This window comes from Tenrec ecaudatus, chromosome 7 (genome assembly GCF_050624435.1).
Source record: "Tenrec ecaudatus isolate mTenEca1 chromosome 7, mTenEca1.hap1, whole genome shotgun sequence".
Taxonomy (NCBI): Eukaryota; Metazoa; Chordata; class Mammalia; order Afrosoricida; family Tenrecidae; genus Tenrec; species Tenrec ecaudatus.
This window is the reverse complement of record NC_134536.1, coordinates 63289502-63866217: the sequence shown is the minus strand read 5'-3', so window position 1 is coordinate 63866217 and position 576716 is coordinate 63289502. Positions and strand designations below refer to the sequence as shown.

Genomic DNA, 576716 nt, shown 5'->3' with positions numbered 1-576716 from the left:
CTCTTTTTCTGTGTACTGGAAAAGTTTATAGTTCTAGGACCAAAATAAAGTAAAGCTAGAAAGCAATAAAAGTGTGTTCGTCTGGGTACTTTAGAGAAACAAATCCACAGAAACTCATGTAGAAGAGAGAATTTTTTATATAAAGGTTAAGTGAGCATCAAGAAAACATCCCAACCCGGTGCTGCCCAAGCCCACAAGTCCAGCATTAGCCCATTAACCCATATGACCAACACCAATCCACAAAGTCCTCCTCCATCTCACAAAACACACGCAATGATGCTGACTGTAGGAGGAAAGCCGAGTCAGTGAATGTGTAAACAGCTCAGCGCTGGCAGGGGTCTCCACATGGCTGCTCCAGCACCCAGAGCTGCATCGGGGTAGGTCCATGTGGCTTCTCCTCGGGGATGTCTTGCAGGAAGTGAGCCTTGCAAACTAAAGCGGGGAACTGGCTAAGGCAGCCTCACCCTGGTCTGACCATCAGAAAGCAAGAGACCTGAGAACTAGAAAGGGAGGCTCACTGAGCCATTTATCCCTCTGCGTTTCAATTAACCCCACATGTGAGTATTGGCCAGGTTGGCACAATAACTAACTACCTCAAAAAGATACTTAGAAATTTCTGGGAGAGGTCTGAGGGGCCGGCCCCAATCCCAATTACTATGTGGACACCTGTGCCTCCCCCCAGAAGAATTTATTTCAAAGGATGGCACTGAATCTGCAGCTCTGGAAGAGGGACATATCTGATTGGAGCACAAGGGAGCATGTGAAGGGGAGGAGGAGAGAGTGGAGCACATCCTGGCCCACCAGGTCTTGAGGACAATGTTCCTGCTCAGAGCAGCCAGTCCACAGAGAGGACCACATGGCCGGCCTCACTATGAGACATGACATCCTCACTGACCCATAGCCCTACAGGGGACAACATCAGAGACACAGTGTGGGAATTGTGCCCAATCTGATCCCACCACACCGAGGCAAAACACTAAGGGGGTGCAACAGAACTGCAAGGGAATGGAGCAGCGAGGTCCTCAGGGAATGATGAAGATGGATTTGGGGGCCAAGGCATGGAGCCCCGACAGACTGGACTGGAAAACACTCCTGATGGCCAACAAACAGTCCTTGAACTAACTACAAGCTTTTCTTTCTTGATGTGTTGTGTTTTTTTTTTGTGTGATTGTTTTGTTGTATATTGTTGCTTAGTTTTTCTCTGTCTTGTTTTTGTGTATGTTATTATCTCCCCAGGTCTGTCTAAATAGGATAGGCTGGATGAACAATCTGGAGGAGAAGATAATGGTACCGACAGTTCCTGGGGGACATGGGAGAGGGGGAGGTCAGGGGAAAGGTAGTGGTGTTAACAAACCAGGGAAAAGGGAATAGCAAGCGATCCAAATTGGTGGTGAGGAGGGTATAGGAGGCCTGGCAGGGCATGATCAAGGTTAATGTAACCAAGAGAAATTACTGAAACCCAAATGAAGACTGAGCATGATATAGTGGGACAAGAGGAAAGTCAAAGGAAATAGAAGAAAGAGCTACGAGGCAAAGGGCATTCATAGAGGTCTAAATAAAAGCATGTACATATGCAAATACATTTATATATGAATATGGAGAAATAGATCTATGTGCATGTATTTATAGGTTTAGTATTAAGGTAGCAGAAGGACATTGGGCTCCACACAAGTAGTCTTTCAATGCAAGAATACCTTCTTCTATTAAATTGGCATTCTATGATGTTCATAAGCAAACGTGGTGAAGAAAGCTGATGGTACCTGGCTATCAAAAGATATAGCGTCTTGGGTCTTAAAGGTTTGAAGATAAACAAGCGGCCATCTAGCTGAGAAGTAACAAAGCCCACATGGAAGAAGCACACCAGCCTGTGCAATCACGAGGTGTTGAAGGGATCAGTTATCAGGCATCATCAGAACAAAAAATAATATAGTGAATGAGGGGGATAGTGCGGAGTGGAGACCCCAAAGCCCATTTGTAGGCTACTGGACATCCCCTTACAGAAGGGTCTCAGGGAGGAGACGAGCCAGTCAGGGTGAGATGTAGCAACAATGAAACATACAACTTTCCTCTAGTTCCTATATGCTTCCTCCTACCCCACTATCAAAATCCTAATTCTACCTTACAAATATGGCTATACCAGAGGATGTACACTGGTACAGCTAGGAAATGGAAATGCAGGGAATCCAGGGTGGATGGTTCCTTCAGGACCAGTGGTGTGAGTAGTGATACTGGGAGGGTGGAGAGAGGGTGGGTTGGAAAAGGGGAACCAATTACAAGGATCTACATGTGACCTCCTCCCTGTGGGACAGACAACAGAAAAGTGGGTGAAGGGAGATGTCAGACAGAGTAAGATGTGACAAAATAATAATAATTTATAAATTATCAAGGGTTCATGAGGGAGGGGGAAATGGGGAGGGAGAGGATAAATGAGGAACTGATGCCAGGGGCTTAGGTGGAGAGCAAATGTTTTGAGAATGATGAGGGCAATGAGACCACAAATGTGCTTTGCACAATTGATGTATGTATGAATTGTGATAAGAGTTTTATGAGCCCCTAAAAAAGAGATGAAAAAACTATTTTTCTCATATAACATATATACTCGAGTATAAGCCGACCTAAATATCAGCTGAGGCACCTAATTTTACCACAAAAAACTACATTAAAGATGTGCTAAAAAACCAGGCTTATACATGAATATATATGGTATCTAGAATTAAGTGAACATCTAAATAACTCATGGATCAAGAAGAAATTATAACATATTTTTAAATACTACAAGCTTTTCTTTTTTTGTTGTGTTGTGTTTTTTTGTTTTGTTTTGTGTCATTGGCTTTTTGTTGTTGTTTTCTTTTATTTTGTTGCTTGGTTTTGCTCTGTCTTGTTCTTGTGCATGTTATTATCTCTGCAGGTCTGTCTAAATAAGATAGGCTGGATGAACATTCTGTAGGAGAAAACAATGGGACCGGCAGTTCCGGGAGGACATGGGAGAGGGGGAGGTGGGGGGAAAGGTAGTGGTGTTAACAAATCAAGGGACAAGGAAACAAAAAGTGATCCAAATCAGTGGTGAGGAGGGTGTGGGAGTCCTGTTAGGGTGTGATCAAGCATAATGTAATTGAGAGGAATTGCTGTAACTCAAATGAAGACTGAACATGATAATGGGACAGGAGAAAGTCAAAGGAAATAGAGGAAAGAACTAGGAGGCAAAGGGCATTTATAGAGGTCTAAATAAAGACATGTACATATGAAAATGTATTTATATATGGGGTTGGGGACATAGATTTATGTGCATATATTTGTAGGTTTAGTATTAAGGTTGAGTTGGGCCTCCACTCAAGTACTCCTTCAATGCAAGAATATTTTGTTCTATTAAACTGGCATTCCGTGATGCTCACCTTCCTGACACAACTGCTGAAGACACAGCTGGTGCATAAGCAAATGTGAAGAAAGCTGATGGTGCCAAGCTATCAAAAGATATAGCATCTAGGTCTTAAAGGCTTGAAGGTAAACAAGTGGCCATCTAGCTGAGAAGCAACAAAGCCAATATGGAAGAAGCACACCAGCCAGTGTCATTACAAGGTGCAGAAGGGATCAGTTATCAGGCATCAAAGAACAAAAAATCATATCATTGTGAATGAGGGGTAGTGCAGAGTGGAGACCCAAAGCCCATCTGTAGGCAATTTGGATATCCTCTTATGGAAGGGTCGCAGGGAGGAGATGAGCCAGTCAGAGTGCAGTGTAGCAATGATGAAACATATAACTTTCCTCTAGTTCCTAAATGCTTCCTCCCCATCCACTATCATGGTCCCAATTCTACCTTACAATCTGGGAGGACCGGAGGATGTACACTGGTACAGATAGGAACTGGAAATCCAGAATGGATGATCCCTTCAGGACCAGTGGTAAGAGTGGCAATACTGGGAGGGTTGAATAGAGAGGGAGAACTGATTACAAGGATCTACATATAACCTCCTCCCTGTGGGATGGACAACAGAAAAGTGGGTGAAAGGAGACATACGACAGAGTAAGATATGACAAAATAATAATTTATAAATTATATAGGGTTCTTAAGGAAGGGAGGGCGGGGAGGGAGGGGAAAATGAGCTGATGCCAGGGGCTTAGGTGGAGAGCAAATGTTTTGAGAATGATGAGGGTAACAAATGTATAAATGTGCTTGGCACAATTGACGTATGTATGGATCGTGATAAGAGTTGTATGAGCCCCCAATGAAATGATTTAAAAAATCAAAAACAGAAAAACAAAAAATATTTTTAGGTAAGGGTTGCTGAAATTATCATATGTCAAACATATAGGATTTAGTGAAAGCCATGCTTCCAAAAATAGTAATAATAAAAGCTCACCACTACATTGAGTCAATTCTGACTCATAGCAACCTTATATAGCAAATGAGAAGAAAGGCTGAAATCAATTATGTATCTCACTCAATAAATTAGGAGGAAATACGGGTGCATAAGCAAATGTGGTGAAGAAAGCTGATGGTGCCCGGCTTTCAAATGATATAAAGTCTGGGGTCTTAAAAATTTAAAGGTAAACAAGCGGCCATCTAGCTGAGAAGCAACAAAGCCCACTTGGAAGAAGCACAGCAACAGCCTGTGCGATTACAAGGTGTCGCAGGGATCAGATATCAGAACAAAAAATCATATTATTGTGAATGAGGGAGAGTGTGGAGTGGAAACCCAAAGCCCATCTATAGGCAATTGGACATCCCCTCATGGAAGGGTCGCGGGGAGAAGACGAGCCAGTAAGGTGTAGTGTAGCAATGATGAAACATACAACTTTCCTCTAGTTCCTAAATGCTTCCTCCTACCCCACTATCATGATCCCAATTCTACCTTACAAATATAGCTAGGCCAGAGGATGTACACTGGTTCAGATAGGAACTGGAAACACAGGGAATCCAGGGCGGGTGATCCCCTCAGGACCAGCTCCAGTGGTATGAGTGGTGATACTGGGAGGGTGAGGAACATGGGTTGGAAAGGATCTACATGTAACCTCCTCCCTGTGGGGCGGACAACAGAAAAGTGGGTGAAGGGAGACGTTGGACTGTGTAAGATTTGACAAAATAATATTAATTTATAAATTATCAAGGGTTCATTATCAATGGGGAGAGAGGAGAAATGAGGAGCTCATACCAAGGGCTCAAGTAGAAAGCAAATGTTTTGTGAATGATGAGGGCAACAAATGTACAAATGTGCTTGACACAATGGATGGATGGATTATGATAAGAGTGGTATAAGCCCCTAATAAAATGATTTTTTTAAATTAGGGAGAAATTAACCTAAGAGAATAGAAGGAGGAAAATAGTCTTAAAGATAAGAGCAGAAAATACAGTTAAAACAAATGTAAAGAGAGAGAACGTACAGGTTTAAAAGTTGGTTCTATGTCAAGTGGACACTCTGAAGGAGCTTCAGAACATTTGTGCGCATATTCCACTAACTTTTAATCTCATTTTTCATGAACGTCTTGAAGCCCCTTCTAGTAACAAACATCTGGGGGAAAAAATCAAGAAAAAAAAGGTGAAAATACAAATACCAATAGCAGGAATGAAAGAGAGCACCTCATTACTGATTTTACATATATTTAAATGCTAATAAGAGGACATTATGAGTAAGTCTCTGCCAATAAACTAGAACATAGAGATAAAATAGACTGTTGGGAAAAAAATATTCTGAAACTGACATGTGACAAAGCAGAAAATCTAAATAGTCACGTATCTACTGAGTCCATAATTCAAAACTTTCTCTTAAAAAAAACAGCCTGTTTTCATTCATGGGTTACTTTAAGAGTTAGGCCAAAATACAGGTGGGAGGGGCTCAGCGGGCCTTTGGGAGCATTGGCTTTTCATCTGCCAGGACGCAGGCTCCGAAGCTGCAAGCTTCAGCCCCAGCCTCACTACTATTAAATCCATCCTACCCGTGAGAGGCTGTGGGCTCACACGTGGGAGTGATCGCAGTTCACGTGTGCTTGGAGATGGTGGCCTGATTGTCTCTGAGCGCTTTTGTTTCCGGCCTCTCCCCCAACAGATCGGAAGCTTGTCCAAGTATGAGGAGACTAAGACCACTCTCTCAGGGCTGCTTGGGGACTTGAATGAGAAATGACATGAAAGGATTTGGTCAAATGTAACATCCTGCTCAAACGAAAAAGGTATTGTTATTCATTTTATCTTTAAAGTGTTGGGGGGGGGGCGCAGAGGAGTGCTCTGGCTGCCACACCATGCTGTCAGAAAGATTTAGCTTCTTGTAATAAAATGCCCTCCCTTTGATAGAAGGTTTTTGTGAAAATAAAAGTTGAGTCATCTCTGAATATCTTACTACCTCTCATTAACCTTCTCCCTCTCTTCAATTTAAACTCTAATGAGCCTTTAAAGGTCCTGGGAAGTTTTGTAAATTAAAACATTTAAGGATGCTTTCTCTAGTGCTTCCTAAACTTTAACAAAGCCTCTTTGTTTAGCACCTCAGCCAAGTCTATACTCATTCACACCTGCATATTCTCCTGATAGGACCTCACCTACCCTGAAGACTTTAAGCACCCTCTACACACCAAGGACTCCCAAACAAATACTTCTGGGTCCAGACTTCTCTGAGGACCAGAGCCAGTCATCCAACTGCCTTCACACTCATGTCTCACAGACATCTCAAAGTCAAGCTGTGCCAGAGATCTAACATCAAAATCAGTACTCTCCACTCCAACCTTGCCTATTTCCCCACATCCCCTAACTTGGTTCTTGGCTTCAGCACCCATCAACTCCCTAAGTCAGAAACCTTCACACCTTCCTTCCCTCATCTCCCACATCTCCCACTGTCCATCAGTCACCATTCCCAGCCAAACGTATGTCCCAGATAGGTCTCAAATCTGCCATCTTCTCTCCAGCCCCACTGCCACCATTCTGGGTCAGCCTGCTGGAAGCTCTCTGCTGGGCTCTGGCAAGAGCTTCCTAACTTGCTTGATCTCTTCTTCCTCTCAGCCCATCTTTTGTGAAAAAGCAGGTGAATTTTTTAGAACCCAAGTCTAATTCCTGCCTTGAACATTTTAATGATTTCTCTCTGCTATTAACTTGTCTGGGTCCCAGTCACCAGCTTTCTTCTCCTCCCCTCTCTCTCCCTCTTTAAAATTTCTTCTTCTTTCAGCTATCCCTACGGCCGGCCCTCTGCTTATTATGGTCAGAACGTTCTTGCCCTGCTCCCCACACCCTTTGCCAACTTAACCTTCTGCTAACCCTCCAGAGTTCAACCCAATGATTGCTTTCTCCAGAACGCCTCTTCCTGCCACCCGCCACCTCCCCCGCACCACAGGCTTCTCCTCGTCACCGCGTCCCAATGTACAATTACACATTTGTTTTGATACCATACGAATTGATGCATGTCTCCCCCACCCGCTCCATGTCTCACTCACTGTTAACTGTCTAGCAGAAGTCCCCACAAATGCATCCGTTGTAGGCAAACAGAACCCCCTGTGCTCCCCCCCAGACTGGGCCAGCCCCTCCATTCTGCTCTCGTTCCTCGCTGGTCTCCAGCATCTCCTGAACATAAACAGGCACCTGGCCTTTCGGACTTCTCCAAAGACCCTCTCTTGCACTGCCTTTATTTCTAAACTCGCACCGAGGTTGCCAACCCAGGCTGTGCCCTCTCCACTTCGTGCAGTTGGCCTGGTGTGTGAACAGCGACCACTCATTTCCTTGTCCATCACAAGGGTCATTCCTTCTCCCTGACTTAGGGGGCTGCTCTAGAGCAGTTCTTGGGGATAATTTTCACTCGCTTCTTGAGAATCCACACCCACACCCGCCACCACTGCACACTAACAGAAACACACGGAAACATATCCTTGGTTCCTTGGGGGCAATCGTTTTCCATTGTTGTCCAGTTGACTCTGACCCACGGTGACCCCAAGTGTGTCAGAGTAGAACTGTGAGCCACTGAGCTTTCAATGGCTAATTAAAAAAATAATCATCTTATTGGGGGCTCAGACAACTCTTATCACAATCCATACATCCATCGTGTCAAGCATATTTGTACATTTGTTGCCCTCCTCCTCAGAGCATTTGCTTTCTACTTAAGCCCTTGGTATCAGCTCCTCATTTTCCCCCTGCCTTCCAGCCCCCCCCCCATGAACCCTTGATAATTTATAAAGTATTATTATTTTGTCATGTCTTACACTGTCTGACGTCTCCCTTCACCCATGTTTCTGTTGTCTGCCCTCAGGGAGGGGGTTGTACGTATATCCTTATGATCAGTTCCCCCTTTCTACACCACCTTCCCTCCACCCTCCCGGTATTGCCACTCTCACCACTGGTCCTGAAGGGTTCATCTGTCCTGGATTCCCTGTGTTTCCAGTTGCTATCTGTACCAGTGCACATCCTCTGGTCTAGCCAGATTTATAAGGTAGAATTGGGATCATGATAGTGGGGGTGGGGTGTGGGTGAAGCATTAAAGATCCAGAGGAAAGTTGTATGTTTCATCAGTGCTACACTGCACCCTAACTGGCTCATCTCCTCCCTAAGATCCTTCTGTAAGGGGATGTCCAGTTGCCTACAGATGGGTCTCCACTCTGCACTCCCCCTCATTCGCGATGATATGATTTTTTGCTGTTTGATGACTGATATCTGATCCCTTCAACACCTCATGATCGCACAGGCTGGTATGCTTCTCCCATGTGGGCTTTTTGCTTCTCAGCTAGATGGCTGCTTGTTTACCTTCAAGTCTTTAAGACCCCAGATGCTATATCTTTTGATAGCCAGGCACCACCAGCTTTCTTCAACACATTTTCTTATGTACCCGCTTTGTCTCCAGCAATTGTGTATGGAAGGTGAGAGTCAAGGAATGCAATGGCCAATCCCCCCCACTCCCCAGACATTTCCAGGCCTTTCTTCGGAGGTCTCTGGAGTGAATTCCAAATGCCTACCTCTCAGTTCGCAGCCCCAAGGGAAAACTGGTTGCCCCACCCAGGTCCTCCGGGGTGGGCGTGGTGAGGAATGCTCTAACTTGCTTGCCTGTTGTGGTTTGGCGGAATTTCATGCCGGGCCTGTCTCTTCAGCTCCTCACAGGAGCACAGGCTGTTCTTTCCACTCCAGAAGGCCGTCTGCCCAGTGTCCTTGCCCCCGTCCCCCCCATTCCTATCCACTGGTCGAGTCTCAGCTTACTTTCACTGCCTCACAGAGTTCCTTCCTTCAGTTTAGATTCCTTCATTCGTGGGGCTTCCTCCCATGGGAGTCCAGGGAGGGTCTCGGGATGCTTGATGAAGTAGAGCGGGTCAATGGAAAAGTGACAGGCCCTGCGTGAGATGGATTGACTGACATTGCAGCTGCAGCAGCGGGCTCTAGCCTAGCAATCCAGGTGCGGATGGGCAGGGCCAGGCGTGCTTCCGGTCTGTTGTACGTTGGTCACTAAGAATCGGACCAACTCACTGGTCCCCAGCACTAACAGTCTCTCAAGGCATTCCATGTTTTCCCTTGAAGACATCCATCCCAGCTTGTATTTACATACTTATTTGTGTGTTTATTTGCTTCATGATTAAATTCCTACTAAATCACAAACTCCATAGGGCAGTATTGGCATCTAGTTTTGTTGTTGTTATTGTTGTTGATTTTTCACCAACCTGGGCTGGCCCAGCCTAATGCCTGTTTATGGAGAAAGAGTTTTATAGAAATACATTAAAAGCAAGACACAATGAATGAACTAATGAATGTGCTTGTTCTCAAAACAGTGTTTGATCCTTGGAAATCTGCCGAGGCAAGAAAACAATCCTAAGCCCGAGCAAAACCTAAGTAAGTGTACTTTGAAGAACTTAAATTGTGTCTTGAACTTGCCAATACTCCATTCTCTGCCTGTCTGGATCTGTTTTTCATATCTGGGGTTCACAGTGACCTTGCCAGTTTCTCCTCTCCAGGGGCATGCTCTTCTGCCATGTCCTAACAGGCAGCCTGGGGCATACGGGGCTGCCATTGAAGAAACACATTCGGGGCGGGGGTAGCTTCTGGAGGGCAGGGGTATTCACCCTTCACCCACTGCACTCCCAGCCCCTGGAAGCAAGCTAGGTTCTCAGGGGGCAAGCACTGAGTGAGTGAGTACACCTCAGTCCTGGTACCTGTGGTCTTCCAGTCCTGCTCGAATAGACCCGTCTTCTTTTGTATCCCTGTTTTCTTTTGTCTGAACATATTCTTACTGGAGCAAAGCAACTCCAAACCATTTATGCAGTAAAGCTTGCCATCGAGTGTCAGTGCCCACCCATACCTCTGCTCTTACTCCTCTTTGTCCACTCCAGGCTGTGGTGTGCTTTCCTTTCCAAGGCTGCCACTGTGACCTCTGTTGGTAGACTGCAAACACTGGGAGCCTAGAGCAGGACTTCGACCCGTAGCTTCCTATCAGGCTGAGTTCACGTCTAACCGCTTGGCCCGAGAGCCCCTCTGCCTTGTCCCGTGCCCTCTACTCATTTCCTTAAAGCACTTGTGCACACATCCTCATGGAGAGGTCCGCTTTGGTGGAAGCTGGTTTCAGGTAATTGGTGTCAGGAGTGGGATTTCCCCCACTGAAGCCCAGAGTAAATAAAAACCATCAAAGGGACTCTGGGTGGACCTGGGTCCACATGAATCTCATGTTAAGTTCACTCCACCCTATCACAGATTCTTCATAGTGGTGCCTGGCTACAATTTATGGAGAAATACGATGTGACTTACAGTCACACCCACCCTGCCACAGCTACCCTGGAAGTGGAACTGATATTCAACATAATCCTCTTCAACCCCTCACCCTTGGCTGATTGGTACTTCTGTTGGGGGGAGGAGGCACCCAGCCCTTTATTCTTGAGGGGGTCTGAGTCCTTGGCCACCTCATCCAGGGTTGCCTGCCTGATCGTAGTCACCATCGGCTGTGGGAGTAACCTAGGGATACACTGAGTTCCACACATACTCTTGCCTGGCAACATTGCCGCAGGTACAGTCCCTCCTCCTACTCGTCGGTGTTAATTATCTCCAGTAGTCACCCTAGTTTGGTAACTCCTTCTTTGTCTGTTGGTCTCCCGCATTAGGAGCCTCCAATGACCAAGTGGTAGCCATAGCATTAGGTTACGAGATTCTTCTCTCGGATCCCTGGTAGAAATTCTCCTGTCTGGACATTTGGTTCTCCAAGCTCACAGAACAAAAGGGTGTGGCAGCAGGAGAGACTGATTCCCCATGAAGCTCACTGGGAATGGCAGGGAGCAGGGTCGCCCTACCTAGGTCAACTGTTCGAATCTATTTCCTGCTCTTCCCTTGCCTGCATTTCAGACTCTTTTCTCGGGGTGGTGAATATGGTTCACATGCTGACCTGCCAATTGAAAAGTTGAAGGTTTGAGTCTGCCCAGAGGTGCCTCAGAAGAAAGGTCTGATGACCCATTTCTGGAAAACATTCAGGCCCTAAAACCCAGTGGAACGCAGTTCTACCCTGATTCACATCTGTCGCCAATGAGTCGGAATCGACTCCGGGCACCTGTGCTTTGTCCCCTTTTCAGGACAGCTTGTAGCCTGGGTTCTGGCAGGATCAGTCTAATGCCACCCTCTGTGAGACTTGGCTGAGGTCTTGACCTGGCTTGGCTTTCTCCCCTTCCCTGTTCTGCTTCGCCCACTCCCTTGGTGGTCACCTCTGGTGCACTTCCTTAGTGAATTACTAAGCTGAATCTTCACCTCAACGTCTACTTTCTGGGACTCCAACTCAAGCCAGCTCTGAATGTCATCATGAGTGAGGTGGGTGGGCAAAGCCATCTGATAAAAAAATGTATCAGTAACCCAACATTGACCATTTGAACACCCAGGTCATGACTTACAGTCACCATGCTGGTAGACATCAGCATGATCAGCCTAAACAAAAGCTCAGCACCTGCTAAGCAACCACTCCCCACTCCAGCCCAGCCCGGCCCCTGGGAGCCCTGGAAAACGCTTGTCCCCATGCGTTTGCCTCTTCTGCATCACGCAGCATTTATCCTTCTGCAGCTGGCTCATTGCCCTGTTGTGTTCAGGTGCCACAGAGTGGGTTCCAACCCATAGCAACCTTGTGCACAACAGAATGACACATGGCTCGGCCCTGCACCTGCATCCGCACAATTGTCCCTGTGCTCAAGCCCATTCTTGCAGCCACAGTGTCCATTAATTTTATTACTAAATATTATCTTATTTCCCTAGATAGTATCTTATGGTTCATTATGATCCTATTTCCCTTGATAAGTCATACCACCACGTACAATAGAACGGCTAACACTTCGTGAGTTCTCCGCCAACCACTGCTCCATAGGTTGCATGGTTATCTTCTTTCATCCTTACATGTGAAAGGTGCATTATTATTTATTGGTCCCACTTTGCAGATGAGAAAACTAAAGTGATTCCGGAAGTTGTTCGTCTATATCCCTAGGCAGCCTTGATTCAACGTGAGTCTTCTGGATCAACTTCCCAAGCTGTAAGTAGAAAGCAAACGGTTGCTAACGAATCCGTTCTTGTGGTGACGCTACTGGGTGAGAACAGAGCTGAGTCCCGCAGGGTTGAAAATGGCTCTATAGATTTTTCAGAAGGAGCTCACTGGATCTCCCAAGGCACCTCTGAATGGACTTGAACCATCAACCTATCCATGAGTAGCCAAGCACTTAACCCTCCGTGCCACCAGAGAGCCATATGGATGCTTTATCTCTCCCAGCTACTGAGGAAGGGGGTCTGAAGGATGCAGATAGGCATTCTCTGTCCTGATTTTCAAATCTGCATTCACAGAACCCACGGTTTATTTTAGCTGGGGAGAAATTTTGCTGGGCTTCTAGAAAAGTCATGGACTATCCCACTAGTGGGAATTGACAGTAACTACTAATAGCTTTCTTGGCAATTTCATGGGGAAATTTTGACTAGACTTGGTTCTGGAGAGGGCAGTGTTGGAATGACAACAAACCCACATGGGGACAGAGATGGGGCCTGTTTTGAGAAGGGAGCTGTGGCGATGTGAACACCTCCCCCTGTGGGTTGGGTGTTCCAAAATCTTCTTCCCAGAAACTCAAAACTCACTGCCAGGAGTCGAGCCCCACCCATAACCACTACCCCAGCAGGACTCCTTAGCCTTTCTGAAACCAGACCAAAAGACCAAACTCACTCTGACTCACAGCTACCAGCCAGGACGGTGTAGAACTGCCCTGTAGGTTTCTCAGACCATGGCTTTTTAAGGGAGTAGAAAGCCCTGTCTTTCTCCCTCGGGGAAGCTGGTGGTTTCAAACTGCTGGCCTTGCAGTGAGCAGACCAATGAGGAACACAACACCCCACGAGGAAGACGTCGTTAACACACCCTTCACTTAGAGCTGTTTTGTAAGAAAAAGGCTAGCTCTTGGCTCTTGAGAGGTAGTTTGTCAGGAATCTTGGCCACTATTAGAAATGGACTTGGCAATGTGTGGGATTTCTGCTCTCTTTCCTCCACCCCTTACAGACAGGACCCAAAGCGCCAGGTGTCGTTGAGTCCCTTCTCACTGGAATCCCATGTGTGTCAGAGTGAGATGACTCTTCATGGTTTTCAGCAGTGGGTGGTCAGTTCTTCTGAGGCCCCTGTGAATGAACTTGAACTTCCAGCCTTTCTGCTGGCAACCGAGCACATTCACCACTCAGCCAAGGTGCATGTGGTGTTCATGTCCTCATTCAACTGGAAGCTCTTGGAGGGCGAGGTCTATGTTCTGTCCACTGGCAGAGGTAGCTCCTGTCACATAAGGGGGTCTCTGTTAATGATGATTGGGGTAACAAATGGACTGATAAGTAATGGGAAGTTTCAGCATAGCTGGTGGCTAAGAGTCAGAGTTTGAAATCACATGCCTAAATTCAGATGCTAGCCAGTGGTGTGACCACAGGCAGGTCACGTCACTTCTCAGTAGCTCAAGGTTCACATCTGTACAATGGACATGCTATCAATATATGGGTTCACACGTGGAAAGAACTCAAACAGTGCCACAGGCGCCCAGTGTTTCCCAGTGGGCACATGCAGCAAACAGCAAGATGGGTTCGTATCTGACCTCCTCGGGTTTCCCAATTGCCCCAAGGCATGCTTCCACGCTCCATCTTTCTTTACCGGTCCCATCTCTCTTTTTGATCTCAACCGCTCCTCTCAGGGCATTCCTCTGTCTCATGGACTCTCTTGGCCTCTGGTCTCAGCCTGGCTCCTTTGCTCTGCCTCACAGTCTGTGTGCCGAAGGCTCTGGGGTTTCTGACTTCAGCCGCTGCCACTTCAGAGATCTCAAAATCCTGATGGCCCTCAGCTTGTTTGCCCTCTGCCTCTGAGATGGCTCTTCTACACGTGGCCGTGGTTAGATGGAGGTGTGGTTTTAGTCGTTCAGCCTACCACGGCCACAAGGAAACAAAGGTTGGTGAGTGAAGTCACACATGGAGATTAGGGATACAGCTCACCTCAATCCCCTAACAAAGAATTCCCTCCAAATGGGATGATCACCACAGGTTTGGGACCAGAATTTCTAATACATCCCAGAAGGGGTTCTAGTTCGAAGGGCCAGCTTCACTGACCACGTCTCAGTGGGTTTCTGAGTGTGACATCAGCGTGTATGGTATCAGAGCTGGAAGATGCGCTCTCTGCATTTGTTGCCCTCTCTTTCTATAGTCGCGACCACCTGCCGACAGAAAGGTTTGTGCTTCAAGTGCACCCAGGGCCGGTGAGCTGCTTGGTGAAGATTACAACCAAGAAAAGCCTGTGCAGCAATTCTGTTTTGTAAAAACATGGGGTCACCATGAGGCAGAAGCAATTTGAGAGCTCTGGGTTTGGCTGGATTTTTTGTTCTTCATGTGGTACCGGAAAAAGCAAGTTCTTTTGTGTCTGAGCTATCTTGAAAGCCCTTCATTCTCATTTCTCACTAAAGTGCCTTTGTGTCTGGAGATTGGCTGGGTGGATCTTATTGTCAGTACTAACAAGTGCTGAAATCTTAAAAATTCTCTCCTGTGAGGAGCGAGACTATATATATATATATATATATATATATATTTCTTTTCTTTCCTTTTCTGAAGCAAAGCTGACAAAGTATCACCACCTGCCAAACCTCTCTCTAAAGATTGAGACCAATCTCAAACTTTCTAAACTCCCTCTGTGGACCCAGCCAGAATGACAAAACCCAGAGTTATTTTCGAGAAAGAACAGGAATGGCAGGAATGGGATGTTGCTTAAAAGGTCCCGTTCCTTGCTGGAGCAAGGAGGGAAAGAGGGAGGACAGGGCACACAGGCTCTCTGAAAAGAATCTGCGGGCCACTAAATGCAAGTGCTGCCCATCTGCAAATGGCTACCGTCGTGGGTCACTCCGCTCAGAACGATGGCTCGCCATAGGCCTGGAAAGTTGTTCACGTCTACATTCATTCACGAAAGATGTGCCAGACCCTGTGGAGACAGAAGTGACCAGAATTAAGTGCCCCTGCCTTTCTACAAGTATTAATGTCTACTCAACACCCACTGAAAATACAGGGGCCTCACTCCCTGCCACAGGGTCGATGCCGACTCATCCCTACCTTAGAGGAAAAGAACTGCCCCTGTGAGGTCCCAAGACTGTAACTCTTTATAGGAGCAGAAAGCCTGCCTTTCTCCCCGTCTTTTCGACTCGTAACCATGACCCTAGAAGGGCTCCTCTTGTCGACCTAGGAAAGCTAAAGTGAAGACAGGGCAGTTCCGCAGGTCCTTAAAGGTTTCCAGGAAGTCAGCAAGAGCCTCTTGACGTCTTTGCCCATATTCTCCATGCATCGGGAACTCTTGTTACTATGTACGTCTCGGTCCGGACACGGGGAGGTCCAAAGCTCCAGTCAGTCTATGTTGTGCTCTGCACTGCGACCCCCAGAGGAGGCGTGGGAAGTATGGAGAGGGCGGGGGAGATGAGCAGAAGTCTGCTCGGCCTCAACCTTGTTTCAAGAGGTCTTGGAAGCCCCAGTGAAGATGGTGATTGGAAAGCCGGGGGGACCTTTTAGTAGAGGAGGCTCTCTAGAGGAGGTGAATTGGGTCCCAGAGGTTTTCTCTGCCGGGTCTGCCAGGCCCCACCTTTCTATGACAAGAGAGGGACAGAAACGGTGTAGAGCATGCGTCCAGGTGCTAAAATCCCTTCTCAACCGTGCAATTTTCTTAGCTATGTGACCTTGGGCAAGGTGATTTTTTCCTGAAGCAAAGGTGACAATTTATCACCACCTGCCAAAGTGTCTTCACTCACCACATTCGTTTCCTGACCTGGGGGCCAATAACAGCACCCACTTCAGAGGCACATGCACCCAATTCAATACCATTGAGTCAATTCCAACTCAGTACAGCAAGGGCCACTTAACACGTAGCTTTTTGCCTTGCATGTTATGTTGGGATTTAGAACCTTCCAGGCTTCTTGACAGGTTGCAAGAGTGGATGGGAGAACTCATTTAAAGTGTTTTGTGAAAATGTGGCTACTCAGGAAAACCACAAAGCCCACCTGGAAGAAGCACACCAGCCCGTGTGACCACGAGGTGTCAGTTGACAGGATCAAGTATCAGGCATCAGAAGACCCAAAACAATCATACCGATGCGAACGAATGGGGTCAGAATGGAGACCCAAAGTCCATCTGTAGACAATTGGACATCCCCTCACAGAAGGGTCACAAGGAAGGGATAAGTCAGTCAGGGTAGCTTAGCACCGACAAAACACACAACATGCCTCTAGTTCTTTAATGCTTCCTGCACCCCACACCCCCCTGTCATCACCCGAGTTCTGCCTTACAAACACGGCTAGACTAGAGCATGTACCCTGGTACAGATAAGAGTTCTAGACACACAGAACCCAGGACAGATAACCACCCACCCCAGGAGTACCCATGAGGGTAGAGGGAAGGTGGGGGGATGGGGGAACCGATTGCCAGGATTGACGTATTAACACACACCCGGGGGTGGGGGTGGGGAGGACAAGCAACAGAAATGTGGGTGAAGGGAGACAGTGGACGGTGTAAGATTTGAAAATAGTAATTCTTAATTTAGCAAGGGTTCACGAGGGCTGGGGGAGGGGAGGGAAGGAAAAAAGAGGAGCTGATACCAAGGGCTCAAGTAGAAAGACAATGTTTGGAAAATGATGTTGACAACCAGCTGGTGGTCAGCACTGCCCCTGCCCAGGCCCGAGGCTAGAGGGCTGGCCTCGGAGTGGGGAAACTGGGAGTAGAGAGGGGCGAGCTGCAGCTTCCTCCGCATGCCACTCCCAGGCAAGTTTTCTTTTCCTTCCACACACCCAGAGTTGGGTGGGAGGTGGCCAGGTGTGTAGGTGGTGACAGGCCACACGTGCAGGAAGCTGTGGGTGCCTCGCTTGGGGCTTTGGGACACCTGCCACCTCTGGGGCCTGCTGCCTCCTATTCAGGCTCCAGTCTCCCCTGGAGAATCATCTAGATCAACTCCCGAGGGAGCATTTCAAAACCGGTTCTTCCAGCTATTAACTTGGCAACCACGCCTGCCACACACCCAGGTGGTGTCAATTAGGGTGGGCAGGAGATCAGGACTCTAGGAATCTGCACCAGCCTCCGCCCCTGCAGGTCACTCAGAGGCTGGCACCTGGATGAGCTGCTGTGGGCATCAGCTCAGAAATGGCACCAAGTAGGCAGCGCCTCTGAGCCTGCATCCACAGTCTGCATCGGAGGGGCCTTCTCTCAGGTGGCTCAGGGAGTGTCACCTTAGGGCACATTGGGAATCCAGCAAGGTGACCACTGTGGCACCATACACACTGCCATTGATTCAATTCTGACCCATAGCGACCCTATAGGACAGGTAGAACTGCACCTGTGGGTTCTGAAGATTGTTACTCTTTATGGAAAGCCTCCTCTTTCTCCCTTGGAGCAGCTTGTGGTTTAGATCTGTTGACCATGTGGTTAGCAGCCCACGATGGAACCTCTGTCACCAGGGCTCCTCCTCGGCTGGGGATATGTCTTAACAAGTAAGGGTCATAATGTGAATAGATGGATGCGCACCCATGTCCATCACAGCACTGTTCACAGTAGCAAGACCATGGGAACAACCTCAGTGCCCGTCAGCAGAAGAATGGGTCAAGAGCTCTGGGCATTCACACAAGGGAACACTAGGCATCACTAAAAAAATCAATGACATGTGGTGAAGAAAGCTGATGGTGCCCGGCTATCAAAAGATATAGCATCTGGGTCTTAAAGGCTTGAAGGAAAACAAGTGGCCATCTAGCTCAGAAACAACAAAACCCACATGGAAGAAGTACACCAGCCAGTGCGATCAGGAGGTGTCGAAGGGATCTGGTATCAGGCATCAGCAGAACAAAAAAATCTTACCATAGTGAATGAGTGGGGGAGTGTGGAGTGGAGACCCAAAACCCATTTGTAGGCTACTGGACATCCCCTTACAGAAGGGTCTTGGAGAGGAGATGAGTCAGTCAGGGTGTGCAAAGTAGCAACGATGAAAAATACAACTTTCCTCTAGTTACTAAATGCTTCCTCCCCCCGCCACACACACACTATCATGATACCAATCCTACCTTACAAATATGTCTAGACCAGAGGGTGTTCACTGGTACAGATAGGAACTGGAAACACAGGGAATCCAGGGTGGATGATCCCTGCAGGACCAGTGGTGTGAGTGGCGATACTGGGAGTGCAGAGATCGGGTGGGGTGGAAAGGGGGAACCGATTACAAGGATCTACATGTGACGTCCTCCCTGGGGGATGGACAACAGAAAAGTGGGTGAAGGGAGATGTCAGACAGAGCAAGATATGACAAAATAATAATTTATAAATTATCAAGGGCTCACGAGGGAGGGGGAACTGGGGAGGGAGGGAGAAAATGAGGACCTGATGCCAGGGGCTTGGGTGGAGAGCAAATGTTTTGAGAATGATGAGGGTAATGAATGTACAAGTGTGCTTTACACAATTGATGTATGTATGGATTGTGATAAGAGTTTTAAGAGCCCCTAATAAAATGATTTTTAAAAAAGATTAAAAAAAACAATGACAGTTCCATGAAACACCTCATGACATACATGGACCTGGAGAATATTATACTGTGTGAGATTATGAGCCATTCAGACAGATATTATGAGACCACTGTCTTAAATGGGGACACAAGACTTTCCCCTCAAGGGGGACAGACTTTGGAGATGGGGGAGGGGAGCAAGGGCAGGACCATAAAGCAGAGGGTGGGACTGCTGATGGGTGTTCATTTGAGTGACAATGAAGAAGAAGAAAAATCAAGTATCCGGTGAGGGTTAAACTATGGGGCAGGGGATTGTTTAGTTGTTTAGACTGTTAAATAGAAAGTTGCTCTGAAATGTAGATCCTCAACTAATTTACAATTGGAAATGTTGTTAAATAAATATCAAGGACTCAGATGAAGGGCCATTTATCAAGCACTTGTTTTAGAGAGGCTGTTGCAATCCTCTGCGAAGATGAGGTGGGTACAATCGAATCCCCATTTTGCAGACGAGGAAACAGATTCAGTTGGTAAGATGTTTGTGTAAGACCCCCTGACTTTGAACCATAATTCCTACATAAAACTGCTTCCCCTTTCTGCCCGCATGGGTGTCACTTGCATTGGCTCTCAGGGTTATCTGCAGGACAAAGAGGAGGCTGGCTGCTCCCATGCATAGTTACAGCCTCAGATACTCTCCATGGGGTTGCGATGAGTTGGCTGGCAAGTCTGCTGCATGTGGGAGAGCGAGGCTGTCACTTTGAGGACTAAGGTGTGCCTGACCCAAGGCATGGTGTGAAACTTGGTCATTGACTAGAGAAGACTAGAGAAAAATCGATGCATTTGAATAAGGCTGCTGGCCAAGACTAGTGAAAGTTCCAGGGACTGCCAGGAGAATAAAGACATCTGTCTTAGAGGTACAGCCAGAGAAACAACACTTGGATTGTAAGGCATCGTCTCACGGACTTTGGACATGAGAGCGCAGTGCTCAGAGAGAGACTCCATGCTTGCTCAAGTAGAGGGGCAGTGATGATGGGGGAGACCCTGGGTGCGATGGGTTGGCACAGTGCCGCCGCAATGGGCTCCCACCTAAAAGTGGGGGGGTGGCAGGTTTGGGTTTTGTCTGTCAGGCACAGGGCTGCTATGTGTTGGAACTGACTTGACAAGACTTAACGCCCACAACATGAGTTGAATCAGCTCGATCACAGTGGGGGTTCACGCTTCTATGCTATGGCAAACGAAAAAATACTCATCCTGGCAGGAATGTACATGGTATAAAAGTCCAAACCTCAAAACTTTCAAGGATCACATTGCTCCCTCACTGTAAAACTTCCTGTAACTTCTCTACTTACAAGATCAATTTTGAATACCTTAACCTGCAATAAGCCATCATCCCAGGATTGGCATTGCATTGATTCCAATTCATAGGGACCCTACAAGACAGAGTAGAACTGTCCCATCTGGGAGCACACTGCCACAACTACCCCCCCTCCCCCGCCCCGTGGGATGACTAGTGGATTTGAATGACTGTCGGCCTTTTGATTGGCAGCCGAGTGCTTTAACTCCTGTGCCACCAGGAGCCTTTAACCTATCGTATAAAGCCCTAAAAGAGAATACAGCAAAATGCCAAAATCTTGGTTGTCTTTCAAAGCTTGAGTCTGGAAAGGGGCAATGACTCCACTGAGGCCCTAAGGAAGGCGCCCGGGTTCAGAGAGAGTCCAGGCCTCCTCACCCTGACCAGTGGCCCCCAGCCAGGCCATGGAGACAGTGGAAGCTCCTATGGCTCAGTGGCTAATGTTTATCATCACAAACAGTAGCAAATGTGAGAGAGTTCCAAAGAATGCAGTGAGCAGATGCCCCTGATGTCAAAGAGTGAACACTCCGGAGTCTGTAGACTATAAGCCTGTAAGTGTGAAGGGCAGCCCTGGAGAAGGGTGGCAGTCGTTGTTAGCTGCATGGAGGTGCTTTCTGCACAGTGGAAGGAAACACTGTCTGGTCCTGGCCAGCCGCAAGTTTGGCTGGGCTGTTGGGACCCACGGGGTTCTTTATCCGGCAGTTTCCTGGACAGTGTTCCACTAAGTCAACCAGAGGAACACTGACTGGTGGTGACACAGAAGAGGGAAGTCTCAGTGGTGGGGAATGGTGTGCTGTCCTGAGCTGTTGGTTTGGACATTTTTAATCAGCAACTTGAAGGGCAGATCCTGTGCATTGGAAGGAATTCTTTACAGTCTGGGTGTCAAAAAGAAAGTTCAGAGAGACAAGTAATGGGCATTCTAGTAGGATAAAAGTTGATTGTATTAAACAGAACGTTAGGCACTTTGGACTAGCCAATCAGTGAAAGAGTAGAAAGGACTCAAAGATTTTAGCTGACTAAAAGCTCAGTACGAGTTGATAGGGATCACATCTTGAAGATTGCCTAGAGCTCCCTCTGCCTTGCAAGGGCCCCCACAGGTGATGCAGTCATCCTCAATCTTTCATCAGCTTCTGGAATGGTCCATGTTCTTATCTCTGCACTTGCTGTTCTGATTTCCATCTTGTCTACCTCACTTGATGGATTCCCTTGAGATCCAATAAACAGCATCATCTGGATGGGGGCTTTCAGGATCCCAACTACCTCCACTACAGAGAGAGAGAGAGAGAGAAATAATAATAATAAGAAGGAGGAGGAGAAGAAGAGGAAGAAGAAAACAGAAGAGGAGAGAATGAACCAGTCCCTCCTCCGTGCTCTCTAGAGTGTTGCACACATTTTGTCCAGGTTACCAAACCCTGTCTGTCGCTTTCACAGGACTATACACTCCTGGAGGACAGAAACTGTTTTACTCGCAGACAGGTGTTCTCCAACTCTTTGTGGAATGACACTGGCTCTGTCATTGGCTGTGCCTGCACAGAAATAACGAGTGGCAGGGATTTTCCTGGTTTTGCTCATGCAGGGAAGGTCAGCTCTCTCGGAGACCTTGGTTACTGGGTTCAAGTCTGGGTTGCTCGTGTCAGCAGAGGGTGGAGGGAGCCCACCAAAGAGTGACCTGGGTGGTACAGGTGCTCTATCCTGTGAGGAGATGAGAAAAAAGATGGACATGTTCTACCAGGAAAAGAGACCAGTTTAGGGGGAGGGCATGAGAACTGTCTTGAAATATATGAGAGAATGTCTCCGGGTTCTGAGGTCATGAAGAAGTCCTAGAAACACAGGTCCCAATTTTCATGAAGTGGGAGGAAGTAGAAACTGGTTACTAAGAGCTCGGATCCCCAATCAGGACTCAGATTCACAGATCCGAATTCAGTCTCTTTCACTTTGAAGTAGAGTGGCCTTGAGCAAGTTGCTTAACCCTCTGGTCTAGTTCCTTATCTGCAAACCGAGAGTCACAATAGTGCCCACCTCACACCTCACACTGCCATCAAGTTGAATCAGAATGGATGGACTCCATACCAGAGGGATTTGGGTCTCTGCATTGAGTGTCACCTCTGGCAGTAGCTAGGTCTCCTCCCCCCCTCCACCATGACCCCTATTCGTGCCATGGCTCCAGTTTTTTGCTGGTACCTGCTCTTGGGGACTCCTCCTCTTCCTTTAGTCTCTCCAGCCTCAGCTCAGGTGGTTTTCTGCTGGGGCTCACCTCTGGGTTGCCTCACTGTCCCCTCATTGACTCCCAATCATTTTTTTAATCATCTGAGTGACCAATTTCCTGCATTCAGTTCATCCTATTTTATATCTTCTTCAGAAGTGTGTTCCAGTTTCCCTCCAGAAACAGAACTCAGTATGTACTGAGCACTAACATGCCTCAGTCTGTCCCATAGAGCCTTCATTGTGGCATCCTTTACCAAACCAACCCACCACTCGCCTGTCATTTGATGCAGTGCCGTGGCTTACATGTTGCTTTGTTGCTAGAAACCATGCTACTAGTATTTTGAATACCATCAAGGCCACCCCTGGTGAACAGGTTTCAGGGGAGCTTCCAGACAGACTAAGAAGAGGTGGTCCAATTCTGAAAAATTTAGCCACTCAAAATCTTATGAATAGCTGCCAGACGTTGTCTGGTGTAGTGCCCGAACATGAGCCTCTGGGGTCGGAAGGCACTCACAATACAGCCGCGGAAGAGCTGCCGCCTCAAAGCAGTGTTGATGTTAATGGCATGGATGGAGCCGAGGTTGGGGTACTTTCATCTGCTGATGGAGAATGACAAGTTAAAAAGAAACAATTGCAAGCATTCATTAATGATGGGATCATGAAATGGAAAAATATGGATCTAAGAAAATTAGAAGTCATTAAAAATGAAGTAGAACACACAAAAGATAGGTATTGTAGGTGTGAGTGAGCTGAAACGGTCTGGTATTTAGCCATTTTGAATTAGACCATCATGTGATTTACTATGTTGGCAATGACAAATTGCAAAAGAATGGTGTTACATTAATAATCAAAAATAACATTCCAAGATATGTCCTGAAGTGTAATACTATCTCTGACAGGATAATATCCAAATGCTTACAAAGAAGACCAGCTTATACTATTATTTAAGATTGTACATCAACCACTAAAGCCAGTGATGAAGAAATCAAAGAATTCTGCCAACTTTTCAGTAGGAACTCGATCAAACATACAGTCAAGATGATTTTGTAATTGCTAGTGATTCAAATGCAAAACTTGGAAACAAAAGGGTAGCAGCAGTGATGGGAAAATACGGCCTTGGTGATGGAGACAAAGCTGAAGGTCTCATGATAGGATTTTTCTAGACCAACTACTTCTTCATTACAAATATCTTCTTAAAAAACAATATAAATGATGACTATGCACATGGACTTTACCAGATGGGATTCAGGAATCAAACCAACGACATCCTTGGGCAGTGAAGACGGAAAAACTCCTACCACCAGTCAAAATAACACCTGCTGTTGACGGTGAGACAAAGCAGTCAATTGCTCACCTTCAAGTCCAGGCTGAAGTTGAAGAAAATTAAAATGAGTCCATAAGAGAATACCTCTTGGGGATATTGTACCTGAATTAGAGATCGTCTCAAGTAGAGATTTGATACATTGAGCGGTAATGACTGGTAACCAGATGAATTGTGGGATGACATCAAAAGCATCATACGCGACGAAAACAAAAGGTCACTGGAAAGACAGGAAAGGAAGAAACGAGCAAGCTGCCTGTCAGAAGAGACTCTGACACTTGCTCTTGAACATCGAAAAGATAAAGCAAACGGAGGAAATGACGGAGCAACAAAACTGAACAGAACATTTCAAAGGGCAGCTTGAGAAGATATGAAATGTACAAGGCCTTGGAGTTAGCAAGCCAAAACAGGAAGCTCACGCTCAACATTTCTACAGCTAAAAGAACTGAAAGATGTCAAGCCTTGAGTTTCATGATTGAAGAATTCTATTGGCAAAGTATTGAACAATGCAGGAAGCATCAAACGAAGTTGGGAAGAATACACAGAGTCACTGTACCAAAAAGAACTGGCCAGCATCTAGCTATTTCAAGAGGCATCATATGACCAAGAACTGATGGTATTGAAGGAAGACATCTAAGCTGTAGTGAAGGCACTGGCAAAAAAATCCCACGAGGCTCCAGGAATTGACCGAATACCATTGGAAAAGTGTTGATGAGTCCTGGAAGAGTTTGTCTATGCCAAGAAATGTAGGAGGTAGCTACCGGGCCAATTGGCTGGAAGAAATGCAATGTATGTTTATTTAATAGAAAGATGATCCAGCAGAATGCAGAAATTGTTGAACAGGATCATTAATATCACATCCAAGCACAAATTTGCTGAAGATAACTTAAAAATAGTTGAAGCCTTTACGGATGAAGCTCCAAGGCCGCCTGAGGCATCGGTCTGGGTTACTACACCAACATCAAGGCAACACACGCTCTCACACAACTGGACCGATAAGACAGTCAGGGGTAAAGAGGAAACCTTTCAATTAGGTGGATGGACACAGTGGCGGCAACGATGGGCTCAAGCAGAGGCAGGCTCGTGAGGAGGGTGCAGGACCACGCAGGGCTTGGTTCTGTTGTGCACAGGGTCACGATGAGTTGAAACTACCCAACAGCACTTACCAACACAACAACACCGGCACTGATCCATGTAATACTGACTTAGCATCTGAGTTTCAGAAAGGCCAACTGATTCTCTAAGGCTGCCAACTAGTAAGTGATGGACGATCAGGATTTAAATCTAAGTTTGTTTCACCCCCCAATCTATTCTTTTTCCATTGGGTCTTCTGCCTTCTGGAACTACTTCTTGGCCAACTGTGTTGGCAAATGCTTGGGGAGGGTGGCAAGTCGGAGAGGGAGCACCCTCTGGCGAGGAGGAGGGTAACCTCCTCCGTTCCCTGCAGCAGCTGCCTCCTCCTTGCTAAGGAGCCCTGGACACACCTTGGTTTTTAACTTCCATTTTCAGTATTTCCAGAAAATCTCCATAGAGAGAAATCTTACTAAGTCCACACAGGACTGTCATTCAGACTACTGGAAACAGATTTAAATTGCTAGAATTAATGGGAATCTGGGTGAGATGTGAAGATTTTCTGAGAAGCAAGAAACCAAGCTGAAAGTAAATGCTTGCTATAATTATACAATATTAAGGTTTAATCCACTTAATATGAATAAAATAGCCTTTTCCTTCTCTCTCTCTCTCTCTTTTGCCTGCCTTTCTCACTTAAAACCTTCAACTAGGGGCTCTCAGAGGATGCGTTCTCATCACAAGCTGGACTGGATGACTTGTTTGCAGGGCAAAAATGTACATCTCTTCCCAATTTAGGAAGCCTGGGAGGTAGGGGAGACAAGGATGGGGAACTCAATTCATGATTAATTTTTCAAACCTTATTTTTAATTTTCCTTAAAATGTACCTGAAACCACATATGCGAACTCGAATCTCGGTCTTGGTTTGAGATAGCATCTGATTTATGAAAGGTTTACTTATCAAAGAGTGAAGGTGTGCCACAGGGGGACCAGCCCTCCAGGCAATTTGCCAAAAAAAAAAAATCAGCTTGGTAACCGCTGCCTTTAATAACGTGCCAAGATCCAGCCTGCACGCGCTACTCAGATGGACTCCATGATGGGCTTGAATGTCGGGAAGAGAATCATTCGATGGGAGGGGCAGCTATGGGGACTCTCAGTTTCCCCAACTAGCTTCTAGCCGACTCGTCGGACCCTGTATTACACACCAGACCACAAACCGGCATTTTGGTGAACACATATTGTAGTTCAAGGTCAAGGTGACTTGCTAGAGGTTCGATGAGCACATATACTTCAGGAGAGTTCTTCTGGAATTACTTGCAGCCTCTAAAATATGCAGGATCTAGAGGAGCCCCTGGCTGGTACAAACGATCAAGCACTTGGTCGCTGCGTCTGCGTCTGCGTCTCCTCAGAGGGAAGAGACGGGCTAACTACTGGCTACTGGGAGCCCAAACCGCCAGACTCAATGGCGTTGCATCAAGCTCCACTCAGAGGGACCCCATAGCGCTGGGTAACACTACTGTTGAGTTTTCCCAAAGCGTTCCATCTTTATGGCAGAAGAAGGCCTCACCTTTCCCCCTGCCTGCGGCTGGTGGTTTCAAAAAGCTGACTTTGTGGTCTGCAGCCCAGCTCGTCACTTCCTGTGTCCCCAGGGTTCCTTTCTCTTGGGTCAAGGGGAAGGCATGATACAATCAGAGGAAGGCCAGCCCCAAATGATGGCGACAGGGGAAGAGACGGGGAGGAGGGCAAGAGTTAAAGGGGACAGAAGTAAAAACTGCCATCCACACAGCTCTACAGTAACGGTAATCTACAAGTAGCTGTGCAAACAGACACACGTGCTGAATGGGTGTAGGAAGGAGGGGGGTATGCCAGAAGATATATCTAGGTTTGACAGAAAATTGACTTGTCCATGTGTATTTTCCTTGGCAATACATCCATGAATCTGGTAGAGCATACAGCGAGCAGTTATGAAAACTTGTTAGACAAGAGCAAACACTTGGAGGGATCCAGTCATGGGGTTAGAACAAGGCTGGGCAACATTTGAGATGGATGAACCAATTCTGTCCCTCACAGCAATTGCAAAGTTATTCCCAAACCAAACTCCCTGTCCTCGAGTCAGTGCTGACTCATAGCAGCCCCGTGCGTTTCTGTTTAAGGGAGTAAAGCGCTCGGTCTTTCTCCTAAGAAGCTGTTGGCTAATTTGAACTGCCGACCATTTAGCTTGCAGCCCAATGTGGAACCATTATATTTGCCAGGGCTCCTAAAACTTTATTTGGAGTCATAAATGTACTTTTAAAAACAAATGAAACCACCATTATCTGAATAATATCCTTTAAATGAAACTATCTTCAGCTTTATTTTCATTTTCAACTTTACTTCAGAGCCACGTGTACATACTCAGAGAGCTGCATGTGGCTTGTGAGCCATGATTTGCCGACCCCTGGCCTAGGGGGTCAGGATCATGGCCCCAGAGCACACCAAGGTCAATTGGCATAACATAATCCACAAAGACAGCTTTGATGAGTAGTGACTAGGGTCTTACAAGTGGCCATCTAAGGTAGAACTAGTCTCCCTGTCTGAGGGAAAGAAGAGTAAAGAAATTTGAAGACTCATGGAAACAATTAGTCCAATGGATCCTATGGATATCAGTCTCCTTGGCTCCGAGACCAGAAGAACTAGATGGTGCCCAGCCACCACTGCAGGCTGCTCTGAAAGAGATTGCATTAGAATGTCCTGGAGAGAGGAGGGGGAAATGTATAACAAAACCCCAAATTATTAAAAAAAAACAAAAAACAAAGACCAGCCTTACCGGTCAGATAGAGTCTGGTAGAACTCCTGAGACCATGGCCCTAAGTCATTCTTCGGATCTGGAAATGAACTTAACCCTCGTGGTTCAGTTTCCAGCCCAACAATGGATAAGTCTACATACTTTGGACCTACTGTCAGGAGAGACCGGTCCCTGGAGAAGGATATCATGCTTGGTAAAGTAGAGGGCAGTGTAAGAGAGGAAGGCCCTCAATGAGATGGAGTGACCCTTGTTCAACCACTGGGCTCAAGCATAGGAGGGATGGGTGGGGGGGTGCAGGACCATGCAGTGTTTGTGCATGGGGTCGCTATGAGTCGGGACCGACTTGGTGGCACTTAACAACAGCAACATAAAGGGAATAGCACTCTTAAGATGTGCACCTTAGAACAATTAACCTCGTGAGATCAAAAGGGCATCCTTGAGCTCAGCACCAAGGGCAGAAGGGGTCAGAAAAGGGGGAGGACCGGCTACCGGAAACACAGGGAGGAAATGAGAAAAGTGATGCGTCATTGTGGGAATTGCAATGAAGGAAAAACTCTTACAAGTGTGTGGATTGTTGAATAGGAAGCATCTTCTAAGTGTTCATCTAATTCACAAAAAAGTTTGGAAAAATAAAAACTTAGGAAATGCCTTCTTTTGTCTTGGGGAGATCGTGTTTTATATGATTAAAGTTTCATAGGGCATAATGTTTTATCTTTCTCTCCATCACTCCTTGATATAAGCCAAAAGGCAGCCAAGAACGATGCATGGGTTAAGCTTACCAGTTCCCCCTTCAGAGCCTGGCAGGGGAGGCTGCGTAGGGCCCCTGGACCTGGGAAGAGGGCTAAGGGGAAGGGACAGCAGCACCAGCAGAGGAGGAAGAATCCCTGAATATTTCCACTGGAGCGTGGGGTCCTTACTGACACCCTCTCTCCCAAGACCCCCACTTTCTCCCCGCATAGGCTGTTTGCTGATAGCAAGTCTTCTGTGCAGGAGAAGACTCTTGTCAAAGGAGCCAAGATAAAGAGCACCTTATCTCCCTGTGTGCTTGGCCAAGGACAAGACAAGACGTACAGAATCAATCCCTGGAAGCTTTTGAAGATCCTATCCCACATTTGGTCTCATGAAAGCAGGACTCTGAGTTCAGTATTTGTAACCGCAACCAAGGAAGGGTTGATGGATTTAGATCCACCCTGTAGACGAGTGTCTTTGACCATTTCTAATAAGTCACCGATATTGGCAGGTTGTGGGCCAATTTTTATGAACAGCCAATATTTAATATACTACCTCAGATGATTAAGTGAAATAATTCCTTGGAACAGAGATAACCCTAAACATTGTCTAGACTAATTATCTCAAAACAGACAGGTAGATTCATAATGCCACTTGGCTGTTTATATCTACCAATACTGAGATTTGAAAATGTAGACTCTGCAGGTCCAGAAAGTCGCTGGTTAAGCTCTACACAGAGGGGGGGTTGTATTAGATTTACAAAGTTGTGTGTGTCTGGGTCAGCCTTCATCACACTCAAAGGGAGCCCACGGTCCTATAGGGGAGGACACCGCTGCCCTGGGTTTTGGGTGCCATTTTTTGAGGCGTCTGCTTCTATCATCTCCAATTCATTGTGCTGTCTGATCTCTGCTGTTTGGTTTTCACTGTAGAAGTCCTTTGTAGATAGGCCATCCCAAACACCAAGCACCAACCAAACCACTTGCCAATGAGTCACTTCCAATGCCCAGCCAGCAGCGCTGGGGCAGAGTGGCCCTGCGTGCCACAGAGTTTGCAAGGCTGCCGCTTCTCAGAAGGCACTCACCATAACCTTTCATCCAAGATGCCCCTTGGTGGGTTTAGATGGTTTCAGTAGCCGGATACTACATGGTCTGCCTTAAGTTGACCCCTAAGACCCGGGAAAGCTGATAGAATGCCTTATCAAACTGTTCTGGGGGTCGAAAAAAAATGGCACCATTGTTTGCCCTCTCGTCACCACCCATTGCTCCAAACTTAAAAACATTCAGATTTAAACCTGGGGATAATATAATCAGTTTCAGCATTTTCGAAATAAAGACTACGCGGAGTCCCACCACCACCACCCCTCTCCACTCACAAATCACATTTAAAGTCAGATTTGCACACATCTTAGGAGAGTCTGTTCCACATCCCAATGGGATTACTAAATTACACTTCCTTGGATGCGGCCTTTCCTCCCCACACCCTGGCAATTACCTGCCAATTAATACAATCAAGCAACCACCTTCAGAACAACTTTTAATTTTGACTGTCAGGAGCACATGTTCCTCACTGTCCTCCACCCACTGGTTTCCTTGTGACTCAAGACTTAGGCTCTGCCTTCCCCACCCCCGCACCTCCTAGTTAAGGCTAGGGGCAGTGAAGAGGGAGTCCTGGCCCAGCAATGGTTAAAGGCTTGACTATTGACCAGAAGATTGACCCTTGAAGTCACTCAGCTGCTCGGGGCAGTAAGGCTTGGTGATCTGTGTCCAGAAAGGTGACAGCCTCCAAAGCCCTTTGGGCCAGTTCTGCTCTGTCACCCAGGTCCCTATGAAGTGAGATCGAGTCAGAGCTGAGAATTGAAGTGAGCATCTGAGAGAAGAGGGCCACCTGTCTACTTCCTTCCTGTGGCAGTTACATAATGCCATGTCAACTTGAACTTATATGAAACTGTAGGGGTGGTATTCAACCTGTCAATCAGGCTACATTTTGATGGTGCCTCCTTGTGGGTGTGGTGTTCTCATAAGGAGGGTCCTGGGAACGTCCCCCACCCCCTCTCTGCCTCCACCTTCCTGCTGGCTGATTCTTCCAGAGCCACGGCCATTGTGTCCACGTGACTTTGCACCCACTGGTCTGTGATCTTCCTGCATTCTGCTTCATTGCATGTGGCTGCGTGAGTCTGAAGGGGGTCTGATGGACTAGGATTGGACTTATGGAAGATAGTTGGACTGGGCTGGGATGTTTCTTTGATAAACAATTACTTCTTGATATAAAGCTCTAGTCAGTCTGGCCTAAAACACTTCCCCAAGCTGGCACGCTAGTCACACGTAAGCCAGGAGGTCCCCAAGGGTTGGATGAAAAGATCGGAAAGCTGCTGCTGCTGCTGCTGTGTGTGTGTGTGTGTGTGTGTGTGTGTCCGGACCTGCAGTTCAGAGTGACTATTCGCTTCTGAACCTCTCTGGCGTTTCCAGAAACAAAGCCCTGTTCAGGGAGCTCCAAGTGTTTTGCCGCCCACACGAGCATTCCCACGTCTCCTCCTACCCCCCTGTGAGGAAGGTTAGCGAAGGTGAGTCAGCTGCACCTGCCTGTGGCTGTTCCCCAGGAGGAACTCGCACCTGCGCTCCGTCCGTTTTTGTCCCGGTGACCGGTTCGCCTGTGGTGGCTGGAGGCGAAGTGGTGAACTTCTGCCCCGGTGCAAGGAGCCTGGACTTCCCCTTTTCACTCTGCCATTGGCTGTGCGACTTGGGACAGCTCACTGAGTCCCCTCCTCGTGTCCCGGGGAAGCAGTGCTGCCTTCCTGACAGGGATGTGGGCATGATTCAAGTAGGCAGCCTGCGCACAGGGGCTTCACCTGTAACCTGGGAGAGTGATTCTAGTTGCCGGGCAGTCAGGTCCACCCCTGGTGGCCCCACGTGTTTCAGGGTCGAGCCGCGCGCCATCGGCTTTCCATGTTGTGACCTCCGCAAACAGCTCATGAAGGCTTTCTTCCAAGGCCGCTCGGTAGCTGGTCACTAGTCCCCCACCCCCACCCCCGACCCCCTTTCAGCCACTAGTGCACAGCTGAACTATTTCCCCGACTCAGGGACGCCTGCCTCAGGAATACCTACCAGTAATACCAGGGGGCTGCAAAACGCTTGTGGAAAAATGGAATAGAAAGATCGTGGACTATTTCCATACATTTTTTGAAGTCCCCTCATATAACTCTACTAATGGAGGGTCTACTCAGGGTTGGGCTGCAAAGAGGGAAATGCCGGCATTCTTTCTAAGGTGCTTGCTTTTGATCAGGCGTCCTCAAACTACGGCCCGCGGGCCACACGCGGCCCACCGAGGACATTTATCCGGCCCGCCGGATTTTTGCCCCATTTATTTTTTACTTCAAAATAAGATGTGTGCAGTGTGCATAGGAATTTGTTCATAGTTTTTTTAAAAACAATAGTCCGGCCCTGCAATGGGTCTGAGGGACAGTGAACTGGCCCCCTGTGTAAAAAGTTTGAGGACCCCCTGCTTTAGAGGTCAAAGCGTTTGAAGTGTGATGTCACCAAGACACACGTCAGAAGTACACCAGGGATCTACAGCCGATCCTGTAGCTCAAGACCTGTGGGACCAACCAGACCACGGGTTAGGAAGAGTTCTGGAACCACATATGTTGGGGAAGCTCCGCAGTCTGAATATTCTTTTTGAGACTCACATTGGTCATGGGCATCTTCAAGCCTATGATTTAAAAAGAATGCTTAACTCTGGTTAGCCTGATGTTTGCACACCTACTTATCCGCGAAAACACTACTGCCCTTGCAAAGCACACTGCTAATGTCCCTGATTTGATGGACCACACTTCGAGATGCACACCCAACTGCCCTCCTAGTGTACGCTCTATTACGGAGTGGATGAGACTGATGACTGCAATGATTTTAAACTAGATTTTAATTAGAATTGAAAATCCAAAATGAAAGTATTCAATGACTTTACATCTAGTCATCAGGAATGACTATTTATGATTGAGTCATTTTTGATTCATAGCTTTCTTGCAAAACATTGGCTCTGCCTCTTAGAGACTCAAATATACCAGCATCTGAGTCACCGGCTGAATGATAACCAAGAATCATTTTTGGCATTTGTAAACCTTTGTCACTTGATCTTGCTGCTACTCAGGCATGTCCAGACACACAGCAAAAGAGAAGTTTGTTCCTCATAGATGACGCGACGTCAAAAAGTATCACTCCCAAGTCATAGACACTTATTAAGCAAAATTATCAAAACGTGAAGCTGCTCTTCCTTGACATAGCCTCCATCTGGCTGATCTCCTTCCGAAAGGGGTCTTTCCATCCCCCCAACCCTTCTTTGGTTTTCACCACTTCCAACGCAACCCATATTTCTTTTAAATGTCCTTTGTATTTTGTAAACAAATAGAATTCTGAAGGGGGCAAGATTGGGGAGGTCGGCGTTAAGTTTCCTAACAAAATGCAGGTGGGACAACCTTGGTGACCCCCCAAGAAGCTAGCATGGGGATCTTGGAAAAACATCCTTCAGGGACCTTCCTGGCCTTTCCCTCTCCGCTGCAGTTTTCAGCGTTCTTAAGACTTCTTCTTTATGCAATCTGCCATGATCACCTTGTGTTCTTCAAGAAACCTATCGCAACTATCCTTTGAGAATCTCCCCAAACAGTCGCCGTCACCTTCTGAGCTGACCTCTCTGCCTGGCATTGAACCGGCGCAGCGGATCCCCTTCGATTTGACCAACCCTTTCGAAGGCACCTAATGAGACCCGGCTGAGCATTCCCTCAGAGCCCTTGTCTGCAAACATGCACGGATCCAGGGTTTATTTAGAATAAACACAGGCATGGATCAATTGGAACCGTAGTAGCAGTACGTTTTTTTATCGTCTCCTGTATTCACATACATGTTTTTATTTTCCCCAGTCATGTGTACTCGGAAGCAGAATGGAGATGGTTGTCTTTGTCGTCAACGTTTACAAACATTGTTTCATTCTCAGGGGGACCAGGGCCTCCAAGAGCTGCACATCCAACAGCGTGTGCAAGAATGTCGATTGTTTATACGTGGTAGCATTTTTCTACTTAATCTTCATCACAACTTTTAAAAGCTGATATTATTGACTTCATTTTACAGAGGAGTAGGCTAAGGGGCAAAATGTTATGTTAATTAGCTTATAGACAGAACCAACACCAAAGTCAAAAACCAGGTCTTTTGATGGCATAACCTGTGTTCTTTCTAATCCTTAGACCACTTCACGTCTCTTTTTTAAAGTGTCTGCGCTTCCCACAGTGAAAAGACCTCACAGTCCATAAAATTATTTTCTAACTTTTTAAAGTTTGTACTTCTCTGACTAAAGGACAAAAATCATCCAATCCTTTCAATCAATGCATGAATGGGATGGAGGATACAGGAACAGATGATGAAAACTTCTTAGACACAAGCACACACTTTGAAAGAATGAGTCACTGGGCGAGGGGGCTCAGAGCCACGGTCCTTGCAAACCAGGCCACACTGAGGTCAGCCTGCATAACCTGGTCCACAGAGACAAGGGGCTGCGTCCTACTCTGTGGAGTAGTGTCTGAGGTCTTTAGTGACCGTCCAAGTTGCAACTATTGGTCTCTCCTTGTCTGGAGGCAAGAAGAGCGATGAAAATGGAAACCACCTGGACACAATTCACCCAATGGCCTATTGTAGCACGTGAACATCAGTCTCCAGAACCCTGCGATCAGAAAAACGTGCTGGTGTTCAGCTACTACGACCAACCGCCTTGAAAGGGTTGCTATTAGAAAATTTTAGAAAGAGTGGGAGAAAGATGTGGAACAAAACTCACAATCACAAAAGAGACCAGGCTCATTGGTCTGAATCTGGTGGAACCCCTGAGACTGTGGTTCTTAGTCACCCTTCAGGTCTGGAACTGAACTCACTCCCCAAGTGCGGTTTCCACACCTTAGGTCTACACAGCATTTATTCAATGATACAGGAAGCAAGTGAGATAAGCGACATTACAGTGTGGGGGATTGCAGTCAGTGATCTGAAACAAAATATGTATGAATTGTTGCAGGGAAAACTGATCTGTTCTGTAGACCTTCACCCAATTCACAATAAAAAGTTGTTTGTTTTTAAAGAAAAGTCAATAAGCACATGATAGGATGCTTAATATCATTAATTATCAAGGACATGCACATTGACATCTAAATGAGATATCCTAGTACAGGTGTCCTCAAGCTATGGCCCACAGGCCACATGCGGCCCGCTGAGGACATTTATCCAGCCCACCAGGTGTTTTTGCCCCGTTTTGTTTTTTACTTCAAAATAAGATATGTGCAGTGTGCATAGGAATTTGTTCATTAGTTTTTTTTAAACTATAGTCTGGCCCTCCAACAGGTCTGAGTGACAGTGAACTGGCCCCTGTTTAAAAAGTCTGAGGACCCCTGCCCTAGTAGAATGGCTCAAATGAAAAAGACTGGCCACACCAAGTGCTGGTGAGGACGTGGGGCTGAAATAAAAAGGACTGACCAGACCAGGTTGTTGATAAAACATCAAATGGTGCAACTACTCCGAAAATCTGCTTGGCAATTTCTTAAAAAGTTAAATTTATTTGTCTACTAAATGACCCAGAAAACCTACTCCTAGGTATTTACCCAAGATAAGTGAAAACACATGTCCACACAAAGGCTTCCTTGCAAAACCTTATACACAAATGTTCATAACATCCTTAGGTAAAATAGTTTCTAATGGAAAACAATGGCAATGATCATCAGTAGGCAACTGAATAAACACTTTGTTGATATATTGGATATAATGGAATGCTACTCAGTAATAAAAAGGAACAACGATCACATACAACAACACGAATGAATCTTACAATCATTGTGTTGAGTGAAAGAAATCAAGTGTTTCTCCTGCCATAAATTCTATGGACCATGGTATAGGATTTATTCTTTTAATGCATATTAATCTATGGTAATGAAGGTAGATCAGTGGCTGCCTAAAGATAGGGAGGAGAAACAGATGACAAGGGACACAGGAATAATTCGAGAGGTTACAGACACGGGCATTATCTTGACTGTGGTAATGATGTACTCATCAAATTGTGCATTGTTCATTTTTACAGCTCACTGTGTGTCTATTATACCTGTCCTGGGTCCATTTGTTCAGTTTCCTAAGGGGCAAGATCATCAAACAGTAAAACAGCTTGGGGTTTTTTGAGAACATAGGGAGAAGGGATCATTAAGAGTCAGGAAGAACATCTAGCTAAGGCTCATTTTCTCTTGATGGATAGTTCTTGACTCTGTGGTGCGGCTTGGAGCACAGTGAAAAGATGCCTGGATTGCATGAAGATCAGGGTGGATGGCCTGTGGAGGTTGAATGGCCCAGATGGTGTGATGAAGGGCAAGGCACCACCCAGAGGGCACTGTGTTGGCAGCCACACGCCCTCGCCTTGGCCCACTTCTGCCTGGCGTTTTCATCAGTGACTTAGAAGAGAGCATAAATTATATGCTTGTTAAATATCCACCCGGAAATATTGGCTGAACCCCACAATATAGTAGGCACGATGTGGCCACTTGGAACGTCAACAATAAAGAGCAAAGCGGGCACTTTCGCACTCACCAACACCCCCTGCAGAATCTCAAGTTGGCATGTGTGGAGGAGCCTGGGCTTCCAGAGGAGCAGGAGAAATACGTGGAGTGGGTGGTGGGTGACAAAGGTCAGGGAGCTGGGAGGACCAGATGCATTTGACCTTGAATGATTTGGGCTTTTACTCTGCGCAAAGGGCAACACTGGAGGATCTAGAGCAGGGGAATGCCAGGTCAGAGGTGTGATTGACAGGTTGCTCTGAGTCCTGGAGGGGAGGCCAGGGAAGCAGAGGAAACTAGTGGCCCGGGAGAGAGAGAGAACTATACCCCTCAGCCACCGGTTCATCCCCTTCCCTGGTGACCTGGGACCCTATATTGGCTCCAGAGTGGGCGGAGGCAGCTGGTCTCCCACCCCTTGTCCATTGTTCATTTTTACAGCTCACGTTATTCATGTGTGGTTGGGTATTCTGTCTGCTCTTATCTCTGAACTTATTACCCTCATAAACAGTAGGGCTTTTAGTGTCGACAGATCCGACTAGAAACCACGACTCCATTACTTATTAGCTACGACCTCAGGAAATAGCAAATAAACTTCCTGTGTCTCACTTTCCGTTTCTCTAAAATGGGGCTACAAGTGTCTATCTCAGCAGTAGAGATGTGAGGATTACATGGGAGATCCGTGTAAATATGTACGTAAAGTTCTCAGTAAACTTTAGGTGTCTTGTCAGTTTTTGTACCAGGGAATCAAAATTGATTGGGGGGGACACTGAGGCAAATGTCAGAAAATTAGAAATGCAAATGGAAATGTAAAAATTCAAACAATCTCCAGGGTGAGCTATCTCTAGGCAAGAAGATAAAGACAATGACACTACGCGATTGAGTCCCACAGCCTTCGAGGGGCAGAAGTCTTCGATGGTAGCCACACGTGCGTGGAAGAGAAGGGGAGTGGTAGACTGACCCACCCCAGGAGACTCTAGCCTCAAGGTTCGTAACTGGGGGCAGTATTACCATCCAGAGCTCTAGTAGAGCAGTGGGTAACCCATTGAGTTGCTGACCACAGAGTCTTCGGTTCAAACCCACCAGCTCTCTATGGGTGAAAGATAAGTCTATCTAGTCCTATAAAGATCTAAGCTTTGAAACCCAAAGAGGCTGTTCTAACCTATATAGAGTCACCATGAGTCAGAATTGACCCTATGGCAGTAAGTTGAGTTTTGAGGGATTATTTGATAATATCTGTAGCTGCCCTCTCATTGCAACAAAGAATTATGCAGTTTACCTACTTTAAATATCATTAGTACCAAGGGTGATAAACCCTGGGTTAATAAAAAAGCTAAAACAAACAAAACCCACTGCTATCAAGTCAAGTCTGATTCACAGTGACCCCATAGGACAGAGTAGAACGGCACCGTAGGGTTTCTGAGGCTGTAAGTTTTATAAGAGCAGACAACTTCATTTTTCTCCTGCTGTGTGTCTGGTGGGTTTGAACTGCTGACTTTGTGGTTAGCAGCCCGATACTTAACCTAATGTGCTACCAGAGCTCCTTGGGTTAGTAAGAAAGCTAAATTCAAGTCCCATTTATAGCTGGGTCTCTTTGGGGAAGTTGCTTAACTTCTCTGTGCTTGTTTCTACATCTCTACGATGAGACTGATAGTAACAGTGAGTATCCCATAAGGTTGTGGTCAGGGGTATATAGGGCCATAGTATGTAATGTATTTAGATCAATGAGTGGGACATGGTATTGAACTCTCTCTAGAACTGCCACCTGGACTTATAGCTTTGGGGATCAGGGGCTACATCGAATGGGCTTAAGAGCTGAAATCAGAACTCATATTCTTGTCCCACCTCCAGATGAGTCCTCCCTCCTCTGGCCTCCACCTCTTCTCGTTGATTGGCCCAGATCCAGACTCTTTACCATCCTGGGTTCTTTCTCGAAGGATTCTAATGTGTCAACGAACCTTAAAATAAGCCTTCCGTGATTGTATCCAATGCCCATTGGGTCCCAAAGTGTGTGTGGGGTGTGTGTGCTCAGTTGTGACTGCTGTTTGGGATGGGTGTTTTTTGTCATAGTAACTGTGCTCTGCCTTTGGCGCCTGAGACATCCATCAGTTGGACCCTTTGGACCTTTCTTCTATAGAGTAAGGGGCCTGAAGGACGGAGCACTCTGGGTGGGCATGACAAAGAACAAAGTTGCCTTACCACAAAGCTCTCCAAGGACAACTGCTGTGTCGAGATTCCCAACTACCCTGAAAATTCCGTGGAACATCTGCTTTCCTTGATGTTCAGTGGGTGTTGTGCAGCTGGAGAGAACCTCAAAGGAAAGTCATGTCTCTGAGGAGGAGACCTGGACATGCGTGTGCCGAATGGCTGGGACTCATCTGCCCGCTCCTCTTTGGTTGGGGAATTGGGCTGATCCTCTGTTTTGGCCGTTTCTTAAACTCCTCAGAGAACAACCTCTTCTGGAAACAAGATCTGGAAACAAAGACTCTCCTTTGTCCCACGCTTCACTCCATAGCACCCGTACAGTGGGTGTTTGAGAGCGACCACAGGGGCCCTGTAAATACTACTTCAAGGTCCAAGAACAACTTCACGTCCAAACTTTTCACAGTCCCTGGGGAACCCATTTGAGCATTCCTCCATAAGACCTCTGAGAGATTCTGTTAAACCTTGATGGCTTTAATTGGGTTCAATTAACCGCACACTGGGCTAACTTCTGCCCTCAGCTCAGAGTTGGCAGCTACTGCTGACTCCAGGTACAGTGGTGGGCAGGTAGCAGTGGAAACTAACTTGGCATATTAAAGGGAAAAAATGTTAACCATGGCCTCCAACAATAAGGGAAAACAACTGGGCTACGGGATGCTGATCAAAAGCACACGTTCAAGGCAGAAATTGCATAAGAGCTCAAAAAAATAAAAAGAAAGAAAGATAGACAGAAGTGGTGCCTGGGCAACTTAGAATGTGGCTGAAGCTTGCTTCTGTGTTTGTTTGACATTGACGGTTGCTCTTCTCTTCCAGAACATTCTCTTCCAGAGCCCTGTGAGTGTAAGTTTGAATCAATTCCTTTGACGTCCTACATAACCTTGTTTTTACCCAGTTTTCTTTGGGAGCCTCCAGTCTAAGTGTAATTTTTCCATGAGGGAAAAAACTGTCCTACCTCAAGCACTTTGGACATGTCAGGAAAAGATAACATGCCTGGTGAAGCAGAAGAGCAGCCCAACGAGGAAGACCCTTGAGGAGACAGACTGACCCAGTGTCGGCCACCGTGGCCGCAAGCATAATGATGATTGTGGGTGCCCACGACCAGGTGGCGTTGTGTTCTGTTCCACACAGGGTCCCACGAGGCGAATCGACGCAACGGCGCCTACAAGCAATCCCCAGCACGGGGCCCCCAGGTGTACAAACAAACGGACTGCTAACCAAAAGGTGGAAGGTGAGCTCCTGTCCGGAAGCACCACAAGTGCAGGTCTTGGCGAGTCACTTCCAAAGCGTCAGCCACTGGGGGCCCTGGGGGCCCCTCTCTGCTCCCGTTTCTGGGAATCAGAGCTGGCTCGGCAGAGACTGGCATTGCTACCTAAGTTGGGACTGTGGGAGCCCTAGAACCTGCTGGTCCCATTTTCCTTCTGTCTCCAATTTTGGACTCCTCCGCTCCTGGTCATCATGGATGTCTGACGGTGACAAAGTCAAGCAGTGGCCCCTGAGACAGCCTCGAATACCGGGCCAAGTGAGCACAGGGCTTCTGGCCCAGCAAGAAGAGTTGGGCCCAGAGAGACTTTCCAAACCATGTTCTCCCAAACTCAGGATTCTCATGGGGCTAGGAAGAGGGGAGCAGAGAAGCTGAGCAAACTCTAACCCCTCTCCCTGTTCAACCAGCACACAGCACCTCCCTCCTTGCCTCCCGCTTTGGTCTGTTACAGCCTGGCATCGATACAGCAAAAGGCGCTGGTCATAAATGCACAACTCCATGTGCCTTTACCAGGTAACCCCACTGCACAACCAAGACCGAGCCAGAGGCAGAGTATTTCCAGTCCCCCCCACCCCACCCCACTCTGCCTCCTTTCTTAGCACACTGCCTCTGCAAGGGCAGGTGCTCGCCGGACTTCCACCAGGATTTCTCTGATATATTTAATGCACCGGGGCTCCCCTGAGGACTTTTGTGCTTCTTATTTGAAATAATTATAGATTCATAGGAAGGCACAAAGATAGCACCGCGATGTACAGAGGCCCATGCATCCCCCGCCCCCTCCCCATGAACCATATACGAGGGGGCTTTGGAAACATCTGTAAGTGGGAGCACACGCAAACCTGTGCACAGTGATCACTGCAGGCCGGCTTACAGCAGCCACAGGTGAAAACACGCGGAAGAGCCCCCGCAGAGAGCGGACGAGCAAATTGTGCGACATTCATACTGGGTGCCTTGTCACCACAAAGAGAAATCAAGTCCGGGGCCATGCTGGTTTCGGATAAAGCTTGAAAGCACTACGCTCCGTGAAATAAGTGAGTCCCCAAAGACAAATATTATCTGATGCCACTTTTATGTATTTTCAGCTGATGAGTGAGGCTCGGGAGGGAGAGGGCGTTTCTGCACGGGATGCTGGGAGCATTCGGAAAAGGATGCTGGCAATGGCTGAGCAGGATGCATGCAGTCGCTGCCGCTGAATTGTATGTGAGAGGCGTTGCCTTGGAGAATGCATTTTATATGAATTTTACCACATTACCCCCTTCCTTCAAAAAAAGTAGTTGAAAAACCAGTGATGCCGAATAAGCTGCATGTTGTATGCTTCGACTTATCTGGCACTCTGGGAAAAGCAATCATTAGAAGACAGTAAGCAGACCCGTGGTTGGCAGTGGGCTCAGGAAACGGGGGAGAGGTTAGGTGGAGGACAGGTCATTCTTTAAAAACAAACCAACAAAACACCCTAGCTCATATGTCACCAAACACTTGAAGTCAGTTTCAAGTTTGTTTTTGCAGTTTTTTATATCTACTCCGATCAGTGTGTAGATCCGATGGGTGTGGAAGCTGGAGGATTCTTAAGTTGGTGATCCTGTCTCTCGCTCTTAAAAAATATTTTTTTAATTTAAAATTTGGTTACCTTTAATTTCTCCCCCTTTCCTCACGGTGCATGATATAGACAAAGAAGCACGTACTACACACAGTTGTACAGCCATCACATCAGAACAGGGAGAGCGCCCAGTAAACCTCCCCTCCCCCGCATGTGGCTCTTTCTTCTCCCTTTTCCCACCCTCCTTCCTTCGTTCCCTCCTGGCCCTTCTTCCAAAGTCTTCCTTTTGTGTGAAACCTTTATTCCCCCTTTTCTTCTTTATATTAATAGTGTCATGAAATTTTTACCTTGGATGAGACTAACTTTGCTGAGCATGTCCACGTCGTGGGTGTTTGACATTGTGTTCAGGAACGGGATATTCTTGGGCAGTGATACTACTCTGTATGACATTATAATGGTGGATGTATGACACTGTGCATTGGTTCAAGCCATAGATCCCTTGCAAAGAGTAAGTTGTAATACAAACTATCTTGACTGATTAGGCATTCACATCAGCTCATTGAAACGAATGTACCATTCCTGATGCAAGATGTGAATCGTGGGAGAAACAGCATATGAGGAGGAGATGAGAGCACTCTACCTTCTGCACAGATTTTCTGTAACCCTAAATCTGCCCTAAAAAGTAAACTCTATTCATAACCAAACACCTCGAGGCAATGAGTCATTACGTCAGGGACCTCAGGGGCTCAGTTTCAGGGGACACCAAGGTCAACTGTCAAAGGCAAAGGTCTACGTCGACTTTGGTGAGTAGCGAGTGGGGTCTTAGAAGCTCACGGGAGACCATCGAAGGCGCAACCACCGGGCTCTTCCTGTCTGGAGGAAAGACCAAACCTCCTGTCACCGAGTCAATTCCAACTCCTCGCGGCCCTTTGCAGGCTCTGTGTGGCTGGGAATCTCAAAGGGAGCGCACAGCCTCAGCCTTGTCCATGAGAGGCTGCTGCGCTTGCCATTAGGGGAGCAACTTGTAACCCACTACGACTGAAGAGTGATGAAAACTGAAGGCAAACTCAAAACTCACCACCATTGAGTCCACTCTGACTCAGTGTTACCCTAGAGCAGGGGGGTCAAGCTGGAGGCAATTTTTTGTGAAAATGTATCAACGCGCTGACTCAATTCCGGCGGCATTTGGAAGCGATCTGTCTGCCACTCTCAGTGTCACCAACAGCGAAAAGATCCCAACAGCGAAAAGGTTAAGAAGAGCGCTCTGGGTTGTGCTGTTAGGAATCATACCGAGCGGCAGCGCTAGTTCACATTCTTAGAGGGAAGCCATTACGACTGTGTATCACATTTGTCAGCTGTCTAACATTTTGTGTATTTTATTACTTTGTTATATTTTCCAGTCACAACATAGAAGTAAGTGAAAACTAGTAGGAGGAAAGTGCTGGCAAGTTTTGGGTAAAAAAGAATATTTTTAGTTTTATAAGAACATAAAATAAAATAAATGTTTAAATAAAAGCAATTATATAGTGTTTTAATTATCCTATCCATATTCCTGAATCCTCACTTCAAAATATAAATTTAACAAAAATTTTAAACATGATGTGACCCACGTGAATCTTGCCTGTTGCATCCAATGGCCCGTGTTTTAATTGAGTTTGACACCCCTGCCCTGCAGGACAGGGAAGAGATCTTAACTAACAGGGGTGGAAAGCCTCATCTTGCTTCTGAGAAGTGGCTGGTAGCATCGAACTGCTGACCTTGCAGTTAGCAGTGCAAATTGCAACGCACTATGCCACCAGGGCTCCTTGGAAATCAAAGCTACACTGAAACAATTAGTCCAATGGGCTAATGGAACACGTGAACATCAGTCTTCCGGACCTTCAGGCCAGAAGAACTGGGTGATGCCTGGCTATCACTCCCAGCTGTTTTTCACAGGCTCACATTAGAGTGGGCTCTCTGCCGACAGAGTGGCTTACTCATTGGGCTGCTGTCCACAGCGTCAGTAGTTTGAACCCACCAGCTGCTCCACGGGAGGACCATGGGGGTTTCTGTTCTCATAGTTACAGCCTTGGGAGACCACAGGGGCAGTTCTGCTCGGTCCTATCCACTCTCTGGGAGTGTGGGCTTTGGGTTGGATACAGTGGGGGTGGGGGTAGACTAAACTCAAACTCATAAAAGAGCCCAGGTTGACTGATCCAATAGAGGCTGGTAGAACTATGGCCTCTAGTCAGCCTGCAGGTCTGGAAGGGAACTCACCGCAGTGGCTCAATTTTCTGCCAAACAGTAGACAGGTTAAACAGGGAAGCCGTAGCACTAGAGAGGTGGGAACACTTTAGCAGGACTCAGCCACTAGGGATCAAAAGTACCTGGGGCCAAGGTCAGGAAAGGAGCTGTGGAAAAAGGAAGCCCAGGGAGGAAGCGGCGTAATCAATGGGACTGCAGGTGTGTGACTGGTTGAATGTGTGCCTCACAGGGCCAACAAGTAAAGTCGATGAAAGCCCATGGGGTAGTAGAACACAGCAAGCTTAGAGATCAGGGGCCAACTTCATGGAATTGTTGCCCAAGTCTGTCCCTTACCAGCGTGCCACCTGAGGGGTGCCCCCGTAACTGTCCCGAGCAGATGACGAGGTTACTATTGGTCTCCTATTGTTGGTTGGATTAAAGTCCAAGTGAGAGGAGGGGTGGGCGGCGTGTCTCTAAGCCTTCGCCAGGGCTCTCAGGGGAGGGGGGGGCTGCAGGAGGGTGCTGGCAATGCAACTTTTCATTCATCAAAAGTTTCCATTTGAACTTCCTTCTGTTCCCAGTCACTCCGTCCCAGCTCCCCCACCATTCCTTTGCCTCCCACACAGTGTAGCAGCTCCCTCCAGCTGTTTGGCCAGGTGAGGCACAGAGGAGTTGTAACTTGGGCTGCAGGGACAGGAAGGATGAGCAAGAGGGCCCACGAGGCTGTGGTTCCCCCTCGACTGCCTGGGCCAGGCCTGGCTTGGATCCCTCGTCTGTGGGCTGGCCACTGTGCAGTCAGCCCTGCTCTCTTTCGTGTGTGTGTGTGTGTGTGTTTGTGTGTGTGTGTGTGTTTCTGCTCATTCAAGAATTCCTACCGAAGAAGGCTAACAAAAGGTAGCCCTCAAGGAGTGTCCTTACTAAAGCCAAAGGAATCTGACCTCCTCTCATTATTGGCAAGGGAGGGCGGGCCACTCTGGACTCTCCCTCAGCCTGGCCTGAGTCACCCCAGGAAAGAAAAACCAAGCCCACATGACCCATCTCAGCAGCCTTCACCTGGTCAGGCAGGTGCCGGGGGCAGGCCAATCCACCAGGGGTTAGCAATGGACCTGTCTGTAAGCCTGCTCTTATCCACTCTGTCCCTGTCAGGCTGTATTGGCCACACCTTCAGCCCAGGAAGTGGGGGGTGGGGGCGAAGGTGTGGCCTTCAGGAAAGTTGTCCCGACCAGCCTTCCCCGCATCTTCACCACAGAACTGGCTCCCTTTGTCCTCTTCTTCCTCCCATCTGTCTGGCCTCACCTCCTGTCCCAGGTGCATGATGCTACCAAATAGGAGCCCATCGCACCTGTCCACACGGGAGGGGCTCCCCTTTCTGCGCCCCTGCAGGTGCTCTGGGAGGCCGTGCCTGTGTGCCCCCTCCTTCTGTCTTCCTGCTGCATTTCTGTTTGAGCACTGCGGGGGCCGGGGGGCTCATCCTGTGGAGGTTGCCAGCCCAGTGAGAGACAGAGAAGATGGGCCTGTTCTTCTGGGTGCCCACCATCTTCCAGGCTTCAAAGACGTGGCACCCAGCCCTGCTAACTCCAGAGTCCAGAGCATGCTCTAACCGACCCCCAGCACCCACCCTGGAGCCGGAGCCTCTGCGCTATTCTAGGGACATCCCCATCCGCTTCCTTCCTCAGGGAACTGTGGACCTTCCCGGACATCTGAGGCAGGGGCAGAAAGGCAAACACTCTCAAGGGGGAGAAGGAGGATACCGCGAATAAGAGCTGGGCTTGGGGGAGAGGTCTGGGCAACCTGCTGTCACTTAATCTTCCCAATGACCCTGTGGAGGTCAGTATCACTCCTAGGATGTCCTTTAAGTAACTTGCCCAAGCTGGTGAGTGGTGGTAAAGTGGCCATGACCCCCTTTCTCTTTCACCTCCCCATCTTTTCCCATGCTCAACTCATTGTCACGGAGTCGACGGCGACTCTAAGAGATCCCGTAGGACAGGGCAGGGCTGCCGTGAGTTTCAGAGACTACAATTGTTTATGGGAGCGCAAAGTCCATTTGTTCCCGGCCTGGCCCAGACAGACTCTTCCACCTTCCTTCTTTTCTATTCTAAGCAGGGTTTAGTCCTAGCTAATTGCCGGCTAAGCTGATGGAGAGTGACAGACAGCTGTTATACCTGGGGCAGGGAAGCAGGCATTTAATGGGTGGCAAAATCAAAGTCAACATTATGTAGACCAGTGGTTCTCAAAGTGATGATGCAGGTCCTGCAGTTTGCAGACGTGGTTTGTCGCCATTAGCTCATTGCTTGATAGCACTGCTTCTCAAGCTTCAGCGAGGCTCCGGAATCCGGCAGGGCTCGTTAAACAGTTTCCCGGGCTGCACGCCAGAGCTTCTGACTTAGTTGGTCTGCGGTGGAGCCTGAGAAGGAATGTTGATGATGCTGGTCTGGGGGTCGCACTTTGAGAACCTCAGCATTGTCCCAAACCCCATAGCTCAGAAGACGCGGCATCAATGTTTCATTATTTTATTTTTAAAATGAATTTTTTATTGTGAATTAGGTGGGAATTTGCATTTCAGACCACGAACCCTATTATTTTATTTTTATTTAAATCCATTTTATTGGCATTTCATTCACATGTTATAGAATTCAATAATTCAATCACATCAAGAAGGGTTGTACAATTATCACCACCGTTTTAGAACATTTTCTTCTTCCTTGTACTCATTGTTGTGCATGTAATTATTCTTTTTAATTTTGGCAAAACTATACTCAAAAAAATTCTCCAATTCAATAACTTTTACATGTATAATTCAGTACCACGGATTATCCTCTTTGTGTTGTACAGCCATTATTGATAGCCTTTTCCAAATTGGTTGCCACTGTTAATGTAAACTCAATACCCCTATGTAACAACCCTACCTACTTCACCTATAGAACCATTAATCAAGTTTGGTTTCTTTTCTTCTTATTTTGGTAGTTTTCTTGATATAGTATTCACATATCATACACTTCCATATATATATATATAAACTAGACACTCCTGTCTAGGGGTGGAATCAAACATGTCCATCAAGTTGCAGCCCGAACACCTTCTTTGATGTTATAAGCCTTTTGTATAAGAGCAAGATGAACAGGGACAATCTAAATTCACATATCAAAGAAACGGAAGAATTCTACCAAACTCTTCAGTCTAAAATTGATCAACATGTAGTCTGCATTGATCATTACTGGTGATTAGAATGCCAAAGTTGAGAACAAAGAGGAAAGAGTGGGAAATCGGTCTTGATGACAGAAGTGAAGCTGAAGATCACATGATAAAAATTTTGGAAGACCACCGACTTCTTCATTTCAAACACCATTTTCCAACAACATTAGTGATGGATATACACATGGACTACCCAGGACTCAAAGTGACACATCTGCAGGAAGAGACGGCGGAGAAGTTCAAAGCCAGAAGCCAAAATGAGGCCGGGGCTGAAGGTGGGACAAACCCTCAACAATTGAAGCAAATGAAAACAAGGCCATGAGAGCCAAAATATAACCTGGAGTATATCCAACCTGAATTTTGAGAACATCTCAAGAATATATTTGACTCTCTGCATACTCATCTCAGAAGCCCTGACAAGGTGTGGATCACATCAAGATCACCATACATCAAGAAAGCAAAAAGACAGGAGAAAGAGCAAAAAAAATCAAAGTTGATATTAGAGGAGAATCTGAAATGCATCTTCATCATAGAACTGCTCAAAGAAATGGAAAAAAAAAAAGATGACATAAAAGAGAGGAACCAAAATTTTCAAAGGACTTCAGAAGACAAAGTAGCATAATGAAATGTGCAAAGATCTAGCAGGGGGTCTCAACCTTCCTCATGCCGTGACCCTGGAATACAGTTTCTCATGTTGTGGTGACCCCCCAACCATAAAGTTATTTTCAGCTACTTCGTAACTGTAATTTTACTACTGTTATGAATCGGGCCACCCCTGTGAAAGGGTTGTTTGACCCGCCAAAGGGGTCACGACCCACGGTTGAGAACCCCTGCTCTAGAGTTAGAAAATTAAAAAGGAAGACCATGCTCAGCATAATTCAAACCTTGGGTTGCTGTATTGAAAGTTTCTACAGGTAAGATGGGAGAAAAAAGGGGCTTTCTACTCCCATAAAGAGTCACATTCTAAGAACACAGGGGCAGGTCTACCCTGTCCTGTCAGATCTCTGTGGGTCAGAATTGACTTGATGGCAGTGAGCGAGTTACGGGCAAAATGTTGAATGGTACAGGGAGCATCAAAAGAAAATGGAAGAAATACACAAAGTCGCGGCACCAAAAAGAGCCGGTCGACATTCAACCATTTTCAAGAGGTAGCGTGTGAGCAAGAACTGGCAGTAATGAAGAAGTACAAACGGCGCTGAAGGCATTGGTCGAAAACAAGGCTCCAGGAATTGATGGAATATCAATCGAACTGATTCAACAAGTTGGTGAAGTGCTTGAAGCACTCTCTCATCTATGCAAAGAAATCTGGAAGCTGACTGCCAGGCCAACTAAGGGAAGAAATCCATATTTGTGCCCAGTCCATGGAAAAATGATCCCACCAAATGCAGAAATTACTGAGCAACACCATGGATGTCACATGCCAGTAACATTTTGTTGAAGCTCATTCAGCAATGTTTGCAGAGGTGGATCAGCAGGGAGCTGCCAAAAATTCAAGCTGGATTCAGAAGAGGATGTGGCATGAGGGATGTCATTGTTGACATCAAGTAGACCTTGGCTGAAAGCAGAGAATACCAGAAAGATGTTCCTTGTGTTTTATTGTCTTTGCAAAGGCGTTCGACTGTGTAGCTCACAGTAAGCAATGTAGAACCTATCTGTGGATCAAGGGGACGGTGTTTGAGCAGCACAAGAGAAGACGATGGGGTTCGAAATCAGGAAAGGCGTGTATCCATTCACTGTACTTATTCAATGTGTGTGCTGAACAAGTAATCAGAGACACAGGATTATATGAGAAGAGCACAGCATCTGGATGGGAGGAAGGGTTCTTGACAACCTGCAGTTTGCATGTGACAGAACCTTACGTGCTGGAAGCGAGGAGGACTTGAAGCACTTGCTGATGAAGATCAAGAACTGCAGCCTTCAGTGTGGATTGCAAGTCAATGCAAAGACGATCCAAATCCTCACAACTGGACCAATGGACGACCTCGCGATAAACAGAAAAGATTGAGGTCTCAGGGATTCGTCTTTTTAAAAAAGTTTTATTAGGGGCTCATACAACTCTTATCACAATCCATACATACATCAATTGTGTAAAGCACTCTTGTACATTCATTGCCCTCATCATTTTCAAGGCATTTGCTCTCCACTTAAACCCTTGGCATCAGTTCCTCTTTTTTCCCCTCCCTCCCCGCTCCCTTCTCCCTCATGAGCCCTTGATCATTTATAAACTGGATCCCCAATCAACCCTCATGGAAGCAGTCAAGAAACTCAATGGGTAAATCTGGTGCTCAAGACCCCCTTAAAGTGCTGAAGAGCAAGGATGGTGCGTTGGGGACTACGGTGGGCCTGACCTAAGCCACGGTATTTTCATGGCCTCGTGGCATGCACAGTAAATAAGGAAGACCAAAGAAGACGGAACCCCTCTGAATGGGGGTGCTGGTAAAGAGGACTGACAGCACTGTGGAGGGCGGTGAAGAAGAGGGAGACCCCTGACAAGATGGATTGGCACACCGGGCTGAAACAACGATTGCGATGCTGCTACAAGACCTGGCAATGCTTCGCGCTGCCGCACGTAGGGTCGCGATGAGTTAGAACTGGCTTGATGGCACCTCACAACTAGACCAGCGGCAACGTCATGAGGAGTGGAGGAAAGACTGAACTTGTTAAGGGTTTCATCTCGCTTGGATCCACAATCCACGCTCATGAAAGTAGCAGTCAAGAGAGCAAACGATGCATCCCATCAGGGAAATCTGCATAAGACCCCTTTACACTGTTGGGAAGCACGGGTGTTCCTTTGAGGACTAGGGTGCACCTGAGCCAAGCCATGGCATTTTCAACGGGCTCATCTGCATGTGAAAGTGGGGCGTGGAATACAGAAGAGCGGAGAAGACTAGGTGCATGTGAAGTGCGGTGCTGGAGAAGAATACTGAAAGCGCCCTGCTCCCTAAAAGAACAACCAGTCTGTCTTGGAAGAAGTACGTCCAGAGTGCTCTTTAGAGGCAAGATGATGAGACTTTGTCTCATGTACTTTGGACAGTTGTCAGGCGAGAATAGTCCCGAGAGAAAGAAGGACATCAGACTTGGTAAAGTGGAGGGAAAGCGAGAGAGGAAGGCCCTTGAGGATGGACTGACACAGTGGCGGAAACAATGGGCTTGATCATAGGAACAATTGAGGATGGTGCAGGACCGGGCAGGGGCTCCTGCTGTTGCACATGGGGTCTCTGTGGGTTGGAACCGACTCGTCGGTACCTAACAGCAACAACAACCAAGAGCCTGACAACCCTGTACAAGCAGAAGCGTCCTGACGTTATTGCTATCCCATGAGCCTGGCTGCATGGGCAGCCTCTGCTAATAACATTGAGCTATGGAAGACAATCACAAATGCCAATTGCTATCAAGTCCATTAGGAGTCCTGTTGGCAATGTGGGCTCAGCACTGAGGTGCTAACAGCAAGGCCGGTGGTTCAAACCCACCAGCTTCTCCAAGGAAGAAAAATGAGGCTGTCTGCTCTCATAAAGATGTAGTCTCAGAAACCTGAAGGAGCAGTTCTATGGCGTCCTATACATTCTGACTCAGAGTAGGACCTGCTCTATAGGGTTTCCAATGGTGACTTTTCAGAATTAAATTACCAGGTATTTTGTTCCAAGATCCCTCTGGATGGGCTCAAACTCGCAACCTTTAGGTTAGCTGCCAAGTGCAGTACATATTTGTACTACTCAGGAATTCCCAGGAACAGATGCGCCATAATTCAAGTGTATTCTTCTTTTGTCTCCCTTATTCAGCATCCAATTTTCACATGCATATGAGACAATTGAAAATGACATGGCTCAGGTCAGGTGCACCTTAGTCTTCAAAGTAACATCCTTGCTTTGTGACACCTCAGCAAGGTCTTGTGCAGCAGAGTTACCCAATGCAATGCATCATTGAATCTTGACTGCTGCTTCCACGAGCATCCATACTGCAGGCAGCAGTCCTTGATCTAGAGCAGTGGTTCTCAACCTGGGGGTTGAATGACCCTTTCCCAGGGGTCACTGATTCATAACAGTAGCAAAATTACAGTGATGAAGTGGCAACGAAAATAATTTTATGGTTGGGGGGTCCACTGCAACATGAGGAACTGTACTAAAGGGTTTGGGCATTAGAAAGTCGAGAACCACTGATGTAGATCAACAAGTGCTTCAACTCACCCTCACTTTTTTTTTTCCTCATCCACCCTGGATTCCCTGTGCCTCTAGCCCTCCTATGTACCAGTGTACAACCTCTGCCCTATCCAGCCCTGCAAGGTAGAATTCGGATCATGGTAGTTGGGGGGAGGAAGCATCCAGGATCTGGGGGAAAGCTGTATTCTTCATCGGTACTACCTCGCACCCTGACTGACCCATCTCCTCTCCTAAACCCCTCTATGAGGGGATCTCCAGTGGCCGACACTTGGGCCTTGGGTCTCCACTCTGCACTTCCCCCTTCATTCAATATGGTATATATATATATATATATACATATACATATATATATACACATACATATATTCTTTTTTTTTTTGCATGATGCCTTATAACTGGTCCCTTTGGCACCTCGTGATCGCACTGGCTGGTGTGCTTCTTCCATGTGGGCTTTTTTGCTTCTGAGCTAGATGGCTGCTTGTTCACCTTCAAGCCTTTAGGACCCCAGACACTATCTCTTTTGATAGCCAGGCACCATCAGCTTTCTTCGCCACATTTGCTTATGCACCCATTTGTCTTCAGCGATCCTATCATGGAGGTGTGCAGCCAATGATATGATGATTTTTTTGTTCTTTGATGCCTGATAACTGATCCCTTTGGGACCTCATGCTCACTTTCAGCAAGCCAGGCCGTGTCATCTGTGTATCGCAAGTGGTTCCTGCAATCCGGATGCAGCATTGTCTTCCATAAATCCAGCTTCTCTGATCATTTGCTCAAGAAACAGATGCATCCCCGGTGAGTCTAACACTATATCCAGTGTTAACAACTTAGTGTCCCCCAAGCCATACACATACTTAAGGAATGATTCTGTTCAGTTAAATGTCCTATCTAGTTTATATTTAGTTTGGACATAATCAAGAAATAGGCATAGTGAAAATAATTTAAATTAAAAATAAAAGATCTGAGGTGGCTTTTTTTTGGCGGGGGGGGGGAGGGGTTAAGTGAGAGTCATATTTCCCAAGCAGTGATGCTGTGTCTGTGCTGCCTGAGTTTTGATCCTTCATATTATCATCTTTAAGGATGGTCAGTAGCTCAAAAGCACCAGTTGTACCAAGGCAGAGAGATGAGGTTCTCTGTTCCTGTAAAGACTCATAGTCTCTCATATCGGAAAAGGACAGTTCTCCTCCGGCCTGTAGGGTTGGAACCAATTCAATGGCAGTGAGAGTGAGCAAGTGTGTGAGAGTACAAGTGAGTGAATGAGTGAATGAATGTGAGGCTTAAGTGTTACATTCAAATCCTTGTTTCTGGGCTGGGAGGGCACCTTCTCATGATCCAAGCAGAGAGCTCAGGAGGGTGTCTTCATGGGTGCTGGATGGCTTGCGGCAGAAGGGAAAACAGCTTGCAAGCAGTCTCCAGACCTTCTGCCCAGAACTGACTTCGAAGTCTCTCAATGAACGCCATCTCCTCCTTGACTAAATATCACCCTTTAGAGATGTCATTACTATCACGCACCACGGATACAATCAATATCCAAGTCTCCTTGTAAGGGCCTTTTGTGTAATTCAGTGTGCCAGCCCGGCAGTTGAACCCTGCAAAGAGGGGGCCATATCTTCGCCAGGTGAAATGGCTTTTCTGCAATCCTGAGTGACAGCATGCTGTTGCTAGGTGCTGATTTTTCTGCCTTTTGAATATAAAATAACTAATGGGGCATATTTCATAACACATCTGCAAGTTCGTAGTTATTCCTATACTCCTGTGCCCTTTAAAATAGTATTATCTGCCAACACTTGGACTATGCCGCTATGCAGATGAGACATCATAAAGGGAGGAGGGAGATGTTCTTTGGTCTTGAAAGAGCATATTTGTAAGGTTAATGAGAGTTCTATAGTACATCAGGGAACGGGGGCTAGACTGCAGGACCTTTTGGCTGTCGTGTTTGGCAACAATCAAGATTCTCTGGTGTTTTTCCCTGTGTGAGATCAAAACTTCTCATCTCTGCGGAGGTTTAATTAGAACGGGGGGAGAGGAGCCCCCACAAAGTGAAAACACAGAACGCAACAGCAGGAACAAGGCAGACTTTGATAGAATGTTTTTGATTGGCAGTGCCAAGAACAGTGTTTTTAAAACATAAGGTTTTGCCTTTAAAAAACGAGTTATAGTTAATGTTTCAAGGAGTTGCCCATGTAAACTGGGAAAGTTGGCACTTTTATTTTTTGGCTAAAAGGGAAAATATCAAGAACAGTCGGTCTAATGAAAGCAAAAACTGAAGAACCCAAACTGGCAACAGTTTGTGGACACACACACACATTCACATGTGCAGACACACAGCTTTCATGGAATGATAAGCTACCCCATGAACAAACAGGAAATGTTCTGGACCCAGCCCGGTCAAATAGCGTGCTGTTACGATATAGCAAATGCTCTGATTACAGAGAACCTTCTCGATCTTAGGGCCCGTGTCTATTTAGTGTTAAGATAATAGAAGCATAATTAAATCTGTCCTTGCCAAGGAATCAGGTATCAGCAAAGTATACTCAACCCTAAAATAATCCTGTTGATTAAGTTATCAGCGGTGACTCAAAAGGCACTTTAGGAGCTTGTAACACTTGGGACCATGATTACAAGCATGAAATTATAACTATCTTGGTAGTCATGCACCAGTGCAGAATAACAGAGTTCCAGCTGATAAGGTTTAGGATTAAACAAATATAGATGTTCTCAAACAGTTTCAAGAGGCCACCCTTTGGTGGATCCATTCAGCACATCTAGAGGCGAGTCGAGCCCCTGGCTGGTTCACTCCTTGCTGGATATACTCACACAGTCTGAACATCTGGTACCTATTGGATCGATGCTTGTTGAATAAATATTATGAATGAACAAACAAGTTAGGGAATAACAGAATGTTAACTTGGATTTCTTTCCCCTGTGGTCTGGAAATGTCGGTTGATGCTCCATGCTGAGATAAGTAATTATATGGATTGAGTTGTGTTGTTCCAAAAGATGGATTTGAAGTTCTAGTCCCTGTAGCCTGTGCACTGAATAAGGTCTTGTTCGGAAATAGGGTCTTTGTAGATTCTATCGGTTAACTTAGGGTGGGTTCTGATTCCATATGGGTAACTAAGAAAACCACACTCACTGCCATTGAGTCACTTCTGACTCATGATGTCCCTGTAGGGCAGGGTAAAACGTCTCCTGTGGGTTTCCAAGACTTAACTCTTTACCAGCGTACATAGCCTCATCTTTCTCTCACAGAGCAGCTGGTGGTTTTGGACTACTGACCTTGTGGTTAGCAGCCCAATTCGTAATCACTATGCCACCAGGACTCACTATGCTTCCATAGACCTGATGTCCTTAAAAAAGAGAAGAGACACAGAGATGTAGAGGAAGGATGGTCAGGTGAAGATGCATCTATAATCCAAGGAATGCCAGGGGCTACCCGATTCTAGAAGAGTCCAAAAAGGACTCCGGAGGGAGCATGGCTCAGTCAACACATTGCTTTGGACTTCTATGCTCCCAAACGGTGGGACAATACATCACCATTCTTATAAGCCACCGCTTGGTGGCATTTTGTCCTGAGAGTCCTAAGAAAGTAATGCCATAATAAATCTTCTGAAGAGAGATGTCGCGCAGAATTTAGGAGTTGCCCCAAAACCATACTTACGAAGAGAAAGATAATTGGAAGGACTTATTTGAAAGAAAGGCATTGAAGTACTGAGCACTGATTTCCTTTCCCTGCATTTGGGGAGGGGAGAGGCTGTATCTTCCGACCTTGAGTGAAGTAAGGAGGCTTTCAGAGGAACCTAGCCGCTCCAAGGGTAGGAAAATCTTTGAGGAGCGGAGATCTGAGTCTTCCTCTCTGGAAGACGCTCACTGAGCTGCAGGGTCTTGTAGACCTGACCTGGCTGCCACCATCTTGGGAATCAGAGTGCTCTTGGGCAAGGCGTGTTCTTCCAGAGCTAGCTGGGGGACTATGCACAAGGTTTTCTCGTGGGCCATGTGGACTGTAGGCGGGCTGGCTATGCTTCAGCCCTCTAGAGAGACACGAGCCAACAGCCTGACTCTCGTGGCCAGGATTGGACATTAGATGGCCCTGTGGGGTCTCCCGTTGACACTAGAGCAGAAGGGGAGCCATCAGAGTCCGCCAGAGAGGGCATGATTCCAAGACCCAGCATCAAAGGGCATAGGACCTGGGTGGGATGCAAGGTACCCGCTGACAAGAGAAAGAACCGGTGAACATCAGTGGCAGACAACAGAAGCCACGGTTAAGATCATTGTGTGTCTTGACCTCTTCTCCCCCTTCTGTGCCCTTCCCCGGGGAGCCAAAAGGAGCGAGGAAAAGGCAAGAGAGGAGGGAGGAATCAAAGACAGACTGCAGTCTTTTTGAGCTTAGGTCATGCCCGAGCTGGCCAGGTTGGCCTCCTGCCACTCCTGACTCCTCCCAGGTACATTGTGGGTGGATCATTCGCCACCACCTTCTCAAACACTGTTTAACTGTCGAGTGTTCCTTTGGTCCCAAATAAGAAACGTCCTCCAGGGGTAAGTTAGCCAAGTGTCCAAGTGCGACCTCACCCTATGCTTGCTGCAGGCATCCGGGTGTCTCCTCATTGGCCTGCTCAGATCATTGCCTGCACCCTAGGACCCCGTGTGCAGACACTTCTCCCCTGGGACTGTGTGTCCTGAGGGGCAAGCTGGGACTCCTGGGCAGGAATGCCGTCTTAGCCATAAGGCTGCCCTCGGAATGGGCGCAGAGCTGACTCTGAGTACACAGCAGCTTCCGGAACGAGCTTTACCCCACTGGGTGTCCCTGAGAGAGGTGGAGTCTCGTGTCCCAGGGGGAGGAGCAGAGGCGCGGTGAGGCAGGGTGGTTCAGCCAGGTCAGGGGTGACGCAGGCTGGGTGGCAGTAGAGCTGGGTGATGGGCCTCACCAAACAACTGGAAAGTCAATGTCTCTGTCAACATGAACCTCCTCAGAGCGCACACATCCTCAAATACTCATGATGCGCGCACGCGCGCGCGCGCACACACACACACACACACACACACACACACACACTCCTCTTATTTTATGGCATTTTATAGGTTAGCACGGCGTGGTTTTGTGGCTATCAGCTCAGGTTTCCTTCACAGCAACCCTCCGGAAGGCAGAGCCGCTAGGACCACCCTCATTTCACGGGTGCACAAAGGTCACATCAAGTGCCCGAGATGCACACCCAAAAGGAGAGAGTCCAGGGGACCCGAGAGCCTGTGCTCCCAGACCCACGAACGCCCCGCAGGCCTGCTCCGCCCCGGCCAAACCCAGGCCTCTGGAGTCCCTGCAGGACCCAGGCAGGTGTCTTCTGGGCTGTGGGTTTGTCTTGGTGTCTAGTGTTTGATGTCTAGTGCTGCTCTAACAGAAATACCACAAGTGGGTGGGCTTCACAAACAGACATTTGTTTTCTAACAGTTTGTTGTGGTTGGTAGGTGCCACCACGTCAATTCTGACTCTCTGCACAACAGAATGGGCCACAGAGGGGCCTGTGGCATCCTCACCACTGTAACGTTTGAAGCCACGCTGGCAGCCCCTGGGTCAATCCATCGCCTGGAGGAATTCCCTCTTTTCCGCTGCCCCTTCACTTTACCATGCACCCTGGCCTTCTCCAGGGACTGGTCTCTCCTGATGGGCCCCCAGAGAAGGATCTCTCTCTCTCTCTCTCTCTCTCTCTCTCTCTCTCTCTCTCTCTCTCTCTCTCTCTCTCTCTCTCTCTGTCAACTTTAGTGGAAGGTCTGGTCTCTTTTCGGCTTCTCTTCCTGAGCTCCTGAGAGACCTTCATGAGGCGTGGCACCTGTCTGGCCTCGTGATGTTTCCTCACTTCTGGGCCTACTCTGCTTTTTCACATCCCCAAAGTAGCTCGCTTCAAATGCACGCTCACGGCCCTCCTGGGCATAACAAAGAGAGCCCTGTTCCCAGGTGCAGGGTTTGGGGTGAATCACACAGACTTTTGGGAAAACCCAGTTCCCACCAGCACAGAGTCAGTGTCAGGAAAATGGTCTTCCCATTCCCAAGCATCTTTTAGGGATATCCTTCAACTCTTTCCTTTCAAGGCTCACCCCAATGAGACAGGGTACTTATTCCCAGGAAAAGTGACGCAGTCCCTCCTCCTGGGTGCCCCATTTGTATCCCAGGAACCTGTTGGCAGGAGGTAGTTCCAAATCGGGCCTCCACAGCCTGTGCTCTGCCTGGGCAGGACAGATTGCCGGGACACGGAAGCAGCGCTGGAGCCAACACACATGCCGTATGGGAGAGGCGACCTTGCCAGCGCTGTCATTTTCCACCCCAAAATGCCAGGCAAGACGTGAGGCCGACAGCATTCTTCCCCGGGAGTCTTGGATGCTCATGCTTTTGTTTCTATTGGCAACGTTCGCTCTATTTCCTTTCTTTGGAGGAGTGTCTCGGTGCGAAGCGAAAAGAGCGCTCAGAATCTGGCACCTTCAGGATTCTAATTTACAAAGTTGGGACTAGAAGATAGAATGGCTTTCGAGGTTTGGTTCAGATTGTTTATAAAGATGCCAAAAGATGTTTTTATTAAAAATTATTTTAATGTTCAGCTGGCTTCGGCTATCAGGGTCGATACAAGTTCAACGCTGAAAGTAATAAATGACACACTGTGATACCTTGCCCTGGGGTTTTCATCGAGGGAGTTTAGAGGGATGGCTGGGACGACCTTTCTGTAAATGACAAAGCTTATTTAGGGAGACTAAATCTAGCCAAATAAATAGGCAAATCGTTGTCCGGAAACCTCAAGTCATCAAAATTCATTTCAAAAACAAAAGGATACACGAAAGGCAAAACTTCAACTCCAGTTCAGATGGTTTCCAAGGAAAATTCCTGTAACCTTGAAGGGTAATAAAGGCTCAAGGATATTTTTGGAATTTCTGAATGGGAGGACTGTTCCCCAAGAGCATTTTTAGCATCCCAAATGAAAAAAGAGAACAAGGCTAAATTGTTTGGTAATGAGCAAAGAACCCTTTGGTTTCCGAGACAGAGAGACCGACTGTCCGAGTCAAAACTACTGTCAACGGCTGAAGGGTTACAGGAAATGGCAACAATGGTAACTTTCTGCCAAACGGGTTTCGCCCAGCGCCACGTGCAAAGTATATCCTGCAATCACCTCCTTGGCTTTTTCTTTTCTTTGTTCTTTTCCTTGGCTTTTACAAGTCTTTTTAATACCATCTTAGGCCCTGAGCCTGAAGCTGTGCTGAGTAGGGCCTGCCAGGCACACAGGGCCAAGCCCCTTCCTTGGCCATGGTAAGCCAAGAGCTGTAGTGAGCAGCCTCCTCTCAGCCCACATCCTTGTCAGTCTTGAGGCGCGTGACCCCGGTGCCATTATCATTTACTCTCACAAGCACTTCAACCCGATATTGGCCATTTCGACTGGACCCCTTCGGGCTCCATGGTGGAGTGAGATTGCTGCCCATCTGCCAGAGACTTGCGCTCTGCAGTGGTGCTGGAAGCCATGTCTAGCTGCCCAAGGTGACCAGGTTTCAGACTAAGACAGAGTAAAAAGAAAGACCTGGTGAAAACTGCCCAGGGAGAGCCTACGGCTTGCAGTGCAATATTGTCTGAGCTGGAGCTGGAAACGGGCGCCCTGGTTTGGAAGGCGCTGTACAGTAGCATCAATAATGCATTCCAATAGCCAGCGAGTATGAAGACAGGGCATGGCATGAGTCAGGGGTGTTTCGATGGCAACGGAAACCACAAAGGGGGATACCCAGGAGAGGGAGATACATCCGTGCCTCCCAGGGGAAAGTATACTCCACTGGTGGAGACCGGCATCAGATGATATACCGAAGGAGGTGTGAATAGGTATCACCCTAAAGTGAATGCAAACATCTGAGCATTTTGAAAGTGCTAAGAAGCTTACTACCTGGAAGGACTGGGACGATCTCATCCAAGCGGCAGCAGTGCCAAGGAAGCCTGCAGGGTGGATTGGGTTGGGCAGAGAGAGAGCAGGGGAGGAACAGAGGCTTTGGAGCCTGGCTATACCTGGCAGCTCCAAGGAATGTCATAGGAGGTTTGAATACCATGATAAGGACGATAAGGCCCTGGAGTTGACACTGGACATCAAGTGGGGATGGGGGAGGGCAAAGTTGGGGGAGGAGAGGAATTATGAGGTTCTCTAGGGCCTTTGGGTAGACTTAGAGCTCCCACTAAGTTCCTGGGAACCTGTGTCTCTGTTCATGTGAATCATGTGTGGATGAGCAAAAATACATGTCCAGAGCTTTCTACTTCGTCAAAAGCTTGCCACCTCGGAGCCACTCTGGCCAAGTATCTGGAGTCAAGCCAGAGAACCTTCCCAACCTTCCCCCCATCTCCCCTTCTCCCCATACTACACACAAAACATTCCTCTGGAGCACTCTTCCCCTGGATGCAGTCAGCCATCAACATAGACACAGATGTGGGTGGTGGTGGTGGTGTGTGTGTGTGTGGGGGGCACATGGCTCTAGACCCCAGGGGCCCACTTACAGCAACTATGGGACACCCCTCCCTAGTCCCCTGCTGATTCAAGACTCCAAAGAATCAAAGGGGGTTATCTACACTACATTTTAATGTCACAGGAGTGAGACAAGGGACAGTGGGGAGACTTCTGCAGCAAGGCTCCTGCTGACAGCATCATCTCAACTGTTGAGAACAAAGCAGCCGGCAGAGGCTCTGTCCATGATTTCCCGGGCTCCTCCGGTAACTGCCAATCACTCTGGTCTTTCTGCTCTGCTCATCTTTTCTTCACCACTACCTTCACTTAGTCAAGAATAGAACGCTATTGGTCTTTTTTTTAAATGATTGAACGAGGGGGAGGGTGGCCTCCTCTCTCATCACCGATCCTTCTCAGGCTGTCCCCGACTGGGTCAGCTGGTCCTCCCACCCCCAGAAGTCCCGTGCTCTCCTGACTAGCAGTAGCAATCGTGGTGTTTTCCTGGAGAAAGCCCATGATCCACTGAAGATTCATCTACGTTTTACTACAAGTACTAACCTGGCAGCAGTAGTGTTGAGCCGCTAAGAGCCTTCTTTCTCTGGGTAGAAATTCCCAGTCTATGAGCTCCTGCTAAGAATGAGGGGGCTTCGGAAAGTTTGTGGGAAAATAGAAAGAAAAGGTAATGGAGTTCCCCCACCAAATGTCTTGAAACCCCTTCAGATTACCCCCAACCCCACCACACACCCCCTCCCCTCAGGTGCTGAGGGAAATCATCCAGCTGCCACAGAATCTCCATGTGGATAAGGGGAACATTCCTTGGATCCCAATCCAAGCCCCTGCTAAGACTGGAGAGAGAAAAACTCAAAAAACCAAACTGCCATCAAGTTGATGCTGACTCATCATGACCCTGCCTTGCAGGTCACTGTGCCATAGACTAGAAGTGCCCCTTCGAATTTCTAATACTGTCACTCCTTTCTCCCAGGGCGAAGCTAGGTGGGTTCCCAACTGAGGGCCTTGCAGTTTGCAGTGAGTAACCACTGTGCCCAGGGATCCTGGGGTGAGAAGGGCCTCGCCTAACATGGCTTAGACAGATGGATGCTGGAAGCGCAGAAGAGCACTCAGAAATGAGTATTTCTTGGATGTAAGACATGCAAATGAACCAATAAGCATTTATGACAAGTTGCCAAGCAGTTGGTCACCGTTCCAAGCAGGATGCACCTCTGTCTGCACCTCTCGGAGGGCACTGCCCTGCTCTGCCCTGCACAGAGTGCTTGCCTTTCCTAGTCCTCACCCGTTGTAGGACCTTGCGCACGCTAGGTGCCCAGGCCACCCGGGGACAGTGCGTGTGTGTGCCCACACCCAGTACTGACTCTGGTCCTGCACAGAGCAGAGGTCAGGAACTGTGCGCTGAAGTAAAGTTGCTCCTTCACATGTTTCCTGAACTCCGAGTATGTGGCAGACACGCATCAGGCCCTGAAGAAGGACTTAAAGCCAATAGAGTCAATGTAGCCACCGTGGACATGGCGTGTAAGAGCCACTTAGGAGTAATAACCTGAGACTGAACCAAGGAAGAAGTCAACCAATGATACAGGCACGGGGTGGTTCTGGCAAAGCCTGCCCTTGTCTGGCGGACAGAACGGCAAAGGCAGGGATTTATTCTCTCCACTTCCTTCCACTCTGGCATGGCCAAAGGTAAGGAAGAAGCTGAGCTGCATCCTAGGCCGAAAAAGACCGGGACACCAGCCTGGCCATCAGCTCTTTCCTCTCTCCCACCCCGTCTCTGTGGCTCTGGCAGCCATGTTCACCCCGATGGATTTCCTCAGGAACACATCAAGCTCAGGATACCCCAATGCCTGGGGACAGGAGACAAGAGAAGATGGATTTGCAGAAAAAGTTTAGAGGTAGAACTGTTAGTTTAACTTGCCCAAAGTTAAAAACAAAACCCAAACACATTCTTTATCTACCCATCTCTCATCCATCCATCCATTCTTCCTTCCTTCCTTCCTTCCTTCCATTCATCTGCCCATCCATCTATCATTATCCTTTCTGCTTGGCTTTTAGAAATGAAAATAGAGAAAGCAAAGGACAAGCAGATTTATGTGGTAGAAGAGGCAGGTGAATAGGGGCATCCTATATTAATACAAACTGTAAACCCAGGTCCAATAAAAGGATTAATTACAAAAAATAAAACCCCAAACACCTGTAAACCCAGGGCTCTCTTTCATCACCTTCTCCTTTTCACACTTCTTATAAACGTCCCTGGGTCTATGAGAAAAAGAAACAGCACACACATTAGCAAAGCCGTGTCCTCCCGTCCAGTTTGAGCTGTTGGGCAACTCCACGCCACTCATCACCTGCCTCCTGCTCCCCTCCAAACAGTTTCTAATTTTGGAGCCAAGGGGAGCATGGCACTTGGCGCTGGGCATGTTTCCATTTAGCATGAAAGGCGTGTTCTCCACACAGCGCTGGAAGGCAGGCAGGAAAACATGTCTGAGGACGAGATGTGTGGGACTTTGGCTCGGCCGTCCTCTGGAAGTGCCTGTCCTCCTACCAGGGGGCAGGAGGCATGGAGAACAAGTGTGTGTTCTGGCTTCCTTCAATCAAAATTATTTAATTTTAAAAGAGTTTCAATTCATAAAGTAGCCCCGGCTAATTTTCCAAGGAAAGGGGTGTGTGTTTTGCTTCTCTTCAGTCTTCAAAGAAGACTTGAGCCCTGAAAAGAATTTATACTGCAATTCCTGGAAAGGCCTAATGGGTTAATGACCCCAGGGCACTGGGAAAGGGCTGTAGAATGGCCAGGGGGGAGGAGATCAAGTTTAATAGGAGTGTAAGCTTTTTATGATTTAGAAATGAGAGGCCAGTTTCACCCCCAGAAGGAGCCCTGGTAGTGTAGTGGTTATTCCTTGGGCTGCGATCCTCAAGGTCGGCAGTTCAAAACCAGGAGCCTCTCTGAGGGAGAAAGACAGGGCTTTCTACTCTTGTAAAAGAATTGCGGTCTCAGAAAGTCACAGAGGCAGTTCTCCCTGCCGTAGAGGGTCACTCGGCGTTAGTATTGACTGCTTTGATGGTGGAGAGTTTTGTTTTGTTTTTTCCTCCATGGTATTCAGAAAGAAACGCACTGGGAGAAAACCAGTCCGTTTTCCTACAACCTACAGTTGTGCCGATGTGTAGTTTGAGGAGGTTGCATTTGTGCAGCTGCTGTCTCATCCCTCCCTGGCTGTCCTCTTGGCTCAAATGGAAAGTCGAGTTTTATTGCCACATATACAGTCAAACCAAATCTTATTAAAGGAACGGTCAGAAAGCATTCTCAATGTGGTCATGCACATGCACACACAACTCCTACACGCCTACCTGTTCAGTCTCCCAGTGCCTGCCTCTTCCTGCATCCATGTCTGCCCATCACCTATCCTCCCGGGGTTGGGGGGTCCCGTCTCCCAAGGTCTGACCTGCTTTGGTTCCATTCCTGCAAGACTACCCTGCAAGGGAACAGCTTTCTTCCCTTCACTGCGTGCCCGTGGGTCACGGTCAGTTCCCCAGCCCCGCCCTTCCTCCTCCTTACTCAAAGGAAGCAACAAACAGGAGTGACTGCTAATCCCCTTGGGGAAACTGATGATGGGTATCCAAAGTATCAAGTACGAGGAAGCTGCCAAGTTCAAGGCCTCTCCCAGGCTCTGCAAGGCCCCTCAGTCTCGACAAGTGTCTTTCAGTTGGTGTTGGATGTTTGCAAACCTATAGAGATGGGTTGGGTTAAAAAGCTGATTTTCCCTCCAGTTTTATGTGTCATCCAACAGATAGACATTTGGTTAGAACCTGAGGTTTTCAATTAAACCTTAATGTTCTACCCAATTAGCTCCAAACCTCCCCTCCCCCAAACCAACAAACCCCTTCAAATTTACTTCCATCCAGTTGATTCTGACTCAATGTGACCCTATAGGACGGGTAGACCTGCCCCTGTGCGCTCTCCAAACCGTGAACTCTTTAGGGAGTAGAAAGCCTCGTCTTTCTCCCTGGGAGCAGCTGGTGGTTTCAAACTTGCTGTTAGCCCCCAATGCATGACCCCGATGGCCCAAGGGCTCCAATTAGCGCAAGCAAAACAAAACAACTCACTCATTTCCTTCCAATCGATTCTGACTCACAGCTACCCGATAGGGCAGGGCAGCTACCCTGTCGGTTTCCGAGACTGGACCGCTGTAGGAGCAGAACGCCTCATCTTTCTCCTTCCAGTTAGCTAGCATGGATGAATTAGTCAGGGGCTAACTGTCCATCAAGGAAGGATCCCTGGTGGCGAAACACTTGACTGCTAAATGAAAGGTTGGCAGTTCAAACCCACAAACTCTCTGGGCAGGCAGCTCTACGCCGTCATCCGGGGTTGCTGTGAGGCAGACATGGACGTGGCGGCACCTACTGAGAACAACCTCCCTGGAAGACATGTGTGACCTTCAGTCTGAAAGAGGAGCCCTGGGACTCCGAGGTTCCACCCCACTCTCAGCCTTGGGACCGCTGTGGGGCACGTCTACATTGTCCAGCGGCGCTATCATGAGTTGGAATCGACTCAAGGGCGATGGGTTGATCTAAACATGGAAAAGTGATGTAAGTTAATGGAGAAGTTGGCTGCCCCTACTGTCTATTGGAGCCTCATCAGAAGACTCGTGAACTTGGTGAGTCAGCCTCAGAAATACACGGAGACGACGGTGGTAAGATCGCTTCATGCCCATACTTTCTATGTGGCCTCGCCAGGGCCAGTTTGAGATCCTTGGAAGAGGTTAACGCACAGTGTGCACGTTCAGTTTATTTTATTTAAAAAAAACATTTTATTAGGGGCTCCTACAACTCTTATCACAATCCATACATATATATACATCAATTGTATAAAGCACATCCGTACATTCTTTACCCTAATCATTTTCCTTTTTTTTCCTTTTCTGTTTTTACATTTTATTAGGGGCTCATACAACTCTTATCACAATCCACACATCTACATACATCAATTGTATAAAGCACATCCATACATTCTTTGCCCTAATCACTCTCAAAGCATTTGCTCTCCACTTAAGCCCTCCGGATCAGGTCCTCTTTTTTTATCCCCCTCCCTTCCCTCTCCCCCCTCCCTCAATGCAGGTACACAGCTGGGGGCAGTAACTTGGACAGACTAAGTGGCTCTCTCAGATTCAGGGCTTGTTAGAATGGAAGGGCTCTGATGTGGCGCACAAGGTTGTACCCTCCTGCTGTAAATCATCAGAATGCATCTCTTTTAAGTGGCTGATGTGTACCGGGAAGTGTAGCCTTCCAGATTCACACGCCCGCGTGAGATTTGAAGGGGAGACAGAAAGAGCCTTTCTTTCCCAATCTCAAAATGCCCCCGGCATCACCTAGTCACAGTTTTGAGGCACTGCAGAGCTACTGGGGGACATGAGGTCACAATTTCAGCAGAGTCACGGATGGGGCAATATGACTGTGCGTCAGCGTCATTGGAATTGAGGCATCTGCCTCGTGGGATGACTCCGTTTCATTGGATTGGCCACCTTGAAAACACAGTATTTCTGGAACCTCTAACCTTTCCGTTAATAGCCGGGAACTTAATCACGGCGCAACCAGGGCACTTTCGGAGATACACAGCAGAGCACTGCTGGGACTGTCTGCTAGGAACCGAGCCCTGTGCGTCCCCTACACTACTAACCCTCTTCTGGAAGTGAACACAAATAAAGCCGAAAGTCATCACTGGTCATGAAATGTAAGCCTGTGCCCACAATTCCAATGCTTTCTGTTTCACACATCCCATCGGTTTGAAGGCTAGTTCAAATTTCTTTGCCCAGACTGTAAGTCAGTTTCTAAATATCAACAATTTCTTCCCTTGATGGCACCGGATCAAAGCCTAGGTCTAGACGTACAACTCTGTGTTTTGTTTGTTTGTTTGAGTCCCTAGAACGTGGCATTGCCTGGCCCTGCCCTCGCCTCAAAACTCCTGTTATTTTTTAAGCTTCTTATTGTAGCCAAGTGTCCATCTATCTGATTGAGGATCTTCTTATTTTTCACCAACTCTCTAGTTTGCCATGCACAGCGTCCTTTTCAAGAAACCGGTCTCTCCTGAAAACTTGCCCAAAGTATGTAAGGCGAAGTCTCGCCATCCCTGCTTCTAGGGAGCATCATTCTGGTTGTTTTCTTCCCTCCTTCCTTCCTTCCTTCCTTCCTTCCTTCCTTCCTTCCTTCCTTCCTTCCTTCCCTCCCTCCCTCCCTCCCTCCCTCCCTCCCTCCCTCCCTCCCTCCCTTCTTTCTTTCTTTCTTTCTTTCTTTCTTTCTTTCTTTCTTTCTTTCTTTCTTTCTTTCTTTCTTTCTTTCATCCTTCCTTCCTCTCTGCCTTTTCCACAACCTCACGTTAGGTTGATTATTTACAAGCTAAATTGCGCAGAGGCTTCACACAGCAGCGAGCAGGAATCCAGCCTGCCTGGATGCCCCCTCCTTTTCTTGTGCGTGAGGAAGTGTTCAGTGCCGCCTCTGCCCTGGCCCCCCTTCAGTCCTTGGGACACAGGTGTAAGCTGGGATCTGGTTCCGAGAGCTCCAGGGTCCCCCAGGGCTCCTGAACAGCTTCTTCACAGGTGTGTGGGTGGGTGGGGGTGGGGGTGAGTGTGAAGGCATCAGTTTATCTAGGTGAAGGTGAGAAACGGGGCCCTGGAATTCAGTCCGTAGAAGGTAGAACAAGCCCCATAGGTAGGCCTGGTAAAGCTCGTCCTTGTCACACTTGTAGAAACCCCAAAACCGATGTGGCTGAGCAGGCCCACAAGCCACCAATGGGTTTGCAGGGTTCAGTTCTCAGGGTGGCGGTCAGTTGTAGAACCTCCAACCGAAGTTGTGCAAAATAGTTCCGGGCTAGAACGTACCAGGTTCGGGTCTGGGTGTGTGTGCTCAGGATCCCATTGACGAAGTCCACTTGGAGAAGTAGAACGTGTGGCCGTGGAGTGAAGGAAGAGACTGGGAAGCTCTTGTCTCAGTCTCTGCTACATGACAGCCAGGTGCCCCTTCCTACTGGGATCCCGTGATGGAGTGGCAGGGGAAGGCTGGGCAGACCCAGGGCCTGGGAAGGGTATTCAAGCCCCAGGATAGGGGCAGAGTGGTCCTTCAGAGACTTTAAGCCCATCCAAGCAGCCCCTGTGCAACTCCAGTCCTGGTCCCTCCTCTCCATTTCTGGGAGGAAGCTCTGCCCCTGGTGAGTTGAGAGCCCAAACCTGAGGGAGAGTAGCCAGGGAACGTGGCTGAGCCAAAGGGCTTGGGGGCCAGGAAACCAGAGGAGGAAGACGGAGAAGCAGGTGGCCAGCATTGGCAATGGTTTCACCAGCAGAGAAAGCTGCTCCTAGGTCCGAACTTGGTAGACACTGAGGCAGGGGCAGACGGGGCTGGTACATGATCTTCCCCGTGGAAAGCACACCTCCGGAGTCTGACCTCCGACCTCCTTACGAGTGGAGTGCCCAGAGCCAACTTGGTGACGGGAAATGGGAGGCAGGGGAAGGGACGGAAGGGACTGAAATGGATCTGTCACAGGAGCACCTGGGCTTTTGTCACATCGGGATTTGTTTGTTCTGCTGGCAGCCCATGGTACTTTTGGTACCCTTCCCCCAAGCCATAATTCAATTCCTCCTCTGTGGTCTTGCTTCTCTTCTTCCTTGTCCAGCACTTTGCTATTTAAACATCCACGCAGCAGCCTACACACTTGACTCTCTGGTGGCATGTCTCACCAATGAAGCATCTAGAAGTCAACACTCCCGTTCTAAAGTCATGCTTGGGCCCCCGCCGGATGCTACCTAGTCCCAAGGTTTCACATGCATAGGAGGCAGTGGAAACCATCATGGTTTGGGTCTTGGTGTACTTTAGTCCTCAGTGGCATGTGTGCTCTTAGCACGTTCTGGAAGGTTATGAACAAGCCTTGCTCCAATCCTGGTGCTGTATTCTTCTTCCACTACTGCAGCTTCGTGGATCACTTGCCCAGCCTAGGACTGAATGAGAACGGTAAAAGACTACAACGCTCACACACACCTTTCTTGATTTTCAACATCACCGTATCCAAATAATGTTCTTTGGCCTGCTTTCTGATGGCTACGGGTTGCAAACCACTTTACTATTTAAACATTCACACCGGAGCCTACCTGCACACATGACTTTTCTGATGGAATGTCTCACAAAGGTAACATCTATAAATCAACACTGCCTGGGCTTAGCTTGGATGCTACCTAGTCCCAAGGTTAATCTTTATCTTTTTATCTCATTTATCTTTTAATTTCCAACCAAATGCATTAGGTCCTCAGGCTTAGGTTCCTGATTCCTGTGGGCAAGCTCCTCCGAGGAGCCTGTGGCGAACGGAGGACACAGCCATTCCTGGCTCAGGTGGTTGGCTCTTCTCCCCTCAGGTGTTCTGGAATGACTCACTCCACTTCCTTCCCCTCCCTGGTCCCCATCCTGCAAATGAGCTTGTGGAATTACCATTTTAATGAGTGAAAATACAAGGGGAATAAAGGGGGAAAAGAGCTTCCTCACAAAGGGAGGAGACAATCTTCTCAGCAAATCCTCCACAGAAATACCTCAGCCTTGATCCTGAAGGACAGGGGACTGGGGACCTTTCCAGCCACTCTTTCCGCAACGCTCCACCATCTTGCCCCACAGCCCTGAGCTTCCGTCTTCTCAGCATGCTTCTGCATATGTCACTCTGCCGAATACACTCGGCCTCCAGGAAATTGAGCCCCCTTTTCAGTTCTTGTGTGTAAGAGGAAAGATAAGGACAGTGAGAATTTACTGAAAAAGAATTCCAAAGAGCACATTCCTGGGTCTGCCACTCACTCACTCACGTCCACACACACTCCCACTCAGTCACTTACTCACTCCCACACACTCACTCTCAAACACACACACTTTCACTCACTCCCACACACTCACACTCATACATTCACACACACAGACTCACTCGCACGCACACCCCCCACACCCACTTTCACTCATACATTCACTCACTCCCACGCACGTACTCACACTCACTCACTCCCATTTTCACTCACACACACTCACACTCATGCATTTACTCACTCACACATTGACACAATACTCACACACCCATACACACTCACACACACTCACACACACTCACTCATTCTCCCACTTACACACTCACACACTCTCACTCTCACACACTCCCACTCACTCACTCACTCACACATTCACACTCACTCCCACACATACACTCACACTCATGCATTTACTCACTCAGACACACTCACATACTGACACACTCACACGCACACCCACACACACTCACACTTTTTCACTCCCTCACACCCTGACACACATATGCACACTCACTCACTCTGACATTAAGAAGGTCACGTCCCCTAGTTCTGGTTTCACTTCCTCCTCTCTCACTGAGGGTTGGGGTCAGAGCTCTCCAAGGCCCCGCCCAGTGCTCTGCCTTCATTCCCAATGCCAAGGCCTTTGTGGATCGGGACCAGCCCAGGAAGAGCAGCTGAGGGAGCGCCCAGCTGTGGGGACCGGGATGCTGACAGTGCTGCGTTTGGGGTGGGAGTGGCAGTGAGAGGGGAGAGAGGATTGCAGAAGTTGGCGGGGCAGCCAGTAAGCATTTTGAAACAGGCCGGATGAGACAATAAAAAGGAACGAGTCTTATCATTTCACAGCTTACCGCAGGCTTTCGTGGATGCGCCCCTTTAAAGAGGCGCCGCGCTGTGAGCACAATCCGTCCATCCTAGAGAGTAAAGGCCTGGCCCCGAAGTTCAGTCAGCTGCCTGGAATCACACGCTGAAGACATGGTAAAGCCGAGGCTGAGTCCACCTTCGAATGACTTATCCTAAGACTCGCCTGCATCAGTTACTGCTCGTTGCCGGGGAAATCTTTCTGAGCTGCGTGCTACAGAGCAGAGCTAGCTCAGGGTTTTCTGGATGGCATTACGCATGCCAAAAGTTGTGGGTTCGTACCCACATGGAAGCATCTGAGGAGACAACCCGATGATCTGCTTCCTATAGCTCGAAGCCTTGGAAATCCCCAGGGCAGTTCTCCCCGTGGCACACATGGCGTGGCTGGAAGTGACTTGATGGAACTAAGAACCATCTTAACAGAAGCAGATCACAGCACCTTTTCTTCTAGGGCAGGGGGTCTCAACCTTCCTCAGGCCAAGACCCTTTACTACAGTTCCTTATGTGTGGTGACCCCCCAACCATAACATTCTTTTCGTTGCTACTTCACTACTGACGTTTTGCTACTGTTATGAACGGGCAACCCCTGTGAAAGAGTCGTTCAACCCCCAAAGGGGTCTCAACCCACAGGTTGAGAACCACTGCTCTAGGGTGTCAGCAGATGGGCCTGAACTCTCGGCCTCTGGGCCAGCAGTTGAGGGCAAAGCATTTCTGCCGCCTCATTGGCTAGTGGTGTGTCTTGTTGATTCCACCTCATAGCAACTGTGTAGCACAGATTCTAGGGTCTCGTCTTTATGGATGCAGATCACCAGGTCAGCCTCGCTTGGAGAAGCTGGCGGATTCAAACTGCTGACCTCTGGATTCGTAGCCAAGTGCTTTGGTAGCCACTGCACCAGCCAGACTCCTTCCTGTCGGGCTATCAAACTCCCGACTCCGGTCACTGAGGCAGCAGCACTGTGGTGGGTGCCCAGCAGCCTATCTGTTTTCTAGACTACCTTCCGGCCACAGGGTGCTTTGTGGAAACGTTCCTTCTTCGGGATAACGTATTACTCTCATGTACTCTCTCTCTTCTGCTCTGTAAGGGTCCCGGTGGTGATGGCGGCGGCGTGGTTACGGGTTGGCCTGCAGTCCACCAGGCAGCAGCTTGAACCCCCAGGTTCTCTCCCTGCAGGAGAAGACGGGGCTTTCTACTCCCGTCAGCAGTCACAGCTTAAACCCGCTTCAGAGGGCCGGGGCGCCCTGCCCCAGAGGGTGACGATGAGTTGGCATCAACTCGAGGGCAGTGGGTTCGGTTTGGTTTTGAGTTATGCTCTTCGCTTCGGCTTGTCAAGCCCTCTCACCTGAATTTCACTCTCATCAGAGCACTCACGCCACTTGGGGCGGGGGAGGAGGAGGTGTCCAACTCGGTGGGTTTGTGGGCTCTTCCTGCTTCCCCTGGCCCGGTGAAAGACCCTACCCCGGCAGCCCAGGCTCTCCGTTTCTTCTCTCACACCCATTAGGAGAACTAAGAGCAGGCAGACACCAGAGCCTAGAGAAGGGAAAAAACACTTTAAACCTGACCTTCAGCGAAGCTCTTCAAGGGCTTGCCCCTGGATCAGCCAGCGCAGCGGGAGCTTCAAGGCCATTCTGCAGACTTTCCTGAGCCCTGTGGTGAAACCCTGGTGGCATGATGCTTATGAGTTGGACAGCAAAGCACAAGGTCAACAGTTCAAAACCACCATCCACAACTCAGGAGAAAGATGAGGCTTTCCACTCCCATAGAGAATTAGATTCTTGGAGGCACCTAGGGGAAGTTCTCCCCTGTCCCATGTTGGTTCAGTTTGATCTGGTTGTGGTGAAGACAGACAGATGAGGACCCCGTCCTGGCCTTCCAGGCAGGAGCAACTAGCACACAGGCCAAACCCTAGAAGCCGAGTGGCCCCTCTGTCACTGAGACAGCAGAAATTCACCTACGACTGAGTCAACGTCTTACCCTCAAATTCTGGTCTTGGTCAGTTACGTGTTGTCAGCTGCCATCGCTTCAGCCTCGAACCATGGTAGCTGCACGCACAACACAGGAATGCTGCCTGGGCCACGTCTTCCATGGACCCAGCTGCTGCAACCATTGGGCTTTTCGTGGTCTGGGTTCTCAGAACCAGATCATCAGGCTTTGATTCCTAGTCCTGCTTAATCTGGAAGCTCCGCTGAAATCTAGTTTTCATCTGAGCTATAGACAAGCCTCCACTGACAGATAGATGGCTGGGCATAGAATCAGAATCAAACCTAGCTCTCAAACCCAGGTGTGGCAGATGAGAATTCTACACTGAATCTCCAAGATCCTCCACGCTCATTCACTATGAGAATGGAAAGCCATTGGGAACCTGTGCGCATAGGTGGGGGAAAGCCAAGGCTCGAGGGGAGAAGGATTTCCCATCCTCTCATCAAAAAGTATGCCCCCAAGTAATACATTCAGGTAGGAATGTGTCTGCAAGTGCACACACACACATGCACATGTGCATACCCACCCATGCCTGCAGGAGACAGTGCCTGCCTTTTAGATCGTCGGCTTTGACCTGAAAACATCAGAATGAAGATGACTCTAGGGAGGAGAAACATGACCAGTTCACCCACTGTTGACAGATGTCACCAGAAACAGTAACACGGCATCGTACTCTCATGGGATTCACATACTGTTCTCAAGAATTGTCTATCACAAGTCCATGCCTGGTTCCACTTTCTCTATGAGCTCTGTTCACAGAGCCACGGGCAGCGCGGCCTCCAGAGGCTCTGGGAGGTGTGGCAACTGGCGACCAAGCTGAAGCTCCAGCTTCCCCTTTTCAGCTGGCACTGAGCAGAGGCCCTTTTCCCGGGAGCACACCTCTAGTTTCCAGGCGGCTTGGTGCGGTGGAGGCAATGCTGGCTCAGGGTCAGAGACCCACCCCACACACGGCTGTCCCCACCATCCCCGACACGACCATCCCCATCACCTGGGACACCGACAGCAGTCATCACCTGGGCTCCTCTGGCCAGAAAATGTGGCTGAAGACACCACCCTTCCCAAACCCAAAACAAAGTACCACATGAAAACGTTCAGTACCCTGTGAATCACTACGTTGGTGAGAGGCGTGCTGGAAGCCTATCGAGGAGTCTGGAGGAAGGCGCAGGGTTGCACGAAGGGGGGATGCTCTCAGAAGCCATGGCGGGAAGTGAGACCGGTCGCCAGGAGTCCAGAGCTGGGGTCTGGAAGGCTGGGACCACAGCCCCTTCTCTGTGGCTCCTCTCTACTTCTCCACCTGGTTTCATTCTTCCTCTCTTTGCCCATACCGCTCTGACTCTCAGGCGCACGTGTGAACACCATGGCTCACTCCTATGGTTACATGTTCTTTTACGCTTAAAATTTTATACCAAACTAAGCCAGTTGCTGTCGACATGATTCCGACAGATGGCAACCTCGTGTGTGTATCAGACTAGAACTGTGTCCCATTGGGCTCTCAATGGCTGGTTGGGGTGGGGGAGGTGTAGATGGCAAGATTTTTCATCCATGGACCTCTGGGTGGACCCAACCTCCACCTTTTGGGTTAGCAGCTGAGCATGTGAATCGTTTTCCTCACCCAGGGACTCCCCAGACCTTTGTATGGGTTCGTGATCCAGAGTGGCTAGGTCTGGGCTGGGGGTGCTCATTGCCCAGTGAGCCCTATCAATGAGTAGGTGTGATATAGGGCAAATGTGACCATCCTTTATCCATCCCTATTGATGTGAGCTGACCAGGTACCCAGCGAGGTGCCTTCTACGCACAGTATGTCAGCAGCTAGTGGTACGATGGAAGACCAGGGTGTGATTGTGGGGATTTCCTTTCATAATATCTCTGTCTTTGCAGTTTTTGGTGAGTTCTGCCATGAACGTGGGGGTGACCCAGTTCCAAACAAAGCTGAAGGTGGGGGAACCCGGCAGCTCATAGTGCGTGCAACTAGACCAGCTGGGTCCTTAGTAGAAACATTTCTGGGAGCGAGGTGGGGGGCCCCTGAAGATACCTTGCAGCTCCTCTGAGAGGGTGACCAGGCTGCTTGGCTGGAGCAGATGGTCCAGGTTGCATTTCTCACAATCTGTTATGAATACAAGGGGGGTAATGGGATAGAATCCCATTTCAAGCTTGCTTAAACAGAAAGGAGATGATCTTCATGTTTGTTTAAATCCATTTAATGCCATCTTGAATCCTCTGACTTTTCAGTCTGTTATTTAGCTCTGCACCGAGTGCCAGGGTCTGGGGCTGCTTGCCCAGGTCCTTCTGCCTGTCCTCACTGTGGTCCTTTGGGCCACTTCTCTGTTTCCCAATCCAGAGACAGAAGTGCTGCGTTCTGAATTGATCTTCCAGGAAAGGCCAGGGAGGAAGGGCTAAGGGCTGTTGATTCATCTCCTCCTCCTCCGACTTCTCCTCCTGCTCCATTTTTGTTTCACTGCCTGTGATCTTCAATTACCCATTCTCCTCTGGCCTCATCACCATGAGAGGGTGAACAGGTGCTCAGAGAAACTTTGTTCTTTGGGAGACAATCTCATTATTTGGAGCAGATCTGGGTCTCTGTGTGTAGCTGGCAGTGCCTCCGAGGGCAGACATTGGCAGGGCTCCCGAGAGCAGTGCTAGCCCATCGGATGTCACCAGGGGCTGGGCCAGGCCTGCATCTTCCCCTTCCCCCAGCCCCCATCCTTCACAACAGGCTACTTTTCAAGCCGAAGCACAAATAATTGGATGCTGTGGATAGACTGCAGTGGTGTCAATGTGGCAACGCCTTGCCAAAACATAAAAAGAAATACTCCAACCTCCAGCCTCTCCTCTGCCCTCATCTGTGGTTAAGTACAAGGTGAATCAGCATTCCTGGTGTGCTGGAAGGTACTGGAAGTGGGAGGGGAAATTGGAAGTGTGAAGGGAGGCTGGAAGAAGACTCGGGCCTCTTCCTTTGGGAGCCCCGGGCAAAGGCAGTGTACGTCCCTGTCAGATGGCACCCTTAAGGAGCAGTCACAGTGGTACCCAGCTCCACTCCGTTCCCGGCCAGCTATGATCTAACGGCAACTAGCATCAGTTCCAGGCACTGTTCGAACCCTTTTATTGTGGTGGATTCATTGATTGGCACAGGGCCGCCGGGCAGGACATGCAGCACGTTCATTTGCGCCTGCTGCTTGTTGCTCAAGGCTGCTGAATGGACTCCAACTTATGGTGACCCACGTGGGTCAGTGGCACACTGGGCTCCCTCGGGATTTCAAAGCTGGGACCTGAGAGAGAGATCACCAGGCTTGCCTCCCAGGGTGCCTCTGTGGGGGCGGGGTATTGAATCAGAGGACTGAACTACCCACCTTTGGGCTAGAAGAGTTGAGAGCGTAAGCATTTCCTCCATCCTGGAAATGAGCTCCCTTGTACAGCTGACCAAGTGAGGCAGGGCCTGGCTAAGTAACATGTCCAAGTTCACACTGCAGCTGAGTAGAAGCGCCAGGCTTTGAACTAAACAGTCCCAAGTTCACAGAGCTACTAGTCTCACTTCCTCCCGCTCGTCCCATATCAGCCTCTCGTGAAGCAAATGCACAATGAAGGCAGGATGAAGTTGTAATAACCTTACAACTTCTTCTACTAACCAAGGATCACAGGTGCACTACGATGATTGTTTGCATTATGCGATGGTGCAATTCAGAAAAAGTGTTTTAAGAATTCACTGGAAAAGTGAAATTCTAATGGTTCTGGTGGTGTAGTGGGTTCTATGTTGGGCGGCTGACTGCACAGTCAGGGGTTTGAGGCCACTGACCGCTCCCTGGGAGCAAAGTGAGGCTTTCTATTTCTATAAAACGTTACAATTGGGAACCCACAGGGGCAGTTCTGCTCTCTCCTGTCAGGTGGCTATGAGTTGTCACTGACTTGAGGACAGTGAGTTTGGGGTTTGTTTTGTTTTGTTAAGTGCTAAAATTTGCACGACCTATTAGTAGCTTGGCCGAGTCGGGCTGCAATTCTGCTCGATTCCCACAAGAATAAACCCACGAGGGAAGATCGTGCTATCCTCACCACCATTTGTGTCATGGGGCCATGACCTTGACGGCCTGTGGAGGGAGGTGGGTCATTCCTTAGGCCACGCGCTCTGACGGGGGTGCTGGGAAACGAACCAAGGTGCACTATCGCACAGCACCTCACCCTGGCGTGTACTGTGACTTGAGCCTCTGCGAGCATATGGTGACTGCTGGGAGTGCAGACGGACAGTTGGACACGGGTTGGCTAAAGGGGAAAGGAAAAACACCAACAAACAGCCACTCTGATCCCTCCCCAGTCTGCTCTCTCCTCTTCTCTCATCTTGTTGTCTGGCTAGCCCTGTCCACTCCCAAATCTGACAGAAGCTTACAGAGAGCGGCTAGCACAAACTTCGTCTTCGTCTTCAGCCCAGGAGACGTGGTGGCACTGTGGGTTGAGGTATAAGCCACTAGCTGCCAGGCCAGTGGTACAAATCCCGACTGTTCCGTGGGAGAAAATTGAGGCTTTTTGCCCCTTCGAAGATTTAAGTCTCAGAAACCCGAGAGAAGGCCTCTGTGAGTCAGACGTGGCTTGATCACGGTGGGTTGGGCTTGGGCTATGGGGTCACAATGAGTTGGAATCGGAGCGGATTTCTTTGGGTTTTCTTTAGCCCATCCTCAAATACTTTTCTGTAGCCAAATGTAGCATTTTGGTTCTCGGTGATGGCATTTTGACCTGCTTTGTCCTGTCCCCGTGTTTGGTGGCTCTTATTAAGTTCCACTTCGTTGTTTTACACAGAAGGATGGGGGGGGGGGCTGGAAGTACTCATGTACCTGGCTGCTAACCAAAAAGTCGGAGGCACGAATCTACCTGGCAGCACCTTGGAAGAAAGACCTGATCATCTACTTCCCCAAACACACACACACACAGACTAGCCATCGAAACCCCTGTCGGGCACAGTCCCACTGGGAACACGTGGCTTTCTGGGAAGGCAATGAAACCACAACTTCTCCATTGACATGTTCGGTCTCTCCCCTGAGCTGTGAGAAGCTAAGGATCCAGCACTGAGCCGGGCCTTCCTCCTTGCCCCCCTCCCTCACTTTGTCAGGACTCGTGCTGAGCATCTGCTCTGTCAGCACGCACTTGGATTGTTGTGTACACACCACCCGGCTGCCTTCGAGCAAGGGAAGACTCCCTTCCTGGAAGAATTTCCTGGGGCCCCCAATTCTCTCTTTGCATCTCAAACTCATTGCCACCAAGACAATTCCAACTCACAGTGCCCTCTAGGACAGGGTAAAACTGCCCTTGTGGGGCTTTACCCTGTAACTCTTTATGGGAGTAGACAGCCTTGCTGGAATTGCCCTTAGGAGCCCAGCATGTAAACATTACACCAGTCTAAATGAGTCCATTTGGGGGCTAGAGACACTCCTAGAATGGAGGCCAGTTGTGTCTCTCCCAGAGTCAGACACTGGGAGGGTGGGAGGGTCCTGGACGTCTGGATCACAGGTAAACTACCGTCGGTGGATGCCCACTCACAGGGACCCTATAGAGCCGAGTAGAACAGCCCTGGGGGATTCTGAGACTGCAACTCTTGACGGGATTCGAAAGTCTTGTCTTTCTCCCGTGGAATTGCCGGTAGTTTTTGAATTGTTGACAGCCCAAGGTATAATCTACCATGCCAACAGGGCTCCTTCTGGGTAAATCGAGGCCCCTCCAAATACTGGTTGTTTCACAACACGTTTTCCCAGAATACCAGTCCAGAAGGTGATGTTTCATCCCAATACATCTCTCTAGAAAGTCCCATGGTAAAGAAAACCGGTCTCCTACCTGATATCCACACCCACCCTCCCCTTCTCTACTAGTGACAGAGCCCAGCGTTCTTCTAGATGCGTGTAACCAGGGCCAAGACTGCATTTCCCTGTCTCCTCTGGGAGAAACCAACATGGGAGCAGTAGTTGTTGGGTGGAATGTCCGCCCTTCCATCCTTCTCTTTGCCATGCCCCTATGGCGGCTGCAGCTGCAGTAGTCACATTGGGGCCAGGAAGAAAGGACTAAAAAAAAAAAAAAACTCACAGAGACAGCCCTGAAATTCTTGAGTGCCTGAGCAATGTGGGATTTCTTGTGAATGAGGAAAATAAACGTTTAGGTGTTCCAGCATGGCAGCCAGTTCTCTGAAGGAGCCAAGTGATGCGGCAGTCCATCGGTCGGTCATCTGCTAGTAGAAAGATTGGAGGGGGAAAGACGTGGCAGTCTGTTTCCTCAAAGAGTTACACCCTTGGAAGCCCGATGGGACAGTTCTACTCTGTCCTACCAGGTCACTATGAATCGGAATTTGATTAGATGGCAGTGAATTGGGTTTTGTTTGTTGGATTGTTTGTCAGTTCTCTGTTGCTGGAAATTGAAGATGATTCCCAACTGATACACCCAGCAGAGAATACTGACTAGTCAAAGGCCCTTGTTAAAGGGATCTGAGCTCTTAGGAGGCCAGAATTTCAGAAATTCTTCCTTCACGGACCAACCATGCAGCCAATCTTCTCCAAGTGAGATCCTTTTTTAGTCTCCTAAATTTAACTTCTTAACTGAGAGTGAAACACAAAAGCCACCAGGCTCCCTTTCTAGAAGCCAGTTTAGGAAAGCAAGTCATCATTTCCCTTTGACATGTGGTCACCTGCAAAAGCACCGCTGGTACCCCACCCAGCAACTACATGTCAAAGTCCTCCAACACCGGGCAACTGACTGCTACTTGCTTTTTAAAGCCCAAGTAAAACCAAGCATGCAAATATTCCCAATTTAGCTTCTTAAGCATTATGTTGGATTCTCCTACCTTGGCCTCCAGCTGCTAGCAATTCAAAGTTCTCTCTTATTCAGCGATGTAAAGGGTTTTGTTGTTGTTGTTGTTGTTGTTGTTGTTTTAGGCTGTTTATTCCCCTATGGTGAAGCCACATGGGAATTTTATAGAGACAACCACTGTTTTGTCTGGTCAAATGTCTTCAGGTGCTGGCACTGTTGTGACAGAAATACCAAACATGGCCTGCTTCAAAGCACAGAAATTTATTCTCAGAGTTTTGAGGCTAACAGTCTAGAAGCAGGGGTCCTCAAACTATGGCCAATGGGCCACATGAGGCCTGCTGAGGATATTTATCCAGGCCGCCGGGTGTTTTTGCCCCGTTTTGTTTTTTACTTCAAAATAAGATTGTGCCGTGTGCATAGGAATTTGTTCATAGTTTTTTTTTTTTAAACTATAGTCCGGCCCTCCAACGGGTCTGAGGGACAGTGAACTGGCCCCCTGTTTAAAAAGTTTGAGGACCCTGGTCTAGAGTCTAGACCAAAGACTTGGCCCTGTCCATTCCTTTCATGAATGTAGTCCTGGGCTTGTAGATGATCCTCACATTGTGCTTGTCTTCCCTGTATTGAGTAAATGAATCATTTAAAAAAATCATTTTATTGGGGGCCCGTACAATTCTTATCACAATCCATACATCCATCCATTGTGTCAAGAACATATGTACATTTGTTGTCATCATCATTCTCAAAACATTTGCATTCTACTTGAGCCCTTAATATCGGCTGCTCATTTTCCTCCCCCCTCGCTGCTCCCCCTACCTCATGAACCCTTCGTAATTCATAAATTATTATTATTTTGTCATATGCTACGTCTCCCCCCGCCCTCTTCTCTGCTGTCCATCCCACAGGGAGGAGGCTATACGTAGATTCTTATAATAAGTTCCCCTTTTCTACCCCACATTCCCTCCACCCTCCAGGCTCCACCACTGTCACCACTGGTCCTGAAGGACTCATCTGGCCTGGATTCCCTGTGTTTCCAGTTGCTATCTGTACCAATGTTCATCCTCTGGTCTAGCCAGATTTGTAAGGTAGAATTGGGATCATGATAGTGGGGGGAGGAAGCATTTAAGAACTAGAGGAAAGTTACATGTTTTATCGTTGCTGCCCTGCACCCTGACTGGCTCATCTCCTCCCAACCCTTCAGTAAGGGGATGTCCAGTTGTCTACCAATGGGCTGTGAGTCTCCACTCTGCACTCACCCACATTTATGATTTTTTTTGTTCTTTGATGCTCGATACCTGATCCCTTCAACAGCTCGTGGTCACATAGGCTGGTGTGCTTCTTCCATGTGGACTTTGTTACTTCTGAACTACATGGCCACTTGTTTATCTTCAAGCCTTTAAGACCCCCGATGCTATATCTTTTGATAGCTGGGCACCATCAGCTTTCTTCACCACATTTGCTTATGCACATGTTTGTCTTCAGTGATCATATCAGGAACTGAAGCTGCAGTTAGAGGAGAGAGGAATGTCTGTTCAGAGCAAATGGGAGCAAATGAAGGGGGAGGAAGAGAGTGGAGCACATCCTGACCCACCAGGCCTGGAGGACGATACCCCTTTTCTGAACAGCCAATAGACAGAGTGGACAATATGGCTGATCCCACTATCAGACATGCCGTCCCTTGATGGTCCAGAGCCCTAAGGGGGACCACACTGGAAATTCAGTGTCGGGACTGGACCAGATTGGCCCTGTGACACCAAGGAAAACCACTAAAGGCAGAGTAACTGTGGGAGCAGAGAAGGGAGCCCCTGAGGGAGTACAAAGGACAGACTCTGGGGCCAGAGCGTGGTACCCCATCGGACCTGAATGAAGGACATGCCTAGAGATCAAAAATCAGACCTTGATCTATTTACAGGTTTTTCTTTCTTTAAAAATTTTTTCTTTTAATTAATTTATTCTTCTATGGGTAATCTGTTTCCTTTTTTGTTGTCATTGCTGTGTTCTCACGCATCGTCTATCTTTCTATGGCTTGATTTTTGGTGTATATTATTATCTCTAGATAAGATAGACTGGATGAATAGTCTGGAGGAGAAAACAACAGGGCCAATGGTTCCAGGAGGGCCACGGGAGAGGGGGAGCCGGGGGACAGGAGGTGGTGCTGACAAACCCAGGGACAGGGGAGCAATAAGTGATCCAAAATCAGTGGCAAGGAGAGTGTGAGAGGCCTGGTAGGGATTCAGCAAGGGCAACATAACCAAGAGAAATTACTGAAACCCAGATGAAGGCTGAACATGATAGAGGGACAAGAGGAAAGTAAAAGGAAATAGAGGAAAGAACTAGGTGACAAAGGGTATTTATAGAGGTCTACAGACTGGAATGTACATATGTAAATATAGTTACATAAGAGTGTAGGGAACAGATCTATGTGCATATATTTATAGATTTAGTATTAAGGCAACAGATGGACATTTGACCTCCACTCAAGCACTTACTCAATGCAAGAACACATTGTTCTATTAAATTGGCATTCCAGGATGCACACCTTCCCAACAGGATTGCTCAAGAAAAATGTGTGCATAAGCAAATGTGGTGAAGAAAGCTGATGGTGCCCAGCTATCAAAAGATATAGCATCCGGGGTCTTAAAGGCTTGAAGATAAACAAGCGACCATCTAGCTGAGAAGCATCAAAGCCCACATGGAAGAAGCACACCAGCCTGTGTGACCACGAGGTGTAGGGAGGACCAGTTATCAGACATCAAAGAACTAAAAATCATATCAGTGGGTACCCACTTTCCTAATAAATGAATCATTTTTAAGAAGGATCAACAGAGCAGAGATCTCTATAAGGCAGAAGTTAAAGATGTGCCAAATGTTTAACTTTTCCAAATCTTTGTATGGCTCTATTGTGTCTAACATCAATCACTCCTCCTCCCGTCAGGACTCCCACGTGAGTCAGGTGTCAGCCTGGAGGTTTCTCCTGATTGATGGGGTTACAAGGGCTGGCAAACCCAAATATGCCAGGTATAAACCAGGCTCCTGGCTTGCAAGGCTGCAGAAGCTGATTAATCAGAATAGATGGTTGGCTGTGGGTCAAGTTCCAAGCCCTGTAGACCAGAGGAAGATGAGCTAGATTCAGGATCCAGAGAAAGCAAGAGAATTTTACCAAAGCATTTATGCATGCTGTATGCGGACCATACCCTTACGGAAAGTACCATTACTTGAGCAAGGCAATCAGAGTCTGATGAACCAGATGGATCTGGAGCAAGAGAGAGAACATTGCCAGGGTAGTCACACATATTGGCTGTGGACCATACCCTTAAGGAAACGCCTTTTACGCGAGCAAGGTGGTGCAAGCCTAGGAAGGGTGGAGACTGATATAGTAAGGGAGTAACTTAAGGTACATCCCATCCTAATTCGGTCCATTAACATAATAGACAACTCATTCGTAAATGGGACCATAATGCATAGAGGCTAGGATTCACCATCTATTACACATTGGAGGGTAACTATATGAGATTACAAACTGGAAGACAATTGCATCGTTCATAACTGCCAAATGCCATCAGTACATAACTGCCAGAGCATTGAAGATCATGGCTTAGCCAAAGTGATCCCTAACCTTGGTTCTATACACCTTGTTAATTCGTATAATAAAGAAGACCTTTTCCCAAACAGAATTGTGACTACAGGTACAAGGGTTAAGATTGCGTAACATTTTTTTCCAGAGGTGGATATAATTTCATCCATAAGACCTAGGTCAATTATCTAAAAAGTTGCTTGGGGATTGGTGTAGGGTGACAAGATCCTGCAAAGAGAAGAGAGAAAGGTGCTTGCGAAGCTCGAAACGGTTCATCTTTTGGGAAGAAGCTCTTCCCTTCCGCAGCCAGCCGCTCTGCTCGGGCACAGGTTGCGCTGTACTGGCGTGCTGTGGCAGTGGGCCCCTGTGCGGGTAGGGGTAACAAACCCGTCTCCTTTCTCCTTGGCTCTGGGCTCAGTGAGAAGCTGGGTTAGCGGGCTGCAGAGCCCTGGGGCAGATGAGCTCCATCCTCAGATGCCAGGCATCCCCGTTTGTGAGCCCTTCACCTGCTGTGGATGCTGCCAGGGTTCTCAGGTCACTCTTTCAACTCCCTTTGCCTCCAGCTCTGTGGCCTGGCTCCTTTCCAGGTGTTTGTTGAATCAGATTGATCTGCACTGGAAGGGCTTCAGGAATTGCCTCCTCTCATCTTCTAATTAGGTATATGGATCAACTGATGTAGATAGGTGACCTATCTCAGTCAGTGACCCAGTGTTGAGTCCTGACTGTAGGTCAGAAGGTTGGGCAGGGCCAAAGATAACTAAGGCTTACGTAGTGCTTACAATGTCTGTTTTTCCCTCCTGCAGAGGTGGTGGTTGTTAGTGCCCATGAGTCAGCCATGACGCATGTCCCTGTGTGCACCAGCACAAAAGACTGCCCAGTTCAGCGTCATCCTCACGGTCATCTGTGTGTTCTAATCCACTGTTGCCTTCTAGCCAACCTGGGAGGCCTCTCTGCCAGCATTATGTGGGAGGGCATTTTGCTCGGCTGCATAAGGTTTTTCATTGGCTGATTTCAGAAGTAGATTGCCAGGATCTGATTCTTAGTCTGCTTTAGCCCGGAAGCTTGGCTGAAACCTGTGCCACTCTGGGTGGCCCTGCTGGTATTTGAAATGCCGGGGGCACAGCTTCCAGCCTCACAGCCACAAACAAGCCATCGCGATGCAACAAGCGATAGATGGGTGGTGAGCTGTAGAGGTGTCGCTGCTCTTGTTAATTGTCATTGAGTAGATTGTGACTCTTGGTGACCCTGTAAAGAGCCAACACATGCTCATTTTAGAAAATTTAGGGGGGGGGGGAGAGACAATAATAAGGAAACATCATTTAGAATCCCGTTACCCAGTGATAAACATAAATCACCTTTGAATGTGGCTCCTTCTTGCTCTCTCTTCCCCTCTCCAGGTCTAACCTTTAAAAAAATCATTTAATCGGGGCTTGTATAGTTCTTATCCCAATCCATGCATACATACATTCTGTCAAACACATTTGTACATTTGCTCCAATCATCATTTTCCAAATATTTTCTTTCTACTAAAGCCCTTGGTATTGGCTCCTCGTTTCCCCCCTCCCCCCCCTCTCTCACAAAAATCCTTAATAATCTATAAATTATTATTTTTTCATGTCTTACACTGACCAATGACTCCCTTCACCCACCTCTCTGTTGTCTATCCCCCTGGGAGAGGGTTATATGTAGATCATTGTGATTGGTTCCCCTTCTCTCCTCCTACCTCCCTCTTACCCTCCAGGTATCGCTACTCTCATTATTGGTCCAGTTCTAACCTTATATAAAAATACTAAAACCCATTGCCATTGCGTCATTTTCAAGTCATAGTTACCCTGCACAACAGAGTAGAACTTCCTCCCAGGAGGGTTTTAGTGGCTTTCAACTGCCAACCTTGAGGTTAGCAGCCTGCTGCTTAATCTATTGCTTCACCAGGTCTCATTGCCATCAAGTTGACTCTGACTCATAGTAGCCCGATAGGCCAGGGTAGAACTGCCCCTATGGGTTTCTGAGACTGTAACTCTTTGCAGGAATAGAAAGCCTCCCCTTTCTGCAGAGGAGCAGCTGGTGGTTTGGAACTGCTGACCTTGCAGTTAGCAGCCCAACATGTAACCCACTAGACTCTATGGAGAAATGTGGGAATGTCAGATGGTTTTGCTGTCTGCCCATCCCTTCCCTCCAAGGCAATGATTTGCGTAGATAGAGGGGTCAGGGTCTGTGTGTACATTGCAGACCTGCGGGGAGGGCAGCGTGGAGTGTGGCCTTCTTCCTTCTCTAGGGGTAGTTCTGACCCAGTGGAGAAAGGAAGACACTATTCCCACCAAACCAAACTCACTGCATCGAGTCAATTCTGACCGATAGCAACCCCACAGAACGGAGTAAAATGAACTGCCTTTCTGGTTTCTGAGAGTGATGGCATCGTGGTTATGAGTTGGGCTACTAGCTTCAAGGTCAGAAGTTTGAGACAACCTGACACTCCAAGGGAGAGAGATGAGGCTTTCTACTCCCATAAAGAAATGCAGCCATTTTTTTTCTGACACTATTAGGGTATTTTAGAGTTAGTAGATAGGAGTGCCACTTGTATATTACTATACAGATGACATGTATTTTTGTCTACCCTTTATTATGTTAGTGGTTTGATGCTATGTATGTATCATAACCAACCAATTGCCTATGAGAAACATGTAAGATAATGTATTTATAGCCATTGTTGAACATTTATAATGCATTTTCTATCTTGTTTTATATAACATTCAAGGAAAATATTTTCTTGATTGAGAAAAGGATACAAAATGTGAAGTCCATAATTTTGATAACTGGAAATTGTGAATTGTTTTGCAGTACTCTATTACAGTGGGTGTCTGGTCTTTCTTGGGCTATTAGTTAGCTAATAAGTGAACACATTAGACACTTTTGGATTTTAGTTGAGAATTTCCATAGCTTGCATTTTAATCTTTGGTTCTTTACTGGTTTTTTTTACTCATAACATTATTTTAATAAATGTTCTAAGCCCAACCTGCTTATAAAAAGAAAAGTGTTACTGTCTCAGAAACTCACAGGGGCAGTTCTACCCTGTCCTGTCGTGTCGCTGTGAGTTGTCATCGACTCAATGGTAGTGAATTTTGATCCCAATGAGAGCAGAAAAGCTCCTCTTTCTCCCTCAGTGTAGCGAGTAGATTTGAACTGCTGACCCTGTGGTTAACAGCCCAACACATAACCCAATATGCCATCAAGGCTCCTTAGAAGCTGCACAATCTCGTAGAATTCAGTTTAGTTGTCACATAATAAGAACTCCTCAAGCTCAAAACCAAATTCACTGCCCTTGGCTGGGTTCCAGCCCAGCGGATAGCCCGGCGTAGAGCTGCCCTGTGGGTTTCCGAGGGTGTATCTCCTTACAGGAATGTAAAACTCATACGACTCCCAAGGATCCACTGGTGGTTTCAGACTGCTGATCTTATGGTAATCTTATGGTAGTGCAAATGCCGGGCTGCTTGTTAAAAGGCTGGAGGTTCAAGTCCACTCAGGTCCCTGAGAAGGAAAACCGGGTGAGCTACTTTTGAAAACTCAGCTGCTGAAAGCCCTCGGAAGTCAGGCCTAGTGTGACATCCATCAGGTGGGTCTCCATGAGTTGAACTCCACTCAGCAGCAACTGGCTGTCGCGGTGGCGCACACCAGCACGAGGACCGTGGGAACGGCAGCTCCCTGTGGCAAGTTAGCGTGTACTACACGCAGTGACCCTGTAGCACAGGGCAGAATCGCCTCTGTGGGTTTCCAAGACTGTACCTCTTCCTTCTCCTCCACTTCTCTCTGGAAGTGGCTGGCAGTTTCACACTGCTGACCTTGCAGTTCGCAGCCCAACACATAACCCACTGCACTAGCAGGGCTCCTTACTCTAGGGCAGTGTGTCTCAACCTTCCTAATGCCTCGACCCTTTAATACAATTCCTCATGTGGTGGTGACCCCCCAACCGTCCAATTATTTTTGATGCTACTCCATCACTGTAATTTTGCTACTGTTATGAATTGGGTGACGCCTGTGGAAGGGTGTTTAACCCCCCCAAGGGGTCGTGACCCACAGGTTGAGAACCGTGGGTCTAGGAAATGCATTTTTGGATTGAATAATGGATTGAAGCTGCTCTTTTCTTTCTCTCTCCCCGCCCTGTCTGGGAACGGGGTCCCTCTGGTGAGCGTAGCCAGGGGCTGCTCCCCTCTTGGCTGAGAGTCCAGGGTTTGAGCTCCACACTCTTCTTCCACGGAGGCCATTTTGATAGCCCGCTCCGTACTTCCAAATGTGAAGTCTGCACTCGCACGGGCATGGTGACTGAATACGAAATGGGAGAGAGCACGTGGGGAAGCCTACTGAGCATCCATTCAGGCGCGGGTTTGATGAACCCTCTCAGGTTTCTCAGCGTTAATTCTTCAAATTAATCGGGGATCACAGCCGGGGAAGTTGGGCTCTTCGGAGGCAGACCTCAGCGGCCAGCTAGTGCCATCTCCTCTCTGCTGACTCCCCAGGCAACCCCTGCTGCCTTTCTGTTTATCTTGCAATTAGCACTGGAAGGCGACCCATGGGGAAATTTTGCTTGCGGGCCCAGCATTTATCTCTCAGAACTTCTCTCCGCAGAGTTCCCAATTCTGAAAAGCATGTTTGAGAATAGCCGTTCTCAGTGTTCTTGGTCACGATGCCTGGTCATTTCCATCCCCACAGACACCATGTTTCCAATACTCCTTCTCCCAGTCCTTTGACTTCCTCCTCTACAGGCAGCTTGTTCTTAACCAAAGACTGGCCGCTCACTTCCATGGCCACGACCTTGACCTTGTCATTACCAACAATTGGGGTTCTTCCAGAAACTCAGTGAATGTCTCACTCTCCTATCATAATTCCCTCCATCCAGCTCAGCCTTCTACTACCTCAACCCCAACTGTTCTTCAGCTGCGTTGGGATCCACCATCCGCTGATCCCACAGGCAAACGTTTTGTTCGCCCACTGCTGCCACAACCAGCAGCGAGCTGACTCAATCCTCCTCCTTTTTCAGATCATCTCCCGCATTCTCATCCTCCGTTGCAGTGAGCTTGGCTTTGTTTTCATCCACACGCAGTTAATTCTCTTTAACCCCTTTCTCCCTTCATTTTACAGCCCTGGCAAAAACACCAAACGGGAGCTTCTAATAAATTTTGACCTCTCTGTGCTCCCTAGAGATTTTACTAGCTGACTCCGGAGAGAAAGATGACCAGATTTTTCTTCTGAGTACTTCTGAGTGAGCTAGAACATCCACCCTTTGATTAGCAGCCACATGCAAATGAATCACCTGATCACCCAGGAGCCCCTGGACCCCTACCCCCCAACTGCTATCCAGTCGGTTCTAACTCATAATAACCCTATATCAGGTTTCTGAGACTTTCAATGTTTACGAGAGGTGTCGGCCTCATTTTTTCTCCCTCAAAATGATTGGCAGGCTTGAACCACTGACCTTGTAGTTAGCAGCCCAACATTTAAACCACAACTCAGGTGAAATCCTACATCTGTATGTCTGCACAGCCAAGTGTCCCTCCCTGGTCTTAGTTTAAATTGATCACCGTCCACTGCAAATGGTCCTGGGGGGTTGTCTGACCCTCTTAAATCATTTTCCTCGACCACTAAGTTTCCCTCGCATCAATAAAGTCATTTCAGTTTCTTCTTCCTCCTCCTCCTCAAACCCTCGACACTTCCTCCCCACCCTCTTTCTCAGCTGATGTTCTTGCTTCTCAAGTGAGAGGTCATACAATAGGCAGCTGACAATGTCGACCTCTTTCTTTCAAAAAAAATCATTTTATTGGGTGCTCGTACAAGTCTCATTACAATCCATCCATCCATTGTGAATATCGACCTCTTTCTATCACCACATCATTCTACCCACTTTCATCAGTGCCTGTCCACTAGGCCTTCCTTTCTGGTACAGAAGATGGATTTCCTAGGCCTATCAGCACAATCCAGAATCCTGACTGTCAGGGAAATTGTTAGACATGCAAATCCTCAGGCTCTACTCCGGATACCGAATCCGAAACGTTGGGGCCGGGTCCAGCTCTCCGTGTCTTCACCAGCTCTCCAAGAGATCCATCTTTCCGCACAGTGGAGCCGAAGGAGCACCTCCCCAGCTCCTACTCAAGAACATCCACCCGCAATGTCCAGTCTCTCCAGCATCTTCACACTTTCTCCTCTCTACCGAGCCCTTTTCCCCAGCCTACAATCACAGGCCAACAAAACCAAAACCTGTCTTCATCCCAAATCTTACTTTAGCTACCTTCTGATTTCTTTTTTTCCTTTTCAGCATGATTCCGAGTTGCTCAATCTCCTCTTTTTATTTCCTTTCCTTTTTTCTGGCTCCTTTCCCCCCATAAATAAAGTTTCATTGGAAAACCACCTCACATGCATATTTACATATTGTCTGTAGGCAGTGGTGGAACAGTGGTAGAATTCTCACCTACCATGTCAGAGACCGGAGTTCAAATCCCTACCAATGTACTTGAAGCGTGGCTGCCACCTGTCTGTCGGTGGAGGACTCCATGTTGCTAGGATGCCGCCCGCTTTCTCTTGCTTCCACTACCCCCCAAAATACCCTTGCAAAGGTCAGCATGGCTACAACTGCCTACATGGCCACCAAATGGTCCCCACTATGGCTGCTGCCCCTCTGGCTGTCCTACCACCAAGGCCCTGGCCAGGAGAACAACGAGCAGCCTTGGGTTCGAAGTGTAGAATCCAAGGGTAGAAAAGTAATCACCGTGCCTTCAGAAGAGAGAATGGAGGCGTGGAGAGCTGTGTAGTCTTTTTTTTTTTTTTAAGGGGAGCCGGGGGTGGGGTGGGGTGGGGGATGAACTAGACTGGGCAGCTGATTGAGGTGCTGCTGCACCTGGTGCTCCCCGCTCTCTGATACTGACTCTGGGAAAGGTTATTAGAACCAGCAAATGCACAGGCTTGGTTGATGAAAAGCCTGTTTATTCTCAGTACACTGGACACTTTGTTCAGGAATAGTTCATGCATTCAAAAATATTGACCTTGTCATGGTGCCAAGGTCATCGCCTGCTGGGGTTATCAGTTGAGGATGTGCCAGCTTTGCCCAGGGTATTTTAATAGGTGTATCGCTTCCCTGCCAAAGTGTTCCAAAGAACACTGAATATTTAATTGTATTCACTGCTCTCCCTGCATGGCTTCTTAATGGTTCATTTATGTTGGAGGACCTTTAAGAGAAACACGTGAATAAATAGTTTAGGATATAATGAACCACTTTAGAAAGGAATTAAAAGTGGGACCGATTCACTTTGGAATTCTCCATACCTGTTTGATATGAACAAAAAAGTTTCCTGGCAAAGCACTGGGTACCTTAAAAAATATTTTTATGTTTATTCTCTCCTTCAAGGCTCAAATTGGCTCTGTCAAGTTGGATGATATGCATGATCGCCTGTGTTAGGTAAGAACATTGAGATTCAGGGATATTGAATGGTTTGTGTTAAGGTCAAAGAACTAAACGTGGTAGACTCAACACTAGGACCCCAGCCATACCACGTCCACCTCATTGTGGTGAGGCAGGTCGGTACTGGAAGGGGAAGGATCTAGCTGGATCTACCTGGAGAATCTTAAAGTCTAGAAGTGAATGTGAGTGGAGAGAAACTGTGTTGAGCTATAGTTCTCTGTGCCAGGCAACCCAAAGGCATACATACAGTTTTTCATGCCCCAAACTATGTGGAGACCTTACCTGCTGAGAGGATGACAAACCTCCACTCAAGAGTAGCAGGCCCGGAAGGTAGTAGCCCACACAACAGCCACAGAGAACCTGGGGACATCTTCATGATGGGCCTCCAGGGACCAGAGTTGTAGTGCCAGTCCCACAGTGGGTAGTGGTGTGACCTGGAGCAAGTCTTGGGTAAGAGAGACTTGACCACATCTGTTCACCCTCCTAGGGTTGCCCACCTGTGGTAGTTACATAATTTCATGTTAACTTGAAGTTATGAAAGTGTAGGGGTGGAGTCTAGCCTGCCAATCAGGTCACAGCCTAATGGTACCTCCTGGTGGGCGTGGCCTTCTCATAAGACAGATCCTGGGAACTTCCCCTCTTTCTCTGCCTTCCCATTTCTGTTGATGATACACATGGAGCCCTGTGGAGCCCTGTGATGTGGCCATTACCAGTGGATCCACACAACTGTGCACCTACCAGCCTGTGCTGTTCCTGCATTCTGAATCATTGCATGTGGCTGCATGAGTCTGAAGATGGCCTCATGGGCTAGTATGAGACTCAAGGACTTGAGATGGACTTGGCTAGGGTGTTTTATTGATGCATGATTACTTCTTGATATAAGGTTCTTTCTTATACATATGAGTGTCTCTGGATTTGTTTCTCTAGTCAACCTAGCCTAACACATCACCCTTCTGGGATCTATAGCCAGATCTTATAGAGATGTGTCAACAGCTGGAATAAAGTACAAAGCAGGCTCACCAAGTATGTGAATGCCACAAAATTAGAAATTATTGCTAATGATGACAACTAACAGAATGGGTTTTCTAGAAGATCCAGTGTGGTAGTTACATAATCAGTTGTCAATTTGAGATTGTAAAGGGGTGGAGTTTTGCCTGTCAATCAGGTTACAGCTTGATGACCTCATTTGGAGGAGCTAGGAGGAAAATAACTTACTGGGGGTGGGACACACACTTATTCCCTGGGAGACATTCCTGTGGAGAAGACACAGGAAGACACTAGAGCCCTGGAGCTGAAGGAGCCATGTGGAGACTCTGCCAGTGCTGAGATACCTCCACTGCCACTGCCACAGGACCTGCAAGACTTTCTACCCACCGGCCTGTGATCGTCCTGCATTTGGCATGATTGCATGTGTTTCGTGAGTCTGAGAGGACTTTATAGATTGGTATCAGACATATGGCCTAATGTCAGACTTAAGGACTTGATCTGGACTGGGCTGGGATGTTTTCTCAATATTCAATTGTGGAACAGTTAATATACGAGAAGTCCTACAACTCACGTGGGCTGCCAGGTCCAAGACCGGGGAGCAGACAACAGAGTCCTCCCTCCGACAAGGCAGGCAGAGTGCCTGCAAGCAGCAAATAACCTGGTGGGTCAGTAGCTCGGGAGCTTACTGAAGCAGGCTCAGATGGGATATCAAACTCAAGCAATGCAAGGCAACAGTATCCGCCAACCTCAAGCTCAAGCAATGTACCCACCAACAGCATGGAAAAGCAGGTCTCAAAAGAGCCTCAAGCTCTAGTGACAGAGTCTGTGGGTTGGCCTGGCCCACATATAGTGTAGCACACAAGTAGAGGCAGAGAACTAGCTAAAGCTGCAGCACACTGGCCTGATCACCAGAGAGCAAGAAAGATGGGGGCAGGCCTTGCAGAGCCATTTATCTCTTTGCCCTCCAATCAAACTGCTACCTGATTAATTCCACATGTTCCTATTGCCCAGGTTGTCACAATAAACCTGTTATATGGCAGATCAATTGCATTTGGCTATGAGTAACAGAGACTTGGGAAAGGGGACATACATCAATTATTATTGGTGTCATGGTGGTTGTTAACTGCCATAGAGTGAGTCCCAGACTCATTCTATGTAAATGTCATCTTGTCCGATGCCACCCATGATCAGGTGCAGATCAGATTGTGGTGATCCACAGGGTTCTCACGGCATGCTAGTTAGCTAGTTAACTAGTTTCCCCTGTCAAGAAATTTCCCCCAAACCTCTCCCAACAACGTCTACATATATCTCACTGCCTCAATTTAGCCTCATGTTCTTCAGGCCGGGAAGGCTGAATAAGCAAATATTGAGCCAGGCTCATTGCTGCCTCTGACAAGATGAGAGTTTTATTCATAAGGGAGAAGCAGACCCTCTATATGAGGGAGCTTTGAAAATTTTCTGAAAAATTCTATTACTTCTTAATTCCATTTTTTCCAGAAACTTTTTGAAGCCCCTTATACAGGTAAAGTGAATTTTCTATAAGAAACATTCAATTGGCTTAACATTGTGTAGACTATCATATCGTTTTGTTTTTCACTAAGAAGCCACTTCGCACTGTAAAATCTGAGACCATTTGCAAGGCTGACCAACATTGTTACAAATGACACCCATGCATTAGCTCGTAATCTTCCACCCAAACAAACTTGTTCCAATGGGCCAACTCCTCTGTAGCTACCAGTTCTCCAGACTCAAGGCCAGGGTGTACTTTTTTAACCCTTCATCTCCCAATCCATAACATCTCTCAAACCTATCTGTTCCTTTCCACCCTGACCATAGACTCAACCAAACATACACCAAGTCAGACACTCTTCCAAGAACTGAGTCAGCAAGGGTCTTGAAAGCCTTGGGTTTTATTACTTCAATGCTGGTCTACGCATCTCCACCAATCTGAGAATCACTGTCACTCCTTACTCATGAGCTGCAATCAAACCCTGTCTGTTAGAGGCCTCAGTAGTCTGCACCCCTTGTGTGTGTGCAGTGTTAGCTCTTCCTGACCCCTGCCCAACCACTCCCTGGCCCAGGGACCTTGGTAAAAACCCAACTCCATGGGGTGGAGGGGCAAGGGTGGTAGGGTGGGGAGGAGCACTTGAGTGGGTTCCTTGAAACTAGAAAGAGTAAGACAATGTGAAAGCGCTCCCTATCTTTAAGAAGGTACTTGAGGACCTCTGGATCAACTCAGAAAGGCTTCAATGACTCTTAAGAGGATTAGGCTAAAGGACGTCAGTGAGGCTTTTGTGCTTTTGTTCCATAGGATGGAACTGCTTGTCAAGTGTACATCCAAATGACACTTGGGAGAGCACAAGAGCTTTGCTGAGTCTCATGCCATTTAACATTTATCTCTACTTAGAGCTTCACAGTCTTTCAGGTATTTCAAGATATTTTATTGAATCATTTCAATTCTTGGAGTGCTTGAGGAAAAACCCAACCATATTGTGAGATTTCTCTCACAGAAGCATCACAGCGACTTCAACAACCACTCAAAGGGATGGCGTACCAGACCTATCACCCTCGTTCATACCGCGCTCTTGTCTTGAGAGATGCTGCCAGCAAAGAGGAAGCTGAGGAATTAGCCTCACGGTGGTGAAGTGATTCCCCCGCCCCCTCCGCCCCCACACAGCAATCATGGGTGGAGTCAGGCATCTAAACTGGATCATCTGGTTCTTGCCTTGAGGGACAGTGAGGAGAAGGGCAAATGGGGACAGTGAGGGCATGAAAGCCGGCTCCTGCACCTACTGTCCCAGGTCACCTCATGCTGAGACTTCAGGGTAGCCGGTAGAAGAGAACATAAGCCGAGGGGGATGGGGGGGAAGGACACCGCAAAGCACATGGCAGGGAGCGGGTGTAGGTCCCAGCACTGGAAGCAGAATCACGGATGTAGCTTCAGAGAACTAGAGCATAAAGACTGTGATCTTCCAAGAACCTTTAAGGAATACAGTTTTAGAGACTGGATTTGGCTAGTGAAGTACACATTTGCTATATCAGTTGTCCACCATCCACTGAGCGCCACAGCCCAATTTCCTGCTTCTAATTCCAGTCTCAGCCCATGGCTTGTGGAAGGAGTTGAATCTCTTGGCTCAAGAGCCAGGGGCCTGATCTGGGTCTATGCTAATTAACGATCAGATGTCCTGAGGCTAAGTGATTGACAATGACCCAAATTGAACTAATGAGAGTTTCCCAGGTGTGCTGGGACTCAGACAGGTATTTCTCTGTTGGATGGGGACCTAAAAGTTCTAGGAGGTGCTGACAGCAAGCTGGTAAAGGACCCTATTTGAGAATGACTCCAACAAGAGAAAGTGGAGCAGAGAGAGGAAATTAAACTGGATTCTGATAAACTTCATTTGAAATGTCCTATACAGGGATTATCCTCTTGAATTTTTCAGTTACGCTAGACAATGAATTCTTTTCCTGTTTAAGTCCATTGGGTTCCTGTCTTCCCCTTTCAATTGCAGTCAAATGAATTCTATTTCATAAAGTGAGCTTTTAGCTTCATGCCAACAATCTGCAGAGTTGGTGTTTGTCATATAGGCTTCTCTTAATGGACCTTCTTTTTGTAGATTTGTGTTAGGTAGTCTTGTGAAGGAGTCTGTATCAGACCACGATGGAGAGCAGCTGACATCATCTAAGCCTCCTGTCAAGAACATCCACAATGTTGGATTAAAACAACAACAACAGTTGTTTGAATGATGAAATGTAAAAGGAGTCAGAATTGGAGGGATAAGATCTCTGAGATAATGAAATATGGTTCCAATCAAAATCCCAGGTGTTTCCCACCCCCCAGCCCCCGCGATTTTTCACTTTATTTCATTAGTTGTTTTTGTGTGTGTGTGATTTTTTAAAAAATGTTTTATTAGGGGCTCATAGAACTCTTATCACAATCCATACATACATCAATTGTGTAAAAGCACATCTGTACATTCATTGCCCTCATCATTTTCAAAGCATTTGCTCTCCACTTAAGCTCCTTGCATCAGGTCCTCTTTTTTGCCCCTCCCTCCCCACTCCCCCCTTCCTCATGAGCCCTTGATAATTTATAAATTATTATTTTGTCATATCTTGCCCTGTCCGACGTCTCCCTTCACCCCCTTTTCTGTTGTCCATCCCCCAGGGAGGAGGTCACATGTAGATCCTTGTAATCGGTTCCCTCTTTGCAACCCACTCTCCCTCTACCCTCCCAGTATCGCCACTCACATCCCTGGTCCTAAAGGTATCATCCACCCTGGATTCCCTGTGCCTCCAGCTCCTATCTGCACCAGTGCACACCCTCTGCTCTATCCAGACTTTCAAGGGAGAATTCAGATCATGATAGTTAGGGGATGGGGGAGGAAACATTTAGGAACTAGAGGAAAGCTGTATTCTTCATGGGTGCTACATCACACTCTGACAGACTCATTTCCTCCCCTAGACCCCTCTGAAAGGGGATCTCCAGTGGCCGACAAATGGGCTTTGGGTCTCCAGTCTGCACTTCCCCCTTCATTTACTATGGTAAGATTTTTTTTGTTCTGATGATGCCTTATACCTGATCCCTTCAACACCTCGTGATCTCACAGAAAAGCCCAGGGTTTTGAGAAAAAGTGACAAGCTGGTTTTAAAATGAACACAGGAAGTCAAGAATAGAAAAGACGATATTGAAAGAGAAAAAGTATTCTCTCACCACCACTGCTGTCACTCAGCCTACAGGTCCTTGTCCTGCCGTAATTGCCAATTGAAATAAAGCAGACATTGGGTGGTGAGAATTAGAAAAGGGGTTTATTGCCTGTGTAGACAAGAAGGAACTCAGGTCTCTTAGGACCCAACTACTACAGGCTCCCCAAATTGTGGGTACCTTGGTCTTTTATCCCCTAAGACTCCCTTGGATTCTGACTTACTACCTAGCTTCTGTCTGTAAATGGCTGTCCAGCTGGTGAGTCACGTTTTCCTAGATGTTCTTTGGATCAGTTGTAAAGTAGGTCCAGTACAACCAGTGAGTCAGATAATGTGCTCCTCTGGGGGGATTCTTGGGTCTGGGGTTAGTTGGAGGCCACTGATACATGGATCGTACATGCTCTCAACCTGGTCCAAACTGGAAGGGGCCTGTCTGTGGTCATCCTTTGCCACAGGGCCTTGAGCTAGAATGCTGATGACCAGCGTGGGAAAGATGGATGATTTGAGTAAGTGGCAGGATGGATAGCAGAGTAACGTGCCAAGCAGTGAAAAAAAAAAGGATATTGACCCAAAGGTTTTAATAAGCTATAGGAATTAAACCTAAATGATTTAATGTGCCTCACCTGTAGACAAACAGGCCAATGGAGAACAATATTTCAGGCCCATGGTGTACAGTTAATTTTGTGGGTCCATGCAAGGCAGTGTGGGAAAGGATGATCTTTTCGATCAATAATGTGCTGGTAGGACTATATATTTTGAACAAAATTAAACTTGATCCTTGCCTTGTATTATGTATCAAAACACAAATGTCAGATAGATCATAGGCCTAAATGCAAAAGATAAACAGTAAAACTTCTAGAATGTTGTACTGAAGAATATCTTTATGACATTGGGGTAAGCATTGATTTCTTAAACAGTCTAAAAAACACAAGTAATTGTCTTATAAAGAAATACTGAAAATTAGACTTCATTAAAAACAAAGGTTCTGATGAGAAGACATGAACCAATGAGTGGGAAGGCAAGTCACAGTTGGGTGAAATATGTGAAAGAGTTTCAAAAGTTCATGGAAATATTGCATTATCTTTTACTTAATTGTCCACAACATTTTTGAAGCCCTTTCATATTTATTAGATACAATTCTGACAGTGGACTAGTGTCAGTACTATATAACACGCCCCTGCACGTCCATAAGAGGACTACAGAGGCCTGGTTCTCTGAAAGGGGACCAATGAGTTAACAGGCCCTTCACGAAAGGGAACAGCCAAATGGCAGGCAAACACACAAAAAGAAAGAATTGCTCAGTCCACATCATTTGTGTCAGGAAACAGAGATGAAGACTGTCATAAAGTGACACTTCACATATACTAGAATGACTAAATTTTTAAAATATGACATTTCATATGAAATATGAAAACTTTCCGTTATAGGCCCCTTGAAAGCACGATTCAATTGTCATTTGCCTTAGTATCTTCTGCAGTGCTGGGGACACAATCAAGGCTTGGTATGCAATAAGGAATTGGAACACTACCCTGTTGGCATGAATGTGAAATGCAGTGCCACTTTGGAAAACAGTTGGTCAATCCTCAAGAAGGCCAACATAAAGTTGCCATTTGACCCAACTATTCCACCGCAATGTACCCAAGAGAAAGGAAAACATATGTAAAAACTTGTATCCAAATGTTCATAGCAACATTATGCATACTAGTCCCAAAGCAGAAACAACTGAAATACCCATGAAACGTGGTGTATCCTTGTTGTTGATGCTCCGTGTCATTAAGTCAATTCTAGCTGATAGCAGCCCGAAAGAACCAAGGGGGACCGCCCTTGAGGGCTTCCAAGCTGTAATCTTGGGAACAAGTCACCAGGACTGTCCTTCCAGGGAGCCACTAGGTTCAATCTGTCCATCTTTCGGTTAGCGTCTGAGCACTGAACCATTGTGTCATCGAGGGCCCCTTGGTATATTCATACAATGGAATATTCTTTGGCCACAAAACAGAATAGAGTCTTGATCTATAACATGGGTGACCCTTGAAAGCATGCAAAGTGATAGATGCCGCTCATAAAAGATCACACATGGAGACCATTGAAATGAAATGTCCAGAGTAGGCAGAGCTGAAGAGACAGAAACGACATCAGTGTATGTGTCGACTACAAGGCCAGCAGTCTGAATCCACAGCCGCTCCCAGGAAGGAAAGCGAAGTTTTCTGTTCACATAAAGATGTACAGTGTCATAAACCCAAAGGGCAGTTCTACTCTGTCCTACAGTCTCTGTGGGTTGGAATCGACTTGATGGCAGTGTGTTTGGTTTTCTGGGATGGGGTGGGAAGGTGGTACAGTGGCTAAACACTTGACGAGTAACCCAAAGATTCAAGCCCATGGGCAACAGGAGGAAGAAGTCAGATTCCAGTCTCGGAAACCCTCTAGTACAGTCGAGAGTTGAAACAGACGCACCAGCAAGAGCAGTGAGAGGGCGTGAGCGGTTTGAGCGTTGATTGCAAAAGGGTCTGGAGTTGTTTTTTTCTAAAGTAATAAAACAGTCTGGAGTTGTTTTTTTTCTAAAGTAATAAAACAATTCCAAACTGACTTTGATGATGTCTGCACTCCTTTGTGAATATTAAAAAAATGAAGCATGTGCTTTCTTATTGGCAAGTCCTTTAAAAATATATTGGAACCTAGGTGAAAGCTTACAGAGAAAATTAGTGCTCCGGTCAACAATCTATTCACATTTTGTTTGGTAACATTAGTTACCGCCCTCTCAATGTATAGATTATGCGCTTTCAGTGGATGAATGAATAAAGAGCTGCTTTCAAAACACAATGGAAAAGCAATGACAGTAGAAATACAATCGCAACCTCCATCTAAAATTAGACACGTGGATAATACAGTGGATATGAAAAATAAAACAAAAAGACAATAACCAGCTCAAAAAATACATAAAAAGTATATTTATGAGGGCGCGCACTCGTTCTTCACGGCTGCCAAAGAAAACACCGTTTCCCCCTGGGTTCCACACATCTGATTTGTGGATCACTCCTGCTTGCTCTTCAATATTACAGAAATTTGCCCTCACTTCGAATCAACCCCCATTTTAGCAAATCATTCCTTGACATCACCTTCACTTGCTGCCAACGAAGCTTGTAGATTGTTGACAAGGCTTTTAGGCTTTTCCCTCCCTTTTCCTTTTTGAGCTTTTATTGTATCAGCTCTCTCCTCATTTCCACTCGGTTTCCCAGGTCCCGTTCATTGGGTTCCTTGCCTTTCGCTACCTTTCATCTTTACTTTGGAGCAGATGCTGCCCTTTGGGGATCTTAGGTCGGATGGTTCAAAGGAGCCTGCTACTCCTCCGGATGTTATTGCTTATTTGATAGGCCAGCCTATTATTTGGCTGCACGGTGGTCTTTGGGAGCGGCTTCAGTTCCGAGTTGGAAGTTGACTTAGGGCCATAGTCTGTCCGGGGAGTTCCTCCAATCTCCGTCACACCAGTCAGTCGGGTTTTTGTTTTATGGACTTGAATTTTGTTCTACAATCTTTGACTCTCTCTCACCCAGACCTCATATTTATTCCTGGTTAGAGTGGTTGCTAGCAGCTGGGTCTTCTCTTTTTCACAGAGAAACAGACCCTTTCGGTCTAATTGCTGCAGAATTCCAAGAGGGAGACGGCCTTCTTTCTCTGTCCCTGTCCGTCTGAGCCCGGGGGTTTGTTACTGTAGTTGGGTAGTCCCATCGACCTCACAGGCTTAGTCTCCTTAAGGACAAGTGGTATAACCACATCCTTGGTGAAAATTCTAGGACATGTGTCCTTAGTTTACACAACAGACTTTTCCAAATGTTTAAGTTTTGTTTTCATTGTGCACAGTTCATTTTAATGCCTTTGCATTGTCATACGCATCTAGATGGATATATAGAATGTGAGAAAGGCGATGTCTACATGATTGCTGAAAAATATAATTTATTCTTTAAATGTATTGGAACTAATGGAAAAAGGATATTGGAGTTTATGTAAAACAATACTAACTCCTATAATAAATAAACCCCTAATTTGATCAAGTGTAATGTAGCCAAGAGAAAGTACTGAGAGTCATATGAAGGTCAAACATGGTAGTGGGACAGGAGAAAAGTAAAAAGAAATAGAGGAAAGAAATAGGAGGCAAAAGACATTTCAGAGGCATAAATGTAGGCATGCACATACGTAAATATAATAAAATATAATGATAGAGATATCGGTCTATGTACATATATTTAAGTGTTAAGTATTAAAGTAGCAGACAGGCATTGGGTCTCTACTCAAATACTCCCTCAACACAAGAACAGTTTGTTCCAATAACCTGGCATTTTGTGATGCTCTCCTTCCTGACGGGATTGCTGATGTCAAAATGTGTGCATAAGCAAATGTGGTGAAGAAAGCTGATGGTGCCCGGCTATCACAAGATATAGTGTCTGGGGTCTTAAAGGTTTGAAGATAAACAAGCAGTCATCTAGCAGAGAAGCAACAAAGCCCACATAGAAGAAGCATACTAGCCTGTGTGATCAAGAGGTGTTGACGGGACCAGGTACCAGGCATCAGAAGACCCCAAACAAACAAATATACCAATGCAAGTGATGGGAGTTGGAGTGGAGACCAAAAGCCCATCTGTAGATTATCGGACATTCTCTCACAGAAGGGTCACAAGGGAAGAACAAGACAGCCAGGGTGCAGCACAGCACCCACAGAACACACAACATTCCTCTAGCTCTTTAATGCTTCCTCCTCCCACTATCATGATCTCAGTTCTACCTTACAAATCCGGCTAGACAGGAGCATGTACACTGGTACAGATAAGAAATCTTGACACATGGAATCCAGGACAGACAACCCTCTTAGGAACAGTAATGGGAGTAGCGATAGCATGAGGGTTGAGGAAAGGTGGGGGGAGAAGGGGGAGAAACGGGGAACCAATTATAATGATCTAAGTATAACCAACACCTCCCCTCCCCAGGGAAATGAACAACAGAAATGTGGGCAAAGGGAGACAGCAGATGGTGTAAGATATGAAAATAAAAATAATTTATAATTTATCAGGGGTCTACAAAGGTGGGAGGGTGGGGGATGGAGGGGAAAATAGGAAGCAGAAAGGAAATGTTTTGAAAATGAGGATGTCAACATATGTACAAATGTGCTTGACACAATGGATGCATGGATTGTTATAAGAGCCCCCGATAAAATGATTTGTTAATACAAATAAATAAATAGACCCCCAATGTTCAGTGGTTTAACTCAATAAAAGGTTATTCATGTCCTTGTTAAATTGGCTACTTCCAGCCATGTGTTCTTCCATGGGGTCATCCAGGGACCAAGCCTTTATTTACCCAATGGTTTCTAGAACTTTGCTGCCCAATATATTGATCACTAGACACAGTGCTATTGCATGCTGGGAATGTGGAATGTGCTGTAAATGCAAAATAAGTATGGAATTTCAAAGTTAAAATATGAAGAAAAGACATATGTAAAGAATAGCTTACATAAATTATTATAGAAATAGTATTATAAAGATAATATAAAGAATAACCTATTCGCATCTTTATATTACTTGTTTAAGTAGAGTTTTAAATATTGGATTAAATAAAATATTAAAATTGTATTTACCTATTGTATTCAACTTTTTAAAAGGTGTCTCTTAGAAGATTGAAAATGACACGTCTCTCGTTTATAGCTCACAGTTGGGCCAACCTGCTCTAACTTTTCAGCTGGTCTCTATTCAGCTGGAGGAGGAGAAAGTGGAGGATCATGTGGAAGAATTCTTTTTCACCAGAATCACTTTGCCTCCTATTGTCTTGGCCAGAGTTCAGTTACACGGCCACAGCTAGCTGCAAGGAAAGCTGGCCAAGGTGATCCAACTGGATACCCAAGAGGAAGGGAAAAGGGATTTGGTTACTGTCTTAATTATCTAGTGCTACTGTAACAGAAATTCCATGAGCTTTAACAAACAGAGTTTATTTTCTCACAGTTAAGGAGGCTAGAAGCTGAATCCAGGGTGCTGTTCTCAAGGAAGACTGGCTCTCAGTTGGCTCTAGTTGGCTCTAGAGGAAGGTCCACATCTCCTCACCTCTGTTCCCTGGTCCCTTGGAGATATCCATGTGGCTTGACAGCTCTCTTCCCCCTCTCCCCTCTCCACTTGCTTAATCTGATCCTTTTATATCTTTAAAAAGAATTATTCTGTTTGGAAACTGAGTGTGGTAGTAATCGTACACTCTATTTGATGTAATTGAAATAGGGAATGATATAATAATATACAATGTTTCCCCCCAAATAACTGGAAAAAGCACCCCGGGGCATTTTTCCCACTAGACAAGCATCAAGCATCTCACTCTGAATTAATGTACCCAGTGGAGTCTCCTGGGAAGGTTCTCTGTGGTTACAGTGAATTTTTTCGTAAATGCAATTTCACTCGAACCTCGTTTTTGTAATGGCTGATTTAAGAGAACAGTGTGTGGCTGTGAAATTTGGTTTCTTGTGCTGTGGAAAAACGCCGCAGAAACTGTTGTGATGTTGAACACAGCTTACCAGGACAGCACTATGTGAAAAACTCAAGTGTCTGAGTGGTTTTCTCATTTTAAAAAAGGCGAAATGTCAATTGATGACAAACCTTGTTCTGGACGTCCATCAACTTCCTGAACAAATGAAAATGTGGACAAAATTCATGTGCTGTGCTCAAAGACTGCCAGCAGATTACTGAAGACAAGGGGAAGCGGTTAACAGGTGACTTCCGGGAATGGCTTCCTTTCCAAGTTTAAAGGTATCTGAAGGTGATAGTCGCAGGGACTCCTCTGGTCTCTCTCAGTTCAGTAAGTCTCGCCACTTTTTAGGAATTTGAATTTTGTTCTACACATTTCTCCCTACTTATTTGGGACTTTCTATTGTTTCTTTAGTCAGAATGGTCCACCGTGGTAGCTGGGCACCATCTAGGTTTTCTGGTCTCAGGCCAGATGAGGAGGTGGTTCATGTGAGGTAATATTTTGGGATGAGTTTCTTCTTCGCGAGATATCCTTTTACATACTTTGGATATGCTGTCAGGAGAGACTAGTCCCTAGAGAAGGACATCATGTTTGGTAAAGTGGAGAGGCAGCAAAAAAGAAGGCCCTCACGGAGATGGATTGACCTCATGGCTGCAACAATGGGCTCACACACAGGAACGCTGGTGAGGATGGTGCGGAGCGGGCAGTGTTCCCTTCCATTGTGCATAAGTCGCTGTGCATTGGAGCAGACTCGATGGCACTTAACAACAACTTCTTCCGAGAGTCTCTGATTTCCCTCCTTCTCCCTCCAGATAAGGGGAGACCAATAATTGTATTTTTGATGGCTGTTCATGAGCTTTATGATCGGAAACTCTAGTTACCAAATTAGGAGGTAGAGTAGTGGTTCTCATGCTTCCGAATGCTGCGACCCTTTCATACAGTACCTCATGTTGTGGGACCCGCATGTGGGCGTATCTGCATGTGGGCGGACCCGCCTGGAGATGGATAAAGGAGCGGTGTCTCAGTTCCTAAGACCATCAGAAATGTGGTCTTAGGCGACCCCTGGGACAGGGTTGTTCAGCCCCCAAAAGGGCCACGACCCACAGGTTGAGAATAGCTGGTGTAGAGCATTATCTTTAGCAACTATAGATGCCAATTGATCGAGTTTCCCCAAGAGACTACGGTCCTAAGCCCAGTAAATTAATCCTCCACGGTTTTAGCCATGTCTCTGAGTCTCTGTCATTGTGCCCACTCTGCTTTGTCATCAATATGAGAAGAAGCTCAAAAAGCAACCTTCCTGCAATGGAGTCAATTCTGACTCCTTGTGACTTTATTGGTTGAACTACGCTTGTGGGATTCACAGTTCATTACCAATATGAATAGCGCTCCTGGGATAGCTTGCAAGATATTGACTAAGGACTCAGCCTACACTAGTCCTGCCTCACTGACATAACAAATATAACCCATCTCCAAATGGGTCATAACCACAGACAGAAAGACTAGGATTTACAATACATATTTTTGAAGGACACAGTTCAATCCATAGCAGTTACTACCCAGTTAGCCACAGATCCCTAATGCACAGCTTATGCCAAAATAAATTGCATGAGGATGAAAAGACTGATCTGTTAAAAATAAATAAATAAGTAAATAAATAATGTACCAGAAGAATACATGGGGGGGGGGGGCGACATCTGAATGAAGAAGATCTAAGTAAGTTCAGAATTTAGAAGTCATAATTGAAAGCTATATATATATATATATATATAATCAAATTCAACTATTTAAAGAATATTGCTAGGGGTAAAAAGTAAAAGTATCATCAAAGAAATGTCTCAAACAAGTCAAATTAAACTGGGAAAAAAATCAGGTTATTGATATCTGAACCAAAGTGGGAATTTCCTGGAGAAGTTCTTAGGAATCTATTTTAAAAGAGCAGAAGTCCAATAAAGGAATGAGCAAATGATGTGAACATACAGTTCAAAGAAAAATATTAAAATGGTTCTTGAACGAATGAAGAGCTGATAGATTGTGTGCCTTCACTCATAACAGGAGAGAGGCAGAGCTACATTTGTAGCCTGTCAGACTGGCAAGCCTGAAGGGTTGGATGGCCCTTCATGCCCGCTGAGGGTATGCATGCAGCGTTGGCAGGGGTCTCAATTGAGCAAAGCAATTGTTGTGATAATTGGCACGAAAACTTAAAAGACTTTTACACTTGAACCCACTAGTCCACTTTTGGAAATGATCCCACTGATTTATCTGCAATGACACTATACAATAGTCATTGCAAACAATTGAGGGATATATATTCAAACATGAGGGGCCTTCAAAACTGTGGAAATTTTGCATTATTTTTTAATTCCACTCTATAATTTTTTGAAGCCCCCTCATCTATAGGTGTTAGTCATCATGGTGCTGATTCCAACACTTGGGGACCCATAGGGATTTCAAGACTGACCTTTCACACGAAGATTGCCTGGTCTGTCTTCTGCAGGGTCTCTGGGTGGATTCAACTACCAACCTTTCTGTTAGTGGAGCGCTTAGCCATTAGCAACATCCGGGATCTGTGAGTCTGTATACAAATCCCGAGAGAATAACTAAGGGTCCAGAAACACTCTGAAGAGAGAGAGCCAAGACACAGAGCAGTATATCTCCCAGAGCAATATTTGAAGGGGATGGTAATTTAGACGGTAATCATGCAAGTGGAGGAAAGAGGGAGAAAGAGGGAGCAATTTTCCATGTCACATAACCATCTTCTGAATTTCATGTGATTTGAATTTTCTGCAGTGTGCATGTATTGCCCATTTAATGAATTAACTAATATTTTTTAAATGTTGGAAATAAATGTTCTCTTGCGTTACTTGGGTCATCTGAGAAGCAAATTTTATGATGAAATTAGACATGCAAGTGATTTATTGGGGAAAACGTCTGGGGGGCTAGTGGAGTGGGGCCAGAGGAGTCCTGGAAAAGTCTCAGGAGTGGCCCGAAGTTGCCCTCTGAAAAAGAGAGAGGGAAGGAGGAAGGCTGGGTGGGAAAAGGAAAGCTGACAATTGGAATCCTTGAGCCAGACTCACCCATAGAGGAGCTCCTTGTCTGCAGGAGTGAACCTGCTCCAGAATCCCTGCCATCCTTAGCCAGTGGCGTCAGGCAAACTCCCAGGCAGCTGAGCTCAAAACAGGTGAGAGACTCAGAAAGGAAGCTACCGTGACACCTGGTCAGTTGCACTCCTTGGCCACAGCACCCCCTAAAGGTTCACTACCCTTCCGTGAGTTTAAGGAACCCTAGTGGCACTGTTGAGCTACTAATCACAAGGTTGGCAGTTCACACCCAACCCATTAGCCACTCCTCAAGAGAAAGGTCTGCTCTCTGAACGTTTTATAGTCTCAAAAATGGAAAGATTTACAGTCTCAAAAAGATTTACAGTCTCAAAAACTGAATAACAGTCTCAAAAAGATTTACAGTCTCAAAAACCCTTTATGGGGTCACCGTGAGTCAGACTTGACTTGATAGCAGTGGGTTTGATTTGGGGTTACTGAAGTTTGCAAACGCTTCTTCTATAGGATTATTTAGCTTGATTTTATAGTTGTGGGCCTTGGCATTTTCTGTTTTGAAAAACTTATTCATACTTTCATTCATTCAACCAGCCAACCAACTTATTAAATAGTTAATATATAGGGTCACTGTGTGTCAGAATTGACTCACTGGCAGTGGGTTGGGTCTGGCTTGGTATTTGCCATGCACTGGGGACCAAAAAAGTGAGCAGAACAGACCTGGTGCCCAGACTCATGGCACTGATGGTCATGGAACACTACTGTGTGGCATAAAGGAGACCTCAAATCCCAAATCGAATTTTGAGAACATTTATTGAAACTTTTTTATATAAAGTTTTTTATTGGGGGCTCTTATAGCTCTTATAACAATCCATACATCAATTATATCAAGCATATTTGTATATATGTTGCCATCGCCTTTTCAAAACATTTTCTGTCTACTTGAGTCCTCTGTATCTGCACCTCTTTTTTCCCTCCCTCCTCTACCCTCCCATTGTCGTGAACCCTTGATTAATTATAAAGTATTATTTTGACATCTTACACTGTCCGCTGTCTCCCTGCACCCACATTTCTATTTATTGAATTTATTGAATCTGAAAGAAGACAAAGACACAACATCTGCATGATCAAGGCCATCAGCAGGAGAGTATAATGAGGTCCAAGAGAGTATAATGAGAGTCAGTGGCTTAAGTCGGACATGCAAGGACAAAGGAAACAATCACAAAAGCATGGCTGGCAATCGGTTCAATACGTCACAGTTGCAAGTGGGACTACAGAAGAAGGAATGGGACCATGTTTGGTTCGTGCACATTTTGCTAGACACACGAGCTTGTTAGATTGGTCCAGGGCCCTCCAAGCAACGTAGTCAGGATGTAACTCATAACCGTGGGACCCTAGAGCCCCATTGGTCCATCGAAGAAACACCTAGGCAATTCCCTAAAGGCCACACCACCCCTCTCTGGACTGCCCAGGAGAGTGGTAGTAACGCACTTTCTAATGCGCTCTGCCTGAGGGCAAGGCTGTTCACACCACAGAAAGAATTCAGTGGAGGCTCCATCCACATGGAGACTTGGGGCTTTCACTGCAGCCAGGGCCTTCTGCAAACCTGGTGCTCAGAATGTAACCTCCAATACGGCCTCCAGATACGAATCAAAGGACCAGACCGAATATAATGGCGAACTCCGCTAAGGGCGATAGAGGAGACATGCAGAAAGTCTCAGGATTATTTTCCGGAAAGTTATCTCGGTTGCATTGGTGACAGCACTGCTTGAGAGTGTCTGCTTCACTGTGAACATGGCCATTGTCATTCTTCTAAACTTTGTTCGTTTCTTTGGAAAGCTTCTGTATTTCTATATTTGTATACACATTTGGATTTCTAGTGAGGCTGACCATTCTCAGTCCTTCTCGTGATGAGCCAGTTCATTTCTAGCGTATTGGTTGATGATTTTTCCCAGCTGTCCTACAGTGGATTCTGACTCAGTGTGACCCCATGTGTGTCAGAATAGCATCTGCACCACAGAGTTCTCAAGGACTTGATTTGTGGGGGGAAGTAGATCACCTTTCTTCTTAGGCACTTTGAGGTGAAATCAAACAGCCAACCGTTCAGTGAGCAGCCCAGCACACAAACCATTTACACCTCCCAGCACTCTAGTTTCAAATGACTAGACCAGGAGACTTCCAAAAGCTCATGGAAAACGTGTATTAGCTTTTATTAGCCCTTTATATCTAAAGCAGGAGCCCTGAAGGCATAGTAGTTAGTTACACGTTGGGCTGCTAACCTCAGGGTTGGCAGTTCGAAACCACCAGCTGCTCTAAAGGGGGAAAGCTGAGGCTTTCTATTTCTATAAAGAGTTACAGCCTCAGAACCCCATAGGGGCAGTTGTACCTTGTCCTATAAGGTGGCTATATGGTCCCCGCAAGCCAGAATTGACTAGATGGCAATGAGTTTGGTTTTGTTTATAAATGCTTGGTTTTCTTCTCCTCAAATTTAATAAGTGGTAGAACTGAGCCTGAGATTTGTGCCTATTTTTGTAGGCTTAGGTGGTTTGGCATCAACAATTATTACTAATATTCAATCCTTGAAGTAGTCAAGGATTTCAGCTTGCTTGGATCCACCGTCAGTGCTCATAGGAACAGCAGTCAAAATCAAATGACATTGCATCAGACAGATCAGCAGCACAAGACCTCGTTACAGTGTTGAAAGGCAAAGATGTCACTTGGAGGAGGACTAAGGTGAACATGATACCAGCCATGGTATTACAATCGCCTCACATGCTTGTGAACATTGGACGCTGAATAAGGACAACTGAAGAAGAACTGATTTATTTGACATGCTGGTGACGAATATTGAAAGTATCATGAACTGGCAGGAAAGCAGACACATCTGTCTTGGAAGAAGTACAGCCAGAATGTCCCCTGCAATTGCGGATGGTGAGACTTCATCTCACATACTTTGGGTATGTTGTCAGGAAAGACCAGTCCCTGGAGGAGGACATCGTGCTTGGTAAAGCAGAGAGGCAGTGAAACAAATTTTCACTGAGATGGATGGACACAGTGGCTGCAACAATGGGCTCAGACATGCATTGTGAGGAGGGCACAGGACCAGGTAGGGCTTCATTCTGTTATATGTAGCATCACTATGAGTTGGGATGGACTACAATACAATATTCAACAACGTTCGAGCTTTACTGACTGGGAGATACTATCCTGGGGATTACAGAGATACATGGAGACAGGGACCACACTCAGGGAATAAGAAAATCTTCCAATAAAGACAGGCACCTGCCCAGCAGCTGAACCATGAGGCTGTGCTTACTCAGCATGGGACAGGGGCTCAAAGAGCCAGTGGGAGCATGGCTGTTTGCTTAGCACCGAGGGATCAGGCTCGATGAGGGAGGTGATACTTGAGACAGACATTGGGGAGTAAGTTTAATTTCCACCCGAGGAAGAGGCATATCTCAGCGGACAAAGATAGTAACAGGGTGGAAACAACACCCTGTATTTCAAGAACTGCGTCTGGAACCGCTGGCTGCTGAGTGGATTCTGACTCTGTAAGACATTCAGGTTTCCAAGACGGAATCTCTACAGTAGCAGACTGTCGCATCTTTCTCCCACCGTGCCGAACAGCTGAGAGGGCCAAACCATCAGCCTTTCAGGTAGCAGCTCAGTGCTTAACCATTGTGCTACCTGGCCCGTGGACCAAGGTTATTTGTTTATTCATTCTGCAGATTTTGAGAACTTGGTGGTGGTTTTAAGCAATTTATTTTTCAAATGAGAAAAGAGCATTTAAATTCACAAAACGTGTCAAAGGAAAGGGTCTAAGAAGAGGAAAAACGAGATGTTCTCGGACCTTCCAGATCCACTCCCCCTGTTTGTATGCGTTGCCATCCACACCCTGGTCAATGATAAAGTGTGGAATCATATCTAACTATGGTGTGGGAAACCTGGTGACAGAGTGGGTTGTGTGTTGGCTCCTTACAGCAAGGTCAGTGGTTCCACTCTACCAGCCACTCTACAGGAGAAAGACTTTTTGCTCCTGCGAAGATTTACAGCCTCGAATATCCAAAGGGATAGTTCTACTCTGTCCTATAGGGTCACGAAGGGCCAGCACTGAATGATGGCAGTGAGGTGGTGTTTTTTTAATGATTCAATCTCTGAGTTGAAATTAAGCCATTGATTTTGGTTTATGATCTAATTCAGATAGAAAAAAACCTGAAATCTTTTGCTTCTTAATAGCCATTTCATCCATAGCATCTTTATAATATTGGTTTTAATAAATGATTTCCTGTGTCATAAATTAATAAGGCCATTGAGCCAAGGGGTCTTTCTGAGCAAGTCCATCTCACAAGTGATCAGGTCTCCCCACCTCAAGAATAACTTGGATCTTGAGTGAAAAAGCATCAGTTTCCCCAAGGGTTCCCCAAGAGTATTTGCCCAGAGGCTTCGCTCCTGGCTAACTTGTATCCCATTAAGGTGAAGTGAAATCTCTTAGCATGGTTCTTCCATTCTTGTGTCAGGGAGCTCTGGTGGTGGAGTGGACTATGCATTGAACTGCCATGAGTGGAGCACCTTCAGATCCCTCTATGTCTAAGTGGTGAAGCCAGAAATCAGAAGAACCAGAGGCTGCAGCACAGACACCATGGAAAAGCTCAAAGGAGCCGTGCTAAAACCAGGAATGGAGACAAGAGGACCACAAGACAGTAAGATGGTATGAAGGGCAGGCTTCCTGGCGCACAGAGGAAGGGGCCAACCAATGATATGGCTGAAAAGGCTGAAAGGACCAGAGAGAGCTGCTTGGCTGACGGCTGAAGAGAAGTACTGCTGTAGACCAATGCTCTAGCCTTAATGTTTTCTGATCTTGCTTGTAGTTAATTACTTGTTAACTTCCTAATAAATCCCCTTAATCCGGACAGTTGTCTATAAATTGTGTGGCCAATGCAATGGATTGTTGAGCTAAGGAGAGCAGACGGCTGATGTCAACGCAGGGGGAGAGAAGATAGAGGCTGGAGGCATGTCTGACTTCTGCTTTGTGGCTGTTGTGGAGATGGATTCTCTTTCTCCCTACTGAAGCCAGAGGAGTTGAACAGACCATGTTGGTGCCCATCAAAGGCTTCTAGCCAAAGGCATGTCCTCTACTGCCCAGCAAGTGGGACGATACCCTCTGAAGTCTTCCTAGCGGGACCAGACCGGCATGGGTTGCCTCAGAAACACACCCAGGGAGTCCGGGTGAATGCAGTAGAGGATGGACCATCTAAGACAGCATCACAGACTTCCAGAGAAGTCTTCCTGTGCAGTTTGAGGTTCTACCTGTCACAGCTGAAGCTGCTCTGTCAAAAGAATTCCACTTGAACCAGATTCTGCCAAGTCTCCAGCACACCCCACCATGTCCACCTCCGCCTCCACCTCCACCTCCACCTCCCTTCCACCACCTCCATTGAACCCCCTACCACCCACAGCTCCTCTATCAGCCCACCTATTTAGGTTCTTATCTTTTGCAAGAATATAAATATAGTCCCCTTTAAGGAGTCCCTGGGGGCACATATGGTTAAAGCACTTGGCTGCTAACTGAGAAAGGTTGACACTTAGAATGCACCCAGAGGTGCCTTGACAGCAAGACCTGGTGATCTACCTTTGAAAGGTCATGGCCTTGAAGACCCTGTGGAGTCCTCCTACTCTGCAACACCTACCAGGACTGCCCTGGGTCCGAGTCCAGTCGCTGATGAGAACAGGCAAAGCACCAATTGCCGGGGCGCAGGAATGCTTGCGGGAAGACCCAAGGCACCCGTATCTGCTCTGCTCCACCATCTATGGACGCTCCACTCAGTCCTTCTCTCAACCACACCCACCCTCACCACCCGGGGGAGCAAGACGGAGACTAGGCATCTACTTGGGGTTTTAATCTAGAGAGGAGAAGGTAGGAAAAGCTTCCCTCCATTGCTGATTCAGACAAGGGAACTCTTTTGTACCTGCGTGCCCTTTTCAGGAGATGGGGATTCCAGTGCAAAACACAAATCCCACTGGGCTCAACCTCCTTTGTGGAGGTGGTTTTTACAAATGTGAATGACCCCCTCCATTTGGAGACAGGGACAAACAGCACTCTCAGTCATTTCCACATTTGCTAATGATTTACCTTCCCTTTGGCTTCATCAACAGTGGGCCAGTCGTTCAAGAGGTGTCGAAGGTATCAGGCATCATCAGAACAAAAAAATCATATCATTGTGAATGAGAGAGGGAGTGAGGAATGGAGACCCAAAGCCTATTTGTAGGCCACTGGACATCCCCTTAAAAAAGGGTCTTGGGGAGGATACAAGCCAATCAGGGTGTGATGTAGCAACAATGAAACATACAACTTTCCTCTAGTTCCTAAATGCTCCCCCTGCCCCACCACACTATCATGATCCCAATTCTACCTTAAAAATCTATCTAGACCAGAGGATGTACACTGGTACAGATAGGAACTGGAAGCACAGGGAATCCAGGGCGGATGATCCCTTCAGGACCAGTGGTGTGAGTGGCGATACTGGAAGGGTAGAGAGAGGGTAGGTTGGAAAGGGGGAACCAATTACAAGTATCTACATATAACCTCCTCCCAGGAAAGAGGGTGAAGGGAAATGTTGGACAGTGTAAGATCTGACTAAATAATTTGTAAATTATCAAGGGTTCATAAGGGAATGGGGAGAGGAGAAGGAGGGGGAAAATGAGAAGCTGATGCCAGGAGCCTGGGTGGAGAGCAAATGTTTTGAGAATGATGAGGGCAATGAATGTACAAATGTGCTTTACACAATTGATGTATGTATGGATTGTGGTAAGAGTTGTATGAGCCCCTAATGAAATGATTAAAATATATTCTCAGCAAACCTATGAAACTCAAAACTAAAAACAAACAAAAACAGTGGGTCAGGCTGGGCCAGGCATTAGCATCACCCAAATAGAAACCCACTGTGCATGCATTCCTGAAAGGGCCCAGGGCTGGGTGTGTGGAAGGTGAGAAGATGGCACGACCCTTCTCTTGCTTTCTCAGTCTCCCAGGATTGGAATCCCCAATCTAGACTTCTCTATACCGAAAGGACACACACACACACACCACACACACGCACACCCCCCATCTCCGCATATTGCCGCTCTGTGCGTGGTTGAATAGAATCTGTGAGCGAGGATTGGCACATGTTTGGGGGATACCATGTCCTCGCACACCACTTGTAGGCATCAGTTCCAAATTCTGTCGGTATGGGTTGGCCAAGAGGGAAAGCAAGACGAAACCCGGAGGATCAAGAATGGCGTCAGCATGCCTGCTTTAAAAGACAAAAAAACAAAACAAAAAACCCCAAGGCAATTCAAGAAGGTTTTCTTTTCTGTTGATCTGGGAAGACACTCCTTCCCATTCACAAAGCGAGTTTGCGGGAAGGCTCCGCTGAAATGCCAAAGCCACCACGTGGAGGGGAGGCACCCCTTTTCTCTGACTTGGGTGGCTCTAGGTGAACTTTCTGCTGTCGTGGACTCCATTCCTGTGTCTGGCCTGTCTGTGGGGCGGGGGGAGGTGAGTGGAGGAGACGTTAATCATAAGAAGCCCGGCGGGGCGGAGCCCAGGCAGTGAGCAGGAGAAACCCGCCTAGAAGAAGCCTACCCTTCTGGGATCTGTAGCTCAGGATGGACGAAGGGAGACTGCCACCTATGGGCCAGGTTCCTGGGATTCGGCCAAGCTCTGTCCTCCCCGAGCCTCGTGGGCACGGTTCAGGCACACCTGTGGCCGGCCCACGCGAATGGCCCACGCATAAAGAAGACCTCGCCGGTTCCTGCAAGCGTGTGATCGTGCGAGTTACAACCTCACGGGCACTCTGGCCCCACCACCCAAATGAAACAACGTGAGCAGGCCTTAGAGGGCCCCCCACCTCCCCCGGCTGCTTGCAATGAAGTCGCCTGCTGGGCCGTCCCAGCAGGATCGCAGCGGGGGAGATAGATGGGCAGAATATGAACCACATAACGGAGCATGCCTCTGGGGAAGGTGGGCCAGGGAGACGAGTCAGCGAGAAGGGACCTCGGGGAGAGTGGGGCAATAGGCGAGGAACAGCCAAGTAATTCAATCAACCTAGCCCCCAAAGGAAAAAGGGCAACCCACAGGCCTGAGCTGAGGGGGAGGCCCTTCGTGTTCGTGGTTTCAGGACTATCATAGAGTCGTCCTTCCATATCAGACATCTCTGTGACACAGCTAGTCCTGTATCCCCACTGGCTCATTACACTAATCAGACCTGCGCCATATTGGATTCTGAGTGATTACACTGCGGCAGGGGCTCCAATTCCTGCTGTGGAGAAGAGAGTAGTGTGTTTCCTTGTGTACACAAGTGTGTACATGACTGTGTGTGTGGATGTAGTTAATGGAGTGTCTCATGTAGTATTGTGGATCTATCGCCCCAAGAAGGAGCCCTGGTAGAACCATGATGATGCTGCTAACTGGAAGGTGGATGGTTCCATCCCACCAGCCTCCCTGCAGGAGCAAAGACCGGGGATCTGCTCGCATCCAGGTGAGCTGCCTAGGAAACCCTATGGCTATCCTATTCTGTCCTCGAGGGCTGTTATGAGTCTGAATTGGCTTCAATAGAAGGAATGACTTCACTCCACGCCATAAGGAGTCGAAAGTTCCTCTGCCCAGCATTTCATACCTGGGAGGGAAGCCATCCTTGTTCAGGGACACAGTTCCCCTTGAACATGCACATGTAGAGCCCTCGCCATGGACCAGAGAGGCAGAGCTGTGTGGATTAGCAGGTGAAATTTGGGTGACAGCCCTGTACCTTTGGTGAGGGCTGAGGAAACACAAAGGATGAGGCCACTGGAAGCAGGAAGGGACTTTCCCAGTGTAGACCAGGCTGGGTGAGGGGCAACAACTTGGGTCCTTGCAGAAGAAGACGGGCATTGGGCCGGAACCACTCTGCTATACCCTGTGAGTCAGAGTGGGCTCAATGGCAGTGAGTCTGGGTCTTGAGTTTTGACTTGAGGACCATTCTCATCAGTTCCGTGGTGGAGAGGCACTGCTGAGAAACACTCACTGGATATCCTTTAGGGCTCTTTATGCACGAGCACAGAGTCCACGAGGTCAGGATCCTTCTACTGGCTCTGCCATTCTCTGCCAACTGTATTGTCATTTTTTGTGAAGAGTTCAAGTTCAAGGACCTCCCTAGAAGTTGTGGTACTCATGAAGAAGCCCCCCTCCCCTCCCTCCTTCCCTCCCCTTCTCTCTTGGATGATAGGCAGGAAGAGCCCGGATTCTTTAATGTATTGGATAATAATACACCCTTCTTCTTCTTCAGATGTTTCAAATTTTATACCGTATGTAAATATTTAGTTTCTTTTTAGCCTGTGCATTTTAACTTTTTCCATGGAGATATTATAAGTCTCAATCTAGTTAATTTATTTTTACATCTATGTATTGTTGCATTAGATGAATAAAATCCATTTTTATTTACCGATTTTCCTCCTGAAGATGAAGGTGTTGGCTTCCACTTTTTATCTGTTACACAGAAGACTGAAAAGAACATTTGCATTTCCAACTTCAGGCCCAACTAGAGGTGAAACTGCTGGTGACAGGTTATGTGTTAACTTAATCACTTGTGGCTAAGTTGCCGTCCACACTAGTTATAAAAATTTACTCTCCAACAAGGAAGAGTTGGAAATTGATATTGCCAGATTCTTAAAACATAACAATGTAATCTACTAAGTGTGAGATAGTATTCCTTTTCGTTTCCTTGTCTACTAGTGAGGTCAAACATATTTTCACTTGTTTATTGACTGCTCGATGTCCTTTCCTGCTAATTGTTCATATCCGTTGCCTTTTTGGTCATTTTCATTGTTTCTCTTTTTTCCTAGCTTACTTGTAGGAACTTATTTTATATTTGGAGAATAAACCCTTGGTTGGAGATGTGGGTTGTAAATATTTTCCGCAAGTCTGTGGTTTTTGTTTTTACTTGGTTATTGGTGTCCTTTGTCATTAAGAAGTTTGTTTTTTATTATGCAATTAAATTTATTACTTTTCCATGATGACTTTTGCTTTTGTGTCTTAAGAAATCCTGCCCTTCTTAGCTGTCATGAAGATATTCTCCTATAGTTCTTTTCAAAACACAGCTTTCCTTGAACACATCTGAAATTTATTTCTGTTCATACTGTGAAGTATAAATCTAAGTTTTCTCTTAGAAAACATGATTAGCCAATAGGTCCAATGCCATTTATTGAATCCTTTCTTTGTTGATTTATAAGGTTACCTTTGTCGTATTCCAAGTTTCCACTTATATTTGGGAGTCCTTGAGTAGCACAGATAGTTCAATGCTTGAATACTAACCAAAAGGTTCCTTGTTCAAATCCAGCCAGCGGTACTTCGGTGACAACATTGAAAACCAGGTGGAGCAGTTCTGTGTACATTGGGTTGCCCTGAGTCAGACTGCCTACATGGTAACTAATGCTAACAACAACAAATTTAAATTTGGATGTTTCTACATCTTTCACAATATTTGGCCCATTGATCTATTTCCCCAAATACTAATCTCACAGTATTTTAATTATTATAACTTTGCAATAACTTTATTATCTGTTGGAGTGGATCTTTTTTCTTTATTCTGTTTCAGAATCATTTCTTTATTCTTGACTCTTTTCTCTATGGATTTCAGATCTACCTATCAAGGTTGGCAAAAAGACATTGAATGGAATAATGATTAGAATTCCTGGCAGAAGTCTTTAATCAAAATTATGAACATTATAGTGCAATTGTAGGAAAAATTGCTTCTTTGGGCTATTTTCTCCCCATATGCAAGGGAATATGGTTTAAATCTCCATTTATTTAGGTTGTCTGTCATGTTTTTCAATAACATTTAAAATTTTTCTCCATAATGTTTTCCACATCTATAGCTAGCTTTATTTCTTGGTACCAAATTGCCTATCTTCCTATTTCATTCTCACCTTTGAATGATAGTTTAACAATTACTTTTCCTCAGTATCCTAAATAGAAACTCTCTTAAAAGTAAGTCTGTTAAGCTCTGAAAGAGCAACCACTAACATGTCACCGTCAGCATAATTCTTAATGCTGCGACATTAAAAAGCAGTTCCTTTAAAGTCCGAATAGGATAAGGAAAAATGTCCAGGTGCAACTTCATCTCATGTACCGGCAACATGATTTTTTTAAGAGACATGACATACAGATGGATTCATTTCTATTAAATCTGAGTTCCTGTCTTCTAACAGGTGAGTTTAGTTCACATATTGTTGTCATTATATTGTGGTGGGTTTATTCTTTATTCTTATTTTGTGTTTTCTGTTTTCATGCTTTTTAATATTTTTCTTTTATCCTCCCATAGGACTGATCATATTTTTAACTTAAAGTGCATATTTCTTCCCTCTGCCCTCATTTACTTTGATATTTAACAAGCATTCTGTTCAACATCATCATAGGTTAACCAATACCTCTGTATTCATTTCCAATAAAATAAAGACCTAGGATGCTTTATCTCTAATTATTCTTCCTTTCTTCTCAGAAACTATTCTTTCTTGTACTTTAATTCCGTCTTTTATCCATAATAGCCTCCGTACTAGTGCTTATGTTACTGTTGTTTCATATCATCAAGGCTTGTTTAGATTGATCATTTTGTTTATCATTTTCCATCTCTTCACTATTTACATGTTTGTCAGTTTTTAACTGCCCCTTGCTTCTTTGTTTAACAGCTTTCCTTGGATATAATTATATATATTACACAGTTCATAATTCAGTTAAATGTATTACTCAGTTGTTTTTATTGACCAGAGTTGGTTATTACAGAGTTGTGTAACCATTATTCTATGTTTTTATGAGTTCCCCCAAAAAAGAAACATACTTATTACCAGTCACGCCCTAATTTTCCCCAACAATCCCCGCCCTAGGGAATCTGTTGTTTGACTGTAGATTTGCCTTTCTATACATTCCACATAAGCAGAATAAAGCAACATGTGGGGCTTCGTGATAGCCGTCTTTCACTTTTCACAATGCTTTTACTATTTACCCACGTTGTGGCATGCATGAGTACTTCATGCCTTCTCACTGCCAAATCATACCCTATGGCATGCAAATGCTACATTTTGAGAACCTTTTATTGTGTTTTAGGGGAGAGCTTACATGGTAAATTTATTTTCCAATTAATAACTCAGAGAAGCTCAGTCTTACAGGCCTATAAAATAAGCATAACACCCAGGAAGAACGTGCTTAAACATTCAACTTAGAACGATCAACCACACAAGACCAACGGAACCATCTTTGTGCCCCAAGGCAAAGATGACAAACTGGAAGAGGACAGAGAAACGTGACGGACCCGGAGAGGAACTTTGTCAGCATGTTCCTCGGGTCCTCTGGTCCATCCCGTTTCTCTCTGAAGCACATTCTTCCTGGGTGTTCTGCTCACTTTACAGGCCGGTAAGACTGAACTTCCACTCCTGTAAACAGTTACAGTCTCGAACTCACAGGGAGGGCATTGGGAGTCAGCATCCATGGATGGCAGTGAGGTGAGTCTACCAATTGACTTGAAAGTGGCCTCCAGGAGTGACTTCCATTTCAAGTTAGAAGGTGGTCTTAGGGCAATAGTCTTGAGGGGTCCCCTAGTCTCTGTCAGACCTCTAAATCTCTCACTGTTTGAGTGTGTGTGTGTGTGTGTGTGTGTATGTGTGTGAATATTTAAAATGTCCCTTGGCTTGCATCCTGGTGGGAACAGTCGGTATAGGGCCATTAGTCCTTTGGATTCCTGGCTTCCTTGACCCCTGGGGTTCCTTCGATTTTTCTTGAGGTGGGCCAGAACCATTAGTTTCTCTTAGAGGATACACCACATTTTTTATGACATTTTGCTGTTTTCACTTTGTCTATTATGAATAATGTTTTTATGGTCATGTATATACAAGTTTTGTGTGGGCACATATATGTATATTTTTTCTTTTGGTGTCATTGATGGCTCAATGTACTAGTGTGTCTGTACCTCAAAGGTACCCATTGCTGCATCATGTTACAGTCCCACCAGCGATGTAGGAGTCTCTAATTCCATACAACTTGCCTACACTTGTTTTACTTATCTTTTTGATTGTAGACATCCCAGTGAATGTGAATTAGTGGTGTTTATTGCGGTTTGAGTTGTATGGGGTTACTGTGAACCCAGCTTTATTTGATGGTGGTGAGTTTGGTTATTGGCTAATAAGGTTGAGCATCTTTTCAGGTGCTTAATGACCCTGGAAAGACATTCTACCTTTGGGATTGTCTATTCAAACCTTTGCCCTTTTTTTGAACTGGGTTATTTGTCTGTTTAGTTTTTGAAATATATTCTAGGTACCAGTCGCTTATCCCAGGTCTGGTTTTCAAATATGTTCTCCTGATCTGTGGACTGTGTGGTCACTTTCTCGAGGGTGGCCTTTGAAACACAAACATGTGTAATTTTGATGAAGTCCAATTTACCTGTTTTTAGGTTTTTTTTCTTTTGTTGCTTTTGCTTTTTGGTGTCATAATTCAGAAGATTTTGCCCCAAATAAGAACCTAAATATTTATTCCTATATTTCGTCTAAGAGTCTTAGAGTTTCAATTCTCATATTTAGGTCTATGATCCATTTGGGGCTATTGTATTTTGTGTGTTGCATTCTATTTTAGTCTTTAAAATTGTTGTTTTAGGAAAAACTCCTTCCTGCCTCCCCACCACGAATGGGTTTTAATTACATGAAAACATACACATAAATATTAAAAAGTACACATAATTACATAAAATCTAGCTCTCATTTTTTCTAGAGAAAAAAATATTCTAAAAATAACTTCCAGAATATTAAAGTGTTTTAGTTTTAATTATTATTATGAAAGTCTTGGTCATCTTACTTATGTAAATGAGAAAAGCATTATTAGACAGCTGTTACCACTTATAAATGCCAGGGCTCATTATTCAATACATTGATTCCTCCATGAGTGACTGTGTCCCTCTGTCACCCACTCATCAAGCAGCAATTTATATTTGCCTGATTATCATCGTAGATGACACGTTGCTGCACATACTAAGATACAACCACTCTCAGACTAATTTTGTGCACATGTATGAGTTAGAACTCACTGCTGTGAAGTTGATTCTGACACCTAGTGACCCCATAGGGCAGGGTCGAACTGCTACCTAGTGTTTCCAGTGCTGGAAATCTTTAAGAGAGCAGACAGCCTCATCTTTCTCCTGGAGTGACTGGTCTAAATCCTTACCTTGCAGTTAGCAAACTTTGAGTTGGTCGGAATGCCTGGGAAAACTAGTGTTTCTAGTGCAAAGTCACCACGTCTGTGTGAATCAGATCTGACATATTATCCCTGGTAGTGAGTGTCCTTCCAACGGCCTCTTCAAAGGGGACTGGGGCCTTGGTGGCATCTTTTGCAAGCTAAGAATGGTTGCCACTTGCTCTTTTGGCAGGCTTCCACTTCTACAGACATTTATGACTCCCTTCTCCTGATCCTGTTACTCAAGATCCTAACAGGAAAGCTTTGCAGCTCTTTGCACCAGCACAATACAGAAATCCTTGCTTTCGATTGTGCACATTCTGGAAACCTGGAGCATCTTCAACACTGAAAGGAAGCAGACCATGGCCTGAACCTTGATAAACAGCATCCTCAAGCTCCTGAAGCACTCCCACCCAGACATGTCCCAAATCTGCATGGTAACAAAATGGTCACCTACCCCCAGCTCTTTATTTCAAAACTCCACAACTGATGGATAAGAGAGCTGGACATCAAACTTCCTGGCGACATCCATTCAGAATAGAGTGCTTCCCAACTCCATCTCCAAGGATTTCTCTTCCATGCGTAACGGCCAGACCTGGGACTTCAGAGCCCTTAAAAATGTGAAGTCTTTTGTATTCCAGAATGTGAAATGATCGCCCCAAGTCAAAAACCTTCACCGAGGTTAAACATTGCTTTAGCAACTCCACAAAATTCTCCTGGGGCTGGGTGAGAAGTTTGTCATCACAATGCCAGACTGGAGGGCAGGACATTTGTCAGGTCACGCAGAAGAGCCTCCTGGACCAGCAGCCAGTCCATTGTTGCAGGTGCACTGGGCAAAGGGTGGGCACAAAGTGGGCATGAGAGACCAGACTGGGCATTCCTGCTCCAGCTCCAGCTGCTCCCATCAAGCTCGGAGAAAACAGTGTCCTTTGGAGGATGTATATATTTTTGGATATGATGTGTGTGAGAAGTGAAACGTTGTAGCTTTGCAAGGGGCTATCCCATTGTCTTCCCTCCCCGCACCCCCATTTGTCTTAATACTATTTGTTGAAGACATTTCTTTTTCCATTGAATTATCTTGGCACCCTTGTCAAAAACCAATTGACTATAAAAGTAAGCATTCATTTCTGGACTATCAATCTATTGCATTGACCTGTATGTTTTTCCTTAAAGCAATATGACATTGTCTTCATAATTGTAACTTAAAATTTTTGAAATCAGGTATTGTGAATCCTCTAACTTTGTCCTCATTTCTCAAGATTGTTTGTGTTATTCTGGGTCCTTGTTTCTGTATATTTTTAAATGTATATTTAAATAGCCAGCTGGAATTTTAATAAGAATTGCATTGAATCTATGTAAGTTTGGCATTCTCTTTCATTTAATTTATTCTTAAATACTTTTTAAGCTTTCTATTGTGAGTAGGGTGGTTTAAGAAGCAGATCAGTTTCCAATTAAACAAAGCATATGCATTTTGTTTCATGTCATTGATTACAATCCGTAAAATGTAACATCACATAGTTCACTTCCTCCCTGCATGTCTGTTTTCTTTTTTTTAATCGTTTTGTTAGAGGGGCTCATACAGCTCTTATCACAATCCATACATACATCAGTTGTGTAAAGCACATTTGTACATTCATTGCTCTCATCATTCTCAAAACATTTGCTCTCCACCTAAGCTCCTGGCATCAGCTCCTCATTTTCCCCTCCCTCCCCGCTCCCCTTCCCGCATAACCCTTGATAATTTACAAATTATTATTTTGTCAGATCTTGCACTGTCCGACGTCTCCCTTCACCCTCTTTTCTGTTGTCTGTCCTCCAGGCAGGAGGTCACATGTAGATCCTTGTAATTGGTTCCCCCTTTCCAACCCACCCTCCCTCTACCCTCCCAGTATCGCCATTCACACCACTGGTCCTGAAGGGATCATCTGCTCTGGATTCCCTGTGTTTCCAGTTCCTATCTGTACCAGTGTACATCCTCTGGTCTAGTCAGACTTACAAGGTAGGATTCGGATCATGACAGTGGGGGGCGGGAGGGAGGAAGCATTTCGGAACTAGAGGAAAGTTTTATTTTTCGTTGTTGCTACATCGCACCCTGACTGGCTTTTCTCCTCCCAGAGGCCCTTCTGTAAGGGGATGTCCAGTGGCCTACAAATGAGTTTTGGGTCTCCATTCTGCACTCCCCCCTTTATTCACTTTTGATAAGATTTTTTGTTCTGATGATGCCTGATACCTGATCCCTTCGACATCCTGTGATCACACAGGCTGGTGTGCTTCTTCCATGTGGGCTTGTTGTTTCTCAACAAAAGAAAACAAAACAACAATAACATTGTCATTGGCTTTTTGTTGCCCTCAAACCTTTAAGACCCTAGACGCTATATCTTTTGATAAACGGGCACCATCAGCTTCATTTCTATTTTCATTCCTTCTCTTTCTCCTAACCCATCTGAACTTTGTCCTTGGGTAACTGCTGCCCTTTTGATCTCAAATTATTGATTATTAATTATGCTAAGGTATGCATACCTTATTACTGTTATATTCCCCTTATAAATGTCTCTGTTGTTCGGAAAGCCGAACTGTGGAGGTGAACTCATTTCCAGACCTGAAGGGCGACTAAGGGCCATCGTCTAAGGAGATTCACCAGCCTCTGTCTGACTAGCAAGCCTGGTCTCTTTTATGATTTGGAGTTCTGCTCCACATTTCTCCTACTCTGTCTCTAATGTGATCTCTTTCAGAGCAGGTGGTACTGGTAGTTGGGCACTATCTAGTTCTTCTGGCTTCACTGCACTACTTTTGTTGAGATTCCCTCAGTTTTTATCATTCTTCTTTCCTCCAGACAGGGAGAGACTGATAGCTGCACCTTCGTGGATGATCACTAATGTCTACGACTTCACCAAAGTAGGTTGTAGAGCATTGTCTTTGTGAACTCGGTCCCGCCAGCTGACCTTGGTGTCCTTTAAGATGACTGTCCTGCCCATAGTCTTACAGGGGACAACACTGGAGACAGTTTGGGAATTGTGCCTAATCTGATCCCACCACACAGAGGCAAAACACTAAGGGGGAACAACAGAACAGCAAGGGGAACAGAGCAACAAAGTCCCCAGGGAATACCAAAAATAGACTTTGGGGCCAGGGCTTGGTGCTCCATCAGACTCCACCAGAAAATACTCCTAAAGGCCAACAAACAGTCCTTGAACTAACTGCAAGCTTTTCTTTCTTATTGTTCCTGTGGTGTGGGGTTTTTTTATCATTGGCTTTTTGTTGTTGTTGTTTTCCTTTGTTGCTTGGTTTTGCTCTGTCTTGTTTTTGTGCATGTTATTATCTCTACAGGTCTGTCTAAATAAGATAGGTTGGATGAACAAGGAGAAAACAATGGGCCCAACAGTTCCGGGGGGACATGGGAGATGGGGAGGTCGGCGGGGAAAGGGAGTGGTGTTAACAAACCCAGGGAAAAGGGAACAACAAGTGATCCAAATTGGTGGTGAGGATGGTGTAGGATGCCTAGTAGGGCATGATCAAGAGCAATGGAACCGAGAGGAATTACTGTAACCCAAATGAAGGCTGAACATGATAGTGGGACAAGAGGAAAGCCAAAGGAAATAGAGGAAAGAGCTAGGAGGCAAAGGGAATTTACAGAGGTCTAAATAAAGGCATGTACATATGTAAATATATTTATATATGAGGATAGGGAAATAGATCTATGTGCATATATTTATAGGTTTAGTATTAAGGGAGCAGCTGAACATTGGGCCTCCACTCAAGTACTCCCTCAATGCAAGAATGCTTTGTTCTATTAAACTGACATTCCATGGTGCTCTCCTTCCCGACAAGATCACTGAAGACAAAGCAGGTGCATAAGCAAATGTGATGAAGAAAGCTGATGGAGCCCGGCTATCAAAAGATATAGTGTCTAGGGTCTTAAAGACTTAAAGGTAATCAAGCAGCCATCTAGCTCAGAAGCAACAAAGCCCACATGGAAGAGCACACCAGCCTGTGTGATCAAAAGGTGTCGAAGGGATCAAGTATCAGGCATCAAAGAACAAAAAATCATATCATTGTGAATGAGGAGGAGTGGGGAGGGGGGACCCAAAGCCCATCTGTAGGCCACGGGACATTCCCTTATGGAAAGGTCTCAGGGAGGAGATGAGCCAGTCAGGGTGCGATGTAGTAAGAATGAAAAATAAAACTTTCCTCTAGTTTCTAAATACTTCCCCCCCACTATTATAATCCCAATTCTACCATACAAATCTGGCTAGACCAGAAGATGTACACTGGTACAGATAGGAACTGGAAACACAGGGAATCCAGCGCGGATGATCCCTGCAGGACCAGTGGTGTGAGGGGTGATACTGGAAGGGTAGAGGGAGGGCGGGTTGGAAAGGGGGAACCAATTATAAGGATCTACATATAACCTCCTCCCTGGGGATGGACAACAGAAAAGAGGGTGAAGGGAGATGTCTGACAGTGTAAGATAAGACAAAATAATAATTTATAAATTATCAAGTTCATGAGAGAAGGGGGAGTGGGGAGGAAGGAGGGAAAAATGAGGAGCTGATGTGGAGCTTAAGTGCAGAGCGAGTGTTTTGAGAATGATGAGGGTAACAAATGTACAAATGTGCTTTATACTATTGATGTGAAGTGTTATATGAGCCCTCAATAAAATGATTTTTTAAAAGATTATTGTCCTGCTTCCTCAGCCCAGTAACCCATTCCCTCCAGTTATTTGGTTATGCCAAGGATATTTTCATCACTTGTCTCCTGTTATGCTCTACCACATTCATAGGTATATTTGCAGCAAAGGTAAATATCCATGTGCAAATTTCATCTATTAAAACCATATGTACTTGTGGGTATACTGTTCCTCTCCATCTCACCCCATTCAGCCCGTTAGTCTATCCATGCACCTACTCATAGATCATTACTGTAGGATTGTGTGTATAGCAATATCTAACTCTGTTGCCTTTAATTCTTACTCCCCTCCCAATGTCTCCTCTACCTCCATCTTATTTATTTATTTATTATTTGCCAATCTCCTTCCTATTGTATGTTGTTTTCCCCTTCACCCAAGGTAATGTGTGCCTATCCTGTAGCCAGTAACTTGTCCTCTCTCCTTGGTAACCATCAAATAATCCTTGGTAACCATCAAATAATGTTGGTTTGTGTATAAAACCTTGGTAACCATCAAATAATGTTGCTTTGTGTATAAAAACCTTTTCATGACTTTTGATCATTGTGATCTCATACAGTATTTGTCCTTTTGTGATTACTAATTTCATTTGGTTAACGGTCTTCCAGGTTCATCAATGTTATGTTGCTTTTCAGATTCAACACTGTTCTTTAACATTGCCTGGTATCTATTGTGTGTCAGGACCAGTTCGCTTACCCATTTTTTTCATTGATGACATTAAACTGCTTCTATCTTTTTGCTGTTGTGAATAATGTTCTGATGAACTTGGGTGTGGATATGTCTGTTTGTGTCCCAATTCTTATTTCTCTAGCATCTATGCCAAGTAGAAGGATTACTGGGTTAGATGGTATTTCTATCTTCAACTTGGTGAGGAAGCTCCATACTCTTGTCCACAGTGGTTGTACCATTCCATAATCCCACACTCTAGGGTTCCAGTCTCTCCACACCTTTGTCAGCATGTGTTATTTACTGCTTATTCCAAACTTTGTGATTACTGCTGGGGGAGAGGATATCTCAGGGTTATTTTTATTCGCATCTCTTGAATGGCTAATGATTATCCTGAGAAGTTCTTCATGTTTATTGTCACTTGAACGTCTTCTTTGGTGAAGTATCTGTTTATGCCCTGCGCCCATTTAAAAATTGTACATTTGTCCTTTTCTTGCTGAGTTGTTGAGGTTTTCAATACATGTTAAAGATTTATGCTTTGCAAATGTGGTGAAGAAAGCTGATGGTGCCCGGCTATCAAAAGATATAGCATCTTGGGTCTTAAAGACTTGAAGATAAACAAGTGGCCATCTAACTGAGAAACAACCAAGCCCACATGGAAGAAGCACACCAGCCTGTGTGATCACAAGGCATCGAAGATATCGACTTTCAAGCATCAAAGACCAAAAAAATCCTAGCATTGTGAATGAGGGGGATTGCAGAGTGGAGACCCAAAGCCCATCTGTAGGTAACGGGACACCCGTTACAGAAGGGTCGCCCGGATGAAACAAGCCAGTCAGGGTGCAGTGTAGCAATGATGAAACATACAATTTTCCTCTAGTTCCTAAATGCTTCCTCTCCCCCCACCAACTATCATGATCCCAATTCTATCTTACAAATCCGCCTGGACCGGAGGATGTACACTGGTACAGATAGGAACTGGAAACACAGGGAATCCAGTAAAGATGAACCTCTCAGGACCAGTGGTGAGAGTGGCAATACCGGGAGGGTAGAGGGAAGGTGAAAAAGGAGGAACCGATGACAAGGATCTACATATTACCTTCTTGCTGGGGGGTGGACAGCAGAGAGGTAGGCGAAGGGAGACATCAGACAGTATAAGATATGACAAAATAATAATAATTTATAAATTATCAAGGGTTCATGGGGGATGAGGGATTGGGGAGTGAGGGAATGAGAAGCGAATACCAGGGGCTCAAGTAGAAAGCAAATGTTTTGAGAATGATGAGGGAAACAAATGTACAGGAGTGCTTAACACAATGGATGTTGGTGTGGAATGTGATAAGAGTTGTACGAGCCATCAATAAAATGATTTAATTTTTTTAAAAAGGAAACAAACAAAAAAAGATTAATGCTTTGTTTGATATGTCATGACCATTTCCCTCCAGTCTTTGGCTTGCTTTTTACTCTCAGTAAACTATTTTGATGCACAGAAGTGCCTAATTTTGTAGATGGTCTCAGGCATCTAATTGTCTTCTGCTGTTTGTGTGTTTTCAGTTGCTATGATAGTGTGTTCATGCCATGTATCAGGGCTCTGAAGTCTATCCCTTTTTCTCTTTGATGATCTTTATAGTTCTAGGTTTCACATTTAGGTCTTTGATCAATCTTGAGTTCTTTTTTGTACATGCTCTGCATTATATTATTTTTGGATGCTATTGTAAATGAAATTGATCTTTAAATTTATTTCAGAATTTTTATAATTTGTCTATTGCTTCTTGTGGGTCCTTTTTATAAAAAAACTTTGGCCAGTATATTTTAAATTTGTTCTTTCATTACAAACCCATGATGGGAAAATTCATGTCTGAAATGTCCTTCTTTCTCCCTCGGTCCTGGGTGTTACTTTAGCCAGGTATAGAACTAGGTGGGCAGTAATTTTGCCCTAGCATTCTACATATATTTTTCTTTTATAGTTTGACATCAATTTGTGCTGCTTAGATGCCAACTCTCAGTCCAATTGATGTTACTTTCTAAATAATGTGACCTTTTCTCTGGTTGTTTTTTACACTTTCTAAAATTTGGTTTTGAGCTTCCATTTAGTTTTGAGGTTTCATCGTAATGTGTCTAACCCAACCCAAACCTACGGCCAGTGAGTGGATTCTGACTCACAGCAACTCGAGGATTTCTGAGGCTGTAACTCTGTGTGGGAGCACGTAGCCTTATCTGTCCCTGAGGAGTGGCGGTGGGTGTGAGCCACCAACCCTGTAGGTACAGTCCCACACTGACCCACCCGTGCCATCAGTGATGTCATTATGTATCTGAGTAGAGTTTATTTTGTTTGTTTGTTTTATTCAATGTTTGTTATACTTATTCAATTTAGGGATTTGTGTCTTTTGTTAATTCTAAAATAGTTTCACTCATTAGCTATTTGAAAATTATGTTCTAATTTCTTGTTCTAGAATGCCTGCAGATATTACAATTCCTCATTTTATTCTCCATGTCTTTATTGCTTGTCACTGAAAACAAAACAAAAACTCGCGACCTCTGAAAAGCATTTGGTTTATTCTACAATTATTTGTTGCTCTTCTTAAAAATGGAATGCAACGGAAAGAAGTTCAGTCTTCTCAAAAAGAATGTCAAATCTTCTAAGTAAAATCTGGAGTTTGATTCAGTGGATTCCCATAAAAAAAGGTACTATCCTCTCTCCAATTGTCACCTTCTAAATTAGAGATGGTGTTAAGGATGCTATACTATATTTTAAGTAAATATTTGTTATAGGAATGGGTTTATGTTAAGGAATTAACCCAAAAATAGGGAGAACACATATTTCACTATTATAATTTACTGTCTCATTTGTATCTGTTAAATCTGACAGGTAGGTTGGTAGGATGCCAACAAGAGAGCATGTGTTCTGGGGTCAACTGGAAATGGAGTTCAAATGCCAGCTATCCAATTCACCAGTTGTAGGACTCGGGCCATGCCACATGTGGTTAAGTGTTGGGTGATATTTACTGAAAGTGTGGCACTTCTAGTCCATTAGCGATCTCCCCTCAAAGAAAGGCCAGGTGGTCTGCTCCCAGGAGGGCAGAACCATGGAAGCACTCTCGGGCCAGTCCAGTTCTCATCTGGGATTACGAGGAGTAGGAATCTATGCAGTAGCGTCTGCTTTAGCCTTTTGGTTTGGATCCTGAATCTTCACTCTTATCAACTCTAAAATAAATCCATCCGCATTATCATGAGGAAGCAATGAGACAGTGTATATAAAGTGCTTTGTGGAAAACCTGGCCAAAATCAGGTGCTTTGTGAATGATTATCATTATTCCTTAATGTAAAATCGTATACAGTACTGGGTGCTACTTGAAACCATCTCATTCACCATATCTTATTAGAATCCCTTTACCATGATTTTGGTCTCTCTAGAATAGCCAAATTAATAGTCTAAGTAAAGAATGGAACTATTTCTTGTCAAAATCTCCACGATGATCGATAGTTCATACACTCTGCTCCTGTACAAGCATTGAAGGCCCCAAATAACACCCTCTGCCCCTTTCTTGCAGTAGATGGCGTCTAAGAGGCACACCCTTTAACAAAGGCCTTTACGACTCTTAAAAGATAAACACTTAGAAAATGGATTCAGTTAAAACAGAATGTTAGAAACACACTTTTCCTATACATGTTCAAGCTAATATATTTGATTCTTCTAAGCTGAATGGACATTCGATAGATGAGCCCATTGCAAGGATATAATCTACTGCTGTAGGAAGTTTGGTGGGGGCCTTCAGGGTCTCCAGATGGTGAGCTGCCTTGTGCTCAAGGGGGATGGGAAGGATTGGCTCCTTCAGGCGGTCCTCACGCATTTGTTCTCTGGTGATCCTTTCCATCACCATCTACGTGTAAGAAGCCCTGCTGGTGTGATGGGTACTCACTGGACTGATAACCCAAAGACTGGCAGTTTCCAACTGCCAGTCGCTCGTTGGGAGAAAGATGGGAGAGGACTTTTGACTCCTGTAAAGAGTGACAGTCAAAAAAAAAAATTTAAAAAAAAAAAAGAGTGACAGTCTCAGAAACCCACAGGGAAAGCTCTACTCTCTTCTAAACCATGAATCAGAATAGTTGTTGTTGTTGATTCATATACATATGAAAGCAAGACAAATGAATAAAGAATATATTTGAATTATGATGTTGGAGAAGAATATTGAAAGTACGATGATCTCCCAGAACAAATGCATCCACTGTGGAGGAAGTATAGTCAAAATGCTCCTTAAAAGTGAGATGGTGAGACTTGGTCTCATGTACTTTGGACATGTTAATAGGAGAGACCAAAACAAAACAAATAAAACCTCACTGCCATCATGTTAATTCTGACTCACAGTGTCCCCTAGGACAGAGCAGACCTGCCCCTCTTGGTTTCTGAGGTTGTACATCTTTATGGGAGTGGAAACCCTCATATTTCTCTTTGGGAGTGACTGATGGTTTCAAACAGCTGACCTTGCAGTTAGCACCCTAAAACACATTATGCCACCAGGGATTCTTCAGGAGAGACCAGTCCCTGGAATACGAGACCATGCTTGGTAAAATAGTGGATCCGCACAGGATAAACCATCCGGAGGAAAAAACAATGAGGCCAATGGTTCCAGGGGGCACAGAAGAAGGGAAGGGGGAGGGGAGGAAGGAAGGGGACTATCAACAAACCCAGGGACAAGGGAACAAGTGATCTGATATCAATGGCAAGGAGCGGGTAAAATGTCTCATGGGACTTGACTAAGGGCAATGTAGCTGAGAGGAATTACTGAAACCCGAATTAAGGCTGAACATGATAGTGGGACAAGAGGAAAGGAAATAGAGGAAAGAACTAGGAGGCAAAGGGCATTTATAGAGGTCAAAATACAGACATGTACATATGTAAATTTGTTTATATATAATGATAAGGAAAATAGATCTATGTACATAGGTAGCAGATTGACATGGGGCCTCAACTCAAGTACTCCCTCAACACAAGAACACTTTGTTCTAATAATCCAGCATTCTGTGATGCTCACATTCCCAACACAATTGCTGAAGACAAATGGGTGCATAAGCAAATGTGGTGAAGAAAGCTGATGGTGCCCAGCTATCAAAAGATATAGCATCTGAGGTCTTAAAGCAGGGGTCTCAAACATTTATCCAGCCCACTGGGTGTTTTTGCCCCATTTTGTTTTTTATTTGAAAATAAGATATGGGCAGGGTGCATAGGAATTTGTTCATAGTTTTGTTTTTAAAAAAACAAAACTATAGTCTGACCCTCCAACGGGTCTGAGGGACAGTGAACTGGCCTCCTGTTTAAAAAGTTTGAGGACCCCTGTCTTAAAGGCTTGAAGATAAATAAGTGGCCATCTAGCTGAGAAACAACAAAGCCCACATGGAAGAATCACACCAACCTGTGTAATCAGGAGGTACCAATGGGATCAGGTAGCAGGCATTAAAGACCCAGAACAAAAAAAATCATATCAATGTGAATGAGGAAGATTGTGGAGTGGAGACCCAAAGTTCATCTGCATACAATTAGACATCCCCTTACAGAAAGATCACAAGAAAGAGATGAGCCAATCAGGGTGCAGTATTGCACCGACAAAACATACAACTTTCTTTTAGTTCTTTAATGCTTCCTCTCCCCCACCCCCCCGCCCCACTATCATGACCCCAATTCTACCTTACAAATCCAGCTAGACCAGAGCATGTACACTGGTACAGATAAGAGCTTGAAACACAAGGGAATCCAGATAAACCCCTCAAGACCAATAATGAGAGTAGTGATACCAAGAGGGAAAGGGAAAGGTAGGGGGAGAAATGGGAAACCGATTACAATGATGTATAATCCCCCCCCCACACACACACAGAGGGATGAGCAACAATAACATGGATGAAGGGAGACAGTGGTAGTGTAAGATATGAAAATAGTAATACTTTATAATTTATTAGGGGTCTATAAGGGTGAAAGGGTGGGAGAGGGAGGGAAAAAAGAGGAGGTGATATCAAGGGCTCAAACAAAAAGAAAATATTTTGGAAATGATTAAGGCAACATATGTACAAATGTGCTTGATACAGTTGATGTGTGGATTGTTATAAGAGCTGTAAGAGCCCCCAATAAAATGATTTATTTATAATAAAAAAAGAAAAGAGATTACCAGCGATGGAGCTGGAACTGCACCATGGGCAGCTCAACCCCACCAGGAAAGTCATTTTATCTCTCGCACATGTCTGTGTGCAGTCAGCTGAAGTCAGCTGATGTGCAGAGGCCATGATGCCACCCTCCAGCTCAGCATGTCACGCTGTTAGGTATGCTGTCAATTCAGAAAGTTTAACTCTGCTTGAGTTTAAGTTGTATACTCACTTAACCTTATTCTTCCCTTCCCAACTCCACTGACACTTAGGCCATTTTCCCACTGTTCCTGCCTCTCTCTCTATGTTTGCCAAGTGCTTTGGAGACACAGGAGGAAAAGAAAGAAGGAAGCAGGAGGAAGAGGAGAAAAATCTCTCCATTGGCCACACTTGCATCCGAGGACAGCATCCTAGAAGCAGGTTGATAAACGTGAAACAAGATAGTATTTGGTCCTGAGCTGTTCACATCTGGTGGAGCTCAGGGAGAACCATTCTATACTCTTATTCACACATACTTGGTTTCTAGTCTCTATGGTGGGATTAAGTCACCAAGCCCTGGCTCAGGGGCCTGCGCAGCCCAATTTCTTGACTCTGCCACCGTTTGCTGTGTCTTTCCCAAGGCCTTCTTGAGAAAGGAGGAGCCTAGGACTCCTATTTGGGGCAAGATAGAGTTCTCCCTCCTCAAGTGACATAAGGTACTAAACCTATTGCCATCAAGGCAATCCTGGCCTATAGCAAATCTTTCTAGAAGCAGATGTAGCTTCATCTTTCTATCTGGGAGCAGCTGATGGGCTTGAACCGTCGACCTTGCAGTTTGCAGTCCACACTTACCCAACAATGCCACCAGAGCTCCTGACAGAAGGTACAAGCAGACATGAAATTAACTTGAGCATACAGGCTGACCGTTCATGTCGTTAGTTGTTAGCTGCTGTCAAGTCCATTCCAGCTCATAATGTAAAGCACAGGCCAGTCCTGCACCATCCTCACAATTGTTGTTGTGCTTGAGCGCATCCATGCAGCCACTGTGTCGAAGCATCTCACTGAGCGTCTTCCTCTTGACCAAGTTAGCCCATTGTTCAGCAGAAAACATCTGGGACCATTCTATCGCCAGAGAGTCCTTCTCCACCACGACAAAGCTCCTACACACTCTTGTCTTCCAACAAGGGCAATTCTGCAAGCGTTCCAATGTGGAATCATTAGGAATCCACCCACAATTCTTGATTTGGCTCCTTGTCACTTATTTCTGGGTTTTTAATCTTTAAAAACCTTCTAAGGGCACCCATTTTGCTTCAGTCAATCATGTAAAAAAAAAAAAAAGACTGCATTGACAGAGTTAAATCCCCAAGATCCTCAGTTTTTTAGGGGTGGACTAAATGGCTGGTATTATCACTTACCAAAGTGCCTTGCCTTTGGTAGAGTTTATGTTGAGAAATAAAGCTTACATCTACATCTTATCTTTTAATTCCAATTTTGCACAAGCCTTTTGAAGGCCTCTTGTATGAATGAGGTGGAGGTACTTTTGACTCTCAGAGGTGGGAGCACTAGGCCCTCACACCTTCCCAAGGTGATTCATGGCCTGACTTGTGAGACACACACTTTAAAAACAAAAGAAAAAGAAAAAGGTGTGTTGTTTTATTATGGTAAAATATATACATGTACTACAAGATGGCATTTTAACCCACTTAAAGTGCACGTTTCAACGACATTAATTATATCTATTATGTTGTCCATCCATTACTACTCTCTGATCTCAAACGTTTTTAATGAACCCAAACAGAAACGCTGTACCCTTTAAGCAATAATTCCCCATTGGCTCTATCACCAGCCCTGGTCACCGCTGATAAGCCTGTGTCTGTACGCATTTGCCTATGCCAGATATTTCAGAGAAGTGGCCTCACACAGTATTTGGTCTTTCGTGACTGGCAATTTCACTGAGCCCAGTGGGTTCCAGGTTCATCCCTGCCAGACCATGTATCAGAACCTAATTTCTTTTACAGCTGAATAATAGTCTACTGGGTGAATGCCAAGGTTTGTTCATCCAACATCTGTTGATGGGCGCTTTGGTGATTCCTGTCTTTTGTGCACGGGACTGTCAGGAGCGTCGATGGTTGATGGTGAAGCACCTGCTTGGGGTGATGCTTTAAAGACCCCAATAGACCCAGGAGTAGATCTATGCTGAGCCATAGGATTAATTTACTGTTTAACTTTTCAAGAAATAGACATTTATATTGAAAGCCAGATTAACTCAGTTCCCCACTTTGGCCACCTCTGCTCACTGGACGATAGACCCAAGAAAGTATTTTATATCAATCACCTATCACATAGGACCTCAGTAGAATCTGAGATTTTTTCCCTTAAAATTAATTTTTGTGACAGCTGCATAACACCAAAGAGTATGAAAGAGCTTAACATCTACTTATTGAAACTCTTCAAATTCTACATGTAAATAATGACATTCTATTGGATAAGATGGCACTCAAAAAGATGAATGTAAACTAAAATTAAAGTTATGATGTTAAAAGCAATTTCCTCTTACATTTCCTGTCTACCCACTCTGCTCCACTATTATTATCTTTTTTATGGGAAGGGATATCCTTCCAGAGATATTTCTCACCTACAAGCATGGATGGTCATTTTTTTTATATCAATCACTCACCCCACACACACCGCAGCGTCTTACACATTCTATCCTGTCCCTTAAGGAGCTCTCGCGAGGCAGTGGTAAAGCTCTCGGCTGCTAACGCAAGGTTGGCTGTTCCCAGTTCCCAGTAGCTCCCTGGGAGAGTGCCGTGGCAGTCTGCTTCCACAAAGATTTCAGCCCTGGATGCCCCCTTGTGTTCTGTTCCTTTCATTCATCTCTTAAATATGTTCTTGCAAATGGATGTGTGTCAGTTCAGTGCTGTCTCGTTCTTTTGACGGGCAGGATACAGGAGGCTTCGAAAAGTTTGTGGGGCAAAAGAATCCATTTTCTTTTAATGCCAAGTTTCTGCACACTTTTGGCAGTCCCTCCATCCTTGGTCCCCGTGTCAAGGTAGCAGAGGCTCCATAGCAGCTCTCATCGAAGAACTTCCAGGTAGTTTACAATGACAAACAACGCTTATCTAAGAGCATGTCTGTAGGAGAAGTCTCTATAACTCGTTGGAAGTAGTAGGCTCATTTTCAAATTGATGCCTTCGCTGGAATCTATAAAAGTATAAAGGATAATGTAACTAACGCTTTACCCAGCATTATTACATCTCGACAAGGAAAATCGCATTCCATTTAGGAAGCACTGAACTGTAAAATAACTAGCTCATGAGTAATGTATTAATGATTTGGAAGAAGGAGGTCATTTGATTTTGCTCTAAGATCTGAAAGTCTGCATTTAAATGTTGCTAAGATTGTAAGCACATTCTACCTAGTGGCCTCAGGAGTGTCACAACAAAAAATAACCCCCAAACAAGAACACGCAAACCCACTCCCAGAGTTGATTCTGCCCCTAGAGAGGGTCCTTGGCCATGAATCTTGACAGGGGTGATAGTCTCTCTCATGTTTCCCCGGTGAAGTGTGGACCTCAGTGTGGTTAGCAGCCCAATGCTTACTCGTCAGCACCAGGGATCCTGAGTGGACCCCGTGTTTCCCAGTATCATTCTTTAGTGTCATCTAGTAGTCAAAGGTAGGCACAGCAGGGTGATGTGGGCGGGCCAGAGACTGGGACTAGCGTAAAAGGTGGCTTCGTGCACTGCAAAGCATCTACCTAGCTATGCAAGTGAGTGACTTTTCGGGCATGAGTTATATTCCTTATAACATGGAAGGCGCTTTCTATTTTATTCTTATCTCTTCAGCTGGTTGTGGCTTGCTCTCTTTGTAGAAGGTCCTTTGGCGGCTGGGGGGTGGGGTGGGGGTAGGTGGTTAACAATGATTTTCTGAATAGGAAGTCAAGGCTTCTCTCTGGGCCCCACTCCTGTGTGCACTGTGCTCACTTGCTTGGCAGGCTGCACACAGGGTCAAGGTTTCCGACTTTGCCCTGGCGCCAGGATGACAACGTGCTGGAATGGAACACGAGCTGTTAGTTGTATAGATGGCTCTCCCGTGCCTTCAAGCTGTTGTTGGGGTCTTTCGTGACCCCCACGTCCATCTGAAAGCATTTTGTTCTTGGTGCTGTGATTCACACCAAGTCATACCGAAGCAAAGCTACCCAACTCACTGCCACGCTGTCAATCCTGACTGACCAGGGCCCTACAGACCAGGGGAGAACGGCCTCCCTGGGTTTCTCAGACTGCAGGTCTTTGGAGGAGCAGAAAGCCTCCTCATTCTCTCATGGAAGGGCTGGCGATTTCGAACTGCTGACCTTGAGGCTAGCAGCCTGAGGCTAAGGTCACCACTAGGTCACCGGGGCTCCGTGTGCCATGGAACAGGCTCCCCCTCACGGTGACCTTAGGCACGCAGGGGGAACGTTGCCGGGTCCTGGCTATCCTCACAGTCGGTGCTGTGCGTCCGCCCCATGCTTTCCGATTGGCTGATTGGCTCCGTTAAAATGAGAGACTGCTAAGACTCCCCGTCGGGGTGCGGGAGCCTCGCTTTCACTTTCCTCTGTCAGGTTTCCTCTGCCAGAAATGTCCTGTTGAAGACGACTACAGCCTAGCAGGCTACTTCACTCCGAAGTCACGTCTGAAAACAGAAACCCCAACACAGAGTTCCTTGTGAAGCACAATGGCGTTTTCAATTCAGCTGGATGTTTAGGCAGCATGTTCAGTGCCTCCGGGATCTATAGCTAAGGGGTCCTTATGCGTGCGCGGGGAGAGGCTGCGCAGTTTTCCGAGATGTCCTGTCAGTCTAGCATCTTCTCCCCCACCCCCACCCCCTTGCAGCTAAAATAATTCCTTCCACTCACCACTGGGTTTTCTTTTAGAAATAAGCTACTTACAGTGGAATTGGAAGGAACAACAATAGCAATCAGGGCGCATCTCCTCCCAGCCTGCCCAGGCCCGGGTAAGATTAGCAGAGCCTAATTCACTGGCCCTCTAGTACGGACCCTCTGTCCCCCTGAGTGACAGGAAGCGCACGGGACCCCAGCCACAGCGAGCGCCGCCAGCCATTGGCCCTTCGTATCCGGGGGACGGGGCCAGCGGAGCGATTTAAATCCCACCGGGACGATGGCAGCCAGGGGGCTGACAGGGCCGGCCCCGCCCCGGGAGAGGGGACAGGAGCGGAGGAGCTTGTCAGACTGCGTTATTTACGGTGACCTGCCACCTGGGGCTGCGCCAAGCGCCGGGGCTGCTGCGCCCAGCCCTCCGGAAGAAACTCATGGGACGCTGCTCCCTTCTGTGGGCAGCGTTTCATGCTTATGTGACTTTGGGGGGAAATACAGCACACGACCCTGGCCTGGTCTGCGGATGGCAGGGGGTCACAGGAAGCCGCCGCTGGAAGTCGCGGTCCCAGGGCGCTGGCAACTTGCAAAATAAAACTTGCCCGCATGGACGCCGTGGGGCAGCCGGGCCACCGTTCAGGCGCCGGAAACCATGCGAAAGACACTTTGAAGGCTGCAAGAGGGCTTGACCCAGCGTTGGCACTGGATCCGGCACCGGATCGGCGTGGGGAGAGGTGATAACGGCCCACAGGTGAGAGGGGAACTGGGCCAGTGTGACGGGGCCTGGGCGGAGACAGGGCTGGAGAAGGAAGGTGAGACCCTCCCACCACCCCAGGGCGTCTTCTGACCAGTCACTGGACAGTGTACCTACACACACACACACACACACACTCACACACACACACACACACGCACACAGAGCACACCCTTTCGAAAGAGTTGGTTTTGGCCCTGCTCACAATCAACTTTTTCCAAAGCACCTCCTGTAGACAACGCTGGCTTAGGGACAAGAAAGGATGCTGCATTGCCCTTAGGATCTCTCAGTTGGAAGCCAAGCAAGGTTACATAACATAGCCTAACAGCACAGCACAATGTAACTTAACATTAAATAACATAACAGGGGCTCAGTAAAAATTAGGAGAGGACAATCTGATTAGTTACTGGTGGGGTCAGTTAATCAAGGGGAGATGCCTCTTTCCAGCCCACACCGCCCCAGGGCCAGGAAACTTGCTCCCTGTGACTGGTCTGCTTCCAGATGCACTGGCTCCCTGGTGTCAGGGTAGGGCTTCCCTTCAAAAGGGTGGTGCTTCTTGGTTGTGATGCAAATGAACCAAACCAACTCCCAAGACTCAACCCTTTAGTCTCAACCTTCCTGATGCTGAGACCCTTTAATACAGCTCCTCATGTTGTGGTAACCCCCAACCATAAAATTATTTTTGTTGCTACTTCATAACTGTAATGTTGTTACTGTTATGTAGGTTGTATTTTCATTTTTACAAATTGAACATAATTAATGCATAGTGATTAATCACAAAACAATATGTAATTATATATTGTGAAATATTTATTTCTAATGACAAATATATGAAATTTTGTCTTGAAGCATGGTGTAGCATGGGTCACAGTCTTCACTCCAGGTACTCAGATGTGGGTGTTATCTGCATGTGGGTGGACCCGCCTGGAGGCAGATAGAGGAGTGGTGTCTTAGTCCCTAAAACCATGGTACATATGTGTTTTCCAATGGTCTTCAGGGATCCCTGTGAAAGAGTTGAACCCCCAAAGGGGTCGCGACCCACAGGTTGAGAACCACTGCTTTAGGACTAACTAGAACTGTTTCTAAGGCTGTAAATCTTTATGGAACCACAAAGTTTCATCTTTCTCCAGAGAAGATGGTGGCTGGTGGTTTCAAACTACTGACCTTGTAGTTTGTAGCCCAATAGGCTCCTTGATGCAGATTAGGAATCTATTTTTGCCTGTCAGTCTTAACAAGAAGACATCCTAGACTTTCTGGAGCTAGGGAGGGTAGAACCTCTGAAACTTTTGCCCTGAGATAATCATTAAACGTTAAATAAAAAATATCCCTGAAGTGCAAAAGCAAACGTGGTGAAGAAAGCTGACGGTGCCCAGCTATCAAAAGATATAACATCTGGGGTTTTAAAGGCTTGAAGTTAAACAAGCAGCCTTCTAGCTGAGAAGCAAAAAAGCCCACATGGAAGAAGCACACCAGCATGTGTGATCATGAGTTGTTGAGGGTATCAGGTAACTGGCATCAGAAGACATCCCCCCGAAAAACATTGTTGAGAATGAGGTGGGTTGGAGCAGAGACCCCCAAACCCATCTGTAGACAACAGGACATTCCCTCACAGAAGGGTCACAAGGAAGGGATGAGTCAGCCAGGGTGCAGTATAGCACCAATGAAACACAATATTCCTCTGGTTCTTGGAGGCTTCCTCACCCCCACTATCATGACCCTAGTCCTGCCTTTCAGTTCTGGCTAGACCGGAGCATGTACACTGGTACAGACAAGAGCCCATGACACAGGAAATCCAGGTCAGATAAGCCCCCCAGGAACAGATATGGGAGTAGCGATACCAGGAGGGCAGGGGAAAGGTGGGGATATAAGGGGAGGAAGGGGGAACTATTGAAATGATCGATGCATAACAACCTCGACTCCCCAGGGGAACGAGCAACAGAAACGTGGATGAAGGGAGACAGCGATTAGAGTAAGACATGAAAATAATAATTTATAATTTATCAAGGGGTCACAAGGGTGAGGAGGGAGGGAAGGAGAAAAGAGGAGCTGATACCAAGGGTTCAAATAGAAAGTAAATGTTTAGAAAATGATGATGGCAACATATGTACAAATATGCTTGATACAATTGATGTATGGGATGTGATAAGAGCTGTAATAGCCCCCAATAAAATGATCTTTAAATATATATATATAAAATCTCACTGGAGTCTTTTTGAAACAACAACAAAAAAGGTACTATGACTAGTATAAAATATAAATCTGCCTGAGCAAACGCTCCTTTAAGAGCCATTTATATGGGACTAAATTGACAGCAGTCACTAGAATGATTAGACAGGCACCTTATGAGGCCATGAGTTTATGTTAATGAGAGACAATTCGGAAAAGGTAAGACTGGTTCCGCAGCCCAAAGAATGTATCCATGTCACTAAATTGTACATATGTTGGTGTTGTCCTTTGGTGCCATCAAGTAGGCACCGACCCATAACAATCCTGTGCCCAGCAGAACAAAACGCTGCTCCGTCTTGCACCAGCCTCAGAATTGTTCCTATGCTGGAAACCCCTGCTGCAGCTCCTGCGTCAATCCATCTCAGAGAGGGTCTTGCCCTTTCCTTTCCTTTCCCATTGAGAAACTGTCAAATGTCCATATAGAAATTGTTAAATTGGTGTGTATTTTCCTGTGTACATTCTCAACTGCAAAAAAAATTAAAGAAAAGTTAAAGAAGATAAGAAACCATTCTGGGCACAAGAAAGGAAGCTTTTCCCCTAGAGGGTGTTCTGAGTATTTGGATGTCTGTGGCAGACAGGCTCTTTGATAATTGGAGTGTGCTGGGCACCTAGTGACATTATTCCTCATTCGGCCCCCAGTATTATTCTGACAACTCTGCCTTAAAAGATGAACTATCATGCATTGAGTAACTTTTGCTGTCTCAAAGGGAGGGGGAAAGGAGGATGATATGAATTTAGTGTACTTCTTCTATTTGGTTGTAGTTTTCCTGTAATATTATTCCTTTAAGGAATAGAAATTTACATCAACTAGTACACCCTGCATAATTTCCCATTACCATTGAGTTGATGCCCACTCATAGGATCCTCCAGGACAGGGTAGAACTGCCCCTCTGGGTTTCAGAGACTTATTCTTTAGTGGAGTTGAAAGCCCACCTTTCTCCCTTACAATCTAAGGGATCTTAATTGACTTTTAAATCTCAGTAGAATTTTTGTATCAACATGGTTGGGTCAGGATTTTCAGTGGTTTGGAGGTTAAGACCTGGTAATCTCACATGATGTTATCTCACATGACATGATGTAATCAACTCCATAATTGGATCTGTCGTGAGCAGCCAATCAGTTGTAAAACGATTAGGATGGAATGCAACCACTTTACTCAGGTCACAGCCCTGCTGTAATGGAAAAGAAGTTTCCTCAGGGGTGTGGCCTGCTTCCTATATAAATGGATGCTGTGGGACACTTGCTTACTTTTTTTCTGGGTCTGATTTCTGCCTCATAAGGATATTTGTCCTCATGGGACAACAGTGGCTACAAAAACTGTTTCTCTAATTTCAAATTGGAGTGCAATTCCATATGCATACACATATAAAATAGTACTAAAGTATCTTATTCAAAGCCCCTACCCATTAGCATATCTAATCTGTACTTACTAATATTTTGTCTGCCCAAACCTCAGAAACAGGACTGTATAATAAGACTTAAGCTTTGAACAGTTATTTAAACCTAAACATGACACTAACACCAATGTAGTACCTTATAAGATTTATTTTTTAAATGGTTCATATTTGTATATAAAATATATAAAGTATACACATTATAAATATATATTTATAATATATATTTTATAAAATATATATATTTAAAATATACATTTGATTTTGCTCCTATAGGAAATCCAGCTGAAAACAGACGGATTAGCATCCATTTGCCATTTTGGTTCCTCAATGTTGTTGGGTTGTTTTTACCAAACCATTTTATTGGGAGCTAATCCAGACAGCACACCATTGCATACTTCAATCACATCAAGCATCAAGCAGTACATTTAGAACATTCTTCCTTCATCATCAGCTTTAGAACATTCTTCCTTCTTGAACTCCTTGATATCAGCTCCCCCTTACCCTGCCCCCACCTCTCCCACTGTGTCCCCAGGACCCTTCTTCCAGTTGTTGTCTCTCAAGATACATCTATCCTGGGCTTCATGTGCCAAAACCAGGAAAAACACGTAACAAAGATTCAAGAAGGCTACCCATAATGATGAAATACAATAGAGATAAACCCCAATATGAAAAGCCAAACCAAGAAAACCCACAGAAAATATTGAAAACCAGATTAGACCCAGCCATCAGAAGGGAAGTCAAGTGACAAGGTTGTTATTGCTACTGTAATTTTAGTGAATATAGGGAAACAGAAGTCTTCAAGTATGCCTTTAGCTTACACATTCTGTATGAATTCCGTCAGTCACCAAATTGAAATGAAACAGCAGCGCCAATGCAGATAACAAAGTGACCGGGGTAGGTAGGAACAAGGGTAAACCACAGCATTATAAATCAAGCCCCCAAGACCAAGGTGGTCAAAATCTGGTGCTGGAAGCAGACATCTGCACCCTGAGAAAGGGCTTGTGTGTGATGAAAGTGAAGTACAGATGAAGTGGTACAGAGTGTGGAGGACGTCACGATGCCTTCCAGTGGGGGAAGCCCTGAGTTGGTACCTGAGCGATGAGGAAAAGTTCAATGGAAGAGAACAGGAAAGGAGGCCAAAGAGCATCACCAGCCCATAGGAAACTTGGCACAGGACTGGACGGTGTTTCCTTTTGTTGTACAAAAGGGTGTTATGAGTTGGAACTGACTCGACAGCACCTAACTACAACAACATAAAACAAATGTAGAAAGATGGCTCATAAATACTGCATACAAGAGACAATGCAACAATACATATGGAAATTCTACTATGTGTGGAAGAAGAAATGTATATCAAGGAAGCAGCCCAGCCAAGTTCGACTCAAATCTGTAGGTCAGATGCTGGTTGGAGGCCCCTCGTGCAGCTGTGGTGGATGAAGCAGGAAGCCCAAACAGGAAACCGGGAGACCGTAGGCCTGTGGGCGCAGCCGCATGGATTCAAGATTGGCAAGAGCATGGTACAGTGCCAACAGCTCCCAGGGTCAGCAGGCTATGTGGGATGCTGGCCCCAGAAACAATACACAGTGAAAGAGAAAGACCAATTCTCCACTGGGTCGCTAATAAATAGGCTCTATTACAAGGAGATTTCATTAGGCTATGACCTGATTGACAGATTGGACTTAATCCATATCTGCTTACAGATATATCAAGTTGACATAAAATCCTAACCATCACATCAAAAAGAGTTTTAAAAGATTCATTAAACTCTCACTCATAAAAAACAAAACAAAACAAAAAAAACCTCTCACTCATAATCAAATAGTCAATAGCACTTTCTCCTTGTATGTTAGTCTAGGTTGACTAGAGAAACAAATCCAGGGACATTCATATATATACGAGAACTTTATATCAAGAAGTAATTATGCATCAATAAAACAGCCCAGCCCAGTCCAGATCAAGTCCATAAGTTCGATATTAGTCCATGAATTCCTCTTCAGATTTATGCAGCACATGCAATGATGCCAAATGCAGGAAGATCACAGGCCGGTGGGTGCAAAGTCCTGTAGATGCGATAGCATTGGATAAATGTCCAGGGCTCCAGCTGCCATCAGCATGGCTCCCTGTGACTTGTCAACAGGAATGTGAAACAGAGTGTGTGAGCCACGTCCACACAGAGGCATTGGATGTGACCTGACTGACAGACTAGATTCCACCCCATCACTCAAGTTGACATGAGATTACGTAACCACCACACCTTGTGTGTGCTTGTCTGTGCTGTTCTTTCTAAAACTCAGAAGTGATTAGGTTTAGGATCCATGACTTAAATTGATTATTGACTCTGCATCACATTATATTATGGAATGTGATCACATTATATTAGGCATATATATAGTTATAATATATTAGATATAGTTATTTTTGTTTATTTATATATTATAAGCATATGGTATGTGTTATGTGTTATATATTATATTATGTTACATAGTTACATATTACAGAGTATATAGTATATATTATACTGCTGGCCTTCTTTTGTGGATATAACTTAATATATGTTGTATAGCATATTATATATAACATATATAATATTATATATATAATGTATTTTATCATATATATTTTGTATGTATGTTATGTATATAATAATACAACTACATATAATATAGTACATTATATAGTCATATATTATATAATATAGTTCTATTGCATATTATATAAAATACATTAATTACACACCTTTTAAATATTTATCATTAATTAATTAGATATTACTCATCCACACACCTATACATAATTTTAAATATGTACACTTAATTGATAATATTCATTGTGTTATATATTCATTAATGTATAAGGCATTGATATAATATGTTATATAACTTTTATAACATACATCATTAATATAACTTTAATATATCATATATAATAGCTATATATTATATAATTTTATATAGTATAATGTTATATACCTTATATATTGTTATATCATATGACATGCAGTCATATATAATGTAAATACAATATGTTATAGATGACTTATATATAATATATGATATCTATTAAGTTATATCAACAAAGGAAGGCCACAAGTACACACATATATATTTATATGTTGTTGTTATTGTTAAGTGCCATCAAGTCAGTTCTGACCAATAGCGACCCTATGTGCAACAGAATGAAACACTGCGCGGTCCTGGGCCATCCTCACAATTGATGCTGTGCCTAAGCCCATTGTTGCAGCCACTGTGTCAGTCCATTTCCTCGAGGGCCTTCTCTTTGTCTCTGCCCTGCTACTTCACCAAGCATGATGGCCTTCTCCAGGGCTGGTCTCTCATGACAACATGTTCAAAGTATGTAAGGTGAAGTCTTGCCATCCTTGCCTCTAAGGATCACTCTGGCCTTACTTCTTCTAACACAGATCAGTTGGTCCTTTTGGCAGTCCATGGTACTTTCAATATTCTTTCCAGCACCACAATTCAAATGCATTGATTTTTCTATAGTCTCCCTTTTCAGTGTCCAATTTTCACATGCATACCAGGTGGTGTGGATAACTGGGAGCCATATTTGAATTTGTTTGCCACAAGGGGAAATTGATGAAATGATATGCTTTTTCACTGACAGAAGGGGAATTCAGGGAGCCGAAACACAATACCTGGCCCTTCATTTATTGAAAAAGGAGATGGGGTTACCCCTCAGGAGAAAAGACTAAGATGGAGGGTATGCAGAAAAAGATGAAGCGTTTTGGAAATGGCGAGGAGGGCCATAGGTTAATAAGATGTTCCTGTATAGTACTGAGGACCCACACAGATTAGGAACTATGGACTGTGGAACCAATTGTCAGTTCAGTAATTTGCTCCAGTAACAGACAGTGTGGTTTGGGGGCCAGAAAGTAAAGGGATGTTGTGATTGGTCTAGGTTTGGGTGTGTTAAAAATTCATGGTTGACTCTCAGTGATATTGATAAGAAAAATAATTCTACTGCTACACTTGCATTTTACCGGCCATTAAAGATATTCTGATGTTCTGAGGTAGGCCTGACTCCCTGGGGACCAGTGATCCACCACGATGCACAGTCAGGTTCTGATGGGGTCTCCAGGTGTTCTTAGTAGACACATTGCAGAATGCTAGCTCTTTCTATATAGCCAAGGCTCCCTTTGAGGGTTCATGATCACACGTCCTCCAAGAAAGTCTTGGTGCTTTCAATGGCTCTTCACAATGTCTTTCTCTCACGCTGGGACCTTCTTCACCTATGTCCTCCTCACCCTCATCCCTCATTCAGACAGTGGTGATCAAGCTCCTTTTCAGGAACAACTTAGAGGGAGTTATCGACATTGCCGTAAACGGACTTTGAGCTCACATCTGGTCCAGAAGGTTAAAATGCTACAGTAAGTAGAAGTGTTGTGATTCTAGCTGGCTATAAAAATAAATGCTTATTGTGTTAGGCCGGGTTGACTAGAGAAACAAATCCAGGGACACTGATATATGCCTAAGAGAAAGCTTTATATCAAGAAGTAATTGTATTTCAAGAAAACATTTCAACCCAGTTCAACTCAAATACACAAATCTGAGACTAGTCCAAAAGTCCAATTCTAGTCCATAAATCTCTTTTCAGACTCACACAGTCACATGCAATGATGCTGAATGCAGGGTGATCACAGGCTGGTGGGTGCAGACTCTTATAGATCCAATGGCAGTGGATGCATCTCCAGGGCTCTGGCTCCTATCAGCTTGTTCAAAGTAGTTCGTCAACAGGAAGGTGAAAACAGACAGACAGAGAGAGAGAGAGAGAGAGAGAGAGAGAGAGAGAGAGAGAGAGAGAGAGAGAGCCTGCCTCCTCCAAGGAGAAGGAAAGGAAGTTCCCAGAATCCTGATGAGAAGGCCATGCCCACAAGGAAGCATCATCAGGCTATGATCTGATTGACAGGCTAGACTCTAGTTATTTATCAAATTGACATGAATTTACGTAACTGCCAGAGTTTTCATTTCTTTTCCTTTCCTTTCCTATTGTTCCCACTCAGTCTTATTATTGTGCTATAGGATAGGCAAGGCCAACACAATAGAAAAGGCCAGTGACCACAGGAGGTTGGTCTGCCCGGCCTCCCTCGGTCAAGCCGGGATGGTCCTTGAGACCATCTTGTGTGGAAAAGCTGCAGGAAGTGGACATAAGGGCCCTGGCTTCATGTACCCCTGATGATTAAGAAATAGTTTATTAAGCTTAGTCAGTGCAAAGGTTTTCTTGCTTCAGAAGAATTTCCTACATAAATAGACCTACATGGTGTCTCATTCATCCAGTGCCAAACCAATTGTCTGATAAGTAGTGTTGAACTGATAGTAGTTGATCTAAGGATCAGGCATTCATCATTACAAATCATCCCTGAATTATGTGAAGTGAAAATGATAAGAAAAACGCAAATATTAATATTTTGAAACTTCTTACAATATAGATTCTTCTACGGTTTCTGTAGACTCTGCTTTTTAAAATCAGGAAATAAGGGCCAGAGTTTATTTTTTGAGGTTTTTAAATATATATACAAATGCAGAAAAGAAAAATAGAAATTACCCATATTACCACCTTGCAGCAACAAGTATGAAAAACATTTTGGCATATTTCTTTCCAGCCTTTTCACTCTGTCCCCCGTCTTCAAAACCTACACAAGTGCAACGTTGTGTGGGCAAATATGTGTGTTGGGGACGTGTGTGTATTGGGAACTCACATACGTGTGTTGTTTGTTTGTTTGGTTGGCTTTTGCTTGTTTGTCCCCAGATTGTCTCAGTGGGAGGGCTCTAGAAGGTGCTGTGTTACAAACCACTGCATCACAAACTGCTGTAGCCGTCATGGAATAATGAAGCCATAGTTTCACATCTGTCAATTTACAGAGGATCGTATGCCAATTGCACATTTTTGAAGCATAAAAACTGTAAGCAATGCACACACAGAGTAAACAATTCTAATATCGCTGGTCTCCTGGCTCTCGGTTTTCCTCACCAGAAGTACCCGCCCCTACCAGTGCAGGATTCCAGATCATTCTTTGCGTGTACAAACATGTACTTTCTGTTTTTCCGCACAGATGGTAACATCCTGTGTATCCTGTCTTTCACTTCAACACGGAGTTCTGTAACTTTCTGGAAGTGCTTGTGAAGGTAAGCTCTCTGAAGTGCATATGAGCCATGGTAGCCCCTTCTGCCATGGTCGCAAACAATGAACTTGGGTGGTCAGAGATTGCTGCCCACTGGCTGGACAGAGCCTTGCAAATCATAAATTCCAATGCCAGCCCAGGAATTCTGCTTGCTCCTTCTGGTTGAATTTACATATTTGAAGCCCACAAAAAAAAAAAAAAACCCTTTCATTTAATTTTGGTAGCTAGACCAAAATCCTGCAGAACACAACAAAACCAAACAAAGGGAGGTTTGGGGCTCAGCTTAAAATACAGCTGGGCAAGCCCACACTCAGTTGCTGGAGAAACAGCCAGCTGGGAGGGCTTGATTTAGCTTGGCACCTTAAATGTGGTCAACTCCAATGTCCGCAAGCACCACGCAGAGGACACTGCCCTTTCTCCAAGAGGTGGTAGACCAGAAGGAACAGCAATGCTTGTCCAATATGCCTACTCTCTGAAAACAACCCAGTGGATCTGGTGTGATTTAATAGGCTGGGGAAGGCTTGATTGACAGCAGATCAATAGATGAATGGTATGATTTGTCAGTAGGTAACTACAGAGCCCAAGGACAAGGATGATGCCAAACTCCAAAAATAAGCTGATTAAAGTGGTATCAATCATTTTCTATTTTGATTTAAAGATCAAACCCACAGGAGCTGCGGTCCTGCATGCTGAGACCGTGGGCTCTAGTGGGCCCAGCTTTCCTAGAAACTCACCTCCCAAGCGTTGCTCTATCATTTGGGGAGAGCTCTAAGAGACAGTGTCTCAGGTTGACTTGTGGCCCCTCAAAAGATATGCCGAAGTCTCCACCCCTGTCACTGCCATCAAGCCAATTCTGACTCATGGCAACCCTACAGGGTAGAGCACACCTGTCCCTTTGAATTTACAAAATTGTAAATTGTGAGAACAGAAAGCCTCACCCTTCTCCTGCATAACAGCTCAGGAGGGGGGGGTTTGAACTGCTCACCTTGTGGTTAGCAGTCCACCTCATAATGCACTACCTCACTCAGATTCCCTTCCTCAGCTCTCTCACAGCAAGGTCTTTGAAGCTCTTCTCTGTTAAATTAGCACCGGGTCATATGGAATGGGGGTGGGGGGAAACCAATCTGATTGGTGCTTCTATAAAGAAGGAGAAGAGACATGGAGGGACAGAAGGCAGAAGATCAGCCATATGGTAACATTGCAAGCTCAGGAGTGTCAAGCCTGGGCTACCAGAAGATGGGAACAACACGGAAGGTTCTGGTCCCAGAATCTTCAGCTGGAAAAGCCCAGCTGACACACTGATGTGGACTGCTAGCTTCCAGGCCTGTGTGACAATAAATTTCTGTTCCTAGATGTCACTCTAAGGCACGCTGGTGACAGCGTGGGTTACTTAATGTGTTGCAAACCACAAAGCAGCAATTCAAACACACCAGCTGATCTTCTGGTGGAAGAAGGGGCATTCTGCTTCCACAAAGACTTGCAGCCTCTGAAACTCAAAGGGGCAGTTCTATTCTGCCCATTAGGTTCACTCAGAGTTGGAATTGACTCAGTGGCAGGGGCTTTGGGGGTTTTATAAACCACATGCTTTTAGGGACTTTGTAATGGCAGACCCAGGGACCCAGGCAGTGATTGGTTGACACTAACATAAAAGGGACATGTGACCTAGCACTCCTTTCTTTGAGCCAAAAGTCCCAGAGGATAATTGTGCTGTCTCTCCTGCATCAGGGTGAACCTAGCAACCCTCAGAAGCAGAGAGGCCTCCCAGGCCCAGGGCCCTGCTCTGTTTCAGGCTCACCACTTCCTAGCCCTTCCTGTCTCCAGCACTGCAGAGTGTGAAGGACAAGAAGCAAACCCACTCCAAACCTACTGCCATCGAATTGATTTGGACTCGTAGTGACCCCACAGGCCAGACGAGGACTGCCCCCTTTGGATTTTGGAAGAGCGTGAACTTGGAAGGGAGAGGAGAGACTCACCTTTCTCCTATAGAGCCACTGGTGAGTGTGGGCTGCTAACCACAAGTATGAAGGCATCTCTCGTTCACACACAACAAGGTTTCCAGCCAGGCACTTGCATGTTCAGCCTCTCAGCTGGAAATGAAAGGCTTTTTCTCTCCTTAAAAGGAATTCCGTCCCCTCCTGCCCCCCGACCCACCCCAACCCCCCCCCAAAAAAAAAGAATTTTACATCCTCAGAGGAAGGAGTAAAGTTTTCCACTTTCAGGGCAAGGGCCCTGGGTTAGCAAGTATTCCTGCCCTGTGCCAGGTCTGTGTGTCTCATGTTGTGACCCGTAGGGGACCATGAGGACAGGGAGCCAGAGGTTAAACTGTGCCTGCTTCTCCTAATGAGAAAGGCCCAGCAAGATGGAAGCCTGTTCTCAAAAAGCCAGTGCGAGGAGGAACTTGCCCCTCTTTTTAGCTGCCTTTTGTATCTGCTTCCCTGCTTAGAGACACATCCACCTCCTCCTGCGTCCTTAAGCCAGTCCCTGCCTTGCCCTGTCCTGAGACTCTATGGTGGATGGTTATCATACAAAGGGCAGTATATTAAGTATATTCAATGTTTTCTTTGTACACAACTTCCTAGCCGTCTTTCTCATCCTTTACCCTTTCCTCCCCTCTAAGCCAGACCAAAACTAGCCAGACGCTGTGGTCCTGACTCATGATGCTTGCTTGTGTTTTAGAACTGTGCTCCATAGGGCTTCCATGGCCACAGCCTTTTAGAAGTCTTCAAAAAATGAAACGGAAAGCATAAAGCATAAAGATCTAGGTATCAGTGAGCTGGAATGGACTGGTATTGATCATTTTGAATCAGACAATCCTATGCTTTACTGTGCTGGGAACCACAGATTCAGGAGGAATGACACTGCATTCGTCATTGAAAAGGACACGCCAGGCTCTAGCTTGATGTACAGTACTGTCTGTGATAGGATAATATGCATCTGCATACAAGGAAATCCAGTCAACACAATTATTATTCAAATGTATGTGCCAACTACTAAAGTTAGTGAGGAAGAAATTGAAGAATTCTATCAACGTCTTCAGCCTGACATGTATCAAACAGGCACTGAAGATGCATTGGTAGCTATTGGTGAGTGGACGGCCAAAGTTGGAAACAAAGAGGCAGGAGCAATAGTTGGAAACTGGCCTTGGTGATAGAAACAACACTAGAGATTGCAGGATACAATTTTGCAAGACCAATGACTTCTTCATCAACAATACCTCCCCCCCACCACCAACATAAACGATGATAATACATGAGCGTCTTCAGATGGAATACACAAAAATCAAATTGACTATACCTGTGGGAAGAGAAGATGGAAAATGCTTCATATCGACAGCTAAAATGAAGCCAAGGTCCAGCTGGGGAACACACCATCAATTGTTCATGTGTAAGCCCAAGTTGACGTTGGAGAAAATTAAAACAAGTCCACCAGAGTCAATATACCGTCTTGAGTATATTCCACTTGAATTTTTAAAACATCTGAAGAATCGGTTTGACGCCCTGCACGCTAATCACAGACCTGACGAGCTGTGGATACCATCAAGAAGATCCTACACATGAAAAGCAAAAGATCTTGATAAAGACAGAACGAAAGAACAAACCAAAGTGGATGTCAGAAAGATACTCTGAAACTTGCTCTTGAAATGCTAAAAGAAATGGATGAAATAATTAAGTTAAAATGATGAAAAGACATTTTCAAAGGACAGCTTGAGAAGGCACAGTAAAGTTTTAAATATGAGGAGATCTGAAGTTAGACGATCAAAAAGGAAGGATACATTCAGCATACATCAAGCTGAACTATCTGAAGAAAAAAGCCCAGCCTCAAGTTGCAGTATTGAGAGATTCTGTGGGCAAAATGCAGGAAGCATCAAGGTAAGATGGAAAGAATACAGTCACTGTACGAAAAAGAGTCAATGGTGAACCATTTCCTGATGTGGCGGATGAGAAAGAACCAATGGTGCCGAAGGAAGACGCCCAAGCTGCAACTGAAGGCATTAACAAAACACAAAGCTCCAGTAATTAGCAGAAGCCCAGCTGGAATGTTTCGACATGCTGATGAAGCAACAGATGCAGTCACTTGTCTTTACCAAGACCTTTCGAGCAGAGCTGCCTGGTCTTCAAGAGATCCATGTTTGTGCCCCTTCCAAGGACAGGGGATCCAACAAAAGGCAGAGATGAGTTAACAATGTCACCAATAACATAAGCAACACATTTTTACTGAAGGTCAGTCAGTTTCAGATGCAGCAGTATATTGATGAGGGAAGAGAACTGAAACATGTATGGGTGAAAATGCAGTTTTCAGTATGGATTATACCTAAACATAAAGAAAGCAAAAATTCTTGCAGTTGGATCAATAAACAACATTAAGACCAACAGAGAAAAGATGGAAATTGTGAAAGATTTCATGTTACTTGTCTTCACAATCAATGCTCATGGAAGCAGCAGTCAAGAAATCAAATGATGTACTGCCCTGGGCTGATCTGTACCAAAACTGAAAAACAAGCTCATTGCCATCGAGCCAATTCCAAGTCACAGAACCCTACAGGACAGGGAAGAACTGCTCCTGGGTGCTTCCGAGACTGTCAGTCCAACACCTAGCCACCAAGACCCCTTTGAAATGTTACAGAGCGCACAAGTCACTTGGAGGACTCCGGTGTCCCGCACCCAAGGAATATGATATTTTCAATCTCTTCTCATCCATTTGCAAGGTGAGTGATGAATAGGAAAACTAGAAAAGAATTAAGAAATCATCGGAATGTGCAAAAATGCTATTAAAATGTCAGCATTCTTCCTGGAGGCGGATCTTTGAATTCTGGTGTTGACAAAGAATAATAGAAGTTCCATGGGCTGTCAACACAATCTGTCTCAAAAGAAGTACAGCCAGATGCTCCTTTGAAGCAAGGACAGTGAGACTTTTTCTCATATACTTTGGACATTTGCAGTAGTTACATAATCTGTTGTCAATCTGAGACTTAAGAGTGAAGAGGTGGAACTTAGCCTGTCATTCAGGGCGCAGCTTGATGACCTCATTTGGAGGCACTAAGGGGATAAATAGCTCCCTGGAGGCAGGTCACTCTACTGCCTGTGAGGCATTCCTGACAATGAGCCTAATAGAGTTACACTGATGCAGCCAGAGCTCTGGTGCCGGGGAGCCCCTGGAGACCTGTGCCAGCACTGAGATGCTTATACTGCCACTGGATCCACAAGACGTCCTGCACTCGATGTCCTTGCATGTGTTGTGTGAGTCTAAAGAGGACTTTATAGATTGGTATCGGACATATGGGCTAATATCGGACTTATGGACTTGATCCAGACTGGGCAGGGATGTTTTCTCAATTTCAATTGTTCCTATATCTAAAGCTCTTTCTTATACACCTATGCGTCTCCCTGGATTTGTTTCCTTAGAGGACTCAGACTAACAGAACTTGCTAAAAGGAGGGATTAAAACTCTGCCATTGAGGCAGGCGTAGAAAGCCTCATCTTTCTCCCATGGAATACCTAGTGGGTTTGAATTGCTGAATTTGGGGTTAACAGCTCGATGCGTACTGCACTTCTCCATCAGGGCTCTCTGGGGGGGATTAGTCCCTGGAAAAAGTCATGCTTGTTGAAGTAGAAGAGGACAACCCTCCACGAGACGGATAGACCTGGTGACTGCCACAAAGGACTCAAACGTAACGGTGACCGTGAGGCTGGCACAAGGCGCATGGTGCTCTCTCCAGCTACATACGGGCTCGCTATGAGTTGAAACCAATATTGGGGCACCTAAAACACCACCAACAGGCTTGCTGATTGACGAAGGACCTCTAAGATACATTGGAAGCATCTTGTTTCCTTAACTTGAGGTGCTAAGGAAGTCAAAGAAGCAATTTCATTGAAGTACTATTCCTGAGAAGGGACTTTGTAGTGTCAGGAAAGCTCCCAGTCCGAGGGAAGTTTCAGGGAAATAAAAGGAAGCGTGTTGGGTAACAATACTATTAAAATGTCAGCGCTCTTCTTGGAGGTGGACCCAGGCGATGCCACATGACAGCAATGAGGTTAAAATGCCACCGTGCTTGGCTGAGAGGAAGGAGCCTCCCATACATGTGATTTGACTTCTGGTTACTTGTCTCCATGATTCAAGCTAATTATGGACCTTGTAGGATCTAGACAAGGCCGGAAGAGTCAAGAATAGACTGCTTTGTTAACAGTTTGCAGCAGTGTAAGCTGGGATTTACATTTTTTTTATGTAAATAAAAAAATATTTTTCGTTCCTTGAAAAATAGCGTTGTCACAAACCCCCTCGAGTTGTAATCTGGAGGTGCGTGGTGTCTAAAATTAAATGAAAATATCTTTGCTGGCCTTCACATACTACTCTCCAGTTAGGACTCCATTGTGGCCTCTCCCCTCCCTCCCTCCCCTGCCAAACATCTCTCTGCAGGAAGTGAGGAGGGACCTCACTGGTTCTGCCTCCTTGTTTTCCACATGGAAGCGACCCCCTCTTGGCACACTGCTTCTTCAGATGAGCCCTATCTCAGTCCCCCAAACAGACAGACCTTCTGCTTGTCTGCATTCCTGTGATGCTTGTTCCTCTTCAGGGGACCCCTCGGCCCTTGTCTGGGAGCAGATGGGTGCATTTATCTTCCTGGTTGCCTCTAGCACAGCTCTACTGCATTAGAGGTTGAGAGAAGCACCTTGGACATAGTTGGTATTTGGCGATATATGTTGATGGTGGTGAGGCTGAGAAAAGGACATGACAGTTCCACCTACAGCAGTTCCGGGAAGGTGTCTGTGCAAATCCTTTAAGCCCTCAGGCACCAAATTCTACATCCGACCAAATAAAATAAGCTCGCTTTTTAATTTGATGACGCTTCAAGAAAAAAGAACACCACTTTTATTATTTTGGCAAACTGAAGTATAATGTTAGGGCAATCATTGCTTATTTTCCCTAGTTTTAACCTGCGTGATGTTAGAAAGCATCTAGCTGACACCCATTCTGAACTCTGAGAGAGATCAAATAGAATCAGGAAAGGCTAGTAGAACAATTTAATCTGGATAGAGGAATCACAAAAGCATGAGACTCAACTCTGAGTTGAACAGATCGCTGGGCACATTTAAAAGTTGTTTTCCTATAAATAAAAAAAAAGCCAGCCTCCCAAGTTACCCCATAATGCATTAGAAAATGACACCAAACACTTCTAGTTCTTTTTGCCAAATAAAGATGAGTACTCAGGCTATTCAATTAAGACCATCTAAGGAGGCCCTGGGTTGCTAACCACAAGGTCAGCAGTTCAAAACCACTAGCCACTTCTCAAGAAAAATATGAAAATTTCTGCCCCCATAAAGATTTATAGTCTCAGAAACCCACGAGGGCAGTCCTACTCTGTCCTCTGAGGTTGTTACAAGTCAGAATTGACTTGGTGGCAGAGAATAGAGTTTTACCTTACTCTCAGAAGGAATTGAGTGGGCTTTCTACAGATGCACACTGTCTATCAAACGCAATGCAAATAAAGATATAGGGCAAAGGGAAAGTAAGGGCAGGGTAGTAAGATAAAGACAAGGAAGGGCAAGGTTAACCTGCAGAAATGTAGGCCAGAAATTCTTTAGCTTCTGAACGGGGCTCTGAGTTTCTGGGGGACCAAAGCAAGTAAGAGGGTATGATTAGCTACACATTTCAAAGGCTGTTCCACCTAGTTCCTTAGAGTACACATTGCTGGAGAATAGAATTCTGAGGCACTAATTAACCCCAAATAAATCGAACCACTGAGAAGTTACATCCACTCTTCAGCAGCAACTAAAGGGCTGGGAGTGGGAGTCCGCCCAGAGTTACCTAGGAGGAAAAGCCAATAAAGATATGTGTCAGTCTGGGTTGACAAGAGAAATAAAATTCATAGACACTCATATGTGTATAAGAAAGAGCTTTATCTATCAGAGCAAGTAAATATTGAGATAACATCCCAGACCAGTCCAGATCAAGTTCTTAAATCTGACATTAGCCCATATGTCCGATACCAATCTATAAAATCCTCTTCAGACTCATGAAACACATGCACTGATGCAGAGTTCAGGAAGATCACAGACCAGAGGGTGGGAAGTCTTGTGGATCCAGTGGCGGTATAAGCATTTGAGTGTTGGCGGGGTCTCCACGTGATTCCTCCAGCTCAGGGCTCTAGGGTAGCTCCATGTGTCTTATCAGCTACAATGTCACCCAGGGAGTGATCTGAAAGAGTGTCTCTCACCTCCAAGGAGGAATACAGGAGTTCCCAGAATCCTCAGGAGAAGGCCATGTCCACACTGAGGCCTCATTGACTATCACCTGATTGACAGACTAGACTCCACCCCTTCACTCTGAATCCTCTCTAAGTGACAATTGATGATGGAACGACCACAAGCTACTTCTGAAAAGGCAGTCCCTGAGAACCTGAGGGAACACGGTTCTGCTCTGACACACACGAAGTCCCCTGAGTTGAATTCAACTTCCCCGCAACTGATTCTTTTAAGCTAGTGTCTGCCGTGGTAGGTGCTGTGTGTTTGAAACTGTGGGACGGCGTGGCCCAGCTGTCTGTCAGCCCGATGGCCGTGGCACGAGCCATCCCAAGGAGGCTAGGCCTATGAGAAAGAGCCAAAGAAAAGGGACTCATTGTCTGTGACGTGCAAGATTTCAGTAGTGAGTTGGGTTAAACTTGCCACCACAAAGACCCTAGAAGAACCCCAAAAGGCCAAGTGTGTCTTTACTGTCTTCTTGACAATTGACCCTTTCCCTCTCTCTCTTCTTCTACATCCACGTTATTGTCTATGACCAAAGCCCCCACTCTGCTTCTCCCAGCACCCTCATCAGCTGCTCCTCATTCTGTAGTCGCCGCTCACCTCTTCACACACACACACACACACACACACACACACACACACGCAGGTGCACACAGAGAAAGAGAGAGATTATAGAGGCCTTTATTAGACAAAAACATCAAATATGAAGCTATGATTTCTCAGCACTTTCTTCACTTAGGCCTATACACCCTTGAAGACGGTGTTTCCTTCTCCCTCACCTATCCGCCAGTGATGCCTGACTCTTTCATTTACCCCAGTGAGCCCTGGTGGAGCGGTTTTTCCTTTATTTCTTGGATTATGTTCCTTTGTTTCAATGTTTGAGAAGAGAGGTCCCCACTGTCCCATTGTCTTGGTGTTGAGTTCCACATTTCTTTAAAGAACAGGCTAAAGAACTTTGGTTTTATTTGCAAACTCACACTCCTGCATAGAAACAAGTCATGTGCGAATGCATCTTAGCTCCACATGAAATGGTCTCACTTAGAAAGAAATCTTAGGCTGGGCTAGAGCAGGCTTTCCTTCTCTTCAACATCATCCATCTTTCTTTTTCTTGCTCTTGGACGTCACGGGGTACTCCGTTTCTGGAAATGGACCAGTTTTTAAGAAATAATTATCCTCAGCTGTCCAACAGGGTCTGGAAAATCAGTGTTTTCTGAAATACATAAAGACGAATGTTTCATGAGCAATTGATTATGATTTTGTTTAATTTTAGTATCTTTTAAAATGTTTTTTCTAATCAAAACAAGTCCATGTGTGGGGCAGGGAGGGGGGACAAGAAAAATAAAATAATAAGATGATTTCATACATAACGAATGCCCCCATTGAAAAAAGAGGCTGGATTGTAGAACTGAATTTTGATTACATTTTACTTGGATTTTTTTCAGCTGTGTAAGCCTTCACACAAGAGTGCCTCTGGCTGGGCCCCTAGAGGAGGTTGTGAAATTCCTGTTTCCTGGGAATCTGGTAGTTTTAGAAGCAGAGTGGAGTTTCCTCAAGGGTAACTTTGGACAACCGGAAAGCAGGAACCACACAAGTCTCTGCCAGGTACGAATGCTGGGGTGGGAGTTCCTGGGATCAATGGACACCCACTTCTTTGTCTTTTTTCGATGCTTAAGTCACTCAGTTGGAAATTCCCAAGTCTTAACATATTGTGGACGGATCTCAAATTTACTCGTGTTTTGTGCGCCATTTGTTAACGATGGATCACGAGATAACTCGTGATTTCTACACGTTGTCTTCAGATGCCATCTGCTTGGATATATTTTAACTACTTCGTCTATTTAGGTGTTTGCATCAGTAGTGACTGTATCACACTCGATTGTCTTTATGTTCTTTTTGTTTATTTAGCATATTAGTGCATTTTGGTTAATCAAATAGTTCCTATTTGTTTGCATTGTTTTGCAAGGAGTTGTGCACTTACCATGATCAAACTCAGTGAAATGTGAAACATCACCCACATTGCTCAAGTGGTCTCCCGTTACACAAAAACACATGAAGAAATTCTTAGCCCTAATTCTTCTAATTTTTCAAAGTAATATTAATTATGTTGATTATTTTTACAAGAAGTTTATAATTTCATGAAGATTATATTCATAAAAGTAATAATGTTCCACATACATGGCAAAATATTGTCTCATAATGTGAGATGTTTTATATTCAAAAACTGAAAGTTATAAATAAATATGATAAAAAGTTGATGAGATATAAACTTATTTATGGTTTAATGCACACACACAAAAAAAACCTAACAGCCGAAAAAATACCCGGCCACTTGGATAAGTTGTTAAAAAATATATACGGTCTTTAATGTGTTAAGATTAAAGAGTGAACCACTGAGCTTAGGTTGCACCTGTCCCTAGGCAGCTCTGGGGGTGACAAGAAGCATCTTCCAGAAGGAACTTCCAGAATCTGTCCGCTTTCTCAGTGGCAGGATGGACTGTCTCCCACACGTGAAGGACAGGCCAGCCTACAAGACAGCAGGGTGCTATCGGGGAGGGGTTGACAAATGCTGAGTCCACTTCTGGGAGGGAAGGCACGTGTCTGCCAAAAGGAACTTCCCTATCACAGGCTACCGCCCATCCACTTTCTTTCCACTGACACTGTCAGGCCGAGAGCCCAGCAGGGTGGTGACCATGCTTCCTGGTCCGCTATATCCTCCTTACAGTGTTGGCCAGGGGGGGCATACCCCAACGTAACAGCAAACAAACAAACAAAGCCCCCAACTCAACTGGCTTGAACAATAAGGAAATGTCCTGCTTCGTATCACAAGTAATCCTGAAATGGGACTGATACTGAGCTGTTTGGTTCAGAGGCTCAGTAAGGTTCTCATGGATTTAAGTTCGTCTTCCTTTTCTCTGCCGTTTTCAGTGGGTCAGTCACAGGGAGGGCGCCAACAGCTCCCGGCTTCAGATTTTCACAGACCACGCACCAGAGGCTGAGTAAAAAGGACCTTTCTATCTCTGTGTGGCCTTTTCTGAGGTCAGAAGCCTCTCCTAGAAGTCCCTCAGGAGACGCCTAAGGAGATGTCTTGTTGCTCAGAATTGGGTTGCATCCCTCTTACTGAAGTAGTAGCCAGTAATTGTCATGATTTGCTTAATGAAGGTGGCTGAAGATGGGCCTGGCCTTCCCAGAAACTCATGGTCACCCAGAATAAAGTAGACGCCTGAGCACAGCGGCTTTTGCCGGTGAGTGCTGGGCATGTCGTATTTGTGGCTTCCTATGTTTGAGGAATTTCTCCTAGTATGAGGCCTGTTGCCCTTGATGTACGAACTCACTTTCCTGGTGAGTAGTTTGGTGGTAGGTATATGACCTGGGCTCCACCAATCAGAAGCATGTGCATAACACTTGAATTCAGAAAAGACAACAGGAGGAAGCAAGTGCCAGGCAGAATCCATTTTCTGGGAAGGGAGAGGGTGCTACAGAAAGACTCTGGTTCTCAAAGAGACCAGGGTAGAAGGAATAAGTGTAATATTGAGGTGGGGGAAAGGAAGTGGTGTTAACAAACCCAGGGACAAGGGAACAAGTGATCCAAAATTGGTGGTGAGGAGGGTGTAAGAAGGCCTGGTAGGGCTTGATCAAGGACAAGGTAACTGAGAGGAATTACTGAAACCCCAATGAAGGCTGAACATGATAGTGGGACAAGAGGAAAGTAAAAGGAAATAGAGGAAAGAACTAGGAGGCAAAAGGCATTTATAGAGGTCTAAATACAGGCATGTAGATATGTAAATATATTTATATATGATGATGGGGAAATAGATCTATGTGCATATATTTATAGGTTTAGTACTAAGGTAGCAGATGGACATTGGGCCTCCACTCAAGTACTCCCTCAATGCAAGAACACTTTGTTCTATTAAACTGGCATTCCATGATGCTCACCGTCCTGACACGATTTCTGAAGACAAAGTGGGTGCATAAGCAAATGTGGTCAAGAAAGCTGATGGTGTCCAGCTATCAAAAGATATAGCATCTGGGGGTCTCAAAGACTTGAAGATAAACAAGTGGCCATCTAGCTCAGAAGCAACAAAGCCCACATTGAAAAAGCACACCAGCTTGTGTGATCATGAGGTGTCGATGGAATCAGGTATCAGGCATCAAAGAAAAAAATATCATATCATTGTGAATGAGGGGGAGTTCAGAGTGGGGACCCAAAACCCATCTGTAGGCCAACTGAGCATCCCTTACAGAAGGGTCATGGGGAGAAGATGAGCCAGTCAGGGTACAGTATAGCAATGATGAAACATACAACTTTCCTCTAGTTCTGTAATGCTTCCCCTCTCCCCTGTCCCCACTATCATGATCTCAATTCTACCTTACAAATCTGGCTAGACCAGAGGATGTTTACTGGTACAGATAGGAACTGTAAATACAGGGAATCTAGGACATATGAACCCCTCAGGACCAGTGGTAAGAGTGGTGATGCCAGGAGGGTGGAAGGAAGGTGGGGTAGAAAGGGAAAACCAATTACAAGGATCTACATATAACCCCCTCCCTGGGGGATAGATAACAGAAATGTGGGTGAAGGGAGATGTTGGACAGTGTAAGACATGACAAAATAATAATAATTTATAAATTTTCAAGCGTTTGTAGGGGAATGGGGTGGGGAGGGAGGGGAAAAATGAGGAGCTGATACCAAGGGCTCAGGTAGAAAGCAAATGTTTTGAGAATGATGATTGCAACAATGTACAAATGTGCTTGACACAATGGGTGGATGTATGCATTGTGATGAGTTGTATGAGCCCCCAATAAAATGATTTTAAAAAATAGATAAATGAGTGAAATATCCCATTTAGAGCTACAGTGGCCTTTGGGTCTCCGCTGGAGCACGTGGGCTGTGTGAGCTAGGTGTTGTTCCAGGTCGGAGAGCCTTTGAGCCGGATTTCTCAGGCCTCCCGGAGATGCTGTGTGTTTCCTAAGTCTCTGAATCAATTCCTTTCTTGCTTGATCTCACTGTGCTTCATGGTCAGAAACTCTGCAAGGGAGAGGCACCGAATGCCGTTGAGTAAGTAAAGCTGTGCCTACTGCAGCAGGGGCTCAGAAAGAAGGTGCGTGGCATTGTGAAATACAGAATACCAGGCTGCTCTCATCTAAAGATGGAAGGTTTGAGTTCACCTCAGAAGAAAGGGCTAGCGGTCTCCTCACCCCCAAATTCAGCCATCAATGCCCCGTGGAGCCATCAATACCCTCAGACACACATGTGTTGGCATCAACTGTATGGCACCTGGGCTTTTGTTTGTTGCAGTGTTCCGTGTCGTGGACCTCCACATACCACGTTCAGATCGTGCAACATGACAGATAAGCCACAGTTTGCCACACTGTGCAGCTTGACTTCCTTTCCTGACACTACTGTCTGTTGATGGCACCAGAACGGTTACTCTTCCCCGGAAATCTGCCCTTTCCACCTCTCTCCTTACCAGTTTCTCCTGTTCAGATCCATAGGCTGAGATCCCCACCCTTTGTCCTTGGCCTGCCCCAACCTCCCAACCTCCTGTCCCGGCCCAAGGGACTCATGTAACATGAGCCTGTAGGTAAGAAATCACAGACCAGGCTAAACAAGCCATACCGTGCAGAAATAAAAAAAAAAAAGATTTTTAAAAATTCTGCATGTGCTTGATTTTGTATCCTCTTACAAATATCTAAAAAGTACTGCACTTCCCCTGTCATTTATATAACCTTTGTACAAGCAAAACAAAACAAATCCAAAAACATTATGGCAAGCAAGCCACCGATTCAAAGGAAATATTAGTAAAACATCTATCTCATGAAAGACTTATATCTAAGATATTAAAAAGAAAAAACTCTTAAAGTGCAACAATATGAAACAACCTCAAAATGGGGGAAAGATCTGAACAGACCAAGATATAAAACCACAAACCAAATTCACTGCCATTGAGCCTCTTCTGACTCAGAGTGACCCTGAAAGTCAGAGTAGAACCACCCTTGCGGGTTTTCAAGACTATAAATCTTTATGGAAACAGAAAGCCTCCACTTTCTCCCATGGAGTGGCTCATGAATTTGAACCACCAACCTTGTGGTTATCAGTCCAACATGGCACCCCACCATGCCACCAGAGTTCCTTCCAAGAAGATAGACACTTCAGAAAGCACATAGGATTGTGGAAAGATGCTCAATATCGAATGTCATAAAAAAATCCACTCCAGTTTGATTGATTCTGACTCATCGCAACCTCATATGTTCCACCGTACAGTGATTCATAGTGGTTTCCTGGACAGTTACTTTAATAGAAGCTTATTTCTAGTCCTTTCTTTCATGGTGCCTCTGGGTGGCAACCATTAGGTTGTTTGTCAAGTGAACCCACTTGGTTAAATAACAGTAAAGTGCCACTTGTGTTCCCTTTAAAATGGCTAAAATCCAAACTACTGACACCACCAAATGCTGAGTGGGACGGGGAGCCACATGAGCTCTCTTTCATTGCTGATGGAAATCCAAACGGTGCAGCCACTTGGAAGACAGCCCGGCAGTTTTCGATAGAGTTAAATATATGCTTAGCACAAGATCCAGCAATCTCACACTAGGTACTTACCCAAATGAACTGAAAAGTCACGTCTGCACAAAAACATGCACATGAATGTTTGCAACAGCTCTGTTGATAACTGACAAAATCAGAAGCAGCCACGGTGTCTTTCAGGAGGTGATTGTGGCACATCCACACGGTGGAATATTACTTAAGCGTTAGAAGTAAATGAGCTACAAAACATGACAGACCTCAATGTCAGCTTGAGTGAAAGAAACCAGTCTGAAGTCATAGATTCAATGTTAGGCTGGAGGTTTCAAAGTCATAGATTCGATGTTAGGCTGGAGGTTTTCCTTGACTAACATATTTTCAGGAACTGATGAACCCAAGATGGGCAGGACAGTCTTGTGGTTGCAGAGGTAACGGAATCTACGGTCGGCAGATCAGGCTGGTGGTTGGACAGATGAATGAATGCAAAATTGGCAAGTCAGGAGAAGCAAGCAATATGGCAGCCCACTAACTGAAGTCCAGAGAGTCATAGGTCAACAAGGCAGATGCAGGATCCAGATCTAGCAAAAAGCAAGTTAAGGCTTTCCACAGCATCCACTTCTATTGGAAGCAGGCCACAGCCCAGAGGCAAACACCTTTTCAAATGATTGGATCAGTGCTGTGATCTGAGTAAGAGTGTTGTAGCCCACCCTAATCTTACAACTGATTGTCTGCTCATAGTAGATTCCACCATGGATGAGATCATGCGCTTCCAACTACTGTATTTTTATCCGAATGATGCCTGTTATAATTTTTTTGGCAAGTTGCACAACACCCTCACGTGTCAGTCTCCTATGTGTGCTGTGCCTTCTGGACATGAGCACACACTTTAATGTGGGTTTGGCATCTGCAACACTGTGGGCATGTCATATGGCATTCTTGAAAGAACAAGACTAGAGAGACGGTAACACCAGTCAGTGGGGGCTGGGAGGCAGGCAGAGGGAAAACAGGTGAGGGGGGCGTTCTAAAAGCAGTGAGCCTACTGTTCTGCATGGTACTGTCATGGGGATTACAAACTATTACGTATTCTCAAAACCCATAGGACTGCAGGACACAAAAAGCTAACCTCAATGTAAACTGTGGACGCTCGTGACTCTTAATGTATCAATATTGGTTCTTCAATTTTAACAAATCACCGTACTAATGCAAGATGTTACCAATAGGAGGATCTATGTGCAGGGTGTAGAGAAAGTATGTGGGAACTTGGTATTTTCTGAAATCTCCCAAATGCTCTAAAAATAAAATGCATTTTAAAGATTATGGCAGCATTAATGATACACTAAATTGCAAGAATTAAAACCTCAATCCCAATTCCACCCATTCCCTACCTCAGCAGAATTACTTGTGCCTCTTTATATTGTGTTATCTGCATATCTCAATGCCTCTACTGTGCTTTAATATTCATTTTTATATATTTTACCTAATTCTCCCTCTACCTGGAGTCCTGCTGGTATAGGAGGTGATGATTTGGGTGACTGCAATGTCACTAGTTCAATTCTACCAGTTGCTCCAAGGGAGAACGAGGAGACTTTCTGCTCCCATAGAGAGTGACCAACTTGTAACCCCCAGTGCCAATTCTGCTCTGTCCTACAGGGTCACCATGAGTCACAATGGGCTCGATGGCAGTGGGTTGGGTTGGGTTTGAGTTTATCACCCCCCTCCCCTTCCCACATTCCCCCCCCCCTACACCCACATCCACTCAAGACCAGCTTTTGAACATTGTGACATTTTTATTCTGTGTTACGCAGACACAAACCACGATCCTTCCTTCAGGCTGTTTGCTCAGAAATGCCATGACGGAGTCATACAGATACTCCAAACGGCTTTGCCAGAGCCCTGCTGCACTCTTGAGCAAGAGGCGGATCCCTCACAGCGAGGTGGGCAGTTTTAACCTTCCAGGCGCCCCGAGGGAGAGAGCCGAAGCTGTCTGCTCCCGTCAAGGTTGACATCCTCAGAAATCCTGTAGGATCACAATTGTTAGACGGCACTCGATGGCAATGGGTCTGTTGTCGTTTCGTTGTTGTTGCTTTAATGGATTTCCTAGGATGACCATTTAATATTACCATCGATGTTGTGTGTGTGAGCAAGTACATAACATCACCAGCACGGGGATGTTTTAAATGCTTTCTTTAGTAAAGCAACACGGAACTGAACTACTGCCTTATTTTCAGTGTTTTCATAATTATGGGGTTTTCCTACAATTATGAGAGTGAAAAAAACCATAATTCAGCATTGCCTTACCCCCACTCCAAGACATGGAGTCCGAGGCAGGACCTGGATAATAAATGGAATAAATATGTGCACATTCTCACGAATGTTTCAGGAACTGCCACGTGATTTTCTTCAGAAACCGGTTTTAGGCAGAATTAATCCTTTTAGAGGGTTATTACATTGGATTGTCCTAGTTATGTCAAAGATGGCCTGGGGGAGGGGACTTCTTCATCTGTCTGGGCACGGCTGAACATTTCATTTTAAACTTTATGCTTAGTACATAATGAAAAACGTGCGCTGCGTTTGCGGCAGTAAATGTAAACCGTGCTTTTGACATTAGAAAAATCAGGAACCGATCACCGTTACAGAAGCTCACCAGTTCTTGGAGGGCTCTCTTCCCCCAAAGAAAATGGCGATTCTTCGGGAGAATTGCTCCTTCCTTTTTTCCCTTCCCTTCTTTGCTACCAATATAAACAGTCACTTAAAAAACAAAACAAAATTAGCCAGTGAAAGAGATTTACATTTTGGCAAATGTGGCTTAATTTTAAATGCTAGTCTAGAATTTCTCACAGAAAGACAGGGTCCTGGAAAACAAAATGTTCTTTTTCAAACTGCATTTTGAAAAGGGAAATTAATTGTAACTTTTGCTTTCCCCGGCCCTGCCATCCTGGGGGAGGACAAGCAAAAAATAACAAAAATAGTTTTGGGCTCTAAGCACCCACCAGTGCTGCACCCCCAGACTTCCAAGCTCTTTTATCCCGTGACCGGAAACCCTTCCGACTGGGATGTGCATTCCAGTGGCCATTTAAATGACTCCCAGTTGGTACCGGGAGGGACCTGGTGGCATGGAGATAAGCATTGAGCTACTAATGTCGAGGTCAGCAATTAGAAACCATCAGTCGCCGCACGGAAAAAAGATGAGGCTTTCTATTCCGGTAAAGTTTCCATTTGGGAAACCAAAGGAGCCAGTTCTCTTCTGCCCTATAGGGGGGCTAGGAGTAGATGGCTCAAAACCAGACAAACTCACCGCCTTCAAGGTGATGTCAACTCATAGTCTCCCTTCAGGAAAAGGGAGAACTGCCCATGTGAGTTCCCAAGACTGGAAGCGTTTAGGGCAATAGAAAGTCCAGTCTGCTGCCCTTGCCATTAGTTAGCAGGCCCAACATGTAATCACTCCGCTACCAAGACTCCGCCCTAAACACATGGCACACTCACGGCCATTGAGTCAACGCTGCCGCATAGCGACCCCCTCCCGCCGCACACCCCCTGTGGGTTGCTCAGGCTTTAAATAACTCTGGTTCTACTGCCCTTGTGGGTTTCTGGGCCTGGGACTCTGGACAGGAGTGGACAGTCTCATCTTTCTCCCACAGAGTAGCTCATGTTTTTGAACTGTTGACTTTGCAGTTAGCAGTCCAATGCGTAACCCACGATGCTACCAGGGCTCCTTCTGCTTGGGCACAATGTGCCCATATGGTTGTCCAAGAGCTACCCCTTCTCCTGCCATTCCCCCAGGCCTATGCCACGCCTCAGCTGTTTAGTGAAGCTGTCAGGCTCAGGAAGAACAGGTTTGGTTTCCTGAGTGCAAGTGGACCTCTGTCGGGGTATGGGTCCCCAACACTCAAACAGGTCCTGGGGAGTGACTACTTTGTAATTGTGGAAAATAATAAAGACAGATGGATTGACAGTGGGGCACAGGGTCGTCTCCTTGTCCCTATGTCAGCACCAAGAGAGGGAATGCATTTCCCAATGGGAGTATGTAATGGGTTACAGATCTCTCAAAAGGGATACTGCGAACATATTACATCATGGATGGGTAATATCAAAAGAGGGTAACAGAATGAACAGGAAATGAAGTGGCTCATCATTGTGAGTTGCCTCAAAAAGACTCCCCCCAACACTGAGGTGTCTTCTTTGGAAGAGGCCCCTTCGGTGGCTGGCTCCCCACTGCCTGCACACTCCTCCCCAGGGCCTCGCTTTCATTTTCTTTTGGGAACCTCATTAGAGCCTCAGGTAAATGGGGCTCACATCCAGTCACCGAAGGCTCTCAGCACACAATGGAAGAAATGAGTCCCAAGCTACCAAAATGGACGGTTTGTGTAACTGAGGAAACCAGTCAGGATGAATGGTGAGAAAGGAAAGTCAGTCATCTGGGATTCTCTTTTGGTTGGGCTGGGAGGACAGCGAGAACACAGGTTCAAACTTAGAATCCTTTAAACTTTGAATCCCTCCTGGCATCTGTCTCCGTCTGAGGGCTTACGTTAACTGGTTTTGTTTCCTTTCTATGCGAGTAGGGGCAAGTCCCGACTCTGGGTTTAACACGCGGTTCTCGGGGGCAAGGAGTGTGTCTCTGTGCTCAGCCTCCTGTTGTCAGTGCTTGGTGAGTACAGCACACGCCTGTGACGTCCCCATGGCCTTTCCTCACTACTACTCATGACCTCAGGCTGGAGAACCGCAGTGTGCTCTCTCTGGAGGCCAGCTGGTGCAAGCGGCAGACACATCGCTTCTGAGCAGCATAAGCCACTTGGCCCAAAGCCTGGCAAAGCTACTATGTTGGGTGCTAGGCTTCAGGGGGAGGGGGCAGCACGTGACATGATGAGTGGAGGGGTGGCTGGAGTTTTGGCCACTGTCCTTTCATCCAAGGGCAGGGGGAGATAGGGCCAGTTGAGGACCAGTGGGCCTACAGCCAATGGGAGAGAGCAGCAGGAATCTGCGGGGTAGGGGACAGGGGTCTCTCCACTCCTGAGAGAAAATGAACTGCTTTGGACACTGCCCTCTAAATCAAGATTTTTCTCTTCTTTATTTGTGGCTGAGTGCTCACAATCCCAAAGGTTTGGAAACTGGAAAACTTCTCTCTTTCTGTTCCTGAATAAGAACCCTGATTGACACACAATCCATAGTGTTAGAACTCGGGGACAAAGCCAACACCTCCAATTCCGACCAGAGAAGGTCAACCGTTAGGGGTCTTTAGCAAAATCATTTCATCCCGATGACGTTGGGGGATGCACATCCTGCTTATCTCTGCACTTTATCCCTTCTGTTTGGGCCGCACTTTGTCATCTCGGAACCTCGCAGAGGTAGCGTGGGAAGCAGAACCAGCGAAAGCATTTATTTTAAATGCGTTTTATTTGTGAAGTCATCGCAAATTTACATGTAGTTGTCCCAAGAGTTCTTCTATGGCCTTTACCCAGTTTCCCCCAAGGGTAACTTCTGGAAGAACTGCGGGCAGTGCAACTTCATCAGCAGGCTGCTGGCCCCGTCAGGTCATCCATCCCCTAGTCAGATGTTTGCGTGCATTCGTGTGTGTGATTCATTCTGTGACCATGAAGCATTTGGAAGACTGACAAAGAAACGTGTTTTGCAAGTGCTCATCGTGAGTTTGGTTTGGGGGTGTTTTTTTGTTGGTGGCTATTATTTTTACATCCTTGATAGATAATATTGATAGAATACTTTTTCCTAAAAAGCCTAACCAATCCCATGACTTTTTTTCCTCTCGGTGAATGTGTGTGCTTCACGTCTATAGCTCGTAGAAGCCCAGAGACAATTCTGCTGGATTTGGAAAAAGCCAGGATTCCTTTTGTCCAACAATTTAAACCTGAAGCTGGAATCTGTATATGTTTGATTGGTGTAGATCCCCACAATTAAAATAAACCTTTTCTCTCTCTCTCTCTTTAAAAATAATCTTTCTTTTAAAAGAATCCAGTTCTAAGGAAAATATATGCTTGGGGTAGTAACACAACAAGTACATAAACAAACCAAAAACAAACTCACTGCCATCAGGTCAATGCCAACTCATAGATACATACGTGGTTTTAAACATGCACGACTGGATTTGAGCATCCAGTGAGTGGCAAAGCAAGTTTCCCAGGCTATGTAGGGAGTTACCTGTAAAGACAGCTCACTGTGTTATCACCCAAGAGAATGGGGACGCATACCTCTACTGGCCCCTCAAGACCCGGAGGCACAGCCTTCTCCCTCCTCCTCATGTGGGACCAGGGGTGCTCCCGGAGTGACTCACATGGGCATGAGAAAGAAGCAGTGTGAGACGTCTTGAGGCACAAACTAAGGACACCTTGGTTTCTTACTTCCTCTCTTCGTTGTCAGCTCCTCCTCTGGCCTCCTGACATCTTTGGCTTCCCAGTGTCCTGAGTTTCTCTGCACAGCAGTGCTCAGCCAGCCACACCTTGGACCTCTCTGCCTGGCTCTCACACTGTGCTACTGTGTGAAAGCCTTTCACACAGTAAAAGATCTTTCAGCCCACGTCTCCCTCTCTGACTGTACCCTCCTCTCCTGGAATGGAAGAGCACAACTGTAGCTTTGGGGTCATTTAGTTCAGCTTTTCGCCTTATAGGTGGGAACACTGTGAGGTAGGAAGTGACGTGCACACAGCTGAGGGGTACCACACCAGCATTGGAACTGAGGTCTCCTGACCTCCAGTCTAGGTCTCTTCCCGCCACAGAACAAACACTTCTCATTCCCTTTCCTCAAAGCACCTCCTCTGCTTTTTTGTCCTCATGTGACCTGTAGCCACCAGCGCCTTCCTAACCTTGCAGACCATCATTCCATTGCCTTTCAACTTCCCCATCCTGCCTAGTCCTGTCGTCTGTCCCTTCAGACTTTATCCTAGACCACCCCTGATCCTGGGCGCGTGCACACACACACACACACACACACAGCCCATTTTTCTCTGCTTCCTGGTCCGAGTATTGCTGCAGAAAACTGCAAAACTGTTGCTGGACCCACCGGGAACTTGACCAGTAGGAAACAGGAGAGAGGAGTGACTAAGCAGGTAGGTCCTAGATTCCTTCAACTTCCAGAGGAATACCCAAGATGCCTTTCTCTTTGCAGTCCTTACCGATGATGAGTGCAGACACATTCCAGTCATCTCTGCCAGAAACTGGCATTGGTCATGTGGCACGGAACTGGCCCCAAAAGAGGCCAGGATACGGTGGGGGGTTCTGAGGAATCTATTCCCTCTCAGCATAATGACCGCTTATGGTGCAGTTGATCCCCACCCATGATGTCGTGGTGTGTCAGAGGACTGTATGCCCTAGGCCTTTCATACTTCGGACCTTTGGAAGAAGATCACCACCTTCCAGTTAGTGGATGTGTTAGTCCGGGTTGACTAGAGAAGCTAATCCAAAGACACTCCTATGTGTGTAAGAGAGAGCTTTATATAAAAGACCAATTGTATGTTGAGAAAACATCTCAGCCTAGTCCAGACCAAGTCCATAAGTCCAAAATTAACCCATATGTCTGCTACTAGACCATACATTCCTCTTTAGACTCATGCGGCACATGCAGTGATGCTGAGTGCAGGAAGATCACAGGCCAGTGGGTGAAAACTCTTGTGGATCGAATGGAGGTAGAAGCTTATCCAGGGATCTGGCTGCCATCAGCATGTGGCTTGTCAGCAGGAATGTATAGCAGAGAAAGAAAATGAGCCCCCCCTCCAGGGAAGAAGAGAGAAAGTCCCCAGAATCCTCATGAAAAAGCCATGTCCACAAGGAAGAATCAAGCTGTGCCCGGATTGACAGGCTAGAGTCCACCCCATTCCCTCTTAATATCCTCAAGTTGACAAGCTGTAACTACAGCACTGGGTCAGCTCTTAACCATTTGTGTCACTGAGGGACCCCTCTTCCAAGTATAAAGGTGTAAGTGTACATCCAGAGAACCTGCCCTTTGCCTTTCTTCCCTGCTTTTAGCACCAGAGGATGTGGCATTTCCCCCAGTACTGACAACAGTCCTTCCACTGAAAAACCTCCATGTTTGTAAGGCATGGTGCAAACCTGAATGGAGAGTGATGATGGTCTGGCTTATGCTTAATCATGGAAAGAGTTGCTCAACGGTGTAATACTAAACCCAAACCTAACCAAACCCACAACTCTCTGGTTGATTCTGACTCTTAGTGACCCTACAGTCCACAGTAGAACTGCCCCACAAGCTCCTAAAGTATAAGCCCGTGGAAGCAGACTGACACCCCTAGCTTCCAGGGAGCTACTGGTGGCTTGAACAGCCTCCTTTGGGTGAGTAAAGGCATGCTTTAATCAATGTGTCCCCAGAGTTCACTGAACGGTCTCCCAGGAGGGAAAAAGTATCAAACGAGGAATGTACAAATGGGGTTCTTTTTGTCTGGTAACTGGGTTGGCCCACCAAAAGCCAAAAGTAAGTAAGTAACTAAATAAAAGCAGCCAAAGATGACCTATATTTATCCTCACTCTCCATTCTGCTTCTAGTTCCTGTCCTGTATGGGGATCAGGTTGTCTACCTCTGAATTGCAGGGACACACAAAGAAATCTTCAGAGAGTTGTGGAAAATGGGACAAGATAATGGGCTTTCATATATATATATATCAAGTTTTAAATTATTGATAGTTCGTCTGGATTACCAAAATCACTCTGCAGCCTGCCTGCGGCTGGTAGGCCGCAACCGTGGTCCCCACCCGCAGCCTCTTCCTGCGCCCCCTCAAGCCAACTATGCAGCCTCAAGAAGGCACTGCGGGCCCGTTGTCCAGCACTGTCCCACGAAGGCTCTGGAAGCACCCTGGGCCCCAGGAGCACTGGCCCCATGGTCATCAGGGGCTTGCCACCACCGGTGTTCTCTGCCTGCTGTCCCACCCACCACACCCCTTCTGCCATCGTCTGGAAGAAGGAAACCAAAGGATTTAAAAGTGGGGTTTTGGGGAAGGTTTCAACCTCTTCCCTACTCCCCTCTTCCCCACACCCTTACTTCCTGGCCCAGAGACGCTGCTCATACCAGAAAGACTATTGAAAGATGATTTACTTTATTTTTCTCTGACCTTTCCATCCTTGGGAAAATGGGGGGGACGACAAAAAAATCCAACCATAAAAGACCCCAAAAAACCAAAACAAAAACAGAATAAAATCAGAACCAACCCCAATCCCCTGCCCCCCCAAAAGATAATGGGCTTTCCCCACTTATATGTGAATGTAAGTGGTGATGGTGACGTAAAACACATCCAACCAGTCAGTAATAGTCAACAGTGTAACGTTTGTTGATGGCCTCATCCTTAGCGCCTTTTCTCTCATTATTCTCGACAACCATCTGACCCGATCAGATATGATCATTTCCTTCCATTCTTTAGATGAGGTACGTGAGATATTAAGAGACATGTATAGGATATAGACACAGTTAACTGGTCCAGTAATTAACTTGGGTCTTACTCTCAGCACTAAGTTTACCAGAGGCGCCAAGATCACATCGGTGGCTGGATAAGCCTACAGGTTGATTAGACACCGATAGGACCCCCAAGACGATGGCCCTTACCTACCTTTCAGGTCTCAACCATTTAAGAGCAAATAAAGCGGAATTCACCCCAGGGCAAAATTCAGAAAGGTAGGAAAGAAGGAGGGATGAAATCAGAGAGGATATAGGAATGGAAGAATTTAATCAAAATATTTATGAATTGCTGAATGTAAAATTATGATATCTGTAAGCCGTCCCCAAATCACCAATATCAAGTAAAAATGAAAAACGAGTGAAAAGCAAAAACTCAATAAAAAGTAAAAATGAAAAACTAGTAAAACAACAACAAAAATTAAGTAAAAGTAGACGCCTCTCTAATGTCTGCTCCACTCGCAGCGCGGGCTCTGGCACTCCGGCCACCTGCCGCTAGCTCGCCCCGCCTCTACACGGTACCCAGGCTCCTCCCACTCGCCCCCCCCCCCCGAGACCTATCTTCTACGCATGCGTTACGGGGACCTGCGCACACCCAGTGGCCTCGCGGCGCCCGGGGACCGCCCGGCCCCGCCTGCGCCGCCGCCGCCGCCGCCGCTTCGGGAAGGCAGAAAGGATGAGCTGAGCGTCGGCCGCTGATACCGCCGCCCGCGCCGGTCACAGGTGCTTTGGGTCGGGCCGGAAGCCCGTTCCCGCGCTCTCTCCAAACTCCCTTCCCGCCCGCTCCTGGGCGGGCTGCGGCCTGGCTCTGCAGGTGGCGGCCGGGGAGGCTGCGGGAGGTAGTTTGTGTACAGTTGCCATGGAGACGCGGCTGGGCCGAGCCCAGCCGGCTGGAGGGCGGGCGGGGTGATGCTGCTGCTGCGCGATGCCCAGCGGGGATATAAGGAGTAGCCAGCCTTGCCGGGCGGGAGTGGGAGAGCCGCTGGCCGGCCGGGCGGGGCAGCGGGCACCGCAGGCTCCCGCAGGACCCCGTCTGCTGCCGTGAGCCTCTCTGCCCCCAGGGAGGAAAGAGGCGATGCTCCGGGGTGCCCTGTGCATGCTCTCCGGGGTTGCACTCAGCCCTTTGGAAGCTGCACGCTTCGGAATACCCAAACCAAACCAAGCCCGCCGCCACCGAGTAATTCCGACTCATGGACCCAGTTTCGGGCATACTAGAACTGCTCGGTAGGGTTTGAGCCGGTAAATCTTTACGTGAGCAGGCTGGTCTTTCTCCAGAGTGGCTGGTGGTTTGGGACCTTCGACCTTGCTTTTGGCAGTCCACTGCTTAAGCCGCAGCACCACAGTGGAACCGTAAGGAGCCCTGTGGCACTGTGGCCTTCGCACTGAGGCACTTCACTGGAAGGTCAGCCTTTGAAAGCCACCAGCCTCTGGAAAGGAGAAAGAGGAAGCAAGCTGTCTGCTCCTATAACATTTTACAGCCTCAGAACCTCAAGGGGGCAGTTACACCCTGACCTATACGGCCAGAATTAGAATCGATTCAGTGGCAGTAGTTATGTGGAACAATCTATGTAAAATGCATGGTAGCTATTCATAAGACCTTTTATCGTCAGTTCCCAGGAGTGCAGTGGCAGGTCTCCCTAAATCCCCCGGATTTAGATTTTGTCATGATAGAAAAGCAAGGGGCACTGTTGATTTGTAGTCTAATGTGTGGGTCTGAACAAATCTGATTGTGGATTTCAAATAATTGATGGCCAATGAAACACGTAATATACAGTTTCAGAAAGGAAAACAATCCCAGCCTGTTTACATTTTAAAACTTCTAAAGTGTATCATGCTTGGTAAAGTGAAAGGTCAGCAAAAAACAACCACAACAAAAACCAGGGGGAAGACCCTGGAGGAGATGGATTAGCATAGTGGCGGCAACAATGAGCTGAAAACAGCGATTGTGAGGATGGCGCAGGCCTGGGCAGAGCCTCCCTTCCCTTGTACCCAGTGTTGCTGTGAGTTGGACTCCACTGGCCAGCACTGAACAACGACAAAAATGAATGAAAACATTCGACAAGGGCAGGTTTTCATTCATGAGAGACTTTTTCCTTCTGTTTCTTAGCACTTAGTAACTTAGCCCTTAGACAAAGTGTTCACCTTGTTAAAGGTCTGGGCACCATGCTAAAGCACTTGACATAGATTCGTTCCTTTAATTCTCGAAACAGTCCTGTTGAGGCGAGTACTAGCACTTATTTTGCAGATCAGCAAACAGGCTTCGAAATGATTTTGAAGCCTAAATAGGTGTTGGCAGAGTGGAGTTGAATCCTTGCTCCAGCCTCTAAGCACTTACGCAGTGCTTCTGTGGCTGCTCAGGTTGACACAAAACCAAACTCACTACATCGAGTCAATTTTGAATCATAGCGAACCTATGGGACAGTATAGAACTGCCCTGTGTTTTTCCAAGACTCTTAATGGGAGTAGAAAGCCCCATCTTTCTCCCGAGGCGTGGCTGGAGGGTAACCACTGCACCACCAAACATCCAAAAATCATGCGAGGGGACCTGGGTATTTGATTTGCAGGAAACAGGGTGGAGACAGCCAGCCTTGGCCCTACTGCAAATACCTGATCGTGCATTGTTGCATTTAGCAAAAGGTCACTGGTTCAGTCCACTATTGAAACTTGTATTTGAACTTTCCACTCAAACCAAGAAAATATTTTGTTAGCAAAAAGAATCAAAGGTCTCCTATTTCTGATTTCCTACTGCCGGTGGCTTTCGTTCTCTGAAGGTCCTGTGCCCAAACTAGGGACATGTAGTCTAAGACAGAGGGCAACCCTTCATACCCTCAAAGCCAGCTCTCTTCCTGTTGTCTACATCCTTAGAAAGGATCCTTCCACCCCCCTCCAACCCCCCTCCAACCCAGATTTGCATGCTCCACGGAGCCTGCCTTCTTCTTGTCTTCTCGGGTACCTCATCCTCTTGGTGTTTCTGTTCTTGGCTTGTCCGAATCTCTCTTCTTCCTTCTATTTCAATCTCGCTCCTGTGTCTCAGGTTTTCAATAGCACGCTCACTAGCACGACGTTTATTGGTCGTACTCTCTGCTAGGCCACTTGAAACAAAGGCAAGACAAGTTATGTGTGAACACGTGGCCTCAAGAGTCAGATGCCATTTCAATGAACTCCAAGCATCCATTGACAGTCAACACTAACAAATACCTCAGAATAAAGAACCCCTGTGAGCTTCATCTAGAAATGTATCGATTTAGGTCCATGGGGACATGGAGTCCCCATGATTATGCAAGTTCTGGCCTTTAGTGGTGGCTCATGGGCATGTGGGTGGTGGTGAAGTTGAACCCCAGAGTCAAGAGGCCCTACATCACTGAGACCACTCACCTGGTGAGGGGAGAGGGTTGGGGCCCAGGAAATCTTCCATGAGAAAGTACGGGAATGCCCCACTTCTAATTTCTCCTCCATTCCATCCAACCTCTGGTCTCCTCCAATCTGTTATTTCCAGAGATCCTTCTTTTGACTTCGCTGGAATTTCCTCCTTGGTTCCTGTCCCTGTGCCAGCCATTCTCACGTGCCCAAATTCTGCCCATTTTTCAGAACTTGGTTTAAGTTCCACCTCTCCAGGAAGTCTACCTTGAACAGTCTGAATAGCGTCTCTCTGACCTTACTCCTGTCACAACTCTCCCCCCCCTCCTGCTGCTTTAAGAATGCCCACCGTACAAAATTGCCCTGGGAATTAATTTAGATAATGTACCTGAGGGCACATCAGCACTGGGTCCTATACACATCTGACATTAGTGTGGACAGTGAAGACAGTATTTTTCCCCCCTCCGTTTCCTCAGAGATCTGAACATTGGAGGCAGTTGAGACTACTAGTTGAATCAATCCGCTTCAATTGTCAGGAAACCTGTGATCCTGGGTCTCACAATGAAAGTGAGATTTGAGGCTGAGAAGAGGGAGAGAGAACGAGAAGAGGGAGAGAGAACGTTTGTGTTGCAATCTGGGGTATAATTTCAGAGAAAACTGCTTGTAGACCCATTGTGTACATTGTTTCCACCAGTAGTTCCAGATAACCTGGATCCTTGTGTGCCCAAATCACTCCCAGCGTTCTTGGAATTTAGCCTGACCAAATGTTCTTGCCCAAAGGGCAAACCAGAATCTAGCCACGGAGACCCTTCTGTGAGGAATATGGAGTCCCTGGAGGGAGCAAATGGATCCCGAATGGACAAGTTGACCATTCAGGCCCACCCAGAGGCACCTTGCCACAGAAACATGTGCAGCTCCTTCCAAAAGGTCCCCGCCTTGAAAGGCCTACTTTGTAACACATGGGGCTGCCAAGAGTCAGAATTGGCATGAGGGCAGCTGGCTTGGCTTTTGGTTTTCATTTCCTCAAAGCACTTTCTCCAGCCTTTGCCTCTTTGCCAGAAGCAACTTTGGACAAAAAGACAAGAACCATGTTGGTCAGAAGGGTAACAAGCTTGATCTGGGCACGGATGGTTTATTGCAAGAAAAGTGCTCTCGCTACAGTTTATACTCCAGTGGATACTGTAGAGACCAACCAACTTACCTTACTGCCATCCAGTCAGTTCTGACTCATAGCAACCTTGTGAGTTTCCAAGGCTCTAACTATTTATGGGAGTAGACAGCCCCATCTTTCTCCAGAGGAGCAGCTGGTGGTTTTGAACTGCTGACCTTGCTTAACAAATTCAAAATCCCTAAGCCCAAAATTCTAAGGGTCCTTTTTCATGGTTTTATCCCAACACCTGGCCGGCCGTTCCCTATGAAAATAATCCCATATTGTGTGTCGTTTTCATCTTACTCTTTTTCTCAGAAGAGCCTTGGGGTGGGGCCTGGGTAAACGGAGCAGATGTTCTTGGTGCCTTGTTGTTGTGGAACAACTTAATGGATAGGCTCACAATATGGTAAATCTGTGTTTGTTTGAGGGCTCACCTGTTGTTACCCTCCGTGTGTGGGAATGAAGCTGTGTTCGTTTCCTTGGGCATATGTCACTGCCTGGCCCTCCCTGCCTCTGAAGTTGTAGAATCGGGCAGCTGAAATGCGTGAAGACTTTTTAGACTTCATCTTCCTTGAGCATAGGTCCCCAAATGTATCTGGCCTGCTGCTATCTCTGCAGAGAAAAGATTATTCACCGCCTCCCCTGTCAATGAGAGACTGTTCACGAGCGCCCATGATCCAGCATAACGTGCGGCTCTCTGCTTTTGGAGCGCCCTGGAAGGTTCCAGCGCCCCTCACTGGACAGAGCCACCCACTTAGGGAAACACTGCACTAGAGTTGTAACATTCTTAGGGGTTAGAGGGTTTTTGTATTTTTTTGTTTTGAAATGATGATCTAATACTATGTACTGATTGGAATTAAATTAAAAAAAATTTTTTTTAAAGAAAGAGAAAGAAAGAAAGTTACCCAGGCCTCCCTGGGGCACACCAGCACTTGAGAAGCATCTGCCAGAAGGCAAGGCTCTTATGCTGGACGTTGAAGCCCTAGGGGTGTAATGGTTATGTGTTTGGGCTGCGATCCACAAGGTCAACAGTTTGAAACCACCAGGTGCTCCCTGGGAGAAAGATGAAGCTTTCTACTCCAGTAAAGCGTTTCTGTCTCAGAAACGCACAGGGATAGCTCTACCTTGCTGGGTGGGGTCACAGGAGTTGGCAGTGAGTTTGGGTTTTCTGCTTTACGCAGGGCTACCTTTTTAACTGAGGAGCAGGCCTGGGGGAGACCCACGCACGCATGTGGTCCGATATGCGTTCATCTTGGACACTGTCTGAGGTGGTAGGTGATTTGAATCCGCTCGTTTAAGTGCCCGATGAAGAAATGTGGGACCAGCAAATGTTTTCTGACGGCTGCTCTGAAAGCAAGTCCGGTTTGGAAAGAAGCCGCAGGCCTGTGCCTTCGCCTTTTGTGTGGAAAGCTGGGGCGAAACAAGGGCACAACTACCCTGTAGATGGGAGGATTGGAGAGGATGCTCTCTCTTGCTCTGCTGTGCTCCCCGAGTTCTCCGTCAGGTCAGCTCTCTGCCCGGGCCTCTCCACTGCCCACCTTGCCCCCTCAGTCACATAGTTGCCCACTGGCATGGCGGTGCCGATCCTGGCCTTCTCACTGGTGTATTTTTTTAACTAGAAGTTGTTGGCGATTTTCCCCCAAGTGTCATATCGCGGGGTGATTTAAGCTCATCTGGTTGGGTTTGAGCACTCTTGTTTAACTATGGGATAAAAATGAGTTTTGGTGGTTTCTACCATGTCTTTGCAGTGAGTGGTGCCGACCTGAAGAACGTTTTACTTTTAAAAGGAAAGATGCTGTCTCCCAGCGACAAAAAGTTAGACAAGCTGGATCCGTTTTATCGACCCTCGATGTCCAAGCAGAAGACCAGTGCAGAAATCATCAGCGAAGCTCGGAATGCCCTGAGGACAGTGAGAACTCAAAGGCCCTTTACACCCCGGGATGACCAGCGGAAGCTCTTTGGACCTGCATCTTCAAGAACACCAGAAAACAGACCTCCCTCCTCCTTCAGGTAGATGGCAGCTCGCTCATGTGCACTGTCAGACATTTAGGGCATTGTATGACGCCCCCTTCGCCTTTCCTTGTGAATAGTGTCTTTGAAGCTTGACTTAGGCTAATTGTACCCCAGAGTTCCTGGGTGGTGCAAATAGCTAATGCTCTCAGCTGCCAAGGTAGGAGGTTCTAGTTCATCTAGAGATAGCTCGGAAGAAAGGTTTGGGGCCATCTCTTTCCGAAAAATTAGCCAAACCTCCGCCCACGCCCCTCCCCCACCAATAGAGCCCAGTTCTACTCTGCCACGCCCATGGTTGCCATGAGTTGGCATTGACTAGATGGAGGCTGGCTAACGATGCCCCTTGTAGCTACTCAAGGCTACTACAGGCAATCCTAGGCCTAGGGTCCAGGAAGTTGCTTTGGATTGGAATGATAATAGAGGTGGCCACCGTATCATTGAGATCCATGGGCAGAGTGTGGAGCATGGTGGCCCTGCCCCGGGTCCACATGGTCAGTTGAGCTGTTCACCCAAGCCCACAGTGAGGACCACATCAAGATGATGCCACCTGCCACCTGCTCACCAGCCAGGTACCTGTGATGCCCACCCAGCCACTGTGCCTCAGCCCTGCTGACACCTCAGTAGACCCTCACTCCCCCTCAGCAGAACCTATCCACAGGTGCTTGCTATGCAAAAAATTTATCCCACTGGGGAGGGGGAAATAATAGTGTTTGCCATATCAACTTTTAAAACACTTAAAAAAATCACGACCGCCATTTATTTTTCAGTACTTTTTCTTTTCTCGAGCCCTCGTGGCCCTGTGCGTTAAGCATTAACTGCTCACTGCAAGATTGGCTGTTCAAACCTGCTAGCTACTCTGAGCGCAGGGCGATGAGGCTGTCTGCTCCCTTAAAGATTCCCAGCCTCGGAAACCCTGTGCACGGCCAGCTGTGTGCCGGAGTCCACTCAGTGGCAGTGGACTGGACCTGGTTGGTTTGAAAATGCAGTGAACAGATTTATTAGTAACTATTAGCCATACCATACCATTTAAACATTGGCTTCTTCCTCAAGGCCTATTTATTGAAAGCTTTTGTTTCCTTTTTGCTAGAGTAAGCTCACATAGGCTAGAAAGACAAGAAAACGGGTATTCACAAACCAATGCTTCTTGGCTTTGTCTTCTGCCAGCCTCCACGCGTCCAATTTCGAACCATCTGATTCCAGACCCATCTCTGGTGCCCGTCTGAGTCCACTAGAGCTTGTGAGTACTTTCCACGGCCAGGGCGGGCTGGGGAATGAAACTGGCCTAAAAGACGTGGAACCTGGACTGAACTATCCTAAGAAATTGGCCACATAAACTTGACCATGCTCATCATTTAAAAGGAAAGGAGAGTCAGGGGGTTATTTTAGAGAGGGGGTTAGGGGCCCATCTTTTTCCTACCAAGGGCCATTTGGCTATTTATAACATGATCCAGGAGCCATACAAATTTTTCAATTTAAAATTTAGCCTGCGATGTTTGGCCAGACATTTAGTTCCCTCACCCCTGGTGCGATGGTTGGAACTGCTTCTTTTTGGTGAAGTGTGTGATGTTGGCTGATATCCATGAAAAGGAGCCCTGGTGGCATAGTGGTTACACATTGGGCTGCTAACTGCAAGGTCAGCAGTCCAAAACCACCAGCTCTTCCTTGGGGGAAAGGTGGGGCTTTCTACTCTATTAAAGAGCTTCAGTCTTGGAAACTCACAGAGGCAGTGCTGTCCTGCCCTGGAGGGTCTGTGAGTTGGCATTCACTTGATGGTGGGAAGTTTGGTCTGTCTGTTCCTTTTATATGGCTGGACAATCCCCACCCCTGTTTTAGAGGTTAGTAGTTAATGTGACACTTGTAGAATTTACCTATGTTTGATCCTTAAAAAGGAAGACTGGTAAGCAGAATGTGTTGACCGAGGTCAAGGAGTCCGGGGAGAAACAGAACACGCACAGCTCCTCTCTGGCGCCCCTCTCTGTCCTTGGAGTGGCTCTTTCCCCTGTCCCAACTCCTCCTGCTTGATTTACTCTGGTTCACTGGACCACATCCTCCAGTTTCCTGTGTGTGTTTAAAGTAATTCAAAATAAAATTTTAAATATCTTGATAGCATAAAATAGTAATCTGGTTTGCCTTTTCTTGTTATTGAAAATCTGCACAGCAAAACACGAACGAATTCAACCATGTCTGCACACGCAATTCCGTGGCAGCGATTCCATTCTCCATGTTGTGCAGCTCTTCTCGCCTTCCGTTTCCCAAGGATCCTTCCTGCCCCCCCCCCCACCCCCCGCGGTGCCTCTGTCACCTTACAGAGGTCGTTCTTGCAAAGAGGACCTGCTCGGGGCAAACCTTGGTTATTACTTAAGCCAGCCATCGTTTAGTCTCAAGGCTTCCAGGGATATTTTGGTTTAAAAATTATCTCAGACCTCCCAACAGCTTTTTGAGAAAGGTGCATTATCCGAAGTCAGTATTTGAGACCTTGGTTCCTGGTAACCTGTCAGGATTTGTAGCATTTCCCCTTTGAAATCTCATGACCAGCAGGCTTTGTGTGGCTCCATTGTCGTGTGTGGTGCTGGGCTCTTTCTGTGTAGAATCACTCACCCTTCAACTATTTCCCTTCTTTATTCATTCTGTTTGCTCTTTCTGAACTTTTTTATTCAGATGTAGCTTCTCCTGGACCAGAATTTCCATTTCTTAATTTGTTTCCGTTTTTTTTTTTTAAGAAGAAACTTTCTCTTAGTCCCTTTATTGACACCCCCCCCCATTTCTACTATCGCATTTACAAATTTTCCAATGCCTTTTTTTCCCTTTACGTGATCTTTGTTTATAAGATGTCCTATTCTTGCTTCATGGCTGCAGCATCTTACTTGCGCATACTAATAAGAGTATAGGAGCCTTGGACTGCTAACCACAAGGTTGGCAGTTCAAATCCCATCACCCATTCTGGAGGGAGAAAGATGAAACGTTTAGCTCCCATAGTTTGACAGCCTCGGAAACTCAAATGGGGCCATTCTGCTCTGGCCTATAGGGCTGCTAACAGCTGGAATCAACTCAGTGGCAGTGGGTTTAATGAGAGTTTTTAATTTCTTTCAGTTAACTTTTCTTTGCCTGTATAGACTTCATTGCATGTTTATGTTTGTTTTGGTCTCTGTGTCACATATTAGAAGCTCTCCTTTGTGCCTAATGCTCATTCTGCTGCTGGTACGTAAGCCCGGGCTGTATATTGATGGGCCAGTCAGTCCATAGGTGATACCTAGCCACACTTAATGTTTTGGAGATCTATTTAGGCTGAGTTGCTGGTGAACTCCTTGATGATAGTACCTTTAGCATGTTCCTCATTTTGATGTTGAAGTGGAATCTTCCCTCTGTTTACTAAGCTTATTTAAGTTATTAAGTTATTTAAGTTATTTAAGCTGCAAGTGTCTTACTACCGTAAGCTTTGGGTTGGCAAAATGCAACAGTGTGATCATCCGAATAGGTACAGTTTACGAATGCGTTCAAACTAAACTAAACTAACCTTGTTTATCCTTAGAAGTTTGAAAGACAACCACCCGGCTAACCAAACAACAGAATGTCCAAACTATATAACATCCCATGCAAGGAAGATTTTGCTGAAAATCATCCAACAGTGGTTGCAGTAGTACATTGACAGGGAGCCATCAGACAAGATATATCATTGCTGGTGTCGCATGGATCTTGGCTGACAGCAGGGACAACCAGAAATACTTGTGTTGTATTGACTACAAAACATTGTTTACTTGTGTTTTACTGACTCTGCAAAGGCATCATTTGAACAGAATAGGGAGATACTTTGGGTTTAAAGTAGAAAAAGGTACGCATCGAGGTTGTATCCTTTCACTATACTTATTAAATCTGTGTGCTGAACACGTAATCAGAGAAGCTGGACTATGTGAAGGACACAGCATCAGGATTAGAGAAAGGCTTATTAACAACTTTCAATATGCAGATGACACGGCTCTGCTTGCTGACACTGAGGGGACTTGGAGCCCTTGCTGATGAGGATCACAGTTTGCAGCCCTCAGTGTGGATTGCAACTCAATGCAAAGAAGATCAGAAACCTTCAAAACGGGACCAATAGGTAACATCATGAGAAGCAGAGAAAAGATTGAAGTTGTCGAAAATTTCATATTGATCGGGTCCACAACCAATGCTCCTGGAAGCAGCAGTCAAGAATGTCAAAACAACATACCGCATTGGGTAAAATGGCTGCACGAGACCTCTTTGACATCTTGAAGAACAAAGATGTCACTTGGAGGACCAAGGTGTGTCTGACTCAAGCCGTGGGTATTTTCAGCCGCCCCATCTCATGCATGTGAGAGGTGGACACTGAATGAGGGAGCGTGGAGACAAACGGGTGAACTGAGATTACAGAGCTGGGGAAGAAAGGTGATTATGTATACCATGGACTTCCCCAAGAACAAACACATCCGCCTCGGCAGGACTAACAGCCGGCTGCTTCTTAAACGCCAGGCTGGGAGAGTTTGTCTCATGCATTCTGGTCATCGTATCAGAAGAAACAGCCCCGGGGAAAGGACATCATGCTTTGGTGGCCTAGAGGGTCAGTGGAAAGGAGGAAGACTCTCCAACAGTGGACTGAGCAGGACCACGCAGGATATCAGGGTTGGGTTTTGTTGTGCACAGGGTTACTATGAGTCGGAACCAACTTGGCAGCACTTCCAACAACCACAAACAGACCCTCAAAAAACGCACAGCTCACTACCAGCCCCCCGAAGTCTTCCTTACCGCTCCCTCAGTCACGGTTCCCCGGGGCCACCGATGTCTCACTTGTCAGTGCAGATGACTTCGGGCTGTTGTTATTTATATGAAACAAAATGTAATGTAATTTTAAGAGAAAGGGCCTTAGAAACCCGTCCCTGCCTCCCGGACAGGCATGTGGCCAGAATACGGAAACGCCGAGTGGGAATGCCAAAGCAGTTCTTGTTTCCTTGCTTGTATCACCCTCTCCAACATGATAACGGCGTGACATCAACGAGTCACAGTCTGAGAGTGGCAGCGTTGCCCAGAGCACCTGCAGGGAAAACCAAGGCATTAGAATTGTACGTAGAGTTGCCACATCATCGCTGTATGTTTAAGAGAACTTTTAATGCCTGCTTTTTTGCTCCCAAGAGGCCTTCGGTTATGAGGCATGTGCATGGGCTTCTGCTGCTGCTATACAGATGAATTCTTGAACACATTTCCCTCAGAGGTGGGAGATCATCAGCTTCCTTTTCCTGTCTTCTCATCAGATGGGAGACAGCCCTGGCCTCTGTCTGGGAATCCCGAGAAGAGCTATCAGGAGGCGGTCACGGTCCATTGGGCTGGCCTAAGCGTCATGGCCAGCCAGAGCCTTCTAACATTTCTAGGAATTGCCTCTTCCTTGGTTGGGATGTTCTCTGGTTGGGATTACTTCTCAGAAAGTAATCTTCCTGTCTTCTGTAGGTTCTTGTCAACTACTTTCCAAGTATCCTTGCTTACACGCATGCGTTATGCTGGGTTGTCTAGAGAAATGAACCAATGACATGCATGTATGTATAAGAAAGAGCTTCATATCAAGAAGTCATCTCATATTAAGAAGGCATCCCAGCCCAGTCCAATTTATGCCCCCATGGGTGTGATGCTGATTGTAACCCTCTTCGGACTCACATCGATGATCCAGAAAGGAGAGGCGGGATGCAGGTCACAGGTCGTGCCGGGTGCAGAGTTGTGTGGCTCAGAGCCCAGTGGAAACATGACAGGACACTGCCAGCTCTTAAGTTTGGGTGACCCACGTGGGGTGGCTCCTGGAGGCAGGCAGAGATTTCCCAGCAAGCAGGAAGGTGAAGGAGCAGAGGGAGAAAGAGGAGGGGTCCCCATGGCCTCTCTTATAGAAAGACCACATCTCTCAGGAGGCATCTTCAGACTGTGACCTGATTGACAGCCCTCCCCTTACCCAGGCGGGTCGAGTTGACAGCATCCCTAACCCTCACACTTTGGTTAGAGCATCATAAGCCCCTGGTGCCAGAAATTGCCCTTTCAGAGACAACGGATGGCACTGAAATTGGAGGCAGGAGGGGCAGGACCCCCAAGATACCTCTGAGGTTTGGTCCAAGGTAGAGGCTGTCACCACCTAGGGGCAAGACCTGAGGGAGTGCATGGGGGCACCGGACTTGGTGCAGGGACTTTTAATATTCTCTTGGCAAATCAGATCTCAGCCAGTACTTTTTCCCCTTTTTGTTTCTAATGGGGCGCAGGATAGCTTTTTTGCAATCAGGAAATCAGGTGTTGCGATATACTAACGCCAAGCTGACATCTTGCTGGTGCTTTGTGAGTTTTGTACCTGAATTATATTTTAAATGTTTTATCCCTTTAAAAAGTACTCTGTGAAATCCAGAGTATATAAAGTAGTATTGACAGCCTACGTGGTGCTTGGTGCCCAGTGGATGATGTCTAAGCGGAATTGGATACAAATATTTGCAAAGCATGTTGAATGTGCTGTTCGAGGCGACCTTTGTGTGCCGTGTCTTCCAAGCAGAGTGACGGCGTCTTTGCTCATATGATCCCAAAGTCCACCTCGCCCCATCAAGTCGAGTCCCGCTCTAGCAGCCCGCAGAGGATTTCCAGGGCTCTACATCCCGATAGGAGCAGCCAGCCTCATCTTCCCCCCTCGGGCTGGCGGTGGTTTTGAACTGCAGGCGTTGCCTGCCGTTAGCAGGCCAGCGGCTTACCAGAGAGCACCACCAAGCTCAAACTCGCTGCCATCCGGTCAGTTCTGACTCTCGGCGATGCTGCAGGACAAAGGAGAACTGCCCTTGGGGGTTTCTGAGACGGTACACCCTTGCAGCCATAGAAAGCCTCGTCTCTCCTACGAAGCGGCTGGTGATTTCACCCTGCCGACCTTGTGGCTCGCAGCCTAACACGCTACCCACTGTGCCACTCAGGCTCCCCTGGACAGGGTCCCTAGGGCTCCTAATAGAATCGACAGAAACAGTGACCAGGTGGGGCTGACCTGCACATGAGGTGAGGTGGTCCCGGCCAGAAGGAAGCCAGGGGTGGGTGCCGGGTGAGGCCTTGGGGGAGACCAGTGGGAGGGCCAGTTCCAGGACAGTGAGGCTTCCTCCCCACGCAGAAACTCCTACTAACCGTGTGATAAATCTCTTTCCAGAAACCCAAAGCTCCGGCATCCCCCACCACAGAGGATACATGCCTTCCCTTCCCGAAACCCCCAGTGGATCCCGCGAAGATGCGAAGAATTAGCAGTGCCCGGGCGCGCTTGTTCAGAGCTGCCTCGCAGGGGGCGCTGCTGCCTGACCGGAGCCCTCCTCTCGCTGACAGTAAGGCGCCCCCCACCCCCCACCAACTCCCAACGCCCTTGCCAAGCTGGAGTGGCCAGCTTCCTCACCAGGCACACACAAGCTGGGTTTGCACAGGTTCCCCTGATGGCGGGCGGGCGGGCGCCCAGCCTCCTGGTGGTGTTGGCCTTCGCGGAGGGAGGCTGCAGGGAGCTTTCTGTATAGCCCTGCTGCTGATGCCTTGGCCTGTCTTTTGTTCTGGGTGTTTGTGAAGAACGCGTCAACATCCCAGTTGGGGCTGCTGTTGTTTTTAAATGACTTGGTAGGATAAGGGTATTTGGATAAGGATTTTTCGTACTGGAGGGGTCTGCTTCGACAGGAAGTAAATGCTTTTCAAGTGAAAATCCAAAAAGCTGCTCATTTCAGCAGGCAGACTTAAACTGGACGTGATGCACCCCGAGGGTGTGGGCAGCGCCCCCCCCCCGGCCCTGTGGGAATGTGTGAAGCTGGGTAGCATGTACCTTGTTGGACCTGTCACACAATTGCTGGCTAGAGTCTGAGCCTGGGGACAGAGGCCAAAGACTTCGCAGGCCACCCTCCTCTGGGGCACCCTGGCACAGTGTGTCCAACTGTAGGGAAAGAGCCCACGTGTGGGATGACCATCAACTTAATGGATCACACCAGCATTGTTTAAGCAACCAAAGAGCACAGCTGATAAAGGAAACAGCTCAGGTTACATGTTGCTTTGAGAGACTGTTGCAGGTGTCGATGTGTGTGGCCAAGGCCAGGTTGAACACGGGCTTCATACAAAGTTGGAAAACCACTCTAGCAGTGGCCCTGCCCCAACCAGTAATCGTCGGTGAAGAGGGTCAGCTCTCATTCACAGAGAGGTGGTTGTCTACAGACAGACCCCAAAGAGTACAAGCTGCCAGATGAGGATCCTGCTTGCTTGACATGCAACTTCCCCCTCTTAGTTTATGGAGTACAAAATCTCATGGAAGCATCGAGATTCATGATTTTTTGTCATGCAGCTGAGAAGCATTGGCCCCTTTCAGCTTGGGATATGATCTGTGGTTCACCGGGTCTCCCTCTCCCAGCCTGCTCATCTGCCTGTCAGACTGGTTGGGGCTTTGGAGTTACTGATGGAGATGAAGAGGTGGGACCCTAGGCTAGGGTCTGGAGAAGCTACTCAGTGGCCCTTGTGTGTGTACATAAAGAGATTATTTCAAGAAATGGCTCACACAGTTGTGGAAGTGGGTTTTCCAGTCTGATTCAAATCCATGGGTCAGATGCAAGCTGCAAGCTTCTCCTGACTTTTGTAGCCCCAGAGTTGGTTAGCAGAATGTAAGAAGAGGAAGCAGGAGGGCCCCAGGCTGGTGGAATCAAGAGCTGAATGAATCCCATGTGGCCGAATGAATCCAAGGTTGGCAGTCCACTCGATGACTCCTGGGATCGGCAGGCAATGTAACAGGAAGTGAACAAACCAGATGCAGGACCCAGACTCCGCAGGAGAAGTGAGCTGACGTCATCACAGTGCCAAAGTACATTAAGAGGAGGCCACACCCAAAAGGCAATCTTCCTCAATTGTGCCAAGCCAATGACCAGAGGAAGGAGGCTGTAGGCCACTCTATGCTTTTCGCAAGTGCTTACCTGCTTCACCGAAAATCCCATCATTGAATTGACCCCACTGAGCTAGAGTGCCTCATAAGGGAATCCTGACCCAGGTGAGTGAACACCGTCACACCTGGAAAACGGAGAAGGCCGAGAAGCAGCAGTACGTGGTGTATGCTGGGCCCTGTGGAATGGTCATGGATTTTCTAACCAGGCAGCTCGTATTTCCTGCACGTCTCCTTGTGGGTCTTTGGTAGCCCAGTCAGTCAGACATTTATTTGAGGCCCTGCTCAAGTGTTGCTGTTCTAGGCCACCATATCTGTGGACAAACAAGTCCAAGTCCTGCCATCAGAATCGGTACAGAGAGCGAATCAAGAGTTCTGGTGGCTGTTAGGAAGCAGACCGGTGAGGGGTGGGGTCTAGAGCTCCCGCTCAAGTGGCTCTGGAAGGTGTCATCTGGGAGGTGATGTTGAAGTTGAAGTGTGAAACGTGAGAAGGGAGCGGGCCTTCTCTCCGCATGGGGATCTTGGCACCTGGCTGTTTGCCAGGAGTTGTCGTTTGTGTGGAGGTGGCTAGAGGCAGCGGTTTCCACCCCCTACCCCTGCCATCCTCATCCCCTGGACTCCCCACCCACCATGACTGCACCCCCTCCCCTCTTAAGCCTCCTGGCCCTCAAGTGGCCACAGCACCTCATTGGCCGTCTTGTGACCCTCTTTCCCGGGGCTCTCGGAGGCGTGTCTCACTCCACTTTGCCATTCTGCCCATGTCTGAGCTTCATGGCTGCACTCGGAGATCATGGTGTTAAAAGGCCATGCTTCTCTGAACCGCACGCCGCCCAGGGTGAGGCCTGTTTCAGCGCTCCAGCCCTGGACGCCCTACCCCGGGCTCCGGAGCACCCCGTGTCACAGAAGAGCCGCCCCGTGGTGGAGGAAAGGAGCCTTCTTTGCGCAGCATCCGGGATGTCATACAGCGCCTGCCACCCTGGGGCCCGGCGAAGCTGTCTCAACGTCCAGGGTTAGGAAAATAAAAGAGGAAGAAAAGAAGTGTTCATATTGGTCATCTTCAAGGCCAGAGGCATAATCACTTTGTGGTCAAATAGATTCTGGCCTAAGGTGCCAGTGTTCCTGAGCACACAGGCATGCGCGCGCGCGCACACACACACACACACACACACACACACACACACCCAGAGAAGTCTCCACTTCTCTCCAGTCCTCACCATCACTCCCTGGCCTCCTCAGAACCGGGGGGTTCTGCATTCTCCTTTCCCATCCCTGCCACCAAGAAACCAAACCAGTGCCTCTCGAGTCCTTGGCGATTCATGGGACCCCGTGGATGTCAGCAGGGACTGCTCCATCAGGTTGACAGGGCTGTTCACCAGACCTTTCTTAAGAGGCACCTCTGAGTGGCCTTGAACCTCCAACCTTTGGCTTAGCAGCTGATTGTGCTGTTGCCCCCACCACCTGAACTCACTGTTGCCAGGCCTTTGTACCTCTTCTCCGGTGTCCAGTCCTCAAGCTCTCCTGCCCTGCTTCCTGAGGTCGACCCCAGTGGGTGCGTTGGCCCTCGGGGCATCCGGCAGAGCCGTGGACATCCTTGCTGCGTGTGTCCTCAGGGACGAGGGCTCGGGAGGCAAAGCAGGCCCAAGTTCTAGTGTATCAACCCCTGCCGAAAGCCCTGCAGAGTGCCCCCATGCCCAGAGGAGTGCTTGCCAACCTACATTCCGGGGAATACTTTTTGGCAAATAGCTTCGGTGCAAAAATAACTGTGGGAAGCTTTCGTTGGCTGCTTCCTTTCCTTCCTGAAGACTCAGTGCACATATCCGAGGGTGCCCAGGTCACGCCTCCAAGACTTGCTTAAGTCAAGTTCAACTAGCATTCCCCCAGCCTGACTGACCGTCGAATCTGTCTTGCTGGAAACGCTGGCCTTGAGCAGAGGGCAGAGGGCAGCAGGCTCTCTCTGTGAAGGGACACGTGGTAAAAAGACTTCACTGTCCACCAACCCTCTGTTCCACCTGCTCAACTCTGCCATTCAACCCCAAACCTGAATTTCCTATAATGTTTCCATGTCACAAAAGAACGTTCCTCACCTCTGTTTGCTAACCATGTAGGAAATAGGAAAGCCGTTCTTAGCTGGTGGGCTGTATAAACACAGGGGACACCCCGGGGTTGGTCTTAGGAGCTGAAGTCCCAGCTCCTTAGCATGAGAGGCAGCCCATCTGGCCCACCCCCCACCCCCAACATCCTGAGTCCTTATCTCTCTTCCCCTTCCCCCTGCAGTTCCCCATACTCGCCCTGCCTCCAGGTTCATGCAGGACCCCAAGACATTGTTTGCTGGGCTCATTAAAGCACAAAAACAAGAAGGCGTCTCACAGCCTATAAACTGATTTCAACTTAAAACACCCCAAAGGACCGAGTAGACATGCCCCCATGGGCTTCCAGGCTGTACGTCTTTCCCGGAGCAGACAGCCTCAGCTTTCTCTCTGGTGGAATGACAGTGGTTCCAATGTGTACCCCACTACTAGCAGCCCCCTTTGTACAATGTAACTGTGGGGCTTAATTTTTTATCAAAAATCAAGGATTTCAAGAACATGAAACCAAATGCAGCCTCTTCTTCTTTTTTGATGTTTAACAGATTTAATAATTATTCTGGAGATCAAAGATTTTCAAAATTTTCATTTTATTGATTTTTTACAATCTGTACATCCATCCATCGTGTCAAGCACATTTGTACATATGTTGCCATCATCATTTTCAAAACATTTTCTTCTACTTGAGCCCTTGGTATCAGCTCATTCCCCCTTGAATGAACCCTTGATAATTTATAATTTTTCATGTCTAACACTGACCGATGTATCCCTTCACCCACTTTTCTGTTGTCCGTCCCCCTGGGAGGGGGTTATATGTAGATCATTGTGATAGGTTCTGTGGACTCTTCTAAGTGTCAGGATGTGTCTAACCGCACAGGTCACAGCCCACGAAGCCCACCTTGCACCTTATTTACATGTTGACCTGCCCTCCCTGCCGCCCCCCTGCCCTTCTTCACATTCCCGCATTTTAAAAATGTTCTTCTTCACAGAGCTCACTGTGTTGAGCATATAACCTCCTACTGTGTGCTGCCTGTCTCCCTAGTAAGATGCAGACCCGAGGAGACTAGGAATCTGGTCACTGCTTCATCCCACGGGCTTTGGACAGCGCTTTCCATCTGAGGAGACAGAGTATACCAGGGGGCTGCAAAAAGTCTGTGGAGAAATGTAATGGGGAAAAAGAAAAATTCCCACAAATTCTTTGCAGGTCCCTGGCATGCTGCTTCCAAATTCCGGAGGAATACTTATCATTGTCCGGCACAGAGGTACTTAATTGTGTCTCGAACAGAGCCCACTTGCACTCAGATACTTACGGCTCAGAGCTGGTAGAGAGAAAGTGCTACCCCTTCTCACCTGCCGAGTTGACGATGACCTCACATCTGAAAGAGTGGCCTGGCCTTGTATATGTTCAGGGAGGTTTGGGGCATACCGCTCCAGACCTGATACTTATACATAAGACACCAGTTCAAAATCATCTCACTTCTTAGGTTGGAAAAATGTACATGCTCTTAGGAAAGACTCCTCACACAAGGAAACCCTGACACACCTTTCTTGGTGATTGCAGTGAAGAAGACATTGGGACTCCAAGAAACAGCCACGATGGGGGACTCCCTGGTGAAAATAAACGGGGTGCACGTACCAGAATCAATTGCCGCTGGCCACTTACCGAGTCGCCCGCTTCAGTTAACTGATGACGGCCGCTTCAGCGAGCTCCACGGCCAGGGAATGGTCAAAGGGACAGCATCCGTGCCATCTCATCTCAGAAGCGGAGGGTCAGTATTTCTTTATCGTTACGATTTAGTATTCTGGTCAGGATAACCGGCTCCTTGATAGGTTTCTTCTCTATCTTAACGCAAATGACTGGTTTGCTTCCCCGCTTGTGTAGAAGTGAATGTTGATTTAATGAACGCAGGGCTGGGAGAGGCGTTTTCCTAGGGCTGAATGGAGTTGATTTCACATCATCCCCTATTTAATCCTCAAGAACACATCCATTCATCCCTGCCGAGTCAGTGCTCCAATCGTCCGCCCTGTCACAAGCTGGTCTTGGCTCTTGGATGATGGGTAACGGTTCTCTCCATGTGGTGGTTGGGAATTTTGCCTGAACTAGACTCTCTTGCCGCACCCACTTTGTGCCCGTTTACTTACTCCATTCTCCAGTGCATAGAAACGTGGGGTAAGATATTTATTTTACCAACGTCTGGGTGAAGACACAAGAGCCCTCGGGATTTCATTTGTCTGTATACCCTTCTGCTATTTCCTCATCAATGGAGGATTGAGAACAGCTGTATTGAATACATGTTCTGGATAGCGCTTCTCTGAGAAGCCATTTTCCTCTCCCATTAAGGATTTCTGAAGACTGTACCCCGAGGGGCCACGTGCATTCTCACCCAGTGTTTGACTATGGCTTGGGTGGTTGGAGCCTGGGCTTGGGGCTAGAGTGAGGAGAATGGGACTGTAGCACTTCTTCCTATTCCAGTCGGTGCCAGTAACGATGCTGAGAAAGGAAGAAGGTCTCCACCTGGATAGGGTCACTTGGGGGGGTAGGATTTATTTTTCCTCTAGAACTTTCCACTGGGTCACTGTGGACAACTGCCCTGCTTGGATTTGCTTAATGAGATGAAACTCCCGGGACCGTTTTAGGACCCAGTATTTGTCGCACTCACTTGAGATTCTGGGTCTGACTCCAGCTGTACACACGTGGCAGGCTTGAAACGTTTCCCCAAAGTGGCCGATGGGCAGCTTGTTGGTTTAGGCTGAACTGGCCCTGCCCACTGACATGCCTAAAGAGGGCCGCACACGGGTCCGTCCTCCTCGTAATGTCGCTTTGCATTCAGTTCATTTCTTCTTTTTTTCAATTAGAGGGGGAATGAAATGTCTCCTTAAGTGGAAGAGAATGACTACAAATGGGGCCTTTGGGAGTTGAGCACAAAACATCAAACTGGACAGGACAGGCAAATCTTTTCCAGTTGCTGCATAAGAATAGGCTGCCGGCCTCGGAGCTTCCTCGTAGACGGTGAGAGCTGAAGTGAAAAGCAAACGTCTGTCCTGCTTCACCCAGCCTCACGGCGATCAAAGCTGACCAGGACAAGGCAGATGAGCCGTTTGATTTGATTTGATGAACTTTGGGATGTCGCAAGATAATTTGGCAGCAAGCCAGGGTTCATCAAGTCCCCCTGCAGCCTGGGGGCACAGAGGCATTTTCGGTGACCTATCTTATCCCACTAACAGCAATGGACAGAGCATTAGGACCGGAAACGCTGCTTCCTGGCTGTCCAAAATTATGAGGCGTTGGCAGCAGCCCTAATTGCTTTTTGTTTGTTTGTTTGTTTTATTTGGTCAGGATGGCTCTCTACATTGCATTAAGATTGTTGTCTGAGCTGGGTTTGACATTCACCGACAAGTTTAGTTTAACTTTCAGTAGCATTTCTGCTTTATAACTGTTGACCCTCCTTTAGTCACCGGTTGGAATGATGTTGAAGTTGATGGGTGGTGGGGGTAGGGTCGGGGGGGGGGCGCTTCTTCAAGGATGCTTTGACAGTTCGGTGGAAAGCCTCCATGATTTTTTCATGTTATTTTTTCCAACAAACTTTTGAAGCCCCTCACACAGCAGAATGAAGACAAAGTAGGAAATGTCAACTCTTAGTAGTGCTTTCTTTAATTACGCTTTAGGAGCCGGCCTGGGCCACTTGACAGTTTCTTGTAAACCCCGAAGTGAATCATTCCTAGAAGTGAGCTTTGCTGTGCGATGGAGTATTCCCAGTGTCCGTGCTAAAGCCCTCCCCTCAATTAACATCCCTCCCCCACCCTTCTTTTGACCCTAAATGGAAAAGGCAGGCTCTCTTCAGTCAGCTGGGCTGGCAAGGGAAGGCCGGTAGGGGTGGGGGTGGAGGTGGGGGAGGGGTGGAGCGGAGTGTTTGGTCCAATATGAAGAGGCAGGGAATGATGGGAGGTGTGAGGAAGAGATGTCGGTCATGTGAGGGGGGACAGAGGAGAAGAGGACACGCTCCTGGCACAGGCTCCTTACATGTGTGTGGAGTGTAGAAACAGTCACCTCTTACCGGGGGTGTGTGTGTGTGTGTGTGTGTGTGTGTGTGTGTATGTGTAGAGGCGAGGAGAAAAGAATATGTGAGTGCCACTTCATTTGTCCACCCTTAGTTCAGAGTATGGCGTGGACTGGGCCTTATCTTATGCTGGCCATCATTGCAAAGGATTTATGAAGCAAAGGATCCTTGCAAACAAGGTCTTGGGGGCCTAGTTAACATTCCCAAAGAGACACCCCTGCCCCCCCTCTCCGCTCCCCAGGCATCAGTGGAGCTGTCCTCTTCCAGCGTGTGCCGGTCGCGGCGATCTCCGTTGGAGGGTTCACTTGAGGCTTGGTTGGTCTGCTCCTCGGCACACTCCATGATCGAGTCTTTCTTGTGACCACTGGATGGGACATCCTAAGGTCACCATTTAAAATGCATGCGTTTGTCTTCATCCATCCACTCAGTGGTTCAATCCAACGAGCCCTGGTAGATAGGTGTTTTCAAACCTCTGGTGCGTTTGGTGCAAACAGTGTTTTGGTTCCTGGGACTGGAGCGTGGCTGGCCCTCAGGAGGGACGGCAGCCTGGAAGAGCCAAGTCCCAGAGCAGTGCCTCGTTTCCGAGAGCCAAGAACTCCCCCTGGGGCTGGATCCACGGGCTTTGGTTTGATTCTCTCTCAGCTGCTTGATCTGGCTTCATGGCCTTCGACAGATCGCTTAGCTCTTTCATGGGCTTAGTTTCCCAGTCTGGAGAATGGGCATGACTGTTCCCCTCGGCCTCCATCCCCTTCTCCCAAGACCGTAGTCATCGTAGGCCCTGTACTGGCCAGTAAGCCTGAAAGCACGTTTGTAAATTCCTAAGGGCTGTGTGAAGTTAGTATTGTTGGAATAAGAAAAGAGGACTTCCGGTTAAAGATGGCAATGCCAAGATCTTCTGCAGGAACCCAATGAAAGCAACAAAGAACGAAAACTAGAGAAATAAGTCCCATCATTGAAGCAGAAAATTGGATACCATCCCAGACCACAGCACATGAAACAAATCTGTCATATGGGCTTGATTTTTTAAAATCTGTTTATCATACATTCCTTCCGAGAACAAGTCTTCTCTCATTGAGTCAGTCCTCCCCAGCCCAAGCTTGGGGAAGGCTGACCCTGCCCACAGCTGGCTAGTTAGACCTCGACAACCTACCCATCACATTTGCTGTTCCAGAGAGGGGCTCGTGAGCTGAGCCAGTCCATTCGGTTCCTCCCTAGGACCAGTCAGAGCCTGTTGGAAAATGTCTTTCTCCAAGTTCCTAAGCTGCGAAGAGAGGAGGTGGCCTTAGAGCTGGTAGCGGCCACTCGCTGCTATGTAGTTAGAGACTCTTTGAGAGGAAGTGAGGTAGAAACCGACCGAGCCCAAGAATGCAGCTAATGACCGAGTCCAGCGGTACATTAAGCTCCTGTGCTCACCTGTGCTGCCTGAAGCCACTCCTTCCACATTAGAGACGGCTCTGTAGAGGGAGCCAGTGTGTTCCCCTTTCATTTCAATTTCCTTCTTCCCTTTCTGCCTTTCCTTACTTTTTTTGTTTGTTTGTTTGTTTTCCTTTTTTGGTCAGGAGCAGCTTGTGCTACTTTCATAGGTTTCTATCACTTGGAAGCCTTGGAAACCAAAGAGTTCAGCAGATGAGACCTGGGTGGAGACCAGGGGTCATTAGGGTGGGCACATGCCTCCTCTGGCCTTCAGCAGGAAGCACGCTTCATTAAAGGTGGGCCTCTCACATTAGAAAGGTGCATGCCCCCAAACAAACACCAAAAAACCAAACCCACTGAAGTAGACTTCAATTCATAGCAACCCTATAGGACAGAGTAGAATGGTCCTTTTGAGTTTCTGAGACATTAGATCTTTATGGGAGTAGACAGCCTCATTTTTCTCCTGCTAAGGGATTGGTGGCTTTGAACCATTGACCTTGTGCAATATATAGTCTAATACACCATCAGAGATTCTAAGGTGTACACCAAACTCACTACTAAAACAAACCAAACTCATGATTCTATCCGGACAGAATAAAACTGCCCCTGTAGGTTCTTGAGACTGTAACTCTTGACAGGAGGAAATCATAGGGGGCGGAAATGAATGCAAATAATGCTATAAGAATGACTACAGAGATTCTCAAAAGACATGAACCTTGTATTTCTGAAGGAGAGAACCCTCTAATTTCACCACACCCTGTTTTAGGATTAGTGTATGGCAGAGTAAGTGCCAAGCATTCTTCTAGGTGATTTGCATATGTTAATTCACTTGTTTTACCACAATCCACTGCAAATAAAAGTGAACAGAATAAATGGAGCAAGAAAAAATAATTAAGATATAATAATAAAAGACCACCTTTTGAAATAAATACAGCCTGAAGCGCAAAGGGATACATTGTATCCCAACAACATTAGGGCATTTCCAACAGTGCTCAGCACTAGACGACAACCCACTGTACACACTCAGTTCCTAAATGGTGGTCAGATGGATACATGGAAGAAAGCACCCTCTGATCATCCAGGAGAACAAGCAAGTCACATGACAGGAGGGGAAGAAGGGCCGGTCTCTGGCTCTATGCGAGCACTGCTCTCAGTGCCTTTGAAGGTCTAAGAAGAAATGACCCAAGAATTTTATTGCCAGCCAAATTGTCCTTCAGTTAAAAGGTAACAGAAGGGCATTTTTGAATATGAATCAACTGGAGGAGTTTACTACCCATGCATTTTCAAGAAGACTCCAAAATAGCAAATTCCAGGCAATGAGACCAAAATCAAAAGTCAGACATGAAAAAGCTGTTGTAAAAGGCTTGGTGTGGTGAGTATTAACTTTGCTCATAGTTTAAATTAAGGCTTAACTCAGAAAATGGGGAGATAGAACAAAAACCTTGATGATTTCAATAGTCATAAAAAGAACCAAACCAATACTGGGGAGAAATAATGAGGACTGATTACTTATGTAATAGGGAACAGAGCTTGTCAGTAACTACAGTCTGAACTTGAAATACATAGTTACAAAAAGTAACATCCTAATGCTTTTCATTATTTCTTCCCAACTTTAGAGAGATCTTTTAGAAACTAATATCTCTTATGAAGACTCATTCACCCGAAGTTCTACAATTCCTTCCAGTTTCACCTCTGCTTCAGTTTCATTTCTGCTTCTTGATTATATTTGAGGACTTTTAATATTTAATATTTAACATTAAAATAATATGTCTGATATCATTCCATTTATATGTATCCATTTGCCTGTCCTCTCTCCTATTCATTCTTTCTTCTACCTTTTTAACTGCTATTTATGCAAAAATTTGTCTGGAAAAATTATCACCATATATTAATTATGTTTGTTTATGGGTATGGGGGGAATCCTGGTAATTTCTATAAATCTTCTTTGTACTTTTCTTGTACTGCCTCCCTTAAAAATTAATAAACGAATCCCTTTTTTAAAAGTATTGAAGTCATTGTTCTTTTAAGAAATGAAGGGTATTATGAATGAAAAATTATTTTCACTTGGAAAAGAGACATTGTTCAGAATGGGTTGACAGAGGCCCCCGACTTTGGTGAAGCTGTTCTAGTGGGGTTGGGCAAATACAGAACTGGTCCTTGTCCACAAGGGATGCACAAACACATCAGGCCTTTCTGCAATGGTTACCTTGTGGTTAGCAGTCCGAAACCACCAGCTGCTCTGTGGGAGAAAGATGCAGCTTTCTACTCTCCTAAGGAGCCACCGTCTTGGAAACCCACAGGGGCGGTTCTCCTCTGCCCTGTAGGGTTGCTTTGAGTCAGAAGGGACATGATAGGAGTGAGTTTGGTTTTTTGGAGTTTGGGAGCATGTTAGAAATGCAGGCTGTGAGGCCCTAGCCCAGACCCACTAACTTTGCATCTGTATATTAACAAGTCTCCTGGTGATTCCGTGGCACACAAAAGTCTGAGAAACACTGTTCAAAGATTTGAGCTATGTGATAGGTAGGTTTATTATGCCAACGTGGCCAATGGGAATATGTGGGGTTAGTCAGGTGGCAGTTTGATTGGAGGGCAAAGAGATAAATGGCTTGGCAAGGCCCGCCCCTTTCTCTCTCTCGCTTTCTGGTGATTGCACCAGCATGTGACTGTTTAGCTAGTTCTCTGCCTCAACTTGTGAGCTCCACTACCTGTGGGACTGCCAACCCATGAATCATGTCCCTAGAGCTTGAGTTTCCTTCTAGACCTGCTTCCCCACACTACTGGTGTGTACATTGCTTGAGCTGGAGGCTGGTAGATCCTATCGTCTTGCATTGCATGAGTTCAATATGCCATCCAGGCCTGCTTCCCTAAGCTCCTGAGCTGCTGACTGTTGGTGACTCCGCCCTTCTGTTTGTTGCCTGCATTGCCTTAGGGAAGACTCAGCTGTCTGCTTCCTTGACCTTGGATCCAGCAGCTCTCAGGAGTTGAAGGACTTCCAGAATATTAACTGTTCCACAGAAGTGAGTTGAACTGAGCCCTCTTTACTGCTGTGTGGACTAATTAGTTGTTATATTCCTTTGTGCTGTATATATCTGTATCATCTATAATCATAAGTGTCCTGGTTTTGTTTCTCTAGAGAGCCCTGTCTAACACAGGCTAACACTGGATATATAGAATGAGAACAGAAGAAATTTGCCTGAAGGTCAGAAGTCAGAACACCCACTTCTGACCTGAGGGCCAGGGAAGGGTTCCTCGAGGGTATGGGTTGTGAGCACTTCTTGAAGGCTAGGTCTCAGAGGGACTGGGCATGCTGTTCTTAGCTGATGGCAGGTGGCCCTGGGTAGCTGGAGCTGAGGGCCCCAGGGCTATAGTGCTGAGCAGTGCAGCCAGAAGAGGAAGTCAGGGGCACATGCTGGATGGCTTTTAGTGGCACTTTCGGGAAGGTGGGTTTACTCTTGTTCAAATGGGGTGGGAACGCTGAGAGAGACTTTAGCAGCACAGTGATAAATTCCTGCAGCCATGTGGAAGACCACGAGACCAGTCAGGGGGTTGTGTACTTATAGAGGGAGATGGTCCTGTGGGAGCCGAGGCATGGGACGAGGACGTGAGGGGTGGGAACCTGAGAATGGAATCGGACACGAAATTCCACTTGGTAGCTGCTACAGGCACATGCTGAAGAAAAGGGCTTCCGTGGCACCTGTATCCTGTGCTGAAGTACTCATAGCTGCCAGAGGGAGACATTACAAGGACTTGTCACGTGGGATGTGTTGAAACGGTGGCACTGTAGTTGCTAAGAGAAGTATGACACTGGGGAGCTTCTACTCTGAGTTAAGGGAAACACAGCGACAAAGCAGTATCTAATCAAGTTTATGCAAATAGACTTGAGTAATAACCAGTAATAGCTGGAAGAGCTCAAAAAAATTTCAAGCCACAAGCTGCAATATTGAAAGATTTTATGGGCAAAATATTGGATGATGCAAGAAGCAGCAAAAGAAGTTGGAAAGAGTACACCGAGTCACTGAACCAAAGAACTAGCCGACATCCCACCACTTCAGGAGGGGCGTATGAGCAAGAACCAATGGTACTGAGGGAAGAAGTCCAAGCTGCACGGAAAGCATTAGCCAAAAACATGGCTCCAGGAATTGGTAGATGACCCATTGAAATGTTTCAACAAAATGGTGAAGTGCTGGTAGCTCTCACTCGTCTTATGCCAGGAAATCTGGAAGACAACCTGCCCTACTGACTGGAAGAGATCCATATTTGTCCCCATTCCAAAGAAACAGGAGACCCAACAGGATGCTCAAATTGTAGAACAGTAGCATTGATAGCACATGGAAGTAAAATGTTTCTGAAGCTCAACCATCAAGCGTTGTAGCAGTACATTGACAGGGAACTGCCAGAGGGTCAGGCCTGATTTGGAGGACGATGTGGAACAAGAAAACCATTGCGATACCAGTGGATCTTGGCTGAAAGAAGAGAGAGAATGTTGCATATATGTTGTACCACTTAATCCTCTTGAGTTTAAGAGCACTTACCCAGGGGCCAGACAACAAGTAAATAATTGCAGCCAGGTCAAGCCCATGGCCAGCATGTCAATTCCAACTCCTAACAGTGCTGTGGAAGAGGGTAGAATTGCTTCTGAGACTGAATGTTTACAGAAGCAGACAGCCACGCTTTCTCTGAGAGAGTAGTTCATGGGTTTGAACCTCTGACCTGTGGTTACTGGCCCAATGCATAGGCCCCTGAGCCACCAGGACTCTTCCAAGGATAGCACCATGGAATTGAAATCGCGAGAGTGATGATTTTACCTGCGAGTATCTCATGAAGCCTGGTCCTGAGTCTCTGGTATTTGCACGTCTCTTCTGGTTACTTCTGACAACTTGGTAAAACCCAGGATTGCTTTGCCCCTCAAACTGGTCTCCTCCCTACGCACCCCATTTCTGTGGGTGAACAGCCTTCTCTCCAGTTGCTCCAGGTCTACACTCTGTTCTTTCCTCTGCCTCAAGCCTGCCTTCACATCCGATTACATTGCATTTATCTGAATTTGTTTCTTCTTCCCCAGTCCCTGTCACTCCTAAATGATTAGCACTTGTTACCTGTCTCCGAATCCCTTCTTTGTTTTTGTTACTGCACAGCCCCAAATCTCATCATATCCTAGAATAAGAACCTATGACCGTTTCTTCTGATCCACCAAGTTAGGTCCATCGGTCCAATTCAAGGTCTTAGGCAGTTGTTCCCAGAATCAGCCTTCTCTTCCTGTCCTGCCAGCCCAGGTAGTCCCTGGCCCTGAGTATCAGGCTCCTCAGGCCCCTAGTTTACCTACCACCACGCTGCTTCCCGGCTGAGAGCAGCTTTGCTATTTGCTGGTCCAACTCGTTCCTCTTTCAAGGTCCATGTGGGCGGTCCCTTCCTCACACGCACTGATCCCTTTCTTCTCAGCATCCCTGGAGTCAGTCTTGTATCCTGCTGAATTTTGCATCCCTCTTAATGTTACATAACATTAAAATTTTTCATTTAACAAGACTCCTGTTTCCTCAAAGTAGGTTTTCAACTTCTTGAGGACCACGTGGTATGTGCATTCTTTATCCCGGAAGCACCCAGCATTGGACCGCTGAGACACGTGCTTAACCGACAATCACCGACTCAGAGAACTAAACTAAGAAAGGTGTTATTGACCTGGTGGCCTCACACTCTTCAGTTGTCACTGGCCTAAGCAAGGGATCACCCCCTTTTTAAGATGAGAACCCAAGTCCAAGAGGTGGAGCTTCTCAAAGTCACATAGCTGGGAAGGGTTGAGCGCAGGACTGGGGACAGGTAGTTGGGGTTCGGAGCTCGCACGCACTCACCCACTGCACTGCGTGCTGCGCCCAGCACTTCGGAGCTTTTGTATGTGAAGCCTCCCAAAGGTCTATGGGAAAAATGGAATGAAAAGATAGTGGCACTTTCCCACAAACTCTTGGGAACCACTCCTGTGATGAGAAGGATCTTTTCCACCCGCCTTCTATAAGTGGGGTGTGCAGATGTGGTCTTTAGAGAGGAGCCTTTTGGCTGGCCATGGCCATGACCTCAGGTAGGGTAGATCAGCAGCTTCAGATAGAAGGCTGTCCATTGAAACGCCCTTGTTCGGGTTCCGTAATGGTTCAGGACAAGTGTGTGTCTGGAAAGGAAGGTCTCTCTTGCTCCATTGTCCCCAGACTTTCCTCAGAAATGCAGGAACGTCTGTGTCCTCACACCAGAAACGGGACTCTTGTGATTCCACCTTCTCGGATAGTTCACTTCCTTTTCTTTTTCCTTTGAGACGTCTTCCATTTGAAACTCAACTCCGAGATCCTGGCAAAAGGGTCTGGTGCCCATATTCTTCTTCGAATGACTAGGGAGGGCATGCCCCCTCAGCTCATGTCCTCACGACCTGCAAACCTGGAGCATCCATTTCCGAGTCCTGAGTTGTAGACATTTGAGAAGCGTGACCTCCTACCTTCATAAGGAAAGAAAATGGTAGCCTGAGAGTCACAGAAAGGGCACGTTTATGTGGGGAGGTGGTATTTGGGGGAGTTAATCCTTCAGTGGTAAAGGTCTGAGGCCAAGGAAGCAGGAGCCACAGATGAGTCCCAATGTCCCCGGGTAGCCTTGGCCACCCACCCCAGCCTTCTCCGGTTTCCAGAGCTGTTACTATATTTAACAGCACAAAGGGCTCTTTCCCCTACAAATTGCCTTCTTAATTCCCTCCATGTTTTTACTTTGGACATAAATATGAAAACACACTCTTCAGTGTCAGCTTCCTCTAAAGAAGAGTTGGGTCCTTCGCAGATGGCCTGCTACTAAGCCAGACCCTGAACTCACTGCCATCACGTTGATGCCGATTCATACTGACTGACGCTATAGGCACAGGGTAGAACTGCCCCCGTGAGTTTCTAAGACTGCAAGGCTTTGTCCTATGGGCCTTGGCCGTTTGGTGGCGATGCGTTGGGCTGTGACGGGGACTTTGTATGCCTGTAAAACCCACAGGGGTTTCTTGGAAACCCACAGGGGTCATTCTGAGTCAGCTATAACTCAATGACATTGAGCTGGGTCTTGAACTTCTATGAAGCTGGCTGGTGATTTGAACTGTTGACCTTGCAGATCACAGCCCAACTTATAACGGCTATGCCAACCAGGGCTCCTTTGACAGTAAATCCAACTCAGAAGTAATCAGAGCATGACATCCGACTATTGACCAACTGAAACTTATTTGGAACACAAAGTATATGCCATCTAGGGACCACCTGCTATGACCTCGATTTTGTTCATCTTTGAAAAGTTTCCAAGGATACAACATCTTCAAAGAAACAAAAACAAACAAAAACCTTACTGTGGGAAATTGGTTCCAACTCATGGCGACTTTGTGGGACAGAGTAGAAGGCCTCTGTGAGTTCCTGAGACTGGAAGTCTTTAAGAGATTAGAAATCCTCATCTTTCTCTAGTGGAGCGGCTGGTGGTTTTGAACGACTGACCTCACTCTGCCACCAGGGTTCCCAGCGAAGAGTCATTCTACTTATTTTCTTTAGTGAACACCATATGTGTTCACTGCCCTGTGTTGAAGTGGTGAACAGCAAAGTGGACTGGAAATTGCCTGGAGACCTGGCTTCACAGATCTGACCCTGATGTGTGACCTTGGGCACATCTGGCCAGTTTGGGACGCCTGCGGCCTTGTCTGCTGGGAGGAAGTCCAGCTTCTCCCAGCTCCCACGCGGGGCTTCTGTTCTTGCAGTACAGCGCTGTTCTTATTGTAACAGTGACCTCTTGTGGCGTAGAGCCTTAATCCTTTATTTTAATTTTCAATGCAAACTTTGGACCTTTGCTTCTGTTGGTGTTGGATCTAGTAGCCATTGTTCATATGGTTAAGGCAAATCTGACTTGCTTTGATCAAAAAGGAATGCGGAGTGCGGAATCCTACTTGATAAACAATGCTTGATGAATTCTCCAGAAACTGTGTGCAGCCGACTGGCTACATGCACCAAGGCAGCTGCGCTTTGGTGCTTGTGCTGAGTCCCATGTCTGCCCTCTTCCTCCCAGGGACCAAGGGAGGAGGCGCGCCCGGGCCTCCTCCTGCCCCAGCCGCTCGGACCTGAGCCAGCCGGAAACCACAGCAGGTGAGGCTCCCCTTCTGAGAGGTTCCCAAGTCCCCTTCCCTGACAGCATCTGCGGCCGGAGGCAAAACAGTCGCCAGTGCCAACTCCAGGACGCCGTCCACCTTGATGACCGAACCTAAGCCCACAGCCGTCAGGGCTGCTTGGTGTTGTTAAGATGGGAGAGGCGGTCTTCACAGTCCTTAGGGTCGCAGTCTCCCCATTAGCAGACACCCACCTTGGTTGGCATCCCACTGCCTAACCCCAGCACCCCTGGGGCTCCCGGGTCACACATTCACATTCATTCTCCCACTGCCGAGCTCCAGCTCTCCCATGTCCACAGGTGGCAGTCTTTGTGACCACACCGAAACCTTGCTAAAAGCATTTGGGTATTTGTCCAGCTCAGCGTCCTGAAGACAGCCCGTTTGGACTTTAAGCTGTTAAACTGAGAAAAGATGGACCTGTGAACCCCAGTCTAAAATGGATACCACCTATATTCGTGCGGTAGACTGTACCCACCCACCAACTCCCTGCCATCACTGCGACTGACTCACAGCAGCTCTGCAGGACAGGGCAGGACTGCAGTTTTCCAAGGCTCACCATCTGCACAGGGCAGGCAGCTCCTTCTTTTCCCTGGAGAACAGCTGGTGGGTTTGAACTACTGACCTTGAGGTAAGCAGCCCACCAGGGCTCCTCACAGTGGCAGAGAGCAGCTAGAAAATGAACTCGGGTTTCTTTATGATCGGCGTGAAGCAAGTACAGACAAGACAGCAAGTGGGAAAAGGAAGTGGCAAGCACAGGGTATACTGTTGTTCATGGATACACACCTGTGCCCTTAACTGTCAAGTACGGCAGCAGTAAGCGCCCAGGTAGAATGCTGGCCCCTGGAGAGAGAGGGACAAGGAGAGTGGTTCATAGGGAAGCGTACTCGGTCTGCCATGTCTTATTCTTGAAAACAAAGATGGGGCAGGAAAGCTGGCAAAACATGAAGAATTACTCCAAGTATTTTTTCCTTCGTGCCTTTTTGTAAGCTTGAACTATTTCTGAAATACGAGGGAGAGGCTTGGGGTGGAGAGGTCGCATGAAGCCAGACTAATAGTAAGTAACACAGCATATATACTTCACTATCTTCCGAATGGATCTCTTCTCAAAAAGAGTGTTTGGTAGGGTTGCTGGGAATTCCTGCAGCTCACGGGGAAAATCTCTGGGTCAGCATTGTTGCTGAGGGCTGTACATCTGCATGCTAAAAACGGCAGCCAATCAGCACGGTGGTGCGTGTTTGGGCTCAGAATTCAAAGTTGTGGTTAACAATGATAACCACCGAAACAGCCCAATCTGTCCAACAAAACATGCTGAACTTGTTGCTCGATGTACCCAATTTCCTGTTGAACCATTTCTTTATTTATCCTTAGCTATGGTGCACCTCAATGCAATTGCTTTCTAACGTATCAGGTCGTTTGCCCAGGACGAAGGCAAGCTTTATCCATCTCCGTTTGTGGAGATTAAAGGGACCATCTCCTGCGTCTGTGTTTCGGTTTCTAGCAGAGCATCATTAAGGCTGCCCTTTTGAACTCGGGGCTAGTGTCCAAAATAGCATTTCTGTTGAGAGCAGAGGTGCAGGAGGGTGGAGGTGTGAGCAGGCAGGGCCAGACACAACTGTGTACCAGGGGGTGTCGGGGAGAGAATGAGAAGCAGACCTTTGCATCCCAGTGTGGGGCTAGACTTTCTTCTGAGAAGATAGGAGCCTGGGGAGGATTTGCAAGGGCCCGTGGGGGTTTTCCTTGCTAAGGGTTAAACAAACTCTTCTGCAATCCTGACTCGCCCGACTCATTCAGTTCTTCATCATGTGCTGACGGTTCTGAAACACCAGTTGGCAGCCATGGTTGCTCAGAGAGCCATCATCTGAAAGCATGTATTGCAGCGAAGATGTTGCTTTCAGCTGATGGGGCTTGGCATCTGTATTTCTAGTATGTTTGAAGAGCATCATCATCAATATTGGATGATTGGGTTCGTTAAATGACCATTCTGGATTATCGTTTTTGTTCTGTTTTCTTCACCACCACACCCCTGCCTTTCACTTGCATCAACATATGTTCAGTTTATTCCCATACTTTAGACTCTGAATGTGTTCGTTACCTGGAAACAGGAGCAACTGACTCTTTAGACTGCTTCAGTACTCCGGTCTGCGGTCGGATTTACCGAAGTTAAAGCAGACCTGGAAAAAGTCGTGATCCAAACATTGGAGGTGGTTCGAGTGTAGCCTTTCACTCACAAATCCCTTTAGTCCCAGAGGCTTTCCAAGCCCATCGGTAGCGACTGCTGGCCTGGAGTCTTGACAGTGCCCCACAGGCTTTTTCCTGCTGCCCCAGAAGGCCCTGTAGTGAGTAGTGTATGTACCATATGAAGGAGCCCTGGTGGCAGAGTGGTTATGGGTTGGGCCACGAACTGCATGTTTGGCAGTTCGAAACCACCAGTAGCTCTGAGAGAAAGACTGACCTCTCTACTCTGGTAAAGAATTACAGTCTTAGACACTCACTGGGACAGTCCTACCCTGTCCTATAGGGTTGGTCGAAGTCGGCATCAACTTGATGGCAGTGAGTGGGGTTTATTTTATTTTGGTACTGTTTGAACCTTTCGAAAACCCAGAGAATTCTGAATCCCATGACCCATCTGGCCCCAATATTTTGAATGAGGGATTGTGCACTTGTCCTGGTGTTGACCTAAGGGTCAGATCGATGATCTGAATGCTCAAAAATTAAGACTCTTGCCAGCACAGAGCTGCCTCGTGGCGGCTGTGCTGGGAACACCATTCTGTCTGTGCGGCCTGGGGTGCCTGGTATTCATGGCCCTGTGTTGGTGGCAGGCAGGAAGGGTTGACAAAAGACAAGTCAAGACTGGCTGCAACTGAGTGACACACGGTTTGCGTTAGGGAAGGCTCCACAGTAACCTGTTGAACCCCTCTGCTGCTGCTTCTGGAGAGGCCATCAGAGGGCAGTGGGTGGGAACACTTCACAGTGAGTGCTGTGGAAGGGCCCGGGGGGGGGGGGGGGCTTTCCTAGCTGAAGGGTAAACAAACTCTTCTGCAATCCTGACCAGGGGTCAGCAAACTTTTGAGGCAGAAGACCCAATCTTGTCCCTCACAACAATGTAAAAGTTATGTGAGTGCCACACATAGAGTTTTACAAACAAATGGAATCACCATTATCTGAATAAGACCCTTTAGACATTTTCAGTTTTACTTCCGAGCCACGTGGATGCCCTGAAAGAGCCACATATGGCTTGAGAGCCGCCGTTTGCTGACCCCTGGTCTGGCCCATGATCAATCTGTAGTACCTGCTATTCTGGGTTACACGCACATTTCTCGCCTAGCTACACAGATCGTGGACAGGAGCCTTTCTTGGATTTTCAGTTACAGAGAATGTCATTTTAGCAGTGACAAAGGATATGAGTACGGATAAGGCTTACGCATATACAGTTGTTATGTTTTGTGTATTTCCCCCTCTGCAGGGGTGATATGAGTACACTAGAGGCTGTCATGTTTTGTGTATTTCCCCCCTCTGCAGGGGTGATATGAGTACACTAGAGGCTGTTAAGTTTGTGTATTTTTCCCCTCTCCGGGGGCGATACAAGTACACTAGAGGTTGGGGAAGATACATAAAAGCTTGCCCCCCTTTTTTTTTTTAGTTAGAATGAATCAATGGTAGAGCTGGGATTCTACCAGAGACTTGTCACCCCGAGCCTGCACTTTCCCAGACACCTCACTGGGGTGACTTGGCTCCGGGTTCAGAGCCCTGGTAAAGGAGCCCTCCGGTGCAGTGGTTCCAGCCCTCGGCTGCTAACCGGAAGGCCAGTGGTTCGAACTCACCAGCTAGCTGCTCAGCAGGAGGAAGCTGGGGCCCTCTGCTCCTCAAGATTAACTGCCTCGGAGACCTGCAGGTCACTGTGAGTCGGAATGGCCCCAGCGCAGTGGTTTGAGTTAAGAGCCCTGACACCGGGAGCAGTGGTTAAGGACGCCGCTACTTGACTGCTTGACTAACTACCCAGGATGTGGGCTGCTGAAACCCACCGCGGGCTCTGTGGCAGAAAGGCCTGCTATAGAGGGGAGACCTGTGGCTCGGTCCCTCTGAGTCAGAACCGACTGACCACCTGCAACAGCGGCAATCACCAGGGGCGGGTCCCCCCCTCGGAAAGGTAAGCACAGCTTACTTACGAACCCAAAGTGAGCATCCTGGCGTACTGAGAAACCACGTGAAACGAGTCTCACTCCTGTCGGGATGGTTGATGTGAAAAGCGGCTTTCATTCTGTAAGAAGGTGCCGTGAGCTTGGGAGAGAGATAGCTGCCAGCCCGACCCAGTAGCAGAATCTTCGATGCAGGGAAGACATGTGAAATGGCTCCTTACAGACTATTGAGCAAGTGCCAGTGAGCCCGTGCTTGCCCTGCTTCTGGGTAATCTGCTGCCGACAGCAGTAAGACGGAGCCCACAGTGACATTCCCATTCTCCGTCCAGGCCTCCCTTTCAGACAGCGTTTGATGTCACATGAATGTGAGGTACCCTTGGTCTGCACACCTCCCTGGTCATGTGTATGTTCGGAGCTCCCCAGGATAAAGTGTAAGGGGGAAAAAACCAGAAGCATCCGCCTCCCCCATCACAATTTCCCGTGGTGCGCCGACCCTCACACTTGATGAAGTGTACAGACTCTGTGAAAGTTGCGATGTGTTTGCACAGCTCACCTGAGGTTCATTTGGCATTCTTGGATGAGGAGACCTGCGGCTCTCCCTTGGGGGAGGTGGGGTGGGGGCTTCCCAGCATCTGTTGATTTTAGAGATGAATAGTAACGATGTGTAGCGACTGCTGTTTCTCATGGCTATCCCTCTGCTCTCAGTGTCTTTGGCAGCCTCAAACGCCGACCTGCGAGAAAAGGACACGGAAAAGGAAGTGGACGAAGTCTTTTGGAATACAAGGATCATGCCAATTTTGCATACATTGGAAGAGGGTAAAACAAATACTCGTTTTTGTCTTAATGGAAAGCATCTGTAGTGATTCCCATGCTCACCGCTGCCTGCTGTTGTTAGTACACTGTGACTCCCATCACCCCTGTGGACATGCTCGACAACAGATGGAATGTCCCTCCCGGTCTTTCACTCACTGATGTGTCCACGAGGAGTCCTGGGGGCTGCAAGTGCCTGAGCAGTCGGCCACCAACCGACATTTACCCAGAGGCAGGCACCTCGGAAGAAAGGCCTGGCGGTCTACTTCTGCAAGATGCACATGATGGAAAACCCAGGGTGCGCAGTTCTACCCTGGCACACAGGGGTCTCCGTCCGGGAGTTGGGAGCCACTCGAGGGCAATGGCTTTTTTTTTTTTTTTTGCCAATAGGTGTGTTTTATGAAATATTGCATGTAGTCTGGGTTCTAGTGAGTGAAATTATATTTTTAAAGTTTTACCAAGACAGTCTTAATTTTTAAAAACCCCTTTGTAAATGATGAACAGTCACCTCTCCTACCTGAGAAAGTCTAGTGGACTCTTGTTCATGTAAGAAAGTGAAAGTTAAAACAATTTCAGGCCTCTGACAGTGTGGCTGTGCCTGGGCCTCTTAGCCTGGCCCCTGTGACTGATGTGTCTGTGGATCCCTGCATCCAAATGTCTGTGCGTCCCTGGCTGCCTGAGGGGGAGCACATCTGTCAGGGATGGGTCCCCAAGGGCAGGACCTGGCCTGGTGTGTAGCCCAGTATGCTCTGCAGCCTGGAGTGGCCAAGCTGGCCAGGCCTACCTCCAAAGAGAGTGGACTGAGAGCCCACCTCCACCATCCTGCATCTTCTTGAATCGTCTGTTGCTGAAACGGAAGCAGGTTCCTTGAAGCCACCTGGGCCACACAGCACACAGTAGGCCCGCCGTGGGGACTACTGCTTGGAAATTCCCCAGAGGAGTGAACCATGGTAACCACAGGTTGCCCCAGCAACCCAACAGGGAAGTTGTGCCAAAGACCAACTTCTTCAAAGGGTCAAATGGCCTGACCCCTTGGTGGTTCCCTGTGTTTGCCCTGCTGTGTTCAGGACTTAGTGGCAGGGCCCTGGACAGGGTTTCTGGTCATCAGCCTATGCCTGTGGGTGAAATCACCTCTGTGGATTAGGGATGAGGGGTGGGCAAGCCTCCACCATCCCTAAGTGCTCTACAGCTCGCAGGTCCTAGGAGTGGGGATGGGTGACTTCCCCGTTGCCCCCCGCCCCAGTCACTGGTTCTGGCTCTTGTATTAATGGGCCAGGTAACTCTGGGCTGTTTGGGAAAACTAGGGAGAACCGGCAGTGTAGGTAAGAGAGCATTCAACGGGGAGAGTGTGTCAGAAACCCAAAGACTGCTCTTGGAGGAAGGAAAACTTTAAGCATGGAGTTTGGTTGAAAAGAGGGTCCTGGGGGTTCTGTCACCGTGGATCCTGCTAGCACGACACTTGAGCAGCAGTTGGGGTTTGTTATAAGATTACACTAGGCATGGGAGCGTGGCAGCTTTCCCCACAGACTCGCTGCGGGACGGCACATGGCTGCCGTAGGAGCTGCCGCCTGGGCCCCTCCGTGAGATGCTTTTTCCCTTTTATCTTGGCATGGGTTCAGACTTACGGAAACGTGGCAAGAATGACATGTAACACGGTGGCCCTGGGGGCCGGAACTTGGCGGGACCGCCTTGTTCTCCCAGGGCTCACCTGTCGTCCGGCTTTGACAGGGTGCGGTCTCCCCCCTCCGCTGCCCCGCTCCCTTTATGGAACATGTCTGTCTGAACTACAGACAGACAGACTTCCGCCTCTCATAAAGCACTCTATGTGCTCTTCACCCAGATCCCCCAAATAGGAGTGTTTTCCTCTCTGCTTTTCTCCAGCCCCCTTGGCGTCACGCATGCACACGGACACACACACACACACACACACACACACACACACACAGCTTGTGTTGGCCTGTTTTGTTTTGCTTGAGAACAAGTTGCAGACATGATGCCCCATACTCCTAAGGACTGTGCCCTGAATTAAAATAATAATAATACTCAAGATCTTCTCTTGCCTATCTGGCCATTTTAACTGATACGCTACTACCATACAAACTGGGAGAAAGATGCGACTTCCGGCTGTGTACAGAGTGACAGTCTTGTAAGAGCACAGTGCAGTTCTACTCTGTCCTAAAGGGTCGCTATGAGTCGGCATTGGCTCGCTGGCAGTGAGTTTGGTTTCTGGGGACTATACAACCCGTCTTTCAGTTTGGCTGATTGTCCTAATAACTTCCTCCAGGGAACAGAATGGCTCCCAGGTTGCCACTCTTCGTCCTCTCTCGTGATTGGACACAGTTGTGAGGAACGCCAGCCAATTGTTTTGTTCAGTGTCCGACAGTTTGGGATCGTCTGCTCTTTCCCCGCGATCAGCTCCAAGTTAGGCGCCTGTGTCCTTCGCCGTGCACCCGGCACCACTGCTGTTACCTCTGACCACTTGGCAAAGGGTTCTCCGTCAGCCTCTTGAAAATCTCTATAATGCTTAGATTTGAGCTCTCTGTGAATGGTGTGTGCCATTTAGAACAATCCACTTGGTAGAAATAATTCACTTGATCAATCGTTTAAATCTTATGCCACCCTTGAATCATTTCCCCTTTAAGCCAAAACAGCTACCGTTGAGTTTGTGGACGTGTTAGACTGATACCTTGAGGACCATCCACTGCCCGTGAGTGGCCCACTGCCCGAACTTAAGTTTGCGAAGAAGCTGCCAGTCACAGAAGAATAAAACAACAACACTTAAGGATTTCTTACAATAGCATTCAGGTTCCCCCCCTTTTTTGAAAGCCAGTCTCAGTCATTTCCCATCAATTCATTTATTTCAGGGCATAACTGAAAGGCGCTGAAGGTTACTTAGCTATTGAGGTTCAAAATTTTTTCTTAGATGTTATTGTTGAAAAGAGCTAAAAATGGCCTGAGTCACTTCCTTCGGCAGGAGCACACTTCCTCCACGCGGGTTTTTGAGAGCACATTATGGTATTTATTTAAGATTGGTTTCCTACTTTTACATTTTGTGACAGGATCTGTCAGAGGCCGTCCCCCACCCCCCCACAGCCGAATCACTTACATCTCAGATTCTTCCCTTCTTGCTCCCTGAGAGATGGTATTCCTGGTGTGCCTGCTAGTGTGGGTGCCGCTCCCAAGACGACTGTCATCAGAAGCCCGATTAGCAGGCGAGCGTGCTCTAGGCCTGGACAGCCCCAAGCCTCTCTTTCCAGCAGCCATCCCCAGTAAGGGTGGATCTGGGGACATTGGAGATTTCTGCACTGCCTGGGCGCTCTTGACTCGGATGCTGGACAAATGAAAAGGAAAAAATTCACCAACAGATAGGTGGGAAAAGGAATCTGCATTGCCTTCGGTGGCGGTGGTCACTGTTAGATGCTGTCGAGTGGATTCCGACTCACGGCGATCCTGTGCTTAACAGAAGGAAGCATTTCCCCGCCCTGGGCCATCCTCAGACTCCTTCTTCCGTTTGAGCCTCTTGTTGCGGCGACTGTGTCAGTCCATCTTGTTGAGGGCCTTCCTCTGTCGTGACATGATGTCAGGTGTCCTTATTGTATCACGTCCATTGACACAAGAACAGGGCAGACACACTTCCCATTGAGTTAGAGTGGCATCTCTTTGAGGGCCTCAGACATACAATGCAACATGAATGTGAGCATGAATACATGGTACATGAACACAGAGATCCATGAGTGTGAACAATGACGATACAAAGGAGCATTCGTTCGGTGCCCTGTGAGAGGCGCTGCCTGTGGAGCAGTGTGTCTTTTCCCGGGGAGCTGCAACATGAACAGGGCCCCGAGGGCCCGGCTCAGTAGAGCATCAGTACGGAGACTATTAAGGGCCAGCGGGACCATGTTGCAAGGGGCTGGAGGTGGAGCTCCTGGACAGGGGGGAGGCCATTTGGAGTGAGGGCATGAGCTGAGAGAGATGGCACTTCCATTCTTCAGTGCACTCCTGGGAAGACTGCTATTGTGAGCTGACTTCCCACTAAACACGCCAGCATGGCAGGAGGCGGACCCGAGAAGGGAAAATCAGCCTTAGATAGCTGGAAGTGGATAGAAAAAATCTAGTGATACGAAAATGAAGTGAAAGAGGGGAACAAACCACAGCTGAGGAACGGGACCATGATGGAGTGAGTGCTGACGGGGCTTGTGCTCGCGCTGTGCCTGTTTCCCCTCCGTGTGGCCCTGAAGACTAAGTGTCACTCTCTGCCTTTGCTCCCGGCAGCAGAGACCGTGGAGGCAGCCTGTGCCGCGTGCACACAGCTTCACCTCGCCTTGGAGGAAGGGCACATGCTTGGGAGTCGATTTAAGAGAAGAAGCGTTCTCCTCAGGACCCTCTACCAACTAGTTGATGTCGGTTCAGACTTGCTCAGCCTTAAACTCGCAAAACTCATTCTAGCAGTAAGTGGTGTTTTTGCTTTCCTCCAGTTTAGTAGAGTCTAGCCCATAAAAGCTTTGTCTAGTGTTTTATTTGTAAATTTTATGCAGAAGTTTAAAAAGTTGGTGCATTTGTTTGGACTCTTAGGAAAACAAAGAAAGGAGGCAATAATCTAGCATTCCCAAATTTGACCGGAAACTAAGGCCGAGTCCCCAGAGAACACCAAATGAATTCTTGCATTTGGACTGCGACTGGGGTTCCCCTCCCCCACTCCATCCGAACAATAGGCCAGGACATTCAAAGCTGCTGCTGGAGTGAGCAGACTGGAGATCAGTATTGGGTAATTTGCTAGCTGTGGCTTCTGCTGGGGGCTTGATTCTGTCACAAGATGTAATGAAGAGTGACAGATCATTTTGATATACCAGCCGGCCAGCCAGCCGGCTGGCCAGGTGCTTTGTTCAGGGATGAGGGTGAAACAGAGGCCGCAGCCCATGGTCCTGGGAAGGCTCACACCTCAGTGGATGCAGAAGGCTCCCCGAGGTGGCATAAGGAAAAGCCAGACACACAGACAAGTCTGTCGAAACTTGGTCTCCCACAAAATGATGTCACCGTTTGTGGGGAACCCTTTGCTGTCCTGGCCACAAGCAGCTGGGAGCCAGAAGATTAGACCCTTCTTAAAGAGCACCGCTTCACCAGACGGAGGAAGCTGTCTACCTGGTTTCCCCAAAGTAACTGCTTTCGTGTCCACGGCTGTAGTCCATGTCATTCGGCATCTCCCAGAGCCCCACGAAGGTGAGGTTGGCACACGTGAGTCTCTTGTACGGAATGTGCTGCTGTTTTCGCGAGTCTGCCTGCTTATGTACCTACTGCCCTGAACCTAAATGCAGCCTTGCGCTCTCTCTCTCTCTTTTTTTTAAAGTTTATTAGATGCCGCAGAAAGGAATATTTTAATTTTTTTGAAGCAGTGATTTCGGTGGGGTTTCATTTCCTCCGCTGCTGATGGTATTTGACCCGTTAGCTTTCATTAAATACAGAAGCATAGACCACGGGGAAGCTTTCAGGTGAAGGACAGAGAACGAGGAGGAACCGGAAGTGTACTTCGCCCTGTAGGGCGCCATCTTGGCCGGAAGCGCTTGGCCTGAGCTGGAGTCCCCCCACTCCCACCCTGACCCCACGCCCACCCCCACCACCTGTGGTGCAATTGCCCTGGGGAAAATTCAGGCTGTGGGCTGCCCAGAGCTTAATTTTCCCTTTTCATCTGAGCCTGAAGAAGTTTTTCTCTCAACATACCAAGTCTCAATTTTTTTTAAAAAATCTTTCTGTGCGAGAAGAATGCCATGAACTTGTTAATGTTTCGTGAAGGAAATCTTCATCTTGGTTATTAGGGTGTCATTCAAATTAATTATATCTATGGCACAACTGACTGTCTTAGGGCAAAAGGCTAAGCGATCTATCTCGCAGGCGGTGAACACATTGTGAACTGAAAGCGTGCGGCGAGATGAAGCCCTCTGCCTGGCGCCGAAGGCCCTGCTGAGTGCAGACAGGGCGGTCCTCCTCTCAGATACACTCTAAGGCCGCTGGGTCAGAGGGGCCAGCAGGGGCTTCAAGCCCAACTTCCCACCTACTGGCCAAGCCCAGATACAGTGGTCTTTAGCATAGGCTTACAGGTGGGGGCTCCAGGTAAATTTCAAAATGACCATGTTAGAAAGAAGGAAAAACACAACAACTGCTGAAGAAGAAAAATTTGCAAAAACTGAAGTTGTAAGTTCTTTCCGCCAGTATGTCCTCTTCCAGTTTAATATGAAATCTCAGACATGCTCGATGGTCCCTGGTTTCAGCGTTTCTGTGAGCGTGATGTTAGTTCTGGATGACGCCTTCTTTGATTTGATGAGGATTTTCCAGGCAGCAATTTCAACTTTAATCTTTTTATTGATACATTTTATAAAAACATGTCATGTTAGTCTACATTAAATTCTCTCCTCCCCCCTCCCAAGAACACAAGCATATATATAGTATGAATGCAGTTATATTTAGGAGCGGGGTAAACACCCCTTGCACAAAAGGGGGCCAGAAATCAGAAAAGAAATATAGATCTGTCAACAGTGATTAAACATGGTGTTAGCAGCATGGGTGATTTGAAACCTCCTCTTCTGTAAGTTTCCAGAATGCTGTAAGTAGACTCACACCATCGAGTGTGCTAACTCCCAGAGACCCCCAGTGGGTTTCCAAGACCATAACTTTATGGGATTAGAAAGCCCAGTCTTTCTCCCTCAGAGCTGTTGGTGGTTTTGAACTGCCAACCCTGCGTATCACAGCCCTGTGCATAAGCACTGTATCACTAGGGCTCTGTAGCTTAAGGAGATTAAGTAGACTAGACTATTGTTTGTAGTATATGAAGAAACTACCTTATGGCAAGAGGCTTGAGGCAGGACACATGCCTTGCGAGGTGAATGAAATGGGCAGAGCCTCTACCCATTGACTGGCTGCAGCAGGAGCCATGTGCTATAAACACATGGAGTCACAATGGCAGAGAGACTAGTGGGTGCCGAACCGAAACTCCCCGCGGTCATCGAGTCGGTTCGTACCTGTAGTGACTGTCATTAGGATTCCCGCAGTTGGCAATTAAATCTTTACAGGAGCACACAGTTTCAGCTTTTTTCCTTGGAGTGGTTGGTGGGTTTGAACTGCAGACCTTGAGGTTAGCAGTTCAACACCTACCCAATAGCGCTCCACCCCCTTTCTTCCTCACGTTCTCTTTGGAAGATGCTCATCAGACAGTGTGTGAAGCAAGACATCGTGGTGGTTATTCTTAAACTGTGAGTAACTGTCCAGGGAACTTACGGTCTCTGACTGTTCTTTTTTGAGTGACATCCTGTAAATTGGCAAATTCTCAACCTGAACTTTTGAAAGTTGACTTCTTTAGAACTTCTACTTAACATTCTAAAAATAAACTTGCTGCATTCTTAAAATAACTGTCAGTGTTTTAATATACATGGCATGCCTTGATTTCCCTCTGCAATGGAAATGTGTTTTTTGTTTCTCTGCAGCTTAAAGTGAGTAAGAGGAACCTTCTTAATGTCTGCAAACTTCTATTTACAATCAGCCAGAGGGAGGAGAATGATTCTCTGATTCACAATGACAGCATTCTGGGTGAGTGCCAAGTGGCTCAGGAGGCCCTGGGGGTAAATATGTAGATGGAGGAGAGGATTCATTACAGCCTCACTCCCTGGCAAATAGGTCCCTATGAGGGAGGTGTGAATGGCTTGTACCCAATTACTAACCTAAAGTGGTTACTCATTGGGCTAACCATAAGGTCAACAGTTCAAAACCACCACCCACTCTGCTGGAGAAAGACCATGTTTTCTAGTCCCATAAAAAGTCACACTCTCGGAAATGCACCCTGTCTTATAGGGTCGCTGTGTTGGGAATTGACTTGGTGGCAGTGAGATTAGCTTACAGGTTGGTGGTTCACACCACCTCAGAGCCCCCTGGGAGAAAGGCCTGGCAGCCCAGAGGAACCCATGGAGCAGTTCAACTCTGGGACACCTGGAGTCACCATGAGGCAGAATTGACCCAAGAGCAACACATTTGTACGTTGCTTTTGCCTAGATGTGTACTCTGTTTCATTGAGTATGCCAGGGCATTCGACTGTGCGGCAGGGCCAGGATACACCGTGGGAGACCTTGAGAAGAATGCGAATTCCAGAACACTTCCCCGTGCTCACGCAGAACTGGTACCTGGGTCAAGAAGCAGCTGTACAAACAGAACAAGGGAATGTTGCGTGGTTCCGAATCAGGAAAGGTGTGCAACAGGGTTGGAGCCTCTCACCACACTTGTTCCATCTGCGTGCTGTGCAAATCATCGGGGAAGCTGATTAGATGAAGAAGAATGTGGCATCAGGATTGGAGGAAGGCTTACTAATACCCTTCGATATACAGATGACACAACCTTGCTTGTTGAAAGTGAGGAGGACTCATTGAATCATTTGCTGAGGAAGATTAAGAATGGCAGCCACAGTATGACTCAGTGAAGTAACCTTTACTTTAGGTTCGTAAAGATGACCAAAATCCTCACCACTGAACCAATAGGTACCATTCATGATGAATGGAGAACAGGTTGAAGTGGTCAAGGATTTTGTCTTGCTTGGATCCACTATCCATGCCCATGGGAGCAGCAGTCGAGAGCTCAAACGCTGTGCTGTCTGGGTCCGTCTGCCGCACAAGGCCCCTTTAGAGGTTGAAGAGCAGGAGTGTTGCTGTCATGACGAAGGTGCACCTGATCCAACCAATGCACTTCTCCGTCGCATCATGTCCATGTGAAAGTTGGACACTGAGTAAGGAAGATGGAAGAAGTGATGTGTTTGAATTGCGTTGCTGGAGAAGAATATTGGAAGCACCATGGACTGCCAAAAGAAGAGACAAATCTATCTTGGAAGAAGTATGGCCGGAGCGGCCCTTCGAGGCAAGGGTAGCAAGATGTCATCTTATATGCCTTAGATGTATTGTCAGGAGAGACCAGTCCCTGGAGAAGGACATCATGCTTGGTGAAGTCGTGGGGGGGGGGGTAGCACAGAAAGAGGAAGGCCCTCAAGGAGATGATGGACACAGTGGCTGCATCCCTGGACTCGGGCATAGGAACAATAATAGGGATAGTCTTGTGCATAGGGTTGCTATGGGTCGGAACCCACTCAAAGGCACCTAACAGCAGCAACAAGCTGGTAATGCCTGATTCTGAACAATGCCATATAATTAAGATGCTTAATCATTAGCTAAATCGAGTAGTTCTGTGAGTTGATATTACTGATACTCGGGAAGGCATTGATATGGGAGAAGCCACCTTGAACCTGATGTTTAGCACTACAGAACAGTCCATGGTGCCATAGTGGGTTATATGTTGGGCTGCCAACTGCAAGATCAACAGTTCAGACCCACCAGCCACTCTGAAGGAGATTGATGTGGCCTTCCGCTCCCCTCAAGACTTCCTCAGAAACCGAGGGCAGTTCTGCTCTGTGCTACAGGGCTGCTGTGAGTCAGAATGGACTCACTGGCTGTGAACTTGGTTTGAGGAGTCTCTTGTTCACTTTCGTGGGCAGAGGTAAATCTAGTCGCACACACACACTGTCTGATTCGAATGAGCTAATTGGCTGAAAGGAGCCCTGGTGGCGTAATGGTTACATGTTGGACTGCTAACCTCAAGGTGAGCACCAGCTGCTCCACAGGAGAAGAATAAAGCTTTCTACTCCTCTACAGTGTTACAGACGGAAAACCCACAGAAGCAGTTCTTCCCTGAGTTGACTCAATAGCAGTGAGCCTTGAATGGACTGAAAACAAAGATTCTGACAAGGATCAGAAATCAAGAACCAAACTCGCCGTCATCAAGTCCGTGGCAACTCATGGCGGCATTTCGGACGGAGTAGAACCGCCTGTCGGTTTCCGAGACTGTAAATTCCGAGTAGAATGCGCCATCGTTCTCCCCTGAGACACCTGGTAGTTTTGAACTGCTGACCATGAAGTTCACAGCTCAGAGAGTACACATTATGCCACCAGGGCTCCTGACAATGATCAGACTGGGGTGGTTGTGAGAGGTGCGTGGCCAACCTCATAGCTACCAGGCTTTAGAAGCCTAGTAGTTGTTCATTATTCGGATAGCTGCTCTTGCCTTGGGAGAGTGGGGTGTGGGTTACATTTGAATTACCCTTTAGAAGGCTCTGAAACTTCACCCTGGGAAAAGAAGCAGATGGCTGCTGTACCCAGGATATAGAGAACCGGTAGTCAGACTTGGTTTGGATCTTGTGCTTGGAGGGTGCTGAGTGAATGGGTGACCAGAAACTGCCATAGACTTACTCTTTTAATGCCCTCCTTGCTTTATTAAGATATGCCTTAATCCTGGGGGACAGATAACAGAAAAGTGGGTGAAGGGAGACATCAGACAGTATAAGACATGAAAAAAATAACAATAACTTATAAGTTATCAAGGGTTCGTGAGAGAGGGAGGGTGAGGGAGGGAAAGGAAAAAATGAGGAGCTGATACCAAGGGCTCAAGTAGAAAGAAAATGTTTTGAGAATGCTGGTGGCAACAAATGTACAAATGTGCTTGACTCGATGGATGGATGGGTGGATTGTGATAAGAGTTGTACGAGCCCCCAATAAAACGATTTTTAAAAAAAGATATGCATTAATCTGCTAGGCCTGATTCTGCCACTCTCAGTGAATTTAATGGAAAGTTTTGCATTATGGCCAATCCCCATTGCTTGTGTAAATAGTGTCTAGTCACTTAAGAATTTAATCTGTACACATCAGTAATTCATGTATTTTGGTCTGTAGTCAGTATCACCACCTTGTAAAACCACCTTTTCTCATCTGTGTTTTAAATTCTATACCATTGGCTAAATTAAAGACATTATCAATAGAGCTACCTTATGCCTCGGGGAGATGATTGATAATGTTCTCTAACATAAAGTGGCAATGTTGTCTCTAAGGTGAATGAGGGACAGATGTAAATCATAAATAAATGAATGACTCTTGGGCTCATACTTAATTGTAGCCCCAATCTAAGAAGTCAGTTCTTATGACATGGCCCTGCTTGATGCTCGCCCTCATGAAGAGATCACTGAAGCTGTGGGTGCTGTAGCAAAGTGTGGTGAAGGAAGTAGATGGTGCCTGGCTTTCAGAAAGAATTGCAGTAGCTGGTGTCTTAAAGGCTTATCTTCAAAGAAGCAGCCATTTAAGTGAGGGGTCAACTAAATCCACACGGAAGAAGCACACTAGCTTGCATGATTCAAGGATCGTAAATAATATAATCGAAGTTAGAAGGAGGGAATGGTAGCAGAGCTTCCTTTGTGAGCACCTGGTTTTCAGAAAGCTGTGGCTGACAGTGGAAGCCCCAAATCCACTTATATGGGTTAAGTCTCCAGTGACCCTCTGACCACAGTCAAGGGATGGGAATAACCTTGCTCTCAGGTGGAGAGTATTGTAGAAATGATTCTAGAAGATAGAGTAGGGTTGAAATGTAATGTTGTATTCAATCCCTCTTTTGACCCATTTAAAAGTTACCAGTGTTAAAACAAAATTACCCCTTCAGAGAGGACTGTGGGGCCAGCCCCAATCCCAGCTATGTCCACCCCATCCCCAGAAGAAGGCACTACAGAGGACAGCACTGAAGATACGGCCCGGGGAGAGTGGCAGGTCTGTCCAGACCACACGGGAGCAAACTAAGAGGGAAAGGGAGAGAGAGACGCATCCTGGCCCACCAAGCCTCGAGGACAACATTCTGCTCAGAGCAGCCAATGCAGGGAGGACCATAGGGCCATCTCCACCGTGAGGCGTGGCGTGTCCTTACTGACCCACAGAGCTACGGGGACAGTACCAGAGACACAGGGCAGGAATTGTACCCTGTCTGACCGCCCCCAACCCCTGCCCACACACACACATCAGGGTGAAACAAGGGGAGCAAAGCAACAAAGTCCCTGAGAAATCCCGAAAATAGTCTTTTGACTCGGGAGAGGATTGGGGGGTGGGGGGCTAGGGCTTGGCACCTTCTCAGACCTGATTAGAAAACATTCATAAGGGTCAGCAGACAGACTTAGAACTATTTATAGGCTTTTAAAAAAAATTCCCCAGGCAGGATTGTTTATAATCCTAAGGAGAAAATAACTGGGCAGAAGGTTCCTGGGGGACATGGGGAAGGAAGAGGTAGGGGGAAAGAGAGTGGGGAGCCAACAAACAAAGGGACAAAAGAACAATAAGAGATCTAAAATTGATGGTGATCCTGAGGGGAGTGGGGGCGCAGGGTTGATCAAGTGCAATGTAGCCAAGAGAAATTACTGAGAGCCGAATGAAAGTCGAACATAGTAGTGGGACAGGAGGAAAGTAAGGGAAATAGAGGAAAGAACTAGGAGGCAAAAGACTGTTTTAAAAAAATTTTTATGAATTGTTTTATTGGGGCTCATACAACTCATCACAATCCATGCATATATCAATTGAGTAAAGCACCCTTATACATTCGTTGTCCTCATCATTCTCAAAATTTGCCTTCCACTTGGGTTCCTGGAATCAGCTCATTTTCCTTTTTCCCCTCCCCCTCCCTTCCCGCTCCACCCTCCCTCATGAACCCTTAATAATTTATAAATTATTATTTTGTCTTATTTTATATGGCCCAGCGTCTCCCTTACCCACTTTCCTGTTGGGCAAAAGACTTTTATAGAGGTATAAATATGGGCATGTATACATGTAACTATATTAATATAGAACGACAGCAATATAGGTTTATGTACATATATTTATATGTTAGATATTAAGGTAGTAGACAGACATTGGGCCTCTTACTCCAGTTCTCCCTCAATGTAAAGACATTTTGTTCTAACAACCTGGCATTCTGTGATGCTCACCTTCCCAACATGATAGATGAATACAAAATGGGTGGATAAGCAAATGTGGTAAAGAAAGCTGATGGTGCCCAGCTATTACAGGCTATATCATCTGGGATCTTAAAGGCTTGAAGTTAAACAAACGTCCATCTAGTAGGGAAGCAACAAAGCTCACATAGAAGAAGCACACCAGCCTGTGTGATCATGAGGTGCCAACAGGGTCAGGTATCAGGCACCAGAAGACCCAAAACAAACAATCATATCCATGCAAAGAAGGGGTGTCGGAGTGGAGACCCAAAGCCCATCTGAAGGCAAGTGGACATCCCCTCACAGAAGGGTCACAAGGAAGGGATGAGTCAGCCAGGGTGCAGTATAGCACCATCAAAACACAAACAGTTCCTCTACTTCTTTAGTGCTTCCTCAGCCCCACTATCATGACCCCAGTTCTACCTTACAGATCCAGCTATGCTGGAGCATGTACACTGTAACTGGTACAGATAAGAGTTCTCTACACATGGAATCCGGCCCAGATAAACCCCTTAGGAACAGTAATGGGAGTAAGAAGACCATCAGAGTCGGGGGAAGGTGGGGAGAGAAGAGGGAGAAAGTGGGAACCAATCACAATGATCGACCTATAACACTCACCCCCGACCTCCCATCCCCCACAGGGGGATGAGCAACCGAAGCGTGAGTGAAGGGAGACAGCAGATGGTGTAAGATATTAAAATAATTTATAGTTTTTCAAGGGTTCATGAGGGTGGGAAGCGGGGAAAGGGAAAAAGAGGAGCTGATACCAAGGGCTCATATAGAAAGAAAATGGTTGGAAAATGATGGTAACTTATGTACAAATGTGCTTGACACCGTGGATGGATGGATTGCTGTAAGAGCTATAAGAACCCCCAGTAAAATGATTCATAATTTTTTAATTAGCCCTTTTTATGGTGATTGAAAGAAACTCTGGTGGCGCAGTAGGTTAAGCAATGGGCAGCTAACCCCCAGGTTAGTGGTTCAAACCCACAGAAGCTGTCGGCTCCTGTAAAGACCTCAGAAACCCCAAGAACAGTTGTGCTCTCTTCTGTAGGGTTGCCTGGGGCCAGAACCCACCCAGTGGCAGTGGAGTTGTATGATGATTAGGCCTGGCTTTTAAAGGTTCTGTTTTAATTAATCTTCCATCCATACAGCCAAAAAGATTGTCTTAAAAACGTTGGTTAAGGTTCTCCTCTGCTTTGATCATTGGTTTGCAACTGAAACGGGACCATTTGTAAATATTAGTGAGCGACAAGGAATCGCAGTCAATCAAAGGAACACTGCCTCACTCACATATTAATAATCCCGTCGATGTGCTGTTCCACTGTGGCAGAGATTTGCCTGAGCTGAGAGCACGGCTGTGGGTAAGCCTTAACGAGGAAGTGATGCCGGCTCCCGCTCGTGGGCGCTCACTTAGGAGGCCTTGATTCTTTCTCTGTGGCTGCACTGTGACACTCTTCATCCTTTGACAGCGTCCCTGCTGGAGGTCCTCAGCAGCGAAGACCTGCACGCGAACACCGAAGCTTTCTTGTACTGCGCGGGGGCTATAAAATTCCTCTCTGGAAACCCGGGGCTGCTTAACGAAATGGTCAGCAACGGCGTTGTGGAAAAATTGATGAATCTGATCAAGCAAATAAACGAGAAGACCAAGAAAGGCGGGGTGGTTTTGCCTGCTGCAGGCCACTTGTTAGTCCAGGTAAACATTTTTCTTTGAAAGACTTACATATGTCTAATTTGTTTTCATGTTGCGTGATACCGGCAGGTCTACAAAGCCCTGGTGATGCAGGGGTTAAGTGCTGGCCTGTATGGCTAAAGGGCCGGCCGTTGGATCCACCAGCTGCTCTGTGGGGGAAACGTGACTGACTGCCTCCACTCGGATTACAGCCTGAAACCCTATGGGGCGATTGTGCTCCGCCCACTAGGTTTGCTCTGATCCACTCAATAGCCATGGGCCTGGTTTTGTTTTGATGGCACGATGCTTAGGCCATAGCTGCTGACCCAGAGCTGGTGCTTTTGACTCTGTGGTGATCTCATAAAGACAGAGTCCCCCTGGCCCTGGCCCGGCGATGCCAATAGCCTTTGCCATCCCGTAGAGCGCATTGCGGCAGATGGAGGTACATTACATTTTAAAGTTGGTTTATTTGACCCATTTTGAAGTTGTTCTAGTTTTTCGTATCTTCTACTTTCTTTTTGATGGAGGTTTTTTCCCTCTATTTTCTTTTGTTTTTGTTAGTTGTTTTGTTTACCTGTGTATGACATCCAGGGTGGACAGGTAAATCTATGGAGACAGAAATTGCATTAGTTGTTTCTTGGGGATGTGGAGGGCGTTGGGGGGAAAGTGGGGAGCTGATAACAACGAGTACAAGAAAAAAGAACATGTTCTGAAATTGATGAGGTAATGATTGTACGACTCTTCTTGACATGATTGAACTACTGAATTGAACGCCATGCGGATGGTGTGTCAACAAGACCATTCAAACAGGGAAAAGACCGCAGCTTGAAACGTCTGGCGTGCAAAGATTTCAGTCTGTGTCCACTGGAGGGACCTCACAGCAGCCGCACCCATAGCAACTTCCAAGCCTGGCGCCGGAGCGGCCGGACCCCAGGTGGGGGTACTGGGCTTCCGCGGTCCCCAGGGCAGCCTGTGGTGGCGCCCGGTGGCCATGTCCACTGCATTTCATGGAACTTCCTGCTGACCTCCGTGCCCACCGCTCTGCAGAGCAAGCAGGCCTGGGCGAGTGAGAAAGTAGCTCCTCCCCGCAGAGGGGTTCCATTGACAGGCGGTCCCAGGGCAGGTTAGAGTGGTGAAGACCGGGCCTTGCTGGCAGGGGGTCCAGATGATTGCCAGCTACTGTCATGACTCTCGTGTCCATAATAGAGAAGCCCAGGACTGTGAGTGGCCAGATGTTGAGGTCGCGTGTAGAGAACACGTCTCCCTGGGGCCACCAGGACCGAACGTACCACTGAATCTGACCAGAGCAAGAGGAACCCGTGATGTTGCATAAGAGTCCTGGTACTTCTTTTGTGGCAGATGAAATTTCGTGGTCAAGTTATTTTCATTGGCGCTGCTCCGGCCCTCATGTTCTTTTTTAGATGAGATTTTTGCTTTTTAATAGCATTTGTATATCAGATAATAATATCTTTGATGTAATAATTCATGAGGTTTCAAATGTGCTTGTCAATTACGGAGGATGGATTGGGCACTCAGAGTGCTCTCAGCCTTGGGGAAAGTGTGTTAAAAATTAGATTTCGTCCCTGCCTTCAAGATGTTTAAAATGTTTATGATGGTTATTAATTTCGGACTTTGTGGTCTGTCTCCATTCTGAAGGCGATCACGTCAACCTCTGAGAGTTGTGAATGATGGAAAATTCTACTGGCTTTGCCGTCTTCTGGCTGGGGGAATGGGAGAAGCATTCTCTTCCTGCTGCCACTGTTCAAATTATTCCCTTAATGAAAACAGTCTTCTATTATATGATTATTATATTTCCTTGCTAAAATAGAGGGGCGGGTGTGTGTGGGTGGGTGTAAAAACACACCTGAAAAAATATCACCCTTAGCTAACACGCCGTTCTTTCTTGCCTCTGTTAATATATATGCAGACCTGATAACCTCGTGGGTTACATGTTGGGCTGCTGACCATAAGGTCAGCAGTTCAAAAGCACCAGCCACTTTCTACTCCCATAAAGAGGTGACGTCTCAGGAACTCTCAGGGCAGTTCTGCCCTGCCCCCGGGGGCAGTATGATCAGCATTGACTACATGGCAGCGTGGTTTGGTTGGTTCTTGAGATATTTACCTGTGTGTGATTTTATATAACCTTCCTCTTTATTGTGGGACAGCTGATTTTAAATAGTCATCTTTGTTTGTTTTCCATCCCCCCTTCCCTACTTGTTTCTCCTTCCAGTCAACCACCATGTTCACAGCCCCGTTACCAAGCTTGTGTTATCATACCACATCAGCTGAATACATGTGTGCATGTACATTTACATATGTGTGCCCATCCAAGAGGAGGCTTCAGATTTGTAGAGAAACTCCAATAAGTACCTTTTAATTCTATTCTCCATGAACGTCCTGCAGCCCCCTCACACATGGTGGCTGCCAAGCCGGTCCAGACCAGGACGCCCCGTGCGTGCAGAGCAGAGTGGGACTGCTACACAGGGTTTTCAAGGTTCAGAAGCAGATCGCCCAGCCGACGGGCAGGGACACTCACCGCTCTGCTACCAAGGGCCTTCCTCTGCCCCTCGACTTTGCCAAGCATGATACCCTTCTCCAGGGCTGCTCTCTCCTCATCACGTGTCCCAAGTACGTGAGACGACGTCTCGCCATTCTTGCCGCTCAGGAGCACTCTGGCTATGCTGATTCCCAGACAGATCTGCCTGTTCTTTTGGCAGTCTGTGGGACTTCCAATATTCTTCACCACACCACAGTTCAATGGCACTGTTTTTCTTAGCTTTTCCTTATTCAATAGCCAGTGTTCACAGGCATATGAGGCGATTGAAAATGTCCAAGCTTGGGTCCGGTGCACCTTAGTCCTCAAAGTAACATCTTTGTTTTTCAACACTGCGTCTGTTTATATATAGCTACATACATGTCTCCTGTCCTAAGGGGTCAATGCAAGTTGGCATCGACATGATGGCAGTGAGTTTGGTTTGGTTTGGTTTTATATAAATAAAAATCCATTGAGATAAAGGAATGTTAAATACTACTGTGACCAGAGAAAACCCCATTGGAGCAAAGGGACTTCTGGGGTCCCCGTGGGACAGTGCATTCCTCTCCGCCATGTCCTTGTACTCCTCAGTGGATCAGCATCTTCTAGTCAAACTCTTCCCAGGTGAGACCCTCCTGTCCTTGCCTCGCAGCCATGCCTGTCTCTTGGGTAGTGTAGAACTTTCACCCCAGCACAGGGTAAAACTGCCCTGTGTGTTCCTGAGACAGTAACTCTTTACTACAGGAATAGAAAGCCTCATCTTTCTCCCAAAGAGCAGCTTGTGGTTTTGAACTGCTGACCTTGCCGTTATCAGCCCAATGCATAACTTGTGAGCACTGAGGAGGCTCAGTGAGCACTGAGGCTCGCTAGGCGTATCCAGTAGTCTTTAACTAAATAAGATAGTTTCTCTCACTGTCTCCAAAGCCTACCGATGGATCTACCCAGAGCCCTCTAGGTCAGCAGCAGGCCCTGTCTTGCAGGAGAAGCGGACCATTAATACCATGTCGGTGTGTGGGTTTGCATGGAGTGGGGCCTGGGCGTGAGCGGCAAGGAAGCTTTGTGTTTCAGGCTGTGCCACTTGCAGAATCTTCTGACTTGGATAAGTCTCATTTTTAACTAAAACCAAGAAAAGCTCGTCTCTGGTGCACAAATGATCACATGTAAGTCACACGGCTTCACAACAAGAGCAGATGAAAGTCTGCTCCCCTGTGAACGTGTCACTCTGCCTGGCCCTTCACCAGCTGCCCAAGGACAGACAGACCTGGTCACCAGGTCACTACAGAACTGGCCGCCCTGGTCACCCACTTTCCGAACCTGGGAACTGTAGCTGATGGAGTTTTTTGTTTTTAAACAACATTGTTCTATTAGGGGGTACAATGTGGCTGTGATAATACTACAATAATGTCGATTCATTCTGAAAGACCTACAAACCAGAGAACATCACCAGGGGCGGGAGGGGGCGTGAATGTGGGCAATGCTGGCCTACTGACCTTGTCTCCTCAGTGCCTTTCAAAGCCCCCAGAGAAACTTGGTGGCTTTGGCACCATTTCTGGGGCCTCGTGTCCTGCAAGCGTGTATACAGTAGCGCCTGGCATGCTGCGGCCACCCTGCCTTCCTAAGATGGCTCTGAGGGAGGCCATGGAACAAGCAGAAACTGGACCCTAAAGGCTGTCCAGGATTTGAGACACTCCAAGGGAGGGAAAGGCAATTGAGTGCCCAGGTTGGGAATGAACTAGGTGTGTTGGGAGGCGGCGGAGGTCCTGCACAGAGCAGAGGGCGGATCTCGGGGAGCCAGAGCCAAGGGAGGTGAGGGGTGAAGGCTGTGTGGGGCCAGATGGCCATGCCTCCTGCTTGCCAGGCTGCAGAGGGCGGCGTGGGAGCAACAGGGAACAGTTGGAGGCTGGCAAAAGGGGAGGATGAGATGAGGTCGGTGTGGCAGCAAGATGAAAGTGCAGGAGATGGTAGGCGCACAAAGGTGCCCAGGACTGCTAAGGAGCGGCGGGAGGGTGTGTCCCGGCACAGGGCAGATCGGGAGATGGCGGCGAGGCATTGCTACCGGGAGCTTGCCGGCAGATGAGGGACGGGGGTGGAAGGAAAGGCCCGGTGAAGACCGGCTCGTGTGCCTTGGAGGGAAACTAAGGCGCGGAGAATATGCGCGTTCTCCGCCTTGTTTCATGTGGCTTTGCACGTGTGTGTGCACGTACGGAGCCCTGGTGGGGCTGCCAGGTAAGCAGCGGACCGCTGACCGCTGACCGCAGCGCCCACGACTGAAACCCACCAGCTGTGATGCAGGAGAAAGAGCAAACTGGTTGCCCCGTAACACTGGTTTACAGAACTGGAAACCCTCTATAGCGTCGCCATGGGCCGGGATCAACTGTGGCAGTGGGTTTGGGGTTGCACGTACACACATATAGATATAGATAATGAACACACATGACTACACGTGTGTGTCCCAAGCTCACTGCCATTGAGTTGATTCTGATTCACAGCGACCCTGCTTCACAGGGTAGACTTGCCCCTGTGGGTTTCTGCAGCTGTGACTATAGGAGTCGAAAGCCTCATCGTTCTACCTGGAGAGGGCTGGTGCTTTCTAACTGCTCACTGTGCCCTTAGCAACCTGCCGCTGGACATACAGACAGACATATAGAGTAAATGTATTTTCTGTGTGCATATGTGTATATACACGCTCATGCATTTCCTCTGGTGATAAAAACGTGTGTGTGTGTGTGTGTGTGTTGACGATAGGACTGAAATGGAAGGCTAGTGATAGAACACATGTTTGAGCAGTGCTGGCCACTGATCCAGTTCGTAAAGCAACAACAAGCAAGAAAACCACCAGTAGAGCCTTCTTTTGGTGACCGCCCGTATCCAGACACAGGCAGTTCCTAGATTACAAAGGGGCCCTGCGCCTAAGTGTGTCTTTCTGAAAGTGTAGGTGGGTCGGAGAGCGAGGGAATACTGTTCTTCGTGAGTCTCGGGGTAATGCAAGAACAGGCCTCAAAAGGTTCCGCTGTGTGTGCGGCGAGTCAGGTGGCTGTGGTGAGAAACCTCTCTTGAGTAGGGCTTGGTTAAGCCTCTCAACCAAACCAAACTCGCTGCCACCGGCCAATGCTGACCCAGCATGTAGAGGACATTGAAAGGCAAGCGGGGGCGCTGTGTAAGTCGGATGCTGGTGGGCCAGGACTGCCTGCATGCTATTCTGCGGCTGTCTTCTGCAGAGCCATGGTCCTTCCACATGTCCAGGGCTGGGTCCCGTTCTGCCTATCAGACACATAAAGATGTTTTGAGAAGGTGCGGGGGATGATTGTTGGTGCTCCGAGGTATTCAGGGGTCACCACCGTGTGCCAAGTAGAAATATTAATGCCTCAGTCCGGAAGAATCATGATTTTTTTTCCCCCCTGGTAAAATCAGGAGGGTAAAGAATGTTACACCGTGCATCTTCACTGAATTCCAGAAAGCTAGAATTTAGGAAAGGTTCCTTGGGAAAAGGGAACTATCGACCAGCCAAAAGGTAAGACCCTCACCCCACCCCGAATGTCAATAGTAAATTGCATTAGTCAATAAGGTGATGCACATGGGAATGTGGATTTATCATTGTCGATCCAGAATGGGTCATCAGAAGTGATAGCGTTCATCTCTGACCTCTAACACAAGGGAAATTCCTGGTGGCACCTCCATCAGACACCGTTGGGGTTTCCAGGGCGCTCCCTTCCTGGGGACTGGAGAAGAGTCTTCTATGTATAATGGACCCACTACCATGCAAAATCCACCCCCCACGGTGGTTGTTAGCTGCTGCTGAATGAGCGGCGGCAACCCATAGACAACAGAACAAGGCACTGCCGCGTCCCAGCCCGTCCTCAGCGATCGCTGGTAGGCTTGTCTCCACGATCGCATCCCAGGTGTATTTTGAATGGCTTCCAAACTCGGAAGCTCATCTTCCTCTCTGACAGTGTTCGGTTGGGGACCTTAGGCTTTTCATTGGCTCATTTGGGGGAGGAGATCGCAGACCGGTCTTCCAAGTCTGCCTTATTCTGGAAGCTTTGCTGAACACTGTCCATCATGGGTGACCTTGCTGGTATTTGAAATACGAGTGGTGTAACTTCCAGTCTCATAACAACATGCAAGACGCCACAGTGTGACAACTGGCAGGCAGGTGGTGGAAAATTCCTCCAGTGTCTTGTTATTCTCTCGTGTCTTCGGAACATCATGTACAAAGCTGCTGTACTGTAATCGGAGAGAATCTCAAAGCGCTCACATGAATGCTTAGGTCATTCATAGATTTTTACTGTTAGTAACACCCAGACTGACTTGAATTATTAACATTTCTGTATTTTTACTCCTTTTTTGTAGACTAACCTATTTTTTAATCGTGTGTTCAATTCTCAAAGAAAAGTATTCTTTCTCGCTAGGCTTTGCATCTGAAGTCTGAGTTACACGTGTTCCCGAGCAAACCAGGCACCATTCTTTGCTGCTGGCCCTCCGCTTGCACGCATTTACTTCCTGGCCTCGAAGAAGCTCCTTCAAGCCCGCTCTGCTGCCTTCTTATTGCGCAGTCCATCACCTGTGTTATCCCTTCCCTTTTCTAGATTGAGTCGGTTCCCTGGCCCCATCAACCCCTCATGCTCTCCCTCACTTTGGCTGTGCAATTTGGGGCGAAGCGAAGTGAGTTCAACAATGAGAGATGAGTCTGACATTCTGATCCGGAATGATTCTGAAAATGGTCATATTATTAATAGAAATGAGAGAGCTCTCCAGGGGAACTAGATTTGGTAAGAGGTGGGAAGAGAAGCTATGTGATTAGTCTCAACCTAAAACCGCCAGGTACCGGCTGAAAAGCCAAGTGGAGCTGTTGAATAGGCGCTTGGAGGTGAAAACTGCGGGAAAGGAAAGCTGAAGAGGTAACTTGAGGCTTGGCTTCCACGGGGAGACTTGTTGGTGTAGTAGTCATGAGTTGGGTTGTGACCCTCAAGGTCAGCAGTTCAAAACAACCAGCTGCTCCATGGGAGAAAGATGGGGATTTCTATTCTCATCAAGAATTCGTTTTGGAAACTCATGGGGGCAAGTCTACTCTGTCCTGTAGAGCCACTATGGTCCTTGGTGGTGAGTTTGGGTTATTTTTGTTTTTGTTTTTTGCAAGGCTCACCTCTTCCATGAATCTAGGAACAAGAGAGGGAGTGCTAATGTGTTCTTTAACGTGCCTCTGTAGTCCTGGGCCAGCAAGCCCCGTCAATCACTCTCAATCACATACATAGCAAGATGGACAGTATCTTAATTTAGATGTCCTTGAGCTCATTGGAGGAGTAACCCAATACCAGCATGTCTGCTCTTACATGGAGGCGGCTTTCAGTATTGTTTTCACCTAACAGCCGAGGTGATCTTTGAAGTCGTGAAAGGTAATGGAATTGCCTTAGGAGCAGATTCTCTAAAGTCTCCTTCTTGGTGAGATTAAAAAAACAAACAAACACCAGACCCATTTCTGCCGAAACAGAGAAACCGAGTAGAACTGCTCATTGGGTTTCTGAGGCTGTGGTCTTTGCAGAAAGGAGCCCTGGCGGCGCCGTGGCTGCAGCTTTGGGCTGCTCACCAGGAGGCCAGCGGGTCAGACATGCTCGGTAGGATGATTGACAGCCTGGCAAACCCTGGAGAGCAGTCCTCTGCCGATCTGCTGGGGGGCCGTGGCCGTGCGCTAGAGTTGACTTGATGGCCGTGGCTTTTTGCTAGGGGAGGATCTTTAGGGAAGCAGACGGCTGTTTCAGGGGGCAGCTGGTGTGTTCAACCACCGTGCCCCCAGGGCACCTTATTTGTGGGACAAGGGGAATTTAAAAAAAAAGGTGGGCAGCACATTAAAGGACAATGTACAAGGAAATAGAGACTTACAAACCAGGATTGGTCAGCATTGGCCAATCCCCGGGAAGAGCCAGGCAGTCACTTTGTACAGAGCAATGCGAATGTGAGTAGGCAGATGCAGGCGTGGGGGTCAGGTTGCAAGAGGGTCGTCCTGTCACACATTTTGATGTGATCTGGTATGATTTCTTTATCGATTTTTGAATGAAAAGCTGTCTTGATGGAGGTACTACTTGGGTAGTTCTGGGCATCCTCCGTGGCTGATCTGGGTTCTCTCCTCTATTGTGTTTTCCACGCCTCTCCTACATCACAGAACCCACAATCTGAGTGTCTTTAAGAAGCTGTGGGCCATCGACATTGCACCCAGTGTTGGGACAGGGGTGAAAGGAGTGCAGGCTTTGGAACCCACTGCAGCCAGCCCCACCCCTGCTATCGAGTAGGTTCTGACTCTTGTTGTTAGGTGCCGTCAGGTCTGCCCCGGCCCATAGTGACCACACAACGCCCCATTCTGCACCACCCTCAAGTCAAAGGAAGGCACAGAGCTGAAAAGAAGACTTCAGAGAGCCGCTAGAGGAGACAAAGGAAAATATTAAAATGGAATGTGCAGAGAGTAGCGTTAGAAACCAAAAGGGAAGCGCACGAGCCGCATATCTCAACTCTGGAAGAACTCGAGTTGCAATGGCGACAGAGTCCACGGGCGGAATACTGACCGATGCAGGAAGCACCAACAGAAGGTGGCAAGAACGCACAGAATCGCTGTACCAAAAAGAACTAGCCGACATCCAACCATTTCACGGGGTGGCATTCTGACTCCCGGTGACCCTCGGCAGGTCTGCGAAGCTGGAAGTCTTTGCAGAGACAGGCCGGCTCGTCTTTCTCCTGAAGAGTGGCCTTGCGGTTAGCCATCCCACGCTTATTCCACAGGGCTGCTTCTCAGCCGGACGCCGGCAGCCGTCTCTCTCTGCACAGCTCACTGACCGCCACCTGTAGAGGGATGGATGACCGCGCCTAACTTAAAGGATAGTTGGGGAGGATAAAGGAGTCTCTAGGGTGTGCAAGGAAGATGGGCTTTCTACTCCTGCAGGGTGAGTCTCGGAAACCCACAGGGGCAGTTCTGCCCTGTCCTATAGGTTGCTGAGTCAGAATCCACTCCATAGCAGTGAGGCTGTGTGTGTGTGTGCACGTGCGCACGTGTGAGTTATGGGCTAGGAGACTGACCCCCCCCCCAGAGACACTTTGGGCAAAAGGACTGGCATTCTATTTCTGAGAGGTCACAGTCTTGACGGCCCTGTGAAGGGTCCCTCCGCTCTGAGGCCTCTGTGAGTTGGGAGTCTACATGCTAGCAACTGCTTTGCTTTCCTAGAAAAACTAAATGAGCTGCTCTATCAAAGCTCTTTAGCACAGACACCAGAAATTCATGGAATGAACTAGGATCAAGAGCTACCCAAACCGAAAGCTTCAAAGCACTTCGTGCTGCTGACGACGAGAAATTAACAGCAGGGAATCAATGTGGCCGAGATGGACTTCAGGTCTTTGCTCCCCTGGCTTTGACCTGTTATGTGGAGAAAAGCACTGGAGGGAAAGTCAAATTGAAACCGAGCAGTTCACGTCACAGCAGAGGACCCCGTTCTCGGAGCCGTTTCTCTTATTCTTCCCTTCAAATGGGCTTGGAGTCGGGCTGCTCACTGCAAGGTCAGCTGTTCAAAAGCACCAGGCGCTCGATGGAAAACTCTGAAGCTTTCTGTGCCCATGAAGAGTGACCGTGTCAGAAACCCACAGGGGCAGTTCTGTCCTGTCCTCTCTTGCCCCTGTGAGTCAGCACCGACTCGATGGCTATGAGTTTTGTTTTGCTTTTCTGTTGAGAGAGGCCTTCAGCTCAGTTGAGACGGTCCGTGTCGTGCTGGGTTCTGGGTCCCACACGTTCCAGTTAGGAGGCGAGGAGAGGAGAGGAGAGTGGCCAGGCGTGACAAGCTCCTGGTGTCCCCTCACAGGATAGGAACAGTCAAGAGTGAGGAGAAAGTCGGCCCATCGAAACCACCAGCGAGCTCCACAGGGGAAGGAGGAAGCGCTCTGCTCCTGTGAAGAGGGCATTTGTAGTTTCTCACTGGCCCCAAACTTCTGAGCAGGCTTGTTGTTTCTCTCTTCACGATCTGCATCTTCTATAAGCTCGCAGGCCTACCCAGGCCAAGCGCACAGGAGTCCAAGATGGAAGGAAGTTCCCTGGGGAAGGAGAGACAGAGAGATCTCAGGAAAATCTTAGCCTGTTTGTTTGTTTTCCGTGGGTGCAAGCTTTTACTAATTTGGGGCCCAGATTAATTAATTCAGGTATCTCTAGGTAGGGTCTTCAAAAACATCCCGTCCACACAGTCCCAGGCATCTCCTTGCCCCTTGCTCGGCCTGTGCACTCCCTGTCTGTTATAGCCTGCTGGGCGAGGGCCTGCAGTCCCGTCTTTAGAGGGTCATTCTATGTAACAGAGCAGGTGAACTCGGGATGGCGTTCTCAGCGTGCTTCAGGAGAATGGTTTTGTCTTTGTGGCAGCTGAATGAACAAATGTAGCTTCTCTATATGGGGGTAGGGTGGGGGGGTAATCGGTGCTGGTGCTCTACTTCATACGTGCTCACCCGTGACCCTGTGATCAGGAACGAGGAGAGACTGAGAGCTAGTCCTCTCCACAATGTGTGGCTCTTAGTCTCCTTGGGGGGCCGCCAGAAAAGTCAGGGAAATGGTCCCATGAGAACCGTGACTGCCAAGGGTATCTGTTGGTTGGGCCGTTTCACCTGGAGGCAGAGAGGCGGCCCCGACGGTGATGTTAGGCTTCCAACGGGACAGTCTTGATAGATTTCCCCCAGAGGACACAGAATGATCCTCAGGGCGTTTCAGGAAGCCGCTTGGAGAAAGTGGAAAGTGGCACTGAGGAGCTGCTTCCCACCACAGAGATGTACCTGCTCATTCCTTGACGGGTGCAGAGCGTGTCCGGGGAGAATTCCGTTGGGAAATTTACCTCCTCCACCCTGCAGACCTGGTCTAGCCTCTTCTTAGTGCATTTGATCCCCAAACCCATAGAGCATTGCACAGGAACACGGTGTGCGTCCCTGTGGTTGTGAGGTGCCATCGAGTCGGCACTGACCCACAGTGACCCCGTGCACAAGGGAACGAAACGCTGCCCGTCTGTACTGTCCTCACGGTTGTTCCTGTGCCTGAGCCTTTGTTGCTGCCACTGTGTCAATCCATCTCCTTGAGGGCTTTCCTCTTTCTGTGCTACCCCCCCCCCAACGACTTCACCAAGCATGATGTCCTTCTCCAGGGACTGGTCGCTCCTGACAACATGTCCAAAGTAGATAAGACAGAGTCTCACCTTACTTGCCTCTAAGAAGCACTGTGGCTGTGCATCTTCCAAGACAGATCTGTTTGTCTTGTTAGCAGTCCGCGGTTCTTTCAATATTATTCACCGGCACCGCAGTCCAAACGTATCAATCCTTCTTCGGTCTTCCTTAGTCAGTGTCCAGCTTTTACATGCATGTGGAGGCAATGGAAATCCTGTGGTCCGGTCAAGCCCACCTTAGTCCGCCAAGTTACATCCTTGCTTTTCAGTACTCTGAATCTGCTCTTGTATAGCAGATTCACCCTCGTGACCATATAGGACAGAATAGAACTGCTCCTGTGGATTTCAGAGACTTCAGTTCTTTAACAGAACTAGAAAGCCTCATCTTTCTCCTGTGGAATGACTGGTGGTTTCGAACTGCTTGGCCTTGAGGTTAGCAGGCCAACCCATAACCCATGACACCACCAGGAATCCTCGGTAGGAATCAAAGAGGGCAGAGTTCTTCAGGGAAGGGCTAGGGAGAGGGAAACACCACCCTCCGAAGGGGAGAGACTGAGCTTGGAAGGGATACTGAGGGACAGTATCAAGCTCCACGTCTTGATCTTTCTGTTGAAGAAAGCTGCCTTTGATTTTGTAGCAGCACGTTTTGACTTGCCCTCCTGTGACATCCCCAGGTGGCACAGATGGCTAGGCTCCACGAGCTGCTCCTGGGCCTGGAGATCAGTTTCCCAAAGCCCTCTGGAGCAGCTGTAAGTCTGCACACATGGGGCGACCTGGGCTGCAGTCGGCTGCATAGCAACTAAGAAGAGCAGTCTTGTGTGTGTGTGACGTTCACGACGTCCGCGGTACTGGTGTGGTGATGGCTGAATCTGGAAGGAGCAGTAGACTGGGGACCCTGGTCACTGATGTGGATGCAGTGCACCGCAGACTCCTACTACGCAAATATCCAGTAGAGGCTCAAAGGGGGGCAGGGAGGTGTTGCACCGGACAGACCTGTGCCGCGGAAGCAGTACAATGGATGCTCCGTGAGACGGGCAAAAGTGCCAAGAAAACTGTCAGGGAATAGCCTTCCCTGTTTTCCTGTGCCTATATCTTAATCCACTCCAAGAAAATGCTTAGAAATACATACTGTCAGCCATTTCACCGGTATCTGGACATTTTGCTTTTTTTTTCCCCCTCCCTAAGCTGCCACCGCCAGAACTGTAGTAATCATCTATGAGACAACATGAAACTTTTTGGGTTACCACATCAGCTCTGGTTGGTATATATGTGATCTCAATAGGGCACAAATAAATAAAAAGAAAAGAGTGTGCTTTTATTAATAGAGGGCGATGGTTTTGCTGAGGTTGGAAATTGGTGTGGCTTTGGTTTCAAATCATCCGACGCTGTTTGTGGTCTCTGGTGACTGTGTTTGTTCTTTTGCATCATCTGAGGGAAGTGAACCGTTGTGCAGTTGGCAGTCAAGTGCAGCTAAAGCTCAAGGGATTGGGTTATGGATATTCCAGATGATTGAGAAATGGGGCGGATGCACTTTGAGACAGGCGGACAGAGGGGGGAGGCAGCAGGCGAGGAAGCTGCTGCTCCTGGGAGCTGGCAGCCTCCCTGAGCCTCCGTGTCTTCCTGAAAAAACGGGGCTCATGACACGTTTCTTGTCTGCCTCTCAGGACCACTTAAGGGAGCAGAAGTGACAGGGTCCTTTGTGTGATAGCATTTGAGGTGTAAAGACGAAGCCATCTCGGCATTTCTGTTGAGAAGAGGTAATAGCTCTCAAAGTATTCATGGCACCGCAATAGGGGCTTCTTTGAAAGCAAGTTGTTTGGAAGTAGGGAACTTTTCTCCAAGGAGCAGTCACATGTTTGATGGGGCGGCTCCCGAGCTGGCTGCAAAGCCTGCTTGGCTTCTGATGCAGCCAAATAGTAGTCCTTCAGTGGACTGGGAGCCTGGGGTCCCTCTGAACCCCCTAGGGCAGAATCTGGCCAGGGTCTGGGGACCGGGGACCCTGATGGAGGCAGCTTGTAAAGCAGCAGAGGAGCCCCCTGCAAAGACTTACAAGGTGGAGCCTCTGGCTGACCAGCCATACCCCCCTCTCCCTTGCGAGCTTCCCCAACTGCAGTGAAGGGAAATGCTGGAAACGGGGGACACGGCTGCAAGGCCTGTGATCGGAAGTCAGGAGGGTCCCCTTGCTTTAAGGCGTTCAACGATTCTTGTGTTTGCTAAGGATTTCCAATGCCTTGGTGAGAGCATCACTTGGAAGAGGTACATTAAGTCCATATAGTCCATTTGAAAAAGAAAAACAGATGCCCACTCCTTTCCATTTGAACTGTGCTCTTTCAAAATGCTGCCAGGGCCCTTCATGTGGTGTCCAGGCATTTGAAGTATGGCTGTGGTGACGGACTTTTAAGTCCCATGGACTGCCAGAGGCACAAAGACATCGATCTTGGAGAGAGTACAGCCAGAATGTGCCTGGAAGCGAAGACGGTGAGACTGTCTCACAGACTCTGGGCACTGCTATCAGGAAGACCAGTTCCTGGCAAAGGGCGTCATGCTCGGCAAATAGGGGGTTGGCGAAAAAGATGAAGGCCCTCAGTGAGATGGATTGACACGGTGACGGCCATCATGGGCTCAAATCAGCACAGCGACTGAGGGGTTGACGCGGGAGCAGGCAGCGTCTCCTTCTCTTAGAAGTAGAGTCATTATGCGTTGCCACCAACTAACTGCACCCAACCACAATCCCCCCACAGTCTGATTCTCCCTTTAAACCCGCTCTTCCAAGGCCGAGTGCACAAGAGAATTCTCAGGTCTACCCAAACCAAACCAAACTCACTGTCATTGAGTCGATTCGGACTAAAAAGGACCCAGTAGGACAGGGTAGAACTGCCCCCGTGGGTTTCTGAGGCTGCAGTTCTTTACGGGAGTGGATAGACCTGTCTTTCTCTGCAGGAGCAGCTGGTGGTTTCGAACTGATAGTCTTCTGGTTAGCAGCCCAATACGGAACCCAGTACATCACCAGGGCGTCCTAATATGAATTAAGACAGTGCTGCCACACACACCACGTATTTTACGTGGAGATTCTGATGGAGGGTGGGGCCCCGTGGTGGTTTTCATCCAGGATTTGGGGGATTAAAGAGAGAAGTTGCCTCAGAAAAAGCAACTGCTATGAAGGTATAGAGTGCAGACCCCCCAATTTTCATCAGAAACCAGAGAGAATCACAATGGACTGCTCTTCCTTGATGTGTGCCAAGACCTAAGATCCCCTTCTTTGCGAACCATCCAACAACTCCTAGAAAACAAGCACACCTGAGTATGTCTTGAACACCTCTGTGAGTGATCGATTCCATTTCATTCCCCTATTATGCTAAACAACCTCATATGAGATGGAATTGGTGGAAGATATGCGGAATAAGATGAAGCAAGGAGTAGATGCCAAACCCAAACTCTGTGCAGTCGAGTCTGTTCTGACCCAAAGCCAGCCTTCAGAGCAGCTGGGGGGCTCAAACTGCTGACCTAGCAGTTCACAGCCCAACTCCTCACCTGCTTCTTCACGGGCACCGAGCCCTTTCCTGCTCAGAGCAACCCCTGAGACCTGAGTAGAGTTGCCCTCTGGGTTGCTGAGACTTTAAATCTTCACAGGAGTAGACAGCCTCATCTATCTCCACTACACCACCAATACTAGCCGAAAAGCCTGTTTAACTTCTGATGCAGCTAAGTCGAGGCTCTGCGGTGGGCTGCGATCTTGTATAATTCAGGGCACGGAATTGTATCTTAGGAAGAGCAGAGAAACAGCCACTAGGGCTTGGAATGACAGCAGAAAGATCAGATTCTGGGATGCCTTTGAGGTTGGGGGTTGAATATGGTGTAGTGGTATGTGTGTGGCGGGGGGGTGTTTATACCAGCTTACAACTACACCAATCCAGATGCTTTGAGACACCGTGTTTCACCCAGCTACCTGCACTCCACACCACACTTTATGAAGGGAAAGAGATTAAAGGCACATAAATAGTGGTTTACATTTTTATTTACCAGTTATCAACCTTGTGTATTGAAGTTGACAAACTTTGAGCTGTCTTAACTTTTGGTAAATCAGCAAAAGAGTTGGGGTGGGGTGGAAGGGGACAAAAACCCAACTCACTGCCATCAAGTTAATTCCAATGCTGGAGCACTGAGGACCTGGAATTCTTGATGGGAGGAGAAAGCCTCATGGATCTCCCACAGAGCGGCTGGTGGTTTTGAACTGCTGACCTTGAGGGGAGCAGCTCAACATGTAACTCCACTCCACCACCAGGGCGCCTTCCTAAGAGGCGTGAGGGAGGGACCATACTGAAGGGGAAGCCAGAAAATTCAAGAAAAGTGCAGTTGCCTGTGCTGGCGATGCCAGAGGTTAGGCGTGGGGAGCAGGAAGTGCCCCGATCAGGGGTGTGCAATCTCCGAAGCACTGGGGGCCAGGGAAGAGGAACTGTTTCGTGTGCATAGCTATCTGAGTGGGTGTCCCTTGGTTTCCCATGGCTTGAGCGAGTGAGCCAGCGGGGATCCACGCAGGCCTGTGTGCTCTGGGTCTCCTCAGAAGAAAGCCTGCGTGTGGTCGTCGCCGGACTTGATGTAAATCTGTATCCCCTCCATGCCTCGGATGTCACTGCAGACAGCACGGGGAGAGCCAGGCGCAGTGATGAGGATTTTCCATTTCTCTCTCTCTCTCTCTCTCTCTCTCTCTCTCTCTCTCTCTCTCTCTCTCTCTCTCTCTCTCTCTCTTCCGTTTGGCATCTACACTATAGGCCCACGGTTAAGTGGGATGTGTGAGTCATTTGTTTCCCCTCCAGTGTTTGGTTTTCTGAAACTTTCAGGGAAGAATTTCCTGAATTGTATAACTGAATTGACTGTGAAAGGCTTATACACTTTTATCGGAGGTGTTCTTCGTTCTTCCTTGGCTCTCAAGCTCCTCGGGAATGGCTTTGACTTAGACGATCCCCTGCTGCTGTCATTACAAAGGAAAGCTGACCAGAGACACATGCCATCTTCAAAGATTGGGTTTTAGAAGGTTGTTCGCCGTGATTACAAGGACGCTTTATCGTCACAGGAGCCCACCGGCCCACCCTGGAGTCCGTTTGGGCTCACGGGAGACCCCGTGTGTGACAGAGCTGGGCTTCCCCACGGGGGTTAACCTTTATGGGGCTTCCATCTGTGTGCCAGCAGGTCTTCAGGTCTTTCCTTCTTTGGAGTGGCTGGGAGGTTCGAACCACTGACCCTTTGCTTATCAGCTGAGTTCCTAATGACTGTGCCATGGCTAGGCTTCAAATCACCAGCCTTTAAGTTGGTAGTTTGCCTTACCAAGGTAGCTCCATAATACTTTACAGAGCACACTCACACACACAGAAATTGTTGCATGTTTCGTATCTGGTGGACACAGCCGTCCTGCCTGTGAGCAGGGATTGTAGCCCTCTCTCCTCCGACTGGACAATAGAGAAGCTGAGTATTGAGTGGCCTTTCCAAGTCACCGAGGTTAGAAGAGACCCGACTCTCTGGCCAGTGTTCACATGCTGGGTGTGAAGCCCCACCCAGTAGCTTACGTGCTGTGGAGATGTAAGGTCTATCCTTCTCATGGAGCCCCCCAGCTCCAAGACAGTGACATCCCCCCAGCTCCAGGTACCTGGCTACCACCACGGTACCAATGAGAAAGATGGACTCTGGGAGGTCAGCTCAGTAACAAACTAGTAGTAATAAGTGGGCCTGGATGTGACCAGGCTACCCCGCCCGGAGCTTCCTTGCCTAACCTTTACTGTGTGGTACCCCAGAAGGAAAGATGGCGCCATGGGAAGACGTATTAGGTGGCAGCAGCAGGAGCTGTGGGCTTACTGATGGGCTCTCTCCCCACATTTTACATAAAGGCAACTCTACTGAAACATGTCTACACACTAAGCCTCATGTGTGAGGTCCTCAGTACTTGCCTGCTTCCTGGGAGAGAACGAGGCGAGTGGCGTGAAATATTGCTTGGCCACAGCGCTATTTGGCGCTGCTTGTAAAAACACAGAATGAGAAGCCTGTGGCAGGATGGGCGTAAAGTTTAGGCTGTTAGCAAACTCTGATGGCGAGTTGTTCTCCCTTGGGCTTGTGATTTGGGTTTCCTAACGTGACTGTTTCCTTCTGTACCTTCGAACCGAGTTAGGCTGTCTCGGTAGGTTAAGTTTTCATTTCATGCTGCTTGGGCCCAACCCCGGGCTCTCTGTTGGGAGATGCACAGCAGGAGCACTTCGTTAGCCATGCACTGAAATGCTGATTACCTCAGTTGGCGCTCTGGGGGTGTAGTGGTTGTGCCCTGGGCAGGTAACTGCGGGGTCAACAGTTCAAAACCACCAGCTGCTCCTCAGGGCTTTCTACTCCAGTAACGTGTTAGGCCCAGAAACCCAGGAGGGCAGTTCTCCTTTGTCATATCGGGTCACCGTGAGTCAGAATTGACTGGTGGCAGTGTGCGGGAGTGCGTGCGTGAACCTACCCCACTGCCGTGAAGTCAGGTCTGACCCAGAGTGATGTTGTAGACCTGGTTAAAACTGGCCCCTGGGGGTTCTGAGACTGCACACCTTTACGGGACAGCCTCATCTTTCTCTCTTGGAGCAGCTGGTGGGTTTGAACCCCTGATCTTTCTCTGAGCAGCGCCGTGCTTAGCCCACTGTGCCACCAGGACCTCTCTCAGTGTCACTCAGTGTCCCTGTGAAAAAGATAACAGATGGTGTAACGTGCTTGTCCTAGGTGACTGCTACCTTGAGAAACGTGGCGGAGTCTCCAGTGGCAAGAAGTAAGTTCCTGGGCATCGGAGCCCTGGCCGAGCTGTGCACTGTGCTGGAGCGGTACATGGGAGACAAGGATGTCTGCACCAACATCGCCAGAATATTCAGGTAGGTCGGCTAGGGACACATAGAAGGAAACGGTTTCACAGAGGTGTTTCCACTTGGATTTGGGGCTATCTAATGTTCATGCATGTGACATGTTGTTGGTTTTTTATTTCATCTATCCCCTGCAAAAAGAAAAGGAAAAAAAATAAAAGATCAATTTCATGGCCCTACGTTTAAAAGAAAGTATTTAAACAAAGGATTCCATTTCCTAAAATTGTTTCTAAAATCAGTTATTGTAAGTCATTTTTGTCCTTACTGAGTTATCCTTGTGTTCTTGCACACGCGCGCGCACACACACACACACACCACAATGCACTTCTTAGCTGTTGGAGATTTAAAAAATAATAATGAAAAGTGCAGCAAGTATCTGGATACACTAAAGCGGACCACTAAGCCGTCTCACCTGATTGGCGTGTAACAGGCCGTTTTCCTTGGGCCCTGACTGGAGCTGGGCTCACGGTCACACACACAGAGCTGGCACCCAGAAGGATCATCATTTGGATCCAGGTTGCCTCGGAGCCATTTGTTGTTACATGTCAGAGATACCTTCTAAAGGCACGCACCTGTGCTCCCTCCCTCGCTTCCCGCTGCCAGGGCTGTTCCTTACTGGCCCTTCTCAAGAAGACCTGGGCCTTTCTTGAGCAATTAGGGTTTAGTTGTTGCTCGACACACAGAAGGCCCAGGCCCGACCTGTGAGCACCACCCTTCCAGGCCTCCTTCTGCACTCTGTTCCGAGTGCCAACGACGCCCGTTTTGAAGCAGGATAAAGTCACCACGTGTGTATCCCGGTGTGCGGTGGCATGTCAGGGTCCAATTCAGTGTTTCCCCACGTGGAGAGTCAGTATTCCCAGGATCATCTATGGAATGGGTCCTCCCTGTTTCGCTGTTTTAAGAAGAACGGCTCCGACAGTGTCATGCCGTTTTATTATTACAGATTGATATCAAGTCTGGCTATCGTGCATGATTATGTCCTTTACCTTTTCCCCCTGTGAAACGAGCTCGATATGCGTGTTCCTTCTCTTTCCTATGGATGGCCATCTTAGATAGGGTCCGTGATAGAACCTTTAGGACTTACAAGGGATTGACCCTGAACATGTAGATGAATTAGAATAAGGGTTGGGAGAATAGACTTCTTTATGATATGAGCATTTATAAGGAGGTCTTGTGTGTCCTCCAGTAAAATTTCTCAGTTCTACCCATAAAGATCTTGCATTTCATTTGCTGCATTTATTCCTAGGCTCTTCATGCTGTGATTATGGATGTGATGCTTAAAAAATTTCTTTGGAGTCCAAATGACTCACATTGGTGTTGGCTAATTGACCTGGGATCCTACAGTCTTGATAAGCATTAGTCTGAAGGAGTTGTCTATAGAGTCTCTTGGATTTTCTATGAAAATTGTCTACAAATAAGAATACTTCTGTTTCATAGTGATGATTTTTTAAAATCATTTTATTAGGGGCTCATACAACTCTTATCACAGTCCATACATACATCAGTTTTGTCAAGCACATTTGTATATTCATTGCCCTCATCATTCTCAAAACATTTGCTCTCCACCTAAGCCCCTGGCATCAGCTCCTCATTTTTCCCCTCCCTCCCTGCTTCCCCCTCCCTCATGAATCCTTGATAATTTATAAATTATTATTTTGTCATATTTTGTACTTTCTGATGTCTCCCTTCACCCACTTTTCTATTGTCCATCCCCCAGGGAGGAGGTTATATGTAGATCCTTGTAATTGGTTCCCCCTTTCCAACCTACCCTCCTTCTACCTTCCCAGTATTGCCAGGCACACCACTGGTCCTGTTTCCAGTTCCTGTCTGGACCAGTGTACATCCTCTGGTCTAGTCAGATTTGTAAGGTAGAATTGGGATCATGATAGTGGAGGTGGGGTGGGTGGGAGGAAGCATTTAATTACTAAAGGAAAGTTATATGTTTCATTGTTGCTACATCGCACCATGACTGGCTCTTCTCCCTGAAGCCCTTCTATAAGGGGATGTCCAGTGGCCTACAAATGGGCTTTGCATCTCCACTCCGCACTCCACCCCGCCCACCCTCATTCACAATGATATGATTTTTTCTTCTTATGGTGCCTGATACCTGATCCCTTCGACACCTCATGATCACACAAGCTGGTGTGCTTCTTCCATGTGGACTTTGTTGCTTCTGAGCTAGATGGCCGCTTGTTTACCCTCAAGCCTTTAAGGCCCCAGACGCTATATCTTTTGATAGCCAGGCTCCATCAGCTTTCTTCATCACATTTGCTTATTCACCCGCTTTGTCTTCAGTAGTTGTGTCAAGAAGGTGAGCATCATGGAATGACAGTTTAATAGAACAAAATATTCTTGCTTTGAGGGAGTATTGAGTGGAGGCCCAATGTCCATCTGCTACCTTAATATTAAACCTATAAATATGTGCACATAGATCAATTTCCCATCCTCATATATAAATATATTTACATATGTACATACCTTTATTTAGAACTCTATAAATGCCCTTTGTCTCCTAGTTCTTTTCTCTATTTCCTTTGACTTTCCTCTTGTCCCACCATCATACTCAGTCTTCATTTGGGTTTCAGTAATTCTTATTGGTTACAATACCCTTGATCATGCCCTACCAGGCCTCCTATACTCTCCCCCCCCCCCCATTTGGATCACTAGTTGTTCCCTTGTCCCTTAGTTTGTTAACACCACTACCTTTCCCCCCACCTCTCCCTCTCCCATGTCCCCCCAGAACTGTTGGTCCCATTGTTTTCTCCTCCAGATTGTTCATCCAACTTATCTTATTTGTACAGACCTGCGGACATCATAACATGCACAAACACAAGACAAAGCAAAACCAAGCAACAATATAAAACAAAACAACAACAACAAACCAATAACAAAAACAAAACCCAACAAGAAAGAAAAGCTTGTAGTTAGTTAAATGACTGTTTGTTGGCCTTTAGGAGTGTTTTCTAGCCCAGTCTGTTGGGGCACCAAGCCTTGGCCCCAAAGTCCACTTCAGCATTCCCTGGGGACCTCGCCACTCTATTCCCTTGCTGTTCTGTTGCACCCTCTTAGTGTTTTGCCTCGGTGTGGTGGGATCAGATTGGGTGCAAGTCCCACACTGTCTCCAGTGTTGTCCTCTGTAGGGCTATTGGTCCGTGAGGGACTTCATTAATTTTAACTATTCCTTCAGCCTCCACCTTTATCTTACTGTATTGCTTAGGCTATTCAGCACAAAGCTGTGAGCATGTTGGGCCAACTGCCTCTCTCTTGACTTCAAAAAGACATATTTGTATGGAGTTCAAAAAATAGCATTAATATTTGTCATAGCTCTTTGTTAAATCAAAGAAGAACCTTTCTCATGAATTGATGTCAAATTTTCTCTAAGTGCCCTGAACTAATTCTGATTTTTCAGTTTTCCTTTTTTAATTTGTTGGGGCTTTTTCTGCTATGATCATGGGTCAGATTGACTAGTGACTTTCTTAGATTGCTCTTGCCTGTATTAAGTATCAATTTTATATTCACCGCAATAAGTTAGTTGGGAAACATTTCTTGTTAAATTTTCAAAAATATATATATATAGCCTTGTTTTATTGACTGTGAATTTAATTGCATGCTGCCCAGAGAATGTGATCCGTGAATACCCTTTCTCTGGAATTAGTCGAGATTTGTCTATGGCCTCTGTATGATCAGTTTTTAAAAATACGAATGATGTTCTACATATTCAGCTGCTGATTATTGAGAGAGGTTTATAGAACTCTTCCAGTTTGATGTGGATTTGTGGATATGGCCTTGAGGGTGAGGGGGAGGCGGTTGGCTTGGGATTATATGGTTTGGTTTTACTTTATATATTTTGAAGCTATTTTGAAAACTTTGCTTTACAGTTTATCTAGCTTGATAGAGTAATACAATTTACCAGCATTTTGTTTGGTTAGTATTTGCTGATATAATGGTTTCATATTTGTTCACCAAGACCCCCAGGGGGTTCCCGGCAATCCAACCAGATTTTACTAAGTCCCTTCACTTCCGTTTCTGAATCTTGTGGCTAGCATAAATTCATACCCTAACTATGTGGTTAAACCCGAGGTTTCCATTTTCGAAAAGACTTTTAAAAAAATAAAGAGAAAAGAAGATTCTTCCTCTCCGTCGGCCCCTGCAGATTCTAGAACAGCAGCAGGCTTCTTTGCCGCGTCTGGACTGGTGCCCCGGGCCTTACTTTCTACAGCCCTGTCATCAACTGTGAACCCTGTGAAGGGCTGTTTTTAAAGTGACCCTGTGGGAATTGGAATTTGACTGAAAAATAAAGCTTATTTTTATTTCCCCACTTGGCATTTCTACAGCAAACTTACTTCCTACCATGACTGCTGTGCGGCCCTGGCCAACTATTCCAGATGTTATGCCTTGTTTTTGAATCTGATAAACAAGTACCCAGAGAAGCAGGTCAGTTTGTTATGCATGTAATTCTTCACCACGTCTGTCTGTGCCTTGGTGTCTGTGCATGTTAAATAATATTGGATCTGGAATGTAGAGTGTCACATAGAAGCTTCCATTAAATGTGCTGTTTAGAAACTGAACCTAATAGCCCCAGGAGTTGGTGAGCCATTAATAGGAGTTGGTTGGGGCTGGGGGAGGGAGTAGTTTGAGACAAAAACCAAAAACCAAACTCACTGCCATCGAGGTGAAGGTATCATGGTGACCCTATAGGACAAGGTAGAACTTCCCCTGTGGGTTTCCAAGAATATAACTCTTTATTGGAGTACCTTTATCCCTCAGAGTGGCTGATGGTTTTGAACGACTGATCTTGCAGTTAACAGCCCAACTCGTAACCACTGAGCCACCAGGGCTCCTAGTATGTGATCGGCATTGCCTAAATCCTATGCTGTAGGGGGAGTTGGGGAGTCTTGCCTTAGCGAGAAGGATGGCTGCCTCTGCCCCTAGTTAACAAGGCAAGATTTCTAGGCTCCATTCCCAGCCTAGAAATGAGTCTGATGAGGGAAATGGGGTCTAGCCATCTGCATTTACACAAGGACCACAGGCACTTCTCATGGAAACTGAAGGTTGAGGTTCCCCTAGGCAACACATTCAGCAGCTAACCGAAAGAATAGCAGTTCATGTCCACCGGGAAGCAGCTCCAAAGAAAGGGCTGGCCATCTACTTGTGTAAAGAGGCACTGCCTCTACATACCTCTTTAAACGATCTCATCCTGCCTGCTGGGGAGTGTTGCAGGGCCTGGCTGTGGCCAGTAGCTTCCACAGTCCCACGAGGATGAAATCCTGCACTGAACCAGGAGTCACCGGGACTGACAGCTATTGGGAAAAGCAGTATTTCCTCCCCATCTGCTGTTGTTTCCCAGTAAAGAATGTTTCCACAAACGAAAAGCACACACACACACACACACACACACACATACACACACACACACACAAAGAGAGAGAGAGAGAGAGAGAGAGAGAGAGAGAGAGAGAGAGAGAGAGAGATGAAAATACCAGACACAAAAGCTTCTTTCTCTCGTTGTGTTTATATTGTACATCGTCATTTCTGATTTCAGCAAATAAGGATGAGTCTTTTGAATCGTACTTAATACCTATCTCTGTGGAGTCAACAGATAATGAAGGTAGTAACCCACTGCCGTGGAGTCAGTTTCAACCCATAGCAGCCCTGTAGAGCAGAGGACAGCTGCCCCTGTTGGGTTTCTGAGACTAACTCTTTATGGGAGTGGGAAGCCTCATCCTTTCCCCATGGAAATTGGTGAGTTTGAACTACCGGCCTTGGAGTGAGCAGCACAATGCAGAATTCACCATGCCACCAGGATAAAGGGAGACTTTTCCTTTATTTCGATGCAGAGGGCCACTGGGAATTAGAATTGATTCCCAGACAGTGGGAGGGTGGGATCTACATATAAATTATTTCCAAGGAATAATTTTGGTTAGAAGGCAATATTCTGAAAGCTGATAATGGTCAGTATGGAAGGGGAGAGATTTTGAATTCTTTCCAGAATTTATATCTGTGGCTCTCACAGGTGGCTTATCATAGAATTTCCTGATGAAGCAAATAAAGCACTCCCCTGCCTTGGTGTCGATTCTGGCTCCTGGAGGACAGAGTGGAACTGCCCTTGTCAGGTTGTAAGTTTTCACAGGAGCAGGAAGCCTCCTCTTCCAAGAATGGTTGGTGGGTTCAAACTACTGACCTTGCAGTTAGCAACACAGTATGGCCCCCACTATGCCAACATGGCTCCCAGCTCAGTCCCTGGGACACTTTTAAACATGTAGATTCCCTGTCCCATAGGGAGCTTCTGATTGGGGTCTTAGTTGGCTCCAAAAATCTATTTTTCAGAGACTTGTGACTGAAAGGAACAGACAGGCATGGGACTCCATGATATAAATGCTTACTTAAGGTGGTTCCTTAGAACATTCTTTTCCCAATATTGGCAGCAGAGGGTCTTCCTTCCAAACCTCCAGAGATGCCCATGATTAATCTCATCAGCCACACAGGGTCAGTCTTTCTCCACAGCCATGTAGCTGCAGGCGACGCTTCCTGTAGACTAGGAACCGAGTCTTCAAGCAGGCCAGGGGTGTGGGGGGGGGGGGGGAGGCGAGTGGTGATGGCACGTGACGTTTCCTGCTGAGGGGTGCTTACTTAGCTGAAGAAAAGGGGGGGACACATTAGCATCTAGACAAGCTGCTTTGCCAGACTTGGATCCGAGAAAGCAGCCCGAGAGCCAAACCCAGTTTGATAGCACAGCCATTGCACTGAGACATTGCCTCTGACCCTGTCAGAGTGGGCCACCCCAGGGCCTCTTCCTTCAGGCTCCCCAGTACTCCATCAGTTATCAAGACAAGCCATCTGATCTTGACTGATTGGTGAATGAAATCAAACCCAAACCCACTGCAACCGTGCCCTGGATTCCTGACTCCTAGCAGCCCTGTAGGATAGCGCAGAACTGCTCCCACTGAGTGTCACGTGTCCAGCAGCAGACCCTGGTCTTTGTCATGGAACCTCTCCCTGCCCCCACCCCCGGTTTCTTCTTAAAGCAACCACCAAATGTTCCTGAAGATGTCTGGTGGTGAGCGAGCCCAGTATACACACACCTCGGCCTTGTGAGTTTGCCGCAGTGGGTCGATGTTCGGAGGATTTGAGGTCAGCAGGAGGCCCTGGGTGGTGTAAAACTTAACACGCCCTGCTGCTCACGGATAGGTTGGCAGTTCGCGCCCATCCACATGCATCTTGGAAGAAAGGCCACGGGATCAGTCACTGGAAGCCCTGTGAAACACAGCCCTCCTCCAACACCCACAGGTGACCTGGAGTTGGAATGGCCTCGCTGGTCAACTCTTCTTAAGCTCAGCCATGTCCTTTCAATAGCCACCTCCCCTAGTTCACTTCAAGTCCAGTATGGTTTGATTTATGAAACGTTTCTCTGCTCATGCCCCCTGCCCCACCCCTCAGTGAAGCGAGAGAGAGAAGAGAGAGAGGTGGTGGTGGTGGAGGTGGTGTGTGTGATGGTTGTGGCCCGCCTGGGGATTTCTGGTTCATTAACAGCCACCATGACCATGCAGAGGAAACTACCAGCGTGCGCGCGAGCGCGCGCGCACACACACACACACACACACACACACGTGGGCCTGCGCTGGGAGCACAAGGGAAACTTCTCTGGCTGGTGTCTGGATTGCTACTCTGCCCTAAGATTCCTGGTATCGGGAATAACTCCAGTTCCCCAACACAAAAAGCTGATATAAAAACTCATCTCAGCATGTCAGTCTCTTTGAAAGCAACATTTTTCGCATTAGGCAAAACCAAAAAAGAAACACTGCCCAAAATTCACGTAAATGACAGATCTCATTTAAGAACAAGGCACAGACTGCATGCTTGGGGATGGAAACTGCAGTCGGTACAAACCGAATGCGGTACCAGATGGGCTTAATAATGGTGCGGTGCGCGGACCGGATTGCTATCGCCTAGGCAAAAAAGAGCCCGCTGGCCCGCTGGCCCGAGGAGGTGCCTCTGACGTCAGTGCTGCTACATTTAGCATCTCAGCAAAATACGTTTGGGTTTGTTTCTCTGGAAGAAGATGAAGGGATCCACCCCTCCACCCCCCACCCCGTCCCCGTTTATTCTGTAAATATCTCCTGGGCAAGAGCTCTGGTAAAATGCCTCAAACAAGACTTTTGCAAGACGGGCAATATTTTTGCCAAGATCACGGTTCGAAAAACATGACCTTTGTCTCCCTTCCCATCCATCCTCTGTGTTCCACCCTCTCCACTTGTAGACGTGATTAATTCTTCGTTTTGCACAACAGAACTTCCAGATGTTAAACCAGCCTCAGTGCCTCGCAAGCCCAGTCTGGGGAGGGCCAGGCACACCCTAGCTTGTCCCAGGCTCCAAGGCACGCCCTGTCCATTCAGTGGAGCCTCCTGTGGGGTAAGCGGGGTGTCTTCAGCCAAGTACACACCGAGGGCACTGAGAGTCTGGAAGGCACACGGGCCGCCGTGCAGTGGGAAACGGGAGCTGGGGAGGCTGCACCTTGCAGCCGGGTGGGGGAAGCCTCCTCCTAAGGAGTCGCTGCTGCTCGGGATCAACAGCTCCAGCAGTGGCCCAGCCCAGCCAGGGAGCCATCCGGAGAGAACTTGACCTCTCGTTCCCCTCCACCCTCTTGGGTCCGCTGAGGATTGGTTAGGAGGCGCCTCCTCCCCTTCCTCTGGCGCCTCCACGGGGGCGTTTGGGCCCCCAGCTGCCCTGGGCCTCCTCTCTGGCAGGAGCGCGCCCTGTGGCTCCCTTCCAGCCCCTTGCAGGCACGTTCCCAGGGGATGCTGTGAGCATTTGGCCGCGCCAGCTTCTCTTTCCAGCCATGGTCTTGGCCTGCACCCCGACTGGGCGGGCGGTACAGTAAACCCGTGGCCTGTGCATTCTTTCCAGCCCCCGCTGCTTTGCCCTTGTGCCTCTTCCCTGGCGCAGTTCTGATCCCCAAAGCCGGGTGGATGTCTGCTGGCTTACAAAAGAGCAGAGCGCGCTGGAGTTCTAGCATTGCCCTGGGCCTTTTAGCAATGGTCACACTGGAGGCAGCTTAAACCACAGCCCCAAACTCACTGCCACGGAGTCGTTTTAGACTCTTGTGGGCTCTATAGGGACTGGGTCGAACTGCCCCTGCGAGTTTCCTATAGGGACTGGGTCCTATGCCCCATGAGTCTCCAAGACTGTAAGAGCTCCCTCTTTCTCCCTGGGAAAGGATGGTGGTTTCGAACTGCTGACCTTATGGTTAGCAGGCCATTGTGTGACCACTATGCCACAAATGTAACGCTCAGTGCTGGCTTGCTGGAAGCATGGATAGATGGATGGAGATGTCAATATAATCCCTTCTGGTTTTGCCCTCATTTTGCAATCTGCTTCTTGGTTTCAAGTCTGCCAGCATCTCAGATCCTTACATCTTAGGCAAACTGCTGATCCACACTAAGTCCCCAGATATGAGTCAGTGTGTGTCCCAGGCTGGTGAAAAAGGTCTCTCTCTCCAAGCCACCTGTCAGTGGACTTCATGCTTAGGTTGGTTTGGACATGAGAGGTGGGTAGACTTTGCAAACTGCGTACCCTGACTCAGCTCTCAGGTCCAGATGGCACCAGATGCGTCTAACCCCATTTAAAGAGGGTCTCGATTCATGTTCTGTGTGTGACAGAAGGTGCAGGGTGCACTGACGACCCCTTTGGTTTTAACCGGTTCTTGGAAATGTTTCTAGAAGGTTTTGCTTTCCTCTGTAGACATGGTCCTCTCCTCAGTCAGAGGGTGACTGGGGGACATGGTTTATTCTTTCTCTGGCAGCTGGGTCCCCTCCCAGCCCCCTAGTCACCCTTTTGCACATTGGTTATTTTAAGGTACAGTGGGAAGGGCGTGAGGGCTGAAGGAATGCGCTCACGGTGGCTGCTGTGGATGGGGGTGGTATGAGGTAATCCGGAAGTAGTCACACGGGGCCAGGTGGTCCATCAGAGGCTGCTTTACCCTGCCTTCATAGGTAGCAGTGGTGATCTTTCGATGTTTTGGAGCAAGGGAATGATGCACGAATTATGTCCCAGGAAGGGCTGTGACTGTTGTGCGGAGTGTGGGCCTCTGTGCTTGTCCAGACTCCCCTGCCAACTGCAAGCCAGATGTGCAAGTACAGAAGAAGGGCCCAGCCATCTCCCTCTGGAAAATGCACCATTAGAAACACTGCAGTCACGAGATCAAAAGCCGCACTGCATTGGGCAGACCTGCTGCACAGTGTCTCGTGAGTGCTGCAGAGCAAGGCTGTTACTGTGAGGACGAAGGTGCGCCTGGCCCGAGCCGTGGGGCGCTTCCTTGCATCATCTGCATGTGCGAGTTGAACGCTGACTAAGGAAGACTAAGAAGAGCGGGTGCATTTGACCTGTGGTGCCGGAGAAGACTATCGAATGGACTGCTAAAAGGATAAGCCAAGCTGTCTTGGAAGAAGGATGGCCAGACTGCTCATGAGAGGCAAGGATGGCAAGACTTTGACTCATGTACTTTGGAGCCATTATCAGGAGAGGCCAGTGCTTGGAGCAGGACATCGGGCTGGGTAAAGTCGAGGGGCAGCGAAGAAGAGACAGGCCTTCAAGGAGGGGACGGACGTGGTGGCTGCACAATGGATGGTGCAGGGCCGGGCAGGGGCACCAAGTTGACTGTGGCAGCTGGATTTTTTGGAGAACAATCTACAGAGAGCTTAACTAGGGTAGGCATGGGAAGTGGACAGACAGATAGAGGTGGGTGGGAGATGGTACTCAGGCTCAGGCTGGGGGATGGGCAAGGTAAGGGGTGATGAGGATGTGAGCTTAGAACTGGGAACTGGGACTGAGGTTTGGAAGTCGGGTGATTTTCAAACTCTGGCTCTTCCTTTCCCTTGTGTTCGGCTCAAGGGCTCGTCTCCCACGGCTGTGTCCCTCTCTCTGAACAACAGCTCTGGCCCTGGCTCTGGGCTACTGTCCCACGTGGAATGGAGAGTAATATTCAGCAGCTGCTGCCCTTCTGGTTGTTGGAAGTGGACACAGACGCCGCCCATTCCTTCAGCACTGCCCAGCTCTTTGTTTTGTTTCAGTAAAAGCAGTTTGTCTGTTGGCTGTGGTGCCCGTTCCGGCTGAGCAGCATCCTTGTCCATTAGGAACAGGGCATATGCTAAGCCAGAGATAATATCCCCCCACGCTCTGACTGGAGGACATCGTTGAGGTCAGGCGTCTTGCGTTCAGTGCCCCCTGTTTGTCTCGTCTCTGGTTGGCCCTCGCTGTTGCCAGGCTGATTCTGTTTTAAGCAGAAGTTGAAAGTCAGTATGAACTGGTTATACCAGACTGCCTTCTTACAAAACAAAAAGATGATCTCTCCTGATTCATCTTCCTGTGGCCGTTTCCAAACCACACCGCTGCAGTGTGTGAATGTGCAGCTTTGTGTGCAATAGGACCGTGCAAACGTGTGTGTGCTGTTCTGGAGAAGGTTCCCGCATGTGGTCTGAAGAACACAGGAGAGCGCTTGCCCTTCAGGGGAGAAGTGGGCTTCAGGGAAATCCTTTGTGGACAGGTCAATGATGCTTGCAACTCTGTCTAACTTTACAGATCTTTATAGGATGCTTAATTAAGTGGGATTCTGTAGACTCTTGATAGACTGAGCTGGGAAACAAGACATAACCCGCTCCGACCTGCTGTTTCCTGCTGTCCTCTGCTCAGCAGGGGAGAGCATAGAGTACTCATTGGGAACAGAGACCCCTGTGGTGAACTAAGGAGGCCTTCCAAAGCTTCCATGCTCAGCCTCCTCTTTCAAGACTGGAGATGAGTCCAGACCAGCCCTGGCATAGGAGGCAGGAACCTTGAACCCTGCTAGTCTCCCGTGGCATTCCTTCCATTCCGGCCTGGCCTGTGCTCCCCAGATCAGCAGAGAATATACTCAAACCTGGTGGGGAGGGAATGAGAAGGAGGCGGCGCCTCAGCCAGCCCCCAGAAGGGGAACTGACACAGCGAGCGGTGGCTAGACGTTTGAGGCTGCCAGCTGCCGGGCCCATTTGTTGATGGCTCAGGCCATCCTTCAGTTGGCATCCCTGCTGCCAGGAACCACCCCCTTCTTTTTCTGTCTGAAAGCAGGGGAAGCTATGGCAGTGACTTTAACTCTTCCTGCCCCGAGCCTGGGACGCCTTCCCCACTTCTGTGTCACATCAGTCAGTCTCGCAGCCCACACCGGCAGACGTGGAAGGGGCCTGAGAGAACTTTTAGGAGAAGAAAAGCCGAACCTGGACTTCTGGATTCAACTGCCTGGTTGTTTGCTTTCTATAAGGAGCCCTGCTCTTTTGCCGGCAGCCGGCTTACTGGTCTGGATAAACCAACCAACCAGCCAACCAACCAACCAAACAAACAAACTCACTGCCGTGGAGTGGATGCCAGCTCCTCACACCCCTACACGACAGGGCAGACCTGGCCCTGTGAGTCTCTGAGACCAACTCTTCATGGGAGTTGAAAGACCTGTCTTCTCCTGAGTAGCAACTGGTGGGTTTCAACTGCTAACCTTGAGAATAGACTCTCAATTCATAACCATTACGCTACCTGCATGCTCACCGGCATGTCAGCGATGTTATGCAGCACTAGTGCAGGGCCAGGGAAGCTTTTGGGGTTAAAGACCCGTGCGGGAGGCCCTGGTTCCATTCCCAGGCAATGCATCCTGTGCACAGCTGCCCTCCCCAACCTGCTAGCGGGGGTCTGTGTGTTGGTACGGTGCTGGAGTCATGTCCATCGTAGCGCTTCCAGACTAAGGCGGACTAGGAAGCAAGCTGTCCAGTGAACACACTGTGGCTGACAGCCGCGCATGGGGTTGCCAGCCCAGTCACAGACAAGAACCCCCACCCAGCCCTGGGAACCACGCCTGGGCCATGATAAGTGCCACGGGTTAGTGGCTGTGGCTACTACTATGATGGCTATTCATGACTGAAACTGTCAGGTGCGGAGCTCCATGTAGCTGCTCTTTCACGAGAAACCATGCACTACAGCTTATGTGACAAACTCACCCACCTCCACTTGGAAACAACCAAAACGCATTTTCCACAGAGGACCGTGTTGGTCTGCTTACGGTGGGGTTGGTGCGGACGGTGACCGCTGTAGGTCAGAGAAGGACTGCGGTGACCTTTCAGAGGCGCTCCTCAGGCCCGTCTGCCAAGGGGCCTCTGGGTGGGTGTGTGCCCCAATCCCTTCAGCTAGTAGGCAAGTACTGGGTTGTTTACACCACCCCAGGGACTCCTTGGAGGCCCTAATTTCTTGGACATATTCTGTCATGGTTAGAAAGCACTCTGCTTTGTGGTTGTATCTAGCTGGGGGTGTCGGAAAACCCCAAACCAAACTCACGGCCATCAAGTCGATTCCAGCGCCGCCCTACAAGACAAGGCAGAACCGTCCCATCGAGTGTCTGAGCCAGCAAATCTTGCTCCCGGGGAGCAGCTGCCAAGTTTGAACTGCCGACCTTTTGGTTAGCAGCCTAGCTCGTACTGCATGATGTCACCAGGGTCCTACTGGCCAGGGTGTGGGGGGCGCTATGAACCTGAGCGCTTCCCTTCTCTAACTCCGAGGGGGAGGGGGGACTTTGCCACCCGGATTACTTGAAGTCGCCATTGGTTTCATGTGGAGTGCAGTCCAAGTATTCTAGCAAAATTGCGTGTGCCCGTTTTACATGGAAGGCTGCGGCTTCTTGAGACGAAAGACAAACACTTGGACCCCAGACCCCAGAAAGGGGATTGTCCCAGGACCCTTCGCCTTCTCCCTGCCAGCGCACCTCCATCTTCCCGATTCCATCATTACATGTGGGGTTACATCCTCGTCTCCTAGTCTCCTACGGTCTCAAGGTTGAACTCAGCTCTGGTCCTGGGAACTTTCCTGAGCCCCCTGTCATCCCCACAGCGTCTGTCCTCTTGCTGGAGTTTGTCCCTCACAGCGTCATCCCACCCACAAACACATTATTGATAAGGCGCAAACGAGGGGTCATGAGGAGAGGGGATTTCTGTTTCACTGGTTTGCTCTCATTGAGCACCAGGCAGCGTGTCCCCGTCATGTAGATGGAGAAGCTGAGGCACAGAGAGGTGCAGGGAAGCCACGTGTCTGCACCCAGATAGGCCGGCTCCCGTGTGGCAACCCTCACCGTCTTTGGTGAGGAGCTTCTTCGCTGGCATGCAGGGCTTTGCTTCTCGAGGAGATGACAGACTCTCATGAGCAGGAGCCATGTCTCATTGGATATGTGGGTGTCCAGCGTCGGACTCTGGCCTTTCTGAGTGTTGACAAATGACCCCGAGTGTACAAGGAGGAGCCTCGCCTCTTCCCCTCATTACTAGGACCCTCTCTCTTTCCCCTCAAGAGCAGACAGGAACCAGTTGGTCCTGGCACCATTTTGTGGGTGTGGAGTTGATTCCAACACATAGCTGTGCTGTATGACTAAGTAGAACTGCCCCGTAGGATTTCCTAAGCGGCCGTCTCTAGGGGGTGCCGTGTCATTTAAAATCAAGGAAACCGGGCGCCAGGGCTCTATCCTTCACCGTCCTTATGCAGTCTGTACACCGAGCAAGTCGTCTGGGAAGTGGACCTTTATGAAGAGGGTACCGTCCAGATGGTCGGAAGCCCCAGGAGCAACCTGCGGCGATATGCGGACCACACACCTCTCTTGATGAACAACAAGAGGACTTGAAGCACTGGCTGAGGTAGATCAAAGATGACAGCTTGCCGTATGGATTCTACCCAAAGTGAAGAACACCCGCCTCCTTGCAGCGGGACCATAAATGGGGCTGCTGCTGCTGGTGGAAACATGGGGGGAATCGAAGTGTCAAGGGTTGTGTTTCACGTGGATCCATGACCAATGCTTAACGAAGCAATGGTGTAGGAATCAAATGACATACTTTACTGGGCAAATCTGCTGCGAAAGATGTTTTTGAAGTGTTAAGGAACAAAGATGTCCTGTGGAGGATGAAGGTATGGCTCCTGACCCAAGCCATGGAGATTTTGGGAATGTTGAAAGCGCCATGGAGAGCTAAAAACGCACCTGCCTTGGAAGGTATGGGCATAGTGCTCATTGGAGGCAAGGATGGCAAGACGTCATCTCAGTTACTTTGGCCATGTGGCCAGGAGAGACCAGTCCCGGGAGAAGGACATCCTGCGTGGTAAAGGGGAGGGGCAGCTCAAGAACAAGAGGAAGGCCCTCAGGGAGATGGATTGTCGCAGTGGCTGCAGCAGTGGGCGCAGGCACAGGAACAACGGAGAGGATGGCCTTGTGTTTTGTTTTGTTGTGCATGGGGCCACAATGTGCCGGAACCAACTCGCCGCCCCAACAATAACATGTGCGTGGGAAAGCTAGATGGCGCGTGAGGATGCACGAAGATCAACCAGTGCATTTGGGGTGCTGTGTTGCCAGAGAATCCTGAATGTGCCACGGACTGCCAGGAGCGCAAGCAAATCTGTCTTAGAAGACATGCAGCCAGATTGTTCCTTGAAAGGGAGGGTGGCGAAACGGCATGCCTCGTGCTGTGGGCATGTGACCAGGCAGGGCCAGTCTCTGGATGCTTGGTAAGCTGGAAGGTCACAGGGAAAGAGGGAGACCCACAATGAGGTGGACTGACACAGTGGCCGAGCCAATGGGCCGCCTGGGAGCAACAGTTGTGAAGGTGGCACAGGACTGGGCAGCATCTGCTCTGTTGTACTCCCGGGGCTGAGTCAGAATGGGCAGCAGCGGTGCGCTGTAGGGAAGCCCATCTCCAGGCCTTTGCTCCTGGAAAGCCACTGGTGAGCTGCCTTTCAGTGAGCAGGCGAGCTTGCATCCACTGCACCGCCTGGAAACCCCTGGTGACAGGGTAGCACTGTACCATGGGATTTCCACGGCTGAATTAACAGCACCAACAAAATTAACAGTTGTTCTGATGTGAGGTGCCGTCCAGTCGGTTCTGACCCCTAGCGACCTTCACAACAGGTCAAAGCACTGCCTGGTCCTGCATCATCCTCACAATTGTCCCTATGCTCGAGCCCATTGCTGCAGCCCTCTGCTTTGCCGCCCCTCTTTACCAAGCACGATGTCCTTCTCCAGGGACTGGTCTCTCCGGACCACATGTCCAAAGTACATGAGACTAAGTCTCACCACTCTTGCCTCTAAGGAGCTTTCTGGCCATATTTCTTCCAAGACAGATTGATGTGACCTTTTAGAAGTCCAGGGCACTTTCAGTATTCTTCTCCAGCACCACAATTCAAATGCATCGGTTTTTATCGACATATGATTCACTTATCATATTGACAAGAGTTGTGCCATCATCACTACCATTGATTTTAGAACATTTTCATCCTTCTTGCCCTCGTAGTTATTAGCACCCCATTTCCCCCAAGAACCTATCACGCTAGTTACTATGTAGATTCACTTATCCTGAATTTCATTTAAAGAAAAATCGATGAAGAACACAGCTTTCCCCCAGATCCTGGATGCTTCCTCCCCCCAACTACCATGATCCGAATTCTACCTTGCAGGGCTGGATAGGACAGAGGCTGTACACTGGTACATATGAGGGTTGGAGATACAGGGAATCCAGGGTGGATGATACCTCCAGGACCAAGGGCGTGAGGGACGATGCTGGGAGAGTGGAGGGTGAGTGGGTTGGAAAGGGGGAACTGATTACAAGGAGCCACATGTGACCTCTTCCCTGGGAGAGGGACAGCAGAGAAGGGGGGAAGGGAGACCCCGAATAGGGCAAGATATGACAAAATAACGAGGTATAAATTACCAAGGGCATATGAGGGAGGGGGGAAAAGGGAGGGAGGGGGGGAAAAAAAGGAGGACCTGATGCAAGGGGCTTAGGTGAAGAGCAAATGCCTTGAGAGTGATTGGGACAGGGAGTGTATGGGTGTGCTTTGTACAATTGATGTATGTATATGTATGGATTGTGGTAAGAGTTGTTGGAGTCCCTAATAAAATGTAAAAGAAGAAAAAAAAAAAAAAGAAAAACATATACCTAAAGGCAAAACAAACAACAACCCCCCTCCCCACAAAACCCCAAACCTAATAGCAATAACAAAATGAAACCCAGAAAAACCTCAGTTGCAAGAAGATCATTTTAAAAAGAGGAAGCCTATCAAGGAGAAGATTGACACAGTGGCTACAAGAATGGGCCCAAACAGCAATACTGTAGCACAGCACCAGGCAGTGTTGTGTTGTATTGTGTTGAACACAGGGTCCCCGCTGCGAGTCGGTGCTTAGGGGCTGTTCTCACACCTAAGAACAACAGCCTGTACCAGCCGGGGCGTCCAGGATCCGTGAGAGCCAGTGCGCCCAGTCCAATCTGCCTGCATACTGTTTCCGACTCTATGCTGCCGCCTTGTTTCAGCGCATCCGTAGTTTGGGTTGCCCGCTCCTGGGCTAAGGAGTGAGACTGGGCCTTGCTGGAGCATCCTCGGAGCCTCCTTGAACCCCAGCCCACACGCCCTTCTTTCATCATGATGGGAGCGTAGAGTGCATGAGCTCCCGAAACGTTTTTCTCTTCCTCGGGGCCACCGTCTCCCTGCCTTTACTGCGGATGGCCCCGACTCAGAACGGTCATCCGGCTGTCCGGGGACAGACAGAAGGAAACAGGCAGCTTTTCGGAACCTCAGTTTCCTGCCTCTAAATGAGCCCAATGCCTGGCACTACCAATATCGACCCAGAGGATGGCTCTTGAATGATGACTGTCTGCCATACCGGTGGAGACGTGTCCATTGGACACCCAGGCCGGTTGCCATGCCGTCGGGAGCACGCCCGTGAAGCCGCCGTCTCCTGCCGGGCCACCTTCCTTTCGCCGCGCTGCCGTCACTCCTTTGTCTGTCGTCAAACTGAGAAGAGAATTTCTGCATCCCACTTGATTTGAAAATATCCTCAGTGTAGGGTTTTTCAAAAGTTTTGTTATTTTTTTTAAATTATGAAACGTAGTCTCTACAGATGTGCTAGTGCTGTGGGTTAGGTGTTGGGCTGCTAACCTCAAGGTCAGTGGTTCAAACCTACCAGCCCTTCCGAGGGAGAAAGATGAGACTATCTGCTCCCCTAAAGATTCACAGTCTCAGGAACCCTATAGAGGGTCAGCATGTGTCTGCATTGATTCGCAGAGAGTGTGGTTTGGGGTTTACAGAGAGGTCTATAAAGCATAAATGTGCCAGTTTAACACGTGGTAGCTGTCACCCTGGTCAAGAAAGGTAGGTCGGCATTAGTGGTCTGAGTATGCCAAAAAAAGGTTTGCAGCCTGGTAACTGTGCCCCATAGTGCCCATTTGGCAATGTCTAAAGGGTTCTTTGAGACGGCAAGACTGATGGCAGTGAGCTGGTGTGGTCATAGAGGGTCTCAGGGAGCCTAAAGAAGAACTGATGCATTTGAATTATTGACAGTGCCACGGGCCACCAAAGAACAAGCAAATCTGTCTTGGGAGAAGTACAGCCAGAATGCTCCTTAGAGGCAAAGAGAGCGATTCTTCATCTCACACACTTTGGACATGTTGTCCGGGCAGACCAGTGCCTGTTGAAGGGCTTTGTGCTTAGTAAGCTGGAGGGACAGTGAGAAAGAGGAAGGTCTTCAAAGAGATGGATGGACATGGTGGCTGCACCAGGAGCTCAGGCCGCAGAAGAACTGTAGGGATGGCGCCCGACCGGGCGCTTCTTCCTTCTGTTGAAATAGGGTGGGGATGAGTCAAGGTCAACTCCAGGACACCTAACAACAACACAACCACAAAAATCAGTTCCTTTCCAAATGCAGACCACATTTATGGAACAAGAAGGGGGGGGGGGCGACAGGGGGACAGGGATACAGGGCCGCCAAAATGGTGTCACGTGAATAGACCTTGCTAATGGCCCCCATCAGACTGTAGTCTTTCATTGCTCCAAGACTTTTAATGTCCCCGGGCCTCGTCTTGGGAGTCAGAGGGTGGATGAGTGACAGGAGGCTTGAAGCGGCCTTCCATTGTCCTGTTCACGAACTGAACCGCGTGGCAACCTCCTGGTCGCTCCTTCCAGCAGCTGCGTCTCGCCCCCGCTGCACTGACTGACGACTCTGCCTTCTTTACTGTGTTGCAGGATTTAGTCCTCCGTGTTGTCTTTGTCCTGGGCAACCTGACCGCGAAAAACAACCAGGCCCGCGAACAGTTCTTCAAGGAGCAGGGCAGCCTGCGCACTCTGCTGGCGCTGTTCCAGACCATCTACGAGCAGGATCTGGACGCAGGCGCGCAGGCCGGGCCGCGGGGGCAGCCGTCGGGCCTGGAGGACGTGCTCATCAAGCTGACCCGCGTGCTCGCCAACATCGCCATTCACCCGCGCATCGGGCCTGTGCTGGCGGCCACGCCGCGGGTGGTGGGCCTGCTGCTCAGCACGCTGGGTAAGAGCCGAGGCGCAGAGGCTGGGGCAGCAGATGTTCTTCAAAACAAGACACACCCAAGCCGCCCTCCATTCACTGCCCTCCTGTCGCTGCTGACCATTACCCTACAGGACAAGGGAGAACTGCTCGTGTGGGTTTCCCAGACTAACGCCAGGGGAATGGAAAGCCTCATGTTCCCTGCACAGAGCAGTTGGTGGTTTCAAACTGCTGACCTTTGTGAGGCTAGTCGTCCATGGGTAACCCCCAAAGTCACTTTAACGATCTTAACATACCCACCCAGTAGCCCCTGTGGGAGCACGGCCTGGCGGACGCCCGCGGGAAGATGTACAGCTTAGGAAATCCTCTGGGGCCTCCAGCCCTCTCAGAGGGCTGGGGAGTAGACCCCACCGTGCCCTGCAGCAGGCAGGTGGCTCTGCTGTGTGAAGGGGTCTGTCTCCCTCCGCAGTTCCAAACTGCTTCAAAAGCAACACACACATGCACACACGCACGCACGTATGAGATCATGACTAAAGCCACGGAATTATACACTTGGAAGAGAGAATTTCATGGAATGTGAATTATATGATTTTTTTTTTAAGGAATGCGGATCAAGTTACCAACAATTGGTTTGACTAAGAGTAGTGAAATCCCAGTTTCCCCCTGGGTGAGTCCACACAATTCAAGTGTATTTGTTTTCCAGGTCTTTATGTTAACTGCACTTACAGCCCCCAGACACCCAAGTCCCCCCACCTTCACCCCACTGTACCCCGCTGCGTCCTGGCCACACCAGCCTGCCCCCGGTGTGAGGAAAATAACTGTAGCCTCCGCTTACCAGCTTCCATGAAGGACTTTGCTCTGGTAGAAACTTGAATGCTGGAAGGAATGAGGTTTGGGGAAGTCTGTGGCCTTCTACAGCTTAATTTTTAAGGGCCATTATAAAGAATGTACTGAATAGTCCACATACAGTACAGGGGAACCCTAGCAATACAGCCGTTGAACACTGACCTAAATCCAAAGGTCAGAGGTTTGAAGCCTCTCAGAAGCTCTTCACGAGGAAAGCCTCTGGCAGTAAGCTTCCTGAGGATGCCCAGCTCCACCACCGCCTGAGGCAGTAACTCCTGCCCTGTGGGGTTCCTGGGGCTCAAAATGGACTCACTGGTATCCAACAACACCCCATATAATCATGCCTGTGCTATATGCTAAGGAGCCCTACAAGGTTGGCGGTTCAAACCCACCCACCACCCAGGAGAAAGAGGAGGCTCCCACAAAGATTTACAGTTTCAGAAATCCATAGAGGCATTTCCACTCCCAGAATTGGCTTGGTGGCAATGAGTTTGGTTTTGGATTTGCACCATTTGCTGCACCTTAAAAGAAGAGTGTGGTAGCGTGTACTCCAAAGGTCGGTGGTTCTAACCCACCGGCCATCCCTTGAGAGAAAGATCAGTCTGATTTCCTAAAGATTAAACCAAAAAACCTCCCTGCCATTTAGATCCCAACTCAAATGGACCGTACAGGGCAGGGCAGCGTAGACCTGCCCCTCTAGGGCCTGAGACTGGAACTCTCTATGCCCGTGGAAAGCCTCCGTTTCCTATTTTGGAGCGGCTGGCAGGTTTGAACTGGCGAGCTGGTGCTCACAGCCCCCTCTGCCACCAGGGATACCACCTGATAATCCTCTCAAGGGAGAAGTTACATTTGGTTTAGTTGACAGACGCTTAATCTCAAGGGAAAAGTCTGACCATTACTGCCTTGGAAACCGCGGAGGCTCTCCTCTGTCCTGTGGAGTCACGGCGAGTCAGCTCCCCTCAGTGGCAGGGGGTGATCTGTGCTCACGAGGTGTGTCAGGTGACGAAGAGCAATGATCGCGCATATGAAATTGACAGAAACAAGTAACCCCTCAGGGCTGAGGGCACAGAGCCCCCAGGGAGCACAGTGTAAGGTAAGGATGCATTGATTGTGAGGCTTCATTGTTCAAAAGGCCCTCTCATATCCCTTACCTCGGGATGACTGTGTGAGGGTGAGCTACCAGTTTTCACCCGTGACACACAAGGAAACAAGCCTGGTGAGGTCAGTGGCTTTTCCAGGTCCGGTTCCAAGCGCCTGTTTCTCTGTTCAACGTGCTGCCGATCTCAAGAGCATCACGCCCACTGCCACGGTACATCCCGACTCCCAGCGACCGGACAGGACCGGGCAGAGCAGCCCCCGTGGGTTTCCAAGGTTGTGCCTCTTTCTGGGAGTAGAAAGCCTCAATTTTCTCCCTCGGAGAAGCTAGTGGTGGGTTTGAACTGCCCACCTTTTGGTTAGCAGCAAGTACTTGACCCGCTGTGCCGCCAGCATTCCCCTGTCTCAAGAAAGGTTACTAAATTCTGACTAGTTCATCTCCCACGATGTGTCACTTTCCTGCAGTAACTCCAAACACTACCTGTTTGGCCTGACTCTCTTCCACGTTGCTGAACGATGGCCGGGCATGTCAATCAATGCCTCCTGTCACAGTCACAGGCTGGGAAACCCACGGGGCAGCTCTGCCCTGTCCTACCGAAGGGCCCCGATGAGGAAGAACCGACTTGCTGAGTGATGAGAGGCAACAGCCAGAGAGAGAGATTCCCGGGAATGCGCGATGTGCCTTGAGGCACGTTCAGAGTCTGCATTGAGGGGGCCGACACAGAAAGGCCAGTGGTGGTCTTTTGTGGGGGACCCGGAGCTGAACAGTGAGTCACTGGACTGACCACTGCCCTGCAGACAGCCCGCATCTTGGAAGGGAGAGGAGATGGGCTGGACCTGCATCTTCCCAATGAGCAGAGCTTCCAGAGCCCCTGAGCTCGGGGAATGGTTTAGGGACTCGGCTCCTAACTCACCAGTTGACAGCTCAGGCCCACCCAGGGGTGCCTCGGGAGAAAGGCCTGGCAGTTGATTTCCCAAAAGCCAGCCATTGAAGCCCTATGGAGCACAACTCTAGTGGGACACTCCGGGGTCACCATGAGTCAGAATCCACTCGATGGCACTGCTGACCACAGCTGCCAGAAGTGGGCGTTGACCTTTTAAAATTTTCCGCTGCGAACCCTGCACACTGGGTCTGAGGTCAGACTTCGCAGCTTGTCGGTTGCAACATTTCCCTGTCTGGGGATGCTCCTTGGTCCCCACCCCGCTGGGAGGCTCGCCTGTCCGGGTGTTGCTCTCAGCCCAGGATGGAGAGCCAGCTGCCTCCGACTTACTGTGGGGCTGAGACAAATACCCTTTCTGGGACCTTGCCCAGAAAATGGACTCTGTGGGATGAGGTGAGTCTTTGCCCTGGCATTTCAGTCTCTCCCAGCCCCCTCGACCCCTGGTCTCCAAGTGGTTCTTGTCCCCCTTAAACACTGAGACCCAGAGCTCAGTAGGCTGAGAGACAGGCAGGGGAGAGAACCTGGCAAGGACTGTGACCCCGAGGGGCGGGGTCTTGGATGGGGACATATTGTGAATGGCCACATTCAGGAGAAGAGCTATGCCGGATTCATTGGTTAATATTCGTAGGCTGTGTGGGGAAGACCCTGGCTTATAGGAATTTCACGAGCTCAGAAATTACTTCTGTGCCTATAAACTAAAAGCTGGATCAGTAACTTACATTTGATTCCCAATAAGGTGATAGCTTTGGATGGGAGAAAGAGGAGCAGATTAGGTCTGATATCAAAGCATTACCCCAGGGGGGTGAGCTCGCTTTCCCTGGCCTGAGTCCTTAGGAGGCGATGGGGCCTGTCCCCCTCATGCGCATACCACCATGTCCCTTGAGAAGGCTGGTGCCAGCCTCTGTCTTTGGGGGACTCCCCTACGAGGTCTCGCCAGTGTATTCTCTTCAGATGACTGGCTCTGACAAACAGTCTCTTGGCAGACAGACAATTTCTACAAGTGCCAATCCTCCCAGTGCGCCCCTTCCCCCCGGGACTTGCTACCTTAAAGGGAAAGCTCCCCATTCTGAGCTGTGTTACATCTAGCCAGTCTCCAGGGCTGCGGAGGCTCTCCCTGTGGCTCCCATGGGTCCTTGGCGACACCTTGCAGGGCGGGCCTCAGCAGGGCGCTGTGGAAGAGCAGGGCAGGAGAGTTGAGCCTGGATTCAGATGCTCGCTCCGTGAGGTCAGGCAGAGTACTCTGAGCCTCCGTGTTCTCACCTGTGAAACAGGGTATCGGGGGCGTTCCGTGAGGCTCCCTGTGCTGAGGACAGACTTCAGAAGGCAGAGGTGGAAGGAGAGAAGCCAGTGAGGAGGTGAAGGGGACCAGGCTGGGAGAGGAGGCAGTGGTGAGACGTGGGCAGAGTCTGCGTGTGTGGAGGGCAGAGTTGTGAGGAGTGAAGGACGGGTCTGTAACCTCAGGAAGGGTTGTCCTTCCGGGAGCTGGCTGGGGTGGGGACCAGATTCAAGGGCAGGGGTGCTGGGAGAGCCTCAGGTCTGCACATGCCAGCCGGGTTCGAGAGCTGCCTTCCACCCACTGGACTGCTAGCCGCCTGCTTCTGCATAGACAAGGCCTGGAGGGCCCAGCTTTTCCTAACTCCCAGCTGGAGGGACTGAGCGGAGGGGGGCTCTTTCTGCCAGCGCTGTCCTGGGGGGTGATGCGTCTCCCTGCGTCAGACTGCCGGGAAACGAGGCTCTTGCACAGCCTGGCCCAGGAGAACCCTGGCCCTGCAGGGCGCAGTGGTGCCGTCCCTGACACCCTGGCCCGCACTCTGTTTCAGAATACAAGTCCATCGATGCTTGTGAGGAGCTGGTGATCAACGCGGTAGTAACACTCAACAACTTATCGTACTACCAGGTGAAGAACTCCGTCATTCACGACAGACAGCTGTACATTGCTGAGTGTAAGTAGGCGCCCAGGCCGGCTTGGGCACGCGGTTACTTGTCTTGATCGGATTCGCTGACCTCAGAGCTGGATGCGTCCCTGTTTTCTGACGTGGGGGTAGCAGTGTTGTAAGCCTTATGTGAAGTCTAAGACCCAAACCTTAATTCTCCTTCTGGGGAAAAGGAGGTTCTTGCGTCTTCCTGCGGAAATCCCTTGCAGGGTGCTGTTGTTACCATCACCCTTACGTTAAAGTCACCCATGCGGAGCCATGTGTTGATTGCTGGCAGTAGCCTTAACACTCGGGCTTAACTTCCCGGGTTTTGTTTTGTTGGCAACCCAACACAGTGCTCTTAAAGCTCCTGGTGACAACCAACATGGATGGGATCCTGGAGGCTGTGCGTGTGTTTGGGAATCTCTCTCAGTCCCGCGAGATCTGCGACTTCATCGTGCAGAAAAACGGTGAGCTAAGGACCCTTGCCCTCGAAGCTGCTGGGCACTCCGGGCGGGTGTGAGCCAAGTGGCTCTGAGCTCTGGCCCAGGGCCGGGGTGTGTGGTGCTCAGGATGCCAGGGTGGCTCCAGGTGGTGGTGTGCAGAGGCCTTTTCTGGGTGCCGAGATGGAGTGTGGGGGTGAGTGCATATTTAAAGGATAGGAGCCATAGGGACCCGTCCTTACCGCCCATGGCTGCGAGCTGACGGGACATGCGTGCAATGAAAGGCAGAACAGAGCAGCACCTTTGGGGGCCCAGGGCCTTGCGGGGGGGGGCGAGTACTGGAGGTGGGGGGACCCAGCGCTGGGTCAAGTCCACTCACCAGGTTCTCAGCTCTGCCCTTCACGACTTTGTTGTCAGACAAGACTGCAGCCTGGCCCAGAGCTCACAGGTCTGTGTTTGCTCTCCGCCCTCGCAGTGCACAAGTTCATGATCGCCCTGCTGGACGCGAAGCATCAGGACATTTGCTTCTCAGCCTGTGGGGTCCTCCTAAATCTCACTGTGGACAGGGACACGCGGGGCATCCTGAGAGACGGAGGCGGCGTTAAGAAGTAAGTGTCAAGGCGCGGGGCCCTAACTCCTCAGACTCGCAGGATCGCTTTCTAGGGAGCTTGCGTCCTGCTCCCATCCTTCGGGGGGTGGGGGGGACCCTCAGGAAAATTCAGTGTCTACTCAGAGAACCCAACGGCCAGCGAGTCGACACTGACTCATAGTGAAGCTATGGTGAAGCGTTGGACTGCTAACTGCAAGGCTGCTGGTTCAAACCCACCGGTTGCTCCTCAGGAGGCAGTGGAAGCTGTGTAAAGCAGCGGTTCTCAACCTTCCTCATGCTGCGACCCTTTCATACAGTTCCTCATGTGGCGGTGACCCCCCAACCATAAAATGATTTTCATAGCTGTAATTTTGCTACTATTATGAGTCTTAATATAAATATCTGATATGCAGGATATATTTTCATTGTTATAAATTGAACCTCATTAAAGCATTGTGATTAATAACAAAAACAGTATGTAATTATATATTGCGAAATATTTGTTTCTAATAACAAATCAATGAAATTCTGTCTTGAAGCATGGTGTAGCACGGGTAACAGTCTTCACACCAGTCTTCACACTGTGGGCGTATCTGCATGTGGGCGGACCTGCCTGGAGACGAATAGAGGAGCGGTGTCTCGGTTCTTAAGATCATGGGAAATATGTGTTTTCCGATGGTCTTAGGCGACCCCTGTGAAAGGATTGTTTAAGGGTCACGGCGCACCGGTTGAGAACCCCTGGCATGAAGCTTTGCAGCTTTGGAAGCCCTGCACAGGGCGCCTGTGAGTTAGAATCGACTCGGTGGCAGTGAACTTGCTTCGGAAGTAGATTATTGCTACCTCTTAGCTACTTAAATTCTTAGATACTACCCTGAATGACCACTTAATTTCATATATGCTGAGGCGCCCTGGGGGCACTGCGACTCGGACATTGGCCGCTGAGCACAGGGTTCCGCGGTAGGCTGCCCGCTCCCCTCCAGAGTCGCGTCTCAGGCTCCTTCCATAGGGTCACCCAGTCGGCTTCCACTCGAGGGCCCTGGGCTCGGGTGGGCACGTTCAGTCTCACTGGCGGCTCATCCGTCAAAGGAGTGGCAGAGGCTGACCGATGATTCTCATTGGACTTTCCTTGACCCAGGTTAGTGGACTGCTTGAAAGACTTTGGCCCGACCGACTGGCAGCTGGCTTGCTTGGTTTGCAAGACGTTGTGGAACTTCAGCGACAATATCACCAATGCTGCCGCCTGCTTTGGCGACGAGGACACCAACACACTCCTGGCCCTGCTCTCATCATTCCTAGGTGAGCCTCCCGAGCGTGCCCCCGTGTGCTTGCTCAGCGGGCGGTAAGAGGGCCAAAGGGAAGCCTATGCCCTGCAAGGGTAAAGAGGTGCCCTCGTGGCACAGTGGTTAAGTGCTCAGCGGGTAACCAGAGGCTGGTGCTTTGAATGCACCAGGTGTCCCCAAGGGAGAGATGAGGCGCGTGCTCCGGGAGACACGGTAGCCGCGGTTCTGCTCCATCTGCAGGGCTGCTATGAGGCGGAACGGACTCAACCAAAAGGGGGTTTGGGCTAAAGATTGGTGTGCATTTGCTCCACGAGGCATAAAGGCATATTAAAGGTTGTTGCCATCTGGAAGGCCCTGGAAAAGGCACCTCCACTGCCATTTACACTGTGGTCACAAGCGCTTTCACTCCTTGGATACCGTCATGGCTTCTTTCATGGCTTGCTTTAAAAATAAAATTATTTTGTGTGTTTGTGTGTGTGTTCAGTAGAAAAACAAGATTTCAACTTACACGTTGTGCTGTACATGTCTCTACTAAAAGTAGAGACTGTTGTGAATGAGAAAATATGTCCAAAAGCACCTCTGAACTAAACAATAAGTCTAAACGCCTGCTCACAGCTTAGCCGACGCACGTCATCTTCTCCCGGGCCGCAGGACAGCCCACATCTCTGGAAAGGCTGGACCTCGCTGATACAGAACCAGGAGAAAATGGGGTCTGACAGGAAAACGATTTTTTTTTCCCATTTGTAAAATTCTTTTTTTCCATCCTGAGGTAGTTCCAAACACAGGGATTTTGGTCGGCAAAGGAGCTGAGTCTTTTCCATATTCCTGTTCCCAGAGTGAGGGAAGCGCTGTGCTGTCCCATGGCCCGGCCACTGTGCCCAGTCAGCGAGCCCGAGGGAAAGCCTGGGTTTTGGCCTGGCTCTCACTGGCAGTGGGGCTGGCACCAGATTCTTCATCAGAGCCCGTCTCCCGTCCTGAGGCAGGAGCTGACCGTCCCCAGCATTATGAAGATCGAACAGCACCATGGGGAGATCAGAGGCCAGGATCGGACAGTTCTGAGGTTAAGGCCCGGCCGTGCCACTTACAAGGTGTTTCTTCGCTTTGGTTTCATTGGTCAAAGGCTCTAGAGTAAACCATTTTCCCATTCCACCACTTTTACACATGCGACTCAGTGACATTGATTACACTCATTATGCTGCGTAGCTCTTAGCCCGCACCTCCAAATTACCCACCACCATTAACAAGACTCAGTGCCCCGTAAGCAGTGACTCCCCTCTTCCGCTTGCCCTCACACCCCTGGGGCTTCTATACATTTGCCTTTTTCGTGCTGGTGGCACCAGACCCATATGTCCTTCTGGGACAGACATTTCACCCAGCATAGCGTTTTCAGTGTTCATCCATACCGAGCCATTACGTTGATTCCAACTCCTAGACACCTGTGATGGTTACTTATTGTGCCAAGGAGTTCAATAGGAACATGTGGGTGGAGTTTAATCAGGTTGCAGCTTGATTGGAGGGGGACTGAGATAAGTAAAGACAGCCTGCATCCCATCTCGTCTCTTCCTCCCTGGTGATTGGACCAGCGTGCTGCTGCTTGAGCTAGTGTGCTGCACTACCTGTGGGCCAAGCCACGTGGATCCTGTCACTAGAGCTTGAGGCTCCTCTGAGACCTGCTTCGCCACGCTGCTGGTGCGCACATCACTGGAGCTTGAGGCTGGTGGAGCTGGGGGCAGTGCATCACTTGAGTTCAAGATCCCATGGGGCCTGCTTTGACAAGCTCCATGCTACTGACTGTTACTAACCCACCTGCTGTCTGCTGCCAGTGGACGACTCTGCCTGCCTTGCCATTCCTGTCTGCTTCCTTGACTTGGATAGGCAACCCACCTGAGTTGAAGGACTTTCGGTATATTAACTTTTCCATGAAAGTGAGTTGAACTGAGCCCTCTGTACTGCTGTGCTATTCCTTCTTGCTGTATAAGCCTATCCTCTTATATGTATAAAATCATAAGTGCCTTGGCTTTGTTTCTCTAGAGAACCCTGCCTAACACATAGCCCTATAGGACAGGGTGAAATTGCCCCTGTGGGTTTCTGAGCCCTGTAACTCTTTATGAGAGTAGGCGCCTCATCATTTAAAAGCCCCACTTTTCTCCCACGTGGTGGTTGGTAGTTTCGAACTGAGGACTTTGCAGTTAGTAGCCCAGTGTGTAAACACTACACCACCAGGGCTCCCTAACAACCCTGTAATGGGGCGTTAATTATACCCCGCTTAGAGAAGAGAACGTATTCTTTCAGAGTTACACCCAGTCAATTCTAGAACAGTTTCTTCTTCCTTGAACTCATTGTTTTTCATGTATTTTTTTAAATTATGGCAAAAGTATACACAACAAAACATTCTCCGATTCCACAACTTCTCCATGTGTAATTCCATGCCCTTAGTTATACTCTGTGTGGTACAATCATTATTGATAGCCTTCTCCGTATTATTCTACCACCATTAACATAAACTCAATGCCCCTCTCTTTCACCCATGGCAACTGTTGGTCAAATTTGGTTTCTTTCTTTTTTTAAAGTATTTAGTATTCACATATCATACACGTCCATAGTTAAATCTCTTGGAAAGAGAATTGGAATACATCATCACAATTAATTCTTTGCTCCTCCCCCACTCCTGCATTCCTTGCTCTCCAAATCCCCTCACCCACCTGCTCTCCCATCTCACCCCACCGCCACCTCTCCGATCAGTCACTGTATCAGTTATTCTCTCTATGCATCCACTCCTGTGCTGCACAAACTGGGAAACCCAACAGAAAGAAAAAGCAAAAACAAATGGCAAGAAGAAAATTCTAATAATATAGACTGTAACTCTATGGGAGTTAAATGCCTTGTGTTTCTCTCATGGATCAGCTGATGGCTTTGAACTGTTGCACTTGTAGATAGCAACCCAACACATTACCATTAAGCCACCTGGACTCCTCTCAGATGCACAAGGCCCTGACATCTCCTTAGGAATTCAGAGTCTGGGAAGAGGCTGAGAATCTGTGTTTGTTGCAAGTCCCTCAGGTGAGTGGGCTCTACTAGGGCCGAGGACACCTGTCCTGGTTAATGGAGGAACGTGAAGAAGGAATTCAGGAACCAGCAGTCACTCAGGAGTTGTAAGGTCATTTTAGATGGAACTGAATCCTGGTGGCCCCCTCTCTTCATCAGGAGACTGGGCTGTGCCCCTGCCCTCTCTCCCTCTCTCTCACTCTCAGTGGGCTCTGACTGGTCGTGCCTGCTGGCCTCTGCCTCCATGGGCATCGTCTCTGTTGGCGGGTGGACTGTCCTTATGGCTGGAATTCCGGGAGCTGTGACTGGGTCAGTGAGTCAGTCCTCCGTGGTGTGGGCTTGTTTTCTAGCCTCTCCAGCAGGCTCTCTCTGAGGCTACCCACAGCCCTCAGACTGGGGCAGCCAGCCCTGCCTGACCATAGTACATGGAGCAGGAAGTGAAAAGCGGCCTGGCCTGTCAGCAGGGGAGCGCATTCCTGAAAGCATCACAGAGTGGACTGGTTGCTTACTGACCACTGCACTCCCCAGAGCCTGCTTCATTTGACTTCGCCTGTGTCCCAAGACAAGGCTTTCTACTCCCTTGCGCAGCAAGAGTGCCAGAGGCCCCGGGGAGTAGTTCTGCCCCATCAGAGGGGCGGTGCAAGTCAGAAGTGGCTCGATGTCCGGGAAACCGTTGGGTCCGAAGTACTGGTCCCAGTGCCACCTGTCCTGGGAAGCCCTTCTCAGACAGCCGAGCCACAGGGACACCAACACTGAGGAGCGCTCTGACCATGATAAAAGGGAGGGTAAGTCAAAATGTATTGCTATGTGGGGTCCAGCTCGTACATGCACTGGCTTATTCCAAACACAGTGGGCTTACACATGTTTCTGCGACAAGCAGTTGGCCGCAGACAAGTTCTCCCAGGAATATACTTGTCTTGGTCTTGTTAGGACCACACATGCACACACACGTGCGCACATACACACACACACCTTGAAGATGAGCTGTCAGCTAGCTCTGAGGACAGATCTTTCCATCAATCTTTATAACAAGATCATAGTTAATGAAGATCATTGTCAGGAATGTAAGATCATTGTAAGGAATTGAAGATCAAAGTAAGGAAGATCATTGTCAGGAATAATCATGTAAGGTAAACCCAGGACAAGTTTGGGTTTACCATGAGGATGCAGACAGCAAAGTTCAGTTAAGACAGTGGCTTCCCATCTGCGGGGTCAGTTAGATTCAAGGCAGAGAGTTCCCGGGCCTGTGCCTGTGTTTGGATCCCAGAGGGATAAACGTGGTGGAGGTCCATGGAGAACACAAGGTGCTCATGGATGCTTCTTGTGAAGAAGTGTTCAGAAAGTTGAAAATGACATGGGTGAGAAAGGACGGGAATTTTGCAGAGGATTCCCCACCCCACCCCCATCACGGCAGTGCACCTAACCATTCTTGGAAGGTAGCATCGGCTGTCCTAGGAGAACGCATGGGGAGACCTGGCCCGACGCACCGGCAGACAGGGCTGCTCTTGTCTCGCCGCCGCTGGAGCTCTCCCCAAATTAAGTGCATGTCAAAGAGTCAGTCCTTGAAGCCACTGGGCCTGCTGTCTGGACAGGGTGCACTGGGGAGAGTGTGCTCCCCATGGGGGCTCACCCAAAAGGACTGCTAGAAAGTTAGTAGCGACCCTCAGACACAAAACTCACCACGCCACGGGAAGCTGCTTTTCGTGACCCGCCTTTCTCTGGGTCTCCCCACTTCTGAAGGCTCTCGGACCTTCCCCGGAGGAGGTCTGCCCTTGATCCATCTGAAAACCGCCGCGCTCTGAGGGGCAGCAGGAAACGCGTCCCCACACACTTGTCACAAAGCCTCAGTGATTTGGGAAGACCACCACCTGCGCTTTTTATTAAAATGTTGGTATTAGCCCAGACCTCAATTTTCCCCCACTTGGCACAGAAAGCATCCTTGAGTCTTTAAGGTGCTCTTAGGAGACCAAGACCAGCTGGTGAGAGAACTTTCCTGGAGTCATCGCCGATCAGAGACATGGCCAAATAGGTTTTGTTCAGAACTAACCAGCAATATGCACTGACTTATTCGCCTATGTAGCAAAACATAGACAGTCCAACAGTGTTCGTATGTACAGCTCAGTGACATTAGTTATGTTTGTCTTGTTCAGCCATCACCCCTACCTGTTCCCAAATTATCCCATCACCCTGAAGGGACGTTCAGTGTCCCTTAAACGTTGAATTTTCACTTCCCCAGCTAACTGAGATACAGCAGCTAATCGGCAGCCTGCGTCATTGCTCCTGTGTTGTTGTTGTCGTTGTTGTGAAAGCCTTATTTGTGAGCTGCTGTAGGGAACTTGGTGTGGACAACATAGGTCCTTGATAGAGGTTTCAGGATTGACTAGTGCTGCATGCTTAGCAGGTGGGTACAAGGTCAGTGGTGTAAAGGTACCAGCCGATCTCCAGGAGAAAAGTGAGGCTGTACACATGTACAACTCAGAAACCAGAGTGCACATCATCTCGAAGGCAGTGGGTGCAGTTTTTATGTGCTTTTAAAAAGCATGTCATTTTATCATCATATCTCTCTGAGGTCATGAGCCAGGTGGCAGGTGAGGAAAGCAGGTCCAGCAAGACTCGGGGCAGACTCGCGTGAGGCTGGGACTTTTCTCTAGCAAGTAAACAGGCCTTGTGTTTTCCTCCGGATCTCACTGTGAGGAGTCCTGGTAGTTCCAACTCAAGGTCCGCAGTTCAAAACTACCGGCCACTTTCCGGGAGAAACACGAAGCTTTCTACTCCCATAGAGCGTTACCGTCTCGGACACCCGTGGAGCAGTGCTGCCCTGTGCTAGAGGGTTGGTATGCGTTGGGATGGCCTTGATGGTGATGGCAGTGAGTTTGGTTTGGTTACTGTCGCATTGCACACTGTTACTCTACCCCCTGGAAGGGGCCCAAGGTGGGGATGTCAAAAACACAGTTCAGATCTGGAAGCCCAGGCAGCAATGCAGGGCGCCCGCCCCCCGTGCTTCTCTCATGGTCGGGAGCCCTCTTGAGCCAGGTAGTCGGAGCCTCTCCTGGCTTTCCCCTCCCAGGAGTGGGCGCTCAGACCCCTTCCTCTGACAGGGTCGTGACTGCAGCTGAACACTGGGGTGAGCGCCAGGGCATGTAGAAGTGTGTTCTCGTATTCCAGCCCCTTCACAAAGAGCTCGCAGCAAACACTACACTGAAAACCCCCCAACAGGTGACTCTGAAAACAAGGTGAGCCGCCAGATCACAAAAGTTCACCCTGAAGTGGGAGCACCGACCACTTGTAGAAACGATAGTGAAGCAGTTGGTACAGTGACAATAGCGACTCAACGTTCTCTTGTTGAGTAAACCGATCAACCCAAACACTGCCATGGAGTGGCAGCAAAAGAGCAAGCAATGGCGGGGTCCTGGCTCTCGTTCTGGAAGGCCGCTTCAAAGGCGTCCTGGCATCCTGCCATCACCTTTCAGTTTATGGCTGCATTCTTGACTCCAGTACCAGGGCTGCTGTGTGTGTCCGGCAGCTGGTGATCAGCGTGGGCAGTTTCTTATTATGAGCGCAAGGTGCGTGCTGCTATTTCATGGTTGTGGAAAGAGACATGGAACTCAGGACCTAGTCCACTGCACATTCAGGTGGAAGATGAAGAAAATTAAGCAAGTTAAAACAGGTCCGCAAGATTCAAAGTAAGACCTTGAGTGTATTCCAGCTGAATTTGAAGAACATCTCAAGAACATTCCACCCGCCCCTGGACTTCTAAAGACAGAAGACATGGCGAGCTGTGGGTGACACCAAGACGTCACACCCAAAGCCAGGAAAGAGAGGAAAGACCCAAGTGATGTCAGCAGCGACTCTGAAACGTGACTCTCAAGTCCCGGAGCAGCGAAGGCAAATGGGAGAAACTATGAAGTTAACTATGAACTATGAACAGAAACCGTCAGAGGGCATCTCAAGAAGACAAGCTGGAGTATGAAAGTGAAACGTGCACAGGCCTAGAGTTAGAAAACCAAAAAGGAAGACCATGCTCAGCGCTATCTTAAACAGAAGAAAAAATTAGAAACTGGAGTTCCAATACTGAATGATTCAATGGATAAAATATTGAAAGATGCAGGAAATAGCCAAACGAGATGGAAAGCTGTAAGGACCAGCCTTACAGTTGAGAGGGTCCTACGGAGAGATTTTGCAATTGAAAGAAAATAAAGAGACAGAGTTTCGGGTGCTCACTCATCCACGAAGCCTGGAGCAGCGGGAAAGGGAGCGGCGCATGCGCGCACAAGAGCAAATGTGCCTAAGGATGAGCTTGTGAGTCTCAGGACACGCACATTCCATCAATCGCATACTTAACAAGGTGGGCAGGATCTTAACCCTGGAGGTTCCTGAGCTTTGGGGGAGAAACCTAATATTAGTACTGGGGTCAGGCAGTGGGGAGCCGACTACCTCTAGAGTGGAAGAACTATATAGAAACATAACTGCTCCTGTAGATAAGGGCCTCCGGCCATCTGGGGATTAGCCATGTGCTTGTGAGAACCATATCAGAGCAGCACTATTACGGGGAAGACTGGGGAAGGATCTTCAGTCAGGAGAATGTGACTGGGAGTCATCTCCACCAACTCACAAACGTGAAGGCCTCCGCCACCAGAGTCTCGGCCCTCCAGACCCTTCCTTCTGCCTGTGGAGACTTTGTCCACCTCCATCCTCTCCCCAGCCCTCAGCTTCCCACAGAAAGACTACACAGAGGCACTGTACCGAAAATAACTAATCGGTCGACATCCCACCATCTCAGGAGGTGGCGTATGAGCAAGAACACATGGTGCTGAAGGAAGAAGTCCAAGCTGCACGGAAAGCGTTAGCCCAAACCAGGCTCCAGGAATTGATAGACTACCAATTAAAGTGATTCAACAACCTGATGAAATGCTGCAAACGTTCACTTGTCTGTGCCAATAAATTTGGAAGGACGGCTGTCTGGCCCGCTGATCGGAATAGATACATATTTGTACCCATTCCAAACAAAGGTGACTCAACAGAGGCTCAAATTATAGAGCAACGTGTGTGTTCATCCGGGTAGACAAGAGAAACAAGTCCATAGAAACCCCTGTGTATAAGAGAGAGTTTTATATAAAGGATAATTGTACATTAAGAAAGCATCCCAACCCAGTCCAGTCCAAGCCCATAAGTCTGATATTAGCCCTTATGTCCCATAGCAATCTATAAAGTCTTCTTCAGACTCACGAAACACATGCAATGATGCCGAATGCAGGGTGATCACAGGCCAGTGGGTAGAAAACCTTTGGTGTTGTAAGTATCTCAGCGCTGGCAGGGGTCTCCATGTGGTTTCTCTGGTGTGGCTTCTCCTCAGGGATGTCTCACTGGAGGTGTGTAAAGAGAGAAGTGTCTCCCGCCTGCAAGGAGGAAATACAGGAGTTCCCAGAACTCCTCAGGGGGAAGGCCATGCCTGGCGATGACTGATTGACAGACTAGACGCCACCCATTCCCTCTTAATCCTCTGAAGTCCCACATTGACACCAGATTATGTAACTACCACAAAATGATTACTGTCACATACAAGTAAAATTTTGCTGAAGATCATCCACAATGGTGACAGCAGTCTCCTGAGAGGCCAGAAGAGGGGCAGTGAAGAGGAGGAAGGCCCGCAGTGAGCTGGATGGAGAGAGACGGTGGCTGCCCCCGCGGGCTCAGGCAGAAGCCCCATAGTGAGGATGGCACAGGACTGGGCAGTGTTTGGTTCTCACAGTCAACTGAACAGCACCTAACCACAAGAACAACCCCTGTTAATTCGTTGTTAGGACCGCGGTGTCACTCCATAGCAACGCTGTGTGCAGCAGAACGAAACCTTTCTGGTCCTTCCCCATCCTCACCATTGGTACTGTGTTTGAGTGAGTTCTTGCAGCCACTGGACCAGTCCATCTCCTTGAGGCGTTGCCTCTTTATCCTAAGCATGATGTCCTTTTCCAGGGACTGAGCGCTCCTGATAACATGACTAAAGTAAGTGAGACAAAGTCTCGCCATCCTTACTTCCAAGAAGCATTCTGGCTGTACCTCTTCCAAGACATATTTCTTTGTTCTCATGGCCGTCGGTGGTACTTCCAGTATTCTTCCCAACCCTATAATCCAAATGCAGTCAGTCTTTGCTATCCAGCTTCCTTCCCACCCCACCCCCCGCTTTTTTGTTTTTAATAATAAAATCAGAAACAACTTTAATATTGGTCCAAAAGGAGATAAAAAATTTTTTGTTTTGTTTTAAAATCATTTTATTAGGGGCTCATACAATTCTTATCACAATCCATACATACATCCATTGTTTCAAGCACATTTGTACATTTGTAGCCATCATCATTCTCAAAACATTTGCTTTCTACTTGAGCCCTTGGGATCAGCTCCTCATTTTTCCCCTCCCTCCCCATTCCCTCTCCCTCATGAACCCTTCATCATTCACAAACTATTATTATTTTGTCATAGCTTTCACATGCAGACGGGATGATCCTAGATCCCACCGCCAGGCAAACCTTGTTCCTCAAAGTGATGCCTTTGCGCTTTTAACACTTCAAAGGGCCCTTGGGTTGCAAATTAGCCTGATTCAATACATCCTCATGGGCAACAGAGTGGAGGTGGGCATGGTACCCAGCCCTAGAAGCAGCTCCTGCTGACCTTAGGGGGCGCTGAGGCCAGGGGAACTGGTGCTGGGACGGAGTCCTGCTGACAGTCGAGGAGGTAGGGCGAGGTGCCTGATCCGGATGCATGCTCTGCTGGAGAGCGCGCACCGCACTTGGTCCTGCTCCACAGAGGTGGACCTCGGACCTCAGGCAAACAGGACTGCCTAGGAGGGGTGGTGTCACTGGCTGCCAAGAGGTAAGGGTCAGGCTGGCCAAACCTCTGGTCCCTGGAGGGTGTGGGAAATAAGGGGGAGAGAGCATTTTTTGGTCGCTGGGCTGAGGGTGTGCTGCCGGTATGGTCCTGGGTGAGCAGAGCTGTTGCCCCGTTGGAAAGCTGCTTGCGAAGCCCCCAGAGGGTACACTGTGAAGCCAGCTGACCATTCACGGTTTGCCTGTCTCCTTGGTGTTTTCATTCTGTGACTTCAAGCTGGCATTCAGTCCCGTTCTTTATCTTATCCTTTGAAACGCATGGCTCCAGGTGATCATCCATCTCTGTTTCATTTGGTTTCTGGTGCCTCGGTTGTAAAGGGTCTGGGTACCTGCTCTGCCTCGTCTGCCATCTTGCCAAGTCTCTGCCCTTCTGAAAGCAGTGTTTCCTTCTCTGGAACCCTTCTCTGAAAAATCCATGTTCTTTATGAGAGATTCTTGAATTTCGGAATTACCATGAAGGGTACAGGGGCAGGACCAGGCTGTGGAGGTGGGGTAAGGTTTCCCATTGAGTCTCTCGGAGGGTAGCCTTTGTACTATTGAGGAATGAGCAGGTATTTTGTCATGATGGAATAATACGCCCTGGTGAAACTGGTTTGTGAATCACCCTTTGTGATTCCCAAAAAAAAAAAAAAAAACAGCCAGCAGAAGCGTCTGAGCTGAACTCTGCCTGGGCTTTAACTGGCACCGCAGGTCCCATTGGAAGCCATGGTTTGCGCAGCTCTTTGAAGGACCTTGACAAGCATGTGACGGAGTTAACTTGTGTCCAGCCATCACTGATCGCGGAGACAGACTGCCAGCGCGTCTGTTTGGAGTCATCCAGTGTGGGTATGGACCGGAGCCCTGGGCAGTGCTTTATGACCTGCCCTCCGTTTCTTGCTAAGGGGCCCTGGTGGTGTGGTGGTTCAGACTCATCAGCCGCTCCCGGGGAAGGATGTGGCTGTCTGTCTGCATAAAGCTCATGGCCTTGGAGCGCTGTGGGGGCAGTGACCCGTCTGACAGGCCCAATCAGCCACTTCCCTCTGCAGCACAACGGGATTTTTCAAAGAAGTGTTTGCTGTAAACTTAGTTAAAATTTCAGACTGCGTTTTTCTTACCTATAGCTAGTTGACCATTCTTGCGTCCTCATCAAAGGTAACAGAATTAATATGGAGGAGTCCTAGTGGCATAGTGGGTTGTGTTGGGTGGCTAACCACAAGGTCAGTGGTTTGAAACCACCCGATGCTCGGCGGGAGAAAGGTGAGGCTTGGAAACCCACAGGGGCAGTTCTACTCTGTCCTGTGGGGTGGCTGTGCGTCGGAATCGACTCGAGGGCAGCGAGCTTACTCTGTAGACACCAGCAGTCACCTCTCCCTTCCCTCCACGCGGCGTCTCGTGAGTGGGAGTCGAGGCTGGCTTACAGGGTAGCCGGGGTGAGGCTTGCTGAAGTGTGCGTGTCAGCCTGGGAGCTCTCTTAGAGCTAGAGTGTGCCCCCACGACATGGTTACCCCAGGCTCTTCTAGGTGCCCCGATCTTATTCTGAGTCATAACCTAGTGCCAGAGGGGCTGAACTGCACATCCAGGGCGCCGAACTAGTCTGCGAAGAACATGTGGTCTAAGCTGAATGACCGAGCATTTTCTCATAGACTTGGCACTGTCGGCTAAGCACTGGGCAGTGTGGTTCAAGTGCACCAGCCACGTGCGGGCAAAGGATGGGCTGCCTCCTGCCAAAGAGGCTTCCAACGCCCTGGAATCCCTTTACAGCAGTGGTTCTCAACCTGTGGGTCGTGACCCCTTTTAGGGGGTAGAATGCCCCTTTCACAGGGGTTGTCCGATTCAGAACAGTAGCAAAATGACAGTGGTGAAGTAGCAACGAAAATAATTTTATGGTTGGGGGTCACCACCACATGAGGTACTGTATGAAAGGGTCGTGGATGAGGAAGGCTGAGAACTTAGTATGGGTGCCCAAAAAAACCCCATAGCGCATGGCGGTGCGGTGGGCTAAAGGTTGAACTGCAACCACCAGGTTGGCCTTCAAACCTCCGGGCGCCCCTAGAGCACGGCGAGGCAGTCTGCTCCCCCAAAGGCTTAGTCCTGGCTGTCTGTGGAGCACATCTCTTCTGCCCTAGAAGTCGCCGTGAGTCCGGACGGACGGCAGGGGTCCCGATTCTGATGGGGGAGTCTGCAGATTATGGGAGCAGTACCATCTGTGGTTGTGTGCTGACCATAGAAATCTGCCTCGGGCCACACGGTACACGAGCCAGCCTTCCGAACCGCAGGCCTGCACCTCCCTGCAGCCTGTCACAGACAAGTGAAAACTTGGCGAAGCCTGGCACAGCCACCTTGGTGGGTGTCTGCCGTCCCGCTGGGGTCGGCTACATATGTGGTGTTCACAGAACCCCGTTCACGGGATTGGGTTAAGAAGAAATGTAAGCTGTTTGTACAAGGGTTTGCCGTGTTAAGCCGTCCTGCATCCCCACAGACTCACTGGGGATTCTCCCGCTACTTGGCATTTCAAGGCCCTCTGGTTTTCTCTGTTACTGAAGAGGGCTTGGCTTGGGGGTGGGGGCGGGGGGAGTTTTAAAGAAGCCTGTGTGCTCCAGGCTATGAAGCCAGCAAAGACACAATTTTTAAAAAAGAGTTTAATCTGAGCTATTTTCTCTGACTCTTTTCATAGTGAATGAACCCTTTGAAATGGTTAACTTTTCTAAAAATGCCGGCAAGGGGTAACCTATTAGTTAATGATTTGCTTGTTCTAAAAAAAATTCTGACTTCAGGATGAGAGTCTGCATCTAGTGACTCAGGATTTAGTTGAAATAAAAAGCTCAGTGCGTTCTCACTCCCTGCCTTCCGGTCAGCCTTGACCCACAGTGACCCTGCAGGACAAGGCAGCCCCAGTCCTGTGGGTGTGGGAGTAGACAGCTCATCTAGCTCCCTCAGCCCAACGCATAACCTCCTCTGCCACCAGGGCTTCTCAATCCAGTCAAGATAAGATAAGAGAACGTATTGTCCCCCTTTAAAAAAAGACAAAAGCTATTTGGGGATGTTGGTCAAGAAGAGGGTAAAGAACTCCCTTCATCAAAATCAACCAAGAAACCATCCCATTTAACCCCGAGACCCTAACTCGAATCGCAGCTTTTGACAGTGGCCCGGGAGTGAGCTTTGCGCCATCAACAGCGGACGTCTGTGAACTAGGATGGCATTGCTAACTACCGGCCGGGCTTCGTATTTTTCTGTTGCAGATGAAGAACTAGCACTGGACGGGAGTTCCGACCAAGACCTAAGAAATTATCACAAGCTCCACTGGGAAGCGGAATTCAAGCCTGTGGCCCAGCAGCTGCTGAGCCGAATCCGGAGCCATCATTCCTTCCTGGAGCCCCTGCCGATCCCTTCTTTCTGACACGAGCTGGTTGACAGCAGAGGCAGGAGGTCCGGGCGCCTCCATTCTGAAAAAGTGGTCCCCAGCGCGAACAGCTTAGTTCAGTTGTAACAAACATTGAAACGCTTCCCAGGAACTCATTTTAGTGAGTAGCTGAGGACTTTACAAGCAACACGCATTTTTCCTTCAGTAGCTATTATAAAACCCCAAACCCTGAATATAGAACATGTTATTCTTTCTACTATAAGCAATGTACGTTGAAAATATATACATAGGTTTTTTAAGCAAGTGCCTTTACCTTCTAGTCTCCTAAAAATTGAGTGTTAGTCCTAAAATCCCGATCTCATAATTCTGGGGTGTGAGTGGGGTGTGCCGTGCAGACCCTAGACTTGGTCTTTAAGAGCTGTGGACAGAAGTACCCTGCAATACCACCTAAGCATCTGAATGAGCCCTCACTGCAGCTCGTGATACGTTTCCTGATCCAGTGCCGGGACTTTTCCCTGGTTCTCATATTGAGTCAGCCGAGGAAGTTCGAGAAGGCTCCTCGGAGGCACCTACTCTTGGTTAAGTAACCCGTGAGGGCATTGATGAGAGTTGTTTCCCTCTTCCCATTTGAAATAGACGGCCTGGAGCACAGTGCCTGCTCATCGCACCTCGGGTTGGGTCTAGGGCGGTGAGGAGTGTGGGGACAGGGCTGTGGGAATAGTCTGAAGTGTGATTCTGCCCTGCTGGCTGAGGATCTTGGGCATGTAATTTAATCTCTTGAGCTTCCACTGCTAAATGAAGCTAGTTCATACTTTCTTCCAGGGTAGTCTAGAACAAGCCACTGAACGAGCAAATTGCCCAGCACAATGTCTGATGTGTAGTAGGTGCTCAACGTGGAACTGCATGGTGCTGGCAATTAGTGTGCATACCGTTCTTCGCAGGACCGGCGTGACCTTTACATAAATGATTAACAAACCCAAGGAAGTAGAGATTACGGAGCTAAGTGAGACTGGTGTTCCCACCGTGGTGATGCCACCCCCAGGGGCGGGTGGCACTTGAACGGTGTAGAAGCAGGTATCTATACTTTATCTTGGATTATGGGATATAGTACAAATGGTCTTAGTTCCTGGGGGAGCACTGAGTAATTTTGTTTTTCTCAAAGTGGGCAATTAGGCCAAGTAAATTTGGGGAGCTATGTACCAGACAATTGATGAAGAACTGGAACGAAGAGCAAATTCACCACTCTCTTTAGAGAACAGCTATTACCAACAGCTTTTCTCTCTTCCTACCCAATACCAGTGCTCAGGGTATGAGGGCAGACAGCCCTGTGAGACTGGCTGTTGGAACCTATACAAATAAAACAAGATTTCCAGGGGGAAAAAAAAACAACACAAAAAACCAGACTTGCCAACGGCTCTTCCGGTCTGGAGCTCCTCCCTGAAGAGGGCTCCGCAAGATCCTGCGGTTACCTAGCTGTAGTCTGTCTGCTTAGGCCTATGTTAGAGCTGTAGCCTACTGCATGACACCACATGATGTCGAAAGGGTTTGGCTCACCAAAATATATAAGTCTCCAAGTCTTTATTTTACTCATACCAGGCTCTACCTACTCCTTGCAGTACTTACAATCAGAATTTAAAACCGGTAGGATAACATGACACTTGCTCTTCTCCATACTATACCCGTCCTGTGGTGAAACGAGTTCTTTTATGTGACCTTTTGCTTTGGTTCTTCAGAGAACAGCTGGAGAGGTTTTACCACAAAGCCCTGAGGAGTTACCCTAGCCCTAGTTTTCTAACCCAGAGAACTCTATAAATACAACACAATAATGATCCAGATCCCAACTCTATTTTTTAGGGAAATAATCACTCACTCTATGGAGAAAGAAGAACCCCAGATTTAAGCAAGGCCTTCTCAAGAAGCACAACGTAGGAGTCCTCACACTCCCTGACCCCAAAGCTATTACATAGCCCCAGTAGTTAACACATCCAAGTGCTGGTGCCCTGACAGATACGTAGAGCAATGGCACAGGACAGGAAGTCCAAAATAAAGCATCCACCTTCAGGCAGCTGATCTTTGACAAAGAACATTAAATGGGAAAGAGATGGTCTCTTCAACAAAATGGTGCTACTAAATTTGGATCTCTAGGTACAGGAGGAGACAGAACCCATACCTCATCCTGTGTCCCAAACTAACTCAAGATGGATCAAGGACCTGAATGTAAATCCCAGCACTGTGAGGACCGCCAATGAGAACATAGGGACAAACTTAAGGGCCCTAAGGCAGGGCACAGACACACACACTGCCAACACAAAAAAGGAAACAGACAAAATAGTTGACTGGAACCTACTGAAAATAAGACTTATGTGCATTCAGAGACTTCATCAGAAAAGAGCCCATGGCCCAGAAAAAAACCTTCAGAAGGACACAACAGACACGGGATTATTCTCTAACGTTGACAGAAAACGGCAATACCTCAATAAGAAAAAAAATCCAAACAAAAGTGGGCAAAGGACGTGAACAGTCCACCAACAATAACATCCAAATGGCTAACATATGAAAAAATGCTCAAGATTATTAGACACCTGGGAGATGCAAATCAAAATGATATCATCTTATACTGACAATGACAGGCCCCCCTCCCCCCAGCCGAATGCTGGAGAGGGTGCAGAGATTGGGACTCTCATACAGTGCTGGTGGGGCTGTAACGATGTACATTGTTGACACCAATTTGGTACTGCTTCAAACGACTGAGAACAGAAATCCCATTCAAGCCAGCAATGCCCCTGTTGGGTAGATACCCAAAGCAGCAAGAGCTGTGACAGAGAGCTGTGTTCATCCCAGAACTATTCACAATAACAATGCAAACAGTCCAATGCCCATCAGTAGGAGAAAGGAGAAAGAAACGTTGGTGCATACTTACACAGTGAAGTATTATGGGGAAAACCATGAAGCACCCCATGACCTGGATGAGCCTGGAGAACATTGTGCTGAGTGAAGTTAGTCAGTCACAGACAAGTATTGTCTGGGACCACTGCTGCAAGGTGAAAACCAAGACAGGCTTGCATACCAGAGGGAGCAGCCCTTAGAGGTCCCCAAGGGAGGCAGGGCATTGGTGGGAGGTGAAACACGGGGCTAGAACAGGTGTCGGCAAGCTTTTGAGACAGAAGAGCCAATCCTGTCCCTCACAACAATTCATAAATTGCCTGAAGGCCAGAAATGTATATATTTACAAATGAAATCATTATCTGCATAATATTCTTTAAAATTTCAGTTTACTTCAGTCACATGTACGTACCGAAAGAGCGGAATATGGCTGGAGAGCCACATTTGCCGGCCCCTGGACTAGAAGGGGTTGGCTTGGGTCAAAGGAGGTATGGAGATCTATCAGGGAGGAGAGACTTTGGGGGAGAGTGTGGGGGGATGAGATTGATGAATAGTTTTAACTGTGGAATGTAGAGTTGCTGGTCTGAAATATAAACTCTCCCACTTAATTCATAGTAAAATTTTTATTTACTTAAAGGAGAGTTTGGTACTTTGGTTCAAGTTGATGGGCATTTCCTGGGAAAGCTTTAACAAGTGTGGTTCAATATTTTTCACTTGGTCTTGCCCTGTGATTGATCTGTACTTTGCATTGACTGGTCAACAGGCTATGGAAATACAGCCTACTATGCAAATAGTATCTGGCTTACTGAGAGGGGACTGGTCAATACCTAGTCCCGCTGGGAGTGCCAAGTTTTGAAAGTGACAAGGAGTGTGTGTATCTAAGCAATGTAGCCTCACAATAGCTTGTGAAATAGAAAGCAGCAGATGGAAGAGAAAAGTGGAGGAGGCAATGAATCTCCTAACAGCTGCAAAACAGGTCAAGATGGTGACAGATCTGACAGTGACAAAGGGAGGGGGGGTGGAGGGCAAGAGGAACCTGACTTGAGAGGAGGTCTGCAGAGTCTAGAGGCCCTCAGAGCACTGTCCAGGGCTAAAGAGAGCCTTTGTCTATAAGTTTTCAAATCCTGAAACATTGCCCATTGTCCCAGATCCTGACTGGTACCCTGTTCCCAGTAATTGTAATCTGAGCTGTGTGTGACCAAGAGAACATGGAACCCAGAAGAGAAGCAGAGAGCACCATGGGAGGGATGACTGGTGTCAGAATAGGGAAAACTGTATGTCTGCCTCCACTTCAGAGATCTGGATTTGCAGCACCCCCCCGTTGCCGATGCTACTCCCACCTGGAACACTTGCCTTTCAGTCATGTCCAAAACACACACACACACACACACACACACACACACAACGATGCTACTCCCACCTGGAAAACACACACACACACACACACAACGATGCTACTCCCACCTGGAAAACACACACACACACACACACACACACACACACACACCCCGATGCTACTCCCACCTGGAACACTTTCCTTTCAGTCATGTCCAAAACACACCTGGAAAACACACACACACACACACACACACACACACACCCCGATGCTACTCCCACCTGGAACACTTTCCTTTCAGTCATGTCCAAAACACACCTGGAAAACACACACACACACACACACACCCCGATGCTACTCCCACCTGGAACACTTTCCTTTCAGTCATGTCCAAAACACACACACACACACACACACACACACACACACTTTCAGAGCACCCTTACTCCCACCTGGAACACTTTCCTTTCACAGTCATGTGCAAACTCAACAGCTTGGAACCATCTGCCTTCTTTTTCTCTCTCTCTCTCACACACATGCGCACACACACGGCGGGGCTAAACTTTCAGAGCACCTTGATGATGGAAAGAAAGCATGTCTCACCAAGTTTTCTCTCCCATCTATCAGCTGTCTGGAAACTAATTTGGGGTGGCTAAACTAGAAGAATGAAAACTCCCCTGGCTTTTTAAATTAAAAATAAATAATCCTAGAAAAACGCTTGAAATTCAATCTCACAGTTAAAATTTGGTCTAATCTGAAAGTTCCCTAGCTTTCACCAAAAACCCTTTTTTGTTTCTTAAAACTCAGGTCCTAGAAACCTCACCCAGAAATCCTTTCATGGTCATTTCAGGAGAAAATGTTTCCTTTCGTGAGGGTTGTGACGTCGGTAAGAAATAGGCCATTTTACCTTTCCCGATTATTTTAAAGGACTGATTTCAAAGACTGCAGTAACAGCAGAAACCCCGTGTGTGTGTGTGTGTGTGTGTGTCTTTGTGAACATGTTTTGAGTAGCAGGAAGCACCTGTTAACTGGGAGGTGTTGCAAAATACACGTTGTACGACAGGCCTGCTTTTTATTACTTTAGATAGAAGAACACTTTCCAACCCATTCAGTCAATTCCCAACATGTTTTCTAAGTGCATATAAGCTCGTGGACTAATTCTAGTTGATCTTGTTTTGTGATTGCCACATTGCTACTAGAAACTTTACATAAAATTCAGGGGAGGCATAAAAACAGAAGGACGAGTAAACATTTAAATAGATACTGTATGGCCTTCGTGGTTGGGTTCACTTTATTACTATGATGAAATAACCCATCAATAAACGTAAGTAGGGAAAGGCATGATGCCAAGTTAGTGGACCAGGACCACTGTAAGTTAATAGAAGTCATTAGAAAGGACTTGAGAAGAGAGCTATTTTGGTTATTCTAATATGAGTACATATTGATTTAAATTTTAAAATAACCTAATCTTAAGGCTTTATCCGTTTGGTGGCAGAATTCTTACCTTCCCAAAGAAGATCCCAATTGACTCCTACTCGGTGCACCTGAAGTGCACTGTCGGCCAGTGGAGGCTCCGGTGTTGCTTTGAAGCTAACAGCTTTCAGTGGAGCTTCCAGACGAAGATGAGTTAGTGAGCGGACTAAAAACTACTTCCAAAAATTAGAGAACCCAATGGTTAACAACAGGCTGGCTCACAGCGATCACAAGCATGGTCCTCTTGTGAAATCTGGGGTTGTCCTGACTCAGGGCTGACCTGATGGCCATTAACATCAAAGGGGAGAGCCTTGTCTTCTCATTAGTCTAGATCCTTGAGGGCAGGTATCATCCCTATTCCAAAATTGTGTCTCCCCAAACCCCAATATCACCAAGCTTTCCACACAATAAATCTCTAGGTACTGGAGTGAACTCACTAAATATTTTGATGAGTAACAGTTATTGCAACAGCTTGGATTAAATTCAGAGCTATTTCTAGTTCCTTCACAAGAGTTTTGTTTTATAGTCTCTCTCCCTAATGAGTTTTTGCTTCTAACAATTCCATCTGAAATCTAATAATGATCTCAATTCAAAATGGACTAGAGGCACACCATACAAGTCACTTCCAACATAAAAATGGTCTTAGATGAGATTCTGAAGGTCCATTCCTCTGTAGCCTCCAAAAGGACTTGAGTTTAGCATTTAGTTTGTCTCTCATCTGATAACCTAGCATCATTGAAGTGTGAGTCTATGTGGTTTTTAAAAGTAAATTGACCTGGGGCTCAGGACTGTAATCCTGGGAGGCATCAAAGTCAATTGCTGTAACATAGTTTTATATCCTACTAGGGTGAGCTGGGCCTGGGGTCTTAAAACCATGCAAGCAGCCATTTAAGGTGCAATGAACGGTCTCCCCAAAGAGTGAAGCAAATCAAACACGCGAGGAAATCGCCTGCGGAAGGACTGGGCCACATGCACTCTGGCTTCCATGAACTCAGACCAGGTGAACTAGATGGTGTCCAGCTAGTCTTGTGCAGAGTGGGAGAAAAACGTGAAAAATGACAAGGCTGCATGGTCTAGCAGTATCCCTCAAGCCTAGTCCCCAGTCAACCTTCAGCTAAAGAACAGAGAGCTTGCGCGCTCCCTAGAGCAAGCCGCATGAAGTCAAAGGGCAGCACTGGCCCCAGGACAAGCTCGAAGGCAGAAAGGAACAGAAAAGAGGGACTAAGGGGAGACACGGGAGAAAGCCAGAAGAGTGCTTGTTACATTGTGGGGCTTGCAATCAACGTCACTGACCAAAATATGTATGAATTGTTGACTGGAAAACCAATTTGCAGTGTGCACCGTCACCCAAAACACAATAAAATGTTCCCACAAAAAGTAAATAGAGACTCAGAATTGTTACTGATGGTTAAGTCTTGGCTCTTTAATGGATTGAGACAGTAAATGAAAAATGGAGAAAAAGTATTCTTTATTGAAAAATACCAATAATACTGACAGACTTCAAAAGCAATTCACGCTTCCAGAATACAAAGTACTTAATACATTTTTTCAAACCTGCTTGCATTTCAAACAAATTAGCATTTTTGTCAATTCAGTTAGATCACCTGACTAAAAATCATTTCCAGCTTTATTATCCAAGGAGCTGCACGACCTTTACAGTGGGGCCCAGGGAGGTGCAGGGCAGAGGGCTGGGCACACTGGGGCTGCGCAGCAGTCTACAGACACATCCCCGCCCCTCTGGTGCTGGCAACCAAGGCTGCACGTGTGGCTGCCCTGCAGGCTCAGAGGATCTCGGGAAACAGTATATCAAAGATAGCTAGCTTTCTTGTAATTTACACTTTCATTTCAGGCTGTTTTTTAAAGAACATATGAACATCACTGCAATTTCATATCATCCAGTAACTCTGAACTTTATACAACTCCAGTGAGAGAAATGAACTGTTACCATCAAAATGGCCTTTGCTGAGCTGTAGTATTTCTATGGTTTAGATGCAAACAACAACACATATGCAAGTTTAATTTGAAACCACACAATTTCTGTACGTAGGCTCAGACAGTAGCAGCGTTCACTTTTATTACTAATAGCTTAATCGGAAACAGCCGCTCTCTTCATTCCACCAGCAGGAACAGCAGCACCAAGATCTTCTAAAAGTCATTGTGTCTAAAGCTTAAGTCATTCAAGTCCCCATCTTTGCATGCTCCAATTCTTGTTATCTTACTTAACATAAAAGCAACAGGATTTGGAGAGTTACTATTTGCTGTATGGAGACAATATACAGCATCTTGTATGTCAAAAAGCAAAATACTGTGTGAATGGCAGAACTCTTCACAGCTCCAACCCTGCCGCTGCCAAGCACTCGCTGCTCGAGCCAGCAGCGGCATTTCCACAGTAGAGTAGCAGAAACTAAAAGAACCATGACACAATGGATTCTGAATTCTTTTATCTCCCATTGGTCCTGGGGCCTAGTACCTTCCCCTGAAGACGTCATCTGCTGATCACCCATCACCTTTCACGGAGAAAGTTGTCAGGTCATATAGCGAGTAATGGCTCTCAGAGCATAAAGGAGCTCCGCTTGCATCCTAGCTTCTATAAGAAGCAGATTAACATGAACCTGAATGGAAGACATAAGGTGATATGAAGCAGAATTAGAAGCATCACAGTCATGGATCTTCAGCACATCTGATAAACACCAAAGATAAGTAAATTTTCCAGTGTGTCCCAGTATAACTCAGATCCATGTTTCTCAAAGTGGGTAACGCTGCCCCCCGGGGCAGGGGGTGCAAAAGCAGACACTGAACACTTCATTCTGGGCTATGGGTGACAGTGCAAAAGGTTTCCATTGCTGGGGGTGGGGACCGTGAGTTAATTTTTTCCTGAAAGGGGTTGGTCGGGCCGACAAGTTTTGGAACCAATGACTTTGATAAAACTCCTGGTGTTTGTGAACTATCAGCACCTCAGTAAAAGAAAAGCTACCTGATGTCAATTCGGATCGCCACTTTGACATCTCATTGAGAGCAGATCACATTTCACCTTCAAGGTTAAAATTACAGAAAAGGTACACTGCTCTGATAAAATACCAAATGGTCTCATCCAATCACCCTTTAGTCATTTCTTTACAGATGCATCTAAGAGACCAGACTTTTCTACCTAACCACAATTAAAGAGGTCTCAAGCAAAATATTTTTCTTAAGTGGTGTCAGCAATGCCAACCTTTCTTGATGGGCCGGCAGTCCACTCATCTTTCCACCTTTGTTCTTTGTCTCCAGCATCATCAGGAGGCTCCCTCCCAGGTGGCCCTAGATCAGCCTTCTTTGGGTTATTAAGGGTGATGGAAAGGATTTGACAGCCATTCAATTGGGCAAAGGTGAAGAAAAGTACCCCTAGGTTAGAGACTAAGTAAGCCACAGTAGGTAACGTACCTTCTCAGAGTGCTTGAACTGCCTCCAAAAGCTATCATACATTCGTTTGGTGACCTTTTCGGGAGTGCAAACAACAGTTTTGATATAAACTTTAAAGCTGCGGTCCAATAGCTGGTTAATTTCACCATAGTCATAGTCATCATACCTGTTTCCAAATAAAATGAGGATTATACTTTTAGTGCTTTCTTCTTGTTGCAGCTAGTATATCAACACTGATAGTAAGTGCTGCTTCTTTTACCCTGTGTAGGCTGCCCACCCCTGCCCCAAATGATGCCAAAAAGCTTGACCATGTATAACTAGGAGTGAAGAGTGAGTCTAAAGCAGCGGTTCTCCCCCTGTGGGTCGCCACCCCTTTGGAGATCCAACGACCCTTTCACAGCGGTCGCCCGATTCATAACAGTAGCAAAATGACAGTGATGAAGTAGCACATTATGGTTGGGGGCGGGGGTCACCGCAACATGAGGAGCTGTAGGAAAGGGTCACAGCATGGGGAAGGCAGAGAACCACTGCTGTAAAGGGTTAAAAAGCAGAGAACTCAGGTAGTTCAGGAACAGAAAATTTTCCACTGCAAATCATTTGGAAATTTAATAACATGGAATTATAGCATTGGGTCTCAGCAATAGTGCATATTTATAGTTATGAACAAATGCTTAAAACAGAGTTTACAAATATTGCTGAAATGAAGCAATTGATATTTAGCAATGCTATTACATAGGACATATAAATATAGATAAAACTGGAATTGTTTTATTTGTGAATCCATGAGTCTTGGGGGTCAGATAAGGGAAGAAAACGAGGTGGCCTTGGAGAGAATGGACTACAGTCTCTCAGGGTTGACACCTGAGAGAGGCTGTTCTGATCGATGTCTCAGCTGCCCTGCGCCTCTGGATATGGACCCTACACCTGGGCACTGGGGTCTCCTATCTGGACAACGCAGAGCACTCCCTGCTAAAGCTTGTCCTGCAACCATTTGGGAGGCAAAGTCAGTATGTAGCCAGGCCAAGCAGTCTTCAAATCCTATAAAATGGGTATTTAGGAGAAAGCCGGACCTTACTGCCAATATCACCAGAAAGTGCTGTGGCATGGAGTTTGAGGCACACATGAGAGAGTGATTACTGAATTCCTGTCTTTCCTACACCGTCTGGTGGGGCAGAATGTCTAGAACATGGGAGTTCTGATGAAGCACCAAAGGGGAGGTACTCTCCAGGGGTTGGAGAAAAGCCAGAAGGGCAATCAGAGTACTGAGTTCCCATCAGGCAGAAATAAGGCTGTCGGAGGATTTATCAAGATCTATACAAATGACATACACAGATAACAGGTACCAAAGATGTTTGGTGACAGGACGTTGCCTCTTTTCATCTGTACTCTAGGACCTCTTGCCTACTCTTCTTATTCCCCTTCCTACATTGCAACGGCCGGAACTCTTGTCAACAGCCCCCCCCCCCCCCCCCCCGCCGCCTGTCTAGCTGGGACAGAGGAAACAAACCACTGCGGTCTGTCGGTCCAATGGAGTATGAGAGCATACAAATAAACCACTGAGGGGGAGGGTGGTGAATGTGTGTGTGTATGTATGTATGTATGTATGTATGTATACAAGGTGGCTTCAAAAAGTTTGTGGGAAAATTCCACTTTTCTACAAGCATTTTGAAGTCCCCTCGTGTGTGTGTCCAAACACTTGAATAACTTGGACCAAAAGGATCTAGCTATCTTCATGATCATAAGAAAACAGACTAACCTTATTCCAAACATGCAGTGAATATAGTTCCAAATAGCCCGTCTAAGCATTGAGGTATCAACATCTTTGTGCATTGCCATTGTATTATAGGTCAGATTGTAAGCAATATGAAACTTCTCATCAATCAGCTGCCCCACATCTGGATAAAGGCGATTTACCAAAGAGTAGCCATGGTCTTCCCAGCAATAGTCCTGGATCGAAGGACGAGAAGACATAGGAATGCTTCAAAGGTGGTGACATCACTGGGGGGTTGGAACCACCGCCTTTCAGAACACCTTATCCCCCAGGTTCCTTGGCACTCCAGGCCCAAGTTTGCCAAGGCTACAGCGAAGCACACAAAAGGGTACAGTTTGCAACTCAGTCTGACAGAGACTGGTGGGATCCCCCGAAACAGCCTTCAGCCTGGCACTGACCTCGCACTCCTGGCTCAACTTTCAGTTGAACGACAGGCTATAAGGTGAGCAGTAATACCAAGGAGGCACATATTCATTGGAAACATCAGCCATATGAGATGAAAATGGGCGCATGTGCCCGAGGTGAGAGTTCAGAAGGCAGGAAGGGATAGGAAGAAAGACAAAGGGAAGCAGTTCAGACAGGGAGGAATGGAGAGCACCATGAACAAACTCCTTGCCATCAAGCCGATCCCTACTCATAGAGACCCTATGGGACAGAGTCACACTGCCCCTGGGATCTTCAAGGCGGTGAAACTTCATGGAAGCAGACGGCCACAACTTGCCCCTGCAGAGTAACTGATGGGTTCAAACCACTGACCTTCTGGTTAGCAGTCAAGCCCTTCCTGACTACACAACCAGAGCTCCATCAAGAACCTATCAATGCTATTGAGTCTGCTGTAAACTGCTCTGCCATCCTGTAAGTCAGAAGTGGGAATACTTTGCTCAAATCACAAGCACTCAACTCTATTTATGATTCTTTTTTTTCTTCTCTCTCAACTGGAGCTCAATTACCTACAGTTCTCTCTGCCCTTGATTCTTTGACAAAAACAAACAAGCAAAACATCTCCAGTCCTAACCTCCTCCTATAAAATTTCTAATTTAGATGAGTCAATGAAAAAGAAGAAGGCCTTTCATCTAGCTCAGAAGCAACCAAGCCCACATGGAAGAAGCACACCAGCCTGTGTGACCACGAGGTGTCGAAGGGTCAGGTATCAGGCATCATCAGAACCAAAAATCATTTCATTGTGAATGAGGGGGAGACCCAAAGCCCATCTGTAGACAACGGACACCCCCTTAAGGAAGGATCATCGAGAGGAGACAAGCCAGTTAGGGTGCAGGGTAGCAACAATGAAACATGCAACTTTCCTCTAGTTCCTAAATGCTTCCTCCTCGCCACTATCATGATCCCAATTCTACCTTGCAAATCTGGCTAAACCAGAGCATGTACATTGGTACAGATAGGAACCAGAAACACAGGGAATCCAGGACAGATGATCCCTTCAGGACCAGTGGTGAGAGTGGCGATACCGGGAGGGTGGAGGGAAGGTGTGGTAGAAAGGGGGAAACAATTACAAGGATCTACATATAACCTCCTTCCTGGGGGATGGACAACAGAAAAGTGGGTGAAGGGAGATGTCGGAGAGTGTAAGATATGACAAAAAGTAATAATAATTTATAAATTATCAAGGGTTCATGAGGGAGGGAGACAGAAGGGAGGGGGGAAATGAGCTGATATCAAGGGCTCAAGTAGAAAGCAAATATTTTGAGAATGATGAGGGCAACGAATGCACAAAATTGTGCTTTATACAATGGATGGATGTATGGATTGTGAAAAGAGTTGTACAAGCCCCCAATAAAATGATTTTTTTTAATAAAGAGGAAGGCCTTCAACAAGATGGGCTGACAACGTGGCTGCAACAATGGGCTCACTTTTCATTCTGCTATGCATAGGAGACTGTGGGTCGTAACCGATTCGACAGCACCTAACAACAACAATCTCATATATTTCCCATTACAATTTAACTGTGGAGTACAATATTCCCTTTGTATGTGCACACAACAAATTGGTACCTGGACTCGAAATGTTGGCACATGCATCCCATGTCTGGAGAAATCCTTATAGCCATAACTAGTATCCTCAAAGTGACGAGAGACATCTCTTGCTGGTGTAACTTCTTCATCATCTGAAGAAAAGAGAAAAAAAAGCCTTTGAAAGCTTTTTTTTTTAAAGAACCATAATGCTAGTCAATTTTACCAGTAATAAGTCAAAGCATGATAACCAAAATGAAATTTCAAAACTATTAAGTAGTTTAACAATAACAGAGATGTCCCAAAAGTAACTTCTCGGTAATAATTTTAAAACAAAATGTGGTTCAGTTCTTCAGGGCTCTCATTCTCCTCACTTATAGGCCTTCTGTGTTCCCACCCAATCTACCAGAAGACTGTGAGGCAATGGTTAAGGGCTCAGCGGGAGAAAAGGCCTGGAGGTCTGCTCCCATCAAGAGTACAGTTTAGGAACCCGGCCCCCCACGAGGGAGCGGCTATGAGTAAGCAATTGAACGGATGGCACTGAAACCAACAGACTGCACTTCAAAGAACGTGCTTCAAGCATGAACGTCCTTGTAGATCATCTTTAAGGTGAGAATATCAGCTTTTGTAATCAGCTAATGTTTGATTTCACAAATAGCTCAATAGTCTTAGAAATAGAGGACCTATGAGTCCCCCACTTTGCAGAGCTTCTAGGACTGCTGCTAAGCTTTTGTGGATGATCATCACATTTCAGAAATGATGAAATTACAGTTTCAAGAAAGTACAGTATGACTTGACAATTCCATGTTTGGGGGCATGGATTCAACACAGGCAGTGCTCCATTTATACGCATCTGGCGTTTCTTTTTGCTATTAAGTACTAAAAGAAACTTAGTGCTAGAAAACCCAGAAATAAATTCTTCCACCTCCAGATAACTGGTCTTTGACAAAGGGCCAAAAAACATTAAAGGGGAAGAAGATCTCTTCAACAAATGGTGCTGACAAAATTGGATCTCCCACTGCAGAAGAATCAAACAGGACCTGTAGCTCACCCCACGTACAAAAATGAACTCAGGATGGATCAAAAAGCTAAATCTCAGCTATCAAGATCATCAATGGGAAAATGGGGACAAACTTAAAAAGCTCCATTCCTGGGCACAGACTAACGATCAAAGGAAGCAGACAAAATAGATGACTAGAACCTACTAAAAGTAAGACTTATGTACCTTCAAAACATTTTATCAAAAGAGAACCCACAATTGTTACAGATGCAATTAGGTTAAGATGTTGTACATTATCATCCACCTTACAATCCATTTAAATTTGTTCTAGCTTTTAATAATTTCTGCTTTCTTTTTGACTGAGGTTTTTATCGGCTTTGTTATTGCCAAGTTTTGGGTTTTTTAAAAACGTTTTCCAGTATATGGGATCCAGGATAGGTAAATCTATAGAGACAGTAACATGGTTCCTTAGCGCCCTGGCAGCGTGGTGGTTACAAACTGGGCTGTGATCCACACGGTCAAAACCACCAGCAGCTCCTCAGGAGAAAGACTGGGTTTTCTACTCTCGTACATAGTTACAGTCTAGAAAATCCAAAGGCGGTCACAATGCATCAGCATTGACTCGATGGCAATGAGTTTGCGTTTTGCTTTGGGGCGTGGCAAGGGAGGTTGGGGGAAATGGGAAGCTAATAATGAGTACAAGAATGAAGAAAATGCTCTTTAAAAAATAAATGCGTAAAAGAGAACCCACAGACTAAGAAAAAAATCTTTCGGAACAAACAGACAAGGGACTAATCTATAAAATCTATAGAACAATTTTAATACCTTAACAAGAATAAAACAACTATCCAATTAAAAGTGAGCAAAGGACATAAATGGTTAGTTCACCAAAATGACATCAAAATAGCTAACAAACATGAAAAAATGTTTATAATCATTAACGATCTGGGAAATGCAAAACAACGATGAGATAATCACCTTACATCAACAATGATAGCCCAATTAAAAAAAACAAAACAGAAAACAACAGCAAGGAGGCAGAGAGACTGAAACACTGTTGGTAGCCCTATAAACATGTGCAACCATTGTGGAAAGCAAGCGTGCACCACCTCAAACAACTTGGGATAGAAATTCCGTACAATGTAGCATACCTCTGCTGGCCATGCCTCCTGAAGAGGTAAGAGCTGTAGCATGAACAGATACATGCATTTCTGCCTCATCTCAGCACTTCTCACAGCGGCAAGAAATTGGAAACAGTCCAAATGCCCATCAGTAGAAGAATGAATCAAGAAATTTCGATACATACACACTATAGAAATCTTTAAATTGCTAAAAGAGAAAACACCTCATAGTATGGATGGACTTGAAGAACATTATGCTGAATGAAGGTGATCCATCACAAAGGGACAAACACTGTGTTTAAGGTAGAAATCGAGACAAAGTCTTGTGTACCGAAGGGCAGAGACTTTGGAGATTCCCAAGGAAGGACAGACAGCAAGGGTGGGAGATGAAGCAATGGATTAGGAGATTGGCAGATCTTGATTGGGTGAAAGGGAGGATTGGGGTCCTGAAGAGGGAAAAGAGAAACTGGGGTGGAGGGGAGGAGTAAGATAGAACATGGTGGGGTACTAATGATGAGTGGTTTGAACTGCTGAATGCAGAGCTAAGGGTCTGAAAAGTAACCCACCCCCTAACCTAATTCATAATAAAAAAAATCCACCCCCCCAAAAAAGACTGGGGTGTGTGTGTTGGAGCGGGAGGGTGGGGGTGAAGATGGGGGGGGGGGAAACCAGTGCTTTTAAAATTTATATAATCCAATTCTATTGTTAAAATAGATTTTGAGATATTAACTGTCTCCCTTAAATTACCTATCTTACATGCTAAATCTTGTTTCCTTTACACAAAGACTAAAGATAAAGAAGTTAGGTTGTTGTTGATTTTTAATTCTGTCTCTCTCCTTTGTAGGGACCCACAACAGTTTAAAGCTGGACGGAATCAGCACTCCTTGGAAGTCAACTTCCTCATTTTAAAGAAGGGGGAAGTGGGGGTGGGCTGGGGATCTGTGACTTCCTCAAGCTCACAAAGTTTATTGGCAGTGATTTTCGTCCCACAATTCCCACGTCCCAGTGAGGAGAGCTGTAGTGAAGCATGGACAATCATTTTCTAAAGACTGGCAGTGGCAAAATATGACCATTAGTACACTTTAAGGTTTCCACTACTTTACATTTCAAAAAAAGTAACACATTTATTTTAGTATTCTTAAAAAGTGATTATTAAGATCATCTATGGTATTTAACATTCCTCAAGATGTGAAAACACTGAAAATGTATTTCTAAACACTTTGCTTAGAAAATGTATGAAACTTTAAAATCAAAAGAAAATAAAATCCTAAAGAAGCATGACTTTCTATATAATAGTTGAAATGTGTTCTATTTTTGGATCATGTTCAAAAGAAGTCCAAAGAAAAACCAGGTCATAATGGAAATGATTCACTTTACTGACCCTCCACTGTTCTTGGTTTTTAATGGAATTAGGTTGAGACAGGCTAAAAAGAAAAGAGTACTGAGAGGTACAGAGCCACTGGTTTGCATGTAAGGGGAAAGCGGAGAGCAGCAGAGAGAGACTTCCGAAACACAGAGCTGAGTGGGCCCGGGGTTTGCAACTATCCTTTCAGGCAACTGAATTAACGACTGTTTTTGAAAATTGTTTGTAAATAGGAATACCCATCAAACAGGTTCCCTAAAAAGAAAGGCATATTTAGATTAATGTTTTAAAACTTACTGTTTAAATCTTCTAAAGGAAAAAGAGAGGCTCCTTTTGGGAATCACTAGGAATTCTACTGACTCGTAATTGTTGCTCTTACCTGAAGAGAAGACAAACATGCTTTCTCTTTTTTCTATTTCAAAGCGTGACGCCATCTCTTCCTGACTTGCTTCTTCCTCATCTCGACATTCCTGTAACTGCTTCATTTTTTCCATGAGGGCTTCAACCTCAAAGAAGGACTCACTGACCTGAGGAGAACACATATGTTAGACTCAGGGTGAAGTTTGTGCATTTTCTTTTTCTGGAAAAGTATAAAAGGGGAGAGAAACAATAGAGGCAAAATCATTTTAACTTTGGATCCGCTGGACAGCACTCTCATGAAAATGAGCAATTTCCTTATCCGGGCCGAGTAAATATTCTACAAGATGAATTAAGATGCCAGCCTGGTTTTTTTTCAATGGTTGTTTCATGCAAAAGGGAAGCATAATGTGGCCCTAGCCTCCTCCCATCTCACTGCAGTAGCCATTCAGTACTAACTGGCCCTGATGGGGCACCTCCCAAATCACCTTTGAGTTTAGCCTCCTGGAGGGGCTGCTCGTTGTAGCGCAGCACCTACACCAGACTCTTCATTTAGAGGCAGCCAGTAAATACTTGCCGAGTGAACAGGTATAAAGGCCTAATATTGCTATGACTTTAACTGGGTGGATTTTATGAGAAGCTAGATGAAGAAACAAGGTAACAGCAATTACTGTGACTGTTCTTATGATGATCCCATAACATATAATGGGTACTTACCGACACATTTCCGGCTGAGTTGACCTGCATTTCCTCCACATTATGATTGCCATTTGCAATGTCACAGATGCAGTAGTTACTAACAGAAGGAGGTCTGAATGTGTGGCCACCATCACAATGTATTTCTGGACTGATGCCACACCCAAAGGTAAATGAGGCAAGAGAGTGATAGTGTGTGAGCAAAACCACTGCATGGACCAGTTCTGCAAGCGACCAACTATGTTCTTCTGCTTTTAAAAGTCCCTTTGGGAGTGAAAACAAACACATCTGTTTACACTGAGTTGCAGTGTTGGTTATAGTTATAAAATACAGTTCATCACAGTATTTAATCTGCTGTAAACAGGATTAGTCATACAAAGCCTACTTAAAATTATTAATTTAGAACATGCAAAACCAACTAAATGCTAATTTTTATAAATACATCTTCATGAATAGAGCTCAACACCGATATCAACAAATTCATTGTTATTTTGACTTTTGAAATACCAATTTAAGATGCAATAAATGCATTTCACATAAAAGCAGTTTTAAGCAAACACTTTTACTTAGAAGCATCTGTATTTCAAATGCTGCATTGTGTTTCTATACTTATTCCAAAATCTCAAGTAAAATGTAACACATGTATGTTTAAATTAAAATGAAATCTTTCTGCTGAGGGTACTGTTGGCTGTTGGTTTTGCAATGAGGAACGCTCGTTTTTATTGTCAGGCTCCCTTGACTCAAGGGGACCTTACCTAAAGCAGAGCTCAGTGCTGCCTGGTCCCGTGCCAACCCCGTCATCAAACCGCCGTGATCCAGATTCTTTGCTTGCTTGTTTGACAGTTATTATCATGTATCCATTTTCTGCCATCTACGTTTCCTTTTTCATTACTTTATCATTTTTAGGTGAAAGTTTACACAGTGAATTAGGTTCCCTTACTCACTGCCATCAAGTTGATTCCAACTCACAGCGACCCTACAGAACAGAGTAGAATTTCTCCCCAGCAATTTGAAGACGAAATCTCTACAGGAGAACACAGCCTCATCTTTCTCTCTCGGAGGCTGCTGGCCTGTGGTTAGCAGCCCAACAGACAACCAACTACACCACCTGGATAGTTTTATTTCTTCTGTTTCTAATGTGGATACCCTCTATTTTTTGCTTTATCGTTGTAGTAGTTACAGCTTCTATTTCTAAACCGAATAAAAACTCAAAACCAAAATCACTGCCACTGAGTAAATTCTGACTCATAGCAACCGTCTAGGATCCATTAGAACTACCTGTGACAGTTACACAATTTCATGTCAACTTGATGTATAAGAATGAAGGGGTGGAGTCTACCCTGTCAATCAGGTCACAGCCTGATTGATGCATCCTTGTGGGTGTGGCCTTCTCATGAAGATTCTGGGAGTTTTCCTCTCTTCTTCCCTGGAGGTGGGACACATCTCTCTGCTTCAACTTCCTGTTGACAAGCCATGAGGAATCACACTCAGGGAGCTGAAGGAGCATCACACCAGGGTGGAGATGCTTCCACTGCCACTGGCTCCACAAGACTTTTCACCCACTGGCCTGTGCTTTAAGCATCATTGCATGTGCTGTGTGAGTCTGAAGATGAATTCATGGGCTAATATTGAACTTAGGGGCTAATATCAAACTTATGGACTTGATCTGGAATGGGCTGGGATGTTTTACTGATGCATTATTACTTCTTGATATAAAGTTCTCTCTTACATATATGTGAGTGTCTCTGGATTTGTTTCTCTAGTTAACCTGGACTAACATACTACCCCTGTGTGTTCCTGAGACCTTAAATTTTAATGGGAGTAGAAAGCCTCATCTTTCTCTCTATGAACAGCTGGTGGCTTCAAACTGTTGACCTTGCAGTTTGTAGTGCCATTCGTAACCCACAATGACACCAGGTGGTAATAAAAGGCATCCTTGTCTCATTCCATTCTCATGGGTAGGTCTCTCAACCTTTCTGCTGAGGATATTGTTGGCTGTTGGGTTAGGTTCTAACCAACTTAGTGATCCTAGGCACGCTAGAAGCAAGCACTGCCAAATACTGTGCTAGCTTCATACTTGCTGTTAGACTGGAGCCCACTGCTGCAGTCCCTGGGCCAGTCAACCTCAGAAGGTCCTCCTCTTTTTCACTGACCTTCTATTCAGTACGTCCTTTACCAGGGACTGGTATCTCTTGATAACATGTCAAAATACGTGAGATGACGTCTCGCCAAACTCGCTTCTAAGGGGCATTCTGGCTGTACTTCTTCCAGAACAGATTTCTTTGTCCTTCTGGCAGTCCATGGCACTTTCAATATTCTTTGCCAGCACCATGATTCATATGTAGAAATGCTTTGAACTTCTGAAGATTATGCTGATAATAATGAAAATTTTCTCTTCTATTCCTATTTTGATGCGTTTCTATCAAGAAAGCGTGTTATACTTTATCAAATGCCATTTCTAGGTCAGTTGTGATGATTATGTGATTCTTTTGTTTTATTTATGGAGTGAGTTACATTGATTGAATTTCTAATGTTGAATTATCCCTGGTATGGATCCCACTTGATCATACTATATATTTTTAAATATGCTGCCTGTATCTTGTAAGGTTGATCTGTTTTAAAAATGTATTCCTTACTTTCTGTTTCTCTGAGAATGCCTTCATCTTGTCACAGTATTTGAAAGACAACGTTGCTGGATCTATGGCTCTCGGTTAGCAATTCTTTCTCGCTGTCTTTGCCAAGAAATCAGCATGTAAGGCATGCCTTGGTAGGCGATGAGTCTTCTATTTTAAACACGTTGCTCTCGCAATTCTTTCGTTTGGGAAAGTATGATTAGAATATGTTTTGGTAACTTCTGTTTGAGGTCTACCTTGTATTGGGACCAATAAACTTCTTTGATGAAAAGCATGTTATCTTGTATATCATCAGGGAAGTTTTTTTTTCAATAAGTTAAAAAATTCTGTGTGCTTTCTCTCTGGATTCTGTGATTCTACTCACTTGCAAATTCTTTCTCTTGACAGTGTCCCACGGAATTCTTAGGCTTTCTTCATTTTTTGTTTACTCTTTTATGCTGGTTACCCACTCAAATTAGTATCAAGAATTTGTCCTCCATTTGGCCAATTCTTTCTATTGAAGCAATTGTACTTCTAAGACTTTTCACTGAATTATCGATTTCTGATATATATTTTTGATCTCCTGGATTTCTAATTATTGTTTTGTGTTGTTTATAATTGTTTGTTCTGTCATTTTGTTCTTGTAATGCTTTCTAAATTCTTCCAGGGTTTTGTTGGAGTTGCTTTTTTTTTTTAAATCTCTTTGAAGATCCTATATTAAGCCCTTTGAATTCCCATCAAGCAGTTCTATAATCATCTCTTCTTCATTGAGGGTTTCTGCCCCTTTATTTTGTTCTTCTTAGAGCCATCTTATTCTGTTTCTTCATATGATTTGTTATTGCTTGCTGTCTCTGAGGTGAGTAGAGACGGGAGAGTAGGTTCTTTCCCTGATAGTTCTTTGGGTGAAAGGGGTTGGGTGGTCAGTCTCTCAACAGCCCTTGTGGGATCATGTAGTCCTTTGGGTTAGCTGTCAGTGCGTCCTCTGGAGGTCAAGGCAAGACAGCTCCACAGCCATTGTGAGGTAATGCTTCCCAAACTGATGAGCTAAGCCCTTCGTATAAATGCAGACAGGCATCTCAGTAGTTGGTGAGAGATCATGGGGTTTGGTGCCTCTGCAGTTGGCTTTTCAGAGTTGTCTGGACATAGACTGTACCAAGTTGCACCCAGGCAGCTGTCGGAGGAAGGCATTATGAATCCTGGTTTGTCATTAAGGAGAAGTGCAGAAAGCACCCTATTTAACTTTAGATTTATCTTCACTGCATCTCTCGTCTCCTAGTGTGGATTCCATGAAGTTGCCATCCTGTGTTCCTCACCAGGGAACGTTGATTTGGTCTCAAGATGGCCATAGGCTCTGCCAGGCCAGCTGTCAGGGCGCCTCCTATCCGTTTGTCTTCTTGTTCATTGTTTTCACCCAGTTTTTCCTTCTGTCCATTCAGCGTTGATCTAATTCTTCATCCCTCTGTTGGCTACTCAGAGTTCCAAACTTGTCATCTGTATTTGTTTCACTTGGTTTCTTGTCTCTTTGCTGTAGATGTTTGGGCATGGGAGAGCTGGCTAACTGCCATCTTGTTCCACCCTCTAGATTAATCCATAAAGCTTTTATTGGCTGCTTTCAGAAGTAGATTGTCAGGCCTTTCTTTCTAGCTGGAAATTCTGCTGAAACCTGTTCTGTATCATAGCAACACACAAGCCTCTGCTCACAGATGGGTGGTGAAGGTACAAAGAGATGCACATGAGTGGCAGGAAACAGAACCTGGGGCTACTGAATGCAAGCTGAAAATTCTACCACAGGACCACCAGTAGCCCCATACTTGGAACACCTTAATACTCTAAATATTTCTTTCACTGCCATAGAGCGAATTCTGAGTTCTAACAACTCCACGGACAGAGTAGAAATGCTCTGTGGGCTTCTGAAACCATACGGTTTTGTGGCAGCAGAGTGCGCCATCTTTCTCCCACGAACAGGAGGCTTTGTGGGTAGCACCTCAACATGTAACCCACTACACCCACCAGGACACCACAAAATATTCCTAAATCATAAATTGCATTTTGAAAATTAAGTCGAGTCACACATAGAATTAAGTTTTGTGCTTTATCATCTATTTTGTAACACCAGGAACGTTTTTTAACTTGATGATACACTAGATCCTGCACTCACTGCCCACGGCCATCAAGCTGGTTCCGGCTCATCGCCACCCAACCCGAGAGGGTGGTTTCCAAGGCCGTGAGCACTTACAGGGACCTAGAGGCTCACTTTTTATGAAGGAGTGGCTGGCGGGTGTGAGTGCAGACTTGGCTGTTGGCAATCTAACACGTAGCCAGCAGTGCCTTCGGAGCTTCTTAGATGCCGCATCGCTCACACTCCAAGTATGTGACACAGACGTTTCCAAATTTATTTGGGGGCCCTACTGCCCCCTTTTCAAAGAAAAAAATTTACTCGGCAATGACAACTTTTTGTACTAGCTATCTGCTTTGCAGCTTCCCTGGGTCATCCCAGTACCCACTAGGAGGTTCCGCCTACTTTGGGAAACACTGATCTAAAAATATCTAGACCTTAATGTAAACTAGAAAGAAAAGTCCTCCAAATACGTTGTACCTTCAAAATTTTCTGCTATATGGTGGACATTTAACAGAGAATGTCATTTACTTTTATACTACTATCCTTAATAGTAAAGTCAGAAGAAACTAGTTTAAAATACCATTAAAAAATAAAGACACCTGTGATATATTATGACTTACCTCAATGTGTTCTTTGGTAATAAGCCAAGGTCTATGGGCTAGCACTTTGTTGAGTTCTCCTAGATTTTGTAGTTTTTGAGGAGCATTCTCTAAGCCATTGAGCCATTTGGCGTCCCCACCAACATGAAGGAAATCATTTACATGAAGGTTCACTAAGTAGGAGCACTGGTGTCTTGCTGCAGCCTTAAGAGGAAACAAAAAGATTATTCTGATTATAAAAATTAAAACCTCCCGACTGCAAGGATCCACATGTGACCTCCTCCCTGGGAAATGGACGGCAGAGAAGGTGGGGAAGGGAGACCCTGGATAGGGCAAGATATGACAAAATAACAATCTATAAATTATCAAGGGCTCATGAGGGAGGGGAAAAAAAAAGAGGACCTGATGCAAAGGGCTTAAGTGGAGAGCAAATGCTTTGAAAATGATTAGGGCAAAGAATGTACGGATGTGCTTTATACAATTGATGTATGTATACGTATGGATTGTAATAAGAATTGTATGAGCCCCTAATAAAATGTAAAAAAAGAAGAAAAAGAAATATGAGTCAGTACAAAACAATTAAAACCTCAAACTACAGCAAATCTTTATTCTCTAGAATGTGCAAAACAGCTAAGTTTTTGATTGGTATGTTTTACATTTTCCTGTAAATTACAGAAATGGTGTTCTCTTATAAATACTTAAAATATTGAAATATACCATAGAACAAAATCTAAAATGCACTGTTTCAACTGATAGAGACCCTGCATAGGATTTCCAAGGTTTATAACTCTTTACAGAAGCAGACTGCCCAGTCTCTTCTACATGGAGCAGCTGATGGGTTTGAACCACCAGTCTTAGGTTAGCAGTCCAGTGCTAACCAACAGCTCCATCAGGACTCCATAGAAAGCACCTCAGAAATACTCCAAGAACAAACAAAAATAAGGAACTTTAGAAATTCTGTGAGTTGACTTTCAGGACCTTAAAAGTGGAATTCAGATGGCAAGCACAAAATAATGGTCTATCTAGATAAGATAGGCGGGATAAACTATCTGGAGGAGAAAACAATGGGACTGACAGTTCTGGGGAAACATGGGAGGAGAGGCAGGGGGAAGGAAGTAGGTGCTAACAAACCCAGGGACAAGGGAACAACAAGTGATCCAGAATCAATGGCGAGGAGGGAGTAGAAGGTCTGGTAAGGCTTCATCAAGGGAATGTAACCGAGAGGAATTACTGAAACCCAAATGAAGGCTGAACATGATAGTGGGACAAGAGGAAAGTAAAAGGAAATAAAGGAAAGAACTAGGAGGCAAAGGGCATTTATAGAGGTCTAAATATAGGTATGTACATATGTAAATACATTTATATGTGATGATGAGGAAATAGCTCTATGTGCATATATTTATAGGTCTAGTATTAAGGAGCAGATGGACATTGGACCTCCACTCAAGTACACCCTCAATGCAAAAACACGTTGCTCTATTAAACTGGCATTCTATGATGCTCACCTTTGTGACACAATCGCCGAAGACAAAGTGGGTGCATAAGCATATGTGGTGAAGAGAGCTGATGGTGGCCAGCTATCAAAAGATATAGCATCTGGGGTCTTAAAGGCTTAATGATAAATAAGCGGCCATCTTGCTGAGAACAACAAAGCCCACATGGAAGAAGCACACCAGCCAGTGTGATCATAAGGTGTCAATGGGATCAGGTATCAGGCATCAAAGAACAAAAAATCAAATCATTGTGAATGAGGGGGAGTGCAGATTGGGGAACTGAAGGCCATCTGTAGGCAACTGGACATCCCCTTAAGAAGGGTTGCGGAGAGGAGAGGAGCCAGTCAGGGTGCAGTGTAGCAACGATGAAACATACAACTTTCCTTTAGTTCTCTAATGCTTCCTCCCCACCACTATCATGATCCCAATTCTACCTTACAAATCTGGCTAGGCCAGAGGATGTACACTGGAACAGGTAAGAGTTGGAAGCACAGGGAATCTAGGACAGATAACCTCCTCAAGACCAATCATGAGAGTAGAGATACCAGGAGGGTAAGGAGAAGATGGGGGGGAAGGGAGAACTGATCACAATGATCTACATCTAAACCACTCCCTAGGGGACCAACAACAGAAAAGTGGGTGAAGGGAGACATCGGACAGTGTAAGACATGAAAAATAATAATTTATAAATTATCAAGGTTTCATGAGGAATGAGGTTGGGGGGAGGGGGAAAATGAAGAGCTGATACAAAGGGCTCAAGTAGAAAGAAATTATTTTGAGAATGATGATGGCAACAAATGCACAAATGTGCCTGACACAATGGATGTACGTATGGATTGTGACAAGAGTTGTACGAGTCCCCCCAAAAATGATTTAAAAACAAAACTAATGGATTATTACAAAGTTTGTGTGTAAAGTTCATTATCTTTTCATTCCATTTTTTTTCATGAACTTTTTAAAGTACCTTGTGTTTACAAATTGGATAAAATTAGCAATATTTATAGCAACATAAAACATTTAGAGTAATGAAATGGGTTTAATGCAGTACTCTTTATGTTTGGTTCTAGGTAGCTATAAATACATGTTTTCTGTATTTTCATTGTTCCAGTTGAGTGCACACTTATTTACAAAGGAAAAAAACCAGTATCTCTGGCTCAAAGCAGTAAGATTCTCTTAGGGTAGACGGAAAGAATTTTTACAAACCATTATTCCAATGTAGTGCCGGTAATGAAGAGGCAATGGCCCATCCATTTGCAGTAGATAGTGTTGAGTTTTTAAGAAACTTTCCAAATATTGTGGATGAAAAACCATCACTAAAGTAATGTTATCCAAACGACCCAAAGCAGCAAAAGAATCTGCAAATAAAGCATGCATTTGTGCGTCTTCACTCCCCACTTGGAGAATCTGCGTGAGTAAGAGAAAAATTGTAAATAGGTGTTTAAGAAAGAAAATAGGCAAGTATTGTATTCTAAATTTTACCATGAAGCATGTTAAATTTGGCCTAAGAGAAAGGAGTTACAAACCCACAAACTTAAATTCAACTGGTAACAGGGCCAAAGAAGAGCAGCTACGTATTCTGTAGCAGTGGATTAGTAACAAATTCATTTTCCATAAAATTTTTGAAGTCCTCTCCCTATACTAAATCAGAATTTACAAGTTTAACATGATTTCCTGGTATTTCTACTGGAGACCTTGTGGGAATATTGATTCTGGTTGAGGATATGTGGCCTGGAAATGCAAATCCTCAGGAGAGGTCATGAAACAATTTAAAGCACCGTAAGTAACTGTGTTTAGAGGCATTCCAAAATAACATCTTAATGTGAGCAGATGATAATATCATTAGTTAAAAACGAGCTTTGGTTTTCCTTGATTTAAATATGGGTGTTAAAAAACATCACAAAATATTAGAAATCAATATGACTAAAAGCAGTATTCTAATCCCACAGATTTACTGCCAAAGCATGATTAACTGTGATCAACTGTGCAAAACATGTTGTTGACCACCAGCTGTTAAGAAGCCAAGATGTGGGTCATGAAAGCATTTCCTTAAAAACATATAGTTCACTCTGTACTTTCTCAAATAACATACCTCCTTTTCTGGGATGAATCTGCTTGGTCCGTGTCCTAGTGGTCGAGGAATTCTAATTCCAAGTTCCTAGAAAAGAATATTACACCATCTCAGATCTCCAGCAGTAAACAACATGAACTGAGGCGACAGGAATGGGAGGGGAACATCCAGCTGAACAGAGAAAGGCTTGTTTGGGTGGTTTGTTTTCGCGGCTATATTATACATACCAACTCTTTTGTTTGCATCACATAGCTAACAACTGCTTATACTATGTCTGACTAAAAACAATAAAACCTATTTCACTAAAACTGGCATTTTGCATAAAGTACTTGGCAGAAAGTCTAGAACAGAAAGTTCAGCACACAGTGGCCAACCCTGTGGACTGTCAGTGATACAAAATAAGACCAAAGTATTTATACATCCAAAGCCAACCAACCAAAATATTAACCACTGTACATCTTGTCAGAAACTTTCACTCAATATGTCTTAAGTTGAAGACATCTTAGTGTATTTTCATATACCCTGTGTAGTAACACCTCACAGTCATACCAGAAATATTTTAGAAAACAAAAGTTCTTTAAATCCATTAAAGAGAAAGTACTGCAAGATGTGTTATGAAGTCAAGTAAAGCCATTTTTAGATACAGTAATTTTGTTTTCAAGTGTGCCTCAAATTTTTTATCTGTAGGATATCATCAACCTTCTTTCTGTTATTGAAGAGCTCGTATCACTGAGAAGTTAATGGTTTCTTGCCTTTTGTCATGCATTGCTCTCTAGAATCCTGGACCTTGTGTGACAATGTAGCATGGGGAACTATACCCAACAATCTACTGTTAGTGGTTGCCCCTTCTAATAATGTTTCTAGAAACAAAAGAGAAAATATGTAAGTAGTACAAGGCTTTCCCAACGGTGCCAAAAGGGATACATATGTACGTATGTCTACATGTGAGCCCTTCACAACAGACTCGTCTTTTTTCAGGTAAAGGTCCAACAAATCTGGATATCTAGTTTCTCATAAGTAGCACAGTAGACTAGATAATGTGGTATTCCTAGATTCTGACTGGAACTCTGACAGCAGTCAGTGAGATCTGAGATTCATTTAGTTAACTGCCTTTCAGTTTTCTGCTTAATCCTTAAACAAAATAAACATGCAAAAAAAAAAAAAAAAAAAACAACAACCCCAGTCTGGGGATGACAGCAGCAGAAGCAACACTTAACAAAGTATTACAGTCAGAGAACTTTTTAACTTCTCTCAGCTGTAAGCAAGCAGCAAGATGAAGTTCAGCGTGCATATCTGATTTTCTACAATCTTTATGAAAAACAAGTCAGGGTGCTAGATGGACCCTTACTTCAATCTAGGAGGTGGGGGACTCTCGTCCTCATTTTACACAGATAATGGCTGAAAGCCCTGGGGCGCCTCAAACCCACAGTTTAGTTCATAATCAGTACTAATAAAAGGTGGAGCTGGGAGCTGAATCCAAGAATTCTGATTCTAGACAGAGCTGTGTCTCCATTACTCTTGAGATTCTCTGTAAGAGTTCTTGGTATCTAAGAATATAGATCTCGTTACATATCACTGTATTGTATCATAATATATTTGACTGTTGACAAGTTCTGGTTCAATTTTTTTTAAAACTTACTTTCGGAAACATTCTTGTCTTAGTCACGTGTCAAATTTCCTGCTGGTGAAGATAAAAAAGGCAATGTGGATCTTTAACAGGGTGATCCTAAACCACATTGAATGCATTTAATAACTTCCTACCTATTTTACCTCAATTATTCCTTCATCGACAGTTGTAAGAAACCGAATTACAGACTCTGAACAAAATCTGACCAACCCAGATTCTAGGAAATAAGATGCCAATAGCAAATTGCTTTGTTGAAAGTACGTGCAGAGACTAACCACAGGACAAACTTCACAGACTCCCAGGAAGGCGTGGCAGGAAAGCATGGGCACTAACAGTTCTCTCCCCTCAGCAATCCTATCAGCAGCTTCGTGAGATGCAGCAGCAGCCGCCACCATCATCACAACACTGCTCTACAGCTCCAGTGTTTCCGCCTTACTGTGCAATACTGATACAATAATTTTCAGAGTATGAACATTCTTAAATGAATGTTGATAGTACCACAGAAAAGTAAGTGTATCATATTGCGGTATGAATCACTCTGTACTGAAAGTACTGTTCTAATCATCAAATGTTTTACATTTGGTAAAGATACTATTAAACTATATTAATAACCTTAATGTGAGAGAGTGAATGATCCATTTTAAGTGCGAAATAAAAGCATTTGTTGGCTTATGTTACTTATTTGCAAGACGGATTGAAAAGTAAAAATAACCCAGTGATTTGAACGCTTGGTACATTAGAGAAATAAAAAAAACTTGCCTGGATGTTTAAAAACTATACTGATAACCACAACTCTAACATAAATTTTATTTAAGAAAAAGTTATGAGCAGTTAAGAGCTTTTTGAAACACTACTAGGGAATTTAGAACTACTGAAAGCCCAGGTACCTATTTTTCCATTATCTCAGTATTCTATGGAATATCTTCTAGAAAAAAATTAAAACAAACTTCAAAATACTCCTTTTATAAGACTGATTTAGGCCATATTATGTGGGTTCTATGTTTTGTTTAGGAATTCTATTCATAAAAAGTGTTTCATTTTTAAAAAGAGCAATATGGAAGCGTGCTATTTGGAAAAATTACTAATTCTGATGTAAATACTTCTCCTATAAAACATTCCTGTTATCTTTCCACGTGTTTGATGTAATAAAAATGAAAACTACACAAAGCTCCTTCCTGGTTTCCTGAACACAATCTCAAAGGTCCTAGGATTGATGTGCAAAGGAAACGGCATCAAGGGTATATTGAGAAAGTCTAGGTTTGGGTGAACTGTTTAGGATTCTGCACACAAGCAGCTTCAGATGTAACAGACCTATTCAGGCACAATGATTGGGACTCACCTCAAAACAGAAAAATCTGTTAAGGCCTGCCAACAGCAACTGCACATACTAATTCAACACTTGCACCCCGTTTTCTTTCGTGGGGAGTTTGAAAAGGGCCTTTTTAGGTTGTTCGCGTATCTGTAGATGAGCAGCACTTACTGTCCCTATGGGTTAGGGTCACTATGAGTCGGAATCAACTCGATGGCAGTGAATTTTATAAATGGATGCTAAAATCTACAAAAAGGTGTTATTCGACAGTCTTTACGAAAAAGCTTCTTCATTTATGTGTATATGAATCTACACAGCAGCATCATAAAGTAGACTCTATATATAAAGTAGAAGACCGCCATTTTAGCAGGCAAAGCTACAGAGACTAACTCAAATTTAGCCTTCTTGGGCTAAGGCAGTACTTACAGCGTTATGCATTAAACTTAATACACAGTTTATTAGTATTTCTCTATTTTCTCCTCTTCAACATTTGAATCAAAACCTTTTAAAGGTACCAATTTTAGCTAAGGTTATATTAAACAAACGGAAATGAAAGGAAACGTTGCTGTCGAGCAGGCAGCGACGTACCATGCCCTATGCCATAGGCAGGGCTTTAAGGTCTTCAAAGCTGTCAGCATTATCTAAAGCCGCGGGCAGAGCGGTACCCCAGAGTGGCTGGGTGGGTTCGAACCGACAAACCATTGGCAGCGGTGGAGCGCTTTACCACTGCGTCACCAGAGCTCATCTACGGTTATATTAGTCACTCCAAAACGGTGCCCTACAGCAACCACTTAGGAAAAATACCAAACGTTGGTGAAATGGCTTTTTCTATAGAGCAGATCAGACCCAGATGGGCTGGTTTCATAAACAAGATAAAAACCGGGCATAACGTCACAGAGCTGCAGAACACATTTATTCTGGGCAACAGCATCCTTCAACTGACTCAAATGGGTGCCCCCACCTTTTTCTAATCCTCCAGTGGGAGGCCAAGGGGCAGGGGGTGGCTGAGTAATCTGTTTGGACAAGACGCCGAGGGGAAAATATCCACAGGCTGTTCACCTTCAGGCTGGAGCTTTGTTCAATTTCGGACTTGCGGGGACTTGTCGGAAAGACAACGTTATTGACGTTCCGGAGGCTCCATTTACACGGCGCAGGAGCGAGCATTTCCCAGCGCGGCCGAGCCGTCTCCCACCCGCCCCGGGCCCGCACTGGCTGGCCGGCAGGGCGCCCTCCGCCCCGCACGGTCCCCGACGCCGTCAGCCGGGGGTTCGGAGGCGGCGGCGCGACCTCCGTGCGAAGCGCCCGGCCCGAGCCACCCCCTCGCCACGGGTACCTCGTCCTGGCCGGGGCTCCCGCCGCACTGCTTGCAGCCCAGCAACTCCGAGACGCCCAGCGAAGCCGCGTACGCCGCGTTCGCAGTCGTGGCCAGGCGCATGTCGGACGGGACCGCTGCGGACGCCGACGGGGAGCGAGCTCTGGCGGGCGGCGGCGCTCGGGTCTGCAGCCTCCCTCGGTCAGCCCGGCAGGCTGGGGGCGGGGCGGCGCGAACAAACAAGTCGCGCGGCCCCGCCCCCGAGCCCGTCACTCCGCCGCCCCGCAAGCCAATGAAAGCCCACCGCGCCGCGGAGCCCCGCCCCGACTGCCGTGACCCCGAGAAAACAAGCTCCAGGGCCCCAGCTCCCCAGCAGATGAGCTAATGCTCGGGAAAAGTGCGTTGTGCCTGCAAGGTGCCAAACGCGAGCTCTCTCGGGCTTCCAGAGAGGCGACTCGGCCTCCCCACCCCCACTCCTAGCGCAGGACCGGGGCCCACCTCCCCTGGCCATTTACCCAGATCAAACGGCAATCCAGCTGGAGACTAAAGCCCGCCCCCACGAAGCAGTTTCTCGGTCTACTTCACAGGGGAGTGAAAAGTCCCCTCTTCCTCTCCAATAACGACCACACAACTGCCCAATGGCCCCACAGAGCGTAGAAACAAGTACAGGACCATGGCCTGAATTCGTGTAAGATTTATTTTTGGTAAGCCTTGATCTCCCATCTGCGAATTGTTTCTCCCTTTCCACGTATATTCAAAGGTTTTAAATATCCTATGTCCCATAAACACCCTGGGTTATAAAGGAGACTTTCTCGCTCTGATGTCTGATGAGGAAATTGAGAAAATATAGGTTGTGAAGAAACGCAAATAGCTGACACTGTTGGGCCCGTAGCTCTCAAGCCCAGTGTTAATTCCTTTTAACATGGCCCCATTAGCTCCGTTTTAAATCTTTTCTTTAAACAGTACATTACTTCTTGCTTTTTGCTCTTGTGCATTCAAACGCTTACAAGCTCAAGTTAAAAAAAAGAATATTCTGATGGAAGGAAATAAGTGGATTTTAAATCAACAATTACTGACACAGAAATAAGACTGTGACAGAAATAAGACTCAAACGATGGAAACAATGTGTCAGAGAAGACTGTAACTCTTAGTACTTAAATAATATTTTAAAACAAGCAGTTAATAGTGATGTTTTATTTACCTCCTCAGATAAGTAAGGTATGTGCTACATGTTTTCATAAGCTGCTTTTGCAGTGGCGAACGCACCTGAAATATTTTTTACGGGTCAGAGAAGCAATTTTGGTCAGTGTTAACACAAAAGGCTATAGAGCAAGGTTTCCAAGCTGTCTTCCACTGAGCACAGACACACACAAACCCCACCAAAACACAAACACTCATCCCGTGCTCCCTAAGCCATAAACAAACCAGCAAAATCAAACCCAGTAAGTCTCCCAATTTGAAGTGAGATGACATCCTCTAAGATAAACTAGCTGAAAATGAATAACTTGGAAGCATAACTGCATGTGCCTGTATAAGGCCTGTGACCCACAAAGGCAGATAATGAGGAAAGTACATGGAAACAATGCCTGATTGTACCAGCACAGTTGATCTGTGATTTTACTTTCTGGAAGGAATAAAATAGGTTGGTTGTCCATGAGAGCATAACCTGGTTCGTGACATTACAATTATGTCACTTACTTACAAAATAGAGAATGTTCCATTTTCTGATGAGAGGCCAAAGAAAAGCATGTGCCTAGGTTACCTGAAAGTGGCTTAAGCCAGTGAAAGTTAAAATGTCAGTATTTAAGAATGTCTGGGGCTTCATTGGGCCTCCACTCAAGTACTCCCTCAATGCAAGAATATTTTGTTCTATTAAACTGGCATTCCTTGATGCTCACCTTCCCGGCACAATCGCTTCGGACACAATTGTGTCACAATCCCACCACAAATCGAAGACAAAGTGGGTGCATAAGCAAATGTGGTGAAGAAAGCTGATGGTGCCCAGCTATCAAAAGATATAGCATCTGGGGTCTTAAAGACTTGAGGATAAACAAGCAGCCATCTAGTTCAGAAGCAATAAAGCCCACATGGGAGAAGCATACCAGCCTGTGTGATCACGAGGTGCTGAAGGGATCAGTTATCGGGCATCATCAGAACAAAAACTCATTGTGAATGAGGGGGAGTGCAGAGTGGAGACCCAAAGCCCATCTGTAGGCAACTGGACATCCAGGGTCGCGGGGAGGAGCCAGTCAGGGTGTGTGTAACAAGGATGAAGCATACAACTTTCCTCTAGCTCCTAAATGCTTCCTCCCACCACTATCATGATCCCAATTCTACTTACAAATCTGGCTAGACCAGAGGATGGACACTGGTACAGATAGGAACTGGAAACACAGAGAATCCAGGGTAGATGATCCCTTCAGGACCAGTGGTGAGAGTGGTGATACCGGGAGGGTAGAAGGAGGGTGGGGCGGAAAGGGTGAACCGATTACAAGGATCTACATATAACTTCCTCCCTGGGGGACAGACAACAGAAAAGTGGGTGAGAGGAGACATCGGACAGTATAAGATATGACAAAATAATTTATAAATTAACAAGGGTTCATGAGGGAAGGGGAGCGGGGAGGGAAGGGGAAAATGAGGAGGTGATGCCAGGGGCTTAAGTGGGGAGCAAATGTTTTGAGACTGATGAAAGTAGTGAATGTACAAATGTGCTTTACACCATTGATGTATGTATAGATTGTGATAAGAGTTATATGAGTCCCCCAATAAATTTTTTTTTTAAAGAAAACCACAACACTCTAATTAAAACACAAACAAACAAACAAGAACGTCTGGTGCTTGCTGGCTATCCCCTGAGCAGCAAAAGGAAACACTGCCTGGGCCTGTGCTAGTCCTATATGCTGCTGAGAGCGGGTGGCTGTACTCCACAGGGCTGTCCTTTGGCTGATTTATGAAGCAGATTTTCTTCCTGGTTTGTTTTAGTAGAAGCTCCCCCCAAAACCTGTTAAGCATCATAGCAACCCAGAAACCGCTGCTGACAGATGGGTGGCGGCTGTGCATAAGGTTCACGGGCTGGGAAACAAACTGAGGTTTCCCACATGGAAGGTGCACCTTCTACCACTGAACCACCCATGGATCCTCTCTAATGCTTAGGCCTACTAACTGTGTAGTGAAGCAACACATACTGAAATTATATAGAAAGCTCCAATTAGGATTCCCCCTCCCCCAGAAAATTTCCCCACTTCTTATTGTTATGCTACCAATAAATGAACCATGAAAAGAATATGGCTTTAATCTGTAATCAAATCAAGTGGCTCACTGGGAACCTTCATGTCATCCAAAGTCCGATTCCTTTAGGGTCTCTATGAAGAGAGACCTAAGTTCTTCAAGGAGTACTGATTTCTGTTCTCTCCCATGGAGCAGTACTGGGAATTAGTCACTCTATTTTCTAACATGACAAGGTTGCCTCCTATAAACCTATAGTAACCAAGAATTTAAACAGCCATATCAACTGACCAGCATATATCATTGTGCAGATTTCACTTCTCGAAATGTTTTGCTTCAAATCCTTCAATTTTAAAAAAAGGGCATTTTCCAAGGATTTCGCTGTTGAAAGAGGCCCAATGTCCTGAAGGGGCTTCCCCTAATGAATGCCCAGTGCTGAGCATGTGATAGACACACAATAAACATCTGCTGAATTGATGAAGATCCTATAAAACAAGTGTCTGTGAAGAACTGTGCTTCTGATAATGACTGTGGCTACCATTGTAGGCCAGAAGCTACTGTACAAACCCTCAAACATGTCATTTCGCTGTTAGTCTTTCTAGAAGGACTCTTGCTATTTAATCTAAGAAGTTACAGTTTTTCTGAAAGAGAGCCTTTCCCTACAAATGTAGTGCCTGTCAAGTCAAGGCGGTTGTCTTTGCATCCCTCTGTGCTCTTACTTTTCTCTAATCAAGCTCATATAACTATGCAAATGCATAGTAGATACCCAGTGACGTGATCGAAGCGAAGAACTATAAAGCATTAGGGGTGACTGGACTTGAGGTGTGGGGGAGGGAAGTTTTAGGGTGGGCATCCTGAAGAAAGTGATCTCTGAGATAGAGCTTAGATGATTAACAGAAGGGACTTGGCAAGAAAATGGGCTGTGGGGCAGGGGCAGTTGGAAGGTCATATGTGGAGTTTTAAGCAAAGGTCCAGAAGTATGAAAGCCTGTGGTCCAATAGAAGAGCTGGGAAAAGGGGGAGAGCAAGGAGACGAATGGAAGGCATTTAAGTGAAGATAAACAGCAAGTCTTCTTAAGGGACCTGAATTTCATTCTTAGGGTACTGTGGAGCTGCTGAACATTGTAAACAGTGAGTGACATCACATTTGCTTTTCAGCTAAGGCTTGGAAAAACATATCGGAGTCAAGGAAATGAGTTGGGAAGGCTATTGAGACAATCTTGGCAAGGCAAGAAATGGGACTGAAGAACAATGGGCATGAAGAAAAGTATAAGGATAAAGGAATTATTTTGTCTCATGAACATGAAAATATGCTTTCTGTGGGAAGCATGCTCTTGCTTTTGGAATTTAGGAGATCTCAAATTATGTGCTGTCTCGACAAAGCAGTTTCTTGTAATCCATTAAACCAAACCAGTTGCCACTGACTTAACTTTGATTCATGGTAATCCTATTTGTGTCAAAACAGAACTGTTCTGAAAACAGAACTGCTCTGTAAGATGTCCAACGGCTGAGTTTTCAGAAGTAGACTGCCAGACTTTTCTTCCAAGGGACTCTGAACAGCTTCAAACTGCCCACTTTTAGTTGGCAGCTATGTGTGTTAACTATCCAGCAATTCTACTTATTAGGACTTAAAAAAAGTCAATTCATGAAAAATAATATAATTTAGACAAAAGACTATTATTAATTAGGCTAAAAAAGCATACTTTTACTGACCACATACCAAACCTTGAATCTTCTCATTCACCAAATGAATAACAGTAAAGCACTTACAGATCTTTTCCTTATATAAAAAGAAATGGCTTTAATACTGAGTGATTACAAGATCCCACAATGATTTTGGCCATCAAGACAAAGGACTCTTTTTTAAGAGCTGGAGCAGGGTCAGAATTCTATAGTTAATTATTTTTGAACACGCCCCTAATGCCCTTTAAAATGTTTCATTTAGAATGAATGCTGCTTTATAGATTGTTTTTGTTAACTAATTTTGTCAAGATTTTTCTCGCCCAGTTCATATCTTCCTGTTTTTATATGTGTAGCTTGTCTACTAAGCACTTCCGCCTCCCCCACCCCCCCCACTTCAACATCATGTTTTGGGTACATTTAGATCCTTTTAGCACTGAACTTTAATTTTATATTGTTCCCTAATTTGTGCCCTACTTTTTTTCACTTCTTCAAGTTTTAGAATTATTATAAAGGAGCAAGATGCTGACAACTTTTGGCTTTCTCTCTCTTCTAGGAGTTCTTCTTTCAGAAATGCATGCGTTGTTTTAAATCTCTGCACAGGATTCAGAAATGAGGATACCACCTATATTTATAAGTAAGGCTATATTCCAGAAGTGCTGATGGCTTGACATTAGAAAATCACTTTTCAACAAAGAATCACCGTGTTCAATGGTGGTCAGGTTTTTCATGCTAATGATACTAAGACTATTCACTTATCAGCGCCTATGTACCAGACATTATGCACTTGACATACAGAAAACGGGAAACTCACTGCCATCAAGTCAATTCTGACTCAGAGCAGATGTGTAGAAAAGGGCAGAACTCCCCCTGTGGGTTTCCAAGACTGAAACTCTTTAAAGGAGTATAAAATCTCATCTTTCTTCCAAGGAGTGTCTGGTAGTTTTGAACTGCCGACCTTGTGGTCTGCAGCTCAACGTATACCCCATGACTCCATCAGGGCCCCTGCTTTACAGAGAGAAGGCAGTTTGTCATTTACAACTTTATAAAATAGAAATAATTTTATTTATCTTCTATCTTACTCATAGAAGGGAGATAATTATAATTATTCCTATTTTTTAAATTTGCAAAACAAACTCATTTTTTTAAATGGGTGACTTGTCTAAGGTTATACATATTTCTCTTGAGTTGATTTCAACTTGTGGTGCCAAGCAAGGAAAATGGAGTCTGAGATCGGAACCCAGATCTGTCTGAATCCAAACCCCAGCCACTCTGCTGGCTTGCTTCTTTGAATGAAGATGCACTTTTTGATTTAAGGTAACATTATGTTTTCGGCCACATTCTTGATTCTGGGGGCAAGGGAAAAGAACGTTTTGTCTCCTTTCCTTATGCTCAGGTGACATGTGTGAAAAGGGAAAGAGGGGACAGGCGATCCTTGTCTTTGAGCTTCTCCATGTCTCTCTCCCCTTCACACCCCTCAGCCTGTTTTTGTAGGACTTCAGTGACCCTTCCTGGTACCCCCTGACTCCTTCACAACCTAACTTACCTGAGTCTACTCTGCCTCCTTTTAAAAGAATAAGTCGTAGAGCAAGCTTCTCAAAGGAATTCACACTATTGTATGAGTGACTGGCACCTCATATTAATGTAATCAAAGTTACAATGTTTTTTTGCTCACTGCTGTATTTCCAATATCCTACTGACAAGCATGCAGTAGACCCTCAATAAATGCTGAATGAATGAACAGAGATGGGTTTCATTAGAAAAAGAAACACGACTCAAATGAATACCTAAGAAAGAACAGCAAGTTCAGTATTTAATTTTCCTAAAGATTTAGACAGTTTAGATGAACTTCTGTGGAGGCTTAGGAGCCATCAGCTTGTCCTTGGATTCAGCACCACTAAGCAAACTCTCTTGTTCTCAGTCTACTCCCTCTTTCTCCATAGGAACTCCCCTGTGCTCCTCCCAAATTTCATGATTTTTCTGGAGCTGTTCTCCTGCACCACCAAGAATGCAGCTACATAGGCTCTGGATCCCTTGTTAAGAAGGCAGGTATGTACAAGTCAGACACTGCCCATGTGTGTATAGCTATTAACAAGATGCGTGGAACATTTTGTAACCACTTTAGCTTTTAACACCCTCTGCCTTATCTAAGGTGGAACAAAGTATCTATTGTGATCATCAAAGGTAAATAGAGGAATTCGTTTAGAAACATTACAACTTTTAGAGGCAAATTACTGTTCAATGTCATTGCTGAGTTACTAAAGAGAAGGCATAAATCTAATTTGTAGTAGTAGGAAGGGTGGATGGAATAGGTAATTGCATCTGGTGGGGAGCTGAGTGTAGGAACTTTATCCCCTATGTTCTTAGGCGCAACGGAAGGTTTTTAAAAAAAGAAACAAGCACAGATTCAACCTAAGAAAAAGTTTTAAAAATGATAACTGAAGAGACTAGGTGCATGGCATATTTGAATAAAATATTTTTCTCCAACTATGTGTGTGTGTGTGTGTGTGTATATGTTAGGTGCTGCTAAGTTGGCTGACTCATAGAGGCTCTTTGGACAGCAGAAATCACCCAGCCCTGCATCATCCCAGCATCCTTCCAATTGTCCTTTGAGCCCATTCTTGCAGCCACTATGTCAATCTGTGTGTGTGTGTGCACGCGCGCATGCACACACACACACACACACACACACACACACTATGTTATAAAAGCTTTAAAACATGTTTTGAGGAGTACAGTTTTATTGGTACTTAAAAACTTATGTGAAAATATTTTTAAGAGTCTCAAGATGCTTCTGTCTGTAAACATAAGGCAAGAGTTGATTTCAATATGCCACCCCTAGTTTTAAATCCAAGGAATATGAGGGAAAGTCAAAAATATTACAAAAATAAATAATAGAATTTTTATTAAACAAAAATATCAAAGTGTTAAGTTCCTCCCTCCAAGTCTCTACACAGTGAAGATGGTATTTCCAGCTCTTAAACCCTTCGCCAGGCCACAGCATAATGAATGGTGAAAAAAATGAAGTTGTCAAGGGTTTCATTTGACTTGGACTTCCACTCAATGCTCAAGGAAGCAGCAGTCAAGAAATCAAATGCATATGACACCGGGCAAAGCTGCTGCAAAAGACCTCTTGAAGGTGTTTAGAGAGCAAAGATGTCATCTTCAGGACCAAGGTGCCCCTTACCATGGTAATTTCGATCAACTCAGATGCATGAGAAAGTTGCACAAAGAATATGGAAGACTGGAGAGGAACTGATGCATTTAAATTATGGTGTTGGGAACAAAAATTAAAAGTACTGTTGACTGCCAGAAGAACAAACCCATCTTTCTTCAAAGTATGGCCAATATGCTCCTTAGAAGCAAAGGACTGTAAGACTTCATCTGATGTACTTTGAGACCAGGCTCTGAAGATAGACATCATGCTTGGTAAAGCAGAGGTCAGAATAGTGGAGGCGACCATCAATGAGATGGGTGGACACAGCGACTGCAGCAATGGCTAAAACTTCATCATGAGACTGGCACGGGACTGCGCAGTGTTCCATGCTAAAAGGAAAACTCTGCGTGGAAACTGACTCGATGCACCTAAAGCAACAACCACCCTTCCACCAAGAACTCTGAGTCCTTCTATTTACACCATGTCATGGCTGCAATTCTGGCATCCCCGAGGGCTCAATAAGGTTTCTTTAAAATGCCCTTTGAGTTTGGAGAGCAAAACGAAGTCTGAAGGAGCAGATCTGGTGTGTAAGGTAGACGGGGCAAGGTTTCTAAGCAAAGTCCTGGTGGGGCAGGCCTTGTTCCCTTCAGAGAATGAGCAGGTGCTTTGTCTTGATGAGAAGAAATGCCTCAATGCAACTTTCCTGGCCTTTCTCCTGAAGGTCGTTTTAAATTCCCTTCTTTAACATATATACATTTTTCTTAAAACCTCTTCTAATAAACTCCTATGATCATCCGGTGTCCTTTAAGAAAATCTATCATGGTTACCCCTTGAGAATTCTCAAAAAAACAATTGCCCTGAACTTCTGAGTTGAATTCTTAGCCTTGAATTGATCTGTTTAATTGGATTATTTTAAAGGCACTCTAACAAAACGAAGACAAATGTATTCAGAGAAATTGTTTGCAGCCATCCGCTAATCACAGAGACATGTTTAAGCACATTTATTTCGCAAGAACTTGTGCGTATATGAACTGGAACCCTAGTAGCGATGCCTTTTGATTTATCCTTATGTATTAGTCATGTAGGATAGACATCTTTTTAAAACAGAATGAAATTTATTCTGAGTCCAGAGACCTGATGGAACTGAACTTTCACCTATTTCCTTTATAAAATGGAATTGACCTCTGGTTAAAAATATTAAATACCAAAAATGCTACATACATATTAATGAATCACTAGCTTAATCATACCTGTATTTTATTTTTATTGATACCTGTATTTTAAATGTAAGTTTTGACATCAAAATCCTAATGACATAGTCTATACCCTGAACTATTGAAATTATGGTCCCTTTTGTTTGTAACAACTATCCTGCCTTCCATGTGCACAGCTCCCACCAGGACCTCTGACAAATGGTGACCAGAATTCAGTGCTGGATGCTTCACTGACAAAGCTCAACACCCATCTGCCCAACTGGGTCCTTTGTAGTAATCTTTAGTTGTGGTCTTTTAAACCTTTAAATCACTTTCTTTCCTTCCCCCAGCCCCTCCTTTTCAGACCTCTTTTTCCCCAACAGTACATGAAGTTGGTAGATCCTTCACTAGCACAAAGTACAAGGCTACACTAGAGATGAGATGGTCATGCATTTGGGGAGTTAATGAGATTCACTGAACTTTCCAAAATCCTCACTGCCCTTCCGTGGACCACGCCCCCTGCTGCAGAAAGGGTGCGGACACATTGGGCAGCTGTGGCTCAACAAAGAGGATGTGTAAGTTGGCCCATCACTGCTAGCTTTCTATTCAGATAAAATATAATCTGGCAATGATATACTGGCTCAGTAAAAATTAGGCATATTACATGTGTTGAAAGTGAAAGGATTAACTTGAAATCATTTTAAAAAGCAACCCCCTCCCCTAATGTTTGTGTTCATCATTTTGGCAAATAGTTGACAAAGACAAATAGAATTATACTTACACAATGCAGGCTGAAGAAGGTAATGTTGAGCTGCTAACCACAAAGTCTACACTTCACACCTACCAAGACACTCCACAGGAGAAGACTGAGGCTGTTTCTGTAAAGAACTACAGCCTCAAAAATCCTATATAGGGTTGCTATGAGTTGGAATTGACTCAATGGCAGTGGGTTTGATTTGGTTGGTCTGGTGGCCCAGTGGTTAAGCGCTTGGCTTCTAACTGTAAAGTTTGAATCCACCAGTCACTCTGCACGAGAAAAATATGGAGGTCTGCTTCCATAAAGGCTTAGGAATGCTATGGGGCAGTTCTACTCTGTTCTATAGGATCACTATGAGTCAGATCAATTATATTCATTTGGTTTCTTTTTTCTTTTAAAAATTCTATTTGACATTGATGGGAATGTCACTTTGAACTGGGTTCCTGCAGCACTTGGTTGGAACCAGTCCTGCACCTGGGAGCATAATGTACATAATGTAGTCACAGACTAGCATCGATCCACCAAACCTACCGAGTTTTAAAGTACAGATCATGAGCCACATTCAAATACGTCTTCATTTTTTTTAATCAGCAGCAGCTTTTATCAAATAATTTTGCCAGCATTCTGATATATGTAATATTTAAAGCTGGAATTTTATTTTTTAAATGGTTTCTGTATTCAGTAAGTTCAAACAAATAAGCTAAGTTATTATCAAGTCAACTTGTGACAAGAATGAGGCGATTTTATGTTTGAAACCAGTTAGAAATGAAGGGATTTTGGATGATAGTTGCAGTGCTATTTTGTGCTTTCTTGTACTCACTGTATCTGTAGTCTCATGGAGAGTAAATCTGAATGGGCATGGTTTCACCATCTCAGGATAATCTGTAGTTAAACTGATCCAGAAGCTTAAACAAAAAGTCAGAAAGAATTGTTTCAAATAACTGTATGTATTCTGTAAGGGCAAAAGTAAGTTAAAAAGCACCAAAATTACTAAATCGTAAAGTATTGTCCTGCAGGAATGTGTAGTGTAATCACGTGTTATAACAGTGGAACTGCCCCCTTTGTATCTATGGATGTGGACAGCCTCATCTTTCTCACCATGGAGTGACTGTTGTGTTCAAACTGCTGACCTTATTTGATGGTTAGCACTTCGGTACTTAGCCCACTAGGACACCAGGGCTCCTGTGTACACCAAAAATCCCAAACCAACCTGGGCCATCTAATGGATGCCAACTCATGGCAACCCTAACAGACGGGGTCTCTAGTGAGTTTCTGAGATGAACTCTACAGGAATAGAAAGCCCAGGACTTCTTTTGTGGAGCAGCTGATGGTTTTGAAATGCTGATCTTGTAGTTAGCAGCCCAAAGTGTAACCACTATTGTGTACCACCAGGGCTTCTTAAGAAGAATAGGTTCTTCTTAGAATCACAATGGCTCTTCAAAGTCTTTGTAATTAGAAACCAAACTGACCTTCCAATAGTACTTTCATTCAGTCTGCCCTGGATCTGGTATAAAATGAAAAGGGTATCAATCTCCCAGTCCGTCTCTGAAAAATTTGAAAAAAGTAAATCTTCTTTGTCAGTGACATATGCCAGTATCATTAATTAAGCCTTTTGGATAATCTATTTTCACATTGTAAAGTACTTTGGATCTGTTTTTATGAATAAGCATTTTATTGATATCAGAAAAAAAATATTCAGTGTTTTTAACAGCCAAGTTTTTAAATCATGTATTTGTTCTCTACATTTAGAACTTGCTTTGGATTAAACTCTTAATTATTTAACCAGGTTTAAAAATTGAACCACAACCCTTTTGATTTGTGCTTTGCAAATGTGCAATTAAAATCTTAGACCTTAAATTTCCACATGGGAGAATTTTTTAAATCTAAATTTTAAAAGATACCAGAAAGAGAAGAAGAAGAAAAAGGAGGATCAGGAGAAGAGCAAAGCAGAGACAAAAGGAAGGAACAGGCTGAAGTTCAAATAGGTCACACTCAACTTTCAATTTTCCCTGAAAACAACAACAAAAAACAAATTTAGCAACAGCTTCCAGCCAATCACAAAGCAGACAAACAGGTAAGTACTCAACCACTCCAGATACCATTGAGGGCCAACCTTCAACTTTTTTAATATAATGTCAGACATATTTTAATATAATGTCATTTTTTAAAAATGTTATATCAGAGAAAAACATAACAAGTTATTAAACAGGAAATAGTCGTGGGTTAAAAGTAACTTATAAAGATAAAAATCTCTTCACTAAACTTTAACAAAACATATCAAATTTTAATAATGTCGTGATAACTTTGCTTTCATCTTTATTATGCCTGATATTAGATGCATTAACATTACTTTTAAAATATCAGATATTAAAAAAAAAAGAAACAATTCCCTGAGAAGTTTTCTTTGTGGGAAGAAGATTAGGTAAAAACATCTGGAAGAATCTTCTTACATTTCCTCTTACTCAATTTCTGAAATGCATAGGGGAGAAATTCCCCGGAATGGAATGTTATAATCTAAATCCAAAAAGACAATATATGAGTGAAGCTAAACCACATACAGTAACACTTTTCAAGGCAGGTGAACAAACGTAACAAATTACACGATGCTCCTCTATGCAACTTTTGCTCTTCATTTCTACTGTTCAGTATATATCATTCTTTGAGAGAAGCTTTTTTGAAGATTAAGAAGGGATTTTCAAAGAATTACTGATATCCTCCCTGGAATGTTTATTGCAAACCTCACCGTTGGCGCAAGCTGACAAAGAACGTTAGCCTGCAATAAAGATAGAAAAACACTGTGAATCAACAGTTAACAGTTTCCGTCATTCTGCTTGGGCTTGTCAAATTTATAAAGTATTATAAAACAAGTTTCCACTATTTTCTATGAAAAAAAAATCTTCAAGAACTACTTCGTTTTATCTTTACTGCTTAAACCATTTGCTGGTTTTACTTCCCTTAAAAGTAAAAAATAAATTCTTTATAGCAGCTTGACTTGCTGGTATCATAAATAATGAAATCTGTCACTTTAAAATAGAGGTGGTTTGTTAATACTATGTTGGGGTGGTGTCAGAATACGTAAGCGTGTTTCAATCAGTATTTCTTTTATTCTACACATCTCTAGCAGGGTAAGGGAAAATTAAATGTCTAGAGACTAGCTTTAGGTTTTTATTTTTAATCAGTGATATCCTTTTTCCATCCTTCTCCTCAATCCTCAGTTGTTACATAAAAGTTAAGTTGTGTTGTATTAAGAAAAAAGTAGTTTCAATACATTTATTTCAAACAGAGGGATTTTATACTAAGCACATATTTTCCTTGAGCTCTTAAACCTATTTCCACTTCTTAGTTCCTGGCATGTGAAACAGAATTTACTCTCAATATAGACCCAAAGGGACTCTTGAGTTTGTACCTTAAAAGTGTGAATATAAAACAGGCAAGCCCACAGTAAATCAAACAGTATCTCCTACAGTGTGATATTTTGGAAGATGAAGAACAATATTAGGTTGGTGAACTGCAAATGATGTACCTCATGTAGTTTAGGAGCCCTGGTGGCATCGTGGTTATGGGATGGGCTGCTAACTACAGGGTCAGCAGTTCAAAACCTCCAGCTGTTCCACAAAAGAAGTCCTGGGCTGACTCGATGGCATTGAGTTGGGTTTCATGCAGTATGACAAAAATTTGTGCAGAAGATAAAATCGCAGAAGCCTTTTGAAGGAAATGGTGAAATAGAATATATTCTTAGTGAAACTGGGGAAGCTGGGAATGTTTTCAGGTGTCAGGGAGCAATCTGTGAAGTCTCACAGGGTACACTGGAGAGTCCATCTACATGTCCTGGGGAGGGAAGGTGGTCTGATGACTTGGGTGGTCACAGAGGTTTGGGTAAGCAAGCAGTCCTAAGAAGAGATCGCAGGACCCTAGTACTGGGAAGACAAGGGAGGAGTGGTGACAAGTGTTTCTGGGCCCTGGCCTCTTTTCTATTGGGCACACAATCATTGTAATGAAGACAGTGATAACACTCTAAAATATTACTGGAAAACATGATATTATGGTAGAAAGAGCATGTCTTGGGTGTTAGATCAACTTGAGCTCCAACTTTCATTCTGGCACCTTGCAGGCTCTGTGACCTTATTTTTCATTTCTAAAATAAATATTAGTTATCTATCTGTAGATTACTGTGAAGGCTAACCGAGTTAAAATAATATATGTAAAATGGTGGCTTTAAAAACTCACTGCCATAGAGCCAATGATGACTCATAGTGACTCTCGTGGACAGGACAGAACTGTCCCCTGTGGGTTTCTAAGACTGCAATTCTTTATGGAATAGAAAGTCCTATCTCTCCCTTGGAGCAGCTGGTGGTTTCAAACTGCTCACCTTGCAGTTAACAGCCCACTATGCCACCAGGGCTCCTAAAATTGTGCCTGGTTCATACTAATTATAATTATGTTATTTATTGTAATTATCATATTTGAAACCACAAAGTATAACATTTATTTCTATAATCAAATCTTAAGACTACAAATCCTACTTATTGATTTTACAGGCCTTTATCAATTAGCATTCATTTACCTAATACAGTAAGTCATATTTTCAGCTTAGTGTGAAGTGCTGCCCCTCCAGACCTTTGTACCTGTTTACTTTCATTAGCCTAAGGCATTCCTGAGTTCAAGTACTCCTTGAGGAACAAACACACAGAGTTGGGCAAATCACTACAGCAAGTGATGAGAAGAAAGAGGCAGGACCAAGGAAGAAGATAGGGACACTATTCCCCCCAAAGACTAAGAAGAAACACCATCTGGCACATAACACCAAGCACACACACTGCCATCAGGTAGATTCTGACTCAACTCCCCTGTAAGTAGGAGAACTGCCCCAAAGGCTTTCCAAGGCTGTTAACTTTATGGAAGCAGACTGTCTGCCTTGTCTTTCTCCCGGGGACAGCTGGGGGTTCTAACTGCCAACCTTTAGGTTAGCAACCAAGCACGTTGCCACCTGAGCTCCTCATCTAGCTCAGAAACCAAAACCCCAAACCAAACCCACGGCTACGGAGTCCATTCCAACTCAGAGCAATGCTACCAGAGTTTCCAGGGTAGTAAGTCTTTAAAGGGGCAGACAGCTTTAGCCAGCTCCTGAGGAGAAGGCTGGTGGATTCGAATCGCTGACCTGGCAGCTAGTAAGTAGCCCAGCGTCCAACCCACATTACCACTTGGGCTCCTTTAATTGCTTGATTAAGATTGGTTGAAAGAATATTGAACTAAACACTCACTGCCACTGAGCTAATTCTGACTCACACAACCCTATAGGGCAGGTATAGAGCTGTTCATTGGGGTTTCTAAAGCAGGATATCTTTACAGGAGCAGAAAAAGTGGCAGCTGTCTCCCAAGGAGGGCTGGTGGGTCTGAACTGCCGGTCGTCTGGTTTAGAAGCCTAATACCTAACCCCTATTCTACCTTGAATATTGAATACATAAAACCAACATATCCATATCAGGATATAACAGATGGGTACTTAAAATACATCTTAATTATATTATAGGCATTTCATTAAAGAGAAAAAAGTTCAAACCTATCAAAAATAAACAAATGTATAAACAAAAATTACGCTTAGCTTAAAGAAAATAGAACATTTTTATGTAAAATGGTAAAATGAAAACAAAAATGAAGATTTAAGTCACTACCCTATCACTACTAAAATTGCCTCATTAGATTTAAAACAATCAAATATATTAGAGCTTTTTCTTATTAGTGAAATAGTTTTGCCTATTCAAATAATGATTTAGAATTAAATCCAGTGATTATGTACACATTGAGTAAGTGCAAATGAATACATAGGCATACCCACAGGCACAAATGTGCGTGTCTTGATGTGTTCAAACACATTTAAAAACCATTTTGGCTAAAGTATCTGTTGTCTATTCATTTGATAATACATCATTATGACTGAATAATTTTTCACATGCGCGCACGCACACACACACACACACACACACACACACAATGTCACTAAGCTTATATACCAAAGCAGATTTCCATGCATTTCAGTGTATCACAGGAACCCTTGTCCTGCATCTCTAAAAGGCTACTCTTAAACAGTACAATATGGAAGGCAGCTTGCTTCTCTGGTGTCCCAAGGTGACGATTTAGAAGAGAGAAGGCAGGACCATTAAGCTGATAGTGCAGTGGGTGGGTGATCATTAATCTTTTCAGTGGTTTAAAGCAAATGAGTAGCAAGTGAAGGTGATTGTGAAGAACAAAGATGAACTGAATTGATCGTTTTATGATTTGGTATAAGACGTGGAATCAATACTACCAAGAGCAAAAAGATGGAAAACTGGAAACAGACACGGGGGGGGGGGGGGGGGGGGGGAATAAAATAGAAAGGAGAAAAGCAGTATTAAAAAGAAATGTTGAGAATTTTCAAGAACTGATTAAATTTTCTTTTTTCCCCAGGAAGCACAATGAATCCCATGGAGAGTAAATGAAAGAAGAGACATATCTGGATAAGCAATAAAACTAAAAAAAAAATCCAAGGAAAAAGAAAGACTTAAAAAAAAAAGAAAGACTTAAAAAGCTGTCATAAAAAAGTTTAGGTTATCTACTAAAGAGAAATGAAACCAACAGCTTAGTTGTTAGCAATGGAAGCCAGAAGACAGTGGTATGTCTTCAAAGTGCTGAGAGAAAACTGTCATTTCTTGAATTGTATACATTTTTAAAAACTATCATATTAAAAACTAAAAGTCTACCACCACGAAGTAACTGCAATTCAGGAAAATGTAAAGTAATTCCAGAAACATACCTCCCCCCTCAAAAAAAGTAGTCAAGAAAAAAAAAAGATTCTTGAGATTTTCATTTAATTAGTAAAATTCTCACCTAACCCTAAGGATTCTGGAATAGTTTTGTGTGAGCATCTGGCTAGGATTCTGACTCTCTCTGTATGAATACATACTTTCATTTCTCTTAAGTAAAGATGTAGGAGTGGAATGGCTGATCATATAAGACAGGGAGGTTCAAGTCACGGCAGACTTGTTTTCCCCAAGTGACTTTACTATTTTACATCCTCAAAGTAATGTAAGAGAGTCCTGAGTGGCCCAAATCCTCATCAACATTTGGAATAGTCAATCTTTTTTCTAAGAGATAACTCTCCCCACCCAATTCCCAGAGGATATCTGGCAAGGTCTGGATACATTTATTTTTGGTTGACACAATTGTTGGTGGCGGCAGGGATGCTGCTAAACATACCACAAAGCACGGGACAGTCCGCCACAATGAAGCATTAAAAAACCAAACTAAAAATAAATAAATAATAGAATAAAAAAAACAAACTCACTGACATCAAGGCTATTCCAACTCATAGTGACCCTGTAGAGCAGGTATCACTTCCCCATTTGGGTTTCCAAAATTATAAATCTTTACAGGAGTAGAAAGCCTCATCCTTCTCCCACAGAGTTGCTGGTGGTTTTGAACTGCTAACCTTATGGTTAGTAGTCCAACCCATAACCCACTATGCTAACACACTCTCTCAATAAAGTATGAATTGGATCAAAAAGTCAGGTGGTTAAGAACCCTTGGAGTAGTTGTAATTTTAATTTGCATTTCCTTTATGACTAGGAATAAATTACTGAAAATCTTTTATTGTGTTTTTTAGTCATTCATATGTCTACCTTTTAAAAAAGTCATTTATTGGGGGCTCTTACAGTTCTTATAACATTCCAGACATCAATTGTATCAACATATTTGTACATATGTTGCCATTATTATTTCTAAAACATTTTCTACTTGAGCCCTTGGTATAAGCTCCTCTTTATGCCTACACCCACCCCCGCCTTTCCCATCCTCTTGAATCCTTGATCAATTATATACTGTTATTATTTCGTACCTTATACTGTCCATTGTCCCCTTTCACCCACATTTTTTATTCATCTCCTTCGCAGAGGGGGCTATATATCCAATCTTGTGATGGGTTCCCCCTTTGTCACCCTTGTTTATCTTTTTAAGTGTCTTTTCAAATTCTCCTCCCCCCTTTTTTCAATTGGGTTGGTTGTCTTCTTACTAAGGAATTGTGTTCTTTAGTCTGGAAACTGTCTGATTTAAGTGCTGCTAATATTTTCTTCCAGTCTGTGGTTTGCCTTTGCATTTTCTTGATAGTATCTCTTAAAGAATATTACATTTTAATTCTGATGAGATATAATTTATCCATCTTTTTGTTTCATGCTTTTCTTATCTTCTAAGAAACCACTGTCCACCTCAAGGTAATTAAGATTTTTCTCCTGTGTTTTCTTCTACAAGTTTTATAGCTCAAGTTTTTCATTTACTAGATCATACACATTTAATTACAACTGAAAATTGAACTGTTAAATTGTTTATCTCTAGGGAATGGGACGTGGGTAAGTGACAATCACTTTTTATATATCTATAACATTTGGTTATCTCTCTGCCATCATTAAAAAAAAACCACCCCACCCCAGCACAGACAATTTTGGGGGTTATGAGAGCTCTGCCAGGGTTAATTTTGTTCAAGGAGCCAATCTAACCTTAAAGTCTTTGGGTAATGGCATGTGTATTGCACAGACTGATTACTCCCCAGTGATGTTCTACTATAAGAAGGAAACTTAAAAGTTTTTATGAAAAAATTCCAGACTCTATATAGCAAGAAGTAAAACGGTCTTTCTTTAAGGCACTAGAATAGGCAAATGCTGTGGTAAGACTGAGTGATTAAACCATTCTACTTCTAGTGTCCTTGGGTCATTAAAAAAAGAAAACAAATCTCTTAAAAGCAATATTAGTTGATGCCACATGGAAAACTGGGCAGCACATAGCAGAGAAGCAAAGAGAATCTACTAATGAAAAAAAAAAATCCCACAATTTAGGGCCTCACACAGAACCAAGACTGAGCATTGCAAGCTTGATGTTGGGTTAAGATATCCTTTTTAAAAGTCTCCTAAGCCATAGTTAATTGCATTACAAAATAATAACAATCCCCCAAACTTTCCAATTAATCTGCTGCTAAAGAAATGAGAAGACCGCACTGAAATTGCACAATGGATATGCTAGGATAGAGAAGGAATCTTAGAATTGAGTCTGAAGGTCATCATTAAAATGTCTAGTGCAAGTCTAGGGTCTAAATTGTTCACAACAGCCTAAACAACCTTTGTTTTTGTGTTTACTCTGAAACAGAGATCTCAAGGAACCTGATGGTGATTTCATGATACTTTTTTACCCACTTTGCTTAAGAAAATTATTTACTTTAGAAGATTTACAATAATGTAATCAGTGAATGGAAAACTAAAAGTGGCAAGAATGTTCCTAAATTCTACTGGGAATTTCAAAGACCCACCATTCTAAGAATTACAGAACTCTGTGTCCCAGAAAGACATTTCCTTATCCACTGATGCTATTAAGAACAATAGAAATCGTAAAACACAGTACTTTTACAAAAAAAAAAAAAAAGGTAGTCTCTAGATGAAATGCACTTGATTTATGGCAATTTCAGAACAATTCTTATGAGTAGCAGAGATGGTTTTGTTTCATTAAATTTTTTTCTGGAGTGTGAATTATTGCTTAAGACACTGTGAATGCTGAATTTAAAATGTTGCTACTTTCCTACCAAACAAAAAAAGAACCAAAAAACCCCCACGCCTCCTGCTTTGAGTCAATTCTGACTCATAGCACAGTGACCCTACGCGGCAGTGTAGAACTGTCTTGTTGGGTTTGCAACACTGTCATCCTTATGAAAGCAGACTGGCACACTGTTCTGTTGATTGGCTGCTGGTTTGAACCTTTCGATAGCAGCTGAACAAACACCCTGCCACCAGCGTGGCTTCTCTTCCTACTGCCTCCCCCTAATTTCACTCCCAGTCTCCAGTGACAAGCTGGTTTATCTTTTCTGCTTTCCTTAGTGGGGAAGGAGATACTCAAGTTATTTTCCTATATAAATGTGTGTTTCTTTAGAGCTTCAGCAAGATTCCTATGTATAAGCAAAGACGATCAGATATCATAAACTCAGCCATTAAGGGCTTCAAAATGTTTATACCTCCTTCCATCCCCATCAGTACAAGTGATAGGTAAAAGTGAACAAACTAATCTTTTAACTCGTTGTGGCTAATTGAAAGGCTGGAGGTTCCAGTCTACCTGAAGGTGCCTCAGAAGAAAAGCCTGGTAATCTGCTTCCACCCCCACCCCACCAAAAAAAAAAAACACCCCAAAAACCTCTGCTACTGAAAACTCCATGGAATGCAGTTCTATGCTGACACAAAGAGGTTGTTGCCACAAACTCCAAGGCAGTTAACAGCAGCAATCGCTTTTCCAGACACTGTCTGCTTCCTCTGGGCTCTCTGCTCTGTGGTTCTGCATTCCCATGAACGAGAGCCCCAGCTCTGGAACCCTGGGAGGCTGAGCTGTAGTGCCCCTGCTTGAAGCCCTCCATCTGAGAATTTGGTTTAAGACAGGTCTGGAAATTAAAAAGAAGAAAGCTTTCTAAAGAAGCAAGAACACCACAAACGGTGTGGGATGGTGACTGTTCACATAAACGATAACGATGCTGTGTTGTACACCTCTCTGTGAAGGTGCGGACTGCTAACAGGGAGTTCCTGGGCGGCAGAGGGCAATGTGGCTGGAGGACCCTGAGAGAGCTCTCCAGTATACCAATAGCCAAGACAAGGAACTTGCTTTTCCCGTTCAAATCTTCCTTTCTCAGCTGCCTGAAGTTATTCCATCTGTAGGCTTAAGGACAAGCTGAGACTATAGGTGAATCAGAGAAGTAGAAAAATAACCAAGGAATGGGTTAGGGAATATTAGGTCACAAGGAAGGGAATAAAAGGCTCAAATTCTTTAAACCTTGAAATGGTTCTACTTAGGAACTGCAGGATGTGAAAAAACACAGACTGTCCATTGTTAGACTGTTTATGCAGTCCACAAATGAATTTCACGTAAAGCGACTTATGTACCTTCTCACAACAGCCTTGTAGGATAGAGGGCATTATTCCTATATTACCCAAGAAGAGACCTGTCATGCAGCTAGCTGGAAAACACCCGAGCTCCGAGTCAAATGCAGGCAGGCAGCTAACTTCAGGTCCAGTGTTCTTTCTTTCCACTAGGCAACAGTTTAAAATGACACTTCCAAGTCAGAACAGGAAAGACACAGAAACAATTGGAGGGCAAACTAGTCAACTTGCGAGTGGCTCTGCCTTGGATTACATTCCAGACTTCAAATTCACTGCCATCGAGTCACTGCTGACACTCACAGTGAGCCAACTGGACAGAGTAGACTATAAATCTTTACAGGAGTAGAAAGCCTTGTCGTTCCCCCTTGGCGCTGCTGGTGTTTTTGAACTGCTGGCCTGTGGTTAATGTGTAAACCACTATGCATGGGGGTTCCTTGGATTACATGTCCAGATTCAAATACCTGGGAAGAGGGAAGGAGGAAAGCCTGGAAGGCTGGGGAGCACAAGGGTTCAGAGGGAGGGAGCTGGATGGACCCAAGAGGCAGTGAGGAGGATGCCTTGGCTATGTGGTGTGTGTGTGTGTGTGTGTGTGTGTGTGTGTGGTGTGTGTGTGTGTGTGTGTGTGTGTGTGTGTGTGTGTGTGTGTGTGTGAAGCAGCGAGGTAAGAAAAGCTAGGGCTCATTGCAGCAAGGGTTGAAAGACAGAGAAAGAGAAGATTAAAGGATCATGAAGCAATAAAGAAGAGCTGATAGGTTTGAACAGAGACATGCAGTCATGGAAACAATGACTTTCATGGGTGCAGGATGAGCTGGGGTGGAGGAAATCTGTGCACATCTGAGGAAGTGGCAGTGAGACCAACCACTCCCTTTCCTCTCTGGCCTCCAGACCCCATGCAACTCCACAGTTCCCACAGCCTGGCTCACTCCTGGACATGGGGACATGCTCTTTGTTCTGATACTCTCAGTCCCCTCTTCTCCAGGCCTACCCCTCACTTTCAGTTGGAAGCTAATATCATTGCCTTGGTTGGAAGCTAATACTATTGCCCCCTCACTGGGGTGCACGGTCCTTCTTTGAGTCCTGCCTACCACCACACATGCTTTTCTGCACTTTCATTCCATTGTGCTGCCCTGCCTTCAAGGGTAGGTAGGACCTGACCCGTCTTTCCAGCACTGAATCCCCTGGCACATGACAAGAGAATCAGAGAAAGTAAGAAAGGAAAGTGATTTAAGGGTTAACTTTCCCGAAGATTATATATGAACAGGTAAGAAGATAGGCACACATACATTCCTGGTATATGGTAAATCGGAAGTTGGTCCTGACGCTCATCAAAAGTGGATTTTGAGCCTTATTTCTACCCAAGTCCCTTAATGACCAGCGTGGTTGGAGCAGGGTTCAGGCAAAGACAGAAAGAAGACATACCTTTTATAAGCACTGCATGAGGACAGTAGGCTGTAATGTTTTTTAAAAAATTACACTTTGGCCTTAAAGAGAAAAGAGAACTCAACAACTTTCATTTAGCTAGCTATAGAGAGCATAATGCTTTGGAAGAATCTCACAAAGTATTTCAGAAAATACAAAGATGTAAGAAACATAATTCCAACAATAAAAAATAAATAAATTCCAGTTCAGTAAGAATCACATAAAGTGGAATTATGTTAGAGGTACAAACAGTGCTATGAATTCTCAGGAGGAGGAGAAGCCAAGGACCATAAAAAGACGTTAACCAAGGAAATGAGGTAACTGAGCTGAGGTTTTAGAAGACTGGGAACCTGTAGGGTAGGTAGCCTGCGTTGTGGGTCAAAGCTTTAGGACAGTACAATCAATGGTCCAGGTAAGAAGCAATTAGGGTACAAACCAGATGCCAGTGGAAATGGAATGGGGTGACACAGTTGGGAAATTTTAGAAGACAGACTCTTATACTTTTGATTACCAACTAGAAGAAACTGTAAGCTTCTTTCTACTTTATGCCCAAATAAAAAGGAAATGCTACTAAGTAGGACATGAAGCTGCTGCCAGTTGTTTTTATTCTGTAGTGTTCCTCTGCAATTATCTTCAACACTGAAAACCAGCATGTGAAAGGGGAAGAAGCTGAACTTGAAATAAACAGCTCTGGGTTCAAGTTCCAGCATGTTATCTCATCTCCTCATGCCTTCGCTTTTCCCTTTGTGAGATGGGAGTGATGAGGCTTACCAAATGTGACCATATTAAAAACTGTTAGAGACAAATGAGCTACTGTATTGTCAGTGCCAATATTTTGCTATTTTCCTATTGTCAGGTTGCCATTGAAACAGAAGTTTTCACAACGAATAAGAGCGAGCACTTAACACTGCCTCTCACAATTGATTTTAGCTGTGTTTCTGGGTAGAAACAAGACAACAATCAGATGAAGTATACTCATAAATACTTGTAAAGAAGAGGCAGCAAAGTTTAATGGCTGAAAGCATTAGCTTTAGAGGCTGACAACACCGGGTTCCCTAGATTAATTAATCTCTTAGTCTCCATGTTCTCACCTGCACTATGGGAATGCCAATACCTTCGAGGACCACAGGCTTACCTGTGAACATTCCTAGTGACTGGCTAGGAGTAAAAGGTCAGAAAGCAACAGCCAGGGGAAAAATAGTAACAGTTCCCTACAAAGTGACATAGCATCAGATATGGAGTCAGTCGTCCTAACTTAGTGAGACTGTTAGCTAACCAACTCGCAAAGTGTTTGTGAAGTATGGCAGTTGCAATCCTCCTCTGGGTAATCTTCCTTTTGGTACTTTGGGCTTGAACAATATGAATGTAAGATAAAAATGAATGGTGATGGATGAACATTTTTGAATTTTGTATTTTTAATGTCATTACTTTTTAATTATGTATTTTAACAGTTTAATTGACATATAATGCACACTTCATACAATTCAATAGTTCAATCACATCAAGAAGAGCTGTATAATCATCCCCACAATCAGTTTTAGAACATTTTCATTCTTGTACCCATCGTCCTGAGCTCCCCAGTTCCCCTTACTCTCCTCTGCCTTATGTGCAAGGACCCACGAATCCAGTTGCTGTCTCTGTAGATTTACCTATCCTGGAGTTCATCCATAGCAAAGCATGAAAAACAAACAAAACTAGCAACAATAACAAAGTAAAATAGATTAAAACCTCAACTGAAAAGAAAGCAGAAAATACGTAATTATTTCTAATGACAATATTTAATTTAATGTGAAACACAATATAGCCTTTATATAAGCAACATTAATGAATTTCCATATTATAATAGAATCTATCTATCGAAAACAATAAAATGTTTAATATTTTCCTCTAATTTAGCACATACTTGATTACCATTTATTTACTTATTTTAACTTGGCTACCATTTTTGGGGGAGGAGTTCTGTTACCATTTTGTACTGATACTTTTCCAAGGAAATTCATTGGTCAATGTAATGCAAGTAGCTAGCTGTACACAGTAACTGTACTTCTTTTCCCATGTTCAGTAAAACTCCACACCTCTAGTTGTACATATTACATTACAGTCAGAATAAAAACTATCACCCAGATTCTCTTTCAGCTAAGTGTGATCAAGATACCAAAGGAAAGGCACTCTTCCCCCCAGTCCATCTTGCTTTCATCTGGATGGAGAGCCAGAGCTGGCACAGCCAGCCATCCTGGGTTTCTGTGATGAAGTTGTTGAAATGACACAGAAGGATTCTGGGTCCCTATTGATTCTGAAATGTCTATTTCTGAACTTCCATTGTGAAGAATTCAAACAGCTTTCCTGTCACTGGGAGCTTAATTTTGTTCTAAGTAACACCCACAAAATGAAAGCTAAATTTTAAATTCATTTATTTTCTTAATGAATCTTCCTGATCTTTGTATGTCTCCTCTCTTCTTATACCCAACTCAAGATTCCTGGATGCCTGGAGAGATACCTGTCCCTTTGACTAGATGTTACAAGAGAAAAGAGGGGCAAGTAGGTTCCTTCTGCGATTCCATCATTGATATAACTAGTTTATTTTATTCTTCATCCCAGAATTTCAGCTCCAAAGAAGACTTACCCTCAAAGATGGCATTCATTAGTTCAGCACTCATTCAACAAAATTTTATTGAGTATCTATTGGAAGCTAGACTATGTTGGCTGGTGGCTTCAGAGAGCTAAGTCTAACTTTTTTTTTTTTTTTTTAAAGGAGATTGGCTTTTGTTCTGCTATTTGTGCACCACTCTTCTTTGGTTCCACATTTTCTTCCAGAATCACAGTGAAAGATAAGGAAATGTAAACAGTGGGAGGAAAGCCTGAGAAGTGGGAGGTAGGAAGAACCTCCATGGCATGGAGGGGCACTCTCCCAGCCCAGGGTAAACATATACCGTCAGTATAGTAAAAGAGGACAGGGCGGGTAGGCAAAGGAACCAATATTCATTGTATTTTACTGGCTTATATACAGCCTCCCAACCTCTTTCACATATTGATTAATAAAGATAGCTTATTCTAAGTTAAACTGCCGGAGCTTCTGGAGCACAGCACTGGCCCTCTGAATTGTTTTCTCTGCCCTTAGCATTGACGTGACCAAAGGCTTTGGCAGGCCTTTAAAAGCTCCTCAGGAGACTGCTTTTATTCTATCCCCAGTCAGAACTCATTGGGACCTTCTCTTACCAAGGTCCCCAGAGGGAAAAGATGATTCAGCAGAATGGGAAGGGAGAAGGTGCTGATGATATCTCCAGCTAAAATGTAAGATTACTTTTCACACAGGAACCTTGTTAACTAGAACCTGATCATCACTCATACTACTAATTCTAATTCCTTTGCAGTTCAAGTTGGCTTTTGTGGGTTGGTATTAGGATTTGCCAGAGACAAAAAATAAGCTTGACGTTCCAAATAATGGTTAAGAATTTTAACTTGGACGGTAGCCCCGTTTTGGGATGTGACAAGCCTGTACCTCGTCCTTTGACTAAAAGACAAGATGAGGGTGGTGTTGGTGCTGGGGGTGGGGCTCCGGAAGAATGGAGAAACAAGTCAACAGCTGATGCTGGGGTTCGTCTTTGGTTTTTACCTCAGGTTTGAAGGGGAAGGTATTTATGAAACATAAGTTGTGACATTTAGTTCTTAATCCTCTTCAATATGACTTTATGAAAAAAGTTTTGTAGACTGTGGTTTTAACACTTCACAAGTAGTTTCTTTTCCTGTTAACTTTCAGACAACTCTGCTTCCGCTTGGGCTAAATACCTGGAGGAAGTGCTACCACAATTTTAGCTTTTTTGTTTCCAGTTGAGCTATTATTCTCAGTTTCTTCTCATTAGTAAAGCATCATATGTTCACTCACAGTTCTCTTTCTAACCTAATAAAAATGCTCTTAAAATAATTATAGCAAGATAATAAAACAACTAGAAATGTGAGACAGAGAAAAAGAGGAACAACGCCCCATCGCTGGCAGCCAAAAGTACAGATGTTTTCAAACTTTCTTTGGCTTTAATTCAGCACCTGAGCCATGAAACTCATCAAAGTCTCTTGTCTTTTTCTACAGGGCCCCTGCCCACAATATGCAAATATAATACTAATATTTTTATTATTCTTGGAATGTGCAAATACCTGGAATTAGAAAATCACAAAGAATACATTCAGTGGTATATCTAAAGTTTAAGGAACTTATGCAAAACTTAAAGCTTTGAGTTGCTATCTTGAACAATTCCAGGGGCCAAATATTGAACCATGCAGGAGGCATCAAAAGAAGATGGAAGGAATTAACAGAATCACTGTATCAAAAAAAATCCCAAACCAAATAAAAAAATCTAGGCAAAATTCAACCATTTTAGGAGGTAGTATATAATCAAGAACCAATGATATGGAAGGAAGAAGCCCAAGCTATACTGAAGAGAGTCAAAAACAAGCCTCCAGGAATTGAGCAGAATACCACCTGAAATGTTTCAACACACTGATGCAGCTCTAAAAGCACTCGCTCGTCTGTGCCAAGAACTTGGGAAGGCAGATACTTGCAAGACTGACTGGAAGATATTCTTATTATGCCCCGTCCAAAGAAAGGTGAACCAACAGAATGAGGAAATCGAGAAACACCATCACTATCACATGCAAGTAAAATATTGATGAAGAATGTTTTTAAATGGCTACAGCAGTTCATGGAAGTGCAGAAATTCAAGCTGGATTCATGAGAGGACTTGAAATGAGAATTATCATTGCTGACGTCATCTGGATCTTGGGTGAAAGCAGAGAATACCAGAAAGATGTTTATTTTTTATTGAGTATGAAAAGGCCTTTTACTGTGTGGATCATAGCAAACTATGGATAACTTTGAGAAGAACAAGAATTCCAGAAAACTTAATTGTACTCATGCAGAAACTGTACACAGACCAAGAGGACAAGGGATACTGCATAGTTTAAAATCAGGATAGATGCGCATCAGGGGTGTAGCCTTTGACTATACTTACTCAAGCTGCGTGCTGGGAAAACAATCTGAGAAACTTGACTATATGAATATGAAAGAGGCATCAGGATTAGTAGACTGCTCACTAACAACCTATGATATGTGGATGACAAACCTCCCTTGCTGGAAGTGAAGAGAACTTGAAGCATTCACGGATGAAGGTAAAGATAGAGCCTTCAGTGTGGACTACAACTCAATGAAAAGAACACCCAAATCCTCACAACGGGACCAAGAGACAACATTAAGATAAGCAATGAAAAGATTGAAGTTGTCAAGGATTTCATTTCACTTGGATCCACAATCAATGCTCATGGAAACAGCAATCGAGAAATTGAAGCGTTGCACGGGGCACTCTGCTGCACACGCCCTCTTTACAGTGTTTGGAGAGCGAGGCTGTCACTCTGAGGACCAAAGTGCACGAGGGTAATTTCAACCTCTTCATGTGCATGTGAAAGCTAGGCAACGAACACGAAAGACTTCAACATGCACCTGAATTATGGTGTTGAAGAATACTGAAAGTACCATGGTCTGCCAGGAGAACAAAAACAAATCTGTCTGGCAGGAAGTACAGCCAGAACACTCCTTAGAGACTAGGGTGGTGAGATTCTATCTCACATACTTTGGATATGTTATCAGGAGAGACCAGTCTTTAGTAATGCTTGGTGAGATAGACATCATGGACGGCATGCTTGGTGAGATAGAGAAAAAGAGGTCGCCCCTCAATGAGATGGACTGACATAATGGCTGCAATATTTGGGCTCAGACATAACAATTGTGAGGATGACACAGGGCTGGGCAGTGCTTGTTCTGTTGTACACAGGGCCACTAGGAATGGGAGCTAACTCAACAGCACCTAACAACAGCAGGAGTCGTGTTTTGATGTGTCACAATGTAGAGCCATTAAAATAATATTATGAACCACTGTATGTGGTACCTTTGATGTCTGTAACCGAGGGACTGCCTCTATATTCACAGCATAGAAAGATGGCAATGTTTGGGGATGCCAACCCCGAGGTTAGCAGGTCAAAACCATCAGACATTCTGTGGGAGATGAATGAGGCTTTCTACTGCCATAAGGAATTACCGTCTCAGAAAGCTACAGGGCAGTTCTACCCTGTCCTACACAGTCACTACGAGTTAGAATCAACTGGATAGCAGACTTGAAGGTTTGTCAAGAAGTAAAGATAACCCTTTCCTCCCCTGTGGGCCCTAAGTCAAGGAAAAGAAAACAACAATGACAATGATAAACAAATTACCTCATTTATGAATGATGTCATTTAAGACTGTGATGCAGCACTGTTGCACTACAATTAGCTATAAAAATGCATTCTTTTAATACAATCAAAATTTTAGATCAGACTTATTCCAGCAGGGGCCTAAAAGTCTTGTTTGTTTTTCTCTGACTCCTTTAATTAAATTTAAGGACACAGAATGCGTTATTTTTACCTTGTATGGTAAATATCATTGGTTTCTAGAAATCACAAACCTCTACTAATTGGCGTCTTTGAACAGCAATATTTATGGCACCTTTAATTCATGAGAATGACTTTGAAGTACTACAAAATGGTAAAATACTCTCTGGTTAAATAATGCAATTATACTCAGCATCAAGTCCATAGTCTTGAACAATGATAGAATTATGTCAACTACAATAATTATAAGGCAAATTGGGACAAGGTAGAAGAAACGTTGAGAGTGCCCAGATGCCAATACTGTCATTCTGAGGATGAAGAAACTGATGACCAGAGGTGAACTGTATTGCTTAATGTTGAGGTACTTCTTGTAGTACAATTTTTAGCAATCTGGACATCTTTGTGCAAAATCAGACCTATCTATGGTATGTGCTAAAGAGTAAATGGCTGCTTACTTAGATTAAAAAAATAACTAATAATTTAAAAAATCTATCATCCACTGGGATCTTACAAGTTGTGAATGACCATCTGAGATGCAACTTGGATTCCATCGAGATTTCCCATCCAGAACAAAGACCAGTGAAGACAGGTAAAGACTGAAGGAAACAATCAGTCCAAAGGACTAATGGGCCATGTAAAACATAGCCTCCTTTAGCCTGAAACTAGGTGCCAAACTACTATCATTGACCCCTCTATCAGGATCACAAAAGAAAGTCCTAGACAGAGTGGGAGAAAAATGTAAAAATTTAGAAATCACCCAAAAAAGAAAAAAAAATCCAAATGTACCGGTCTGAGAGACACTGATGGAATGCCTGCACCTATGACCCTTAGGCATCCTTCAAACCTGGACTGGAACCCATTCCCAGGGGTCACCTTGTAGCCAAACGATAGAGAGATTTATAAAGGGATGAATAATGCTCACGAGGAATGGACTCTTCTGATTAATCAACCCACGAGTCCCAAAAGACAGCATTTGCCCAACAATAATCTTCAGAAGTCAAGGAAAGGCAGGAAGAAAGATGGCCCAGGGAACCCAGGGAGGAAATGTCAAGAGTGCTATTAAAACTAAGGGGCTGCAACTAATGTCAAAAAACTGTGTATAAATTGTTGAATGGAAAGCTAATTTGTTCTATAAACTTGCACGTAGGCCATAATAAAATGCACACACACAAACACACACACGTGTAGCATCTGTCACCTAAATTCATCCTTCCAGATGTAAGTGGTAAAATGATGATACCTAGTAGTTAGTTGACTCTTTGGATAAGGCTCAATAAAGCTGATATTTTTATAGGCAGAGTATTTTCATTGTCTTGTTAAACTGCTTAAATTACATAATTGATTCAACCTTTGTGTAGGCATACAAGGTGACAATCGTGTAGAGAACAATTATCCTTGAAAATCCCTTGAGAATGTATCATACTGGAAACTGACAATCTATTTCCAATATGTCCGAAGCAGAATTCTGTTTTCCAACCTTACAGGCAAAGCCTGCTTATTTGGTTCAGCACTAGTTGGAGTTTATGGTGTGATGTATTTAAAAATAGCCTGACTTTAACCCCCGACTTACCTTCAGCATGGTGAGACGCTTGCTCCATGTGAGGCAAGCACCAGAGAAGATAGCAGCCTTCTGTCTTCAGTTCACACTCACTCAAGGGCATCTGTTCACTGAGTGGGGTGGGTTGTTGGGAAGAATTGCTTATTATATTTAGATGTATATTGCTAAGTGCAAGTTCAAAACTACCAGCTGCTCCCTGAGGAAAAAAAAGGAGGGCTTTCTACTCCTGGAAAGAGTTAGTCTCTGAAACTTATAGGGGCAGTTCTAGTCTGTATTATAGGGTTGCTATGAGTTAGCATTGACTCAATGACAGTTTAAAATTTATAAATATATATAATATCCTTTATTAATTTTTTATAAGTGAGAGTTCGATTTTGTATGTGTTAAATGTATGGATTAATAAATCCATTGTGAGAATCTGCTTCTAAGAATAGGGATTGGTGGCATATTAGGGCAGGACAAGAGAGAACAGGCTCCCTGCCTGGCAGCAAGAAGAGATTCCATGGGAAATTAGGGCAGATCGTGGCCAAACATATACTTTGCCTACTTCACAATTTGTCCAGGGCAAGACCTTAAAGTCATAACGGCTTATTAACACCCTAATACCCCAAATTCTCGACTGTGACAGAAAACTGAGAATTGTCATTTCCCTTCACTTTGACAAACCCTAGCTTACAGGGTTGAAAGCATCACCTTTATCTTTCACTATTTTTAGTTCAAGATGAGGTCGTCCAATTCAAAGCCACTTGAAGGCAAGCACATGAACTCTGTAGATAACAGAGCTGTCTTGTGACTTTTCCCACTGAGAACTGGCAGCAAGTGCTGGCTACCTTTTTCTGGAGAGACGCTGCTGAAGCATCACAAGGGGAGCGGTGGTGTCTGATCACTGAGGAAAGACCCCAAGTCATCACATTAAATGAAGATGGCTTATATGGAATATACATGAATCCACTGAAATAGCCCAATAGGTATTCAAAAGGAAAGTGTGTCCTAAAGGTATACACTGAAGGTATAAGGGTATACACTAAGTGTCCATTCTAGGTTCCTGTAGCTACAAATTCACTTTTCAAGAACCTTGCTGATTTCCTTTTCCCCCCCTCCAACTTAGGAGTCTTGCTCCTGCAGAAAACAGGTTAGGCAAGTGAATGCTCATGGGTTCAAATTCAAAAAGTACACAGGAAGGGGAGAGGGGTGGGTGATTTCATGGTCACAGCATGCACAGCTGCTCCACACAGGTCCCATCCACCCAACAAAGGCTGAGGGAAAAAGTGGATGGCTGTGCCCACTGCAGCTGGCTGGAAACACACGGTCTATTGACACCTCATGTTATCTTTTGCAAAAAAACACTCTGTCTTAGGACTAGAGGTTATTATTTAAATTTCCAAGCTTCAGTTATAGCACTAATGAACATTCTTTAAGTTAACGAAACAAAAATCCTTTTTCCTTTCACAAAAGCAATGATTTCATTATACAGATCTCCTCTCATGTATATGAGATTCCTTTTTATTATATTCAAATACATCCCCTCCCCAATTAAGTAGGAATGAAATTGCTGTACTGGGCAGACAGTTGTTTTTTTTTTGGTGGGGGGTGGTAGAATCTGAGGAAGGATGAAAGGGCTACAGTCAATGTTTAGGCTTTTGATGTCTGTGTCAAGTTAGTTGTTAAACGTGGGAATATGGTTATGAATTTATCATTTTAGTGAGGCCACTCTGGTTCTTTGTGCAAACACTTTTCCAAGGTCTCTTGGGGCAAGTCCAGCAAATTACATCAGGTGTTTTGTTACAGCGATTACATTAAAACAGGAGTCCTTGGTATCACTTCCTTGATTTTATTTTAACTTCCTAAAAACAAATGAATTGTTAACTATCTATGTGACACTAGTATAATTTTAAAAAATATAAATGTCCTCAGTTTGAAGAGTATGCATTCTTTGAAATTGAAACATAAAATAGCAGGTGATTTTTTACTATTTCTTTTCTCTAAAATCAACTCCACCCTACCCACCTGTACAAATACATATGCCATTAGCAAGGAACCATTGATCAAAGGAGGGGTTTTGAGAGCAATTAAATTTTGAGTGGTAGAAATTTTCAGAATATAAAGAATCAAAGTTCAACCAAAAGAAGCCCCATGTCATGGAAAAACAATCGAGTCTACAGTCTATATGTGAATAATATATAATAATATATGTGAATAATATTCCTGTGGTCAGTTCAGAATTGATTATTTAACTGAGAGTCCTGAGGTTTCCTTGTAAACTATGTCCTAATAACTTAAATATTTTTAATTTATTAACTAAATATTCCAACAGTAACAACAACAACAACAACAACCCATTGCCACCCAGTTGATGCTCACATAGTGACCCTCTAGAACAGGGCAAAGCTGCCCCCTTGAGTTCCCCAAACTCTGTTTATGGGAGTAGAAATTCCCATCTCTCTCCCACCGAGCAGCAGGTGGTTGCAAACTGCTGACCTTGCAGATTGCAGCCCAATGTGTGTACCATGACGCCAACACCAATAATAAAGACAGTAAACCTGGGATACAGATGAACCAAATTAAAAGAAACCAGCGATAATTTTATAAGTATCCAATGCCCTCAAGTTCGAGAGCCTAGGCAAATCATTTAGAATACTGATGATGAGTATTTTTGAAGGTTTAGATAAATGCATAACTATTTCTAGCTTTGTACTTAAAGACACTGAAAAATTAGAAGATTTCTGGCATAGAAGACATTTTTATTACACACACATACATACCACACAGGAAATCTACATATATTTAAAAGTACTTGAAGTTAACATACATGTTATCCTTACACACAAAACCAAAAGAAAAAAGAAAAAAAGATACAGACACTAAAGTAAGAGCCATTTGAAAAGCATTTTTTAAAAATAATAATTCAGATCAGTTGTTATAAAAAAGAAATATAATAAACCTTCTGCTTTGAAAAGATAAGAGTGGACATATTTTTCCTAATTCCTCCTGCTAAGTTAATTTTTTTAAAATCCCAGATATGATATTAGGGGGCTTCAAAAAGGTAGAGGAAACGTTCTATTATCTTTCCATTATTTTCCCTCTTAAGCCATTCTAAGCCCCCTTATAACAAACGAAAGAAGACTCTGAAAGGGACTGAATGGGGTCTTTGGGACTAAAGCAACAACGTGGTGGCATGTTTCTTGAGTTTCTTTCTGCATTACATATCCCAGACACAACAATGGCAAGCACAGTCATACTACTAAATCCCTAGACTGGCAAAGCTATCGTATTTAACATAGTACATTGTTGGGAAAAGACACACAGCCCAGTAGAACAAACTAGGGAGCCCAAGTATACACAAAAGTAGTTGAATGACCTTTGGCAAATGGACAAAGACAAGGCAATGGTGCTGAAACAATTGGACATCTAAAAGACAAAATAAAAAATTTTTTAAAGGGGTGGGGCAACAAAAACAATCTAGGCTTTCCTTCCCCCACTCCCTTTATCTCTGTTGTTCCTATTCTGCTCAATTTGTATTCCTCTCCTACGACTTACTCTCCTTGATATGAACTCTGCCCTATAAGCGAGTCAGTCATAGAACGATCAATTTTGAGAGTTGGTAGGAAGAATACGGGTTCAGCCCCTACTTCATAGTAGGCCTCCTGCATTCACTTTTGGGATGAACAAAACCCCTCCCATATGTAGCCACGGTCTGCAAATTGGCCTGCCATGCTTTCCACTGAATCTCTTCTCAGGTCATCATATACTGACCCACTGGCTCCCTTCTTTTGCCTCCTGCCTAGACATTAACACAACATAGGTCTCATATTACCTGACTTTTCCCACAAATGACAATGCTGACCAATTTATTTTCCCAATACAGTCTCCTCACTTGATATCTGGGATATTATCCTCTTTCAAGCTTTATTCTTCACCTCTGACCCCTTCCTATCAATCTCCTGTATGGAATCTTCTTCCTCTGATGTCTTCTTATAAATTGGTATTCTCCAAAGCTCCATCCACCCTCAGCCTTCACTTATTGTATATTTTCTTTCTCACTGATCTCATGCTTTCATAACTTCAACAATGAATGCTGACCAAGCCTGTAATTATATTTCAGTCTTCCCTCTTGAATCTGAGGCCCATTTGTCCAGCTACCTATTATATTTCACCATGATGTTCCACAGCCGTCTCAAATTCAACACATTTAAAAGGTGACCTCATCACCTTTCCCAACCATTCCATCACATTCTCATTCTACCTCTTACAGCCTATGAATACCTCACCAGGCACCCAGTTGTCCAATGCAGAGATCTGTGACTTTGTCTGGGCTCCTCTCTCTTACCAGTATATGACCCAGTTTCACACCTTAAAAAGCTGTCGGATCTATCCCCTGATCCCCATGCTTCTCTAGGATCACAGCAACAGACTGCTTTCTGGTCGTGCAGCCCATGCTGCCTTCCAGCCTATTTTCCACACTGGCATGATCTTCCTATACAGATCTGAGGATATTATAATACTTGGTAGGTTTCTCTCCTAGCTCTCAAAATAAAATCCAGAGTCTTCAAAGGCATGCAATTCCATTCTGGCTCTCACTTCTGCCTACCCCTCCTCTCTAGCTATTTGGTCAAGAAAACATTATCACCCATTTATTCACCTGGCAACCCTTAGTCAAGGCTTCAGAAACCAGCTGAGGTATTCTTTTGTGCAGCCGTCCCTGATCATCGCCTTTGTGTTCTCCTACTCCCACCCATCCAAAGCGCCCTGAATAAGCTTCCTCTGGAGCACCTAGCCTATGTGCTATAATTGTCGACTTTTCTATCCCTGCTGCCTGACTGTAAGAATCTTGAGAGGGAGGCCTGGGTTTCCTCATAAAGCCTTACAGGGAGTAGGCACTCTGCAAACATTTCTTAAATAAACAAATGAAGGTGAGGTGTTGAAGGGAAAGAACTCTGAACACAAGTAAGAATTTTATTTTGAATCTGGATGGACCAAAACAAGTATATGTCCTATTCTTTGCTCTAAAAGAAAACTGATACTTCAACCAATGATGGTTCATATAGTATGGAACTATGTCAAGTTTTAAAATGCCACATTTATAAGCTTTTAAAAAGTTAATGTGATACGTTGTTCTCACAATTCACCAAACCAGTGATATGAATGTTCTTCACAGATGCACTCCGCCCCTGTCCTGCAATTCTTGTCTTCCAGGACCACCAAGGCCTACATGAACACTTGGCGCCCACAACTGGTCTTGCATGTCAGTGGCAGAGACATAACGCCCCTTCCTGAAATGTTCCCCTGCTTACTTTCCCAATTTCACTGAGCTCTGCAGCACTACTGCTCTAGTAAGCTGAGTCCAGTAAAGCAGTCGCGCTACTTCTAAAAGACTACTGTGAAAATGCAGACACTACCCAGAAAATAAGGGTGTGCTCTAAAAAGGCAGCCGCCTTCTTCTCAAGCCTCTCCCTTTCACAAAAACAAGTTTATAAGATCAGATAGGCAGGGCCTCTCAAAATTTTCCACAGAGGCATCTCTAACCTCTGAGGTGAGAGAACTCCTTCCACAGGGAATAAAGTGATGAGTAGCCCGAGAGAAATCTGCCACAAGTAGGGCACTTCAATTCTTTTTAACAGTTAAATTATTGGTGTCCCCCTTCCTCTAAAACTCTTCCCCTGAGGATTTTAAATCCTAGGAAGATATGTCACATTTATGGTATCACTTCCTGTTTCCCGTGGCATATATCCACATCTCTCAGGCTGCTATCATACCTCTGGTTCTGATATTCAGAGCTATAAAAAGTAAGGGAGCAAGAACTTAGACTATTTTAACTGTTTTCATCTTTATTTTCTCCACTAAACACCATGTTCCTTGAAGAAAGGAGTTGAGACTCGGCACATCTATCCCTTTCGCTTAATTTCTTGCACAGAGCTGGTTTTCAAGAAACATCTGTAGAATGAATGAGTGAACAAATGAACCAGGGATATCCATATAACCCCTCCAGCATAATCCCCTTATGTGATACAATTCTGGATTTCATATGCCTGTGACTAGAATCCTACTTTGGAGGGCCTTATCTGCTAACAAATAGAACTAGGAATGAGATTAAGATCTGACATTAGTAGAGTGTGTGAATTAGCCCACATTCTAGTTTAATGGTTTATCTTGGTTACTGTAGCTTGAAATGGATGTAAGGAATGAGATGCTATAGTTGAGAGGAGAAAAGCTACTTCTGGAGTGGCCTGGGGGGAAAAAAAAACTTGGCTGATTAATATCAGTAGGAGGCCAATGCCTACTGGAAGCATCTTGCCAGAGGTCTCAGTCATAAGTGCATAAATAAGATACAGTCCAGGGCTGGAGAACAGAGTATTATTATGTTTGGGTGAGGGTTATACGTTGATTGATTGCACCATTGATATTCAATTTAACTCCCACCAAGCAACCACACCCTGCATAAGTTTGGTAAGAAAGTTGGGGGAGATACTGGTAGGATTCACCTGTGAGTAACTGTGAACAGGATTCTCTGCAATGTCATCCTGCTGTGTACAAAATGAGCCCTCTGAAAATCCGAGGGTGAGATTATTACCAGCAAGAGCCAGGAGTGAAGCAAGTCCTCTGACCCCAGCATCTGGCTGACTCCTACTCCATCTTCATATTTGGGGCTGAATAGCATTCACCACCACGTGAGACATTTTCTCAAACTTTCCCGACACTTCAGCGATTTGCAGAAACCAGAAATGTGAGGGAATATACTCAAGGGAAGAGTAAGTAGGAAATGGAGCAGATTAGTAGGGGCTTCTTTAATCTCAACTCCCTGGGACTACTTTAGTATTAAAACTCACAAAAGAAATCGTTACCACAAATGTCTTGGCACATCAAAGCAAAAAAGTTAGTTAACAAAGAGCAGAGTGGACATTTATTTATACTAGTGTGCTATGCATTCATAGTTACTGATATATAACACTAGCTCAAGAACATAGACCCTAAAAGGAAGTTAACTTACTTACATAAAACTTTTAATCCTCAGTAAGAAAACATGGGGATGAAATGTCAAAACAACAAACAAATGGAGGAAGCAAATCAAACTGCAGATCTGATGTTGGTTTGAAACATAGGAAACAGATTTAAAAATTTAAACGAAGCTTCACAGACAAAATGAATTAGAAAGCATGACAAACAAAGATAAGAACAAAAGGAAGGCAATAAATAAAAACAAATAAATTTTCAAACTCTGTATATCTGAAATCAAATTATTGGCCAATTCAGTAAAGTGGCCAAACCAATTATTTGGAATCTGATTTAACCACTTTTTAATTTTTCAACAGGCCTTGTTATAACCTTGGTTCAGCCAAATGATGAAGAGTTCAAATCTAAACAAGTCCAAACAAAGCAAAGACAAGACTGGCAGGAAATGGCTCAAGGACTGACCCAGGGTGCCGCTAGCCAGGGATGGTGTCTGTGGCAAGAGCACTGTTAAGTAACAGTGAACAGGTCTGGGGAGCCTGGGAAAAAGCACAAAGATCAAATCTTTTTTTAAAAGCATTTTAATTTATATAAGTATAGAGTTGCTATTTTCTAAGATTAGAGACAGTATGGAACATCTTTAAATATTTAAAATAGATATGAAATGTTAGTGGGAATGGTGGGAATAGTGGGAATGAAATAGTGACAAAAATCAACTTTCCAGAAGAGCTAGGTAGACATCAAAGCAGTCTCCAGCTTTCAAAGAACCTTTTTATACTTCCCAGCGTCCAAACCCTAATCCCAATTTTTCACAACCTTGAACCAAAGTCTCTCTGTCTACAAGCAAATGTAAATGAAGGAAAGAGCAACTTAGATAGTCATTGTGAGTCTGAGTCTTTCCTGCAAGCAGCGGATTAAGTGTTGGGTTGCTAACCCAAAGGTCAGTGGTTTGAACCAATCTGCCACTCTGCAAGAGAAAGGTGAGGCAGGGCAGTCTGAATCTGCAAACATTTACCACCTCAGAAACCCTCTGGAGCAGTTCCATTCTGTCCTGTAAGATCACAGACAATAGGAAAGGATTAGATGGCAGTGCGGTGGTGCCAAAAGAGCCTCACCACTAACCTCGCTTCCTTTTCCAGGCCCAGCTTGGAATAGGAAGGCAGGAAGGAAAATAAACAATTCTACTGCTTAGGTAGAGTGAAGAGGTATTCAAAATACAAAGTTCCAAAGAAACACTTATTGATGGTAGCATGGCTTTTCAAGAAAGAGTGGGTTAAATAAGCTTTTGTGAGGTCGTTGCTGAAGCTAATCACAAAGTATCAACTTTGCTTATATGCAGAAATATAACCTGAGTCCCAACCAACTGGTTTCTGGAACAAATACGAAACCTTTTAAGAAAACACAGAGACCCATTTCAGAGATCAATTTCACAATGGTGAAGAAAAAATTATTTTGGATCAATAACTTCCAAGTTGATTTCATAAAACAGCAGCATTTCAGGAGGATTAAAGGGAATAAAACTTCTTTATTAGAACAACTTTAAAATTTAAATTTACTGAACATTTGAGCTCATTGTCAGACTTCAAATTTGGTGACACTACAGGTTAGGCTTGGCAATTCAACCCACCAGCTATACCACTGAAGAAAATTGAGGCAGTCTGCCCGTATAAAGATTTATAGTTTCAGACACTCTGTATAGACACTCTGTTTTGAGATGGAATCCATTCTATGACAGCAATTCTTTTGTTTTCTGGTTAACTGTTATTTTAATGATAATGCTACCAAATCTATTGATTATATTAAGCATTACAGAATAAGATAAAGAGAGTTGCTCGTAGCTGGAATTAGACTGCAATTCATGCCGACTACATAGTTAAAGTAATGAAATGTTACATGGTCTTATGCCATCCCCCAAATGAGGCAATTTGCTTCCACGGGGTCTTCATTGGATGATTTTCTTAAGTACATAACCAAGTCTTTCCTAGTCCATCTTAGATTGAAAGGCAAATATTCCACCAATGAATCTCCAAACCCAAACCTAACCCAGTGAATCAATTCCAACTCACAGCTACTATATATTCCACTGCTTCATGTAAATGAGAAGCATTATATGAATTAAGGCTCCTGGTGGTACTGCTGGGTGAGTGCTGGACGAACTACAAGGTTGGTGGTTCAAACCCAACAGTCGCACCTGTGAAAAAGATGAGGCAACCTCTCTTGCAATAGATATACAACCTCAGAAACCCTACACAGGGTCACTATGAGTTGGAATCAACTCAATGGCAGTGGATAGATGAGTCAGAAGTGACTTGATGGCAGTGGGCTCTTTTTTGGGGGTGTGTGTGTCCTAGGTGGCATTGTAAGTATTTGGCTAATTGAAGGAAGGTCAGCAGTTCAAACCCACTAGACACTCTGCTGGTGAAAGATGAGGCTGTTTCTGCTCTAGTAAAGATTTATAACTTCAGAAACCATATACAGTGTCACTATGAGAAATGACTTCATGGCGGTGGGTTTTTGGTGGATTTTGTTAGCAATCTCGTTGAAAGAGAAAAGGTAACCATTTAAAGACTGTCAAGTTTTGTTTCCCTTATCTTCTAGATGTGACTATTAGATCAAAGATAGGATTCTACAATATGAAAAATAGAATTACAAAGAGTTTGAGAATCACAAGTAGCGATTTTCTTTAAAAATTTTTAACTTTAAAAATCACTAATGTGACAACAATGGTTTTTAGGAAATAACAAAAATGGTCATAAAGCATGGGGATGAGAGAAGGGGAGAATGAGCCATGCAGACTAAGCAGCATGAGAAAGGCTCTGTGATAGGAAGTGACTGGATGGATTAGAGAACATAACAAAGCCAGCAGGTAAGGTGGAACACAAGTAGAAATGTGGACATCACACTGGCAAAATAGGCAGGGCCCAGGCAATTACAGAGCAAAAGCCTCAGGAGCCACATTAAGAATGTTGGCTTCAATCTTAAATGCAGGGAAAAACCAGAAGATGCTTTTACTGTTTTTATTTGAAACTTGAATATTTAAGGGGAAGTAAATTCACAATTGTTGGGTTTAATGAAGCAAGCAGTACAAGGATAAATATTTTCCATTTGAAAATATTTTCCAGGACCTATCTGTAGAAGCCCTGGTGATGAAATGGTTATGTGTCAGAGTGTTAACAGCAAGGTCAACAGTTTGAAATCACCAGCCACTCCGCAGGAGAAAGACGGAGGTGTCTACTATTTTTTTTCCCCTTTGGTGTCTACTCTTACAAAGAGTTACAGTCTCAGAAACTCACAGGGAGCAGGTCTACCTTGTCCTATAGCGTTGCTATGAGTTGGCATCAACTTGATAGTGTGAGTTTGTTGTTATTTGTTTGGATTATATCTGCATCAATAAATCTGACTCAGGAATAAAACCGACAGATTTCAATAACCTCCATGTAGAAAAATTTAAAAGAAGTCACATTATAAAAAACCTTCTGGGTCTCATGTGCCAACTAAAGGAAAGGATTCTATAGGGAGTGCTGAAAAAATGGCTTATGGCTGGTTGAAAGATGTAGGCCAATCAGCTGGTATCTTATTAGAGGCCCAAACAGGAGCCAGAAGCAGGGAGATCTGACATTAGTCACAGCAGCCCAGGAATGATGTTGATACAGTGAGGCAAAAATGGTAACATTAAATATACCACTGAGTACAAACTAGAAAAACAGAAGCTATTCAGCTGTGAGAGGTGTCAGGGTAGAAGGAAAGCAATTAAAAGCACACTTCTATGATGCTGTTGCTATTGTTAGGTGCCACTGAGTCGGTTCCAACCCATAGCGACCTTATGCACAACAGAATGAAGCACAGCCTGGTCTTGTGCCACCCAGTTAACTCTTCCTATGCCCGAGCCCATTGTTGTATCCGTGGTGTCAATCCATCTCCTTGAGAGTCTTCCTCTCTTTCTCTGCCCCTCTATTTTAATACACATGATGTCCTTCTCCAGGGATTGGTCTTTCCCGATAGCACATCTAAAGCATATAAGACGAAGTCTTGTCATCCTTGCCTCTAAGGAAACTTTGGCCATTCGTTTTGCAAGATGGATTTGTTTGTCCTTTTGGCAGTCCACGGTACTTTCAATATTCTTCTCTAGCACCACAATTTATTAATATTATACCAATATAGTAAGTTTCATCCATAATTTTAGAAGCAATAGTATACATTATAGTATATTTATAATGATCTATAAGTACCATATAAAGATGTTGTAGAAATATTTATATACGGTATATACTCATGTATAAGCCGAGTTTTTCAGCACAAAAAATGTGCTGAAAAACTGGGGTTCGGCTTATACACGGGTCAGTGGTACCCCAGCGAGGTGTAACATCTCACTGGGCCCGCCCCCCCCAACCCCCAGGTAATGGGACAACCGCCCGTTATCTAGCGGGTAATTGCTGTTTCTCCGCTGTTCATTCAAAGCCCCGCTGACACTGCAGGGCATTGAATGTTTGTTTACTCACATCTAACCAATCAGAGCTGTCTTATGACATGGACGGCTCCAATTCACAGAAGCACCCATAATGATTCACTTACGCCTGCAGCTGAACTGGTAAGGATGTGTCTGTGGCTGTGCTCCGTCTTTCCCCTCTGGTCTCTGTATTAATTCACATCCTGCATCCCCCGCCCACACAGATTCCCCCTCCTCCTCCTGGCTAGCACGTGTGGGGGGGGGGGCGGTTAGGGGACATTACCATGAAAGTTCTTTTTCAAAGTCTTGTTTTTTTATCCTATTAGAAATGGATACTCTTGAACAAAAAACAAAAACGCAGTCATCTGAGGCTGGTTTAAAAATGAAGGTTGTGTCAAGAGCAGAAGAGAGCAATAACAGTATTGCAAGTAGGGAATTCTGTGATGACGAAAAGCACGTGAGGGAGTGGCAGAAAATGAAGGTTGACTTGGAACAGATTCCAAAAGCTAAAAAAGTTCGTCCTGGTTTAACATCCTTTTATGGGGCTCTAGAGAGTGAATTGCATAAATGGGTTATGGGGTTTCGTCAAAATGGTTACTGCATAACACGCATGGGAATCCGCATACGTGCTCTACAAATGACTAAGGATGACAAATATAAAGCACCAGACATTGAAAAATTTGCTGCATCAGCAGGATGGTGTACCCGCTTCATGAATAGGTTTGGCCTACTATGTTTGAGACAAAGAATAAAGATTTCCCAGAAATTGCCACAAGACCTTGAAGAAAAAATTATGTCATTCCAGTCATTTATTATAAAACAAAGAAGGATTTATAATTATGACCTGGCAGACATTGGGAATATGGATGAAACTGCCATGACTTTTGATCTTCTAAACAACAGAACTGTAGCAAGTCTAGGAGAAAAAACCATTTTTCTCAAAACCACAGGAAATGAAAAAAACTTTACAGTTGTTCTATCATGTTTGGCTAATGGAACTAAGCTGCATCCTGTCATTATTTTTGAAAGAAAGACCTTGCCTAAAAAGATCAATTTCCCACCAAGAATTACTGTGCGTGCACATGTTAAAGGCTGGATGGATGAAGACAGAACAAAAAAAACGGCTGGAAGAAATGTGGAACCGACAACCAGGAGCAGCCTTAAAGAAAAAGCCATCTTTACTTGTTTGGGATATGTTCAGAGCAGACCTATCAGATGATAAAAAAAAAAAAGTTTTGGCAAAATCTAGTAAAGTTACTTTAGCTGTTATTCCAGGTGGGCTTACATCTGTACTACAGCCTCTGGGTGTATCTTTGAATAAGCCTTTTAAAGACCGTGTGTGAAGGATGTGGCATGAATGGATGTCACCTAACAAAAGGAGGAAATCTCATGAAGCCTGACATAGAGTTAAGAGCAAAGTGGGTTCGAGATGCATGGAAAGACATTCCAGAAGACATGGTGCGACGTGCCTTCCAGAAATGTAGTATTAGTAATGCCATGGATGGCAGTGAAGACTGTGCTTTCTATGAAAATGACAGCAGTGATGGTGATGACAGCGATCTCAGTGAGGACAGCATCTATGATGACCTCACACCAGCTGAAGCTCTGCATTGTCATACGGATAATGATGAGGAATCCAGTTTTGAAGGATTTTAACTCTTTACATTTTAGCTTGGCTGCTGATTGAACTCGAAATAGTACTCTTAGGTTATCATTGTTCAACCTATTTTCCACTTACTGTGCTGGTTTATTAATGTTAAATGACTTGATGTCCTTTTATTTATGTTTTTTATTTAAAATAAATATTTAAATACATTGCCCCACTGATGTCTCAATTTTTAGTAATTTTATTTTCATTTGTTTTGATTATTGAAACTCACCAATAACGTCTGCATTTTCCACCCTAGGCTTATACTCGAGTCAATCAGTTTTTCTGATTCCCCAGGTAATAATTAGCTACCTGGGCTTATACTCGGGTCGGCTTATATTCAAGTATATACGGTAGTTACTTTTTTTTCCTTCCATTTTTAAAATTTCCCAAAGTTACTTTTGTTGAGATTATTTTTTCCCACTCAATGTAAAATGAAGAGTCACCATTTTTGTTGGTATCAAGTTTGATCAATGACTGATTCTAGCATTGTGAGTTTTCGATATCAAGTTTGATCAATGATCAGTTCTAACATTGTAAATTTTCTTTTCTGCCCATTATTTTTACTAAGTCTAATTTTCCCCAACTATGATCAAAAGTTGATTTCCTTTGATCAATATTTTAAATTTAATTTGCACCGTTTTAATAGTTTTGTTTTGTTTTCCTGTGATGATCGTTCCCTGTCCAAATGTTTTTATAGCAATTTTGCCATTTGTATTATTAGCAGCAAGATGTTTCTTTATCAGTATCAAAATTCCCTAAACATAGGTCTAGATTATTAATAATTTAATTTTCTGTAGATTATTTATACCAATGATGAGCAACAAATTCACTTAAATAAAGAATAAAGCCTGGGAATTATGCCTGGAAAATACAATTTAAATCCATGCATTTTAAGAATTGAAAAACAATAACTTGACTTACAAAACCTGATGCGAGGAAGAGACGAACAATAAGTGCATTGCATGGATTTTTTTCAATTTAAAAGATAAGAGTTATCTAGTCTAAGATGGAAACATGTAGTTTTTTTTAATCATCTTTTTGTGGGCTCCTACACCGCTTATCACAATCCATATATACATAAACTGTGTCAAGCACATTTGTACATTTGTTGCCATCATCATTCTCAAAACATTTGCTTTCTACCTGAGCCCTTGGTATCAGCCCCTCCTTTTCCCTCTCCCTCTCCTCTGTCCCTCCCTCAGGAACCCTTGATAATTTTTTTTCATGTCTTACACTGACTGATGTCTCCCTTCACTCACTTTTTTGTGTAATTTTTATATTCCTTTAAAACTATATGTACTGACTATTTTAGAGCTGGATTGAGGGGAAATGTTATTTTTCTTCTAAGTAGAATTACATAGGAAAGACGTATGCAGATTTGCTTCTGTCTGTTACCGTCAGGTAGTTCTCATGTGGGAGGAGCAGCACTGCTCCGTAGAGTTGTCCAGGCTGTTATCACTCAGAAACAAATCGCTGGGGCTGTTCCGAGGGGCCACGCTTGCAGCCAGTCCAGGGACCTTTAACTAACATGCCTACCAGCAACACATGAAAAAAAGCACAATTTATAAAATCCTGATTTACATGAAAGTATGATTACAAAAGCAACACTCTGCCAATGTAACCTGTTATTTTCTAGTTAATTCCAGCTCAGAGAGCCCTTACGTGGGTCGAGTGACACTGCTCAATTGGGTTTACATTGACTAATTTTCAGTAGATCACCAGCCCTTTATTTAGAATCTATAACCCCTTCTGGGTGGTTCTGAACTTTCAACCTTTCAGCCAACAGCTAGAGAATTGTTTGCATTAACTGTTATCTAGATTTGTGAATTTGGAGCTTTTTTGGTATTTGTTAACAAAAGAATGCACCTGTGTTTTGCTTCTGCTTATTGATTTGTATGAGTTTTTCATACATTCAAATGATCTTTTAGTATACATATGCTATATTTATGTTTTGAGGTTATTCTTTAATTTTATGATATTTTTATGCACAGTTCTTAATTTTTATGCAACTCAAACTGTATTTTCTGGTAAAAGCATCTTCCTTGATCTTTGATCTTTATAAAGCTTTCCTTATCTCAAGAATGGAGTCCCTGCATGGTACAAATAGGTATGCCCTTGACTTCTGATTATGGTTCGAATCTACCCACGGGTACCCAAAAGATTATAGGCTCAGAAGTCTTATGGAGCACAGTTCTAGTCTGTAAAATGTGGGGTTCATGATGCATTGGAAAGGATTGCTATTACTTTCCCTATGAGCGGAATAGTTCTTACAGTTATCTGTCTCATCATTTGTGGCTGAAGACAGCTGCCATGGAGTGAGCAGTGCTCTGGAGAGGTGCAAGTGGTTAAGGAATTAAAGCCTCACTTCCTGACAACAGTCCTGTTGAATTGGGAAGCAGGTTTCCAGCTCAGCCAAGGCTTCAGATAACTAAACTGCAGCTCCAACATATATTGACTGTGACCTCATAAGAGACCTTGGGTGAGAACTACCCAGCTTCACCACTCCTAAATTACTGACCCTCAGAAATTGTGAGAGATAATACTGTTAGTTGTCTTCGCTGATACCTTTTGAGGTAGTTTGTTATGCAATTTGTAATAAATGACAAATACTATGTCTGGTATAGCAGCCATTTGATGACCTTGAGGATAAAAACCTCATCTACAGATGGTAAACCCATAACCAAACTAGGGCTATCCTCAGGATGGTAGGGATTAATTGTTGTCTCTTTGAACTATATTTATATACATATTTATTACATATTACAGGTATATTATATACATATTACAGGTATATTCACCCCAAATCCCAATTAATTCAGCTACATCTCCAAGCACACAGAATTCAGGAGTGGATTCTCAGCACCTAGATCTTATGATCCATAGGAAAATAGGCTTCTCTTAATGACATTTAGATTTATCATATGGATTCTAGGAACACTTTTTAGCTAAAGAGCAAGGAGTATCTTTAAGGGGGGAAAAAAACCAACAGTATCAACTCAGAAAAACCTCCTCTCCTACCCCGACTGGCAACCCTGTAATTCTTCACTGCAAAGCTCTGGCTACATGCCCAAACATGCCAAAATTGTAGCATGGGGCCGAGGGAAGGTTTCAGCTGGCCCAGGACAAGTCATATAGATCCAGTGACCTCTCCAAGGGTGCAAACTACTCAGAGAAAGAGGCACTACAGCTCGAGAACAGGAAGAAAAATGACAGGAAATCCTGATCCACACTTGTCCAAAATCATCAAACAATCTAGACAGCTAGCATTCACTCACATGATAGCTTTTTACGTTGTCAGCAATTCTTGGCAAATGCAAAAATAGAAAAGAACTTCAGCAAAACTCTGAGCTCTAAAAGGCTGAATGTTCTCACGTTCTCTTGCCTTTACAAAAACAAAAAACAAAAGTAGGGAGGCTTAAGAAAGCAAATTGAGCCAGAGCATAAATCTTCTGCTCTAAGAGATAACAGCTCAAGCTACCAGGCACAACTATATCTGAGGAAATACCAAATGAATGCAAGGTTTTTCCAAACTTATAAAACTTCATATATATCACTCTTTCTATAACCAAGATGTAGATGATAACTTCTTAACATCTAATCAGCCTAAAGAAACCATTTCTTAAAATTTGGTTTTAAGAAAATCTCGTTTTCAGATTTTTATTTGAGACAAATACACTTTCTTATCTCTTTGCAGCTGGCCAGAGTACACTCCTGGATTCTAACAGTGCTTAGTTATGGTCAAGTCGACACAAATGGTGTTTCATAGAAACATGATGGCTGCTATTCCAAAAACCAGTAGAGTTACTGTCAGTGTTTACCAATTGTAGGTTTCAAAACTAACAGGACATAGATTGCTAAACCTGGTACATCTCCTTGGACCACAACATGGTCCCCCACAAAAGTCAGCTTATAAAAGCAAAATCTGGAATGCTAGCTAGCATTCCACAGACCTACATAGCACTTTTATTATAGTATTTAGAAAATCTGTCCCATTTATGCTGAATTTTGCTTCTGATCTGTGGAATTGAAGAATAAATTTGGTTCCAATTTTCCTCCCCTCATATGATCCCTGTTGATTTGCCAAATAACCACCAACAACACATTGTTCATGAAAGTTACTTACGATAGTATTCCTGAGACTTTTCTTCAATTTGAGCCTTTCTCCCATTCACAGGAAGAGAAGCCTAACCCATAACAATGAAAGTGAACTCCACCAGAGGCAAGACAATGTGAATAAGCTCAGGGACTTCCCCTTGTCTATATTGTTACTCCTTGACCTACTTTGATTGTCTACAAGTCACTTCTTTAGTGCTTAACTTGAAAGCACCACATCTAGGCCTTGTGGGCATGATGCATTAGTAAACGATAAAACAAAGCAGAACAAATCCCACATCAACCTTCCTCATCCCTTCTTCTTCAGGAAAAGACACACCACTAAATAAAATACTAAGGAGGGATAACTTGTTGGAGGGGTGTGGGTGAGAGTAGGGGGTGGGTGGGAATAGATTCTTCTAAAAGATCCTTAAGAAAGGTAATTTTAAGAAATGTTGTAAGAATGTCTTTAAACTCCTGCATCAGTTGTGCACTACTGATCCACAAGTGCTATTAAAAATTTTTTTTTGTCTAAAGAGCTTGTTTATAAAATTTTAACACTTTCTAATTGAAGTGGGATAAGAGATCTAACCTGTCAAGTTGTTTTTCCTTTAAGAGAAGATGAATTCTGACTATTTTGTTGTTGTTTAGTACTGTCCAGTGGATGTGTTATGTGAAAATAAACAGCAATGACAGGGAACTAATCTCTTTTAAAGGGAAAATCCCTCAAAGGCAAGGACAATTTACCTTTTTAGGTCAGACAAAGTAGGCCATCAATGGATATAATTAGTATAGCATCTGTAGGATGCTCAGTTCTACTTCAACCACACAGAAAAAAATTAATCTCATTTAAGTTAGGACTAAGTGAGATCAGTATGAATTGTATCATGGATTCACTTAGGAAGCTTCAGAAAATTTGTTTCGTTATTGGAAGGGAACATGTTTTCCCCCCTGCTAAGATAAATCCTAATTCAATCAGGAATAATCACATGATCCTTTTTTTTTTCCACTTTGTGATACAATTTACGCCAGGAACTTGGCAATGTCCCAAAGGAGAAAATATACAATGCTTTTACCTAATTTCACCACTTCAGATCAAATATATTTAAATAGTTAACTCAACAATTAAAATTGCATTCTACTTTAAAAATATAACTTTACACATATTATGCACAACTTAGATGTATTCCTCATTTTTAAAACATGTACAGTTTAAAATTAAAGCAACACTTTTTTCCTAATTTTTACTTCCCCTTCTGGGGGAGGCAACTATTCAGTTATTTTATTTATTAAAGCTAAATGATATAGATACATGTGAATCACATCTAATTCCACAGACCAACCTTAAATAATCGAGAAGCATGTTAACTGTGAAAAACAGGTTTGACCAAAACAGTATTTTTCTCAAGCAGTCTTGAGTATGGGAAGTTTGCATTTATGTATAACACGTTAAAATGTACTCTTTTTATTTGAACACTTTCAACCATAAATTTGAAATGTATTGTTTATCTTAAAAAGTAAATAAGGTATGTCAGAATTAATGTCACTTAAATACTTAGGTTTGTGCAGTAAAACTTTATCTTTACCCTTTTAAATGTATCTATAACGTCTATTAACTGAGTCTTTACGGTATGCTAGAATAGAGTCCTGGTCTCCTTGTTGAAATATTGGCCTGGTCTCCTTGTTGAAATATTGGACTGCTAACTACGAGGTTGATGGTTCAAACCCACCAGCTGCTCTATCTGTAAAGAATTATATTCTTGGAAACCCTAAATAGGGTAGCTACGATTTTGAGTGGATTTGATGGCAGTGTATTTGTGTTTGATTTTGCTAAATATGCAGGAAATATCTGCTGGCCAGGGTGAGACAGTAAGAGAAAAAAACTACCAGGGTAACTGTGATTGTGAAAGACAAACAAGTGGCAGGGAGAGAAGCAGGCAGGAGAGAGGAAGTCTGCCTCTGGGGGCGAGGGGTGGGGGAGCCAAGAGAATGCAGGAAGTAACAGACCCAAGACTTGTACTGAATGATCCCTGTGCCTGCCTTAATGATCCAGTTCACTCACTCATTCACTGCCATTGAGTCCATTTCGATGCACAGAGACCCTTGGGAGGCGGGGGGAACTGCTCCTGTTTCTAAGACTGTAACTCTTTATGGTCACAGAGGAGATGAGAGCAGTAAAAAGAAGTTTGAAGCTGTTGGCAGCTCTACAGTCCTCTCTTTGACGCTTCCACACCCCCCACTATCATGACCCCAGTCCTGCCTTTCAGTCCTGGCTAAACTTGAGCATGTACAGATAAGAGTTCACAACACACGGAATCCAGGACAGATAAACCCCTCAGGAACAGAAATGAGAGTAGCAATACCAGGGGGGTAGGTGGAAGCTGGAGGTAGAAGGAGAGGAAGGGGAAAGCAATTTCAATGATTGATCCATAATGAACAACAGCAACAAGGGATCACGAGGGTGGGGGGGGGGAAGGAGCTGATTCCAAGGGCTCAAATACAAAGTAAATGTTTAGAAAATGATGATGGCAACATATGTATAAATATGCTTGATACAATTGATGAATGGAATGTTATATAAAACCCCATGGAAGAGGGGGGAGGAGGAGTGGAGGGGAAGAGAAAGAGGGTGGGGGAGAAAGAGTGGCTGGAGGAGGCGGAGGAGGTTGTTTAGAGAACCAAAGTTGAGGACTTGTTGGCGTCCTTACCAGGAACTCACTAGAAAGAACGAGTTTTGCCTGACCCCCGTTTGCTGGGGCTTTCTCTGAGATTCATATTGTGACAATGATGTTTTTCCTTTGCATTTTCCTGATAGCCCTTGGCAGATCCTCTTCTTTTGACCCTTGGGATGCTATTTCCTGAGTCCTATGTTACTACCTTCTAATCCTAGATTGTTTTTCCACGGAATCTAAATTCATCAGCAGGGGAGCTATATCCATCTCCATAGAAGTTAACAGCATTTTTGTTTCTTTTGGGGGGGGGGTGGTAGGGGTGAGGAGGAGCTTCCACAAGCCATCTGGTATCTGAAAATAGTTACACTTTAAGGGCAAAAAGCCCTGCAAACCTAAAAATAAATAAATAGACTTTCATTAACAAGGGGCTTCAAAAAGTTTGTGGGAAAATTCCATTATCTTTTCATTGCATTCTTCTCTCTCTTTTTTAATCATTTAAGGAAGCAAAAGATTTATTAAAAGCAAATTTCTCATACATGGGTGCATAAGCAAATGTGGCGAAGAAAGCTGATGGTGCCCGGCTATCGAAAGAGATAGTGTCTGGGGTCTTAAAGGCTTGAAGGTGAACAAGCGGCCATCTAGCTCAGAAGCAAAAAAGCCCACATGGAAGAAGCACACCAGCCGGTGCGATCACGAAGTGCCAAAGGGACCAAAAAAAAAAAAAGACTATATATGTGTATGTGTGTGTGTGTGTCTATATATCTATATCTATCTATCTATATATATATATAGATATATACACACCATAGTGAATGAAGGGGGAAAGGGGGAAGTACAGAGTGGAGACCTGAGGCCCAAGTGTCGACCACTGGAGATCCCCTCACAGAGGGGTTCAAGAGAGGAGACGGGTCAGTCAGGGTGCGGTGTAGTACCGATGAAGAACACAGCTTTCCCCCAGATCCTGGATGCTTCCTCCCCCCAACTACCATCATCCGAATTCTACCTTGCAGGACTGGATAGGGCAGAGATTGTACACTGGTGCATATGGGAGCTGGAGGCACAGGGAATCCAGGGTGGATGATACCTTCAGGACCAGGGGTGTGAGGGGCGAGGCTGGGAGAGTGGAGGGTGAGTGGGTTGGAAAGGGGGAACTGATTACAAGGATCCACATGTGACCTCCTCCCTGGGAAATGGACGGCAGAGAAGAGGGGGAAGGGAGACTCCGGATAGGGCAAGATATGACAAAATAACAATCTGTGGGTTATCAAGGGCTCATGAGGCGGGGAGCGGGGAGGGAGGGGAAGGGAAAAAAAAGAGGACCTGATGCAGAGGGCTTAAGTGGAGAGCAAATGCTTTGAAAGTGATTAGAGCAAAGAATGTACGGATGTGCTTTATACAATTGATGTATGTATATGCATGGATTGTGATAAGAGTTGTATGAGCCCCTAATAAAATGTTTTTTAAAAATTTCTTATACATTTTATATTATATTTTAGATAAGAAAGAGAAAGAACAAATCTAGTATAAACATCAAATAACCAGGATAGGATAAAAAAATGTCCCCAAAATAGGATAATTTTGTTTGTTCTCTACTTTCCAAATGAATAAAACCAAGGCATTGAAAAATTAAGTAAGTCTTAATATTAGGTAGCCAGCACAGGGAGAGAGGGGGTTGTCCCTCCCATGCCTGTACAGGACCCCTTAAGGAGTTTGGGAAGAAAAATAAGGCAAGCATTAGCCACCTATGAAGACTTTAACTGGGCATGCTCCATTTCAGGCCCCCTGAGCCAGGTGGGCATTATACCTGGGTGACCCAAACTAGGCCCAGGTGGGCTTGATTCAACCAATGGGGTCAACCGATACTTTCAATGACACCTATCCAGCCAAAGTTTAAAATACCCTGGCGGTGGGAAGGTGGTCTCTCGGACCCAGTTCCCCGTCAGTGGCAGGTCGGTGAGGATTCTCAACTCTTTTTTTACCCTGCTCCTGTGCCCGCTGGGCCGTGCTGCAGTCTCGCTTGCCAGAGTTCACAACGTGTAGGTGCGCAGTCCCACGAGGTTGCGTGTATTCATTTGTGGGCCTCTGTGCAGCTTCTCCGCGGTTTGGCATAAACTTCCCTGGAATAGCATGTACTCTTTTGAGACTGTAAAACGTGAAACTTTTTAAGTGGAGAGCAAATGTTTTGAGAATGACGAGGGCAACGAATGTACAAATGTGCTTTACACAAGTGATGTATGTATGGATTGTGGTAAGAGTTGTATGAGCTCCCAATAAAAAGATTAAAAACAACAAAAAAAACCCAACTTGGATTGCGAACCAAGATCCGGCGTGAATTCTTTCTCATGCTAAGCCAAGAATGGGCATTACCCATTCGAGAAACCTATCATTAAGACTCAAATGTACAAAATCAGCAATAATTTCTCTATTCATTCCATTTTTCTATGAATGTTATGAAGCTCCCTTGTATTTCATCTCAAAATTTAGCCCTTTGCTTTACTCATATTAATGCTGAACCTAAGCAGAAGAAACAAAATCCAACCATGTCTAAGACTTTAGATTAAAATAATTAATTAGATCGGCCATGTAAGGTGAAACCATCTTAGGATAGTCTTCCGAGTCCTGTGGCCACGGGCGCTTGAGCAATCCTGACTCAGGGGCACATAGGGAGAGCCGAACACCCCTGCAGCATCCAAGGCTGCTAATCTGTACATAAGCAAAGTGCTACATCTGTCACAGGCCTTTGGTTAGCAGTCAAGTGCTTAACTGCTGTGTCATCAAGGTTCCTCTTAAAGTCTTAGTGAATGTGTATTTAACCTTGTCACTAAACTGCTGGTATATTCCAACTTCTAAGATTTCCTCCTCTTTTTTCCCTAGAGGTTATAATTCATGTTGATTTTCAAACAGCTACATCATTATCTTCTCGATTTATGTGCCAAGATAATCTATAAAGGTTTATGGATGACTCCAGAGTTAGCTCAGAATCAACAAACCTAAGGGTGACCTAGGTTACACACATCAGGCTCCATTGGGAAATAGTACACCTGACCCCCAAAGCATCGTGGACATGGCTACTTTGACAATGCTCTGCCCAATGATGAACTAACCGACACCAAAATAGAAAATGATTTAAGGACAATATGTACTTGAGAACAACAGTCAAAACCTGCAAGCCTCATATCATTATCAGTCATCAAAGCAAAAAATGAGTCATAGCATTGTTTGGTACCAACTTTGACAGTATTATCTATAAGCCAGGCCAAGCTCTGAATGCAGAACAGAACACCCAGTATATTTCTAATACCTCAGCATTCTGTAAACATTGAATCACACACACAGAGCAAACAAGTCCCAGTATGAGTTGTGAGCAGCAGCAGAAGATGAAGCCTTCCTACTGTTTGAATGGAAAACAAAGCGGCCGTAAGAACGAGGAGGGCACAACAGCCACACTGACATGTATACGAAGATGTTTTTAATAAAGCATACTAGCAGACAAATCAACCTGGAGGAAATCATCCACAACTGGGTGAGCATAGGCATTTCCCAAAGCATGTGATTCTGCAGTGTGGTTACAAATGGATACCCAGTATGGCCTTTAACCAGGAAATCGTCCCTGAACTTTGCTTGCATGAAGAAAACCAAGATCTACCCAGAGATCTATCTGAGCAATGGTAAAGCAAAAAATAAAGAAGGACAGAAACGAAGAGGAAACAATTTACCAGTCCAACAATCTTGGTTAAAAACACATTACCACTACTAGTTGGTTCTGACGCATGGTGACCACATGTGTGTCAGAGGAGAACTGTGCTCTATTAGGTCTTCAGTGACTGGTTTTCAGAATTAGAGCACCAGGCCTTTCTTCAGAATACCAAACCACCCCTGAGTGTGACTCACACCTCCAGTCTTTCAGTGAGCATCATCATATTCTGGAATCCTATGGAACTACTAAAAAATCACGTCCATGTTGTTGTTTAATCCAGAGAATGGGATACAACATAGAATTCGCAATGTGATTCCATTTTATTTTAAAATATAGTAAGTAAACCAAAATGTTAATACTGATAAAGCCAACTGGTAGAAGTATATGAGATTCAAATTTTCTTTGTTTTTGTTGTGAGGTGCTGTTGAGTGGGTTCTGACTCATGGTGACCCTAGGTACAACTGAATCTGCCACTGCCCAGTCCTGGACCATCCTCACAATTATCCTTATGTTTGAGCTAAAATTTTCTAAATTTCTATATAATTTTTAGTATGCTCCAACTTTTCTAAAATGAATGTGCAATTCTTTGAGCAATCAGAATATATTTTAATTTAAAAATTAATTATTTATTTGTGGCCAACTGATATTCTATTTTCTATTTCTTTTTTTCTATTTTCAATTTCATACTCAATTATATATACTCGGTGAATACCATGTCTTCAAATACAAAAACAATACTGTGTTAGTTCGGGTTGACTACAGAAACAAACTCATAGACACTCACATGTGTATAAGAAAGAGCTTGATATACAAGAACAATTGTATATTGAGAAAATATCCCAACCCAGTTCAGATCAAGTCCCTAAGTCAGATATTAGCCCATATGTCCAATAGCAGTCTATAAATTCCTCTTCAGACTCACACAACACATGCAATGATGCCGAATGCAGGAAGATCACAGAGCAGTAGGTGGAAAGTCTTGTGGATCCAGTGGCGGTGGAAGCATCTCAGCACTGGTGTGGGTTTCCATGTGGCTCCTCCAGCTCTACAGCTTTGGCTCCATCAGCATAGCTCCATGTGGTTTGTCAACAGGAATATGAAGCAGAAAGTCTGTCCTGCCTCCAGGGAGGAAGACAGGAGTTCCCAGAATCCTCAGGTGAAGGCCATACCCACACAAAGGCTTCAAGGGTTATGACCTACCTGAATGATAGGCTAGACTCCACCCCTTCACTCAACCTGACTGGAGATTATGTAACTGCCACAAATACACACATTTTCTTAGTACATAAATATATACCAAACGTTTTTCCTTTAATTTTAAGAAAAACTAATTACTAGATCCCGAATTAGACTTGAATTAATTAATCTTGGACCCAATCTAGGCCTACTCTGCCTTCTTTCTACCAAACTAAGATTCTGGAGGAAGGAAGAGAAGTAAAGTTTTTTCTTATTATGGATACCGAATGAGAGTGCAGAATCCCTGGGCAATAGTTCTAAACTAAAAACAGGTAAAACCCAAGCCACATAGTAATTCTTATCATGATGAGACTATCCATCCTGATTGTGATATGCAGAATTTATTCTACCATTCCTTTAACCATGCTTTCATAATTCAGTAGACATACAGCCTCTGCTATAGTCCTTTATAAACTATAGCTACTCACGTATTAATTTGTTGAGGCTGCCTCCCTAAGTGGGCATAGGCCCCATCATTAGACTGAGACTGTTCACATCCTCTGTGTCTCCAGGGATGAGCAAGTCTAGTACCTAGTGGATGGGAAACACTAGGCAAGTATTGACTTCAAGGAGGTGGGGGGGGGGGCATCTCTATGGCACAGGTGCCAAGACCCTGCCTCATCAACCACCTGGCCTCTCTAATGCTGAAACTCACTCACTCATTGCCATTGAGCAGATGCCAACTCATAGTGACCCTATGGGACAGGGGGTCCCGTGAGTTTCTGAGAATGTTTAGGGGAGTGGAAAGTCCCATCTTTCTCCCAAGGAATGGCTGGCTGGTGGTATCAAACTGCTGACCTTGTAGACAGGAGCACAATGCATAACCAGGTCTCCTAAAGCTGAAACAGTCCTCCTTAAAAGGCTATTTTTAAAACCTCAAAATGACTTTAAGAATTTAAGCTACAGTTTTTAAATACTTATTATTTACATAATTTCCTATGACAACAATGCTCAGTAACAGACCCAGAGCTTCTCTTTTAATAAAAGAGAAACAATCTCTTTCTTATTACTCTAAATAAGCATTACAGTAATTAAAGCCTACCAAAATGCTAGGGGTATCAAATTAGAAAGAATGTTATCTATTTTGAATCTGGACAGTAGTTAGAATGCCATATATATTCTTGCAGAATTAAATTAAGTGCATGGAAAACTGAACTCTAAATACAGTGACTTGGTCATATTTTATGTTATAAAATATAAAGAATTCTTAGAAAATGCTATCATTGACTTCTCTTTCCAAGTAGCTGTGTGTTGTGTTTTTTTCATGGCAGGTTCACACTTCCTCTAAGAAAGTGAGCTATCTGAATTAGGTGCCTGATGGCATAAAGCCATCTGATATTTACCATCATCTCTAGGTTGTCAGGCCAATCTCCTGATCCACCAAGCTGAAACAAAACAAAAACAACTGGACATTTATTTTTGGTCTCTCTGTCCTTTAATGCAAATATAATATCTCAGGAACATTTTTATTTCTCATTTTCATATCTACTACATTAAAAAAAACAGCTATTCTCTTTGGATATAGAGGTATAGTGGGTTTAAGCACAGGGCTGCTAACTACGAAGCTGCCAGTTCAAATCTACTAGCCACATGCAGGAGAAAGAGGAGCCTGTCTGCTCCCATAAAGACAGGCTGCCTTGAAAGCTGTCAGGAGGTGTTCGACTGTCCTATGGGGTCGTGAGGAGTTGGAATTTACTCAACGGCAGTGGGTTATAAGCATATTTGAGAATCTTACTAGGGTTATATTTATCCTTATAGTTTATTAAAAACAATTCTGTTTTTCCTCTAATGCTATTATTGTCTTTCAGATTTCTAAAAAGGAGGAGTATTTTGTTTCCCCTTCACTGTTTCCATTTAGACACTCCATTTTCAGAGATGTTTCTTTCTACTCTTCAATTTGAAAAGAAACAAGAATCCAGTGTGCTTTAAATAGTAGCAATATAAGCAAATTTGGTTTAAAAAGCATGAGGCTGCACTCCTCACCAATTCCCTTGGAAGGAAGCAGCATTGTTCTTTCTGAAGTCATTTCACAGGTGAGATGAGACGACTGACTAGAGGGTTTAAAAAACAACACTGCTACCCCTACCCCTCCACCCCCAACACCCAAGATTACTGGACCTCACAGGGACAAGACTCCAGGCCAAACAACATATGTGTACTCAGGTGCAGAAGAGGCTCTGCACCACGTATCTTTTCATTTATTTGTGGACAAAGCGACAGTAACAGTCTTGGGATCTTACAATATTGACATTTGTCAGTGAGAAAATAATATAAAATATTAAAAAGTTATTTTCTTTAAAATATAGTAACCGTTTCAATTACAAAACAAAATATTACCTGCAATTGCTATCAAAAGCCAACATATTGAAGGGTTTCTTTTGTTTGTTTTTAACTAAGAATGTTTTTAACTAGAATTTCTTTCAATCAAGTGTGTGGTAAGAGTCTCAGCTAGCTTTCTAAATGATGAGATCATTCCTTAAATCCTGAAAGAAGCAGGCTGAGGGTTGATTAAAGAAGTATTGCTACATATACCTATGAGATAAAATAAGGAATATTTAAGAAACCTTGATGAGTTGCTGTTGGGTAAGCAATGAGCTGCTAGCTACAAGATTGGTGGTTCAAATCCACCAATTGCTCTACATGAGAAAGCTGAGGTTCTCTGCTTCCATAAAGATGCACTACCTCAGAAACCCTATATAGGCTATGTGTCAAAATTGACTCAATGGCAATAGACTTAAAAAAAACAACAACCAATACGTGTATTAACTATGTTAAATCACAATCTCACATTGTGTCTTAACAACACATCCACAATAATAGCACAGAGATAAATTAAACATGAGTCAGCCCAGGAGGCACAGGTTTGTGGGATGGGGACGCAGGAGGTGGGGAGGGCTGTTCTTTTTTGTTTTGTTTTGCTTGTTCATTTTCTGCCTCCTAATTCTCCTTCTCTCTTACAGTGAGGGTAGGTAAGAAGGCAAGCAAATTCCACTGGGATAGCAGTTAACCAAAAGGTTGGCCACTTAAATCCACCCAGTGGGGACACCCCCTTACAGAAGTGTCTTGGGGAGGAGACGAGCCAGTCAGGGTGCAGGGTAGCAACAATAAAACATACAACTTTTCACTAGTTCTTTAATGCTTCCTCCCCCCACTATCATGGTCCCAATTCTACCTTACAAATCTGGCTAGACCAGAGGATGTACACTGATACAGATGGGAAATGGGAACACAGGGAATCCAGGATAGATGATCCCTTCAGGACCAGTGGTGAGAGTGGCAATACCAGGAGGGCAGAGGGAAGGCAGGGGTAGAAAGGGGGAACCCATTACAAGGATTTACATATAATCTCCTCCCTGGGGGACGGAGAATAGAAGAGTGGGTGTAAGACAGTGTAAGACATGACAAAATAATAATAATTTATAAATTACCAAGGGTTCATGAGGGACGGAGGGCAGGGAAAAAATAAGGAGCTGATACCAAGGGCTCAAGTAGAAAACACATGTTTTGAGAATGATGATGGTAACAAATGTACAAATGTGCTTGACACAATGGATGGATGTATGGATTGTGATAAGAGGTGTACGAGCCCCCGATAAAATGATTTAAAATAAATAAATCCACTCAATGGTTCTTAGGGGTTAAAAACAACAACAAAATTTAGTAAACTGTGCCCATAAAGATTACTAGAAAATCTAGAAAATCCTATGCAGAAGTTCTATTCTGTCTCATGGGGTCTCCACCTAGCCACTGCCATGGGATTAATTCTGACTCATAGCAATCCCCAGATAGGGCTTTGAAGGATGTGGATAACCAAGAGAACTGAGAGCACTATTGCTCTCCTGTGGAGCTGATGGTGGTTTTGAATTGGCAACCTTGTGGTTAGTGGTCCAACATTAACCACAGTGCCAGGGTTTTCCTGAGGGCTCTATGAATCAAAAATCACCACAAACACATCTAATAACAAAAATTATTTCTAGGAAGATATAGAATGAATTGAGATGGTGAATCTCAGAAAGTCTAAGAACAACCAAACTGTGAGAATCAATGAAAAAGGACCTCAAATCTTTGAAGATAAGATTTGAAATAGCAAGCAACTCTGTATTAGTTAACGTAAGTCCAATGAACAAGTATTAAAATCACCAAAGGGCAAGGGGGCTACAAGAGGTATAATATAACCACAAAAGTGAAAACTCCTAAACCACTTGACTATTCCAATACATGTAAACAAATGAACACTGCTTAGAGAGCTAAAGGGGATAATAATGGCTGCCCCAGTCGTGACCAGCAGGAGTAAACACATTCAACGTGCACATGTAGATACGGAGCACAGCTGATTTGGCTGGGGCTGGTCCCAATGCAGACTTGCAGCAGAGCAACTGTAAGTCACATTCCAATAGCAAAGAGATGCCAGCATATAAAAGAAACTCATCACCCCCAGGACTTGTTTATGTGCAATATTCACAAGTCAGCTATGTTTCTTTAAACAGATGTGTGTGTGTTCTTTATTCTTTGTAATCCACATTCTATTATCATTTACGTTGGTTCATTTCTGATGAAATCAAAACAAAAGAAAAACATGTTGGGCTATCATGTTGTCCTCCAGACCTTGCTGTTCAACAAAATGGCATGAACCCCAAGACCTCCCTCTCTCACTCCCATTTCCCACGCATAATCTCCAGTCTATCTAGGCAGCATCAAGGAAGGGATTATGTTGCCTTTACTGTGCCCTCCCTCAAACTGTACCAACTTCACTGGTTCTCACAGCATGTCTAGCATTGGAAAAGCATCACTAACATACCTATCAGCGATTGAGTGCTACAGTCTCCTGTGGATAGTTTGGAGGCAAAAGACAGAATTATTATAGGGGGAAAGATACTCCTCTGAAGCTGTAACCAAATTCAAAGAAAATAAAAAGAATGTAAATACCTCAAAGAAATCCATCCATTTAATTGGCATTCCGTTGGCGGCATTCTATCTCATTGTCTCCCTTCTCCAAGTTTTTCTCTTCCATCTCTACTCCCTTTTTCTGAATCTTCAAACTGAATCATTTCCCCCACAGAACCCTTAGCTGCTCTTGAATTCACCAGAGCAATTTACTTCTGCTGCTTTCTCCTTTCAGATGAGCCGGGAGTGCTACTTCACATCCCCAGTCCACTCATTACAAGGTCTTTTTGAACAACACAAATAGCTACAAAATAGATATGCCACATACTCTCTGACACATTCTCCAAATGTCACTGTCCGTTTTTTCCTACCGTGTTCTGTGCTTCAAAATTCTCTCTCTGGATTGTACCATTGAGCTTCCCTTGCTGTCTGGTTTAGGTTCTCCCAGTGGGAGGCACCGACGGGCAAGAAGGCAGTCAGGGTATTTATTCCATTTCTCTCACCGACAGGCTGAGGACCAGCAGTGGGGAATCCAGTCATGCATGTCTCATTGCATATATGCCTGTGGCCCTGTGAGGTTATAGAGTTCAGAAATCCCAGATCGGGGAACAGGACCTAATGACCATAATGGGAATCCCACATGCAATGTGTGCATCTCATACCTGGGTCTGTGCTGCCAGACACATAATAGTATTACACATGTACAACCTACAGAACTTGTGTCTCTCATGGCCTTGATAGTCACAAATAAATGTCTATGCTACTGGCTTTTGTATTATACTGAATTTCCTATCATCATTGTAATGTGAACTTTCTCTAGTCACAATGAAAAGATTTTCATAATAAGAGAGTACGCCTCAACTCATAAGCAACAGCATACAATCTCACGTACTGTGTATCTTAAGTGCTGTAATGTCATGTTTAATTTTCCTTTGAAAATATGAGTAAATAAAAATACACTTGTATCATAGAAACTTTTATTAAATGAAAATATTAAAAAGCAATGCTATTGTTTCTTGTTGTGTCTTCATCTAGGTCTGTATACTTCTGAACGTGGTGTTTCCACCCTCTAACCTGTCCCAAATAATTCTGTGTTCTTCAATATATACATCAAAATGACAGTTTTAGCATCCTCAAAGGTCTCAAATCACGTTCCTTTAAAAGATTCTCTGAGTTTTGGGAACAGGAAGTCTGAAGGGGCATGATCAAGGCTGTGGAGTAGACGGGATAAAGTTTTCTAAAAAAAGCTCCTAAGATAGCCCTTTCTACCTCCAAAGAATGAGCAGATGCATTGGCATTATATGGGGGGGGGGGATTCTTTGCCCTCTTTCTTCTATAACATAGTTTTCAATTTTCTTCAAATTTCTTCCTAATAAGCCCCCATGAGTGCCCTGTGTCCATCAAAAAGCTCTATCAAGATCACACGTGTGAAGGTCCAAGAAACAGTTGCTATAACTGTCTCTGCCTGCACTTAACTGAACTGGGCCAGCAGACACCTTTGGAAGCCACTGTTTCCATTGAGCCCTTTCATGAAGCACATCCTCATAGGACTAAGACTGAGAGAACTGTTGCCAGTCATCCGCTGACCAGAGAGACATACTTAAGCATGTTTTGTTTGGAATAAGCCTGTACCATGTATGAACTGGAACACTAGAAGTAATCTGTTTTTTGTTTTGTTTTATACTTGCCCTTTAATTACTGTGAAGTACACCATGGCTCCCCAATACAGCAAACTAGTTAGTGATCACTGCTGGGAGAGGCAAAGAAGTAAGTCTTGGAAGTGAAACAGAAGGTGATTAAATAACACAAAGGTAAAAAAAATGTGAATGCTGGCTATGGATTACTGTTTAGGCATGTTTATACAACATCCAAATCACATAATGTCCTACATCACAGAATGTATCATGGATAATGTCCAAATCACATAATGTCCTACTCCACAGAACATATTACGGGCGTTAAACGACGCATGACTGTATTTTTCTAACAAATGTCAGTTACTGTTAGGCAGATAGCCCTCTCCCGCAGCTGTTAATCTCATTGGGCTACAGAAAAGACTCCCACCCTTGTCTCTGGAGACTCAGGGGTGGCAATGACTTCCAGCTGTTACCAGTCCAAAATGCTTCATCATCCTTTGTTGGTTTTCCTTAACCCTGTCTATATCTTTGTACATAGGTCTTTCATTAAACTCTCTTCAGTCACCCTTGTGAGCATGCCATCAATTTCTTGCCAGGATCTTTACTGATTCAGCAGGGAGGAAAAGAGACTAATTAAGATTTTAATTGACATCCTTGGAGAAATTACAAAGAATAAAATACTTATAATACAAGAATGGGTTGCTCTGAGAAAGGAACAATCAAGGAATATGAAAGAGTTCTTGGAAATTAAAAGCAGGAGTTCTTGGCAAACATTAACAGAAGCAATGAATAAGGAGAAGAACTGGGCTGAAGTGATGATTTGGAATCCAAAAAGATGTAAGCTCTTATCTGGAAGATAGATTCAGGGAACTTTTAAACGATAAAGTGAAAAGATAAAAAAGAAAAGACACACCAGTAAAGGGTAAGATGAAGCTCTAACACCTAACTAATCACAGGTCAAAAGGAAACTACCGATAACGGAGGTGAGACAACAAACAAAGAAATCCTAATTTGGATGTAAATCTTTATACTAAAAGGGTCCAAGCACAAATGATTAATAACAAAGCAATAGGAAGGAGAGGCACACATTCTGACATAGCTAGGGTAATGACGTTTCAAAACTTGATCACAAACATTAAGCATTTAACCAAAAAGTTGGCAGCTGAAACCTACCTCTAAGTGCCTCAGAACCATGGCCATCTGCTTCTGACAGGTCAGAGCCTGGGTTGTAATCAGTACAATTCTATAGAGAACAGTGCACACAAGGTCAAAATGAATCAGAATCAGCTCGATGGCAACTGGTCAAGATACACAAAACCATCTTTCTTTCTTTTTTTTTTAAACCATCTTAAAAGATCCCAACATAGCATTTTTCTTAGGTAACATATAATAAATTGCTTACAGGTAAACTGTTTGCCAAAAGTGAGAGCTAGTCCTTGTGGCAAATATTAACAATATGTGGACCTAAGTGAAGGGTATATAGTATTTATTGAATAATTCTTTTCACTATTCAATAGATTTTAAAAGATTTGGGGGAAGGGGCAAAATAAACAAAAACAGGTTTCAATAAAACTAAATTTATGCACCCTAAACACAATAGTGAAACACATAAATGAAAAAGTAGTAAAAACTGTACCTTTCCCATGAATCCAAGCATTAATTATATCCACTCTTTGCTGATAAACTTCAGTTGACTTCAACTGATTTTGATGTTTCCATTGCTGGGCTCCTCCCATCCATTCCCCACACAGAAGTCAATGGAACAATAAGAGGTGGCTTCAAAAAGTTTAAGGAAAAAAATCCATTTCCCACAAACTCTTTGAAGCTCTCTCAAATATTCAGTAAAAGAGGGCATTTTGTGATTTGATATTGTGCAAACCATCCTAGTAAAACCTTATGGAAGTGTGTGCTCACCTCCCTGATACGATTGCTGAAGACCAGTGGCTGCATAAGCAAATGTGGTGAAGCAAGCTGATGGTGCCGGCTATCAAAAGATATAGCATCTGGGGTCTTAAAGGCTTGAAAGTAAACAAGCGGCCATCTAGCTCAGAAGCAACAAAGCCCACATGGAAGAAGCACACCAGCTTATGAGATCACAAGGTGTCAAAGGGATCGGGTATCGGGCATCATCGGAACAAAAAAATCTTATCATTGTGAATAAGGGAGAGTGCTAGGTAGAGACCCAAAGCCCATCTGTAGGCAATAGGACATCCCCTTACAGACGGGTGACGGGGAGGAGACGAGCCAATCAGGGTGCAGGGTAGCAATGATGAAACATACAACTTTCCTCTGGTTCCTAAATGCTTCCTCCCGCTGACTATCATGATCCTAATTATACCTTACAAATCTGGCTAGACCAGAGGATGTACACTGGTAGAGATAGGAACTGGAAACACAGAGAATTCAGAACAGATGATCCCTTCAGGACCAGTGGTGAGATTAGCGATAGCGGGAGGGTGGAAGGAGGGTGGAGTGGAAAGGGGGAACCAATTACAAGGATCTACATATAACCCCCTCACTGGAGGATGGACAACAGAAAAGTGGGTGAAGGCAGATGTTGGACAGTGCAAGATATGACAAAATAATTTATAAATTATCAAGGGTTCAGGAGGGAGGGGGGAACGGGGATGGAGGGGGCAAAATGAGGAGCTGATGCCAGAGGCTTAAGTGGAGAGCAAATGTTTTGAGAATGATGAGGGCAATGATTGTACAAATGTGCTTTACACAACTGATGTATGTATGGATTGTGGTAAGAGTTGTATGAGCCCCTCCCTAATTAAATGATTAAAAAAAACCCCAAGCTTATGGAAGCCTACTTCTGGGAGTTGCCATCGCTGGTGTTGCTCCCACTGCTGCCAGAGGGGCAAGCGAAGGCCAGAGGAACAGGCATGGGTGGCAGTGGTAGCTGAGAGAGCAGGGCAGAAGCTCAGCTGGAGGAAACAAGTGGGAAAGGAGCAGGATGTGCCAGTTCCACCTGCTGTTCTGCGTGCTGTTCCACCTACCTGAGCAGCTAGAGCAACCCAGGCCTGCAGCTGCCCATCTCCATTGTCTGCTCAACAAAGTCTGAGAGCCCACACGCAGGGCCATACTTTTTGCAACACCTGTCTGTATCCCACCCCTGGGTCCAGTGCTATAGAAATCTGTATTTGCTGCCTTTAAAACATTTAGGGTATAATACCAAATGAAAGGAGAGTTATCCTCTTTGAAAAACAAACAAACAAACAAACACAACTTTATGGGACCTTGGATAAATATGTGGTCACATATTACCCCCAAGTATTAATACCGTATGTTGAATATTGTATACCTTCCTATGCATAAAAGAAATACTTCCATATATACTAAAATGTATTTATCATAATACCCTAACAGAAATATTCATTTTGATGTGCATAACAAAATAGTGCTTTTATTATTATGAACCATTGTGCTTCCCTCAAGTTTTTAATATAATAAGCTTTAGGGAAGTTAGGACCATGGACTTATATATGGTTAGACACTGCTGGAACTGACTTTAAGTAGCACATGACTAAAACTTAATGTTCCATTTGACTATTTTGCATAGTAAAATACATTCAAATGATATAGGTGCATAAAGGCTTACTGCTCTGACCTGCATTCAATAGGGCCCCTATCCTCTAGAGGACCTGCTCTGAGCCTCCTTTAACTGTTCCCCCATCCAATAAGGAGGCCACCAGGCCCAGGTCACAGGGCCTAGCACATGTGTTCAGCCAGACCATGCTCCAGGTACTTGAAATACATAGTGTCTCTGCTCAATTGGGCAGAGCTTGATCCCTGAGTCTGCAAATGGGTTGTCTTCCCTACAGCTAAGCTCAGGAACCATGGATAAAACTCTCGGTCCAAAATGTGGACAAGGGGCAACTGTCTATTAGGATTCCACAACAGAGATCTGATGGGGAACGGAGTGTGGAGTTGGGTGGAAGGAGAGCATGAGCAGGCCACATGCTGGGCAGGACCCATCATTTCACAGTGAGTATATACAAAGGTATACAGTAAAAAGTCTTGTCCTACCTCTGTCTCCAGCCAAAATGTTTCCTTTCTCAGAGGCATTATTCTTATTGTCAACTCCAAATCCCTTAAGATGGCAAGGATGATCCTCAAACTCTACTGTGCATGAAAGTCACCTGGGGAGTAAGTGCTGCTTCAGCAGACCTGGGCTGTGGCCTAAGCTTCTGCACTTCTACCACCATCTGATGTGTTACCAATGCTGTTCGTCTGAGGCCACACCTGTTTCTCAAGAAGCCCTGATGCCTGGTGCTGACAGATTCCTTTTGAAATGATGACCCCATAAATTAAGGAGGGAAATGTTCCTGCTGGCCTATCCAACTCCTTTAAAAAAAAGCTATAACTGGCCCAGGCTGACTGGGGGCAGAAACTGCCAAGGGATAATAATTAACATTTATTCAGGATATCTGTTTGTGTGTGCTGGTAACAGTCTAGAGCCGCAGCTCTCAACCTCTGGGTTACAACCCCTTGGGGGAATCAAGAGACCCTTTCACAGGGCTTGACCGATTCACAACAGTTGCAAAATTAGTTATGAAGTAGCAACGAAAATAATTTTATGGCCGGGGGGTGGGTGGGTCACCACAACATGAGGAACTGTATGAAAGAGTCGCGGCATTAGGAAGGTTGAGAACCACTGGTCTAGAGAGTCCCACAATAAAAAGTCTCTATTTTCATTGAGTTTACAATGTAGTAGGCAAACAAAATTAACAAAGAAATAAATTAAAATATCAATAGTATTTGAGGCTAAGACGAAAACAAATCAGGAAAAGAAGTGATAGAGTAAGAAAGGTGCTGATTTAGACCAGTGGTTCTCCACCTTCCTAATTCAGTGACCCTTTAATACAGTTCCCTATGTGTGGTGACCCCCCCATCATAAAATTATTTTCATTGCTATTTCATAACTGTAATTTTGCTACTGTTATGAATTGGGTGGTCCCTGCGAAAGGGTCATTCGACTCCCAAAGGGGTCGTGACCCACAGGTTGAGAACCGCTGATTTAGACAGTTGAGGGTACGGGCACAAAAGAAAAGAGTACCTACCCTTGTTCTGTTCTTTTCCTCTATTAAGTACTAAGGCAGGCACAATCCCAAGGCCTTTAAAGAGCTCAAGGGGTTGCTTTTTCCATTCTGCAGATGACAGACTTGCCCATGGCTAGACATCTAGGAGAGGATCCCTGGTAGAGCAGTGGTTACACGTTACAAGGTTATTTCGAAATCACCAGCTGCTCTGCTGGAGAAAGAGAGGGCTTTCTACTCCTGTAAAGAGATACGGTCTCAGAACCCACAAGGGCAGTTCTACCCTGTCCTATAGGGTCACGATGAGTCAGCATCAACTCGATGGCAGTGTGTTTGGTTTTGGACACATCCTGGCAAAACCATAATATGACCCCTGACAGTCTGGCTAATACCTCTATCTGTCCTATTCAGTTTTTGCTGAGAAACACTCCCCAAATCTTATTGGTTTACAAGTATGTATGTCTTGCTCAAGTTACAAGGGACCTTGAGCTCTGATGTGCTCCGCTGGATTCCTCAAATGCAGACAATCTCGAAACTGCCTGGTGTGCACCTGCCAGGTTATGGCGAACATCACAAGAAACTCAAGTGCACGTGTTGTCAGACACACTGGAAGAGAAAGGCAGCCTCCCAACAAGCAGGAGTTCAGGCTCAATCAATGACATTTTCCTATCACTGGTTGAAAACTCTCAAATTCTACCCATGGAAATGTCTCTCTAAAGTTTAAGGAACAAAAGGTTAAACATGGAGTAGGTCACTCTAGTTTCTGCAGTGGCTCTTAATCTTTGGGGGGTCACAATCTCCTTGGGATTCTGGTAAAATCTGGACTCTCTCCCAGGGAACATACTCACATACGCACACAGTTTTGAGTGCAATTTAAAGGCACACAGATGCCTGAAGCCACAGCCTCAATTTGTGAGTCCTTAAAATGCACCACTTTTCAAACTCAATCTCTGCTTTGAGAAGCTTCTTCTACTCCTTGGTGAACAAGAGTGATTTTCTTTTACTAGTGATTTCATGTCATTAAAAACAAAACAAAACATGCAACTCTGATTATTAACACCACAAAAAGGGTTTTTTAAAAATTTATTTTGGTTTTGTGTGGGGGTTGGGAGCAGTTATCTAAAGCAGTTCGGTATGAAGAAAAGGATAGCCCACACATACTAGAGCAACAACAACAAAAAGGCCTCACCAACCTTGGCCATGGTCTTAGGAGGAGCTAGAAAAGTACACCATGCTTGGTAAAGTAGAGGGGCAGCAAAGAGAGGAAGGCCCTCCACCAGAAGCACCAACACAGTGGCTGCAACCAAGAGCTCAAGCCCAATCATTGTGAGGATGGCACTGGACTAGGCAGTGTTTCTTGTCCAGAGTCACGATGAGTCCGAGCCGATTTGAAAGCACCTAACTACAACAACAATGCCTAGCTGGTAAGAATGACCTACTTTGGTGTCCCTCCAAGACATATTTTACTTATCTAGTACTTGCGTGTAAACTAGCCATACATATTTTTAGCCTATCAGGCTGATTTCCCCCTCTGCACTCTTGGGTTCACAAGTAAGCCGCTGATTGGTCTTTGAGAATACAATTTTAAATTAGCCTAAATTGTATGTGATTTTTTTTTAGAGGAAGGAATATTTGGTTGGGAATAAAATCACAAAATTCACCCCCAAACTACAAAGAAATGATTTGGATTTAGGATTCAGTGTCATTGTGTATTGTTGACTTTCGTGTACTTTTTAAAAGCAGAAGATGAGGAACCACTATACTTTTGTGGAGAGTAGACTACTACTAAAATGCAAAACGGCACCCTGGATAAGAGCAGGCTCTTAGAGCCCTATGAAATATAGCCCTAAGTACATGTTGCATACACCACTCCTGACCAATGGATTCCTAAATCGCAGTGACCTTCTGACCCACAGGGTTCCAAGGCTGTAAGTATTTACATAAAGACTGCCTCGCCTTTGGAGCACCTGGAGGGTTTGAACCACCATCCGGCTGGTTCCTGGTTGAGTTCTTAATCACCATACCACCTGGGAGTCCATGTTTTATGAAAAGCTTTAGATAATCATCGCTCCCCCCAAAGCAAAACAAACAACAAAAAAACCCACACACAACCAAGTTAGAATCTGGTAGAGCTCTCATTAATATATGTGTATGTACGTATGTATGGTACACGCACCGCACACACACATCCAAATTACTACATGTTCAATACAAGAGATTAAAAAAATAGGGCTATGCTAAAAACTAGTGCAAAGCCATTACCATTGAGCCTATTCCAATCTATATAAAATTTCCAAGTCCAATTTTTATGGGAGTAGACAGCCCACATGTTTCTCCCTCACAGCAATTGGTGGGTATCAAAACTGTAGAGCCACCACGTCTCCAAATTGGGCTATAAGAACACATACTTAATAAAGGTCAGCTATGTTGTGTTTATTTGTGGCCTAATCAATAATAGCTTAAATGAGAGATTAGACAATAATATACAGGCATTTTATCTAGTCATTCTTTCAATAAAATATGGCAATTGTTATGAACAGACCTAGGGCCAACGATATGCACCTGTATCTCATGTGTATTAAAGTAAAACCAGTAATACAGCATTCTTTGGTTTTGAAAGTAGTATAGTGTTATAATTAATATAACAAAGCCTGGAGGCCAACTGCCTGGGCTTACATTTACCCACTAAATAGATGAATAGGAGCAAGTTAAATGACTGAAAGGTGCCTCCACTCCATTTGCTAAAGGGTGAATGCATGTACAGAGCTCAGAACTTAGAACAAAACCAACATTTAAGTACTATAATTTAACTCAGTTCTATAAGGATGTGGTAGTTACATAATCTGTTGTCAATCTGAGGCTGAAGAGTGAAGGGGTGGAGTTTAGCCTGCCAACCAAGTCCCAGCTTGATGACTTCATGTGGAGGAGCTAAGGAGATAAATAGCTCCTTGGAGGCAGGACACACACTCCTTGTGAGACCTTCCTGACAATAAGCCACATGGAGCTTTGCTGATGCAGCCAGAACCTTAGGAGCTGCAGGAGCCACGTGGAGACCCCTGCCAAGGCTAAGGTGCTTTTACCACCACTGGATTCACAAAACTTTCCACCCACTAGCCTGTGATCTTCCTGCATTCGACATTATTACATAACTGAGAGGGTCTAAAGAGGAATTTATGAACTAGTATTGAACATACGTGCTAATATTGGCATACTGGACTTAGGGACTTAATCTGGATGGGTTGGGATGTTTTCTTAATGTACAATTACTCTTTATATAAAAGTGTTTCCTATACACATGAGTGTCTCTGGATTTTTTTCTCTAGTCAACCCAGACGAACACAGAGGGTCATGATTTTTTATCCTTTTTGTATCCATGAGGGGCTTCAAAAGTTTAAGGAGAAACTGAACTAGAAGATAATAGAATTTTCCCAAGAACTTTTTGAAGCCCCCTCATAGAACAGTACTTAGAATATAGTAGGGGTGCAATAGAGTATTTGTGAAATAAATGACTGGTAGGTATTGTAATTAATATTGCCATGTCTAGGTGGATGGAAAAACTCAACCAGTTAAGCTCAGCTATTTAAAGTTGTAAACTTCCTCTTTCTCCTTCAAACTGCCTCCTTCTAGCAAAATAGAAACATACTGTTCTTAAATGGCATGCCCCAATTTTCCTAAGGCCCAGAAAATATGTTCAATAAACCAGAGCTCAGTTGCACAAGAGTGCCATCTAGTGCTCATAAAAGCTACGACAAGCTGAGGAGTCATTTTTCATTCAGTGTGATGAACACACAAGCATGCTGTTAGAAAAAAAAAAAAACCATTCACAACGAAAGGCTTTTTAAGGGGGTTTCTAAAAGAACCCAAGGAATGGTAGAAATCCAATTTAGGAAATCATGCACCACACCCAAATAAATAATAAAAATCGGATATACCTGATTAGGGGAAACAAATTCAGAGGGTATATTGAAGTTCTTACTATGAAAGCCACTCCTCTTTAAATAGATAGTTGTGGACTGAGCTTATTTTCTTTTTAATAGTATGCTTTTTTGGGGTGGTCATCTTACAGAAAATAAATGCACACATTATAGAAAAAATTTAAAAATACAAAGAAGCATAAGTCCCGACCCCAGCAACAACCATTGTTAGGGTTTGATCTTTTATATACAGTTGACCCTTGATCAATATGGTATGAACTGCGTAAGCCCACTTACAAGTGGCTTTCTTTTCCTGTTGCTACTGCCGTGAGCTCATGTGTTGTATCTGCTTAAAACTCCCTGTGATGCTAATCCCTAGCCCCTGTGTTGTCAAGTGTACCTGAACAATGTGTTCAGTTCTGACCAAATATTGTGGTCAAGATACTACAAATGAATTGATAATATGGAATGATCTCTCTTTACTACAATAAAGAACATCCTCTACCATTCAAGAGTCCGCCTCAGTGTAACGTACTGTGGCCATCAAATTGATCCTGACGTGGAGGGACCCCATATAGTACAGAGGAGACCTGCTCCAGCACCGAGTAACCACCACCACCATTTTATCAGAAGCCCTTTGCCAGAGTTTTTAATCTACTGTGCTGTTGGGCAGGTTTGAACTGCCAACCTTTAAATTAGCAGTCAAACACAGACCGCTTGCGCCACCTAGGGACCTTTTAAAAAATAGCTGGCAGCCAGGTATTTTTGTCTGGTTCTGCAATAGCAAAAGAACCCAAAAGGATTACGACTTATAATTTTTTTTTAAAAAAGAGTAAATTATTTCATCTGTTCCCTTTCAGGTAGCAATAAATGGAGAGTAAAGTATACCAACTTGAGTTTGGGAGATATGAATAGGAAATTCAGTTTGCAGAAAGTTTAATTTCATCCATTATTCATTTTAGAATACTCATAAAATTTTTAGGATTTGTTTATCATTTCCTTTCCCCCCCCCAAATCATCCACAGCTGGGATTTGATTCACAGCTCATTAAATGATCATCATACGACAAAAGAAAAACTGTCTGAAAGTTCTTACCTTTCATACAAATGTTGCTTTACTTTTAGAGCAAAGAGCAGGCACAGGAAAAATGGAGGCTAGAAGGGCAGCAATGGGCACAGGGAAAGGACAGGGGAGGATGGAAGCACACGGGTCTCCCCCCTGAGGTTTTGTGGGCCCAAGCTAGAGAGAGGGCAGACCCTGGGGAAGGCTATCTACTGGGCAGGCTCATCTGGAGATTGGTCCAGGCTCATGCTCACACTCACTAGAGTGTGCCACTCCGCTGGACATTGCTTAGGTTCCAAGGCTTATACCCTAATTCACAGCTCTCTTTCTAGTGAGCAGAGAAGCCCACTCCTCCCACCCTGTGCCTCTAGGAGATATGATGTCATATCAGACTGCTTCTAAAGTGGTTCCCAAGGATCCGAGCCTCCTAGGATTCCCTCATTTGCATAATCTACTCCCCCTTTGTAGGCTGGACCTAAGGAGGAGGTCCTTAGGTCCTTGCTGCTAAAGAATAATATAAAGTAAATGGGATGTGATGTTCATTCGGACATTAGTGAATATTAATAAAATCATGGGCTTCTGTCTTTTAATTTTCTATTAAAAATATTTTACTGTGTTTTTCTCTGAGACTTTTTTTTAAATAAATCATTTTATTGGGGCTCATACAACTCTTATCACAATCCATACATACATCAATTGAGTAAAGCACCCTTATACATTTGTTGCCCTCATCATTCTCAAAATTCGCCTTCCACTTGGGTTCCTGGAATCAGCTCGTTTTCCTTTTTCCCCTCCCTCTCCCTCCCCATACTGTGTTTTCAGTCGAGGCTTACACAGACATTCAGGTTCCCATTCAACAATTTCTATACAAATTTTCAGTGACATTGGTTCTACTCTTCACCATGCATGCACATCCTTGTTCTTTCTCTTCTGGTTGTCTCCTTTCTATTAATCTAGTTCTCTTGTTCCCTTATGTTCTCATCTTTTTTTAATGTCACTGTTGGCCATTGACACACTTTCTTCTGCCTCTCTCCATGTGCTCCCTCTGATGAAGGAAGTGGTGAGGTCCATGTGGCAAGACACTGTGGGTACCCTCCAATCAACTGTCAGTAAAGAACTGAGGCCCTCCATCCAACATCCTCAAAGAATGGGATCTTTCCAGGAGCCATGAGAGTAAGCTTGGAAGTGGATCATTCCCAGTTCAGCTTTCAGATGCGATGGTAGCCCTGGCCCACATAATTGCAACCTCATGGGGGACCCTAAAGCAGATGGTCAAGCTAAGCTATACCTGGATTTCTGAGCCACAGAAATTGAGATAATGTGTTTTGTTAAAAAGCAATAGATAATTATGTAATCACACAAAGCAAAGTTTCTCAAGCCATTAACATAAAGGGCTATACCTGGATGCCTTTGTTCTAACTAGGGTGGCTTTCCCAGCCATTATCTAAACTGAGACCCCACTTTTCCCCTTGACACAAGTATGCACTTCTTTTGCAGATTTACAGACTAAGTCCTCTCCTGTTCAGCTGTCGGGTCCCCTCTCCCACTCAAGGGCTTGTGCACCCACCCGACCATCTGAAATAAATAAGAGGACATCTGAGCAATTTCCTAGCTTAGTGCTTCAGTTTGGATTCTATGTGCATGTGTGCTTTCCACCCATCCTGACTATGGATTATTTTATCGCTTAATGTAGTATTTATTTACTATTTTACGATCTACTTGTTTATTATTTACTACTCTTATTTATCATATATTGCAGTTCTTATTTGCTGTTTACCAAATGGTCTTAAAATACTTCAGAATTATACCTAATATTGCTGAGCTGCTGTGGGGTGCATAAAAGCTGAACATCAGTTCTAGTTTGTGCAGAGGGGCTAATTCATCCATCAAGGTTCAAGATTCTGGGTTCTACTTCCTTCCTGTCAATGAATTTCTAAATATAGTGTGTGTGACCGTTAATGCCAAGTAGAAAGAAAGACTAATCAATGTAATTTTCACAAATTTTTTAGCCATCTCAATCTTCAAACTACAAAGATATTACTCCAGGAAAATGCTTTATTGATCACGGCCCAGCAGTATAGTGAGGAAAAAGTTTGGCAAATGGCATAGTTACATGTTCACGCATGTACTGACAGATGGAGCAAGGAGGGGGAAAGGGGGCCATGGAAACCAAACCGAGTCCCAAAATGAAGTCTGTAGAAAGCACAATAGAGTATTAGTAACTTCCAGCCAGTCCTCGGAGGTCCTGCTTGGGCCAGTAGGGGTCAAAGCAGTGAACGGTTGCATAAACCACCAGATGTGAACCAAGGATAAAAGTTCATTATTAAATTAAAATGCATCTGCTCCAATAAGTAGTCTGCATTTTCCCAATCCATCCTGATCTTTTCTTGCTCTGAAATACTAGAATACTCTACACACAATAGCATTTTTCTCACATTGATTCTAAGTCAGTTTCCAATATGCACTCACTCACTGCCATCGAGTTAATTCTGCCTCACACCGACCCTATAAGGTCAGGTAGAACTTAGAACTGTCCCTGTAGGTTTCTGAGACAGTAACTCTTTAGAGTAGAAAGCATCCTCTTTTTCAGTTGGAGTGGTGGGTGGTTTTGAACTGCTGACCTTGAGATTAGCAGCCCAACATGTAACCACTACGCCACCACAAGTATACGTATGCATTGCAAAGAAAAAAGAAGGAAACTAGCAAACAACTTAAAGGAGCTTAGGTGGCAGCTGTGCTTCCTGACTCCACTAGCCACTATAGCTAGCCTTCCTGGGTCTGTTTCCTCTGGGCTTCACACGGATTCATTCCACTTCCACCACCCTGCTGAGGATGTGCACTGCCATCCATGATCTGCAGTTTAACCAGATCCCCAGCTGATTTTCTCAAGTCTTCCAGGTTTCTTCAGTATGTGTTTCTAACCTGCCTTGTAGGAGGCTACATGATGCTCACTCTTACCGCCAGTCACATTACTGTCAATATCGCATTGTCCCTGAGTTGATTCTGAGTTATAGCAACCCAATAGGTCAGAACAAAAGCCATCAAAGTTGTGTCGATTGGAATTGTTAGAAGTCACAGAGTCAATTGTGGGCGAACCTGGGTGCAGAGTAAAACTGCCACGAGGCTTTCAGGGCTATGGCCTTCTGAGGTAGAGGTGGGTCTAACTGCACTGCCAATCTTCTGGTTAGTGACTGAGTGCTCAAGCTTTTGCACGACCCAGGGACCCTAGATTGGACACCTTTTCAGCTGATTGCCATAAAGGGAATAATCAAATGTACTTCTGCTACTCTCATCACCTGACGTAAAGGCAAAGTGGGGTTAAATGTTTATTTACAAAATCAATTTCACACATAAGTTAAATGAAAAAAGAGTCCCTAATAAAATGTAAAAGAAGAAAAGAGAAAAAAATGATTAGGGCAAAGACTGTAGAGATGTGCTTTATACAATTGATGTATGTATATGTATGAACTGTGAAAAGAATTGTATCAGCCCCAATAAATTGTTAAAAAAAAAAAAGTTAAATGAAAAAAGAAAAAGCAGCAGCAGAACAAAGGCCTTGCCTGGCATGCACACATGGCCCACTCCTCAGCCTAGGTCCAATCATGCAAAGTTTGTTTATGCAATATGTAAGAAAGAGGAATTAGACATTTAACAGAGGAATTGTAGCGTTTAGCCTGTCCTTCTTCTTCAGCAAGGTCAGTTGTCAGAGTTATTTCTGCTCCATCATGTGGAGCACACAGCATAGATTTTCAGATATATGCCAGAGCCATCTATTCAAACCCTGAACCTAACAAACGGAATGCAAAAGCTTGTTAGGGTGGTACTTACTATTCTCAGTTTGAAAATACCTTGTGCCTAATTGGCATGCAATAAAAAATATCAAGGAAGTATTTTAAAATTCAATGTACAAAATATTATGCAAGAAAGTTGAAAAACACCTCAACCCAAGTTAAACTGGGTTATTTCTTCCAATCATTATATAACTTACGTGAGTTGGAAATTCAAGAACTCAAATGGTGTGATCTGTTGAGAGAGATGTGGAATTATGGAAAAAGCACAAGAAGGGCTTTCCTATGCTACTTATAATCCCTTATGGTTCTAATGACCACTTTCCATAAAAACTGAGTCAAAGCATTCAAAGCCTTTAAAGCACGCCTGGGAGACACACTGATGGAAGACTGCCTTCTAGATGAGCTCCACGCAATTATGCAACTGGGGCTTAAGACAATGGAGCCCCTTTTCATTTTTCAGCTGTAAACAACTTGCTGTGTGTCATGTAATGCAATGCCATATTTTGGGAAAGCTCAAACATTCATAATCCAAAGGAAAAATACTCAACACTCCTACACTAATTTTTTTTTAAGCCCACAATGGTGCAGTCTTTCTGAGACTAAGTCAGAAGCACCAGTACTTTTCCACTAGAGTTACTTGCAGGGCGGGGAAGGGGATGTTCAGCACTGCAAACGGTAGGGTCTAAAATAAGATCATTGCAAGGAGTTACTACAACACTCGAACTGCCAGCACTGTCATGGCAACAATGAACTAGCTAGGAGAACGCTCTTTTAACATTCAGAGCTAATCTCGAGTCTATTACTCAGGGAAATATACCAAATTTTCTTTTAGGCGCTGCACTAAAAAAAAAATCATCTCATTTGAAAATTTAATGTACACATTAAGTTTTTTATACATAGGATTTCCAGGATCATAGTCCAGAATCTCATTGCAATCCACTGAAATTTATGACAGACAGTGTAATGAAAATTACATGCCACAGTAAACCACCAGGATTCAGTCGAGTTCAAATGCAATCGCCAGATGGGTCAAGGTTTAAATAACAATTTGATAAGCAATTTAATTACACCAGAGTACACGCTTTCCCTTAAAAGCACCAAAGTTCTAAGTTTCATCTTGAAGGAAAAGTAATTTTAAAAAGGAAGTAATATATTTTCACTGTTGGGAACTTTAATATATTAAATCCTTATTCAAATAATCAAAACCAAACTCACTGTCACCGAGTCAATTCAGATACACAGCCACCTGATAGGACAGGGTAGAACTGTCCCTGTGGATTTCCAAGGCTCAAACCTCTCCAGGAGCAGAAAGCCTCATCTTTCTCCCGTGGAGGTGGATTCCAACTGCTGACCTCGTGGTTAGCAGCCCAACTCAGAGCCCACTAAACTAGCAGGGGCCTTTGCTTATTTAGACAGACAGTATAACGTATAGACTCTGGAGTCTAACTGCCGGGGTTTGAAACTTGGCTCCTCCCCTTGTCTGTGCCTTGATTTTTCCTGATGTATAAAATGGAAGTACTAATAACAACTGGCCTTGAAAGTGTTGCTACAAAGACTGAATGAATTCATATATACAGAGGACTAAGAAAGACACTTGACATCAAAATGTCTATTCCTCATACTGTATTCCAAAGTTCACATGCTACAAAATTAAAAGGGGTATCAGACTCACGAGAAAGACTTAAGACACCTTGGTTCCAACATCACGACGGTTTCTATGCTCCAGAGGAGAAGCTGCTGCCTCCAACGCCCACTTCAAGCCACCAGGTGTAACAAGGCGGCACATATGGGAGGCTGGGAGGTGCCCCACACACTGATCACATCCTCTCAAGCAAGTTCAAGAACTCAAAACACCTCTTTTAAGCCCAGTTATCTCTTCTAAGGTACCTTTTTGGCAATGTAAGCTTGGTTAAGTTACTCTGTTTTCAAGCACATCACACTGTCTGGGTTGGGTCCGTTCTCTGGCAAGAGTCAAAGGAGGGCTTGGGGGGACTTTCTACTTAGTATGTCAGGCCCCTATTGAGGGAAACAGAGTCGGAGCTGATGAGTTTCCTCAGTAGACCTTCAAGGCCAGCATTCTCAGTAGTAAAGGACTTGCCTAGGTTGGTGGGCATAAACAGACCAGACACAGGGGAGTCATTTCACCTGGTCACACACAAACCCTGACATAGAAGTTAGCACTTACTTTGCATAGTATGTATTTCTGAAGTATATTTGTAAGTCAAATGCCCTTCTGTGGAGTAACAGACTAACCTGATATAAGGTGATCCAGTTTCCATAGAGCTAAAACAGGATCATTTGATCCTTTTATGAGGGTTCCTGGAGGCGCAATTTCCTCTAGACCCAGAGATCCTGGAAAATAGGTGGAAACTTTCCCAATTGCCTGGAGACTTGAATGACCCATAGGGGTCTATTCTATCGGGGAACTCACATACACATCTCTTCTTCCCCCATACCTGTGTAAGGAGACAGTCCTCTGAGCCAGGTTACCACATTTAACCTTCACAACTCTGTGATCAAACTGAGGCTTAGGGTTTTGTAATTTGCTCAAAGATCATGGTGTCTGGCAGAGCAAGACTTAAACTCTGGTCTGAATGACTTTAAAGCCCATGCTCTTGGCCAGTATCCTTTTATACTGTCCAGGCACTGATAAATGAGCCTTGGGCACAGGCTCTTTGGGTACTTGACTGTCTAAATTACTCACAATGATGGGATGCAACACACTCAGATGGTGCCATACTGGCATAGCACAATGGTGCTGGACTCCAAGGAGAGGGGATGGGTGTTACGGATCTGCCAACACCATGGTGCAAACCTCTGGGCAAACCCAACATTCACCCTTGGCTGGTTAGAAGCATCACTATGACAAAACTAGACACCAACATTTATCAGCTGACATTTGAAAATGGAATTTAATGTATAAAAGAAACAAAGGAGTGTTAATAAATGTTGATATAAAACATAGGGTGCATGAAAGTCAATTACATGAAAACTCAGGACTACCTATGTCTAAGGCAGTGGTTCTCAACCTGTGGGTCACGACCCCTTTGGGAGTTGAATGACCCTTTCACAAGGGTAGCCTGATTCATAACAGTAGCAAAATTACAGTTATGAAGTAGCAATGAAAATAATTTTATAGTTGGGGGTCACCACAACATGAGGAACTGTATTAAAGGGTATGGTATTAGGAAGATTGAGAACCCCTGGTCTAAGGCAATGCCAGTCTAGTGTTTGGCTTAACTGGGCAACCTAGATCAAAATGATTATTGTCAACATTTATTGAGCACTTAATATGTACCAGCTCATGCTGATACTCATTGATCATTTACTATGTGGTTGACCCATTCATTTAATCCTCAAAATTACCTTATACAGTTGGCATTAGTATATTCTCACTTTACTTATTTGTAAATTAAGACTCAGAGTTTATTTATAATTAAGCAGTACATCTAAGTTTACAAAATGCTTTAGCAATATCATCTCCTTTAATTTTTACACTCCAATCACAAGTTTGATTATAAAATAATGTCATTTCCCACCTGAAGAAACTGAGCCTAACCTGTTAATTAGCATATAGCTGGTAAATAAAATCCAATATAATCTTTAAATCACTCTGAAGTACAATTTCTTTCTTTTTTTTAACGTTTTATTAGAGACTCATACAACTCTTATCACAATCGATACATACATCAATTTTGTAAAGCATATCTGTACATTCATTGCCCTCATCATTTTCAAAGCATTTGCTCTCCACTTAAGCCCTTGGCATCAGGTCCTCTTTTTTTCCCCTCCCTCCCCACTTTCCTCTCCCTCATGAGCCCTTGACAATTTATAAATTATTATTTTGTCATATCTTGCCCTGTCCGACATCTCCCTTCACCCCCTTTTCTGTTGTCCGCCCCCAAGGGAGGAGGTCGCATCTAGATCCTTGTCATCGGTTGCCTCTTTCCAACCCACTCTCCCTCTACCCTCCCAATATCGCCACTCACACCCCTGGTCCTGAAGGTATCATCCGCCCCTGAAGGTATCATCCGCCCTGGATTCCCTGTGCCTCCAGTTCCTATCTGTACCAGAGTACATCCTCTGGTCTAGCCAGACTTGCAAGGTAGAATTCGGATCATGATAGTGGCGGGGTGGGGGTGGGGGTGGGGGGAAGCATTTAGGAACTAGAGGAAAGCTGTATTCGTCATCGGTGCTACATCGCACCCTGACTGATTGATCTCCTCCCCTGGACCCTTCTGCAAGGGGATCTCCAGTGGCTGACAAATGGACTTTGGGTCTCCACTCTGCACTTCCCCCTTCATTCACTATGGTAAGATTTTTTGTTCAGATGATGCCTTATACCTGATCCCTTTGACACCTTGTGATCACACAGGCTAGTATGCTTTTTCCATGTGGGCTTTGTTGTGAAGTACAATTTCTAATCAAAGTGGAGTTCTAAATATTTAGAAGAGATGGCCAGAAAGTTAAATAGAACAGAGAAAAGAGAATACAGGAAGCTGCTGCTTCTAAGCAGAATGTCTATGACAAATAAGTAAAACTTACAGCCCTTCCTTTGCTATGTCAAATGACAAATCAGCGTAGTGCCTGGCATATAGCAGAGCAGGTACACAATGCTCACCAAGTAACAAAATGAAAAGCATTCACGAGGCTCAGTGGTAAACCTATACTGTCACAATACAGTTTCAATTATTTGTCATACTCAGAACCTTTGTCAGCAACAAATTAAAAAGTGCATTTAATAATTTAAGTCAATACATACATTGGTATGTATGTGTTGATGCACGCATACATCCTTATATGTGTACATACATACATCAGTACATACATCAATTTGTTAGATGAAAAGGCAGACACACACATCTTAATTTGATGAGGTGTAATCGCCATCACCAACTTTGAAATCTTTTACTCTTTGAGAAAACCTGTTTCCTTGTCATTTAAATCATGTTTTACTTTTAAAAAACTTCCTTTAAATATGTCCTTCAGTACCATTGAACATATCACTCCACCTCTATTTTGCAAGGCTTGTTCTGTCTCACATGATCGGAAGGATTTCTCGCTGTGTTTAGGCTATGAATAGCATTTGAAAAATTACTCAGTTGTAATTATAGACAGCTAACACCTGCCAACTTGCTAGAAAATGAAATCATGTAAAATTTAAAGACTAGTGTGCAATACTTGTCAAACAATACAGTATCAAAACAGAAATGCTCACTTTTAATAAAATTCTAATTAGACTTGACTGAATATTACATATAAATTGACAAGTTATCCTAGCCATATGTTTTTTAAAAAGCATTACAAATTATAGCTATAAATTATACAAGCTTGCCAATTTAAACTTTGTTTTATATTAAAACACTAAATGAATATATATGAAGTGAATATATGCCCATTAAGTGAATATGCATACTCATACATATATTTCACATATACAATCACATAATACATCTATGAGAAGGATAATTTGGGCAATAAAACTCATATATCTAAATTTTATTCCTTTTAGTATACTTTCAAGGCTTAAATGTCAATGTTATTTTAAACAAATGTTTTGTATGCTAAAAAGTAAAGAGAACTTGAAGCACTTACTGATCAAGATCAAAGACTACAGCCTTCAGTGAAAATGACACTTGAGTGTACACAGTAACGCTCAACTAGACTAATAAACAGCATAATGCTAAGTGGAGAAAATACGGAAATTGTCAAGGATTTTATTTTATGTTAATTGTATCCACCACCAATGCAGCAGTCAAGAAATCAGCAATTAGACAAATCTACTACAAAAGAGCCCTTTAAACTGGTAAAGAGCAAAGATGTCACTGCACTAAGGTGTCCTGACACAAGACGTGATCTAATTTCAACTGCCTCATATTCACAGGAAAGCTGGAAGATGGAAAAGAGTTGATGGCATTTGAATTATGGTCGTGGGGAAGAATACTGAATTTACCATGGCCCGCCAGGAAAAAGAACAGATCTGTCTAAGGAAGAAGTACAGCCAGAGCGCTCCTTGGAAGCAAGTATGGCAAGAACTCATCTCAAATATCTAGACAAGAGAGCAGAAGGGACCAGTCTCTGAAGAAGGGCACCATGCTGGTTAAGTGTCAGGGAAAAGGAAGATCCTCAGGGAGATGGACTGACACTGTGGCTGCAACAACGGGCTCAAACACAGAAGTTTTGTGGAGACAGTATAGGATTGGGCACGGTTTTGTTCTGCTGCACATGGGGTTGCTATGAGTTGGAAATGACTTGAGAGCAATAGCACCTAATGAAATGAAGACCTCTTTCCCTTTTAAATTAAAAATATAGTAAGATGTAAATACAACATAGAACTAAAAGTATCTCAATGTTCTAAAGTAATGTCACTACAATCTATCTAATGAGATTTTTCTACAAGTATTTAACACCAGCATCAGTGACTGAAGGGTTGTAAATCATATAATATGAAGCTGAAGGAGGGAATAGTATCAGAGCCTAAATTGTGAGAATCTGGTTTGCAGAGGCTAAGGCTGACAGTGGGAGCCCAAGATACATTTGTGGGATCTACACAGTGATGTCCCTCTACCAATAGAGGGATGAGAAGAAACTGGTAACCAAACAGAATGCATTGGAGAGATGACTACAGAAGATTAAAATAATAAACCTGACCTGAACAGTTAAAACCTAGTCAGTTGATCTTTCTGGTGCACATTAGGCTAGATCTGGTTTTCAAGTTTCTGTATTTTGTTTGTTTATATTGGGGTTTCTCTCAGATGTGTCCTTCCCCCCCCACCCACCCCCAGGTGTGTTTTGTAATTGAATTTTTGTTACACGTTTTTCTGTTTTTCAGAATATGAAACCCAGGACTGATGAACCTAAAGAGACCGCAAGTAGAATAAGAGTTGGGGGGGGGGGGTGTACACTGGTGGGGGGGTGTAAAAGGGAGTTGATGTCAAGGAGTTCAAGAAGGGAAGAGGGGAGCGGGGAGGGAAGGGGGGAAAAAAGAGGACCTGATGCAAAGGGCTTAAGTGTAGAGCAAATGCTTTGAAAATGATTAGGGCAAAGGATGTACAGATGTGCTTTATACAATTGATATATGTATATGTATGGATTGTGATAAGAGTTGTATGAGCCCCTAATAAAATGTTTTAAAAAAACCTTTCACCTGAAATACAATAAAATGTTCCAAAAAAAGGAGTTCAAGAAGTAAAATAATGTTTTGAAACTGTGGTACCAATTGTACAATAGTGATTGATGTGATTGCACTGTGGCATTACATGATATCTGCATTAACTACCAATATAGTGGGGTTTTTTTGAGGGGGGGGAGGCATTAAAGCATGAGTGAGAAGACAATTACTGTTGTCAAATTTGACATTTTTTAATCATCTGAAATAAAAATAATTAATTATTTAAGAAACAGGCCAAAAATGTTAACACGTAATAGTAATACACAAACATTTAACAATAAAAGTGCCAGGTGGAAAACTCAAATAAACAGTCCTACTAGTTACCTTACAAAAACTCTCCAACTTATTTCCAGTCACAAACATTTCTTTTTAAATAAGTATTTCTTTAAAGACTTTTTTTCTCTATACACTTTTGACTGAAACCCCTTCTCAATACTTTGTTTACTTGGTGTAGTAACTAGCAGGAAAAAAGCAAAGCATGGAATAATGTTCCTGTGTTCTAATTATCCACTGGATGTTTTCCTACTTATCTTTCATTCTGCCGGTTGCCCTAGAAATACCATCACCAAATATTCTGAAGAACCCTGTCAATAAATGCTTCTTCATATACTGCGTCAACATATATAAGAAACCTATATAATTTCACCAAGGTCAATACAGATCTTACTCAATATAATTAGCATGTGCTAGAAACGTTGGATCAAAGTATATCCATTGATATTGAAAAAATGTATATATTTTTGCATAGTGTGAGAGATTTTACAAAGAAGGGATTAAAACTGATGCCCAGTTTAGCTTGGAGCTGATGTATTTCTGCAGCACTCTGGTCCTGGTAAGCCTTTTAGAAACAGCCTCCCTCTGCAGCCTCCCCCTCTTTCCCCAGATTCTGTGTCCTGTCTTTGCACAAATTCTAAGATGTTTCCAAGTCTAGGATCCCTCTGAGTTTGTGCCTATACTTTCTAAAACTAAGCTCTGCCATTTCTAATTTGGCAGGGGATCTATAATGTCTAATAAAATGAAACTACACTCACTGCTATCAAGTCAATTTTGACTCATAGCGGCCCTTTAGAGCAGAGTAGAAACTGCCCCTGTGTTTCCAAGATTGTTGCACATCTTTCTCCCGAGGAGCAGCTGGTAGGTTCAAATGGCTGACCCTGTGGTTAGCAGCACAACACGGAACCCACTACACATCAAGAGTCCTTCGAGTGAAAGTAAAGTATCATAATTTGCCAGCACATAAATATTAGGCTTTGTAAACATGAAAAATTTCTTTGTGACTAAGCCATAACACTCAACAGTTCTCCCTTTTTATCAAAGTTTCAAGTTGAGAAAAATCCTTCAGCATATCCAAGATTCACAGTTCCTTTCTGTTAGGTCAAAAGTTCACCAAACCCTTAAGTTGGCTGCTGGGTTATTCACTTATTATCTCCTCAAATAGCTAAAAGTATCCTGCAAATTTCTAATGATTGTCCCAAAATAATATAAGTCTAGAATAAAGAGAACCAGCATTATTATCCTCTAATTCTATTACTCCATAAATGATCTGTAGAGTTCTTTAAGGACACCCAATATTAAAGATGAGAAAAATGTTCTAATTGCTCTGAGCTATTATTGGAGAGGGGTGCCATCATATCATTAACAGCCTTGAGCCTTAAGTTTGAATTTAACAGACAAGTGGTTAACATCTCACCAATGTACAAAATATTGTTTCCATTTACAAACAAAACTGTACTTATGCCAGAAAATATATATTTTTAAACTGATTATTCTCAACATTAAAGAATATGAATAATGAATCTGTGAAACCCCATAAAATGGATGAACCTGAAGGGCACTGTGTTGTGGGAAATTGTTTTAAAAGAACAAATATTGTATGAGATTGTTCTTGTACAAAGCCAAGGAAAGATTATTACTCAAAGACAGGCATCCTCAAACTATGGTCTCGCCGGTCACCTGCAGCCCGCCTAGGGCACTTTATCCAGCCCGCTGGGTGTTTTTGCCCCATTTGTTTTTTTACTTCAAAATTAAGATATGTGCCACTGGTGCATATGAGGGCTGGAGGCACAGGGAATCCAGGGTGGACGATACCTTCAGGACCAAGGGGTGTGAGGGGCGATGCTGGGAGAGTGGAGGGTGAGTGGGTTGGAAAGGGGGAACTGATTAAAAGGATCCACATGTGACCTCCTCCCAGGGAGATGGACGGCAGAGAAGGGGGGGAAGGGAGACTCCAGATAGGGCAAGATATGACAAAATAACAATCTGTGGATTATCAAGGGCTCATGAGGGAGGGGGAAGAGGGTAGGGAGGGGGGAAAAAAAGAGGACCTGATGCGGAGGGCTTAAGTGAAGAGCAAATGCTTTGAGAGTGATTAGGGCAAAGAATGTACGGATGTGCTTTATACAATTGATGTATGTATATGTGTGGATTGTGATTAGAGTTGTATGAGCCCCTAATAAAATGTTTTAAAAAATTAAGATATGTTCAATGTGCATAGGAATTTGTTCTTAGTGTTTTTTAAAACTATAGTCCAGCCCTCCAACAGGTCTGAGGGACAGTGAACTGGCCCCGTTTAAAAAGTTTGAGGACCCCTGCTCTAAGAGAAACATTCTTTGAGCATTACCAGGGGTGGAAAAGGAGAGGAGGATAAATTGCTAATAAGGTAGATGCTAACTAACTAAGGGTTAACTTGGGTAAAGGGAAAGGCAATATATTGGGGGGAGTACGGTGTACCAAAAAAACCCCAGAATTGCACTGGGCTGGGCAGAGCTTTCAAAGTATGTACTTTTCCCACTCCGTAAGCATTGAGCAACTTGTTCTGAGTTGGTGCACCCAGTGGCATCACCTGGGAAAGTTCTCCATGGTCACAGTGAATTTTTTTGTAAAAGCAGTTTTACTCGAACTTCATTATTTTGTGATGGCTGATTTAAGACAACAGTGTGCGGCTGTGAAATTTGGTTTCCTGCTTGGGAAAAGTGCTGCAGAAATTGTTGTGATCTTGAATACAGCTTACAAGGACAGCACTACAGAAAAAACTCAAGTGCATAAGTGGTTTTCTTGTTTTAAGAAAAGTGAAATGTCGATTGAAGACAAACCTCATTCTGGACATACGTCAACTTCCCAAATGGACAAAAATGTCAACTTGTAGTGCATTTGGAGTTCATTCGATCAGGTCAGACTGTTAATCAAGCTTTCTGTATACAGGTTCTGAAAAGATTGCATAACATTATGCGACATAAAAGGCCTGATTTGTGGCAGACAGGGGACTGGTTTTGCCACCACGACAATGCACTGGCTTGCACAGTCATCTCAGTGTGCCAGTTTTTGGCAAAAACAACATGCCTTTCTTGCCCCATGCATCTTACTCACCTAAACTCGCTCCCTGTGATTTCTTTTTGTTTCCATGAATAAAGAAGGACATGAAAGGACAGCGATTTGATGATGTAGAAGAAGTGAAGGAAAATATGAGGGAGGTGCTATCAGACATCCAAACAGATGGGAATAAAAAATGTTTCCAAGATTGGACTAGCAGATTCGACAAATGTCTTAAGTGTAATAGAGAATACTTTGATGGTAATAAGGTTGTTTGTAAAAAAAAAAAGTAAATACATAGCTTTGGGGGTTTTATTTTGTTGTTGTTGTTTTAGTATTTATTTATAATAGGGAGTTTGGCAGAAAATGATGGAGGCAGGGGAAGACACCCGGAAACATGCAAGAGTTAAAGGCAACAGAGGCCAATACTGTTCGATAAACAATCCTGCACTAATGGTGACCTACAAGTAGATACATGGTAACACTCAGGCTGAATCAGTGTAGGAGGGGAGTGGTGTGGATCTACAAATATGGTAGAGGATAACATGCATATTTACCTCTGTTGCAAATAAATCCAAGTATGTAGTGGAACATACAGGGAGCAAAGTTATGAAAACTTCTTAGACATAGCCAAGCACCTTGAGAGAACAAGTTGATGGGCCTGAGTGCTAAGGACCATGGTCTCAGGAGACACCAAGGTCAATTGACCTCACAGAGTTCACAATCTTGCACATCCTACTTTGGGGAGTAGCCAATGAGCTCTTAAAAGCTTGTGAGTATCAATATAAGGCAAAACTTCTTAAACCATGGGTCTAAACCCCATATGGTGTCATGTAACTGAATGTGGGGATCATGAAAAATTTGGCAACTGTATAAGGTTTCTGAATACACAATGATTGAAATTTAATTCAGAATAAATACCTAATGAATCTAACATATTTATTGCAGTGCTTGCCCTGTTTCAAATTTCTCAGGTGCACAGGGCCTGCAAGTGGAAAAAGTTTGAGAAGCTCTGATTTAAGGTGTAGCTACTGGTCTTCACCTGTCCAGAGGAAACAAGAGTGCTGAACATCAAAAGACACATAAAAACAAGTAATCAAATGTGCTAATGAGCCATGTAAAGATCTCCACAAACCTCAGACCTGAAGATATCTCGATGATACCTGGCTACCACAACTACCTGCTTTGATGGATCACATTAGAAGGTCCTGGATAGAGTGTTTACTGGTCAGGGACTTGGGAGAGCAGGGGTGAGTTCCTAAGGCTATACTCCTGAGTCACTCTTCAAGTCTGGATATAACTCACCTGTGTTAGAACAATCAGCCATCTAAAACCAAAATGGCAGCATTCATCCAAGGACAAACCATAGAAGGATTATGAAAGGAGGAAGACTGGAAACAGGAAACACAGGGGGGAATGATATAAGCAATGATACACTAACGGGACTGCACTGAATAATACACAACAAAATAGGAATGAATTGTTGAATGTAAAACAGGTGGTCAGCTCTGTAAACCTGTGCTGTATACATCATAAAAAGTTTTGGTTTTGGTTTTGATCAATCATGCTGGGAGGTTTTTGGAGGTTTTTTTTTTTATCATGCTAGGCTATTTTAAGTATCTGAAATCTGAAAACTTAAAAAGGTAAGAGTGTCCTTGTTGGTTAGGGCTTTCTGAAGAGTCCCAACAAATGCTGAGGACAGGACGCTTTTATATCTTATAGAGGATGGAGGAGAGAGTATAGATATGATTCACCCTGTAAACCAGAGAGTAGAAAAAAGATTGGTGCTTTACTTTGTCTTCAAGCCATTTAAAAAAAAGAAAGAGGAGAAAGTTAAAATATTTATCTGGCAAAGATGAGAGCAATTAGTAGTCTCCCGTGAGTCTGAAAGCGAAGAAATAAAGTGGTCAATGGGGAATGATAAAAAATAGTGAGTGAAGTGGGAACGGTGGGAGGCTTTGGAAGGAAGGGGATTAAGTGAGTTCTTAAGTATAACATAAAAGAGACCAGAAATAGTCGATCTGGAAAAGAGAAGCATAGTGTAAATATTGGAAAAAGAGTCTCATATTTTCTGTGATACCTAAGTGTCAACAGCGAATGTTTGAGATGCACTAACTTTCAGTTTAGACTAGAAATGGCAGTGAGAAAGTAATCATTTAAAACAACGACCAAATCTGCATCTATAATGTCCCTAATCTGCTGTTATATTTTATAGCCCCATTATAAATTAATTTAGTATACTTCTAATCTAATTTAGAGAATTCAAATTACAACTAGACTAAAGAGATACCATTATTGAGTTAGATACAGCAGTTTTCATGACAGCCTCTGACTAGACCTGGCAGCCTTCCTTCCCTTCCCGTCTTCCTAAGCAACAGAAATTCTTCCTTGTGAGCACTCTTTGGGGCTAAACGGCTAGTTGTCCAAACCCCAAACAGAAAAGTTCACTTTCCTAGCAAGGATTGGCTTAGAAAAGAACATATGACCTAACAGAAAGGTTTCTGGGAAAAGCTTTTCTCCCGGTTGAAACGTACGGGAAGAAACACTTCTCTTAGCTGCGGAGGGCCATGACTACATGTGGTGGCTGGAACTGCAGTAGCAGCCTGGCAGCCATGAGTGGAGCCACTGTGTTGAAGAGAGCAGAGCAAAAGCTGATGGGCAGCTAATGGGTAATGCTGCCGTGTCAACTAAGCCACCCAGCCCACCCCACCTCCAGATTGACTGCAAGGATGGAAAAGCCCACAAAACAGTATCCAATTGGATACCAACTTGATACTCTGAACTGTAACTCTAGCAATGGAGACTGTATCATACCCCACAGCTAACTTTGTAGTTCTTCCTGGGAGAGAAGAATTTACTTCACAGAATGAAAGTCTCCTTCGCTTCTCTTAACAACACAGATAAATACTTTGTTACTTAGTCTAAACTTTCCATCTGAAACCAAATGACTTTTATAGTCAATGTTTATTGCTGGCCAACTCCTAAGAAAAATTTTTTTCATAGTACAGAAATAAAAATGACCAAATCATCATTCTTAAAAAAGAATCTGGCTCATTACTAATAATCCTTTCACACACGTATGTATACACCCATGTGTATATATATTTATTCACATTTTACCCCTACTTCCATCAAGGTCATAGGTTATCAGAGACTATATTCGTAAACTGTATTAAAATACTTTTTTTTTTAGGGAATCAGACATATAAAAGGGTTTGTGGAGAATTTTTATAATTTTTAAAAATCACGAAAAAACCTCCAGTGAAGGTTTTCATTGGCTATTATTCAGGAGATGGTGAGGCCTTGCTTTCCATTCATCTTCACCTGGAAGCTCCACTGAAAGCTGTTCAGCATCACAGCAACATGCACATTTCCATGACAGCCCGCTGGTGGCCGTGCATGGGCCTAGACAATAACTTCCTCTCTCTGCATGGAAGGCAAGCATTCTGTCACAAGACCACCAACGCTTCGTACTAACAAGTAACAGAAAGCAGCACGGCATGCTACTATTTAGTGAATACTTGGTTTCAGAGGACAGGCGATAAGTGAGGCTGGAGAGCTGCTAAGTGGAAGACAGTTCATGATGAACGTTTTATGCTGTTCTTAAGAAGTTTGGACTTTAGCCTATGGAAGGGTTTCTAAAGCAAGAGGGAACCTGGACACACTTTCCAGTTTGAACAGTGTAGATGATGGACATGAAAGTGGGGGTGAGTTAAGTCTGGATAAGTAAGTGATGACAATGGCAGAAGTAGAACAGCAACAGAGGACAGAAAGCCACACCATTTCTAATTAAATGTCCCCAAAGCACCTTAACATGTCTAAAAGAAAACTCAACACTTTTTCCCCCTTAAATCAACCACCTGCCACTCTTCCATCTCAGATTACTGCACTATTTGTTAAGAAGTTCAAGCTCATTTGGTACTTTCCTCATCCCCAAAATGCAATTAAATACTATATGCTATGATTTCAATCTCCAAGGTCTCTCCCAAACCATTCACTCTTTCCCACTTCTGCTACCACATCTTAGGCCACCGTAACTTTCTCTTCAACTATCAGAATAGCCTCCTGATAGATGTTGCATACCCACTGTTGACCCCGACAACCCATTCTCCATGCTGCTTTTCTGAAATGGCCCTTCTCACCTAGCACATCATCTAACAATGGCCGTCCTGCCCCCAAACCCACAGAGACCTGCAACCACCAAGAAAGAAAAGCCAGGGGCAAAATGTGTCCTGTGGACTAGGGGTCCTTACACTGAAAACTACCTAGACCCACAGCAGACTGGATGGCAAGGACCATTCCCAAAGCTGAAAGTCTCCTCCTCCTACTGGTGCCATGATTCAGATTTCTAGCCTCTGAAACTCTGAGATTTAAAGTAAAAAATAAAAGCAACAAAGCACACACAACACAGAAAGTCCATCCCATTATTCCCAGGTCCTACATCAAGCCTAGTAACAGGAAGAATGACAAGCAATTTTTACAGGCTGGGCAATGCACTATACCAGACTTGCCAGATTCTTCCATTTCAGTCTGACAGCAACATTGTAGGACAGCATGGAACTACTAACATCATTTTCATTCTGAGGAAACTGAGTTAAAGAGGGAGAATGTAGCTTGTCTATGGCTGGAGAGCTAACAAAATAATGGAGCAAATATTGAAATCAAGATCTGATTTACAATGCTCATTGTCTCTTCACCATGTAGCCTTCAAACACCACTTTTCATTCCTAGAACTCATTTGTGCTCTTACCATAAGACCTTCACAAACCTCACTTTGGCCAAGATGTATTCACTCATTAGGTCTCGGCTTAAATATCATTTCCTCGGGGAATCCTCTCCTCATTATCTAAGTGCATTGTTTACTACTTCATGGTAGGTCCCCCTTGAGTAGAGTGCCAAGACTGCTCACCACTGGTGCATAGCTCAGGATCTGTGGTGGCACACTGGTTAAGAGTCAGGAGACTGCCTGAAAGGGCAGCAGCTTGAACCCTCTAGGCATTTCTTAGGAGAAAGGTGTGGCCAAAGGTGTGCTTTGATCAAGAGTACAGCCTGGGAACCCGCGGGGCAGTTTTACTTTGACCTTATACATAACTAGCTAGGAGCCGAAATAGACTCCATGGTAGTCTATGCATTGGACCCCCAGTTCTTAAAATGATATTCAATAAATATTTGCTAAAGCAATGATATCGGGGTACAAACACGCTCCTCTGGAACGTCTTCTATTCAGACTTATAAGAAACAAAAAGAAGCTATAGTAGATATATTCATCTACTAAATATTTACTTAATTGCTTCCAGGTACCAGTCAATACTCTTGAGAATTCACAGGCCTGGTAGGGATGACAAAGGCACACAAGCCAGTGACTATAGCACAATAAGGAAAATGTCTCGTGCTCATGGCAAAAACAAAGGGCAATCAATAGAGAATAAGGTGCAAGAAAAGGAGAGTATAAATCTATGGGAAACCTTCATGGAAGAAATTCTTGACTTTTTCTGAAGGATGGCTGAGTCTTGAAATTTCATTTATGAAACGGAAGAAGAGCATCCAATACATTCCATTCACATCCCATTTAATTCTCAAAACAACGCTGGGTTGTAATTCCATTCTATAGATGTGGCACTCCGAGCTAAAAGAGGTTAAGACTAGTATACTAAGGTTGATGTGCGCCATAGAGTCCCTCCCAACTCAGTGACCCTATAGGACAACTGCCCCATAGGGTTTCCAAGGCTGTAATCTTTATGAAAACAGACGGCCACATCTTTCTCCAGCAGAGTGGCTGCTGGGTTTGAACCACCACCCTCTTGGTGAGCAGCCAAATGTTTAATCACTGTGTCACCAGGGCTTCGTAGTACGTTAATAGAGGAGTAGAATTGGAGCCTCGATCTGCCTCCCGAATCCATTAAAAAGGAAACAAAATCCTGTAGCTGTTGAGTCTGTTCTGAGCCCAGGTGAGCCCAAGCAGAACCCAAACAGGGATTCCAATGGCCGCTTGGTCAGAAATGGACTGCTATGCCTCTTCTACCTTCAATATCAGTTCACAAAAGTGCCTACTTGGTTTCCCAGTCTAACAACATAAATATGAAGCAAAGCAAAAGACTTAGGAAAAGACCAAAACATGCTGACAGTAAGAGAAGGTACAGAAACATGATAAAAAGTGGACACAAGAGAAGGGGGGAAGGGAGACTCCGGATAGGGCAAGATATGACAAAATAACAATGTATAAATTACCAAGGGCACATGAGGGAGGGGAGAGCGGGGAGGGAGGGGTAAAAAAAAGAGGACCTGATGCAAAGGGCTTAAGTGGAGAGCAAATGCTTTGAGAATGATTGGGGCAGGGAATGTGCAGATGTGCTTTATACAATTGATGTATGTATATGTATGGATCGTGATAAGAGTTGTATGAGCTCCTAATAAAATGTTTTTAAAAAGTGGACGCAAAATTAATTTTTTAAAGCTTCACAATGGGATCTCTTAACGGTAGGGTTATGCAGTCCTATACAATCCACCCTGTTCCATACAGCAGTGCCTGATGTGCATCCTGATGGGTCCATTGTGGGGGGGAAAAAAGGCTATCCAAGAGACAGAGCAATAAATAACTTTTGATGCTTAGAAGGGCAGACTTTAGGTTTCTAGAAAATTCATTTCTCTTTGGTAACACTAGACAAATGAATTATAATGATTGTTTCCAATGTAGTTTTGGAAAGTATTAAGGCAAGATCTTGAGAGTCTTAATTTTTTTTAAAGTTAGAGCATTTTCTGTTGCTCTAAATTTAAGGGAGTATAGAAAAACCATTCATCTTAATTGACATATGCACCCAACTAAATTTTAAAAAGCAAAACCAAACTAAACCATTAAAGTTCGCATACTGGCTTTGTAAACTATAGACTGACAAGCAAAAAGAATATTACTGAAAATTCTTAATACCTAAAAAGCAAACTTTCTGTGAAGCAAAAAAAACTAAAAATAAACTGACTTGTTTATAGCTTTAGTCTGCTGCACTCACACTTGAAATATGAAGTGAAAACAAGCAAACAAACAAAACATGGAGGCATACCAAGAAAGTTGGTTGACTAATTGACCGTAAAGCTGTTGCCACCAAAATACCCTATCGGAAATCAATTTGAAGAAATCAACTCCTTTATAACACGAGCTCTATTTGTGCAATTCTTTCAAAGAAGAGAGATAGCAAGCTTACATTTAGAGAACACGCCCAGTTTGGGTTGTTGTTTAGTTTTTAAGAACAAGAGAAAATTGTTCCAGCGATTATCTCGAACAAGCAGAGTAGGAGACACTGAATATCCTTTATCACTTCCAAAGTTTTACATGTGGCCCCTTCCACACGGAACACTAGCAGCGTGAAAAGCATGCTGACTGGCTACCCTTCAGCACAGCAGGCAAAGCGAGATTAAGGAAAAGCCAGTCTTTGCATGCCATGAACTCTCTCACATATAGCTTTCCAGAAAGAAAGCAAGCCGCTTCTGCCTAAACATGCTTCCCTTTTGACTTTCGTCCATGTTTCCAGGGGTGATTTCCCCAAATTCCCTTTTATAAAACCCGCGGTCGCTCCACAGGTGAGCTTATCGCGCTCTCCTTACCTGGGCGCTCTTCAGAACGAGCTCGCTTTTCTCCCTGACGTCCGGAAAGGGACACCTCTGCGACAGCATGAGCAGGTGAGCCAGCAGCCGATTCACGGCGTCCAGGGCGGCCGGAGACGGCGTCTGTCTCGCTGCACGGAGGTGCTCCACCTTCCTCACCACGATCTGCCTAATGTTTTCCAGGGCCGTCTCCCGGGTACTCGGGTCTCGACTGCACAGTCCGTCCCACCTCACTTCGTTCTCCTCTTCAGCCATGGCCACCGGGGAGCTGTCTTTTTTTTTTTTTGGGGGGGGGCGGTCCTCACTTAATTACCTTTCACCATGGCTCCCAAGCACTGTGTGGGTTTTGTTTTTGCTTTGCAACGAGAAGTTGTTCGCTTCAAGTCCGCGAAACGGGAGCCGTCAGGAAAACGCACGTTCGGGTGGCAAGTGCAACCAGCTCGTCTGTTACATCGATGCCTTCCGCCGATCCACGGCGGAGAGAGCGCCCACCTTCTCCCTCTGCACGAAGGGGGCGAGCCTTCTGGTCCGAGGTTGAAGGGAGAGCGGAAAAAAACACAAGCTGCAAAGTTGCAACCTCCGGGCGCTGGCCCTGCGGGAGGCGCGGAATCTCGGAGGAGCGGTCTCTGCCGTCTCGCCGGGTCAGCCGAGATCCTCCGGTCCCGGAGCTGTCAAATCCGTGCTCTGCCCCAAGCGGCTGCTAACAGCGGGCCGCGCTCAGTCATTCGGGGTTTGTCTGGGCAGCCACCGCGTCCCCGGGAGCACTCCGACCCCGCCGCTCCTCCGGCGCCCCGCCCCGCCCTCCGCAGCTCCGCCCCGCGCCCCGGCGGCCAGCTGAGCGCCGGCAGGGACCGCTCGCCGCCCAACCCCGGCGCCCACTGCACACCGCCGTCGGAGGACCGAGCGCTCTCCGGCGCGGGAGCCTCCAGCGGCCGCAGGCTGGCTGGCAGCGGTTGAGGGCAGAAGAGCGCGCCTTCGGGTCCCTCGGGAGACGCCGATTCCAGTCCCTCGGAAGACGCCTCCTCTTCTTCAGCCCCGGCGCCCTCGCCCGCCGCTGGCCACGCCAGGCCCGCACGGTGCAGCCCCGCACAGGCCCGGGCCGCGGGAGCAGGCGGCGCGGCTGGGCCCCAGGCGCAGAGCCCGCCCCTTCACCCAGCCCCATCGGTGGGGCTCGGCCCAGAGGGCGGGAGCAGGGAGGGGAGACAGGGTCCTCACCCCCAACCCCTCCCCTTTCTCCGCCCGGCGCGAACCTGGAGCCGCCCCTGCCCCTGCGCCCTCTTCCCCGCCCCGGCAGGCGCGACCCGCTGAGGCAAAGCCATTGGGAAAGGCCCCGCCCTCCGGCAGGCAACCTCCAGACCCCGACTCCGCGCGCGGCTGCCAACCGCTGCCGGCTCCTACGCATGCGTGACCCTAAAGAGGGCGCATGCGCTTTAGGAGGCACGTAATCTGCGCCGGGGGCGTTTTCCGTTCCTAAACGTTTGATGTGCCCTGAGTGGAAAAGAGGGGAAAAAGTAAGAAGTAAAAGTACGCTGAAACTTTATCAAAGACAAGAAGAGGGGGAAAGAGAACACGGAGAATCCCTGGAAGAAAGAGGCTAAATTTAAGATTAGTCTAATAACGGCCTCTTTATTACGCCAAACCCCAGACTTAAGGCGACAGGAAGTCCTCGCGCTGACTTCTGGGAAGTGTAGTTTTATGCGGCGGTCGTTATTTTTACGACGGAAACTACAACCCCCAGAGGCCACCGCAACGTATTCTGTGGCGGCCTTGGAGCCAACAGTTAAGAAGCGCGGGTTGCCTGAGATCTGCGGCTCGGTGAGCAATGGTGGCTTGGCTGCTTCCTTCCCCGACTATCTTTGACGATGTATATATGATTTTTTTCTTCTTCCTCCTTCTCTTCTGATGTTTTGGAGACGAAGCTATCTAGGGCTGTTGCTCGCAGTCCAGGGATTTTCCCCAATAACCTGAGTGGGAAACCCGCGTGCTTGGCGAGGCAAAGATTTGGAGGTCGCAATCCCTCGGATTTCGGGAAACGGTGGTGCAAAATCTAAAGTGAGAGCGAGTGTCCGCACTGCTGCCTCTGCACGAGCCTTCTCTAGTTGAGCACGTGCAGCCTGGATTAGGGATCCCTTCGCAATTGAGCCTTTTATTCTGCTTAGTGTATATGCTTTTCTTCATCAATCGTATGAACCCCCAGAAGGGGTTAGACCAACTTGTCAAATCCTTTGGGATGAAACTTGAAAAAATAAATGACAAAATCCTAGACCTCAGCTCTTGAAGGCTTTAAGGATACTATATGAAAAGGTCTATTGATACCTCCAGAATTGGGTATCGTTAAATTTTCGATCACTTGTTTACAAATTATTGTTTGATTTTTCTTAAAGTCACACACCCTTTGAGAAAGTTGCGCTTCGAAAAGCCATCAATGGACTGATAGATTCGAATTAGTGCTTAACGTTACAGCACAGGTGAGTTCTATAAAGAGGCCTCATACCTGGTAAGCACATGGTGAGGAGGCCTGGTGACATAGTGAGTGGGTGACTAGCCGGGCTGCTCATCTTGAGGTCTGCAATTCCAACCCCCAGCCACTCCCCTAGAGAGAGATGTGACTTTCTACTCCAGTATTTTTCCACAGGGCAGTTTTGTTCTGTCCTCTAGTGTCTCTCTGACTTGCAACCAACTGGATGGCACTGAGGCTTTTTTTGTCTTTGTTGTTTTGTTGTTCATTTGAGAGCTAGTGTAAGATACGTTCGGAAGTTAAACAAGACCAAAACACTACATTATATCGTTTTTTGGGGGGATGTCTAAGAAGAGGGCTACCTAGTCACGCTTGCAAAACCAGTGGAATTCCCCCACCCACACTAGGGAAGGAAGGTAGAACCCAAAGGAAGAGCCTATGCTGAGAACCAGAAATGAGAAGAGGTATGGTACTTTAAGAAAACGGCAGTATGAAAAATCATTGATATTTTAGGAGGGTTGGTATTTTGTATAGTGATAATATTTCAACAACAGGTAGGTACTATGACCTCTAGGTAGTTTCTTTAAGTGACTGATGAATTGGTCTAATTTGGCAAGCTTCACAGAATTATCAGGTTACTGGTTTGTATCAGAATAAAGATGGCTATAACTATTCTTATACGTACAATTTTCAAAATAAAACATTCTTTTTTTTTTTGTGGGCTTACCATTTTTCACCTAGCCCCCAAAGGATAGGGTAGTTTCTGGAGGCTAGCTTCCTATTCACTCCATAGATGAGTATGATCTCATCTGTTCCCATGTGTATCATTCAACTCCCAAACCAAGCCACTGCCATTGAATTGATTCTGAAAATAGAACTGTTCCATCGGGTTTCCAAGACTCGAAATCTTGATGGGAGCAGACTGTCTCAACTTTCTCATGTGGAACAGCTGGTAGATTTGAACCACTGACCTGGAGGTTGTCAGTCCAACATTTAACACACCACTATATTCTGATTTAATTTACATTTATTTTTTTATTTTAACATTTTATTAGGGACTCATACAACTCTTATCACAATCCATACATACATCAATTGTGTAAAGCACATCTGTACATTCTTTGCCCTAATTTACATCTATTTGTAGTTGACTCCTAAATATATAGCTCCATCCAGCATTAGCACTCAGCTTTCATTTAAAAGTCCAGGACCCTAAGTACAGAGTAGAACTACGCATGGAATTTGCAAGACTGTAAGTTTTTATTGCAGCAAACTGTCACATCTCCCACAGAGAAGCTGGTGGGTTCAAACAACCTGCCTTTTAGCAACTGGGTGTTACTATGCCACCAGGGGTCTTCCCTCAAACCCAACAGACCTAAAACCAGATAAACAGTGTGCCCTGTGACTCAAATTCATTTGGAATGTTCTCTATCTTGGTAAAGGATAGTACTGTCATCCGCTTGTGACCATTTGAATCCAGCATTATCCTTCATTCCTTCCTGTTCATTCCTCTGTAGCCATATTCTACCAAGCTGTGTCCATTTTATTTCCAAAATATTCCCCAAATCCACATATTTCTCTCCAGCTACATTCAAACACTGCCATTGAGTGAGTTCTGGCTCGTATCCACCCATATTGGGTTTCCAAAGCTGCACATCTCTACAGGACCAGATAGCCTCATCTTTCTCCCACTGAGCATTTGGTGAGTATCAACTGCCAACCTTTTAGGTAGGAATCCAACACATATGTGACAGTGCCACTAGTTCTCCATCTGTATGTCAGCACCCTCCATAGCACCATCCAAATACTCATTGACTGTTATATACCAACCTTGGGAAAATAGCACTAAGTACAAGAGGCTTCCCTTTTGTTAGGGAGCTCGCATTCTGCTAAAGCGAGAAAGAGAAAGTATATACATGTGTAAACGTCTAGTGAATCAAATGAAGACAGGTGCTTTGAAGGAGAGAACTGAGAAGGAGAACAGGGAATGTTGGGTTGTGGGATCAGTGTTTATGTTTAAGTAACGTATTCAGAAAAGACCTAATCAAGAAAAAATGGCTAGTCAGTACTGCAAACTATTATCAACATGTCAAGAAAGCTCAAGTTTAATAACAGTCCAACAACATTTTTTTTCCTTGGTGTCTTAGTTTTTAGGCTGCTTCCTGGGGTTATTTGGGACACTGATTCAGAAAATTGCATTGGATATACCACATTAGCTCTAGTTTCTTAGATATGGTTGAACTTATAAAATTTTAGTGTCTTCTTTGAAAGATCTCTTCTGCAGGACTGATATGCCATAACATCCTTTCCTATTTGAATGGGAAATTTATTTACTTAAATTGCCCACTTTTTTTGTGTGTCTAGTGACCTTTGTTTCACAATTATCCCTTCCCTCCTTTCTGATGACATACACTGTTGTGCACTAGGATCTTGTGCCTGTTCTTTCTTTCCCTAAACTACCACAGCTCTCAGAGGATGGTCTTGCATATCTGAGACCGCACAACATAAAGTAGTGACAGCAATTTCCAAACAAGTTTACATAGTGAATGTCTTGACCTGAATGAATCCAGTGATCTGATCACAAGACTTAAATCTTTCCAAGCAGTCTTCAGAATTGCTTGCCTCCAGATGAAAAGAAAAGAATATACTTCAATCTGGAACAAAAATTACATTTTATTAAAGGAGAGAAAAGGATTTACTGCCCTTCTTTACTGTAGGCAAGAACTTAGTTTTCAGCAGTGACATCAGAAACCTGAAGAAAATTAGTCTTTCACAATATAATCCAAGTGACTGGCATCTTTTCATTGACAGTTTCAAACATAGTTTGGAATGTGCTCTTTTAGATAATAGCAAAAAATAATGGTTCTATTCCAATCAGCCCCTCACCTGGATGAAAGAAGAGTACAAGACCGTCTCTTTAGTCTTGGAAATGATAAATTACGGAGAACATCCTTGAGTTGTTTGTATAGATTTGAAGATTGATAATGTTCTTCTTGGTCACTAAAGTGGCTACATAAAATGCCCTTGCTTTTGATGCCTTTTGGATAATAGAACCAAACATAAACATTGGGTGAGAAAAGATTGGCCTCTGGTGGAGTGTACGGCGGTTGGAAGACAAAATATAATCAACGAACCTTTGGCAGTATGAAATGGAATCACACTGCTACCACTGCATTTTAGCTGGGCCCGATGAAATAATTTGTAAAGGCTTTGTGTAAAGACCATCCGTGCATTGAATACACAGCCCATAAGTTACCTGGACTTACCATGGAAAACTGAAGGCAGGAGTTTTGATTAGTTCTCAGAGCATACAACTTATAAATGACCCACATTTCAAAACATCAGTGACTGATGGCGAATTATGTGCCTGCTCTTCATTTGTTCTTGTTTTGAAAATTTGTTGTGGCAACAAGAAGGCAGACAGTAGAGGTTATGCTCTTGCTTCTCAACAGGCTTGGCTGCAATGTGAATGTACATTATCTGCACAGCCACTTAGATCGCTTTCTAGAGAAACTTGGAGATTTAGCGTAATTGTTAAATAAGATGCAAAAGTTCACCAGGACAAAAACTGGAGGCCAGCTACCAAGGAAGATGAGCTGCATGTGAAGGCAGACTGTCATGGAATCTTATGCCAGATTGTCCTGACAGGTCCCACATTCGGAACTCTTATAAAAGTAGCTTCCTGTGACTGGAAAGTTTGATCAGAAATCTGTGGATTGGGTTTGAAAATAGTAAAACTTTTCACTTTTAATGTCTCTTTATGTTTAAAAGCTAGCAATTTAAATACTACATTAATTATCCTGATTTTTTTATGGGTAAGCAGAATAAAGAGTGGTAGAGTGCATATGTTCTGTATCTCAAAAACTAGGTCGAATAGGAGAAAACGTGCTATTTTTTGGAATCACCAGCTCAGATACACCCAGAAACAAGTCTAACATTTGAAATGTGTGTTGACTGTGATACCATTGTTTATGTTAGATGAACCATGACTGAAAGAAGAGAATACCAGAAATAAATTGACCAGTTTTATTGACTAAGGGAAGACATTTAGTTTTATCACAACAAATTATGGATAACATTGCGAAGAATAGGAATTCCAGAATACTGAATTGTGCCCATAAGAACCTGTGCATGGACCAAGAGGCAGGCATTGGAACAGAACAAGGGGTACTGCATGGTTTAAAATCAGGAAAAGTGTGTGGCCGGGTTGCTCACTATACTTACTAAATCTATATGCTGAGGGCATTGTCCAAGAAGCTGGAAGAACAGTACATCATCAGAATCAGACATTAACAGCTTAGAATATGCAGAAGAAGGGCTTTGCCTGCTGAAAATGATGAAGAAAGATTTATGATGAAAATTAGAGGCTCTTCAATATGGCTTATACCTTAAAAACCATCACACCTGAACCAATAAGCAACATCATGATAAACAGAAATGAGTGAAGTTGTAAAGGATTTCATTTTACTTTGATCCACAGTCAAGACCCATGGACAGAGTTGTCAAGACATCAGATGGCATATTATGTTGGAATTGAATCGATGGCAGCCAGCAGGTGTGGTTTTAATAAATCTGCTGTAAGAGACCCCATTAGATTGCTAAAAAAGCAAAGATGTCTCTTTGAGGACTAAAGTTGCCTGACCTAAACCCAAACTCACTGCCACTGAGTTGATGCTGACTCACAGCAACCCTATAGGACAGAGTAAAACTGCCCCGGAAAGTTTCTGAGACTAACTCTTTACAGAAGTACAATGTCTCATCTTTCTCCTGAAGAAGGGCTGGTGGTTTCAAACTGCCAACCTTGCAGTTTACAGTCCAACGTGTAACTACTACACCACCAGGGCTCCTTGTCTGACCTAAGCCATGATATTTTCAGTTGCCTCATGTGAAGGCTGGTCAATGAATGAGGAACACCAAAGAATTGATACTTTTGAATCGTGAAGTTGTCAAAAAATACTAGCTATAAGAGTAAATAAAAAAGTATTGCTACTTGAGATTTCAGTTCATATATGCACAGGTTTATTGCAAACAAAACCTGTTTAAACATGTCTGAAATCAGTGGCCAGTTACAGAATTCTTCAATAATGCACTAATTTAGTCTCACTGGGATGCCTTCCTGAAAAAGGTCCCATTAAAACAGTGGCTTCCAAGGGAATTTGCTGCAAGCCATAAACCTGACTCACAGTGACTCTCCGACAGAGGAGAACGGCCCCTGTTGGTTTCTGAGACTATAAACCTTTGCAGGAGTTGAAAGCCTAATCTTTCTCCCACCGGGTGGCTGGTCTTCTCAAACTGTTGACCAGGCCTTTTAAAGGATCTGCTAGGCCAGTTAAATTCAAGGCACAGTAGTCAGCTGTTTCTCGGGATTCTAAAGGGGTAATCTTCATAGATTTCTCAAAGGACACAGGATGGTTAAAGAACTTTTGAAGAAGCTTTAAGAATGTTGAAAATTGCATTGGTGAGGAAAGACCAGGGGGCTGGGAAATTTTTTTGTATTTGTTTATTCACAACAATGTGCTTGCTCAATTTTCAAGGGTAGCAGGGGCTGTCCTATGAAAATGTTGATGGAAAACCTTACCCTGCACACCCTATATCCCTGATCTTGCTGCTTCAGACTTCTTTTTGTTAGCAAGGCAACAAACCTTTAAAAATAACACTATTTGAGTCCACCAGGGATGCCAAGACTGCCAACTTGAAGTTTCAGGATGACTAGGGGAGGGTTAGAGAGATAGAAACATCATCTGCAGAAGTACATAGACCCAGATGGAGGATATGTTGGAAACTATCCAGAAAGGCTTGGATACTTTTATTGGGGGTGCGTACAACTCATCACAATCTATATATACATCCATTGTGACAATCACATTTGTACATTATCAAAACGTTTGTACATTATCAAAACATTTGCTTTCTACTTCTCATTTTCCCCCTTCCCTCCTACACCCTCCCTCCCTCACGAACCCTTGATAATTTATAAAGTATTAATATTTTTGTCATGTCTTACACTGTCCGACGTCTCCCTTCACCTACTTTTCTGTTGTCCATAGCCCAGGGAGGGAGTTATAAGTAGACCCCTATAATCGGTTCCCCCTTTCTACCCCACCTTCCTGATATCGCCACTCTCACCACTAGTCCTGAGGTGTTCATCTGTCCTGGATTCCTTGTGTTTCCAGTTCCTAACTGTACCAGTGTACATCCTTGGGTCTAGCCGGATTTGTAAGGTAGAATTGGGATCATAATAGTGGGGGGAAGGAAACATGAAAGAACTAGAAGAAAATTGTATGTTTCATCATTGCTACACTACACTCTGGCTCGTCTCCTCCCCACAACCCTTCTATAAGGTGATGTCCAGTTGTCTACAGATGAACTTTGGGTCCCCACTCCGCACTCCCCATCATTCACAATTATATGATTTTTTGTTCTTTGATGTCTAATACCTGATCCCAACAACACCTCATGATCACACAGGCTGGTGTGCTTCTTCCATGTGGGCTTTGTTGTTTCTCAGCTAGATGGCTGCTTGTTTATCTTCAAGCCTTTAAGACCCCAGACGCTATATCTTTTGTTAGTCAGGCACCATCAGCTTTCTTCACCACATTTGCTTATGCACCCACTTTGGCTTCAACGATCATGTCGGGAAGGTGAGCATCATGGAATGCCAGTTTAATAGAACAAAGTATTCTTGCATTGAGGAAGTACTTGAGTGGAGGCCCAATGTCCATGTGCTACCTTAGTACTAAACCTGTAAATATATGCACATATATCTATTTCCCCATCATCATATATAAATATATTTACATATATACATGCCTGTATTTAGACCTCTATAAATGCCCTTTGCTTCCTAGTTCTTTCCTCTATTTCCTTTTACTTTCCTCTTGTCCCACTATCATGCTCAGCCTTCATTGTCAGCAGTTCCTCTTGGTTACATTGCCTTTGACCAAGCCCTACCAGGCCTTTTACACCCTCCTCGCACTGATTTTGGATCACTTGTTCCCTTGTGCCTTAACATCACTTAACATCATTTAACATCACTTCCTTTCCCCACTTCTGCCTCTCCCATGCCCCTCCAAAACCTTTGGTCTCATTGTTTTCTCCTCCAGATTGTTTATCCTGCCTATCTTATCTAGATAGACCTTCAGTGATAATAATATGCACAAAAACAAGACAGAGCAAAACAAAGCAACAAAAGAAAACATAACAAAAAACCAATGACAAAAGCCTGTAAATAGTTCAAGGTCTGTTGACCGTTAGGACCCTTAAGAGTGTTTTCCAGTGGAGTCTGATGGGGTGCCACGCCCTGGCCTGAAAGTCTGTTTCTGATATTCTCTCAGGACTTCCTTGCTCTGCTCCCCTTACTGTTCGTCCTTAGTGTTTTACCTCGGTGTGGTGGGGTCAGATCAGACACAATTCCCACACTGTGGCTCCAGTGTTGTCCCCTGTAGGGCTATGGGTCAGTGAGGGGGGTCTGCTTGGATGACTTTGTAGCAATGCATGTTGACCTAACTTTATATACCATGGACTACCAAAGGCCAAACATCTGTCTTGGAAGAAGTACAGTCAGAATGTTGTTCCTCAGAATTGCGGTTGACAGAATTTCACCTCATATTAGACGTTATCAGGAGGGTCTGTTCCCTGGAGAAGGACATGTTTGGAAAAGTAAAAGGACAGTGAAAAAAGGAAAGACTCTCAAAGAGATAGGTTGACACAGTAGCTGCAACAAAGGATGCAAGCCACAATTATGAGGCTAGCCCAGGACCAGGCAATGTTTTGATCTGTTGTCCATAAGGTCTCTGAGTCAGAAATGACTTGATGGCATCTAACTACCAACAAGCCTTGAAGTCTCTGGATGGTCTAGTTAACTGGCCAACTACCAACAAAGGCTGGCTGTTTGAACACACCTAGAGATACCTTGGGAGACAGGCCTGGTAATCTGCTTCTGAAAGATCACAGCCTTGATAACACCAATGGACCAACTCTGTTCTGCACATATGTAGTCACCATGAGTCAGAATCCACTGAACATCACCCAACAGTTGCCTCGGGTCAAGTTTTATTTAACTATCCCAACATTGTTCAACGTTGTTTTTACTGTACCAAGAGATATAAAGGACGGAGTTATATAGTCATAGGTCTTAACTAGGGGTGCAGTATCCTTACAGTGAGGCCAATGAGGAGATATAGGAATAACAAGACTCTCCAAGACGAATGTGAATAATGGAGGCAAGATTAGAATGTATGGACCTTAATTATTGGAAAATCTTGCCTTTCTGCATGTAGAGTGCCCTTTCAGTGTCATCCCTATAGTATCCAACTTATTTACTAAGGAAGGCAGTAGATTTATTATAAGTAGTTCATTAGTGACATTTTAAATTGCCATTAAAAAGGAATATAGAGATGGAAAACTAGTATTTTCATTCATTTGTTCAACATTTTCTGGAACCCTATCAACAGGCTCAGTGCTTGACACTGCTGACACAGCAGTCTACAGAGTAGACATGGTTTCTGCCTTTTGAAAGGTGGTATCTATGTGAAATACAAACTAGTTGAAAAAAGGTGGTTGTACAGTGAAGGGGAATAGAGATGGGGAAGTTGCTGAAGGTCTCTGTGAGAGATAAGGAAGGGCAAAACTAAGCTGGTGGAATCAACAAGATTTAGTGACTGTCTGGCTTTGAGAGATTAAAGAAAGATACCTGGGGTTGCTTCTATTCCAGATGGTAGAGAATAATGCTTTGGGATGGAAAGAGATAAATGTCCAAGTTTAGACATGTTGATACTGTTGTTTGAGGGGTTTATAGGTCATTCAGGTGAATAATAACTGGCATTTCATCTGAACAGCTTCTATACTTGAAACCCTAACTGTTGTGTGGGATAACTGCTAGGGGTTCTGATAGTGAGAAGAGAATGGACACTGGAAAAATCTTGGGCTGGAATCCCAGTTCCATCTCCTTAGCTGGGTGGATTTAGCCAAGTTCAATAAGCTTTGATTATGGGAAATGAGAGCGTCTGAGTTTTTTCATCTACCACAGGATGAGTATAGCTACTTACCAGAACTGTAAGGGAGCTTTAGTAGTGTAGATATAAGTCCTTAGAGGCCTTGGGGGAACAGTGGGTTTAGTGGGCTGCTAGCCACAAGATTAGCAGTTCCAACTCCCCCACCACTCTATGGGAGAAAGATGAGACTGTCAGCTCTCACAAAGTTTTACAGCCTGGAAACCCTACGCAGCAGTTCTGCTCTGTCCTATAGGCTCACTCTATCACTGAGTCAGCATGCATTAAATGGCAGTCGGTTTGCTTTTGGTATTTATGTGAGGGTCTTGATGACTAGGGCACCCCTAACACAAGCTGTGGTATTTTCAATCACCTCGTGCATGTGAAAGCTGGACGACAAAAAATGGAGAATGAAGAATTGATACGTTTGAATTATATTGCAAGCCAGGGGTGGGGAATGTCAGAACAAGGTATCATATAAGGCCCCCGAAATTATCACTACCAGCTACCATCACACACATCACCAAAGAGAAGCAGTTCTAGCCATCACATTTTTTAAAAAATCACTGTCATTGAGTCAGTGTTGACTCACAGCAACCCCCTGAGGATTTCTGAGACTTTGAGAGGAGAAAACCCGATCTTTCTCCAGAGGTGCGGATCACAACCCAACCTGTTACCACTACACCTCCTTAGGGGTGAGCTACCGTATATACTCAAGTATAAGTTGACCCGAATATCAGTGGAGGCACCTAATTTTGCCACAAAAACTGCATTTAAAAATGTGCTGAAAAACCTCGGCTTATACACAAGTACATACAGTAATTAAGTATTTGATAAATATGGCCCCTGAATGACATTATAATTATCCAAATGACCCTTGGCAGACACAAAGCTTCCCACCCCTGTAAGTGCAGGATAATGAAAGTAAGTGCCATGGACTGCCAGAAGACCAAGCAAATCTGTCTTAGAGGAAGCACAGCCAAAATTCCCCTAAGTACAGATGGCACGTTTCATCTCACTTTGGATCCATTAGCAGGAGGGATCGAACCTTGAAGGACATGCTTTGTAAAGTAGAGGGTCAGCAAAAAAGACATGAAGAATTAACGCAGTGACTACAACAGAGGTAGACTCTCAGATGGCATGTGTTGGACACCCAAGAAGCAGTATCTTCAAAATGATCATCTTTATGTAAAATAGATTGCTCTTCATTTTGACTGAGATAAGTAAAGTGCTTGTTAGTAATACTTGTTAATAAAATGCTGTTAGATGCTGTCAAGTTGGTCCTGGTTCAGGTTGGTTCTCATCTGTATACTGTACAATAAGACAGAACATTGCCTGGCCTAGTCCTTAGCCCCCCTTAGATTGCTGTCTGTCACCGTGTCAATCAGCTCAGTAAGGGACTTCCTCTTTCTTGCAGCCCTTCGATTTTTCCAAGCATGATGGTAACTGAAAAGTGCTAGTTTTGTAATTTTGTTATTTTGGGCATTTCTCTAAGTCTTTATAATAAAATCTTTGAGTTCTATTTTATATTTCTCAAACATACAGCTTTGATTAATATGACTTTGTATTTTAAAATTTCTTAGCTGGGGCACATTTTCATATAAATGTAGCCATTATGAATTTTTTTATATAAAACAGCAAGATTATAAATAGTTTTGAGCAAAAACTCAGGCTTGTTATGGCCATAATAAAAAATACCGTATTTAATTAATAACACACTACATGACAAACATTTCAAAGGATATAAGAATTTTAAAGAATGAATCCTTTAGAAAAGTACAATTACCTATCACATAAGATAGTATTTAATGTGATACATTTTCATACTGTATAATTCAGAGTCAGGACTGGAAGCCATGTCGATCTGCCTTCAAACAAAGCTCTTGTTCTTGAACTCTGTACCCCAAAAGTGTGGGTATGCAGTAAGCTGTAGTGCTGTAGGTTTTTGCAATTGCAGACTTTTTTTTAAGCACAAAGTATAGGTTTTAGAGATTGAATATTCATTCTGCTCTCAGAGTAGTAAGGGTTTCTACTTTATTGAGGTACCATCTCATCAATTCCAGTTGCTTAGCCCCACACTTTATACGATATTTAAAATGCTAGAAGCAGAACTCAAGCTGAATCTTTATGTTTTGCACGTTTACTGTCTTCCGTGTCTCACCGTGTCTGAAAACCTCTGGTACGTCACGGAACACCAACTCAAATGCTAACAGGGCTGAATAACTTACTATCTCCCCAGATCCACCAAAGCCTTACATTTTGAATGTTGTCCACCATGACAGATGCTAGCTGTGTCCAGAACTCTCTCTGTTTTGGCAAGTCTTTGACCACTCTGAACCTCAGTCTTTATCTGTAACAGGGAGGGACTTGACCTGAGTTTGAATAAAGTTTCACTGGCCCTGAAATTCTTCTTTTGAACAATTGTATTAAAGGATGAAAAAGGACCTTTTAGAGAAAAAAACACCACCATATACGGAATCTTTATAATAAATGCATAAATGTTACATATATATGGCTCCAGAAAGTACATAGTAAAATGGAATTAAAAGAAAGTCCTTCTTAAATGTTGCTCTTTGAAATTATTCCTCAGGAAGGAGGCTTAAAGACAGCTAAGAGATGGAGCTGTGTCTGAAATATACTAGAGACTGAAGGAACAGTTCATTTCAGTGCTGTTTTACCCTTATCTCCTGTTAACATGTGCAATTGGCTGAGGGCTGTAAGTGCGCATTGCTGGTCTGTCTAGTCAGGGATACTTCCTCCAAGAAGGACTGGTTTTCTCCAATTCAATTGCCTTACGGTTTGTCCACATTGCCTTTTCTTTGCTACTTTCGGCCTGTTCACACTGGTTTGCGCAGTCTACCGGTGGTTTCTGTTCAGTTGCTTGACCCTTTTATACTGAAGCCACCTGACCGTGACCTATGTCCTTATATGATGACCGAGTTCTTTTTAAGGTTTTTAAAGGAAAGTATCCTAATTGTCTGAAATTTAGTAACATGAGTAGTTTTGTCTCCAAATACTTAATGTTTTTTATCTTAGCTAATTGAAAACTGGCTTGTCAATTTTCCTGTGTATGTGATACTCAAATGAGGTATGAAGGCTTTTCAGTTTTGAAACCCTAAATTTTCACTTTTACGGTTTTCTTAACAGGATTGATTTGCACTGTATAGTGTCCAGGTTTTAAAAGCCTACTCTCTGAAATAGAGCAATCTTCTCTCTCTCTTTCTCTCTCTTTCATGCTATTTTGTCTCCCTCTTTCAGGGATAAATTAAGTTTATTCTTCAAAATTGTATCCAGTTTTGCTGTCCTTGGCATCTCCAAATTTACTGTAGTGTGCTTCATATGTCTGAATATCTACTTTTTCTAGCATATTTTAATGGATCAAAAATTTTTAAACGAGTTGCCACATCTGTATTTATTATGTCTTTATTAAAAGGCTTGTGTCCTTGCACATGCACACACACAGAATTCTGACATGAACTTTATAAATCAATCTCATTGCTGGCTTCATCATGTATTTTGGTTTTGTTTACTCTCATTTTGCTTATCCACTTATTTTACATGGGAAAAATTATATATGTAGAAGGGAGGGGAGATAAAAAAATCAAAGCCAAACCCACTGGCATCAAGTCAATTTGACCCATAGACCTGCTCCCTAGGGTTTCCGAGACTATACATTTTTATTACTGTAACAGACTGTCTCTTCTTCCCCCTGGAGAAGCTGGTAGGTTTAAACCACCCACATTGTGGTCAGTAGCCCATGGCTCCCTTATCTAGAGGTGAGATAGGAAAGATGAAAATTTTGTGTCATTTTAGAAAGTTGCTAAATATATCAAACAAAAATAAAATATAATAAATACTCATAGCAACCATATATAAAGCAATGAGACATTATCCCAGCCTGCACTTGTTCATAATTATTGTTGCTTGAGCCCACTTTGTTCAGTCACTGTGTCTGTCCGTCTCATTGAGGAGTTTCCTCTCTGTTTCTGACCCTCTACTAAGCATGCTTCTAAGGAGGTTTACCGATGTACTTCTTCCAAGAAGTTTAGTTCATTCTTTTGGCAACCCATGTTACTTTGAACATTGTCAACATCGTAATGGAAACACATCATTTCTTCTCCAGTCTTTGTTATTGGTTAGCTTCCACGTGCATGTGGAAGATGCCATGGCTTGGGTCAGGTGCACCTTAACCCTCAAAGTTGACCTACTTTTCAGTACTTTAAACCTCTTTTGTCTAGTAAATTTGCCCACTAAAATATTTCAATTGATTTATTGACCATTCCTTCCATGATCATTGATTGTGGATCCAAGAAAAATGAAATCCTAAATAACTTCAGTCTCTTCTCCATTTATCGTGATGCTGCTTATTATACTAGTTGTGAGGATTTTGTTTTTATGTTGGGTGTGACCATACTGAAGGCTGTAGTCTGTGATATTCATGGGCTAGTGTTCCAAGTCTCCTTCACTGTCAGTAAGGAAACCTGTCCCATCTGCATATTGCAGTTGTTAATAGGTCTCCCTTCAATCTTGATGTGAAGCTATTGTTTTTCAACAGCTCCTCCACCTAGGTCTTCTGAAATCCGTTTTCCCATCTCTAACCCTTCCCTGAAGAATTCTGCGCTTTTCTATTTACAATTTTTAAAAACAGCAGTGTGGGCATCCTCAAGGGGCTCAAACCATGTTTCTTTTAAATGTTCTTTGAATTTAAGGAACAAAGAGCAGTCTGAAGCAGCAAGAACAGGGCTCTAGGGAGGCTGGGGTAAGGTTTCGAATGAAATTCTCCTAGGACAGCCTTTGCTGCCTTCAAAGAATGAGAAGGGCGTTATTGTGATGGGAGAAACATTCCCCCAAACAGCTCACCTGACCTTTTTCTCACCCGTACAGTTTTTGGTTTTCATAATCAGCCCCCATGATTGTCCAACATCTTATGACTTCTTGGGGAGTCCTCCACAAAAACACAGTTGCTGTCTCATCTACAGCTGATCTCTCTGCCTTGAGTATCACCAGACCCTCTTAGAAGCTGCTGTTGGGATTGTTCCTTGCTTTGTGGATCAAACTGGTAAGTCCAAGACCAGTTTGTAATGTGTTCCATAAAATTGCTTTCATTGGCTTTGATTCTGTACAAACAACTGGTAAAAGATCAAGTACCATATATACTCATGTAGAAGCCCAGTTTTTCAGCACTTTTTAAATGCCGTTTTTGTGGTAAAATTAGATGCCTCGGCTGATATTAGGGTCGGCTTATAGTGAGTTTGTACGGTAACTCAAAGGGATTGAGCTAAAAGCTGACTGTGGCCAACAGGTTCACTGTAATTGAGATGGCTAAATCATTTGAGACCTCCAACTTTAGTAGCTATGGCATCACTGGTAATTTTTTGGTCGTCCTTCACCAGTTTCTGGACTTAAGTCACAGTTTGTTCATTCATTGAGGTTGACTTTCCTCTCTTGGCTCACCTTTGAGCTCTTCCTGATTTTCCTTAAAGCCCTTTATCCAGTTAAAATTATTTGATGTGGGGTGGAATTCTTGTAAATTTGTTTGAAAGCTCCAGTGATTTGGAATAATATCCACAGGAGTTTTGTTAAAACTCTGACACTCGCCTTAAGCTCACAAACATTTTTTTTCCCACAGCACAAAAAGTGCCCTTTTTGTGAAGGCTTCCTAATGAGACTGAGACAAGTATATCACAGAGAGAAGATGTCTGCAGCCATCCATTGATAGGAGAAACATGTTGAAACATTAAAATAATAATAAACCGGCGCGTGTGTGAGCTAGAGTAGCAATTCAAATAAAACATTTGATCAACTTAATTAAGGTTCCACCACGGTCAGAAAAATAGAGTTTTGCCCCTTTGCCCTCTGAGCGATTCAGCAACATATGCTATTTCTCATATTAAGACCTTAACAGCTGTGCCAACAGTCTAGTTGGAAAAAATGTAAGGGCTTAACGGTGTCTCTTTGCAGATCAGCCTGTCAACAACTCCGTCCACCAATAGATTACTTCACCCCTTCAGAACAGTTGCTCACTTCAAACCTGTGAGTCAAAAGTTAGTGTGGCTACGCGTGCTGATTGGAATAAGGATTGACGTTAGGAATTTGGAGCCCTGGGTCTCAAGGAGAGCAGTGTTCAGACAGATGTAGGTGTTTGTGTTGATTTTTCACAGACAACTCAGACGCTATATTGTCGGTGAACAGAACTCTCTCTGGCCTGAATGGGAGAGATAATTTTCTTTTGCCTAATACTGAGATGACTTTTCAGAAGGATTTATCGTAGAGCTCTGCGTGGCTTTCAGTTCATTTCAACTTAGCCAGCATTAAGTTTGGATTAGGTGCTGAGGTTACAAAAATGAACATAAATTCTGACCTCAAGGCTTACAAATTAATGGAGAAGATGTGAATATATTATTTTAATCTAATAGAGTGAACATATTGGTATGCAGAAAGCAAAGTTAATTAGCTTAGTGTCTGGGAGCCAGGTAAGGGAAAGCTTTATGGACAGATTAGCTGTTACACTGTGTCTTGGGTAATAGGAAAGCCTATTCTAGGCAGAACAATATGGACACGAGAAACCTGTCAAATGTCACTTAATCGAGGCCAGTAGATAAAAAACTTAAGAGAAGGAAGGCTTTCACTGAGATGGATTGGCACGATGGCTGCAACAATCGGATCAAGCATAAAAATTGTGAGGATGGCACAGGAGCAGGCTGTGTTTCCTTCTGTTCTACATAGGGTTGCTATGTCTGAACCAACTCAACACACCTAACTACAACAAGATAAAGAACTAGGTAGATCAAGAGGAGGTCTTAGAAAATCTTATATGACCTGCACAGATGCCTGATCTTTATTTGAAGGTAGCAAAGAGTCACTGGAGAATTTTAAGCATTGAAGTATCATGGCTGGATTTTAATTTTGGTTGTCTAACATTAGAGGCAATTGGAGGATTAAAAGCAGGGAATGAATAGCCCAGGCAATAAATGATGAAGACCTAGCACCACTAAGGCAGTGGTAAGGATGGGAGAGTATAGGTAATTTAAGAGGTAGGTTTTGGTGTTGAAATCCTTAGGATTTGAGGGCTGATGGAGGGGAGTAGAGTGATCAAACCATTGATGGAGGGTAAGAATGTTAGCAGGAAGATAGAAGATGATACATTAGGTTTTGAATATGAGTTTGAAATGACTTTAGGACATTCATGTGGATTTAATATCAGTTTTAAAACTCAGAGAAAAAGGAGGTGACCCTAGAGAAGGCATTAGGTATAAAAGTGGAGTTTATGCAGCATTAGTGTAACGTTACTGTAAGTAGATTAGTCATTCCATTTTGTGAATAATCATATACCATTTATGAATTACCTACTTGAAGACTTTAGGCTCTTATATGATACAATATCAAAACAATTAGGAATATAATTTAATTTTTGATAGTTCAAAAATGATTTGGTTTCTTTGTATCTTATATAGCTATGATTCTACTGGGGAAAAATGTTGTGTACAGGTTCATACAAATTTTGGAGATCAATAATATCTAACATTTATTGAGTATTTACTATAAACCAAGCTCTATTCTAAGTACTTTATGTTGATTCGGAACATATAATATTTTGAAATGAATAGTTATACTAATCCCAAGTTATAGATGGAACAAAAATATGGAAAGTTTAAGAAACTCACTTTAGAACTATGCTATAAACTCAGTCACCAAGTCAGTTCTGACTCATCATGATCCTGTAGGACAGAGGAGAACAGCCCCTGTGGGTCTCCAAGACTATAAGTCTTTACAGGAGTAGAAAGCCCTGCCTTTTCTCCCGAGGAGCTGCTGGTGGCTTCAAACTGCTGCCATCGCAGTTAGCAGTCCAACTCATAATCACAATGCCACTGGGCTCTTCCACTATGCTTTTAAAAATGAACACTCTTAACAACTGTAGGACAGGGTAGAACTGCCTCTGTGAGTTTTCAAGACTAATTTTTTCACAGGAGTAGAAAGCCAGTCTATCTCTTGGGGAGATAGGGAGTGAGCAGCCTAGTGCATAACCACTATGCCACCACTGTTACACTGCCTGTCAATAGCATAGATTACAAGTACACTTGCTCATTAGAGAGAATGGAAACATGAAAATACATGATAGAAACTCAGGTCCATACAGAGAGAACATTTTCAGAAATATAAAGTAAAAACTACAGGGATTTAGTTTTAGTCTGTTTAGAATATTTATTTTGTAAATTCTAAGAGGAATTGTTGGATACCATCAAGTCAATTGCAACTCAGAACAACTTCATGTAACAAGTAGAGCTGTCCCCATAGAGTTTCCTTGACTGTCATCTTTACAGAAACAGAGGGATTATACCTGTTTATTAGGAAGAAAATGAGCCCTGGTGGCACAGTGGGTTAAGTATTAGGTTGTTAACCACAAGGTCTGCAGTTCAAATCCACCAGCCGCTCCACAGGAGAAAGATGAGACTGGAGGTTCTAGCTCCATGTTTGTAGACTTGGAAACCCTAAGGAGCAGTAAATTCTAATCTGTCTTCTAGGGCCTGAGTCAGAATCAGCTCAATGGCTGTGGGATTATGGATAATGGAAACCTGGCAATTCAAATGAACTTAAGGAAATATCAGAAATTCAGGGGGGTGAATTATCTTGAGGAGAGGGAAGGGTAAAATTTATGGCATAGATTAACATAAAACTCAGTTGCAAGGAAACTGAAACTTGCAAAAAAGAATGACAAAGTATTTATTACCACTGTAGGTCAGACATTCTGTCGCTTAAAGTTAAAAGAAATCAAGTAACTTAAATTTTAATATTGTCAGAAACAGGAAAAAACCCAGGTCTTTTAACTATTGCTAGACCCCTTTCCACTATATAATGGTCCCAATACAAAGAAATAGAGGAAATGCCTACAAATCTGCCCATTATCACAGAAGTCCAGAAAGTAACAGGAGTGCAGAGGGGTGTAATGGTACGTCGTGCACAGGTATGGGAAAGGCTCTCAAATAGAAGAGAGGAGCTTTTTCCTGCACTGCCTTCCAATTGATAATGCTGTTAGGTGCCATCCAATGGATATAGGGGGCTGGGAAGTCACCCCACAAAGTGCAAAGTCTATCAATGGTTTTCTTTCTGTTCTCAAGAAACTATTAATGGTGACCGTCTTCAAAGGGGAAATGATGGAGGTTATTGAGAATCAGCAGCCAAGAAGTGAACCAAGTGTTTACTAATTTTGTGTGTCTCTGTGTGCTGTGTAAGTTTTCCTACCAGTTGTCCTGTTACTTTTACTTTTTTTCTATGTTAAATAAGAATTTGCATTAATGAGATTATAGGCATGTCAACGTTTAAATTAAATATATACTATACAACCTGTGCTAATGGATTTCATCTTGAGAGTAACTGGCCAGGCTTACATTCAGAGTATTTTTCATAGATCCACACAGAAACAATATTTTTATAATATGGTTAGGATAATAGTGGTCCTATATAACCATTATTTCCTTGTTTCTATGAGAAGGAATTATTTAACAATATAGGTAGAGATAGGGGATAGTCCCTTTCTGCAGTCTTAGGAAATCCCTCTACTCATATACATATGTGCCCTGCTTCTAGGGAAGGATACAGCTTTCCTGAGTAAAAGAGGTGCTCTGGTGGGAAGAGACTTGGATGGGAATCAGATTAGAATTCTTGTATCACTTGCTCTTCGTAGGGCTGTGCATTGAGGACTTTGATTTACTAAGAGCAGGGAGATGTAAGAGTGGTTGTTTGTATAACTGGCTTATTTCTAAAGTACACATTTGAATTAGGAAACACCCTCTAGTGCTCAGTTGGTATTTCTTTGCACCAGAAAACAAGTTTAATCTTTCAGCAACTTGTTTGGATTATGTATTTAGCTATACAAAGAAATTTCCCGTCTTATGAGATCCTTGCATAATTCTGGTTTATAATTGTGCAGTATCTCTCTGTACTATCCGTGGAAAAGATGGGACATGCATGTGTGAAATAGGAATCTACTATGTTTCTGGAAAATTAGAAAAGTACTAAAATAATTTTTATTCATACGTTATTGGTGGTGATGAGGAGGAAGTAATTTTTTTCTCTCAAGAATAGGGTACTCCGGATTTCATGGGAACATTAAGCTAGTGCGTCTGTGGATGTGAGTGAGAGAAGGGGTGCCAAGTGTGAGACGGGGACTGCTTCTGGAAGTTAACGTCCTTGGTAGGACTAAAGCTTGCTTTTTTCCCTGTTGTGTCTGGGCAAGCACCAAGGCCCAGGATGGATTTTGCCATCTATTTATCAAATTCCCAAAGAGCACTTACATGGACTTAGATGGACTACCACTTACAAGAAGTAGTCTGACCTCATTCAGTTGCCCTGTTTTGGTTTTTAATAGGTGGCACATTTTAATATCTGTTGCTGTTATTTTTATTTGCCCTTAAATTGACTCTGTAACAGGTACTCATGTCACATCAAAATGTTGTTTGACTGTGACCATCTTCGTGATGTGTTTAAAGGAACTGTACAAAATAGTTCTGTGATGTGGGCACAGGAAATGAGTTTTATAATTTCTCTGTTTTATAGTTTTCACTTTTTAAAACAAGTCAACACCTATAGGAAATTGTATGTGGAGCACATTTCAAATAGAAATGCCAAAAACTACTTAAAACCCAAGTCAACACAATGCCATTGTGTCAATTCTAAGTCATAGCAACACTACAGGATAGAGTAGAACTGCCCCTGTGGAGTTCTGAGGCTGTCAATCTGTATGGGAACAGAAAGCCTCATCTTTCACCTGAGAAGCAGTTGGTAGGTTCAAACTGCTGACCTTGTAGTTAGCAGTCCAACTCATAACCTACTTCGCTATTATGGCTCCTGAAATAAAAACAAGCCTCCTCAAAAGTTTCTGATTCAGGATAGCTTAGTGTACTCGCCATTAACCTACTTTCAATGATGCTAAGACATTGTTTCAGATTAATAATGTTTCTAAAGTAGAGATCTGTTTTATAACAGTTATTGGTCTAGATTGAAGTCAGTTACTTTGAGGGAAGATTTGCCTTTGCCTCTGCATTTGCATTACTACTAGCCTGAGACCATTTAAATCAACTATCTGCTTGCAGGTTATGTGTTTGTGCGACACCCCTGGTAGTATGGGTTCAAACTGCAAAAGTGTGAATATGATTTTTTAGATAAAAGTTCCTCTGTTTGTTGCCCCTATATAGACGTGTAAGCTTCTTTTCTATTACTTTCTGCATGGTGAATTTATTTACCGTTCACTCTACACTGCATTTCTAGCAATGAATCTGAATCAGCTGCGAGTTGTTGGGGGTCTTTGTCAGTGAGTTTGGGGGTCTTTTGCAGGGGGCAGGGGGGACATGTTCCCAACTTTATATGGAGGAGCTCCTATTTTGGACTTTTTTGTTTGTGGTACATAGGAGATGAATGTATCTTATAACAATAACGACAAACTAGATGAAAGATCCCTTGGACACCTGTTTAGGCCCTTACCATCCTTCTTCAGAGCTAATTTATTCTTACAGCAGAAACATTTCCTATGAGCTCAGTGTTTTTGTTACAAATTTCTTTCCTTATTCCTAATTAGTGAACTTCCAACTCCTTTGAGTTTGGTTTGTTGAATCAAATTCTACATTCCTGGCTCGTGCCCCAGCATTTCTGTTTCAGTGGATGTAAGTGAGGTATTCAAAAAATCATACTCAAAGCCCCACATTCATGGGACTGCATTCTCTTTATCTGAGTGAATATTGCTGGCTTCAGCAGCCATCAGAATATATTGATGACATCCAAATTCTTACCTTTACTTTAAGCCATTCTTCTCACCTGTACAGAAAGAGCTTGGAAGGTGCCAGACAATGGCCAATATGAAGGTAGAGATAATTCATATAAAGGTAAAAACACTGTGATCAAACAAAAGCAAAACCAGTCCCTTGGAGTCAAGTCTGTCCTGACTCCTAGCAATCCTACAGGACAGAATAGAACTGCCCCAGAGCATTTCCAAGGCTGTGATCTTTGTGTTCTCTTTTGCTTATGAACATAAAAAATCTTATCCATTCTATGAATAATTGACAATTTACTGACTTTTGCATAATTAAAAAAAATACATTGTTCATTTGCCTCTGTGATGTATCCAAAATTTATATTATGTATATGATGAAGATTTAATTGGATTTTTTCCAGTTTTTTTCTAACATCAGTTGTTGAGTACTTCTTGTTTTGATACCTTTTTTAATTCTTTCACTTACAAGTTTTTATTGGCAAGTTGGCTTTCATCTCGTGTTCTTAACATTTTACAAATGGCATATGTAAATACAGGTTCTAGTATCTTGTAGGGCATCTATAAGCAATTTCTTTAATCATAAATTACCCTACTCCATTGTAATAGTACTGTTAAACCACTAAACACTAAAATTGGATAGGGAAAATCTAAACTTGGAAGAATTAGTAGTAGAAGAAACAGATTTCCCCCATTCCAAGAACCTACTGTAAGTATCCCTGACTGTCTCTTGATGCCATTTTCCTAATAGTCTTTCCAATGTGATTATCCAAAGATAATGCTATAGAAAACCCCAATCAGGAATAGACATTGGAGGTTAAAAAGGATGATTTTGGAACAAGTACTTCACTCAATAACAAGTGAACAGGAAGAAAACCATGCTAAAGAATTTGTGTGTAGCACACCCTTTTTCGAGGATAGTTTCTTTATTCAGTGGCTCCTCAGCTGCAGCCACTTTGATTTATGGACCACCAAGACAAAGGATAGTTTCCTTGGTGGCTCACAAACTCTCAGGAATGGCTCCAGCCATCAACTAAATTTCCCAGGACTTTCCTGGGCTATATCAGCAGAGAACTCAAATTATAGCTTTTTGTCCCTACTTGCAGATGCTGGGGAAAATTCTCCATAAGAAATCTTGAAGTCAGAAAGAACAGGATCTAGGTTCTTTAAGGCTTGTCTTAACACAAGTCTTAACACAGGTAATTGAGGCGCCAGCTAAGTCCATGTGGAAGAAGCACACCTGTCTGTGTGATCCAAGGATTGTAAACAAGAAAATACAAATCTCAAGGAGGGAGTGGTATTAGAGTTTAAATTGTGAACACCCAGTCTTGAGAAGGCTCAGGATGACAGGGGAAGTCCAGTCCATTTACATGCTCCCCGCAAGGATTAAGATTATGGTGAACCCCCTCTGAATATAGTCCAGGGATGTGAGTAGCCTTCCAGTCAGACAGAGAGCACTGTAAAGTCCACGATGGCAGATGGAGTTAGGCTAAAATGTAAGGCCTTCTCATTTCATCTCCTTCTTCCCCACAACAGTTTAATTGGCATATAATTCACATGTCATTAAATTCAGTAGTTCACTACCGTCAAGAAGAGGTGTACAAGCATCCCCACAATCAGCTTTAGAACATTTCCTCATTCTTGTACTTACTGTTTTTAGCTCCCCATTTCCTCCCAACCTCCCCTGCCATAGCCCCAAGGAGCCACTGCTGCCTTTATAGATGTAACTACCCTGGGTTTCATAAACAGTCAAACATTTAAAAAGGAGCAAAAAACTAACAAGAATAACAAAGTCAAACACACGAGAACTTCAATTGAGAAGCATAAAATATTAAAAAGTAGAACAAATTTAAATGGATCATAAAGGAGGTCAAATGGTACTATCCAATGTGTTCTGCATGTTAGCAGGGCTGTTCACATCGCTGGCCCATGATCAAAAGAGATTCTCCAGGGTATCCACATCTATTTCCCCTTCACTTTTTTTCCCTTTTGCAGTTAATTCTCTTATTTATTTATTTACTTATTTATTTATTATTAATTGGGAATTAATACTTATAATTCACTCATGTCAAGTAGCATTGTACAATTGCTACCACAGTCAGTTCCAAGCATTCTTTTTCTTGTACTCCTTGACATCATCTCTCTTTTATTCTGCCCCCCCGACCACTGTAACAGCCCCTCCCCCCCGCCCCATTCTACTTGCTGCCCCTACAGGTTCATCAATCCTGAGTTTCATATACTCTAAAACAGAAAAACGTATCACTTCAAGAGGGGCACCTCTGATGACATAAGACCTCTGAGATACACCCTAATATCAACGAACAAAAGCAGCAATACAGAAAATATTGAAAACCACATCAGTTTTAGCATGCATCAAAGTGAGGATCAATTGATAAAGTTTTAACTGTTAAGTCAGATTTATGTCTTTGATCTTCAACACTCATCCCTCCAATGCCCTCCCTTCCATCAATTGTGGATAAAGGGAGTTTGCCAGAGGCTTGTTTCCTATGAAGTTCCCACAAATGAATCGTAGGCTCCCACTGCCATTTATCGCCTTCTGCAAAACAGGATTTTTACAGTTAGGCTCTGATACTAATTCCTCCTTTGATTTCATATTATATGTTTTATATGACTGATGATGGTGTGCTTCTGTGTGGACCTAGTTGACGCCTGCTTGTCTGGAGATAAGTCCTGAAGACTCCAGACGCTATTTTATCTGATAGCTGGACACCAGCTAATTTCGTTGCCACATTTTGCTGTAGCACCTGTATCTTCTGTGTTCCCTTCCTGAGGGTGAGTATTGCGCAGGGCCATGATGTAAGAACTAATTGTTCTTAAAGTTTGAGCTAGGATTTACTGTAAGCCCCACTTGTGGTTTGGTTTTGTTATGTTTTCCTTTTAATTTATTATTGCTTGGGAGTTAATCTGGACTTCTTGGCATCATCTACTTTTCCCCCACCCCTCCCAAGCCAACATCTTTATGATACTCTTTGTCCCTACAGGGTCATAATTCTGGGTTTCATTCCCTTCTCTTTTTCTTTTCTGTCTTTTTGTTTTTTTAACTGAAACAGCTTAAAATAGGTCATTTGGACATTTGGCCATCTAGCTTAAGAAACAACAAAGCCCACAAGGAAAAAGCAAACCAGCATACCCTGACGCGAACACTGAAGACAGAGCGGGTGCATGGGCAAGTGCGATGAAGAAAGCTGATGGTGCCCAGTTGTCAAAATACATAGAATCTGGGGTCCCATAGGCTGGAAGATAAACAAGGGGCCATCTAACTGAGAAACAACAAAGCCCACTTGGAAAATGCACACCAGCCTGTGAGATAACACGGCATCAAAGGGATCGGGCATCAAAGACAAAAAAATCATAGCACTGTGAATGAGGGGGAGTGCAGAGTGGGGACCCAGGGCCCAACTGGGAGAAATTGGACATCCCCTTGCAGAAGGGCTGCGGGGAGGAGACGAGCCAGTCAGAGTGCAGTGTAGCAACGATGAAACATACAATTTCCCTCTAGTTCTTGAATGCTCCCCCCCCCCACTATCATGATCCCAATTTTACCTTACATAACCGGCTGGACTGGAAGATTTACACTGGCACGGATAGGAACTGGAAATGGGGGGAATCCAGGACAGATGAGCCCCTGAGGAACAGTGGTGAGAGTGGCGATATCAGGAAGGTGGAGGGAGGGTGAGGGAGAAAGGGGAAACAGATGACAAGGTCTACGTGTAACCTCCTTCCTGGAGGATGGACAGCAGAGAACTGGGTGAGGAAGACATCGGATGGTGTAAGATATGATAAAATAATAATTTTTATAAATTATCAAGGGTTCAGGGGGAGGGGGGAGTGGGAAAGGAGGGGGAAAATGAGCTGATACCAAGGGTTCAAGTAGAAAGCAGGTGTTTTGAGAACGATGATAGCAACATATGTACGACTGTGCTGGACACAAATGATGTATGTACGGATTGTAAAAAGTTGTATGAGCCCCTAATAAAATGATAAAAATAGGACATTTGTTCTCCTTTAGGCCCATTTTAAAGTTGTTTGTTTTTAATATTTCTACTTTCTTTTCTATTGAGGTTTTTCGATGTTTTTCCTAGTCATTGCTGGTTGTCTGTTTGTATCTGTTTGTGTTTTGTGTGATTTGCTGCATATGAGATCAAGGATAGGTAGATATATTGATCTAACTGAATCAGTAATTAATGACCTAGGGACATAGCAGGGAAGGGTAGGGGGAATAAGGAGCTAGCAGCAATAAGTATGAAAAGAAAATGTTCTGTAGTTGGTTGTGGTAGTGATTGCACAGCTCCTCTTAAGATGACAATGACTAAATTGTATGATATGTGAAGATTATACCAATAAAACTACTTAAAAAGAAACTCTATACCTAGGCATCTGGCCAGCCATACTGAAAGGCATGAACGTTTGCAGAAGTGTACTTGCAGAAAATCATGTCATATGTGCCTACCAATATGTCCCTTCCAGCTCTCCTCTCGTTGAGCAATACTAGTAAGCCTATAAAAGATCAAAACTCTGTGGTCTCCAGCAAAGTGAGACCAAGGGCGATTTCCCCCTCTGTTGGCATATACCGTCTTAGACAAAGCAGGACAACTCGTTGGTCCCTCAGTCTTTTTGTGTACAAATACTGTTGAAACATGGCTCAGTTTTAACTTGCAGCCCTCTTCCTTCCCAGGACCCACGTATAAGTCGATGGGATTGGGTTGGAGAGGAATTAGGGTGACCACCACCATACGCTCCGAAGAATCACTCCTCTTTTCCTCTGCCAAGTAAAGGCTTTGATTCCACATCAGGCTTTTTGTACTTGTTTCTTCTTTCTTCAGAATAAGTTTTAATTAAAATTCCAGTGTCCTTATGCACCAGTTTACAACACATCGCCTAAGTATCAAGGCAAAACGAGGACCCCTGCCACGAGAATCCTAAGCTCTGTCACAGCCCATATTGTCTTTTCTTTCCTTTATTGTCTTCCAGCTTCTCTACATTATTTCTCTCCTACCTGTAAGTTGTTACCCTGCTCTGTTCATACTTTAGTATGCCTTACATATTTAATTTAAAGAAATTTTTAACTTCAGTTATTTTATACCAAAATGCTCTGCCATTGACTTGATTCTAATTCATAGCATCCTTATAGAGGGTTTCCAGAAGCAACTGGTGGTGGATTTGAACCACTAACCTTATAATTAGCCCATCAGTCAACCTACAGCACCACCAGGACCCCACAAAGGTTCCTTGCTTATTTCATATACATTTTAAACCTTGAATTGGAACCAGTTGTTGAATTGATAAAAGGTTAATTTGTAAAATATTGTTACATTTGGGACAGAGGAAGTAAGCCCATCCAAGGATTAGTATAACTAAAACAAACCAAAAAAAACCCCTTACTCCACTCAATTTGGATTGTCTAGAACTGCCCCCTTGAGTTTCTAAGGCTTTATCTTTAGTAGACTCAGCCAGCCAAGTCTTTTCTCATGGAGTTGCTAATGGATTCAAATTAACAGCCTTCTGGTTAGCAGCCAAGTACTTTACCTACTGCATTCAAATTACAAGGCCTCCTACTCTCTGCTGATGCCAAATTTCAAGGCTTTCAACCACCACCTACCTCGCTCAGTCTTCCAAACTTCTATTCCCCTTTGTTGTGAATTAGCTGTAACCAATTCTGCTTTCTTGTCTTCTGCTGAGGGAAGAACAGCTTACATTGATGCACTCTCCCCTGGGAGACAGCGTGTGAGCAGCAACAACCCCAGGGACAGTAAATGATAGCTGGGACTAAAGACAATAGAAAAGAAAGTGGTTGCTTTCTAAACACAAAGCAAGACTTCTTAGGCCACATAATCCTGTAAAGTCTCTAAGCCTGGTCAGACCACTCAGAATGCCCTGGAAGATAGCCAGTCAAAACAATGGCTAACGTAGAAACTCCTGGGAAAGGGACGTGTCCCGGGGCCCTTCAGGTAATGAAGTCTAGGAACTCTCTTCCTTAGCATTACAAATCGGAAAGTAGTGAAATCACAGACTGCTTCCAGTTCTCACAAGCTAACACAGCTAACTACATAACGGAATCTGGGGTGTGCGCTTCAAACGAGTTTCCTATTTAAAATTATGCTCCCTGTGAAACGCTGAAGGACTTAGACAAATCCGTACTGGCGAGTTGTGTGTGTGTGACCATATTACCCTGCTTCTTCTTATATAAAGATTTAAAATCACAAAAGAAAAAAAATGATTTAGAAGTTATATAAAAATGAAACTACTGGCCTGGAAAGTTTTTAAAAATGTAAATAAAATATCTTTGGCCCATTTTAAAGCTATGTCAGTGTTTTTGTTTAGTTTTTAAGTAAAGGAGAAAGACACATGATTAAGCCCTTGGTGAGTTCCCTCTGACCATGGACCAGGGGTGTGAGCAGCCTTGCTAACATGCAGAATGCACTGGAAAGTTGATTATTACAGATATAGTTAGGTTAAAATCTAGCACCTTATCATTTGATCTCCCTGTAATTTTTAATATTTTCTGCTTTCTTTTCAATTGAGGTTTTTATTTTACTCTTATTCTTGTTTTGTTATGAAATGTTTTTCTATACATGGTAGGTAAATCTATAGAGACAGTAATTGAATTAATGGTTCCTTAAGGGTTTGGCAAGGACCTCTGGGAGTGTAGTGGTTATACATTGTGAGAAAGACTGGGCTTTCTACTCCCATAAACAGTTATCGTCTTAGACCCACAGGGGGTCACTGTTCAATGACAGCAAGTTTATTTGGGGTTTGTGGAGTATGGCAGGCGAGGTTGGGGGAAGTGGGAAGCTAAAAACAGTGTAAGAACGAAGAAAAAGTTATAAAATTGTGGTGATTGTGCAGTTCTTTTTCATGTGATTAAACTCTTGACTTGTACAATCTGTGAATTATATGCCAATAAAACTGTTTGAAATCTTTCTATTTGTATCTTATTCAAGAATTAGACTCAGAAATTATGTATAGACAGAATTAACCTTGAAAGCCCCTTAGGAACAGGGAGTACTGGGCTCCAGCAGTCAGTAATAGAGAATCAGAGTACGTGTTTGCATTGTGTTTAAAAGCTGTGTTGTTTCATGGAATATACACTGCCTTCAAACCCCCACTCTTTGTGAGGAAGTGCTCAGACTAAGGCAGATACGCATTGAATAGCAAGCAGAATTGCCTATTATCTTTCTACAGAAAATAAGCAGTTTTTTCTAAGTAAATTGTAGTTGAATGTGTGATAATTTCATAAATGGGAGAAAGATGAAAGTTTCTACTCCCATAAAAAATGAGCCACAGAAACCACAGGGGCAGTTCTACTCTGACCTATGGGGTCACTGCAAGTCAGAATCGGCTGGATGGCAGTTAGTGAATCTGTATTTCATAAAGGCAACTCCAAATAATAAGCTTATATATTTATGTGAAAATTGTGCCTAAATTGTTGAGTATTTTTGTCACCCACAAAGGAAAGAATGATGTTATACCACCACCCCTTTATTCTCCACAGGTAATGGATGCTGAATTAATTGATAGTATAGTCGGAAGCTATCTTAAACCTCCAGAAAGAGTGTTTGCTCCGTCATTCACCCAATATGAGGCATCTCAGAATTACTACCCCGTGAAAGTTGAAGTTAGTCCTCCTAAGATGCTTCACAGTCCAAATAGCCAAGGTAATCATAGCATAAATTCGTAATAAGATTAGGAGTGCGTATAAAACATTTCATGTAAAACCTTGCATTTTCTGTAGAAAAATTAGCAATACGATCGTATATTTATGTAAACTTACTGACACTTAATTTTGATTGCTGGAAGTTTCTGTGAATTCAGACAGGACATTTGACATGTTTTATTTCAACTTAGCATAACCAGTGCAACATATGTTACAGGTTTATCATAAAAAATTCATTATGTAACAGGAAAGTCGTTTCTGAAGTATAAAGATCACATTTTAAATCTTCTAAACTAGATATTTAGAATGCTAGTATATTCATGGAATTGTATCTTATTCAAGGGTTAGATGCAAAAGTTAAATACTTTTAAAATCACCCTTTAAAATCCCTAGGCAGTACATTGGAATAACTACAAAAAATTTTTAAGTAACTTTTAAATGCAAATTTAGGAAGATTTTAAAACTGAATTAAAGACTGTCATTAATAGACCTGTTTTACAATTAGAAATGCCCAGTTGTAAATGCCTCATGCCCCAGGAATCCCTTTACTTGGTATATGTCATGAAGAAGCAAGAGTCATACCGTGAACACACGTATGCTCACCCTTGTTCATCACAGCACTGTTCACAACAGCAAGAAGATGGAAGCAACTTAAATTCTCATCAGCAGAAGAATGGATAAAGAACCTTTGATACTTACACACAATGGATACTATGCGTCACTAAGGAATAATGATGAAATTAGCCACTCACAAAAGGACAAATATTATATGAGGCCAGTGTTATAAAAGAAAAATCAAGACAAGGGGTTTCATATCCAAAGAGACAGACTTTGATGGTTACTAGGGATGACAGAGGAAGAGAAGGAAGGGGAAGCAATAGGCTAGAGCCTAGATTCTCAAACATATTTGGCCTAATGCCCTCCTTTTAGGAAGAATATTACTCAGCACCCTTCTTGACAGTGAAAAAATATTTTACTCTAGCCCATAATCCTGGATAATCCAGTATAGGTATCTGTTTTTGCAGTCCCTCCTGTAATGACTCAGCAGCCCCAGGGGCGTGGTATTGCCCACTTTGGGAAACTCTGGGCTAGAGGGTAGACAGGTATTGACTTGGGTAAAGGGGATGATAGTATTCTATGAACAAGAAAAGGAAAAGAAGTGGGGTGGAACAGGGTAAACCAGGGGGGAGTCTGATAGGTAGCTTAAGCTGTTGAATGTGAAACTGATGATCTGAAATATAAACCCCCAGAAAATTCACAATATAAAGGGTTTTTTTTTAATAAAACAGACTAGGAAAATAGATCTAGGAAGCAAAGCTATGGATAGAGGTATAAGCATAAGTGTGTATATATGTAAATACATTAATTCATAAAAATAGAGGAATTGGCCTATGTATATTTATTTATGTGGTAATACACTGAGGGAGTGAACGGACTTAAGGCCTCTGCTCAAGCCCTCCCTCAATGCAAGAATACTTTGTTCTAACAACCTGGCACTCTGTGATGCTCACCCTCCCAGCACAATCACTGAAGACAAAATGGTGCATAAGCAAATAGGGTGAAGAAAGTGGATGGTGCCTGGCTATCAAGCAAAGGGTGCCAGGGATCTTAAAGGCTTGAAATTAAACAAGCAGCCATCTACCAGAGAAGCAACAAGCCCACATAGAAGAAGCACACCGGACCTGTGCAATCATGAGGTGTTGACAGGATTGGGTAACAGGCTTAAAAAGACCCAAAACAAACAAAAAACCCATATCGTTGGGAAAGGGGGGATTCGGAGCAGAGACCTGAAACCCATCTGTTGTTAATAGGACATTCCCTCACAGAAGGATCATAGGAAAGGGGATGAGTCAACCAGTGCTCAGTATAACACTGGTGAAACACACAATATTTCTCTGGTTTTTTGAGGCTTCCTCACCCATCACTGTCATGACCCCAGTCCTGCCTTTCACTGGAGACTAGACTGGAGCATGTGCACAGGTACAGATAAGCGATAAGAGCTCACGACACACGGAATCCAGGAATAGGAATGGGAATAGCAATATCAAGAGGGTAGGAGGGAGGGGGAACTGATCACAATGATCAGCACATAACCCCTCCTGCCCAAGGAGGATGAACAACAGAAACCGTGGGGGAAGGGAGACAACAGTAGGTATAAGATATGTGTGTTAGTCTGTGTACATTAGAGAAATAAATCCACAGAAACTCATGTATAAGAGAGTTTTATATAAAGGGTATGTGTACATCAAGAAAACATCCCAACCCAGTGCTGCCCAAGCCCATAAGTCCAACATTAGCCCATTTTTCTGGCACCAATGCACAAAATCTTCCTCCATCTCACAAAACACACACAATGATGCGGAGTGCAGGAGGAAAGCTGAATCAGTGAGTGTGTAAGCATCTCAGCGCTGGCAGGGGTCTCCACACGGCTGCTCCAGCACCCAGGGATGCATCAGGGTAGGTCCATGTGGCTTTTTCCTCACGGATGTCTTGCAGGAAGTGAGACATGCCAGCTGAAGCAGGGAACTGGCTAAGGCAGCTGCACCCTGGTCTGACCATCAGAGAGCAAGAACCTGAGAACTAGCAAGGCTCACTGAGCCATTTATCCCTTCATCCTTCAATTAACCCCACATAGGTTTATTGGCCAGGTTAGCACAGTAAACTAACTACCTCAATATGAAAATAATAATTTATATTTTATCAAGGGGTCATAAGGGGGGTTGGGTAGGGCGGGGAAAAAGAGGAGTTGATACCAAGGCCTCAATAGAAAGTAAATATTTAGAAAATAATGATGGCAACATATGTACAACTAAGACCCCCCCCCAATAAAATGATCTTTTAATTAAAAACAATAGACCAGGTTTATGGAATAAAACTATGACAAGAAAAAGTAATTATCCAAATTAGTGAGCCAGCAATAGAGATCATGTAAACCATTTGCCATTGAATCAGTCTGACCCATGTGTATCAGTAGAACTATATTCCATAAGATCTGCAATTTCTGATTTTTGGAAGTAGATCACAAGGCCTTCTAAAGCAGCGGTTCTCAACCTGTGGGTCACGACCCCTTTGGGGCTCAAACAACCCTTTCACAAGGGTCGCCCGATTTGTAACAGTAGCAAAATGACAGTTATGAAGTAGCAATGAAAATAATTGTATGGGGGGTGGGGGGGTCACCACAACAGGAGGAACTGTATGAAAGGGTCGTGGCATTATGAAGGTTGAGAATCACTGCTCTATAGCTTCTGGGTAGACTTGAACCACCAACCTTTCAGTTAGCAGATGAATGCATTAACCATTTGCATCACCCTGGGACTCCTTAGATATATAAAGAGTCTTAAGTGTCATGTCTTTATCTCATTTGTAAAAGCCAAACAAAAACTCTAGCAAACACCTTTTTAATTATCTGTAAACTATATGAAAGTTAGCCAATGACAATTAGTCTATAGTTTGACGGTTTAAAAATGAATTTACAACCTAATAGACTGTATAAAATATTTTAAATGTTATAACTATGAATTTATCCAAACTAAGAAGATTTTATAAAGCTAAATAAAAATCAGTAGTACATATTTACCTACTTATAGTTGTTCAAACCTAACATCAAATAAACAAATTATATTTTTATCTAATGGAAGAAACTATGTTTTACCTCATAGATCCTCATTGTTAACACTTTATCTTGGACTTTAATACAATAGATATTTGTGTGTTGACCAAAACTGAACATATGAAAGATAGAAAAAAATCTTTGTTTAATTTAAACTTTCCTGTTAACCCACTATTGTCCACTCAATTCCAACTCAGAGTGACCCTATAGGATGGAGTAGAACTGTGCCATCAGGTTTCCAAAGCCATAAATGTATTGAAGCAGATTGCCAAATTTCCCCCAGAGAGACATGGTTCATACTACAACCTTTGGATTCCTAGCCAAGTACTTTAACCACTGTGCCAATAGGACTGCTAAGTATATCCAGACCCAGACCCTCCTAACAACCTACCATGCCCATTCACCCCAAGACTTTTAAATAGTCTTTGGAGATATGAAAATACTTTATTAAATTAATATTACAGTCAGAAATCAAATGATTTGGGGCATATATGCTACAAAAGACTTCTTTAAAGTGTTGAAACAAAAACCAAAGATGTCACCTTGGAGGACCAAGGTGGCCCTGACCCATGCATGTTTTTTCCAGTCAGTCACCGCATATGCATGCAAAAGCTGAACAATAAGTCGGGAAAGCTAAAACTTGATGCATTTTAATTATGAAGGCATTGAGGAATATCGACCATGACATGGACTGCCAGAAGAATGAACAAAGCTGTCTTGAAGGAGTACAGCTAGACTACCCTTTACAAATAAGGATGATGAGACCTTGTGTCTCTTGAAGAGAGACCATTCCCTGGAGAAGGACATCTTGCTTGGTAAACCCTTAAGGAAATAGATTGATCCAGTGATGGCAACAGTAAGCTCAGGTACTACACCAACTAGTGGGAGGATAGCAGCACACGGCAGCAGTTTCTTCTGCTGTACAAAGGTGTAGTGTGCTAGGCTGGGTTTTCTAGAAAAAGAAAACTAGCGATATTCAAATGTGCATAAAAATGTATATCAGGAAATAAATTTATATTAAGAAAGTGACCGACACAGCCACAAAGTGCACAAGCTCAGTCCAACTAAAATCTGGGGTCAGATGCAAGCTGGAGGTGCTTCTCAACTCAGGCAGGTGCCGTTGCGATGAACCAGAGCAGGAAGACCACAGAACTATAGAGGCAGAGCCAAAGGAAATCCAAGGTCAACAAACAGCCTGGCAGACTGCTGACAGGTCTCAGGGTCTGCAGGCCATATCGTGGCCCCCTTTCCAAGAAGCCAGATGTAGGCTCTAGGCCATCAGGTATAAGAAGATGAGAAAGTCAGTTCTCTATAGTGTCTCTTGCAGATATCAAATACATCACACCTACAAGGAGACATTATCAGGCTGTGACCTGATTGAAAAGTTGTACTCTACCCACGTCTTGTAGGTGCAGCCAAGTTGACACACAACCTAACTATCACATGTGGTAATGATTTCTTTTAGAATTAGTATTAGACTCGTTCCAAGGAGGTGGAGATTAAAGATGTCCCACATGTCCAGATATTCCAAGATGTTAAAAGTCCCCCATCTGAAGTTCAGTGGTCTGTCTGGAGGATCCTCCTCATCTACAAGACTGAAGAAGCTGGTGAAACCAAACTGCAACTCAAGTCCCAGGACCTGGAGGTCAGACAGAGGCAAACCAAACGCAGGGTCCAGTTCCCCAAACCAAAACTGTCTGAAAGTCAAAGCAGGCCTTCTGCTTCTACCACCGCTCACTAGGAAGTAGAGATCACAAGAGGGAAGGCTTGGGTTACAGTTTTTTTAAAACTTCACTGCCAATGACCCATCTTTCTCTATCAGAGCATCTCGATCTTAAGGAGCACAGCCCAACACATAACTACTACACCACCAGGGACGGCTTTGACGGCGATTTGTTTTTTGCCTTTAAGTAAACCATACCCCTAAGGAAACAAAGGATAATCTATTTGAATCATGCCAGTAAATGGGAGACTCAGAAAATGCCCTGCCTTAAATAGAGAACTCCTTCCGAAATAGGATTCTAACCACAGGCATAGAGGCCAGAGTTTACTGTGCACCACAAAGGAGATTATGGCCCAGGGATCATGTTAAGTAATTGACTGCATCTCAAAAGGGTTTTGATGAGTCAGAACAGATTTGACAGCACCTAACAACAAGATTACAGTTACTTGTTTCCTCTGCCCTAGAAGTTCACAAAATACAATCATAAACATACTGGTTTTAAAACACATGCTAGATAAAATGTTTCTCGTTAGAATTTTAGTAATTTTTACTCTATAAGACATGTACATTACCTGTACAGTATTCTAGCTCACTAACAGAAATATGCTGTGCATTTTACATGTTACTATGGTCATCAGTGCTCAAAAATTCCAGCTGTAAAACCTCAAGCAATTTGTGTTATTATTACAACAGCACTCATCCTAGCCCTGAAAACTCTTCAAGACAAGATTCATCGTTTAGAAGTAGAGAGAACACAAGCTGAAGATAACCTGAACATACTGTCCAAAGAAGCTGCACAGTATAAAAAGGCTTTGGAGAATGAAACAAATGAGCGAAATTTGGCACACGAGGAACTGATAAAGCAGAAAAAAGGTAAGACAGTGCAGTGGCTCCCCGAAATGGAGGGGCTACCAAAGTTTACAATTTGAAAATAATGCTCCCAGTCCAACAAATTTACTCAGCTACTTTTTCCATACATGCAGACCTTGAGGCCCCGACATTCTGATGCATGGGGGCGATTGGTATATGCTTGAGATAAAAAGGAAAGTTTTAGTTCTTAGACAAGCTCTATTTAGAAATTGGCGTGTTTTCAGGTAACTGAAAAATTCACTTTAAACCATAAGATAACTCTCAAGCCAAAAGGCAAACCCACTGCCGTCAAATCAATTCCAATTCAGGGACCCTTTAAGGGCCCTTCAAAAGGTAAGTAGAATGCTGTATATTTTCAGATAGATCTTTAGTTTGAAAATATAAAGCAATACTAATTAACAATATTAAAACCATAATAAAGTAATTATATAGAATTTGAGAATGGGCAAGTAAACAAGTTTTTGTGGAAATCATAAAAACATAGACTAGAATTTTAAGAATTTTGGCAGTAAATATTTTTTAAATTATCCCATCAAAACCTGTTTTTTTTACTATGATGATGTATTCACCTTCATGAACAAGATTTAATTGTGTTTTGATTTACATATCAAATGAAGAAATAGGAAGAAAAATTTTTCTGAGATAATTGGACAAAATTTGAATTAATGACCCAAGCATTAGAAGATGAGACTTGCTTGTGGAATTGACTGTGCTTTAAGTAGTCAAGAGCACAGAAAACGAGAATGGTAGAGTGTGTGTTCCTCAGTTCCCTAGAGGAGTAGGATGTAGTGGTCAGGAAGAGACTGCAGGTCCTCCGTTAGAACAAATGGTGTCACTTTCCAGGACACCCATTCTTTACTTGCAGAAGTATACGTGAAAATCAAACTGTTACTTACAAAGAATGAAAAATTCATAATTAATATTTTTCATAATTCAGCAAGAGTCAGTACTTGGAACTAAAGATGACTTGAACTTTTAGCTCATGGTTGAATTCACCCTAATGCATTTTCATCATACCCAATTCTCTAATCTATGTGATCAACTAATGGACTCATCCCTTTTTTTCCATAGATATAAGTATACAGTTAAACTCAGCCCAGTCTCGCTGTACTCTTCTAGAGAAGCAGCTAGAGTATACAAAGAGAATGGTTCTCAATGCAGAGCGAGAGAAGAATATAATCTTAGAGCAACAGGTGAGCATATTTCGTATAAAGAATGACAATAAAATGTAATATTTTTAGGGATATTTAAAAACATTGGAAGGTTGCCATGCTATCACCTTAGGTAAAGTAGGCTATAAAGTGGCATAATTAGCTAAAAGTTTGGCCATTCCAGCCTACCTACCCAGAGGCACCTTAGAACAAAGGCCCTGGTGAAATACATCCCAAATTGGAATGCAGTTTGTTTGCATATGGAATTAGCACGAGTCCTGCGCACTATGGTGGGCACTATGGTGGTTATACATCATGAGAAAAATGGACTGTAGCAAGTTTCACAGGATGAGTAGCAATTGCAAAGCAGTTGAGTAGTTCTTCTAAAGGTTAAACAATATTGTCACTTACTGCAGCAGTTTACACTCCCCGGGGTATCTACCCCAAATAATTGAATCCAGGGAGGTAAACATACCTGTGTACACAGGTGCTCACAGCATCATTCACAGTAGCCAAAAAGGTGAGATGCATACTAGCATCTAACAAACATGGATTGTTATTCAGACATAAAGAGAATGAAGGTCTGATATATAACATCGATGAACCTGAAAACATGGTGCTGAGTGGAGTAAGCTAGACACAACGCAACAAATTTTGCATGATCCCATTTATATGACATATCTGTAAGTATATAAAATATTAGGCAAATCCATTTTTTAAATTTATTGATTACTAAGAAAAGGAGGGAGTGTGAAATGGGGCATGCTGACTGAAGACGATAAAGCATTTGAAAATGGATGGTGTTGACGGTTACACCACGGTGAATGTGAGTGTCACTGGTTTTGCAGTTCATGGTTAAATGACAGATGTTTTGTTATATACTTTTTAACCTCAGTAATTGTTTAATGTTTGCTAAAATTTAATATTGATTGAGATCATCTAAGACAATAGCTCTTTTATAGGATATTTTTCAATTATAAATTTATTTAACAGATATAAGATTATGATTTTGTTTCTTCTTAGAGTTTGTCTATTGTTCTTTCATCTCTTGTTTTATCCCTGATATTAATAATATGTTTTCACGTCTAGTTACCAGTCTACTTAGTACTCCATAAATTGTATTGATTTTTTTCAAAGAAACTTTTATATTTTTTATATTTCTACTTATGTCCTAGTTTATTGATTTCCACTTTACCTTTTATCTTTTCTATTTTCTGCCTAACTAGACTTTAATGTGTTTTTTGTTCTTTCTAGCTTTCAATATTGAAGGTTTGAGTTACTGAATTTAAATCTTTCTCTTTTCAGTGTTGCATTTTGTAATTAAAACTATAAATTTACCTCTAAATACTGCTTAACTCGTGACGTATACCATTTCATTCAGTTCAAAATATTATTTCACTGTTGATTTCCTTGAAAACTTTATTAATGTCTCATCTTCTTCTTTGCTTTCTTTTTCCTCCTCTTTCTTTTTAATATTTGCTCTAGATCAGCGCTTCTCAACCTTCCTAATACCACGGCCCTTTCATACAGTTCCTCATGTGGTGGTGACTCCCCAACCATAAAATTATTTCATTGCTACTTCATAACTGTCATTTTGCTACTGTTTGAATCAGGCTACTCCTGTGGAAGAGTTGCTTGACCCCCCCAAAGGGGTCGTGACCCACAAGTTGAGAATCACTGCTCAAGGGATTAAAATACACATTTTTAACTTAGCATAGACAATCAGGAATACTGAAAATAGCTTAATGTAATAAAAAGTCTTACTGTAGTATACGTTCGTTTATTCCTTCCTCCTTTGTGCTATCATTTTCATATATTTTACTTCAACATAGTGATCAACCTCATAGCACCCTTTTATTATTTTGCATTAGTCAATTATCTTTTAAAGTGATTTAAGAAACAAGAAATACATGCATATGCAGACTTTAACTATTTCAAGTACTTTTCATTTTTCAATCTGAAATAAATTTCCTTCAGCCTGAAGTGTTAATTTTACAATTTCTTATAGCACAGGTTTGCTGAGGGAATTATTTTCTAGAGTTATCTGGAAGACTCTTTCTCAGAATTTTTAAAGCATTGTTTTTGCCGGATACATAAGCCTAGTTGTCAACTCTTTGTTTCAGTTTTCTCTCAGCACAATACAGTTGTTATATTGGTCTTCTAGTTTCATAGTTTCTAATGAGGAATCTTACTTTAATTGCTCTCAGGCCGCTTTTAACATTTTCACTATCTGACCAGTTTTCGAGTTTTTATCAATGGCATGCTTACGCAGGGTTTTCTCTGTATTCATTTTGCTTAGGTTTGTTAACCTTCTTTGACCAATTGGTTAATCTTTAAAAATAAACCTTGGAATAGTTTTAGCCATTATTTCTTCGCAACCTCCCTTTTCTGTCCTGGAGCGTTAATGAAACATGTACTAGAGCACAGGTCATCTAGACTCAGTTTATTGTGTTTCAGCCTTTTTCCCCTGAGCTTCTAGTTGGATTTCTGTTGCCTGTCTTTATATTTACTGAATTTTCAGTCTGAATAGCCAATCTGTCCTGATTCTTATCTAGTTATATTTTTGTTTCAGTTATTATAATTTTCAGTTCTAAATTTTCCATTGGTTCTCTTTTAAAGTTTCTATGTCTCTAATGACATTTTCCATGTGTTTACGTGTTATGCCTGTTTTTCTGTTCCCATCCCTGATTAAAACAATAGCCTTAAAGGTTTTGTCTGCTAATTTCAGTATCTCAGTCATATCGAGGTCCGTTGCTGTTGATATTTTTTTATTATGGATTTAGGTTCCCTGGCTTTGTTGTATTGTTAGTAATTTTATATGTAATTTTTAGATATATGTAAATTTTATATATGTTGGATGCTGTCCAAAATCGTGTGTGTATTTTTAAGAGTGTGGGTTTGTTCTGGCAGGCAGTTTCTTTATAGGCAGATCAGTTTGATACTGCCAAAGCTTATTTTCAAGCATGTGAGGGCAGGTCTAGAGAAGCCTTTAGGACTCTAAAAGTAGACTCACTGCCATCACGTCGACAGGACCCGGGTGGCCTTAGCTCCTGAGGACAGCCTTCCTTGGAGGGTGAGGTGTCTCCACTGATTACCCAGGGTGTTCAGGGAGGTCTCACAGGGCTGACTGGTTGGAGCACTGCTCCCAGCACCATGTGACCGCTACTCCGCTCTAGAGTAGCTCATTTCTTTCAGGCCTCACAATGTCTATTCAGTGCATGTGCAGCTAAATATTCAGCAAAATGGATTAAAAGGGACCTCTGTGTATATTGCACAACTTCCTTCTCTCATATACTTTGCTTACAGGTTCAGTCACCTTAACAGCCATGAGTGTTGATTTCTACCTCTTCTGCTCATTCTGTGCCAGTTCAGAAAGTGTGTTCAAGCAGAAAAATGGAATAATCCTGGGGCTTATCGCATGTGTTCTTCATCTTAAGGATCACAGTTATATGCTGCCATTCAACATCTGAAACAGCTGGTGCATACATTTAATCCAATTTCTAGTTGATTCATGAGCGAACACTTCTCTGGTTATGGGTTATTCTGACAGGGTCAAAAGTCTCTGAGATTTTGGGGGGAAGAAAGTCAGAATAGTGAGTACAGTTGGCTCTTGGCATACACTGGGGATTGGCCCCAGGTCTCTGGGATTACCAAAGTTGGTCCCTCTCATAAAATGGCATGATATTTGCATACTAGCCTACACACACCTTCCCATATACTGTACATCATTTCTAGATTACTTATATGCTGAATACAATGTAACTGTGATATAAAGTAGTACATTATGTACCCTCTTAGCCTTTGAGGGATTACTTTAACTGCTTAGCTGCTTGTTTTTTGCTTAATGTTTTAAATTTGAAGATGGTTGAATTCATGGATTCAGAACCCTGGGGTGTGCAGAATCCAGGAATTCTAAGGCTAAGTACTATTTCAAAGCAATACAGAGATGTGCCCACATATCTGTATGTGTAACTGAGACAGATGTTTTTTGAAACTATTTACCTTTACTTTGTAAGCAATATTCTATTTTCTTTTTTTAACAATTTTTGAGCTCGTATAGATACCATAGCATTCCATAGTTCAAGTACATCAAGCAGTATATTACTACCACAATCAGTTTCAAAACTTTTTCTTTCTTCTTAAACTACTTGATGTCAGCTCCCCTTTTTCCTTCCCACCCCTACCCTACACCCCCAGGAACCCTATTCTTTTCCATTTATCTATCTATCTATCTATCTATCTCTCTATCTATCTTGCCTTATCTCACACCATCCAATATGTCCATTCACATACAATTCTGTGGTTCGCTCCCCTTAAGTGGGGTTATACAGTCATCAGTGCTGTCCGCTACAATTTCTCCCTTCACCCCACTTCCCTGTACCCTCAGGGAACCATTAGTCCTGTTACGGTTTCTGAAGAGTTGCCTATGTTGGCTTTCATGTTTCAAACGATCTTAATTATTACAAATTAACATATACACGTCTAACATGATTAATGAAGTAAAACATATGAAACCATAATAGTTAGGGGAGGAAACACTAAAGAACTGTGTTTCATTAGTGCTCTACTGCTCCCTGGATTTATCAACCCTTCCGTGTGACCTTCTGAGAGCGACTGTCCAATTATTTTACAGGTGGATTTGGGGTCTCCACAATATCCATGCTCCTTTACATCGATTTGGTTGCTTGTTTTTGAACTTATGATACCTAGTCCCATCGACACCTCATGATCACACATGCTAGTGCGCTTCTTCCATTTGGGTTTTGTTGCTTCCCTGTTAGATGACCACTTGTTTAGCAAGACCCCAGATGCTACATCTTCTCATACCCGGGCACCATCAGCTTTCTTCACCACATTTGCTTATGCACCCGTTTTGTCTTCAGTGGTCGTGTTGGGAAGTGAGTCATGTACAGTGCTATGTTTTTAGAACAAACTGTTCTTGTACTTAGGTAAGATATAAATAGAAGCCCAAAATCCATCTGCTTCCTTGTATTTACATATAGACACACATATAAACAAATACACCTGTTTATTTATTTACATATATACATATACCTATTTTTTCTTATTTCCTCCGTTTTTTTCTCCTGCCCCACTATCATGTTTACCCATCTTTCACCTATTAGTAATACCTCTCAGATAAAATTCGATTGTTCAAACATGACCAGAAAAGCTACACCCTCCTGGCCATCAATTTTGGAACCCTTACTATTCCCCTGCCCCTGTCCTTATTGGTTCACCACTCACCTCCCACTGCCTCCTCCCCTCCCATGCCTGCCCCAGGGACCATCAGTCCTGTCGCTGTCTGTAGGATCACCTATCCTGCCTATCTTGTGTAAACAAACCACAACAACAACAAAGAAACACCATACAAAAAGTCCCCAGTCTAACAGATTCTGACACAGACCAGATGAGTGTCTGCCAAATAGCAAGATGGACATGTTAAAATCATCAGTCTATTCCCATTTTCTTTAGCGGTTCCATATCACAGGACCCACTTGCCTAACAGCCATGAATCCTTTTGGTCTTAAGCATTCGTGTCTAAAAGGTGTGCATCCTAAAAGTCCCATTGTTATTCTTGGAGTCAGGGATGGAACTGACTAGTGCCCCAACCCACCACCCATTCCATCTTTAGATTTTCAGTGTGGCCCCCTTCTGAGTGACCCCACACCAGTTCAGATGAGGTGCCAAGTTCTGTCCTACCCTACCCCGTCAGAAGTCTACAGTTGGTATTCCTCGGGGATTTCGTGGCTTCCCTCCCGTCGCTGGTCTGTTGCACTCCCTTCTTGACTTGCCCCTATGTGGAAAGGTCAGACCAGCCATTCTCCCCAACTGTACTTCCGGGATGTCCTTTGTAGCACTGTCATCTAGGGAGAGGACATCTTGTAGCTGAGGCCAGCCCTGCAGTCATCTCTGGTAATGAGTTGCTTCAAGCGGGAATGTTGCCCTCTAGGACTAGCACTCCTGAATGGGGTCTACTTTTGCTCTTTCTTTCCTATGGAGATGTAAACAATACCATCCCTTGGGTGGGTTAGTGCCCTGACCCCACTTCATTGTCGTTTTTCTTCTCCCACCCCTCTGGGGCCTTAAAGGCATATGTGGGGGTGTAAGATTACTTTCAGCACAGGTTCTGTTTGAATCTTTTGATGATGTCTGACTCATTGGATTTGGTCTGGCTCATGCCAGAGTATCTGGTCCTCAGTCTGGGGATTGTGCATTGTGTGTATTTTCCCTTATGCCTGTTCTGCAGTTTGAATTTACCTCAGTGGACTCATGTTATACTTTTCCTTTTGTGCTTGGCTAACTTCATTCAGGATAATATCCTCCAATTCTTTCCATAAGATGAAGTGTTTCATATCTTAAACCGACAGCTGTCTCTCCACATGGTTTCTGTTGTTCATCCCACTGGACGGAGTAGTAGGGGAAGACATTTTCTTTTATGTTTATTGACCATTCAAGTTTCCTCCTTTGTGAATCTTCTGTTCAAGTCTTTTGCCCACCTCCTCAGTCAGCTATTCATTTTTTTCTTGTTATAAGCTTGCAAGATTCTGTAGATTTTATTAATAAGTCCTTTGTCTGATATGTCTTTACTAAATATTTTTCCCCAGTCTGTGGGCTCTCATATTACTCTCTTGATGAACTCTTTCAATGTGCACAAGTGTTTTATCTTGTGTATATGCCCCACTCACCTATTTTATCTTCCTCTGGTATGTTTCCTTTCTTATTTCTGATAGCCCATGTATTCCCTGTGCTGAGGTTCTTAGCTTTGTCCCAATTTTCTAATTGATAATCCTGATAGTTTTGGTTTTTACCTTGAGGTTTGTGATCCACCTCGAATTTGTCCTTGTGTAAGGAGTGAGGTAGGTAAGGGTCTAACTTCATTCTTCTACCATCATTTGTTAAAGAGGGCATTTCTTCCCATTTGATATTTTTTGGGCCCTTATTGAAGAACAATTGTCTGTATGCTGCTGGTTTTTCTATCTATCTGTCTATCTGTCTATCTGTCTATCTATCTATCTATCTATCTATCTATCTATCTATTTATTTATGTTCTTAACTGTTGGTACGAGTATCTATCATTTTACCAGTACCATGATGTTTTGACAACTGTGGCTATATGATATGTTTTTAAGTCAGTTAATGCAAGCCCACTCACTTTATTCTTCTTCCTGAGGAGTTTTTTGTTAATTCTGGCCTTCTTCCCTTTCCATATGAAGTTGATGGTCAGTTTTCCATTTCTCTGAAATGACGCTGGGATTTGGATCAGGATTGCATTGAACTTATATAGTGCCTTAGGTAAGACCGACATCTTTACAGTATTGAGTTTTCCGATCCACAAGCATAGGATGGTCTTCCGTTTGTGAAGTCCCCTTGTGGTTCCTCGTAATAATCATTTGTAGTTTTCCTCGTACAGCTTTTGGGTTAGGTATATGCCTAAGTATTTCCATTTATGCTTAGCTGTTGTGCAGGGTACTACCTTCTTGATCTCTTTTTCTGTTAGCCCATCATTTGTATATAGCAATCCAACTGATTTCCGCTTGTTGATCTTATAACCTGCCACTCTGCCATATTCCTCTATTGCATCCAACACTGCTATTGTGGAGCCTTTGGGGGGGGGGGGGGTCTCAATATATAACATCATATCATCTACAAAGAAAGATAAATTCACTTCTTTCTCCAGATGTATACCTTTATATTATATTTCGTTGACTTATATTGTTAACTTGGATTTCCAGAACAATGTTGAATAAAAATGGGGACAAAGAGCATCCTTGTCTGGTTCTCGCTTTTTTTTAAATCATTTTATTGGGGCTCATACAACTCGTGTCACAACCCACTGGTTCTCTTTTTCAGTAGGAATGTTTTCATCTTTTCTCCATTGATTGTAGTGTTGGCTGTTGTAGTTTCATATATAGTTTTAATTATATAGAGGTAGTTTCCTCCCAGTCCTATCTTCTTGATTGTCTAATTAGGAATGGGTGTTAAATGCTGTCAGATGCCTTTGCTGCATCTCTTGATATTATCATGTGGTTCTTGTTCTTTTTCTTCTCCATGCGGTGGGTAATGTTGATGGATTTTCAAATGTACCCTCCCTGCATCCCTGGTATAAATCCCACATGGTCATGATGAGTTATTCCTTTTATATGCTTTTGTAGTCTGTTGGCCAAGATATTGTTGAGGATTTTTGCATCTATGTTCATTAGGGATATTGGCCTGTAGTTCTCTATTCTTGTTGGATCCCTGCTCAGTTTGGTATCAGTGTTATACTAGCTTTATAGAATGTGTTTGGAAGTTTACTGTCCTTTTTCTGCTCTGGAAAAGCATGTGCAGAATTGGTGTCATCTCTTCCCTGAATGATTGGTAGACTTCTCCTGTGAAGCCGTCTGGGCTAGGACTTTTTTTTAGTTGGTAGTTCCTTGATAACCTAATATAGTTCTTTTGCTATGGGTCTATTCAAGTTCTTGACTTCTCTGAGATCATCTGGAGAGGATTTGTTTTTCCAGGTACTTGTCCATGTCCTCTCAGTTGTTGTATCCATTGGAGTTGAATCTTTCGTGGTACTGTGTAATTAGTCTTTTAATTTCATTAGGGTTCATTGTAATTTCCCCTATTTCATCCCACATATCCTGGATATTGATGTCCACTCCTTCCTATCTTTTGTTAAGTTTGCCAATGGTTTGTTGATTCTATTAATCTTTTCAAAGAACCAGCTTTTCACTGAGTTGATTTTTTACATTGTTTTCACACTCATTTATCTCAGCCCTGATTTTTATACTGTCTTTTCTTTTGCTATTTGAAGGATTATTCTGTTGACTGTGTTATAACCGCTGAAGGTTTTGTGATTGGGTATCGACAGTAAGTCTCTTCTTCATATGTGCACTTACCACAATCAAGCATCCTCTGATAACTTCCTTTGATGTATCCCATAGGTTTTGGTATCTTGTATTCTCATTATCATTGGTTTCTAGAAACTTCCTAATTTTGTCTCTAATTTAGGTCAATACATACTCCTTTTGAAGAAGTAAGTTATTCGCCCTTCAAGTATTTGTCCTTTTTTTTAATCTTTTTGTTGTTGTTGATTTCCAGCTTCTGTTTAGGTAGGGTTCTCTAAAGACACAAAACCAGGACACTCATGATTATATATATATATATTATATGTGTGTGTGTGTGTGTAGGTTTATGTAGTGAGAAGGAACATAACAGCTGATTAGTCCACACGGCAATACAGAGGGCTCACTTCAACTCACTTTTATGGAACAGTTAATATACTGAAAGTCCTTCAACTCACAGAGGGGGCTTAGGTCCAAGGTCAAGGAAGCAGACAGTCGAGTCTTCCCCCAGGCACAACAGTCAGAGGCTTCCCACAGCCAACAGACAGCAAGGTGGGGTCAACAACAGTCAGTAGCATGGGAGCCCAGCAAAGCAGACCCAAATGGGATATTGATTCAAGCAATACAAGACGAGAGGATCCACAAACCTAAAGCTCAAGCAATGTATGCACCAACAGCATGGAGAAGCAGGTCTTGAAGGAGCCTCAAGCTCTCGCGACAAGATCCATGGATTGGCTGGGCCCACAGGTAGAGTAGTACACAGGTTGAGGCTGAGAACTAGGTAAAGGAACAGCATGGTGGTCTGATCATCAGAAAGCAAGAGAGATGGGAGTGCGTCTTGCAGAATCATTTATCTCTTTGGCCTCTAATCAGTCTGTGACCTGACTAATCTCAGCCCACATGTTCCTATTTGCCAGGTTGACACAGTAAACCTAAATATCACACTGTTTTATGGTGTAGTGGTCAGAGAAGAAAGTCTGAGTAACCTTTATATGTTTGAATTTGCTCAAATTTGACTTGTATCCCAGCATGTATCTATTTTCAAATAGGTGCCTTGTGAACTTAAAATGAATGCGAATTTTTTTGCAGTTAGGTGGAGATCTGTGAATATGTTCATCAGGTCGAGTTGTCTAATTGTAGAGTTTAGTTCAGTATCCTCCCTGTTGAGCTTCTTTCCACTGATCTATTTTTTATCACAGAATGGTATATTGAAGTGTCCTACTATGATTGTCGGTCCTGTGAGTTTTTTCACTTTTTGAAGGATTTGATTGACGAATTTCACAGGTCTCTCATTGGACACGTATATGTTGATTATGCTCACTGGGTCTTGGTCTGCTGATCCCTTAAGCATTATATAATGCCTATACTTATCTCTTCTTATGTCCCGCACCTTGAGATCAATTTTGTCAGAGATTAGAATCGCAACTCCTACTTTTTTAGATTGTAATTAGCTTGATATACCTTCCATCATCCTTTATTTCTCAAATTGTTTTTTGTGTCTGTGAGCTTGAGATGTGTCTTTTTTTAAATCATTTTTTGGGGTCTCGTACAACTCTTTATCAGAAGCCACACATACATCCATTGTGTCAAACACATTTGTACATTTGTTGCCATCACTCTCTTGCAGACAACAGATGGCTGGACTTTGTTTCCTAACCCTGTAATGCCAACTGCAATGTTTTCATAATATTTCATTAAATGTATATATTAATATATATAGATAACTATGAAAGTAAAGAATAAAAACAAAAAAATTTTTCCTGGAATTAAAAATTCAAGCATTATAGGGCTAATCCAGTGTGCTAGCCTTTTGTCTTTTGATGGGTGAATTCAAACCATTGACATTCATAGTTATTAATTACATCCATCTGTGGATATTTTGCTGTGCTTCTTGTACCTTTTGTGATATTTTCCTATCTCCCTCCCTAGCAGTGTGTTGTGTATGTGTCAGGGGATTCATTCTTTCCTTCTTTTCACTGCTGGGTCAAAGACATCTTGGGCATTGTTTTCAGTGCACTGACTTTTGGATAGTGTTACACTATGTGGTGGTCTCATGTTTGTGTTCTGTGGATGTTGGTCTTCTGTCCAAAGTGAGTTGGAAAATAATTTTTGTGTTGCTTTTTTTTTTTTAAATATATTCTCTTCATTTTTTTCTGATCTGGGAAAACTCTTAACCTCTCTTTCTATTTTGATGGAGAGTTTGGCAGGATAGAGAATTCTTGGGTTACCATTATTCTCAAACTTTTGGAAGATGCTATTCCATTCTCTCCTCTTCATGGTTTCTGCTGATAAGTCTGAGCATATTCTCATCTGATTACCCATATAGTTGACTGCTTTTTTCCTCTAGCTGTTCATATCATGTTCTCCTTTTCCTCAAAGTGGGTTAATTTGACTGCTATATGCCTTGCTGTGTTCTTCTTGAGGTTCAGTCTAATTGGTGTCCTCTCTGCTTCCTGGGTGATTGATTCTCCTTCATTAAATTGAGTAAAATTTCTTCCAGAAATTCTCTCGCTGTTTTGACTGTTGATTTCTTCATTATGTCTTGCTCTTGTTTCCCAATTATTTGAATGTTGTTTCTCTTCCTAGAATTGCTCATTATTCCCAGGTTTTCTTCAGCTTTTTTGATTACCTTGTTTGATTGTCTTTCACATTTGTTGAATTCAGCTTGGCTATATTCGAGGTTACTGAAACAATTTTCCACCTCTTCCAGCCTGTTGGTAAGGTCTTGTATCTTTTATTTTGCTTCTGCTGCATCTTCCCTTAATTCTTGTATTTCCTTTTGGTAAGTGGACTCTATCTTCTCTATTTTTTATCCTTCTGTATTGGTTCCCTTATATCCTGAGTGACTCTAAGCAGGATTCTGAAGGTTTCTATCTGTGGTGGTTCAAGGTCTGCTTCTTCTATATACATCACCAAGTTCAGATCCTTTTCAGACATTGCAATTTATTTCTCCAGCTTTCTTGTAGTGAGTGCTGATGTGAGTAGTGGTTTATGTGGCCTGTAGGTGTTGCTGGAGGTGCTAATCTATGTGTGGTGTGTAGAGTACTGGCGATGGGGCTGGTCAGGCCCATGTGTGGCAAGCAGGGCTCTGCAGTTTGGGCTGGGTGGCTGGGAGCGATATGCAGCAGGTGGCACTGGAGCCCAAAGTAGGCGGGGCAGAGTGAGCTGCAGGCACATATAACCCTCTGCACCGGCTGCATGATCTGTTATGGCTGTGCTGGCCAGGGCTTCCAGCCACAGGCCACTCCGGCTGTGCTGGTAGAGGAGCAGGACTCATCTCAGACTCAAGTCCCAGGCAATGCCTGCAGCTCAGGCTGCTAGGACTAAGGTGGCCAGTTCCATCAGCTGCACAAGCCCTGCAAACCTGGGGGGCGGGGAGAGAACTCTCCGTGGCTATGTCCCACAGCCTCTCTGGCTTTCTCCTGAGGCACTGCAGGGAGTGGGGTGCTCTGCAAGACAAGAGCTCCACTAACAGCAAGGGAGGTTCAAATAGCAGCCAAGACAGATGGCACAGTGGCTCAGGTTAGTATGGGTGGGGTCTCGGGCTGTAAGCTACGCAGACAGAGGACAAAGCGGGACAATCCAAACACCGGGGCAGAGCCGTAGTGTGTCTGCGAGGCCTGAATGCACTTCCTTGACCCCACACTCGGCCTCCCAGTCCCCTGATTATGCTTTCACGTGTGGGATCTCCCTTCATGGTCGCCTTCACCTCAGCACCATCTGTCTTCCTGGAAATCAATGTTCTATTTTCTAATGCTAATCTGAACTCACAAAATTTTATCACCCACTGAGATTCTTGTGAATGTGAGTTATGGGGCATGCACAGAAATATTCATTGTATTTCTCATAATTAGAATGTACTGGGATCAGTTAAAATAAATGTCTAAATTAAGATAGTCATCTGCAAGGTGTGCTGCCATTTGGAGTTGAATTGGAAACCTGAAGATACATGTGAGTGCATGTAAGTTCCTGTAGACTATGTTGGAAACAACACCAAGGACACTCCTTGCTGCAGTTGTTTCTGTGGGGGACAACCAGACATGGTAGGCCAGGGGTGAATGATGGAGAGACTTACTGTCATAGTGTATTTTTTGTACATGTGTATGTATCACCCATTCAAAACCATACATTTTCACAGGGGAGAAGCTTCCTTAGCTGGATAGAGGGCTGATAGGAACTGGCTCACTCATTGTCTCTAAGATCTACCTAGATCCTAAAATTCCAAAGGCCTGATAAAATGAGGGGAAGTACTGCCCTCATTGTGCAGCTTCTGCATGTCACTCTGATTTTCTGTGACTAATTTTCGTTACCACATCACTGACTATTTACTATCTGCAATGCTGCTGGATGTTGACCTAGTAACAGTGTTACACAGCAAGTACCACTGTGCTGCTTATTTAGCACACTTTTTTTGTATAAAATATTGGCTCCTTAAAATTATTAGACTTTTTTGCCCTTTGTTTATAAGCACCTAAATTATGTATGAGTGGGCTTCATCAAGTTTATGGGAAAGTTCCATTTTCCACAAACTTTCTGAAGCCCTTTCACACCGGCACGTTCAGGTTTCTTATGGCCAGTTTAACTGTGCTCTGGATTCTCAGTAATTGTTTTGCTTTTGATCCATTGGCATCGCTTGCCAATTTCAAGTTTTGCTTTTATCCTTTCCAGGCTCAGCTTCAAAAAGAACAAGAACAAAATCATATGAAGCTGCATGCAAAACTTGAAAAGCTTGACGTCTTAGAAAAAGAATGTTTTAGACTTACAACAACTCAGAAAACTGCTGAGGTAAGCCTCTTCTTGTTGTCTTTGCCACAGTGATGCCAGGAGTGCAGCTTCCCTGTTAAACACAGTTGGCACCGCATGTAAATGCGGGGAATTTTAGATCAGGGTTATCAAGCTTCCTTTTCAGCCACTCAGGCGTGGATTCCTGTCTGTCGGGGTGGTAAGCTCATGTGTGCTGCCACAGCAGGAGCGAGCTTGCCTTCTGAATGTGCAGTGGAGTTTTTACTGCTTCTAAGGTGGCACAGAGAAGCTTTCTCCAGTCTCAGAAACCCACGGGGCCATTCAGATCTGTCCCGTGGGGTTGCTGTGAGTCGGGGTTGACTCAGTGTCGATGAGTGGCTTGTTTTTTGAAGAAAGCAGAATATTTCCATTCCTCAGAACATTTACTTAAAAGGATACTTGAAAAGATTGTCTTTCGCTGCTTGCAGATCAGTGAAACCTGTCCTAGATCCCCTCCAAATGCTCTCCTCTTTCCGACTCCAAACCTATCCATTTCATAGAACTTTGTTCAAGTTCTGTTTCCTCGGTCACGCCTTCCTTGAGTTCTCCAACACTCAGCTCAGGAAACTCCCATTTTGAACTCTGTTCCGAGCCACACCTTGGCTAGATGTGTGTACATGGTCTGGGTCAGAAATTATACACGTTGCTCCGTTGCAGCATTGTTTCATGTATGTTGCTCTTGTTTCCCTGAGTACAGTATCAACTCTTAAGTAACAAGAACCTCCATTAATATTTCTAATGTGCCTTCTTTAATACCTCTAAGTTTTTATGTGGCTTTGTTGATAGAACTTAATAAAATATGGTGTGTTACATTTTTTGCTTTTCATTTGTGCTCATACATAATTTCAAGTAAGGAAGCTGAGGGAGAAAGGGAAAAAACTGGCAATTCCTTTTCCTTGCACTCTGCTTTGACTTTCCAGACTCATAAGAATCAAGACCCACTAGAACTCTGCTTGGAAAATAAACTAAGTATATTTGGCTCTTGTTTTTATATCACAGCCCTAGTCTTTTACTCTTTTGCAGGACAAGATAAAGTATTTGGAGGAAAAACTGAAAGAAGAAGAACACCAGCGCAAGCTATTTCAGGACAAAGCTGCAGAGGTAGAGTACGACGTCATCCAGCGTGGGAGGGCATAGACTGAATCCCAGAGTCTAGACTCTGATTTTCGCTTCTTAAAATGTTAGTTTTGTCACCTTTTCCTTTAATCATGGAACTCTCAGTCAGGCTATTTATTCGTATACTTGGATACATCACTATGGTTTAATTTGGTCTCTCGAAATTCTGACAAATACATATATTATCAGTTGAAAGAATATTGGGATAGATTGTTTTAAGTTTGATTTATAGCTAAATGATACATTATCATAAATATTAATGATTTTTACCCATGCCAAAAAATACTAGATTTGGGGAGGTTTTCCTCCTCATTTTTATCTTATAATTTGATAACTTGATGTCACAGTTTTATGTTCTTGAAAAGCTTAATGCCAATCGATTTTATATTTTTTACTCATTACTATTATAGCTTCAAACTGGCCTGGAAATCAATAGAATTTTAATGTCTTCAGTTTCAAATCCCAAGCACTCACTGGGAAAGAAGAGATCTTCAAAGGTAGGCTTGTAAAACTTTTTTCCAAGCAACTGGTTTTCCTTATGAGCCAAACTTACTCGCCTTTTTGATGTTTAGGCTTGTCTCTTTCTAAGAAGTACTGATGATAAAAGGCATGCGATAATGCCACCATGGGGGAGTAAACAGATGAGTCAAATGACGATGCTCATATGTTTAAGATTACAGAAAAAGAAACATTAATTGTTGAGGCCTTACTTTAGAGATTGATGAATGTTTTGCTTAGATGGCTTAATGTTTTGGATATTATATATATAAACCTTTTATAGTTAAAATTTTTTTTACTCTATAAAAATCTCTAATCTTAGGATTTTGAAATTATAGTTCTGAGGCGCACTATTACTAATTATTTTCTATGCATATTCACTATAGCACTGTTTCTGTATGTCAATCAGTTGTTTTTGGAGGGACTGTATTTGCCAAACATTTAGTTACTAATCTAGCTCTTAACCACGCACATTACCCAGAGACTCCAGAATGGGGCCTAGTGAGTGAAAATTGAAAATGTAATTTGGAGGAAGATTGTAGCCAATCTCCCATGGCACCGGAGAGAGAAGCACATGATGGAATGTTTAATGGCCTGTGTGAGTGACAGGACGATTATGGAAATAGCAGAAGGGTTATGGCCAATCTCCAATGCCATGTGAAGAAGTTTCATTTCTACTCTAGATAGTTAAAAACCATCGAAAATGTTTGAGAAGAGTAGAGACATGATTAGAACAATGCTACTAGATGGTAAGTGACGGGAATGTAATAAAGTGAGTGTGACAGGAAAGACTCTGGAGACTGACTGAGTGCTCTAAGATGACGGAAGCCTTTGCTTGGGATGTTTCTGTCCTCCTGAAAGGCTAGCCTGTAACCAGGGACCTCATTCAATCAAGCAACTAGAAGAATTAACTTAAATTTCTCTTGCTCTTAATTATAGCTGCTATAAATAGCATGAGACTGGATCATTTTTTTCTACTACTTGAAATTCATTTTGCTGGAGTCCAGATTGTCCAAGGTCACCAAGTAACATTGAGACAATAAGAACTGACTCAGAAACTTTTATGACTTGTCTGTCTCTAAGCCATTTTATTTCTTTAATTCTTCATTTTATTTTTCAAACTCTGGTGATGATAACAGTTAAGACATCTAAATGTCCATTCTGAATGGAGAGTGCTGTATTTTCATGATGGACTCTTGCTGAAGTGTTAACTAGAGTGACCAACCCAGCCCAGTTTGTCTGAGACTCTCCTGGTTTCAGCTCTGAATACCCCGAACTCCCCCAGTCATAGATAGATTGGGACAGTTGATCCTTCTCATTAACTGTTGTTCAAGCGCTCCCATGAAAAAAAAATGGTTGGTTAGCATAATTCAAATTATTCTCTAAGCTTAAGAATATCTAATAAGATGTGTGTTTTTTAAATGAAAGAATGTAATGAAGAAATACCTGTATAAAGAAGAATAAACTCAGCAGTGATGGGCTCAGCACCCTGCTGAATTACCAATGTGGCAAAAGCCTCACATGTACCCCTTGTAAATTGCATGTCCAAGGGTACCCACAATTCTAAGTTTCCATTTACTATTCTTCGGATTTTAGAAAATTGCTATGTAGATGAATATGATCATGATCCCAATCAAGGTCCAAAGCTCCCTCCACTTCAAGGCTCCCTCCTGCCACCTCATTACAACCATATTTCCCCAGGCCCTAACTGTAAGCCTGGCAACTTCTCATTTTTTCATCTCTATAATTTTTTAATTTCAACAGTGTTACATAAATTGAATATTATAGTACACAACCTGTTGGGACTAGCTGCTTCTTGCAGTTGTTGGTTGCCGTCTAGTCTATTCCAGCTCAGGGAAACCATATGTATCTCAGAGAAGAACTATGTTCCACTGGGCTTTTGAGGCTGTGCCCTCTGGAAGCAGAGTGCTTGGTCTGCCTTTCACTGTCTCCCCGGATGGTTCACACCATCAGCCTTTGGCTCGCACTTGTGGTGTCATTTGGACATGCTCTGCCACCTCCCATCATTTTTTATTTTACTAGGTTGTATAAAGGAGATCAAAGTGGACGTGACCTTTTGGGACGGGCTTATTCCACACACCTGTATTTCTGGAGAGGGCTCCTGGTGGTGTGGTGGTTTCTCACTGGGCTAGTCCCAGCAAGAGCAGCAGTTTGAAACTACCAGCCACTCCTTGGGAGAAAGACGAGGCTTTCTACTCCTATAAATAATCAAAGTTGGGAAAGTTAGTTCTAATCCTGTCCTGTAGGATCAATATGAATGGACACCAACTCGATGGCTCTGAGTTTGTTCCTTTGTTTGTTTGTTTGTTTGTTTGTTTGTTTGTTTGTTTTAATCCCATAAAGATCTAAGCCAATTTATGTATCAGTATATTTTAAAATTTTTTGCATAGTATTTCATGGTGTGAGTGCAACACCGTACTGAGGGGGCTTCAAAGAATTCCCGGAACTTTTTCATGATCTTTTATTTCTATGTTTCCATTCTGTGTTTAGCTACTCACCTAATGAAGGATATTTGGGTTCATCCTTCCGTTTGGAGCTATTACAAATACAGCTTTTATGAACATCTGTGTACACGTTTTTGTGTCCACATAAGTTTTCGATTCTTTGGGCTAAATACCCAAGAGTGTAATTGCTGAGTCGTATGTTTAACCTAGATGGTTGGTTTCATAAGAAACTGCATTTTCCAGCATAGTTGTACTATTTTTCATCCCACCAAATATGTTTGAGCGATCCATATTTCTGCATCTTCACCAGCATTTTGGGTTGTCCCTATTTTTATTTGGGCCATTCTGACCTGAGCATGGTGAGTGGAGTTTTCGTTTGTATTTCCCTAGTGGATAATGGTGTTGAATTTCTGTTCGTATGTTTGCCACTTGTATCTCCTCATCAAGGAGATGACTGCCTCAGTCTTTGCCCTATTTACTACTGGATTATTTGGTTCTTTTTTGCTGTTGAGTTTTCAGAATTTTTTATATCCTAAGTTGCCTTTCCAAGTGATATTTTTTTCTGTTTGCTTTTTCTCTTATACTCTTTAGAAAACTAAATCTTTAAAGAGAGGACTAACTCAGCAAAGTTATTCAAAGCTTGGAGCACCTATGCCTTTCATGCCTGGGAAGGTAGGGACAAAATCGTGAAGATGCTGGTTCAAAAAACCTCCTGCCCAAGGTCCATCTGTAGACAACAGGACCTCCCTTGCAGAGGGGTAGTAGAGAGGAGATGAGTCACTCAGGGTTCAGTGTAGCAACAATGAAACTCAAAACCTTCCTCTAGTTCTTAAACGCTTCCTCCCCCAACTATCATGATCCCAATTCTACCTTGCAAACCTGGTTAGACCAGAGGATACACAGCGGTACAGATGGGATCTGGAAACACAGGGAATCTAGGACAGATGAACTCTTCAGGATGAAGGGTGAGAGTGGCGATACTTGGAGGGAAGGGGGTTTAGAAAGGGGGAACCGATCACAAGGATCTACATATAACCTCCTCTCTGGGGGATGGGCAACAGAAAAGTGGGTGAAGGGAGACGCTGGGCAGTGTAAGATAAGATAAAATAATAATTTATAAATTATTAAGGGCTCATGAGGGTGGGAGGGGGGAGCTTTGAGGGAGGGGGAGGGAAAAAAGGAAAATGAGCTGATTCCAGGAACCCAAGCGGAAGGCGAATTTAGAGAATTTGATGAGGGCAATGAATGTATAAGGGTGCTTTACACGATATATGTGTGGATTGTGATAAGAGCCCCAATAAAATGATTTTTTTTAAAAAGAAAACAAACCAAAAAACCCCTCCTGCTTGATTGTAAGTGGTATTACCCTGCTCAGTCATTTGAAACTGTGCTCTTCTCTTTCTTTCCCTTAAGTCGGTCAGCTCAAGCTGTAGTGTGAACACAAGTATGCAAAACCTCCTGCAGATGATGCAAGCTCGTGGCCTACACACCCTCCAGGCACACTCCAAAGCGACTGAGCTTCGATGTCCCTGTAAGCCCCACTCTAAAGCTGTATCTTCTGACACAGAAAAGTCCGTCACCATCTGTGACCATTTGTCGGAACTTTTGATGGCAATGCAAGCGGAGCTGCAACAAATGAATACGTAAGTGTTTTTATTCTTCACCAAGGAAATGTAGAAAACAATTAGAGATCATTTTTTTTCTGCTTCTAAAATGTTAAAGACCTGCTTTGGCCATTTGCACATATTTAAATCTGATATGTGGATTTATTGTCCCTGATTTTTCCGCTTGCATTTATTATTACTATTTAAAATTTAAACTCTGTGTCACTGTGTCATGAGAAGAAACTGCGGCTGAAGTTCATTTAATAATCAGAATGTGGAATATACAGTGTGAATCTGGGAAAATTGGAAGTGGTCAAAAATTACATAAGCTAGAACAACAGCGTCATAAGCATTGGCTCTTTTGAATTAGGCAGTCATATGGCCTGCTCTACCAAGATTAAGAAAACGAAGAGGAATGCAGTCTCATTGTTAAAAGGAACATTTCAAGATCTAGCTGGAGTACAATGCTGTCAATGAGCATCATCTCCGTGGGCCTCCAGGAAGACCAGCTGTTAGGGCTATTATTACAATTTACAAACCAACCCTTAAGACCAAAGATGAAGAAACTGAAGATTTTTACCAACTTGTGTCATCTGAAATTGATCAAACATGCCGTCAAGATGCATTGGTCATTACTAGTGAATGGACTGCAAAAATTGGAAACAAAGAAGAAAGAGCGGTCATTGGAAAATACCGTATTGGTGATAGAAATAACACCAGAGATCTCCTGGTAGAACTCTACAAGACCAACCATTCATTCATTGCAAGTACTCTTTTTCAACAACGTAAACAGCAGCTAGCTAGACACATGGACCTCACCAGATGGAATCAAATCCGTCATATCTCTGGAAAGAGATGATGGAGAAGCTTGATATCATCAATCAGAACAAGACCTTGGCCAACAGCAGAACTGACGATTAATTGCTCAAATGCAAGTTCATATGAAGCATAATAAAATTAAAACTCACAGATTATGGACTATTAGGGAAGTTAACAGGTTACAGTTTCGGATCAGATATGCTCAGGACACAGTGTGTTGGGTTAGCAGTCCATGGTACTTTTAAGTATTTTTCTCCAGCACCGCAATTCAAATGCATTGATACCTTGTTGGACTTTCTTATTCATTGTCCAACTTCCACGTGCATATGAGGCCATGGGAAATACCGTGGCTTGGGTCAGGCATACTTTAGTCCTCAAAGTAACATCCTTACTTTATAATACTCTGAAAAAGCCTTGTGCAGCAGATTTACCTAATACAACTCATCTTTGGATCTCTTGACTGCTGCTCCATGAGCGTTGATTGTGAGAATTGATCTAAGCAAGACAAAATCCTTGACAGCTTTTCTCCATTTATCATGTTCCCTATGATCCAGTGGTAAGGATTTTGTTCTTTACATTGAGTCATAACCCACCCTGGAAGCTGTAATACTTGATCTTCCTCAGCAAGTGCTCTACTTCCTCCTCACTTTGAGCAAGCAAGGCTGTGTTATCTGCATATAACAGTTTGTTACTAAACCTTCTTCCTCTAGGCCAGCTTCTCTGATGGTCTGCTCAGCATTCAGATTGAAAAGTATGGTGAGGGATCCAACCCTGATTCCCACCTTTCCCGATTGTAAGCCCTGCAGTAGTTTCGTGTTCTGTCTGCACGAGTTCTGAATGAGCACGATGAAGTGCTCCAGAGTTCTGGTTCTTCTCAAGGCCGCCCACAGTTTGTTATGGTCCACACCGGCAGTGCCTTTGCATAATCAGGAAAACATGAGTTAACATCTTTCTCGTATTTTCTGCTGTCAGCCAAGATCCATCTGACATCTCCCTTGTTCCATGCCCTCTTCTGAATCCAGCCTGAACAATACATTCTGGCAGTTCCTGTCAATGTATTTTTGCAATCACTGTCGGATCATCTTCAGCAAAATTTTACTTGTGTGCACTATCAATGATAGAGTTATGTAGTTTGAACATTCTGTTGGGTCACCCTTCTTTGGAATGTGTACAGATGTGAACTTCTACCATTCAGTTGGCACAGTAGCTGTCTTGTAAATTTCTTGGCATAGACAAGTGAGTGCTTCTAGTAAGACTGTGGTTAGAGGAAACGTATCATGCAATTCGTTGAGCCTATTTACCATAGATTGTAATTGTTGGTAGCTGCCATTGAGTTGTCTTCCAACTGATGGCAAACACATGTACAATTGAATAAAATGCCTGGTACTTGTTCCATCCCCATGATTGGTTGTGGATCAGACTGCTGAGTCCAGAGACTGATTTTCAGAAATAGATTCCCAAGCCATTCTTCCTAGTTCCTCTTATTCGGGAAACTCCTCACAAACCTGTTCGGCATCGTTGTAACACTGTCAGCCTCCACTGGCAGATGGGTGGTGACTGATAAGTAATGGCTGGGAATTGAACTAGAGTCTCTCATAGAAGGCAAGAATTTCTATAGATTTAATTCCAGACAAAAAGAGCCAACCTTTTGCCTTTGAGTCAGTTCTGACTCATAGCAACTGTGTATAGGGTTTCTGAGACTAAATCTTTATAGTAGCAAACAGGTTTCACTTTCTTCCACAGAGCAGATAAGAAGTGTTTGAACCACCAACCTTGCTGATAGTAGCCTAACTCATCCCACCAGGCTCCCAACCCTGGTACAGTAGTAGTTATGCTTTGATTGTGAAAGGTCAGCTCTGCAGGAGAAAGATGGGGCTTTCTACTCCAGGAAGAAGTTACAGTTTTGGAAACTCAGAGGTACAGTTCTGTCCTCTCCTACAAGGTCACTCTGAGTCAGAATCAACTCAGTGGTAGTGAGTTTGGTTTTTTGGGGGAGGGGGTTTGTGGAGAGTAAGGAGATTCTCTTTGAAGATTAATAATTAACTCTAAAATTCATGGTTGAACAGAAAATTTTTGTGTTCAGAAAACTTTTTTTATGGCAGAATTATACCACAGACTATATCATACACTATAATAATGCTTGATGTTTGCTCTTTCATAGGGAGCACCAAGAACTACTGAAACAGATGAAGGAGACTCAAAACCATTTCATCTATGAAGACATAGAAAGTGAACTAGAGCATTTAGTCAAGAAAATGGAAGTTAAAGGAGAACAAATTTCCAAACTGAAGAAGCATCAAGACAGTGTAAGAAGGTTTTAATAAAAGAGTTTAATTAAAAGGTGCTATTTGTGGATTCAGTGTTCTCTCTGTATGACCTGTCAAATTTGAGGGCTACATATGTTGGTTAGTGGAAAGACAAGAGGAGTGGTGACTTAGACCCGTTACAGAATAGAGCCCTCTGTCCCTTTGGAATTGCGTGACGCTCCTTCACCGTGCCCCAAGGTGACAAAGGAGCAGGAACAGCAGCAGTGTTTAGTTCCGTGTTCAGAGATGGCTGTGGGAAATTGTGAGGGAGGTTAAATTTGCCCCTGCAGCCTGCCCAGGTACTGTTCCAGCATGCTCTTGCCTTTACCATTCTCTGATGCCTTGATGATGCTCCCAGCGCTGGCTGGGGTCTACTTTAGTGCCACACATGCACCTGGTCTTCTGGCGTACTCCAGTCCTTACCCCACGCTCCCTCCTTTCCTCAAACAAGCTGTGCTGCATCCCATTCCCTCAGGACCTGTGCGCAGCTGCGGAGGGAGACTCTGCTCCTGTGTGAAGTCTTAGTAACTAAAACTAGCTTCGTAGTTTTAATATTTTAACAGAAGAATTATGAAGTATAATGCTTTATCCCAAGTCAGTGGCTTCATAGCTTGAGTCTGGAGCAAGCCCCTTCAGGAGACGTCAACCCCGCCCCAAGTAGCTACCTCTTCTGCCAGTCCGCGTTAGCCGCTCTTAGCAGCATTCACCCCAGCTGGTGTTCCTTTAATCTTAAGGAAGCCTCCCCTTGTGGAGGAAAGTACTGAAAGAGGCAGAAATTTACTGTCTTTATTCCTAAAATGACTAATAAATAAGAACAGGAACATTTTGAAGCAAATATTTTTAGTTTATTAATTTCTAAGGCTCTAGGAAGTAATGTTTCTGTGAAGTGGTATTTGGTAAAGATTATATGTGTATATTTTTTGGATGCATAAGCATAACAAGAATAAAGAATGTTTTTTAAATTGCGCTGGGCTGTATATGGGGCTTCAAAAAGTTTATGGAAAAAGTAGAATAGATAATGGAATTTTTTACATATGTTTTGAAGGCCCTTTGTACATAGATTGTATTTTGAGAAATATGATTCATACTTCATAATAGCTCTTGGAACATACATTTCCAAGCATTCTGTCATGATATATTTAATATGTATCATTAAAAAGTATCTCTCAGACAAATAAAGCACCAGGTATTCATCCGACGTATAAACCAGTTCTGCACATTCGATCTTTCCCAGAACCCTATACATGAGTGAATTAGACTGGGCAAAGGGGTAGATTTTGAAGAAATGAGTGTTGGCTGGTTGATGAGTTTTGTTTAACTCTATCTACTCAACTATTACAAGACACTCTTCAAAGAAATCAGGTAATCCCCCCAATTCTTACTTTACTGCTAGTCAGTAGTACCAGCTTACAAACACACGAAAAGGTTTGAAGGCTCAAGCAAGTCAAGGTGATTGTGATGTAGGCTTTGGTTTGGGTCTCAATTCTTTCCAAGGGAAAGCATGTTTACATAATATTAAAGGGCAAGCATAATCATAAATTGGCAAGAATGTGCTTAAATATATGTGTATATGTATGGACATATATATGTATATGTGTATTCAATTGTGTAACCTCAATACTCATCCCCAGCAACAATTGTTTGCTGCTAATAGTATCTGAAAGGGTCTTCTTTTTGTATCTCCTGTTGTATCCTCAGTGCAGCCTCTCCCCACCTTCCCACCCCTCCCCGCGACTTCTCCAGCCCACATTGACCTTACGTTACCTTGGCTTTCCCAAACACACACTTTTTGTCTAACTCAAAGTTTCCAGGCTTGAGTTACTTATTACCAAGCTGTCACATAGATACTTTGTCCCCTACCAATAAGGGGTAATAATCCCCGTTAGAGCAAAGATTACTTTATTCATCATATTTCTACTGACGGGCACATTGTTGGACAGATAATGGCTGCTCAATAAAGAAAAAGTTAATGAATTAAGCTTCAATTTTATGTTAACTTTTATTTTATGTTTCAAATTTATGTGTAAGCTTTCAATCCAATCCATGTTTGGGGTTTTAATTTTTAGTATAATGTTAACTAAAATTTTAGATTTTTGTCTTCTCTCCAGGTCCGAAAGATGCAGCAACAGCTTCAGAACTCAAAGATGGGTGATGCTTCAGGTATTCAGCGAGAAGACAGCAGCACTAGAGGATCAAAGAACATTAAAAGTAGCTCTGGAAAATGTTGTCATGAAACTAGCTCGCTTCCGAAAAGCAGCAACTTTCATCCAAAACGAGTCCGTAATCTTCAAATGAAATTGAGAAAAGATGATATCATGTGGGAATAGTAGCACAATAGCAACACTGGCTCCTTAAATGAACTCAGTCAATGATATCCTGAATTGCCTACGGTGGTGTTGATTTAATATACCTTTACAAAAATTTGAATTATGTTTCTAGCCCTGAGAAAGTGTGAAGTTGTAGTATTTTAAAGTTAATGCATAATGATATATTGAGAGGCCCAAATAAATGATTGCTTTCCTTGTTTTCCATATTGACTGAAATGCATGATCTCATCATGTTGTAGAACATTGTTCGCTAAACTGATGCTCAGCAGTTGGAGATTAGATTCGCCCTCTTTAAACTGAGTTTGATTGAGAAACAAGTACTGCCCCTTTTCAGTTGGATAGACTTGGAACCTTGAGGACCAACATAAAACAGACAGGGGATGCTAAGGTCTTCAACCTTCCCTGGGGCTGCCTCTGTCTCACTGCTGTGAACTGTTCTGCTGCTGTGCAAAGGGAAACGCTGCATGCTTGCCGAGGCCCGCAGCGCCAAGTGTCTATGTGACAATGCTACGAGGAACTCGTAGTTGCTTCCTTTGAGAAGACGCTGTTCTAACAGCGGCCAGCTGCCCTCCTCTCTCGCGGGTCTCTTGTTACCATCTAGATGGGTTGCAGCCTGTGCTCTGTGTTATTTCCCTGCGCTACAGCTCCATGGCATGACTTTGATTCTGTGCACTGTGAATCATGTACCTCGGTATAAATTGAGAATGTGATCTTCCAAGAAAGACCTATAAAACTGGCATCTTTTTATAATAAAGTGTAGGAACAGGAAGCTGGGCATTTTTATTACTGAATTTAAAATTCATGGAAATGTACATTTTTATATTTTTAAATCAACTGTGTCATTTATGTACATATGCTATGATTTATAATAAATTTATACTTGTTGACCTACCTTGTCAGATGCCTCTAAACACTGTGATAACTCTTTTGATCTATTTGACTTTCTTACTGATATTCTTGGGGCAAATAGAGAATTGTAAAATGAAACTGAAGTGAAAGTGAGGGCAGACAGAAAGGTATCTAAAAAGGCGCTCAGAATATAGGAGTGACGTTTCGGAGATGGGTGTGCAAAAAGGACTTGATTCTCTCATTCTACAGTTGGGGCATGCCCATGCTGTAAGTGGGGATATATATATATATATATATATTTTTAGGTTAGTATGCTAAAATATATATATATTTTTAGGTTAGTGTGTGTGTATATATATATATATATATATATTTTAGGTTAGTATGCTAGGAAAAGCAGCTTTTAAAAGATAGGCTGTTGTTCCCTCCTTCCATCACTCTTCCTCCCTTTTCTTTTCTCTCAGGAAATTCCCCCACAGTGCATACCAGAGACGGGGAGCAAGTGTAGGTATTCAATAGGAGTCTTATTGGATGCATGACTCATTCAACTGCGAGCAGAGATGGTACCTGGAAGTGAAGAGGTGATTGAAAATGGGCAAATCAGCACTAACAGGGCTCCTGGAAAGCAATCAAAGACAGAGATAAAAGTTTCTCTCTGTATGCAGGGAGGTCTGGTAGCTCAGCCAGGTAAGCGTTGGACTGCTTATTCAATGGTCAGTGGTTCAAACCCACCAGCAGCTCCGGGGTTTGGGAAAACCATAAAGATTTACAACTTCTGAAAGCTTATATAAAATTGCCTGCCTCTGTCAATAGGCTATTTTAAAATAATATGTCCTTCAAATTATAGATTATTATTTTCATGTCTTACGTGGTCCGCTGTCTCCCTTCACCCACTTTTCTGTTCTTCATTGCCCTGGGGGGCGTGTTATATGTTGATCATTGTGATTGATTCCCCCTTTTTCTCCCCACCTCCCCACTACCTTCCTGGTATCGCTACTCTCATTATTAGCCCTGAGGGGTTTATCTGTCCTGGATTCCCTGTGTTGCGAGCTGTTATCTGTACCAGTGTACATGCACTGTGCTAGCCGGATTTGTAAGGCAGAAATTGGGGTCATGATAGTGGGGAGGAGGAAGCATTAAAGAACTAGAGGAAAGTTGTATGTTTCTTCGTTGCTACATTGCACCCTGACTCATCTCCTCCCCATGACCCTTCTGTAAGGGGGTATTCAATTGTCTACAGATGGGCTTTGGGTCACCACTCTACTCCCCACCTTCATTCAGATCGATATGATTGTTTGTTTTGGGTTTTCTGATGCCTGATACCTGCTCTATCGACACCGTGTGATCACACAGGCTAGTGTGCTGCTTCCATGTGGGCTTTGCTGCTTCTCAGCTAGATGGCTGCTTGTTTATCTTCAAGCCTTTAACACCTAGACACTATATCTTTTGATAGCCGGGCACCATCAGCTTTCTTCACCACATTTGCTTATGCACCCATTTTGTCTACAGCAATCCTGTCAGGGAAGGTGAGCGTCACAGACTGCCAGGTTACTAGAACAAAGTGTTCTTGTGTTGAGGAAGTGCTTGAGTAGAAACCCAGTATCTGTCTGTTGCCTTAATAGTTAACATATAAGTATATGCACACAGATCTATTTCCCTATCATTATATAAAAATATATTTACATATGTACATGTCTGTATTTAGACCTCTGTAAATGCCCTTTGCCTCCTCGTTCCCTCTTCTACTTCCTTTTACTTGCCTCTTGTCCCACTATCATGTTCGACCTTCATTTGGGTTTCAGTAATTCCTCTTGGCTACATTGCCCTTGATAAAGCCCCACCAGGCATCCTACACCCTCCTCGCCATCAATTTTAGATCACTTGTTTTTTCCTTGTCCCTGGGTTTGTTGACATCCCCCTTCCTTTCCCTTGCCTCCCCCTCTCCCATGTCCCCCTAGAACTGTTGGTCCCATTGTTCTCTCCTTCAGATTGTTTATCCCATCTATCTTATCTAGATAGACATGCACAGACAATACTCACACAAGACAAAGCAAAAGAAAATGATCCCCAAAAAAAAAGAAAAGCCTATAAACAGGTCCAGATCTATTTGTTGACTTTAGGAGCGTTTTCCATTAGAGTCTGAGGGGGTGCCATGCCCTGGCCTTCACGTACACTTTCATGACTCCAACCAGGTCATCTCCCTCAGCCCCCGAGGTGGTCCTCAGGCCACCTTAGCTACTTTTGACTTTGCCTATACTCTTTAAGCTTAGCTAAAACCAAAACACACAGGGCTGTGGTGGAGTGACATTTCTTAATATGGCTCTTTTAACCCCCGTGGATTGGATTGCACAAACAGGATGTGTGTAACATTAATACAGGGTTTGGTCAGTTTTTGGAACCACCCACTGGCTATAAAGATGAGCCATTGTTGAAGTAAATGAAGAACCCCCGAGGACCTCGAAAGAGCATGTCCATGACCTCGGTCTGAAGTAGCTTAGGGTGTGAGATCAGGTGCCCCCGAGACTGTGACACAGAGATTCAGATGGGGCAGCGCTGAGACTATGGGGTACCCCTCATCTGGCCCGGGACCATGGAAGTGTGAGAGAGAAACTGGCAGGTTGGCTTCCTGGCCCATGGAGGCTAAGGCCAAGGGACCATGTGGCTGAGAAGCTGACTGGAGAGAAGAGACCAGTGACTGTCTCCTTACTGTTTGCTGGTCCTGATTGGTGGTAACCTGCCAACTTCCCTAACAAGCCCCTCTACTGATGAGTATTGTCTGTGAATTGTGTGTGACCACTGCAACAAATGATCAAATCCAGTATAAATGGAGAGTGCCATGGGAGGGATAGGTGTGTGTGAGGCAGGGTTGACTGTAGAGTAATAAATCCGCAGACACTCATGTCGGTAAGAGAGCTTTGTATCAAAGAGCAATTGTATACTGAGAAAACAGCCCAGTCCAGATCAAGTCCATAAGTCCAATCATTATCTCATGTCCAATACCAGTCCATAAATTGCTCTTCAGACTCATGCAGCATGTGCAATGATGCCAACTGCAGGAAGATCACAGGCCAGTGGGTGAAAAGCCTTGTGGATCCAATGGTGTTGGAAGCATCTCAGCACTGGTTTGGGTCTCCTGGTGGCTCCTCACCAGGAAGTTGAAGCAGAGAGAGGCTCTCACAGGGCTCACTAAGTCTCAATGGCTTATCAGCGGGAAGACAAAGGCAGAGAGAGGAAGTTCCCAGAATCCTCATGAGAAGATCACACCCACAAGGAGGCACCATCAGGCTGTGGCCTGATTGACAGGCTAGACTCCACCCCGACACTTATGTATCAAGTTGACATGAAATGGTGTAACCGCCATGGGGTGGTATCAGAATAGGTAAAGAAGGATGGAGTGAGGAGGCATATAGGACCCCTGCCTCGTGGCAGTGAGGAAGCCAAAAGAGGTGAGAGAGTCCAGCTTGATTTCCATTTCTTGCAAGGACTATAGTGGAGTTCTGGTGTTATGCGGCACTTAAACAAAATAATGAGCAAAGTGCCTGCCTATATAGGAAAACCGGCCAAAGTCAGACCCTGTGCAAGCTGGAAACCTGAGAAGGAAAATGCACTTTTTCCAGGAACAGGAAAAGCTGTGAGACCTGGAAAAAAACATGTCTTGTGGGGTTTGGACTTCCACGAGTGTCTCCACTTATCAGGAATGCAAGCATGACTTGTGACAATGTTTTGCTAGAGCAAATGACTGGAGACATTTTTGCATCTACTTTAGGAATGTTCTACTATTTCAGCTAAGACTCTTCCTGCAGAACCCATGTCGCAGAGTCGGAAAATCAAACCGTGAGACTTCACAATCAGGAGACGTTAGTGCCAATTCTGCCTCTGCCATTGAGAAGCTTGGACCAGTTGAGTAACCTGAGCCTTGGTTTCCCATCTGAGAAGCAGAGAGAATATGAATCCTTACCTCCCAGGGTTGTCGTGAGGCCAGGGGATGGGCTAGGTGACAGCACCCAGCAGAAACACTGGCACTCAGGAAAAATTTAATGGTGTTTTAATCTGACTTAAAAAAAAATCATTGTAGACTAATGTTTGCATGGATTAAAGCTCGAAACCAAATGCTTAAACACGATTTTCCTAAAATTGGGACTATCCTCATTTACTTGGCTCCACCACGACCACCGCCAACACCAGGTCAAGTCCATTGGAGGGCCATGGTATTGACTTGATCTCTAGCTCTGCCTGAGCGCAAGAGGATAGCGAAGCCATCCCTGCGTGCAGCAGAAATACAGCCACGCAGAGCAACTTGGTCTGAGTCAGCCTTGGTTGGTTGAGTGGCTTTGATTACGGAGACAATAAAACGTGCCATCACCTCTAGGGAGCTGAGCAGGTTGGTCTCTGCTCAGATGACCTGCTTGCCGGGGGCGGAGCCAAAGACTCCTCCCTGCACTGGGACAATCCTGTCCGTGTACAAGAGTTGCTGTAGCAACCCCGAAGCTGCACTCTGCCTAGCAGCAACGCTTGTGTGGTGATTCCATTGATTTTGTGTTCACTTAAGTGAGAAAAAGGTTTGTTTGGTTTTTATTTCATTCGAAATCAAAGGGTGGGGGCGGGGGGGCGGGGGGTGGGAGCGGGTTAGAACTTCCTAGCCAAGGCAGGTCTCAACTTTGATGAAACCAGAAAAAATCAGTGTTTGAAGCAGCGGGTACTGTGAATATTCGAATCCTAGAAATGGGATTTGAAGTCTTGAGTGAACTGTGCTTTGGTGGGTCATGGGCAGCTGCCAGGCCATGTTAGGAAGTGGTACCTAAAGATAGGAGTTGCTTCAGGAGCCCTCATGGCGTGTGGGAGGATTATGCATTGGGCTGCTAGCCACAAGGCCAGCAGTTCGAAACCACCGGCTGCTTCAAGGGAGAACGATAAGGCTTTTTACTCGCATAAAGAGTCCCGGTCTCAGAAACCCACCGGGGCAGTTCTACCCTGTCCTAGAGGGCCACTGTGAATTGGCATTCATGAGAGTGGGTTGTGAGCTCTGGAGTGGATTCTGGCTCACAGTGGCCCTCGGTGGCAGAGCAGAATTGCCTAGAGGGATTTACTTGGCTGTTGGATTCAACTCAATGGCAATGGATTTGGCTTGGGGTTTGGTAATCTTTACAGGGGCAGGCCACCAGACTACGGCTCTTAAAGAGCTCCTGATGGGTCAGAACGATCCACCTTTTGGTTAGCAACCGAGCACTGGCCACGTGGACTCCTTAAAGACAGGAGGGTCAGGGGGAGGGACATGCTCAGCTCTCGGCAATGTTAAGATTGAACCCGGGGACCGTGTAGTGCGCTAACTGGCTGGAATAAGGAGGTGACGTTTTCTCGAGACTTCTTGGCTGCCTTGTGACTTTCAAAGTACAATTTTAATTATAAAGTAGTACTCTTGATCATGATAAAATAGCAAAAAATTAAATCTGAAATTGGACTTGGGCTACCATAAGAAATCAAACTAAAGGAAGAATGGGGCCGATGGGTCATCGCAATGGAAGGAGTGTTCACTTTGGACAGAGAGGTACCAGCTGCCACTATTGATGCAGAGTCAATAGAGAAACTCCTAATGGACTTTCCTGGAACTGCAGTCAGCTGTAACTAAAGCTGGACCCACTGAGAACATGTAATTGCATGTGAAGTTTAGATAAGTGTAAGCTGACTCCCAGAGGTACCACCAGACAAACCTCTCTGAGGCATAATAGCACCTGTGAGATAACAAAGCTCTTAAGGGTGCCATTGCACCTTTTAATTAAAGTGAAATGAGGGTAAACCAATAAAAAATATATTGACTGTCACTCATCTGAAAGCAAATTGCCTGCTCAGTAATGAAACAGAAGTTGCTAATGCCTCAGCCCTTTCCCACTTAGCCTATGCTTTCCCCGTACCTCCTTCCTTGCTGCAGGGGCCCTGGTGGGGAGGGGGTTGCTAACTGCAAGGTCCGCAGTTGGAAACCACCAGCTGCCCCCAGGGAGTGAGATGCAGCTTTTCTACCCCCGTAGAGAGTTCCAGTCTTGGAAACCCACGGGCACTTCTGTAAAGCAACCTCAGTACCCATGTAGGGCCGCTAAGGGTAGTAAGTTTGGGTCTGATTGTTTCACTGAGTTCCTTTTTTGTGTGTTTTGTTCTATAACAGCAGTTCTCAACCTGTGGGTCGCCACCCCTCCGGGGGTCGAACGACCCTTTCACAGGGGTCGCCCGATTCAAAACAGTAGCAAAATGACAGAGATGAAGTTGCAATGAAAATAATTTAATGGTTGGGGGTCACCACCACATGAGGAACTGTATGAAAGGGTCATGGCATGAGGAAGGTTGAGAACCACTGTTCTAGAAGGAGACTTAGACATAATAAAATTATGTAGCTTTAAAATACTGTCTGGGCCAAGGCTTGCTTTTAATTGTCAGATGCCATCAAGTTGATTTTTGGTCCCTAGCAACCTCATGTCAGCAGAACTGCCCAAAATATTTTTCTTGTTTATCATCTTCATAGAAGCAAAATGCTAGGTCTTTTTCTTCCTGAGTCACTGGGCGAGCAGCTGAGTATTTATAGCCATTTTTTGGTAGCTATTGATTGATTGTTGCATTGAAGAATTGGGTAGTTGTTCTGTTTTTTTAACCTTGGTGGCCTTATTGATAAATATAGATTCATAATATTACTACTTGGTGCAAACCCCAAGCCAAACCAAACCCACTGCCATCAAGTCAATTCCAACTCAGAGTGAATTGAAAACTAGGGTTTCTGAGGTTGCTTTACAGACGCAGATAGCCTCATTTTCCTCCTGCTGAGCAGTGGGTGGATTTGAACCACTGACCTCGACAGTTCCATGATACTGGTTTAATAGACAACATTGTTTGGTAAGACACTACTAAATACCACAGGCAATTGTTATCATTATAAAGCAGTGGCCACCACTACAGTAATTTATTTCTTTTGCAAATGTATGACCCATTGTATACCTACGTGTCTGATAATTCTAGCAGAAAATAATAGTTAGGCAGCTTTGTGGCAATGTAAGACTTGTTAGTGATTGGTCCCACAGTCTGGCTCATGAGTTGGAGATTGGGTACTGGGGTTTAAGGGAGGAATGTGCTATGAATTATGGGTCTGGCAAGGGCAGATTTAAAGTTCTGTAAATTATAAAATGAAATTACCTACCAAATTCCCTGCTTAGACTTTTCTCTGATCATTTCTCATCTAGTCTCTCTCTCTCCACGTCTCCTCTTGAGGCTACAACCCCCTTTGTTAAACACTTTCATTGGCATGTAAGTCACATAGTATACAATTCAACAGAAGCCCTTTTTCGAGGCTCCCCTCATTTCTCCAACTCCTCCCTGATCCCAGTTAGCAGCCTCTTCTGGGCCTGTCCCCAGTCTTTTCATGTAGCACACTTTCTTGTTATTGTTTGTTTTCCTCTGGAGTGATTGAGCTCTGGAGAGCAGTTCCCTGCTTACTCTCCACTGTAGCTCTGGCACCTGGCGTGATACCTGCCTCATAAGTAGCTTCTCCAATGGGTATGTTTGATAGATAATTACATGTCATGAAAATACACTAACCTTACTCCGTGGTCTTACCTGAGTGTATCGGATTGGGTGCTGCCATTTCGGGCACCAGTTCACCCATCGTGCTGCCTTGCTGATGAGGAGATGCAGCCGTAACGGGTTGTTTGCTTGTTGGGGAGTGCTGGTTCCACAGACCACAGCCCTCAGAATGATGCCTCTTTTCGATGTTGTGATGCTAACAGGGAGACATTTACAAGCAAAGATGGTTCTTTATTTGGATATTGGTGTGTTTCATTTCTTAATTTAGAAAGTATTATTAATGTCTAATCATTTATTTATTGATTTCAAGATCCAGTGCTCAATACAATGGAAGGTTCAAAACACATTTGGCATGGATTCTGTCCTTAAGTTGCTGAAATCTGCTGAGATAGAATGTGTGTAAACATGACACACAAAGAAACCCAGTGGTGACAGAAGTGCAATGATCAGCACATAGCAGATGCTCAGTATTTACTTACTAAATGTTTGTTCTTACCCACTGACAGACACAGTGCTATGGGAGTTGAGCTGTTAGTAGTTCTATCTTCTCTATCTGGATCTATATAGCTTTCACCTACTTTTTATCCTGGTAACAGTATTGGTGTAGTATTCTTATCTTTATTAGGTATATTGGTTGTAGCTGTCAGTATACTACGTCATTTCAAACAATGCAATCTAAAAGACCAATATAAAACTCAAAGGGATAAATCGGGGGGGGGGGAGGAAGGGGAGATAGGAGCCTTTTAAAAAAATCATTTTATTGGGGGCTCATACAACTCATATCACAATCCATACATACATCCATTGTGTCAAGCACATTTTTACATTTGTTGCCATCATCATTCTCAAAACATTTTCTACCTGAGCCCTTAGTATCAATTCCTCATTTTCCCTCTCTTTTTTGGTACCCCCTCCCTCATGAACCCTTGCTAATTTATAAATTATTAATATTTTGTCATTTCTTACACTGTCTGACATCTCCCTTCACCCACTTTTCTGTTGTCCATCTCCCGGGGAGGGAGTTATATGTAGATCCTTGTGATCAACTCCCCCTTTCTACTCCACATTCCCTCCACCCTCCTGTATCGCCACTCTCACCACTGGTTCTGAGGGGTTCATCTGTCCTGGATTCCCTGTGTTTCCAGTTCCTATCTGTACCAGTGTACATCCTCTGGTCTAGCCAGATTTGTAAGGTAGAATTGGGATCATGATAGTAGGACTAGAGGAAAGTTGTATGTTTCATCATTGCTGCACTACACCCTGACTGGCTCGTCTCCTTCCCGAGACTCTTCTGTAAGGGAATGTCCAGTTGCCTACAGATGGGCTTTGGGTCCCCACTTCTCACTCCCCCTCATTCACAATGATCTGATTTTTTGTTCTTTGGTGCCTGATACCTGATCCCTTTGACACCTCGTGATCACACAGGCTGGTGTTCTTCTATGTGGGCTTTGTTGCTTCTCGGCTAGATGGCCACTTATTTATCTTCAAGCCTTTAAGACCCTAGATGCTATATCTTTTAATAGCCTGGCACCATCAGCTTTCTTCACCACATTTGCTTATGCACCCACTTTGTCTTCAGTAATTGTTCTGGGAAGGTGAGCATCATGGAATTTAGGTACCTTTTTTTTCTAGTGTCTTATTTTATAGTAAATGAACAAGTAGAGAGTTGGTGGTGAAGTGGAAGATTCAAGAAATAATGACAGATTAATACACAAAAGTTATGCATATACAGAAAAGTTATATTCTCAAACCCAAACAAACTCACAATTGATTCTGATTCTAGAGGTCAATAATTGAATTGTGCAGTATTATGCAAATGATTATCATTCACTTAACTTGTGAGTTTAAGCCATTCCATTTCCTCATTTTTCAGCTTGTTCATGAGTTCAGCTGAGTCAATGTTTCAAACATTAGGCCATTGCCTATTGGTGGGTGGTAAAATCAATTTACTTGGGCTTATTACTGGCATTAAAAAATCAGATGGAAGAGCACTAAAAATCAAATATCAGAGTTCATCATCCATAGTGAAAGCAGCTAATGTTTTATAAAAAATATTTGAGCACTAGATTTTAATTTCAAATGTAGCCCTTAATGTTGTTTGTGGAGAGAACGCTTTGAGGAATGTTCTGATTAAGGTTGAAAGGTCTTGTAGGGGAAAGTATGGGTAGCAGATATAAAGTAGGAATCCTTCTGAATCTTCTAGTTTGTAGCAGTCTATTGTTTAGCCCAGAGATACATTTAAGAACCTGTTCTGTGGGTCTGACAATCAGTCACATATCAAGCAATGCCATTAAATTTCTTGGTCTATAAGAACTCTTCTCAAAACCCAGCTAACCTACATTAGCGAAATGTCCATTCCTTTTCTAATGTGCTGTTGTTACTGGGTGCCGTTGAGTCAGTTCCAACTCATAGCGACCCCGTGCATAACAGAACAACACACTGCACAGTTCTGCACCAGTCTCACAACTGTCCCTATGCCTGAGCCCATGGTTGCAGCCACTGTCGCTATCCATCTCATTGAGGGCTTTTCTCTTTTTTCGCTGCCCCTCCACTGTACCAAGCATGATGGCCTTCTTCAGGAACTGGTCTCTCTCAACAATATGTCCAAAGTCTGCAAGATGACGTCTTGCCATCCTCTGTCTCCAAGGAGCACTCTGGCTGTACTTTTTTCCCAGACAGATCGGTCTTTTTTGCCAGTCCATAGCACTTACAATCGTCTTCTAATGTGGATCCAAATATATTAATGTGAATCCTTGAAGAAGTGTTCTCATTATTCCTCACCCATAGTTGCCATCGAATCAGCATCTCTGTCTAGAATCAAAACAATCGTGGGTCTTGCAGTTAAGAAAGAATTTATTCTGCATCACCAAGATGCAAGATTTAGGAGGAAAGCTATGTGGATGTCTTCCATTTGAAGTGAGCCAACGTCTATACAGTTTGCAGTTTGACAAGCTCTGCATCAGCATCAAGAGTCAATCAAACCGGACTCACTGCCATCAAGTTGAGGCTGACTCATAGCTGCCCTACAGGATGGGGTAGAGCTACCCCTGTCGGTTTCTGAGACTGTATCTCTCCAGAAGTCAAAAGTATCATCTGCCTCCTGAGGATGGTTTTGAACTGCCAACCTCGTGATTAGCAGCCCAACTTGTAACCACTGTGCCCTCCTCATCAACAGTCAACAGCGCTATAAAATTAAAAACCTGATACCGCCACTACTTTGGCATTCTTCAAAAACAACTCATGTTAGTGGGCAATTCGTGCTGCTAGGTGGAGTCGAATTTGCTCTGATCCATCACAACCCTACATCCAACAGAACAAAACCCCGCCCTGTTCCATTCTTAAAACTGTTGTTCTAGTTGAACCCATTGTTGCAACTGTGGTGTCAATCCATCTCATTGAGGGTCTTTCAGTACTCCTCTACTTTACCAAGCGTGATGCTCCTCTCTAGGGACTGATATTTCATGATGGCCTGTCCAAAGTAGGTGAGACAAAGTCTGACTTTCCTTTCTTCTAAGGAGCATTCTGGTTGCACTTCTGCCAAGACAGATGCAGTTGTTCATCTGTCAGTCCACTGTAGAGGATTTAACTGTTTTACGTGGAAAATAGCCTCATTAAATAGCGTCACTACAAAATGAGAGGAAACTTGTATTTCTGCTATTTTTATTATTCAGCTCATCAAACTTCCTTTTAGTCTTATCAACAATGTCACTTGCCCTGGACTATGATCATTAGAAGATGCCCCGGTGGTGTAGTGGACTTCAAGTGGGGCGGCTATCCACCAAGTCAGCAGCTCAAAATCACCAAAAAGATGAGGCTTTCTGCTCCTATAAAAATGTACAGCCTCGGAAATTCACAGGGACAGTGCGACTCTGGTTTCTGGCCTCACTATAAATCAGAATTAACTTGGAGCCTTAAGTTTGATGTAATTTGAGCATATTCATTAGAATGATGTTCAATATCAGGATTCTAACCTGACTTTGCTTAACTTGGAGCCCCTGGTGGTGCAGTGAGTAACACATTGGGCTGCTAACTGCAAGGTTGGAAGTTTGAAACCACCAGCAGCTCTGGGGGAGGAAAAAATGGGAATTCCTACTCCCGCCCCCAAAAAAGTTACAGTCTCGGGAACCCATAGGGGCATTTCTACTCCGTCCTATAGGGTCACTATGTGTCAGAACTGACACAATGGCAGTGAGTTTTGCTTAGTTTGATTACGTACATTTAGGATAAAATAAAACCTCCCGGTCATTGAGTGGATGCTGACTCATAGCGACCCTACAGGACAGGGGAGATCTACTCCCTGTGGGTTTCTGAGACCTTAACTCTTTGGGGGAGTAGACTTCCTCTTTCTCGCCTGGTGCTTTTGTACAGCCTGACCTTGCCCAACATGGAGTCGCTGTGCCCCCAGGGCTCCTTGCATTTAGGACAGGCTCTACAAACCCTTGCAAGGCCTTTTTGGGTCTGTTTTCCTTAATATTAAATGCACATTGACCGGTAGGATATATCTTAGAAAAAAACATTACTGAGGTAGTACCAAATGCGAATCATTTCTTGCCTGAAATACAAGATTGGTGTTTACAAGGCAGTTGTCCAGAATCTTCTGGCTGAATTGGAAGGTATTTCTCTTTTCATCAACTTTATAAATGTGTTATTTGAAAACATAAACTATATTGGTACACAGGAAGCCACTAAAATTAAATTAAAAACATTCCTAAGCATCATGTGGAATATTTAGTTTGTAATTTCTAGCAAAATAAAAGGTATCCTAATGACTTAAAAAATCTTTTCTAGAGATATGTAAATCCAAAGCATATAATACATGTGAGAAAATAGTCCTGTTAATACCTTTAATATTGAAATGGTTGAACACAACAGAATAGCTATCATGCCTTCATTTTCCAGAAAGCAAGCTAAACTGAAAATATGAAAATAAAAGACATTTCATACCAAGGTTAAAAGAAAATATATTTAGGTTAAGAGCTTCTAACTTTTACATGAATCTAAAAAAGATTATTTTTATATGTTATGACTTAATATATATAACTTTCTATTTTGTACACTTGGAAGAATTTATATTAGTATGACATACATTGATTTTCTCTGACAGCATGAATTAAACTTGTTGGGTTGCTACTGCAAGGTCAGCAGTTTGAAACCGCCAGCCGCTCTGTGGGGAAGATGTGGTTGGTCGTCTACTCCCATGAAGAGCAACAGTCGCAGAAACTCAGTGGGGCAGTTCTACCCTGTCCTGTAGGCTTTCTGAGCCAGCACTGACTTCATGGCAATGATTTTTTTTTTTTTTGGCGAACTTAAGCTAAATTTCAGAAAGGGCTGTTTCTCTCTGATATTTTGTAGGAAAACTCTCTAATAGGAAGAGGGCTGGCTCTGCCTGTGGTGTTTGGGAAGGATATTTGCTTTTGATTTCTCAGTCTCAGCAGCACTTCCTACCAATACGTGACCAAAAGAAGAGGTTGAGTCTACTACAGTACCCTTGATAAACATGACAACCTAGTTAAATAAAAATATAAAACACTCAGAAAAGAAAGCATAGAAAAGAAATTTATATGAAAAAAAAAACTGTTTACAAAATAAGAAAAGAGCTGGCAATGGATTTCAAGGTTTAGAATGATGGACTTCTCACTTTAAAATATAAAATGTAGCCGCGGCAGCCATCGAAGAGTCGCAGCCATGGCTGTGCGCTCCCCTATGGCCGTGGGCCTCGACAAGGGCCACAAGGTGACCAAGAACGTGAGCAAGCCGAGGCACAGCCGCCGCCGCAGGCGCCTCCCCAAGCACACCATGATCGCGAGGTGTGCGGCTTCGCACCCTATGAGCGGAGGGCCATGGAGCTGCTCAAGGTCTCCAAGGACAAGCGGGCACTGAAGTTCATCAAGAAGCGGGTGGGCACACACATCCGGGCCAAGAGGAAGAGAGGAGCTGAGCAACGTGCTGGCGCCATGAGGAAGGCCGCTGCCAAGGACTGAGTGCTGTGTCCCCCACCCCCACAAATAAAGTCTTTGCAGGAAAAAAAATAAATAAAATGTACAAGTCCATAACTAATGTCAGTCCGTGAGAATGCTGAATAGCTAAATAAGTTAATATATATGTACACACACATACACTAACCACAGTAAAAAAATACATGTATCATATTTAAAGGAAAAACAACCACAGTCTAAAAATTAGCAAAGTCACCAAGTATACAATTGGTCTGCTCATGATAAAAGATAGCAATTTTCTCAAACGATCACCTATCTTCCGACATCAGTAGTGCAGAAGTGAGGGATAGAGTTGTTTTTACGGGAGAGTTAACTTCCTTGTTTCAGGCCTATGGGGAGTGAGAACTGGCCTGAGTGACCACTTTGATTCCTGGCCCTCATCTCGGGATGTGGATACCGGAAGACACGTTCACACTCAGAGACTGCCCAGGAGGCTTTACAGAACTCCTGAAAGCTGTCATACTCACAGCCACACTTTGGCAGACAAAGCTAAAGATTAAAATCAGGGGGAAATAAAACAGAAGGCAAAGTCCAGGGGACATCAGATTCAAACGTTCAATTGTTCTGTTCCCATAGAGTCACGCTGAATTCTCCCAGCAACAGCGTGTGACACAACTCAGAGAGTATTGCCAACCACTGAGATTGCCCTGGGCCTTGGTGTCCAATTACTGCACCATAGCTGCCTCCCTTCCCCCCGCCCCCTCCCCCCGGGCCAAGGATTGCTCCTTTGGTCTCCAGCCCCTCCAAAAGTCAAGCTGGTATTGCATGGCCCAAGGCCCCCACTGAGGAGCCCTGGAGGTGTAGTTGCTAACTACAAGGTAAGAGGTTCAAAACCACCCTCCTCTCTGTGAGGGAAAGATGAGGCCATCTATTGGACTCCCATATGAAGAGTCACAGTCTCAGAAACAGGCAGGGGCAGTTCTACTCTGCTATCGGGTCGCTGGGAGTTAGAATCAGCTTGATGGCAGTGAGTTTGGTTTTGGTTTTGAAGGCTTCCACAGAAGTCATATTCTTGGTGCAATAAATGGCACGGGGGCCACATCTGACTGCCTCTGGCTTCCCTGTTGCCACAGGGCAGGGGTCAGACATGCTTCCACGCTCTGTCCTTCTTTACCTATGCTGACACCAACCGTATCTCCCATGCCACTGTGCAGCTATGTTGGGCTCTATAATTCTTTGTAGTGGCCTCACGGGACTCTCTGACAATATTCAGGAAGAAGGAGTTTTGTTAGGGGAGTTGCCAGGTTACCAAAAGGCAGGGTCAGGAAACAGGCTACAGTCATTGGTCCATAGCAATAGCTCTCACCTCGGCCACATGTTCCCTGGGCTTCTGCTTTCCCGGACCAGGAAGCCTGCCTGTCGCTCTGCCTCAGCCACAGTCTCGGGACTGCTCCTCCCGCTCTGCCCCTCTGTCTCCAGTGCCTCTGGTCTTGGCCTCAGCCACTTCAGAGAGAGCCGGAATGTGTTCGCGGACAGCCCCAAGCTTTCTCTCTGTGGCCGAGGGGCTTTTACATGCAGAGGAATGGCTCTGAGGTATGATTTTTGTCTTTCAGCAGACCATACCCACAGGGAAACAAAGGGTATGACTTGATTCACACCCTCAACTGAATTAGAGACTTATTTTTACCCTCATCCTGTCCCCACCAGCATAGCAGAAAACACCTTCCAAAATGGGATTACAGCCACAGGCATAGGGTCCAGAACTAGAACACATCGTAAGAGATTATGACTACAAGGATAATATTAATTGACTACGTCTCTCTTAGCCTACACTATATGGCATGTCCTAAGCCACGTAAGCAAACCCAAACCCAACCCAACCCATAATGACCCTTTTGGACAGAGTAGAACTGCTCTGTAGGGTTTCTGAGACTAAATATTTACAGGGCCAGGCGCCCCGTCTTTCTCTGGGCCTATTGAATCTGAATCACTGATCCTGAATGTGAACTACTGACCTTAATCAGTGCAATGCTTAACCCAATTCACCACCAGGACTCCTTTAGGTAAACAAAGTCACCTTTTAAAATGAGGACATTACAATAGCCCACCTCTTGTCTGGCAGTCTTTCGTTTTATCATATTGCAGCTTGTCTGCTGCTGTGGTGTTGGAAGCAATCAATCAGGTATTTCTGCAGAATAGAACATCAATGCTTGCTTGTAAACAAGCTCAAGGCAAAGCTGAAGAAAATTAAAGAAATTCCATGAGATTATATCCCACCTGAATTTAAAGACCATCTCAAGAATAGACTGACACACCAGACACTAATGACGGAAGACCAGATGAGTTGAGGATGACATCAAGAATATGGGGGCGGGGGGAGGTAGGTGATAAAAAGAAAATGATGTTCAGGTACCCAGGAAGCAATAAATAGAATGTTTGGAAACCGATTCTGGAAGCAATGGTCCAGTCCTGCTGGAGCAACCTGAAGGATGCAATGGCCTGCCACTTGGGTTCATTCCCAATAATAATACATTGAAAGAAAAACAAACAGACCCAAGAATGGTTTGGGGCTCACACTAAATCCCAGCTCCAACTCAAGAATGACTAGGTCTTACGTCACAACCCTGCTTTCTGAAAGGGAAGAGGCCTTGGGGTGCTGACTGATGGAGGTCTTTCCATACTTTGAGTAGGATGCTCTTTATAATAGTTTAGAGCTAATAAAAAATCTGGAGGGTAGCAAACATTGAATTATTTTCAGCAGTTCTCCTTTTATAGGCTAGCTGAGCAAATCGTTGCCGTTGCTCGGGAGCTATTGGGTGAGTCATAAAGACAATTTTGATGGAAAATACTTAGTAAGAGATTTAGTTATCTGAATTTGGGAGAGACAGCATCCCCTACCCCCACCACCACCCCAAAAATTCTAAAGGGAAAGGAGATGAGCAAGGGGAGTGGGGAGGTTACAGGTAAAACGAAAGATAAACTGAGCATCGGTTACTGGTGTCAATTAAGGAAACTTTTTCAAAGAAAAGGAACTTCTGTTTTTCAAAAATTGTTCAGAGCGTGATAAATGCCCATAAAGCTAACAAGCTCTCCAGGTATTTTGTGATACAGACACTGCTGCTCAGCACTGATACCTTCTCATTGCCTTTTGTTCAGAGCAGACATGGACTCAAAGATCAACTTGCCATTTTAACAAAAAGGAAAAAAATAAAACTTCTGGTTTTATTCTATTTGAATATCATCCATATTTCATAGATGAGGATTTATAAGCCTTGTTTCCATCTTATGGGAAAAAAACCATGAATACAAAGCAAACTTAATAGAAGTCATTAATACCTTTTTATGATTCTTTCTAATTCGCTATTTGCAAGTATTATAAAACCCAGGAAAACCCTCCCCCGAGAAGAATTTGTTTCAAAGGACGACATTGATTCTGCAGCTCCAGGAGAGGGGCATATCTGACCAGAGCACACGGGAGCAGATGAAAGGGGAGGAGAGAGTGGAGCACATGCTGGCCCACCAGGCCCTGAGGACGATGACCCCAATTGGAGCAGACAGTCCACAGAGAGGTCCACATGGCCAGCCCCACTATGAGATATGACATCCCTCAGTGACCCATGGCCCTGCAGGGGACAGCAACAGAGACATAGTGTGGGAATTGCGCCCGACCTGATCCCACCACACTGAGGCAAAGCACTGGGGGAGTGCAGCGGAACAGCAAGGGAGTGGAGCGGCAAGGTCCCCAGGGAATTCTGAAAGTGGACTTTGTGGCCAGGGCGTGGTGCCCCAACAGACTGTACTGAAAACACTCCTAAAGGCCAACGATCCTTGAACTAACTACAAGCTTTTCTTTCTTGATGTGTTCTGTTTTGTTCTTTGTCAGTAGTTTGTTGTTGTTTTGTTGTATACTGTTGCTTTGTTTTCCTCTGTCTTGTTTTTGTGCACGTTATTATCTCCACAGGTCTGTCTAAATAAGACAGGCTGGATGAACTATCTGGAGCAAAAACAACGAGACCGACAGTTCCGGTGGGACATGGGATAGGGGGAGGTGGGGGTAAGGAAGTGGTGTTAACAAACCCAGGGACAAGGGAACAACAAGTGATCCAAATTGGTGGTGAGGAGGGTGTGGGAAGCCTGGTAGGGAATGATCAAGGGTAATGTAATGAAGAGGTATTGCTGAATCCCAGGTGGGGACTGAGCATGATAGTGGGACAGGAGGAAAGTCAAGGGAAATAGAGGAAAGAGCTGTGAGGCAAAGGGCATTTATAGAGGTCTAGACAAAGACATGTACATATGCAAATATATATATATGAGGATGGGGAAATAGATCTCTGTGCCTATATTTATAGGTTTAGTATTAAGGTGGCAGAAGGACATTGGGCCTCTACTCAAGCACTCCCTCAATGCATGAATACTTTCTTCTATTAAATTGGCATTCTGTGATGCTCACCCTCCCGACACAACTGCTGAAGCCAAAGCGGGTGAGTAAACAAATGAGGTGAAGAAAGCTGATGGTGCCTGGCTATCAAAAGAAATAGTGTCTGGGGTCTTAAAGGCTTGAAGATAAACAAGCGGCCATCTAGCTCAGAAGCAACAAAGCCCACATGGAAGAAAACACCAGCCTGTGTGATCACATGGCTCCGAAAGGATCAGTTATCAGACATCAAAGAACAAAAAATCATATCATTGGGTGCACACTTCCATGATACTATCACTGAGGACAATTGGGTGCATAAGCAAATGTGGCAAAGAGAGCTGATGGTGCCCAGCTATCAGATAGTGTCTGGGGTTTTAAAGGCTTGAAGGTAAACAAGCGGCCATCTAGCTCACGAGGTGTCGAAGGGATCAGGTATAAGGCATCATCATCAAAAAAAATCTTACCATAGTGAAAGAAGGGGGAAGTGCAGAGTGGAGACCCAAAGCCCATTTGTCGGCCACTGGAGATCCTCTCACAGAGGGGTCTAGGGGAGGAGATGGGTCAGTCAGGGTGAGATGTAGCACCGATGAAGAATACAGCTTTCCTCCAGTTCCTAAATGCTTCCTCCCCCCAACTGCCATGATCCGATTCTACCTTTCAAGTCTGGATAGAATAGAGGATGTACACTGGTGCAGATAGGAGCTGGAGGCACAGGGAATCCAGGGTGGATGATACCTTCAGGACCAGGGGTGTGAGGGGTGATACTGGGAGGGTAGAGGGAGAGTGGGTTGGAAAGATGGAACCGATTACAAGGATCTACATGTGACCTCCTCCCTGGTGGACGGACAACAGAAAAGAGGGTGAAGGGAGACATGGGACAGGGCAAGATATGACAAAATAATAATTTATAAATTATCAAGGGCTCATGAGGGAAGAGGGAGCGGGGAGGGAGGGGAAACATGAGGACCTGATGCAAAGGGCTTACGTGGAGAGCAAATGCTTTGAAATGGATGAGGGCAAAGAATGTACAGATGTGTTTTACAGAATTGATGTATGTATGGATTGTGATCAGAGTTGTATGAGCCCCTAATAAAATGTAAAAAAAAAACAACAACAGGAAAAGTCAGTCTCCCCTCAGGCCTGCCGCAATGTACTGTGCACCCTCAATTTGCCTTTGCATACTTTCTTTCGACCAGATGATTTTACTTTAAGACAAAACTACTCTCCTTTTCCCATGCTAGAAAACCAGCAAATAGCCCTTGTTCTTTCTTTTCTTTTTAATTAAAAAATCATTTTATTGGGGTCTCTTATAACAATCCATACATCAATGGTATCAAGCATATCTGTACATATGTTGCCATCATTATTTTCTAATCATTTACTTTCTATTTGAGCCCTTGGTATCAGCTCCTCTTTCCCCCCTCCCTCTCTTCCTCCCTTCCTCCCGACCCCTTGATAAACGATAAATCATTATTTTCATATCTCACACGGACTGCTGTATCCCTTTCCCCATGGTTTCTATTGGTCATCCTCCTGGGTGCTGGTGGTGGTTGTGTCCATCTTGCGATTGGTCCCTCTTTCTCCTCTGCCCACTTTCCCCTACCCTCCTGGTATCACTACTCCCACTCCTGTTCCTGGATTTGCCATTGTTCTGTGCACACAATGCAGATGTACAAATATTCTTTTACATTTATTTTTTAGATAAACAAATAAAACAACATTATTTTAGCCCATCCATTGATGGCCACTTGAAATATATAAAAACAAAAGCCAAAGCTGCATGAAAACTGTGTGTGCTGAGCCAGTCCTTTGTCCCCCTCTCTATTAATGAATTGCTTAGAGCCTGTCATTTGTATTAAAGACAATTAGCTCAATAACTGAATGTCGTAGGAGTTTCAGGACTTAAAACCAAGCCTCTTGGAAATGATCTTGAAGCTGACGCATAAGAACACATTTCTGTTCATTTCAAAAGACTGTTAGAAAGGTGACATTTAAAATGTTTATTCAAGACACCTGAGGTTTGCGAGCATTAAAGGCAAACAGAGGCAGTTGCTGTGGTCTACACAGTCCTGCTCGCGTGGTGATTGATCTCTGAGAAGATACTTAGATAGACAACCCAGCCGGAACAGCTGTTGGTGGGATCATCAGAATATGCCCACAAATATGATAGATTGGACAGAGAATTTTTGTGTAGGTGTGTTTATCTTTGGTATAAATATATCTATGTAGTAGAGCATTCAGGGGAAAGTTAGGAAAACTTCTTGGTCATACCAAGCACCTTGAGGGAATGAGTCACTGAGCCCAGCGGGATCTGGACCATAATCTCAGGGGACACTAAGGTCACCTGGCATAACCTAGCTCACAAAGACAATGTTCTACATCCTAGATGAGGAACAACTGAAATCTTAGTCTCAGGAGCAGCCATCTAGGTACAACCATTGTTCTCTCCCCGTCTGTAGGAAGGGGAAGGAAAACATACAGAAATAATTAGTTGGGTGGACTAATGGAGTTCATAAACATCAGTCTACACCGTGAAACCAGAAGAACTAGATGATACCTGGCTGCCCTCGCCGACTGGTCTGAAGAGGATCGCATTGGAAGGTTCTGGATAGAGTGGGAGCAAATGTGGAGAAAAGTCAAAATAAAGATAAGTAGAGAGATAGAAAACGTTTATCTAGTTAGTGTCATTGGGATAACTCAGTCACTGGGCTATGTAGTATTTTAGGAAGAGCACAAAAACAAATTATTTTCAAGATGTCAGTTGTTCAATTTTAGGTGAAAAATTATTTCTTACCTATTTATGGTATGCTCATATGTTAATGAAATCATAAAGCAACATATAACTGATTTTAAACAGCATTATTAAGCCAGTCTGTTATGCCCAAATACTTGCTGATGAAGATCAAAGATTGCAGCCTTCAATGTGATTCCAATTCAACGTAAAGAAAACCCAAAGCCTCACAAGTGGATCAACAGGCAACCTCATGCTAATCAAATAAAAGATGGACGTGGTCAAGATTTCCCCTTGCTTGGATCCACAATCAATGCTCATGGAAGCAGCAGCCAAGCAGTCCAACAACACACTGAATTTGGTAAATCTGCTGCCCAAGCCCTCTTCCGCATATTTAAGAACAAGGGTGTAAATTTGAGGACTAAGGTATGCCCCACCCAAGGCCTGGTATTTTCAAACACCGCACATCCATGTGAACGTTGGACAAGGAATAAGGAAGAACAAAAGACGAATTGATGCATTTGAATTGTGGTACTGGTGAAGGATATTGGAAGTACCATGAACTGCCAAGGGAACAAACAGATCTGTCTTGGAAGAAGTACAGCCAGAATGTTCTTTGATACCTTCTGGAAGCGAGGACAAGTGCTCCTAGTCCTCACTCATTGACTCTTTCATCATTTAACTATTTATTTTTATAATCATTAGCAATCTTACCTTCATGGAGACATCATCCTTATCTTTATCTTAATCTCATTATTTAATATTTCACATTTACAATGACAGTAAAAAAAACCTACTACATGACTATCTCACACACTGATGCTGTATGTCTGACAATAATGAACACAGAGATGTGAGGCAAGAGCAACACTGGTGGTGATGGTTAAGGTCATATGTCAATATGGCTGGGCCGTGATTCTCAGTAGTTTGGCAGTGATATAATGGAATTTGATAGTTATGTATTTAATGAGGTGGTCGTCCACCATTCTGTGATCATTCTCTGTGTTTAGCGTAATGCTGATTTTCTCACAACAATCAATCCTTGGAACCTAACCTGCTGGGAAGTGAGGCGTGGATATACAGAAGGTTTGAACAACCTGGTTAACCAACTTGATCGATTGACATTTACAGAGCATCATTCCTAACAATGATAGAACACATGTACATGTACATGGAACATTTACCAAAATAGATCACACTGGGCCCTAAAGCAAGCTCAATATATTTTTAAAATTTGAAATCATATAGCATGTATTTTCCCACCACTTTAGAATCATACTAGGAATTAACAACAACAACAAAGACAAACCCCAGAACTACTTCTAGATAAGTCAAAGAAGTCATCATGGAAATTGCAAAATACTTGAAATCAATAATCCCATAATGCCGCAAACTTTTGTGATGCTGCTAAAACAGTGCTTAGGGGGAAATGTGTAGCTTTAAATACACATATTAGGATAAACCAAAAAATCAAACTCAATGTGATCCAGTCGGTCCCAATTCATAGCAAGCTTATAGGACAGGGTAGAGCTGCCCGCTGCGAGTTTCTGAGACTGTCACTCCCTCTGAGTGGCTGCGTCAGTAACTGCAGTAAAAGTAGTTCTAGGTGTTGAGCAGTTGAATGAAGCTCCCCTGGCAGATGGTGGCGAGTGCACCTGAGGCGCATCGCACGGACGCAGGCGTGGCCTTCTGCATGCAGCCGGGCTCCCTGCGTTTAGTCTACTTACTGAGGCACGAGGGGCTCCAAAACGCTCATCTAGGTGGAATCTAAAAGCATAATGGAATGTTTCTACAAACTCTTAAAGCCCCTTTGTATTTGAACTTAGTTCCTTTGTTGCGTTTTCCTCTTTTCGTATTTTCTATTGGACTGTAAAAATCCTGCCCGCACACCTCACCCCAACTTGTTTGCAAAGCTCTCGGTGACCTTGCTGTTCTTTGAAGGGTTTAAGATGCATTATGCAGATGATTGACTATCTGACTACCGGCTGTCAGTTGGAAATTTGAATTCACATGAGGCCCCTGGGAGGACAGGCCCGGGGGTGCCTCTCTAAGAGGTCCTAGCCTGGGAAACCCTCGGAAGAAGTTCTACTGCACGCACACGGGTCACCGTGGGTCAGTACTGACGCAAAAGCAACTAATAACCGTTTCCTAAGTGTCTCGCAGCAGTAGCTTCAGGTTTCGTTTAGTTTGGATTTGGGATGTGCTGCACTAACGACATCCAAGTGGGATTCGACCACTCATTGCATCTCCTCACATCTTGCTCAAGCTCCTGTATTAGCCTTGTGTTTTAATGGCTGTTGCTCTCAGGTGCCCTCAAGTCGCTTCCGACCCATAGCGACCCCGTGCACAACAGAACAGAACAGAACACTGCCTGGTCCCTCACTACGGTTGTCAGGGTCGAGCCCATCGTGGCAGCCACTGTGTCCATCCATCTCATTGAGGGTCTTTCGCTGCCCCTCCACTTTCCCAAGCTGGCCATCCGTTTCCAGGGACTGGTCTCTCCCGGTAACACGTCCAGAGCCCCTGAGAAGTCTCACTGCCCTTGCTTCCAAGGACCATTCTGGCGCAACTTCTTCAAAAACAGGTGGTTTCTTCTTCTCTTTGTGGTTATAGTTGACCACTTCTTAAGGACATTTTTTAAAAGGTGTTGTTAATCAAATGTACTGATTTGTCAAGGACATTACCGTACTGGTACGATTTCTGAGAATTTCTTTTCTGAGACTTGAAATGAAGTGGCTGGCTGGGCCACAGACGTCCATGAAATTCCCCACCCCCACTCAGAGGAGAAACAGTTGCTTGTCTCTTTAAAGTGGGGAGCAAGAGCTCCATAGGCCTGGAGGCCTCTGGATTGGATCCATCTCACGGACAGTTGTCCAAGACTGACCTCACCTCCAGTTCATCTTCTGGATACTGTACTTGGCTGGGTGGAAAGCGAAATGGTGTAGGATTAAGTGTTCTCATTTCTGAGCTCTGAAATGTTCAAAGCGATGCGAAGAGGAAGGCAGCTCGTTCCTCCTCTGGGAGACAGGCTCATCCTGTCTCTCTCGCAGCTGCCCTTGGCTGCCGGCTGGAATGTAGCGAAGGTTGAACGGTTTGCCCGCCTCAAAGGATCCTGCCAAATATATTTTTCTCTGACAACATTTTCCTTTTGCTAAGGACACTAACAGGCCACAGCGTCGAGCCCCAGCAGTGAGCCAGACTCCACAGTCGTCCGGCTCTGTGGGACCATATGGGTGCTCATTTCCAAGTTTCGTGTTTGTAAACAGGCTCCCAGCAGAGGCCTCTGCACCAAACAGCTTAATTACTTGTTGAAACCAAAGCAGAGGAATTTGAGGGAATGAAATAGCTCAAGAAGGAAAAATGACAATCTTGAAATGTTAAAGAGAGGGGAGGGAAGACTTGAGTATTAGAAACCTCTCAAATGTGGCCTACGCTTCCCAGGCAGGAGACCCAGGTTCGATTCTCAGACAACACACCTCGTGTGCAGCCTCCGGCCCTCTGCCCGTGGGGTTGGCATTGTGCTGTGGTGCCAGCCAAGTTTCAGTGGGATTTCCAGGCAAAGATGGACTAGAAAGAAAGAGCTGCAGGCTGCTTCCAAAACTCAGCCAACGAAAGCCGCATGCACCTCCAGGGGGGCATTTGCAACTGTGCCTGGGCTTGGTGCAGGTGTGGGCATCATTTGTTCCTTGCATGGGGTCCCCATGAGCCAGGGGCCGACACGAAGGCAGTAGCAGCAAGGTGGCCTAAGAGCTACTTCATCCCTGCTTGTCCAGATCAGTAGTAGCCCACAACCTTGCTTGACGGAGCTGCACCTGGGGAGAGGTTACACACCGCCTCTGTTGAATCTGCTGCCGCCCAGGCAGTTAGTCGACATGGTTAATTGTGAGAAGACACTAAATACTACTTCACAATTAAGTTGAAATTTAAAAGGCTATCAAGTGGGGAGAGTACTTACTCATTGCCATCCAATTCCGACTCGCGGTAACCCTGTCGGACTGTGCAGAACTGCCCTTGAGGGTTTCCAAGGCTGGAAATCTTTATGGGAGCAGAAAGACTCCTGTTTTTATCCCACCAAGTGGCTGGTAGTTTCGAACTACTGACCCTGTGGTTAGCAGCCCAACCTGTAATCTAGTGCACACACACCACCAATGCTCCTAGGGAAGAATAGGGAGACTCTAAAGTTTTAATTTATTGATAATTTCAAAATACCAACCACGCCAAAGACCGACAAGCAAGCAAACCAAGCCCACTGCCCCTGCAATGATTCTGACTCATACTGACTGACCCCGTGGGCCAGAGGAAAACTGCCCCGTTGGGCTTTCTGAAGTGCTAAGTCTTTACAAGAGGAGAAAGCCTCGTCTTTCTCCCTGGAGGCAACTAGTGAAGTTGAACTGGTGACCTTGCAGTTAGAAGCCCAGTGCAGCACACCACCACAGGTCTTTATGCCAGATGAGCAGTGGCTAGGGAGAGTCTCCCGCAGGTAAAAGCTAGCTCACATGAACATGATCAGGATCCATGACCTTTTGTGGTCGGAAAGAAAAGCTTACATTATTTGGATGTTTTTGTTTTTTGGTTTTGTGCTTTTGAATACTATATGCCAAATGCAACCCCCACTCCTCAATTTTTTAAAAACACATCCAAATGTATAAGTATATCTATTTTTTCCAGCCACAAAAGGTCTTGGATCCTGATCGTGTTCATGCGAGCTAGCTTTTACTTTTGGGAGACTCTTCCTAGCCAAAGCCCCCAAAGCCAAAGTCAAAGCCAAATCACGTGCTCTCACTAGAGCTGATGGAGAAATCTTCTAAGTGTGGGAGAGAGACTCTAGACCGCCATTGGAAGTGAGGTTCATTGCGTTGATTGGGTGATCCCTGCAGACACCAAATGGTCTTTCCGAAGCCTGTGTACATGGACATGTAACCAACTCCCAATCCAGGCTGGAGCAGAGACATTTGTGAGGGACTGAGGTGAACAAAAGCAGAGCCAATGGAGATTTGAACCTGCTGTTAACTAAACAGTAGCTAAAGTGCAGGCAACAGCCATCCAGTCCAGTGATTCCCTTACACTCCCAATCAGGCATTGCCTTGAGGCAAGAACTCTTAGGGCGCACACACCGGGTAATGGTCATGGAGTCGCCGCTCACACGCTGCGTCCCCCTTTCCAGGAATACAGAAGAACAGCGAACGCCAGCCATGGACGAAGTGTATCAGATTGCTTCCACAGAGAGCGTGCAGCTGTTGGAGAAGGAGCTGGCTGTGCAGCTGACTGAGCTACAGTCCGAGATAGAAGAACAGGGGCCTCTTCAGGGGACAGCTCATGGAGTCTACAGGTAAGTAAAGAGGGCCAGGGTGATGCTGTGGTCTTGGGGGGCTTTGACCCCCTGCTCTCCCCTGGTAATCTCCATCAACTCTGGTCTTTTCATTTGCACTGTTGGCATTAGGTCAAGGTAGTGCAAATGGTCTATTACTGCAGTTTCCAGTGCCCCTTTCCAACCTGACTGCTGCCCCTAAGGTTTTCCTATATTCTAGAACTTGACGAGGCTGATGGAGGGAATGTCCTCCCAGCGAATAGGGTCACGCGCTGTTCAGTGGTCACAACTGCCATTATCTTGAACTTCCAGGAGTTATTAGCAAGTGAAGCAAGGGGGTCTCCTTTTATCCAATAACATGTGACTGAGACTTGCCCTCGGGTTTTGATGAGAATTTTAAAAAGGAAGTAATACTGGGCCTTTGGTAATAAATTCAGCCCCAAAGATGGTGTGCAGAGGCCTTCTAAGGGTAGGTGCTGCGAAGGATTGTAATCCAGTTGTTTTTTTCCAGGGAAACAGAGGAGTCTCTAAGTGGAAAGTCTCATGGACCTGGAATGTTCTTATCCTCTCTGTTTCTGTTCATTCTCATAATCCATCTGGAGGAATAATATGAGGTCTCTGTTCAGTTGAGTAGTTGTGTAAACACACCCTGAGTGGTGAGGGATGAGGAGGGAAAATCAGGGAACAGAAGGTACATTAACATTCATTCCCAAGACCAGTACTAATTTGTTTTATAAGTAGAGATACCTTAATACCTCCTTCCTAAGATGATTCTGGAGAACCATTGTTTACTATGTTTTAGAATTTTGTATTTAAAAACTTTGAACATATAAAGCAAATCTAGGATCATATGTTGAAGAAGAAAGACATAATCACATAGTTTCTTTACAGGGTTAGTGGTTCAAGCCCACCAGTCACTCCTTGGGAGGTGAGGCTGTCTAGTTCAGTGAAGATATATAGTCTCAGAAACTCCGCGCAGGGTTACTGTGAACCAGAATCCGTTCAATGACACTGGGGTTTTTCTTGTTTGAAAATGAGGTTTAAAGTTTCTGTCTTGCCTACCTCAAAAGGTTATGAAGGTTAAATGAGATCACGTACGCTAAGGACATTCAGAAACCAGACAACTCCATATCGAGGTGATGTGCCAGGGCAGAGCCTGGGGCAGCTGATACCCCTGTGTTAAGGAAGACTTCCTGGGCTCCCGACTCCCTGTTAGGACAGAGTTATGGAAGAATCTTGAAGTGCCTATACGCATCCACTCCCCAAATCCCCCACAGGCTGCACCTGCAGGAATGGAAGTCTTCATCGAATAAATGCTGATTGAACACCATCTGTTAGCCAGGCACTGTGCTAGGTTCGGGAGGCCAAGGGAACTAGAAAATAGCCTGTGCTGGTCTGAGTTGACTAGAGAGACAAATCTTGAGACTCTCATATGTGTATAAGAAAGAGCTTTATATCCAAGAGCAATTGAATATTGAGAAAACAGCCCAGTCCAGTCCAAGTCCGTAAGTTTCCTTAGCACCTCCAAATGAGGTCATCAAGCTGCAACCTGATTGACAGGCTAAACTCCACCCCTTCCCTCTCAAGTCTCAAATTGATAACAGATTATGTCACTACCACAATAGCCCGCGCGGCCCCTCATGTGAGCATTCTCCTTTGCCTCTAGCCTGAGAGTGCAGCTGAGTGCAGGAAGGTCACTGCAGCAGTCACCTGTCATTCCCATTTTTCTTTCCCCCTCACAAACCTCACTGCCTTGGAGTCAGTGCCAACTCATGGCGACCACATAGGACAGGGACAAGCCGTCCCTGTGAGTGTCCAGCACTGTGCCTCTTCATGGAGTAGAAAGCCTCCTCCTTCTCCTGTGGAGCAGCTGGGGGTTGCAAACTGTTGACCTTTCAGTCAGCAGTCCACCGTGTAACCACGGTGCCGCCAGGGCCCTCTGAACGGGGCTTGCAGAACAATTGAGTGGATCCGTTTTGGGGGGTGAGCAAGCTCTTTCAGGTCCCTCACAATCACGGCAAGGTTAACGCAAGGGAAAGAGACAGTCTGCGGGAGAAAGAGTGGAAGCGGCTAGGTGACCTCCCTTTCCAGTGTGCCAAGCATTAGAAGACAGGAGGTGAGACTGAGTGGAGGACTCGGGCTTTCTCTTCCTGCCTGTGGTGTAGCTGACCCCCGTTCTGGCCACTGCTTCTCCACCTCCGTGGGGCTGCGGGTGGACCCCGGTGCCCAACAATCACAGACACCATGCTTTCCACGTACGATGCCTTTCCTCCCAAGGGCTTTCCAAGCTGTGTCAGGGGAGGAGGGAGGCAGAGCCTCCACCAAGAGCCAGGGATGGGGCGGAGTGGCGGAACAAGGCTGCCTAGGCTCCTGTGGCGGGGGAGCTCCACCCGTTCCCCCCCCCCCAGCCTTCCCCCCCCCCCCACTCCCCGTCCACACAGTGCTCTTTCCCCCCGGAATTTCTGACCTGCCTACAATCTCCGATGTATTTGCAACTTCGTGTAAAGCTTATCCACAGAAGCTGGTCGGGTGGTGTCATGCTGTTGACATTCACCACAATCCCCTTCAGAACTGCCCATGGTCTCTCGCATGACCCAGACCGCCTGCAGTGGCCTCCGTGCCCACTTCTGCTGAATCCCATCTTGAGAAAGTGAGGTCCACGCTAGGAATGTTGGCCCCTGATGTTGTCAAAGCCGCTAACCCAAGTGGCGGATTTTTTTTTTAATTTTAACAATTTATTAGGGGCTCTTACAATTCTTATCACAGTTCATACATATACATACATCAATTGTATAAAGCACATTTGTACAGTCCCTGCCCTAATCATATTTTTCTCCTCTTTTCTTTTTTTACATTTTATTAGGGACCCATACAACTCTTATAACCATCCATACATATACATACATCAATTGTATAAAGCACATCCATACATTCCCTGCCCCAATCATTCTCAAAGCATTTGCTCTCCATTTAAGCCCCTTGCATCAGGTCCTCTTTTTTTCCCCCTCCCTCCCCTTTCCCCGCTCCCTCATGTGCCCTTGGTAATTTATACCTCGTTATTTTGTCATATCTTGCCCTATCCAGAGTCTCCCTTCCCCCCTTCTCTGCTGTCCCTCTCCCAGGGAGGAGGTCACATGTGGATCCTTGTAATCAGTTCCCCCCTTCCAACCCACTCACCCTCCACTCTCCCAGCATCGCCCCTCACACCCTTGGTCCTGAAGGTATCATCCACCCTGGATTCCCTGTACCTCCAGCCCTCATATGTACCAGTGTACAGCCTCTGCCCTATCCAGTCCTGCAAGGTAGAATTCGGATCATGGTAGTTGGGGGGAGGAAGCATCCAGGATCTGGGGGAAAGCTGTGTTCTTCATCGGTACTACCTTGCACCCTAATTAACCCATCTCCTCTCCTAAACCCCTCTATGAGGGGATCTCCATTGGCCGACACTTGGGCCTTGGGTCTCCACTCTGCACTTCCCCCTTCATTTAATATGGTATATATATACATATACATATACACATATATACACATATACACACACACTTATATCGTTGTTGTTTTTTTTGCATGATGCCTTATACCTGGTCCCTTGGCACCTCGTGATCGCACTGGCCGGTGTGCTTCTTCCATGTGGGCTTTTTTGCTTCTGAGCTAGATGGCCGCTTGTTCACCTTCAAGCCTTTAAGACCCCAGACACTATCTCTTTTGATAGCCGGGCACCATCAGCTTTCTTCACCACATTTGCTTATGCACCCATTTGTCTTCAGCGATCCTATCATGGAGGTGTGCAGTCAATGATATGATTTTTTGTTCTTTGATGCCTGGTAACTGATCCTTTTGGGACCACTCAATCACACAGGCTGGTGTGTTCTTCCATATGGACTTTGTTGCTTCTGAGCTAGATGGCCGCTTGTTTATCTTCAAGCCTTTAAGACCCCAGTCACTATCTCTTTTGATAGCCAGGCACCATCAGCTTTCTTCACCACATTTACTTGTTCACCCACTTTGGCTCCAGCCATTGTGTCGGGAGAGTGAGCATCATAGAGTTCCAATTTAATAAAAGAAGGTATTCATGCATTGAGGGAGTGTTTGAGTAGAGGCCCAAGGTCCTTCCGCAAGTGGCGGATTTTATACCAGAAGGCCAGAGCTCCCTCCCCATTTGGTGACCCTGGGTCCTGCCCTCTCCCTCTGGGTCCCCTCTGTAGTGATGCAGGTGCCTTGAGTTCCCAGGGCCCGTTGTGAACACAGGCCCCAACAGGCCCCTCTCTGCTGGGCTTGGACACAAGTCCAAGAGGCCGCTTACAGACACTTGTCATACATGTTTCCTAGGGTCTAAAGAGTTTTGTTAGCTCTGGTGACAAGTTGGCCTGCTAGCCTCCAAGTCAGTAGTTCAAAACCACCAACCACTCCTCAGGAGAAAGATGAGGCTTTCTACTCCTGTCAAGAGTTACAGTCCGAAAAACCCACAGGGGCAGTTCTACCCTGCCCTGTAGGATTGCCAGGAGTCTCGGAGCTGACCGTGAGTCACTGGCAGGGCAGTGAGATTGGTTTGGGTTTTAAAGAGTTTTGCTAATTATCCAGAAACTTTGGTTAAAATAATTTCCAAAATGTTCCACATTTGACTTTTAAGGGCCATTTTCATGCCAGGGAACAACGGGGCAAGAACACCAACATGAACCCTGTGGTGTTGCCATGATAAGACAGTGGCTTCCGGGGCCATCCGTGTTGAGATCCAGCCTGATCGTTGAGAGAGTTCCTGGTTAGAGACCCACCACTGGAGGGCAATGACGGTTTTCGCCAGTCAACATGCGCCCTCCTGCACCCTGGAATTTCTCAGGCAAACCACAGGCTGTGGAGAGAAGGCAGAGGACATTGGCCCAGGGAAGGAAGGCTTAGCAACTGCTTAAGTGTCCACAAGAGATTTTGACCAAGACAGAACATGTGACCTTTCCACGCCTCCTAACCGTCCATTATGCTGAGAGAATACTTATTCAGAAAAGAGCAGTTACATCTAAGTCATGGTGGCTCAGGGCCTACTGTGCGCTGCATCGCTCACGGCTTCTCCCTCTCCCTCCATGGTAGCTCTGTTCGGGTGCCGAAGGATGTTTCTTACTTTCGACAAGAACGGGAACTGGCATTAAAAAAGACCCTACAGGTGAGTGGGAGAATGGGCGATGGCTATTTCAAAACAGCTGACACTCAGATTGGGAGACCTTATGGAAAACTCTCGGCTGGGAAAGTTTAATTTTATAAACAAACAGCTGACGCGTCTGACTGGTCCCAAGTTCAGAACAGCCCCAGAATCAGCTCACAGCAGAATCAGGACGGTACTATCTCCACAGGAGAAAGACGAGGCTGTCTGCACGTACCAAGATTACAGTCCCGGAACCTCAAAGGGGCAGTTCTACCCTGTCCTAAAGGGTGGCCATGGGTCGGAATTCACAAGACGGCAGTTTGGAGTTTTGATTTGTGATGTTAAAATTAGTCATCTGACAACCGATTCCGATACAATGGGCTCGTGTGGTGTGTAAAAGCTACAAGAAACCGCGTAGTATTTTCTGTCACAAGCACTGACGGTTTTCTTTCCCGATTCCCTCTGTGTGCCTGGCGCTCAGGTGGCCGAGTCAAAGCCCCTTGTTGTTCAGGCTGATGTCATGCAGAGGGAGCTCGAGAGCTGCCTAAGAAGGGAGTACACCCCTGAAAATTTACCTTTGCTTCTGTTGCAGGTAGGCGTCCTTTTGCAATTTGAAAACTAGATCTGGAATGTAGTAGAAACGCGTGACGAAAGCTGGCTTTCAGGGTAACTTCTAGTCAGGTGAGGGTTTCCCTTTACCTGCTGTGTTAGGTCAGGTTGACTAGAGAAACCAATTCACTGACACTCACCCGGGCATACGATATGCATATGCACTGTGCAGTATCTATATGTATATGCGTATGTATATGTATATGTGTACGCACCACTCCATCAGTCCCTCTTCACCCTCAGCCAGCCACATGCAGTGATGCAGACGCAGGAGGATCACAGGGCAGTGGGTGCAGAGTCGTGTACAGGATCCAAGATCTGTAGAAATAGGCAGCTCTCAGGGTCAGTGGCAGGGGGGAGGGAGGGGGAGAGAGGAGGTTCTAGGGCCCTACCTAATGAACCCATCCCCCCAAGGAGGCACCATCAGGCTGTGGCCTGACAGGTCTGACTCCCACTTAGCCAAAAATGTCTAGTTGACACACATCACCTGACTATCACACCTGGATGGTTTGCACGTATGAGAACTTGGTTCCTGTAAATGCTGCTCTTTGTCATAGACTTGGGGCATCACAGTTCAGTTCGGTTTGGTTAAAGTCATTTAACAATTGGCTGAGGTGCTTCTAAATACTCTGCTGGGCTAGCGTTATGGGACAAGAAAACATCGACTAAGTCCCAGTCCTTAAAAACCTAGGTTTAGTAACCCGAGGAAAGGCATTTCCGGAAACATCCATGGTGGCAGCATTGCAATTGTTTAGACAAAAGTCTTATTAAGCCAGTCATAGAAATAGATTGAAGATTATTTACTTAATGAATTATTTACAAACCAGGTAACACACCCCACTAGAGAGTAAAAAAAAAATTGTTCCAAAGAAGAAAAATCCCTTACAGTTTCTTATACAGCAGCTTAACGGAGCCCTGGTGGCTCAGTGGTGGAAGCACGCAGCTTCTGACCACAAGATGAAGGGTTCAAAGCCACCAGCTACCCTTTGGGAGAAAAGTGTAGTTGCCTGCTTCCACAAAGGTTTACAGCTTCGGCACCCTTATGGGACAGTTCCACTCTGCTTTAGAATCCACTCGACCGCTGGTAACTGTACATCGGCATGGGAACAGGGCCAGGATCACATGTGGATGTGCGACATTCTCCTGAAGACTCATTCCCATCCCACACACTCAATGGAGCTGAAAACCCACGGCCGTTGAGTCAATTCTGGCTTGGCGGTTTTCCGGGGGTCTTTATGGGAGCAGGAAGCCTCATCTTTCTCTCAAGATGTGCCTGGTGGGTTCGAACCTATGATCTCGCAGTCAGAAGCCCAATCCACAGCACAGCATGTGACCAGGGCCCCTTCAGTGTTACCCAAGTTGCTTACAAAGATCTTAAACACTATCTTTAGGCTGACATCGCACAAAACTGAAACTGCTCCTGAAGTTCATGTTGCATGTCCCCTCTGCCATTTCTGCCTGTTTCTTTCATGAATGGTTCGCCTGCTTACGTGTCCCCTTTTCCTAAGTTTTTATTGGATGCTGAATTTTGCAATATTGAGCACTGGGTTTTCTTGTATTCCTTTCAAGAATGCTACACTTTGATTCTGACAGGCAGTTAACTTCCTTCCAGGTCAACTTGATTCTTTCAAGGCTTGTTTTCACGTTTCTTGGGAGTGGGTTTGGACTAATCTCTGTCTCACGATAGTTTATCCTTATTATGAAAGTGATGTGCACACTGAAGGTCTGATATTCGGGCTCTTTGTCCTGGCTGGTTGGAACCTGATTTCTCTCCCAGCTTTGTATAAACCCCAAGAACTATTCCATGGACCATTGTGGGGGGTCAGATGCTTACAGACTTCTTCCCTGAAGACAGTCACCAGGGAGAAGGCCCCTGTCCATTAAGGACAATGGACAGGCCTGTAGTCATTAACTTGGTTCCTGTAGGTGGGGTTCACACCCTACTGATAATGGTTCCTATGGAGATCAGCTGCCATCCTGACTCTAGGATCCGCCCATCTTGTCACATGTGTACCCCCAGACCCCCCTCTTCCTATTGCATGTCCCTAGACCACCCCCTCTCATTGTGGTATTACCTATAGCACAACCCCTTCCTGTGACGAATGTCCTCACCCGTAGTTAGGGGGCTTGCATGTCCCCAGAGAATATAAAAGCCTTGGTTAGCATTAAATAAATCTCTCTCCACGTGGACCACCAAGCGGGGCTGAGGTGAGCATGCTACCATGAATTGTGACTCCATTACTTCTCTCTCATTTCTCTCTCATGCTATGACTTTACTATGATCTTTACTTATTATCACTGTACAGTTGCACCTACCGGCCCCGTGATGCGGTGTTAGGGGCAGGCTTCCCCTGGCAGACCATGCCTTGGCCTCGTGGGGTGTTCTTTGTCTGCGCTCCTGGGGTTTCCCCCTCTGGAGGCACAGCTTCGTGTACAGCCACAGCCTGCTGGGACTGCTGCACAAATCCCTGGAGGCGTGCTTGGCACAGCTGCCTCCTCACGTGTCCTCTGCTCCCCACGGAGCTCCAGGCCTTCACCCTGCTCAAATTTCTCTCTCTCTCCAACTTCGAGGGACTCTCATGCTCTGCTTGGATCATCTTTCCGGCTCCTAGCTCAGAAACTGCCTCAGGCAAAACCCCAAACATCTGGTTCCCCGAGTTGACTTCCCTTCTCTCAGGGGTCCTGGCTCCGCTTTGCCAATTGTCCAGCATCCAAAAACTGTCACCTTGTGGATTTTGTCTACTTTTCTAGGTATTTAGCATACATAATCTGGTCTAGTTATTTCCTCATAGCCAACATGAGTTCTCTGATGAGGAAGAAGGCATTTAAGAAGAGAGGCTTATTCATTTTCAAATACAGATATCATTTATAAGCCAAGATGAAGAGCTCCAATTTTACCTGTGAGATGTTCAGTGCCGTAGACTCACAACTGAATTTTCCAAATTTAGCTTAGCTTTCAACTCAGCAGAGTGAACATTGTAGCCGTGACATAGAACCCTGTCAAACGGCTGAAGCTAAGCTAAATTTGGAAAATCCATCTTTTGAAAACAACCATGAACTACCCTGCTAGTATAGCGTTATGCCTGGAGTTGCTAACCACAACGTCAGCAGTTCAAAACCACTAGCTGTTCTGTGGGAGAATGACAGGCTTTCTCCTCCATAAAAGGTCAGAGTCTCACCCCAAATCATGTACAGGGTTCCCACATAGATCAAGCCTCTGATGAACCCCCTCTGACCAGAGTTGAGGGGTGTGAATAGCCTTATCAGACAAAACTCACTACTGAGTCAGTGCTGACCCATAGTGACCCACTGTGGATTCTCAGACTGTAGCTGTTTTCCAGAGTCTTTCTCCTGAGGAGCGGCTGGTGGTTTCGAACTTCTGACTATGCAGATCACAGCCCAACACCACACCACCAGAATTCCTTTGCTGTCACACAGAGAGCATTATAAAGTTGGTGATGGTAATTACAGTTAGGTTAAAGTGCAATAGCTTATCATGTGACCTCCCTTTTGACTCATTTAAAAGTTGTGTCAGTTAAAAAAAAAAGAGGGGTAGTGGGAGGGAGGGGAAAAAAGTTAAAAAAAAAAAGAGTGAAGAGGAAAGACATGCGGATTGAGTTCTCAGTGACTCCCCTCTGGCAATAGACCTGGGGTGCAGCAAGCCTGGCTCCATGCAAAGGGCATTGGAAAGCGGGTCGTTACAGATATAGTTAGGTTAAAATTGAACACCTTAATATTTGATCGCCTTAACTTTGCTCTAGTTTTTAATAGTTTCAACTTCATTTTCAATTACGGTTTTAATCTATTTTGCTTTGTTACTGCTGTTAGCTTTGCTGCTATTTTTTTTGTATGTTTCTCTTTATATGAGATCCAGGATAGGCAAATCTAGACGCAGTAACTAGATCAATGGCTCCCTGGGGCCTGGCAGGGAAGGCTGGGGAGTGGGGAATGGGTTGTTAATAACGATGAGTACAAGAAAGGAAAACGTTCTAAAAAGGAATGTGGTAAAGATTGCAAAACTCTCCTTGATATGACTTGACTATTGAATTGTATGATATGTGGATTAGGTGATGATAAATAGGAGGAAAAAAAGTGTTAGTCTTGGAAATCCACAGGGGCAGTTTCTACCATGACCTATAGGGTGGCTATGAGTTGGAAATCGACTCTGTGGCGTTGAGTTTGAGTTTTCTTAAGACTTTATTCAGTCTTCCTGTGACCCTGATCTTCAGCCGTTAACTTTGTTGTTCTTGCTGCCGCTGCTGGTGAAGTACTACACCGAGCGGATGACCCAGCTGGCCCAGAGCAAGTACTTGAACATGCTCAGGTGGAAGAGGTTTTGCCAGCACAGTAAGATCATGGAGCAGCTCCATCCTTTGTACCAGGTACGAAGCCTATGAACAAATGTTCCTGCGGGTGGTTTCTCATCAAGAAGTAAAACAGGCAATGGACTCACCAGTTTTTAAAGTCATGGCTGGAGATGGGAAAGGAAGTAGCAGGTGGACCTACTGGCCTGGCCTGCCTGTGGCGAATGATAATGGGGTCACTTGAAGGAGGTTTTGTGCGATAGGAGATATCTTTTTCTCCACAGCACAGACATCGGCTCCACTGCTCATAAGTGGACGCCAGTGACGAGACAGCCTGACGTGCTGAAACGTTGCTGGAGACCCTCATTTCCAGCTCCTAATGGGACCGCTGCCCTTGTCCATCAAATTCAGAATGTGGGAGAACTTGAGATTTCTAGAAGCCCTTACTGAGCTCCCAAGCAGCGTCATTCCTCTTTGTTCGGATGCCAGAGATGGGGGACTACGGCTTACAAAGAGCCAAGTTCCTTGACTGTATCTCTCCTAAACAGAAACAAGTTGGCTACATCATGCGGGAGTACAATGACACCATTCAGAGAGCAGAAAGGTTGTCTGTGGCCCGAGAAAACTTCCTCATGGGAAAAAGCAATCCTGCTAATTTAGTGACACAGGAAGACCTGACTATCTACACAAGGTGGTTTGTGTGTCACCTGCACTCTCTCAAGACGATTCATCATTACCTGCAGGTGAGACTAATGAAATATTATTGTGCAACAATAGTGCCCTACCTGTCACCTAGCATGGGATTGTTAACATTTCTGTCTTCTACCAGCCTTACAAACTATAGGACCAGTAATGAACCATTGGCTTTTTCTTCAAGATCTTTTCAGATGAGCTTGATCTTACTCTAATAAAACCATCTTATTAATTTTTATTCACTGTGTTCGTTCATGTTTTCATCATCTTGCTCAGGATTTATGCTCTCCAATGTAGATTCATATTTTTTATTTTATTCATTGTGGGGTACCAGCCCCCACAACTGAATGGGCCCAAGGTGCAGTTGTGTAGTTGAGGGGTAAATGAAAGCGACAAGATAAAGCATGTAAGGGCTCCCCTTTGTAGTCATGACTCCAGGAGCCAGGTCCACACACACACAGAGAATATATTTCCAACAAAGGCTTAAATACTCTAGTGGGGGCATGCAAGCCCCCCTAATTATGGGTAACCATAACAAAGTGGGCTGTACCCTAGCCCTAAAGGTCCCTGAGTACATTGGAGGAGTAACCTAACACCAGTGCCTGGGGCAGGTAAGGGGGCGTGGCTCTCTTCAGAGCCTAGAGCAATAGCATGGGTCTGTTCCCTCCTAGAGTGAAAGCTGCAGGCTAGAGAGCAATCAGCCTTGTGCTTGGAGGAGGTAACTTTAAAGCAGCACTATTATGGGAGGCTATAGTGGGAAATATTAATTATGAGAATGTGATTGGGACTCATCTCCAACTCACAAGGGTGAAGGCCTCCCTCCACCCCAGAAACCCAGCCTGCCAGGCTTCTTTAAATATGAGAACACAGGATCATCTGTATACACTCTTCCCATTCTGTGTTTCCCACAAAATTAATCAGTAATATTTAATTAGCTTCTTGAATATGCAAGGTGCTTGCCTTAGACTGTGTAACAAGAATCTGGGTCCTAAGCTGGTAGGACGACGATCAAGTAAATATTCAACAGAAATTCGATGTGATAAGAGAAATTAGAGTACATTTACAGGGTAAACAGGTACTCAAGAGTGGCCCTAACCTGGCTAGAGGCATCAAAAAATGATGACATTTTCATTTTAGAAAGACTCTTATTTGCCACCTAACTGCATGGGTTCTCCTCTTAGCTTAGTCCCAGCAGCACCAACATCCAGTTACCCCAGAACCTGGCCATCGTCCTTCCTCTACTCCACTCACGGTCAAGGTCCCTCTGGTGGCTCCCGAGTCACATGGTATTATAATGATCTACTTGTAAGTCGGTGAACTCTTTGAGGTTGTCCCATATCTCATTCATCATGTTATCCTAATACCTACACCCCCATATCCTTGTCCATTAGAAGTGCTCGACCCATCGCAACTTATTACCATCAAGTCAATGTCAACTCACAGAGACCCTACTGGACAGGGTAGAACTGCCTCTGTGAGTTTCTGAGACTGTGACCGGTTACAGGAGTAAAAAACCTCATCTTTCTCCCTTTGGTCAATCTACACTTGGCTAATATTAAGGCCACTGGTGTTGGTAACAGCATCTCGTCTAGAGGTCAAGTCCCCATTTTGCCTCTATGTTTGGATAGATTACTGAGGTCCACCTACCTCCTTCCTTCTCATTCAAAGCAAAACGTTGCTTCTGAATCTGGCTAGAAGCTCTTGTGCTGTTTGAGTTAATGTGTGGGCTCTTTGTTTGCCCTCGTGTAGGCCCTCCAGTATTTGCCCATCTCCAAAGTACTGAGTGTGACTGCTGACAAACTCCCTGAGGTTGGTCCAGACTACGAAAAGGACATTGACCCTGACATCCAAGGCTCTGCTTCTCCAGGCCCAACAGGCACTGATGCTTCCGGTAAGGATTTAGTCTTCTCGCACCAGGGAAAGAGAGGCAGATTGTGATTTTTGTCCCTTGTGTTGAAGTTTGTTGTTGTTTTATACTCTGAAGAGTTCATCGCTTCTTCATAAGCAAGCCCTGATGAGATATTTTCTAATGTGGAGCACAGTAAACACTTCCCATGGACACTTTAAGCTGTCTTAATAACTGGCAAATTTAAATCTGGGAAAGAGCAATGGGCTTAACGTCAAGAGTACCGGGCTCCAGACTTGTCACTGCCTGGGCCTCACTGGGGGCCTGCTTGTTTAGGTCATTTCATCTCCTGGAACCCCCAGTTTACTCATCTCCAAAATAAATCTGTTCTATTAAGTGGCCTCTACGGCCTCTCTCAGTTTTAATACTATATGCTTTTAAAAGAATTTCCCCTTATGAATCAATTTACTATAGTTTTCCTGCTGCATTAAAGATGCCCAGGAAACTTCAAAAGAGCCCTGGTGACAAAGTGAGTTAAGCCTTGGGCTGCTAACCCACAAGGTCAGCAGTTCAAACCCACCAGCCACCCTGCAGAAAATGAGGCTTTCTGCTCCCATAAAAATGTACAGCCTCAGAAACGCAAAGGGGGGAGTTCTATTCTGTCCTGTCCAGTTGCTATGAGTCACAATTGACTCGATGGCAGTAAGCATGGTTCTTGGATGAAACTTTGTCAAGTTTCTACTGTGAATGGCTTGGGGATATGTCCAGGGTGTCCCAAGAGCACCTGGGAGGGGCAACCAGCCCAGTCATGAGCAGTAGAGGAGGTTTCTGGAAGAAGAGGCCAACTGGGTCCTTCTAGATGAGAGGGAATTAACCAGAAATGGTGAGAAGTGAAAATTCTCACCCTCTGATGTTTCAGTTAATATGTAAGCCCCTGTTTTCATCAGCCAGAAAGGACGATCGATCAACAGTGATGCTTCTGCTAACTCGTGCTCCACAGGGTCTGTTGGGTTTCTTCTGCGATCTGGGAGAAGGGGAGGGGTCTTTGTGTCTGCTCACAGACAGCCGGCCCCAACCATTCGCCATGTATTCCCTGGCCGAGAAGACAAGGCAGGGAGCAAAACGGCTGTCCAGCGGTCCTGCCTTCAGTGATCCGTAAAGAGCTGTCCATGTTCTCTCCCTGACTGTTGTTCATTTGTCTTAATGCATTCGACTTTGAATTCTTTCAGGGGCAACGAGGTCCGGAGCTGCTTTCATCCTGCCCCAACACACAGCAGAACCAGGAGAAGTGAAACCTCAGCTGAAGCGCCTGCTCTCCCATTACAGCGTCCCATTTGACGTGGAGGAGCTGAGGGACTCGGCTAAGGAGATGGAGCTGTTTTCCTTGGTACTTACTTGATGGGCTCCGTAACACAACTCTAGATGTGCGTGCAATAACGCACTGGCTGTGGTCCCCAAGTTGGATATGTACACTGACAACAATGATTTCTTACGAGATACACATATGCGGGGAAAACGAAAGGTACTGTTGCTCATGTGCCAGTTCCTACATGTTTTATTCCAAGCAAAACGTGTTTTGACATGTCTCTATGACCAGTCTTCGTTTCATGAAGGTGGCTTCCCCTAAAATGTCCAATCAAAAATAAGAGGCTTCTGAGGAAACGGGCTGGGCCAGACTGGTTTTTGGTTTCCAAAGGATTCAGCTGGGAAGAGTTTCTGGAAATATTCCGGGTGATCACAAGGGTTGCCGACGAGGACATTTTCAGAAAAAGGACAGGAAGTTGCCTGTAGGAATTCCACTCCCCAGTCCCCCACCCTCATGATGACAACATGCCTGTTCATTCTTTGAAGATAGCCAGGGCTGTCCTACAAGGATTTTGTTGGAAACTTTACCCCAGTTAACCGACAACCCTTGCTCTTTCAGATATCTTGCTCTTTCAGACTTTTTTTTTTATTCCCAAGCTGCACATTTGACAGGAATCAGAGCTGAGCCACTGGAGGGTCCCCAAAGTGCCACAGTCATTGGGTGTGATGACTTCTTTGAAGGTGGCAGCACTCCCCCCCAAAGGAGATAGACCTAGAGGGGCATATTCAGAAACAGGAGTTGCACGTTGTAATGGTTTTACTTAGTAAAGGTTTCTGTGATTTTAAAGCACTACTTTTTAAAATGGGACTTAGCTTGTTGCTGTGCAAGAGTAATGCGTCCAGAGGGGTTTGTTTTGCTGCAGAATTTAAAGAAAATTCTCAGAATCTGTTGCAACATATCTCCTTATAGCCCAAGCCGCTGGAATAAAGGGAGTGGACTCAGTTGTCTGCTCTGCTACACCACAGTGTCGCCCGCCCTTCCTTAAAAATAAAAGCAACTCATATGATCAAAAACGCATACATTTTTAAAAAGAAATATTTCAAAGGAAAACAATTATACGTAGAGAGTTTCAGAATTGCAATAACATTTTATAGCAAGCATTTCAACAATGAAGATACTTTCCTTGTTCTAACCCACTGCCCTCTGCTCCATGTGACTTGTAGCAATCCGTGGGGCTCCACAGGACTACCAATGAACACCCACCCCACCGCCCCCGTGCTGGAGGCTAACCTGACTCAGCGACCCTACGGCACAGGGTAACGCTGCCTCTGTGAGTCTCCCAGACTGTAACTCTCTCTCTTTTAAAACATGTTCTATTGGGAGCGCTTACAGATAGCATTCCACTCCACTGTTCATTCACATGAAGCAATATTATATACAATTGCTATCACAATCAGTTTAGAAACATTTTCTTTCTTCTTGTTCCGTCCCTTCCTCACCATACCCTCCAGGAACACTTCTTCTTCCTTCCCCTATAATAGGGTTTGGAGTGTTTGGGGTTTTTTGGGTGCCAATTTGTACACACTCCTATCCACACATCCACACACAACCCTGCTGTTGATCCCACTGAGTGGTACTCTGCAGCCATCAAGGCTAACAGCTCCCCACTCCTCCCTTCCCTGCCCCCCCTCTCTTCCTGCACCCTCAGGGAGCCACTACTCCTGTTACTGTTTCTGAAGGGTTCTCTATCTCGACTTTCATGTACTGAACAATCTTAAATATACAGATAAACATATGCAAATATAACATGCTTAGTGAGATAAAACAAATAAAAGTAATCATAGTAAAGGGAGGAAATATTAGAGAACTAGAGGATAGTTATGTGGTTCATCAGTGTCATATCACACCCTGGATTTATCATCCCTTTCATGTGGCCTTTCTGTGAGGGACTGTCCAATTATCTTAGGTGGGTTTGGGGTCTCCACTACATCCACACCCCTTCACATGGATTTGGTTGCTAGTCTTTGAACTTCTGATACCTCTTCCTGTGGACATCTTGTGATCACATGGGATAGTGTGCTTCTTCCATGAGGGCTTGTTGCTTCCCTGCTAGATGGCTCTATGTTTAACTACAAGCCTTTCAGACCCCAGATGCTATATCTTGTAATAGTCAGGCACCATCAGTTTACCTGACTACATTTGCTTATGGACTACATTTGCTTTTGTCTTCAGTGATCATGTCAGGAAGGTGAGTATCATACAGCACCACATTAGAACAAATCGTTCTTGAACTGAACTAAGATTTAATTAGAGGTCCAACTCATACTGTCACACTTTACAGAAGTAGAAAGCCTCATCTTTATTCCATGTAGCAGTTGGTGGTTTCAAACTGCTGACCTCGTAGTTAGTAGCTCAATGTGTAACCCACCATGCTACACAGGTTATACATCTTGACAGATGCAAACTGCCTCATCTTTCTTCTGCAGAGAGGCTGGTGGGTTCAAATGGCTGAACTTTTTTGTGCTTATCCCTATATTGTACACCCAGATCTATTTTTGCAGGGTCGAAGTGGTCAGTGGATACAGTTCCTCATGTTGTGGTGACCCCTCCAACCATAAAATTATTTATGTTTCTACTTCATCACTGTAATTTTGCTAGTGTTATGAATCGAGCAACCCCTGTGAAAGGTTGTTTGAGCCCAAACGGGGTCATGACCCACTGGTTGAGAATGGCTGGTATAAAGGAAGAGAGTACTCCCCAAGAGGGATAGGAGGGATCAAGAAACAGGTGAACGGTCCTGTTTGGAGGATGCTGAGAGGTAATTTAAATGGTTGACTATAAAGTTGATGATTCAGAATGCAATTCCCCTCCTAATTTACAACAATACATAAATAAATAAAAACAGAAATCTACATTAGATATTACGTATCTCCAGTCATTGGAGCAGGCATCCAGAACAAGTAGTACACACGACTATGGTAATAAGCTGCCACAAACAACAACAACAACAACAACAACAACAACAACAAGGGCTCACTGCCATCCAGTCATGGCCACTCACAGAGACACTGCAGCGCAGGATGGAACTGCCCCTAGGAGTTTCCACAACTGCCGCTCTTCACTGGGCAGAAAGCCCATCTTTCTCCTGAGGAGCAGCTGGTGGTTTTGACCTGCTGACCCAGGAGATTGCAGCCCAATGTGTAACCATTATGTCCCCCACCTCCCCCCATGTGCGACATGGGAACAAACAGTGAAGGTTCTGTTACTACCACTGAGCCATGGTGGCGGAGTGGTTATGTGTGGGTCGTGATCCTAAAGGTCAGCAGTTGGAAACCACCAGCGGCTCTGTGAGAGAAAAACGGGGCTTTCTACTCTTATAAACAGGTCCAGTCTTGGAAACTCACAGGGGCAGGGCTACCTTGTCCTTCTAAGCATCGCTGTGAATCGCCACTGACTCGATGGCGGTGAGTATTATGACCACAGAGGCATGCCTTACTTGGCTGAAGGACTGGCTGAAATAGTCAGAATCAAGACTGCGTCAGAGGCACTCAGTGGCTGGGTTGGAAATGGCCTACAATCTGAACCTTCTTTCTGGACCCCCCCCCTTCTCTTTCTTAATCCCATTTAGGTTTCCCAGAAATTTCAAAGCATCTTCAAGGAGCAACAGAGAATGCAGACATTTCCAGATTACCACGCTGGGATGGCTAATGCTGAGCGCCCAGGCCTGGAAGGACGTGGTGTGGCCTTGAAGAAGAGAGCCGATTGGATTGCCTTTATAAAGGTGAGGCGACCTGGGGCGACAGTCACCCAGAAGTGATAGCAGAACCCCTCTAAGACCTCACCTACCCTAACAAGCCTGTGGTGTAGACGCCACATCTCATTTCTGAAGAACCTTGAATCTCACTGCTTGCAGCTTTTATTGAGAGGCATTCTCTTATGTTGTCACTTTGTGTGAATGCATTTGTTCTCCAGATTAAACCAAAATGCGATCCTTGGCAAAAGAAGTTTTTGATCAAGCTAAAAGAACGGAAAAGAATAGATGTATTACTGCAACTCCAAGCAAAGTTTTTGAAGGTAAGAAAATAATCGTGGTTCCCGGTAGCTAAGAAATCATTTTTGGAACTTTCTTTCTCCTTTACAAAAATAATGTGGCCACGGATTCACTCCGAAGGCTGTGTTTGGAATGCTCTGCTCTCGCTCTCCCCTTTGATAAGCTTTCTGGCTTCCAGAACAGAATGAAAATTGTCGAAAGAGCTGGCGTTTGGTCCAGCTTCAGCAGCGGCCTCTGTGCGATCCTGATCTAGTCACTTAACCTCCTGAGCCTCGTTTGTGAAACAAGGGTTGGCCTAAGCAAACTTGGAGACTTCTTGTGAGATCGAAGGTTCTTGGGGCATTATTGATTTCTTTACCTTCAGAAGAGAAGAAGGGACATTTATTTACTAAGCACCTACCACGTGTCAGCAATGATCACAGCCTTTTACAATTTTCCTCTTAAGATTTCATTTTAATTGCCTTTTCATTGCATTGGAAACAAAAGATTCGCCAATTCAACAGTGTTACATGTATACTTCAGTGACACTGACGATGCCCACCACCCTGTGAAGCCATCACCACGACTCCTTTCCAGAAGATTCCATCACCATTCACAGAGACTCCATGCCCTGGAAACAACTCATTTTCTCCCTCTCTTCTGCCTCTGGGAGTCTCTAATAAGCTTTGGTTCCTGTACATCAGGCTATTTCATAGAAATGGAAACACACAGTGTGTGTCCTTTTTGTGCCTGACTTATTTCACTCAGCATCTAATTTTCAAGGCTCCTCTGTGCAGCCTGCAGGGAGCAGGTCTTCATTTCTCTCGGGGGTTGCGTGGTTTTCCACTGCATGTGTCCACACATTTTGAGTTTATCTGCTCAACAACGGAGGGACCGTTGGGTGGTTTCCACCTCTCGGCTATTGTACGTAGTGCTGCCGTGACCACTGGTGTACCGGCTTCCTTCTGATTGAGTTCAAGAATCGCTGAGTCCATGGTAGCTGTTTCCATCCACCTCACATGCATGTGAAAGCTGCCCGCTGCATAAGGGACTTGGCAGAAGCACCGCCGCGTGGGGATGGCTGGTTGGTGAAGACCATTGGGAGTACCGTGGACTACCAGAAGAACACACGTATCCGTGTCGGAGGAAGTACAGCCAGAATGCTCCTCCGGAGGAGGCCTGCGTGACTCACGCACTTTGGATGTGCTATCCGCAGAGGTTAGTCCCTGGAGGAGGGCTTCGTGCTTGGGAAAGTGGAAGGTCAACAACAAAGAAGAAGGCCTTTGACCCGCTGGATTGACATGGTGGCTGCAACCATGGGCTCACACCTAAGGACGTGGGTGAAGATGGCACCCAACTGGGCAGGGTGTCGTTCTGTTGCCCAAGGGATCCCTCTGAGTCGGAACCGACGAGATGGCATTCACCAACACTGACAGGCAGTTCTGGGTTTCCTCTGGGAATGTCCCCTTTCAACATTGTCATTGTTAAGCTGACTTGCCCTGCTTTGAGGGAAGAGTCCAGCCGGGCCATGAGCCCAGGCCTGTGTCCTTACAAAGCCCACCCTCTCCGTGGTGCCCAGCTGCCTCTCCCTGCAGCTCCTGGCAGTTTACAGTGGATGGAGTTTGTCCCCAAAGCTGATGGGCATCTCTCTTTTCATTGGTGCCACCACACTGTGGGCACATTTGGGTCGAAGTCACTGAATTTTAAAGGAGTAACAATGCATATTTGGATACCTATGCAGGGGCTTCAACAAGTTCATGGAGGAAGTCTATTCTATTTTGATACCATTTCCCCACAAACTCTTTGAAGCCCCCTTGTGTAGTACTGAAGAAGGCCTGATGGAGCTGTGGCATCAGTGTTAGGCTGCAAACCACAAAGTCAGCAGTTCACCACCCATCCATGGCTCCACGGGAGAAAGATGAGGCGCAGAGATTGACAGTGGGGAGATTTTATATGTGAGCCGGAACGGACTCCATGGTGATGGGTTTGGTGTATTTCCGTGTATGATGTGGGACAGTCAAATGCCTTTGGGTAAACTTGGGCTAAATTCGTGCTGGGGAGATGAGACAATGCCTCTCTGACCATGCCCTCTCCTCTCGGTTTCCCCAAGATTTCCAGCCCGGGCCGAGCGGTGCAGGCGCTCCAGGACCATGCCGCAAAGATGATTGCACTGGCGGCCCATGAGCCGTCCCTCGCGGCTTCCCAGGGTTTGCAGCAATGCAACTATGACCACATCTGGGAGCATATTTACAGCAACGTCCACCTCTACCAGGTACAGCAGAGAGAAATGGCCGAAACAACTTTCCGTTCAAGTGGAAAGCTCTACTAGACCACGTACCACTAGCAGGCGCCATTGAGTTGGCGCTGACTCGCAGCCACCCCATGTATCAGAGCCGAACTGTGCTCCACAGGGTTTCCAAGGCCAGTGTTGGGCAGTAGATGGCCCGGCCTTTCTTCAGAGGCACCTCCGGGTGGACTCAAACACCCTTCCTTTCAATAAGCAGCTGAGCACCTTCCTGTTTGTTCCATCCCAGGGACTCTGGCTGCGTCCAGCCCTGGGCATGGCCTTTGTTTCTCAGAGATTAACACCCCACCTCATAGACTTACGTTACTTCACCAGGAGTATAAACAACGATCGAGTGCTGATTTAAAGGACGGTGCTAAAGGGATGGCATACTGGGAGACACAAAGGGCAGTGAACTGACTGCAAGGTCAGCAGTTCAAACCCACTAGCTGCTCTGCGGGAGAAAGATAAAGCTTTCTGTTTCCATCAAGATTTACAGCTTTGAAAATCCAAGGGTATGGCTTTTTATAAGTGCTATCAGCGCCCCCAATAAAATAATTTATCAAAAACTTATTTTTTTAAAAAGAAAACAAAAAGCTCTGGGTTACTTTGTCCTATAGAGTCACTATGAGTCAGAATCGGCTCAGTGGCAGTGAGGCTTCCTGATTTTAATGTAAGATGTCATTCCTACTGGTACGTATACGGAAAAAGAAATGCCAGTGCGAGGCTGCCCTTCCTAGTGCTCAGTCCTCAAGCGAACTGGACAGTTATTAAGTGGTGTGAGCGTGTGGATGGCAGATGGTCCCATGGCTGGTTCTCTTGGGGAGACTTCTGAAAGGAGGAACTTGAGTGGGCCTTGGAGCAAGTATAGAGCACAAAGGCCGGTGGCGGGAAGAAGAGCAGGAAGACCGACCGTGTAGACAGCAGTGCTCAACGCGACCTGTAGGTGGTGCGTTCAAGTCCAGTTTGGTTGATTGGAAGACTCATGTAGAAATACAGGTAAGAGAAGTTTGGGGAGGGCGAGGGCCAGATCATGATGTTTTTCAGTTCCAGAGTAAGGAATCTGTGCTTTACTCTGTAGAGAGCGTGATGTATATATGAAGCTGTATTTTTAGGAAGATTTGTGTGCCAGCGAGTGGCTAGCTGGGTTGAGGTTGGGGGGCATGGGGGGAACTGGAAGGCCGGGAAAGTGACTGGGGGACGATTGCACAGGACAGGCATGAAGTATGCCCGTGAAGAGGACTTGCCGTGGAAGGCTAATGGGTATTTTCTTTCCTATGATACCACATTTTCAATGCTGTCACCGACTATTATTTGCTTGCTGCTCAGGGAGATGGGTTTTGCCTCATTGGCTTGTTTAAAGTGGGAAGATAAAAAGTATTTATAGGTGGAGAGGAGGAAAAGACGTGGAAAAGACGAGCCGGACAAAGAGAGGAGACAGGTGAGAAGCATGACCTGAGGGAAGAGCAGGGAATGCATCGCAGACACTAGAGAAGAGGCAACTTACCAGGAAGGGAGGAAGGCGTCACTTCCTATGAGTGAATGAGACCCGTGGAATTCTGAGGTGGGAAAGGCAGCTTGTGACTGGCCCTGGTGGGTCCGCGAGGCGCCTATCTGTGTGAGTGAGGTGGGGCAGGGAGAGTGGTGGGTGAGGAGCTTCGTCATTAAGGGGAAGGCAACAGAACCTTCTGAGAGAAGAATAGGAGCATCCCCAAAAAGACCCTGTTACGTAAGGCGCCATGAGTTTGCAGTCAGCTCACCTGGCCCAATACTTCTATAACTTCCACCCCTAGAAATAATTGTAGGGGAACTGAGCACTGTACAACAAGCCAAAGCATGGAGAAGTTTTGAAGATATGAGATTGTCATGGTAGCCATCTGTGTTAGGCAGGGTTCTCTAGAGAAACAGCAGGGTGGGTCAACAACAGTCAGTAACTCAGGAGCTTAGCAAAGCAGGCCCAGATGATATGACCGCAAACAATGCAATGTGACAGGATCCACCAGCCTCAAGCTCAAGCAAAGCAGGTCTCCAAGCTCTAGTGACATGATCCACAGGTTGGCTTGGTGCGCAGGTAGTGTAGCTCACAGGTTGAGGCAGAGAACTAACTAAAGCAGCCGCACATTCAAGCTTGCTCTGATCACCAGAGAGCAAGAGACAAGGGGTGGGGGTGAGCCTTGCAGAGCCATTTATCTCTTTGCCCTTCAATCAAACTGTGACCTGATCAATCCCACATGTTCCTATTGGCCAGGTTAGCACAATAAGCCAAATTATCACATTGTCCCAGGGTAGGTATGAAGGAAAGTGAAATCTAAGGTATCCAATAAATTATAAACTGACTGGAAGTGAACACACATACCTGCTTTTAGAATGTTAACTTGCTTACTACACAAGGATCTAGATATCTAAAGAGCCATGAGTCGGTCACACCAGTCAGCAGCAGATACAACACATCATGGTAGGAATCTCCTGTGCATTTCCTGAAAGGGCATTGAACTCCCAGTGACACTGTCTCCTCATCCGTCTCCTCGGTTTTCTCTACCAGAGTTGTGAAAACAACACCATTTTCTCCATACCACTATCATTTCACACTGAGATTTACATCACCATTCCGGAAGAGCTTGTCTGAACAAGGGGACATTTAAAAACATCTGGCTATTGTGGTTGTTACACCAAACTTAGGGGATTGGAGGAAGAGCGGGGAGAAGGCCGAGTCAGCACTGCATGGCTCTGAGAAACGCCTCAGCTCCAGCATCCTGGACCTTCTTCCTCTCGTGCTGAGGCGCTCCTCTTTCACTCCAAGAGTTCAGCTATTCAAACCAGCTTGAGGGCCACTGAACAAATCTATCTTCCTCATTGACTGACCGAATAAGGCGAGTTAAACTGCTCCCTCAGGGAGCAGCTGAGGGTGAAAGGAGGTGAATAAACTCAAGGTAGAGATTGAAAGCCAAGGAGAACCAGGGCAGAGATGAGGAGATTCACGTTTCAGTTTGTGGGAAAATGATGAGGTTCAAAGTAGCACCTGGCCAGCAGGTAGGACTGAGTTATGGCAGGACCCATGGCAAGGTGAGCAGACTCTGAAGGATCACTGAGCTGGGGGAAAGCAGACGGGCACAGTGAGAGAGGATGTGGTGGTTCAGGATGGTGTTCAGAGGCAGGAAACCAGTCAGGGCTACGGAGGTGGACTGGGGGTGGTGGAAGGGGGAGAAGCTGTGGTCAAAGTAGAGGAAGGGAAGCTTCCTGTTTTCCCTTTCCCAGCCACGTGGTGGAGGTAGAACCACCACAGCTGGCTCTGTCTCTGGCCCCACTTCCTTTCATCTGCAGCGGGACCGGGCAGCTGGGACTTTTGCCAAAGGCTATTTGTGCAGTTGCCCAAATGCTAAAAAAGGGAAAGAAGCAAGAAGAACACTTCCCCTGGTTATTGACTGACTTATAAATGTTGTTGTTGGTATTGACCAAAAGGGGGGAAAATGGGAACATTGTATCCCAAGTTGATTCACAGTAAGGAGACCATAAAGAGACTTAGAATGACTGTATTTTCAGGCTCCAGAAGAACTCACTCAAAGCAACCTATCTATTCATGTCAGGCAAGTGGTCCAGTTCCCCATCCATTCATTCCATGATGATTACATGGGTGCTGCCTTTGTGTCAATCATTGCACGGGTCTCCGAATGAGCAGACCCATTCCTGCCTCCATGTGGAGCAATGCAGGATAAACAAGTTAACAAGGAAGCAAATCTACAGCTCTAACTTGTGGACAACTTGAAGAGAATGATGGGGCAGAGGGCAGCGGGTGGATGAGAACCATTTGAAAAGCCAGGTCAGCAGAAACCCCTCTGGCGGGGTGCCATTTATGTTGAAAGTCGAAGAACGAGAAGGAGCAGAGCATGCAAACAAACAGCCTTGATGGGAGTTTTCTAACCAGAGAATGGAAGAGACCACTCAGTGCCTTGAAAAATGGATGGCTTCCCCTGGCCTGAGCAGCCCAGGGGGTCAGGGGGCATCTCCTTCAGGGGCTTATCTGGGGCTGTCCTTGGTGAAGACACTTGAGAGTTGCTCACTGTTTGGGGGACCAAATGGTGCAGAGCCAAGCCCCGACTGCCTCAGGGAAGCTTCTGGACCAATAGTTTAAGTTCCTCTGTCTTACTTAATACCAGTACATGTCTCAGTCATGACCCCAATCCCTATCCAGGTGTCCCACTGGTAACTCCATTTCATTGGTTGGGTACCAGCCATGTTTATATGCCAGTCTTCTTTGACTGCCCATGTCCTTTTTAAAGCTCTGTATCCCAGAACCCCTGGACACCATTATGACCTCCTACCAATGGTCTTCCTCATGCAGATGATATGCTTCTGTAGTTGTCCTGTTTAAGACTCACTAGATGCTCTCCTTATTGAAAACACACACAATGCTTTTTCAGGAAAAGAAAATAGCACTCACTACTTAGGAAAGCACTTACACTGGAAGGAAGAAAGACTAAGACAATGTCGCGTCCACAACCCATAGTTCTCCGCATTGTCCTATGGGGGTGACCACTTCATGGCGTTGGTCAGAGTCACTGTCCACAGGATCAGGACACCAGTCCACCTGTTGGATTCATCTTCATAGCGTTTTCATCGGGCACTTTTGTAAAGAAGTAAATCACTGGGCCCTTCTTCCTAGTCTTCCTGCATCTGGAAGCTCCGGGGAAACCTGGTCACCAGTGGGTAAAGCCACCACAGCACGACACACTGATGATACCATGGAGAAACTGCCAAAGAAAGACTAAGTCAGTCGTGGAAGAAGCACGCCATTGTGCTTGGACGTGAGGATGGTGAGATTTTGTCTCAGACCCTTGGCATGCTGTTAGGAGGGACCGGATCCTGAGGAAAGACAGTCCAAACAAACAGACGAAAAGCCAAACTCACTGCCAGGGAGTCTGTTCCAACTTACAGCAATCCCACATGGAACAGAAGAACGGCTGCCTGCACTTTCAGAGGCCGTCAGTCTTTGTGGATGCAGACAGCCCCATCTTTCTCCTGCAGGGTGGGTTGGAACTTCTGACCTTGTGGTTAGCAGCCACAGGATGGCATACTACGCAACCAGGGTGCAGGACAGCTTGGCAAAGTGGAGGGTCAGCAAGAAAGAAGACGACCCTCCACAAGATGAACTGACACAATGGCTTCAACAGTGATCGCCAACTTAGAAACAAGAATAAGAAGGCGCAGGACCAGGCATCGTTTTGTTCTATAGGCCCCGCCGGGGTCACTGTGAGGTGGAACTGATTCAATGATGCTCAACAAGGACAACAAAGGTTGACTACTGGTCAGTTGAGATGAGCATTAAGCAAGCCTTTGGCATAAGCCCCTGAGTGATAGAAACAGTTAATGTACCCGGCTGCTACCCAAAGCTTTGAGTCAGGTGCACCCAGAGACATTTCAATGCGGTGTGGCAATCTACGTCTAAAAACTGACCAGATGAATCCATAGGGGCAGCAGTGGGATAAGTTTCAGGGGAGGGGGGTACTGTGCTGGGGTGGGGAGAAAAGGGAGCTGATGTCAAGGAGGTCACGAACAAAAATAAGCTCTTGAAACGAATTGTAGTAGCCATTGTACAGTGCTGCTTGATGTGATTGAATGATGGAATCATAGATCTGTATCAACTCCCCATAAATTGGGTTTGGTTAAAAAATAGACCATTGAAAAGCCTGTGGACTGCAATTCCACTCTGATGCAGAAGGAGGCACCACGCATCAGACTGACGAGGACGCCTGGTTTGCTAGTGAGCACTCAGCAGCGGAGAGGACGGGAATGGGGGGATGAGTGTAAAACTGTCACTCCTCTGTGCACATGCAGCGTCAGTAAGGACTTGCACGCCGGCACGCTGGTCAGCCTCTGGATCCTGCAACTCACACGCGACATTCCGCACCTCATGAAAAATAGCCTTTAAAAAAATCATTTGAAAACTAACCATCTTAAAGAGTGTATGTAGCTCCGAGAGACACAACCACTCCTGGCAGCCCTCCAGAATAGTCGCTGATGAAGTCTCAAGAAAGCTGGTTTGTTCACCAGGAACCTTGCTTTATGGAGTTAAAAAAAAAGCTTTATTTGAGAATCGTTTTAGATCTCAAATTTGCCAAGACACTCCAAAGGTCCTATGTGCTCCTCACTCAGTTTCTCCTGCTCCACATTCTCTCTTGCTGTAGCACAGGCGTGCCTGAGGAGGCAACCCGGGCGCATGACGGCGAGCTGAACTTGACTTCCCCCGGGCATGTCACCGTGTTCCACGGAGGTCCTCTTTCGGTTGCAGAATTATCTCCACGGCGGTTGTCCGTGGCCGTGAGAACTGTGACTCGTGACTGACCTGTGTGTGCAGAGGGGACGTCCCTCATTAGGTTTTCAAGGCTGTAAACTGCCAGAAGTCCCATTGGTGGCTTCAAACGGGCAGCTGTGGGGCTGGTAGTCAAGGGCCAGGAGGTGGCCACATCCCAGGAGTCCCGTTGCACTTAGTCATCACAACTCCCTAGGCTCTGGTCTGTGCCGCTGTTTCCTCTTTCCCTGCTTGTCATGACCTTGGCAGTCGCTAGGAGTACTGGCCAGGTCACCTGTAGAAGGTTCCCTAGTCTACGTTTGTCTGATGGCTACAGCGTGCAAGAATATCACAGAGGGCCCCTCACCACAAGGACACAAGAGCAACCTAAGTTATGCTTGATGACTTGATTACGGTACAGCAATACCTCAGTTGTCAAACGGCTCCACGCTCAAACCCTCCAGCAAAATTCAAAAAACTGCTCTGTGTTTATAATTTTGCTCGATCATCGACTAGAAAATTCAATGAGAAAACCTGTACGGGCCAAGAGCAAGTCTCGGGTTGTGTGTCTCACCCCAGACACAAAGGGGTGGAGCAAGAAGTGCCGCTGTCCTCAGACAACATACGGTGCTTGTGTTAGCAAATTAAGACCTTCCTCAGCGTGCTTTCTTTGAGCTTTGTTTGCATAAAATATCGTAACTGTGGCTCCAAATAAAGTTGGTGAGTTACAAGTTAGTTCAAGCTAAGAAGAACACTGTGAAAATCACAGAGAGCTAAAGAAATCATTAGAAATGTCAATCAGGCCGGACTTGTCTGATCTGGCAGCTGAATACCACATGGCTAGTCCACATTATGAACAGTTTTGGAGAGAAACCAGTAATTGACTAAAGTAGGCAAAGGTGTGAAATTGTTAACCATGAAACAATAAGGCCATCCTTGGAAGAGGCTGAGAAGTTACTATTAAGTGGAATAGATAGAAACAATAGCAACAGAAGACCCGAGACAGTGGCCATGGGATTTCTAACAGAACCACGTAAATGGGTCTTGGTTCCTCAAGGTCATGAAGAGGCAGACAGCACTCCATCCAGTGCAGGGGCAGGGCGAGGTGGCCTACTCTTGTCTACCGCGACCTCCCTGGCCGCATCAAGCAGGGCAGGAGGGGCACTTTCCTGGAGCTGATGCAGTACTACAACCGAGTCCACAGAGTGGCCTTGTATCCAGGAGCTCCAGTGTGTGAGAAGGCCAGGCTCCCAGAAAGCAGCCCCGTACCCCCACCCCGTCTTCTTCCCTGATTTAAACAGGACACTTAATTTGCATAACAAATCTTTTCTGATGATAAGAGTGACGTGCATTTAGCTCAGAAAACTTGGGAAACAGAGTACAAGAAAAAAAAAAACCACCCACAAGTTTCCCAACCAAATATAGCAACAATATCACTACATTTCTATATACATCCCTCTAGTCTTTTTTTTTTCCTGCACATAAACACACACATAAAATGCTGAGACATTTTGGGGGTGGAGATTATATAATAAACAGTGACTTTTCCTTCAATCAGTCCCCTCCCGGGTACCGGCTACCTGCTGGGAGGCGTCCAGTCAGTGGAATCGGACAGAAGTATCAGACTGCATGAGCTCGGTCATGCCGACCCAGGCCCGGACACACGGCCGAGTTCATGCCAATGGAAGTAAGAGTGCAGGCAGATGGTGCTGGCAGTCCAGATTGTGGTCATCCAGGTGCTTGTCTGCACCATTTCCAGTTCTCTTTGGGTAGTGAGCTCACGGGCTTTCCAGTGTTCCTAAGCAGTTTGCTCTGCGGCCTGCGGTCAGCTCCCTCTTCCTGGAACTCTCTCTGCCCACTGCCTTCCTCTTGGCACCCTGCCGGCCCGTGCAGCTCTTGTGCTCTGTGCAGTAACCCCCTGTCACCTTTCTGGGTTGGCCTGTGTAATTGTGGGTAATTTGAGAAGAAGCGGGAAGAATCCCATTCTAGAGAAAGGGTGTAACTAAAGCCTCCCCTCAGGGCCACGCAGGGCAATGCTGAGCGATATCCTGAGAACATCGCTGGCTGGCCTGGCAAAATGCTCCACCGCGCCCCTCTCACCCCAAATACATAGACAATAAAAACCAAACCCAACTTGGAGTAAGACTGCTCCGCAGGGTTTCCGAGTCCCACAAACTGTACGGAAGCACATAGCTTTCTTTATCTCCCTCCCAGGGAGCAGCTGGTGGGTTCCAACAGCCGACCTTTTGGTTAGCAGCCCAGCGCTGAAATGATTGCACCACCAAGGCTCTCACGAGTCATCTGAACCAGCTGCCCTCATGGAGTCTCTGCTTCCCGAAAGACCGTTATTTTTGAAGAGCGTGGTCTTGTGATTCTGTGTTAGGGAACACGAGTGTACCGCGTTGCCTACTGGGTCTTCTCCAGTCCTAGGTTCATGGTAGAAATCCACATTTTCCTCGGTCAGGTACTAACAGACCAAGATGCTCTTCTGTTTGCTCATCCAAATATGCTTTAGATTGATCATCGGGCTGGATTTTGTCACGGCCCAACTGTAACTTTGTTAATAATATTGCAAATGTGCATCTAATCCTATTAATGCTACTTTTTTTTGAAAGGGTGAGAATACGAAGGAAGATGATTTTGCCATACAACCAACTGAGAATGACCCAGCGCAAAGAAGTCTCAGCCCCCCACGTGCTGATGGGCCTCTGGATCCGAAAACAGGGACAGGGTACACTGAAATCATGTGACTGATGCTAATGGATTCAAGCAGTGTGGGAAAATTGAGGGGCTGATTAATATATAGTTTGCATGTTAATTCAAAACATTTTAAGCTAGAAGGGACACAAGATTGCAAAAGCAGATTAAATTAATATTTCACCATAGGCTTGGGCTTTTAATGAGAGAGATTGCTAAGAGAAATTTCTGTCTACCTTTTTAACTTACGCATACATATTACATATATCCATACATGTTATATATATATATATTCACAAGAAGGAGCCCTAATGGTATCCTCTGTTACAAATTGGGTCACTAACTGCAAAGTCAGTAGTTCAAAAACACCAGCCACTCCAAAAGAGATTGACAAAGTTTTCTTCTCCCATAATGATTTGCAGTTTCAAAGCAGCTGTCTAAGTGAGCTATACATGGAAGAAGCCCATCAGCTTGTGTTTTCCAACGATAATAAATAATAAAATCCAAATTCAAAGGAGGGAATGGCATCAGAGCTTAAGCTGTGAGCACCTGGTTTGCTGAAAGCTGTGGACGACAGTGGGAGCCCAGCATCCATGTTCAGGGTCCACACGTGGATTAAGCCTCCCGAGAATCCCCTCTGCTCACGCTCGAGGGTGTGACTGGCTTTGGTATTGGAGAGCGTTGTAAAGTTGATTAGAGCAGAGGTAGTTTGGTTAAAATGTAACACCTTATGGTTCAATCTCCCTTTGACCCATTTTAAAGTTATTTCAGTTAAAAAAAAGTGAAGGGGAAATCCATGTGGATGAAGCCAGGGTGAATCTCCTCTGACCATGGACCAGGGATGTGAGCAGCCTTGCTCTCATGCAGAGGGCACTGGAAAGCGGGTTATTGCAGATGCAGATTAGGTTAAAATTTGACACCTTATCATTTGATCTCCCCTTTAACCCATTTAAAAAATGCTAGGTTTTAATATTTTCTGCTTTCTTTCCAATTGAGGTTTTTAATCTGTTATATTTTGCTATGGTTGTTAGTTTTTATGCTTTTCTGCATATAAATGCAGGATAGTAAGTCTGTGGAGGCGGTGGCTGGATTAGTGGTTCCTTGAGGTCTTGCAGGGGAGGTTGGAGGAAATGGGAAGCGTATACGATGAGGACAAGAATGAAGAAAATATTCTAAAACTGAGTGTGGTGATGAGTGTGCAACTCTTCTGGACGTGACTGAACTACTAAATTGGAGGACATGTGAAGTATAGGCCAAGAAAACGGTTTTTAAAAATGATTTACAGCTTCAGAAATCCATAGGCACAGTTCAGCTCTGTCCCATAGTGTCCCTGTGAGTCAGAGCCAGGTCAGTGGCACCTATCAACAATAACAACACTTAAAATGCACAATGTGGGGAAAGAATATTTAAATGGTAAATAATTATATATAATATTATAAATTTACATAATATACTTACATGCATCGTATAATTGTATATATTTGTGATATTATAAAATGATAAATAAATACATATAATATTCTTTCCCCCTATCGTGCATTTATTTTTATTATTTTTTAATACTTTTATTAGGGGCTCTTACATCTCTCATCACAATCCATATATTCCTCCAGTGTGTCAAGTACATTTGCACATATGCCGCCATCATCATTTGCAAAGCATTCTCTTACCACTCGAGCCCCTGATATCAGCTCCCCATTCTCCCTACAGTGCATTTTAAAGTCTTGTTCTTGGCCTGGCTCTAACTCACAGCGGCACTATGTACAGCAGAACCAAGCACCGCCCAGTCCGGCGCCACCCTCACCGATGTCCGTGCATTTGAACTGATTGCTGCGACCCTGTGTAGCCGACATGACACTCCCTACGTTAGATGAAGTGACTTTCAAATTGAGGTCTGCAACTTTTGCAAACCCCTTGCACTGTGATGCGGTCCATTCCATCTCACCTGCCTGCTACAGGTACAGTTATTTGATGACCCTCCAACTGCTGGGCTTAGGTGACGGGACTGAGGCCAATGATGGGAACCGCGTCTTGATGCGAGGAGCCCACCTAGCCTTCCTGTACCTGCGCCACCTGAGAATGAGGGAGCTGCAGGTACGGGCGCGGCCCACATCACTGTTGGCTTCTGCCATCCGGGGTTGTCTGGCAAGGGGACTCCCTCCCCTTCCACTCCAGTCACAGCTCGTTTTACTCTTCCACCCTTAGTTTTACTATCAGTGCCTGCCCCGGGCCCTGCGTTCCCGTCCCTGTCATGGGGTTCATGGCCCCGTCTTGTCCCTCCTTTGTTTCAGCGCACCTGCTTAGGCATTCTGAACTACTTCAGGTCAGTTGAGCGAACCCTGACAATCAACACTTCAGGCCTCACCTTGATCTCGGGGAACCTGGTCCCCACTGTGGAAGATCCCTCCTGGGTAAACTCTGCCAAAGGCGGCGTAGGCACCTTGCACGGCCTGGCAGCTCGCCTCTATGTGCATGCTTCTCCCGCTGAGCACAAGGTACGCCAGTCTGCTGGCTTGGTGTGTTGTTTTGTTTGTCTGTCTGTTTTCCCACCCTTGATTATCCTGCCTCCTAAATCACCTCCTCCTTACCACCGGGCGGGGTCAGTTAACTCCAAGGAGTAGTATTTCCCAAAGTGGATGCTACCGCTCCCTGGGGGCGCTGGAAAGACCTGGGGGCTGCACAAGCAGATGCCAATGCTTTATCCTAGGTTATGGGCTATAACACAATCGGTGTTTATTGCCAGGGGGTGGGTGAGCAACTTTTTCTGAAAAGGAGGCAGTTAGGCCAAACCGGTTCACTACGGCAGTTTTCCAGTTTGAGAGTTTGCATTTACACCCAGATATACTGAATTGGAATCTCCGTTTTAATAAAATATAGACATAAACAGGAGCCCTGATGGCACAGAAGGTCATGCAGACATAGGCGGCTCACTGTAAGGTCACTGTTCTAGCCCAGCAGCAGCTCTGAAGGGCAAACATGAGGCTGTTGACACTCTTAAAAAGTTACAGTTTCCCAATACAACTTTTGGGGTAGAAAAATATCCTGGGGGAGGGCTGTTGGGAGCGGGGAAAACTTAAAATCTCAGACACCTTACCTAGGGCTGCTTTCAGTGGGAAATGACTCTGCCAAAGGGTTTGGGGATTTTAAGAATCTCTTTAAAATGTACCTTCTGATGGAGCTATTGATATCTAGGCTCAAATTGTTTGAAGTCTCAGGACTGACTGATTGTTGGGTTTTCAGGAAAATCGTTTTCAACCGCAGTGAGTTGCAGAGAGAAACCCCAAGTGACCAAGGGCACAGCGACGTAGAAAGGAACAGATGGTTGTTTCAGAGAATTAAGCATGATGGCCTTTCTGTCATCCCAGCCTGAGAACTGTGGGCCTCTCCACCATACCCACCCCAACTCCCTGCCATTCAGGTCATCCTGCCTCATCAGGACCCTGCAGGACAGGGCAGAACTGCCCCTATGGGTTTCCAGGACTGTAACCTCTATACAGAAATAGACTCATCTCTGTCTCGTATTGCCACTGGTGGTTTTAAACAGCTGACCTTGCAGTTAGCAGCCCAGTGTGGGTACCACTACACCACCAGGAGTTCTCATGACTTTACACAGAAACTCTTATAAGAACCTCCTTGCTGTTGCTAGAAATATCTTTTGTCTCTTTCCTGTTTGCCAAGACCCAAATGAGAACATACATTAAAGAACAAAGGTAGGATATATTTGGAAAGAGCTAAACAATTTAAAAAATATTGCATTCCACACAAAAACCTGATTGGCCCTTGCACTTCAGATATTTGGGGAATATATTTTTCTATAAAGACTAGAAAATTTGAACCCTGACTTAAAAAAAAACCTAATATGAAAAATTCGCATTGTATCTCTTTTTTTTGAGAATAAAGTAAAACATGCCTACATATTTTTGGAATACGGTGTGCACAGTAAATACTTTATCTCAATCTAGAGGACATTCATTTCCAGAGATAGGAGTTCATATAAAATTTTATCTTCTTAAAAGATACTGGATTTACAGATATGAGAAATGAAATCTACTTAACCTCTCAAGTAAGTCACATTCTCAGCTGATACGACCGCTGACACGCTTGTCACGTCTTTAAGATATCGCTTTCTGTTCACTAATCCTTACACAAAATCTCGATTAATATTGTCTGATAGAAAGGTGATGCATATTCCACAAGAAAACTTGTGAAATACATTTTAATAGTGTAATCTGTTTAAACCAATATTTTAAAATATTGTCATTGATTAACATGTAATCAATATACAAGAATAATGGATGAGCTACCTCACATTGTTTCTGGGCTAAGCCTTCAAAGTCTGAAACATGATGACAGCCGCTTTCCTGGCTGCCGCTAAGGTTCTGAATGCCCCCTTGGCAGTAGTAGCTGTCCCGCCCCCTTGTCTCACCATTGCTATCTATGAAGACTTCGAGCCATTAAAAATAGTTTGTAGTGTACCTGGGACAACCCACATTTCTGGCACTTTATAGCTACATGTGGTGTGAGGCTACCGCACTGAACAGTGCGATTTTACATAAAGGAAAAGACGTTCCTATCTTCCCACTAGAGTCAAGCCTCCACTCATTAACCAGGATGCCCCTCTCTAACAAGCATACCCCTGCCCTCCCCACCACCCTCTACCCAGCGCCTCAGCACACAGACATCACTGCCCCCACATTTTCTCCCACTGCTCTATGGACCCCAGCTCATAGCTAGTCACGCCCACTTAGTTGCCTCTCAGTGGGAGGTGTTTCTGAGGTACACCAGATATGGCATGTGCCGTGGGAACCATTTTTCCCCTTGTCTCGACTGGGGGACAGAGACACGGGAAGGTAGACGAGTAGTACTGAGGGACAAGTAGCAGTGAAGTGGGGAGTGTATCTGGAAGTTTGGAGTCCTATCAGCTGAGCCGTGGATGGAGCAGGTGCGTTGGAAGACTGCAAGTGTAGGAAATGGAAGGGTTGGGATGCTATTAGAAGTCCAGGTGGGAAAGAAGAGAGGGCTTCCAAACATTGTTGGACGAGTAGAGTGAAAAGATCCTCAAATTTTTCCATGCCCTTCTTGACGTCCCCTCACGTCTTTTACATAGTACGTATTTAATAAATGCTCCTGACATGGAAATATGGAATAAGATGTGCTCTACTTGAGTGCACGGGCTAGGGTGGTCGTGAGGTTACAAAAACGCAACGTGCATAAGACTGACGTTCAAAGTACATCATACTGTTCAAATGCAGAAAAACGAATCAGGATGATGCTATTATCGTTTACAGACTAGGAGGAAGGAGAGTAGATGAATTCTTTGATTTGCTTTGTGAAAGAGTGTGGCCAATTCCACACATGTTGGTGGAATTCCTAGCCTTAACCATTATGATCTGACATGAATGCAAAGATGATTGAGGGAAGGTCAGAGAAGTACCAGCCACATTGCCAAAGGGCCTAAACCTCATATTAATAAGTAATGTCAGAAGCCACACGAGTGAAAAGAGTGAATTCAAGGCAGCCGACTCTGTTCTCGTTGCTATATTCAGCCAATGCTTATCTTGGCATCAGTTAATTTGTAGACTGAAAAACACAGGAATCATTGCCCCCCCTCCCCCACCCCCTTCCTGCCATGCCCCCAAGCAAAACATTGAAGGATTAACTCTGTGGACCACAAAACCTTTAGTATACGGGTCTTTGACATGACCACAGGGGGAAATAAAATAAAATAAAAATGGAAATAAGAAAACACTTAGTGACTGAGCCATTACCCTGTCTGAGGCAAGTTGGTCATCTGGTTTTCAAAATGTGTTTCTTGCGGACAAAGTGCTTATTTCAAGGAAAGGAGCCGTGGGGGTGGGGGGGAGAGCAAGGTGTGGTGGAGTGGCGAGGATGATTACGTCGATAGGAAGGACTTGTGCAGTGGGGCGAGGGATGGGGCAGTAGGGAAGAAAGACCATCCATGGCCTTGCTCAGCATCTTGACCCTGTGCTATTATCCTTCATCGACTCCAGCAGCCATTTCTTTAAGGTCTTTTAAATTTGCTCATGCCCTAGAACATTGGAAAAGTTATTTTATACTTGAGTAAATAAAGCATTGCACATTAAGTTGAATCTTTTTCTTTAAAGAACTCAGATGGCAGGAGCGAAATGCCATAAAAAGGCAGCAAGCGAATTGATACATTTAAGTAAAGTGTTTGATTTTTTTTTTAAATGACAATTTTCTCAACATCCTTTTTTTGTTTTCCATTGGTGTCTAGCAAATTATAGCAAACCAAACCAAACTCACTGTCATTGAGTTAATTCCAGCTCAGAGCAACCCTACAGGACAGGGTAGAACTGCCCCCTGTGGGCTTCCAAGACTGTAAATCTTTACAAGAGCAGGCAGCCTCATCTTCCTCCCACAGAGCAGCTGGTGGTTTTGAACTTCTGATCTTGTGGTTAACAGCCCAGCATATAACACACTCCACCACCAGGCCTCCTGATCATTTTATAAGAAACAATCATTTCTCTTTTGAAACTCTAGTTCAAAGAAACTCATGGTCAAAGAAACCAGGTTACGCCTGAAGAACAGCACAAAGTACAGCGAGTCCAAACCTTACAATAGAGTAGAGAAGACTTAACTATGATGCGTTCCCTTCTTGGCTTATCTTTTATTGTGAGTTGGGGGAAATTTTACAGAGCAAATCAATTATTTCATTCAACAATGCATATTTTGTTTCGTGTCATTGATTGCAGTCCCCATGATATAACGTCACTTATTCTACTGCCTCCGTTTCTATTCATCCTGCTTACCCAACCCTGCTGACTTTTGTCCGTGAGGCAACTCTGCCCTTTTGATCTCGATGGCTGACTGTTCTTGGGTGTGTGTACCTGTTATTGTTCCTCTTGGAGACTGTCTATTGTTTAGCAGAAAATGGGGCCATGGGGGATTTTCAGTTCCAGTGCTGATGATAACTAAGGGCCATAGTCTCTGACCATTCCCAAACCCCACACTCCCTGCCATCATGTCAATGCTCACTCATAGTGATCCTATAGGACAGGGTAGGGCCGCCCCTCTGAGTTTCCAAGATTCTAATTGTTTCCAGGAGTAGAAAGTCCCAGTCTTTCTCCGACGGACCTTGCAGTTAACAGCTCAACGCAGCGTAACCACCAGCCTGGCCTATTTTATGATTTTGAATTTTGTTCCACAATTTTCTCCCACGCTATCCAGAACTTTCCAAGGTCATCCCTTTCAGAGCAGTTGGGAGGGACACATCTTTTGATTGAGTATTATTATTGAATAATGTTATTGAATACTATGGGCTGCTAACCAAAAGTTTAGCCATTTGAAACCGCCGGCTACGCTGCAAAAGAAAGATGAGGCTTCCTACTTCGATCAAGCAGATGCTCAGGGAATCTAGATGGTAAGGAGAATGGCGCGGCCTTCGATATGCATCACAACTCAATGTAAAGAGAACGAACGACGTGCCCACGTGGCGTGCAATCGAATCATTCACAGGAAGAAGATGCGCACAGTCGCCCCCACGGTCGTTTTCAGTACATTTTCTCCTCATGCTCATTCGTCTATGTGGGGACCCTGCAAATAGATTTTTGGCTTTCACCATCACCCATCACCTCTTGCAGACCACTGTGCACACTGTCAGCGCTGATCCTCTTCCCTCCACCAGACTTGGGCCTTGTTACTTACAACCCTTGGATGATACAGGCTGGTGTGGTTCTTCTATGTGGACTTAGTGATGCCTCGCTTAGATGGCTTCTTCTTTGAAGACAAGCTTTTAAGACCCTAGATGCTATTCTTTCTAATAGCCAGGCACCATCTAGTTTCGTCACCATACTTTGCTATAGCACCCACATTTTCAGTTATCTCTTCATGAGGATTAGCATCCAACAGGGCCATGTCATAAGAATTATTTTTATATTGAGGCTAGAAATACCTGTGAGCCCCCAAACCATTTGTTATCTAGTTCATTTTAGAGACATCATAATTTTATAGAGAGAATATTATCAATCATACCCCAGAGCATAAGGTAATTCTATTAATAGTGCCATTAATTTAGCTAGTGGCACAGAATTTAAAACACTGTTGAGAAAAGGAAAATATATGAGTATAGGTCAGCTTCAGACTGCAATACATGAATTGTTGACTTGTACAGATTAAACTCTTAAGTGACCAGACACTAATTGTGAGAATCTTTGAGTTAGTTTTCAGAAATGCTTACTTACACTTATACTGGTTAGAAGGTTTCTAAGTTTCTGGCTGAATGATTAAAAAGCTAGACGTGGACGAGCAATTCCTTAAAGAAGTCTCCTTAAGGGAATTACTGTATCATCCTCTGGGGCACTTAGAGCGGAAGATGAAAGCTAATTATAGGACGTAACTCTGAAAGGGCCCAGAGAGTCCCCCTTGCCTTCAACCATTGGAGTGGATGATAAACTGCCCAGTTTGGTGAAGGTTCCGGGGGACTCTCATTACAGAATAGGTAACATTTCTCATGCCAAGCAATAGACAGATCTACAAAGAGTTACTATGACATAATGACTCTGAACCCGTTGGTCTCAGGAGAAAGGTGGGCTTTCTACTTCTGTCCCTGCCGCAGCCTTGGAAACCCACAGGAGCAGTTCTGATCTGCTCTGTCCCACGGTGCTGCTGTGAGTTGAGGTCCACTTGATGGCAGTGAGCTTGATTTGAGAATTTTTTACCTTTTTTATGACTCCTGGTTTAGTGCCCGACCATATTTGCCATCTCGGGTTCCATCGGAGCTGCTCTCCCACTGTTAGCACATGCCTGCTGCCGTGTGATGGGGGACTTTGGAACTGTGACTGCGAACAAGCAGGCCTCGCCTCACCAACCCTGGGGACAGAGACCCCTTGGGACATATTCGGGTGGTCTTCAAGAATTTCTTAGAACATGAGATTAAAAAATAATGGAATTTTCCCTCAAATGTTTTAAAGCCCCCTTGTGTATCTCATTGTATTGAAATCCACATTAAGTCATTACTACCACCACCCCTATTTCATTCCAAATGTTTCCATTAAATACTTGGTTTCGACAGAAAATACAAATAAAAATATAATTAGCTCTTGGGAAGGTGAACATTTATAAAGAACTATAATCTATCCAACTATCAGTAATTTTACTTATCTAGGTAGTTATATGATCTGAATCAATAGATGTGTACTTATATCAGGAGCCACTGCTTCTGTGGTTTAAATGACACAGGAATAGCAGCTAAGTTGATCAGATTCTTTTTCTTAAGATTATTGCCCTAGGCCAATCTTTCTTAGCCTTTCTTTTATCTGCTTTCTCCACTTGCAGGAAGACTTGTAGGCACCCCTGCCTCTCCCTTCAATGGTCTCCTGTGTTAGCCAAGAGAAGGTGGTAGACAGGAAGTGATAGAGATTCTGTACATAAATCAGTACATGAGCACGGGGCTGTGAGATCTTGTTTCCTGCTTGGGAAAATTCCACAGAAGCTGTTGTGGTGTTGAACACAGCTCACAAGCACAGTGCTATGGGGAAAACTCAAGTGTATGAGGGGTTTTCTCATTTGAAAAAAGGTGAACTGTTGATTGATGACAAACCTTGTTCTTGACATCTGTCAACTTCCTGAATGGGAAAAATGTTGCAGTGCATTTGGAGTTCACTGCGCCAGGTCAGACTGCTAATCAACCTTTCACCGTAGAGCAGTGGCTCCCAGCCTTCCTAAACGGCAACCCCCAATCATAAAATCATTTTCATTGCTACTTCATCACTGTCATTTTGCTACTGCTATGAATCGGGCGACCCTGTGAAAGGGTCATTTGGCTGCCATAGGTTGAGAACCACTGCTCTAGACTAGAAAGGCAGGCAGGGACCAGACCCTGGTGTGTATTGCTTTCTCTTCTGCGCAATGGAGAACCTTTGAGGGATATTAAGAGTGTGGATCACCACTCCTCTGTCACTATTTCCAGCACTTACGCCGCTAGTATTTCAAATACCAGCAGGGTTACCATAGTGACAGGTTTCCGACTAGGAAGAAGGAGCTGGAACTCTATTTCTGAACACATCAGCCGGTGAAAACCTTATGGACCGCAGCAGAACACGGTCTGATGTTGAGCTAGAGATGAGCCCCGCAGGTGAGAAGGGACTCGAAATAGCACCTGGGAATTGCTGCCTCCTCACCATGGAGTTGACCTCCCTAACTCGGGGAAAGAAAAGCTTTGGAGACTTTCAGTGGCTGGTGATGACACGTCTCAAAATGCGAAGAAATGGCCACAAACATGCAATAGTAACTGGAATGAGGGATATATGAAGTAGGAATCAAGGGGAATTGGAACTTGTCAAAATGGACCACTTCTTGGACCTTGACAGCCTAAGCACTAGTGAGCTGAAATGTTGGCCATTTCCAATCAGACAATCCTATAATACTCAGAGTCCTACAGGAAAATGTTCATCAGATTAACAAAGCAACTACTAATACCCCGTGATGAAATTGAACACTTTTACCGACTTTTGCAGTCTGAAGTTGATCAAACATGCCCTCAAGCTGAACTGACAATTCCTAGCGATTGTGATGCAATGAATCAAAGGATTGACGCTGGAAAATATGATCTTGGTGATAGACATGCTAGTGGAGTTCACGTAATAGACTTGCAAAACTAACAACCTATTCATTGGAAGTACATTTTTTCACTGGACTTTGCCAGATAAAACACACAGGCATTAAATCAACTACCTCTGGAACGAGACCACGAAGAACATCATCGGTCCGCGCAAGGGCAGGGCCTGATTGTGCAGTTCGCCAATTGTTTACACACAAGTTCATAATGGAGTGAGTTCAAGTTCAAATGAGCCCCTGAGAGCCAAAGTATGACCTTGAGTATATTCCCCGAGTTGAGAGACGCCCCCCGCCCCAAATTTGATACCCTAAACATTAACAATCAAGATCAGATTAATTGTGGGAGGGTGTCATGTTTGAAGAAACCAAGAGATCATTAAGCTTCCTCCGTCTATTCTGGCCTGCAGTGAGCTGAGGGGACAGGCTAAAACTGCCCCATGGGTTGCTAAGACCGTAGACCTTTTGGAAGCTAGCAGTCTCACTTTCCCCCACGAAGTGCCATTCGAACTGCTGACTTTGCAGTTAGCGGCCTCACTTGTAACCCACTCTGCCACCAGAGCGCTTTATAAAAGGTCATTTGAAAGACCAAAACGAAAGCCTAAAGAAACTCCAAAATTTGCTCTTCAATAGACAAAACTAAAGCAAATGGTAACCACGGGTGCCCTCCAGGTCTGGAAGTGAACGCAGCCTCACATTAGAATAATCAACCGCTGAAGATCAAAAGAGCAGCATTCACCCAAGGCCAGAGGGTTGGGAGAGAAGACAGACTGGAACAGGAAACACTGGGAGGAAGTGGGGTGGCGACAGCAGACTGAGGGGATTGCAATGGACGAGCTGAGACAGACTATGAATCAAGTGTTGAGTGTAACACTCCTGATCTCCTCTGGAAACCTTCACCGAAATCATGTAAAGTAAATGGAAGAAATACGTCAAAGAGCTGAAGAGACGATGTCAAAAGGCCGCTCGGGAAGACAGTGTTATAATGAAATGCACAAACACCTGGGATTAAAAAACCGAAGGGGACATGTCTCATCCTGACCTCCCTGAGGTCTGCTCCGACACGTCCGATAACCTCGGCTACTTGCCCCGGGCATCCCCAAAGGCCCCCAGACTTAGTATGACCGCGTGTGTGACCTTCTCCCACAGAACTAGCTCCTGGCCAGCCTCCTCACTTCAGGAAATGGCACCATCAGCCGTCCACTCCCTCTAGCCGGAGTCATTCTTGGCCCCCTCTCTGCCTCACTGTATAAACCCAGCTATCAAATCCTGATACTTTTACTTCCTGCCTCCCAATTCCACCCATTCTTTCCCTGTCCACCACCTGCTGCCCTACTCCACACTGTTACTGCCCTGTCTAAACCAAGCACCCCATCTCCAACGCCTAGCGACTCCATAGGCCAGAGAGGACTGCCGCATAGGATTCCCTAGTCTTCCAACTTTGTGGAAGCAAACGGCCAGTGACATCTGTCTCCCCGGAATGGCTGTTGGGCGGGAACTGCTGGCATGTGGAGCCATGCTGGTGGCTTGGTGGGTCCAGGAGGAATGGGTTGAGATATAGGAGGTGAGGCGATGGGAATGGAGACAGGATGGTCAACAGCATGGGCAAGTCTGGCCCATGAAGCGGAGGACAGAGGCAGGACGGATCTTTTTTTAAAATTTTTTTTAATTTTAACAATTTATTGGGGCTCATACAATTCTTTTCACAGTTCATACATATACATACATCAATTGTATAAAGCACATCTGTACAGTCTTTGCCCTAATCATTTTTTTCTCTTTTCTTCTTTTACATTTTATTAGGGACTCATACAACTCTTACCACAATCCATACATATACATACATCAATTGTATAAAGCACATCCATACATTCCCTGCCCCAATCATTCTCAAGGCATTTGCTCTCCACTTAAGCCCCTGGCATCAGGTCCTCTTTTTTCCCCCCCCTCCCTCCCCATTCCCCCCTCCCTCATATGCCCTTGGTAATTTATACCTCGTTATTTTGTCATATCTTGCCCTATCCGGAGTCTCCCTTCCCCCCTTCTCTGCTGTCCCTCTCCCAAGGAAGAGGTCACATGTGGATCCTTGTAATCAGTTCCCCCTTTCCAACCCACTCTCCCAGCATCGTCCCTCACACCCTTGGTCCTGAAGGTATCATCCACCCTGGATTCCCTGTACCTCCAACCCTCATATGCACCAGTGTACAGCCTCTATCCTATCCAGCCCTGCAAGGTAGAATTCGGATCATGGTAGTTGGGGGGAGGAAGCATCCAGGATCTGGGGGAAAGCTGTGTTCTTCATCGATACTACCTCACACCCTAATTAACCCATCTCCTCTCCTAAACCCCTCTATGAGGGGATCTCCATTGGTCGACACTTGGGCCTTGGGTCTCCACTCTGCACTTCCCCCTTCATTTAATATGATATATATATACATATATACACATACATACACACACTTATATCTTTTTTTGCATGATGCCTTATACCTGGTCCCTTGGGCACCTCGTGATCGCACTGGCCGGTGTGCTTCTTCCATGTGGGCTTATTTGCTTCTGAGCTAGATGGCCGCTTGTTCACCTTCCAGCCTTTAAGACCCCAGACGCTATCTCTTTTGATAGCCGGGCACCATCAGCTTTCTTCACCACATTTGCTTATGCACCCATTTGTCTTCAGCGATCCTATCATGGAGGTGTGCAGTCAATGATATGATTTTTTTGTTCTTTGATGCCTGGTAACTGATCCCTTTGGGACCACTCGATCACACAGGCTGGTGTGTTCTTCCATGTGGACTTTGTTGCTTCTGAGCTAGATGGCCGCTTGTTTATCTTCAAGCCGGCAGGACGGATCTTAGAGCAAGGACTGAGGATGTTTTTTAATGAGCCTGGTTCCATTCAAATGGGAAGTATCCCGCTGAGAGGGTGGGACATGCTGGCAGACCCAGACTGACTGAGGGCTCATTTCTATGCACAATGGGCATAAGCGCTGGGCTGCTAACTGCAAGGTGGGCAGTTCAAAACCCCTACTTCTCTGAGGGAGGAAGAGCAGGCTCCATTTGTAAGGACCCTAGACAGGGTGGCTATGAGTCGGAATTGAGTCCATGGCAGTGGGTTTGGATTGTTGGCTTTTGCTCTTGCCTTTTATTATTTATAAATCATAACATTGAACACCTGCCAGTGACGACATTGGCAGATTATAGGTAAGTGTGTGTATATATATCGCTAATGATACGATGTACCACCACCACCCGCACTCCCCCCAAAACAAACCCAGACAAGGGTGCGTGCAGTCCACAGAGGCTGGAATCCATGGCAGTTAGAGGTGACCTGTACAGTGAGGGAAGGGGCTCTTTCTGAGTGGGAGGCGATGGCCGCAGAGTGGGTGGTTGGGGTAGAGTGGGGTGCCCTTCATTCTATTGTGCAAGAAGCAGGAAGAGAGGAGAAGTGTGTGTGTGTGTGTGTGTGTGTGTGTGTGGCAGCAGTTGAGGGGTTTCAGTTGGGGGTCGAGGGAAGGGCATAGGTTTAGAGGCTTCAGCAGGGGAGGCGGGTGAAGAAGTTTGAAATTGGGAGAATTATTATGAGAATAATGATTTTCAGGAAGCAACAGGTCCTCGGTCACCTAACAAAAATCAAATTGTGACGGAACCTGTTCAGGTGCATTTGGGAAATATTTGCAAGATTAAAATACAGATCCTTTAAGAGCTCATATTGCTAAAGCCCCAGGGCTTGACGTGCACAGTCTCACATATTCCCTTCAAACCCCATAGTGTTTTCCCCGTGCCCAGGAGGCAACGAAGGCGACAAGGATCCGAGGGACTTGTCTCGGGTGAGATCCTGGCAGAGCTGGGCCCTGAAGCCAGCCACGGTCACTCCAGAGCCCACTATTAACCCCTAGTGAAGTAGAACTAGCCAGGAGTTCATTCTGACTCAGAAAAGCAAACTGATCTGCTGCTCTCTTCATCAGAAGCTCTCCTCTGTCTTTCATCGTCTTTCTAAATATATATATTTTTCCTACATGCAGATTTTTCAAGCAGTCAGAATGTTTCCAGTTCTGTACGGACAGCCCACTGTGTGGGGGCAGAAGCCAGCTGTTTTGGTCCATTGGGGCTGACAAAATATAGCTCTCCTTTTTCTGGAAACTTCCTGGCTTGGCTTTCTTTCTTCAGGCCCACAGTGTGAAGTTCATGGAGTTCTCGGAGGTGGAGACCCAGGATGACTACTACAGCCCAGGAGCCGGCTGTATCCACATCCAGGACCAGCGAGGCGTGTACATCATGTATGACGCAGCCTTGCAGGATCTGCAGGAACGAGAAGCAGAAATGCTGCTGGTGGCCAGTCATTACATTGAGAAAGAGAAAAGTAAGAAGTTGGATTTTTAGAGGTTAACGTACACAGCTGCTAATGAAAAGGTTGGTGGTTAGAGACTGCCCACAGCCCCCTCAGAATAATGGGCTCATCATCTACTTGTGAGCACCCAGCCATTGAAAGGAAACCTGGGGACACAATTATACTCCAATACACCGCGAGTCGGGATCAACTGAACAGCAATTGGTTCTGTGACCCCAATAAGTAAGTATATATCGAGTACTATCTGACCAGCCATCGAGCGTGTGTCCTGCCCCCGCCCCACGTACATAACCCCCATTTGAGAAAAAGGAAGACTCTTTTCCCAGCTCAAGTTCCTCTTCTTTCCCTCCCAGGGCTCACTGGCTAGTCTTGCTCTTGTTTAGACGCTGCACGTGGCCCCCTGGCATTTCTGCATCACCCACTGGTCTGGGGAGTATGGTACGGCCCCCAGGGAAGCAAAAGAAAGCAAGAGAAGGTCATGATTTTTGTCCTTCTCCCTGAGTGAGAAAGGAAGGGCTAGCTCTTGAGGAAACTGCACTTAGAGACAGACAGCCCTGGGTCCCCAGGAAGAAACCACCCCATGTAAGCGCTGCCGAGGGAAATGCAAATGAGACCCGGGGGGGGGGGGGGGATGATCATGTGAGCAAAGTCAGTGCATCGCTGGGGCATCCATTCCCACTTGCAGCGAGCCCACGGGACAGAACAGAGGGACCCGTAGTGTTTCAAAGGCTGCACATCTTCCAGGCAGCAATGGCCACATCTTTTGCTCGCAGGGTGGCTGGAGGGTTTGAACTGAAGACTTCGGGGTTAGCAGCCTAACCCTTAGACACACTGCCCCCAAGGCTCCTTCCAGCGAATCAAGTAGCCCTGGAGCTGCATCCCCTCACTCTCGGAGCATCACTCAGATTTATCCCACTGTAGAAACAGTTGCCATGAGAGCGCTGCTTTGGAAATAATATGGTAGCAATAGCTTTACATCTGCAAAGAGCTGGCGCTTCTAGACACATTGCAACGCCGAACAGGAATGAATGCCGAGGTTTAAGCTCTCTGGTAAGGTATGTAGACTTATGATTAAGGTTAATTCATGTTCATCGAGTCATAAAATGCATCCTGTTCACTGTGTTCATCATATTCATAAAAGGTAGCTCTCTCAGGACCTTTATTTGGCAATTCACCTTTCAGATCCCAGACAGAGTGAATTTACTATAGAACTGGACTCTCTGTCCTGTCTGTGCCCAAACCCATCGGGATCTGACTTTGGGAAGACAGATGACATCCAAGGTCCCTGGGCATTTCATTCCAGTTCTTGGCTTTTATCTTTACTGATGATTCTATGTATCATTGCATCATGTTTGTGTCTACTAATTTATAGTGCTATAAATGATTTCCAGCTGCTTAGACTATATAATAGTCTAAGTTATGAAAACCCTTAGTAGTCATTTAACTACATAGCACCTTTTAAGTGAGTTAGTAAGCCCTCCATTGTGAAATGATTTCCCAACAGCTGCCAGAGCAGCTCCTGATCAGTCTCACTCCTCCTCAAAAAAAAAAAAAAAAAAAAAAGGGGGGGAGAAACAAGCAACCAATCTACTATGACTGAGTCACTCCCCATTCATAGAGACCCTGAGATGCACCACCAGGAATTAAATCTGGATCCCAGCAATGGATCCCAAACAATAAGCCCAAGTCAGACTCACTACCATCAAGTCCAGTGGTTCTCAACCTTCCTCATGCTGCGACCCTTTCATACAGTTCCTCATGTGGTGGTGACCCCCCAACCATAAAATGATTTTTGTTGCTACTTCATCACTGTCATTTTGCTACTGTTATGGATCAGGCGACCCCTGTGAAAGGTCGTTTGACCCCCAAAGGGGTCTCGACCCACAGGTTGCGAACCGCTGCTGTAGAGGGTTTCCGAGACTGCAAATCTTGACCAGTGCAGACAGCTTCCTCTGGCTCTTGAAGATCAGCTGGTGAATTTGAACCACTGACCTTATGATTAACAGCCCAATGAGTAACCCAAAGTGCCCTTACTTCATATTCATTGAATGTAAAACTGAAGGCCTCTTACCTTCTACCATTCCATCCTGAAATAGGTGTCTTAAAGTATCAAAAGCATTAATAATGCCAGAAGGAGAAGCTGTATTAATGCATTGGGAAAACAATTTAAAGATGATGACTGTCTTTATTGGTTTCAGTAATTAATGCAACTAAAGCAATATCTTAGAAACAGCTCGCAAAACATTTCGCCTTGGCTGCCATCGATTGAACTGGATTTGATGCTAACACCCAAAGCTGTGTTTTCAGAGACAAAATGTGTTTGCCTTTACATGAGAGATTTGAGGACCTTATAGCATAGATTTTGTGTTCATGGAGTTCCAGTTTTATCTCTAACATGAATCTATAAAGCTAAAATTTGAAAGTAAAACTAGGAGCCTCTGAGGCAGAAGTCAGCACATGTGAACTGAGGCCCTGGTCTTTGCAGGCGGCCCGAGCTCACGGCCAGGGCACATGACTAATAGGAAACAGACTCTCTGTCCCTGACTGTTCCTCCACCCCCTGTCCCAGGTCACACAGAGGACAGCACCTCCCGGGCTGGCGGAGACTGGAGATGGGCCCATGCAGGTGTGGACAGGTTTGCTGTGCTGTATGACATGTGGACTTGGGAAGCAGCCCTTCTGGAACATAAGCGCCAGGTATTTTTCCCTAGAAGACTCCTCTCTTCTCCTCCTTCTCTCTCCACTCCCACCCCTCCATTCTCAACCCAGTGAGTATTTTATTGCAGCTTTTAATAACGGAATTATTTTTTTCAAATTACCAGAGCTACTTGTAAGAATGTGAATAATGAATGTTCTTTTCTTTACTGTGGTTCTTTTGCCATGAAAGGGAGTCCCCAGGTTAGTATGAAAGGTTAGTGTGCTTCTCTGCTAGGGAGAAGGTTGAGTGTGCAAGTCCACTTGAGGTGCTCAGAAGAAAAGCCTGGCACTGTCCTTCCAAAAAGCAATTTCTCTCTGACACTCATGAAGTCACCATGACTTGGAGCTGCTTCCACAACAACTGGATTGGTGATCATTAAAAACATCCAAGTCAATTTTGCTGCTCTTATCTTTCAGGCGCATCATATTAGAAGGCTAGACGATCTCACCCTTTCTTATAATAGTGATGTTTCTAGTGAGAATGCATGATGATCTCACACTCACTGTCTAGTCGCGGGGACAAGCCTTACTCTGCTAAACACAGGCCAACTTACTGAGCCTGTTTGTAGCCTTTCAAAGTGGCCGCCACGGGTGGGCAAGGCAGAACAGTTGACAAGAGAGGTGCTGAGTCCAACAGTACCAAGGGGCAATCTAACTCAATGAAGCAGCACGTTATTAAACCACCATGACACCATTCATTGTTCCCATCCCAATAATAAGTGAAACATGCTAATAAATATGACCAGTCTTCATTTGGATCTTTATGACTCACCAACTGTTGGGAGTTTACTTGTCAAACGTGAAACATTTGTCCTGTACCAGGTAGTTACTTCTGCGGGCAGTAGGGATACAATTAGAGCGCTCCCTGGTGGTGCAGTGGTTAAGCATTTGGCAGCTAATGGAAAGATCAGAGATTCAAACCCACCAGTTGCTTTGCAGGGGAAAGATGTGGCAGTCTACTTTCATAGAGATTTACCGACTGGGCTATTCCATGGGGCAGTTTGACTCAGTTCCATAGGGTGACTGTGAGTTGGAATGCACTTGGTGGCAATTAGTTTTTTGGTTGTAGATAAATAAGACCATATGAGTTCTATATTTGAGTTTATAAAAGTTGATCATATTCCTAAGCAAAAATTATAACCCAGGGTCTAATAGTTTATCATGGAGGCATGTATAAAGAGCCATTGGGATCCCATTGGAGAGAGGGAGAGATTTGCCATGTGTGTGCGTGTGTGCATGTGTGTGAAGGGGTTGGGGGAGGGTCTAAATTATGTAGTGCTACGATAGCAAAAATCATAGCAACCTAATTGGACAGAGGGGAAGTGTCCTGTGGGTTTCTAAGACCTCACATTTTTCCAGGAGTAGAAAGCCCTTCGTTCTCCGTGGTTGCTGCTGGTGGTTTCAAATTTATGACCTTGCAATTAACCCAGCTTGTAACCCACTATGCCAGCAGGGAGTCAGAATGGCAGTGAGTTTTTTTGATGTACAGAAATAAACTTGGATTGCTTTCACAAACAGGGATTGGGAGGTGGGAAGTCTGGTTCCAGGGCACAAGCTCCGGGGGAGAAGTGCCATGGTGGGACACTGGTAACACCTTAAGGTCAGCACTTTGAGTCCATCAATCATACTGCAGGAAGGGGGGAAATTTGCCTGTTCCCATAAAGTTTCACAGCCTCACAAGCACTAGAGAGCAGGTTGTACTGTGTCTTGTAAGGTCACCTGCTATGAGTAAGAATGGATCTGATGGCAGTGGGTTTGGTGTTTGGATTTTAGTTCTAGGAGACAGTTTCCTCTCTTTGGGCTCAGAGTGTGGGTTCTTGTCTTATTTCACTATATGTGTGACAAGCTTTCTTTGGAGTTCTCTATGTGTCTTGGCATCAATCTTCTCCCTGGGTCTAGGCGGCTCCCAGCACAGGGAGCTCTGCTCCCGGCTCTTCATTCTTGGTGACTGTCAGACCTATTGGATCTCCACTTGCTTGTTTAATCTAAAAGAGTTTGACTCAGGATACAGCCTCACCTGTGGAATGTATCCTGCCTCATTAACACAATGCTGCTAATCCTGCCTAATTAACATCTGAGGCATTAGGACTTACAGTACTTAGGATAATTAAATCAGATCACAAAAATGAAGGATAATTACATTGTACTATGGATCATGGTCTATCCAGATTAAAACACATGTTGGGGGAATGAAGTTCAATCCATAACAGTGGGCTCTTGGGTGGAAGAAATGCTGAGAAATCATTCTAGCTGAATAGATATTTACCTTTGTTACCAAGACAATAAAAGATCACTTGACTAACAAAGAAGTTTATAGGCAGAGGAAAGAGCATTAGCAAGGTCAGGGAGGTACAACGTGGGAATGGCAGTTTGAAGAATGAGAAGGTTGATATGGCTAGGATGTAAGACGTAATGGAACTCAGCTAACTAGGTGTTCTGCTTGAAGACATGGAGGTCCTGTTAGTCCACACTAAGTTTAGAATTCATCTTATGAGCCAAGGTGACCCCGTTGGTGAGTATCAATAGGGAGGAATGCGATAAGACCTTTATTTTCTACCATTGTCTTGGCTACTGTGTGAGGAATGGATTCGAATGGAGAGCTCCTGGAGCAAAGAGGTATAACACAGTACAGTGATCTGAAGAGCTGGGAAGGGGGACCTAAAATAAAGGTATGACCAGGGAGGGCCAAGAAGGAGGAGCAGACTAGAGAATACTTTGCAGAAGTAGAAATGGATTTGAAGACCAGACGTTGGAGTTAGGGAGTTACAGCCAAATCAAACCAACTTTCTCAGGGTCAGTGAGGAGAGGAGAGTGTTTGGAGGTGGAAGGTAATATTGAGTCTAGGTATGAAAAAAAATTATCAAGGGTTTATGTGGGGTGGTGGTGCAATGAGCTGATACCAAGGGCTCAAGTAGCCAGAAAATGTTTGAGACAGATGGCAACATATGTACAAATGTGCTTGACACAACGGATGGATGTATGGGTTGTGATAACAGCTGTAAGAGCCTCCAATAAAATGATTTAAAATAAAAATATTGAGTCTAGGACACAGGCGATTAAAGGGAGATTTCTAGAACCCAGATGTGGATGTCTTGAGGGGAAACCGTAGGTTTGCATCTCAGTAGCAGGTCTGAGTTGAGGTATGGACTTGGAAGCTGAACACCAGCAAGGAATCTGAATGACTGGGAAACGTCAGCAGCTGGGTCCCTGTGCAGTAGCACAAGGAAGGGATTTCACCTCACCGATGAAACGAGAAGAACTAGATGGTGCCCAGATATCACTCCTGATCATTTTGATTAGGACCACAATAGACGGATCTTTATCAAATCCAAAGAAAGTGTGGAAAGTGTGAACTTCTTAAGAAGTTCAACTTTATTCAACTGGCTTTCCTCAACCAGAGGAGTACTGCTGTGACATAAAACTTAAGCTAAACTTTTAAACCTTAAACTAAACTTATCCTTTGAGGTCACTTTTTTGCCAAATACCAGATTGGTTCATAAAATTAATGATATGACCCACGAGGAAGGAGCTCCTCTTAAAAAAATCATCTATAGGAGACCAAACAGTCAAAAACCACCCTACATCCCAGATGCAAAGGAAACTGGAGTGCGGGAGATAGAGCAACCTGCATGGAATGACTGAGGGGACGGCTTGCCGGGGAAATGTAACCAAAACACTGACTAGTTTGTGTAGAAATCGGTAAATGGAAACTTAATTTGCTGTGTAAACTTTCACCTTAAACACTATACACACACACACACACACACACACACATATTCATTCTATGGAAGGAACCAGAAACTGGAGAAAAACCAGAAAGAGGAGTGGCGTGAAAGCCAATGGACAGGGTCTTATGTCGGAGAGAGTAGTTACTCATGTGGAATCTGGTGAAACCTCAAGAGAGATGGATTGAAAACCAGGCAGTGGGTCAGCAGGCAGGAGGCCACCAGCAGCTCTGTGGAAACAGTCAAAAGAGTCCAGGGATGGAAGTCGGGTTCTAGTATTTCGTAATGTGGTCAGAGATGAGGATGTGGGAGGTTTTCTTTGAATTGTTTTTTCTAGTAGAAGGGGTGTGTATTAGTCTGGTTACTTTAGAGAAACAAATCCACAGCAACTCATGTATAAGAGAGTTTTATATAAACATCCCAACCCAGTGCTGCCCAAGTTCAACATTAACCCATATGTCCAACACCAGTCCACAAAGTCCTCCTCCAGCTCACAAAACAGACACAACGATGCCGACTGCAGGAGGAAAGCCAAGTCAGTGAATGTGTAAGCATCGCAGCGCTGGCAGGGGTCTCCACATGGGTGCTCTAGCACCCAGGGCTGCATCGGGGTAGGTCCATGCAGCTTCTCCTCGGGGATGTCTTGCAGGAAGTCAGCCTTGCCAGCTGAAGCAGGGAGCTGCTAAGGCAGCTGCACCCTGATGCGACCATCACAAAGCAAGAGACCCGAGAACTAGAAACGCGAGGCTCACCAAGCCATTTATCCCTCCGCCCTTCAATTAATCCCACATGTGTTTATCGGCCAGGTTGGCACAATAAACTGACTACCTCAGGGTGGCTTGTGATTTCATCCATTTTTTGATCTGTTACTCAGAAATATAGGTCACTCACTTAAAACAAACATACATACATCTTGGCTTAAAGTGTGTAAGTCTTGGACTTGGACTTTATGGGGTTTGGGTCTGCAGCCCCTATCTAGCCAATTAGAATCTGTCTTTGGTCAATGGATTAAATAAGAAATTTAGATTTGCTGTAAAGATTGGGAGGGTTATATTAAATATAAGTAAGATAGAACTCCACAACTCAACTTATTGGTCCCAGCAAGGGTATTTATTGCCCTTTCCTGCACTCTCTCACATCTTCCCCATCAGTAGCTCAGGCCTCTGGATTGTCTTAATTTAGTATTCTGTTTTACTTCTCTCGGTTCTAATATGCATTGAAATTACTACACAGAACTCACAATGTTGATAAGAAATTTACATTTTTAAAGGAAGTTGACAGGTTGTAAGGCAAGTACGGAATACTCAGGACACAGCTGTTTATCAGGACATGTTACATAGTTCTTTCAAGTCTGTTAATAAATGCCCTAACCATTCCTCTGTAGGCATCAGCCCAAAAGCATTCAACTCAAGCGCCCTGGGTTAGCAAGCCAGCGTCCCCAATCATGTGCGCAGAAGCACCCCACTCCACAAGCCAGCCTGCACAGAAGCACTCACCTTTGCTGGTTTCATGGGTTGGAAGTCCGTCGCTATATTCCGTTCTCTGGCTCCTGGCTCTGCTGCCGCTCCTCTTGTTGTAGCTCTTATGGATCCAGGAGGTTCACTGCAGAGGGATTGTGGGTCCAGAGGATATGATCCACTTCGGGCTTTGGCTGGTAATTTGCTCCCTCCTCCTGCTTCTTAGAGGGCTCATTTTATAAACAGCAGGATGGCCTTCCAAGGAATCCTGCTCACAATTGCTCACAGGTGAATCCTATCAGTACCTTTCCCCACCTTCTTAACCAGACCCTTGAAGGACAGGGTCTTTTGGTGGGAGTTAGACCTTGGCTAGAAGAGATACCTTAAAGTATCCACTCCTCTGGAGGCCCCAGGCAGGACTCACAGACAAGGGAGGAATAGAGAAGTGGTTACTGAAAAACAAACCAATTACTCTACACATCAGCCCTAGAGTCTCTTCTGTGGAATAGAGGTTACATGTTGGGCTGCAATCCACAGGTCAGCAGTTCAAAACAACCAGCTGCTTCTCAGGAGAAAGATGAGGCTTTTTACTCTGGTGAAGAGTTACCACCTCAGAAAACCCCAGGCTCAGAAACCCCCAGGTGCAGTTCTATGCTGCCCGTTAGTGTTGCTATGCATGTCTTGACTCGGTGACGGTGATTTTGTTTGTTCTTCACTGTATTGAGCTGAAATCCATACCGAAGGGTGTCGCCTTTGATTTTCCTTAGTAAGTGCCTCCAGTCCCCTTTGCTTTCAGCAAGCGGGTGTGTCATTTGCACACGCGTTTGTTAATAAGCTTTGCTCTAACCCTGATGCTGTGCTCTTGGTCATATAAAGCAGGGCTTCGGAGGCTTGCTCACCACCCAGATGGAAGAAGTATGGTAAACGAATGCCACTCTGATACCTTTCCTGATGCTCGCTCACCCCTGCGGTCTCGCTTAGCGCTTTTAACAACTGCTCTTTGGGTACATACAGGTTCCACATGAGCACATTCAAGTGTGCTGGACTTCCCGTGCTTTCTGATGTTATTCATCGTTTTTATGATTCCCCCCAAGCTGAATACCTTTGCAGAGTCAAGAAAGCGCAAGTAAACCTCTTTCTGGGATTCTCTACTTTCGGCAGAGATTCATCTGACATCAGCAGTGATATCCCTCATTCTATAGCCTGACCTGAATCCGGCTTAAGTTTCTGGAAGCTTCCTGCTAATGTATGACTGCAACTATTTTTCGAATGATTTGAATCAAAATTTTACTTCCATATGATATTAATGATATTGTTCAATGAGGTCTGCATTCAATTAAATCATCGTTCTTTGGAATGGGTACTAATGTGGATCTCTTCCAATCAGTTGTCCAGTAGCTGTCTGCCAGATTTCTTGATAGAGGCGATGGAGTGCTTCCCATGCTTCCTTAGTTTGTTGAAACATTTCTCTAGGTATTCTGCCATCTTCTGGAGCCTCGTTTTCCACTAATGCCGTCAGGGCATCAGTACAACTTGGACTTCTTCCTGCAATGCCGCTGGTTCCTGGTCAGCTGCTGCCCCATAAAATGGTTGAATATCGACGCATTCCATTTGGTACAGTGACTATGCTCTCCATCTTATCTGGCTGCGTCCTGCATCAGTCAATATTCTGCCCATAGAATCTGACAACTCAAGGCTTGAATTTTCCCTTCAGTTCTTTCAGTTTAAGATATGCTAAGCGTGTTCCTCCTTCTAGTTTTCTCACTCCAGGTCTCTGTTCGATGCACGGTGTTTTGTTTTGTCTGCGCAGGCTGCCCTTGTAGGTTTCTGCTCAGTTCTTTTAGTTCATCCTTTCTTCCATCCGCTTTGGCTACAATTCTATGTTCAAGAGCAAGTTTCAGAGGCTCTTCTGAAACTGAGTTTGTTTTTTTCTTTTTTTCCTGTCTTTTTAATCACGTTTTGGTTTCTTCGGGTATGATGTTCTTGATGTCATCCCACAACTCATCTGGTTTTCAGTCATTAATGGTTTTTCTTTGTTTTAATTTAAATCATTTCATTGGGGGCTCGTACAACTCTTATCACAAGCCATACATCCATCCATTGTGTCAAGCACATTTGTACATTTGTTGCCATCATCCTTCTCAAAACATTGGATTTCTACTTGAGTCCTTGGTATCTGCTCTTCACTTTTCGTCAGTCATTAATGTTTAATGCATCAAATCTCTTCTTGAGATATTCTTGAAATTCAAGTGGAATAGACTCAAGGTTGTGTTTTGGCTCTCCTGGACTTCTTAAAATTTTCTTCAATTCAACCTGAACTTGCATAAGACCGTTTGGTGGTCTGTTCTACAGTCAGTCGCTGGTCTTCTTTCGAATGATGATACTGAGCTTCTCCATAGTCTTTTCTCATAGATGAAGTCCACTTGATTCCCAAATATTCTACCTGGCAAAGGTCATTTGCATAGGTGACATTTATGTTGTTGAAAAAAGGCGTTTGCAATGAAATTGTCATTGGCCTTTCCAAATTCTATCATGTGAGCTCTGGCTTTTTTTGGCGGGGGGGGGGGGGTCGGGTATCACCAAGGTCAAACTACTGACCTTGTATTCCAATCTTTTATAATTATCAATGCACTTGCATTCCAATCATTTATAATTATCAATGCACTTTGATTACATGTTTGATCAACTTCACACTGAAGAGGTTGATAGAAATCTTTGATTTTTTCATCATTGGATTTAGTAGTTGGTACATACATTCGAATAATACTTGTAGGCATACAGATTGTATCCTGTCACAAACAGCATTGCACTTCAAGATAGGCCTTGAGATGTTCTTTTTGATGATAAATTTGACACCATTATTCTTGAATTGTCATTCTAATCATAGCAAATCATATCATTGACTTATTCAAAATGGCCAGTCCTAATGAATTTCAATTTACTAGCGTCTAGGATATTGATCTTTATGCATTCTATTTCACTTTTGATGACTACCAGTTTGCCCAGATCCATCCTTAGCATATGCTGCATTCCAGTGAGTAATGGATGTTTACAGCTATTTCTTCTCCTTTTGAGTTATGCCCCATCCTCAAACACGGGTTCAGAAATCTGTGCTCCATCCACATCAGTAAGGTTGGCTCTACTTTGAGGAGGCAAAACTCCAATCAGAGTTTCAGTGCCTTCCAATCTGAAGGGCTCATCTACTGGCATTATACCAGCTATTATTCCTCTGGTTTTCGATGGCTAACTTTTCAGAAATGGACTGCCTATTCCATCTTCTTAATCTGAAAGCTCTGCTGAAACTTATTCACCCCGGGTGACATTACTGGTCTTGGAAATACTGATGACATGACCTCCAGCCTCACAGGTACGTGAAAGGCACTACAGGATGACAGACTGACAGATGGATGGGGTGAACTACTTTGTCCAAATGCTCATGAAATTAGACTTGATGTGAATTTAGGTGGATTATGAGACTCAGAGAAACAAGACATCAATTGTATCAATAAGTGATGGTTGTACTGGCTGGCAATTCTCTCCACAGACCCCAAGCATGCATTTTCAGAGTAACTTGAATTCATACTTGTAGCACTGAAAACTTTTCAGACATCATGCCATTGGAAAGCAGTACCAAAAGCTTCGCTCATAAGTTGTGTCTAGCACTGATTTTCTGTTTCATAGATTCATTTGGCCTAAAATACTGTTCTCGAGAGCTTTTGAAAGCCCAGGAATGAAAGAAAAAGGTTGAGGTAAAATTAATATAAACACAGTAAAGTGTGAGACAATTTATTTCAGCCATTTTTTCTAATATTCAATTCATACTCTCAGTGTGAACCACATTTATTTTGCCTGAGAACTGGTCTTGGACACAGGTGACATCTGGAGACTCCTTAGACAAATAGCAGCCTAGCGTGTTCATGGAAACGGGCCAGTGAGCAAACAGATAATAAATGGAACCCAGGAGTCAGAAAGACCAGGCTCCCACCCCTACCGGACACTCTATCATAAACTACTGTGCATGGGTCTATCCGAAGGCTGCTGCGGGTTGGGGCTAAAGCCTGAAAACGTCTCCTTCATTTCAGAAGAGAGTTCTCTGTCCTTTCTCAACAGCTAGGGTTGTCAGATAAGAGATTGTAATATGGGGGACATACTTAAAACATCAAATCGATTCTTCTGAAGTTGTGACTTACACGGACATCCTGAATTATTATTTGCTAAATCTGGTAACCCTACCAACAAGAAACATGACCGCGAAAGCTTAGCCCAGGCCTTCGCAAGCAGTGTCATCAGCAGGAACTCCCTCTCCTGACAGCTCCCTGGGACCTTCCCCCGCCAAGCAAGCAAACAATAAAGCCATTTGTACAAAAAGAGGTCACGGCAGTATAAATACTATAAACCGGCCCTTGGGATTGCCTTGGCCTGGCCCAAAAGGTTCAAGTTAGACGAGCATGAATTAAAGAAGTTACGGTTTCCTTCTTAATCTCCTGCACGGGCTGAATGACAGCTTTTCTTCAGCCAGAGTCTAGTCACTTTGCTTTATTTCTCTGCTGTTTAATAATTGAATGTTAATCATTTAATAATTGAATTACTCTAGAGGAGAGTTTCGTAGATTAAACAAGGTCATTTTGGTCACCCTGCTTGCTGCATTTGCTCTGGGGTTCACTTAAAGGCTCTTCACCTTCTTCCATTTCACATGCGGTGATGTATGTGGTGTCCGACTTGTGGGTGGGGCAGCTTCCGGTGACCCTACCAACCAAGAGACACAAATGACTAAGCATTCAGCTACTAACCAGAAGTCACAGCAATGTAAACTCTAAAGGGCCGTTCTACGCTGCACTATGGAGAGTTAGCATGAGTCAGATGGTTTACTTCTGTTCTTGCTTCACCACGCTGAAAGAATTCACGCAGCAGAAGCACTTTTGTAAATCCAAGTGATTTTTATGAGGGGAAGGAAAGTTTTGGGTATTAAAGCCTTCAAAACGCTACTTCTGGAAAGTGCACAAGGCCGCAGGAGAACACGTGGGTGATCATGACTGGAGATGGCTGTTTCAGGGGAGCATGGACAAACACGGGGAAGAAATGCCGCAACAGGAGCGTGGAACCCTCGTGTGGAGCCAGAAGCAGGAACCAAGAGCAAGAAATCCCAAGACAGTGAGTGGGCTATGGGAGGAATCTCACCCTCCACTTGCAAGAGGACAATTGTGGCCTGCTTTTATCTCCTCCCAGCCCCACTGGCTGGGGAGGCGTGGTTGAGGGTATTGGCCAAATTTATTAGCTGAGTTTAGGTATACCTGTGTGATGTCATATTGCTGGTGCCTTCGGTGGGTGTGCCCAGGTTGGCTTCCACCTGGGCCTAGATGGCTGGGATCTGAGCATGCTCCGTTCTGGATTTTCCCATAGGTATATAATTAGTGTGCTTGATTTCTTTCCAACTCCTTTATTGTGGCCCTGATAGCCTCTCCTGTAGGGCAGGCCTTCAGGAAGATAACCCCCTTTGTCCCTAAGCTTTTAACCTTGCTAATAAGTCTGATACTATGAAAGCAAAGTTTTAGTGAAGTTCCAAACAACTCCATGAGGGCCCGGTCTGATCTCATAAATAAGGTGACCAGATTTTAACCTTGATGAAGCGGGACACCATTGATAAAACCCATATCCTGGCAAAATAGCCACATGGCAGCCGAAAATCGTATAGCTTGTCGTGCATTCTCTCCAAAATTTGAGACTTTTTAAAAACACCATGGGATGCAGGAAAAATTGTTAAAAATCGGTATTGTCCTGCCAAAAGCGGGACGTCTGGTCACCTTACTCATAAAGTGAAATCAGACGTTTCAAAGTAGTTCAACAGAGGCATGTGAAGGAGGTAAAATCAAGGCCTAAAAGTCCAACATCTTTATTGGAAGTTGCAAGATCTGGGAAGCTGACGGCTGGCACTTCAAAGTGATGGGCTGGAACAGAACCATGGGCCTGTCTGGATGGGTCAATTTAAACACATAGGGGAGGGGTGGTTGACAGGGTGGTCCTAAGCTAAAACATTTCTGAGAGGATGTCTGATAAGGGCTTTTGTGGCCATCCTACCTCAACAGCATTTCCCCTTATCTGTAGTTACCCGTATAAGGAGCCCCGGTGGTGTAGTGGGTTACGGTTACACCCTGGGCAGCTAAACCACCAGCCGCCGCGTGAGAGAAAGATGAGGCTTTCTAGTCCCATGAGGCTTTAGTCTTGGAAACCTACAGGGACAGTTCTACACGTCCTTACAGAGGCACTGTGTGTGTCTGAAGCAACTCAATGGCAGTGAGTGTTAGTGACCATCAAGAAAAATGCCTCCTCTGCCATACACTACGGACCATGGTGGTGCGTGGTCCAGGCAGGGCGGCGTCATTCTGTTACAGTAAGGCCCCACTAAATCAGAACCAGCTCCACTCCAGGGGACCTCACAACAACCACAAAGAGTTTGAGATGTTTGTTATGGACTAAGGGTTTGTAAGTTTCCAGGGACACAAAAGCTCAAATGGCTAGCATTCAATCTGCTGAGGGTCAAGTGCCACGAAGCCTGGACCGCACTTCCCTGCCAAGGTGGATCCAGAGTCCTTTAGCACGAAGTTGCCCAACGGCATCTTGCAAAACTGGCTGTTACGTAATGAGCTCCAGGCTCTCCCTTCCTGGAGAGAGCTATTGACTCTTCATCAAATAGGGTTCCATTGTTTATTAATAAGGCAGCCTTTGATTCCTAGCCTGCTATTGATTTCTCTGTGTTTGGCTCCCTTGGGACCCAGGGAGGGAGGATTAGCAGGACCCTCACAGCCAACACAAGAGCCCGACTTACTTCCCCCACCAGGTGGAGAGGGAGAAGTTATAGAACCAACATCCAGAATGAAATGCTCTTTTACCAGAATCATCTAGAGCAGTGGTTCTCAACCTTCCTAATGCCACGACCCTTTCATACAGTTCCTCACGTGGTGGTGACCCCCCAACCATAAAATTATTTTCGTTGCTACTTCATCACTGTCATTTTGCTACTGCTATGAATAGGGCGACCCTGTGAAAGGGTTGCTCCACCCCTCAAAGGGGTCACGACCCACAGGTTGAGAACTGCTGCTCTGGAGCTCTCAAAGGAACAGCCATGTCCTCCAGCTCTGAGGTTGTCACAGGGGTTAAATCAGGCTCTTTGCCTATGAAATCTGTCCTCTACACAGCCTCTGGGAGCCTCTGCTTACTGGAAGAGTACAGCTAAGGAAACCTACAGGGATAGATCCCAAACTCCAAACCAACCTCACTGCTATGGGGTCAACTCGGACTCCTCAGGGCCTACAGAACAGTGTAGAACTGCCCCTGTGGGTGTCCAGGAGTACAACTCTGTAACTGGAGTAGAAAGCCTCCCCTATCTCCCACAGAGTGGCTGGTGGTTTAGAACTGCTGACCTTGTGGTGGTGGAATCAACTTACTGGCACCTAACAACATTTATCTTTTTAGTTTAGAGATTCCTTAATTTGGCCTTGAGTCATCAGCAAACAAAACACACTCTTCCATGCTTTCTATTTCTGTAACCGAAAGAATGCTAGGCTGGCAGGAAACTGGAAGGTCAGCAATTTCCCTTTGCCCACTGAGGTGACCGCACACTGGGCAAACCTGTGCCAGCTGTTTGTGGTGACACGGCTACATGCAAGAGCTGGGGTCTTTCAGCAGAAGAGTGAAATCCCAGAGTGGGAGCTGGGGAGGGATGTTATGAGCCAAAAACTGTGAGGATCCTCAGACAAAAAGAAGAGAATCTGTTCAGTTGTGGGACCCACAGGATTTGAGGGCAACAGTGCAGAAGCTTTGAATTAGAACTGATTTATTCATCAGCAGGTACTCAGTGCTCGGACTCAAGAGATTTTCAAAAAACAAAAATATCAAACCCATTGCCACTGAGTCAATTCCAACTCATAGCAACATGATAGGGCAGAAAAGAACTTCTTAGGGCTTCCGAGACTGTAAGTATTTATGGAAGCACATAGTCTCATTTTGCTCTTGTGGAGCTGCTGGTGGGTTTGAAGCACTGACCTTGCAGTTAGCAGCACAATGCTCAACCCACCGAGCCCCCAAGGCCTCAGGAGAGATTCTCCAGGTCCACTGAAATATTTAACTGGAGGGGGTGGGATGTATGATTCCAAAATATGAAAAGAAAACAAAATTGAGGTCAATAAATGATGAGTTCCTCATCGATAAAATGCACAAAGGTTGCTAGCCAACCACTTCTGAGCTTTGCATTCCACTTGAAAAGCATTTACAGAGCAGATTGTCTCACTTCTGAAGAATTCCCAAGCATAGATAGAAATTTTCAGGTCCAAACAAAAAGGAAAATGATAAATCCTTTCATATTTTAAAAAATTTATTTTTATAAATCATTTTATTGGGGCCGCTTACAACTATTATAAAAATCCATACATTAATTGTATCAAGCACATTTATACACATTGTCATCATCATTTTCAAAATATTTTCTACTTGAGCCTTTGGTATCAGCACCTTTTTTACCCATCCCACCCTCATGACCCCTTGATAAACTATAAATTAATGTTATTTTCATATCTTACATCATCCTCTGTTTTCCTTCACCCATATTTCTGTTGTTCATCCCTCTTGGGGGAGGGGGGTTATGTGTTGATCATTGTGATCAGTTCCTCCTTTCTCCCCCCTGCCCCCCTACTTTACCCTTGTCCTCATAGTATCACAACTCCCATTATTGTTCCTGAGGGGTTTATCTGTCCTGGATTCTATGTGTTGAGAGCTCTTACCTGTACCAGGGTACATTCTCGAGTCTAGCTGGATTTGTAAGGTAGAAGTGGGGTCATGATCATGGTGAGGTGAGGAAGCATTAAAGAGTTAGAGGAATGTTGTGTATTTCATTGGCGCTATACTGCATCCTGGCTGGTTCATCCTTCCTTGTGACCCTTCTGTGAGGGAGTGCCCAATTGTCTACATATGGACTTTGAGTTTCCACTCTGACCCGACCTCATTCACATCAAAATGATTGTTTGGGTCTTCTGATACCTGATCCTATCAACACCTCGTGATCACACAGGCTGGTGTGCTTCTTCCATGTCAGCTTTGTTGCTTCACTGCTAGATGGCTGCTTGTTAACTTCAAGCCTTTAAGACTCCAGATGCTATGTCTTGTAATAGCCAGGCACCATCAGCTTTCTTCATTTGCTTATGCATCCATTTTTACTTCAGTGATCGTGTCGGGAAGGAAAGCATCACAGAATGCCAGGTTATTAGAACACAGTGTTCTTGCATTGAGGGAGGACTTGAGTAGAGACCAAATGCCTGTCTGTTACCTTGATACTTAACATAAATATTTGTACATAGACCTATATCCCTATCATTGTATATTAATATATTTACACATTTCCATGCCTATATTTATATCTCTAAATTTATATCTTTATATATCTTTTGCATCCTAGTTCTTTCCTTTATTTCCTTTTACTTTCCTCTTATCACAGTGGTTCTCAACCTGTGGGTTGCAACCCCTTTGGGGATCAAACGACCCTTTCACAGGGGTCACCGATTCATAGCGATAGCAAAATTACAGTTTTAAAGTAGCAACAAAAATAACTTTATGGTTGGGGGTCACCACAACATGAGGAACTGTATGAAAGGGTCTCGGCAGGAGGCAGGTTGACAACCACTGGTCTAGAGGGTCCCATCGGAATGCAAAAGTTGCCAAAAAAGAGAAAGGCCCAGTAGAGGGGAAAATGTGGGCATGGTGATAGAAACGAAGCTGAAGAGCACATGATAGAATTTTATAAGGCCAGTGTTTTGTTCATAGCAAACACTTTTTTTTTTCAAGAACACAAAAGATGGCTCGAGGTGGACTTCTCCAGATGGGATATACAGAAATCAAAGTGATTACATCTGTGGGGGGAGAAAAGATGGAGAATCTCAATGATCAGAATCTAAAAACAGGCCAGGGTAACAGACCACCAATTATTCATACATAAGTTTAGATCAGATCTATCTTGGAAGAAGGATAGCCATAATGTCCCTTAATGTCAAGGATGGCAAGACTTCAACTCACATCTTTGGACACGTTATCTAGAGAGACCAGTCCCTAGAGAAGGACATCATGCTCGGTGAAGGAGAGAGGCCGCCAAGAAGAGGACGGCTCAAACGTAAGACAGTGGTGAGGACGGCTTGGGTGCTAGGCACTACTGCACATAGGGTGGCTCACTGTGAGTTGGAACCAGTGTGAAGGCACTGATAACAATAACAGCAGAATTTGCCCACAGAACAGAAATTCCTCAAGCTCACAGAAAGATGTCGAAGCAAAATAAAGAGCCCACCCCCTTGCTCTGCCCCCAGACTCCCAGACAAGAACCTATCAACTGTGGCCATCTGGAAGGCTGCTGGGGCTTTTGGCAAGGCTCTCTGACTCCACGGAAGCAGGAGCGCCCTTGGGGTTTTACGCACGTGCCATCTTCCATGTCACCGGGCTTTCTTCGCAAGCCCTTCCTTCTGAGGGTGGTCTCAGAGAAGTCACTTTGTATGTAGGGGGGGGACTTTCACTCTCACTTTCCCCTTCTCCCACACCCCAACCTTTCTGTATAAATGAAATCAGGCAAACCATTAAGAGACAAAACCAAAGATCCCAAGCGGGTTAGTGTGGATTCCAACCCCATGTGTTTCAGGGCAGCACTGTGCTTTATAAAGTTCTCAATGGGTGGTTCGCCAGCAATAGTCACACCTTTCTGCCCTATGGGGATCCTCGAACTTCCAGCTTTGGGGTTGGATCACGCTCTGACATATATCACTCCTCCAAATTGAGTTTCCAACTTCCTTTCGTCCCAGAGAGATTCTTGTGAGGATGGCACGGGGCCCAAAAGTGGTCTGTTCTGTGGACATAGAGTCCCTATGAGATGGAACTGACTCGGTGGCACCGAACAACAACAACCACCTCATTAGGACAGTGCACAGCTCCTCACTCCAGACCCTATGAGCCATTCCCATCTCAGGAACCAACATAACCCAGTCACCCCCATTTTTCCTGCACTTTCATGTCGAATATCTACATTAAGTATGTTACAAAACATTTAAAAACAAAGGGGGAGAAAGGGGAACATATCACAAGGTTGGAAGACATAGCACCCACCCCCAACAAAGGGAATGAATAACAGAAATGTGGATAAAAGGAGACAATAGACAGTGTAAGATACGAAGTAATAATAACAATTCATAATTGGTCAAGGATTCACGAGGGTGGAAGGGTAGGGCAGCGAGGGGCAAAAAGAGGAGCTTATACCAAGCACTCAAGTAGAAAATGTTTTGGAGATGATGATGGCAACATAGTATAAATGTGCTTGATACAATCGACATATGAAATGTTAAAAGAGCTATAAAAGCCCCCAATAAAATGATTTTAAAATAATAATAAATATAAATATTGACAAAATAAGAAACAAAGAAGTATAGTCAAAAAACATAAGTAATTTGAATTTTGAAACAAACATTAACATTGATCAATATTTGTTCAAGTTTATCAAAATAAAGATAAAAATAAAACCTTAGAAAATTTAAGGGGTAAGTGGTTGAGGGCATATAAATAATATTTTGAATAAAAAAGTGATGTGGATTTATGGGAGTAGATGCAACATAATTTACAGGTTATCCTCAAAACTATCTAGGACTCAAATATTCAAGTTAGTTAATAGAAAAATAAAGTATTTAAATTTTTTGAATTATCTAATAAACCAAATGTTTGTTTTTAAAAACAGAGTTCAAGAAGAAAGAAAATGTTTTGAAAATGAAGGTGGCAGCAATTGTACAATTATGCTTGATTTGATTGAATTATGGATTGCTATGATGTCTATAAGAGCTCCCAATAAATTTTTTTTTAAAAAAAACAAAGGCTAACCACAATGATCTACCTATAACCCCCTCCCTGAGGGACAGACAACAGAAAAGTGGGTGAAGGGAGACATCAGACAGTATAAGACATGAAAAAATATTATTAATTTATAAATTGTCAAGGATTTGTGAGGGATGGTGGAGGATGGATGGGAAAAAATGAGGAGCTGATATCAAGGGCTCAAGTAGAAAGAAAATGTTTTGAGAATGATGATGGCAACAAATGTACAAATGTGCTTGACACAATGGATGGATATATAGATTGTGATGAGTTGTATGAGCCCCCAATAAAATGATTTTTTTAAAAAAGAACAACAAAAACAAAGGCTAAAGTTTTACCCTGTGCACAGTGATTTCAAGCTTTAGGACAGTGCACCCACCCCTCCCTCTCTCACTGTTTCTACGATTTAGTCATAAATCGTGTATCAAAATGTAAACCCACCTCTAATCAAATGTGGCTGAGCCTCTTTTGATACCCTAAAAAGAATTCCCCACACAAGGGAGCATGGCCTCGCATTGGCCCACGAGTCTCATGGCAAACACCTCCTTACGGGCACAACAGCTGAATCGAACCAGTGACCACAGGGTTCTTAAGACTGGAAAGGACAGAAACTTCTTCCTGCGGGGTATTTCCTCCTGTCACGGAGTCGATTGGGACTCATGATGATCCCGTGTGTGCAGAGTGGGACCGTTCCAACTTTTCCAATGACTGTAGCATGGATATCACTAGGCCTTCTTCCAAGTGGATCCCCATGGCCACCCTTTCCATCAATAGCCAAGAACTTAACAGTCGACACCACGCAGGTGACCCATTAGAAAAACCAAACCCAAGCCCATCATTATCATCCAGCCAATGTTGGCTCATAGCAAACTTGTAGGAAGAGTAGACATTTTCTTGGGTGCAGACAGCCTCGTTATTCTCATGCAGAGTGACTGGTCGGTTTGAACCACTGACCTTGTGGTTAGCAGCCCAATCTTTACCCACTGAGCTTCCAGGGCTCCTAACTAAAGAGGAGGGGAAAACCAACAACTCACTGTCTTAGAGTTGACTGTGATTCACAGTGACCCTCAAGGACAGGGTGGTGCTGCCCCTGTTGGTTTCTGAGGCTGTGACTCCTTACAGGAGCAGAAAGCCTCATCTTTCTCCCTTGGAACGAATGGTGGTTTCGAACTGCTGACTTTGGGGTTAGCAGCCAAATGCATAACCACTATGCCAACAGGGTTCTTAAAGAGAAGGTGTCAGACAATTACCTGAAAATATATAAAACGGAAGGAGTGTCCCTGCCTAGCTGTGGTGACAGAATGAAATGGAGGAATGAGAACAGGTCTGTGGAGAAAGGTGTTTAAAGATCAATCAAGCTGACAAAGTGCATTTGAATGCATTGTCTCTGTGGAGATGTGCAATTGTACTTGAAAAGCCCCCTGCCCTTGAGTTGATTCAGGCTCACCGCTCTCTCTGGCAGAGTGGAAATCCCATAAGGTTTCCAAGGCTCTACATCCTTATGGAAGCCGACTGCCGGCTCTTTCTCCTGGTGAGAACAACCGACCTTCCAGTTAGCATGCCACGCTTAATCCCTGGCACCCCAGGGCTTCATGTAAAAAATTCACTCGTTACCATCGAGCAATGTCAGCTCACAGAGACTCTATAAGACAGCAGAGCTGCCCCTGTGAGTTCCCAGATGGTAAGTCTTTACAGGAGTACACATTCTTTTTTCCAAGGAGAGACTGCTGACCTTGTCATGAGCATTCCAATACATAACCTGGGTTCCTAGTGTAAGGCGTGCGTGCGTGCATGGGTGCGTGTGTGGGTGTAGAGTTAGGACGGGAGTCTAGAGGAAACCCAGGTGCCCCGCTGGCTCCATCTCATTGTGCTGACTGCTGGTGCCCTGGGACGTTCCTTTCTGGGCCCACGACTGCCTTAAGGAGCCCTTGCAATGCGATAGTTAAGCTCTCAGCTGCTGACTGGCAGGGTGAGAGAGGCCTGCCAATCTGCCCTGGCATCGATTACTGCCTCGGACAGTGGTTCTCAACTGTGGGTCGTGACCCCTTTGGGGGTCGAATGACCCTTTCACAGGGATTGCCCAATTCATAACCGTAGCAAAATGACAGTGATGAAGTAGCAGCGAAAATAATTTGATGGTTGGGGGGTCCTCACCACATGAGGAACTGTATGAAAGGGTCGCGGCCTGAGGAAGGTTGAGAACCACTGGCCTAGGACGCCTCATGGGGCTGTTAGCGGTTGGGATCAAGTAGACCACATGCCACAACAAGAGGGCCGCCTCTGTTCTCTGCCTATCCTTCTCACCTGCAGCTTCTCGACAGTTACTTTGAAGCCTACCAGCACGTGTTGGACCCTGAGGAGAGGTTTGCCTTAGCTCAGGTGATCACTGACATCATGCACCGGCGTCCACGGTTCGATCCCAGCCATCCTTATTTCATTAAGGCCTACAGAGATGATTGCACCTGCCTGAAGCTTCACCTGCAGCTGGTGAGGGGCATCCTCAACCAGCATGTGAGTACCCCCCAAACCAAATCCACCACCACCATGTTGATTCTGGTGCATAATATCCAAGAGGGTGAAGAGCTGCCTCACAGGTGTCCCCAGGGTCTCCATCTGTACGGAAGCAGACTGTGCCTCTTTCTCCTGGGAGCAGACAGCCTCCTCTTTCTCCTAAGGAGCTGTCGGTGGGTTTGAACCCCCAAACTCGCAATTAGCAGTCCAGCACCTAATCCACAGTGCCACCAGGCCCCTTGCACTTGAGTACAGTTGGGCTTAAAAATTTACATGTGCAAGAAGGATGGATGGCTTTGACCGGGACTGGAAAAAGCTCTTTGTTCTCTCATGTCCAGATGCTAGGATTTTAGGAGTAGCATGTGCAGTGTGCTTTTCTGTAAACTCATTTGCCTGGTTTAATTCTAAGCTGAACTGGGTGGTTAGGCCCCTTGGGTGGTGCAAACCGTGTTTGCTCACTAACTAATGCAGAGACTGGCAAGTTGAACCCACCTGGTGGTACGGTAGGAGCCGTAGAGGCATTGTGGTTACACATTGGGTTGCTAACCACAAGGTCAGTCGTTTGAAACCACCAGCTGCTCTGCAGGAGAGAGTTGGGCCTTGCTTCTCCCGCAAAGAGGGAGTACCAGTTTCCGAAATCCATAGGAGCAGCTCTACCTGCCCTACAGGGTCGCCATGAGTTGGCATCACCTCCATGACAGTGAGTTTGTTTTTTGTTTGGTGTCAATGGCGCAGCGGAAGAAAGACCTGACAATCTGCTCCCATGAAAATGCTCGTCGGAAAGCACTCTGGGACAGTTCCACTCTGGGACCCAGAGGGTCCCCGTGAGCGGTGATCAGCAAGATGGCAGTGGGGTTTGGGTTTGGAAAGGGTGGTTTCCCACCTTCGTGATGTTCCACAGTCCTTGAGGCAGTGAGCGGGTCAGTTTTCACTGGATCAGGTTGTTGTCATTGTTAGGCCCCGTCAAGTCTGTTCTGACCCATAGCGACCTTATGCACCACAGACTGAAGCCCTGCCCTGCACCGTCCTCGCAATTGCTCCCCTGCCTGAGTCCACTGTGGCAGCCGCTGTGTCATCCATGTCCTTGAGGGCCTTCCTCGTTTTGCTGCCCCTCTGCTTTCCCAGCATGAGGTCCTTCTCCAGGGACCGGGCTCTCCTGACCACATGTCCGAAGTATGGGACAGGAAGCCTCGCATCCTTGCCTGGAAGGCGCACTCTGGCCCTACTTCACCGGATGGAGCTTATCAGTAGGGAAAGAGTGTAAGGAGAGACATTTTCAGAACAAGAGTGCGTACATTTATGTTTATTATTATTATGCTTTAGTTTTACGGCCGCTTTGAGGACCTAGAAGGAAACAATCACCTTGTCTCTTCTCTGGGGAAAGGTACTGGCGCTGAGTACGAGCAAGGCAAGGGGCTATTACTGTGCAGTTACCTTGAGCTTGCTTGGAATTTTTTCCCAAGTAGTCATTTATTTGGGCGAAAGTTGAGACTTTCTACCCCTGTAAAGAGTTCCGGTCTCAGAAACCCACAGGGACAGTTCTGCCTCGTCTTTCGGGGTTGCTATGAGTCAGCATCAGTTCAATGGCAGGGAGTTTGGTTTTTCAAGGTCAGAGAGACATTTCCTTTTGCCTCTTAAAGATCACCTGAAGGGGCCCAGGGGGTGAGGGGTGATGCCGGGAACATGGAGGGAGGGTGGGTGAAAGGGGGTCCGATTCCAAGGAGCTACATGTGGCCTCCTCCCTGGGGGACGGACAGCAGAAAGGTGGGTGAAGGGACACGTCGGACAGGGCAAGATATGACAAAATAATAATTTATAAATTATCAAAGCTCCTGAGGGAGGGGGGAGCAGGGAGGGAGGGGGAAAAATGAGGAGCTGATGCCAGGGGCTTAAGTGGAGAGCAAATGTTTTGAGAATGATGAGGGCGATGAATGTACAAATGTGCTTTACACAATTGATGTATGTATGGATTGTGATAAGAGTTGTATGATCCCCTAATAAAACGATTTTTAAAAAATCACCTGAAGGTTGGCCGCCAGTGAGTGCAGACAGGGACACCAGCATGTCTAGTTGCTAGGGGACCCCCCAGACAATGTCGGAGTGAAGATTCTTCAAATCATGAAGAGAAGCAGGGGCCCCCCTTCTCCTGCGGCTGCTCATTGCCGCCCCCCCAGGAAAGCAGGGATTTTCTCATGGGAACCCCGCCCCTGCTGTGCTTCTAGATGGAGTGTCAGCGGGTTTACGTCCAGCGTCTTTGGCAAGAAGCGCGCTCAGATGAGAGCAGCACATTTGGACTTCCCCCCAACATAATTTGCCAACAACTTATCTCCATCAATAACAGCAGGTACGTTGGTGGTGGTTTATGAGGTGCTAGAGACATTAAAGCTATCAGTGTTAAATCTAAATACTGTTCTAAAAAGTGGAGGAGATGAGAGAAGTAATTAGAAAGGCCACAAAGAAGGAATTTATCTATTTATATCTGGGACAGGTGTGTGCTTTGTCAGTAATAACAAGTACCAGTCCCCAAACCAATTGCCGTACAGTCAGCTCCGATTCATGGCAACCCCGTCTGAGTCTGGGGCTCCACAGAGTTCCCAATGGCTGACGTTTCAGGAGATCGCCAGACCATGCTTTAGAGGCACCTAGGGGTGGCCTCAAACTGTGAAACTTTGGGTTAGTACATTAACCATTCGTGTTCCTGCTTCAATATTAATGAAATTAGTATATCATGAATAATGAGAAGAATATATTGTATATGAACATTGTATAGTGGGGAAAAAAAGTACCCACAGCTATCTAGTTGCTTGCATCTAGTCCAGTGGTTCTCAACCTTCCTAATGCTGTGACCTTTTAATACAGTTCCTCATGTTGTGGTGACCACCATCCCCAACCATAAAATTATTTTCATTGCTACTGCCTAACTGTCATTTTGTCACTGTTATGAATTATCATGTAAATATCTGATATGCAGGATGTATTTTCAGTGTTACAAATTGAGCGTAGTGATTAAACACAAAAGACAATATCTAATTATATATTGTGTATATAATATGTAAATCTATATTGTGAAATATTTATTTCTAATTACAAATACCGTAAATGAAATTTTGTCTTGAAGCATGGTGTAGTATGGGTAAGAGTCTTCATGCCGGATACTTGTATGTGGGCATATCTCCATGTGGGCGGACCCGCCTGGACACGGCTAGAGGAGCGGTGTCTTGGTTCCTAACACCATTGGAAATATGTGTTTTCCAATGGGCTTAGGTGACCCCTGTGAAAGGGTCGTTCGGCTCCCAAAGGGGTCTAGACCCACAGGTTGAGAACAGCTAATTTAGTCAATGCTGACTCTTAGCGACCCACTATGGGGCTTCTGATGCTATATATCTTCATGTTGGGAGAGAGATGGGGCTTTCTACTCCAGTAAAGAGTTACTGTCTTGGAAACTCATAGTGTCGCTAAGAGTAGACATCGACTCTAATGCACTGAAGGACTAACGCACCCAAGAGCGTTTGAAGGTTTCTGAACTTAGTGATTCACAAAATGCAGCCTCCTACAGCGAATGAAATGTTTCTAGCTGTGGTGCGCAGGGTCTGATATTGTCTTTGTGCATTCACATTCTAGAAAGGGTCAAACGAGAGATAAAAATTCAGGCGAAAGATAATCAATCACACACTCCTAGCCGTCGAGCCAATACCGACTCATAGGGACCCCACAGCTGACTCACAGGGACCCTATAGGACAGGGTAGAAGTGAGCTCCCTGTGACTGCAGCTGCTCATGGGCTGAGGGGCAGCTGTGGCTACTGCTGATCTTGCAGGTCGCGGCCCCATGGGTAACCACCATACCAGCCGAGCTCCTGGGAAATACTAGGGGGCTGCAAAGTTTGTAGATCACGTCTATGAGCATTTCATTCCATTTGTCCAGAACAACTCTTAGAAGCCCCCTCCTAGGTACTCACAGCCATGGAACAATTATTTCTTGCTTTTTATTTTTAATCACTTTTCAATTATTTTGTCTTTGACTAGGTGTTGATAATGAAATGTCAGCAGGTTTGCGGTGTATAACCTTCTTGGGTCTGCTCATCTGAAAAGAGTTCATGTTGAAGCAAAGAGCAGGCTGTGCTGTCCAGCGGGGCTCCCAGGATGGCCTCTGAGGGCCTCTGCGCTCCCCGTTTCTCAGGAGACCCTGGATCACAGGGGCACAATTCCCGTTCATCAGAACTTCAAGTATCTTTGGAAACAGAAGCAGTTCTTTGTTGCTTGACATTGCTGTTTATGTTTCTGCTCCTTCCAGCCCGGCACTGAAAAACATTTATCTGCTGGAGTTCCATCCTTCCCTGGGCCTGGCTGCCCTCATTCCCAAAGCCCTGGAGCATCTCTTCCGCGAGTCCCGAAGCATCTGCAGACCTGCCTCAGCCAGCGGGCTCGCCCAGCTGGAGAACCTCGTGTTCCGACTGGCCTTGGATGTATGGCTTGCCCCGGTCAAGCCCGAGTCCTGGTACAGTGCCCAGCTGCAGAAAGACGTAGGTGTTTTTTGCTCCATAAATGGGGTAGTTGGGCCCATGGAGACAAGAAGGCTTCTTCTTTGATGTTGCTATTTCCCTGTTTGACTCCATCTCCCCATTTGGTCAGGGACAGAGCCTAGTCGTGGACCTCGCCAACATTTGTGTAAGACTTCTTTTGGTCAGTTGATAGGGGAGCTGCTGCCATTAAAATTAAAACAGGGATGTACCCCAGATGTGTGGGAAAGGTTTCTTGATTTATTTTTTATATTTAAAAAATACATGCTTTTAAAATTAAATTCACAGGTGACTTTCTACTCCCCACCACAAGGTTGTGCTTTTTGTTTTGAGTCGAGATCTGGTGGAGGAGAGGATGTTGGGTGTGGAGTCAGACCCAGGCTCCAGCCCAGCCCAGCCGTGAACTTGCTGTGTGACCCAAGCACGTCTCTTACTTTCTCTGAGCCTACCTTTCATCGCTGTAATAGGATGTTTGTACGTGTGGGACGGGTGGAGCACCCTTCCAACTCTCCTGGTCTAGGTTTGGAACTGTAGCCTTATGACATTGGCATTCAGGTGTTCATTAATTATTTCCTAATAAGGCTTTCAGGAGCTTGGGTTTCCATGGTGACCTTACTTGCTGGATGACTGAATGACTTTCAAGGGTGCTAGCTACCTAGAGGAGGCCTGGTGGTAGATTGGTCAGTGGTTCGAATCCATCAGCCACGCCGTAAGAGAAAGGTGGTGTGGTTTGCTTCTGTCAAGCAAACCCTGGCAGGGCAGTTCTGCTCTGCCCCGATGGTTGTTGGGAGTCCAAGTGAACACCAGCCGAGAGCATCAGGCGTGGCTCTACACCTGTCCTGAGGTGTCTCCTGGACACGCTGACCTGGGTCTTCACTCCCCACGTGCTCAACCTCAAATTTCACTTTATGCTAAAATTTCCAAAATAATATAAAGCTACAGAGAAATATTTTAAAGAAATAATTTTATTGGGGGCACTTACAGCTCCTATAACAATCCATACATCAATTGTATCAAGCACATTTGTACATATGTTGCCATCATTTTCTTTCTGTTTGAACCCTTGGTATCGGCTCTTCTTTTTTCCCGCTCCCCGCCCCACCCTTGTGAACCCCTGACAAATTATAATTTATTATTTTTATATCTTACACTGACCGCTGTCTCCCTTCAGTGTTTTTGTTGTTCTTCCTCTTTGAGTCGGGGGGGGGGGGTGCTATTATACATTGATCACTGCAATTGGTTCCCCCTTTCTCCCCTTTCCCACCCCCCACCTTCCTCCTACCCTCATGGTATCGTTACTTCCATTATTGTACCAGAGGGGTCTATCTGTCCTGGATTTGTGTGCTGAGACGTCTTTCTGTACCAGTGCACATGCTCCAGTCTAGCCGGATTTGTACGGTAGAGCTGGGGTCATGAATTGGGGGTGAGGAAGCCTCCAGGAACCAGAGGGAAATTGTGTGTTTTGTCAGTGCTATACTGCAACCTGGCTGACTTGTTCCTTCCTTGTGACCCTTTAGATAATTTAAACAAAAATGCAGAAATGGTCCTTAATATAAACACTCAAACACATCTGTCATTTTATTTTCTCTGAACTCAAGGACTTTTACACATGATTTACATAGTTCTGTCTTTTACACCTCATCTTTTTTTTCAGTTAACATTAAAGTTTTTTCATATTGCTACCTAGCCTTTGTACTTACCTTTATGACAGCATAATCCCCTTTAAGTGATGGATCATAGCTTTTCTATCCATTTATCTCTGCTTCCTGAATACGCTCTACACCCTGACTGTCACTGAGTGGATTCCAACCCATAGCAAACCCACCACAGTGTTTCCAGGGCCCAGGAGCAGACAGCCTCCCCGCCCCTGGCAGAGCAGCTGCGGGGTTAAACTACCCGCCTGGCAGTTACTCTCCCGGAACTTACCTAACAGGGCCGGGGGACTTCATGGAGAGTAGAGTGGTTTCCAATATTTGATTGCTATTAAAAATGCTAGAAAGTGCATCTGTATACTGTCAAGGCTTTCCACTTCGATAGAATCTTGGAAGTAGAATGGCTGGAACCATTTTAAAAGTGTTGGAGACATTCTGACACAATGCTTCCTGAAAGGTCAACAGTCATGGTCACGGGGGCATCAAACGATCCTTGAAAAAGTCCATTGTCTTTTAATTCTGCTTGTCCACAGACTCTTTGAAGTCCCCTTGTGTAAGAGCACTAGACCGTCTTGTATTAGATGTAAATAGAAAATATATGCACTAATATACATCATCCATATAAGGGTGGAGATTGGCTGCTTTCATTGGCTTTTCTTTGCTCTTTGTTGAGATTAAAAATTCTTCCAGATATCTTGTTATTAGTGTGTTTTGTGTAGCTTTTCTGTTCTTATTTATTGTCTGTGAGGCCCCTTTGAGAGCTCTAGATGATTCTGGTGAAAGAGCACTTCATTCTGGATGTTGGTTCTATAACTTCTCCCTCTCTACCTGGTGGGGGAAGTAAGGTGGGCTCTTGAGTTGGCTGTTAGGTCAAACTCAGGAATAGCTGGGTCTTGCTAATCCTCCCTCCCATGGGTCCCAATGGAGCCAAACACAGAGAAATCAATAGGCTCAGAATCAAAGGCTGTTTTATTAATAAACAATGGAACCCTATTTAATGAGTCAATAGCTCCCTCCAGGAAGGGAGAGCCTGAGACACATTCCTGAACAGCCAGTTTTGCAGGTCCTAGTGACCAGATTTTAACATTGGTAAAGCAGGACACCATTGATAAAACTCATATCCTGGCGAAATAGCCACATGGCAGCCCAAAACCGTATACCCTAGATTTTCATGTTTTCTTTCCAAAAATCGGAACTTTAAAAAAATGCCGCGGGATGCGGGAATAATTGTTAAAAATCGAGACTGTCCCGCTAAAAGTGGGACGTCTGGTCAGGTCTCTGGGCAACTTTGTGCTAAAGGACTTTGAATCCACCTTAATAGGGAAGCGTGGAAGGGTTGTGTGAGCCTCCAAGACAGTGAGGCACTTGACTCACAGCAGAATGAATGCTAGCGGCTTAGCTTTTGTTTATTTCCCCTGAAACTTTCCAACGCTCCCCTGCTCCAGGGGATGGAGCCTTCTACTCCCGTTAAGGAGTTACGGTCTTGGAAACCCACGGGGCAGTTCTGCCCTGACCTGCAGAGTCCAGATGAATCAGATGGCAGCGAGTTAGGCTTAGTAGCCTTCCTTCAACTCCCATTTATTGAGGATTCTTTCCATATTGTCTTATGGTGTCAGGTTTTAAAATGCATTTTTTCCTGCTTCCTTGCATTTCTTTTTTTTTTAAATCATTTTATTCGGGGCTCATACAACTCTTATCACAATCCATACATCCATCCATTGTGTGAAGCACATTTGTACATTTGCTGCCCTCATCATTCTCAAAACATTTGCTTCTACTTGAGCTCTTGCTATCAGCTTCTCATTTTTCCCCTCCCTCCCTGACCCCCTTTCTCAGGAACCCTTGATAATTTATAAATCATTATCATTATTTTGTCATATCTTACTGTCCAACACCTCCCTTCACCCACTTTTCTGTTGTGTGTCCCCCAGGGCGGAGGTTATATGTAGATCCTTGTAATCAGTTTCCCCTTTCCATCCCACCTTCTCTCCACCCTCCCTCCTCCCAGCATCTCTACAAATCACAGTGACTATCTAGGCTGTCTAATCTTTTATTGATACCACATGGCTTTAATCATTAATATTTTGAGGTCTGTTGAAATTTGAACTTATAAATGATAACTATTCAGATGATTCTCTCTGTATTAGGTCCGAAATGGAGGAGACATTGCCTCCAGAAGAGAGACGAGACTTAGTTGAATACTCTCTGTTATACCTTACAGTGGTTCTCAACCTTCCTCATGCTGCGACCCTTCCATACAGTTCCTCATGCTGTGGTGACCCCCAACCATAAAATTATTTTCGTTGCTAATTCATAAATGTAATTTTGCTACTGTGATGAACTTGGCGACCCCTGTGTAAGGGTCTCCTGACCCCCCCAAGGGGTCGAGAACCACAGGTTGAGAACTGCTGCTCTAGAAGAACACAGGAGCCTAACAATGACATTCTTGGGTAGAGGAGTCCTTAGGTGGGTAGGTGGGTAGCAAAGGGAATGTCTGCGCTCTTGCGGCCACATCAGAAAAGACTGGCGAGGAGTCTCCCAGTGTGAGTCATTGCGGGGAGTGGTATATTGTCGGGTGCCAAAAGTCAATTCCTACTCACAGCAACACCATGTGGCATTAGGACTGCTTCTCCGGGTTTCCTTGACCATGATCTTGAAGGGAGCAGATAGATCACCAGGGTATCTCTCCAGAGGACTTCCTGGCTAGGTTCAACCAACCAACCTATTGATTCGCCACTGAGCATTTAACCCACGTCCCATCAGACCTCATTCAGTTGTATTGTGAGGGAAGCCTAAAGCCCACAAAAACACCTCAAACTCGGTGCCGACTCACAGCAGCCCTTCTAGAGCAGGGTAGAACTGTCCCCACAAGCTTCTGAGACTGCAACTATTAACGGGAGTAGAAAGCTCCGTCTTTCTCCCGTGGAGTGCACTGGAGGTGTCAAACTGTTGACCTTGGGGATTGATCACAGCCCAACGCATAATCCTGACACCACCGGGGCTCCTCCCACAGACAGGAGGGTGTTAGAGGACAGAGTGACTCTCCAGCTGCCCAGGACTGCCTCTGAGCAGGGAAATGCTGTGACGGTAACTTGATAGAATGAATCATTGACTTTGGAACGGGATAGCTAAGTTTACTCTTGCGACTGCTGCGACCTTGAGACATTTCAGAGTCCTCCCTGGTAACCTGGGAAGCCTATCCACCACGCCCACATCATGGAGGTCTTGTGAAAATAAACATGAGTTACTAGATGTGAAAATACTAGAGGATATATGTCTAGTCCTCTATTGATACCATATGGTTTTAATTCTTAATATTTTTGAGATCCGTTCAAATTTGAACTTTTCTGTTCAAATTTTGAAACTGAAGTTTCAAGGGTTTATAAGAAATTATTATTGTTGGTCACCAGCATACTTTTAAAGAAGCCCTGTAGTCTGGTTATGTGTTGGGCTGCTAACTGCAAGGTCAGCAGTTCAAAGTTACCAGCCGCTCCAAGGGAGAAAGATGAGGCTATCTACTCCTGTAAAGAGTTACAGTCTCAGAAATCTACAGGGGCAGTTCTTCCCTGCCCTGTCAGAATCTGCTCCTTGGCATTTGAATTCTGAGTGAGAAAATACTTTGAAAATGCCCAGGTCGAATTTCCATTCAGGTTGCCCTGTCATTTCTACTCTTCCTGCCTCAAACCATGTAAAATGGTGAGAACAGCAAGTAACATCGGGCAAATACTGTCTCGTGTTGCCCTGACAAGGACCCTCCTCGGTCTCGGTAAGTACTGATCCTTATCCCTACTTTACAGATCAGGAAACTGAGGGGTGGGAACATGGGCAAACTCTCACCGCTTGTACCAGAGCCCGGGCCTCTGACAGGCTGGGTTTTCGTTGTTTGCGTGTGAAGGTGAGCTTTGTTTTCTTTCAGTTGTTCTCAGCCAGAGTGATGGGAGACCCCTTTCTCGTGGAAGAGCTCGGCCTGCTTGCGGTCAAGTCTGCAGCGGTCCAGTCTGCAGCGGGCGAAGGACAGAAGCAAGGCACAGATGCGCATGCGCTGCTCCTGGAGAACTTTTCCAAACTTCTGGAACTGTTGACCCTCCGCCACCGGCTGATAGAAATGAGCCTAGCGAGCGCCCACTTAGCTCGGTCAGTGGGGGACCGAGGGGCTCGGGGGGAGGGCTTACACACCACAGGCCTCCTTGTGGACACACCTTGGCCAGGAGCTTTCCAAATGGCCCCCTCGCTCGCCTGCTCCTGGTCTCCTTGCAGCCTCCCTGGACACTTGACTAGGTTAGCAGCTCCTGTCCGGAGCTGGGCGTCCTCGCCATTCAGGAACTTCCTTTTCGTTAGAAGCTGATTTTGGCTGATGGTCTTTGTTTTTGTTCGTTGCTAGTAGAAACTCCTAGCAGGCCAAAGCCCTGCCCAAGTCATTTACTACTGTATGTGATACCCCATTAGCTAGTCTGTGGTCTGACCCACACCAGACACACAGTGAGTGAGTATTGGCTGAAGCTGCCCTCGAATAGAATGAAGTTGAATCACAGAGTGGAAGCCGTCTAGGGCTTGGAGAAAGGAGAGAGGACTCGATGACAGCATCCAGTTCTGACAGAGGTAGAGAAGGGTCAGCAGGTAGGAAGAGAGCAGATGAATGAACTCCGTTTCAAGTGCAATTGTGAGATGGTAGACAGGCATTCAAGTGCACATGTTCAAGCAGCAGGAAAAAAATATGGAGCTCCAGAGCGGATAGCAAATGTGTGTGGTAGCTGTTGGGTCCTGGTCCCCAAGAGAGGCTCCGTAAACACACAGGACACAGGATCTGACACCCAATTCCTGTGGTGGCTGAGGGTTTAGAGAGTCTCCTGGGGACTTTCCATGTATTATTTCATTTAGTTCTCAGACTACCCTTATCAGGGAGATTAGAAACATATTACCAGTGAGGAAACAGGCTCAGAGAAGTTTAGTAATTTCCCCAAGATCATCTAACTATAAAGTGATAGAAGCACAACTCAAACCATTAAACAGATCCAACTATAGTGTTACTTTCCCTGACACTGCTATTTCTAATTCATAATTCTTGGAGTTTGATCCAAGGAGCTTACTCAAATTTATAGATGATAAGGTTCAATAATAATATCCTAGTCTAGGAATAAAATGCCATGGGCACCATCTGCAGACAATTGGGCATCCCATCCCAGAAGGGTCAAGGAAGAGATGAGTCAGCAAGGATGCAGTATAACACCAATTAAACACACAACATTTCTCTAGCTCTTTAATACTTCCTCCCCTCGCCTATCATGACCCCAGTTCTACCTTAAAAATCTGGCTAGACCAGAGCATGTGCACTGGTACAGATAAGAGCTCTCAACACACAGGATCCAGGACAGATAAACTCCCTCAGGAGCAGTAATGGGAGTAGTAATACCATGAGGGCAGTGGGAGGGTTGGGGGAGCAGGGTGAGAAAAGGGGAACCGATTACAATGATAAGACGTATAATACACACCCCAGGGGGACGGACAACACAAATGTGGGTGAAGGGAGACAGAGGATGGTGTAGCTTATAATAATTTATCATTTATCAAGGGTTCATGAGGGTGGGAGGTGGGGAGCTGATAGCAAGGGCTCAAGTAAAGAGAAAATGTTTTGAAAATAATGATGGCGACATACGTACAAATGTGCTCGATACAATTGATGTATTGATTGTTATAAGAGCTGTAAGAGTCCCAGGTAGAATGATTTTTTTAAAATCCTATGGGTGCATAGACCAGGGAGGGTCTCATTCTTCCTTGATGGATCAGAGAAGGCTTCGAGGAAGAGACAACATCTGAAGTCAGCCCTCATGTGCCAACTTCTCTCAGGGTGGAGCAATGGATTTGAGGGGGATGGGCAAGGAGAGGGCACTCTGTACATGTCAGTCTGAGCACCACCACTTGCCGGTGGTTTGGAGAGGTGTATGGCTTATGACCTGCTGTCATGCGAGAAGCTATGCGACTGTATCTCAGATTATCTGCAGGCCACTCATGGTGGGCAACTTTCAATGGCACCTCCAGACTAAGAGGGACAAACGAGGAATAAAGGTGTTCCAATCTACTTCTAAAACCTAGCCAATGGAACCCTTATGGATCACAACAGAATGTTGCCCATTAGAGAGCTGGAAGGGGAGCCCCGGGCTGGGAAGGCACCACACAATGGCCACAGCGATTGGCTCCAACATCCGAATGACCAGGAAGTCGGCACAGGATTGGGCGCCATCCTGTTCTGCTATGTAGAGACGCACCATGAGCCCGAGCTGACTTAAAAGAAAGAATAACCACAGAGACTGGAGTGCCAGAGGCTGTGTGAATGGAGTCGTGCTCCACGTGGTGGAAGCATGCATCCGGAGCTGGCCTCAGCTCATCAGGCTCTGGGCCGGGCCCCAGGTTCCGACAGGGGGACAGTCAGGAGGGCTTGAGAGGACAGACTCTCCAAGGAGAAGACAAAAAGGGGGCTCTGCTTGGATCCCCAGGAAACACCAAGATTTGAAGCTATGGAAGCAGCAGCGCCAGCAAAAGAGCGGGTGGTCATGGGGGCAAACCCAGAGCAGTGGAGAGCCTGCACTCAGGAAGACAGACACTTCAGAGAGAGGACGGTCAACAGTGCTGACTGCTTCCAGGAAGGCTTGCATGGGGAGCGGGGATAAGATGGCGAATGCTGTGTGAAAGGCGATATTGACGTTCTCATCAAGGGCTATGGGGACAAGACCCACTTGGAGGACATGAGCATTAAAGAAATGTCCAAGCACCTCTTCTGCTTTAGTGACTACCTGTGGCTAACGTGGCACAGAGCCGACTCACTTCACACCGTACTTGGCTTGCTTCTGCTTTGGCTTTTCCTTTGGTGCCTATGCAGGGGTTTCTGTTTGCTTGTTTAATCATTGTATTGGGGGCTCGTACAACCCATCACAATCCATCTATCCATCCATCCATCCATCCATCCATCCATCCATCCATCCATCCATCCATCGTGTCAAACACATTTGTACATTTGTTGCCACCATCATTCTCAAACCATTTGCTTTCTATTTGAGCTCTTGGTATCAGCTTCTCATTTTACCCCTCCCTCCCCGCTCCCCACTCCCTCATGAACCCTTGATAATTTATACATTATTATTATTTTGTCATAGCTTACACTGTCCGGCATCTCCCACTTTTCTGTTGTCCGTCCCACAGAGAGGAGGTTATATGTAGAAACTTGTAATCAGTTCCCCCTTTCTACCCGACCTTCCGTCCACCCTCCTGGTATCACCACTTGCACCACTGGTCCTGAAGGGATAATTTGTTCTGGATTCCCTGTGTTTCCAGTTCCTATCTGTACCAGTGTACATCCTCTGGTCTAGCCAGATTTGTAAGGTAGAATTGGGATCATGATAGTGGGAGAAGGGGTGGAGCATTTAGGAGCTAGAAGAAAGTTGTATGTTTCATTGTTGCTAACCTGCACCCTGACTGGCTCGACTCCTCCCCAAGACCCTTCAGAAAGGGGATGTCCAGTTGCCTACAGATGGGCTTTGGGTCCCCAATCTGCACTCACCTCATTCACAATGATATGATTCTTTTGTTCTTTGATGCCTGATACCTGATCCTTCAACACTTCATGATCACACAGGCTGGCGTGCTTCTTCCATGTGGGCTGGATGACTGCTTGTTTAATTCAAGGTTTTGAAACCTCAGACACTATATCTTTTAACAGCCAGGCACCATCAGCTTTCTTCACCACATTTGCTTATGCACCTGCTTTGTCTTCAGTGATCGTGTCAGGAAGGAGAGCATCAGAGAATGCCAGTTAATAGAACAAAGTGTTCTAGCATTGAGGGAGTACTTGAGTGGAGGCCCAATGTCCATCTGCTAACTTAATACTAAACCTAGAAATAAATCACATAGATCTATTTCCCCATCATTATATATAAATATATTTACATATGTACATGCTTGTATTTAGACCTCTATAAATGCCCTTTGCTTCCTAGTTCTTTCCTCTTTTTACTTTCCTCTTGTCCCACTATCATGCTCAGCCTTCATTTGAGCTTCAGTAATTCCTCTTGGTTACACTGCCCTTGATCAAGCCCTACCAGGCTTTCTACACCCTCCTTGCCACTGATTTATTGTGTATTTTCTGCTTAGGGCAGTGGTTCTTGACCTGCCTAATGCCTTGACCCTTTAATACAATTCCTCATGTACTGCTGATCCTCCAACCATAAAATTACTTTCATTACAACTTCATAACTATTATGAATTGGGCAACCCACAGATTGAGAACTGCTGGCTTAGGGGAACACACGAGCAAATAATTTCTACCTTTTCTTTTCTTTCAGGCTCTATAAGGAATTGGCATGGGAGATGGGTTTTGAAGAGTTCCATTTGTATCTGAGACCTGTTCATTTTGAGTTTGCATCACACAAGGAGAAGGTAGACCACCCACCTCCGGTCTTTATTACTTCTCTGCTGGAAGACAGTGACCGGGTAGACAGGTGAGCCTTGAGAGGGTCAAGGTCAAATCAAACAATTTGTGACTGGTGAGACATAATTTCTGCCACCAATAGACAGGCAAATAAAGTTGCATTTCTAAAGCCTCCCCCTCTAAATTACGGTGTCAATTTAAAATTTTTTCTTTTTGGTAAGGGGGGAAAAAGAGGACTTCAGTCAAGGGAGGAATTTGATTTAGAAATGTGGAGTGATTGAAAAATGGAAGAACTTGATCAGGGCACTCAAAGGAGAGGAAATGATAGACTGAGCTGCTGCCTGGACAGACTTCATTGCTTTTGGTAGAAGCTGGGTGAGAGTTGGTGTGATGGGCAAAAGCCATGGAACAGAAATTTACCTCTCTCCTCTCACTTTCCCTATGACCAGGAAAAAGTCACTGAATTTTCTTTTTAGCATTTTCCCACCTGAAAAACTATCAAGAAGTGTGCAAACCTAACAGATGATTATACTTCAATCAAGTTCATATATATATATATATATATATATATATATATATATATATATGTCACAAAGCCAAGTCCAACCTTCTCTTTCAGGCCCTCTAGGTTCAGTCCAGTGTTACAGATCTTGAATATACTCAGAGTCTAGGGAAGGAATCTTCACACACACACACACACACACACACACACACACACACACACACAGAATCAGCCTGCAATGTAGGCCAGGAGAGACTTCTTATCACTTCTCCCGCTTCTGTCTTTCTCTGCCAGTCTGCCCATCCCGCAAATGTCCCAGCTCTGCTCTAGGCTTGAGGATAGCATTCCAGGGACTGATTATATCCCAGAAAGCCAAAAGGAATAACTAGGCGCTTTAGTTATAATGGATCACTGCTGGAAGTACAGGTCTTCTGTGTTCATATGTTAAAGAACCTCCATGCCCTGAGAGCATGCAGTAGGATGAAAGAAGTTCATGAGGATGAGCGGTCCCAGGCTTCACAGCTTCAGCCCTGTTGACACTGGGACTGGATCATCCCATCAGAGGCTATCCTGTGTATTTTGCAATGATCAGCAGTATCCTTGGCCTTGACCCACACTCTCAAACTCACTGCCATTGAGTCAACTCTGACTCATCGAGACCCTATAGGACAGAATAGAACTTCCCCTGTGGGTTTCCAAAACTGTAAGTCTTTACAGGAGTAGAAAGCCTCTTCTTTCTCCTGTTTTACCCAGTAGATGCCCTTAATACCCCTGCTTTCCATTTCTGACCATCAAAAATGCCTCCGGACAGTGTCAGATATTCACTGGGGGCAAAAATCTCTCCTACGCTATCCTGTCACATTAGCTAAAGCAAAAGGTGATTTGATGGTAAGGTTCCAGCTATCTCACAGTAGCGTTGACATATATGACCACCCCTCAGACGAGGCTAGCTCTCAATCCAGTGTAGCTGATAAAGTGGGCTGGAAACAAGATGTTCCCTGGCTCTTGTAGGGTCCTGCTGGAGCTGGTATTCTATACTGCTGTGAAATGGAGTCCCTTTCTGTCCAGTTGGGGACAAAGGACAGTGTCCCTTAGTGGAATCATGACTGCAGATGATATTTGAATGATTATTTGAGCTACAGGACAGAATGGAAGGGGAACAACATTGTGAGATGGACAAAAGGATGCAAAGGGCCTGCGGAAGTGTCCATCAAGGGAAGAGGGAAATCAGCAGAGGGCGGTGTGTTGGTGATCAGGAGACTCCGATGGCTGTGGGGTGGCCATCACTACCAACTGAAGAGAGGGCGAGTCCAAGGGCTGGGAAGACCATAGAGCCTTACAGTCATTGGCTTTGAATGTAGAGTCCTGAAGACAACGAGCTCTTTTTCTTATCAATAGCATTCCAGGTCCGGCCACGTGGCAGCTTCAAATCAACTTCCTGTCCTGTCTTGCAGATATTCCCCTACTTCTCTTGTCTTAGCCATCTCTGAGGTGGATGATAATCAAGTGGGTAAATTTAGTTTTTATACAAAGGAAGCCATCCTTAGGGTAAGTAATTTTATCTTTAAAAAATGCTTTTAAAAATCTCAAGTAGATTAAGCAATATACAAATGTGCTTCCTAAAAATAAGGATGATGTGGAATCATATAAGCATCGCTCTCATGGATAAGAAGAGCTGCCGAGTTTAGAAATACTGATGATGGTCTTGCCTGATTATGTATTTGTTCCCCACACAGTGGAAAGCACAGCAGCTGCAGCACCACTTGGTGGTAATGTCTGTTAGACAGTCCACAGAAGCACATGGAGCAATCATCTTAGCACCCAGCTTTTTCAATATGTGCCCTGTTTTCTGGAGCTTTTATGTGAACTTTTTAATCTGGGTGCTATTTCCCCCTTTGCTTTTAGGTGTGTGTTTGTGTGTGTGTGTGTGTGTGTTTGTGTGTGTGTGTGGTGTTGTTTACACATAATCTAATCCTGGCCATTTCATATGCCTGTAGCTGAGCAGGTTTATTGGCTCATCAGAGCCTACTGGTCCTTTCCTATTAGGGAGACCAGATGGTATCGGGAGAGTGAGCAAATCAGACCTGGAGGCTGACATGCTGCCCAGATCAGCTGGTGAGCAGCCAGGACCTGAGCTGATCCTGTAGTTGGATTCCTACTGGATCCGTGGGCCTCGCAAACCCGAATTCCACCCTCCCTTATGGAGACATTCCTAATACCAGCTCTGTTTCCTTCTGTTAGCTCTTGCTCCATTCAGGACTGGAAAACATGCAGGTGGCCCTTGCATGGCAAGCTGCTCAGAAAAATGCTTTGATGGTGGCTGTCCAGCAGGCGTCCTTCTATCACGTCCCCCACAGGGACTGTCCGGCCGGAGTCAAGGTCAGCCTGTATGACGGAGAAATCTGAGGCATGCTATCACTGTGCCTGCCTGTGTCAGGCCTTCTCACTGCCCTGCTTCCTTGTCTCCCGGATTCTGGTTTCAATTTCTTCTTCCCTTCCTTTCTAAAGTCAACTACAGAGTGGCCAAACCTTTATTGGGTGTCTTTTATTTTGTGACCGTTCCCTGACAATTTTTCATTTGTTGTACCTGTGTAAGGAGTCCTAGTAGGGGCAGAGGTTAAAGCACTCAGCTGTAAACATGGAGAACCAAGGATTGGTAGTTGGAAACTATGGCCTTGATGATAGAAGCAAGGGGGTCATATGACAAAATGTTGCAGGGACCATGACTTATTCACTACAAACACCTCTTTCAACATCGCTCACTCACTGTCATCCAGTCGATGCCAACTCATAGCGACCCCATAGAGCAGGCTAGAACTGGCCCCCGTGAGCTTCCGAGACGATAACTCTCCATGGGAATAGAAAGACCCATCTTTCTCCCGAGGAGCTACTGGTGGTTTCAAAGTATAGACCTTGCAGATCGCAGACCAATGTATAACCACTATGCCACCAGGGCGCCTTTTCAACAACCTAAACAGTGACAATGCGTGTGGACCTTGCCAGATGGAATACATAGGAATCAAATGAACTAAAGAAGAAGCTTGATGCCATCAGTTATAACAAGGTCAGGGGTCAATTGTAGAACAGACCATCAACAGCTCCTATGCAAGTTCAAGGTGATTAGCAAAGCAAGGCCCAGGGTGTTGTAAGCTGATGTTGGCGTTCACATGTGTAACAAAGGAAGGAAAAACATCTGCACAAAGGTAGATCCTAGTGGTTCCACCCTACGTTGGTCAAAGGAGTTTGCTGTCTCTAACCCACTGCATTTGTTCAAGGGTCAACTTTGTATCTCCTACAAGTGTGAGACAGAAAAGCAAGAAGAATCAAGAGGAGTCAGTGAAAGGAGACACGAGGAAGAATGCCAAAGCCAAAGCAACAGAGTTCTTCAGAAGGTGTGAGTCTGAATCAAAGACCTATACATTGAAGATCAACATTTTTATCAAGTCCCTGGGAGAGAACACAGGGGCACCATTAGGAGATCTGATTTTCAGCAGAAATGACTTTCAAACACAATTAAAATCCCATGAGCAACAGAAGAGAAATAAAGTAACTGGGATCTCAAAAATTAACTATTTATACTCATCAAACAACTTTACCAGAAGAGTAAAAAATGAACCTGCAGACCGGGAAAGATCAGAGATGTATGAAAAGTCTCTAACCTCTAAAATACACAGAAAATTCCAACAACTCAAAAGCAAAAAGACAAACAATCCAGTTTTTAAAATGGGCAAACGACATGAGCAGACACATATCAACGA

General features: G+C 44.9%; 5 protein-coding genes and 1 pseudogene across 8 annotated transcripts; 4 read left to right on the top strand and 2 right to left on the bottom strand.

The window, feature by feature from the left end:
* Positions 1-65433: 65433 nt before the first annotated feature.
* LOC142452384 (uncharacterized protein C6orf136 homolog pseudogene) lies at positions 65434-66350 on the bottom strand (annotated as a pseudogene).
* A 103132-nt stretch (positions 66351-169482) lies between these two features.
* On the top strand, positions 169483-278041 carry ARMC2 (armadillo repeat containing 2). Its single transcript, XM_075553997.1, has 18 exons — positions 169483-169591; positions 175124-175385; positions 176550-176622; positions 182545-182713; positions 187933-188140; positions 199892-199968; positions 204830-204940; positions 209207-209382; positions 212407-212509; positions 219224-219447; positions 237862-238007; positions 242330-242429; positions 257046-257343; positions 262022-262144; positions 262471-262584; positions 263033-263165; positions 264282-264442; positions 277568-278041. Exons 2-18 carry the CDS (start codon positions 175168-175170, stop codon positions 277723-277725), a joined length of 2592 nt encoding a protein of 863 aa, XP_075410112.1. The 5' UTR covers positions 169483-169591; positions 175124-175167; the 3' UTR covers positions 277726-278041.
* Positions 278042-284848: 6807 nt separating this feature from the next.
* SESN1 (sestrin 1) lies at positions 284849-402453 on the bottom strand. Of its 2 annotated transcripts, none has more exons than XM_075554689.1 (10): positions 401677-402453; positions 303968-304033; positions 303082-303282; positions 300407-300589; positions 295077-295319; positions 294382-294529; positions 290561-290673; positions 288537-288727; positions 286802-286946; positions 284849-285993 (listed from the first exon to the last, which is right to left on the bottom strand). In XM_075554689.1, exons 1-10 carry the CDS (start codon positions 401929-401931, stop codon positions 285907-285909), a joined length of 1632 nt encoding a protein of 543 aa, XP_075410804.1. In that variant the 5' UTR covers positions 401932-402453; the 3' UTR covers positions 284849-285906. The 2 variants fall into 2 exon arrangements, with proteins under 2 accessions (XP_075410804.1, XP_075410805.1); XM_075554690.1 differs by lacking the exon at positions 401677-402453 and adding an exon at positions 308216-308397.
* Positions 402454-403154: 701 nt separating this feature from the next.
* CEP57L1 (centrosomal protein 57 like 1) lies at positions 403155-465495 on the top strand. Of its 3 annotated transcripts, none has more exons than XM_075553994.1 (11): positions 403155-403491; positions 432399-432561; positions 438587-438766; positions 439835-439956; positions 453414-453530; positions 454551-454628; positions 455054-455140; positions 458198-458278; positions 459020-459249; positions 462191-462335; positions 464444-465495. In XM_075553994.1, exons 1-11 carry the CDS (start codon positions 403372-403374, stop codon positions 464660-464662), a joined length of 1542 nt encoding a protein of 513 aa, XP_075410109.1. In that variant the 5' UTR covers positions 403155-403371; the 3' UTR covers positions 464663-465495. The 3 variants fall into 3 exon arrangements, with proteins under 3 accessions (XP_075410109.1, XP_075410110.1, XP_075410111.1); XM_075553996.1 differs by lacking the exon at positions 403155-403491 and adding an exon at positions 418025-418183; XM_075553995.1 differs by lacking the exon at positions 458198-458278.
* A 13261-nt stretch (positions 465496-478756) lies between these two features.
* LOC142452383 (putative uncharacterized protein C6orf183) lies at positions 478757-511714 on the top strand. Its single transcript, XM_075553744.1, has 11 exons — positions 478757-478878; positions 491320-491484; positions 496546-496618; positions 497079-497189; positions 501436-501588; positions 502059-502253; positions 503953-504094; positions 505279-505436; positions 508984-509136; positions 509328-509429; positions 511496-511714. The coding sequence occupies exons 1-11, from the start codon at positions 478757-478759 to the stop codon at positions 511712-511714; spliced, it is 1593 nt and encodes a 530-aa protein (XP_075409859.1).
* Positions 511715-522503: 10789 nt separating this feature from the next.
* LOC142452382 (uncharacterized) lies at positions 522504-575364 on the top strand. Its single transcript, XM_075553743.1, has 12 exons — positions 522504-522746; positions 522944-523147; positions 531149-531271; positions 535412-535604; positions 538161-538288; positions 557667-557867; positions 560090-560211; positions 562160-562388; positions 567954-568171; positions 572371-572526; positions 574413-574506; positions 575200-575364. Exons 1-12 carry the CDS (start codon positions 522504-522506, stop codon positions 575362-575364), a joined length of 2076 nt encoding a protein of 691 aa, XP_075409858.1.
* Positions 575365-576716: the final 1352 nt, after the last annotated feature.

Coding starts and splice junctions, on each gene's coding strand:
- ARMC2 (XM_075553997.1), top strand. CDS start 175,168: ATGCTGTCTCCCAGCGACAAAAAGTTAGACAAGCTGGATCCGTTTTAT. Junction 204,941..209,206: donor TTTGCATACATTGGAAGAGG/GTAAAACAAATA, acceptor TGCTCCCGGCAG/CAGAGACCGTGGAGGCAGCC. Junction 262,585..263,032: donor CTTCATCGTGCAGAAAAACG/GTGAGCTAAGGA, acceptor CCGCCCTCGCAG/TGCACAAGTTCATGATCGCC.
- SESN1 (XM_075554689.1), bottom strand. CDS start 401,931: ATGGCTGAAGAGGAGAACGAAGTGAGGTGGGACGGACTGTGCAGTCGA. Junction 290,674..294,381: donor CATGTTTGTCTTCTCTTCAG/GTAAGAGCAACA, acceptor TCTTTTCTTCAG/ATGATGAAGAAGTTACACCA. Junction 286,947..288,536: donor CACTGCATGTTTGGAATAAG/GTTAGTCTGTTT, acceptor ATTTGGAAACAG/GTATGATGACTATGACTATG.
- CEP57L1 (XM_075553994.1), top strand. CDS start 403,372: ATGCGGCGGTCGTTATTTTTACGACGGAAACTACAACCCCCAGAGGCC. Junction 454,629..455,053: donor TTCAGGACAAAGCTGCAGAG/GTAGAGTACGAC, acceptor TTACTATTATAG/CTTCAAACTGGCCTGGAAAT. Junction 458,279..459,019: donor TGCCTTTCATGCCTGGGAAG/GTAGGGACAAAA, acceptor CTTTCCCTTAAG/TCGGTCAGCTCAAGCTGTAG.
- LOC142452383 (XM_075553744.1), top strand. CDS start 478,757: ATGGCTGTGCGCTCCCCTATGGCCGTGGGCCTCGACAAGGGCCACAAG. Junction 491,485..496,545: donor ACAGCTCATGGAGTCTACAG/GTAAGTAAAGAG, acceptor CCTCCATGGTAG/CTCTGTTCGGGTGCCGAAGG. Junction 496,619..497,078: donor CATTAAAAAAGACCCTACAG/GTGAGTGGGAGA, acceptor CCTGGCGCTCAG/GTGGCCGAGTCAAAGCCCCT.
- LOC142452382 (XM_075553743.1), top strand. CDS start 522,504: ATGACACTCCCTACGTTAGATGAAGTGACTTTCAAATTGAGGTCTGCA. Junction 535,605..538,160: donor TTACATTGAGAAAGAGAAAA/GTAAGAAGTTGG, acceptor CCCCTGTCCCAG/GTCACACAGAGGACAGCACC. Junction 538,289..557,666: donor TTCTGGAACATAAGCGCCAG/GTATTTTTCCCT, acceptor TCTCACCTGCAG/CTTCTCGACAGTTACTTTGA.